The sequence below is a fragment of the Choloepus didactylus genome, chromosome 3 (genome assembly GCF_015220235.1).
Source record: "Choloepus didactylus isolate mChoDid1 chromosome 3, mChoDid1.pri, whole genome shotgun sequence".
NCBI classification, from domain to species: Eukaryota; Metazoa; Chordata; class Mammalia; order Pilosa; family Megalonychidae; genus Choloepus; species Choloepus didactylus.
In genome coordinates this window covers 167,485,214-168,037,883 of record NC_051309.1, presented here as the reverse complement: position 1 = coordinate 168,037,883, position 552,670 = coordinate 167,485,214, and the positions used below count along the sequence as shown (strand labels likewise).

Genomic DNA, 552,670 nt, shown 5'->3' with positions numbered 1-552,670 from the left:
GAGAAACGCTATCAAAGATCATCCAGGCAACCTTATCTCTAACCTATAGAAGATGATAGGCAGATGACAGACAGATCGATAGATAGATAGATAGATAGATAGATAGATAGATAGATAGATAGATATAGACATAGATTTAAGCTTATGCAAATACAATCACAATCACACATACATACTTATATATAAATACAAATAAATGTTATTTATTAAAATCCATGAACTCCACTAGGAACCCATTCCAGCAGTGAATAACTTTGATTCTCATAATGACACTTTGCATCTGTGCAGCACTTTATATTAAGACTGTCTTCGTGTTTGTATTTAGAGTCTGGTTAAGAGCACAGACATTTGGCCCCATGTGCTTGAATCCCAGTACTGGCACAGTGACCATACCTATGTCACATAACCTCTTTATCCCTCTCTTTCCTCATTTCTAAGATACAGTTAACCATATTTACATCTTAGACTTTATGTGAAAATTAAATGAGGGCATATACAAAACAAGAACAACAAAACTATAGCATGGCATCTGGCATACAGAAGGTGCTCAAAAGCGGTAGATCTTTTATTCCTATTTCATTTGCCACCTGGGCAGGAAAACGTCTTCACTGATGGATTAACTCTACATAATCAAATTCAAATTCAGCAAATGATTTTTGAATAAAGGTAAACACAGCAGACAAGGAGCTCACAGAGCTAATTATCAATACCCATGAAGACTGTTAGTAGTAGATATTGTATTTTCAAATTACAAAGAGTTGGATGGTAAGCAATTTGGGAAATGATCATTTCAATAAACAAGTTCATTAACCTGTAAATTAAATTAAATGATCATTTTGGCTTAAATATTACCTATACTTGTTTCTTAGGAAATGAACATGGAATAGAGAAAATTTTAATTAAGAAATATTCCTCTTTCCTGGAATTCATTAATCATTTATCATTTATCAGGAAAAATGGGCCCAAACATGGACGAGAACAACTAGTTAAAATTTAATCCACCTAAGTAATTCTAGCCCGAATGCACGGTTGGCTGTTTTCTCCTGGAAGGCATCTTTTCTGATAGGGTTTTGATTTAGGGCTTGAGACTGTGCTGAAAAGCAAACATTTCTCTGGAATCCTGGTAACACATCTCAGATTTCAGTGCAAGACAGCAAAATCCAGGAATACATGTATTCCACTCTAAAGCAGGATACATAGAATTTCCAGTTTCCTCAAGTTAAGCATTTACACCCTTGTGCATATTATATTCATAAAATTATATATATAATTCAGCAGAAAGTTATGAGTTGTCACCTTAAATTCAACAAATCAGTATTTCCCATTTCGTCAGCAAAAAAGCACCATTGTGACCACATGCTCTACCCCTGAACATGCTTTGCTTGAACACTTTACTTATAGGAAGTACACTTCTTTACAAGATATGTGGTCTAGTTAGTTACATTATCATTTCGTGATTCCAGATAAAGGAATTTCCACCTAAATTAAACAACCAGGTACTTACTTCTCTAGGGAACATTACAGAATCAGGTTGTGGTTAGTTGTAACAGATCATTTATTAAAAAGAACTTTCTACAGCTGGAACAACAAAAGTTCATTCCTCATGAAACAAATCTACCTATAATGGTTCCTCTTAAAATTCTATGAAATTTAATACCTATTTATACAAATTTCAATGATCACTTTAAATTATTTGGTAATTTATAAACCTTATAAACATCTACTTAATACTTTCTGTGTATCCTGCAATGTGCTCAGCACATTACCTCACTGAATCCTGACAACAGCCCCATGACATAGGTATTATAAGCATCATTTCTATTTTGCCAATGAGCATACAGAAATGCAGTTTAAATAACTTTTCCTGGGTAACACAGCTTGTAAGTTGTAGAGATGGGATTTGAACTCAGGCAGAATGACTCCACACCTCTTAATAGCTACTGAGGTGTATGCTCCCCAGTTAGGCTACATGCTTCTTAAGGGCAAAGGCAATGCCCTATTTACCTTTTATATTCAAATCAAAAGATATTAAAGAAGCAATTACTAGCACAACAAGTCAATTATTGTGAAAGATCAATAATTACATGTTTTAATTAAATATTTTTTGAGTAGCTAATACATATATATGAACAAAGTTCTAAAGTACAAAGAGTACACAGAGAAAATTAAGCCTCTTTCCCGACACTGTGCTTTGGCATTGCCCTATATACCTCTCCGTCGAAGCAAACAGTTAGATTCTGCTGTGTAATTTTAAATTGTATCTGTGCATATGCTAGAATGTGTGTATATACATTCAATTGTCTTTTTTTAAAAAACTCAAATGGTACAACACTTTTTTTTCATTTAATAATGTATCTTGGAAATTGTTCCTATCAATAGATGAGCTGCCTCATTCTTTTAAAAATCCGTTCTAATGTATGGATACCCAATCATTTACTTAACCAACTCCTATTAATGGACATTTAGGTTGTTTCCAAAGTTTCATTATTACAAGTATTGTGCATATGTTGTTTTGCATATGTATATGTGTAAGATATGTTCCCAGAAGTGGAATTGCAGAGTAAAAGTAAAAGTACCAAAAAACTGTTGGTAGATATTTCAAAATTACTCTCCCATAAATGTGTAAACTTATTTCCCTACTCACATTATATGAGAATGCTGGTTTCCCCTTACATTTGCCAATACAGTGTATCAAACCTTTTATTATTCTTAATCTCATAGATGAAGTATGGTATATTCAAATCTCTTATTATGAGTAAAGTTTGGAATATTTTCATTTGTTTGTGTTACATTCATATTTGTTTCCATGAACTGTAGCTCATGTCCATGTTTTCTACTGAGTTTTTTAAAATCTTTATTCCTATTGATTTTTGGGTGCTCTTTACATATTAAAGAAAGTAGCCCTTGTCTGTGATAAGTATTGCAATATTTTTCTAGCTTGTATTTTGTCTTTGATTTAGCTTATGAATATTTGGCTAGGAATAATTTTCTTTTATGTAGTCAAATTCATCAACCTTTTCTGTTTTTTTTTTTTTTGGGGGGGGGGTTACATTTAGGTAGGCCTCCCATATCCAGAATGACAAGCAATTTCTCTTTATTTTTTTCTAGTACATTTTGTGATTTTTTTATATAAAAAAATTGTATTTGGATTAATTGGAATTCATTTTGGCATAAGGAGTATGGTAGAGATAAAACTTAACTTTTTCCCTAGGTAGCCATAATTGTCCCAACAGTGCTTGCTGAATATTTTTTACTATCTTTACTAATACACAATGCCAACTTTATTATATACTAAGCACTAAAATGTATTTATCTATCAATTTATCTTTGTATGTATCTGTATCTATCTATCTTTCTCTCAGGTAACAGTCACACTGTTTTGAAAATTATGGATTTATAATATGTTTGAATATTTGGGAGAAATTTTTACCCTAATTCTTCTTCTTAACTTTTAGAAGTTTCCAAACTAATTATTTTTATTTTCTTTTTCATTTGAATATTAGAAACAGTTCATCAAATTCTTAAAGAAAAAAAAGATAGAGAAGGAAAAGGAGAAAGAAGAAAAAATTCCTGTTTATAGTTTTATTGGAATATCAATACAGCTCTAAATTATCATGGGAATAATTGAAATTTTATTGAGTCTTCTTAGTTAGGGATATGGTGGTGTTTTGTTTTATGTTTTTGTTTGTTTGTTTTTTGTTTTTTCTAATCCTTAATTTATGTCCCTCAAGTACTATTTGGATTTTTTAAAAATATGGATTCTGCCTATTTCTTGTTAAATTTATGCCTAGGCATCTTATCTAATTGTGTTTGTGTGGTTGAAATGCTAACCTTTTATATTCCAACTGGTTGTTGTTTTTAGAGAGGATGGCAATGATTTCTGGTACACATCTGCTTCATTAATAGCTACTTTCTGATTGATAATTAATTGACTTTTACATTACTACCCTTGCTGAAGTAATTTATTTTTGCAATTTGGAAACTTTGAGAGGTATTAGATGTGTAAACTTTAAAGGATTACTTACAGCCCAATTCAACTGAATTTCACCAAATAATTATCGAGTATTAATTATTGATATGCTGGGTGCTGTAGCCATAAAAATAAACGTACAATCTAACAAGGTGGATACAGCATGTATACACGTCATATAAAGTTGCTATAAATGCCATGACAGAAGCAAAGATGATCTCTAGGAATTTTTGTTTTCATTCTGGGGAGAGTGGGAATCATGAAACAGAATTTTAAGGTTGTGTAGGATTTTGACAGTCAGAGATACTGGGGAAGGCAGGAGTATGTATGAAGGCAATATAGGCAGAGGAATCTACGTAAAAAAAAGAGTAACATAAAAACTGAATGGTCGGACTATATGGGTGCACATTAAGGAGATGTTACGTGATTCAATTTGGTTAGACTAAAACGTGTAGGAAATAGAATCAAGGAAGAAAAGCAGCAAGAGGAGAAATAGCATCTGTTATGTTTACATTCACCATGATGGGAGATAGAGAGTCATTAAAGGTTTTTGAGAAGGTGAAGATCATAATCAGAGCTACTGATTAGAGAGAGCTTAATCTGTCAGCAGTGTGACAAATGAAGTGCAGGAAGGGATGGTAGTGGTAGAAGAGAGACCAGTTTGCAGGCAGTCTAGACAGGCAGTCTAGACAAGAAATAATGAAGGCTTCCTCTAGGATGTTTGCAGTGGAAGAAGAAAGGAGGAGGAAAATGGAAATGTGAAAATAGCTTTGATAAGCTTTGCAATAGAGTAGATGAATAGATAAGGGCGATGATAAATAATGTGACAATTATCCATTATATATATGGTGATGTGCTTGGCAATAAGTGATAAGTCAGAGAGGGGAACAATTAAGGAGAGAAAAGGCAACAAATCTGGTTTTGATTTATTTGGTTTGTTATAATAATTATTGAATATTTTAAAGACATGAATATTTATCTTCCTTTTCAAGTCCAAACATAAATATCCCTCTGTAAAACTTAGAATTAAATGTTAAAATGTTAGCAGCATTTCTTTCAGATGAGATGTATTTTCCCACTAATATATTTCACCAAAATTTGCAGTAAGCCTGGTTTTGGAGGAGGAAATGAAGGATAAATAACAGGGAATATTAATAACAATAGTAAAGCAAAACTGAAAATTATCAATAGGAGATGATAAATGTTTTCCTAATACACAGGGATGGTCTAGGGGCAAAACAAAGATGATTCCCCCAGTGTCTCATTTTGTCCCTTTCCCTTCAGCCATGTTTCTAGTAAGATATATGCGAGGTGTATTTTCCTAGCCACTGCCTCCTGTACCCAGACTTTCCTCTAAGGTGACAAGATGGAACTTCAGGAAAAAGTTTTTCCTCTTTTCCCCTCTGTGACACATGGGGTGGCATGCCAACTGGTTCTTCCAGACAAACGAAAGAGCTGAGCTCAAAAGCTCACCGAAAACTGGGATCCCATAAAAACGGTCAACACAGAGGAGCAGGAATAAATTTCCAGTGTCATTACTGGGAATACTGACACACTGGGTCATGGGCAAAGGCCAAGTCTCCTCTTGCCACAGCGGACAGGTTAAAAATCATTATGTTATTTCATCCTTAGGCTAAGAAAGGACTTTCTGTAATTTGGGTTACGGCACGCTGCTCCACTTTAAGATTCGGCTGGGTTTGGTCTGGTCGAGGTCAGATCCTCTGTTTGCTCTCCCGGCCCTGTACTGGAAGGGATTGCATCATGCAGTCTCCGGGCCCCTTCCCCTCCTCGTTAGCAATAGCTAGAGCTTCACGAACCTTTGGAGATGATTTTGGCTTCAGAGGAGAGAGGTTTTACCAAGGGGCCAAAAAGGAGGAGCTTAAACCGGTGTGCAAAATCTGGGAACCTGAATAAGCACATTTTGGGGGCCTGGATGAAGGGGGAAAAAAAAAAAAGTCGGGAAAGACCTCCCCGCTCTGCTGATAAGGAGGTCCCGTGACCTGCGCCAGCCACTAGCAGTCGCATCCATCCGCGGAGCTGACATAAAGGGGACTCCGGGAGGCCGAGGGCCACAGCGCTGACATACAGGGCTCGGAGTACCGGGCATCCCAGGCACCATGAGTTTGTCCTTGCACCCCCGGAGTGTAATTCTCTACCTCTGCACTCTTTTATTGCTCTCTTCAACATGCCTGGCAGTAAGTGTGCTGTTCACAAAACCTATTTGATTTAAATGGAAAGCTGAATGATAAGAAAATACATGATGAGCACTGAAATTTCTGTATTTTTTTCCTCTAGTATGTTGCTACCAGAGATAACTGCTGCATCTTAGATGAAAGATTTGTAAGTAGCTTTTGTTTCTGGCTTTGTGTTTGAACTGGAAACGGGGCACATAGAAATCTCTTGCAAATGTTATTTGGCACTTTAAACATTTTTTAAAAAATAGTCTCGGTTTTACCTATTTTTATTAATAAATTTTAGGTGTAGCGTTAATCAAGAGTTTTAAACATTTTATTGCTCTATTTCCAGGGTAGTTATTGCCCAACAACCTGCGGCGTTGCAGATTTTCTGTCTACTTACCAAGCCAAAGTGGACAAGGATCTACAGGCTTTGGAAGACATCTTAAGTCAAGCCGAAAACAAAACTTCAGAAGCCAGAGAACTGATCAAAGCAATCCAGGTCATCGATGATCCTGATGCACCATCAAAACCAAGTGAGAAACTAAAGGCTACTGACCGAGAGAATAATTTGTGAAGTTCTGTTATTATTTTTGCTGTTCTACTTGCTTAAATATTTTTATGTTCCTGACCCCATGTTATAGATAAGGTAGATGGTGCTACTCAGAGTTCCAAGAAAATGATAGAAGAACTTTTGAAATATGAAGCCACAATTTTAACACACGACTCAAGTATTCAGTAAGCATTTAGTCTTTATTCAACATTCCAAGTTTCGGTGAAAAGTAATAATTTTTTTATGTTTTTTATTTTTCCGTTTAAAACATCCAGTTAGCATTATGCCTATCTTGAACACAGTGCAGTTAATGTTTTCATGTAATATGAATTTATTGTATTGTACTTGCTTTTTAATAATCCTGTGGGAGAGAAGTAGCCTAGATGTCTGCAAAAGCTATTATGACCATCCTTATCAAAGTGTTCTCTTCCATCCTCCCCACTTGTCTTACAAAGTAAATTCAAATTGATGGGAATTTGAATGTTGAAAATAAAATTCTCTATAAAAGTGTTAACAAATCAGTATAAGTTATTAGAAAGCAGAGTCATAGGAAGGGTCTTGGCTACTAAAGTAAAAATCATACTGAAGGTGGAGCAAAATAAAAAAAAAACATGTCTTAAGAGACTAAATTTAACAAACATTGTGAAACTACATGTTAATCATGATGCAATGAACCCATAATTATGTCATCTCCTATTTTCACTAAGTAAGATGTCTCTATTAACAGCTTCCCAGGGCCTCATAAACTTTCTCAAATAGGGTCTCATATACAATTTTGGTTTCTTCCTCAATTTTTCCCCAATTTGATCTCAAAGTAGCATGACAAAATGAGAGCAATGGTGGCCCAGAAGGAGTTTCTCCTGTTTTTGATATCAGAGGGCTGTTGTTATTACTTTTGTGATTATTTCTATGATTACAACTTGTATTGGCTTTGGCCATCATTGAAGCTGAAGGACACTACTGTGCAAAAACTTTCTAAGGCATACTAGAGAACTAATGGTCAAATAGCTTGTCTACCTTTATTTATCTCAAAGAAAGATACAACAATTTGTGTATTATAGATAGTTTTCTATCATTTCTGAATACATACAAAGTAGGATTTTTAATTCCTTTTCTGAAGCTATGTGAATAGAAACATTAAATGTTTTATTTTATATAAGACACTGCCCCATATACTTTTGCCATCTAAGTTACAGATCGAAGCCCATAAATTGATTCTCAGTAGACCCACAAATGAAAAGGAATTATGTTTCAGCACATCTGAACTATTGAACAGAGACTTTCTTGCTGCTTATTCATTGAGATAATATTCCCTATTAGCCAAGCTCATCACTTATGTAGATCGTTATCTGAGCCCCTTTTGCATAAGGTATAAAAATCAGAATGACCACTGTGCAATGGCATTTGTTTATTGACAAGAATTTTGCTGTTTGTATTCGTAGTTTAGACTGTGTCCCCATTCTAGGTGAAAAAATTCAGGTCAAAATTGTATTTGTTTCAATTGAACTTTTTTTGTTTGTTTTCCAAAAAATTTAGAATTTTTATTTTCTTCAATCTAGTGGCATAATTTTATAATTTTCCCAAGAATTGGGTAATTAAAATAATTTATCAGGAAGTAATGGTTGGGAAAATAAGGGAGTATTTTTTTAAAGAAAACTCAGAATTACTCCTCTGAAGCAAACAGTCTGTTGTCTTATTATTTTGCTTGTAGATTTTTGCTGGATATATATAATTCAAATAACCAAAAGATCAATAACTTGAAACAAAAGGCAGTCCAGCTGGAAGCAAAGTGTCAGGAACCTTGCAAAGATACAGTACAAATATATGAAACAACTGGGAAAGGTAAGTTAAAGATTTGTATTGGGGTTATGTTCACCAAAGCCAACATTCAAAATAAAGAATATTGTATGTATTGGAATGTATAGGAATTTGGAAGGTGTCTGGACTGTAAATCTAAAGATTCCCATTTTCTGGACTTTTCCTGAGTGGCTAAAAATTGTTTAAAAGGAATGATGAGGTGGAAAGCAAGAAAATACTTCCTTAATTAATGAATAGTTTGAAACGTGTTTAGAAGCTCATTTTCAAGGGTGAGATATTTTAACCTGGTTTTCAAACCACAGTAAAAGTTTCTTCTTCTCCTTCTTCAGATTGTCAAGAAATTGCAAACAAGGGAGCCAAAGAGAGTGGGCTTTACTTTATCAAACCTCTCAAGGCTAAGCAGAAGTTCTTAGTCTACTGTGAAATTGATTCATCTGGAAATGGATGGACTGTGATTCAGAAGGTATTTTTTCCTCACTTTTTGTATTTAATAAATGCCCACATTGTTCCTGCCACATGCCAGATGCTTTCCTAAACACTTTAAGTCATCAAACCTTCACAACATCCCTACATCCCTCACAACATCCCTACTTACAGATCAGGAAGCTAAGACACAGGAAGTTAAGGAACTTGCTCAAGGTCACATAACCAAGAAGTAACAAAGTCAGGATTGGAACCCAGGCAGAGTCTGTACTCTACACTAAGCTAGCATTTCTGATGTAGATTCCTGATAGCACATAATCACAGCATCACAGTGATGCAGAAATAGAAGGGACCTCTTTTGTCAGGTTGATCAAGGCCTAAGGCTGCCCATCACAAGAAGACAAAGGCCCCTAGAGAATACAATTGTGCTGTTCCAAGACAAGGGCCCTTTGTTGCCTCTGACAGCTGCCAACACCCACTGTGGATCCTGGCTCCCTTACCTTCTATCACCATTACAACTACTACTGCAGGGGGTTCTCAGAAGGAGTAAGTGATGGAAGCTTTGGCCGATGGACACATGTTGAAAAATTGGTTGATCCTCCACAAGCAGCACAAGAATCACAATATTGTATTGGAGTCTGAAGTCCTGTAGGTCTCTTTAAAACTACCATTAATTTAGAATTGACCATGTGCTAGGCACTCTTCTAAGTATTTCTCTTACATTCTTTCATGTTATCATTAAACAGCTCTAACAAGTAAGCATTGTAACACCTAATTCAAAGATGAGGAAACTGAGGCAGCTTGCCCAAGGTCACTTATGAGAAGATAGAGTGTTATTCCCAATATATCAAATAATATGTGTATAACATTTTCTTTATGTCTGCTGATAACATTCCATCTCCTTTTGTCCATATAACTGTGTACTTAGAGACTTGATGGCAGTTTGGATTTCAAAAAAAATTGGATTCAATATAAAGAAGGGTTTGGACATCTGTCTCCTACTGGCACCACAGAGTTTTGGCTGGGAAATGAGAAGATCCATTTGATAAGCACGCAGTCTGCATTCCCATATGCATTAAGAGTACAATTGGAGGACTGGACTGGCAGAACCAGGTACTTTTTAGAAAGGACTTTAACTTTTTATGGTAGAGACTGTCTGGAATGTACACTTTCCAGCCATCAATAGGCCAGTGGCAAGACAGCCTATCAAATGGAAAAAGCTCATCTGATCATTTCTCCCAGGAATCAACTTGGTTCTTGGCGAGTCCCAAAGAGTTAGCTCCTATCCATGGTGTATCTGGGTATTTTTGTACAAATTTGCTATCTCTGAGCTCACCCTGCAACCATTCAGAATAATACTTAATATTTACTGAGATTTTAATATGAAGCTGAAATTGAACATGAAATTATAATCTAATCTAACCCAAAGAACTATTTGATGGAGGAGGTACTATTATTGATACCACTTTTAATTTGCTCAAGGTCCATTGCTGGTAAATAGCAGAGGTGGGATTTGAATTCAGGTAGTTTGACTCTAGAACTTACCCTCTTCTCCACTCTACTGAGTGAAAAGCTAATCCAGCTTCTTTAGATTTCCTAGTGGTTTAAGGTCCAGTCGTTCATACCAATCCATGGGCTACCTTAAAATTAAATTAGCTAACTCCTTTGGCGAGATAGCACTCTATTTACTCTCAGAGCTATATGGGGTCTTTGAGCTTTGCATACCTAATTAAAGTGCAGAAAAATATCCAAACCTTTTGGATGTCTACAGAATAAAGAAATACTTTCTGTCTCCTGGCAGGTTATTTTTTTTTCTTTTAGCCAGTAACAGTACCATAGTCAATCGACTTTCTTCTATGAGAATGTCTCCCATTTCCTAAGACCTGGAGATCAAGGGAAAAAGCTACATATTTTATGGAACACTCTGTTCATAGACCAAAGTTCACTCTTCCTTCGCTACAGACTTCTGGCCTTCTTTCACATTTTTTTTTCTGTGGGAGAATCTCACTTTGAGTCTACAGTTCATGTTTTGTGGGCCACACAGGGGCCACTTCTTTTCTTTGATACTCTCAAAAGTTCTTCTTTTCACTTCTGCACTACCTTATGGAAGAAAATTCCCTTTAGAACTTCACTTTTCAGGTAGTATGAATGGCTAATAGTGCTGTAGCTCCTTCTAGTTTGGTTGGCGCATTAATTAATGATCACTAATTGTCAGGTAATTGTCATGGTCTTTGTTAACTGTGTGCACAATGCTAAATATTTAAATAAAAGTGGAAAATGCAAAATCAATCAGATTCATCCAACCATGTTGATTTGATATTAGAATCTTATACGCAAAAGATATTCTAATGTGTGAAGCTTTTAGTTTTCACTAGGATACCCTGGAATCTTTTTAGACCCATCCTGGGTGTTTGTAAGCACATACATTGCTTCTTGCCAAATTTGCAGAAAGTACCACTCACTGAGCATATTTCAGTCTTAAGAAGCCCAGTTAAATCTGCCAATCAACTCCTGTGGAAGAGGGAACTTCTGAGATCCTTGATGAAGCTCAGGATATTGATGTTTCCATTCCCTTCTTCCCAGCACTGCAGACTACTCCACATTCAGGGTGGCACCTGAGGCTGACAAATACCGCATGACATATGCATACTTCATTGGTGGAGAAGCTGGCGACGCCTTTGATGGCTTTGATTTTGGTGATGATCCTAGTGACAAGTTTTATACATCCCACAATGGCATGCAGTTCAGTACCTGGGACAATGACAATGATAAGTTTGATGGCAACTGTGCTGAACAGGATGGGTCTGGTTGGTGGATGAACAAGTGCCATGCTGGCCACCTCAATGGATTTTATTACCAAGGTATGGCTTTCTCAGATTTCTAAATCTATGTATGATTTATATTTTTACAAAAGGTGATAGATAGATAGAAGGAGGTGAGAAATAATTAGTGAAAATAGTGTAGCTTTTATCACATGGTGTTTTATTTGAAGGCAACAGAGGATCATGGCAAACTTACACCTAAAATAGGCCCCCTTACAAGAAATCCACCTCATGCAGAATCTCTAGTGGTTTGTCATTGTGCCTATAACTACCACCATCAGAGTTGTCACTGTGAGTTCTGGTATCTCCTGTAGACATATCATACCTATGATCTGGATGGACGAACTACCACATTTTACTTGTTAGCACATTATCCTGGCTCAGCTTCCCAATATCAATGTGTCATGTATAAACAGTGAGCAGTGAGCAGATGGCTGGAAGAATAGAAGAAAGAGTAGGGAAAAACTGGTTAGGAGAGTAGTATGTGAAAGCTTGAGAGGAGAAGAGAGGCTGGGGAGTGTAGGCTAGACTTAACACTTATTTTATGATGGAAGGGTAGGCTATAGTTTATTATAGAGCTGAAGTGGTTCTGAAGGTTGGTTTTACTTACTATCCAACAGTTATAGGTGGAAATGTCACTGATGTTAAAAGATCCATCAAGAATCGGATAGTATGGCTACTCATCTCATCTACTGATGATCAACCTTACCTCCTCAGGGCACTAACCTAAAGAATTGCTAACTTGGAATCCTGCCAAAGACTATTTACATTTTCCCTTTGGTTTTCACAGTTTTTTTTTAGAAATCTAACTTGTCTTTTACATCTACAAAGCCCACAATTAGAGGAAGCTTTGGGAAAGTGCTTAATCTCTATGATCAGGGTAGCTATTTTGGTGAACTCTGGTACTCTCCAATATTGGACATGGATGACTTCTTACAAAATGGCATGAGATCTGGTGCTCAGTGACTAGGAGGAGGCAAATCAATCTCTCCTTTACTTTAAATGGAGATTTAAAATAAAATTCCAGAACCATTTTCTAAAGTCCCTCATACTTGATTCAAATCTCCATAAAATTGTTTTCAACTGATGTGAGATCACCTGAGCAAGAATCTTGTGGTTCCTGTCACTATGGCATGCCTGAGGAAAGGTGGCCCACAACAGCTGAATCAGGGTGGCTAAATTTAGGGAGAGAAGCACAATACAGATGTAAGAGTTTGTTTAAGAGTGAATTCATTTCTATTGTAAATTGTGATTGTGGGAATCCTAGAATAGTTTTAGTTGGACATCACCATAGACAGTTCGTTATAGACTTGCTGAGGTAAGGAAATTCAAGAGCAATAATATGTACATCTGCGTCTTGTTTTAGGTGGCACTTACTCAAAAGCATCTACTCCTAACGGTTATGATAATGGCATTATTTGGGCCACTTGGAAATCCCGGTGGTATTCCCTGAAGACAACTGTCATGAAGATCATCCCATTAAACAGACTCTCCATTGGAGGACAGCAGCAACACGTGGGGGGAGCCAAACAGGTTGGACAAGAGCACCATGTTGATATAGAATATGACGAAATCACTTTACGCTAGGATTATTTGCAGAGAATAACTACCATGTTAATTTCTGTTGACCCACATAATATCAGAAAATTTCAGAAAGTTTTTTCCTATTTTCCCTTACTATATTTATTAATTTTAAGTCTTTTAAGAATGTTTACCCTTCAATGAAAATTAAAACTCATTTTGGACTGTATTCCAAATTATTGAACTCAGTTGTTATAATTGTTTCTTTGAGGAAAAAACATTCTGCCATAGTTTCTAAATATATAATAACAAAACTACTGTCATGTTTTGTAATGGTCAGTCTTGGTAATTATTTTTTGGTTTGTGTTAGTTCCTGAGCATTTTAGTACATACTAATAAAATAAGAGTACATTTTAGCGTTTCAAATGCCTAATATTTTCCTTGTGTTTACTGCCCCATTTTTAATTCTTCTTTTTAAATGGAGAGATTTATATATTTTTATATATTTTTTGTTTTGGTCATAGGCTGGAGATGTTTAAAAGACCATTTCAAAAGTGATTTGCTTCTTTAAAGGACTTATCTAAATAGAGAACTACAATATTTTTCCTATGGGACAACGGACTTGCAAAGCCACACATCGCATTAAGAGTAGAAAGAACCCATGTTGAAAACTCCACTAATAGTTTTATGCTGGTGATAATTTTTCTATATGCCATTTCAATAAACATTTTGTTTCCTAAGGGTAGATACATTGTGTATGTTATTGACCATTTTTTTTTTAATCATCATTTTATTGAGATATATTCACATACCACGCAGTCATATAAAACAAATTGTACTTTCGATTGTTTACAGTACCATTACATAGTTGTACATTCATCACCTAAATCAATCCCTGACACCTTCATTAGCACACACACAAAAATAACAAGAATAATAATTAGAGTGAAAAAGAGCAATTGAAGTAAAAAAGAACACTGGGTACCTTTGTCTGTTTGTTTGCTTCCCCTACTTTTCTACACATCCATCCATAAACTAGACAAAGTGGAGTTTGGTCCTTATGGCATTCCCAATCCCACTGTCACCCCTCATAAGCTACATTTTTATACCACTGTCTTCGAGATTCATGGGTTCTGGGTTGTAGTTTAATAGTTTCAGGTATCCACCACCAGCTACCCCAATTCTTTAGAACCTAAAAAAGGTTGTCTAAAGTGTGCGTAAGAGTGCCCACCAGAGTGATCTCTCGGCTCATTTTGGAATCTCTCTGCCACTGAAGCTTATTTCATTTCCTTTCACATCCCCCTTTTGGTCAAGAAGATGTTCTCCGTCCCACGATGCCGGGTCCACATTCCTCCCCGGGAGTCACACTCCACGTTGCCAGGGAGATTCACTTCCCTGGGTGTCTGATCCCACGCAGGGGGGAGGGCAGTGATTTCACCTTTCAAGTTGGCCCAGCCAGAGAGAGAGGGCCACATCTGAGCAACAAAGAGGCACTCAGGAGGAGACTCTTAGGCACAAATACAGGGAGGCCTAGCCTCTCCCCTGCAGCAACCGTCCTCCCAAGGGTAAAACTTATGGTAGAGGGCTCAACCCATCAAACCACCAGTCCCCTATGTCTGTGGTCATGTTAGCAACCATGAAGATGGGGTAGGCAAATACCCCTGCATTCTCCACAGGCTCCTCAAGGGGGCACTACATCTTTTTTTTTTCCTTGTTTTTCTTTCTTTCTTTCTTTCTTTTTTTTTTTTAATTTTCCCTTCTTTTTTAAATCAACTGTATGAAAAAAAAAGTTAAAAAGAAAACAAACATACAATAAAAGAACATTTCAAAGAGACCCTAACAAGGGAGTAAGAAAAAGACAACTAACCTAAGATAACTGCTTAACTTCCAACATGTTCCTACTTTACCCCAAGAAAGTTACATAATATAGTAACATTTCAGTGAACTTGTTCCTACTACATCCATCAGAAATTAACAGACCATAGTCATTTCTGGGCATCCCCAGAACGTTAAATAGCTTATCTGTTCTTCTTGGATTATTGTTCCCCCTTCCTTAATTGCTCTCTACTGCTAGTTCCCCTACATTCTACATTATAAACCATTTGTTTTACATTTTTCAAAGTTCACATTAGTGGTAGCATATAATATTTCTCTTTTTGTGCCTGGCTTATTTCGCTCAGCATTATGTCTTCAAGGTTCATCCATGTTGTCATATGTTTCACCAGATCGTTCCTTCTTACTACCGCGTAGTATTCCATCGTGTGTATATACCACATTTTATTTATCCACTCATCTGTTGAAGGACATTTGGGTTGTTTCCATCTCTTGGCAATTGTGAATAATGCTGCTATGAACATTGGCGTGCAGATATCTGTTTGTGTCACTGCTTTCCGATCTTCCGGGTATATACCGAGAAGTGCAATCGCTGGATCGAATGGTAGCTCTATATCTAGTTTTCTAAGGAACTGCCAGACTGACTTCCAGAGTGGCTGAACCATTATACAGTCCCACCAACAATGAATAAGAGTTCCAATTTCTCCACATCCCCTCCAGCATTTGTAGTTTCCTGTTTGTTTAATGGCAGCCATTCTAACCGGTGTTAGATGGTATCTCATTGTGGTCTTAATTTGCATCTCTCTAATAGCTAGTGAAGCTGAACATTTTTTCATGTGTTTCTTGGCCATTTGTATTTCCTCTTCAGAGAACTGTCTTTTCATATCTTTTGCCCATTTTATAATTGGGCTGTCTGTACTATTGTCATTGAGTTGTAGGATTTCTTTGTATATGCACGATATCAGTCTTTTGTCAGATACATGGTTTCCAAAAATTTTTTCCCATTGAGTTGGCTGCCTCTTTACCTTTTTGAGAAATTCCTTTGAGGTGCAGAAACTTCTAAGCTTGAGGAGTTCCCATTTATCTATTTTCTCTTTTGTTGCTTGTGCTTTGGGTATAAAGTCTAGGAAGTGGCCTCCTAATACAAGGTCTTGAAGATGTTTTCCTACATTATCTTCTAGGAGTTTTATGGTACTTTCTTTTATATTGAGATCTTTGGTCCATTTTGAGTTAATTTTTGTGTAGGGGGTGAGGTAGGGGTCCTCTTTCATTCTTTTGGATATGGATATCCAACTCTCCCAGCCCCATTTGTTGAAAAGACCATTATGGCTCAGTTCGGTGACTTTGGGGGCCTTATCAAAGATCAGTCGGCCATAGATCTGAGGGTCTATCTCTGAATTCTCAATTCGATTCCATTGATCTATATGTCTATCTTTGTGCCAGTACCATGCTGTTTTGGCAACTGTGGCTTTATAATAAGCTTCAAAGTCAGGGAGTGTAAGTCCTCCCACTTCGTTTTTCTTTTTTAGAGTGTCTTTAGCAATTCGAGGCATCTTCCCTTTCCAAATAAATTTGATAACTAGCTTTTCCAAGTCTGCAAAGTAGGTTGTTGGAATTTTGATTGGGATTGCATTGAATCTGTAGATGAGTTTGGGTAGAATTGACATCTTAATGACATTTAGCCTTCCTATCCATGAACATGGAATATTTTTCCATCTTTTAAGGTCCCCTTCTATTTCTTTTAGTAGAGTTATGTAGTTTTCTTTGTATAGGTCTTTTACATCTTTGGTTAAGTTTATTCCTAGGTACTTGATTTTTTTAGTTGCTATTGAAAATGGTATCTTTTTCTTGAGTGTCTCTTCAGCTTGTTCGTTTCTAGCATATAGAAACATTACTGACTTATGTGCATTAATCTTGTATCCTGCTACTTTGCTAAATTTCTTTATTAGCTCTAGTAGGTGTATCGTTGATTTCTCAGGGTTTTCTAGATATAAGATCATATCATCTGCAAACAATGACAGTTTTACTTCTTCTTTTCCAATTTGGATGCCTTTTATTTCTTTGTCTTGCCGGATTGCCCTGGCTAGCACTTCCAGAACAATGTTGAATAACAGTGGTGACAGCGGGCATCCTTGTCTTGTTCCTGATCTTAGAGGGAAGGCTTTCAGTCTCTCACCATTGAGTACTATGCTGGCTGTGGGTTTTTCATATATGCTCTTTATCATGTTGAGGAAGTTTCCTTCAATTCCTACCTTTTGAAGTGTTTTTATCAAAAAGGGATGTTGGATTTTGTCAAATGCTTTTTCAGCATCTATTGAGATGATCAATTGATTTTTCCCTTTCGAGTTTTTAATGTGTTGTAATACATTAATTGTTTTTCTTATGTTGAACCATCCTTGCATGCCTGGAATGAACCCCACTTGGTCATGGTGTATGATTTTTTTAATGTGTCTTTGGATTCGATTTGCAAGTATTTTGTTGAGGATTTTTGCATCTATATTCATTAGGGAGATTGGCCGGTAGTTTTCCTTTTTTGTAGCATCTTTGCCTGGTTTTGGTATTAGATTGATGTTAGCTTCATAAAATGAGTTAGGTAGTGTTCCATTTTTTTCAATGTTTTGAAAGAGTTTGAGTAAGATTGGTGTCAGTTCTTTCTGGAAAGTTTGGTAGAATTCCCCTGTGAAGCCATCTGGCCCTGGGCATTTATTTGTGGGAAGATTTTTGATGACTGATTGGATCTCTTTGCTTGTGATGGGTTGGTTGAGGTCTTCTATTTCTTCTCTGGTCAGTCTAGGTTGTTCATATGTTTCCAGGAAATTGTCCATTTCTTCTACATTATCCAGTTTGTTGCCATACAGTTGTTCATAATATCCTCTTATAATTTTTTTAATTTCTTCAGGATCTGCAGTTATGTCACCTTTTTCATTCATTATTTTGTTTATATGGGTCTTCTCTCTTTTTGATTTTGTCAGTCTAGCTAGGGGCTTGTCAATCTTGTTGATCTTCTCAAAGAACCAACTTTTGGTGATATTTATCCTTTCTATTGTTTTTTTGTTCTCTATGTCATTTATTTCTGCTTTAATCCTTGTTATTTCTTTTCTTGTACTTGGTTTAGGATTGGTTTGCTGTTCATTTTCTAGCTTCTTCAGTTGATCCATTAGTTCTTTGATTTTGGCTCTTTCTTCCTTTTTAATATATGCGTTTAGTGCTATAAATTTCCCCCTTAGCACTGCTTTTGCTGCATCCCATAGGTTTTGGTATGTTGTGTTCTCATTTTCATTCGTCTCTATATATTTAGCAATTTCTCTTGCTATTTCTTCTTTAACCCACTGATTGTTTAGGAGTGTGTTGTTTAACCTCCAGGTATTTGTGAATTTTCTAAGTCTCTGATGGTTATTGACTTCTAATTGTATTCCATTGTGGTCAGAGAATGTGCTTTGAATAATTTCAATCTTTTTAAATTTATTGAGGCTTGTTTTATGTCCCAGCATATGATCTATTCTGGGGAAAGTTCCGTGAGCACTAGAAAAGTATGTGTATCCTGTTGATTTGGGATGTAATGTCCTGTAGATGTCTGTTAAATCTAATTCATTTATCAGATTGTTTAGGTTTTCAATTTCCTTATTGGTCTTCTGTCTGGTTGATCTATCTATAGGAGAGAGTGATGTGTTGAAGTCTCCCACAATTATTGTGGAAACATCAATTGCTTCCTTTAGTTTTGCCAATGTTTCTCTCATGTATTTTGTGGCACCTTGATTGGGTGCATAGACATTTACGATTGTTATTTCTTCTTGCTGAATTGCCCCTTTTATTAGTATGTAGTGGCCTTCTTTGTCTCTCAAAACATCCCTGCATTTGAAGTCTATTTTAGCTGAGATTAATATTGCTACACCTGCTTTCTTTTGGCTGTAGCTTGCATGAAATATTTTTTTCCATCCTTTCACTTTCAGTTTCTTTGTGTCCCTGTGTCTAAGATGAGTCTCTTGTATGCAACATATTGATGGTTCATTTTTTTTGATCCATTCTGCGAATCTATATCTTTTAATTGGGGAGTTTAATCCATTTACATTCAACGTTAAAACCGTGAAGGCATTTCTTGAATCGGCCATCTTATCCTTTGGATTATGTTTGCCATATTTTTCCCTCTCTCTATTAATATCCTTTATTGTACCCATACCGAATCTCTTTAGTACTGAACCTTTCTCCAGGTCTCTCTGTCCTGTCTTTGTTTCTCTGTCTGTAGGGCTCCCTTTAGTATCTCCAGTAGGGCAGGTCTCTTGTTAGCAAATTCTCTCAGCATTTCTTTGTCTGTGAAAAATTTAAGCTCTCCCTCAAATTTGAAGGAGAGCTTTGCTGGATAAAGTATTCTTGGCTGGAAATTCCTCTCACTCAGAATTTTAAATATATTGTGCCACTGCCTTCTTGCCTCCATGGTGGCTGCTGAGTAGTCACTACTTAGTCTTATGCTGTTTCCTTTGTATGTGGTGAATTGCTTTTCTCTTGCTGCTTTCAGAACTTGCTCCTTCTCTTCTATGTTTGACAGTGTGATCAGTATATGTCTCGGAGTGGGTTTTTTTGGATTTACTCTATTTGGAGTTCGCTGAGCATTTATGATTTGTGTATTTATGTTGTTTAGAAGATTTGGGAAGTTTTCCCCAACAATTTCCTTGAATACTCTTCCTAGACCTTTACCCTTTTCTTCCCCTTCTGGGACACCAATGAGTCTTATATTCGGACGTTTCATATTATCTATCATATCCCTGAGGTCCATTTCGAGTTTTTCAATTTTTTTCCCCATTCTTTCTTTTATGCTTTCATTTTCCATTCTGTCATCTTCCAGGTCACTGATTCGTTGTTCAACTTCCTCTAGTCTTGTACTATGAGTGTCCAGAATCTTTTTAATTTGGTCAACAGTTTCTTTAATTTCCATAAGATCATCCATTTTTTTATTTAGTCTTCCAATGTCTTCTTTATGCTCTTCTAGGGTCTTCTTGATTTCCTTCATATCCCGTACTAGGGTCTCATTGTTCATCTTTAGTTCTTTGAGTAGCTGCTCTAGGTGGTGTGTCTCTTCTGGTCTTTTGATTTGGGTGCTTGGGCTTGGGTTATCCATATCGTCTGGTTTTTTCATATGCTTTATAATTTTCTGTTGTTTTTGGCTTCGTGGCATTTGCTGAACTTGATAGGGTTCTTTTAGGGTTTGTAGACCAGTTGAAGTCCTTATCTCTAATTTATCAGATCTACAGCTTCGTGGAGTACACTTTCTCTAACTAACCAGCAGGTGGCGTCCACGAGCCACCTGTTCTCCACAAGCCAGATCTCCCCTGCTTAGCCTTTTTGGTGAGTGGGGGAGTGAGTCTTGTGGGGCCCAATTGGTGTACCAAGCTTGCGTGTGTAGTTGGTGTTGCCTGCCCTGTATGTGGGGCGTGTTTCTGGGCAGTCGGGGAGGGGGGGTGGCCCTAACAATGAAATCTCCCTGATGATCCTAGAGTTTTAAAGCTGCTGCAATAGTCTAATCCTTCAGTTCAGTCCTGCCACAGTTTGTCTCTGCCACTGACCCACAAGTCTTTGGTATTGGCGTATGGCTCCTGAGACTTGCAAGTGGGCCCCTCTTCCAGGCTGTGCACCCCGGGTCCTCTGTTGAGGGATGACTGTGCTATGTCACAGGTGAGTGCCGTCCCCCCAGGGCAGTTCTGGGCTGCTGGGCTGTGTTGGGAGGCTCCCAGTCTGCTCAAATGATGGCTGAATGGGGCTCTGTTAATTCACACTGCTCCCCCTTCCCAGCTCTGGGACATTCAGCTGAGGTTGCAGGGAAGGCTGATGTCCACGCCCAGTTTTGTGGTGTGTGCCTGTTATTTGAAGCACTTCCGTCACACTGGGTTGTCTGGGGCAGCTCTGGGCTATGGGGCTGGCGATGGGCAGGAGTGTTTCCTGTCCACCAGGATGGTGGCTGTGAGCGGACACCCCCCTTTTCTTGGGAAGTTGTGTTGTTTAGTGAATTTTCTCAGCCACTGGATTATTGCCTTTTGTCTCAGAGCTGTCTTAGTTCTGCTCTTGACTTGACGTGCCCAAATTTCAATTCTTTGAAGCTTTCTGTATTGAGCTTCTTAGAGTAATTGTTTTAGAAAAAGCAAAAAGGATTTAAAAAAAAAAAAAAAAAAAACGGCCCTCCTCAGAGATCTAATGGGTTATTGAAATGCTAATAGACAAAGCAACCAGGGCCATTAAGGAAAGGTTCACAGGGCAGAGAGATCAGCCTTGCTTCGGGATTTGCATATGCGCCTCAAGGCCTGATCTCCGCCCTTCCCCTTTCTGTGTTCACCAGAACTCGAAAAATCCTCTGCTTTTATTTTGGAGTTTTTCGTGTTGTTTTTTTTCTATGTCTGTCTCCTCTCTGCTGGGCTGGCTGCTCTCAGAGTCTCTGGTGTCTGGTCTCAGTCTATCTATGGTTGGAGTTTGAATCAGTAGAATGAGTTTCCGATAAGAGCAGCCACTGCAATTCTCCCTTCTCCTTCCCGGAGCTGACAGCCCCTCCTCCCCCGGGACTGAGCCTGGCAGGGAGGGGCGCGGGTCCCCTGGCCGCAAAAACTTACAGATTTCGCTGATCTCAGCAGTTCCACGTTTTCATGAGTGTTGTATGAAGTATGCCCAAAGACAGATTGCTCTGTGGTGTCCAGTCCACGCAGTTCCTGGCTTTTTACCTACTTTCCTGGAGGAGTAACTAAAACATACAGCTCACCAGTCTGCCATCTTGCCCCCCCTCTGTTATTGACCATTAAGAAGTCTCTTTCCTTCAATTTAGTAATTACAGTTTGGGCAACGATCAGTAGTTGCTAAGACCGCACTTTAAAACTTTATGCTAAACAGTGTACCTGACTCTTGGGAAGTCACTAAGGAAATAGAAATCATGGCTTTTGTCCTCCAGGGGATATAAGACAAATCTAGGTAAGCACGGTAACCCAAAGTGACAAAATTTTATATAAGAATGTATGCACAAGCCACAATCACATAACGAAGTTGTATGGTACCCACTGTTAGAGACAGGAAATTCTTTGAAGATTATCCCAGCAGGACCTTGTCACTCCAAACACCTGCTGTTGCAGGTGGGCGCTGTAAATCCTTTAGGGAACAGCCAGCTCAGTTGCTTACTGGTGAACCATTAGGGGAGCAGAAAGGAGCCATTTCTTCATTCTGAATCTAAGGATATTGAATTTTTAGCAGCCTGAGTTTAGATATCGCCAACTTTCTCTAAGGAACAGCTAAGCCTACATTACTTGGCATAAGGATGATTAAGTAAAGTAACTGGCCTACTTACATGGGAGGGTCTAGTTGTTCTGAAATCCTGAGCTCCAGCTTTAGATTCTCTTCTTTCCACAACTTCAGAGAATTTGGAATAGAAAGGAAGAGAATTCTTGTGGAAAGGAAGAGAATTCTCTCACTTCTTTGTTCTCATGATCCCTGACATTAAAATATCCCATTGAGAAAATACAAACAGTAAATTAAATTCTAGTTACAAAACCAAATACTTATGAGGCTTTGGGAAATAAGAACATTGGTTCATTGTTCACAGCATTCATTTGCTTATGTGTGTATGAAACATACTTTCAACTAACATGTACTGAATGCATTTGTTGTACTAGCCACTGTGCTCGATATTGGAGATATAATGCAGAGGATCACCCTCTCTCTCCCAAACCTGTTCTCTCCTTTCCACTTCTCAAGTTCCAAGAAACCACTAACTCCAACTTGATTCTTCCCTAGTCCTTCCTCCCTATATCCAGTTGATCATTAAGCCTGTCACACCCTCCTCATAAATATTTATTTTGTTAATTTCCTTCTCTATACCCACTGCTACCATTCTAATTGAGATAGACAACATCTGTTCCCAGGATAATAGCAGTAGCCTCCTTCCTGTTTCCCTTGCCTCCAGTCTTACCTGCTTCCACTTCATCATACTCTAAACTACATCTAAATTCACAAGGCAGAAATACAGCATCTGTGAATCTATAAAATCCCTTGGGAGGGCTTCTGGGGAAGATGGCAGACTAGGGAGCTCCAGGATGCAGTCCTCCCACCAAAACTATTAAATAGGCAGCAACTGTCTGAAACAACTATTTTGAAACTCCAGAGGCCAAAATAGCATGGTACAGCTTCCAGGGAAGAGTGTGATGAAGAGGCTGATAAATTACAGTAAAGAACTGTAAATTGCTCTTTCCGCATGGCAGCTACTGGTGCTCATCCCCCACTCACTGCAGATTGCTGTGGGGTCCAGTCCCTGGTTATGGGCTGGTGACAGAAAGGGATATAAAAATCCTCTTCCCCAAGAACTGAGGTGTGCACTGCCAATCATTGATCATGGCTTTTGATTAGTAAATTCAGATCATTGGGTCCTGACTCTGAGGAGAAGGCAGCTATTGTTGCAACCCAGACAAAGATGGTGGTAGCCGTTATTATAACCATTCCGAGACAGGAGCAGAGGTGGTGGACTTTAAAGATGCAGGGCTTCCTCAGGGCTTCAGGGGAAAGTTAGCTGGAGGGGTATATTAGCTGGGCAGGAAAGTAATGAATGAACCATATGAGTGTCTAATTGAAGAGAGAAATTTTTGAAAAGAAACCAAACAGAACTACTGGCATTGAAGACCACAATAACTGAAACTAAAATTGTCTGGAGGTTTTTCAGTAGCAGATTGGAGCTGGCAGAAGAAACAATCAGTGAACTTGAAGACAAGACACTTGAAATGAGTCAGGCTGAGGAGCAGAAAGAAAAAATGTTAAAAGTGAAAATAGCCTAAGACAGCTATGGGACACCATCAAGTGCACCAATATACACATTATGGGAATACAGGCAGGAGAAGAAAGAGAGGAAGGTGCAGAGGAATATCAAAGAAATAATAATAGAGAATTTCCAAAACTTAGCAAAAGATGTGAATATGCACATCCAAGCTCAGAGAACACCAAACAGGATAAACATGAAGAAAAATGTACTCTGTCATATATTGATCATTCTAAAGAATGCAAAGCATGAGGAGAGAGTTCTGAAAGCCGAAAGAGAAAAGCAGCATGTTCCATAGAAGGGAATCCAAATGAGATTGAATCCCAATATCTCATCATAAATCATGGAAGCTAGAAGGCTGTGGGTTGAAATACTTAACATGCTGTAGGAAAACAAGTGTCAGTCAAGAACTTTATATCTGGTGATACTGTCTTTCAAAAATGAGGGAGAGCTACTCAGAAGGCCCCACAACCTCTGGTGCTTTTGCACACACTTCCAGGGACTGGCAGCACATCACCATCACCTCCTGAGAAGAAGATCTGACTGAAGTGGACAGGATGTAGAAGCAGGGATGCCAATTAAAATGCTATAGCAGGGGAGATGAAAGAAGATGGCAGCATAGAGAGAAGTGGAAGCTAGTTTGTCCCCTTGGAACAACTAATAAACAACCAGGAACAACTAGTAAATAATCTGGAATAACTGCAGGGGGACAAACATGACCGTCCGCTCATCATACACCAACCTGAATTCAGAGAAATGCGCGAGCTCGCAGCATAAAATCTGTAAGTAAAAACTGTGGACCCAAGCCTGGAGACCCCTCTCCCCATGGCCTGAACTGCAAAGCTACGTGGTGTTAGAGAGCAGCTTTCTCCCAGTGAGTGAATGTAGCTCAGGTGAACTCCAACTGGGGTTTTAATTAACAAACATTGACTGCTGAATACAGTTATGAATCCCCAACAAGCAGACAAGGCTTTTGGTGATGACTGACCTTGGACAGCTGGAGGGTGGCCATGGACTGGCCCTGAAGGGGGCTTTCTGTCCCTTTTTCAGCTCAGTGGAGAAAAACTCAGCCATTTTCAGTTCCCAGTGCTCTGACCCAGACAAGGGTGGAGATAGCACAGGCAGAGTCTACTCAAATGCTAATGACCTTACCCTAGGGAGTGTATCTTCCCTAAGAGGAAAAGGGTGGGGCCCAGCTCTACCACCCACCTTCCATTCAGAACCAGACCCCAGAGCCTGGGGGAAAACAGCCACGAGCCACACCTCCTTACCCCAGTCTGGAGCTACAGGCTGACAGGCACCACCTGCTGGGCAGAAAAGCACAGTGACCTGAGGAATCTCAGGGTGTACCCATCCTCTAAGACACCCTAAGGAAAACAGGATACTATGCCCTCCTTCAAAGACCTGAGCCCATTCTGGTCTGGAAATACCTGATTGGGGTAACCAAGAGGCCAGATGCATAGACAACAGAAAACTACAACTGACACTAAGAAACACGAAGTTATGGCCCAATCAAAGGAACAAACTTACACTTCAACTGAGTTACAGGAATAGAAACAACTAATACTTAATTAATTCAAAAAGTTTAGGGAAGATATGGCAAAAGAGATGAAGCGTATAATGAAAACACTGGGCATACATAAGGTAGAAATCAAAAGTTTGAAAAAACAACTGGCAGAATTTATGTAAATGAAAGGCACAACAAAAGAGATGAAAGACACAATGGAAACATACAACAGCAGCTCTCAAGAGAAAGAAGAAAACACTGAGAAACTGGAGAACAAGGCATCTGAAAGCCTACACACAAAAGAACAGATAGAGAAAAGAATGGAAAAATATGAACAAAATCTCTGGGAACTTAAGGTCAAAATGAAATTCAGGAATGTACGTGTCATTGGTGTACCAGAAGAAGAAGAGAAGGGAAAAGGGGCAGAAGCAATATTAGAGTAAGTAATCAATGAAAATTTCCCATCTCTTATGAAAGACATAAAATTACAGATCCAAGAAGCACAGCATACCCCAAACAGAACAGATCTGAATAGGCCTACACCAAAACACTTAATAATCAGATTATCAAACATCAAAGATAAAGAGAGAATCATGAAAGCAGCAAAAGAAATGTGATCCATCACATAAAAAGGAAGCTTCATAAGACTATGTGTGTATTTCTCAGTAGAAACCATGGAGGCAAGAAGGAAGTGGTGTGATATATTTAACATACTGAGAGAGAAAAACCACCAACCAAGAATCCTATATCCAGCAAAACTAACCTTCAAATATGAGGGGGAACTTAAAATATTTTGTGACAAACAGACAATGACAGAATTTGTGAATGAGATATCTACTCTACAGGAAACACTAAAGGAAGCACTGCAGACAGAAGGAAAAGACAGGAGTGAGAGGTTTGGAAAACAATATTGGGAGATAGTAGCACAGCAATGTAAGTACACCACTGAACAAAGATGACTGAGAGCATGGTTGAAAGAGGAAGGTTAGGACCATGCGGGACACCACAAGGGAAGAGTAAAGATAGAGACTGGGACTGTATAACTTAGTGAAACCAAGGGTGCTCAACAATTGTAATGAAAGGTACAAATATGTTTTTACATGAGATAGAACAAATGAATGTCAACATTGCAAGGTGTTTAAAATAGGGTGGGAGGGGGAAAATACAGTCAATGCAAACTAGAGACTATAATTAAAAGAAACATTGTATTATGCTTCCTTTAATATAACAAAGGCAATATACCAAAGCTAAATGCATATGATGTGTGTGGGGGGACATAGGGGAAGAATATGGGACTCCTGGCATTGGTGATGTTGTCTGACTATTCTACTTTAGTTTAATGCTATCTTTCCTTTTGTTGCTTTCTAGCTGTCATATTTTCTCTCTCTCTCTCTATCTCTCTCTCTCTCTCTTTTTCCTTTTACTTTTTTCCCTCTACCTTCTTTGACTCTTCCTCCTTCTTTGTGGAAGAAATGGAGATGTCCTTATATAGACAGTGGCAATGGTGCTGAATACATAAATACGTGACTATACAGGGAACCAACAATTGTTTATTTAGGACAGAATGTATGGTGTGTGAACAAAACCACTTTAAAAACATGGGTTGATGATGAAACCTTGAGGACACTACATTGAGTGAAATAAGACAGACACATAGGACAAATATTGCAGGATCTCACTGATATGAACTAATTATAATATGTAAACTCATAGACATGAAATATAAGTTACCAGGATATAGAACAAGGTTAAAGAATGGGGAGCAGTTGCTTATTATGAGCAGAATGTTCAACTAGGGTGAACTTAAACATTTGGAAATGGACAGGGGTAATGGTAGCATATTGTGAGAATAACTAAGAGTGCTGAATGGTGTGTGAAGGTGGTAGAAAGGGTAAGCTCAGAGTCACCAGAAGGAAAGTTGGAGGTTAAAAGATGGGAATGTATAAAATGGTGAATTTTGTGGTGGACAATGTCCATGATTAACTATACAAATATTAGAAATCTCTCTTGTGAACTAGAACAAATGTATGACACTATAACTAGAAGTTAATAATAGAGGGGCATATAGGAAAAAATATATACCTATTGCAAACTATACGCTACAGTTAGTAGTATTTTTAACATTGTTTCATCAACAGTAACAAATGTACTATACCAAAACTTTGAATCAGTAATGGAGGGGGGGAGGTGGTTAGGGGTATAGGAGGATTTGAATTTCCTTTTTTGGTCTTTATTTCTTTTCCAGAAAAATGAAAATGTTCTAAAAATTGAAAAAAAATTAATTGCAGTGATGGATGCACAGCTATGTGACGGTGCTGTGGGCAATTGATTGTACACTTTGGATCTTTGGATAATTGTATGGTATGTGAACAATCTCAGTAAATAACAAAACAAAACAAAACAAAACAAAAATGCTATAGCAGTAGCCCAGGTAAAAGGAGATGATGGCTTGGGACAGAATGATAGCAGAGAGGTGATAAGAAGTGGACAGATTTTGATTATAGAACCAAGAGTACCCTAATTTGTTTAGTTTACCATTGATTGAAATATTATTTTTATAATATATATGTGTTATATGCTTTCATGGTAAAATGTTTGAAAAGTAGAGATAAGTGAAAAATCAAAGTAAAAATCTCTCAGAACCTCTCTTAACATTTGATGTACAGTCATTCATTCCTGCTATATAACATACACGTATATTCAAATGGTTTCATACCAAACATATTTTTTACCCACTATCTTTACTTATATCTTGTGATCATTTCTCATTTCTTTAATTATTCTTTACATAATTTTAGTGACTGCATAGCATGGTTTGGATATAGCATAATTTAGCCATTGTGTAGAAAGAAAAATTTAATCATCATCCCCTATCATTGGTCATCTAAGCATTTCCCAGTTTTTCTTATTAAAAATACCACTAAAATGGACATCTTCATTGCTATATCTTTGCAAATATAACTAAAACATCATTTAGGAATCTTTGCTTATTGATTTTAGGTATCACTGCTGAATTTGAACTAGAACACAGAAACTAGAAGGCAGAACTATTACTATAAAGTGACAATTTAGTTTTTTTTTCCCAACTATGATCACAGAAAGAAGATATCATCTATGTATCGATACAATGTAAAGGGTGCCAAAAATATTTGAATTCATGTTTTTAGAATTTGTTTCCTATTTCTTATAGACTTAGTTATTACCAGAAATAGATGACCAATTGCAAGAAACACTATTTTAACATTCTACATCAACTGTGGCTATGTTGAGTTTCTAGCACTGGAGCTTTCACATCCATCTGCTAATAGGGCATTTTGCTCACTCATGAATTTTATGCCAGTTTCAAAGCATTCATATGTTTATCAAGATGGGCAATGTCTATTAGTTGAGGTAGGAGTCATCTATTATTAACCTCTTTGAATTACATCTTTAGGAAGACCTTTATCTATTACTGACTCAAGATAACTTTCAGTTAGGCATATATAGAAAGCAAAATTTAAAAAGTCTAACATCAACAAATGATAAATAGAATAGTAGACTTCCTTAGGCTGAAAAAATAGAAATCAGGAAAAGTGCTGTAAAATATCTTAGAAAGAAATTTTGATTAAACTATTTGAGAGGAAACTAACATTTATTTGATACCTGTTATGTGCCAGGTGCTTTTGCATAATTTATGTACATAATTCTCATAATAATCCTGTGAGATAGCTATCATTATCCCCACTTTGCAGATAAAGAAACTAAGAGAAGTTAAATGATTTACCTAGGGTCACCTACAGGAATTAACCAAGATAAATTTTAAGCCCAGTTCTATCTGACTCCAAAGCCCAAGCTCTTTTAGCTTTATTGCACTATGGTAAATGGTTGGGGTCCAAAGGTTAGGGCAAATTTAAAAATCTGTGATGTAGATTGAAAGTGTTTATGGAACTTAAAAATGTTTTAATTGACCAACCAAATGATTGGTTTACTCTTAAAACTCAACTAAACCTTCCAAGATAAAGATGCAGAAGTAAGTTAGGTCTCATTACCAGGAAGACAATACCAAACAGTAATTAATAGTTTTTACCGTAAAAGAATACTTTCTTGGACAAAACAGTTAAGTGAAAAAAAAATCTGTTGAGCTATTTGCATCTTGTCTGTAGATTAGTGGTTTTCAAGTTTTTAAATAAAGAGATTTTTGCCTCCAAACAAAACTACATTTAAAAAATGAAGCAAATACTGACAGATTTTAAAGGAGAAATTGACGGTTCTCTATTAATAGTAGGAAACTTTAACAAACCATTCTTACTAACGGATAGAACATTTAGTCTGAGGATGAATAAGGAAGTACAGGACTTGAATGATACACTAAACCAACTAGGATTTACAGATATATATAGAACACTGCACCCAACAAAAACAGAATACAACTTCTTCTTGAATGCACATTGATCATTCTCCAGGATAGGTCATATGTTAAGCCATAACCCAAGTCTCAAAAAATTCAAAAATATTGAAATCATACAGTGTATAATCTCAAACCACAAGAGAATGAAGTAAAAAATCAATAACAGAAGGAGAAAAGGAAAATTCACAAATATGTGGAATTAGACAACATATTCTTAATCAACCAATGGGATAAAGAGGAAATCAGAAGTGAAATTAGGAAATAACTTGAGGAGGATGAACAGGAAAATACAACATACTACATCTTATGGGATTCTGTGAGGGTAGTGCTGAGAGGGAAATTTATAGATTTAAATGCTTACATTACAAAAGAGGAAAGACTTCAAATCAGAGACCTAATTAAAAACTGGAAGAACTAGAAAAAGAAAAGCAAACTAAACCCAAAACAAACAGAAGGAAGGAAATGATGAGTGTGGAGATGAATGAAATTAAAAAAAAAAAAACCAAAACAATAGGGAGAATCAACAAAACCAAAAGTTGTTTCTTTGAAAATATCAGTAATGTCAACAAAACTTTAGCTAGACTGACAAAGAAAAAAATGAGAGGATACAAATAACAAAAACTAGAAATGTAAAGGGAGACATTACTACTGACCCCACTGATACAAAAATGATTATAAGGGATATAGTGAACAACTGTATGCCCATAAATTATATAACCTAGCTGAAATGAACAAATCCTTAGAAACACACCAAATACCTACATTGACTGAAGAAGAAATAGAAGATCTCAACAAACTAATTCCTAGTAAAGAGATTGAACCAATAATCCAAAACTTCACAACAAAGAAAAGCCCAGAACCTATTGGCTTTATCATGGAATTCTAACACTTCAGTTCTGCTCAAAGTCTTCCAAAAAATTGAAGAACAAGGAACACTCCCTAACTCACTATACAAGGTAAACATCACCCTCATACCAAAGCCAGATAAAGACACCACAAGAAAAGAAAACTACACACGAATATTTCTTATGAATATAGATACAATAATCCTCAACAAAATACTAGCAAAAGCAATTTAAAAGAATTATAAACTATAATCAACTGGGATTTATCCCAGGTATGCAAGATTGGGTCGACATAAGAAAATCAGCTAATGTAATACACCACATTAACAGAATGAAGGAAAAAAAAAACGATCATCTCAATTGATTCAGAAAAGGCATTTGACAAATACAGCACCCTTTCTTGATAAAGATACCTCAAACACTAGGAATGGAAGGAAACTTCCTCAAAATGATTAAAGGCATATATGAAAAGCCCACAGCTAACATTCCACTTAATGGTGAAAGACTGAATGCTTTCCCTCTAAGATCAGGAACAAGACAAGTCCACCCACTGTCACCTATGTTATTCAATATTGTACTGGAAGTTCTTGCCAGAGCAACTAGGCAAGAAAAGAAACAAAAAATACCCACATTGAAAAGGAAATGGTAAAACTTTCCCTATTTGTTGATTGTGCTGGTTTGAAGCTGTTACATACTCCAGAAAAGGCCATGTTCTTTTAATCCATTCCAGTGGGTGCAGACCTGTTGTGGTACCTTTTGGTTAGGTTATTTCAATTGAGATGTGACTCACTCCTTTTAAGGTGAATCTTAATCTTTTTACTGGAGTCCTTTATGAAAAGATAAAGAACAGAAAAAGAAAGAGAGCTTAGATAAAAAATGCCCCCAGAGGAGCTGAGAGAGGAAGGCACTGGAGCCAGAGCTGAAAGCAAAAGCCCAGGAGAGAAGGACCAGCAGATGGTGACCATGTGTCTTCCCATGTGACAGACATGTTTCCATATACCACCTGCCTTTCTTCAGAAAAAGTGCCATCCTGTTGATGCCTTAATTGGGACATTTTTATGGCCTCAGAACTATAAATTCATAAGCTAATAAATCCCTATTGTAAAACCAACCATTTCTGATATATTGCATTCCAGCAGCTTTAGCAAACTGAAACACTGATGATATGATCTTGTGTACAAAATATCTTGAAAAATCCATGACAAATCTACAAGAGCTAATCAATGAATTCAGCAGAGTGGTGGGGTACAGGATTAACACCCCCAGATCAGTAGTGCTTCTATACACAAGCAATGAACAATTGGAAGAAGAAATCAAGAAAAGAATTCCATTCACATTAACAGCTAAAAGAATAAAATATCTTGGAATAGATCTAACCAAGGATAGAAAGGATTGTACACAGAAAACTACAAAACATTGCTACAAGAAATCAAAGAAGACCTAAATAAATGGAAGGATATTCCATGTTTATGGATTGGAAGACTAAATATCACTAAGATGTTAATACTACCTAAAACAAATTATAGATTCAATGCAATCCCAATCAAAATTCCACAAATTTCTTTTAGAAATGGAAAAGCCAATCATCAAATTTATATGAAAGGGTAAGGGGCCCTGAATAGCGAAAGCCATCTTGAAAAAGAATGAAGTTGGAGGACTCACATTTCCTTAATTTAAAACTTATTACAAAGCCATGGTAATCAAGACAGCTTGGTACTGGCACAAGGACAGACATAGAGACCAGTGGAAAAGAATTGAGAGCTCAGAAATCAACCCTCATATTTATGGCCTACTGATTTTTGACAAGGTGGGAAGACCACTCAATTGGGAAAGAATAGTCTCTTCGACAAATGGTGCTGGGAAGACTGGGTCTCCAGTTGAAAAAAAAAAAAGGAAAGGAGGAACCCTACCTCACTTCATACACAAAAATCAATTCAAAATGGATCAATGACCTACAAATAAGAGCTAGAACTATCGAAATCCTAGAAGAAGACATAGGGAAGCATCTTCAGAATCTTGTGTTTTATAGTTTATAGACTTTCCACCCAAAGCACAAGCAAAAAAAGAAAAAATAGATGAATGGGACCTCCTGAATATTAAAAACTTTTATTCCTCAAAGGACTTTATCATGAAAATAAAAAGAAAACCTACATAATGGGAGAAAATATTTGGAAACCACATATCCATTAAAGGATTAATACCCAGTATATAAAAGACATCCTTCAACAAAAAAGATAAGCAACCCAATTAAAAAATGGGCAGAAGACTTGAACAGACATCTCTCCAAAGAAGATATACAAATGTCCAGAAAGCACATGAAAAGATGCTCAACATCATCAGCCATCAGGGAAATGAAAACCAAAACTACTGTGAGATACTATTTCACACCCATTAGAATGGCTGATATTCAAAACAAAACAAAACAAAACAAAAAACAGAAAATAACAAGTGTTTGAGAAGATGTGGAGAAATAGGAACACTCATTCATTGCTGGTGGCAATGTGAAATGGTGCAGCCTCTGTGGAAGACAGTTCAGTGGTTCCTCAGAATGCTAAGTATAGAACTACCAGATGACCCGGCAATCCCCTAGAGTCAGAAATCTAGAATATATGTTACCAGGAGATGGGGAAGGAAAAAGGAATGGGAAGTTAAGGTTTAAAATGTATAGGGTTCCTATTTGGAAATGTTTTGGTAATGGATGGTTATCATTGTAGCACTACATTGTGAATGCAATTAACAGCACTGAAATATATATCTGAATATGATTAAAAGGGGGAATGTTAGATTTGTATATGGTAATAGAATAAAATTTTTTTTAATTTTAAAAAATAATTTTATAATAATAATTATGTAAATATAGATGCACATACATTTTTAACAAAATATAATCTTGATATATATGTATTATTTGTACACATTTGTCTTTCACTTTACAAATCTATAATATAGCATTTAATAAAAGTGGTAAAACACAAAGTAAATTTAAAGTCTAAAATTTTCTAATTTTTCCCACAATCACATGTTAAATACATGTTAAATTCTGAAATATCAGCTACAACATTCTTTCAAACACTTTCTGAAGTCCCCTGATTTTGTGGGTGTTCTAAGTGTGTATTTGATCTGCATATCGGGTAACCCAGTAGTGATTTATAAGGAAAGGCTTCTAACTTTTTCTTTGTATACCTCAGTGTTGTTTGACTTGTTATGATGATACATATTACTTTTGTAATTGATTTAAAAGCCCACAACGGTACAAAATTAATTTGAAAACCTAGAAAAAGAGATTAACTATAAAATTCTATTTTTTTTAGATACCAATATTCAGTAGCAAACTTGGAAGGGCTGTAGTTTAAAAAAAAAGGGCACAGAAATCCTTCCAGACTCAATTGGATCATATCTCCACAAATAAAATGGAACTCGAAATGATTATCTTGATAAATCAGCTAAAACATCTGTTTGAAAGGATGAAAAGAGTTTTGGGCTTAATATAGACAAGTTGTTTTTCTTCACAACTCAAACCACAGTCACTTTTTACTTCCCCTTCACCTTTAATGTCCTGGACATACAAAAACATAGCCCTCTGTAAAGTGTAAAGTGGATGGCTGGATGCGTAAAGTCAAACACTGAAAAATCTACAGAGGTAAGCTTCTCATTAATAAAAAATATCCCAGTTGTGCTGTCAAACACCATAATTTCAGGTCACAGAACTTCAGGGTAGAGCTCTTAAATCAATAGTAGGAGTTTTCATTTATTGAACCAATTTCAAGATTTAAAAATATACCTCTAAATTACTATAGCTTTTTTCAGTTCTTTTTATGTTTAGTAGTCATACTATAAATGTTATGTTCCAGATTTGAAGATGGGTTGAAGTAAGTGGGAAATGAAGAACTATAAGTATAGACAACATATTTTAGAGTTTACCAAGATCTGAAATTCTTTGATCCCGCCTCTAACCAGTATATATTAGCTGTTGTATTTATAGTAGATACCTTTGGTTTATTAAGATGATAAGGATGAAAAACAAAGCACACATTTAACACTGGAGAAAATATGTGTACCTGGACATTTTTTAAATATCAGTTGATATAGTTCAAAAGAGTGGGAAAAAAATTAGAGCTTGTAAAATGAATTAAAGAAGTTGGAAAATAATAAGTTGTTAATAAAGCAACCAAGAGTGTTGAAGTGGAAGTGAAAGACATTTTATTTGCCTTTGTTGTGTGTTTGCGTGTGTGTGTGTGTATGTGTGTGTGTCCCTCAAGGGCAGAGGGTTGAGTTAACCATATTCTTTGTACAACATTTTCATTGTTCTGTGCTGGATCACTCTCTTGATTGATTGACTGATTCTCTTCTATTCAAAATTTTCTTTCTGCCCTTCCTCTCTGAATAAGAAATCATTTTAAAGGATTTCATATTTGTGCCTTTATTTGAGTACATTCTTTTAAATCATGGATTGCTGTTTTGTGTGTATGGATTTTTAAATTGTATAAATGGCATTGTGCTATAAACTAGCAATACTCAGAACGCTTCTCCCCAAATTTTTGTTACTAGTTGGCATAAAGATAAGCACAGAAATTGAGAATTTGCGTTTAGAAACTTTTCCTAGGTTACGTTTGTTCGGATCACATTTGTTAACCTGCAATTTTTTGTCTTTTAAATTTAGTAATAAAAATTGGGGCTTGTATTTTGAATATCCTTGCTTCCTTAAATTTCATTTTTTCTACTAATTATTTTTTTCATTTTACCAAAAAAAAAAAAAAATAGGTCTGTGACAGATTGGAAATTTAACAAAACTGGCCCTTCACCACAAGTAGTTGGAGTAGCACCACCAAGTTCTTCATTGTACTTACTACTTTTTCCTCAGCACTGTGCTTTTAAGATCTATCTGAAATCTGAGTATTTTTTAAATTTCCCTTGATTTACTTTCCAACCCAGGAATTATTGAGTTAATGCTGTTTGTTCCAAAGCATGCAAATATTAAAACTGCCTATTTTAACTGATTTCTGAATTTATTTCATTATGATCAGGGAACACAGTCTTGATGATATCAGTTCCTTTAGAGGCAATTATTTTGGGGCAGAGGAATTATCAGAAAATTAACTGAGCACATAAAACTACATTCAGAAAAATAAACAACCAGAAACATAAACAAACAGTGACTGGCCTTGTAAACGAGCTTTGGCCCAAATGGCACTGTTGCCCTAGGCCCATCCTGAGCACTGGTAGCAGGGTAAACCGCTGGCTTGGGGAACGGTTCCAGATCAGTGTTGAAATTTCCTAGGAAGGCTGACTGATTTCAGTTTCAAGCTCTTGTTCACCTCAATTTCATTGGGCAATATTTGAAGGCACAGTTTGATATAACTTGAGGATCATGACATATAATCTGGTCTACCACTCAGTCAAAATTGGGTTTCCCAATTCCAAAAGCCAGCCTTCCCACCTTCCACGTCCTGATTTAGGGTTTCTTCTACTGGCAACTTCAAAACAGGAACATGGCCAGACTCAGATGGAGAAACCTCCCTAAATAAACCTAAATGTTGACTCTCCCTAAATAAACAAGTAGGGCAGATTCCACTTTGTGATGAAAGTGACCTTTTTCACAACTGACAGTTAAAATGTGACTCAAAAAAAAAAAAAAAAAAAAAAAAATGTGTGCTAACATTTAAGAGACCTTGGACTGGAAATGTTTTCCTTCATAATTTGCTCCCCTTGCATCACAAGTCTGTGGTAAGGTCAAAAGAGATAACATGAAACTGTTCCAGAGACCACGAAACAAAAAGAAAATTGAGTTGTTTTTTTGCTGTTAAGATTACTATTATCATATGGAGTTTGAATCTGATGTTAAGTTTGAAGATATGGTTTCAATAATTTAATTTTTTTTTTGCTTTTGATTTTTAACAAGCTATTTTTGGAATAATTTTTGATTTACATAAAAATTGCAAAGATAACCCAGAGAGTTCCCATATAACCCTCACCCAGTTTCCCTTAATGTTAATATCTTACATTACCTTGGCACATTTGTCACAATTTCGAAACCAACACTGGTACATTACAATTACCTAACCACTACACTTTATTCAGATTTCACCAGCTTTTAGACTCATGTCCACTTTCTGTTCTTGGATCCCATCCAGATACTACATTACATTTAGTTGCCATAGCTCCTTAGTCTCCTCTGGTCTGTAAAAGTTTCTCAGTTTTTTCTTGTTTTCCATGACTGTGAGAGTTTACAGAGGTACACTCTGATATACTGTTCAAGTATTTGTAGAATGCCCCTCAATTTGTGTTTATCTGTATTTTTCTCAACATTTTTTTATTGAATCTTATTCAAGCAAAAATTTCACCCTGAGACCTTTTGAAAATTGCACTGGTTTTACTATGGAATGACCAATTAAAAATAAGCCCCAATTAAAAGAATTAAATAGATCTTAGTAGTTAAATTACTCCACATTTTTTGCAAAATTCCTTGCTTGTGAACACTCCAAGTACATTATGGATACTATATCCCCAGTCTCAATTCATCTGTGTTAAGTCAGCACCAACTGATAGATCTTGCTTACTAATCTTTAATAGTGGACCACAGTAAAACCAGCAGAGAAGTGTGCAGAATTGAGTAGATTTAAGCTGTATGATGTTAGAATGAATCCATGTTTTTGATATTAATACATCTATCAATTAAAATTAGCATTTACGTTTGAGTATACATTCAGTGCAGAAAATTTAGTAAACTTAAATAAAAACACATTATAGGTAAAGTAAACTTATCTGAAAAAATTATTTAATTGATAATGTAGCTAAAAACAAAAAGAATTAAAACAGTGGGAAAAATTCAAGGAACCCTTTCCATATCTCCCCCCCACACACACACACACACAACTACTTATGGGAACTTGGGTAAAAATGCTTAAGTAAAAGACCATAAAATTATGCTAAGGCAAAAAAAAGAAGATTATTAAATTATTGGAATATTTATAGAACTTAAATCCATAAATGCTAACATAAATTCAATTAAATTGGCATCAATATGGCTATCAGTGAAATAAGGTAGATTTCCTTCCTGAATAAAGAGATTAAAGAGAAATGCAGTGTGATAGAATCAAACAAGATAAAGGAAACTTTTTTTATCCTCCTCACTCTCTTAACTGCATTTCAGAATCATTTCTGTGTATTTAAAGAAATTCCCATCTTCTCTCAATAGTTATAACTTCCAGGGAACTATCTGGAGTAATGGTATCAATGAATTCTGAAAGTAAGAGTCCCATTTATCACTCTTACAGATAAGCACACCAACTCATTTATCTTTCCCACTATATAGCTTTGTAAAAACAAACCTTTGCAACACCCTCAGAATGCAGGAGACAAGTAGAGAAAATGAGATTCAGAAACGAAGGAGCTCTGTCAGTGTTTCCCAGTGGATTCTTTATAGACCAGCCACTGCTATAAAACCTGAGGCCAGGGCCCTACAAGATTAAAAGTACCAGATTTACCTAAATTTTTATAATTCAGATTTCAAGATTTAGAAATAATTTTAGTACTTTCTAATTACATATTTGACATTATTTTAATAAAGTATTCCCCATCAAAGTACCACTATCTTCTTATTATTATCATAATAATAAATTTACAGGTTCATATAGATTTCTGTGATAGATGATACAACGAATATTTTTCAGAGGCTTCTTACATTTCGAGATCTGAATTGAATCTGACATTTTAAGGAATAGTCTACTCAAAACGTGACAACAAAAAGCAATGCAGAAATGATATATCATTCTTTACTTTGTGTTCTAACAGAATTTTGAATGTACCTCACAGAACTTTCTTTATTATTTTGTATTAGGTTGAAACATGAAATTGCTGATGTTTAAGCATTTTGATTTACAAAGCCAGCAATTCCACATGGTTCAACTTAATTCTTAACTGCTACATATTTGACTTGCTCACCAACTGTAAGCCTCTTCAAGTTAGAGGACTATACATTATTTGCCTTTGTATCTCAAGCACATGATATATAGGACTTGATAAGTAGTATACCTACAATAAATGATTGTTAAATTTAAATGAATGAATAAATGAGTGAACTGATCTCTGAATTCAATACATTTTTAGTAAATCAGTAAAGAATAGGATATTCTTCTCGTTCCCTGGGATGTGACCCAGGGCAGGACCAATGCCTCATTCAAAAGGATGCTGGGTGTTTTCTTCTATTATTATCATTATTTTTAAGTTGAGTGTATATAGATTCAATATCTAGATCAAATATCTTCTTTATGTGTAGGTTTTGATGTGTAGGTGTAGTTTAAAACTGAGACATAATTACAGCTATAGAACTTCTATTCTTTCTACATTCATTATATGCCATACAAACAAAAACTATTCCAGTTCTGTCAAACATTAGGCTGTAACACATTTGTGAATTTCTGCATTTAAGTATTTATGATAACTTACGGAATATCTTATTAATTTCAAAAGGATAAATAAATGAAACAAAACTCTCATTAGAGCCAAGGAAAATAGGACAGATCTTCTCTGGGAAAAATATAATACAGAGCAGGCTGTTGTTTAGGAAATTAGAAATTTCTCATTTTTTTTCTATTTTTACACTTGTAAATATACCCTTACTGTCATACTATAAGAGAAAAGATACTTCTTGTTATTACTACTTTGTTGTCTATTCATCTGTGTGGTTCTCTGTATGAAAAAAACCTTTCTCTGCCATTGTTTCAATACTGCATGTCCATGGGGTGTGGAGCCAGGCTTGATGTCCAGCCCTGCACACTAAGCCAAAAGAATATCACACAAAAGTGCCTGGTTGGGGAATTCTGGCACCAGAGAGAGATACCCTGGGGACTTTCTATTTTGGAACACTGGGTATTGAGGCATTCTAGGAACAATAACAGGTAGTTTCTGGTGTTCCTAGTGTGTATGTTGAACACTTTTATACAAATAAATATAATTATGCATTCATATGTAATTATATATGTGTACATAATTTTATATATAATCATTACACATAATTATATACATAAATTATATATATATATAATTTTATATTATCCTCATGTCAGCCCTGCAAGATAAATATTGATATCCTCCTTTTACAGATAAGTAAATAATAGGCTTGGAGAATTAGAGTAGTTTGTCCATGAACTAGAATCCAGATCTCACGCTCTGCCAAGCCCATTACTTTCGCACCATACAACCAGTGCGACAGCCTTCCATTCCTTCAGCAGATACTTATTTGTATTTGCTATATGACTGACATCGTCCTACACAGTGTGCATTGGCCTCAGGAAGTTTAGTGTGGGGGAGACATAAAATAAATAACTTCCCAAATATATATTGTGCAGTAGAGATAATGTACTATGGAAAAAAAAAAGAAAAAGAAAAACATGAAGATGTCTGCTATGTAGGTAGGGCTTTGGAGAAGGCTTTTCCAAGGAGGTGCCATTGGGGCAGAACCCTGGCTGAAGAAAGGGAGTAAGACGTGCAGATACTTGAGGGGATCATGGAAGAGCAAGTGTCAGGCCCTCAGGTGGTATCCTTGGAAATGCCCTGACATGGCACCATAGTAGTGGCATTCTGTCAAATTGCTTCCTGCTAATTACCTTTAATCAGATTTGGTTCAACCAAATAACCTAACCCACCAGGTTACCATACGGGAACTTTTCTGCTATATCCACGTTCACCTCCAAATAAGGACACTTCCTATGGGCCTAGGAACATGTCCCAGAAGGTCCAAGTCTTGCTCCCTACCCATGCCTAGCATTTTGCCAGTTCAGTCATTGTAGATGAGTGTAACCCAGCTTTCCAGGTGCCCTCTGGATCCTCTGAGCTCTGCAGCTGCCTCTAGAAATCCCAGAAAGTGCATCAAGAGTGAGCTTGACTGGGACAAGAAAACTTTCATAGACAAAGCAGTGAAGGAGGGCACTGCCTTGTGCTGTGGCTTTATCCATTTTTAGCAAACTATACATGTCTACAGTGGCTGAGGAGGCAGCAGGTGAGCTTCACAACAGTGGAACTCACTCGTGCTTTCTTAATCAGTGAGAACTCACACCTGCACAGCCAAGCAAGGGATTTCATTTATATATTTATTCAACAAATATTACTGTACTAGGTGCAGTGCTAAGTTTGAGGGAGAATGTAAAGATCAATAAAATATAGTTTCAGTGCTCACTAAGTTTATGATCTAGTGGGAGAGAAGGACAACTTCTACATGATAAATGCAACAAGTGGTCCATAGTCTGTGGAACTGTGGAGGAATAATATTACTTCTAATTGGCAACATTAAATGAGGCACCTGTAAAGTGTCTAGCAAAATGCCTGACACTTAGTAAACACTAACGATTGGCTATTACCATTATCAGAATAGGCTTCACATGGGAATCAGAATTTGAGTCAGGGTAGAATTACCAAATAAAATATAGGCCACCCCATTAAATTTGAATTTCAGATAAACAATAACAATTTTTAGCATAAGAATATCCCAAAGATTACATGGGACATACTTAAACTTCAAAAAAAATACTTATTATTTATCTAAAAATTCAAATTTAATTGGGCTTCCTGTATTTGTATTTGCTAAATCTGGTAACACAAAGCCAAGGAGAACTTTGATACCGAGATGAAGAGCAGGGAAAGCAAATTAGTGTGTCCAAAGGCACAGAAACAGGAAAGAAATGGTAACTTTCACTGCACTGTATGTATGCTGTCCAGTAATAATTATTAACACTTACTGAGTACTCACTATGCATTGATCACTGTTCTAAGGGCTTTATATGGTTTAACTCATTTATTCTCCACACGAACTTGTGTGGTAGATTATCCTTATCCTCATTGTACAAATGAGGAATCTGAGCTGGGAAATGGTGTAGCCAGGATTATGAATCCAGGCTGTTTGGTTCTAGAGGCTGCTGTCTTTACCATTTCAGATAGAGGAAATAAGCTGTTAAAGGTAAGCTTGCAGAAGGCCTTCAGAGTAAGCCCAATGCCACAGCCATTTTTTAAAAGTCACATAACCCGACCATAATTCCAATGTAAAGTGAAATGTTTTCTAAATGTCTACTTCACAGTGGGTTATAGCTAGCCTATCTCAGTCACTCTCTGCATTCCTTCATGTACAGAAGTATGGATTCATCTTCCTAGGTTCCACTGCATTTTCAAAAGTTTTCATGTTTCTGGAATGTGGGATCTTCCCCTAACTGCTGGCTGGAGAAACAACAGTTTATCGGAAGCAAACAAGTTTGGGGGAATTGAGCAAGAATTTCTGGGACACCGAGCTTGCAGAAGGAGCAAGGGGTGGTAGAGTGTGTATTGACCCTCTCAATGGGGCAAAGGTAATGATTAACCATACCGCCTGCAGATTTAAACAGGATGGGGACCAGCGTGAAGGCTGAACTCCTTCCTTTCAGCGGTTGTGCTCCCCTTGAACCAGCCCCACCCTCAGAAAAGATGTTTTCCGTGAAGATCTTCTGCCTGGTCCTGAGTGTGGTGGGCACAGTCTGGGTATGGTCTCTTTATTTTCTCTTCTTTATTTCTCTCTGGTGTTTATTCCACAAAGAGTTTATAGGTCCAAGTTCACCCGTCCATGCCCTACAACCCTGTTATTCTTTTAAGTTCTAGCGTTTGAGGGAAACTCCTAGTGGGGCTTGGCACCTCAAGAGAACAGTGTAATATAACCAACCCAAGAGGGAGAACTTAATGGACCCAAGTGTATAAATTCACAAGGGAAGCTTCAACATCTGTAACTCAAGCTTGCAAGTAACACTGCTTTTTTTTTGTTTGTTTAATAAGCAAGAAATCTTTGCCTTCTTTGTTGCTATGAAGCCTCAGGGCATTATAATGCTAGTTAACAGAACAAAATATTTTTATGGCAAACTTTTTCTCTAATTCTCAATTTCTTATTAAATGTCCACAATAAGCAGAACTGTTGCTTTTCATATAGGTCTTTTAAAAGGTTGGTTTGATGTTTCTTTCAAGAGAAAAAAAAGCAAGTGAGTTTTCTTTGAAAACATATTGCATAAAATCAGAAGAGGTCAATTGACAAGGCAATACAGTATTTTGGAAGCAATTATATTCTTTTAAGAAACTCATAAATATAGCAATAATTTCTAAAATCTGACTCCGGAGACCTATGTAAGAGAAGAGAAACTTCATTCAACAAGGCTTCTAAAACACTTTGATCTTATAAAAATGTGACATTTGTTCAAGAAACTCAGTTACCTCCTAGTTATCCAGAATATTAATTATTACACTTGATTTCTTGCCCTTCACTGCTCATAAACCCTAATACCAGGGAGTAAACAGATAAAACCAAAGAGGATTTTCTAGCTTAATTTTCTCCTTTATAGAAAAATAATAAGTAAAAAAATTTGGAGCAATAAAATTAAAATCATTTGCTGAAGTGGTATTTTGGGTGATACATAGGTGTATCACCTTTCTCCCGTATCAGCTATAAATATTCAGTTTTTGCCTATTATTGTTGTACCATTTCATTCTGAAGTATGTTTGAAGTTATTGTTTCATTTATTAGAAAAAAGGAATGCACTTGCTCCTTTAAGTTAATTGGTTTTGATTCCTCTAATTATTATTATTATTTGGATATTCTTTAAACATGAGAATGAGACTGCAAATGTTAACCAGTTACATGAATAAACTCTTCTACATTAAAATAGTCATGGCAAAATCCTTATAAGTTGGTGGCATAGAATACAAATAGCTAAAATCTAAAACCTACATTCATGCATTAAAATATAAAGTCTTATTGGAAGAATTTTTTATATCTTATTTAACCTCATGGATCATAATAGAAATTTATAAAACCTGTATTTCTGATTGTAAGGTGTTCAAAACAGTTGTCAGACAGGGACTACTATTTTTGGTTTTTGTCTACTTTTTTTTTTCATTTCAAATAAAATAAATTATTGCTTGTGTGTAAAAGCACTTCTAAAGTGGCCACATCTGTGTCCTTGGTATGTGCTTGCCCACATTGTGGACCCATCTCCAAGGCTTACAGTAGAAAATTGAAGGAGAGACAGACATTAATTTAAGGTTGTGTGGGGTTTTTCCCCTACTGAAGCAGGAATTACAGGAGAAAGAATGCTGAATGTTTTAATTATTTTTTTATCGTCAGACATTAATGAAAACAGAAAGGTAAAATTGAATTTGCTTTGTTGATCCAAACAAGTTTCCTTTTATAATGGATCCTTTAAGATGGCTGCCATTTATTAAATGCTCATTTAGTCAAGCACAACTAAGACATCTGTATGCCTAATCTCCTTCAATTTTAATAACAACCCTGTGAAATGGAAATCAGAATTTTCATTTGAAAGATGAGACAGCCAAACCTGTGCAGGCCCCAAAGTTGATGTCCTTAACTCCTATGAAAGTCCTGCCTCTTCCTTGGGACTTTCAGGCATACCAGTGTCTCCTTCTAATCTGGAGACTTGTTCTCTTTTGTATGTTAAAGACTGCAGAAACCACTGAAGGTGAGTTTTTAGCTGAAGGAGGAGGTGTGCGTGGTCCAAGAGTTGTGGAAAGACAGCAATCTACCTGCAAAGAGACAGACTGGCCCTTCTGCTCTGATGAAGACTGGGTGAGCAGTGGGGATGGGAGTGGGAGATTCCTTCCCCTGTGATGCCAGAAGTGCTCACAGAGGCTGGGCCAATGGGTCAAGGAAATAAAGGAAATAAACTAATGGCTCCTCATATGCCAACTTAAAGAAGACAAATGGCAAGGAGCCTAGTCCCAAGAGCTCTGTTTTAATTACCAAGATAACATGTACCTGCTGAACTCTGGATCATTAGTGGGATTAGTAGATTGAATTTAAGGGATGTGTTCAGGCAAGTCCTAGGAACACAATTTATACGTATTTTTGCCTCAAGGTTTTGTGGCACCTGATTTATGGTTAAGTGGCCCACATTCCAGAATTTCTCTACAATCTCCAAACAGTCCTCATAACTACTTTAAGCCAATAGATGATCTGAAGAGATGGGGTTGGGGAGCAATGGGGGCTGCATGGAAATCTACAAACATGTTCTATATCCAAGAGAGAAACCCTTAACGTAGTTTCTCCACTTCACTTTCAGAACAACAAATGTCCTTCTGGCTGCAGGATGAAAGGGTTGATTGACGAAGTCAATCACGATTTTACGTCCAGAATTGAAAAGCTCAGAAATTCACTATTTGATTATCAGAAGAACAATAAGGATTCTAATTCAGTGACCAGAAATATAATGGAACTTTTGAGAGGGGACTTTGCCAAGGCTGATAGTAAGTATTACATATTTAGTGTTTTAACTTTATAGCAAAAAAACAATAAAACTCCCAAATAAATATCATGTCTCCTCATAGCTATGACAATTTTATCCCAGAGAACTTAGTGTAGAAACAAATGCCTCAATCATATCCTTGAATTTTAAGGAGGAACTTGTTTCTGATATTTTTATAATGTAAGAAAGCTTAATTTAGAATTAAGGTCACAGTGCATCAGAATTTTGGATTAAAGACTAGAATTTGTGTCTTATTTTCAAGAGAATATACTGAAAATAAAATGTGCCAGACCTTTTGAGTAGATTTTTTTCACTTCCATTTTACAGAGAAAACTGAGAGGTCAGGGACTTGCCCAAAGATAGCAAGCTATCATGGATAGAGCTGGGATTTGAACCCACAGGCACTACAGAACTGATTACATAGATATCTCCATATTTGAAAGATAGAACCATGTATGGCTTTCTTATGGGACACTAGTTTGAAAAAATATGCTGCCCTTTTCCACGATGATGCCCGTCAGGGCTAGAAAACACCTGATTCCCACTGTGATGGACAGGAAGTTTAGTGAGACCCCAGTTCCTGAACACTTGTTTTGATTATCTTTAGAGAAAGTAAGATTCTCTCCTTCTGTAATAACATGAATGGCAAACTGGGGTAAGGCCTTTAAAATGAAGCCTTAAATAATTTTTAAATGGCAATGGCCTTGCACTAAAATCCATGGAAACTGTACCCTTAAGGGACACGCGAATAACTTAAAGTCTCTGGTATAGCACTAGATGGCAAGTGAGTGATCCTGTTGACCTTACAAAGCTTAGGAAAAATTTCAGGTCTTTAGACAGGAACAAAAACCCCTTTGTAAGAAAATTCAATAATATGTTCAATCTCTTGATAAAAGACATGACAAAATAAATGGAATGTGATGAAACTGATTACTTTATCCTATCATAGCACCTTTAAAATGGCAAAGTAATTCCTTCCGTTGTATTTATTTGGATGACTAATTGCTAATAGGGCATCTTAATTGGCATCCATAGAGAACTGCAGGACATGATATAGTACAAAAATCAAATGCCTAATAGGTGTGAGTTACACAAATAAAAAGTCCAGAACAACCTACAAGCAAAATAAAATGAGGGATATTTATAAGCACATTTTCTTTTTTTTGCTGGCTATTACAAGAAAACAACTCAGCAGCTACTTCATTAGCCAAATTTTCTATTTCAGACAGTGATAATACATATAAGCAAGTATCAGATGATCTGAGAAGCAGAATTGAGATACTGAAGCGCAAAGTCTTAGAACAAGTTCAACGTATCCAACTTCTGCAGAAAAATGTCAGGGATCAGCTGGTGGAGATGAAACGACTGGAGGTAAGTATGTGGCGCCGATGCCAGATTTCCTTCATTTTGAATAGCAAGGAAAAAGAAGGCAACTATTACTTATTGTCTACTATTATATGCAGAGCAAAGTGCTTCTGTCCATTATTCACCTACAAAATATTGTTTTTCTCACTCTAATGATGAAGAAACAAGCTTGGAGATATTAAGTAAATTTTCCAAGAACATATAGAAAGTAAATTTCAAAAGCAAATGTTTCATCTCTGTCTGATTCCAAAGCCCTCGCTCTTCCTATGACACCTCCAGGCCTGTGAGTCTTCAGCCTCAGTCTCACTGGGGATCACCTAATTAGTGTTTCCTTTCAATGGGAATAGCACCTTACTCTTGATCCATTCTAAGCCTAAGATGAATCCAAATGGCTCCCATTGCTTATCCTGGCTATCCTTACAAGAAGCAGGGGCACAAATACCCAGCATCTCTTTCACTAGATATGCTACATAAATGGAAAATAAAGAGAATCAGTTGGTAGTTCTCCATGACAAAGAAGTGAGAACTATTTTTTTTTGTAAATTAACCACCAAGTACTCAATAGATATAGTTTATTTATTTAATCTATCTTTTCTATTTATCTCTCTCACCCTCTCTCTAGGTGGACATTGATATTAAGATCCGAGCTTGCAAAGGGTCATGCAGTAGGGCCTTAGCACATGAAGTAAATCTAAAGGACTATGAAGATCAGCAGAAACAACTTGAACAGGTCATTTCCATAGACTTATTTCCCTCTAGAGATAGGCAATCTTTACCAATGATAAAAATGAGCCAAGTTCCAGACTTGATTCCTGGAAGTTTCAAGAGCCAGCTTCAGAAGGCCCCTCCAGAGTGGAAGGCACTAATGGAAACAAAGCAGATAAGAATGGTGTTAGAAAGGCCTGGTGGTGACGGGAATCCCCGAGGAGACTCAGCATCTCACGGAAAAGGAGCAGAGCCTGGAAGCTCCAGGAAACCTGAACCTGGCAGTGCTGGCACTTGGAGTCCTGGGAGCTCTGGATCTCCTAGTCCTGGTGCTTGGAATCCTGGGAGCTCTGGATCTCCTAGTCCTGGCACTTGGAGTCCTGGGAGCTCTGGATCTGATAGTGCTGGTGCTTGGAAACCTGGGAGCTCTGGATCTGGTAGTTCTGGCAGTTGGAGCACTGGGAGCTCTAGTCATAGTAGCTCTAGTTCTTGGAGCTCTACGAGCTCTGGGCATGGGAGTTCCAGGCCAGATAGCTCAGGGTATGGGAGCACCAGGCCTACCAAACCAGACTGGCATGAATTTGAAGAGGTGTCAGGAAGTATAAGACCAGGTGCAGAGAAAGAATTCCACACAGGTAAACAGGTCACTACTACAGGAACTAAAGAGCTCCTGATTGGTGGTGAGAAGGTCACATCTGGTGGCACAACCACCACTCGTCATTCATGCACCAAAACTGTTACCCGCACTACTGTGGGGGCTGATGGTCGCAAGGAAGTGGTCAAAGAAGTGGTGAACTCCGAAGACGGTTCTGACTGTGGCGACGCAGTCGAATTGGACTTGTTCCATACTGGCAGAGGTAGCCTGAGTGACTTTCGTCTTAGGCACCCCGAAGAGGCTGCTTTCTTTGAAACTGACTTAACTGGAAAAACATCCTCACGCGTATCAGTGTCTGCATTCAAAGGGGACTCAGAATCTGACATTTTCAAACGCTTTGGGGAAACCCATTCTCTTCCTCTTGGTTCGCATGAGCTCCCTTCCAGCAAACAATTTGGAACAAGTGTCAAAGAGGGAGTTTCCACATTTGAAACCAAGAGCTATACAGTTAAAGAAGGAGCTGAAAGTGAAGCCCTCAGAGAAGGATATAGCACCAAGAGAGGCCATACTAGAACTCGCAGTTCCAGAGGTATCCACACTTCTCCTTTCAGGAAGCCTTCCCTGACTCCCTAGACTAGGTTAATTTTTCCTGCAAAATGCTCCCCATAGCACCTTGCACTTCTTTCCTAACACTCTATCGCACTTTATTGAAATTGCACCTTTTTTTCTGTTTTTCTCGCTAGACTGTAAGTTCCATGAGGGCAGGAACTTTGTCTATCATGTTCATCTCTGTACTCCCAAATGCCTAACAGTGCATAGAGTAATCACTCAATAAATAATTGTTGAACGAATGAAGCCTTCTGAAACTCAATTTTGAGTTTAACTAAATTCTTTCAGCATTCAAAATGTGCATTGTTGAATTTGCCACCCATTTTATTAATCAGATTTTTAGTGTGTGTCTCAGTGGGCATTTAGGTCAGGTGCAAAAAGTTATACTAGTATTGATTGTTGCTTAGATAGCTACTGGTTACTTGCTGTTAATCAGTATGCACAAGTAAAATTCCAATTCCATTGAAGAAAATTCCCTTTGCAACTTGTAGGTGCAAATTGCCCCTCTTTTGCACAGATTCTATCCCATAATAAGTGCATTCTTTCCAGAAGGGAGGAAGGAAGGAAGGAAGGAAGGAGGGAAGGAAGGAAGGGAGGGAGGAAGGGAAAGTAAACCAGTGTCTGCCTTCACTTAATACGGGCCATGCCTGTCTTTGTAAATTAAATGAGAGTAACTTCTTCCAACCAGCTTAATTTTTTTTTTAGACTGTGATGATGTCCTTCAAACACATCCTTCAGGTGCCCAAAGTGGCATTTTCAATATCAAGCTACCGGGTTCCAGTAAGATTTTTTCTGTTTACTGCGATCAAGAGACCGGTTTGGGAGGATGGCTTTTGATCCAGCAAAGAATGGATGGATCACAGAACTTTAACCGGACCTGGCAAGACTACAGGAGAGGTTTCGGCAGCCTGAATGACGAGGGGAAAGGAGAATTCTGGCTAGGCAATGAATACCTCCACTTACTAACCCTGAGGGGCGCTGTCCTTCGGGTGGAATTGGAAGACTGGGCTGGGAACAGGGTTTACGCAGAGTATCACTTCCGGGTAGACTCTGAGGCTGAAGGCTATGCCCTGCACGTCTCCTCCTATGAGGGTACGGCGGGCGATGCTCTGGTTGAGGGCTCTGAAGAGGAAGGGCGGGAGTACACTTCTCACGCGGGCATGCGATTCAGCACCTTTGACAGGGATGCAGACCAGTCGGACGAGAACTGTGCGGAAGTCTACGGAGGCGGCTGGTGGTACAACAGCTGCCAAGCGGCCAATCTCAACGGCGTCTACTACCCCGGGGGCTCCTACGACCCGAGGGACAACAGTCCTTACGAGATTGAGAACGGAGTGGTCTGGGTCCCCTTCAGAGGAGCAGATTATTCCCTCAGGGTTGTTCGCATGAAAGTCAGGCCCCTGGCGACCCAATAGGCTGCAGAGAGCTGGAGAGGGAGGGCTGTGTTTTGTTTATTTGTTTAGTGAAGTAGGAGGAAAAACTAAGAAGGTAAAGCAGCCAAGATTCTTAGCAAACCACTGAAAATTTCCCTGGTGCTATTTCATTATTCTTTGTACTGTAGCTAAATGTAACTGAGACATATTAGTGCTTTACAGAATAAAGCTACGTGAGTTTTTTTACCTTTAAAATATCTCTGTGGATTTTACAGTTTTTATAAGGTTGTACTAAGGGACATACGCTTCCTCTTCTTTCCACACCCCAAAGTCGTGGGTCTATTGTAAAGTAAAAGTGTTGTTTTGACCACTTGATTTGAATGGCTTTAACCAATATTTTAAGCTAAAACTCACTGAATTGAACAATGGCTGGCCTTTGTGGAGGAATTTATAAAGTCCCTTCGTTTATTCTTTTTCCCTTAGCAAGCAAAGCCAAGGGGACAGGAGAAGCATTCCTTCTTAATAGAAATGAAAATCTTTTGGAGACAGGAATGCACACTATTTTTTCCCAAGGTCTACTCAACTTCTTTCAAAAATACACAGAAAATGCACTTAAAAATCTTCTAAATATTTACAAATATTCCAAAGACAGTTCGAATTTGTACATTTAAAATAGAATCCTCCTAGCATTTGTCTGACTACATTTTTCTACCAACCAGAAAGGAATTGTATGATACATTAGTTATAAAGTAAAACATCTGTTTGAAAACATAATGCTCAATATGATCCATACCATAGTCATACATTTAAGATATTTACATTGGCCAGATAATTTGGTTCCTGCTCCCAGTTTTTAATTCTTACTCTCCCTGCTTGCCATTTACCCTAGAAAATATATTAAAAGTTAAATCCTTCAAGGAATCCAGTAAATTGCCCTCACTTGCATAGCTTCTATACCAATTTGAGTTGATCCTTTCTCCATGGAAGAAGGAAGGAATGAAGGAAGGAAGAAAGGAAGGAAGGAAGGAGGGAGGGAGGGAGGCAGGCTAGACTAGGAGCCAGAGCGTAGGAAGCAGAAGAGAGATGAGCATAAGAGCTTGTGAATGAATCACATAAGAAGCCCCAGTATTCTTGCATTTCCTTATGTGGAATTTAAAATCCTTGATACAAACAGAGTATACACCACCAAATCTTTGGATAATTAAATAAGAACTTCTTATGAATTAAAAGAGGCTTCATTTCTTTCAGACATCAGAGCTCCATATTATCACTATCCCCACCCCACTTACACTCACACACAACACCTCCACAGCCTCTGAGCTGTGAATAGGAAATATTTCATTTTCCAGAAAATCACACTGTGTAGGGATGGAACAAGACCCCGAATGAAAGTGACTGAATGGAAGGGACCATTCATTTCTAATTTATTTTTAAGACTTTGAATTTATTAGCAAAAGATTAGGTAAACCTCTTCAAATTTTTCAATAATAGCTAATATGAGCAGAGTCAAGACAATTGGAGGTATAGTTTTTTTTTCCATTTTTTTCCATTTTACCTTAACTTTAACCTTTTTGCTTTACTTCCCTTCTTCCTGAAATTAACACATATTGATTCAGCTTCACTCTGAAGCCCATTCAAATTTGGTTTTCATGATTACACTTTAATAAATGCTCTCCTTAAAGTCAACAATGGTTTTATAATTCTAAATGTAATGGCCTGCATTCAAGTCTCTTGCTACTTGGCCTCTCTTAAACACCTGTTACTATTATCTCTCTCCTAACTCTTGAATCTTTTTCTCTTGATTTCTGGTATACAACCACTACCTCCTGTCTCCTCTTTCTCGATCTTTTTAACTAGCAATTCTTTTTCAGAACACTCCTTAAACGTAGAGGTTTCTCATTGTAATAATATTAATACTCATTTTATCAGTTAGCATCATATTTGGCTCATGTGCCTTTAAAAAGGAAAAAAAAAATTAATCCCTTGCTCAAAGAAAAGTCCAGAGGCATGTGTCCCCAAGCCTGGAGGAAGCCATCATCCTAGTGATTACCTTCCATCCCCAAGTTCACTTCATGATCCAAACATCATGTCCTGTGACAGACTGGAAGAAGGAAGAAAAACAAAAGGGAAACGTTCCTCTTTTAAGGAACTTTTCTGGATGTTCCATACAAAAAATTCCAATTATATTTCATTAGACAGAACTTAGTCACATAGACATACCTAGGTACAAAAGAGGCTGAGACATACTGACTTTTATCTGGGGTACAAGCCTATCGTAATTAAAATTGGAGTTCTGTTAATATGAAGGAGAAGGAAAATAGATGTCGAGGTTGGGAATTACCAGTTTTGGCCAAACCACCTTTTCTCACTGTACAGTGAGTACACTTTCTCTTTGGTTAATCTGACCATCACCATAACTTCAACAACCATTAGTAGGTTGATGTTAGCTGTTTTAGTTTTCTGGGCTGCTCAAGGAAATACCATGAAATGGGTTGGCTTAAACAATGGGAATTTATTAGCCGGCAGTTTTGAGGCTCGGAAAATATTCAAAGCAAGGCATCATCAAGGCAATGCTTTCTCTCCAAGACTGTGACATTATGGGGCTGGCTGCTGGCAACCCTTAGTTCTTGGCTTGTTGCATGGCAGCATCTCCTGGTCTTTTCCTTCTCTTCTAGGTCCCATTTCAGCTTCTTGCTTCCTGCAACTCTTTTTCTCTCTCTGTCTGAATTTCCTTCTTTTATAAAGGACTTCAGTAATAGGATTGAGACCCATCTTGATTGAGGTGGGACACACCTTAACTGAAGTAACCTCATCAAAAGGTCTTCTTAACAATGGGTTTGCACCCACAGGAATGAACTAAATTTAAGAACATGTTTTTCTGGGGTAGAAATATACATTTGTGTATTTGGAGAAATGTCTGTTCAGGTGCTTGGCACATTTTTAAGTTGGGTTGTCTTTTTGTTGTTCCATTTGTCAAAGTTCTTTATGTATTCTTGATATAAAGCCCTTATCCAATATATGGCCTGAAACTATTTTCTCCCATTCTGTAGGTTTTCTTTTCACTTTCTTAATTTTCTTTAATGCACAAAATTTTTTATTTTAATGAAATCAAATTTATCTATTGCTTTTTTTGTTGCTCATGCTTTTGGTGTCATATCAAAGATCCAATGACAAATCCCAGTTCATGAAGATTTTCCCATATTTATATTGTCACCACTCCCACTTTCTTTATCTATGGATTTGCCTAGATAGCTTTTCATGTCCCTTTATCCCTTTGCTTAGAAGGCTTTTCTAAAATAATAGAAAGATGAATTTTTAAACTGAATTTCATATTGTGTTTATTTTTAATTTTATTGTGTTCCCCTTAATTCTGTGCATGTCCCTTTATTTTCAAATTGTTTCACTTCATTTAGACTTTCTTATAAATAAGAGTAGATAATTTTTTAAATCCAATTTTATTTTACATTCATATTTAAAATTTTGTTGTTGTTCCCTCTTTCCTTAACTTCTGTTCACTACTCATGTTGCTCTTCTCCAGCCTCCCACACCCCCCACCAAAACCTGACATTCTAGTTTTATTTCCCATTTCACAGTTACTCCTAATTGAATGAATGAAACATATACGAACCTGAAAGTTTTGCTGTGAAAACACCTGGTTTTTAAATATCTGTGCTAGCATGGAAAATGATGAATTAGCAATTTTGATCCTGAATCAAGAATATAAAATGCATTCAGCTGTACTTCAATTGAGCATCTAGGTAACTTAGTTTTTATCTTTTAGCCTGAGTCTCTCCCTGATGTTTTCCTTTGATATGCCCCAGTACCTGAGGGAAAACTCTTAATGCATAAATTTTTTCATTTTATCTCAAATAGTTAATACAAAGTCTGGCACATAGTAAGGATACCTGTCAAATTTTTGTGAATTTAGGAAACTAAGTGTTAAAAGGAACTTAAAGTCATCTATTTCAACCTCCTATTAAAGCATACATCCATTCTGTAACTGTTGATATAATTAAGTTAATTAAGATGCTGCATCCATTTTTATTAAAAGAAATTATTTACATTTTGATTCATTTATTTTGTTTACATAGTCACTTTCAGTTTCTGGAAACCCTTTGCAATAAAATATTACAATTTTCTAAAAAATATGAAAGGATACTTTTAATCTGTAATTACCAGAGTTCTTTTACTGCAGGTGAGAAAATTTATAAATTTATATTTTCAGATTAGAAAATAGTAGCTTTGGGTGGTTAACTGATGTGATGACAAGGGGATGAAACTCACCACATTGTTCTCACAGGTTCTAGCCACTTAAGCTACATTAATGGTCCTGGGGATAATAATACTGCATTCCACAGATGTTCCAGTTAGCTAATGCTGTCCTTATGCAAAACACCAGAAATGGATTGGCTTTTATAAAAGAGAGGTTTATTTGGTTACATAGTTACAGTCTGTCTTAAGGCCATAAAGTGTTCAAGGTAATGCATCAACAATTGGGTACCTTCACTGGAGGACGGCCAACGGTGTCTGAAAAACCTCTGTTAGCTGGGAAGGCATGTGGCTGGCATCTGCTCTGGAGTTCTGGTTTCAAAAGGGCTTTCTCCCAGGATGTTCCTCTCTAGGCTGCAGCTCCTCAAAAATGTCACTCTTAGTTGCTCTTGGAGTATCTCTCCTCTCTTAGCTTCTCTGGAGCAAAAGTCTGCTTTCAAAGTCTATCTCCAAAATGTCTCTGTAAGTTGCAGCTCCTCTCGCAGCTCCTGTACGTTCTTCAAAGTGTCCCTCTTGGCTGTAGCAAGCTGGCTCCTTCTGTCTATATAGTGCTCCAGTAAACTAATCAAGGCCCATGCTGAATGGGCAGGGCCACACCTCCATGGAAATTATCTAATCAGAGTTATCACTTACAGTGGGTGGGTCACATCTCCATAGAAACACTCCATCAAAGAATTACAGTCTACTCAACACTAATACGTCTGCCCACACAATATTGCATGAAAGAAAATGGTGTTTTGGGGGACATAATACACTCAAACTGGCACAATAGATAAACACATGACTACTGGATATAATATTTGCTTTTAATAATTTTTCCAGTTATGTTATTGCTCTAATTACACTTTGTCACAGGTTCCTCTTATAACCAAACTATATATTTGCAAGTTAGTTAGCTGATGCTAGGGGTCAGCTGGTAAATCAGGAGAAGACCCATACAGCTGAGTTTTCTAATCTCAGACCATGTCTAGAAAAGCCTGAAAGGAAATGGCACCATGTTAATATAAGTACATGCAGGGTATAAAGAAAAATCATAAATCAGATTGCTCTTAGACTTGAACAGAGTAACACAACTTTATTTGCTGATACAGCCTTCAGCAAAATGAACACATTTAGACTTTGGTAGCCATTAAAATAGCAGAAGTTGTATGAAAATAATGAAATATACACAGCAATATTTAGGGGATATCTTATATTTTATTTATTTATATATTTATTTGTTTATTTATTCACTCCATTTATTCCATCTTTTAAGTTGAATTCAAAATAGTTCACGTATCTCATTAAAGGAGAAAAATCCTCAGTAATCTGAAGGCTGGGGTGGCAGTGCCTTAGACATCATAGAAGGAAGTCATAGAGTAATGAATTTCCCCTGAGAAGGAGATTCAAGATAATTCCTTTTTTATTTTTCAGTTTTATTTTTCCTTTGAGAAAATTCTTCAAAGCCAGAACAATAATTGTCAAAAATAGCACACAGCAGAGAGAATGTGCTAGTTCTATTCTTCAATTGAGTTTTATCCTAGGGGTTATGACAAATCTGTAGTGTGGGGCTAATTCTAAAGAACAGTCAGTATTGGAGAGTTGGGTTCCTTTTGCTAAGAAAGTCAGTTTCCTAGTATAAATTTCCTACCAAAGGACTTCTGAGAATTGTGATTATCAAATTAATTCTTAAACAAGAGCTGAGCACTACCTGTCCTATTTCAACATAGCAAAATAGCAACAGTTCAAAAACCAAAGGCCAGAACATTTATTTGTCCTGCTTCTCTCTCAGCCTCCGTTTAAGAGAACCTGCTAGATATGAAATGACAAATGCTCAGCTTAATAGCAGTGGTCTCCCTATTCATTGGTTTTAATCGCTGAAGGTGAATACTTGTTGATTATAACAGAGCTCTCTGGAAAATGTTTTCTACATCTACCTTTGACTCCATCCCCAAGAGGTCTATGACCTCAAGCATGCCTACATAAGCTGTTGCAAAACTGCATTGACAGTATCAGTATCTCTTTTCAGAGAGAAAGCTAACTAGTAGCAAACAACTGGTGAATCTAGGTGAGAGACCTAGAGGTATTCATTGAACTATTCCTGGAACTTCCTGTAGGTCTGGCAGTTTCCAAAATAAAAGTTGAGGGAGAAGTAAGTATAATTCAGTCAAAAAAACAAAACATATGTGGCCTGCGTCATCTTGTTGGGAGAAGGAGAGAAAGTATTTAGGAATTGAAATTAGTACCAGTTCAGATTACTTTCATAAGTGTATAGCTCTCCCAGTGTAATCACCCAGGAAATAAAAGTTGTGAATAAGTAAAGCATAATACTATATTTCTGATTGTTTTCTTTCAAACATAAAGAATGGTTACCAATTCATACAAAAGACGGTATTGTTACATAGAAAATTTGGGGGGAAGGACATGAATAGGCAATTAATATCAAATGATCATTAGATATTTTTAATTTTTTGCTTGTACTAGTGATTGAGATATGAAATTAAAGCAATTGTCAATATCAATGTTCATTGTTAGTAAGGGAGAATAAATAAAACTTTTCATATAATTTTGTGGGTCAGAGGTAAATTGATACAATTTTGTATAAGGTTATTTGATAATATGGATGTAAGAAAAACCTTAGAACACCAAAAAAGTGCATATTTCCTCCAGAAATCATGTTTCCAGGAATTTATCCTAGCAATGAATGAAAAGATATATGCAAAAATGTTTATGCAGAAGGATGCCAATGCTAGTATAATCATTAATAGGAAAAGGTTGGAAAATTCTAAATGTCGAATGACAGGGAGTTGCTTAAACTAATTAGAGTACATTCATATCATAGAATATTCAAATGGCCATTTAGAGCATATTATATAAAATGGTATTATAAAATATTAAATAATATGGAAAAATTGCCATGATACAACGTGAAAAATACAAGTATTAAAACATTACGTACAGGAAGAAAAGATGAACATAAACCTAGATATTAACTGCTTCCCTGTTAGTGCTGTAATCATAGAAAGTATTTCTACTTTCTTTTATATTTCCCAAAATGTCTACAAAGAATACGTACACTACTCATATTGCTTGAAACCATATCTGATATTGTTATAATGAATAGAAATTATTCCCTTTGTCATGCTTATCAATAAGTATGTACCAACACGTTGCTACTTGATACAGAATTGAGCAACAGAGGAAGTTATATCAGTTAGTTGTTTCCCTTGGTTCTTAAATGCAGAGAAACTGGGAGTTTATGTCCCAAGTGCATATATAGTTTATAGTTTGTTGCATATACTTAATTTTAACTTAAGTTGTATAATAAAGTATATTATAGTTCTTACTCCATAGCGTGGGTTTAATAACTTTCAATTAACCTTCCAATTATCTTCATCAAGTCATGAGTTAAATAATCTTTTTAGATCTAGGTGTATATCTACCACAACTAGGGAAATTTACCTTATTATTACATTCAAAATTGTGATGCCTGAATGGGCAACATCAGATAATGACACCTTAAAATGGCTTAATCTTTCTAGATAGACTTACATATTACATATTAGCTAAGAGTGGTCTGTGTGTTTCTGCTATTTGTACATTAACTAAGAATTGACCATCAGATTTTCTAGTTTGGTGGTTTTTAATCTGTAGCTTTACTTCAAGCTGTGGGGATTCATTAGATCCTGTGTGTGTGTGTGTGTGTGTAGGAGGACTGAGGGAAAGTCTGAGGGATATTGTCCATGGATTAGGCTCCTGCCACACCCTCCACAGTGCCCCCCCCCCCCCCCCCCCCCGCATTCTGGATTCAATGGGCTTTTGTTATTCTAGCCTTGCCTCAAAAGTTCTACTTTCAGGTATTTTGCATATTGAATGTTTGTGTGTCTGTACTGGAAATGGGATATATAGATTTTGTTAACATTGGGTTTAATCATTCAACATCTATTGAAAATTGGCCTTTCTGACAGACTTTGGAATAAAACATGAATAAGGAGTGGCTTTCCCTAGAGCTTGCCACCAATTAATGAGGGAGAAAGGTGTGTAAAACATGTGGATTTCAAGCCTGAATTGTTTAAAAGGGAATAACATTGCCTGAGTAGCTCAGAAAGGCTTTACTGGATGTTTGCAGTTAATGTGCAGCTTGAAAACAGATGACAATCTGTCAGTGTTGGGGGAAGGCATTGTTGGCAACAGGACATCCTGTGCCAAGGCAGAGTCCCCAAAGGGTCTGATGTGTCCTGGAATAGTGAAAAATTCACTGTGACAAGAATGTAGGCATTCAATGCAGGAGGCAGGAGACGCCTCTGGAACCAAGTAATGAACCATCTGTATGTCCAACTAAGAAATTTGGATTTTAACATACAGACAGTGAGGAGTTAACATTAAGTAGGAAAGTAACTTGGTAGGAGTTTTCTCTTTTTCAGATAATACATATGATGACAGAGTGATCCATAGATGGGGTAGGAATGGGAGTGGGACAGAACTCAGGGCAGGGAAACCTGGTAAAATTTGAAGTTGGATCTGATGAGGAATTAAGAGCAGCAGCATTTCCCAGATAGAAAGTAAAAGAATTAGGGACTATTTACATGCAAAGGATAAAAGGATACGCTTTAGGATGAAAAGTTTCTGTGAAAATCAGATGCAATGATGAATCCTGTATGTCACTCTACGGAAGGAGAACCTGGGGTCATAGGATTGCCCAGGGCAGTTGAAGTGAAGTAGTGGGAGAATACAAAGTAAAAGAAACAGAAATGGTATACCTATGTCATGAGAAGAGGTAGGAAGAACGAAAAATCTGCTTATCCTACTTCAGTTCCAGTGTGACTATGTAGAAAACAAAAATGTAACTGAGGCCAATAGGACTAATTTCTAAGGGCTGCTTCCTGCTTCATTATTTCCCTCAAAAAAACAAATGGTGAAGACTTGGTCCTGATTGTCTTCTTGGAACCTCTGATCCTGATGTCTAGTTAAGTGACAGAGTAGTGGCTTTTCCATGATGCAGAGTAAGATTTCCAATCTTCATGTTTAACACCAGTTTATTAGATACTTGAGGTTGTGAATGTGTCCCTTTCCTTACAAATTCAAAGCTTAACTCATGGGCTGTGCGGATTACAAAATAGGAAAACATTAATTTATTGCAACAGAGGCTGGTTTAATTATCACATACTTTAAAAAGATTTTTGTGTGACAAATCTTACATAAATAGAGTTTTAAAAGCGGACTTTTAAAATAAATTTTTTGTTTGCTTCATATGTTTTCTACAACAAGAATAGGAAAATTCCTCTCCCTAATTTGAAACTTTTCACCATCAACTGGGATTGAAATCATGAACACTGACTCTGCCCATGATTGTTCTTTTAGTTACTTCTTGGTGAGCAATATAAATGAAGAACACTAAAGAAAATTGTGCGCTATTTTTAAGATCATTTATCCTAATACCTTTTCAAAAAGTCACACTCACAACCTTTTGAAAGATTTTGTGGGATATAATGGATGAAAGAAAATTCCAATAACATAATGTACAAAAATGTTGTTACATGTAGAATAAAAATCTGTTTTGGAGACTATTGTTGTGGGAAGAAGGGCCTCATCTTCAAAGACATCTTCCTCATTGAATACCATGATCCCTTCCAGTTCATCCATACTATCCCATCATCTGTGCCGTGTTTTGCCATGTCCCAACTGTATTGTCCACCCCAGTAGTATCTGCCATTTGGATTCGCTGCATGGCATCTATTATACCACCATCCACCACCGTCCTCTTTAGAACACTGTTTTCTTGGATCTGTAGTTTGCCTGAAAGGAAATGTGTTTGGGGTTAATGGAAACAGAACTACAGTGTTGTCAAGTTGACTCTTTGCAGAGTACCCAGAGAAGACTGCTACACTCAGTCATGTATGCAGTATTTTTTCCCCAGGTTTCTAATAAGTAAAGGCTTTTTCTGCCTTAGACCAAGAATAGGAGAGAAAGGGCCTATATAGCAAATTCATCTACGATGACATTTGTTACTTTGTACTGCAGTGATAGCTTTTGGATACCTTAGCATTGGAGAATCTTGGAAACCACAATGAAGGTTTTCATATACATATTAGAGTATGGAAATACATATCTTTTTTAAAAATATGACTCAGAAAATAATTGTGCTCTATTCCAGTTCAGTCTCTTAGTTGTGGTATGACTTTGGGTTAATTATTCTCTCTAAACTTCATTTGAAAACAGAATAATAATGCTGCCCTTATAGTTGAAATGCTTAAGAGTGATATAGAACTTGCTGCAGTGACTGACACAGTAAGTGCCCAAGAAATGGTAATAATGAATGGCATTAGCTATTACAAATGATTCTGAGTACCAGCATTCACAGAAGCTTTTAAAGGAAGTGAAGAATGCAAACACATACCAGCCGTCGTTGTCTCTGTCGTAGGTGCTGAAGTACATGCCGTTGTGAATGGTCATGGTTCTGTTTTCTCCCACCAATTGGGAAGCTCCCTCCATGAGGGCATTGCCGGCTGTTCCTGTGTATTTGTTCACTGAGATTTGGTATTTGTTGGCCTCATTCTGTATAGTGAATCCTCCATAGCGAGCCTTCACCTTGTCTCCTTTCCAGTCCTCCATTTCGATCAAAAGTTCCGTGGGTCCCATCATGGTAAGCTGGCTAATTTTATCATTTCCAAGCCAATACTCACCTAAAGTAAAAATAAAATAAAAAAATAAAATAAGACCTTTGGAAACTAAAAACTAACTCTTTTCCCTTATTTTTAGCTTCCACATTCCTTTGTAATTAAACTTCTCTCAACTTCCTAAAACTCTTAAACACTGATTTTTTTAAAAGTAATGCTGATTTAAAAAAAACAAAACAGTGTATTTTTTTTTCATGGAAAAATATGAAATGGAATGATTTTACTTTGTATTCTCAATTTTACCTGGTAGGCCACAGTATTTTTTCCCATCTTCATTGGTTGCGGTATTTCCAAATCCTTGTTTATATGAATCCCATTTCCTGCCAAAGTCAACACTACCATCTTGACGGTTCTGAATTACTGTCCATCCTTTGGTTGAAGTAAACACAAACAGCACATATTAGCAATAACAAATAATGTCACTTTGGGGAGAAGTTCAAATCCCTTCTCCATTCAGTTTATCTTAGGCCCATATGTATTTGGTACTCCAAAATAGGTATAATGAGGAAATAAATATGAGAGAAAACCTCTTAAAATCTCTGGAAACTGCAAGTGCTTTATCTACCCAAGTTGTGAATTTTAGATATTTTACAATTTTTAAAATATCAGATCATATTCCAAATCAAATGTCTCATTGTTAGCTATGTTACAACTAGGTTTTACTTCCTGGTACTTTTAAGTTATCATAATAAAGAATAATAGATCAACAAGTATAAACAACTTACCTCCATTTTCTGTGGTCATATCACAGTATACTCTATATGGTTTGGTGGAACTGTCGGGCTGAATAAGATACATTTCGGATGTTTCACCTCCATTCCTGAGAATTTCCTCACATTCTGCAACCATAAGATATCATATTATATTCAGGCTCCTACAACATAACCACACCAATTTTACAATAAGCTAACTTATTACTTAGGTTATGGAGGAATGTCTTATTTTTGACATTTGAAAATAATGTTATACAAATTGGATCTTCCCTTTGCTGAAAATCATACTCTGTTTTGAAGCATTCTTTCTGCCAAGGGAATGAAAAAAAACTGTTCTTCCTCTTTTAAGACCTGGGATGCCCATAAACACGGGATGGAAGAATTTTTACATGCCCCCATGACCCTGCTCTCTGTTCAAGTAAGTGGTACACACACCCATCAGCCACTTCTGGAGCGATCACCATTTTACTTCATCCTGCCCATCAAAAATGTCAGATGGATTGAGTCAAGTCAATCCAAGGATATCTTCATGATATACATATGTGCTATAATTTCATTGTGATCTGTTGGGGAAAATCCCCTGGACTTTTTTTAGTTCTCTTATTTTTAGAGAGCATGAATTCTTCTGGGAACCCCATGAAATGTGTTCATTAATCAGTTACCTCTACCAGACACCACGGGAATATTGCAGCTGATGGTGCATGGTGTACGGCAGTACTCCGTCTGAGCTGAGACATCAGATTCTAATTTTTGTATTTTGCTTCTCAGGTTTTCCAGGATTGAACGAAGCACACGGAGGTTAGTTGGGACATTAGTATTCACAGTCTCATCTATATACAATCGGTAATTTTCCAGCTGTGAGGAGTACTCATTTATTACATTTTCATTATCTGGAAAAATGAAATTATGTAGGAATGGTCAGCATTTTTGATTCATAGAAAAATGTATCAACTACACAATTTGATTTTAATTTTCTCCAAATAAACTAATAGACATTGAGAGACCATCTGACTGTCATGATATGCAGTTGTATTTAGGGAAAATATTTGGTCCATTCATATACAAATCACCCTGTAGCTTAGCTATTATCCCAGTAATTTACTTAGGTATAAGCCAAAATTATTCCCAATAATAAATACAAAAGGTTGTTTATTTCTTTGTAGAGTAAAAGAAGAGAAAGCAGTATCTGGGCCTTCCATCTCAGAAGTCCAACATCTTACGGAGTAGTTACACTTGATTTGCTTACTTATCCCACATAAGTACAGCAGAGTCTTGATATTTATATGAGAGATGTCACAATTCCTTTGAAAAATCTCCAAATTTGGGTATGCTACTAACTGAAATGCCTATACTAGGCTCTCTCACCAGCTGATTTCTAACCGACAAGCCAATGGAACTCAATATTCAGACCTCGAGATTCAAAGGTTAGATATCATTATCCTCAATACAACTGAATATATCATGGTTTACCCCCTCATATTCAAAACCCAAATGTTAAATCTATAAATGCTAACGTTTTACTCTGTGAATGGTGTCTTCTGAGTCAGAAAACAAGTTGGTTGGAGACTAAAAATAAAGAAGAAATCACAGCGACTGTTTTCATGGACAGTCATCCTTGCTGATACCAAACTGGCAATCGGAGCTGAATGGCACATGGTGGGCAAGTAAAGGTGGCTCACTGTGGACCTCAGGGTAATCAGGCTTATATTGAAAATGGAATGGATGCTATTGGGGATATCTAGAAATGTTTCTCTCATAATCATGCATTCCCATAGTAGTCCAACAGTTTCAATTTTATAACTGAGCACCAAATGGAAAACACAAGGATATCTACCTTTTACTTGCTTCTGCCTCTTTTTCCACATGTCTTTTAGCAGAGTCATGTATTGAAAGGTGGTAGAAGAGGTCTGGGAAATAGATTCCACATTGTTATTCAACTCATTAATACTGTTTTTGATTGGTCTTTCCTGTTTTACCAAAGTATCTTGCAACTGACATCCTGTAGGACATAGCACTCCCTATAAAAGAAGAAAATACCAGGCATTAGATGAAGGATTTGGGTTACCAATATCTATTAAAATAGCACATAGTGAAAAATCAATGACATCATTAGTCAATACAGAAACGTGTCTTTCAGTTTTCTTTATATAAATCCAGAAATTTTATATTCATCATAATGTTCTTATGAAGATTAAAGACAATCCTTACTATAGAAGAAATGTAATTAAGCTACAAAAATGTTAACACCTGAACAAAGAAAGTGAGCAAAATACAAAAGGAAGACAACACTCACATGTCCTAATTTATAATCTTAGGCCCAGATTAAAAAAAAAAAAAAATAGGAAGGAAGTCTAAATCAAAGGTGCAATAATTTTATGTTTATACCTTTTATTTCCAAATAAAATTACAACGATGTGTAATGAAGGCCAATGCGGCATTAAGAAACCATGACTACAGGGCACCCCAACACTGCAACAAGTATCAGTGTACCTACCAGATCTGGGTCAGCATGAAGGCAGCCCCCAGCATCAGGGGCTTTTCTTTCCACTTTCTTTTGGCCAGCGACTGGTTTGGCTGGACGAGCCAGATAGCCACCGCCACTCTTGGGCGGTGGGGCTGGCCTCAGGCTGGGAGCCTGTTCTCTCTTCTTGTCAAGGGGTCGATGACCACGGGCATCCAGTGGGATCTTCAGGGAACCAAACAGAAATAAAATGCAGAGTGTTATAGGACATTTGAGATGGAACTATTCCAATACCCGCATTTTATAAATGAGGAAGGATGTTACAAGCCTGATGATTTGCAAATCAGTGGATTGCTTGGCTTTCTTCAGTACCTGTGGAAAGACCAACTGTATAAGAAACTACTGTTCTTTCAGAACAGCCCTGAACTACATCAGAAGACTGTGAAAGCAATGACATCAGCTATCTGAAACTTACAAATTGGAATAGAAAATTGAATAGTAATGACATCAGCTATCTGAAACTTATAAGTTGGAATAGAAAATTGTAAGAAATCTCTATTGTCAGGAGGAATGATATTCTCAAGCCACTTTGGATTACTAGACTTCCATAAGTCTTATTAAATTACTATTATGCTCCCATTTTCAGTTTCAATTTTTGTGAATTGATGATTAGGCTAATTCTTATATAATCATGTTTAAAAGGCAATATAGATTTATTAAAAGTTGAATTGATTTAGAATGTGTTTGTAATGAGACAATCTTTGGCACTAATAAGTTTGAAGAGCAATCAGGTACTCCAGAGTCAGTTTCTTGGGTTCAAATCTTGATCCCCTGCACTTAATAGCTGAAGGACCTTGCACAAGTTACTTTACCTGTACCACAGTTTTCTCATCTGTAAATTATGGAAATAATAGTATCTGCCTTATAAAATTATTAATTTATAGCATATGAGTCCCTCAGACAGTACCTGGCACATAGTGACTGTTCATTATTATTATTACTAAAATCACACATAGCAGATATCTTAATTTAAATGGCTTCCCCACTGCTAATTTCAATTTTGTCCTTATTGTTTACTGACAAAGTTATTTGTTAAACCATTTTCAGGAAATTTACTTCATAATTTCTTTATCAAACACCATGATTTTCTCATTTAAAAATAATTATTGTGGTATGTGCATTGTGATTAAAATTGTTGGCTAACTTTAAAAATACTATGTGAAGAAATAAACAGAGTGGGAAATATGAAACACAATGTAAAAGTTGTGACTCAGATTAACCACATTACTGTATGTACTTTGTCAGTAGTTATACACTTTTGGGCTTATTTACAATTTAACAAATGACTAGATTTAAAGAGCAGCAATGGAGCTCTCTTGCCTTACAATATTTTATGACTCTAGAATTCATGACTGATTCTATTTGCAATTTCATTGTCTTTCATTCATTAAGTTCTATCAGTATTTGACATTTAGTGGGGGTGCTAGGATTTAAGCCCAGTCAGGTTGGTTCCAGATCCCCCAGTTTAACGACTTAGCTATATATCCTTAATGTGTAAAGGTTTGGGGGAAATATACATATGTCTAAGATATGATCTCAGCCAGAGTTCATTCATTCTAACAGGAAATTTATGAGATGTGATTCACCTGTTTATTATAGATCAAATTACAATCAAAGAATAATATTTTCTTTTTATTTCTGAGTGCTACTATAGAGGTAGCACTGATGGTCTGAATTTATTAGAGAAAAGGATATAAAGATTTTTAAAGGAAATTACGAGGGCAATTAGGTCTATGAAGACCACTTATTGTAATATCCAAAACCAAATAATCCATTGTGTAACATAAACTATTAAACTGTCTCTTTGAGGATTAGCTGTGGAGCAGGAATGTGCCAGTGTTTAACAAAACACTTCATGAAAACCTACTCTCACACATTCTTTAAATTTTTCTCAACTAATGCAATTAACCAGATAATTATCTTTTTATATGCACAGTCTGATAATTAGAACACTTTGTTCCCTTCAATTTTGGCAAACGATCCAAAAAGAATCCCTTCACACCAGTATTATTATATACTCTTATTCCTACATGTCATATACAAGAAATTTGATCATAATTATTTGATAAAATTTAAATTCCATAAATATTCATTTTCCTAAAGATATTTCTGTATTTTTATAACTTCAAACCAGTAGCAATAAGTCAGCAAAGATAGTACTAGAAGGAATATTACTTTATAAACAATTAAATTAGACTGAGTTATGTGCTTTGTAACCATTTATAACAACAATTAAACACTAGCTCTGATTTAAATTTTCTCATCTGAAGAAAATGATGTTTCATTTTCTTTCAGTACATTTGTCTACTCTTATTTTAGACTTCGGTCATAATTCTTTTACAAAATAACCAGTAATTTCAGGAGCTATTTATTACCCTCCTTCACCAAAGAGCAGCCTATATTCCATAGCTCTTTTCTCTTAAAGTACTGCTCCTTTATTATTTTATGGACTGTAAAATTTTCAGATTTTGTCCTCATGACTGTAACAATGAATTGTTAGAAGTAAATGGAAACCACACTATTCAGGATAACAAGTGAGAAACACATTTCTTACCTTGGCTAACTCACCTTCCTCCTTGGAAAATAAAGATGATAAACCAGAAAACAAGAAATTATTATTTCACTTTTAAATATGAAATACTATGAAACATTATTTACCTAAAATGGGACCCTTAGATTAACAATTCAATTTTAAACTAAAATCAATGCTAGCTGCATTAAAATAAACATTCACACATGATTATGAATCTACTGTTAAATTTTATATTGATATTACTAAAGATAATATAAGAATATTTTAAAACAATCACCTCATAATCGTAGTCTGAGGCAGCTTGGGATTTAAATACGTAAGCACACAATAGTAGCAGCAATAGATGTTTCATGGTTTTAAATTTTTGGAAGTTCCGAGAAACCATCCTTTGCTAGCAGTCTTAACTGAGAAATCTTCAATCCTATATATACCTGGATTCTCTGCTAGGTATGACTTTAGAAATGGTTACCTTCCCTTAGTTAATATTTAATCTTATGGTTCATTTGTTGGCTAAACCATTTTATCACTTAAGCAACATCTTCCCAGCAAGACTTATTTATTTGTCATACAACTATTCTTCTCTATTGGCTGAATTTAGCAACACCAAAGTTCTTTGATTCATTTAATTGGACAAAAATGATGGGAAATAAGAACATTCCTAAAAGAGATGTACATCACATTTCTTGTAAATTAATGTTGACATGGCACAGACTCACAAAGAATGTGTGAGAAACAAATTTTCTTCAGTCCAAAAGCAAATTTTGGACCTACTCACCAGGCACCCATTAAAATTGCGAACTCACTAAAGGTGCATACTAAATGCTTATGTTTTGGGGCCCTCATGTAATTCAGTTTTAAAAGGGGCTATTAAAATAACAAGTAATGTTATATCACCATGTGTTTGTCCTCTCTTTCAAAAATTAATCCAAATTTAAAAAACCACAATGCTATTTTTAGCATTATCTCATGCTGTAATAGGGTAGCTACCATCTTGTGCTATGCTATGAAAACAGACAGAAAAAAGATGTCCAGACTTCCATTTTGGTCTGACCAACTTTCATATTTTGCCCTTTATTTACATAAGTTAAAATGTTCAACATTATTAAAGTGATTAGTAGATTACAGTTTCCTAAGTCGAAATTATTATTATGGTGATTGCACGTATAAAGTTGGAAGATGGGTCTCCATTTGAGCATCTTTCGCTGTTACCCCAAGTTTTTGCAAACTTTATTTTTTTAACTTTTTATTTTGAAGTAATTTCAAGCTTACAAGACAATTGCAAAAATAATACAAATTGCATACAGGGAACTGGAACATACTCTCACCCCCAGATCTACCAATTTTAACATTTTGCCATATTTGCTGTATAAATCCATTTATCCATCCATCATTCCATCTATCTACCTATCTATCTAGTCTTCTGAACACTTGAGAGTAGGTTGTTTACATCATACTTCTTTAAACACATACTTCCACATATACTTCCTAAAAGAGATTTCACTTATGTAATTGCTTTAAGATTGGTTACTAAGCTTGAAAAATCTAACATTGATATAAATCTTACTGTAAACTATTTTTTTTAAGTTAACATTAGGTAAGCCTTCATATGTCTATTTTAGTTTGCCCATATACTAAAAGTAGCCGTTTCCTTTCATCATTTCTTATAAGTCACCAAACCATTTCTCTCATCTTTTTATTTATCTGTTATAATCAGGATTAACAACTCCTACAAAAGTCAATAGGAAAACCAAAGTCAACAGCTTAAATCCCTATACATTTGTTGCTTCAGAGCATTTTCTGCATTTGTATGGAAAATTAAATGGTCTAGTTAAATTTATGATAGAAGTATTTTATTAGAAATAGACCCAATAATATTTTTTCTCCTCGTGGTAGCATAGGATGCTTTCCCAAATTCTTTTAACTCAGATTTAGGAAACAAAGTATTCAGTTTAAATTTGGAAAAATACTTGGTTGGATTTCTACAAATTTGTTTCCCATTCATTCGTAGTGAGTAAATACTGTACTTTAAAATCACTTCAAATTTTTCTTTTATTCATAGAAGACTATATAATCTGAATGAAAAACAATTTTTTTCTCTTGAGGTAACATTATCAGATTGCAAGCACTGACATTTCATCAAAGTAGGAGCAGAAACATCATTTAACTTTGAGAGGTTTGTTAATTTTTGAATTTTTTTCCAGTAATTTATAGAATCTTGTTTGACATTAAAATGAAAGTTCCTCTACATTCTACTTTGTTCTATATCGACTGGCATTCTTGCCATTGTCAGAGGAAGGTAGAAGGAAACTAGAATGTATACTCCAAGAACATTCATTTCTTTGTAGAACATTCATTCTACAAATGGTTATTGAGAGCCTATTACATGGCAGGTAATGTCTAGGGGCTGGGGATACACTGGTGAACAAGATCAGCATACTAGGGACAGAATAAATATTTGTAGAATAAATGGGTGAGCTAGTCTTTCACTAAAACATGCTTCAGATGCCAAGCTCTGATAATCATTTATCACATTTAATTCTTGAAACCACTAGATTCTACAGATGATGAAACTGAGGCTCAGCTAGGTTAAGTAAACAACTGAAGGCCACAGAGGTCATTAGAGTTGTTAGCAGGACTTGGACCCAGGTCTGTGCGACCTTACCGTCCATACAATCTGCCTATTACACCATGTTGCTCAACAAAATACAACATTATGAAGAATTTATCCATACCTTGTTTCTTTATTGTCCGCTGTTTTGTTTTGTTTTGTTTTGCTCAGCTCATTACCTTGGGACTATAGTGTCTCAAGGTGAGGGGCATGGCCAATACTGTGATAATAACTATGATTTGATTTAATTTTAGTTCTTATTAGATTTTTTCTATAGAATTAGTCATTCCTGAATTGAAGCACAGCTATACTAATGCACTAAAGTGCCTAATATTACAAAGACAATGTAAATTATTATCATCATAGAGAAGAAATATATTTTCAGAGATTCTGTTTACTAAAATTTAAAAAAAATTTAAAATGTTGATGCCACTGGTGGAGGGGAAAGGGAGTGCTATTTGTTCTGTTCTGTTTTTTGGTCAATAGTGCAGTGTTCTTTGTATTAACTGATACCATCATATAAGTCAGGGGCAGTAAACCAGTGACCCAGAGAACAGAGATAATCTGTCCTGCACAGCAGCTCTCTGGTGCAAAGGGCAAAGACTTTCCGGCACTGATTTTCAGTGCACTTGTTGCTACTTGTACAATTCATGTTGGGCAAAACCCATAACAGCACAAAGCAATTTATGTTTATCAAATACGTATAGAGCATGAACTTTGTGCAGGTAGTATGCTAAGGGCTGCAGATATGTTGGTGAACAAGATAGAAAAGGGCCCTGTACTCATGAAGCTTTATGTCTACAGGGGGCAGCAGACAAGGAAAACTACTTACAGAACATGTGCCAAGCCTAAAACAGAAGGCAGGGACTTTGGGAACAATACCTGTTTTGGTTTCCTGGATGCTAAAACAAATTCCATTCAATGGGTTGGTTTAACAACAGGAATTTATTGGCTCATGGTCAGTATCTTCCAGCTGGCTGGCAATCTTTGGGGTTCCTTGGTTTTTCTGACACATCAATGCACCTGCGGCATCTTCTCTTTTCTTTTCTAGGCTCCGTTTTCAGCTTCTGGCTCCTTTTGTTTGCAGCTTCTGGCTGCTGTCCATGGCTTCTCTCTGTGGCTTTCTCTATAAGGTCTCCAGAAATAGGATTACGACCTATCCTGATTTGGTTGGGCCACACCTTATCTGAAGTAACCTCATTGAAAGGGACTATTTACAGTGGGGTCACAGTCACAGGAATGGATTAAGATTAAGAATATGTTTGTCTGGGGTACATAACTCCAAGGACTTGATCTCCTCCAGGAGGGCAAGGAATGTTCCCTTAAGGAAGTGACGTTTAAGATTTATTTCACTCTCTAATTGGCTTTTGGACTTGAATCTTCTGGTTTGTTTATATCACATGACTGACACATAGTAGGTATTTAATGAATATCTGTTGAATAAGTTTATGAATGTATGAATGAGTGAATGATTGATAGAATGAATTAAACAAAATACGGAAATCTCTTTGCCAGAATAGGCATAGCTTTTGAGGTACTGTGGGTGATTGCTTAACTTCTGATTTTCCATCTTCTTCAAAAAATCCATATTATAAAAATCTATTGACTACAATAACAATGATGTAGGCTATACTGGCATCTGCCCAAAAATAGAATATCATTTTTTAGTGCTGTGAACTTATCTTTTTGTCTTAAAGCCTTGTTGTGTCTTTTTTCTTAAAAATGCTTATTGCATCTTTTTGTTTTTAAATCAACCAAAGTAAAACAAAAGTGATAATTCTTAAGTGAAGAGCTCTTAGAATGAGAAAGTTATTACTTAGAGCATATCATATTAAAGAATTAAAATGCATTTCCAGGAAATATTTACAAAATGTTTTTCTAGATATTAGTTATATTCAAACATTTAAAATGGCATAATTCCTTTCCATGTCTAAGAAAAACAATAAATGGAAGGAGTTTGTTGTAGTGAGTTACAGTTAACTTGCTTATCACAGAGCTGAGGAATAACCTCTGCATCCATGTTTAGGAGACTCCCAACAATGGGATGGGAATGGGTCACCTTCAACTTTTTTTCATTGATACCTAAATTTTATTTTTAAATATAGGGTATTTGAGTTATATTTTTCTCACTATACCTTCCTTTTTGTGAAAGGATTATTTACATACTTTATACAACTATGGAAAGAATCTGCCCCTTTTCCTAGTATATGTGCATGTGTGCTTACCTAGAAAGAGCTAACATTTCTTGAGCACTTGTTATTTGGCAGGCATTGTTCTAAGTACTTTACTTTTGTTAAGTCATTAATAGTACCTACCTGTGGCACAGAGAGGTTAAGTAACATGCCCAAGAACACACAGCTGGTAAATGGCGGAACCTGGATTTGACTTCAGAAACCCTGACCCAAGACACTGCTCTCACTTGGTGTTCTGCATTGTCAACCAACAGATGTGAACAAGTTGCAATCACAAATAAGCAGAACATGGAGAAATTGATGAGCTGACCCCAAAAAAGAAACAAAAAACAAAAACACACTGGAACACAACAATGAGCTGTATGGCCAACCACATGCTAACGATACTTCTGTTATTAGGCAACTCTTCTGGTGGAATAAGAAATCTCAAGATCCTGGTTAGTCATAGATTAGAGTTCCTGACTCCTTCACTTAGGACTTTTAAGTGTCTTTGAGCTGCTTTGAGCCTCAGTTCTTACCCCTGTAAAAATGGAAATAATTTCCACTTCTTAGAATTAATGTGAGGGTTAAAAAAAATATTGCCAAAAAGAAACACCTAGTCCACTGCTCTGGAACTTGGTAACTTCTACTTTACTATCACAACGATACCAGAGAAAGGTACTCTCAAGTCAGATATCCAAAATATTGGTGCCTGTTAACAAAAGGTAGTATGGCATTTCTGCATTTTTAACCCTGTGAGGGGTTAAATACCACCAAGAGGTATTCATTACACCCTTTGTGTTTTTGAGCGTCAATGTGACAAAGGCAGAAAAGCATCTTTCTTTTTTGTAGTTCTTGTGAACTGTAGCTAATTGAAGAAAAAAATGACCTACTTATCCCTTACTGCTGTGCTCTGTGTCAGTTCCCAAAATAAAAACAAGTGTCTTTGAGCTGCCTTGAGCCTCAGTTCTTACCTATGTTACACATGTGATTGGTAGAGTCAAACTCTCTGGGTTAAAATCCCACTTGTTGTCACTTACAAGGAAAACAACCTTGGAGGTTGTTCCTTAAATTCTCTGTGCCTCCGTTTCCTTATCTATAAAATGGGATGAAAGTGCTAGTTAAACAAAAATAATCTATGTAAGCACTTAGAAAAGTCCCAAGCCTATACTAGGAACTCAATAACCATGAGTTAATGTTACAGTGTCACAAAGCTATAGTTAGTCATTTATTCTGAATCCCCAGGAATATTCTGCATTATTCCTTAGTATTACCTTGTACCTCCTTGCAACCAGGTGATATTAGAGCCAGTGACCCAAAACAAACAATAAAAGTATCTAAATGTAGTATTCTTAACTTAGAATTATGGGCAATGTTCAGAAATAGGTCTCAAATATAACCCTTTTACTTCACTAGAATGGAATAAGCCTAGGATGAATTGCCAATGTGAGTTACTGGAGCTTAGGGGCATCCTGGCCTAGAGACCACAGATAGATGAGGAGATCTCTCCAGGTCCACTGAGGGCCCACTCTCTCCCTGCGGGGTTGTTCCTGAGTCCTTCTCCCTCCATTGGGTATGCTCATGCCACAGCAACAGTCCTGAAAATGAACAGGCAGAAATGGCAGATTTATGAGAAATGATTATGCAAGGTACATTTCTGAGCCTTTGAAAGGGTACTTCATAATTATTTTTTCAGATGTCAGAAAATATATTAAAAAAACTATCACCCAAATGCCACCTTCCCACCTCTAACTGCCAACACAGTCTACTATGTGTATACAGATGTTAGGATTATGGTGTTATATTCTAACCTGGAAATCCTGTTGAAACCACATTTCCTCATTCTGGTGAGTAGAAGGCAAGGTCTGCATTGGAAGAGAATAGCTATTCTTGGCATTGGTCCTTGCTGAAAGAGATGGAACTCCAAACTGGAAACCCAAACTTGAAAGAAGGGTCTTAGATCTTAGTCAGGCGTGCTTAAGAGCAATGCTAGATGGTAGGGGAAATATTGCTTTTGTCTGGTGGAATCAGACTTGACGTTAAACAGAAAGAAGCCCTAAGGGGGCTCCTCACTGAGGATGAGTATGTTTCATCTTGTGAGTCATAAAATGTATATGTGAGTCATAAAATGTATATTATCTTTATTCTCTGTGTATATTTTCCTTGTGTTATCCTGAACAAAAGCTTGAGAACAACTGTTCTATGGGAGCTTAATATTGAAGAGTTGTGAGGTCAGCCTGGACTAGAGCATTGGTGGGCAAGCCTGAGACATGTAGAAGTGTGATGATGACAGCTTCACTGAGTTAGCTATCCTGACTGGGAAAGTACGATGCCCAGAGGAAGAGTAGGGGCTAACTCATCTCTTATGCAGAGTCTCCCTCTACTGACTGAGAAGATGTCTGTTTGTTTTTATTATGGGAACTGACATAGAGCATGGCAGTAAGAGATAAATAAGTAGGTCATTTTTTTCTTCAACCAGTTGCAGTTCACAAGAGCTACAAAAAAGAAAGATGCTCTTCTGCCTTTGTCACATTGAAGCTCAAAAACACAAAGGGTGTAATGAAGACCTCTTGGAGGGCTGCTCCCTTCTCCTGGAATGACCCCCTAAAACACAGGACTGGAGGTCCAGTGGCCATCCCCATATCGTGAAACCCTGAGCCTTTAGCCACAATGACTGAGCTATGGCTAGCTAGCCCTGACCCAAGCTAGCGCCACCAGATTCTCTCCCAACAATCTGTTATTTGAAAAGGAAGGAAGCAGAAATTCGGAACCATTGACTTGAAGTCATATTAATGACAGTATTGCGAAGAGAAAGACAATCAACTTGATTCTTTGATTCTTCCATCAAATCTGTGAGACACCTGATATCCTTCTAATTGTACCCAATCCCCCTCTTCATCTCTCATTAAGCTAGGTTGAGATGGTTTCAGAGGTTTGCCAAACCAATATAAAGTGAAAATTAAGGTCAAATTTCTAGGAACCAGACTGGCAATCTTTTATTTTTTAGCATAAATTTCACATTAGAAAGAGAAGCTGTAGTTTCAAATAATGCAAAAAATCTATACTAAAGATTTTCATGTATTAACTAGATGGCACCAGTAGAAAAAAACTCTTGGAAAAATGTAAACTTTTACTTTATTTTGAAGCATTTTTGTAACATTCATTTAAAAAATCTTTCATAATTTAATAACTCTTCCTAGAATTAAATTAATAATATTTTCTATAAAATATACCCAAGATCAGTCAAAGGTTTAATAAGTTTTTTTGTGAACAGAGCCATAACTTGATATGAAAGCATTATGTTCCCCAAAGATGAAAATATTTTTATTACCATAGCTTTAGTATATACTTTAACATCCGGTAAAGATAGAGATTCCCCTCCCCTAACCTTTTTCAAAACTTTGCCGGTAGAAAAGTAGGTAGATTTTCCCATAAGAACCTTTCATTGGATCATCTTTTAAAAAATTTTTTTTTATATTTTTTAAATTGAGATTGTTCACACACCATACAATTATCCAAAAATCCAAAGTATACAATCAATTGCCCATGGTACCATCATACATCTGTGCATCCATCACCGCAATTAATTTTTTTTCAATTTTTATGACATTTTCATTACTCCAGAAAAGAAATAACGACAAAAAAAAAAAAAAAAAAAAAAAAGGAAACTCAAATCCTCCCATACCACTAACCACCACCTCTTCCATTATTGAGTCATAGTTTTGGTATGGTATATTTGTTACTGTTGATGAAAGAATGTTAAAATACTACTAACTGTAGTATATAGTTTGCAATAGGTATATATATTTTTCCTATATGCCTCTCTATTATTAACTTCTAGTTATAGTGTCATACATTTGTTCTGGTTCATGAGAGAGATTTCTAATATTTGTATAGTTAATCACGGACATTGTCCACCACAAGATTCACTGTTTTATACATTCCCATATGTTAACCTCCAACTTTCTTTCTGGTGACATATGTGACTCTGAGCTTACCCTTTCCACCACATTCACACACCATTCAGCACTGTTAGTTATTCTCACAACATGCTACCGTCACCCCTGTCCATTGCCAAATGTTTAAGTTCACCCTAGTTGAACATTTTTCTCATAATAAGTAACCGCTCCCCATTATTTAGCCTCATTCTATATCCTGGTAACTTATATTTCATGTCTATGAGTTTACATATTATAATTAGTTCATATCAGTGAGACCATACAATATTTGTCCTTATGTGTCTGACTTATTTCATTCAATATAGTGCCCTCAAGTTTTCTTCATCAATCCTTTTCTTTTAAGACGGTTTTGTTCACACACCATACATTCTGTCCTAAGTAAACAATCGGTTCCCTGTATAGTCACGTATTTATGTATTCAGCACCATCACCACTATCTCTATAAGGACATCTCCACTTCTTCCACAAAGAAGGAGGAAGAGTCAAAGAAGGCAGAGAGACAAAAGAAAAAGAAAAGAGAAAGGGAGAGAGAGAGAAAAGAAAACATGACAGCTAGAAAGCAACAAAAGGAAAGATAGCATTAACCTAAAGTAGAATAAAGAGTCAGACATCACCAGCTTTAGTATATTGCTATGTTGTATTAAAGGAAGCATAATACAATGCTTCCCTTAATTATGGTCTTTAGTTTGCATTGATTGTATTTTCCCCCCAATCCCACCCTATTTTTAACACTTTGCAATGTTGACATTCATTTGTTCTGCTTCATGTAAAAACATATTTGTACGTTTTATTACAATCATTGAGCACCCTAGGTTTCCCTGAGTTACACAGTCCCAGTTTTTATCCTTCATCATTTGTTCTGGTGTCCCACATGGTCCCAACCTTCCTCTTTCAACCATACTCACAGTCATCGTTGTTCAGTGTACTTACCTTGCTGTGCTACTATCTCCCAAAATTGTTTTCCAAAACTCTCACTCCATCTTTTCCTTCCTGTCTGCAGTGCTTCCTTTAGTGTTTCCTGTAGAGCAGGTATCTTGTTCACAAACTCTCTGTTTGTCACAGAATATTTTAAGCTCTCCCTCATATTTGAAGGACAGTTTTGCTGGATATAGGATTCTTGGTTGGTGGTTTTTCTCTCTCAGTATCTTAAATATATCACCCCACTTCCTTCTTGCCTCCATGGTTTCTATTGAGAAATCCGCACACAGTCTTATCAAGCTTCCTTTGTATGTGATGTATCGCTTTTCTCTTGTTGCTTTAAGAATTCTTTTTTATCTTTGACATTTGATAATCTGATTATTAAGTGTCTTGGCATATGCCTATTCAAATCTATTCTGTTTGAGGTACACTGCGCTTTTTGGATCCGTAATTTTATGTCTTTCATAAGAGATGGGAAATTTTCATTGATTATTTCCTCTACTATTGCTTCTGACCCTTTTCCCATCTCTTCTCCTTCTGGGACACCAATGACACGTACATTGCTGCATTTCGTTTTGTCCTTAGTTCCCAGAGACGTTGCTTGTATTTTTCCATTCTTTTCTCTATCTGTTGTTTTGTGTGTAGGCTTTCAGGTGCCTTGTTCTCCAGTTTCTGAGTGTTTGCTTCTGCCTCTTGAGATCTGCTGTTGTATGTTTCCATTGTGTCTTTCATCTCTTATGTTGTGCCTTTCATTTCCATAGATTCTGCCAGTTGGTTTTCGAACTTTCAATTTCTACCTTATGTACACCCATTGTTTTCATTATATGGTTCATCTCTTTTGTCATACCTTCCCTAAAATTTTTGAATTGACTTAATGTTAGTTGTTTAAGTTCCTGTATCTCAGTTGAAGTGTAAGTTTGTTCCTTTCACTGGGTCATAACTTCATTTTTCTTAGTGTTGGTTGTAGTTTTCTGTTGTCTAGGCATGGTTTCCTTGGTTACTCCAATTAGGTTTTCCCAGACCAAAACGGGCTCCATTCCCAGAAGGAAGAACTATTCAGTATCTGGTTTCCCTGAGGGTGTGTCTTAGAAAATTGGTACACCTTGTGAGGCTTCAGGTCACTGTGCTTTTCTGCCCAACAGGTGGTGCCTGTCAGCCTGTAGCTCCAGACTGGTGTAAGGAGGTGTGGCCCATGACTGTTTTCCCCCAGGGTCTGGGGTCTTGTTCTGAATGGAAAGCAGATAGTAGAGCTGGGCCCCACCTCTTTACTCTTAGGGAAGATAAACCCCCTAGGGAGGGGTCATTAGCATTTGAATACTCTCTCTCTCTTCCTGTGCTATCTCAACACTTGTCTGGGTCAGAGCTCTGGGAACTGAAAATGGCTGAGGCTTTCTCCACTGAGCCAAAACAGGGACTGAGAGCCCCCTTCAGAGCCAGTCTGCGGCCTCCCTCCGGCTCTCCAAGGTTCGTCTTCACCCAAAGCCTCTGTCCGCTTTTTGGGGATTTGTAGCTTGTATCGAGCAGTCCACGCTTGTTAATTAAAACCCCAGTTGGAGCTCAGCTGAGCTGTATTCACTTGCTTGGAGAGAGCTGCTCTCTAGCACCATGAGGCTTTGCAGCTTGGGCCATGGGGTGAGGGGGCTCCCAGCTTGGATATGCAGTTTTAACTTACAGATTTCATGCTGTGATCTCGGGCATTCCTCCCAATTCAGGTTGGTGTATGATGAGTGGATGGTGATGTTTGTCCTCCTGCAGTTATTCTGGATTATTTACTAGTTGCTCCTATTTGTTTATTAGTTGTTCCAGGGGGACTAACTAGCTTCCGCTCCTCTCTATGCTGCCATCTTAGATGATCTCCAGTTTTATCAAGTCTTTTTTATATCTCTTAAATTTTTTTCACCTATGTCTTACAGATTTTTCCATTTATTGCTATAATAAATATGATCTTTGCTCCTATGATATTTTCTAACTGCATATAGGAAAGCTATTGATTTTTTAATATTATTTTCATAATCAGATACCTTGGTGATTCTCTTATTGTTTCCAGTTGTTTCCTCATTTTTTTCAGGTATGCAGTCATACCACTTGCGAATAAAGACAGTTTTGCCTCCTTGTTTTCTATTTTACAGTACTTATTTCTTTTCTTGCCCAACTGTGGAAAATAATAGCAAAATTACCACAAACTAGGTGGCTTAAAAATAGAAATTTATACTCTCACAATTCTGGAAGCAATTCTCTGTATTACACATAGAAAAAGACTAAGGTCAAATTAATGATTGCTGAAATAGTAACACCTTTTCAGGGATGGGCATGTAACACACATATACATGCACACACTCACATTATCCTTCCTACAAATTTAATAGCTTCAGAAGAGGTGGGGCAAGATGGTGGATTGGTGAGCTGTATGTTTTAGTTACTCCTCCAGGAAAGTAGGTAGAAAGCCAGGAACTGTGTGGACTGGACACCGGAGAGCAATTTGACTTTGGGCATACTTCATACAACACTCATGAACACGTCGAACTGCTGAGATCAGCGAAATCTGTAAGTTTTTGCAGCCAGGGGACCCGTGCCCCTCCCTGCCAGGCTCAGTCCCATGGGAGGAGGGGCCGTCAGCGCTGGGAAGGAGAAGGGAGAACTGCAGTGGCAGCTCTTATCGGAAACTCATTCTACTGATCCAAACTCCAACCATAGATAGACTGAGACCAGACACCAGAGAAACTGAGAGTAGCCAGCCAAGCAGAGAGGAGACAGGCATAGCAAAAAACAGCAAGAAAAACTCCAAAATAAAAGCGGAGGATTTTTGGAGTTCTGGTGAACATAGAACGGGGAAGGGCAGAGCTCAGGGCCTGAGGCTCATATGCAAATCCTGAAAAAAAACTGATCTCTCTGCTCCGTGGATCTTTTCTTAATGGCCCTAATTGCTTTGTCTCTTAGCATTTCAATAACCCATTAGATCTTTGAGGAGGGCTTTTTTTTTTTTTTTAATCTTTTTTTTTTTTCTGTTTATAAAACAATTACTCTAAGAAGCCCAATACAGAAAGCCTCAAAGACTTGCAATTTGGGCAGGTCCAGACAAGAGCAGAACTAAGAGAGCTCTGAGACAAAAGGCAATAATCCAGTGGCTGAGAAAATTCACTAAACACCACAACTTCCCAAGAAAAGGGGGGTGTCTGCTCACAGCCATCATCCTGGTGGACAGGAAACACTCCTGCCCATCACCAGCCCCATAGCCCAGAGCTGCCCCAGACAACTCAGTGTGACAGAAGTGCTTCAAATAACACACACACACCACAAAACTGGGCGTGGACATTAGCCTTCCCTGCACCCTCAGCTGGTTGTCCCAGAGTTGGGAAGATGGAGCAGTGTGAATTAACAAAGCCCCATTCAGCCATCATTTCAGCAGACTGGGAGCCACCCTACACAGCCCAGCAGCCCAGAACCGCCCTGGGGGGATGGCACTCACCTGTGACATAGCACAGTCATCCCTCAACAGAGGACCAGGGGGTGCATGGCCTAGAAGAGGGACCCACTTGCAAGTCTCAGGAGCCATACACCAATACCAAGGACTTGTGGGTCAGTGGCAGAGACAAACTGTGGCAGGACTGAACTGAAGGATTAGACTATTGCAGCAGCTTTAAAACTCCCAGGAACACCAGGGAGATTTGATTGTTAGAGCCACTCCCCCTCCCTGACCTCCCAGACACACACCCCGTATACAGGGCGGGCAACACCAACTACACACGCAAGCTTGGTAAACCAATTGGACCCCACAAGACTCACTCCCCCACTCACCACAAAGGCAAAGCAGGGGAGAACTGGCTTGGGGAGAACAGGTGGCTCGTGCACGCCACCTGCTGGTTAGTTAGAGAAAGTGTACTCCACGAAGCTGTAGATCTGATAAATTAGAGATAAGGACTTCAATTGGTCTACAAATCCTAAAAGAACCCTATCAAGTTCAGCAAATGCCAAGAGGCCAAAAACAACAGAAAATTATAAAGCATGTGAAAAAACTAGACGATATGGATAACCCAAGCCCAAGCATCCAAATCAAAAGATCAGAAGAGACACAGTCCCTAGAGCAACTAATCAAAGAACTAAACATGAACAATGAGACCATAGTGCCGGATACAAAGGATATCAAGAAGACCCTAGAAGAGCATAAAGAAGACATTGCAAGACTAAATAAAAAAAATAGATGATCTTATGGAAATTAAAGAAACTGTTGACCAAATTAAAAAGATTCTGGATACTCATAGTACAAGACTAGAGGAAGATGAACAATGAATCAGTGACCTGGAAGATGACAGAATGGAAAATGAAAGCACAAAAGAAAGAATGGGGAAAAAAATCGAAGAAATCGAAATGGACCTCAGAGATATGATAGATAATATAAAACGTCCAAATATAAGACTCATTGGTGTTCCAGAATGGGAAGAAAAGGGTAAAGGTCTAGGAAGAGTATTCAAAGAAATTGTTGGGGAAAACTTCCCAAATCATCTGAACACCATAAATACACAAATCATAAATGCCCAGTGAACTCCAAATAGAATAAATCCAAATAAACCCACCCCAAGACATATTCTGATCACACTGTCTAACACGGAAGAGAAGGAGCAAGTTCTGAAAGCAGCAAGAGAAAAGCAATTCACCACATACAAAGGAAACAGCATAAGACTAAGTAGTGACTACTCAGCAGCCACCATGGAGGCGAGAAGGCAGTGGCATGATATATTTAAAATTCTGAGTGAGAAAAATTTCCATCCAAGAATACTTTATCCAGCAAAGCTTTCCTTCAAATTTGAGGGAGACCTTAAATTTTTCACAGAGAAACAAATGCTGAGAGAATTTGCTAACAAAATACCTGCCCTACTGGAGATACTAAAGGGAGCCCTACAGACAGAGAAACAAAGAAAGGACAGAGAGACTTGGAGAAAGGTTCAGTACTAAAGAGATTCAGTATGGGTACATTAAAGGATATTAATAGAGAGAGGGAGAAAATATATATGACAAACATAAACCAAAGAATAAGATGGCTGATTCAAGAAATGCCTTCACGGTTATAACATTGAATGTAAATGGATTAAAATCCCAAATTAAAAGATATAGATTCACAGAATAGATTTAAAAAAAAATGAACCATCAATATGTTGCATACAAGAGACTCATCTTAAACACAGGGACACAAAGAAATTGAAAGTGAAAGGATGGAAAAAATATTTCATGCAAGCTACAGCCAAAAGAAAGTAGGTCTAGCAATATTAATCTCAGATAAAATAGACTTTAAATGCAAGGATGTTTTGAGAGACAAAGAAGGACACTACATACTAATAAAAGGGGCAATGCAACAAGAAGAAATAACAATCATAAATGTTTATGCACCCGATCAAGGTGCCACAAAATACATGAGAGAAACACTGGCAAACTAAAGGAAGCAATTGATGTTTCCACAATAATTGTGGGAGACTTCAACACATCACTCTCTCCTATAGATAGATCAACCAGACAGAAGACCAATAAGGAAACTGAAAACCTAAACAATCTGATAAATGAATTAGATTTAACAGACATATATAGAACATTGCATCCCAAATCACCAGGATACACATACTTCTCCAGTGCTCACGGAACTTTCTGCAGAATAGATCATATGCTGGGACATAAAACAAGCCTCAATAAATTTAAAAAGATTGAAATTATTCACAGCACATTCTCTAACCACAATGGAATACAATTAAAAGTCAATAACCATCAGAGACTTCAAAAATTCACAAATACCTGGAGGTTAAACAACACACTCCTAAACAATCAGTAGGTTAAAGAAGAAATAGCAAGAGAAATTGCTAAATATATAGAGACGAATGAAAATGAGAACACAACATACCAAAACCTATGGGATGCAGCAAAAGCAGTACTGAGGGGGATATTTATAGCACTAAACGCACATATTAAAAAGGAAGAAAGAGCCAAAATCAAAGAACTAATGGATCAACTGAAAAAGCTAGAAAATGAACAGCAAACCAATCCTAAACCAAGTAGAAGAAAAGAAATAACAAGGATTAAAGCAGAAATAAATGACATAGAGAACAAAAAAAACAATAGAGAGGATAAATATCACCAAAAGTTGGTTCTTTGAGAAGATCAACAAGATTGACAAGCCCCTAGCTAGACTGACAAAATCAAAAAGAGAGAAGACCCATATGAACAAAATAATGAATGAAAAAGGTGACATAACTGCAGACCCGAGGAAATTAAAAAAATTATAAGAGGATACTATGAACAACTGTATGGCAAAAATCTGGATAATGTAGAGGAAATGGACAATTTCCTGGAAACATGTGAACAACCTAGATGGACCAGAGAAGAAATAGAAGACCTCAACCAACCAATCACAAGCAAAGAGATCCAATCAGTCATCAAAAATCTTCCCACAAATAAATGCCCAGGGCCAGATGGCTTCACAGGGGAATTCTACCAAACTTTCCAGAAAGAACTGATGCCAATCTTACTCAAACTGTTTCAAAACATTGAAGAAAATGGAACACTACCTAACTCATTTTCTGAAGCTAACATCAATCTAATACCAAAACCAAGCAAAGATGCTACAAGAAAGGAAAACTACCAGCCAATCTCCCTAATAAATATAGGTGCAAAAATCCGCAACAAAATGCTTGCAAATCGAATCCAAAGACACATTAAAAAATTCATACAACATGACCAAGTGGCGTTCATTTCAGGCATGCAAGGATGGTTCAACATAAGAAAATCAACCAATGTATTACAACACATTAACAATTTGAAAAGGAAAAAGCAAATGATCATCTGAATAGATGCTGAAAAAGCATTTGACAAAATCCAACATCCCTTTTTGATAAAAACACTTCAAAAGGTAGGAATTGAAAGAAACTTCCTCAACATGATAAAGAGCATATATGAAAAACCCACAGCCAGCATAGTACTCAATGGTGAGAGACTGAAAACCTTCCCTCTAAGATCAGGAACAAGACAAGGATGCCCGCTGTCACCACTGTTATTCAACATTGTGCTGGAAGTGCTAGCCAGGCCAATCTGGCAAGACAAAGAAATAAAAGGCATCCAAATTGGAAAAGAAGAAGTAAAACTGTCATTGTTTGCAGATGATATGATCTTATATCTGGAAAACCCTGAGAGATCGATGATACAGGTACTAGAGCTAATAAACAAATTTAGCAAAGTAGCAGGATACAAGATTAATGCACATAAGTCAGTAATGTTTCTATATGCTAGAAATGAACAAACTGAAGAGACACTCAAGAATAAGATACCATTTTCAATAGCAGCTAAAAAAATGAAGTACCTAGGAATAAACTTAACCAAAGATGTAAAAGACCTATACAAAGAAAACTACATAACTCTACTAAAAGAAATAGAAGGGGACCTTAAAAAATGGAAAAATATTCCATGTTCATGGATAGGAAGGCTAAATGTCATTAAGATGTCAATTCTACCCAAACTCATCTACAGATTCAATGCAATCCCAATCAAAATTCTAACAACCTACTTTGCAGACTTTGAAAAGTTAGTTATTAAATTCATTTGGAAAGGGAAGATGCCTCGAATTGCTAAAGACACCCTAAAAAAGAAAAACGAAGTGGGAGGACTTACACTCCCTGACTTTGAAGCTTATTATAAAGCCACAGTTGTCAAAACAGCATGGTACTGGGACAAAGATAGACATAGAGATCAATGGAATTGAATTAAGAATTTGGAGATAGACCCCCAAATCTATGGCTGACTGATCTTTGATAAGGCCCCCAAAGTCACTGAACTGGGTCATAATGGTCTTTTCAAGAAATGGGGCTGGGAGAGTTGGATATCCATATCCAAAAGAATGAAAGAGGACCCCTACCTCACACCCTACACAAAAATTAACTCAAAATGGACCAAAGATCTCAATATAAAAGAAAGTACCATAAAACTCCTAGAAGATAATGTAGGAAAACATCTTCAAGACCTTGTATTAGGTGGCCACTTCCTGGACTTTACACCCAAAGCACAAGCAACAAAAGAAAAAATAGATAAATGGGAACTCCTCAAGTTTAAAAGTTTCTGCACCTCAAAGGAATTTCTCAAAAAGGTAAAGAGGCAGCCAACTCAATGGGAAAAAATTTTTGGAAACTATGTATCTGACAAAAGACTGATATCTTGCTTATATAAAGAAATCCTACAACTCAATGACAATAGTACAGACAGCCCAATTATAAAATGGGCAAAAGATATGAAAAGACAGTTCTCTGAAGAGGAAATACAAATGGCCAAGAAACACATGAAAAAATGTTCAGCTTCACTAGCTATTAGGGAGATGCAAATTAAGACCACAATGAGATACCATCTCACACCGATTAGAATGGCTGCCTAAACAAACAGGAAACTACAAATGTTGGAGGGGATGTGGAGAAATTAGAACTCTTATTCATTGTTGGTGGGACTGTATAATGGTTCGACCACTCTGGAAGTCAGTCTGGCAGTTCCTTAGAAAACTACATATAGAGTTACCGTTCAATCCAGCGATTGCACTTCTTGGTATATACCCAGAAGATCGGAAGGTAGTGACACGAACAGATATCTGCACGCCAATGTTCATAGCAGCATTATTCACAATTGCCAAGAGATGGAAACAACCCAAATGTCCTTCAACAGATGAGTGGATAAATAAAATGTGGTATATACACACGATGGAATACTACATGGCAGTAAGAAGGAACGATCTCGTGAAACATATGACAACATGGATGAACCTTGAAGACATAATGCTGAGCGAAATAAGCCAGGCACAAAAAAAGAAATATTATATGTTACCACTAATATGAACTTTGAAAAATGTAAAACAAATGGTTTATAATGTAGAATGTAGGGGAACTAGCAATAGAGAGCAATTAAGGAAGGGGGAACAATAATCCAAGAAGAACAGATAAGCTATCATGGGTAAATTTAATGTTCTGGGAATACCCAGGAATGATTATGGTCTGTTAATTTCTGATGGGTATAGTAGGAACAAGTTCACAGAAATGTTGCTGTATTAGGTAAGTTTCTTGGGGTAGAGTAGGAACATGTTGGAAGTAAAGTATTTATCTTAGGTTAGTTGTCTTTTTCTTACTCCCTTGTTATGGTCTCTTTGAAATGTTCTTTTATTGTATTTTTTTTAATTATTTTTTTTAAATTTTTTTATTTTTCATAGAGTTGATTAAAAAAAAAAAGTTAAAAAAAAAAAAACAAGGAAAAAAATATGTAGAGCCCCCTTGAGGAGCCAGTGGAGGATGCAGGGGTATTGGCCTACCCTATCTCGATGGTTGCTAACATGACCACAGACACAGGGGTCTGGTGGTTTGATGGGTTGAGCCCTCTACCACAGGATTTACCCTTGGGAAGATTGTTGCTGCAAAGGAGAGGCTAGGCCTCCCTATAATTGTGCCTAAGAGCCTCCTCCCGAATGCCCCTTTGTTGCTCAGATGTGGCCCTCTCTACCTAAGCCAAGTTGAAAGGTGAAATCATTGCCCTCCCCTCTATGTGGGATCAGACACCCAGGGGAGTGAATCTCCCTGGCAACATGGAATATGACTACCGGGGAGGAATATAGACCCGGTTTCGTGGGATGGAGAACATCTTCTTAACCAAAAAGAGGATGTGAAAGGAAATGAAATAAGCTTCAGTGGCAGAGAGATTCCAAAAGGAGCCGAGAAGTCACTCTGGTGGGCACTCTTACGCATAATTTAGACAACCCTTTTTAGGTTCTAAAGAATTGGGGTAGCTGGTAGTAGATACCTGAAACTATCAAACTACAACCCAGAACCTTGAAGACAATTGTATAAAAATGTAGCTTATGAGGGGTGACAATGGGATTGGGAAAGCCATAAGGACCACACTCCCCTTTGTCTAGTTTATGGATGGATGAGTAGAAAAATAGGGGAAGGAATCAAACAAACAAACAAACAGACAAAGGTACTCAGTGTTCTTTTTTACTTTAACTGCTCTTTTTCACTTTAATTATTATTCTTGTTATTTTTGTGTGTGTGCTAATGAAGGTGTCAGAGATTGATTTAGGTGATGAATGTACAACCATGTAATGGTATTGTGAATAATCGAATGTACGATTTGTTTTGTACGACTACATGGTATGTGAATATATCTCAATAAAATGCATATTTAAAAACAAAAACAAAAACAAAAAGAGTTCCTGAGACCTCCAACTTCCTACAGTTAGGAAGCAGGTTGAGAAAGCTACTCAGTGCAAACACATGCCAGGATAACTCAGAGAAAAAGAACCAAAAGCTGAAGAGAACCATTCCCAGATATGGATGTGGTCCTAATCAAGGAACTGATGACATGTACCCGGCTGTATTTCAGAATTACTATGGACCAGTGACTGCTATGTGCCTCCCGCCTTTTTGAATGGGAGCGTCTGTATCCTTGCCTTATCATTGAATGCTGGATGTGTGGAGGGCAGATAACTGTCTCTTGATCTCACAGGTCTTCAAATCTAGTGAAACTATACTTCAGGAGTTGTGTCTAAGAAGCCTCATCCACACCTGGACCCAATTTAATTTCTGAAATCCTGAACATCAAGCCTAAACTTGATGCTATAATGGGATGAAACTTTGGGGATGAGTGACTTTGGGGATTAGATTGGGGGGGGGGGGGTGTATTTTGCATGTGAGAGAAATACAAATCACTGGGGGCCAGGGGATGGTAATTTGTCTCCAAAGATGGTCCTCCAATGAGCCATGCCTCCTAATATCAATGCCCTGTCTAGTCTCTTTCCATGTTGAATCTGGGCTGCCTGTGAAATCAATAGAATGCAGCAGAATTGATGCTGTGAGACTTTTAAGGCTGGGTCATTTAAAAAAAAAAAAACAACTTTAAAAACCTTGCAGCTTCCATATTTAGGTCTCTTAGATAACTCACTCCTGGGATACTCCTTCTTGGAACCCAGTCAGCATGCTGTGAAAAGCTGAAGTTACATGGAAAGGCCACTTACAGGCACTTGGTTTGAGAGCCCAGCTGAGCTCCCACCCAACAGCCAGCAGTAAGGGGGCCATCTTGAAAGCAGATCCTCCAGCCCCACCAAGATGCCCCAGCTGATGCTACGTAGAGCAGACACCAACTTTCCCCATGGAGCCTTGCCCAAATTGCAGAACTGTAAGCAAATAATTGATAATTGTTTTAAGGCTCTAAGTCTATTAGGAATAGATAATCAGGACATGTATGTAACAGTACTTTGTTCTTTTTTAACATTGTATAGTATTCCAGTATATAAATACATCACAATTTATGTATTTATTCTTTTGTTTTGGACATTCAGATTGTTTCCAGTTTGGGGCTGTTGAGAATAATGCTATGAACATTCTCATATGTGTCTTTTGGTGTAAATATGCACAGATTTCTCTTTTGAACATACCTAGGAATGGAATTACTGGTCATGTGGCAGGCATAAGTTTAAATTTAGAAGATACTGCCTGTCCTAGTTTGCTAATGCTGCAGAATGCAAAACACCAGAGATGGATAGGCTTTTATAAAACGGGGGTTTATTTCACTACACAGTTACAGTCTTAAGGCCACAAAGCGTCCAAGGTAACACCTCAGCAATCGGGTACCTTCACCGGAGATGGCCAATGGCGTCCGGAAAACCTCTGCTAGCTAGGAAGGCAGCTGGCGTCTGCTCCAAAGCTCCGGCCTCAAAACGCCTTTCTCCCAGGACGTTCCTCTCTAGCAAGCTTGCTCCTCTTCAAAACATCACTCCCAGCTGCTCTCAGTTCCCTCTCCCCCGAGTCAGCTCATTTATATAGCTCCATCGATCAAGGCCCACCCTGAATGGGCAGGGCCATGCCTCCATGGGAACATCTCATCAGAATCACTACCCACAGCTGGGTGGGGCACATTCCAAGCAAATCCAACCATCACCAAAACGTCTGCCCCACAAAACTACAAAGACAATGGCATTTGGGGGACACAATACATTCAAACCGGCACACTGCCGGACAGTTTTCAAAGTGGTTGAAACATTTTGTACTTCCACTAGCAAGGTATAAAAGAGTTCCATTTGCTCCATATCTTTGTCAACACTTGGCATTGTCAGTCTTTTTAATTTTAGCCATTCTGGTAGGTATATAGCGGTCTCTTCTTGTAGTTTTAATTTGCATTTCCCTGGTGAGCAATGATGTTAAGCCACAGTATATTCCTTACCTAAAAAGACTTCACAACATTATGTATAGCATATTTATCACCAAAGCTTTTTAAAATGTTCATATTTGGCATATAAAAACATCAGAAGGAAACAAACCAAAAAAAAAAAATTAATAGCTTCAAATTCACAACTGAATTAAGGTCTCAATGCCTCCCATTCCCAAATTTGGCTGTCTAAAACTTAATGGCTTGCTTATTCATTCATTCAACATATGTTGACAATCGACTAGATGCTGGGTATGTGATAGTGAACATCATTCCATAAACTCTAAGTTGACTGGGATAAAGATAATTAAGCAGATATTACCATCAAACCTAAAGTATGTGAATTCAGTGAAGGAAACTATAAATGTCACATTGTTATTTATTTTGTAAACAATGACAATATTTCTACAAAATAGAAACTCAAAGATAAACTATGAGAGTCACATGTCCAGTATTGACACTTGTGTTTGTGACATGGGATGGGACTCATTAAAGTAGAGGAAGGTGGAATTGTGATAAGCAGCACTTCACTACTTCTTTTCTCAATCCCCCTTCTCCCCACCCCCATCTCTCTCTCTCTCACACACACACATACACACCACCTTGCTAAGATATTTATAACTGACAGTGCAATCAAATTATTCCCCAGGCCTCCCCAGGCATTAATTGAAACAATAGCTCTCTCATTGTCTCATACTCTCCCAGAAGCTTTCCTCTAAACTGAGCACCAAAATGCACCTGCTAACACTATCTCAGCATTAGGCCCATTCTTGGCATTCTGAGAACAATTAAAGACGAAATTGCTGGAGGAAATGTCCATGTATTAATTCTCACAGGTTCTATCCTCAGGGTTCAAACAGGAAATGATAGCCCCCCCATTCCTCTCTTTTGAAGTAGCAAATACTTTAAAATCTGCAGTTCAAAGGAAGAAGGATATACTGACCAAGACAACTCTAAAGAATACATGTATAGAAAGCGAGTAGTATCTAGCAAACATTATATATTTAGCTCTCTAAGCTGAGAAAAACAGGAAGCAGAAATAGTAATATTCATCATTTTATGTGTGTAAGAGTAGGAAACCACCCTTTCCCCTTCACCCCCAAATCTGATAAAAAGCTGAAGAAACGGCACTCATATTTATATGGAAGGGAACTTCTCCCACTGCCCAAGAACAAAGAATCCAAACATTTGAAGGAGAATGAAGAGATCTTTAGTACTGTTAAGTAAAGAAACCAATTAGCTAGGCTTTCCTTAAAATTCATTCTATCAGTCACACACAAACAGACTTAATATTTGTATTTACATTATTAAATTATTCACTAATTTCTGTTCTAAGGAAACCTCTCTGAGCCCTTATAAAGAGCAGCAGTGACACCTACTGCTCAAATAAGGCAGCTCTGGATTTCAGCTGGGATAGGGTTTAACGTTTTCCAAATCCTGAAATCCTTCATGAATTCTAAGAAACCTATAGATCCCTTCAACAGAGAAAAATTCAGGTTCTTATATAAATACAGAATTTGCATACAATTGCAGGTAATTCATGAATTCCCGGAGCTAGATAATAGGATCACTTGAACAGTATCTTTCTAAAATAAACTTTCAAGTGGATGAAATAATTCTGTAGATTCAAGAAAGCTTTTTAAAATGAGCATAATCTAGTGCTAATTGCCTCAATCACTAAAATGTTTTTATAAACTTGGGATTACAGATTAAGCATTTACAGGATGATTAAATATCTACAACTTAATAGGCCCAACCAGACTTTGCCATAAAGATTAGAATCTTGCTTATGTTTTTATAGTTGTATAACCATTTAAAATCATGTTCTTTTGTATAGTTATTACAATCTATAATATCTATAAGATTTAACTTCCCAAGTATATTTTTTATAATTATAGAATATCCTTGCAAGACCCATCATCCGTTGCTATTTTTACAAAAAATGTTTTAGGCTTAAACTTACACTCAAGTAAAGTTTTTCAAGTAAAAATCTAAACTTAACACTTTTAGTGAATTAAAAATTAATGAATTTTGAAACTGTTACTGACTCATATTGTTAGACTCTTACTCGTTTCTTTTTTTCTTCTCAAAGTATATGCAGTATGCTCTGATGATAGGATCAACAGAACTGATAATGGTTAAAAAAGAAGCAGAATCACTGAAATGTCTGTCTAAATTTGCAAATGCTCCACTCCATCAATTTTTCTTCTTAGACAGAAAAATAATTGAGCAGGATTGATCATAAAGCACAGATTTTACCTGGGTAGAAAACAAAATAACAATACTGTGGCACCAGGATTTGTATAAATAAAAAGTTATAGTATCCAGTTCTTCCAACAGCTTTGGGAAGCTGTCCCTGGTCTTGTCGAAGTTGCATTAATCAACAGACTAGTAGAAAACAGCCAAAGGTTTTATAGCTTTGAGAGATTTAAAAAATTTATTTATGGAGCAGAAAATAAATTTGGGGTTTTACCATAGCTGTTAAAACAAAATTCCTTTGCATATCACCCTTGTAATAATTTATCAAACAGCAACAATTATTCAGCAGCATTCCCACAATAAAATTTAATGGACTAAAAGTAATTGTTTCAGGCACTAGGGCTACACGGTGAGTTATGGCACCAGCCAGGTAGTGGAACTAGGCGACACAAAGCGCAGAGGCGACCGCCCAAAGAGGGCGAGACCGTGGAAGAGCCATAGCACCCCCTGGGAGGGCTCGCTCTCCAGACCCTCCCTAGAAGCGATTTCTCAAGTTCTCTGAATAAAAAGCAATTAGTTGCCGGGCAATACAGCGCAAACAACCACAGCTCCAAAGCAAAACATTTTAACGCTGCGAGTAAATTAAAAAACATCCTCAATTCAAGATTTCTCATTCAAGGGGGAGAGAGAGCTTCCAACCAGACGCCTCGAGAAGCCAGGGGTCCTCAGTCCCAACACCCCGCCCCTAGAGGCGGTCCCGAAGAGAAAGGCCCGCCCCTTGTGCCCCAGAAGGCCAGCGGCGACCATTTGCGTGCGCGAGGATTACGTCATATCCGGCGCCAGGGCGCCAGACTACGGAAGGAACTGCTGAGTTGTGGCGGCGGTTTCTGCGGTGGTGTTTAGTGTTCCTTTGCTGCCTGAGGGTTGGGATACGCGGCTGCATCATGGTCGAGGTAAAGAGACACTAAAAAGGACAGGGGTAATTTGACTCTGGACTGTTTTTTTGTTTTGTTTTGTTTTTTTTGATGGCGGGCTTGGGGTTTCAAGGATGCTGGGAGTCGTGAGGCAAGGGAAAGCTGTTTGGCCGAGGCCGGGTGGTCTCTTTTTAAGGTTCTCGCGGAGTAAGAGAGGCCGTAGGAGAGCACGAGTTTGAAGTTCCGAGCGGGCGGGAAGCCTGAGATAATCTCTCCAAGTCCCCTTGGCCCTTGTGAGCTGGGCACTGTCCTCGGAGGCGGGGCTTCTGTTGATGTTCGACCACTGGGGCATGTCGCCTTAGGTGTAGTGTCAGTGATTCTCTTCCCCCAAAACTGACAATCTTCGCTTCTGAGTTCAATTCGTTTCGTATCCCGGCTCTTCCTCCATGAAAACCTGCTGTTGTTGAGTTTTTGCATCTTTTCTTACCTTGAGCAATCGTGCTTTTAGCAGGTCTTATTCATCTTATCTCAGAAATATTTGTTGACTCCATTCAACCTTCTCCATAGCCACTGCAGTCACAGACTGACATCGTCTTTTGCTTGGACTAGTGCATTAGTTCTCAGCTTTTCTCCCTGCTTCCATTTTTATTGCCCTGTAAATTGATCTGTTTAAACCATAAATTGGAAACCTTAAGTGACCTTATGTTTCAAGTAGAACAAAAGTCTTGACTTCTGCAATGGTCTAGAAGACCTTACCCGATATGGACCTTGTCTTCCCTTGCAGCCTCATCTTGCACCACAACCCACCCTCCTTCCCAACATACACAACTGTGCTGCAGTTCCTGGCATTGTTTCAGTTACTGAATATTTTTGTACGTGAAGTTTCTCTCTGCCAAGACTGCTCTTACCTGAACTTTGTGCAAGGCTAACTCCCTCTCTGCTTGAATATCACCTCGGAGAGATCTTCTCTAACTATCCTACATCAAGTATTTTTTATTTCCTCCCTTCTATGATTAAGCCTCTTGCTTGTTTCCTCCAGGGTACTTATCAAAATGGGGAGTTACTTTGCTTATTTTTATTTATTTCTTGTTTAACATGGGGACCATGACTGTTTTTTCATCATTCGGTGGTTACATTCTAGCACAATACCTGCCATACACATATGCACTCAGTAAATATTTATTGAATAAATGGTTAATCTCAAGCATTACTTAGTTGGTATACCATGGGGCCCTGGCCAAAGAGGAGCTTCCTTCTCTCCTCTGGAGTTGACTCCTGTACCTTGCTAAAGATAGCTGTGGTGAGTGGTAAACAGCTTTTTACATATTTAAACGTAAAGTGTGTAACTAATATGACTTTAATTTAGGTTATGATATGTGTAATTTGTGGCTGGAATGTGTAAGTGCCATTTGTCTTTCTAGGAGGTGCAGAAACATTCTGTGCACACACTTGTGTTTAGGTCATTGAAGAGGACCCATGACATGTTTGTAGCAGATAATGGAAAACCTGTGCCTTTGGATGAAGAAAGGTAGGTGTAGTTCTTTTTCAGTGTTAGAATATTTAAACTTCAAATATTGAGGGAAGAGGGCTGGGAAAGAGGAACTATTTAATCCTTTGAAAGTTAGTTAGTAATTTGCATACTCATAGAATATCCAATAATGAGGGCATAAATTAAGCTGATTTAATTTTTTTTTTGACCTTTATAGTAAAAACCCCATTAATTAATTGGATCTCACAAATATCCAGTAATTATGAGAGTCCCTTTTAGGTATTTTCTTTATAATCAATTACTTTGTGTTTTCAGCCTCCTGCTATTCTCAGAGCTTTGCTGAGCTAAAATTACACCTTTCTTAGTAGTATGATGAAGATTTTTTGAGTGATGTCGTCTGTAGCTCCAGTATGGGATTGCATATGTGCAGTGTTCCTTCTTTGTCCTTTACTTTCTTTTATAAAATCTTCTACTTAATCCCTCAAACAAGCATGTATATTTAATCTATGCTTAAAAATAATGTAAGTGCATTTCTTTTAAAATACTTTTTCATATAAATTCAGTAAAGGTTGCTACAGAAGCTTTTTACTATAATTTAATCAGAATTTGAAGGAAAATATGTTGACTTCAATTTTTTTAAAAGGACATGTTTGTTTCTGTATCTTTAAATCATTTGGACTCTTGATAACTCATCCTGAAAGGTTTTCTATTTTGTATTTAGTTGGTAATAAGCTTAAATATTACTTAGACTTAATGGATGTTATGTGGTGAATTCTGAGCAAAAGTAAATGAGTTTTTTACGTACTTGTTCCCAAGCTAGCTATAAACATTTGCGTTGGTGAATTTTAAAATGCACTCTTATGTTTATACTTTTTAAATAGTCACAAACAAAAAATGGCAATCAAGCTTCGTAATGAATATGGTCCTGTGTTGCATATGCCTACTTTGAAAGAAAATTTTAAAGAGAAGGGCCCTCCAAGTGCAGCAGATTCATATGGTCATAAACAATATCCTGCCAATCAGGGTGAGTATGGCATTATCAGAAATGTCAGGACTTACATGTGAATTTTTAAAATAGGAAATAAAATAAAATGCCTTATTAGTGCCTCTCCTAAAAGGACTAATTGAAACCATACAGTACAGCTATACCAGTAGTATAATGGAAATCTTGATTTCCTCACGGAAGTAGTGAATGAAAGTATTGGTTGATTGCTTCTTTCTTATAGGAAGTATAGATGGTAGAATAACAGGAGAAATTCTTAGGATGTAGCAAAGGTCACAGTGGAGACAAGGAAAAATTCAGAGACTATTCCTAAACTCTGGGTGACTATATTTCTTGGCTATAGTTTAGTAAGATGATATATAATATAGCTGAAAATTGACATGAATATAGCCAAGATTCCACAGGGAAGACATTTGCTTGGTTGAAAAGCCAGAATGGATGGTCACTTGACAGCCTGATACTCCGTGCACTGTTAGTTTATAGCCAATGCCCATTCTTACTTGACCTCATATCAGGAAGAGAACAAGAAAATAGCTCTTCAGAGATTAAAACAAAGATTAGTTTCTTATTTATGAGTTGAGTTTAGTTGGGATAATTTGAGAAATCCACTTGATTGCTTAATATTATTATTTGATTCATATCAGAAATTCACCACTGATGATACCTCTTTTGTTAATTTGTTTTTTTTTTAGGTCAAGAAGTTGAATATTTGGTGACAGGTACACATCCATATCCACCAGGGCCTGGTAAGTAAGCTGTTGCATATTGAAAATGCCTTATTGACACATATATTTCTATGAATGAGCCAATAATCCAATTTTTCCTGCCTGTAAGATACAGGATAAACTCAAAAGCTATGCCAGGTATCCAGGCATAGCTTTTTAGATGATAATTAACTAATATATCACACGGGTTCATTCAGCGGCCACTCTTAAGCAACTATATTTTTTTAGGTACTATTCTAGGGATTCAAAGATATTAAGACTGGTTGGGGCCTAGGCAAGCTTATAAACTGGTGGTTGAGATAAATATGTTCATATCGGTAAGCTTAATAAAGTGATAGAGATGTTGGTGTAGAAGCAGGTATTATAGAAAAGTGTCCTGAGTATGTGTGTGTTGGAGGGTCAGGGAGTTGCACACAAATGCAGTGACCAGTATAACAGGGTAGAGGACAAAAAAGTTCAGATAGCTAGGTTCTAGTAATTTTAAAGGTCAGGATCCACCATATAGAAAGTACAGGTGAATTCGGTACTTTTGTTTTAGTGATTTACTTTCACTCTTGGAACCATTCTGTTCTGTTTGGGGAACTGCTTATTTTTACATCTGAAGGTAATGTCCTAAGATGATAGAAATTTAACTCTACTCTCTTGGGCGACTTTAATACCATGCTGCTTGTGATCAGATGAAAATTGAGTTATATGTTAACAGTCATTATCTATTAAGTTTGTCATTAATTAATGCATGTTTATTGTAAAAAAAACTTAGAAACAGAAGATAAACAAAACATAATCAAAATTTTTGTAGTATACCACCTGGAGATCATCTTCATTACCTTTTTGGCTAACACATTCTTCCTGAATTTTATTTAAATGTATGTTAGTGAAAAAGCTACTACAATGAATTGATTTATTTTATTTTATTTTAATAGGGGTTGCTTTGACAGCCGATACTAAAATCCAAAGAATGCCGAGTGAATCAGCTGCACAATCCTTAGCTGTGGCATTACCTTCTTCTCAGGCCAGGTATGAAATAGTTTTATGCTTCTAATTACAAAGATTTTGAATGCATATTTTGCTGTTCACATTGTCTCTCTTTTTAAAATATGTTTCTTTGTTATGAATTATACGACATTTTTCTTTATCAAGGCTTACACAAATTTAAAATAAAGAGTTGGTTCTGCAGAATATGTGAATGCAGGCATTAGTTACTTAGAATGTGGTGTTTCTTTTGCCTCAGGGTTGATGCAAATCGTACTGCACCTGGTGGAAATGAATATCGACACCCTGGGGCTTCTGATCGTTCTCAGCCTGCAGTGATGACTTCAGTAAGTTTCTCTGTGTCAAATACTGCTACATGTCTCTGACTTTCGGGACGTCACCCCACTTCTCTTTATCCCAAAAATCTTTAAAATATTAAAGAAGCAGACACTTTCTTTGGGATTGTTAAAATACATGGAGCCTGGGGTAGTCATTCATATTTCACAGCCCTAAAACTTGAGTTGTTATGACTTGATATGCTTTTTGGAATTTAAAATTCCATTAATTTAGGGTATTTTAATTCTTGTCCATTTCTTTAATGAAAATAATGTGATACTGCTGTTATTTCTTAGCCGCTATTAAAAATAGAAGTAGTATTATCCAGGAACTTAGGTTAGTAAGTGTTAGATATATGAGTCTTTTTTACTAAACTTTGAGTTGATTTTTATAGAGTTGATTGCTATTAGTACTGTAATATTCATAGGCTGTATAACTAGTGTCTTATAAATGAGCATTTAGAATTACATGTTTATTTGTAAATAAATGGCAGCTGCTCTTATTATTAGTGACAGTCATTATAGAAAGAATACACTGAAAGAAAATATGCAATCCATTTTATTATACTGTCACTTTAAATACGTGTGGACTTGACTCCCCCAGTTTATTGTGCAACTGACTTGTCTTTATAATAAAGTACATGAATTTGTAGCTATCATATCTCATTTCTTACTTTTACCTCCGTTCCTAGGCCTTTTGCCTCCTTAAGAGAATGTAATATAAGCTTCTTAAGGGCAGGCCGTTTGTTTTATTTTCACTGTATCCTCAGTGCTATTACTAGTTGCCTGGCAGAGTATAGATTTAACTATTTGTTTTGATGGGTAGATGGTAACACTGTTGTGCTAGAAGATAAATAGAAGATGCTATCAGTCACCTTTGCTATATTAAATCAAAAATGTTAAAAAATGATGACAAAGGCAGTGGCATTTTTATACTTACAATGACTTAAATAAGTAATAGGAGCTTACATGGAGCATTTACTACTTGCTACACACTGTTCTTTACATGGATTAGCTCTTAATCTTCATAATAACCCTATGAGATAGGCACTATTATTTCAGTTTTGCAGATGAAGAAACTGGGGCACAGAGAGGTTATATAATTTTTATGCAAGGTCAATCAGCTAGTAATTGGGAGAGCTGGGATTTGAAGCAGTACACAATTATCTGTGCTGTTAACCACTCTGCTATTCTGTTTCTGAGGTTTTAAAATTGCTTTTTAAAATTAAAATTAGCATACAGAGAATGCAGTTCTTTTTAGAAGTCTCAGACTCATTTTCCAATTACAAAAAAAAATTATGAAGTGAAAATGTCCTTTCCACTTCACCTATTTAAGGGAAAATAAAGTTTTCATGAATCTCCTGTTTCAGTTTCCAATTTTTAAATTAATAACTTGACATCTTAAATGACATTATCTTAAATGGTAATGTAATCTGTTCCCTGTCTAGGTTATTATGGAGACTGGTAATACCAAGAACTCTGCACTGATGGCCAAAAAAGCCCCCACAATGCCAAAACCCCAGTGGCACCCACCTTGGAAACTCTACCGGGTAAGTTGTTCCTAGTTGTTCCACTGTGCAAAGAACGATGGATTCCCATTTGACAACACTGAGGTGGAGAAGAAGTGAATATGAGAAATGGGAGAGCGATCTGAGGTGGGATGGGAAGGGGTTTAGGCACTATCTTAAAAGAGATCTTGGGAAGGAAACGGCTTAACTAAAAGCTATACTTGTATTTTATGTAAAATACAGTATAAAATATTGATAGAAGGTTAGTAAATGTGGTGAATCGAAGTAAATTTAGGAAAGCATTTGAGACGTTTAATGTGAAGGCTGAGGGGAATAAAAACATAAAAAAATTTCTTGGGACTTAACAATTATCTCTTCAATTGTTGTCAGTCAAATGATTCAAAATGCGCCAAATCTAAAATAAAAATATATACATAGCAGGAAAAGTATAGTTACATGTGATTTTATGTGTGTATACATATATATATTTATATAACTACTTTTTGAAATACATGGCAAAATAGTCTGTTTTAAAAATTTTTTTGGGTATACAGTTCTAATGAATTTTAACAACTGTATGTAGATTTGAGTAACTGCTACCACAATCATTTAGTAGTTTCATCACCTCATAAAACACCCTTATGCTATTTCCTCCCCACCCTTGCGAACCACTGATATATTTCTCATCACTATTGTGTTCTTTCTGACTCTGTCATGTGAATGGAATCATACAGTATTTAAACTTTCAAGACTGGCTTTGTTCACTCAGCTTAATGCCTTTGAAATTCATCAAAGTTGTTACATGTATTGTTAATATATTCTGTTTTATTGCTGAGTAGTAGGCCATTGTGTAGCTATACCATAGTTTGTATATCTGTTCGTCCATTTGAAAATGATTTAATATTTATTCTAAAATCTAACTGCCAGATAATCTTATAAATGTATAATTTGAAGACTTGGGGAGGGTAGTTCAAACTCTGGTGGTGTTAAAGTGAACAAATTTTAACTTGTGTGTTGGTGAGTCTGCACCTTCTCCTTTTTCTTCCTACAGGTTATTAGTGGGCATCTTGGCTGGGTTCGTTGCATTGCTGTGGAACCTGGCAATCAGTGGTTTGTTACTGGATCTGCTGACAGAACTATAAAGGTAATAAAGAAGGAAAACAAAAAATCAACATAATTTTGTGTTTGCCATGTAAGTTTAATCTGTTGTGAGTTATTTCTTGTGAGAATTGCTGTTGCAGTTCTTCTGATTTCTTAGATCTGAAACTAGAGTAAATTTTATTGTCTTAGGCCAGTTAAGATTTCCAAATAAATATCTGTTTGAAAGTGATATTTAAACAACGTTTCCAAATTGTAAATGTTGACTACCTCCCACTAATTCCTTGATAACTTAAGCTTTCTTTTTTTCCTCTGGCTATAGAATTATAGCTTATTTATGGAAAATATAGAAATATTGAGAACTATAGAAGATCCTAGACTCAACTGCAGTCCTACCACTGTTACATATTTGGATGACTTTCTTTTTAGTATTTATTTCTGTGCATATGTGTGAATACATTTCCTTCTAAGCTTTATTTGGCCTGTGTGCAAATGTGTAATTTTTAAAAATCATGTTTGATATGTAATTTTGTAGCTTGCTCAAAGGCATGTACGTGTGAAAAATTTGCTTAAAAGGTTGCATATCATTTTGCTTTTCTATAATCTACTTTCCTGTTGTTGGACATTAAAGTTGTTTTCTGATTTCACTATGACAAGAATGCTATAATTAATCTTTGTGAATGAAGTTTTTTCTTTTAAGATAGATTTCCCAGAAATGGAATTAATGGGACCGTTATTTTTAAGGCTGATACCCAAAGTACAAATTATATTCTAAAATGGATGAATTGTTGCTTGTAGTGTATGAGAGGATCCAAAAGCATATTGGTCATGTATCCCCTTTAAAATATCTACTCATATGATAAGGAAAAGTGGGTATCTAATCTTTTTAAAAAAACTATATAAAATTTCTAGTGAGGTTGAACTTTTTTCAGTTCTTTATTTGCCACTTTCAGGGTTTTAACTTGTTGCCATTTTTGGCTAATTTAGTACTTTCTGTCTTCGTTCTTTTATTATCGGTGTTATCCTTTATATATTAAGAATATTAACCTTTTGTCATTTCTTGCAAATATTTTCCCAGTTTGAGTATGTCTTTTAATTCTTCCCTCCTCCTTTTATTTGAGTTGGGAAGACTTAATTTTAACATCAAGTGTCTAAAATTTTGCTTTGGGGTAACCAACAGAAATAAAAATTGAATTGTCTTTGCAGATCTGGGACCTTGCTAGTGGCAAATTAAAACTGTCGTTGACTGGGCATATTAGTACAGTGCGTGGTGTGATAGTGAGCGCAAGGAGCCCATACTTGTTCTCTTGTGGAGAAGACAAACAAGTAAAATGCTGGGATCTTGAATATAATAAGGTAAGCTTGGAGTTAAGGATTTAAAACGTTCTGAGCCATTGTTTATCTTTCTAATTATAGGAAATTTACCTTTCCTGCTTTCTCTTTAGGTTATAAGGCACTATCATGGACATCTAAGTGCAGTGTATGGTTTGGATTTGCACCCGACAATTGATGTGCTGGTAACCTGTAGTAGAGATTCAACTGCACGGGTAAATGGGATAGAGCTGTGTGTTTGTCTGTAAATATTACGTCTTGTAGTTTGCAGAGTTGATATTGGAGTCATAACTGTTTGATACCAAATTAAAGAAAGTTGTCTTGACCCTTCGATACCATAGTCCCTCAGTTTCTTGATCTGTACATTTTAGTCCTCAGTCTTATGGCCTCACCATGTTTGTTGTTGGGAGTCTCCTATCTCTGAAATGTGACACTCATGTTTCATTCTTTCCCCGCAACTACTGTCTGTTAGCTCTTTCATTCAGTACTCCCAACATACTAGTTCTTAGGCTTTCATTCCTCCGATCCTTCAGCTTTTTTTTTTTCCCATCAGTTGTCTCCTGTCTTCATATTCTCCATCTAGCTGAAAAATCATTATCTTTCATTTATGCACTTTCTTCATTATATTCAGAGTCTTGTCTAATGCATTGCCAGCCTTAAACTGATCCAGTTATGTGCCTGAAATATTAATATATATACTCTGATGGTATGTCTGTTGTGTTTTTACAGATTTGGGATGTGAGAACTAAAGCTAGTGTCCACACATTATCTGGACATACAAATGCAGTTGCTACAGTGAGGTGTCAAGCTGCAGAACCACAAATTATTACTGGTATGACTTTCCAAGGTTACAGTATATTCATATCAGAATGTATTATGATTATACATAAACTTTAATATTCATTATGACTCTTTGTATTGTGTTTAAAGTGTTTCTGTGACATTATTAAATATTTGGATCATGAGCATTGGAAATTTTTCCTGGTCAAACATCATTCAATTGTTTTTATCTTTTACTTTTTATGTATCATTGAGTACGTCACACAGAGTATCTTGTAAGTTCTGACTAGAATACGGTGCTTTTAGAGAAAATTAAGCATTGCTTTATAGTATAGTATAAAGCTTAGTCAAGGAAATTGCAGTTAAAAGACAAAATACCCTGATATGAAAAACCTTTAGAGCTGGTATTGAGTCTTATTTTTCTTAAAAGAAGACTAATAACAATGGATCTTTACTTTAAGACTAGGAAATAATTCCTTCCCTTGATGTACTTTATTAACTAAAAGTTCACTGGGTTTTTTTCCTTCCCCTTCACTAGGGAATAAAGTGACTTACTTGTTTTATTTGATATTTACATTTGTTCTGCCTGCGTGATTGGCATTGCATTAAACCTTGTATTATATTGTTTTAAGAATTAAATTTAAAATGAACCTAGAATTTTGGAACCATAAAGAAACTAGCCCAGACGTAACATGATGTGTGTTTAGTATGTATGTGTCTATGGAAAGCTGCTTCATATTTTATTGTATTTAACTTGTGCATTCTTTTTCCTGGTATGTGTTTTGGGGTATGCGTGTATGTGTATGTGTATTCGTTACAGGAAGCCATGACACTACAATACGATTATGGGATTTGGTGGCTGGAAAAACAAGAGTCACATTAACAAATCACAAAAAATCAGTCAGGGCTGTGGTTTTACATCCAAGACAGTAAGTATATTTTCCTAATTAGCTTCTCTTCTTTCTCCAGTTCTTGGTATAGTACTGAAATAACAGCATAAGATGAGGAAAATTCTCTACAGAATGAAAAATAATGTCAAATGAGATAACATAAATCATGGATAAAACTGCATGTCAAAATGGATACTAATAGCAGCTGGTTTTGATGTTTTTATACATAAATGTTACTGGACACTGTGATATACATAGAATAGTTTAATTCTTGAGGAGGAAGTTAATATAGAAAAAGAAACAAACAGTGGGAACCATGAAAATTATTGGGTATCCAAAAGAGGGTGGAGCATAATATCACAATTACTGTTTTGTTGTATTAGATCACCCCTGACACTTTTTTGGTCATATTCATGTCCACTCTGTTCCTTCCTATTCCTTACCTTTATTCTTTCTCTACTTCCTTCCTCTCTCTGTCTTTTTCACTCCCTTTCCCCCTCACTCCTTTTTTTCTCTCTCCATTGCATCACTCCTTGCAGATTATGTGAAGTTATGCATTTGTTCATTGCATTTACTGCTAAAGCTTAGTGCAGAACATTGGGGAAATGAGAGAAGAATAAAACATTAATCTAGAATTAAAAATACGTTTAAAATAATTTGAAAATCTGATTTAACTTAGAACAAATGTTTTGATATTTTTATTTTTTGGTATGACAAATATTTTACTGAAACTACATAGATCAATGAGTACACATGCAAGACTACAACTATAAAACCTTCTAAAATCCACCATTTTATTTAACTTGGTTTTATTGTATCATTAATTCTTTTTAATTTTTCAGTTACACATTTGCATCTGGTTCTCCGGATAACATAAAACAGTGGAAATTCCCTGATGGAAGTTTTATTCAAAATCTTTCTGGTCATAATGCTATTATTAATACATTGACAGTGAATTCTGATGGAGTGCTAGTATCTGGAGGTAAAATAAGATTTTTAAGATAAATGTGTTTAGTATGTCATTTTTTCTTCTAGTGAATGAGTAAACATTTATAAAATGTCTAAGCCAGCACATCTAAGTATTATAGCAGAACTTACCTGATTACTGGTGTTTGGATGTTATATGTACATTCATGCATATTCATAATTCAAATAGTATATTTCATAATTTTAGCCATCTTTGAGTTTCCAGGTAATAGAAGTACGTTACAGATTTAGGCTGGGAATTGCCTAATGTTTGGTTTGGTATTCTGAAGTTGGATGTCAAATTTGTGATGCTTTCTGAGACCTATGATAAATTCTAAATTAAGCACGAATGAAAATACACAAACCGATATTAAGAGAAGCTTGGGTACCTGTGTCTTACATATCTTTATAACTGTAGTTATTGCCATGGTGTTTGGCGAATGGTTGGTGCTTACTAAATGTTTGTCAAACTGAACTGTTGAAGAGATACTAAGTTTAACCAGATTTTTCTCTTTAAGCTGACAATGGCACTATGCATCTTTGGGACTGGAGGACTGGCTATAATTTCCAGAGAGTTCATGCAGCTGTGCAACCTGGGTCTTTAGACAGTGAATCAGGAATATTTGCTTGTGCTTTTGATCAGTCGGAAAGCCGGCTACTAACAGCCGAAGCTGATAAAACCATTAAAGTGTACAGAGAGGATGATACAGCGGTAAGTTTTCTGTTTCACATGTAATTTTTTTTTTTTTTGCAATTTTATTGAGATATATTTACACACCATACAGGCCAGCCAGAGTATATACAATCAGTGGCTGACAGTATCATCACATAGTGGTGCATACATCCCGTGAGCAATTCACATATACTTTTAAATAAAATCAACCATACCAGTTTTGGAATTTCCATATAAAGGACAAAAAATCTTTATAGTGTTAAGGTATTTGTCATCTTGTATAGAATGTTCATGGATTTCTGTATTGCTCTCATTGATGCCTACAAATCATTAGATTGTTTTAATTTTATTCTGACTTTCCTTGTTAAAGTAATTGGGAAAATCTTGGCACTAAGAAACAGCAAATAAACAGGTTATGTAAATTAATTCTAGAATCATAAGCTTCGGTGTTACTAGAATATCTAAATAGCAGTTTCATTTTAGATGAAATGCCACAAACTGAAGTGTGTTGAAACTATTCACCATTTATGAGAGATATGGAGAATGCCAAAAAGTTTGTCAACTACTCTTAAAATTGTTATAGAAAAGCTAAATGTATAATGCCAAGTGGTATGATTTAGAGTATATACTTTGTTTTTGTTAGAAAGGAAGTCTATTAAATATGAAGCTAATAATCATTTAACATGTTACTTTTCTATTTTTAGACAGAAGAAACTCATCCAGTCAGTTGGAAACCAGAAATTATTAAGAGGAAGAGATTTTAATGTGGCATTGTCTTCATGGTGGTTCTTTTTTGCTTTTTGTTTTGTTTTGTTTTTTATGCTTGGCTTTGATAGGGGTATCCAGTCACTTTGTACTCTGGCTAGGAATGTAAAGCAGAAATTCACTTGCTTGAATCATTGCTGTTTCATTATATTTTGTAATAAACTGTCCACCATACTCCTCCACCCTCATCCCTCCTGTGTTTTTATTTCTGAAATAAAAAATTTGCAGTCCTAAGAAGATGGCAGATATCTAGCATATGCAGGTTCATTGATAATACCTATTCTAAAGATAGAATGTTTTGTGGTTTTATTGGAGACTCCTTTTTTTTGTTAACTTACAAAGCTGATTATTATAATAGGAATGTTTCAAGAGGAGCAGGTTTTTTTTTTTTTTAATCCTTTAAAAGCTAATATCTGTGATAATTTGGAATTAAAGGATTTAAGGTCTTAATTTAACTTATACATGTGTATTCTACAAACAGTTATTGAGTGCATGTTCTTCAGAATTTTGCATTGGATGCTGTTCAAGAAATAGACAAATGTGTCTGTCCTCCAGGACTTCCAGTTTTGTAGCTTATTACATAAGTACTATAACAGAGGTGCAAGTGAAAGGGGGGAGTATAGGAAAAGACCATTAATTTTTCACAAGGAGGACTATGGAAGAATTCACAGAGTAGGTGACATTTGAGCTGAGCTTTGAGGTGAGAGCACGGAGAAGGAAAGGACTGTTGCAAGAGAAGGTGTAAAGTGAGTGAAACCAGAGATGGGAAAGTGTGTGGTGAGCTCTTGGAACAAGCAGTTTTCTGCTGTAGTTGGTAATGGGGAATAAGGCTGACTTGTAATGGGGAAAGCTCACATTTTGAGTTTGGGTTTTATTCTACAAGCAGTAGGATACTAATAGGTGGAGATTTTATGGAAAAGTGTTACTTAAGTTTCTAATATCAATGCTGCTTTCTGCTAATCCAAGTTTTACAGATCCTCCCCTTGGGATCCTGATTCCCCATCAGTCAAAAGATTGACTTCTATAGTTTAAAGAACACAGCTATAAACCATTGATTTTTTAAAATTTTCCAAGTTAAAATATTGCACTATAATTTTGAGAGCATTTCCAAATTATACGTACCCTGCTTTGCATGCTATATGTGAGAGTATAAATGTTACCTGTAGTTTTATGGGATTTATTGAAAATGCTTGAACCCTTTGGCCCAGTAACTCCATTTCTAGGAAACTGCCTAATAGGAATTATCTGACAGTTGTACACAAGGAAGTTCATCACCCTTTTTTCTTCAATAATTACAACTAACCTAGATACCCCTTCAGTAAGGGATTGATTTAATAGATTATGGTACCGTCACACAAAAATTTATTTTAAGTATCCATTGAGAGAAATGTCACTGGACTATGATGGCAAGATATCTAACTTTACTGTTACTTAAAAAAAAGTTACGCAAGCATTCTTGTAAAATAACTTGTTAGTGCTCTACAAAAACTGGAAAAATAACACCACCTTGTTATCAACGGCTTTGTGAGAGATTGTGTCAGAAATTTAATGATCCGCTTTATATATTTCTATAATGTTTTAATTTTCTATAAGCATGTATTTTGTAAACCTAAATAAAGAAAACACTACACTTGCATCCCAGAGAAATTCTAATATGCCTAACAGAAGAAAAGTAGAGCTTGAATAGTGTCCCATCCACAAAGTCAAGAAGAAATGACAAGCAGTGCAAAGATAACTCCTTTTATCCTACCTAGCAAAGCTTTAACTACTGTGTTTAGAGTAGACATTAAATACCAAATTTTGAAGAATTAAAAAAAAAAAAAATTTCCCTGCTTCATTACTGTCTTGGATTGTGGTGTTCTTGAATTCCCTGTTGAAAAACGTTTATCTACCAGATGTACTAATGAACCCCATGAAATTTGGGGCGACATTTTGTGCATGTGCCCTTTATTTTACCTACTTGTCAAAACCCGATCCACCCAGAGTGAAACCCAAATCTGTTAACTCCTATAAGATATCCTGTACCCTATCAATGCTCAAGCTCTAAAATGTTACCAGAGAAAAACAGCTGTGCTTAATGACTCATTTTTTTTGATTTATGACCACAAACAAGTGAGCCCTCTGCAGTGAGCAAACGCATTTCCATAGTTAATTCTTTCAGCCTCCCATTACAAAGGATGCATTTTCCTATCTAAAAACAACTCCACATGTACACTTGTGGTATTAAAATCTTGACTACTCAAGGATGTTGCTCCCACAATTAGCTGTTGTCTCTACCCAGCAACATTAATTTCATTCCTCTATACCAAATAATTTGCATCAAATATAATATTGCCTGTCTAAAAAGAAATCACTAGATCCACTTCTTTATTCCCTTTTAGAGCCAAAGTCTTCAAAAGTTCATAAACTCAATTCTGACTCCACTTCCCATTCTCTGAATATAAAAATAATGAAAATAAATACATTAAACATACTGTTCCTAGAGAAAAATTTAAAATACAGTATGAAGGAACTAATGGCTAGATAAAAAGGAATGAAATGAGAGGGCAAATAGAGTTTAGTACATAAATCCAAAAGCTGATTTTTGGTATGAAAATTAAAGTGGATAAAACATATTAATTAAGAAAAAAAATAGAAAAATCCCAAATGCTCCAAAAGAAATAATGCTGTGGGGATAGGGGGAGGAGTAAAGAATCATTAATTAAAAGAGAGAAACTGTCCATTTCCATGTCATACTTAAATACCTGAATGAAATAATGTTAAAAATGTAATACTCCATGACTGATTCAAGAAGATTTGGAAAACTTAAACAGGTTAATTACTATAGAGGAAATAAGTTTGTTAAGGAGTTACCCCTACCACCACCATCTGTATGCATCCCCAAGCCCAGAGAGCTTCAGAGTGGAATTCTAATATAATTCCAATATGCTTTAAATTGTTCTAGGGCCTAGATAAAGAAGGAAAGCTTTCATATGCTTTAAAAGGTGAGTATAACAAAGATACTCAAATCTGTTAGAGCACAAAGAAACAAAATTATGGTTTTATCCTGCTTATGAATATTGATGCAAAAATAATCAGCAAGATACAATAAATGAATACTTCCTCAACTTGATAAAACAATTACACTAACTACAATCTATACTTACTATACTTAATAATTAGGAAAACTAGAGACATAAGGAACTGACTCATAAAACCATGGGGACTGCAAGACCAAACTCCATAGGGCAGGCCACAAACTGGAAACTCCAGAAAGGTGATGTTGAAGTCTTGAGTTTGAAATTCCCCTGGAAAGTTGGTAGCCTGGGAATTCTTGCAAGAGTCGATGTTGAAGTCTTAAGGTAGAATTTTTTCTGACCTCTGGAACTCTCAGTTCTTCAAAGATCTCTGGATGAGGCCCACTGCATTATGGAGGGGAATCTCATTTACTTAAAGTCAACTGATTGACTAATTGCTAGTTAACTGATTGCTGTCTATGAAATACCTCCACAGTAACAACAAGGCCAGTGTTTGATCAACCAATTAGACACCATAAACTAGCCGAGTTGACACGTGAAATTAAACATCATGCTATTTTGTTCCATCTATCTGTCTAAATTTACTTTGATGTACATTATTATCTGTTATTTGGATTCCCCTAAATTAGGAAAGTCTTTATGGATGCAGAGATTTAGGAGGTTTTAGAAGAGCAAACCACTGATTTGAGAGTACCTACTTATTTGTTGAACACGTTTTTGATGAGTTCGTACAAATTTCATGACATTTGATAGGTGGTGTAGAAGATCCTTTAAATTGTAATGTATATATATGTATTTATATATGTATTTATACATATATATATGAGTGTATACACACAAAAGTACTGAAATTAATTTCTGTTAACTTGGACAAATTTAATGACACCATTTATCACGAGAAGGTTTTGAGTGACAGATCCCTATCAGTAATGTGGACTTTACTCGGGAAGCACTTGCAGCTCAACCACCCCCCACCGCAGAGCTGGCCTCTTACCTCACTGAGAGCTGAGCAGCTGTTGCAGCCCAAGAGGGCCATGTCAGTCCAGAGGCCAAAGAAGACAACAAGCATTTTCTGACACATGAACTTTTATTCAGGGCTTACTTACAGGGTGAGAAGTCGTGGAGAGATCATTATGGCTCTCTCAGGCCAGGCAGGCATTGTGTTCGCAGGGAAGATGACCAAGCGATGCAAAAAAGGGCAGAAAGCCTTTTATAAGGATTTAAGACAAAGGCCTTCCTAAGAGTGGGGGGAGCATAGATGCAGGAATAGGTCATTCTGACCTGGGGGGTGGTGCAGGAAGGACTAGAATAACACTTGAACAATTACATTTTGCTCTTTTTGTGAGACTAAGACCCTCTCACTTCCTGCCTGCTTGCATAAAGTTACATTTCAAGGTCAATTTACCTTTTTTCTCTTTACTGGCTCAGAAAGACAATAGGTGAAACATTTAGCTGCCTAGGTCATGCAGACTGCTGTGCACCAAAGATCTGCAGGCCTGTTTTGCTCAGGCCATGGGTTGCCACAGCAGTAGTGGCAATTCTCTGTAGTCTGTTGGACCCACACCAAATGCGTACCTGGAGTCAAAGACAAGAACAATATTAAGTCAGTAAAACCTTGAGGTCCGTATATAAAGGAAGCAAGAAACGTGGAGACTTTGGTTCATGGCTATCTGGCTGTAAAGAAAGAATAAGATGTTGACCTAGTGGGATTATTTTCAGTCACATAAGACTGGTTAAATGTTAGAAAATATTTTATCATAAATAATTCAGGTAAACAAGATCATCATACTAACACATGCAGAACAATCATTTGACAAAATTCAAGACAAATTTCAGGTCAAAATTCTGAGAGAAGGAATTAAGAAAACATCAGTAGCTTCCTGTTTAATAGGAAGGAACACCAAATCACTTTTTACAGTGAAATATACAGGCATAGGAATATTTTCAGGAATAATAAAAGGAAGTCTGCACTCATTCTTTTTATTCAACATGGTTCTGGGAGTTAGAACTAATAGAATAAGGAAAGAATAAGAAAAGTCAGATTATAATGATTTGTAGACAAGTCACATAAAAGCAAGCAACAGAAAAAATGTTAAAACTAATGAGAGTTTTCCAAAAGACGGCTCTATATAAGGTAAAGACAGTTCGTGAAAACTTACAGTTTTCCTCGATAACAACAATGAACAGTTTTAAACTGTCTAAAAACTAATCACCTTCACCATATGAACAAAACCGTTAAAATACTTAAAAATAACTTGCACAGGAAATGTGGAAGTTCTATATAAAAGAACAAAAAATACAAAACTCTATTGAAGGTATTCAAAAAATCTTAATAATGGAAAGACATACTGTGTACCTGAAAGAAAAGACTCAGTTTTTAAATGTGCCATTTCTGTAACAATTAATATATGAATTTAATGCAATTCCGAGCAGACTTTAGTGAGTTTTGTGTAAAGAAATTTGCAATTGATAATAAAACTTTTGTGATAGAGTAAAGGTATCAAAATGTTTAAGAAATTATTTGGTGAGCAGAACCACGAGAGGTGGAGCTGTTATTTTAAATTCTGTCAGGTATCAAAAGCATATACCCATGGGAGGGTTTATTAATGCAGGAATAAAAAATTAGATCAAGGGAACACTATAAACAGCCCAGACACAAATACAGTTACATATGGAAATTTAGTATGTGCTCTGATGTGAAAAAAAAATCCCAGAATTTTATTAAAACAAAAAATGTGCCCTTGTCAAGGTTTAAATTTTATTTGCATAACTACTAAAACATAAGAATACACAATTACACACAGGAGGTGTAAGAAACTCTAAACATTGGCACCTCTCTGAAATGGGATAGCATCTTGAGTAGAAGATAGACTTTCTTTTTAATGTTCAATATTTGGTATAAAAAGCATCTGTCTATGAATAGAGGATTAATTATTACATATTTTCAATATGAATAAAAAACATGCTTCTGTTGAAAGAGTATAGTAGACATATATGTTGATTTACAAAGACAGCCACAGAATATTAGGAAAAAATTTGCAAAACAATATATAGTATGAATGTGAGAAACAAGCACTATTCCTAAAAAGGAACAAATGCTCACCTGATTGTGGAGAAGAAAAGAATTTATTCACGATTTTGCAAGAATGAACACACAACCAAAATGTGGGGTTGGCACGCAGAACAATAAACCCAGCAGTATTTATTCCCTACACCTAACTGCAAGTCCCTCCCCTGTTTCTCCATTGGCTGGATACTTCAGAGGTTACATTCTATTGGACAAGCCTAACTAGCCCACACAAATTTGAAACATGCAGCCTGCCCAAATTAGAAACATTTGAAAAAAAAAGTCTCCTGTGCAAACCTGGAACATTTGAAACAAGTCTCCACCCCTCTCTCCTTTGTTCTTGAGCTGCAGAGCCAGTCTGAGCTAGTTTGGTAACAACTTATGAAGCTGTTTAAGGAACCTCTACCCCCCCACCCAGTCTCCACCTTGCAAGGACAGTGGGTGGATAAACAGGAGGACCGGCCACCGATTATAGCTTGGCTTCTTGACCCTCTGCCATTCCCGAGCTGCCCCCACCCTGTGTGAAAGCTAAACTTAATCTAATTTTCACATGACTTCAATAAAAATATATATAATATTTATAGAAATAAAATATGTATTAATGTAAGTCTAGAAGAATATCAGTTAAATCCTTAACAGGGTTTAGGTAAATCTTTTACCTTCTACTTTACTGAGAATTGGTAATTGCTCCTTCCATTCAAATTAGAAATTATCAACCAGCTAATCACATCCATTAGTTTTTCCCTCAACAAGACGCACTCACAGAGAAAAGCTGCAATCTTTATTTCCCAGCTCACAAACCCAAACAATGTATAATTCATTCAAGAATTAGTTTAGCAGTAATTTATGGCATATGAAAACTGTGTCACAGGGAATGATATACTACCATTTAAAAAATAGAGTGGATGTGAATGTGCAGCTATGCAAAAATGGCTATAATAGATATCAAAACAACAACAACAAATTACAGGGACATATTAAATATACAAACTTCATTAAATATCTTTGATTGAACATATATATCTACTGTGCTTCTTCCCAAAATCTCATTTAAATGACTGATTTTTTAGGAGGAGAAAACAGGAACAATATCTTGGAAATGAGAAGGCATGTGGACAAGTGGTGAATAACCTAACGTATTGGAGAAAGCTGAATCCTAAGCTGTTAAAAAGCAACCTAACTTATATAGCAGAATCCCCAAAGACTCAGAAATGGGCAGTACCAAACTCAAAGTTAGATTTTGCTGCGACCTTGTTATCGTTTAGGTAGTTGCCAGATAAAATACAGAACACCCAGTTAAATTTAAATTTCTGATAAGAAATGGATGACTTTTAAGTATAAATGTATTCCAAATACTGCATGGTGCACACTCATACCAAGAAAAGTATTCATTGTTCATCCTCAGTTCAAGTTTAATTGGGTGTTCTGTAGTTTTATTTGCTAAATCTGGCAACCCTACTTGGAGTGGACACGTGCACCAGGAGCAGCTCTCTAAGAAGGAAGGGGAGGGACAGAGGTGTAGAGAGAAAGAACATTGGCTTTTCCCACATCCCTCCCTGCTGTTGTGATTTCCTAAAGTTGCCTCCTATTAGCAGAATCTAATTGGAAGTCAAATGGCAAAGAAGGCAAGGAAATACCATCTGCTGACTCCAGGCTGGTCACAGCATTACATACAGTAAGTAAATAACAAAGGATCTTTAATTTGAATGATGTAGAATTTTAGCTTGAAATGTTTATCAGCATAAGATGAACCTTAATTAACTTCTTTCTATATATGCTTTTGGCTTCCTATTTTGCCACTCAAACACTTTGAGTGCTTCTTGTGTGGAGGGCAAACATGGAGCAAAAAATATCAGTAATAACCATAACTTGAGGTGTCATAAGACAAGTACCACACTAGAGGTCTCCCTGGAATGCTGCAAGAGTGCGTGAGAGCTGTCGGTTCTGACCCCGGCCCTGAAGGAGCGTCACCGAGTCGGCTTTCGAAACGAGACTTGCGTAAAAAATGAGGAGGAAAGGGAAAGATATTCCCAGTTGATGGACAATAATAAAACTAGAGGGGAGAAAGTGTGTGGTCTCTTCTGAGAATAGCCACCATTTTGTGCAGCTGAGTAGCAAAAGTGATGGGCAGGAGTGGGTGGGAGAGGGGATGAGTCCGGTCACGTGCGAATAGCTCCTTGTTGGAGGAGGGGCTTGAATACTGAGTGAAAAGATTTAGCTTTTGTTCTTCCAGATAATGGGTGGGCAGGAAACATTTAAGGTACTGGAACTAAAGAAAAAATTAGGTCCGGACCAACCGTATTTGAGGACAAAGCAATACATGAGATTTCCCAGGGAATGATAATTGGGCAATATATCTCAACTTTGTAGAACCCATGTCCCCTATTGATAAACAAACAGAAGCTTGCAGATATCCTAACTTGGGGGATATCTGTAACAACAGCTGTAAATCACTGCTGTTCTGCTTATCCTAGCCAAAAAAAAAAAAAAAAAAAAATTATCAACCTTTTTTTCTGGTTATTTTTGTAAAAAAAGATCTTTCTCTCCTAAATGCAAAATATATCATGATTCCAAAGGTGTTTTGTTTGTCAAATTATGTTAATGCCACCTTCATAAACTATTGAAGTGAATGTAAATTGCTTGAGTTATTCTATGAATAATTTGGCAATACTTTATACATTATATTTCACTGCAATTTGGTGTGCTAATTTCAGGCCATTTTTTATTCATTTATGTGTGTATGTGTGTGTATGCATGTATTTAGGCTTTATTTGTGTGTGTGTATATATATATATATTAGGTTGATTTCCATAAATGGCATCACACCATACATATTGATATTTGCTTTGTTTTCTTAATCAGTATACTTAGAGACCTTTGCATTTGTGCTTGTGTGTGTGTGTACATTACTTCATTGTTTTTAATGGTATTCTATTCTATTACATGGATGTGCCATTATTTATTTAAATATCCCCCTACTTGAAGAGCTATATTATTTCCATTTTTTTTCTGTTACTACAAATAATGCTGGAATGAATATCCTTGATTCTTTGTGGTGAAGTATATACAAAATAAAAATTGCCTTTTTAACTGTTATAATGTGTGCAATTCATTGGCACCCCTTACATTTACAATGTTGTGCAACCAACACCAACTGTCAAGTTCCAGCATTTTTTTCATCACCCCAAACAGAAATCTGTACCTATTATACAGTCACTCTCCATTTCCCCCTTCCCCCAACCCTTGGCAACTACAAATCTGCTTTCTGTCTCTATGGATTTGACTCTTCTGGGTGTTTTATATAAATGGAATCAAACAGAATGTGGCCTTTTTGTAACTGGCTTCTTTCAGCATAAAATTTTCAATCTATGTTATAACATGTATCGATAATTCATTCCTTTTTATTGCTGAATACTATTCCTTTGAGTTATTTATGCATTCATCAGTTGATGGACATTTGGGTGACTAAACTTTTGTATATTCAAAAAACCATAATAAACATTTGCTTGAGGGTAGTTAGCATGCTTGGAGGAAAGAAGAACCATCCTAAGTTATTTTAAGGCTCTTAATTTGTTACACAAATTGAATTTCCAGTTGTTAGACATTTGAGTCTTACCAATATTTCTGTGCTACAAATGCACAAATCAGTAATGTTTGAGTTACAAATATGAGAATTATGAAGCAAATGGTAAAATAAACATATGATTAATAGAAAATAGGCAAATGTTTAAAGTTGCATAAAAGGGATAGACTGGTGTATCAAAATAGCTGGTCAAGAAATAAGGATAACTAGTAAATGTTCATATTTAAACTCTGTTTTAACATTTTCTTGCAGCTACATCTTTATAAACAACATAAAGATGATTTTTGCCCTTTTAAAATAAATTATCTGAATGTCTTGGTCTTATAATAGTGATAATGATAGTAAAAGCAAGCACTCATAAAACCCTTGCTATATCCCTGGCATTATTGCAAGTGTTTTTATATATATTGACTCATAATATTTAAAACCAGAGTCAAGCTACATAATTTGCAGGGCCCAGTGGAAAATGAAAATGCAGAGCCTTGTGTTCAAAAAGCAGGAAAAAAATGCCGTTAATAATGGGTACTAAATATAAACATTTTCCTTTTTTTCTGGGGTTTCTCTCTTGTCATACCGTTTTTTGTTTTAATTTGTTATTTAATGTCATCCTAAATAAAAAACAATGCAATTTTAAATTACTAGCATGGATTCTTACCATTCATCTTTATATTGTGCAATGCCAGTTTTAAATGTAAATTTAAGTTTAGCTAGTATGCAAAGTCACCAAAATTACAATTTTGTAATTCCATGCATAAGTATTTTTGTTCTTCCAGAACAGTGGAAACATTGCATAAAACTAACTCAGTTGTTTTACTTCATTTGTTGATATACACATACCTACCAAAACACTCTAAGTTTAACTTACTGATATGTGAGGAAGGACTGAAAGGAAAAGGAACTATAGGTTTCCCTCCCTTTCTCTTTCCTTTTATGTCATCATTTTCAGCATAAGTGGTTGCTGATACAGGGAAGTAACATGAGAAAGAAAGGATATGACAGGGGTCTTTGGTTGTGTTTCCTAGAACGCTGTTACCTTCTTTCTGCATTTGGAGCAAGTTCTGGTTCCACCAGTGGTTTTCTCTGTCGTTGCTAAGCTCCACCCAAACGGGCCTCACCCAGGCATCTTGAGGTTCCACAAAAGTGGGTGAATAGAAAAGGCTTCCAGTCTTTCTTTTGGTCATCTACTTTGGGAATTATTGCCAGATGCCAATGCTCAACATCATGGAGTTAATTTAAATTTTCCAAAACTATGGGGAAAATGATAGGATCATCTTAACATTTGCAAATGTTTGTTTAGCAGAACATACATTTTAAGAAATCCATAAAATGGTGCAAAATGAGAAGTGCTTTCTCCTGAAGGTCGGGATTTAAAGGTGGAGAAAGAAAATTAGTGGTGAAAATGAAAGGATGAGAAAGGTGGAGGGCAAAAGACAAATTCCAGCCTTTCCAATGGTTTGGTTTTATAAAAGGAATGTCATGGTTGTCTTGGAAAGCACCAAATGCATATCCTTATCTTATACAGTCTTCCACTAAGTATACAGTTGCTTTGTTGAATAGATAGCATTCTCTTTTTACCCATCTCGGAATTTTCATATTGAAACAGACTTTTGAATACATTCATCAGCAAACATTCTCTGAGAGTCTACTCTGTTACAGTCACTGCTAATTGCAGTGGGGTTGCAACAGGGCTAAGAATTTTTAAGTTTCTATTTCTCACTCAAACTATTGGATCTTTAATAATTTCTCAAGTGGAAACATGCCTGCAGTCTAATCACAACCCAAGTCTTCTCCATCCCTTGAAATTTTGGTTTTTCATTTATTTCTTCAGGTCCACTTGTAGAAATGTCAAATGCAGAGCAAAGTTTTCATTGATGTTGTTAGACATCTGCTGCTTGCAGTTTGTTGCCAGGTGTGAACTAATTTCTTTCTTTTTAGGAGCTACAGAAATATTCCACACACACGCTTATGTTCACATCCTTGAAAAAGATCTTGAACCATTTCACGTAGTTTGATGAAGTAGGGTATGTATGGTTCTTTTCTAAATACTATAATATTTATAATAAAAGTTTGTTTTGAAAACCAAGCATATCGATACTTGATTATCTAATGATTTTAACATATCAAATAGAAATTATTGATCTTTAAGGGACATACATTATACTTTAATTTTATAAAAAGTGAAGTTTACTGAATTCTTCTGCCTTTTGGTGAGGGGAATAGGTGTACTTTCTCCCTGATTCAAAATTCTTACCCGCCCCTCCCAAACCACATGACACTCCCTATTTATCCCCGTCTCTGCTTTATTTTTCTCACTCGTCACTTTCTAATATACTTTATTCATTTTTATTGTCTGTTTCTCCCATTGGAATTTAAGCTGTAAAACAACTGGACGGTATTATTCATTGATTTATTCCCAGCACCTAGAACAGTGTCTGGTGCATAGTAGGTTTGTTTTGTTAGACAACTGAAGGCAGAAATTCCCAGTTATTGGGAGAATCACCTTCCAGTGATTTGATTAGATTGTTTGGCTTTTGTAATAAAAGTAAATTCTTATATTAATTATTAAACAATGGGATATTGGAATTAACTTTAATGAAAATAATTTACACTTCTATGAATTTAAAATGTACTTAATTAGTATTTGGCAAAGTCACAGATTTAGAAGATACTTTGATGAGGTAAACTGAATTTATAAAGTGTCAATTATAACTTCACAGCATTTCAATTGCTTCTTTTTTTAATAAGTGGACAATTTTCTTCTTTGGATGAAATACACCTTCTACTGTCCCATTTTTAGTATAGTTTATGGTTTAAAGATCCAGCAATGCTCTGAAATTGCTTGAGTTTTTTCTTTCTTTCTTTATTTTTTACCTCTGATGTCCTCTTTTACAGTCTTTATATTTCTAAGAAATTAAGCTCCAAAGCTTTGAAAGAATATTAGTAAATATGGTATGTATTACATCCTTGTTTAATTTCTATTTTGAATTCAGGAATTCAAATAAGTCAGGATAGTCTGAAGATCAATGTTAAAAACAATTCACTTGTTTGGATACCAAACTATATTTCCTGTAATTTGCCACTGAATTGTGAGGCCCTCTGTGGATAAACATCTTTTCCCTTATGGCTTCATCATACACTGAATTTATGGAAGGAACGGGCTGACATGCCTTTCAAGCGGCCTTTATTTAGAGCTATCATTTGTGGTGATAAAAAGTAGCGAATGGGCATTTCTGAAACTGGAATAGAAATGACCCATCTCTGAGAAAATCAATATTTGGTTAGTACACCTGACATTATTTTTTTGTATAATGCTGTTCCGGTTTGCTAATGCAGCCAGAATGCAAAACACCAGAAATGGATTGACTTTTATAAAAGGGGGTTTATTTGGTTGCACAGTTACAGTCTTAAGGCCATAAAGTGTCCAAGGTAGCACATCAACAATCGGGTACCTTCACTGGAGGATGGCCAATGGTCTCTGGAAAACCTCTGTTAGCTGGAAAGGCACGTGGCTGGTATCTGCTCTGGAGTTTTGGTTTCAAAATCACTTTCTCCCAGGACGTTCCTCTCTAGGCTGCAGCAGCAAGCTCCTTCTGTCTTAACTTCTTATATAAGATGCCAGTGATTTAAATAAGAGCCAAGCTGAATGGACAGGGTCCATATCTCCATGAAAATTATCCAATCAAATGTTTCACTCACAGTTGGTGAGTCACATCTCCATGGAAACACTCAATCAAAGGATTTCAACCTAATCAACACTAATGTCTGGCCCCACAAGATTGCATCAAAGAACATGGCACAAATGCCTATGGATTTTTTTTCCTTCCAAACATTTTGGTTTTTCTGTCGTTAACACCATCCTGATGATTTTAATGTCATATCATCTTTTCGTTTGATCAGACGGCTGCACCTCAGGAGAAGGAGAGGGTACTGGTTCAGAGCACAGCCTGCAGAGCTATGTGCCCTAGTCTGAAGCTTGACTCTGACACTTATTAATGTAAGACATGTCCATCAGCAAGTTACTTAACTTTTCAGATTCTCAGTTTCCTCACCAATTAAAGAAGAAGGATAATAGTAATACCAGTTCCATAGAGATGTTGTTAAAGAAAAAAGTGGTCATAACAGTGTCTGGCAAGTAGTAAGCACTGTTAAGTGTTAGCTATTATTTCCCTGGATACATTCATTTCTACTGTTTTTAGTTGCTGCTTTCATAATTGTCTTAAAAATGTTGCAGATTTCTTTGCTCTCCCCCCTGGGTAGAGCAGCTCAATCAGTTCTACACAAGTAGGGGATTGATCTTTCCCAAGGGTTTAGCAAAGCAACTTTTTGTTTTAGTTACAAATCAAGATGCCCCTTGACAACACCATCCTGTTTCTGGTTGACTGCACGTTGACACCCGCGGAGCAGTTGACCACAGCCTTCAAAGGGGACTCTGTATGCTTTGCAGGCTTCTATTACTTAAAGGTTAATTTCTTGTGTCAACCTAAGTAGGTTATGGTGCCAGTTGTTTGATCAAGCAAGAACTGGCCTGATTGTTACTCTGAAGGTATTTCATAGAAGGGTTTGCATCTAGTCAGCTGATTGCCCTCAGCAATGAGTGGAGTCTCCTCCTCCAACCAGTTGGAGGCCTTAAGAGCCAGAAATGAGGATTTCAGAAGTCAGAAAGAAGAATTTCTGCATCTATTTCAGCCAGCCAGCTTCTCGTGGGAATTCAACTTCATCTTCATTGCAGTTTCCATCTTGCAGCCTGTGCTACTGGATTTAGACTTGCCAATCCCCATGGTCATGTTCTCCAATTCCTACAATAAATGTCTTAATATTTACCCTGTCTCTTAATATATAACTTGTTGGTTCTGTCTCTCTGGAGAACACTGACTAATGTACCTTATGAATGTGTTTCCATATCTTACCACAAGTTTTTCTTCTTACTCAGAATGCACATTCAAGAAGCTACTCTGAGTTGGATCATTTATTATGGTTAGGTCAGTTACCTTAAAATCGAAGTTTGGGTCCAATACTTTTGGCTCTCTGGTTTTAAAACTTTCAAATCTTTGCCGAGCCCCTTCTCCTACCCCAACTTCTTCAACTACAATGAGGAACATTCTTTGCTCTTAAAATCCTATAATATGAGCCATGTTGCAAAATGATTTAAAGGCATTTCTATAAAATTTATCAGAAAATTAGACCTTTATTTACTTCTGCCAACTTCAGACATTTATTCAGAAAACAAAATATTTGTTGAGTACTCTCAATTTTTCTCCTTATCTTAGAGAAATTATGGTTTTCTATGTAATGTATAGAGTGGAATCAGGGTGGGGAATATTTTATCTTTATTCCATTAGATTCCTAATAATTCTTAATTCTTAATGTTGAATGTACTTGTCAAGCTAAATTGTTGGCAATTCTTAAAAAAATATAGACTTCTGGGATATCTGTATATGAATATATATATGAAAAATATATATCTATGTAATTTATATGATGCACTTGAAATATTTGACTTTGTTGTTTAATTGTTAAATTTTAAAAGCTTAATGAAAACTAACTTACTTGATTAGTTATTCATAAAGTTATTATGAAACAAGGGTGAATTTTATTCGCTATTCAGCCCTCCATCAGGTATCTGTGCCTTCAATTCTACACTATTTCTCTTTCAAAGAGCCATCGTTTTGTTTGGCGAGAAGCAGCATATGGTAGACACAGTGAGTTAACACCCAACAGCCACTGTCCTCGTCTTTAGTAATAGAACCCTGATTTTTTTTTGGGGGGGGGGAGGGGGGTTGATAATGTACCCACCTAAAATGCTACATATTCCAAGCTTCTTTGAAGCTCTGTTTGGACATGTGGGGGGAAAAAAAATCTTAGTGAGATCTAATCAGAAATGTTATGTGGGACTTCCAGGCAGGTTACTTAAAAGTTGCTGATTCATCTGGGAAATGTGCCTTATTCACCCTTTCTCCTGTCAGGAAAGTCAGTGTGGTATCTGAAGCCCCAGCTTCCATACTGGAACAAAATCTGACTTGAAGATGGAAGCCAGGCTAGAATATGCAACAGAAATACAGAAGGCCCTGAGCCCTTAGGAACGCAACACTGCTGAACCTGCCCCAAACTGCCTCCCTCTTGATAGAGAAATAAGTTTCTGTCTTCTTCAAGCACTGTTATTGTAGCTATTCTATTATAAACTGTCTTAATGAATCTTAGCCGAGAGAGGGGCCTTGTTTTTGGGTGTTCTCAGAGGTGGGAGCTCAGTAGCCTCTCAGGATAGGGGATGAGGGAAGGGACTGTGGGAAGTTTCCTTTTGTTAAGTGATCCATGGTCAGAGTGTAGGCAACAGTGTGAGGAAGGCCTTTGTAGGAAAATAAGTATTGTAGTTTCTTTGCTAGGGCAAGGTGATGGACTCAAGGGTTGTTCATAGGTGTTGGCTCGGCTTCTGGATGCCTCCAGGTGGTAGAGCTGGGTCTTGCCTGCTTCCAACCTGCTGAACAGGTTATAAATCCTTTCCTCTCTGCTCCCCTCTGCTCTCCTCAGTGCTTCTCTTTTGAATCTTAAAACCCTAGCTTAGAAGTCCAAAATACTATTATAAATAGTTTCTTTCTCTTTGAATTCTTGCTCTGACAATATTAATTTTCCTCCAGGCAATATGATTGCCTCTGACTGATGCATGGAAGGCCAGGAAGTGGAAGAGAGGAAAACTCAGAATTCATAGTTACAGTATTATCTCACTACAAGTTTCAGACACTAGGATGATTTTAACACTACGGTAAAAGATGGAAATGTATGTGTGTTATTGTTATATATTATGTAAGCAAACTACAATCACTGTAGCTTCTTTATTGCCTGCTACATAACATACATTATTAATCTCATGTATAGGAATTATAGTGTGGGCAAAACAAGTTAAACTCAATTTTCAAATGTACTATAGATTTAATTTTAAATTTTATTATTTTTTTAATATCACTGATTTTGCTAGTTCATTTGATCAATCCTTCATTTATTAAATTATGAAACTGTCGATGGAAATTTCTTAGTCCATTCTAGCTAGTCAGAATTTATTTTATCAAGTAGTTTAGAAGCCCACATCAATGGAAAAATTCTTAAAGGACTTGACCATAATTATAACTTTGTACTGGACTCTAAATTTAACTTGCCAGTCTATGAACAATCAGAATGCAGAAAACTTTTCACATTCAGACTATTTTTAAATTGTTCATTTCTGTGAATTAAATCCGTTTTTGATAATAAAACTGCATTATGATAAGTATGCTACACTATAAAGGATAGTGGCTGCTGCGATATGACCCTATAATGTAGCTTGAATCAAGATTGAAAAGTGATGAATACATTCTGAAAAAAGCCATTTAAGCTCGAGTTTGAGAGGGTATTATGAAATTTCTTCCAGTTTAACTTCTTGGCTTTGCAGATAGCTGATTTTTGGATTTGAAGATAGCTAAAATATCTCAAGCCTGTACGTATTAACACTAGCATATAGAAAGGAAGGGCATTTACAAGATTCTTGGTAAATAAAGAAAAATATAAATGCCATCAGCCACCACTCCAACTCCTGCCCCCCCGGCCCCAGCCATAGGGAGAAGGTACTTGGAGACCAAAGTGTGCTTTTCAGGATAAATACATGACCTGTGATTCCTCCTGGATCATGCATGGGCTTTATAGATCCCTCCTCTTCCAGTCCTGTGGAGAGCTGGAGGAGGGGAACTGGGTGTCTGGAAATTCTCCTGCTAAGGTGGGTGTAACACATTCTGCACAGGTCCCCTTCTGTGGTCAGAGTCTGTACCCCGAAGGGCACTCATTCCACCAGCTCCTGCCCACCTGCGCAGAATCCTTATTTCCCTTGGCCCCTCCATCAAAGACCCAGGCAGTTGTATGGAGGTTCAAATTCTCTTGGCTAAATTATATAATCCTAAATAAACCAGAACATTCTTCTGCTTGGTTTGTGCTGACCCATAGAAATGTGATATTTGATACATTCTTAAATAGGACATGCATACTACTTTATCAAGGGTAGAAAAACATCGGTGAAAATGCCCAAATCACAGGCTGAGACTGGCTTTACTCTTTTAAAAAAGTCAATATATATTATATATATAATTAAGAACAGAAATTCTTTGTAATCATGAACAGAAATTTAAGAAATCTTTTCACAGAGCAGAGTGAAAAACAAATTATTTTTCCAAAATTCTAATGAGACTTCTTTTCCTTAAAGATTTATCTCCATGTCCTTGCCTCTAACTTTTTCTTTATTGCCAATGTCCTTGTTCTTCCCCTTCTGGTTCTGGTTCTCATCCTTTTCTTCCTCAAGCTGTTCTTTTTCAAGTAACAGATTTCAAGGGTGTCGGTTGATTGTATTTTTATAGGATAGTTACATTTAATATGCATGATGTATGCTTGAAAACTAAGCAAGTCGGGAAAGACTTGGGAATGAAGGTTTGCTGCTTCTTGTTCTTGGACTGAAATCCATATTTGGCTGGTGGCACCCAGCACCACTGGCAGTCTATGGAAACTTTACATCACGCTAGATTTGGTTCAGGACACATGGTGCTACTGTCAATGGGGATGTGCTCACGATTTTGTTCCTTTTGGGATATTTAGTACAGTGTTTATTTTTTATTTTATTATGTTTTTTATTTTATCAGTTGATGACTTTGGCCCATAAAATAATTTCATTTTTGGTGATGTAAGATCTTTTTTGACTTTAGAATGGTTAGCTGCATTTTAGAAGAGAGGAAAGGAGGAAAGCCAGGCTTAATGAATTTCCAGAGACATGAACATCAGTGAACATTCTCTGAGTGTCCTCAGGTGCAGAATCCGTGTCCCTAGTTCCCTTGCTAGAGCTGGTTCATCTTTTCCCCCAAGTCTGCCTTCCTCATAACAGAACTGGATGTGAACGTTCCTGTAAAAGGGCTTACAATTTTTTTTACTGGTTATTGACAGAAATTTGACAAGTAAATGTTTGACGCATCTGTGCTCCTTTCAATTCCAGAGAAAAAGGACTTTCCCACAGAATCTAGCAAATAATAGGCCTCCTATAAAGGGATACTCCATTCCCTACTTCTTTTAGTAATAGGCCTTTAAGTATCTCCAAGGAAGTTTACATTGTCCATTTGGCCTTTGATTTTTATTTCTTCTTTCAGGACTGAGAATCCAGACCTCCTTAACAAGCTTACTTTATAAATAAACCATATGAGAGTCTAATTATTTTTTAAGATTGTGATAATTTTGTCATTAAATGCCATTCATTCACCTATTTTTTTTCACCTAGGTGAAATCTAATAGAACACACATCATGATTTTCAGAATCCTTGTGAAAGAATGAAAATCCTGTCCAACCTTTTAAAGAAAAGAGCTTACTTTAACAGATTTTGAAGGGTATCCTAGCAACCACTCCATAGTGAAATTTATCAATTTCTCAGAGAGAATTTGCTCTAAATCCATGAAAGAGACTCTGCAATTTTAGATTCTTAGAGCCATTGCTTTCCTATGTTATTCCAAGAATTGGATCTTCTTAGATATCTACCCTCTTGAGATGTCATTTAAAGACCATGAGAAATATATTTAATGTTATGATCAGGCTAACTTCTCCAGTGGCACTGGATTCTACCTGACAAAATATATATGGGCATATTTTAAAACTGTATAAGCAGCCAAAAATTTAATGTGAAAAAAGAATATATATTTGTACTTCTCATTTTTTATTTCTGTGCATGAAAAAAATGTGGGAAAACCTTCTTGAACCCAAGGAAATAGAGATAAAAGTTGAAACTTGGAAAGTACATTCACACTTGCTAATCTTGGTTTTCCTGGGTGCTATGAATGGCAAGAGATTTATTTAGTTGTGCTTTCAGATATTAGTTGTTTCCAAAATGATGAATTTTTAAAAAACATTCTGAATGCAAATCAAAATAGACATTTCTCCCAGGTGTGTCGACAACTCAAGCATGAAATAGCGTGAACCAAGCACACATTCTGCAAGTAGTATTCAGAATTGAGCAGCCTATTAAAATGAAATAGCATTAACAGTGCAGCTCTGGATAACCAGGGAATAATGCCTGCTTAGAAAATTCATATCTGTGGGCAAAACTTATTCTCAGTCTTTTTTGCTATTTTGAAAAGCAAAATGAAATTGTTACTCGCATTGGTCTATGGGGATTTAGAAGTCATGCACTATTTACAATACAGTCTTTAGTGTTTGCCGAGGTATATATATATATATATATGCATGTGTGTATATGGACATAAACATATATAAGCAGAGAATTATTTTAAATGCAGAGAATTATTTTAGTCAGCACTATGATAATTTACTTCAGTTATGGGGAGAGTATTCCCATGATCCAGCAGTCTTCTGAATAATGCTTTCTAATATGTTCTGATGAACAAAGAATAGTTTAAGCAATTATAATGATAGCCTTCTTCTGGCAAAATGCCCATCAACAGTATTGGAATTCATATACCTGAACACTTTTATTTTAAAATATAGCTCTTCAATAAAGATTTATTGATTTCACCATATTAAGGGTTCTTTGTGAGATTTTTACTTCGGTATAATCTGAATTATTAAAAAATTTATTCTTTGAGTTATTTCTTTGATATTTTTAACACTATTTTTGCTTTTTCCATTTTTTGTTTATTATTATTTTTCATCCATTTTAACTTAATGATTATTATTTCTTAATTTTTGATCCTTAGTTTATTGAATCCTGCTTTATTTATTTTACTTTATCTTTGGTTTCCTGGAGGGGGTGGGTTATTAGGTTTAGAATTATAAGTATAGATTCTCCATTTTAACCATGTTTAGGTGTACACTGCTAATGGGGGCCATGGGAAAGGTTGGCCACAAGGTGACAGCTGCCACACAGATAGGAAAATGGATACAACCATTTCTTTCACCAGTGTGCTCCCCTTTTGACTTTTTTCATCCCCAGCTCCTTCAGTGTTGTCCAAATAATCTTGGCTGGGGTGACTCAAGAGTCCAACAGGTTAAGAAGTCTTAAGGCAGCAAATGATCTTACTCATTCAAACAGCACACTTGAATTCTTATCAAGTTAAGCAGACCCCAATTCACAACTGACAAAACAGCAATTATTTATTGAGTTGTGACTGTATGCTGATTTTGTGCCATATATTTTCTGTAAGTTGGCTATTTGGAACTTGGGAAAGCATTTTCCCAAGAAGCTTGCCATCCTCTTGTCTAGATTCCCAGGTCAGTCAGCAAAAGACTAGGGAAACTGGAACAGCCTAACTAACATTTAACTAATTCTGCCTTTTATTGAAAATATCAGGTGACATCATCAACACAGAGATGTAAACAGCTACTAAAAACTTCTCTCCAGAGATTCAATGGAAAAAAAGAACAATTCTAAATTGTTTGAAATTCTGGAGGAGGATATGCACTGGAGAAGGACCCTGCAAATCCTGAATTGAAGAAGAAGAAATATCAGGTAGGAATCCTCCCTCCCAGACCAGCTGGTCCATTCCCCTCCCCCTCACTTGGTCTCAGTGTGGGAAAGGCACAGACTCAGCAGATGGGACCCCTCTCACCAGAGACATAGTCTATAAAATCTCTCACAGTAGTGAGACATACCCCCACTGTTTGAAGAACCAGGGGACAGGGGAGAACATCTCAAGGCTCAGGTCGGTGAGGGCAAAGAGACTGAGAAAACATGGACAGAGACTGTGTTTCTAGCTCTGGGTCTGAAAGCCCTTCCCCCACCCTTGAGGGAAGCAGCAGCCAGCAACTGTTTCCTTGCCTTGGGGATGGCTGGAATACTGGCTCAACCAAGGGAGTACTTTGCCACAGGTAGAGCCCCACATGGAGCCAGATTTTGGCCAGCAAAGTGAGAGCATAAGAATCCCACAGTTTCAGCTCACCTGTGTAGACACAGCCTGTATTTGGAGGCAAAGCAGCCTCTGAGTATGATTAATGCCATCTGCTGGACAGTCTGGAAGGTGCAAAGTAATTGAAACACTTTTGAAGAGAAGCTCCAGACTCATTATTAGGTCCACAAGAGCTAGTCTACATGCCCTGTACAGAAACCTGGCTCTGTTTGGCTGAGAAATATGGAAGACCCAACTGTTAAAGCAGGGCTCTAAAACAAACCCAGATCTTGCTCATTGGTGGAAAACAGAGCACCACTGTAAGCCAGCAAATTTACATGACTGTGACATACAGTGAACTTGCTGGGTTGCCCAGTGCTTACTTCCCATACCTGTGGCAGGCCACAGTGGGTGCCTGATTTTGCAGGGAAGACTGGGGAGCAGAGCCAATCTGACAACTGGCCAGTGAGAGAAACAAAGAAACAAACAAGAAATCCCTAGAAAAAGAGAGAAAGCAAACTCCAGAATAAACTAATCAAGAAAATCAGAAGCCTAGACAGCAAAAAATCTTGAGCCACACCAGGAAACATGAAGATATGGCCCAGTCAAAGGAACAAACTAATACCTCAACTGATATTCAGGAGTTGAAACAACTAATTAAAGATATTCAAACAAATACGTTTAATCAAAGCAATGAGTTGAAAGAAAATGTGACAAAAGAGATGAAGACTATAAAGAAGACACTGGGTGGCCATAAGGAAGAATTCATAAACTTGAAAAAAAAAAAACAAAAAAAACAAATGGCAGAAGTTATGGGAATAAAAGTCACAATAGAAGAGATGAAAAAACACAATGGAGACATACAACAGCTGACTTGGAAAGGCAGAAGAAAGGGCTAGTGAAATAGAAGACAGGACATCTGAAATCCTACACACAAAAGAACAGATAGGGAAAAGAATGGAAAACTATTAACAGGTACTCAGGGAACTGAATGACAGCATGAAGTGCATGAATATATATGACATGTGTGCCCCAGAGGGAGAAGAGATGGGAAAAGGAACAGAAAGAATAGTAGAGGAAATAATCAATGAAAATTTCCCAACTCTTATGAAAGACATAAAATTACAGGTCCAAGAGGCACAGCATATCCCAAAGGGAATTGATTCAAATAGACCTATGCCAAGACACTTATTAATCAGATTTTCAAATGTCAAAGATAAAGAGAGAATACTGAAAGCAGCAAAAGAAAAGCAATCCATCACATACAAGGGAAGTGCAATAAGACTAAATGCGGATCTCTCAGCAGAAATCTCTCCATGGAGGCAAGGCGGCAGTGGTATGATATACTCAAGGTACTGAAAGAGAAAAACTGCCAACCAAGAATTCTATATCCAGCAAAACTGCCCTTCAAAAATGAAGGAAAGTATAAAATATTTTAAGATAAACAGACACTCAGAGAGATCATGAACAGGAGAGCTCCTCTACAAGAAATACTAAAGGGAGTGCTACAGACAGGAAAAGATAAGAGAGAGGGGTTTGGAGGAGAGTTTAGAAATGGCAATACCAGGAGATAGAAAGAGGGTAGAGATTGGGCATTTGATGATGAAGGAGTATAGAATGTTCAAGATGATTGATTGTACTATGGATAGCACAATACTGTGTGGTGGTAGCACAATATTGTAAGTACACTGAACAAAGATGACTGTGAGTACAGTTGAAAGAGGGAGGTAAGGGGCAAGTATGACAGCAGAAGGAAAGACAGAAGATAAATACTGGGGCGGTACTTGTGTAGTGAAACCTAGAGTGGTCAATGATTGTGATTACGCTTACAAATAGGAGAATGTTTTTACAAACATTACAAATAGAACAAATGAATGTTGGCTTTTCAAGGTGCTGAAAATGAGATGGCATTGGGGAAAAATACAATCAATGCAAACTAGAGTCTGTAATTAATAGTAACATTGTAATGTGCTTCCATTAATTGTAACAAAGGCAATATACCAAAGCTAAATGCCTCTAAGAGTGGGCTATAAGGGAGGGGTATGGGATTTCTGGCATTGGTGGTGTTATCTGACCTTTTAATTGCACCTAAGAGTCCCCCCCCCCCCACCAGAGAACCTCTTGTTGCTCAGATGTGGCCTCTCTCTCTCAGCCAACTCTGCAGATAAACACTGCTTTCCCCCGTGATGTGGGACATGACTCCCGGGGTATAAATCTCCCTGGCAATGTGGGACATGACTCATGAGGATGAGTCTGGACCTAGCATCATGGGATTTAGAAAGACTTCCTGACCAAAAGGAGGAAGAGAAATGAAACAAAATCAGTTTCAGTGGCTGAGAGATTTCAAATAGAGTTGACAGGTCATTCTGGAAGTTATTCTTATGCACTATATAGATATCCATTTTTAATTTTAGTGTATTGCAATAGCTGTAAGGAAACAACTGAAACTGTTGAACTGCAGCCTGGTAGCCTTGATTCTTAAAGAGGATTGTATAACTATGTAGCTTATATGATGTGACTGTGTGATTGTGAAAACCTTGTGGTTCACACTCCCTTTATCCAGTGTATGGACAGATGAGTAGGAAAATGGGGACAAAAAGTAAATGAATAATAGGGAGGGATGGGGTAGTTGAGATGTTTTGGGTGTTCTTTTTTCTTTAATTTTTATCCTTTTTCTTATTTATATATTTATTTGCCATCATGAAAATGTCCAAAAATTAATTGTAGTGATGAATGCATAACTATATAATGGTAATGTGAACAATTGATTTTACACTTTGGGTCATTGCATGGTATGTGAATATATCAATAAAATTTAATTAAAAAATACCCTGGTCCACTAAATTATTTTCTGTATACCTATATGTCAATCTCAAGGCATTCGGCTTTTATACATGTTAATTTTAAGTCATTCCTCCTGGGGATAAATGAGATGACTAAATGTAAACCTAGACAGGGATAGCAAAATAGGGACAGATATTAACCTCAGCTTTATTTAATTTTTTTAAAATTCATTTTTATTGAGATATATTTACATACCATGCAGTCATACAAAGCGTACATTCAGTTGTTCACAGTACCATAATATAGTTGTGCATTCATCACCAAAATTAATTTTGAACGTTAGCCTCAGCTTTAGACCCCTCCTCCTGGTGCAAACATGAGGGGGCTGGGAAGAACTCAGCGTGGGGACCTGAGGAAAGTGGAGGCAGAGACTGGCACAAACAGCAGCTGAGTTTAAACATCAGAAATGTGTTGATCACTCAGATAGGGGAACAGACATAGAAAAAAAGCCTCTAAGTATGCATTTGATCTTTAACAAAACTGTATAAATTTATGAGCATGCCACTAAAATGGCCTAAATCAGAGATCCTCAAAAGACTCCAGAAGGCAAGGGATGTCAAATGGAAATGAATAGAATAGAACTTATAACTAATAGTTTTACTTTCAATCTTGGTTGCCTCAAACCAGAGTTTCCTTAAAATTTTAAATTCCTTAATCTCCAATTCTACTGCCACAGAGGTTGTTGGCATCTGACCGCTGAACTGGAGAAGTAAAAAATAACAGTAATGTTGCAATACCCTTAATTAAAGGAGAAGAGCATTAAAAATCCTTAAAAAAAAACTGTGTTCATTCAAATGCTGGCGCTTATGGAAAGGCAAGTCTAATTAGAGGAAGAGGAAGAGATTCCAAATGAGATTTGTGGCTACTTTCAAGTCCTTTAAGAGATGGTGACATTGATTTTTTCTGAACCAGTGTCTTTTCAAAGTTTCTGTTGTCTGCTTTTCTCTGCACCTCCACCCCACCCCAGAGTTTTTAGTTTGGCTCATGGAAAAAAAATGAAATAAGAAATAGAACAGAAGAAACACAGATTCCTGAGGTAAACTGGCAGAAAGTGGGGAAAGGAAGGAAAATAAGAGGTTCAAAAAGGACACTGAGGAGATTTCTCAAAGCAGAGCTAAAAGAGGGAGGAGAGAGGCAGAGAGAGATAGAGAGCAAGGGAACAAGAGAACAAGGGAGAAGTGGGGGGAGAAAAAGAGAGAGGAAAAAAAATGGGGTGGAGGATTCCATGAGGTTCCTATTAGCAATCCTTAATGGGATGGTTCAGAGGAATTTTCTTTAAATTCAGTTTTATTGAGATATATTCACATATCATGCAGTCATCCATGGTGTACAATCACCTGTTCACAGTACCATCATAGAGTTGTGCATTCATCACCCCAATCTGTTTTTGAACATTTTCCTTACACCAGAAAGAATCAGAATAAGAAGAAAAAATAAAAGTAAAAAAGAACACCCAAATCATCCCTCCCATCCACCCTATTTTTCATTTAGCTTGTGTCCCTATTTTCCTACTCATCCATCCATACACTGGATGAAGGGAGTATGATCCACAAAGTTTTCACAATCACACTGTCACCCATTGTGATCTACACTGTCATACAATCGTCTTCAAGACTCAAGGTTACTGGGTGGGAGTTTGGTAGTTTCAGGTATTTACTTCTAGCTATTCCAATACATTAAAACCTAAAAAGTGTTATCTATATAGTGCATAAGAATGTCCACCAGAGTGACCTCTCAACTCCATTTGGAATCTCTCAGTCACTGAAGCTTTATTTCATTTCCTTTCATGCCCTACTTTTGGTCAAGTAGATGTTCTCCATCCCACGATGCTGGGTCTAGATTTCTCCCTGGGAGTCATATCCCATGTTGCCAGGGAGATTTACACCCCTGGGAGTCAGGTCCTACGTAAGGGGGAGGGCAGTGAGATCACCTGCCAAGGTGACTTAGCTAGAGAGAGAGGGCCACATCAGAGGAACTTTTGATTTTTAAGCCATGGACAATGGGGCACTGTGGACTGAGAAGTGCTCAGTTTAACTCAGGAAAATGTGAAATCAGAATGGCTTAATGCCCTGGCTCTTACTGCTAGCTGCACATTAGATTCACCTAGGGAGCTTTAAAAACTGCTCACCAAACAGAGACGGGGATTGATTAGGTTGGGGAAGATCTAGACAATAGTACTTTTAAAAGCTCTTCTGGTGCTTCTAATGTGCAGCCAGGGTTGAGAATCTCTGGATTACGGTGGGTGATGAGACAGTGAGGGCAGTTTCCAAGTGGCTATTTGAGTTTTGGGGAGGCTGTTTGAAGCTAGATGCCACCTTTAAGAGTGTGCCTGCACCCACATACTTGTTCAGCTCATGCTCCCTGATAAAGAGGACCAGGATGTTCTCCAGTGTTGACAATTTAAGGAGTGTGGGCTCCTTAGATAACCTAGATAACCTAGAAAAATATGGCATCTAATACAGCTATCGAATAGGTTCTTACAACCACATCATTTTTTTCCCTGATTTTATTGCTATATATTCACATACCATGCAGTCATACAAAGTGTACAATCAGTTGTTCACAGTACCATTAAATAGTTGTGTGTTCATCACCAAAATTAATTTTCGAACATTTTCATTGCCACACACACCAAAATAGTAAGAATAAAAATTGAAGTGAAAAAGAAAAATTAAAGTAAAAAAGAACACTGGGTGCCCTTTTTTTTTTTTTTTTTTTTTTTCCCCTTTTTTTCTACTCATCCATCCATACACTGGACAAAGGGGAGTGTGGTCCATATGGCTTTCCCAATCACATCATCACTCCTCATAAGCTACATTTTTATACAATCTTCAAGATTCATGGGTTCTGGGTTGTAGTTTGATAGTTTCAGGTAATTACTGCTAGCTATTCCAATTCATTAGAACCTAAAAAGGGTTATCTATATTGTGCATAAGAGCGCCCACCAGAGTGACCTCTTGGCTCCTTTTGGAATCTCTCAGCCACTGAAAGTTATTTCATTTCATATCCCATCCCCCTTTTGCTCAAGACGACGTTCTCCATTCCATGATGCCAGGTCTAGATTCCTCCCTGGGAGTCATATCCCACATTGTCAGGGAGATTTACACCCCTGGGTGTCAGATCCCACGTAGGGGGGAGGGCAGTGATTTTACCTGTCAAGTTGGCTTAGCTAGAGAGGGCCACATCTGGGCAACAAAGAGGCATTCAGGAGGAGACTCTTAGGCAAAATCATATGCAAGCCTAGCCTCTCCTTTGCAGTAACAGTGTTCCCAAGGGCAAGTCCTGTGATAGAGGGCTCAGCCCATCAAACCGCCAGTCTCCAATGTCTGTGAGCACATCAGCAACCATCGAGGTAGGGAAGTCAAACACCCCTGCATTCTTCCCCAGTTCCTCAGGGGGCTCTGTATATTTTTTTTTCATTTTTTAAAATTTTAATTAACTATTAACTATATAAAAAATTTTTAAAAACATACAATAAAAAAAATTTCAAACATACCAAAATAGGGGACTACAAAAAAGACAAGTAACCTAAAATAACTACTTTATTTCCAACATGTTCCTACTTTACCACAAGAAAATACCTAAAATAGCAACATTTCTGTGAACTTGTTCCTACCATAGCCACCAGAAATTAACAAACCGTAGTCATTTCTGGGCATTCCCAGAACATTAAATTTACCCATGATAGCTTATCTGTTCTTATTAGGTTATCGTTCCCCCTTCACTGATTGCTCCCTATCACTAGTTCCCCTACATTCTACATTATAAACCATTTATTTTACATTTTTCAATGTTCGCATTAGTGGTAGCATATAATATTTCTCTTTTTGCGCCTGGCTTATTTCACTCAGCATTATGTCTTCAAGGTTCATCCATGTTGTCATATGTTTCATGACATCGTTCCTTCTTACAGCTGTGTAGTATTCCGTTGTGTGTATATACCACATTTTATTTATCCACTCATCTGTTGAAGGACATTTGGGTTGTTTCCATCTCTTGGCAATTGTGAAAATGCTGCTATGGACATTGGCTTGCAGATATCTGCTCATGTCACTGCTTTCAAATCTTCTTGGTATATACCAAGAGGTAGAATTGCTGGATCAAAGGGTAACTCTGGATCTAGTTTTCGAATGAACTGCCAGACTGTCTTCCAGAGTGGCTGAACCATTATACAGTCCCACCAACAATGAATAAGTGTTCCAATTTCTCCACATCCTCTGCAGCATTTGTAGTTTCCTCTTTGTTTAATGGCAGCCATTCTAATTGGTGTGAGATGGTATCTCATTGTGGTCTTAATTTGCATCTCTCTAATAGCTATTGAAGCTGAACATTTTTTCATGTGTTTTTTGGCCATTTGTATTTCCTCTTCAAAGAACTGTCTTTTCATATCTTTTGCCCATTTTATAATTGGGCTGTCTGTGCTATTGTCATTGAGTTGTAGGATTTCTTTATATATGCAAGATATCAGTCTTTTGTCAGATACATGGTGTTCTAGTTTGCTAATGCTGCCGGAATGCAAAACACCAGAAATGGATTGGCTTTTATAAAGGGGGTTTATTTGGTTACAAGGTTATAGTCTTCAGGCCATAAAGTGTAACAAGATAACACATCAGCAATTGGGTACCTTCACTGGAGGATGGCCAATAGTGTCCAGAAAACCTCTGTTAGCTGGGAAGGCATGTGGCTGGCATCTGCTCCAAGTTCTGGTTTCAAAATGGCTTTCTCCCAGGATGTTCCTCTCTAGGCCACAGCTCCTCTTCAAAATGTCACTCTTGGTTGCTCTTGGGGCATCTTCTCTTAGCTTTTCCAGAGCAAGAGTTTGCTTTCAACGGCTGTCTTCAAACTGTCTCTCATCTGTTGCTACTCTCTCAACTTCCATGCGTTCTTCAAAGTTTCCCTCTTGGCTATGGCAAGCTCGCTCCTTCTGTCTGAGCTTATATAGTGCTCCAGTAAACTAATCAAGGCCCATGCTGAAGGTGCGGGGCCACACCTCCATGGAAATTATCCAGTGAGTCATCACCCATCATTGGGTGGGTCGCATCTCCATGGAAACACTCAAAGAATTACAATCTACTCAACACTAATACATCTGCCCACACACAATTACATCAAAGATAATGTCGTTTGGGGGGACATAATACATTCAAACCAGCACACATGGTTTCCAAACATTTTTTCCCATTGAGTTGGCTGCTTCTTCACCCTTTTGACAAATTCCTTTGAGGTACAGAAACTTTTAAGTTTGAGGAGTTCCCATTTATCTATTTTTTCTTTTGTTGCTTGTGCTTTGGGTGTGAAGTCTAGGAAATGACCACCTAATACAAGGTCTTAAAGATGTTTCCCTACATTATCTTCTAGGAGTTTTATGGTACTATCTTTTATATTGAGGTCTTTGGTCCACTTTGAGTTAATTTTTGTGTAGGGTGTGAGGTAGGGGTCCTCTGTCATTCCTTTGGATATGGATATCCAACTCTCCTAGCCCTATTTGTTGAAAAGACTGTTATGTCCCAGTTTAGTGGTGTTGGGGGCCTTATCAGAGATCAGTTGGCTATAGGTCTGGTGTCTATCCCTGAATTCTCAATTCAATTCCATTGATCAATATGTCTATCTTTGTGCCAGTACCATGCTGTTTTGACTACTGTGGCTTTATAATAAGCTTCAAAGTCAGGGAGTGTAAGTCCTCCCACTTTGTTTTTCTTTTTTAGAGTGTCTTTAGCAATTCGAGGTATCTTCCTTTTCCAAATAAATTTGATAACTAGCTTTTCCAAATCTGCAAAGTAAGATGTTGAAATTTTGATTGGGATTGCATTGAATCTGTAGATGGGTTTGGTTAGAATTGACATCTTAATGACATTTAGCCTTCCTATCCATGAACATGATATATTTTTCCATCTTTTTAGATCCCTTTCTATTTCTTTTAGTAGAGTTATGTAGTTTTCTTTGTATAGGTCTTTTACATCTTTGGCTAAGTTTATTCCCAGGTACTTGATTTTTTAGTTGCTGTTGAACATGGTATCTTTTTCTTGAGTGTCTCTTCACTTCATTCATTTCTGGCATATAGAAACATTACTGACTTATGTGCATTAATCTTGTATCCTGCTACTTTGCTAAATTTGTTTATTAGCTCTAGTAGCTATATTGTCGATTTCTCAGGGTTTTCCAGATATAAGTTCATATCACCTGCAAATAATGACAGTTTTACTTTTTACTTTCCAATTTGGATGCCTTTTATTTCTTTGTCTTGCTAGATTGCCCTGGTGAGCACTTTTAGTACAATGTTGAAGAACAGTGCTGACAGCAGGCCTCCTTGTCTCACTCCTGATCTTAGAGGGAAGGCTTTCAGTCTCTCACCATTGTGTACTATGCTAGCTGTGGGTTTTCCATATATACTCTTTATCATATTGAGGAAGTTTCTTTCAATTCCTTCCTTTTGAAGTGTTTTTATCAAAAATGGATGTTGGATTTTGTCAAATGCTTTTTCAGCATCTATTGAGATGATCATTTGATTTTTCTCTTTTGATTTGTTAATGTGTTGTAATACATTGGTTGATTTTCTTATGTTGAACCATCCTTGCATGCCTGGAATGAGCCCCACTTGGTCACAGTGTATGATTTTTTTAATGTCTTTGGATTTGATTTGCAAATATTTTGTTGAGAATTTTTGCATCTGTATTCATTAGGGAAATTGGCCTGTAGTTTTCCATTTTTTGTGGCATCTTGCCTGGTTTTGGTATTAGATTGATGTTAGCTTCATAAAATGAGTTAGGTAGTGTTCCATTTTTTTTCAATGTTTTGAAAGAGTTTGAGTAAGATTGGTGTCAGTTCTTTCTGGAAAGTTTGGTAGAATTCCCCTGTGAAGCCATCTGGCCCTGGGCATTTATTTGTGGGAAGATTTTTGATGACTGATTGGATCTCTTTGCTTGTGATTGGTTGGTTGAGGTCTTCTATTTCTTCTCTGGTCAGTCTAGGTTGTTCATATGTTTCCAGGAAATTGCCCATATCCTTATTATCCAGTTTGTTGGCATACAGTTGTTCATAGTATCCTCTTACAATTTTTTAAATTTCTTCGGGATCTGCAGTAGTGCACCTTTCTCATTCATTATTTTGTTTATATGGGTTTTCTCTCTTTTTGATTTTGTCAGGGTAGCTAGGGGCTTGTCAATTTTGTTGATCTTCTCAAAGAACCAACTTTTGGTGTTATTTATTCTCTCTATTGTTTTTTTGTTCTCTATGTCATTTATTTCTGCTTTAATCCCTGTTGTTTCTTTTCTTCTGGTTTAGGATTAGTTTGCCTTTCATCTTCTAGCTTCTTCAGTTGATGACTAGTTCTTTGATTTTAGCTCTTTCTTCCTTTTTGATATATGCGTTTAGTGCTATAAATTTCCCCCTCAGTGCCATTTTTGCTGCATTTCATAGGTTTTGATATGTTATGTTTCATTTTCATTTGTCTCTATATATTTAGCAATTTCTCTTGCTATTTCTTCTTTAACCCACTGATTGTTTAGGAATGTGTTGTTTAACATCCAGGCATTTGTGAATTTTCTAAGTCTCTGATGGTTATTGACTTCTAATTGTATTCCATTGTGGCCAGAGAATGTGCTTTGAATAATTTCAATTTTTTTTTTTAATTTATTGAGGCTTGTTTTATGTCCCAGCTTATAATCTATTCTGGAGAAAGTTCCATGAGCACTAGAGAAGAATGTGTATCCTGGTGATTTGGGATGTAATGTTCTAGATATGTCTGTTAAATCCAGTTCATTTATCAGATTGTTTAGGTTTTCAGTTTCCTTATTGGTCTTCTGTCTGGTTGATCTGTCTATAGGAGAGAGTGATGTGTTGAAGTCTCCTACAATTATTGTGGAAACATCAATTATTTCCTTTAGTTTTGCCAGTGTTTGTCTCATGTATTTTGTGCCACCTTGATTGGGTGCATAAACATTTATGATTGTTATTTCTTCTTGTTAAATTGCCCCTTTTATTAGTATGTAGTGTCCTTCTTTGTCTCTCATAACATCCTTGCATTTAAAGTCTATTTTATCTGAGATTAATATTGCTACTCCTGCTTTCTTTTGGCTGTAGCTTGCATGAAATACTTTTTTCCATCCTTTCACTTTCAATTTCTTTGTGTCCCTGTGTCTAAGATGAGTCTCTTGTATGCAACATATTGATGGTTCATGTTTTTTGATCCATTCTGCCAATCTATATCTTTTAATTGGGGAGTTTAATCCATTTATATTCAACATTATTACTCTGAAGGCATTTCTTAAATCAGCCATCCTATCCTTTGGTTTATGTTTGTCATATATATTTTTCCCCCTCTCTCTTATTGCCCTTTAATGAACCAATACTGAATCTCCTTAGTACTGAGCCTTTCTCCAACTCTCTCTCCCCTTTCTTTGTTTCTCTGTTGGTAGGGCTCTCTTTAGTACCTTAAGTAGGGCAGGTCTCTGGTTAGCAAAATCTCTCAGCATTTGTGTGTCTGTGAAAAATTTAAGCTCTCCCTCAAATTTGAAGGAGAGCTTTGTTGGATAAAGAATTCTTGGTTGGCAATTTTCCTCTCTCAGAATTTTAAATATGTCATGCCACTGCCTTCTCGCCTCCATGGTGGCTGCTGAGTAGTCACTACTTAGTCTTATGTTGTTTCCTTTGTATGTGGTAAGTTGCTTTTCTCTTGCTGCTTTCAGCACTTGCTCCTTCTCTTCAGTATTTGACAGTCTGATCTAAATATGTCTTGGAGTGGGTTTATCTGGATTTATTCTATTTGGAGTTCACTGGCCATTTATGATTTCTGCATTTATGTTGTGTAGAAGGTTTGAGAAGTTTTCCCCAACAATTTCTTTGAATGCTCTTTCTAGACCTGTACCCTTCTCTTCCCCTTCTGGAGTACCAATGAGTCTTACATTCAGACTTTTATATTGTCTATCATATCCCTGAGGTCCATTTCAATTTTTTTTTAATTTTTTCCCCATTCTTTCTTTTGTTCTTTCATTTTCATTATGTCATCCTTGAGGTCACTGATTTGCTGTTCAGCTTCCTCTAGTCTTGTACTATGAGTATCCAGAATCTTTTCAATTTGGTTGACACTTTCTTTTATTTCCATAAGATCATCTGCTTTTTTTATTTACTCTTGCAATTTCTTCTTATGCCCTTCTAGGGTCTTCTTCATGTCCTTTATATCCTGTGCCATGCTCTTGTTGTTTGTCTTTAGTTCTTTGATTAATTGCTCCAAGTACTGTGTCTCCTCTGATCTTTTGATTTGGGTGTTTGGATTTGGGTTTTCCATATCATCTGATTTTCTCATATGCTTTAAAAGTTTCTGTTGTTTTTTGGCCTCTTGGCATTTGCTTTATTTTGTAGGGTTCTTTTAGGATATGTATGCTAATTCAAAGACTTATCTCTAATTTATCAGATCTACAGCTTGGTGGCATACATTTCTCTAACTAACCAGCAGATGGCATCTGTGAGCCACCTATTCCCCTCAAGCCAGTTCTCCCCAACTTTGTCTTTGTGGTGTGTGGGGCTCTGATTCTTGTGTGGGTCCAATTGGTGCACCAATTTTGCGTGTGTAGTTTGTGCTGTCTGCTCTGAAGTGGGGTGTGTGTCTGAGCAGTTAGGGAGGGAGGCTGGCTTTAATAATCAAACCTCCCAGGTGTTCCTGAAGATATAAAGCTGTTGAAGAGTCTAAACCTTCAGTTCAGTGTTGCCACAGTTTGTCTCTGCCACTGACCCACAAGTCCTTGGTATTGGCATATGGTTCCTGGGATTTCTGAGTAGGTCCCTCTTCCAAGTCATGCCCTTCTAGGGCCTCTGCTGAGGGAAGTTTGTGCTGTGACACAAGTGGCCACTGACCCTCAAGGGAAGTTCTGGGCCACTGGGCTGTGTAGGGGCGTTCCCAGTCTGCTGAAATAATGGCTGTATGGGGCATGTTAATTTCCCCCTTTTCACACAGCTCCACCTTCCTAGCTCTGGGACAATTAGCTGTGGGTGCACGAAAGGCTATTGTCCACACCCAATATTGTGGTGTGTGCCCGCATTTCTGGAAACACTTCCCGTGACACAGGGTTGTTTGGCACGGCCGTGGGCTGTGGCGCCAGTGCCTGGCAGGAGCATTCCCAGCCCCCTGGGAAGATGGCTGTAAGAGGCATGGGTTTTTTGCCCCATTTGGCTAACCTCTGCTTTCTTAGCTCCGAGACAATTAGCAGTGGGTGCATGAAAGGCTATTGTCCAGGCCAGATATTGAGTTATACCCACAGCCCATTCCTGCCATGCTTCACTGTGTGGTTCTCGCTGCCATATCTGCAGCCACTTTTGGGTTTTTTAAAAAAGAACTAGTCCCTCCAAAATGCCAACCCATGGTTTCCCCACACCACAGGCTGCTGGATATTCAGCAGGCTCACTCATTCATTTCAGAACGTAGACTCCTGGTTTCACCAAGTGCATGGTCCCTATGAATTTAGCAGACCTTTTCCAGCAGGTGCATTGCTGGAACTGGTGTTCTGGGTCACTTTCTGGCTTTTATCTAATATTTTTCACAGAGGTGTTTTTTTGCCCTGTGTCTCCTAACTACCATCTTCCAGAAACCTTCAACTACGTCATTTTTACATTATTAAATGCTTCTTTGTGAAATGAATGTTCTATTCTCTCTTCAGTGGACTCTCTTGTACCTCAGATTTACAAAGAGGGAAACCCCTTAACTTCAGAATGCTAATTAACATTGTCAAATGCCTCAAAAAATACAGAATTATTTATTTGGCCTTTAAAAAATTTACTACGACTAGATTGCTGAACAGTTGCCACTAAATTGGAAAGAAAAGATATTTATTGGCTAAGTTACTGTCGTCACTATTTTTTTTATAGCTACTCATTATTGAGCTCCTACTATGTGCCAGACATTGTATTAGGTGATTTAGGTAGGAAATCTCATTTAATTCACATGACTTTCTTTGTTGACAGTGATTCCGAAAGTTAGCTTGAATGTTTATAGGAGTTTTGTTCACATTTTCAGAAAAGTCACTGTGGTATAATGGAATCTGTGTCTGGAAGTTAGAAACTCAGGAGAACTTACTCATTTCTCTGAGTTGGGGTTTCTTCATTATTAAATGATGCATTCAGACTGAATGATTCTATAAAGTTATGAAAATCATGGTAAGAAAAATAGTTAGATCTAACTATGGGCATTGGTGCAATACTAATATATTTTAGTTGGGTGGTGTTTTACAATTTCCATTTCCATTATAAATGTTATTATTTTTGATTCTCACTCACAGCTCCCTTGTGAGTTAAGCAAGATGGATATCACCATCCCTGAAAGCAAGCCTTGGAATGTTATTCTTTCTTAAGAAATACTACAGAAAGAGCAGTCACTTTTCATTTTCTTTCTGTGAAGCAGTGGGAAAAGTAAACGAAAGGTTCTGTGACTGCTAAAACAAAGCTTGACTTTTTCACTGTGCGTTGCAAATATTTTACAGATTTTCATTTTACTAAAGAAGAAATCATGTGAATTGTTTCTTTCTAAAGTATTCTATTTGAAAAGGCAATTCAGTTTCCTAGCAACCAACATTTCTCCAAATGAGAAAAATGTCTGGAGAGAGGGAGAAACCACAATTACACAATGAATAGAGTAGAATTCTCATGAGCCTGGACAAGAATCATGAAAGCTATCTTAGCCCATTTCCATTCTCTCAGGATGGGCTTCTGGGACTCACACAGCCTCCAACCAGAGCCATCAGCAAGGTCAAATGCAGGGGCCTCCCGTATGCCTATGCCTGGTGCTGAGCTTCTTCCCTTCACACTTCTTCGAACTTTGCTCTTTTTAAGGGAACAGTATCTTTTAATGGCAAGGCCTGGAAATCCCCTGGAGCTGTGCTGTTCATAATGTTAGCCACTGGCCACCTCTGGCTATTCAAATTTTAATTTTATTAAAGTAAAATTATACTAATAGGAATGCAAAATGGTGTAGCTAGTGTGGAAGGAAGGAATTTGGTGGTTCCTCAGAAGGTTAAGCGTAGAATTACCGTATGGCCCAGCAATCCCACTTCTAGATATATACCCCAGAGAATTGAATGCAGGGACTTGGACAGATGTTTGTACACCAATGTTCATAGTTGCATTATTCACAATAGCCAAAGATAAATTGATAAACAAACTATAGTATATATATAAAATCAAATATTTCTGCTATAAGAAGGATTACAGTTCTGAGAAATGCTGGAACATGGATGAACCTTGAAAACATGATGCTAAGTGAAATGAGAAAGACATAAGAGAAAAAATACTCTATGCTTTCATTTACATGAAATTTCTAGAAATAGCAAATTCTTAGAGACAGAAAGTAGATTAGAGATAAGCAAGAGATGGCGGAGAGAGAGATAGGGGAGTTGTTTAGTGGGTATAGAGTCTTTGCAAATTAATTTTAAAATAATAAATTAAATAAAAAAATTCAGTTCCTCCATCACACTGGTCACATTCCAGGTGCTCAATAGCCACATGTAGGTAAGGGCTACCATACTGGACAGTGCAAATTTAGAACATTTCAATCATTGCAGAAATTTTAATGCTGCTCCACAACGCAGCTCTGGAGAGGGCCAGCAGGACAGGTTTGGATGAAGAAATTTCAGAAAGAAAGGTGGGGTGTTGCTGGCTATAGGAGAAGCTGTGATTTGACCTCCCTGAGTTTTACTTCCATCTTTAGATTTTTCTCATCATGCTCTTTCCACATTAGATCTTTTAGGGTTTTTTTCCCCCTGTATTCCTCTCCGATTGGGAAAGTAATTTTGATCATTGGTAAGTCACATTATAATGTAACTAAGAGTTACAGAGGGGAAGAATGTGAGAGGACAAGTACTTTTGCACAACTGGACAACTGATGTTTTCTGCAGATCTAATTCTAAAAGTCTATCACAGCAGTAAGAACAGTAGGGTACAAATAATGTTTTACCGCAAGATAACTCAGTATGAGATAGTACATGCCTGAACAGTGACCGTTTTTGCTCCTCACTATTTGGTTAGCCTGTGAGGTAATGCCGGCATTCATGCTCGAGAGTGAACATGGATTTAAACAACCAGATTAGGAATTTCTCCCGGATTTCCTCATCTTTTTTTCCTTCTCCTTCTAATGAACCTCCTTAATCAGCTGTTTCAATGCCCCTTTCAACATGAAGCAACTAAGTCCCTCGGGGAAAAGAAGAAGTAGAAAGGGCATCAGCAATCTTGTATTCGGAATCTATCGGGATTGATACGCTGTAAGGGCTGGAGTATTTAGTGTCAAAACTATTCACTGAAATGACCACACAGGCCATGGCACACACCACCCAACTCGGATCCTTAACTGCCGTGTGGCTACGGCAGTCCCAGCAGAGCCAACGTGTCCCTGTCCAAAATGGGACAAGACCATTTGGTTTACTGCATGGAGGGGTTCCCGCCAAGGGTGCACTACAAATAACTCAGCAGAGTCCAGGGGTTACTAGGCAAGGAAGCTTCTCACATGGAAGTCTTTTATTTGACTTCCTGGCATTTCATAGTTAAGTCCACATTTATAAAAACTTTTCCTATGCCACCTAAAAGCAGTTGTACTCTATTTCCTCTTTCATACAATTGAACACTTTCTTGATAAAAATATACTTTTCATTTTATAAATCTCTAGAAGTCTTACTGTTTGGTAATTTGAGAAAGTATATGTTACCTTGAGGTGAAATTGTGAAGCAAAACCAAGAAATCTCTGGAACTTTGACCTAGTATGGATTCTTGAGAAATGACCAAATGCAAGGGTTTCATGATCTCTTCTAGGAGACCCATAAGATGCTGGGCATGGCATGATTGAACAGTGACACCAACACACCAACAGTTTACTGACAATGCACAGCAAATGAAACAACACCTAGCTTTCTGTCCATGGGAATGCACTCTTACATTGGAATCCAAACAAAAATTGACCCATACCCCTAGCAGAGGTTTAAAACGCTCCTCTTTGCACACAGCTACAATATGCAGACAGGAGAGCATGGCAGAGAAAACCCAGATGCATATAACTCGTTGTGAGACTAAAAGTTGCAGGTTCATGAGCTTGTTTCTTTAATGACTATAGCTGACAGCCAGCAGAGTGAAGGGAAACAAAGCCATCTTCCTAGAAATCAATTAATAAATCATAATAAAAGGGGAAATTTCTTAAACAGTTGCAAGACTCTGTTTGGTTATTTTCTTTATTTTTCTGCAAGCAAACTTGGTTTTCAAACCTCATTTCTGTCTGCTAGTGGAGAAAAGAGAGTCTTGTCAATTCAATAAAACTCAACCACATCTGATTTGAAATATAGCCTGGTCAGGATTTGCATTTATTCAAGTAGAATTTCTTTGGGGTCCTGTCCCTTTACACACACACTTAGTTGTAGGCACACCTCATTCGTGTATCTGAGCTCTAGGACATAACTATTTTTTCTATATTGTGGAGCACACTGTCATAGGGTCCTCTGTGAAAGTGTCTCTCCTCCAAGATCTCCAGATAGGAATTAGGAAACCCAAACATGCTTGAGGTTTCAATACTAGCTAACTTTCCAGGATTAAGATCCTGCTGTTTCTGCTGCTGAGGTTTGGGAGGAAGACTGCTCTCTTCCGTCTTTTCCAGCCTTCACCAGTCGCTGAGGCAGGGATGCACCCTCTCCCCTGAGAGGAGGGAAACAGCATTTACACCATTGTGTAGGCTTCTTCTCATCATGATTTACAGCAGGAACTCAATGCCCCAAGAGCAACAGACTCTGGGTCTTTGAAAATGCAAATCCTTGTCTCTCTTAATCAAAGCCAGGCTTTTGCCAATGAACACCTTGCTTTCTAATTTATTTTGCTGATACATTTACAGAATTTAATTTAGCACTTTGGTTGCTGCTTTTGTTCTAGGTCTTTTCTAGCCTCGTCCTGGAAACAATGAATGCCCTTGTTTCATTGGCTGGAGAGCTGAGGGGCAGCTAGGAACTACTAAGAATCAAGGAGAATGAAGAAAGTAAATCAGTTACTAGGTCAAATACAGTGCTATAATAATGGTGATGACAATACAGTGATAACTATCGTAAAGAGAGCTTATATCATTTGCCAAATACTGCACTGTTCTAAGACCTTTCCTTGCTCGTCTCATTTAATCCTCAGGATGATTTAGTGAGGTATGCCCTGTGCCCACCCTACTTTACGGATGAGGAAGCTGAGTCTTAGAGAGGCTCAGCCATGGCACCAGGATTGCCCAGCTAGGAATGGAGGAGAGGAGAACCTGGACTTCTGCCATCTGTCCCCAGAGCCCTTGTTCACAACCACCAACCTGCGTTCCTCCCTGGGTATCCTGGATATATTCCAAACTACGGAAGTAAAAAAGTTATCAAGAGGGACTCGGGCAAGATGGTGGCATAGAGAGGAGTGGAAGCTAAGTAGTCCCCCTGGAACAACTACAAAAAACCAGAAACAACTAGTAAATAATCCAGAATAACTGCGGGGGGACAAACGAGACCATCCACTCATCATACACCAACCTGAATTGGGAGGAATGCCCGAGAATACAGCATAAAATCTGTAAGTAAAACCTGCGGAACCAAGTCGTGAGACCCCCTCCCCCATAGCCCGAGCTGCAAAGCCTTGTGGTGCCACAGAGAAGCTCTCTCCCAGCAAGCAAATATAGCTCAGCTGAGCTCCAACTGGGGTTTTAAGTAGCGAGTGTGAACTGCTCACTACAGGTACGCATCCCCAAAAACAGACAGAGGCTTTGGGTGATGACTGACCTGGGAGAGCCGGAGGGTCACCTTGGACTGGGTCTGAAGGGGACTATCTGTTTCTTTTTTGGCTCAGTGGAGAAAGCCCCAGTCATTTTCAGTTTCCAGGGCTGTGACTTGGGGAAGGGTGGAGACAGCACAAGCAGAGAGCGAGACCACTGAAATGCTAATGACCTCCACCTGAGGGGTCTGTCTTCTCTAGGAGGAAAGGGGTGGGGCCCTTTCCATTCAAAACCAGACCCCAGAGCCTGGGGGAACATGGCCATACCTCCTCACACCAGTCAAGAATTATAGGCTGACAGGTGCCACCTGCTGGGCAGAAAAGCACAGTGACCCAAGGCACCAAAGGGTGGAGCAATTTTCTAAGACACACCCACAGGGAAACCAGATACTGAATATTTCTTCCCTCTGGGACCTGAGCCTGTTCTGGTCTGGGAAAACCTGATTTGGATAACCAAGGAAACCATGCCTAGACAACAGAAAATTAAAACCTACACTAAGAAAAACAAAGTTATGGCCCAGTCAAAGGAATAAACGTACACTTCAACTGAGAGACAGGAATTTAAACAACTAATGCTAAATCAGTTCAAAAAGTTTAGAGAAGATATTGCAAAAGCGATAGAGGCTGTAAAGGAAGCACTCGACGTGTATACGGCAGAAATCAAAAGTTCAAAAAAACAACTAGAAGATCTATGGAAATGAAAGGCACAACACAAGAGATGAAAGACACAATGGAAACATACAACAGCAGATCTCAAGAGGCAGAAGAAAACACCCAGGAACTGGAGAACAAAACACCTGAAAGCCTACACGCAAAGGAGCAGATGGAGAAAAGAATGAAAAAATATGAGCAACGTCTCTGGGAACTCAAGGATGAAACAAAATACAATAATGTACGTATCATTGGTGTCCCAGAAGGAGAAGAGAAGGGAAAGGGGGCAGAAGCAATAATAGAGGAAATAGTTAATGAAAATTTCCCATCTCTTATGAAAGACATAAAATTACAGATCCAAGAAGCGCAGCGTACTCCAAACAGAAGAGATATGAATAGGCCTATGCCAAGACACTTAATAATCAGATTATCAAATGTCAAAGACAAAGAGAGAATCCTGAAAGCAGCAAGAGAAAAGCGATCCATTACATACAAAGGAAGCTTCATAAGACTATGTGCGGATCTCTCAGCAGAAACCATGGAGGCAAGAAGGAAGTGGTGTGATATATTTAAGATACTGAAAGAGAAAAACTGCTAACCAAGAATCCTGTATCCAGCAAAGCTGTCCTTCAAATATGAGGGAGATCTCAAAATATTTGCTGACATACAGACAATGAGAGACTTTGTGAACAAGACACCTGCCCTACAGGAAATACTAAAGGGAGCACTACAGGGTGATAGAAGACAGGAGTGTGTGGTTTGGAACACAATTTTGGGTGATGGTAGCACAACAATGTAAGTACACTGAACAAAGGTAACTATGAATACGGTTGAGAGAGGAAGGTGGGGAGCATGTGAGACACCACAAGAAAGGAGGAAAGATAAAGACTGGGACTGTGTAACTTGGTGAAATCTAGAGTATTCAACAATTGTGATAAAATGTACAAATATGTTCTTTTACGAGGGAGAACAAGCAAATGTCAACCTTGCAAGGTGTTAAAAATGGGGAGGCATTGGGGGAGGGATGCAATCAGCATAAACTAGAGACTGTAACTAATAGAATCATTGTATTATGCTTCCTTTAATGTAACAAAGGTGATATACCAAGGTGAATGCAGATAAGAGGGGGGGATAGGGGAGGCATGTTAGACACTTGACATTGGTGGTATTGTCTGATTCTTTATTCTACTTTGATTTAAGGTTATTTTTCCTTTTGCTGCTTCCTAGCTGTCATTTTTTTTTTTTTTCCTCTTTCTTTTGCCTCTCTACCTTCTTTGACTCTCCCTCTGCCTTGTGGAAGAAATGTAGATGCTCTTCTATAGATAGTGGTGAAGGTGGTGAACACATAAATGTATGACCATGCAGAAAACCATCGATTATTTACTTGGGATGGAATGTATGGTGAGTGAACAAAACCATATTAAAAAAAAAAATGGGTTGATGACAAAACCTTGAGGGCAATGTACTGAGTGAAATAAGCCAAACACATTAGGACAATTATTACAGGGTCTCACTGACAGGAACTAATTATAATATGTAAACTCATAGACATGAAATATAAGGTACCAAGATATAGGACGAGGCTTAAGAATGGGGAGTGGTTGCTTAATATGAGGAGAATGTTGAATTAGGATGAACTCAAATGTTTGGAAATGAACAGGGGTGTTGGTAGCAAGATGTGAGAATAACTAACAGTGCTGAATGGTGTGTGAATGAGGTGGAAAGGGGAAGCTCAGAGTCATATATGTCACCAGAAGGAAAGTTGGAGGTCAAAAGATGGGAATGTATAAAACTGAATCCTATGGTGGGCAATGTCCATGATCAACTGTACAAATACTAGAAATCACTTCCATGAACCAGAACAAATGTATGACAATACAATTAGAAGTTAATAATAGAGGGGCATATAGGGAAGAACTGTACACCTATTACAAACTTTATACTACAGTTAGTAGTATTTCAACATTTTTTCGTAAACACTAACAAATGTACTATATCAATACTATGAGTCAACAATTGAGGGGGGTTGGTTAGGGATAGTGGAGGATTAGAGTTTCCTTTTCTTTTTTTCTTTTTTCATCTTTCACTTTATTTCTTGTCTGGAGTAATGAAAAGTTTCTAAAAATTGAACAAAAATTAAGTGTGATGGATGCACAGCTGTATGAGGGTATCCAGGGGCAAGTGATTGTACACTTTGGATCTTTGGATAATTGTATGGTATCTGAACAATCTCAATAAAAATGAAAAAAAAAAAGTTATCAAGGCACTTTTACCATATGATGTTAACTATGTAGTCTTTCACACTTTGAAAGAAAATATGAAATGATAAAATTGTATCAGAGCATTCAAAGAGAAAAAGCTACTCATTTTAATTTTATGAAGTTACATTAGCCTAACATGAAAAAAAAACTGATACTGATAAAAGCCTAACAAATGAAACTATTAACCCCACATTGCAAATGGACAATCTAGAGGCACATTTGACTTGCAGATGAGTTTGCCTGAGTCTGCAATATTTTTCAAGATGTCTGTGTTATTAGGAAGGGCATGGACTACTAGTTTTATCCACTCCCAACTATCTTATATTTGACTGATTCATAAATTTATATCACTTGCTGGTCCCTGAAGACATTTGATTTGCCACTAATCTCATTTACGATGATAGATATAAAATCATAAATATAATGAAATAGATCCTTATACTTTCCAGGTATAACTTTTGAAGTGCATGACCTGTGGTTCTTTTAAATTTTGTTAAGTACAGATTTTGAATCCTTCCCTTTGAGAAGCTGTCACACAGGACCACTAGTGAGTTAGCCTGTCAGCTGAGCTCCAAGTTGTGATCTCTAATTATGAAAGTAGACTCTTCTACATATTAGGGATGAAATATACCTTAGGGATATTCATAAATGTGGGGATTCATAAATGTCTTCTGATATACAAACAAATATAAAATAATCACCTACAACTGCCAAGTAAAACTTAATCTAGGATATATAAAGGGACAAGGCTTCTAGGCATCAACACACTGACAGCAAAAAGAAAAAAAAAAGAAAAAAAAGATGGCAAGAGACAAGAACATATGTTAAAATAAGAAAAGAAAGGAAACCTAGAAAATTCAGTCTCGGGATTTTTTTTTTTTTAAAGCAAGAAATAGCTCCATTAACCCCAGCAGACGCTGAAGGCATTGAGGAATTGAAGAATCTAATATTCCTAATTGCATCACAGATTCATCATAGAAGCTTGTTAGGTTCAGCATACTTTATTTACAAAGGCAGACATGACTAATACATTAAAATATAGATTCCAAAAATATATTCAAAATAGTCAAGTGTATCTTCGTATGAAATTGGGTCAGTTATAATTATCTGAAAAATTTATCCCACCCCTTGACAATACTTGGTTGGATAAATAATTAGTCTGCATGTCACAGTTTTGTAAAAGATTATGTTTAAAAAGACAGAATGTCTTTCTACTGATATGATCTTTGCAAATTTTCTGCCACAGGGAGATTTGTGAGAACAATTGTACAAAAAGAATCTGATGTATGGGAATAAAGTGCTTTTCCTGCAGCTTTAGGAAAAGAATCGTGCCCAACACACCTACTAAATATCCCTTGGCTTGCACTTGGTGCACCTCTGGAATGTTTATGAGTGACCTATAGTATTTCCCAGGCACTGGAGTTTTTTGGAGATGTACCAGAATATTCTGGGCAATCTAAGCAATGATGTTGAACTATGGTTATGTGGTGTGTTGAGGGCAGGAAAGGAGCCCTACCAGGTGCTGCCATCCTCGATTTTATTTGTTTGCAAGGAATTTATAATTTTTAATTTTAATTTCATTTTTCCAAACACTTCCCTTTCCCCCTTCCCTTAATATTATACTCTATTAAGGTTAGACAGTTAGAATTACCAAGCCCACTTTTAAAGACTCCAGGCAATAGTAACTATACCTTTGTATAAGGAGACTGATTCAGGAAATACTTTCCCACAAGTAGGTAGGAAGTGAAAACACTTAGGTCTGAAGGATGCTGACAACATCTCCATCAGGAGAAGAGCTGCTTCTACCAGTCTGGTCTGTCATTACCTTCTGAACAAAGATATGGGAGGTGGCTGGTTTTCAGCACAAAACAAAATCATGTAAATTAGAGAAGTCACAGAAGGGTAAGTGGGTTACTCATTTGCATCTCAATTGAGTTGTTCCCAGCCCCTGAAGCCTGTAGGTCCTATTTAAATGGAAAACCTGTTTGGAAGTTTTCCCAATATCTACGTTATGTGAGTTTCAATATTTATGGTATCTAAGGTTAGTACTACAAGGACTACCTTGCATATTAAAAAACAATGTGGTTGGTCAACATGGTTCACCACTCAGGGGTGTTGAGTACCCGCCACTTTATCCTCGGGTTGTATAAAAGTTGTACTGGGAATTTTATCTGGACGGTGAATGGCTGAATGTGGAAAATGAGCATTTCAGATGTACATCTTGTGATCAGAAAGGAAAACTCATCCAGGCACGTAGGATCCAACAGATCTCTCTCACATGTGCCCTTGGCTGCCGGGTCCCATCATCTGGATAAAGCGTCACTGACCTCCTGGATCTAAGTCATCTTCACCTCTTTGGCTTTGTAGTCTCCTACTTGTTTGTTTTATCTGATAGTTCGTTTTGGATTTAAACTGTACCAGGCAACAAATATTTGTGTTTAGTCCTGGACTCAGCACTCATGAAAATCTCAATATTAGTCTACACACCAGTTGGGAGTATTCATTAAGAAAAGACCACTTCCGTATTGCATTGTGATGTAACACAAGTCAAAAGTGGCAGAGAGAACTTGGGTAAGGGGAGCAGATACTTGTGGGATATAGGCAGAGTGACAGAGAAGAAAGCATTCGGGTGAAGGCATTTCTTCTGGCGTTTGCCACTAGGCTGGTCATGGTCATCACTGAGGGAAAAGTAGGTCCCTTTGTCCTGAAACCTTCATTAAATGTTTGTTTGTTTGTTCTTAATGGTAAAGATTCTTGAAGGAGAGTAAGAAGCAATATTGGGCTTCAGAGACAATGCTAAACGTTTTGGAGCCCTTAAACTGGTGGAAATACAAATAGGATTAGTGTCATGATTTCCTTCTGCAAATACTTTTCTTTTTTGTTTATTTCTGTGTGTCTTAGTTTGCCATATCACACATATGTCACAGCATATAGAACACATTGGTTGACTTAAACAACAGGAATTTATTGGTTCACAGTTTTGGAGGCTAGAAGCAAACATCTGGGTGTTAGCAAGGCCATGCTTTCTCCAAAGGTTATAGTGTTCTGGTGATGGCAAACCTCCGTTACATGGTGATATCCCTCTCTCTCTCTCTCTCTCTCTCTCTCTGGCTCCTCCTACTTATGGTTTCTTCCATGTCCCATTTCCCTTGCTTATAAGGACTACAGCCATATGGAATTAAGGCTTACCCTCATTCAGTTTGGCCACAACTTAACTAATAATAACATCTTCAAAGGTCCTACTTACAAATGTATTCACACCCGCAAGTCCTGGGGTTAGGACATGAACATGACTTTTGTGGGAGAGATGATTCAATTCCCAACACTGTGAGTGTGAACTACAGTGCAAGCATGCCCAATACTACACTGTCTTTGAATTGTGTTCTGTGCCATAGAACCTGGTTCATCATCTCAACAACTCAAAAATTGAAATCATTTTTAGGATCAGTTATTTTTAAGTCCACATTTCTGGCTGGTCATGCCTCATCTTTTCCATTTTCAAAGTTTATCGTAATGATGGATGGGAGTGTTAAAAAGAAATGTAAAGAAAGCAACTAAGCAGAGTAGCCGTCTCAGGGCTTGGCTGTCTGGTCAGTCAGCCAAGCGTTTCCATGATGAATCCAATTAGACTTACTTTCCAATATTAACTTATTTATAGGCATGAACTGGTAATTAGTTATTGACTGTGAGAAAAATTATATAAAGCATTTATTCCATGATGTCACATGCTATAAATGAGCTTTGGAATGGCCAGCAACTTTTCGAAGCAGCTTAGTCTATACCTATGTACAAAAAGTCCCCAGTGGCTACTATTTTGCTTATGAGGAATCCAGTTCTGAGTCATCTGGAAATACTTATTCTGAGAACAGACTGGTTCATCCATGTAATAAGCTAGTATATGTGGTAAAACAATATCTGAGAAATAAAGTCAAGAGAGGGAAAGAAAAGAGTAAAACAAAGCTCTTTTTCTAAAGCCAGTATCAAAAAGAGTTTGTAAATTTATAAATTTTACATTTCCTTTATGCCTCGTGGTGGACTGAATTGTGTACCCCAGTTGGGACATGTTCTTGGTCTTGTTCCGCATTCTGGTGGGTGTGAACCCATTATAAATAGATCTCTTCAAGATGTTACTTCAGTTAAGGGGTGGCCCCACTGAATCAGTTTGGGCTGATTACTGGAGTCCTTCATAGGCAGCGTGAAAGTGAGACAGAGAAAGAAGCCAGGAGAGGCCACCATGTGCATTGCCATGTGACAGAAAAGCCAAGGGCCACGGATCGTCAGCAGTCAGCTCCAGAACACCACAGTCTTTGGGAAGAAAGCATCACCTTGCTGATGCCTCAGTTTTGGACTTCTCCTAGCCTCAAAACTGTTAACCAATAAATTCCCATTGTTTAAGCAAACCCACTGTATGCTATTTGTTTAAGCAACTGGGAAAATAAAACATGCCTAATCCCTCTTTGCAATGGCATTTAGTAATGGCTCTAAATTTATTTTTGGTTTGCCATTGGACAAGTATCTTCAGCTGTCTGTACCTCCATTATTTTCTTAAACCATTTAAAAAATAGCAAGTTCCAAGGTTTTGCTGGTCTTGGGTAATTAAGATTATAGAATATGTCAATGTTCCAAGGTGGACTTGAATTTCAAAATAAAAAAATGACTGCTTTCAGAAACAATAGAAAAACATTTTCCTCCACCTTAAATATCATCACCATCATACTGGCTATTCATTTATTCTTTCAATACATAGTCCTTGAGGTCATCTTACATGCCCTGTTTTGGGTTTACATTAGCAAATATAATGCCGCCCTCAAAGAGCTTACAGTCATGGTCTGTAACTCATATTAGCTCCTCAAAAGAAAAGCCTTTTTAAAAGTTCTCTGGACTAATAAAAGGCATGCACTTGCCAATGGCTTAAATGAATGTGTCCTTCAATATCTTTGAATAATCTGATTAAGGAAAATCAATAAAACTCTAAAAGTGAGTCACTAAAAATAGAGTTTGGTAATTTAGAGTTTCTAGTGGTAATTAAGTGGCTGTTAGTTTTAAGGCCTGGAAGAGCAAATGGCAAGAGCACCTCTCCAGTTCTTTGCTCCTCTCTCTATGCATACATGTATACAAACATTAAAGGGAGGCTCACTTTGCTTTCTACCTTCTGTGATCACAAGGTGGTAGTGTTTCTGAGATTTCTTTGCTGCTGCTGTAATTTGATTAAAATAGAATTAGGCAGAATTGCTCTAGGAAAGTCAGAATAAATAATGTGGAAGACCTTAGAATATGAAATAAAACCAACCGACAAATAAAGATAAACTGGTTGTTCAGGGGTTTGCTTTCCTGGACAAGTGGGCTTATGCCCAAGTCTTGAGTGTATTTTTTTCTTAGTAACAGTTTTATTGAGATATAATTCATATATCATACAAATGTACAATTCAATGGTTATTAGTGTATTCAGAGTTGTACAACCATCACCACAATTAATTTTAGAACATTTCATCACCCCAAAAAAGAAATCCTTCCCCATTAGCAATCACTCTTAATTTCCCCCTCCCCCAGTCCCAGGAAACCATTAATATACTTTCTGTCTCTATGGATTTGCTATTCTGGACCTTTCCTAGAAATAGAGCCATATAATATGTTGTCTATGTGAGCATTTTAAAAAGGTTATTCTAATCATATTGATAAAATTTTGTATCTTTTTTTTTACTAAATATGTGTTGTGAACACTTACCATATTATTACATAGTCTTTTTAACTATCATTTATAATAAAGATGATTACTACACCATGCTATGATTATTCTATTATTAGATATTTAAGATGTTTCCAAATTTTTGTTATTGTAAAGTATTCCTGACATGAACATAAAGCTTTTAAAAAGTCTATATTTAGGATTATTGTATTAGGATAGATTCCTAAAAGTAGAATTACTACGTCAAAGCATCATTTACCATTTTCATTTATATATATATATAAAGTACACAACTTGAAAGATCCCAAACCCACTCCTCAGACATACTTTTTCCAATGTTTTCTTCTGAACATTTTCATAATGAAAGAAGCAGAAAACAGAAAAATGGAATGAACGGTGCTAATCCATATACCCATCACCTAGATTCTACAACTAACATTTTATTATGTTTCTTTTATTATATTTGAATGTATTTTTAAAAGTTAACAATTTAATAGTCTTTTCAGGAACTCTAGAAAGATTAGAGCTAGTAGAGGTCTTGGGAGGAAAGGAGAGTGATGAGGCTGGCAAGGGAGCTGCTGGTCCCGAAGGGCATTGCATACCGGGCTAAGGAGATTTGGTTCTATCCCTCAGACAACAGGGAGCCACTGAAGGGTCTTAAAACAGGGGGATAAAACGATCAGATGGTGTTTTAGAAAGATGACTATGGCAGTATTTTGTATGTTGACACAGGAAAGGAGGCATGTTTAGATACTGGGGACAGGCCAGCTTGTCAAGTTCCAGTGGCTGCTAGCTATAATTAACTATTTTAAAGAAATGGTTGCGAGACGGAGAGGAGAGAAGAGATTTAAAGTATAGTCAATAGAACTCAGTGATTGCTTTGGGTTTCAGGGTGAAGAGAAAGTGGGAAAAGAGATTCTGAATGGGTGACTCACATTATTATGACTAAATGAATCAAACCAGAGTGAGGAAACAAGTTTAGGGGAGGAAGTGATCTGTTGGACTTGAGGTGCCTGATGCCTGTAAACTATCATTTGGAGATGTCTAATCAGCATTTAAGAATGAGGAGTTAGAGTTTGAGGGACAAAAGGGAGTGTGTGATTTTAAAGTCATAGTTTAGGCATCATCAGGGTCTAGATAGAAAGCTCTTCATGTTCCAGCTGCTCATAGGAGTGAGCAAGTAAGTACAAGGGGTTTCCATAGTGGAGGAGTGTGTTTACCCCCAAATAGTAGTCATCATGGTGAGAACAGTATTGTTCTGTATGGCAACTATTTTCTGAATCTTACTAAAATCATGAATACATGCATCTTACAAGAATTGCTATCATGGAAATTGTGAATAAACTCAACTTGATTACAATTTCCTATTTGTATTGATCTGGAACATATACACCAAGGAAGAGATATGTTTCCCATGCAAAGACAGTGTGAAGGTAAGTTATCTAGTCCCACCACCCCCCTCCATCCAACCAGGCAGAAACATTTATGCCCACCCTGTCTATGTTAAAAGCCATTCCTGGATGAGAAAATGAGAAGGGAAGAAGTCAACCCTGCCTGTGCACCCAAATTACCTATGGCTCTTAAAAAGAAATACACATGTTTAGGGTCCTGCCATGGAGGCTTTGATCCAGTGGGTCTGGAGAAGGAAAACTAGGAGAGGATGGTTTTGTGGAAGCCATGGGAGATGCCGTAAAAGGAGGAGAGACTGGTCAACACTGTCCAGTGCAGCAGAGAGTTCAAATAAGATATGCTAGACAATGTCCTTAACTATGGGAACTCATCGAAGTCTTTATGGGGACACTGCCACTGGGATGTGGGGATCATCTGCTGAAGTGAACTGAGAGGTGGTGGTGGCTCTTTAGATGGTTGACTATAGGGTTTGTTGAACAGCTCTGGGGACCCAACGGAGGTTGGACACTATAGATTTGAAATGGTGTCAGTCTGCATTAATCCATAAGTTCATTCAACACCGTCTTAGGCCCTGGGATAGAGAGGTGAATAAAATACATGAGGGTCTTACATTTTAGAGGGAAGGCAGACAGTAAATAGGTGACTAAATAACGATGTTAATTTCAGAAAGTGGTAAGTGCTTATAGAAGGAAACAAACAGCAGGGACATGATACAGAACAAGAGGAGGGCTGCCTACAGCAGCAGTTAGCATTTCAAGGAAAGCCACATAAAAGCACAAAGGAAAAAAGCCCTGATTAAACCAAAAGCATATGGGGAGCAAGGAGGCTGTGGAAGGAGACTGTGCCTCAGAAGGACCAGGAGCCAAGGATGTTAAGGTTGTGGGTAACATATGGTTGAAGTGATCAACTCTGTTACCCAGACTGGATCTCAATGAAATTCAGGGCCCATGCTGAGTTCCACAGCACTTTTTTCACACGTTACTGTAACACTGTTTACCTTGTAATGTAATTATTTTTTATTTCTCTGCTTCCAGGCTACAATGCGAGTTCTTCTGGAAGTGATCTTCCTTGGATTCCTAACACATACTTAAGAGCTCTGGATCTTTCCTTTCTGGAAACCCAGGTGGAAAAATTTGGCTCTCACACCCTGTTTTTGTAATTGGATGTACCCGGAATGACCGGCTTGTGTAGTGAGTAGATGCCCCCCAAAGTCAGGCAACTTGGTTGTCTGTACAAGAGAAGGATAAAGTTAGATGAAATCCTCAAAAATAACAAAACAGAGTTCAAAGGTATAAACTGTTCATCTTTATGTTGTTTTAAAGATTGCCAGAAGAAACCAACAGGAGATCAGGAATGGATTTAGTATACTTAGAAGCTCTCAGTAAGAAGAAAGGGAAAACAATTTTAGCCAAATTTGAAGAAAAAGAGGTTAAGATAATTTAGCATTCAATAATTTATTCATCTAACAATGTAGAAGAGAAGTATGTATTTTTTCTATCCTGAGACATTATTCTTCTTGCATTATTCTGCAAGCTCAGCCCACAAGAGGAAGCTTATGTGACTTTGTATACTTTACCTTGGTGATGGCATTTTAGTGTGATAGCCAGGTTTCCTATAATTAATAAAGTGATTTCCAGACTTTTGTATTCAGTTACTCTTTAAAAATATCTTCTTACTTCCAAAACAGCTCATCATAAATTTAAGTAATAAAATACATACCTCTAAAGAACAAATTGTAAAATTTAATAAAATTTGGCTATGTTTTGTATGCATCTTTAATTGCTATACCTTTAACTGCTCTATCAATCAAATAGACCTCATGAGTCCAAGTCACTACTCTGGAAGGTTCTGGAACTTCAGTCCAAGTTGGGGATAAAAGCCCCCCTCTGACAACATGTTGTTCATGCTCCAGCTGCTCATAATTTCTCTCAGCTTCATAAATCAACATCCTATTTTCCTTCAGGGCAACTAAATTTAAATAAAGATATTAGAATTTCCCTTGAAAATCCTCATTTGGAATTCTCAATGTATTTCTCCTCAGAAGCCACATTTTAAATGGAATATTAGCCTAAGCTCTAGGTCTGGACACATTGGACATATGAGATTTTTCTGGGTCCAAGACAGGTATTTGCCTGTTATAGTGCAGGCTTCTAGTAAATATTTAACACAGGCAAAAGATTTTTTGGTCTTCCCAGATACCATCTTGTATCCAACATCGGGTTTCCTTCTTTTTGGACTTACTGTTTTCCATTTAAACGATCATGTCCGTTCCCACAAAACAAAACTTTCAACAGAATTTTGAGAATTTGTTGAGATTAAAAGAAGCAGTTACAAAGTAGTTTTGCTATGTAGTCAAAAGGCTTCCAAAATAGAATGACTTGCTTAAACACATACCAGCTAAATATTGTGAAGCTTTGAATTGTGATCCTACCACAATTTAAATGAAACAGTGTGTGGGCTCTGCTTTTAATTTCCTCCCTCCCTCTCTTCCTTCCATCCCTCCTTTCATTCTTTTGTTCTTTCTTATTTTTTTTTAATCAAATTAGCCAGAGACACTCATTTACATTATAGTTTATAGACTTGCTATATTTTAGTGGCAAGAGCCAAGTCATTTTGATCCATGACAATTTAAAATAATTGCTCTTCTCAAAATAGAAGGTAAATTAGCTGGGCTGGTGGATCAGCCTATTTAGACAATATGTCTCTATGTGTCAGCTCCCTGCTCTCCGCCCCACCTGCTTGAGTCCCCATCAGGGACACAGACCGATGAGATCACTGCAGCAAGCTATAGATCTTGGGCAAGTTAACTGGTCTGATTTTGCCTGGTAATGAGGAGACTGTCTTTGGAAAATGGGAAAATTGGAACCTGTCACCTCTCAGCAAACTGAGTGATTGCTATTGTTTTGCATCTTTGGAGGGTTAGCACAGTTTATTAGTTATTCCTCGGCAGTGAGAGTTTAGTGTCACTCTTATTTTATAGGCAACAATCTGAGAAGTGTGCTGTGCAGCATAATTGTTGAAAAGTGATAGTGAGCTGTTCTCTGGGAGTCCTAGAACACCAGCTAGTGCTATCTCCTCTAAGCAATTTTAGCAAAGAGAAGGAGAGGTGATTTTCAAGGTGACACTGGATAGGATCATAAATCAAATACTCTCTGGGATTGACTCAGAATACTTTATCCCTTAGGAATGAGCCTTATTCTAGTTTGCTAATGCTGCAGAATGCAAAACACCAGAGATGGATAGGCTTTTATAAAACGGGGGTTTATTTCGCTACGCAGTTACAGTCTTAAGGCCACAAAGCATCCAAAGGAACACCTCAGCAATCGGGTACCTTCACCGGAGGATGGCCAATGGCGTCCGGAAAACCTCTGCTAGCTAGGAAGGCAGCTGGTGTCTGCTCCAAAGCTCTGGCCTCAAAATGGCTTTCTCCCAGGACGTTCCTCTCCAGCAAGCTTGCTCCTCCTCAAAACATCACTCACAGCTGCACTCAGTTCCCTCTCTTTGAGTCAGCTCATTTATATAGCTCCACTGATCAAGGCCCACCCTGAACGGGTGGGGCCATGCCTCCGTGGGAACATCTCATCAGAATCATCACCCACAGCTGGGTGGGCACATGCCAAGCAAATCTAACCAGCACCAAAATGTCTGCTCCACAAGACCACAAACATAATGGCATTTGGGGGACACAATACATTCAAACCGGCACAAGCCTGATTCCCCAATTCCTCAAATCAAAATTCACAATCAACAATGCCTATGTAGCAAAAAAGGTATGTTCAAACTTTCAATAATCCCTAATTTTGATCAGAAAGACATATTTGGGGTTTAGAACTAATCACTAAATAAGAAGAAAAAATCAGGATTATCTTAGGAAAAAAGCACTTATTTATTAAGCAAATCTTCTGGAGGAAAGGTTCCAAGTCACCAATCATTGTTGCTTCATTCAATTAACAAGTACATTTTGGATAAGATAATGTTTCCCTTAAGGAAAAAATATAAAATTATAAAGTTAGAAAAGGCCTTAAGAATATTGAGTTCCAAATTACCATTTCATTTAAAGTAACATTGTAATAATGAATAAATTCTTGGTATTAAAATGCGAAGAAAATTAAAGGTAATAGTATTGCAGGTCATAACCAATTAGTGAGTCTTGGCCAGCATTTAGAAAACAACAATGAAAACGAACAATATATATGTAGAAAATAACAGAGTATATCTCTCACATCGTAAGATCTTGGGCAAGTTAACTGGTCTGATTTTACCTGGTAATGAGCAGACTGTCTTTGGAAAATGGGAAAATTGGAACCTGTCACCTCTCAGCAAACGAATTTCTTATGGAGGGTCAAAATAGTTTGAAAACCACTGCTTTGGTGTTTCAGTATGAGGAGATGAAAAGAGACAGATTCTTTGTGTGTGCATTAGCAGGTTCCCTACACTTGAACCAGTGACCCCCACTGAGTAGATTTCATGGCCCATTATATAACACTTAGATTTGTTTCCACGGCCAGGATTTATTTCTCTTCACAATATAACCAGAACCCCGTTTCCCGGCTTTTGGGCCAAGTACTTTGCTTTAAAAATAACCTTTGTGAACTTAATTCCCTTTCCCGCAGACTCCTTTCTCTCCTCAGATAAATTGTGGCTGCCTTTCAGTGGTACCCCAAATGCACATCCAGCTAATGTTTCAACAATCATCTCTGTATTTTATTTTGCACAGTATTCTTTTAACCTTTAAGCAGGAGTGTTCTTTTGTTGCCATTATTTTTCTAAAACCTTTTACAAAAAGATAAACTCCAGATGATGAATTTAAATCAAAGAAAAAATCTATCTTGATGTTGTAAGAAACGATCTTTGAAATCAATCTGCCCAAATTCCCAGATGGAACTGTTCCATGGAGATACTGTTAACTGTAAGCAAAACCAGCACTGTGACCATTTCCTCCTTCACTGCAGTGAGAACTTAGATGTTCACCATGAGAATATAGAAAAGAGGACAAACCGCCCTTGGCACGACAGAGGGATATACTAGTTTCCTGTTGCTGCTGTAATGAAGTACCACAAATTTAGTGACTTAAAACAACACAACGCAAATTTACTATCTTATAGTTTTGTTGGGGAAAAGTCTGATGTGGGCTAAAATCAAGGCGTCAGCAGTTCTGTCTTCCTTCTGGAGGCTCTGGGGAGAATCCGTTTTCTTGGCCTTTCCAGCTTCTAGAGGCTGCCTGCAATCCTTGGTTCCTGGCCCCTGTACTCCAACCCCTGCTTCCAGCATTCTACCTTCTTGTCTGACTCTGGCTCTTCTGCATTTTTCTTTCACTTGAAAGGACCCAGTGATTACAATAGGCCCATCCAGATAAGGTCTGGGTCTCAAGATCCTTAACTTAATCACATCTTCGAAGTCCCTTTTGCCATGGAAGGTAACATATTCACAGGTTTCAAGGATTAGGATGGGGACTTTTGGAGGGGGGTCATTATTGTACCTCCCACAGGGGACTACAGAATGGACGTCTAGAAATCAGGGGACAGTGAATCCTTCTGATTACCTTGAGTTGTGAATATGGCTTTGTAGCTGGTGACATCCTTGGAGAAGACGGGCCAGGTTACTGGAATCATTCACTGTGGGCACCTGTGAAGTCTGAAGAAGGGCAGCTATGGCCACTCCACAGCCAGGGGCAGCTCTGCTTTTTCCTCATGGACTGCACAATGCACTTGCTCAAAAATGAACAATCACTTCTCTTGATTGCTGGCACTTGCTTCACAGCATTTAAAGTTCATCTGTGCCCCCCGAAGGTCTTTATCATTTGACTCTTTAAAGCATCTCTCTTACCTGCATTTTTTTATGGCTGTTATTTTTAGGCATCCCCATTATGCCTGGACTGGAGACCAGGGCTTAAAAAAAGGAAGAACAGTGAATAAAACCCACAGGTGAAGCAGGACAGGCTAGGGATAAAAAAGCATGAGAAGAAAGGTTGAAAGTCTTCAAAGGAGACCATGAGGATAAAGCACACAGCAAAAATGTGAAAGTTGTATTTATAAATAGAGTAAAGGGTGAGGGATAAAAGTCATGAAGGCAGAGGGAAAAAAAAATATCTGCAGACACAGGAAGCAGGATTTGAAGAGTAGCTCCTGCTAATGCAGTAATGTTACTTACTGCAGATGTCCTGGGGTTCAGTTTGATGGCTTAAACACTCAGTGCGGCTGTGGTCAGAATAGATATCACTGACCATGGGATCTAGGCCTGCTTTCCTGTTAGATTATGGTTTATTAATTAAATGTATCTTGCCAGACTGAGAGCTCCTGGAATTTTACTACTCAGTTCTCCTCTTTTGGCACTGGATACAAATAATTATGGGAAATAAATAATCGATGGCTAACAGAGGAAAGGTGAGGAACACCTAAATTCATGAAGCAGTTCCTACCATCAGGTCTCTGTGGATAGGAATCCTGTCTTCTGGGGAAGTCATGGGGTGGAAGAGACTTGTCTCATGGCCTCAGAATTCCAGAGCCCTAAAATTTGAAGTCTGTGACTTCTCAGAGGACAGGTTTTCTCCTCAGGATTAGCTTGGACTTCGGCCCCAAAACATCTTTAAAGGTATAAAGCGATGGTTAACTCCTTATCAATTATAATTGCTTGAAGAAATTCTGCATCCCTTAAAATAGGTAAATATTAAATACAGTGATTTTTAAGTTTATGTAAATATTATATGAGATACCTGCCTAATTTTAAGGTTAGTTTCAGGGCAGTCAGTGATATTTTTATTATGGATTTCTGAAAAATTATTGGGAAAATGTGGAAAACATGCACCATTAACAACAAAAGAAACTTACGTCAAAAAAGATGGAAAACTATGGAAAATGTAAATTGTGACAATAGAAGTTTTTTTCCTCCATGCATGAGGTTTGGAAAGGTCTGGGATATTCTCATTGTGGTTATGCTACTGTGTTGTTGATAATACCTAATAAAGAAAAACAAGGTTGACAATTCAGCTTTGTATTTCTCTTTACACTTAGACACAGCTGGACCTAAAGACTCAGGGAGGAAACACCCAGATTCTGTGTGATCCTGACAGACTTAAGCAAGGAGCAGCACTGCCAGATCCACATATGCTCCATGAAAAAAATAACTGAGATAGTGACATAGCCAAAAATCTGTGGCACAAGTTTTCCTACCAATGTCTGTGTATACAAGGGTTTTCTCGTTGATAGTATCTGGACCCAGTACATCCCCATCTGTGTGCACTAATCATGAACTGTGCTCCAATTCAGCAGGATCTATTTATTTCCAAAATAACTGTGTCTTGATCAAATAGGATTCATGTGTGCGTGTCGCACCAAGTAGACACACTGGACCGGATGTGGCTCTTTTCCCTGACTGCCTTGATTCAATAGGATCCAGGCATTTTCCAACTGAACAGCTGTGGCTTGGGGAGAATCCAGGTGTTTTTCTCACTGAATATTTGTGGGATTGGCAGGATTCGGGTTATTTCCTTTGCTTTCTCTTGCCTTGAATTATTATAACATATATCATATATATGTGAACTTTACTTGGTCCCAGGTAACAGGTCAGCTTCCTTTACTTCATACCAAAAGCAATTACAACCAGGAAAAAATGGGCAGGATTTACTGCTATTTATCTTATTCTTCCCTGGTTATACCCTTCATGTTCCTTTATATAAATACACGAACATTCTAAAAATCCCTTTGAGTGGAAGCAAGTAAATTATCTTTCCACACCGAATAATTATCTACTCAGAATGTGTTGCTTTATTGGGATGGGGTGTCACACCTGTTCTGACATCTGACATCCGTTTGTTAAGAACCTGTTGTACTTGGCTTTGATTTCTGATTGAAGAAGTAAATTAGCCTCCCTACGTTTGGCAATGCATAGGCCCTGTTAGAAAACGGTGTGTGGTTTTGGTTTCCGCATCTTATAGAATGTATAGGGAAATCGGAAAGAGTTCAGAAAAAAGAAACAAAAAGATTAAAGGATTGGGAAAATAAAGAGCTGGGGTTATTTCATCTAAATAAAGGCTTTCAGGCAAGGCAAAGTGGAGGGAGGGGAAGAGGAACCAAATCTTAGGGACTATGGATATGAGCAGGTTTGCCTGACCTTTGTCCACCTGGGGGAGGGAGTAGGGATAAGTTGGTCTACTGTACCAATAACTGGGGAGGGGACTAGACAGGTTGGAGAGAGAAGGGGTCTCAAAGGAAATTGGGCAGGAATTCCACTAGCTACAGGTCCTGTCTCAGACTGACTTACTCATACTACAATCTTCAAACACAGGGAGAATTTCAATACATGTAACTTACATTCCAGCTTCTTGATAAAGATGATTTAATAGGGTATATCTAAACTACTTAGTGATAAGCTATGTGATAGTTCCATTCAACCATATGATGAAATATCGGTATGAAGAAATTATTGACTGATTTTTTTCCATCTTCCTAAAGAATCAGAGGAAATAAAAATATGTTGGTATCAGAAATGGAGACTAGTATTCTGGAAAACTGAACCACATTCTAAGGGGAGAAAATATTATGAGGAATGTGGAATCAGTTCTTAATATTAAAATAATGTTAAGAGCTATCACCTCTCTTGGATGGCTTAGATCCTAAGGTAGGGTACCTATTAAGATCTCCATCATGTACAGTATTCTGATTTTAAGATTTTAAGAGCACAATACGTGTAGAAATGAAGAGTAGATGATATTAAACCTAAATCTTCTCTACTTCCTGTATAGCTGCAAACAATTTTTGCAAAAACTTTTTCAGAAAGAAGGCAAACGAGCCAGAGATGGACGTGCTGTCATGGTGTACTTCCTACCCCTCAGAGGGCCCTGTCTCTTGGGGAGGAGATGGGGAGAAACCCCACATACTCCCGAAGACCCTCCTCACTTGCACCCAAGCACCACTTCTAAATGGTTGATTTCTCTTTGTAGCATTCTCAAGTAGTTACCCCTCCAGGGCTCTTCTTCTGTGCCTCCCTGCCCTTCAAAGAAACATGCTGTCAAAAGTTCCTCTATCCATAGTTACCTCATGTCATTCTAAAACTCTTATTCCCTCACTGTATGGATTTCAATGAGAAATCAGAAGGAAGACGATCTGCTTAAAGAAAATCACAGAGACAATAGATGGCTGGTGAAGCGGTCAGAAGTGAATGGGCACTGGAGCCAGGCTGAGTGGGTTCCCATTCTAACTCTACCACTGACTACCCAAGTTTTTTTGGTCAAGTGACTTGTAATGTCCCTGTACTTCAGTTTCCTCATCTGTAAGATGGGAATAATAATTATAATTCCTTCCTTAATGGGTTAATGTGGGGATTAAATAGGATGCTTTGTACATATAGTAACTATTTACATTATTTACATTAACCATATTACAAAGGTTAGGACTATCTACAGTCTGGAGAAGACATCTTTGAAGATAGACTTCCTGAGCTACTTAAGCATACCTTGTGAAGATCTGCCCTGAACCTTCCTGTTTATGACAGTTTCTGTTCATGATGGTGGAGAGTTTTACAGCTTCTCCTTCCACACACCCTTGGGGATTAAGTTTGATATTATGGAGAATCTCAAAATACTTCTACTCCTAAAACATTTTATCACATCAACAATAGGGGGCAAGGGAAGAAATATTTATTGAATGCCTTCTGTGTGCTACTCCACATACATTATCTCATTTAAGGTTCATAACATCCCTGTAAGTTAAATATATTATCATCCCCAACTTGCAGAGGTGGATTTAAATAACTTTTCAAAAGTCATAAAGCAGAACTAGGGTTGCATGGCTTCAAAGCCAGGACTCTTGGCAGTTACCATGATGCTTCCTTGAGAAGGGTCAGACTTGAAAGTTCATTTCTGGCAGGCTGTTGGTTCCTGTTCTATCTAAAAAAATTTTTTTTTCATATTTGATAAATGCCTTTATTTCTTTTATTCCACCAAGCTGAATTCTCAATTCTAGAATGTTGCTTAGGGCATTCAACAAAGGGTACTCTGAAGTTAGCAGGAGAACTTGCATTGCACTTGCTTGAATGACAAAGTCTAAAAACTAATCGGAAAATAGATGTTTGAAGTTCCTGATTTCCATTTTTTTCTAGACTAAACCACTATTTATAAAGAATGTGTCAGTGAAAGATGCAGAAAAATCAGCTGTTTTCCCTTTATTTTTAGACTCAAGTAAATATTCAATAACTATACATTTTGCAAAATAATTTGATAGAACAAGAAGCCCTATACAATGATTACAATGAATAGGATTGCAAATATATAATTCACCACCACAGGTAATCTCATGGCCAATTAATTTTGAGTTTTGGCTTCACATCCCTCCTTTAACAGACATTTCCATCAGTTCAAACAATCATCATCCACCCATTCAACACATATTTGGTGACTAGAGACTGTTATGTACTAGGTACTGTTCTAAATGCTGGGATAAAGCAGTGCTTAAACTGCATAAAAATGTTGAGATTACAACAAACGAATAAAATAATTTCTGGTACTGATAGGATCTATGAAGGAAATATAATATGGGGACACAGGGCTTGTAGTGGAGAAGCTACCGGAGGTAGGACAGTCAGGGTAGGTCTCTTTAAGCAGATTTTTTTTTTTTTCTTTTAAATTCAGTTTTATTGAGATATACTCACATACCATACAATCATCCACAGTCTACAATCAATTGTTCACAGCACCATTATATAGTTGTGCATTTATCACCACTATCAATATTTGAACATTTTCATTACTCAAAAAAAAAAAAAAAACAAAAAACAAATAAGAATTTAAAAAAGTGAAAAAGAACACCCAAAACATCCCACCCCCCATCTCCTTTATTATTCATTTAATTTTTGTTCCCATTTTTCTACTCATCTATTCATACACTGGATAAAGGGAGTGTGAGCCACAAGGTTTTCACAATTTCACAATCATGCAGTCACACCACATAAGCTATATAGTTAACACAGTCGTCTTTAAGAATCAAGGCTACTGGGTTGTAGTTCAACAGCTTCAGGTATTTCCTTCTAGCTATTCTAATACATTAAAAACTAAAAGGGGATATCTGTATAATGCATAAGAATAACCTCCAGAATGACCTCTTGACTCCGTTTGAAATCTCTCAGCCACTGAAACTTTATTTTGTTTCATTTCTCTTGCCCCTTTCAGTCCAAGAAAGCTTTCTCAATCCCCTGATGCTGGGTCCAAGCTCATCCCCAGGAGTCAGGTCCCACGTAGTGGGGAAGGCAGTAGGTGTATGTGAGAGAGGTCACAGCAAATGGTGTTTTGAGTTGAGAACTGAGTGAGAAAGAGAGAACTTTGCAAAGCAGAAGAAAGAACTCCCAGGCATAGAAATATTCTAAACAATGCAAAAGCATGAGTTTCACAGATATCAAGACAGATGGAAGACATGGTGACAGGCTCCAGAGTGGTTGTTTGAGACAGGAGAGAAAGGTGGGTAGGGCCACGCTTGGTAGGTCCTGAGCTATTTGAAGGAGTCCTATCATAATCCAAGTATAGTGGGAATATATTGGCAGGTTTTAGCAGGGGGACACATGCTTAGTTGAAAATTAACTTATAAAGGAGAAAGCATCCTAGTTAGAGGTTAGGTAAAAGAAAACTGCTAGTAATGAGTTTCCTTGATGGTAAGGGGACTTCATCAGTGAACAAAAAATGGACCTTTTCTAATAATGTCTCAATTTCCATGCAATGTAATTGATATAAAATAAAATTTTAATTATTTTGTCAGAGGTATAGATGAAGCCATCGCTGTGGATTAGCAGTTATATATAACTCTATTTGTATATTTAAAAGACACCTTCTTTCTACTGCAATGAATCACTGTGCAGGGCTTTTGGTTCTCCCTGAAGGAAAGGAAAGTATCTAGGAAATTAATTCTCCCTTCTGGCCTAAATGCAAATTTGCAGAAAACATTTGTTAAATATGACCAGTCATTCTTAAGAGGGAAGAGAGTCCTTATTCGGGTGTTCTTTATTACAGGCCATTTATCAATTTTTACTGATTATTATGGATAATTGAGGGAAACCTGCGACCATGACGATTTACTGGCATTTTCTTCCAGCTGAGATATAAGCTAGTTTTGAAAGTGGTATCAGTAGGCCTACAAACTTCCTTGCTTAGGGGCTGTGATCAAGCACTGGGAGGTGGTCGGGCCTCTGCCACACGTCTTTCTGCCCATAAATCAGCGTCATAAAACGTCCTGGAAGTGTTGTGATGGCGCTGAATGCATAAAAAGGGTTCGCAAGCTGAATCTATTGTCGTCATTCCTGGTGGCAGAGGGGAGTGAAAAGAAGCTCACACGTAGCCGAGTAGTAGCGCCGCATAATAAAGCCAGGTTTGCACCATGTGTGTCACAGATTTCTCGGGTTTTCTCAAAGGTTTTTCCAAGTTCTGCCTTACCCCGCTGTCCCCACCCCCACCCCCCGCGCCCTGCAGTCATCCTGGCCCCAGCTGTGCATAGGCCTTTGATTCCATCTGTCCTTCCGCTGGGGACGAGTTTTTCCCTCCAAATGGAGAACACAAGTTTGGCTTCCCAAAGTGATTATAACCCCCAACCTCTGCGTTCAGCCGGAGCCAAACGTCAGGCCACTTGGAGAGACCGTCTAGGGGACAGAGCGGCGGAAAGGGTGGCAACGATGCTCCCCTCGCCACCTTCCACCCATCGCCACTTTGCACGAAAAGCTTGGGCACAGGCCGGGCTGCGTGCCCCCCACCAGCCCCGCCATCCAAATCTCCACGTTCTTTCTCTGGCAGCTGCCCTTTTCCTCCGTCCCTGGCCCAGCAGCGAACGCGCCGTTCTGCAGAGCAGAGGCTCGCAGGTTAGAATCTGCCCTCGTGTGCACCGCGTCACACGGCGGGGAGGGGAGGCAGCGCGGAGTGGGTCGAACCTGGCGCTGCGCTGTCCTCGGCGCCCCGAGACACCACGGGGTCCCCACCCCACCCCAACCCCCCGCCCCCGAGCAGCCGACACGGCCGCAGCCCAAGCCGCCCCTCCCTTCCTCTTTCTCTCCGGCCCCGCGCCCTCACTCCCGGCCTTACTCCACCCCTTCCCCGGCCCGACCCCCATCCTTTCCGTGTGTGTGCGCGCTTTAAATAATTTCCTCCTTTTTGGCAAAAGAAATAATGCACCTGACTTTATCAGGGGAAACAACCAGCCCAGCAGAACAAGGAACAGATGTGAAAGGAATAAACGGAGAGAGAAAAAAAAAGAGATGAGACTCGTTTAAAGAAATCCAGGGGCTGAAGAGGTGGCTGCAGCGGCAGAGGCAGCTAGATCTTCACTCTCAGCGTGAGCTGTGGGAAGAGGACGTTTTCACCAGTTGCAGATGTAATCTCGAGAACTCCTGGGTCTGTTGGTTTGTTTGACAAACAAAGTCTTTTCTTCTTTGGCTGAGACACTGAAGAGGCTTCTCGATTTTTCTGCAATTCCGCCACAAGCTGGCAGTTACCCGGTAACCTTCCGAAGGAGCTGGCGACGGAATGAGCCCTTCTGGGCGGAGGATGGGCGAAGGGCGACAGCACCAGGGGGCTCCCGCTGGGAAGCGCCTCCTGCTCCCCGAGAGGAGAGGGTTACCCCGCGGGCTGCCGCCGCGCTCCCTGCTTCGGCTCTTCATTCATGCGTGGCTGTGGCTGGCCTCGGTTTCGTCTGCCCAGGTGTCCAACCTCAGCCTTTCCGTGGACGAAGGGCTCCCCCCGGACACTCTAGTCGGCGACATCCGCGCCGGGCTTGCGGCCGCGCAGCAGCAGGAGGGGGGCGGCTTCTTTCTGTCCGAGGACTCCGACGACTCCCCGTTGCTGGACGACTTCCACGTGCACCCGGACACCGGCATCATACGCACCGCGCGGATCCTGGACCGCGAACGGCGGGACCACTACAGTTTCGTGGCGGCCACGCTGCTGGGCGCCGTCGTGCAGGTGGAGATCCGTGTCAACGACGTGAACGACCACTCTCCCCGTTTTCCCCGCGACTTCCTGCAGCTCGACGTCTCAGAGCTCAGCCCGCCAGGTACCGCCTTCCGCCTGCCAGGTGCCCAGGACCCCGACGCCGGGCTGTTCAGCATACAGGGCTACACGCTGTTGCCAACGTCCGACCTCCCAGAGGACATCGCTGGACCTTTTTTCCAGCTGCGTTACGGAACCCTGGGGCCACTGCCACCGCCTCTGCCCGATTCTTCATCACCCCTGGAGCCCCTGTACCTGGTGCTGTTGCGGCGCTTGGACCGAGAGACGGCAGCGGCGCACGAGCTGCAGATAGAGGCGTGGGACGGCGGCATCCCACGGCGCACCGGCCGCTTGCGAGTGGAGCTCCGCGTACTGGATGAGAATGACAACCCGCCGATCTTTGAACAGGCCGAATACCGCGCTGTCGTGCGCGAGGACGTCCTGCCGGGCGCTGAGGTCTGCCGCGTGCGCGCCACTGACCGAGACCTGGGGCGCAATGGCCATGTGCGCTACAGCCTGCGCGCCCGGCAGGCTCCGGGGACGGAGAGCGACAGCGGGCCCCTGGGAGACGCGGCCTACTTCTCGGTAGAGGAGCTGAGCGGCGTGGTGCGGGTGCAGAGGCCGCTGGATCGCGAGGCTCAGGCCTGGCACCAACTGGTGGTAGAGGCCCGCGATGGTGGTGCCGAGCCCGAGGTCGCCACCGTGCGGGTGTCCATCGCCGTGCTGGACGTGAATGACAACCCACCCGCCATTCACCTGCTCTTCCTTACCGAGGGCGGCGGCTCCCGTGTCTCCGAGGGCGCCCGGCCAGGCGACTACGTGGCTCGCATTTCGGTGTCTGACGCGGACGGCAACCCTAAGGAGGAAGAGGAGGCCACGGGGGAGCTTGGCGTGGGTCTCGGAGGCGGGGACATCTCCCTTTCCTTAGAGGGCGGAGAGGGAGCTTTTGCGTTGCGGTCCGGCGGCCCTCCAGGGATATTTTTCCTTTGTGTAGAGGGACCCCTGGACAGGGAGAGCCGTGACCTGTATGAATTACGACTGGTGGCCACGGACGCGGGGTCACCGCCGCTGAGCACCGAGGAGATACTACTGCTCTGGGTCACCGACCTTAACGACCAGCCACCAGTCTTCAGCCAGGAGCACTACCGAGCCTCAGTGTCCGAGGCCGCAGCCCCTGGCACCGCGGTCGTGTGGGTCAGTGCCTCCGATGCAGACGAAGCTGGCACCGACCACGCGAGGCTGCGCTATGCGCTGGTCCAACCCCCGGCTCGCTGCAGCCCAGAGGCTCCGTCGCCCACGGTGGAGTGTGGACCGTCCTTCACCATCGATCCTGAAAGTGGCATGATCAGCACCATCCGGACTCTAGACCGAGAGGTCCAGGAGGCAGTGGAGCTGAGTGTGGTGGCCCAGGACCTCGGGGAACCCCCGCTCTCTGCCACCTGCCAGGTGAGCATCACCGTGGATGACGTGAATGACAACGAGCCCATCTTCTGGAGGCAGGTATACAATGCCACTCTTGAGGAACATGCCCCAATTGGACACTGTTTTCTGCAGGTGAGTGCTTGGGGCCTGTGGATCAACTGGAAGGCCATGGGAAGAGTTGTGTGTGTGTGTGTGTGTGTGGGGGGGGTGTATCCAGGGAAGGAAAACTGTAATGTGTATGGCTGTGTCCTGGCTCCGAGAGCAGGGCACAAGGATTCTAGTTCCTCCTCTACAGCAAGATGAATGTATGTTCTCTGACCAAGGTAATCTTTGCCAGGATATTGGACTGCATGATTTGTAAGGTTCTCCATTTTGCTTATGGAGGCCTGGTTTCCTTCCTCCGGATGGATATTTGCACCCAGATCAGTTTGGGAGGAATGACTTATTCTAAGCCAAACAGTATGCCATGGCAATATGTCTTTTTTTGCATCATTAAGTGGCATTCTAAGGAAATAAATGGCATAAATGAGTTTTTCAGATGAATTTTTATTCCTTTAAACACTGAAACCGTTTTGGGTAACCGTTTCCAGAGATTCCTTCCACCTTTTCCTACCTTCTTCAGAAACTTACAAAGGTTGGTTGAGGACATCAAGTCATTGTAGCATCAGTTGTGAGCTGAGCTTCTGCCAGTGTTGCCTTCAGGACTCGGAGGAGTAGTGGGGCGGAATGGTCTCCTATGAAATGGGACACTACTCTGCTTTTTTATTCCGGTGTGTTGCCTTTTAGAGTTGTTCTGATCTTTACTTTCAGAATGTTCAGAATGTTTTGTTTTGTTCTTCTCATGTGCCTCCTTCTAGCACCACTCCTAACTGCTTGCAATTTCCTATTTCTTATCTGATGTGAGATAACAAACCAGATTTCCAAGATTGTTAGAACTGGAGTAAATAGTAATTAGAACCTGAGGGGCTAACTTATGAGTGAAGCTCTAAAGCTTAATTTTGTTGGCAGACTGGGTTGTTTTAAATCTCTTCTTACTTCCTGGCTTGCATTTAGAGGGTTGAGGCTTTAACCTTACAAATTAGGTCTAAAATAATAATCTTTAGATAAGTGAGGAGCTACTATGTTGTAAAAATGTGTTTCTTGATTATTTCTATGTTTTTAATCTTTTGGGTCTGAGGATAATAATTATAATCTCCATCCTTTTCTTGAATGTGATTGGGAACTCATTGCTAAGTTGTTAAAAGGAGGCATGTGAATTATAAATGCCAATTGCTACACCAGACAAATCCATAAAAATCAGTGACTAACAATCAAAGTTTATGTATCTCTCAAAAAAAGTCTGATACAGCTTGGCTTGTCCTTCTCCATCCAGGATAGGGCCAGGCCTGGGAGTGACCTACCATCTTCCACCAACCTCCCATTGCCCATGCTTCCGGTGCACTTGGCATTGTACTACAATGGAGGCTGGGATGTGGAGGAGGCAAGCATGTCCAGTGTGCACCAACAGTTTCTGCCATGGGTTTCTGAACATGCAGTCAATTACAGATGAGAGGTTGGACTAGATGACTTCCAAGGTTTCTTCCTTGTCTAAGACCCTAAGGATCTTGGATGAAAATAGTTCAACTTGGTGCTATTTGAAGGAAAGTAAGCAAGGTGGATTAATTATGACTCCTTTTATGGGAACCTGTCTTTACAGTTGGTTCTGCCATGAGGTGTGAGTTTATCCCATTGTTATGACTCGGTATTTGGTGGATCCGTTATGGTGACCTGAACTTGGTTCAAGTGTAGGACTATACCTCCAACAACTGGAAAAATCTTTCCAGGTTGCCAAGTATTGCTGCAGATGGTATTAAATTGTGCTTATTAGAATTTCTGGAAATGCCTGCAATTTAACTCCCTCAAGATTGCAGAAACCCTCTCTCTCATCAAGATTGCAGAAACCCTCTTTCTCACTGTGCCCTCTGTTGGCTTCTCCACTGCAATAGTGTGAAATTCCTTCTGATTCTATATGCCCTGTGGGAGATGTGTCTCCTAACTTCCAGGCAAGCTTCACAAGAGCATCTTCTGTCTCCTTTCTATCTCTCTAGTCTCCCTTCCCCCCACCTCTCTCTCTCTCTCTCTCTCTCTCTCTCTCTCTCATTCTCTCTCCATTTAATACCACTTTGTAAAAACTAATCTCTCCTTCTAGCCTTTGGATCTCATGGCCTCTCCTTTCTTCTAGGACTTTGTTTCTTTTATTTTGTCAGTTCTTTGTAACTGTACCTTCCTTCTGTTGCTTTGTACCTGTTTTTCCCCTTTAGACTTCATATCTGCTCAAGTCTCCTTTGTAAAAAACAAACAGAAACAAAGTAAAACACCACAGGAAAAAAAAACTCATTCCTAGATTCTCCTTAAAGAGAATACTATGTCCCCCAGAAAAAGCCATGTTCTTTGATGCAGTCTTGTGGGGGCAGACGTATTAGTGTTGATTAAGTTGGAACCTTTGGATTAATTGTTTCCATGGAGATGTGACCCACCCAACTGTAGGTGATAACTCTGATTAGATAATTTCCATGGAGGTGTGGCCCTGCACATTCAGCATGGGCCTTGATTAGTTTACTAGAGCACTATATAAGAGCTCAGACAGAAGGAGCTTGCTGCTGCAGACATCCTGGTAGAAAGCCCTTTTGAAACCAGAACTCTGGAGCAAATGCCAGCCGTGTGCCTTCCCAACTAACAGAGGTTTTCTGGACACCATTGGCCATTCTCCAGTGAAGGTACCTGATTGCTGATGCCTTACCTTGGATACTATATGGCCTTAAGACTATAACTGTGTAACCAAATAAACCCCCTATTTATGAAAGCCAATCCATTTCTGGTGTTTTGCAAAATGGCAGCATTAGCAAACTGAAATACCATCTAATTAAACAAATTGTTGAATCTTCAAGGTGTCTACAGGTTGCTCCATATCATTAATCCTTGGGGCTCTTCTGCCATTATTGCTGCTCCTGCTGCCACCATACTGCCCTACCCCCACCTACCCTGTGCTGGCTGGACTCTTTTATATTCCATGTCTAGATTGGAACATTCCAAAGACTTTAAAGGTGGAGCAGAGCAAAGGAATTGATAGAGTACAGGAACCATTTGGCAGCCTGAGATTGGCAGCTGATAGCCCTGGATTTTATGGGCACTTGCCTGGATTTCTTAATTCTTTCTCCCTGGCTTGCCCCCGTTTGGAGAGCCCCATCTTAACAACCCACCTCTCAGGCACTCTTTGCAGTATCTCTTGACTCTTTCATGGGCAAGACAGAGAAAGATTTCCACTCTACAGATAACCAGGGTTTCCCCCCCCAGTTCTAGTGTCTGACCTGAGATTCCCTTTCCTCTCAGATCACTGTCAAAAAGACTAACTTCAAACTCTAGGCAAGATCTCCACCCTCTACTGCATACTACATCCAGTGGTGTGAGCTGTGCTTGACGGCTTTATCTTACAACCAGATTTTAAAACAAAATAACGGCAGGATTCCTACTCAGATTACAAACATGCAATAACGAGAAGATTGTTCTTTCATATTGCCTTAATATATTATATAATATAGTTGATATTATATAATATAGTAATTCATTTATTTAGCCAAACAACAACATTTAGTGAATAAACAACATTCAGTGAACAAATACTTACTGAGTACCTATTACATGCCAGGGATATTCTAGGAGCTGGGGATGCAGCAGGTGAACAAAACAGTCAAGGTCCCTGTGCTAGCTATGGTGGCTGCCACCTCCTTCCCTTCACTGTCAGGATGTGTATGGATGACATATGCCCCTGCCTCTACTTGCTGATAGATTCACCTGTAATCAGCCCCCCCCCACCGCTTTGCTAGATTCTGTCTCTCAAAAGTTATCAATAATCCTTTGATTGTCAAATCCAATTTCTTTTCCCAGCCTTAATCTCCCTCATACTCTCAGCAGCATATTGGACTGCTTCCCACCCCCTTTTTCTTGAACCCATCTTCTTCCCTGCTTTTGTGTCACTACAATTGCTTTCTGTCTCTCTCTTGCCCATTACTCCTTTCTTCTTGTGCCACCCCACACTCAGAGTGGTATAGAGGCATTTCCAAAGCTCTGTCTTCCTTTCTCTTCTCTCCTTTCTCTCCTTTCTTCTTCTGTATTCCCAGAACTTCAATTTCACCCCATGCTTCCAGGGTCAACCTCCCTTGTATGCTCCAGGTTAACATTTTGCTAACTGGTATGGATTTCTGCCAGGATGTGTTTTTGACATCTCAAATATAACTGTTCCCAAATTGAACTCAATTCCCTGCCACTATTCTTTTTTTTTGTTGCTGTTTAACTTTCGTTAACCAGCTAATTTTTGTAACTTTCTTTTTTGTTTTATGTCTGCTTTCTATAGATGTGTGTGGATGCATTTGTTATGTGTCTCCCAGTGTGCGTTTGCTGTTTGCTGGGGCGGTTGCATTTTGCATTGCTAAGAATTAGAAGGGTAAAGGAGAAGGTCATTTCCCTTATCAATCATTTGGGTAAAAGGCAGGTTTTGAGATTTCAAACTGGGGAGAGAGCATCTGACTTGTGCTTTTTTGTTCGACCTCTTGGTCTGAACTTGGAGGAGTCTGTATGTCTAGCGGTGCCCCGGCAGTGAACACTGAAGGGGGGATCTGCCATCTGGGAAGAGGCTAAGACATGGGAAGGCCTGACTCCTACTGGGCCTCATGGACTGGCCAGGACTTGTATCTTGTTTCTGATTCAGGATGTCTTCCGATATTATTTCCTTTTCATTAATCCCCTTACCTTCAGTAAAATTTTTCTAAATGTGTTAGCTTTGTGTCAGCTGTACTATGGGGGTGAAAACGAAAAACCTAGAATGCTCCCTAGGGGGTGGTCTGATTTAAGAGGTTATTTTCGGGGCTTTGGGCCAAGGGTCCGGGGTGAGCGACATTTTCCCTGAGGTCTGTGTGGTGATGGTGGCAGGAAGCAGCAGGAGATCCTGAGGTAAGGTGGTTCTTAGCAACAGCCTGGGCTCTTTTCCCCAAGAAGCTCTCCTGGTGGAAGCTTTGGAAGTAAGAGATTTTATTACGGAAAGAGGTGTTTCCTCAAATCTTAGTGTCATCTTTGATTCTCCATAAAGGTTGCCACAACCTTTAGTATTTCTTACATACATCCCTTATTTTACACCCACCATCGTCCCCCTGGTTCTGTCCATCATCACTCCTCACTTACTATTGCATACCCTTCAAACTGGAGAGATTGTAGGTGTATCTCAAATTGTGCCATTCCTTCCCCTGAGTGTTTTCTGAGTTCTGTCTAGCTCTTAGTATTCATTGTGATGCTACAGTTACAGGTTTACTTGTATTAATAACACACAGGATTCTAAGTACCTGAGGACAGGGGCTGCAATTTACCTATATTCAAATTCCCTGTAGTTCCTAGTATCCTCAATTACATGTATTAAAAGGTCAATAACTTTGTTGAATTGTATTAAAGAACTACACAGTTAAAAATAATATGGTAGTAATGGTTACAGCTAGACAACGTTTTTACTTTTTAATTTTTGTATTTTGTTCCGTGTGTGTTAATTATATTGTAGCATTTATTTACTCAATATGTTTTATCATTGATCCTTTGGAACTGACTTGCATTGCTTATCTCTTCTGTCTCCCCTACAGACACAGATTTGATGTCTTTTCTTTTTGATGTCTTTTATTAACTCCAGAAACCCACAGCCATACCTTGTAGCCTGGGGTCATCTAGGACCGCTCTGCCTCTTTCACCTGTATCCCACTCTCTTATCACAGTCTTCTAGTTTTATAACTTCCTCAGTTTTTTTTTTTATTTGATTTACATTTACTCTTTGAGTCCAGGTTTTCCTTTTTAGGCTCCTTTCTCTTTATTTTCTCCCCTTGTCTGTCAGCCCTCTCCTTGCTTCAGTCCCTTCCCTGCTCAGCTGAGATTCCTCTATGCACCACGTTAACCACCGCACTGCCATACCTGACTTGTATCACAGACAGTGAATCAATCTGTCCATCTGCCTTCCTTCTTCACTCCTCGCCTGCTCCAGTAATTCCAATTATGAACTGGTTTTACTCTAACTGTTTGGTATCCACTGGGCTCTCAACACTGCCAGGCAATTTTGTTGCATGCCCCTGCTCAATGCCTTATTGAACTCACCTCGGTATCTCTCCCACAACTTCACCCTCTTTAAGCATCATGTTTTGTTCTCTTTGCTTTTTTCAGATAATCATGGCTCCTATTCAGCAGGGGCCAGAAGGTGACAACTTGTTTGTGTTTTTGCCTGCCGCCATTAGACACTCCTATATCTGCAATATCCAGTCCTTAAGGAATAAATGATTCTTCTGTCCAAATCAAACTCTTCCACCCGTGCCCCATTTCATCTCTTCCATCTTCTCTGACATTGCTTATCAATCGTCCCCTTTCTCTTCTTTCTTTACTTGTTCTTTCTATTTAGCCTATAACACACCCCTTCCATCTTTTGCAGTATTTACAAATTAAGTCTGTGGGCATTGTGTCCCTGTTTGCTCACCTTTTTTCCTCAGTACCCTGTAATGATTGGTGTCTGCTACCTTTAAGCCTGTGTCTACCCAGACCTGGTTACATGCTACAGGCTCCTTCCCTCTTGAATATGGATTCTGGAAATCTGTGCTTCTGTCTTACTGAGTGTCTGGTATCCTTTGATGATGGATTTAGTGTCCTGTTTAGCTCTTGAGCAAAAGTGGTCTTCTTGAACATCTATTAGTGTCAAGAAGTTATAAAGAAAATGTAGTTGCTAAAGTATAAGAAATGACATATAGGATTTATTATTGCCCATTTCTTAATATTGCATCCTGTAGGTAATGCAGAACATTGATTGCTATCTTTCATATGAGAAGAAATACTTCAGTCAAGGTTATTCTATTGAAGATTCAAAAATTCATTTGTCTTCAGTACTGTTTAAATAATTTTGCTGCTTTTACCTTTTACTTTTTACAGGTTTTTGGGCATACAAACCCAGCTATGTGTATGCAGTAAGGGCACTGTAGCTTTCTTTATTAACATTCTATTTTGAATTTCCTTTTAAAAAACCTCGGCTCTTAACTTCATTACATGTTTTACCCCTTTCCCATAAAAATGCAAATCTGCGATAGCCCACTTGTGAAGTATGTGGCAGAGAGGAATGGAAGAGTGTTGCTAGTTCTCATTACGTCCATGTGTCTTCGATTTGGTCCGAGGAAGAGTGAGCTAGTAGATAAAAGCTTCCATTATGGAGCCACACAGACCTGGTTTGAATTTCAGCTCTGCCACTTAGTAGCTTGACCCAGAACAAATTCCCGAATCTTTCTAAGCTTCGATTTTATCATCCGTAAAACGGGGATGATAATAGGATCTACTTAGATGGTTTGCTGTGGGGATTAAATGAGATGATGCATATCCAGTGCATAGAACCCTGCCTGACACATGGCAGACTCCCTGAAAACATTATTATGTGTGTCTTCCCTTAAGTTTTGATTAAACTGAAGGGGTAAGAGAGTGAAAGCGAGAAATGTTGGGTTAGGCCCTTGTTTTAAAAATCTCACTGACTGGCCAGGTTATGTCACCAGAAACGTGATCCTGAAACTCAGTTGACAGTCCAGGAAAATGCACTGTCTTAATTACTATCTAGGACTTTGGTACCAAGTTCGGTCTTGTTCTTACTCTGGACAGCTAGATTGGGGTTGTGTGAGTCTTCAGGATGCCTTGGCCCTCTTTGCTTAATGTGCAGACCAGAGCAACCCCAGAAGCCTGTTTTCTAACATTCTTCTGTGGTTCTTCATCTCTGGTCATACCTGCCCTCATGACATCCATTACCCTAGGCCCTTCTCTATACCCAAGGTCAAGGATATTTCCTGAGAAAGAAGAACCACTAGGATTTGTCTTGGAGTCTGGTCTGAAGAGAAGTACGTGATTCAAGTGAAGGAGACACACTTGGACTTCCTAGGCTTATGGCTGATTTTTGATTTCTTCCTGTTTGTAATTGATTGTTCTGAGAGCTTCTCCCTCCTATTCAGGGATAGAAGTGTGGTGAAGGGAAGAAGGATGCTTTGAGTTTCCCTTTAATTAAAAAGGAACAGTATCATTAGTAGTGACCTTTAATGACCTTGTGGAGCTAGCAGCTAATTATAGAACAAAGTCATTGAATGGTCTTGACTATTTCATTTACTTTAGGAAATTTATAACAGAAAAAGGGACATCAATTAAAATTTATTTGGATATCTCCTTTAAGAAAGCTGACTAACACAAAGCATTCCTCAAAAGTACTTTGCGTATGGAAATAAGAAACATGTAAGATGTTATTATAATTAGAATATCAAGATAAAATTTATAAAGTCAGTTTTATTTTTATATGCTATGTGTATACTTGATATACAGAAATTCTTTATATTATCAAATAAATGTTTTCATTATACTCACTTTATAGAAACTCAAGCATGCGTTTTTGTATTTTAAGTGATCATGGTAATTTTTATTTTTTAATGCATTTTTTAATTGTGAACTTTAACATATATACATAACAGTGATATCTGTCAAAGTACTATTTAACGAGTAGTTACAGAACAAATTTCAAAGAATGTCATGGGTCACAGTTCCACAACTTCAGCTATTTCCATTATTGTAAAATATAACATACATACAGAAAGGTGTTAACTTTTCATGTACAGCTCAACAGGCAGTTATATAGGTAATTTAAAAAATTGTTATGGGTTACAGTTCCACAGTTTCAGTTCTTTCCTTGTTATGCAATGTAGGGTATATACAGAAAGGTGAAGACTTTCAAAGCACAATTCAATGAGTAGCTATAAAGCAAATTTCAAAGAATGTTATAGGGTGCAGTTCCACCAGGTCATTTACCTCCTTCCCGCTACACCAACACCCCAACATTTAAAAATATATATATATATATTTATATAAAGTTTCAGTATTCATAGACCTTTGTTAAATCTTATCTTGTTTGTTGCCACCCCTTCCTCTCACTTAATCTCTTTCTGCATCTTCAGGGGTGTCTAGGCAGTGAGCACCCTAACTTGTTCCTGTTGAAAGGGGGTGTTGACAGTATGGAGAAGGGGGCTGCATCTGATTGTTGTTCTTCAAGAGGCTGTTGCCTCTGGGTTTTAGAACTTGTCTGACATAGGAACATTATGTGGATTTAAGTTTCTGAAAGAAAAATTTAGTGAGTGAATCTTTTATAGAATCTCAGGTAGGGACCTAGGTATTTGGGGACTACTTTTGGTAAGGGCATGGCATACTGTGGCCATTTGGGATGTCTAGCTGGAGCTTGCATAAGAGAAATCTCCGGGATAGCCTCTCGGCTCTATTTGGTGACCATGGTAATTTTTAATTGTCGTATCATTCCTTAATGACATTGTTGGTTTATTTCATGATAAATCCTCAGACAAGAAAATACAGTCCACATGTTGCTTTTTGGGGAATGTGTTGTGGCAAAAAGCAAGGAAAGCCTGTAGTACAGCTTTGCTTTCCCAAGGATATTAAATAGGGAGAACCCCCCCCCCCAAATATCAATTTAATTAATTACTGAAGACAATATGACAGTTCAGTTCAGTACAAAGGACTGTCTTCCACCTTCATTTTAAAAGCTCTTTTGTTCAGATTTTCTGAAAGTTCTTTTGTGCTTCATTTAAATGAACTGTGTAAAATTAGTCATTGTTATGAATAGATTTTCAAGTGATTAAATATTTTTTAAGCCTTACTGTAAATGGACTTAAATGCTATTTGATTTGGAACAGTTGTCTAGTCGGTTGTCTAGTCTCATGTTGTCTACTCCTCTTGGTTTCTGCATTTGGAAACACAGAGGAGGTTATTGTTTACATAGAGATTGGGCTATGTCTGTTATATGAGATCCAAGTTATGAGGTAGGGAGCAATCTCAGTTTATGCACTGTTTACTCTCCTTTGAAGATAGATTATTTTAAGTATGAAACTGTTAGAAGTAATACAAAGGCTGTTTTGCTCCATAATGCATAAACAAAAACACAGTATTTCAGTGCTGGCAGATGCTTTATTTCCTGGACTCATCTTACAAGAATTTTTATGTGGCATTTTTCTTGTGTAGAATCTAATTGTCATGCTTACGTTGGTTCCACTTCCATTTCCTCTGGCCATGTCCAGCATAAAGAAGGAAGTGACAGGTGGGTAATTTATAAATTAGTGCTTGATAGTACTCTAAGAAATTTGCTTGCTGGCATTAAAAATATAGGTCATATGTATATTACAGCATTCTCCAAATAACAAATGAAATGGGTAAATTTACCTTGAGTCTTGAATGTTAGTACATTTTTAAAAGAAAGATACTATTTTTTTTTTTTTTTGAACATGGTAATATTCAGTTTTACCATATATTCAGAGGAGTTTAATTATTTACTTATCTAAATTCACAATACCTTTAGGCTATTTTACTATTACTTCTCTAAATGCATTTTAGCTTATCAGGTACAGTTACCACTTTTTTTTTTTTTAATTTGTGACTATAACTATTTTTTTATTTCTTTCCTCCTTTTTTAAATGAGAAAGTTAAGCTTATCCCACAAAGAGATCTTTTCCAAAGACTGCTATTTTATTTTCAAGCATTTTTTTCTGCCTCATTCTTTCTTCTCTCTGTTTCTAAGATTCCAAACTCACATATGTTAAAGCTCTTGATCTGAGACCTTGAGGTGCTGTTCCATTTTCTTTTCGGTATTTTTTCTCTCTGTTCTTTGGATAGGATGGTTTCTGTTGTTCTGTTTTCAAGTTCATTTTCTCTTTCCTCAGACATCTCCATCCTGCTGTTAAGCCCATTCAACGAATTTTGTATTTTAGATATTTTATTTTTCATTTATAGAATTTCTACTTTGTTCGGTTTTACAATTTCTATTTCTCTGTTGATAGATCCTATTCTTCAGTTCCTTACAAGAGTGTTTTCCTTTATCTCACACAGTTATAATACCCTAAAATCTTTGTGATTTCTAGCAACTGGGTTGGCCTCTGTAATTGTCTTTTTATCTTAAAAATGGATTACATATTCCTAATTATTAATGTGTTGAATAATTTTTGCACCATGAACATTGTGACTTATGTATGGAGACTCTGGGTTCTTTTATAGTTTTGCAAATAATGTTAATATTTTTGTTTTAGCAGGCAGTTAACTTGGCTGAACTCAAATTGTAGACTTTGGATATCAGTGCAAATTTCAGTTCAATTCTTTTTTTTTTTTAGTGGGCTGTTTGCAGTTGGCCCCATACACGTGTAGTTCAGGGGTCAGTTAGAGATTTGGACAGAGTTCGTACACTGATTTTGGGGCTTGTCCAAAGAGCTTTCACTTTTCTAACATTCTAATGACTGTGGTTGCCCTGAAGTTCTTCAGGTATTAATGTTGGAGTTTTAGCCACCTTGCATGGAGAGCTGTCCTAATAGCCTAAAAGAAGAAAGAAAGGACCCAAAACTCCATAAAAAGGGGAAACTCACTCTATGATGGTCACTTCTTCCAATTTTTGACTCCTTTCCAAAACCTGTCTGCCCATTCAGTCCCCAGAGTCTTTAGGTTTTGTTTTTTTTTCCTATTTTATCCAGAGATTATAGTTGTTCCATATAAGATGGTAGGTTTTGGTAGGAACATATTCAGCCATACTAGAAGCAGAATTCTTATTTTTTCTTTGTTTTTCGATTTCTATTAATTTCAATGAGATTAAGTCGATTATGACTTACTAGCAGGAGCCATTTGAAAATAAAGCATTTAGAATTTTATTCTACGTATAATATATTAGATAATGATTAGATGATGGCAGATAATGTATAAAAGTTTACTGTTTCAGTTTTTCATGGATTAACTAGTGTAAATGTTAACAGTTTAAATAATTTCATGTGTTTATAAATCTAGAATCTTGATTAAGAAATGATAATCATTCATGATAAAAATATAAGTAGCAATCAGCTTCACAAATTAGTTGATAATATTTCTCACCTATAAATGGCAGACCGTTTTGGGGTTTGGCTGAAATATTTAGGAAAAGTCATTCCTGTTGACCCGATTGAGGAAAATCAGTCCTCAGCAAGCCCTGGTTGCATGCAAAGAAACACTTAGGATTGTTAAAAATTCATTAGGACTGTAAGTTTTAATGTATCAAAATTCTTTTGTCCAAGTAGAAACTCACTTTGCTGTGTTCTTCTTTTGCCAGACAAGGCTCTGGAACCCAAATATCTCACAATTATCTTTCACAATATACATGTTCTTTTTAGTCTCCTATCACTTGTCAGCTAGAACCTGGCATTCCCTTTGATAATTGCTTTCTTCCAAAATCATCTGTAACACAGATCTGATTATATTACTTAAGCTTAAACCTTTAATGGCTCCGCATTGCTTGTAAGATCAAGTCCCAAATCCTTGCTTAATCGTTTCTGCCTGTCAGTCCCACCTTGTAACAAGGAACTGCCCCTGTCCCCTTCATCTTCCCTGAAGGTACCATCTCCTTTCCCATCTCCGGGCCTTTACTCTGGTTCTCCTCTTTGTTTGGCATGTGCTGGCCTTGTTCTGTCCGCCATGGTCCTCCTTCCCCCTGCTAAACTCTTACTTGTTCCTTAAAAAAGTCACATCCTTAGGAAGCCTTCCTTGACCACCTAAATTCCCCACTTCATCACTATGTTAACCCCCTCTCAGAAACTCCTATAGCTTGTGAGCATTGCATAATAAATCTCTTCTGTAGCACTCCTCACAGGTAACCTGCCATTATAAGCTTCATGAGTTAACCACAGAGGCCTTATCTGTCTTGCTCGCTGCAAAGTGCTCACTAAAATGCCTAGCACACAATAAAAGTAAAATTTGTTAAAGGATAAAATTAAATGACCTCCATGGCATCCCCATAAATGGATGTTGACTGCTTCAGGAATTGGGCATGTCCCAGTGTAACAGTAAGAAGGCCTGTCTTTATGTCTTTAATCTTTTATGATCTTACAGCTCTCTGAAAAGCAGTGCAGCCATTGAAACATCTACCATAAACATTATAATATGGTAAGACAGTTAATATCTCCTCTATGCAGTAATTTAGTACCAGACAGATCTTATCTTTGCATGTAAAAACCATGCTTTCTGTCAATGTCACTTTTTACTGTCAGAATATGAAGCTATGAATTTTGTACATTAGCTGAAATAATATGAGATTGATTTTGTTTCCTAAATGTCTCAAGTTGACTGTCTTTAATTTGTCTTTATAAGGCTCACACATCTTTCATTGTATCCAAAGAAATTGGGTAACTGATTTGAGACCATAGCAGTATTTTAACTTTTTAGTCTATTCTGTTTATTCTCTAACTTGAAAAATAAAGAAACCAATATAACTTAAAAAAAAAAAATTAGCAAGAGACAGGAAATGGAAAAAGCACAGATAGACATGAGTCTGGCTCTGTGTCTTATAAGCTGTCTGCTTTGAACTTCATTTTATTCTCCAAGAAAATGGGATAATAAAATGTCTTTGAAAGGTAATTTTGAGAATCAAAGACCATGTATTTAAAGCACATAGCACATAGTAAGCACTTAGAAAAAGGCACTGATTTCTTACAAGTGAAGGCATGGAAACTGAACTAGACCTAATACTTAGGACTGGTTCTCAGTGAACTGGATGAGATTTCTGCAGCATTGTGAGTCTTCTGTCTGCTGGATTAATTTACCTTATCTACATTGACTGTTCTAGTTTGCTAATGCTGCGGAATGCAAAACACCAGAGATGGATTGGCTTTTATAAAAAGGGGGTTTATTTGGCTATACAGTTCCAGTCTTAAGGCCATAAAGTGTCCAAGGTAACACATCAGTAATCAGGTACCTTCACTGGAGGATGGCCAGTGGCATCCGGAAAACCCCTGTTAGCTGGGAAGGCACGTGGCTGGCGTCTGCTCCAAAGTTCTGGTTTCCAAATGGCTTTCTCCCAGGACGTTCCTCTCTAGCAAGCTTGCTCCTCTTCAAAACGTCACTCACAGTTGCACTCCATTCAGTCTCTTTGAGTCAGCATGTTTTATATGGCTCCACTGATCAAGGCCCACCCTGAATGGGTGGGGCCACACCTCCATGGGATATCTCATCAGAGTCATCACCCACAGCTGGGTGGGGCACATTCCAAGCAAATCTAATCAGCACCAAAACATCTGCCCCACAAGACTACATCAAAGATAATGGCATTTGGGGGACACAATACATTCAAACCGGCACATTGACTTTCTAGGATTTACTCATTTTATCCCAACAAATAATGTGATTGGACATGAGCAATAAATGACGCATCCTGATGAAGAAAAAACTAATTTAAGAGATGTGGCTACACTGAAGAAGTGTGGCTTCATAGCCTTGAATGAGGCAGCTCCTTGGCGGAGGGCAGTTTCTGGAGAGAGACTCAGCTGCCATCCTTCCAAGAGCAGAAGGAATGAGTGCCTAGGGGTGGAAGGGGTTTCTGGATGGTGCACTCCAGCATCCTCTGCAGCCCACCTCTTGTGTGTCTTGGGCTCATTTGCTGCCCATAATAACTTTATCCCATCTGGGAAATGTTCCTCCAGGATTCTGGTTGGTCTCTCTTCCTGGAAAAACTTACATGGGGAAGAGCCGTGGATGCACTACAGCCCTGCTGCTGCTGCAGTTAGTTTGGGGACTGCAGCTGACATTCCTCATCTGCTGCCTCTACTACTCAGGCCACGTCCTCTCACCCTCGGCCAGCACCTCCCTTGGTCACCGGACTGACTCAGCTCTTTATCTCCGAGGCTTCTGAACCCCTTGTTACCCTAACCCCTCTCAGGCTGTGTCTGTTGCCTTTGTCCGTTTAACATGAAAATTGAGCAAGATGGTACCAAAAAATATTTCAGTGTGTTGCCTGGGGTCAGACAATTTCTTCCGGTCCGCATTGTGTTACATTAGCTCTACTTCCTCCTGATGATAAGGGCGAATCGCTGCTGTCAGGATGGCAGCTTCCTTCCTTGTTTTTGGTTACTTGGCACAAGGAGACTGAAGTCACCAGCAGCCACCTAATCTTAAAGTTCAATGGATTATTGCTGTGTCCTGTGGGGACTAAGTTTCCCCCTCTGGGAACCAGGACTTCTGGAGACACAGAGCCCAGAGTTGTGGAGCTGGGAAGCACAAATTCCCCAAGTGGGCCACTGGGAGTGAAGGTAAATAAGGTCATTCCTACTTCTACCTCTTCGTCCTTGGTTGCATGCATTCTGCCTGTTGGAAGCACAGCACCTTATGACATTAATTGATTAAGGGTATACACTATGTCCTGGAGGTTGGTGTCTCATCTCCACCAAGTATCATTTCCAAGTTGATTCCTCAGCTTCACCTTTAAAAGGCTATCACATTGCTTTGTCAGGCAGTACATTCTGGTGCTGTGGGATATGATGAAACCAGTGGGTCCTATATGCTCACTACCTCACCTCCTTTGCTGTAAAATGAGTTCCTTGGTCCATGTGATATTATGCAGGATCTTATGTTAGTGGATTAAATACTCTGTAAGTCCGTGGGTAGTGGTGTTGGCTGAGGCCTTGAGTGAAGGAAAGGCAAACACATACCTGTAATATGTATCAAGTTAAGATGAATTGCTGCACCTCCTACGGTGTAAGAGGTCCAATATAACCAGTCTAACACCAAGTGGCTAGTTTGTCTTCTCAAGAATGGTGCCATATTAGGGGCTCAGCCTTGGTCTCTGAGATTGGCAGGTTAGATATTTGGCAGTAGCAGAAGTTAGATCAGCCTTGGTGAGTGGGAGCTCATGCTATTGAGCTTATCAATAGCTCAATTCCTGCTACTCTGTTCATGTGTGCTAGCCAGTAACCAAGGCTCACTGATGGCACGTGGCTGAGTTATTTTCTCTACTTGGATGTTTAGGGCCTCTTCATGATAGATACACTCTGCTGTGTATTAACATGGGATCCAAAGATCTTGTTACTTTGTGTTCATGACTTTAGATCTATCCACATAATTTTTCTTCAGACCTCCTAGCCCCTAACCTTTTATTCTTTCTCCTTCTGGGCCCCCACCCAGCCAGCCAAGCCATTTGACTCTGCCCATGAGTCCATATATATTCTTATTTCAGGCTAATTCTCTTTCCATACAAAGTGGATGACTGGGTGCACTGCCCAAAACTCTGTCATTGGGAGGATTCCTTTTCATTCTGCTCATGCCTTATTCTGGATACAACACTTCTGTCTTAAAATGGATTGCTTCTGGGCCTGCCTGACTTGGTAAGGCTGTGAGCACTCAACTTATGATCAGTGCTATTCTATCTTCACGTTCGCTTGGCGCACCATGGCCATGCACTCATTTTAGGGTCTGATAGTATGCCAGGAGCTCTTTTTGTGAATGGTGTATAATTCTCTGCTGCAGATGGCATGGACTTGCTGTAGAATCATGGAAGTCTATGTTATGGTTTTCCTATTGGGGTTTGCCATAGACTCCAAACAGTATTTTTTCATATTAGAGATACCTCTAATACCATAGGGTCTGCCAGGTTGTATGGCTGAAACAGCAGGGCTACCCAAGACTGTTGCAGAGCATTTTCCTGCCTTAGGTCTGATTCAAAGCTAGCAGCTTCCATGTCACTTGGTAAATGGGTTGGAGCAATGTTCCTAAATGTGGAATGTCTCCAGAAGCCAAAGTGGCTTACCAGGCAGGGGTTTCTTCTTAGTGAAAGGAGGTATGAGATACATGAATTTGCCCTTCATTTGGAAGGTATGTCCCAGGCTAGTGGACCACTAGGAACTTCACTGGTGTAGTAATCCTTGAATCTTTTTAGGGTTTGTATTTCACCCTCTAGAGTGCATCTGTCTTAGCCAAGTCTCCAACATGCTTGTCACTTTTTGCTCATCCAGTCTGATTTACAAGATGTTGTCAATGTTAGCAATGTGATGTTCTGTGGAGTGTCCAGATGGTCCAGGTCCTTAAGACTATATTATGAGAGAGAATAAGGGAGTCAACAAAGCTGTGTAACAAGATGTATGTATGTACTATTGCCCATTCCACATTAATCTAAACTGATTCTGGTCCTTCTCCATGTTGGAAATATAAAAGAATACATTTGTCAAATAGCAGCTGCATACAATGAACATGCAGCCATATTTTTCTGTTCTAGTAATATGCTATAACTGGCTCCATTCATTGATAAATGTGGGGTACTGCGTAGGTGAGTTTGAGGTAGTTCACTTTCAGAATCAGTCTGATTTGGGGAATTAAATGGGGGTAAAATGGGAACTATCATACCTTCATCCTTTAGGTCTTAAGGATGGTCCTAAACTCATTCACCCAAGTTACAATATTGCTTTCAGTATATTACCTTTCGTAGGTAGAAAGGGTCTAGTTTCAGAGGGTTCTAATTGGTTGTCTTCAGTAATATAAATCTTACCCCACAGGTCAAGGACTCAATGTAGGGTTCTGCCAACAAAGTAAGTCATTATGATTATACATTTGGGGCAGATGGAATGAACCCTGGGTGGGTCCATGGACCCAGTGGATGCACTACGAGCTGATCCTGGATCAGGATCTGATGTATCCCCCTCCCCACATGCCCTGACTCTAATAGGAGGGCTGTGATAACTTTGGATCTCTGGCATCAAAGTCAATTAAGACCCTGTGTCCCCAGATCCTCAGAACCTGAGAAAGTTTGGGTATCCTTTCCTTTTATATGGTTACCATATTAAATGGACTTAGGTTGCTCTGGCAAAGGTATGGGGGAATCATTACTTTATACAATTGGGTTGTTCCTCCTGGCAACTCAGCTTTTCCTTCAGTCAGGGGATTTCAGGTTTGAAAACTGTCTGTGGTCTGGAAAGGGAGCAAAGGATCATTCATCCTTGATTTCTTCTGTTTGTATAATTTAGTAATGCCCCTATTGACTTGCCATGTCCCATTAATAATCTCTATCGCTCTGCTGGTTAGACCCAGTCCCTCCAGCTGCCACTCCTACCTTGCTGTTCCTTGTAATAATTGTAACTTACTTTTGATGGTCAAGTGCTGCCACCAGGCCTCTATTATTTGGGGATCCAATTATTTTCATTACTATTAGGACCTTTATTCTATAACAGATCCTCCTATTACCTGTCCTGGTCTATAGAAGACAGCCACCACTGGTGCCCCTCTAACCAGCACATTTCTCTTTGGAGGGCTCTCCAGGTCTTCCTATGGATTATTGTCATCTGGGGGTTTTCTGGACCTACATAGTGCACCTTCAGGATCCAGTCCCAAAGATACTGTCTTGGCTCTTTGCTGATACATGTTGGCTGTGTTCTTCAAGTATTTCAGGGTAGAGACTCTTCTCTTAGCAGTCCCACCACATCCTCTTCCTGTTTGTTTTGTAACTTAAACCTACTTATAAGTCTGGGGGCCAGGAGGGGAGTTGGGGATAGATCCTGAGGGGGACACATGGCGTCTTACAAGGCAGAAGCCTCTGCAATGTCTTCAAGCAAAGCAGAGAGCTAGCCTTTAGCCTTTAGCGAGAAGAGTGGGCCACTTATGTAGGCCCAGAGGGTTTAGGCAGATCTGGGGTGACATAAGGTTTTCAAGAGCATCAATCCATGTATCCCCATGCCAAGTCTCTGGGTCCCACTCCTTTCCATCCTGGGACCTGACCTTCACATAATAGACTTGCCGGGATTGAGAATCCCACCTTCTCTAGTGCTCTGCTATCTTTATAATTAAGTCTTAGGCCTGATCTTCAGCTTTTTCTGCTCCCCAGCTGCAGAAGGTGAGAGTCTCTTTATATGTTGCCAAGAAAGCCTTCTGATGTTCACATTATCCTTTAATTGGTGATTAATTACTCTTATTATTTCACTGTCTTTTTCTAGTGCATTGATTTCACTCACAACAGCCATCCTATTCCATTGTCCTTATAATTGCTTCTTCTTTGGAATCTCTCAAATGACTGAAATACTGTACCAGTAGTGTGTTCTATTTTACTGATATCCCATCCCAATTCAACATGGATGAAAGTTTCAACAATTGCATTGTCACTGCATGCCAATCTATGAACATTCCACAACCACCAGTGATGGGGGCCTCCTTGCCAGCTGGCTGCAGATGATCCGGTTCCAACATCCCATTTTTGATCCCAATTCCTCTGACTGATCCTGGTACCAACTGTTGAGGGTTGGGTTCCCTGGAAACAGACTCTGAGATGAAATTTACTGTGGAGTGCTTTTTGAGACATCTATAAAAGGGTGAGGGAAGCAGAACTGGGAAGGTTGAACTGTCAAAATGTTGCATCAGAGGCCTCAGCTGATCTTTCTGGGAACCCTGGAAGTGGGATGACCTCTCTAAGAGTTTTCCCAAAATGAAGCAAGAGGACTGGGAATTTGTACCCTGATACTGACCAGTCATTGGGTGTGGGCTGGTTCTGGGGAAGGAGATGTGGCCTGGAGTGAAGCAGCTCTCTTTGGCCGTGAGCTCTTCCTGGCACGGGACTTCGCGGTGTTGCTGACAGCTGGAAGGAGTGTCTCGGTTATGAAGGAGACCATCTGGGTATGGCCACAGCATCCAAGACGCAGAGTCAGAATTCATCCCAGGCAGTCTGGCTCCAAAGTTCATGCTCTTTACTGCTGTGTTCTCCTGCTTCTCTAAACTGCATAGCACCAACATTTCTCTCAGGTTCCATTTGGCTGCCTGGTGAAAATGTTTAAATTTCAGCTTGCTGCCTGCTTCAGTCTGGTCTGTCAAACCTTACAAAGATTTTATAAACATCTTATTCTATCCCAGGAAGTTAACTCATTATGAGGTTATTTTTTTGCAAATGGAACAGCAGTCGGTGCTTGAGAACCAAATGACATTGATATAGCTAATAAAGGACTGAGTTCCCTTGAAAGCCAGAGCTAGGAACCTGGGGTTGTGGGAAGGAGTTGAAGGGGTTCAGGAAAGGAGGAGTAAAGATAAAAGAGCTAGATATAGGAGACATAGAAACAGGAATTGGTGCATTTGGTGAGGTGAGGGACAAACGTTCACATCATTAGTGTCTTGTGCTGGGATAGCGGCAGTGGTTAGAGCAGTCAGTAGAACCAACTGTAACGAAGGAGTGCTTGGAAGTAATTGTAGACTTAGAGTTTCTGGAGCAGCGACTGAGCAGATGATGGAATTCACCTGGTACGCTTTCCTCATTTTGAAGGCTTTGGGGGTGAAATAGCTTATCCAAGATCACACAGCTAATTAGAATTTGAGCTGGGACTAGAACACACATTTTGTAGTCATATGCCATACTGCTTCCCATTACTTCACATGGATTAATTGTACTTAATTATTAAAATGAGTTAGTTGGTATTTAAAATATACATTTCTGTTGAAATTTCAAGTTTAGTTTCTAACTGAAATGACATAATTGTAATGAAGTAACCTTTCCTAGTAGAGAGATTTCATTCTGTGATGTGTGTGTGTGTGTGTATGGGTATGGGTGTGGGTATGGGTATGGGTGAGGTAGTGGGGTTGGATCACAAAAGCTATGTATTTAACATCAGTTTTGAGTGCAAGGTAGTTCAGCGAAGTCTTCATGCTTCTGTCAATGTTAGCTGCTCATTAAAAAATATAAAATGCATTAAATTTTAGACATTTTAGTGAAATAGTACAATCTTTCCCTTGTAGTAAGTCTTAACTAAAAGTTCTTGTAACTGTTAGGCATGCCAATATTTTAGGAGGGAAATGGGGACTTTCTAAAGAAAAGATAGTATCACTTTAAAATGACTTGAAAAAATATACCTACAATGTTAAAATAAACGTGTATGCTCACCAAATATGCTAGTTTAACTTTCACGAATTATTTGCTTGGTTACAATTATGGTGAACTGACATGCTGGCAATGGCCTCAGTTATCTTTAAGAACGTGACAGAGTTCATTTCTAGGATATTTTTATTATTGTGAGATTTAGAAAAAGTAATTGGAGCCAAGATTGCTTTCATACAGTCCTGCAATCACAAATGTTAGACTTGGAAGAGATCTCAGTTCAGGGACTTACAGTCATTGTCAAGGGGATCAAGTATAGAAGAGAAAAGGGTCTTTTGTTAACTGCGGATTATTTACATATGTGTGACACTGTTGACAGCCAGCCAGAGAACTGCTTTGTGGTTTTATGTCCTGAAGTTTTGCTGTCATGCTAATTAATAACTCCTTGCAATCCAAACCACCTTATTTGCCCAAAGCTGTACTTTAAATGGCAAGTTGTTTTTGCTACAGAATAACAGGGCATAGGACATACAATACTTGTAGTGGAATCCTTAATTGTATCACTGTTAAAAGAAGAACATGATTACATTTGTCGGTCTGAAAGCTTCAGCAGGGTTCAAATTATCTGCTTGTATATATAACACCTTCAAAATCTGGACTTTGAACATTTCTATTCCCTGCTCCTGCTTATATTTTTTTCACACCTTTTGTGAAGATTTGGCAGAGATTTGCATTAATAAGAATTACTCTTCCAGGGAGAAGTTCAATCTTACACTCTAAAGCATTCTCTAAAGTTTAGAGAGTGGAAAAGACACAGAACAAATGCTGTGTGCGTGGTAATAATGCAGCTTCAGGTCTGATGATGGAGAGATGTTTTCTCCCTGAGACATTTGTCCTCTTGGAATTGTGTATGCATTCTCAGGAGAGCCCATGGATCTTATATTTGACCCTGGATTTATTAACTGATAAGTAAAATCATCTCTGATTGAAGACAGCCAATCAAATACTGAGATAAACCATTTCTAATTCAGTTAGAACCATAGCTCTTTGAATAGCTGACCTTGAAAATAAATAAACGAAAGCATAGTTTGATCAGAAGTGGGAAGTCTTTCGCAACAGTTACCCTCATGCTGAGATGTGAAAGGAACATTATCAGGAGCACATTTTTTTTTTACTCTAATTTGTTTCAGCCCTATGCTGGAATGAATAACACACATGTGCCTTAACAGATGCAAATAATAGGGAGTAATCTTTGTTATGAGTAGTTTAACACATTGTGTAGATTGTGGAATCATTTTGATACAAAACTGGCTTGTCAGAGACACTGTGGAGTTAAAACACTTTTCATGTGTAATTTTAAGTAAGTCAGTGTGTTCTGAAGCCACATGGAAATGGTTAGAACATCCAGCCAGCACATAAATAAATAAATGGTGTTATATTCCAGGCCAATAAATAGAAACCATTTGTAAGTTCTTTCTCTTCAACCACTGTGGAGTGGTTGGAAGAATGTTCTGATGTCAGGTTGCTTTGATAGCTCAGCTGCAGAAACCCAGTGACCCAGTAGGTTCTTGTCCAGATTACTTCTCTTGGTTTCTAGGCATGGTTACCAAATCCAAAGTCTGTATGCAGCTCTGTCTATACTAGAGTGACATTAGTTAACTTCGACTAGGTATTACAATAGAAAAGTATGTTGGTAAAATTTCCTTTCAGAATCCTTAGTCCTGCTTTGTGTGTGTGTGTGTGTGTGTGTGTGTGTGTGTGTGTGTGTGTGTTGGGGGGGGGAGTTTTCAAAACCATAAATTTAAAATAAATCTAACTTAAATCCAGGTGGCAGTGAAACTTTCCTACATGTTGTCAATGTCTTTTCTTGAGACACATGGCCTGAGGGTAAATAAACAGTACTGTCATTAAAATTTGGGGCCCTAAATAAACACTGATTGAAAATTGTGTGAGAGTCATTGGAGTCCAAAAGTCGTATGTGAGCTAGTATCTGGGTTAGCTGACAGATCTCACTTTCTATTAGCCAGAGCAGTTTGGCTACTGTTGAATCTTAAAAGCACCCTCCCTCCTGCCTGCCTCCCTTCCGCCCTCCCTCCCTCCATCCCTCCTTCCTTCTCTCAATCACTTATTTATTGCTAGTCACTCCCTCATTCAACTTGTATGTAATGACCATTCTTTATGTCCTAGGCCTTATTCTAGGCACTGGAGTCACAGGATACAGTAGTGAACAGTTCTCCACTGTTGCTTTTAATGGGAGAAGACAGGAAGTAAACACAATAAAATAGAAAATAGCAGACTGTAATAAGTATAAAAATATAAAAACTATGACAGGCTAAAGAGTGGCTGGGGCAAGGTGGTGTTCTTTAGCGAGAGTGGGAGGGGAAGGCTTCTCTAAGGGGGTGACGTTTCGGCTGAGACCTGAGTGATGAGCAGGAGGCAGAGCACTGAAGGCAGCAGGGAACACCAGGAGCCAAGGCTCCTGTGGCTGCAGGTTCACGGTGGAGGGCGAGAATGGGTGGAGAGAGGGGCTGGAGTCATGCCAGTGGGGTCTTGCAGACAATGGTGAGAGGTTTGGTTTGACTCTGATTAATTGGAAGGGCTTGGAGAGTTTTAAGCGGGGACGTGATTTAGAACCTCATGAGTATATGTTTTAAAGATGTTGCCGAGATCCTCATTCATGAGATCACAGAGTATCCAATTAATGAGGATCCACTACAGAAATTCCTCTTGGGCCTCAATATTGGGAAACAGTTTTAAAAAATTTTTAAATGTTTTCACAGCAAAATTTCCCCATTTGATTTGTCTTCTAGGAGGTTCAGAGTTAATTTGCAGCTTTCCTCATGATTGTAGAGGAGAATGCCTTTTTTTCTTTTCTTAAAATTTTATTTGCAAAGGTAATACATTTTTGATATCCAAAAGTAAAGATCAGTATAGAAATGTATACGTTAAGGAGGTTTGTTCCCCTTGCTTTCCCTGCCCAGCTTATTCACTGATGACCTCATTTGTTTATTTGTTGCTTGTGTGTCTTTCCAGTGTTTCTTTATGCTGATGCAAGCAAATATAAATATATATTCTTATTTCCCTCTCCCAGAAAAGTTAGTGTGTGTGTACTGTTTCACATCCTGCTTTTTAAAAAATCCTTGGTTTTTTTTAAATTCAGTTTTATTGAGATGTATTCACAAAGCATATGATCATCCAAAGTGTACAGTTGTTCGCAGTACCATCATATATTTATGCATTTATCACCCCAATCTATTTTTTGAACATTTTCCTTATACGAGAAAAAGTAAAAACAAAAATAAAAAATAAGAGCAAAAAAGAAGACCCAAATCACCCCCCCCTACTGTATTTTTCATTTAGTTTTTGTCCCCATTTTTCAACTCATCCATTCATACACTGGATAAAGGGAGTGTGATCCACAAGGTTTACACACTCACTTTGTCACCCCTTGTAAGCTGCATTGCTATACAATCGTCTTAAGAGTCAATGCTACTGGGTTGCAGTTTGATAGTTTCAGGTATTTACTTCTAGCTATTTCAATACCTTAAAACCTAAAAAAGGTTATCTATATAGGGCATAAGAATGCCCACCAGAGTGACCTCTCAACTCCATTTGGAATCTCTCAGCTACTGAAATTTTTATTTTTTTCATTTCATATCACCCTTTTGGTCAAGAAGATGTTCTCAATCTCATGTTGTCAGGTCCAGATTCATCCTCAGGAGTTATATCCTGCATTGCCAGGGAGATTTACAGGTCCCACATAGGGGGGAGGGCAGTGATTTCACCTGATGAGTTGGCTTAGCTAGAGAGAGAGGGCCACATCTGAGCAACAAAGAGGCACTCAAGTGGAGACTCTTAGGAACAATTATAAGCAGTTTTAGCCTCTCCTTTGCAGTAACGAGTTCCATAAGGGGAAGCACCAAGACAGAGGGTTTGGTATACCAAACCACCAGTCCTAATGTTTGTGGGAACGTCAGCAACAATCCAGGTGAGAAAGTCCAACATTTCCACATTTCCCCCTGCGCCAGCTCCTCAGGGGGGCATATATTTTTATTTTCTGCCCAAAACATCCTGCTTTTTAAACCTAATAGTTGGCCTGGAAATTTTTCATTTCAGCACATAGGGAGCCTTCTCATTTTTTTTTTTTTTTTTTTTTTTTGTTTTTTACAATGGGAAGGTTTTCCACCAAGTAGGAGTGATATATACTTACTTAATAAGACTTCATTATGGGTCATTTCCCACCTTTGGTATTGTAAACAGTGTTGCAATGAATAACCTTATTTATATGCCACATATTCTCTTTATAATTCAGAAAGGATTTATTTGAAGCTTATCATACATGGAAGTTTTAAGTTATTTTGAAAATCAAAAATATATTTTGTGTTACATATAGGAGGGATGGGAACCATATTCTCTTGCTTTGAAAATTTATTTACTAGAGATGTTGTGGGTTTACAGAACAATGATGCATTAAATACAGGATCCCTATACACTACCCCACCACTAACACATTGCACTGGTGTGGAACATTTGTTACAATTGATGTTAGCACTTTTTTATAACTGCATTTTTTCTAACAGTAGTAGCCAGCATTTATTGAGAGATTCTATATTGTAGGCACTGTGTGAAGCAATTTACATGAATTAACTCATTTAAAACACCCAATATATAGGCTTGTGAAATATGTCCTATCATTAAAATTTTTTTTTTAATTAGAGAAGTTGTAGGTTTACAGAAAAATTGTGTAAAAAATACAGTGTTCCCATATACCCCCCTATTGTTGACACTTTGCATTAGTGTGGTACCTTTGTTACAACTGATGAAAGAATATTAGAATAGTGCTATTAACTATCATCTATAGTTTACATTATGTGTATTTTTCCCATAAAACACCCTATTATTAATACATTGTGTTAGTGGTATATTTTTTATAAATGATGAAAGAACATTCTTATTCTTGTACTATTAACTATAGTCCATCATCTACAGTAGGGTTCATGGTGTATAGTCCCATGTTTTATCTTTTAATTTTTATTCTAGTGTCATATATGACCTAAAATTTCCCCTTTTAACCACATTAACATATATAATTCAGTGCTGCTAATTGCTCTCACAATAATGTGCTACCATCACCACCATCTACTTCCAAACCATTACAATCAACCTAATTAGAAATTCTGCACAAATTAAGCATCATCTCTCCATTCTCTACCCCCAGTCTATCCCCTGATAATCTATATTCTAGATTCTAACTCTGTGAATTTGCTTATTGTAATTGGTTCATATCCATGAGATCATACAATATTTGTCCTTTTGTGTCTAGCTTATTTCACTCAGCATAATGTCTTCAAGGTTCATCCATGTTGTTGCATGCATCAGGACTTCATTCCTTTTTATGGCTGAATAATATTTCATCATGTGTATACCATATTTTATTTATCCATTCATTGATTGATGGACATTTGGGTTGCTTCCATTTTGTGGCAGTTGTTAATAATGCTGCTATGAACGGTGTGCAAGCATCTGAGTCCCTGCTTTCAATTCTTCTGGGTATATACCTTGTAGCGGGATTGCTGGGACATATGGTAATTCTATACTTAGCTTCCTGAAGAACTGCCCAGCTGTCTTCCACAGTGGCTGCACCATTTTACATTCTGTGGTGGTTTGAAGCTGTTTTGTACCCCCAAAAGGCCATGTTCTTATAATCCATTCCTCTGGATGTAGACCTATTGTGGGTGCGACCTTTTGGTTAGGTTATTTCAATTGAGATATGGCCCACCCAATTCAAGGTGGGTCTTAATCCTTTTTACTAGGGTCATTATGAGAAGATAAAGGATAGAAAAGGCCAAGAAACCATAGAGAGGAAAGCCCCAGAAAAGCTGAGAGGAAGCCACCAATGATGCTGGAAGCAATAAAACCCAGGAGAGAAGGACCAGCAGATGTCGCCATGTACCTTCCCATGTGACAGAGGTGTTCCGGATGCTGATGGCCTATCTTCAGAATCCAGGTGTCATCCTGCTGAAGCCTTAATTGGGACATTTTCATGGCCTTAGAACTGTAATTTGTAAGTTAATAAATCCACATTGTAAAAGCCAACCCATCCCTGTAAAATGTATTCCAGCAGCTTTAGCAAACCAAAACACATTCCTACCAGCAATGAATGTTCCTGTTTCTCCACATCCTCTCCATAGTTTTCTGTTTTTAAAATAATAGATATTCCAGTGGGTATGAAATGATATCTCATTGTGGTTTTGATTTGTATTTCCCTAATAGCTAGTTATGTTGAACATCTTTTCATGTGCTTTTTAGCCATTTGTATATCCTCTTTGAATAAATGTCTATTCAAGTCTTTGCTCATTTTTTAATTGGGTTGTTTTTCTTTTTGTTGTTCATTGTAGGATTTCTTGATATTATGGATATTAAACCATTATTGGATTATGTGGTTTCCAAATATTTTCTCCCATTGTGTAGGTTGTCTTCTCACTTTTGTGACAAAGTACTTTGAAGCACAGATGTTTTCAATTTTGAGGAGGTACCATTTATCAGTTTCTTCTTTCATTGCTTGTGCTATGGGTATAAAGTCTAAGAAACCACTGCCTAACACTAGATCCTGAAGATGCTTCCCTACATTTTCTTCTAGGAGTTTAGTAGTCTTGGTTCTTATACTTGGGTCTTTGATCCATTTTGAGTTAATTTTTGTATACAATGTGTGGTAAGGGTCCTCTTTCATTCTTTTGCATATGAATATCTAGTTTTCCTAGCACAAATTGTTGGAGAAACTGTTGTTTACCAATTGAGTGAAATTGGCAGCCTTGTCAAAATCAATTGGACAGGGATGTGAAGGTCTATTTCTGGACTCTCAATTTGTTTCTATTGGTCAATATATCTATACTTGTGCCAATACCGTGTTCTTTGGGCCGCTGTAGGTTTGTAATATGCTTTAAAGTCAGGAAGTGTGAGTTCTCTAACTTGTTCTTTTCCAAGATGTTTTTGACTATTTGGGGCCCCTTAACTCCCAAATAAATTTGATAATCAGCTTTTGCATTTTTAGAAAATAGGCTGTTGGAATTTTGATTGGGATTGCATTGAATCTGTAAATCAATTTGGGTAGAATTGATTCTTAATGATATTCAGTCTTCCAATCCATGAACACAGAATGTCCTTCCATTTATTTAGTCTTCTTTGATTTCTGTTAATAACATTTTGTAGTTTTCTAAATATAGATCCTTTACATCCTTGGTTAGATTTATACCCAGATGTTTTTTATTTTTTTAGTTGCTGTTGTAAATGGAATTTACAGATTGCTCATTACTAGTGTATAGAAACATTACTGATTTTTTGTGTGCTGATTTTGATCCCACCACTTTGCTGAATTCATTTATTAGCTCTAGTAGCTTTGTTGTAGATTTTTTAGGACTTTTTCTATGGGAGATCATGTCATCTGCAAATAGCAAAAGTTTTACTTCTTTATGATTTGGATGCCTTTTATTTCTTTTTCTTGTGTGACTGCTTTGGCTAGAACTTCTAGTACAATGCTGAATAACAGTGGTGACAGTGGGAATCCATATCTTCTTCCAGATCTTAGAGGGAAGCTTTTGTTCTTTCACCACTGATTATGATATTAGCTGTGAGTTTTTCATATATGCCCTTTATCATGTTGAGGAAGTTTCTTTTTAGTCCTGTTTTTCTAAGTGTTTATATCAAGAAAGGATACTGGATTTTGTCAAATGCCTTTTCTGCATCAATTGAGATGATCATGTGGTTTTTTCCCCTTTGTTTTGTTAAGGTAGTGAATTACATTAATTGATTTTCTTATGATGAACCATGCTTGCATACCTGGGATAAATGATCATGGTGTATTATTATTTTAAGATGCTGTTGGATTTGATTTGCAAGTATTTAGTTGAGGATTTTTACATCTATTTTCATAAGAGAAATTGGCCTATGATTTTCTTTTGTTGTATCTTTGTCTGGGTGATGTTGGCCTCATAGAATGAGTTAGGTAATGTTTCCTCCTTTTCAATTTTTGGGAAGAGTTTGGGCAGAAATGTTATTAATTCTTCTTGGAATGATTGGTAGAATTCACCTGTGAAGCCATCTGGTCCTGGGGTTTTCTTTGTTAGGAGGATGATGACCGATTTCATCTCTTTACTTATAATTGGTGTACTGAGGTCTTCTATTTCTTTTAGAGTCAGTGTAGGCTGTTCTTTTGTTTCTAGAAATTTGTCCGTTTTGTCTAGATTATCTAATTTGTTGGCACAGTTGTTCACAGTATCCTCTTATGATCCTTTTTATTTCTGTGAAGTCAGTAGTAATGCTCCTCCTCTGATTTCTGATTTTATATATTTGCATCATCTCTCTTTTTTTTTCTTTGTCAGTCTAGCTAACGATTTGTCAACTTTATGGATCTTTGTAAGGAACCAACTTTTGGTTTTGTTGATTCCTCTATTTTTTTTTATTCTAGGTTTCATTTATTTCTGCTCAATTTTTTCTTTCTTTCCTTCTGCTTGCTTTGGGGTTAGTTTGCTGTTCCTTTTTTAGTTATGCCAGGTGGGCAGTTAGGTCTTTGATTTTAATGTAGGTGTTTAGGGCTATAAATTTCCCTCTTAGGACTGCCTTTGCTGCATCCCATATGTTTTGATACATTGTATTCTCAGTTTCATTTGTCTCAAGATATTTACTGATTTCTAGATATTTCTTCTTTGACCTCCTGATTGTTTAAGAGTGTTTTATTCAACCTCCACATATCTGTGAATTTTCCAGTTTTCCACCTGTTATTGATTTCCAGCTTCATTCCATTATGATCAGAGAAGGAGCTTTGTGTAGTTTCCGTGTTTTAAATTTTATTAAGACCTAATTTGTGACCCAATTGTGGTCTTTCCTGGAGAATGATCCATGAGCACTTGAGAAGAATGTATATCTTGCTGTTTTGAGGTACAATGTTCTATGTATGCCTGGTAGGTCTTGTTCATTTATTGTATTATTCAAATTCTCTGTTTCCTCATAGATTCTCTGCCTGGATGTTCTAGCTATTGATGAGTGATTTATTGAAGTCACCAATTATTATTATAGAGATATATGTTTCTCCCTTCAGTTTTGCCAGTGTTTGTCTCATGTATTTTGGTGCATCCCTATTAGTTGCATAAATATTTATTATTGTTATATCTTCTTGGTAGATTGTCCCTTTTATTAATATATAATGTCCTTCTTTGTCTCTTATAACCATTTTGACTTAAAGTCTAATTTGTCTGATATTAGTATAGCTACCTCAACTCTTTTCTTGTTATTATTTGCATGGACTATCTTTTCCATCCTTTCACTTTCAGCCTATTTGTGTCTTTGGGTCTCTTATAAACAAAATATAGTTGGATCATGCTTTTTTTTTTTTATCAATTCTGCCAGTCTGTGTCTTTTGATTGGCAGTACTTACTTCAGCCATTTTTTCCTTTGTTTTTATATATTGTACACCCTTTTTTTTGCTGCTCTTTATTGCAGCATTCTTTTCTGTACAATTGATCTTTTGTGATGTATCTGACTGACCCCTTTCTCATTTTCTTATCTATACATTTAAAAAATACTTTCTTTGTAGTTACCCTGGGGTTTATATTACACAACCTATATCTATAACCTACTAATTTGAAAACATACCAACTTAGCTTCAATAGCATATGCAGTCTCTGCTCCCATTTACCTTTGTTTCTCCACTTTATGTTGATTTTGTCCCACCTTAGCACTTTATAATTTGCTTGTCCATTATCAGGAAATATACCTTTCTCTTGATCAATTGTATTCTGACTCTTAAAAAAGTAGAGCTGTATATTGAAGATGCAGTACTGTTGGGTTTTACATTTACCCTTTTATTAACCCTTACTGATGATCTTCATTTTTTTCACACTGCTCCAAGCCACTCTCTCCTGTCTTTTCCTTTCAACACAAAGAATTCATTTCTGTTTTTCTAGGAGTATTTTAAATTCTCCCTCATTTTTCAAGGATGGTTTTTCCAGATAAAGAATTTTTGGCCTGCAGTTTCTCTCTGTCAGTATCTTAAATATATCATACCACTGCCTTCTCACCTCCCTGGTTTCTGATGAAAAAATCAGCACTGAGTCTTATTGAGTTTCTCTTATATATGATGAATCTCTGTTCTCTTGCTGCTTTCAGAATTCTCTCTTTATCTTTGGCGTTTGAAATTCTGATTAGTATGTATCTTGGAGTAGGTCTATTAGAATTTACTCTGTTTGGAGTACATTGTGCTTCTTGGACATTCCTATTTATGACTTTCATAACAGTTGGGATATTTTGGCCATTGTTTCTTCAAATATTCTTTCTGCCATTTTCCCTTCTCCTGTGACACCCACAATGTGTAATTTGTTGACTTTGTACTGTCACTTGAATGTCTGAGATACTGCCCAATTTTTTCTGTTCTTTCTCTGTTTTTTTGTCTCTATGATTTCAATTGTCCTGTCTTCTAGTTTGCTGATTCTTTCTTCTGCCTGTTCAAATCTGCTGTTATATGCCTCTAGTGTATTTTTAATCTCTAGTATTAGGCCTTTTATCCCCCTAATTTCTGTTAGTTTTGTATACTTTCAAATTCTTATTTATGCTCACACACTGTCTTCTTAATATCTTTAGCTCTTTATCCATATTTTCTTTCATCTCCTTGAATTGATTTCGGAGGTTTGTTTGAAATTCTTTGATTAGTTGTTCCAAATTCTGTGTCTCCTATGAAGTTTTAATTTGTTCCCTTGACTAAGCCATATCTTCCTTTTCTTATTATGGATTGTAATTTTTGCTGATATCTAGTTGTCTGATTATCTTAATGAGTTATCTCTGAAGGTCAGTTTCTCCCTCTTGTCTAGGGTTTTTGATGGTTGGCTTTGTGTTAAGGCTCTTCTTTGACTCTTGGTCCAAATTATTCTAGACCTTTAGAATAACCCGTGTATAACTGTTCAGATTTTCTCAGCTCTTCCTCATCTCATTCTTGCCCTGAACATGTGGTGCAATTTTTAAGATTGTACTTTTTGTGCAGTTGTTTTGCCTCCAGGAGAAAGCTTCTTTTTCCTCTGTTCACTCTCAGAGAATCTTGATCTGTTCTGTCTGGTTTTGTGCAAAATTTTGTCCCTAGCTCATGATTTGTTTACATTCTCTCCTTCACTTAGTGCCCTGTTTTCCTTACACTTTTAAGTTCTGGGACCTTTGTCTTACAGCAGTTCAGTTTAACACCCCCTTCCCACCCCCCTTTTCCTTCTATGATGCTTTTCTGCCTCCAGTTTCTTCCCTGTTAAGGTATCCCATCCTGGGGAGCCAGATGGGGTCAATCCAGAAAAGTGGGAAACTCCACAAAAGTATGTTTGCATTTAGGTGGTCCAGCCAACAGGAACTGGATTGAGTGAGCTCACCAGCTACCCTCAGTTCTGCTACAGTCTCTCTCCCCACCCTGGGGAAACTTTTGTGAACAGCACTCCTCATTGGTTTGTGTTCTACCCTGGTTCTCTGCAGACTTGAGTCCCTGTGCTGGGATATGCAAGGGGTTCTGACTCACTTCTGTGAGTGGCTCTATAGCCTGTGTCTGCAGTGGGAGGGACCCAGGTTGCTGCCTCTGAGCAACTTCCAAGCTGCGTGTGACTGAGTGAGGGGGCAGGGAACAGACTGCTGGGTCTGGGGTACAAATTTCCTACCTGATATTTTTCTTTTTCTTTGATTCAGCGTTTATGGAGTTCTTCTCCAGTCTCTACCGTCTTCCAGAGGTCTAGAGAAGTGGAATTTTACCTTTTAGTCACTGTCCGTTTTTTTTTTTTTTTTTTTTTTTTTTTCAGGGGGAAAAAGCATGTCATCATGTTGATGCTGTCACTCTCACTTATATTTGAGATGTGTAACTGTAAGATTAATGATCAGAATTAGGACTGCTGATGCAAGTGTAATTTTTAAAATATATTATTTTGGTAGATGTTTGTATTTGGTTAGTACTGCCAGTTTTTTCCTCCATAGAAGTTACATCCTTTTACACCTCTGGTAGCCATATGTGGTCATTTATGGTACTCTTGTGGATAGCTTTACTGTTTCTTTATTATATATCCATGTTTATCCTTAGTTCCAGCACTCTAATTTGTTTATATTTATTCTTTTTATATTGTATGTATTTTTGTAGACTACTTATAGGTCACTTCAAGTGATTGAAGGAGGCATTGGATAAATAGAAAGATAAATTTTACATGCTTTAATTTGCACATAACACCCTGTGTTTATTCTTTACATTTCTATGCCTTTCAGCCATTAGACCCTGAGGTCCATATTGTATTGGTCTTAGGAGACCAGTGCCTGGAGCTTAGCAGAAAATAAATGTTTGGTAGATTAATGAGTAGGTTAAAAGCATAGCACCATTACTACTAAACCTAGTAGAGTACAGCTAAGTACTACCTGGTATGCAGAAAAGGAATCAGTGAATGGTATGAGTTAATGAATAAAGAATTTTTCTTTTAATAGACTGTATTGTATGATAGCAATACAGAAATATTATTGATATAGACTAATCTTATTGTATTTACCTGGATGTTATTATAACATAAATTAAAATGATAGTCCATCAGTCCATGATTTTAGAGAAAGTGAAATCTTATATTATGTCACAGAAAAGAATTTTAGTGAAAACTTTCATAAGGAAAAGGGCCTAAAGAATATTGGAAGCCTGGCATAGAGTATTCACCAGGCAAAAGAATGCATTAGAAGGTTCTGCATTAGAGAGCTTTGGATGACAGAAGTGCTCTAAGAAAGTCCTGGAAAAGTTTTAAAATAAAATAGTTAAGCTTTTTACATGTTGTAATGTACTGTTTTACTTACTAATCCAATAATATTTTTATACATTTTAGTCTTGATTGTTTTATGACTGTATCTAGATGAGCTAAATAAACATTCAAAAACATTTAAAATGTGGTATTACTGCTCATGCAACATGTATGTGCAACAAAAATCCCTAGTTATTGTATAAGAATGTCCAGCTGGAGTAATGCTCACTTAATAATCCTTGCTATATGAAACAACTTATCAGAGAAAACCCTGGATACCAAATAGGATATTAGGCAGACCAAGATTTTCTTTCAGGATAATGATGATTATGCATTAAAACAAACTCTGCCAGGTCAGACTAATTTGAATGTATACCTACCAGATGTTACACATCATAATGGCTGAATGCATGCACCTTCAAAAATTTTTTGTGCTTATTCAGTAATCTTGGCATGAACATATGACAGAATGATTTCATCAGAGTGCAGGGATTATGATATTGTAAATCATTCTTCAAACACATACAAAGCATATAACTTACTTAACACAAGTCTGATTTATAAAAATCCATTTATTTCACAGAAGAATTATTTGCTTTATAAAAGTTTTCTTCAAAACTTGCCTTTCAGTAGCATTTTAATCTTGCATTTGAATTATAATTCAACCTACAGATATCTGTTTTAATTCAAGTTTTCCAGAAACATGTAATATTTTAAATATCATGCTTGGAAAAAATTATACTTCTTGGCTGATTATCAAATCATGAATATTATTTAAATTTTTGACATTTTTGTAAAATCCTTACAGATGTTTATAGAATTGGCTGATGCTACTTTGAATATTTTTATTATTTTAGCATTTTAAGAGAAGAGCTCCCAGGTTCAAATGACTACAATGGCTACAGAGTGTATATATTTAGAATTAAAACCATTTAAAATATAGTTTTAATAAAAGTAAACCATTGAGTTTTGCCTTATTCTGTTAATAAGAAATAGAACATGATATTATTTCTTGCCTGGCAATACTTCTGCATTTGTACAAGTCTTGTGTTAAATATCTAACATAATGGTGAATAGTATGAACTCTATGCAGAATATTGACTATCTCAACAATCATCATATATATATATAATATATAAAAGTTATGAATTGCTTTTTATTCTATGTGAAAATACTCCATAAACGTATGAATGGATTTTGGATTTATGAACAAATTTCAGTTTTCACTTGTTTGAAAAAAAAAACTTGCACCATGTTAGTTAGAATGATCTCTGGATGTAATTGGAATATTCTCTTTCTGTGGACTCTCCTCAATTTTTTTTTTTGCGTAATCAAAGTATTTGCTTTCATTTTAATTCCATGATAACAGTGAGAAATTAGAAATCTACTTACATACCACCTTAACCTTCAAAAGCAATTCTATACCTCCTACTCATTTTGTGCAAATAACAAACATATGGATTTATTCTTGAAAACTGGTATGCAAATCAAATTATACTTTAAATGTATAAGAAAAGCCCAGTTAAATAAATCTCATGGGAAATACTTTATTAATCCAACCAGTCACTTTTAGAAAGTCAATCCAGTCAATTTTGTAAATGCAAAGGTTTACATATTGGTTATTAAGAATAGACAAAACATAATGCATTGTTTTTGAATCATTACACATACACATGAAGCTTTGTACTTTAAGTGTTCAGATGAAGAGGGATGATGGAAAAATTATTTAAAATATATTACCTATTCTTTAAAAACAGTCATCATGGTGGAAAACAAACTATAGAGAAATAAAAACCATTTGTGGTTTTAACAACATGATATTTTATGAGATAATCTGCTTCTAATTACTTTTTAGGGAAATTTAGGCTTACTCATTGGTATTATACATTAAAAAGTTCATAAGGATAAAAGTACCCTGAAGTACTAAAGCAATAAGAAATAAAGTGCAAATTATGATATATGTTAAACTGCAATACTGACACAAGGTGAGGAATAGTTCACTTTTTAGAGCTACAATTCTAATCTAGCTAATATGCTTTGCTTTGCTATGATGCACGTAACATTAGAAGTGGTCATTTTCCCATAGGCTCTACATATCTGGCTGGATATGCCAAGGATGCAAGGTATTTACCCATATTATTTATCAGGGTTGAGTTTGCAGCAAGCAGTGTTGAGAGATAAGATAATGTCTCCATCCAGGATGAATAGCAGACATTCTTACTGCTTGCTGTAAAACGATGAGTTTTTCAAGCTCAGTATTCCTCTCCTGTAAGCAACCTACTGCATGAGCGGGCATCATCTGACTTTCCACCTTGCACTTGCAAACTGGGCTTGAGGAACTGACATGAATATGCTGACACTGTGGCTACTTCTTTTGCTGTTAATAGTAAAATCTTTCGTCTCTGATCCAGGAATCTCATGTCCTCTCTCAGCCTCTGTGCTAGGTGATTGTAAACATCACCTGGTTTGTTTCTCTTCTCTTAGTGATCATGATTTTGCACTGCCTGTTTTCTGATGTCTGAAAAAGGTTATTTCATATATTCTGCCCAGTTTTTTAGTTGTAAGTCCAGTTCCAGTTTATACCATCATGCCTAGAAGTAGAAATGTAGAATTTTATTTTATTTTATTTTGGTTTAGAGTTATCTGTGAAATTTCTTTTTCTTTTTTTTCCCCTTGAAAAAAATAAATATATAACTTTTAAAGCCTCTGCCTGACAACTCCAGTATCTGCAGCTTTGTGATCTCTCATTGTCAGTTGTTTCCACTGTATTTTCCTTCTTGTCTTTTCTCTTTGTATTTTTGTCTTTTTGATAATATGTTGAAAATTATATTTGCTGAACTGTTTGTAAAAATAATTTGAGGCCTAGGATGATGGGGCTGCCAGGTTCTAAGATGATCCCCAATGACCCCCACCCTCATGTAGCCTCCTCCTGTGGAGTGTGGGCTGGAGGTGGTGACTCACTTCTGACCAGTAGAAAATAGCAGGAGTAATGGTATGTCACTTTCAAAATTAGGTTATAAAAGACCATGGCTTCCATTTTGTGCTACCTCTCTTGCATTTGAATCCTTCACTGTGGGAGAAGCCACGGCATGGGCAGCTCTGTGGAGAGGCCTGCCCCGGGAGGAACTGATGCCTCCTGCCAACAGCCACATGAGTGAACTCGGAAGTGACTTCTCCAGATGCAATCAAGCCTTAGATGGCTGCACTTCCAGCTGACATCTTGACTGAAGCCTGTTGAGAGATCCTGAGCCAGAACCACCAAGCTAAGTTGCTCCTGGCTTCCTGACCCTCGGGAACTGTGATTTAATGAATGTTTATTGTTTTAAGCAACTAAATTTTGGGTGATTTATTATGCAACAATTGATAACTAACACAGATCATGATAGCTTTTAAAAATTAGGATTTATATTTGTTACTTGGCTGCAGGTACTAGTCCACTAGAAAACCTGGGGAGACTAGTAGCCCAGGATCACTTTTTTCCAGTCTCAGCAATCGAGAGGATGCAGAGCTGAGTTGCGTCTCCTTTGAGAGCCCACCTGCGTTTTTCCCCCTTACTTTAATAAGGGATAACCCTTAGAGATCCAAGCCCAAAATAAGAGAGTTCAACAGGGTTCTCCCCAACCTTTTCTAGGCCTTGAATACCAATCTCTGTGGTCTGAGCAAACTTTGCTCAGTGTTCTAGTCTCCCAGTCCTTTGCTCTGGAATTGGTATAAGTTCCCAGGGGAAGAAGTTGCACCACATTTACCTGGACTTCCCTCCCTGCCATCTTGTGAGCTCTTTGATGCCTTAAAGTACCTATTTCTATAAACATTTTGTCCAGTTTTTCTAGTGGTCTTGTGAAAGGATTGGACTGAATTATTTAGTCTACTATTCTTGGAAGTAGAAGTCAAACTCCACCTTGATTTCTCTATCGGAGAAGTAAAAAAGGTTATTCTTGTACCTACTTAAGTCATAAAGCATCTTCAGCTCTGTGTATGGTAGCATCCTGAATGCCGTAGGAATGCAGTATGTACCCTCCATCTGACACTCTGGAGAATGCCATTTTGGTGGCCAGTCTGATTTAGCCTGCTTGTGAATTTTACTTGGTGACACTGCTGTTTTCCAGTCTACATGGATAGGCATAGAAGTGTTATCTGATGTTGACTCTTTTTCTGAGGTTTACTCTGGTAGTCAAGGGTTGTATTTTGATATCACTTGAATAATAGGGAGTTAACTAGCACATTTTCTAGTATCCTATTCTATTTCTTTAAATATTTGTTATTTTCTGCAGAGAACATCTTGACAATTTTTATTTTTACATGTGCTTTCTAGTAAAGAAGTAAATAAGCTTGTTCAAATCACATGGAAGACGTACGAAATCTCTATGCTTATGTACATACAGCCCTGATATTTTGCTTTTTGAAAAATACTGTATGAATTTTAGCTAACAACAAAAATACAGAGAATAGTGCACAGGATATTTAATTCTCTAAAGCAGAATTTGTTAGGTTTACTAAAACTTTAGGAACTTATTCCTATTAATATTTTAATAGTTCGGCATTGTCTTTCTAAAGATTCTGATTCTCCTTCAAGAGATGAAGGAATAGAGTCTTCCTTCCAGAGTTTTTTTTTAAGGCTGTTTTATTGAGATATATTCACATACATTACAATCCACCCAAAGTGTACAATCAGTGGCTTTTAGTATATTCATAGAGTTGTGCATTCGTCACCACAGTCAATTTCAGAACATTTTCATTTCTCCAAAAAGAAAAACCCCATACCCTTTAGCATTCACCTCTCAATCCCTCTATGCTTCTCTAGCCCTGCATAACCACTAATCTATTTCTTCCAAAGCACTTTTTTTCCATCTCTATAAATTTATTTATATTTACATTTTATATAAATGAAGTCAAACAATATGAGATACTTTTTGTCTGTTTTTTTTTTAGCTTAGCATAATGTTTTCTTTTTGCAATTGATGGAGAAATATTCATATATTAATATTCACCGCAGTCCATAGTTTTCCTTAAGTCTATTTTGCCCACATACCATCTTATTATTGACACCTTGTAATAGTATTTATTGTACATTTGTTCTAATTCATGGAAGAACATTCTTATGTTTGTACTATTAACCACTCATTGTTCACAAGAGCATTCATTATGTTATCTTCTGGCTTACCTTCTAGTGACATACATGACTCTAAATTTTCCCTTTCAACCACAATCACACCCACATATCATCGCTGTTAATTACACTCACTATAATGTGCAACCATCACCTCTCTTCATTTCCAAACATTTACGATCAACCTTATTACAAATTCTGCACAAATTAAGCATCAGCTCCCCATTCTTGGCCCTTATTCTAGGTTTTTGGTGACCTATATTATAGATATTAACTCCATGAGATTGCTCATTTTATTTAATTCATATTAGTGAGGTCATACAATATTTGTCCTTTTGTGTCTGACATTTCACTCAACATAATGCCCTCAAGGCTCATTCATATTGTCACATGTGTCAAGACTTCATTTTTTCTTACAGCTGAATAATACTGTTTCATATGTATATACCACATTTATCCATTCATTGGTTGATGGACACTTGAGTTGTTTCCATCTTTTGGCAATTGTGAATAATGCTATGATGAACATGGGGATGCAGAAGTTTGCTCGTGTCCCTGTCTTCAGTTCTTCTGAGTATATATATATACCTAGTATCAGGATTGCTGGATCATATGACAGTTCTCTATAGCTTCCTGAGGAACTGCCAAACTGTCTTCCACAGCGGCTGTACCATTTCCACTCACAGTGAATAAATGTTCCTGTTTCTCCACATCCTCTCTGACACTTGTATTTTCTGTTTTTTAAATAGTGGCCATTTTATTAGGTATGAAATAATATGTGATTGTAGTTTTGATTTGCATTTCCCTAATAACTAGTGATGTTAACATCTTTTCATGTCTTTTGTGTATTCAAGTCTTTCGCCCATTTTTAAAATGGCTTGTCTTTTTATCATTATATTGTAGGATCTCTATATATCCTGGATGTTAAACCCTTATTGGATATGTGGTTTCCAAATATTTTCTCCCATCAGTAGGCTGCCTTTTCTGCCTCTTGACACATTCCTTTGAAGCACGGAAGTATTCAGTTTTGAGGAGGTCTCATTTATCTAGTTTTTCTTTTGTTGCTTGTGCTTTTGGTGTAAGGCCTACCAAAAGATCTTGATGATGCTTCCCTACCTTTCCTTCTAGGAGTTTTATGGTTCTGGCTTTTATATTTAGGTCTTTGATCCCTTTTGAGTTAATTTTTGTTTAATGTAGGAGATAGGGGTCCTCTTTCATTCTTTCAGATATGGATATCCAGTTCTCCAAGCAGAAATTGTTGAAGAGAGTGCTCTATCCCAGTGGGGTGAACTGGGGAGGCTTGTCGAAAATCAGTTGACCAAGGATGTGAGGGTCTCTTTCAGAACTTCCAGTTTGATTTTATTGGTCAATATGTCCATCCCTTATGCCACTACCATGCTGTTTTGACCACTGCAGTTTTGTAACATGCTTTAAAGCCAGGAAGTGAGAGTCCTCCAATTTCATTATTCTTTTTCAAGATGTTTGGCTATTTGGGGCCCCTCCCCCTTCCAAATAAATTTGATAATTGGCTTTTCCAGTTCTTTAAAGTAGGCTGTTGGAATTTTGATTGAAATTGCATTGAATATGTAAATGAATTTAGATAGTGTTGACATTAAACAACATTTAGTCTTCCAATCCATGATCATGGAATGTCCTTCTGTTTATTTAGTCCTATTTTGATTTCTTTAAGCAATATTTTATAGTTTTCTGAATACCTTTACATCCTTGTTAAGTTTATTTCTAGATAGTTGATTTTTTTAGTTGCTATTGTAAATGGATTTTTTTTCCTGATTTCCTCCTCAGATTGCTCATTACTAGTGTATAGAAACACTAGTGATTTTTGCATGCTAATCTTACATCTCACCACTTTGCTGAATTGGTTTACTAGCTCTGGTAGCTTTGTTGTAGATGTTTTGGGACTTTCTAGGTATAGGATCATATCATCTGTGCAAAGTGAAATTTCCTTTCCTGTTGGATGCCTTTTATTTCTTTCTCTTGCCCAATTGCTCTAACTAGAACTTCTAGCACAATGTTGAATAACAGTGGTGACAGTGGGCATCCATGTCTAAAATCCATGTTCCAGATCTTAGAGGGAATGCTTTCACTCTTTCACCATTGAGTGTGATGTTAGCTGTGGATTTTTCATATATGCCCTTTGTCATGTTGAGGCAGTTTCTTTCTATGCCATTATTTTGCAGTGCTTTTATCAATAAAGAATGCTAGAATTTGTCAGATGCCTTTTCTACATTGATATGATCATGTGTTTTTTCTCGTTCAATTTATAAATGTGGTGTATTGCAGTAATTGATTTTCTTGTGTTGAACCAACTTTGCGTATCTAGATAAAACCCACTTGATCATGGTGTATAATTCTTTTAACGTGTTGTTGGATTCTATTTGCAAGTATTTAATTTAGAGTTTTTGCATCTATATTCATAAGAGACATTGGTCTGTAATTTTCTTTTCTTTGTCTGGCTTTAGTATTTGGGTGATATTGGCTTCATAGGATGACTTAGGTTGTGTTCGCTCTCCTTCAATTTTTTGGAATGTTTGGAATGTTTGGAATGTTTGGTAGAATTCACCTGTGAAGCCATCTGGTCCTGAGCTTTTCTTCTGTGGGATTTTTAAAAAATGCAATTTTATTGAGATATATTCACATAGTGTGCAATCATCCAAAGTATACAATCAATTGTTCACAGTATCATCATATAGTTGTGCATTCATCACCACAATCAACTTTTCAACATTTTCATTACTCCAAGAAAAAATAAAAATAAAAATAAAAATGAAAAAGAACACCCAAAACATAGAAAGAACCCCCAAAACACATTCCATTTACTTTTTTTTGTTGTTTTTGATATGCTACTCATCCTATTTATTATTTTTTCCAATTCAATTTTATTGAGATATTGTCACAAAAACCTGCAGTCATCCACAGTGTACAATCAGTTATTCACACAACTATCATATAGTTGTACATTCATCACCAAAATCAATTTTTGAACATTTTCATACTCAAAAAAATAAATAAGAATAAAAACACAAGTAAAGACGAACACCCAAAACATCCCATCCTCCCACCCACCCCATTATTCATTTAATTTTTGTTCCCATTTTTCTACTCATGTGTCCATACACTGGATAAAGGGAGTGTGAGCCATAAGGTTTTCATGATCACATGGTTACACAGTGTAAGCTACATAGTCATACAATCATCTTCAAGAATCAAGGCTACTGGGTTGCAGTTCAATAGTTTGAGGTATTTCCTTCTAGCCATTCCAATACGCTAAAAACCAAAAAGGGACATCTTTATAATGTGTAGGAATACCCTCCAGAATGACCTCTTGACTCCATTTAAAATCTCTCAGCCACTGAAACTTCATTTTGCTTCATTTTTCTTCCCCCTTTGGTCAAGAAGACTTTCTCAGTCCTACAATGCTGGGTCCAGACTCATCCCTGGGTGTCATGTCCCATGTTGCCCGGGAGATTTACACTCCTGGGAGTCATATCCCACATAGGGAAGTGGGCAGTGAGTTTACCTGCAGAATTGGCTTAGAGAGAGAGGCCACATCTGAGCAACAAAAGAGGTTCTCTGGGGTGATTCTTATTATAAGTAGGCTTAGCCTCTCCTTTGCAGTAACAAACTTCAAAAGGGCAGACCCCAAGATCAAGTGTTTAGCCTTCTAAATTGGTAGTACCCAGTGCTTGTGAGAATATCAGTAATTCCCCAGGTGAGGAAGTTTAATATTTCTGCATTTTTCCTCAGTCCCTCAGGGGGGCTTTGCAAATACATTTTTTTCTCTGCCCAAATTACTTTGGGATGCATTGGTGTTTCACACTAACCTGTCCAAACCTACCAGATCTCACTCCTTATTCCAAGTTCCATGTAATTATGGTGTTTGAATAAACTGACCGTAAAAAGTTAAATTATTTAGTGTGCTACAGATAATACAGATTTTGCACCAAATAAACCTCTCTTCCTTTGGTCTCACAAAGAAGTTGACTATTGTCCTTTACCCTTTGGCCTGATTTGCCCTAGTCCTAACCAGATCTGCTTCATTCATATCTCCAATTGAAGTCTGAACTCTTTTTTAGCTTTTTTAACAGTTGCTATATGGGGTAATACTGACATTCATAGCTGCTGAACTCTAGCTCTGAGTCTCAGGAGTCACACATACTTGAAGTTCCAGGGACCTGCCAGGTTATGCACAAACTCAACATCTCAGAGTTTAGAGTTAACCATTACAACTCAGGAATAGGTGTGACTGCTATAAGACTTACAGTCTGGGGACTTTTACAAGAAGCATTCCCCTGATAGCCTGTGCTCTAAGATTCAATTCTCAGAGTTTACACAATATAGTTAGTCCAGCTTAGTGATGAGTAATGTTTCTCTTTTCGTTTCTGGCTTATTTCACTCAAAATGCTGTCCTCAAGACCCATTAACCTAGTTGCACGTCTCACAACTTCTTGTTTCTTGCAGCCTCTCAATATTCTGTTGTATGCACATACAATTCACCATTCTGCTCATCAGTTGATGTACCCTTACACCACCTCCACCCATTGCAAATTGTGAATATTGCCACTATAAGCATCAGTGTGAAAATGTTCATTTGTATCCCTGCTCTCAGTTCTTCCAAGTAAATATGCAATAATGAGGTTGAAGGACCTTATGGCACCCACTTACTTAGCTTCTTGTGGAACCACCACACTGTCCTCCAGATAGGCTACACCATTGTATTTCCCCATCAACAATGAATAGGTACATCCCTCTCTCCATATTTTCTCCAGCACTTGTATTCCTCTGTTTATTTTTTTCCTCTGCAATTTTATAGAGATATAGTCACATTCCATACAATCATCCAAGGTGTACAATCAGTTGTTCATGGTGTTATCATATAATTGTACATTCATTCCAACAGTCAGAACTTGAACACATTCATTACTCCAAAAAAATAAGAATAGTAAAAAAGATAAAAGTAAAATAAAATAAAATAAAATAAAATAAAATAAAATTATATAGTAAGGTCAGACAACAACATCATCACCAAGAATCCCATACCCCTCCCCATATCCCCTTCTTATAGATATTAGCATTGATGTATTGCCTTTGTTACAATTAATGGGAGGATGTTACAATTTTACTATTAACTATAGACTCTAGTTTGCATTGATTATATATTTTCCCCAATACCACCCCTTTTCCAACAGCTTACAAAGTTGACAATCATTTGTTCTCCCACACGTAAAAACATTTTTATATTTGTACATTAAATCACCATCATTGACCACTCTAGGTTTCAGTAAGTTATACAGACCCAGTCTTTATCTTCTGGTGTCATACATTCCCATAGCTTTCCTCTTTTAAATTTACTCACAGTCATCTTTGTTCAGTGTACTTACAATATTGTGCTACCATCACAGAGTATTGTGCTATCCATTTCTGGATCTGTACAATCAATCCTGTTGAACATTCTATACTCCTTCAGCATCAAATGCCCAATCTCTACCCTCTTTCTATCTCCTGATAACCTGTGTTCTCAGCTTTAACTCTTGAAGTTTTCTCATTAATGTTAGTTCATATTAGTGAAACAATACAGTATTTGTCTTTTTGTTTTTTTAATTTCACTCAGCATAACATCCTCAAGGTTCAACCACATTGTTATATGCTCCGTAACTTTGTTCTGTCTTACAGCTGCATAATATTCCATCGTATGTATATACCACAGTTTGTTTATCCACTTGCCTATTGATGGATATTTGGGCTGTTTCCATCTCTTGGCAATCATGAATAATGCCACTATAAACATTAGCTTACAAATGTCCATTTGTGTCTTAGCTTTCAGTTCCTCTGAGTATATACCTAGTAATGGAATTGCGGGATCAGATGGCAATTTTATACTTAGCTTCCTGAGGAACTGCCACACTGCCTTCCAGAGTGGCTGCACCATTCTACATTCCCACCAATAATGAATAAGTGTGCCTCTTTTTCCACATCCTCTCCAGCACTTGTAATTTTCTGTTTTTGATAATGGTCATTCTAGTAGGCTTGAGATGGTTTCTCCTTGTGGTTTTGATTTGCTTTCCCTAATAGCCAGTGAAGTTGAGCATCTTTTCATATGTTCTTGAGCCATTTGTATTTCCTCTTTAAAAAATGTCTGTCCTTTTCTTTTGCCCATTTTTTAGTTGGGTGGTTTGTCTTTTTGTTCTTGAGTTGTAGGATTGCTTTACATATTCTGGATAGTAAACCCTTATCTGATACATGGTTTCCAAATATTGTCTCCCGTTTCATAGGCTGCTTTTTTACTTTTCTCACAGAGTCCTTTGATGAACAAAAGTGTTTAATTTTGAGGAGATCCCTTTCGTCTATTTCTTCTTTCATTGCCTGCACTTTGGGTGTAAGCTCTAGGAAACCACCTCCTATCACAAGATCTTTAAGATATATCCCTACATACTCTTCTAAAAGTTTTATGGTCTCAGAGCTAAAGTTTAGGTCTTTGATCTATTTTGAATTAATTTTTGGATAAAGTGTGAGATAGGAGTCCTCTATTATTCTTTTGGATATGGATATCCAGTTTTCCAAGCACCATTTATTGAAGAGGCTGCTCTGTCCCAGATGCTTTGGCTTGACTGCCTTATCAAAGATCAGTTGTTCATAGATGAGAGAGTCTACTTCTGAACACTCAATTCAATTCCATTCATTGGTATAGTTATCTTTATGACAGTACCATGCTGTTTTGACTACTGTAGCTTTGTAGTATGCTTGAAAGTCAGGTAGTGTGGGACCTCCCACTTCATTCCTCTTTCTCAAGATATTTTTGGCTATTCAGGGCACCCTGCCCTTCCAAATAAATTTGGTTATTGGTTTTTCTGTTTCTGCAAAGTTAGCTGTTGGGATTTTACTTGGAATTGTATTGAATCTATAAATCAGTTTAGGTAGAATTGAATCTTAACTATATTTAATCTTCCAATCCATGAACACAATATGTTCTGCCATTATTTTTGGTTATGTTTGATATCTTTTAGCAGTTGCTTATAGTTTTCTGTAGATAGATCCTTTGTGGCCTTGGTTAAGGTTATTCCTAAATACTTGATTCTTTCGGTTGCTATTGTAAATGGAAGATTTCTCTTGATTTCCTCCTCGTGTTGCTTATTACTGGTGAATAGGAACACTGATTTTTGCATGTTGATCTTATAGCCTGCCACTTTGCTATATTCATTTATTAGCTGTAGTAGTTTTGCCATAGATGTTTCCAGATTTTCTACGTATAGGATCATGTCATCTGCAAACAGTGAAAGTTTTACTTCTTCCTCTCTGATTTGTATGCCTTTTATTTTTTTTTTCTTGACTAATTGCTCTAGCTAGAACTTCCAGCACAATATTGAATAAGAATGGTGACAGTGGACATCCTTGGCTTGTTCCCGAAAGATTTCAGTCTTTCCCCATTGAGTATCATGGTAGCTGTGGGCTTTTCATATGTTGCCTTTATCATATTGAGGAAGGTCCCCTCTGTTCCTATCCTTTTGAGTGTTTTCACCAAGAAAGTATATTGAATTTTATCAAATGCCTTTTCTGCATCAATTGAGATGATAGTGAGCTTTTTCCCCTTTGATTTATTGATGTGGTGTATTACATTAATTGATTTTCTTGTGTTGAACCAGGCTTGTACACTTGGAATAACTCCCACTTGGTCATGGTGTATAATTCTTTTAATGTGCTGGTGGATTCGATTGCGAGTATTTTGTTGAGGATTTTTACATCTATGTTCATTAAAGAGATTGGTCTATAGTTTTCTTTTTTGTAGTATCTTTGTTTGACTTTGGTATTAGGGTGATGTTGGCTTCACAGAATGAGTTAGGTAGCTTTCCCTCCTCTTCAGTTTTTTTTGAAGAGTTTGAGCAGGTTTGGTACTAATTCTTTCTTGAATGCTTGGTAGAATTCACATGTGAAGCCTTCTGGTCCTGTGTTTTTCATTTTGGGGAGCTGTTTGATGGCTGACTTGATTTCTTTAATACTTGTGATTGGTTTGTTTAGGTTGTCTATTTCTTCTTGAGTCAATTTTGGTTGTTCATGCTTTTCTAGGAAGTTGTCCATTTAGTCTAAGTTGTCTAGTTTATTAGTATATAGTTAGTCTCATTATGTCCTTTATTTCTGCAGGGTCAGTAGTTATGTCCCCTTTCCCATTTCTGATTTTATTTATTTGCATCCTCTTTCTCTCTCTGTTAGCCTAGCTGAGGGTCCATCAATTTTATTGATTTTCTCAAAGAACCAACTTATGGTTTTGTTGATTCTCTCTCTTGTTTTCATGTTCCCAATTTCATGTATTTCTGCTCTAATCTTTGTTATTTCTTTCCTTCTGTTTGTTTTGGGGTTAGTTTTCTGTTCTTTCTGTAGTTCCTCCAGGTTAACAGTTAATTCCTCTATTTTTTTCTATTTTTGTTCTTTCTTCTTTTTTAATATAGGCATTTAGAGCAATAAATTTCCCTCTCAGCATCACCTTTGCTTCATCCCATAAGTTTTGATATGTTGTGTTTTCATTTTCATTTGCCTCAAGATATTTACTAATTTCTCTTGTAATTTCTTCCTTTATCCACTGGTTGTTTAAGAATGTGTTGTTTAGTCTCCATATATTTGTCACAGTTCCAGCATTCTGCCAGTTATTGATTTCCAACTTCATTTCATTGTGATCTGAGATAGTATTTTGTATAATATCTGTATTTTTAAACTGTTGAGACTTGCTTTGTGACCCAGCATGTGGTCTATCCTAGAGAATGATCCATGAGCATTGGGAAAACTGTGTATCTTGCTGCTGTAGGGGTGTAGTATTATACAGAATAAAAAGGATCAGGTCCCATCCTGTTCTTGGGAAAGTGGATTTCCGCGGCCCTCTCAGTCTGTAGTTGCCCACCAAACAGGGACTGGAAAACTGGAAGCTTTTCCCATGGGAATATGGGCACCTGAGGCTGGGGCTGAGGGAGTTGCTCACAATCTCTCACTGTACTTTCTTCTTTCTTGTCTCTTCATTCTGCACTTTCCTGGGTGCTGCACAGCACTCCCCCTGATCTCCAGAACACTAGAACCATTGTTCTGGACAGTTTCTGCCTGTCACCTAGGTGTTTTTGTGAGAGAGGAGTAAGCCCTATAACTCCCTAATAAGGTATCTTCCCCTTCCAGAGTTTTGCATTTTCATGACAATAATGTGTTCTTTCCTCGGTCATGTAATTTATGTCCCAGAGAAATGCTATAATAGGGGAATTAATAGATTGGGATCTTAAAACCTTATATTGGAGAAATCTACACAATTTTTGAAGAATTAGATCTATGTATGTTGATTTAGAAAAAACTCCAAGATACATATGTCGATTTAGAAAAAAAAATCTGATTAATATGTATATTCTCACTAGAAAAAAAGCAGTTATATAGTATGCTGTCTTTTGTGTAAAATAATCTCAAAACTCCTATGTGGGTATGTATGTGTGTGTTTACTTGTAAATGCATAGAAAATTTCAGTAAGGATATGGAAGAAACTGAGGAAGGGGACTGCGGATTTGGTATAGAAAGAAGTCTTACTTTTCATTGTACATATTTGAATTATTTGGGTTTTTATCCTGATCATGTATTATTTTTTCCAATTAAACAACTAGTTACTCTAAACATTGAGTAGATACACCTTATAATATATTATTGCACATATCTTATGTTAGTTGTAAATAATGATCCACAATTATTTCTCTTTATCATCCTGTTTCAGGGTCTCTCTTTCTCATGGTCTCTACTAGATATTGGATTGACACATTTCTTTGTCTTTAGTTATGAATAGTGTACAACTCTCTTAGATTCTTTTTTTCCTCCATTCAAATGTTTAATGCTGTTTGGATTTTATATCTGTGTCCTTAAATCTTCTTACATCCCTGTTTTAGCTGAAAGCAGTATACCAGAAACGGGGTGGCTTTTGCAAAGGGGATTTATTATCTTACAAGCTTACAGTTTTGAGACTGAGAAAAATGTTGAAATCAAGGTATCATCAGGCAGCGCTTTCTCCTGAGAAGGGTACCAGCAATCCTGCACTTCTCTGTCATGTCCACGCACACGGCAGCATCTGCTGGTCTCTCCCTTCTCTTCCAGGTTTCGTTGCTTCAACTTCTTGCATGGCTTTCTCTCTGTTTCTCTGGCTTCTCTCTCAGTTTCTGTATTTCATTCTCTTATAAAGGACTCCACTAAGAGGATTATTATCCACCCTGAATGAGGTGGGCCACATCTTAAGTGAAGATCCTACTCACCAAAAGATCCTACTCACAATGGGTCCACACCCACAGGAATGTATTAACTTTAAGAACATACTTTTCTGAGGTTCCTACAGCCTCAAATCACCACAGTTGCATTTCAGCCTCCAGACAGTTGTCAATTTGTATTTACAAAATCCAGAGTCAGAAATTTTGGAAAGAATTTATATTCTACCACTTAATTATTGTGTGACCTTGTGCAAACATTTGAACCAGCCATTCCCCACTCTTCTATCCCTCCATCCCCCCGTGCCCATACAGTCTATATTAACAGCCATTTTCCATACACTCAGTTTTCTTACTGTAGAACATGAATAACAAAAATCTTTCTTAACTGCCTCTTAAGATTGTGATGAGGAGCAAGAGATAATATGTTTATAAGCTGTAAAACAATTTGGAAACATGAATTGTGATTATTTGTAGTTCTTTGTTTCATTGTGAAGTGTTAGATAGTGACCACTGAGCTGAGATGCCCGATTTTCACTATTTCAAAGTAGGGGAAGATGTTAAAAGAATCAGATAGTATACATGAAAAAGTTTGATATATCATTTGAAACTCAAGAAGGAGAACAGAAGATACTCTATGTTAAGAGGATAAAAATTCTTGGTGATGAAATCTGTTGGTTGTACTTAAGAGAAGGGAAGCATCTTGTGTGTGTGTGTGTGTGTGTGTGTGTGTGTGTGTGTGTGTGTGTGTTATGGGGGTGCAGAAGGAAGGGGAGGGCAGTGTGCTTCTGCCAGGTGGCTTCTGTCTCTTTGTTTCTTCTGAATTATAAAAGCATGGCCTACCTCTTGTGCGTTCGACTAGTTTAGCATCAAGTGCAGAGCATTGAATATCAGGTCCTGACTTCAGGGATAACTTTCCTGGGAAGCTGTGGAAATTGAATAAGTATGGGAAAGTCTTCCTAGGGAAAACTTTCCCTCCTCATCCATTCCTTGGATGATACACTAAACATTTCCAGATTCTTGCTCTCTGTTTCTCTAAATGATAAATACAGTCACCAAGGACCTTTCTGATACAACCAGGTGGTAAAAATCTTAAGAGAACAGGGAAAAGAAAAGGCAGCATCTTCAGCTCTTCTTACTACACATGATTTAAATCTCTAGAATATTTATGATATACTTCATTTTAATTTATAAACTATTTTATATTTTTCCATTTAATTATGTTTATATAATCTAATCTGAGTTATGATGTACCATTACACCATTTTACCATCATTTCATTTTTGTATGTTCTCTCTCTCCCTCAGTATCTGTCCCTGAAAGTATACCTAGTAGTATAGAGAAATAAATGTTATCTTTTAAAAAGTGAGTAAATATAAATTTCTTGTTGAAATACTCTAAATATTAATATTTCCTGAGAGATAAAGTAGAATTATTTGTTTTCATGGTCCAGAACTATATTGGTTCTTATAATTATATCCATCTAGGCCCTGGACAGCTATATTAGATTTATAACAAAGTAATAGTAAAAGAGAACAGAAAACGACAATAGAGGAAGAGGACAAATCGGTTTTTAACAAAAAGTCTAGATTCTTAGATGAGGGACCTAAAATTCTATTTGAATCTTGGTGACATTATTTCTTAGTATGAGTGTGGGGCTGGGATTGGGAGGCCCCTCCCTCGAGTCCCCATTAGGGCCTATTAGGACTGAGGGGAGGGAGTTTCTTGAGGACTCAATGTTTGTCAAAATCTTGTGCTTCATCCATTTATTCCTCTGCTCACTGAATTGCTTCTCTTTCTTTTGCCCTTTTAACTAATTTTAGCTTTTCTTGGTCTGGAATCTCATTTAAGTTACACTGGCCTATAGTAATTCAATTACACCTTTTAGTTGAAAGCTAAAAATGGGTTTGTACATACTCTGGGGCTATTTCAGACTGATAGTATATTCTTGTTATTATAATCAAATGATGTATACATCATTGTTTTCCTTTCTAGTTTCTGGCATGAAGTTGTAGCTGGCAATAAAATAATAGCTAACATTTATTGTCTTTTTACCATGTGCTAGGCAGTTTCATGTACTTTATAAGGATTATCTGATTAAATCTTGACGACACCATGAGGTTGGTCCTGTTAGAAAACCATTTTGCAAAAATGGAAACTGAGGCTTACAGCTGTAAAACAGTGTGCCTGAGGTCACACAGATAGGAAATGGTAAAGTTAAAATGTGCCTGAGTTCACACAGATAGGAAATGGTAAAGTTAGGATACCTGTGTTGTGGATGTTATGGAGGTTTGTAACTCTCCCAAGTGATAAATCTCCTCAGGAAGAAGGAGTTGAGCCTCACATGCATGAAGCATTTTTCAAACCGGCATCAAAGAAATCATTCCATAAGACGTTTGTCTATGAAGGGGCTTGGGGTCATCAAAGTGACACTTAGTATTTACATAGCAATAATTTTTTTCAAAAATTTTTTCCTGCAAGCATTTCTAATTAAACTGTTGGAGACTTTTGTAAATTCAATCAGTGTAATTAATGCCAGCTTAAGATGGGGCAGCTGTAGCTCACATTTATAGATGAGGCTTTAATTTACTTGTAATGGTAGAACTTTACCAGTGGTCCATGAACAGCATTGGTATTGCATAGCTATTCATGGCAATGTAGATTAATTTGGCAAAGACAAGGTCAGCTGCCAGTTCAACAGGTGTATAATTGGTGGCTCTGTGTATTTAATGTTGGGAAGACCCTCTCTAAGTACCAAGTTAGTACCTGTTGTGTTAATTGGATCCAATTAGATTGTGAAGATTCTCCTTTTCCACCTGGATTGGTTTCCATGACCTGGAAACAAAGAATGTGTGTGCTCTTGTGTGTGTGTGTGTGTGTGTGTGTGTGTGTGTGTGTGTGTTCTGGCCAAGACCACAGGGAAGATGTAGTGATTGCTAGAGACACCACTCAAGACAGACACCCATCTTTGGACTTCCAGTCTCCTACCACATTGCCATTATGTAAATCTAATCAGAAGCCAGTTGGCAAAGGAGCCTGGGAATGTTGATTGCAGAGTCATCCTTGTGAGATGGAGAGCAGGGAAAGGGTAGGGAATGGATCTGAGAGCAGACGGGTAAATGATGGGAATAGCATTTGGGAGGACAGTGATGGCACTTTGACTTCTCCCTTTTGTGACAAGAGAAGAGAATGAATCCTGAATTTTTGAAAAGTTTATGGCCCTCTAAAGTCTTATTTGCTTCTTTTTTGTGAAATATGAAATTCTTAGGACATTCCATGGTGAGATCTTTGAAGGCAGGAGCCTTGCCACTTGGGCCTCTGCCTCCATTCTAACAGTCCCCTTCAGGATTTTTAAAGGAGGCTTTCTCAAATAGAATTTACTCTCAGGATTATTCTATTTTGTGCTAAGAAAATGCTTCGGAGGAAGCATAAACCCTCCAACAAATCTAACTGTGAATATTGTATTATTGATGGGAACTGCTACTTCCTGTTCTGGCTTATCTTCATGAATGAAGAATAGGAATTCTTTACAATTCCAGCCTCCATTAGGTAGCTGCAGAGGTTTTTTCTTCTTAGAAATATTCTCAGATAATATTTTTCGGCAAATTTGGAAGGTGTTTATCATGATAATATTTTCTATTGTTGAGTCTTCATTTGACTTTTTTTTGGAAAAGACTCAGTAACTCAGACTATTGGAATTTTTTTGTTGTTGTTCTGTACTGTGGAGTGTATGTGTGCACACCTGAGAAACTGCAACTTTTGAGAAGAGTAGTTGAACTGATAATTGTTCCGGTTTGCTAATGCTGCTGCTATGCAATTCCAGAAATGGATTGGCTTTTATAAAGAGGGGTTATTTGGTTAAAAATTTGCAGTAGGAGGGCCATGCAAGTGTCTAAATTAAGGCATCTTAAGGGGATACCTTCACTGAAGAATGCCGATGGCATCCAGAAACTCTGTTAGCTGGGAAGGCATGTGGCTGGCATCTGCTAATCCTTTGCTCCAGGGTTCTAGTTTCAAAATGGCTTTCTCCAAAATGTCTCTGGGCTAGCATCTCCAAGCATCTCTAAGCATCAGCAAGCATCTCTCCAAAAGTCTCTCTCAGCTGCTCTTGGGGCATTTTGTCCTCTCTTAGCTTCTCTGGAGCAAACTTGGGCTAGCATCTCAAAGCATTAGCAAGCATCTGGACCTATGTCAGCTCTTTTTTAAAGGACTCCAGTAAACTAATCAAGACCTACCCTGAATGGGTGTGGGTCAAAGCTCCATAGAAACGTTCAATTCAGATTCAAAAATCTGCCCCCACAAGATTGCATTGAAGAATATGGCTTTTTTGGGGGGGACATAATGTATATAAACTGGCACAATAACTCATTCAATGAACTGTATTCAATGAACACTGTAATTTATCAACTCTTGAAAATGGAAGATTAGCTTTGTTTTACTTTCCTTTGAGTTTTCATTGTATATACGTGTACACACATCTCTATATACTATATGTAGATATTTTGATTGTAACATGGAGGATTATTTAACAACTATCTAAATATAGATTTCTAGATTTAATATGGTGTGTGCTACAATTTGGCATTTTATCTCAAATTGGAGCTCAGCAACTTCTAGAACTGCATAAGCCCATCTTCACATTTGCACTTCAAACCAAACAAAGCAAATTTTATAATGAGAACATTGTAAAGCACTTATATGATAAATAATAAAATAGTAGTTCTTCTCTGTGAAATTAAGAGCTAGAGAGAAGTACCATAATAGCTATTTTTCAGGTTGTTCTTAGGAAGCATAGAACTTGTATATACTAGGTTATTGAATCAAGTAACTTTATTTTATAATGAAAATTCCATTCCTTTAGAACCATGGGCCTGATTTTCTATTTAAACAGTTAGTGGATTATATTCAGAATTTTGGCACATTACCATTTTGTTTGGGCAGAAGAAACTTGTTCTACATTAAAATAGATGCATTTAATTTTTAAGTAATTAGTGCTATCTTAATTCTCTACAATTACCTATCCCCTTTTGTGTTCTATATTTTCACTTCTTTTAATTATTTTTAATTAGTGAAGAAGAGAATGAAACTGTATTTTTTTTGTAAATTAATTAACATGAACAAACTTTTATTTTGTATCTGATTAAGGATTGATGCAGGGCAAATATACTCACCAAAGAGGCCCCCCCTCCCTCCCCAAATACCATACTTTTACCCAAGTAATAAGGGCAGTCTGAAGTAATTCAATAATAACAGAATTATGCTTGCGTTATTATTATTATTTTTGCATCCAGTACCAATAAACTGATTTTCTGGAGCAGTATTTCTCAGTGTGTGGTCCCTGGATCAGCAGCTTCTGTGTGTCACCTGAGAACTTGTTAGAAATGTAAATTCTTCAACCCCACTTCAGACCCACTGAAGCAGAACCGGATGTGGGATTAGCAGAAATCAGAGATGGGAGAAGCAGAAATCTGAGTTTTAACAAGCCTTCTGGATAATTTTGAGAACCCTAGAATAGTTACTGTGATTTGGCATCATTTTCCAATTTAGATGACTCTGTTATAAGTGTGGTGGTAACAGATGGCATAGATACTCTAGAAAATAAAGTTAGTAATAATACCTAATGTTGGGTTTTTGATTTGTAGAAGTCATTTCACATGATCAAAAACTTGAATGACAGTTTTTTGGGATAAGTTAGTGGTTGTTCTAAAGGCAATGATATATATACACCATCCTTAAGTATTGCTACTATAGCACTGAGGCATAGAAACGGGAGGTAGAGGAAAGAGGCACAGCAGAGGACTTCTTGATTTGGTTAAAATGATGCTTGCTTTCATTTGGGTTGTGTTAGAAGGATAAAAGCAGATAATAGCTTTGAAAATGATTTACACATCCCGAGACACTATATAAAACTATTTTAGGATTGGAAAAAAATGGATGGGAAAAAGATGTTCCATGCAAGCTACAGCCAAAGGAAAGCAGGGATAGCAATAACAATTTCAGATAAAATAGACTTTAAATGCAAGGATGTAATAAGAGACAAAGAGGGACCCTATATACTAATAAAAGGGACAGTTCACCAAGAAGAAATAGCTATCATAAACATTTATGCACCCAATCAAGGTGCTCCAAAGTACATGAGACAAACATTGCAAAACTGAAGGAAGCAAAAGATGTTTCCACAATAATTGTGGGAGACTCTAATACACTACTCTCTCCTATAGATAGATTTTCCAGACAGAAGACCTAAGGAAATCAATAACCTAAACAAAGTGATAAATGAATTAGACTCAACAGACATATGTAGAACATTATGTCCCAAATTACCAGGATATACATTCTTCTCTAGTGCTCATGGAACTTTCTCCAGGATAGATCATATGCTGGGACATAAAACAAGCCTCAATAAATTCACAGAGATTGAAATTATTCAAAACACATTCTCTGACCACAATGGAATGCAACTAGAAGTTAATAACTATCAAAGATCCAGAACACTCACAAATATCTGTAGGTTAAACAACACACTCCTAAACAATCAGTGGGTCAAAGTAGAAATTGCAAGAGAAATTGCTAAATGTCTAGAGGTGAATGAAAATGAGAACATGACATATCAAAACTTATGGGATACAGCCAAGGCAGTACTGAGGGGGACATTTATAGCTCTAAATGCAGAAGTTAAAAAGGAAGAAAGAGCTAAAATCAAAGAACTAACAGAATAACTGAACAAGCTAGAGAATGATCAGCAAACTAATCCTAAAGCAAGTAGAAAAAAATAAATAACCAGGATTAAAGCAGAAATAAATGACATGGAAAACAAAAGAAAACAATAGACAGAATAAATAAAACCAAAAGTTGGTTCTGAGAAGATTAACAAGATCAACAAACCCTTAGCTAAACCGACAAAGTCAAAAAAAGACCCAATGTGAGGGGGAATATTACCATGGATTCTCAAGAAATGAAAACAAACAAACAAACATAAGAGGATACCATGAACAACTCTGTGCCAACAAACTAGATAATTTAGAGGAAATGGATATTACCTGGAAACAAACAAATAACCTAGACTGAATAGAGAGAAGAAATAGAAGACCTCAACAAACCAATCACAAGTAAAGAAATCCAATTAGTTTTTAAAAAGTTTCCTACAAATAAAACATCAGGGCCAGATGGCTTCACAGGGAAATTCTACCAAACTTTCCAAAAAAACAAACGAACAAACAAACAAAAAGCTGACACCATTCCTACTTAAACTCTTTCAAAAAATTGAAGAAAATGGAACACTACTTAACTCATTTTATGAAGCTCAAATCACTCTAATAACAAAATCAGATAGAGACATACTATAAGAAAGGAAAACTATAGGCCAATCTCCCTAATGCATATAGATGCAAAAATTCTTAACAAAATACTTGTAAATTGAATTCAAAGACACATTAAAAAGTTATACACCTTGACCAAGTGGGGTTCATCCCAGGCATGCAAGGGTGGTTCAACTTAAGGAAATCAATCAATGTAATATGACACATTAACAAATCAGAAAGGAAAAATCAAATGTTCATCTCAATAGATACTGAAAAAGCATTTGACAAAATCCAACATCCCTTTTTGATAAAAACACTTCAAAAGCTAAGAATTGAAGAAAACTTCCTCAATATGATGAAGGGCATATATGAAAAACCCACAGCCAGTATGGTACTCAATGTTGTGAGACTGAAAGACTTCCCTCTAAGATCAGGAGTAAGATAAGGATGCCCGCTGTCTCCACTGTTATTCAACATAGTGCTAGCAGTTCTAGCCAGAGGAATTTGGCAAGACAAAGAAATAAAAGGCATCCAAATTGGAAAGGAAGAAGCAAAACTCTCATTCTTTGCAGATGATATGATCTTATACTTGGAAAACCCTGAGAAATCGATGACACACCTACTTGAGCTTATTAACAAATTAACAAATTCAGAAAGTGGTGGCATATAAGATTAATGCACACTAAGTCAGTAATGTTCCTGTACAGTAGAAATGACATAACTGAAGAGACACTCAAGAAAAAGATTCCATTCTCAATAGCAACTAAAAAAATTAAGTACCTAGGAATAAACTTAACCAAGGATGTAAAAGACCTCTACACAAAAAATTACATAGCTCTACTAAAAGAAATAAAAGGATACCTAAAGACATGGAGAGATATTCCATGTTCATGGATAGGAAGGCTAAACATTATTAATATGTCAATCCTATGAAAACTGATCTACAGATTCAATGCAATTCCCATCAAAATTCCAAAACTCCAATTTCAACCTGGAAAAGCTAGTCATCAAATTTATCTGGAAGGGAAAGATGCCTCAAATTGCTAAAAACATTCTAAAAAAAGAAAAACGAAGTGGGAAGTCTTACATTGCCTGACTTTGAAGCCTACTATAAAGCCACAGTAGTCAAAACAGCATGGTATTGGCACAAAGATAGACATATTGATCAATGGAATTGAATTTAGAATTCAGAAATAGAACCCAAGATCTATGGTCGACTGATTTTTTATAAGGCCCCCAAATCCACTGAACTGGGACATAACAGCCTCTTCAACACATAGGGCTGGGAGAACTGGATATCTATATCCAAAAGAATGAAAGAGGACCCCTGCCTCACACCCTATACAAAAATTAACTCAACATTGATCAAAGATTTCAATATAAGAGACAGTACCATAAAACTCCTAGAAGATAATGTAGGGAAACATCTTCAAGACCTAGTATTAGGAGATTGCTTCTTAGATCTTACACCTAAAGCACAAGCAACAAAAGAAAAAATAGACAAACAGTAACTCCTCTGAATTAAAAGCTTCTGTACCTTAAAGGAATTTGTCAAAAAGGTAAAGAGGCAGCCAACTGAATGGGAAAAAATATTTGGAAACCATGTATCTGGTAAGAGACTAATGTCTTGTTTATATACAGAAATCTTACAACTCAATGACAATAGTATTAACTGCCCAATTATAAAATGGGCAAAAGATATGAAAAGACATTTCTCTGAAGAGGAAATACAAACAGCTAAAAAACACATGAAAAAATGTTCATCTTCACTAGCTATTAGGGAGATGCAAATGATACCACAATGAGGTATCATCTCACATCAATAAGAATGGCTGCCATTAGAGAAACAGGAAACTACAAATGCTGGAGAGGATATGGAGAAATTGGGACTCTTATTCATTGCTGGTGGGACTGTATAATGGTTCAGCCACTCTGGAAGACAGTTTGGCATTTCCTCAGAAAACTAGATATTGAGTTCCCCTATTGTGCTGGTTTATATATATTATGTCCCCCAGAAAAAGCCATATTCTTTAATGCGATCTTGTGGGGGCAGATGTATTAGTGTTGATTAGGTTGGAAACTTCGGATTGTTTCCATGGAGATGTGACCCACCCAACTGTGAGAGGCACCTTTGATTAGGGTGTGGCCCCTTGATTGAATGTTTCCATGGAAACATAGCCCCACCCATTCATAGTCAGTCTTGAGTAGTTCACTGGAGTCCTGTGAAAAGAGCTCATAAACAGAGAGACCCCAGAGAGCAACTGAGAGTGACACTTTGAAGAGGAGCTGCAGCTAAGAGAGGACAAAACTCCCCAAGAGCAACATTTTGGAGAATGCATTTTGAAATGCAACCTGGGAGCAAGTAGATGCCAGCCACATGCCTTCCAAGCTAACAGAGGTTTTCCAGATGCCAATGGCCATCCTCCAGTGAAAGTACCCAATTGTTGATGCCTTACCTTGGACACTTTATGGCCTTAAGACTGTAACTGTGTAACCAAATAAACCCCCTTTATAAAAGCCAATCCAGGAGAACCTAAGATGGTGGCTAGGTGAGACAGGGCAAAAAAACACCTCCGTGAAAAATACTAGATAAAAACCAGAAGGTGACCCAGAATACCTGTTTCAGTGATGCACCAGCTGGACAAGGTCTGCTAAAACCACGGGAGCTGTACACTTGGTGAAACTGGGAGTCTGCATTCTGTAACGAGTGAGTAAGCTGGCTGAAAGACCTGCAGTTGCACTGCGGTGTGGGGAAGCTGGGGGTTGGCGTTTGGAGATGGACTGATTCTTTTTAATAAAAAAAAAAAAAAAAGGGAAAAACCCAGGAGTGGCTGCAGTTGCGACGGTGGTAGCCGCACAGAGAATCACGGCAGGAGCAGGCTGAGCCGGCCTCTCAATGTCTGGCACAGAGGATAGCCTGCTGCAGATTCCCCCAGGGCCAGGGGAGTGGAGGGGAGAGCCGGAAGGAGAAAGAAACCCCGCTGCTTGCAGCTGGCTCCCTGGCGGGCTGGAGACACTCCTGCCCAGGGTTGTGCCCACAGCCCAGAGCCATGCCAGTTGTCCCAGAGCTGGGAAGGAGGAACTGTGCAAGAAGTGGGGGGTTGAGATGCCCTGTTCGGCCATCTTTGCATCAGGCTGAGAGCACCCATGCACAGCCCGGCAGCCCTGGGCTTCCCTCGAGGGATGGCGCGCACTAGCGACGCAGCACAGCCTTCCCTCAGCAGAGGTCCTGGAAGATCACAGCTGAGAAGGGAGGCCCGCTCAGAAAACCCAGGGACGCTACATCAATGCCGGTGGTTTGTGGGTCAGTGACAGAGAGGGTCTGGGAAGAACTGAAATGAAGGCTTAGACTCTTGCAACAGCCTTGAACCTCCAGGAACACCTGGGAGGTTTGAATATTAAAGCTGCCCTGCCTCCCCAGCCACCTGGACACACACCCCACATTCAGGGCAGACAGCTCCAGCAACACACCCAAACTAAGTTCACCAACTGAACCCCACAAGAATCATTTCCCCACATACCACAAGGACAAAGTTGAGGAGAACTGACTTGAGGGGTATAGATGACTTGCAGACGCCATCTACTGGTTAGTTAGAGAAAGTGTACACCACCAACTTGTATTTCTGAAAAATTAGATTGGTATTTTTTTTTTTTTTTACACCTTGAAAGGACCCTGTCAAGCAAAGCAAATGCCAAGAGGCCAAAAGCAACAGAAAATCTTAATGCATATGATAAAAGCAGATAATATGGAGAACCGAATCCCAGAGACTCAAATCAGAATATCAGAAAAGACATAGTACTTGGCACGATTGATCAAAGAACTACAATCGAGGAATGAAAACATGGCAAAGGATATATAAAGGACTTGAAGAAGACCATGGCACAGGATATAAGGGACATAAAGAAGACCCTAGAAGAGCATAAAGAAGACATTGCAAGAGTAAATAAAAAAATAGAAGATCTTATGGAAATAAAAGAAACTGTTGGCCAAATTAAAAAGACTCTGGATACTCGTAATACAAGATTAGAGGAAGTTGAACAATGACTCAGTGTCCTAGAAGTCCACAGAACAGAAAATGAAAGAACAAAAGAAAGAATGGAGAAAAAAATAAAAAAAAATCAAAATTGATCTCAGGGATACAATAGATAAAATAAAATATCCAAACTTAAGACTCATTGGTGTCCCAGAAGGGGAAGAGAAGGGTAAAGGTCTAGAAAGAGTATTCAAAGAAATTGTTGGGGAAAAATTCCCGAACCTTCTACACAATATAAATACACAAATCATAAATGCCCAGCGAACTCCAAATAGAATAAATCCAAATAAACCCACTCCAAGACATATTCTGATCAGACTGTCAAATACTGAGGAGAAGGAACAAGTTCTGAAAGCAGCAAGAGAAAAGCAACTCACCACATACAAAGGAAACAACATAAGACTAAGTTGTGACTACTCAGCGGCCACCATGGAGGCGAGAATGCAGTGGCATGATATATGTAAAATACTGAGAAAGAAAAATTTCCAACCAAGAATGCTTTATCCAGCAAAATTCTCCTTCAAATTTGAGGGAGTGCTTAAATTTTTCACAGACAAACAAATGCTGAGAGATTTTGCCAATAAAATACCTGCCCTACTTCAGGTACTAAAGAGAGACCTACTGACAGAGAAACAAAGAAAGGAGAAAGAGATACAGAGAATTTTAACAGACATTTATAGAACCTTACATCCCAAATTACCAGGACACTCATTTTTCTCTAGTGATCACGGATCTTTCTCCAGAATAGACCATATGCTGGGACATAAAACAAGCTTCAATAAATTAAAAAAAAAATTGAATATATTCAAAGCACATTTTCTGACCACAATGGAATACTAATAGAAGTCAATAATTTCTGAATTGTAACTCCACTATTTACTTCCTACATGATATAAAATACACAAACTCTAATGACAAATCAGTGGTTTTGAACTCAATGTAAAATATGTAATTTTTGACAAGAACTATACAAAGATGAGGGAATGGAGGAGTTTAGGAACATAGTTTATGTGTCCTATTGAAGTTAAGTTGGTATCAAAGAAAAACAAGATTGTTATGGATTTAAGAGGTTAATTTTAAGCCCCACAGTAAACACAAAGAAATTATCAGAGAATATGACCATAGAGATGGAAAGTAGAGTATGGGTTAAGAGAAATGGGGGAAGGGGCAATGGGGAGTTAAGAAATGAATGTAGGGTTGCTGTCTGAGGTGAAGGGAAATTTCTAGTAATGGATGGTGGGAAAGAGATAGCATTATAACGTTCTAAATGTGATTAATCCCACTAATAGAATGCTAGGGAGGGGGTAGAATGGGAAGATTTAGGCTGTATATATGTTTCCATAACTGAGGGGGGGAAAAAAAAAGACAGTCTAAATAGATGACAATTGAGTGCCAAGGATGACCCTGGATGGGATCTGAGGACGGAGGACAGGAGGCTCAAAGGGACACAGTTGAGACATAAGAAAAAAAAAAAAGAAGGAAATATAGAATGTAAGCTTTGTATCAATGTTGAATCTCTTGTACTTCTTAGCTGTGTTTAATGGGATTGCATAAAAGAATGTTCTTGTTCATGGGAATTGTGTATGTGAATTACAGTGTTTGTTCAAGGATGTGTGTGTGCGGGTTGCTCTCATATGTTCAGAAGACAAAGCAATAGATGATGGATGATAGGGAGGGAGAGAGGGAGGGAGGGAAAGAAATAGCGGTGTGACAGCACGTTAAAGTTGGTGGATGGGGGTATCAGGGGAGGGGGGTCGGGATATGCTGGAGTTCTGTGTGTGGGGTTTGTATTGTTTTTGCAACTGTTCCTAGAACTTTGAATTTATTTCAAGATAAAATTAAAAAAAAAAAGAATGCAGGAAAAAAAAGATAATGGCTAAACTAAAAAGACTGACAATACCAATTTTTGTTGAGGAGATGGAACAATTGGAACATTCATATCCTTTGAATAGGACTGTAGATTGGCACAATATATTAGAAAATAACTTGGCACTATCTATCATAGTAATTCTCAAATGTTTTGCTCTAAGTACCCCTTTACACACTCATGGTATTTTGAAGCTGTTATGCTCCCCAGAAAATCATGTTCTTAAAGTTAATCCATTCCTGTTGGTGTAGACTTACTGCGGGTGAGGTCTTTGATTAGGTTATTTCAATTGAGATGTGACCCACCTCATTCAAGTTGGATCTTAATCCTCTTTCTGAAGTCCTTTATAAGAGGATAAAACACATACAGAAGCTAAGAGAGGAAATTAAGAGAGGTTGTGCCTTCCCGTGTGACAGAGGTATCCTGGATGCCAGCAGCCTGTCTTCGGAGTCCACGTATCATCCTGTTGATGCCTTGAGTTGGACATTGTCATGGCCTAAGAACTGTAAACTGTAAGTTAATAAATCCTCATTGTAAAAGCCAACCCATTTCTGGTATATTGCATTCCGCAGATGCTTAAGAATTATTAAAGACTCAAAAGGACATTTTTATGTAGGTTATATAAATCAATATCTACCATATTAGAAATTAAAACTGAGAAATATTTAAAACAAAACAAGCAAAACAAACAAACAAACAAAAGCCAATCCATTTCTGGTGTTTTGCAAAATGGCACCATAAGCCGACTGGAACACCTGTGATCCAGAAACTTCATTTCTCAGTATTCACCCAGAGGATCTGAAAGCAGTGACATAAACAGATATTTGTACACCGATGTTCACAGCGGCATTGTTCACAATTGCCAAGAGATGGAAACAATCTAAATGTCCTTCGTCAGATTAGTGGATAAACAAAATGTGGTATATACACACGATGAAATACCACCCAGCAGTAGGAAGGAACAATGTCATGAAACATATGACAACATGGATGCATCTTGAAGACATAATGCTGAGAGAAATAAGCCAGACACAAAAGGAGAGATATTTCATGTTACCACTAATGTGAACTCTGTGAAAAATGTAAAATAGGTGTCTTATATTGTAGAATATAGAGGTCCTAGAGATAGACAGCAGCTAGTCTTTAATCTGATAAGAACAGACAAGATATTTTGGTGAACTTAATATGGGAATGCTCAGGTGTGACTATGATTTGTTAATTTTCTTTTGGTATGGTGGGAGCACATTGGAAGGAATGAAGTTATTTTAGGATATTCTTCCAATTGCTTTGCATTGTATTGTTTGGAAATGTTTTTTAATTTGATAAAGTTAATTTAAAAAAATCTAACATGCATTTGTTTGGTCAACAAGCATTTACTTGCTCCGGGTGCACACCCTCATGGCATGCATGTTCTGATTGCTTATATTTATATGCAAGTATGCCATAAATGGGTGCTTGCAGGTTACGTGAGGTTAGTCAGTGGAGAATATTTACAATTCATAATAGCAATGCAAATTTACCTGTTTGTAGCTTAGTTCTGTAGTAGTTTCAAACACATTGGATCAGAAAGTAAGAATACAGGCCTCTGCGAGCCCAAATTTCATGTCAGCAAGTCCTTTACCTCTAGCTGTGTTTCAAAGTTCATTTAACAGAATGTCTCATTGAGCCTATAATTTTTTAGTTCTCTGCCATTTCTAAATCCATCAGGTCCTTCATTATTGCATGTGTTTTCTCATACTCCTTTCTTTTGTGCCAGTAATACTTACTTCCCTTTCTTGCTTAACAAAATTGTATTTATTCTTCAAAATGCAGCTTGGTTTTCACTTCTGGGAACTCTTTCCCAGGGTGGCAGGCTGAGTTAGATCCTCCAACTCCTGTGTTCCCAGGGCAACTCATTCTGCCTCTGTCAGGGTCCCGGGTGCCCTTATTGAATTCATCCCTCTCTGTGCTCATCTTCTCCGATGGGCTGTGGATTCCTGGAGGACAGGGACCACGACTCATGGAACTTGTGTCATCAGCACTTTCCACACTGTTCATGATAAATAGTTGGGGCTCAATAAATGTTTGCTTAATTAATGACTGTAAAGTGGTAGTCTGGCTTCCATTTCCATGGCCCTTTGGAAACAAAAAATAAAAAGACAGTTTCCTGGTGGAGATATAAGATAGCAGAAAAGAGAGACTCCTGACAACTACAGCAAAGGATGAAAAAAATCTATGAAATCAGACAAAAGAACACAGAAGTGCAGCAATCTGGAGGAAAAGGAGAAATTATAACACAGAGAATTAATTTTCAAATTTAAAGGAAAAATTACAATATACTCACGTATTTCAGATTTACAGCAGTAGTTTCTTAAAGATATAAACTACCAATTCTCCAGGAAACTTGGCTCTTTGTAGTTTCCAGGTAGAGCTTTAGTGTAGCATATCCTAAATACAAAAGACTCAAATTACAGAAATTATTTCACACTTTTATTTTCAATCACATCACTGTGTCTGACCCACAACAGATTTCAAATGTAATTTTAATTAATAGCAGTTACTTTATGGTGTTTCTAGTATTATCATTTCATTACTTTTCAGTTTGGTAGCATTTGAACTTCCAGGAGAAAATATTACGTACATATTGTAGTTCAGCTAGAGAAAATACACTTTCTTAGATTGTAGAGAGACATTTATGAATTTTTTTTCCATTTATGTTACTCTTGGCTTTTGTAATACTATAGTATATATTTTTGTAATACTATAGTAATATACTATATGTGGTAATCTTTTATTTTCTTGAGCAACCATTAATGGCTCTTTGAAATATTGCAATAAGATAAAAGAAAAACTGCACGGTATAATGCAAAGAAGCTGTGTGTTAGAGCTCAGCTGTGTGTTAGTTCCCAGTCTGCCATGTAGTAGGTGAGGCTCTCATCTAAGTCACTAAAATCCCAGACAACCATTTTCTTATCTGTACAATGTAACCAATAAAAATCTACAGGACAGGATTGTTTTGGCAATCAAATGAAATAATGTGTGTGAAATGCATTTAATAAACAAGGATCACTCACCGAAATGGTGGGAACATAAGTCACAAAATATCTTATATTTTAAAAGACAGTATCGAAGCCATTGCCAAAAGTATTTCATTTTTCCATTCCCATTTCTTCCTTCCTGTGATATTTCCCATGACAATTCCTGAAGTCTGATGATGCTTTGTTTATATAAAATGGCCCAAATCCAGTTGCTTTCCTAAGCTGGTCTGGGTCTTTCTCAAGTAGGTTTGTTACTGAGCTTAAATGGTTGTTAAGTTAATTATAAATTCTAACTAGGAAATCAGATATTAATAAAAGAGCATCAAAAACAGAAATTAGCCATAACCTGGTAATTTTAACAGTAGTTGGGATTTATAAGACTTGTAGAAGAGTGTTTACTTCATTGCATTTCTAAAATACTAACGGAAAAATTGGATATATCTCTCTTATTTGAAGTTTTTGTCTTCACACTTTTCTTTTGCAGTGACCTCACATTAACATCTTGAAGACAAAGCCTGCAGTAACATATGAACATATGTTGACAAGGAAGAAGTAGAAAGCTGTGGCTCAGCATAAAGGCTGAAGTTAGCTGTATTTCACTTACCGAATCAATGAGGCTTCGCCTTTCTTCCCTTCAGATCCAGGCCACAGGGTTGGCTTGGCAGGTCATTGTTACCTGCAGCTCAGATTATTTTCTTCTTGAAAAACAACTTTATTATGAGCTGGTATTACTAATTAGCACTTTGGAGGACACATTTATCAAAAGGAGAAATAGTCAGGAAAGAATGGAACACCAGGATTTAGGGACTAGTCGAGGGAGAAAGCCTAAAGCCTGAAAGTGCTGTTAAGAGAAGTGAGGCCTGGGGGCAGCATCACCGTGAATGACAGGGAGAGGCCGAGGATATCCCAGCATCAGGGAGGTGTGGAGAGGCTTGAGCACCCCGGAAGGGCTCTGAGAGGCCAAAAATGAGTAGGAGGATGCCACTGTGCCTATTTTGCAGCTTTTCCTGATTGTAGTGTCCAGAGTAGTAGAGAAACAAAACAAACCAATGCGTATCTGATGAAAATTAATATGATTCAAATTGCAAATGTAGTAATTACCCAATTCATATGTGAAATATTGTTCTTAAGTCTTGATTTGTGGTTACCAGATAGAAAATAGCCTGGAGTGTATGTGTGTGTGTGTGTGTGTGTATGTGTGTCTATCAATGCTATGAACTATTGGAGTGTATAAAATTATTGAACTATATGTAAACAATTATTGTTTCAACTTAATATTTCATTCTCATCAATTAATATATTAAATGATTTAACTATTAGTTTTAGTGTGTGAAAGCTAAGAGCTTTGCAATTGCATAGGATTCATGAAATTTAATGTGTTATGTATCAACAATAACAGTATTTCCTTCTTATAAAACCATATAAAATCAATACAAAACAGCTTGCTGATTACTGTGCCAGTTTGGGTGCTGAGAAGCAGGCTCCATGATGGAGTTAGGCATGCAAGAGATTTATTGAGAGACATGCCTATAAGGGAGATGGGAGAGGGAGTGGGAGTAGGTGGGAAGACTCTTAGACTGCGATGCTGGTGTGATAACTGTGAAAGGGAAGAAGGAAAGAAGGTGGGAAGAGGCTCAAACTGAATACAACTCTGCAAAAGTCTTGGCCAGACCAATGTGGAACCCCTGGACAAAGCCTGCTCATTAGAAGAGTCCCACACTGTGCAGGAATGGTTCAGCTTTTATACCTTACCATACTTAGTCATTGGCTGGGAGCAGCATGGGGAAAGTGTGGCCTTCCCGTGGATGCTGTGGCAGATCCTGAAGGTGCAGCAGCTGGAGGCTGCCAGCTCTCTGTGCTCTTTGCAGTAGGTTCTCTGGAAAAGACAGCTGAGCAGCAGTCTTTCACAGCTACCACAATTATGGGATATTATAAACAATTTTACTAATCATCAAGCTTTAAAATTGACATTCTAAATATCCACTCATGTAAAAAAGTGTTACTGATAATCGGTAATTGTTATAAGCACACTGGAATTGTGCAAAATCATAGAATAACCGATGTAAATAAGTTTTTTAAATGAAATTATATTTTCTCTGTAAAGCTAGAGGGTAATCTTATTTTACTTGAAGATACACAACCACAACTATATTTTAATATTTATTTTCATCTGTATTTAGGATCTAAGAAGCAGTTCCAGTTTTCTTTAAAGAAAAAGAACAGTAGTTGCTTTCTCTAATTCACTTTAGAAAAACTGGAAATAGAAAAAGCTTTAAAAAAAGGAAATAAAAAACACTCTTAATCCCACCACCTAAAATTAATACAGTTAACTTTTTCTGGTGTTTCCTTTGTGACTTTTTAAAAAATGTGTGCATGTGACAGGGATTGTTAGTAATTCTGCAGATATCCACTGAATTGATGGGATGAACTGAAAAGAAAACTCTAGCCACACCCCAGATGCATCTCAGCTGTGAACTGGTGGTAGTGGCCTGACAAGTCTACTGGTTCATGGGTTGAGAGTGAGATTATGTTAAGGGAAGAAAGACCCAGCCAATATGGACTTGCCAATTAGCCTCAGCTACCCTGGAAGGGTGGGACTCCCCTGGTGATTGTCATTTGTAGGTATCTATCAGTCACAGAGCCACTGAGCTCATGTTTGGGTCCTATAAAGACCTGCTTTAATAAAGCTGTGGTTCAAGGAGTGTGGCTTTGGGGTCAAGATAAATGTACCTAAAGAGTTAGAAAGGAGAGACCACTCTAATGTCTCTATTGATCAGCTCGAAGCTTGCACTGGTGCTGATGTGATGGTCTTGTTGGAGCAGCTTCAGGGCCCAGTGAAACATGATGGTACTTGGAGGGTGCTCAGCTAGCTTAGGGGGTGATCAGGGATACCCAGAAACAATGCAGGGGTTAGAGCTCCTGCATGAGGAGTTGGGACAGGGTCAATGAAATTGGACTGTTGCTGTTACTGTCTAACTGCATGTGTCCCACAAAATCTGAGAGACCTACACATGAATAAATGTACTTTAATTGTGTGTGTGTGTGTGTGCATACACATGTGCAAGAGATATTGTGCCTTTAATGGAGATCATATACACTTTACAATTTTGTGGCTATTTTTTAATAAAGCATAAGTTTATTTTGCTACCAGTGCACTAGTATACTAACACTCATGCTAGTAGGAGTCATTTCCATTTAAACATTTTTTTTCTATTTCCATTATTTTTGTTATTTAAACTTTTAATTTTGAAATAATTTCAAACTTCAGGAACAGTTGCAAAAATAATACAAACACCGTACAGAGAACTCCACCATACTCCCATCCCCCCAGTTACCCAGATACACCAATTTCCACATTTGACATATCATTCTATGTATCCATCTATCTATCTATCCATCTATCTGTTTATATGTTTACCTATTTATCAATATATTTCCTGGACATTTAATGGTAGTTTATATACATCATGCTCCTTGAACACAATACTTTCATGTACATTTCCTAAGAAAAAGGATATTCACTTATATAACCACCTTAAGCGCAGTTATGAAGTTTAAGGAATTTAACATTAATAAAAAGCTTACAGCCTATATTCTTATTTTTCATATGTCCCAATAATGTCCCTTTGAGCTTTTTCTCCTCCATGACTAGATTCAGGCCAGCATCATGTATTGCATTTAATTGTCACTATACTTTTTGTTGCTTTTTCTTTCTTTCTTTTTAAAATTGTGGAAACATGTATACAATAAACGTTCCCATCCCAGCCACTCCCAAGTATACCATTCAATGGATTAATCACATTCACAATGTTGTGGTACCCCCATCCATTTCTAGAAGTTTCCCTCATCCCAAACAGAAAATCTACGCCCATTATGCATTAACTCCTCATGCCTCCTGCCCCTGGTAATCTCTACTTTAGTTTCTATCAGTTTGCATATTCTCTGGTATTTTCTTTGTAGTTAGCATGGGGCTCAGGTTTAACAATTTCAGTTGGTTTGATACCAACTTAACTTCAATATATACACAAACTGTGTTCCCAAACCCCTCTGTTCCCCTACCTTTATGTAGTTCCTGTCAAAAATTACATGTTTTAAAATTATTAGTCAAAACAATTGATTTATCATTACCTTTTATGCATTTGACTTTTAGATCCTGCATGAAGTAAAAAGTAGAGTTACAAACCAAAATACAACAGTGGTGTCATTAACATCTACCCATGTTGTTACTTGTACCAGAGATCTTTTTTCCTTCATGTGGCTTTGATCTGTTGCCTAGTATCCTTCCTTTTCAACATGCTGATCTCCATTTAACATTTCTTGTTGGGCCAGTCTATTGGTGACAGACTCCCTGAGCTTTTGTTTATCATGTAATGTTTTAATCTCAATCCCATTTTTAAAAGACTGTTTTGCTAGGTGTAGAATTCTTGGTTGGCAATTATTTTCTTTCAGCACTTTAGATATGTCATCCCTCTGCCTTCTTGCCTCCATGGTTTCTGATGAGAAATCAGCACTTCATTGTATTGAGGCGCCCTTTTATGTGACATGTTGCGTCTCTCTTTTGGCCTTAAGAATTCTCTCTTTATCTTTGGCATTCAGCAGTTTGATTATAATATGTCATGGTGTGGGTCTATTTGGATTTATCCTGTTTGGATTTTATTGCATATTTTGCCTTTGGTTAAATGTGGGAAGTTTGCAGACATTATTTCTTTTAATATTCTCTCTGCCGCTTTCTTTCCTTCTTCTCCTACTGGGACTCCCAGAATGAGTATAACGGGATGCTTGATGGTGTCCAACAGGTTTCTCAGGCTCTGTTTACTTTTAGTCTTCTTTTTTGCTTTCTGTTCCTCAGACCTAATGATTTCAGCTATCTTATCTTCAGGTTCACTGATTCATTTTTCTGCCAGCTCCAATTTGCTGTTGAACCCCTCTAGACAGTTTTTTTTTTTTAAATTTCTGTTACTGTGGTGTTTGGCTCTGTTTGTTTCCTTTTCATAATTTCTGTGTCTTTATTGATATTCTCTTTGTGTTCACTTGTTATTCTCCTGATATCCTTTTTGTTTTTTGTCCATGTTTTTCCTTAGCTCTTTGAGCATAATTAAGACCATTTTTCAAAAGTCTTTATCTGATCTGTCCCAGAGGTCTGTTCTTCCTTGTTGATGGTTTCTTAGACTTTAATCTTCTCCTTTGCATAGACCATCACTTCCTCTGTTTTTGTTTGTTTTGTAATCATTTGTTGAAACCTGGACATTTTAATAGTTTAATGTGTTAGTGTTGAAATTTAGACACTGGGGTATTTGTTCCTTAAGTTTATATACAGCTAGTGTTGGGGCAGAGCTTTCCTTGAATGTCAGGAGCTAACCAGGAAAAAAGAAAAAAAAAAAAAAAAAAGGAAGAAAGAAAGAAAGAAAAGACCAACGTCTTTCCAAGTCTTTGCAGATTGACCTGAGCAAGTGCTCTTCTTCAGAGCTTAGCCATACCATGAGTTTAGCAAATAGCTTAAGGCAAAAGCATAGTGTCCTCCCTTGTCCTTTCTGGGCATATGTCTTAGCCTGGACATATGCTCATGGCCCTAGGAATTCCCTGCTAACATGGATCCAAATGTTCCCTCTTCCCTAACAAACAATGTTGTTTCCTCATGGTCCTGGACACTGTACTGTATGTTTCATAGCCATCAAATCTTTGCCCCAGGCAATTGTGATTTGACTGTTTTCATACAGTGTTCTGTAGGAGAATTCTGTTGTCTTCCTTCTACATGCAGGGCAAATTCTGGGATGGTGAGCCTGTGAGAAGTGTCCAGGTTCAGTCCTTCAGGATGCCACTTGTGATGATTAAGTTCGCATGTAAACTTGGCTAGGCTATGGTGTCCAGTTGTTTGGTAAAGCAAGCATTAGCCTGATTGTTACTGTGAGGACATTTTGTGGGCTTAAATCATCAGTACATTGATTGCACTTCTGGATGATTACATCCGCAATAAACTGAGGAGACTGCCTTCAACAATGAGAGAAGTCTCATCCAATCAGATGAATGCTTTAAAAGGAGAAGTGCTGATTTCAGCAATCAGAAGAGAGAGTTTTCCTCTCTACTTCATCCAGCCAGCATGTCCTGGGGAATTCATTGAAAACTGTCATTGAAGTTCCCAGCTTGTGGCCTGGCCTAAGGAATTTAGACTTGCTCATCCCCACAGTTCTGTGAAACAACTTCTTATAAAAATCTCATAATATTTACATGTATTTCCTATCAGTTCTATTTCCCTAGAGAACCCTAATGCAATACCAGACAGATTGGCCCAGGCATACATGCTTCCCATATTTGCATAGGGGATACTCTGCTCTCCACAGACCTGGGACCAGGGACCCACCCTGGGAGCATGTGCACGAAGCTGGTGAGGAGATTGGGAAAGGGCCAGTCAGGGCATCATGAGTGCCTACGGTCTTTTAAATTGCTTTTTCTTGATTAACTGTTTTCTGGAGCTTTGAAAAAGATATTTCTGCCAGTTCTTGCTGGTTGTTCAAAGCTTCTATGGGGGACAGAACCATGGAGCTTCTCACTCTGCCATCTTGATCAGGCCTATTCTGTTTATTTTGTAGTTAATGTTATGTAGAACATCAATCTGTATTTCCCAAACTATTAAATATTTCCCAGAAAACATGATTTTAAAATAGATGCAGAATGCTTCATCATATATGTGTACTAGCATGTATTTAATTCTGTTGCTGAGGCATGCTTACATTTTTATTTTTCAATTTTAAGACATGATGGGAGAACTTAAGATGGTGGCTAGGTGAGACAGGGCAAAAAACAACTCTGTGAAAAATATTAGATAAAAGCCAGAAAGTGACCCAGAACACCAGTTCCAGTGATGCCCCAGCCGGACAAGGTCTGCTAAATCCACAGGGACTGTGCATTTGATGAAACCAGGAGTCTGTGCTCTGAAACGAGTGAGTGAGCCAGCTGAAAGTCCGGCGGCCGCGTTGTGGTATGGAGAAACCATGGGTTGACATTTGGAGATGGACTAGTTCTTTAAAAAAAAAAAAAAAAAACCGCGAGCGGCTGTGGATATGGTGGTGAGAACTGCACAGTGAAGCATGGCAGGAACAGGCTGTGCCAACACCTCAATATCTGGTGTGGAAGATAGCCCTTCCCACACCTGCTGCTAATTGTCTCAGAGCCAAGAGGGCAGAGGGGAGCCAAAAGGAGAAAGAAACCACACCCCTTGCAACCATCTTCCCAGTGGGCTGGGGACGCTCCTGCCCAGGGCTGGAGATACAGCCCAGAGCCATGCCAAGGGTCTCAGTGTGACAGGGAGTGTTTCCTGCAGCACCGCGCACATGCGACAATATCAGCTGTGGACAGTGGCCTTTAGTGCACCCACAGCTAATTGTCCCGGAGCTGGGAAGGCAGAGCTGTGTGAAAAGGGGGACATTAACATGCCCATTCAGCCATCTTTACAGCAGGCTGGGAATGCTCCTGCATGGCCCTGTGGCCCAGGGCTTCCCTGGAGGGCCAGTGCGCACTTGTGACATGGCACAGCCTTCCCTCAGCAGAGGTCCTGGAAGAACACTGCTGAGAAGTGGGACCTGGTAGGAAATCCCAGGAACCCTACGCCAATACCAAGGACTTGTGGGTCAGCGGCAGAGATAATCTGTGGTGAGACTAAAATGAAGGCTTAGACTCTAGCAACAGCCGTAAATCTCCAGGAACACCTGGGAGGTTTGATTATTAAAGCTGCCCTGCCTCCCTAACTGCTCAGACACATGCCCCTCATTCAGGGTGGACAGCACCAACAACACACCCAAACTTACTGCACCATTTGAACCCCACAAGAATCAGATCCCCACACACCACAAAGACAAAGTTGGGGAGAACTGACTTGATGGGAATAGGTGACTCGTGGATGCCATCTGCTGGTTAGTTAGAGAAAGTGTATGCCACCAAGCTGTAGATCTGACAAATTAGAGATTGGTGTTTTTCATATTCTGAAAGAACCCTATCAAGTAGAGCAAATGCCAAGAGGCCAAAAACAACAGAAAATTTTAAAGCATATGATAAAACCAGATGATATGGGGAACCCAAACCCAAACACCCAAATAAAAAAAATCAGAGAAGACACAGTACTTGGAGCAATTAATCAAAGAACTAAAGACAAACAACGAGAGCATGGCACAAGATATAAAGGACATGAAGAAGAGCATGGCACAGGATATAAAGGACATGAAGAAGACCTTAGAAGAGCATAAAGAAGAACTTGCAAGAGTAAATAAAAAAATAGATGATCTTATGGAAATAAAAGAAACTGTTGGCCAAATTAAAAAGATTCTGGATATCCATAGTACAAGACTAGAGGAAGGTGAACAATGACTCAGCGTCCTCGAGAACCACAGAATGGAAAATGAAAGAACGAAAGAAAGAATGGGGAAAAAATTGAAAAAATCGAAATGGATCTCAGGGATATGATAGATAAAATGTCCACAGTTAAGACTCATTGGTGTCCCAGAAGGGGAAGAAAAGGGTAAAGGTCTAGAAAGAGTATTCAAAGAAATTGTTGGGGAAAACTTCCCAAACCTTCTACACAATATAAATACATGAAGCATAAATGCCCAGTGAACTCCAAATAGAATAAATCCAAATAAATGCACTCCAAGATATATTCTGATCAGACTGTCAAATACTGAAGAGAAGGAGCAAGTTCTGAAAGCAGCAAGAGAAAAGCAATTCACCACATACAAAAGAAACAACATAAGACTAAGTAGTGACTACTCAGCAGCCACCATGGAGGCGAGAAGGCAGTGGCATGACATATTTAAAATTCTGAGAGAGAAAAATTTCCAACCAAGAACTCTTTATCCAGCAAAACTCTCCTTGAAATTTGAGGGAGAGCTTCAATTTTTCACAGACAAACAAATGCTGAGAGATTTTGCTAATAAAAGAACTGCCCTACTTCAGAAAGGGAGCCCTACTGACAGAGAAACAAAGAAAGGAGAGAGAGATATAGAGAAATTTAACAGATATATATAGAACATTACATCCTAAATCACCAGGGCACACATTCTTCTCCAGTGATCATGGATCTTTCTCCAGAATAGACCATATGTTGGGACATAAAACAAGCCTCAATAAATTTAAAAAAAAAAGTGAATTTATTCAAAGCACTTTCTCTGACCACAATGGAATACAAATAGAAGTCAGTAACCATCAGAAACTTAGAAAATTCACAAATACCTGGAGGTTAAAAATGAGGGGGAGATGAAAACATTCCCAAATAATCAAAAGCTGAGGGACTTCATCACCAGTAGATCAGTACTATAAGAAATGCTAAAGGGAATTGAGCAGGCTGAAAGGAAGGGACACTAAACAATTGACTGAAACCTCATGAAGAAATAAAGATGTCTGGTAAAGATCACACGGTAAATATAAATACCAATACTACTGTATTTTTGATTTGTAACTCCACTGTTTACTTCCTACAGGATCTAAAATACATAAACTGTAATGATACATCAGGGGTTTTGGACTCAATGTAAAATATGTAATTTTTGACAAGAACTACACAAAGGTGGGGGAATGGAGGAGTATAGGAACATAGTTTATGTATCCTATTGAAGTTAAGTTGGTATCAAAGGAAAACAAGATTGTTATAGATTTAAGAGGTCAAATTTAAGCCCCATGGTAAACACAAAGAAAGTATCAGAGAATATGACCATAGAGATGAATAGTTGAGTATGGGTTACGAGAAGTGGGGGAAGGGGCAATGGGGAGTTAATAATGAGTGTAGGGTTTCTGTTTGGGGTGAAGGGAAATTTCTAGTACTGGATGGTGGAAAGGTGATGGCATTTCAACATTCTAAATGTGATTAATCCCAGTAATAGAATGCTAGGGAGGGGTTGGAATGAGAAGATTTAGGCTGTATATATGTTTCCACAATTGGAAAAAAAAATTGATTGGGGGTGATGATTGCACAATTATATGATGGTACTGTGAACAATTGATTGTACACTTGGATGATTGTATGTTATGTGACTATATCTCAATAAAATTGAATTAAAAAAAGGTACGATGAACATACTTGTGCTTACATCTTTCATCATAACTTTGATGATTTCCTTAAGATAAATCCCCACATTAAGATTGTGGGTCAAAGGAGATCCTCATTTAAGATCTGTGACATGTATTACCTAATTGCTTTCATGAAATTTGTTGGTATTTACTCTCCTATTAACAGTGCATGAGATTATCTACCTCACTAAGTCCACTTCAGCACTGTAGCTACTTAAAAGATAATATTCAATTTGATATGTAAAACTGTTAGAATGTTTAGACTTTTTACTAGTTTAGTTGCACATTTATTTCCTATGTTGATCTACTTGTAGTCTCTCAGATTCTGTTCTTCCCTTCTTCCTGTTTTTTTTCCCCCCATAGGATATAAGTATTTCTCATACTGATTTTAAAAAGTCCTTTCTATGTTAAGGGTATCAACCTTTTATATTCTTTTATTCCCTTCAATTTATCCTTTGCCTTTCCATTTTATTGAAGGTATTTTTTAATGTATAGAAGTTTAAAACTTTTTTGTAGTTGGATATTTCTTTTCCATTGTGATTTTTGGATCCTCTATCCCTGGAAGAAAAAAATCAGTCAAGTACTTGGAATAAAATCAAGTTGGAGTCTCAAATTAAGCCACATGCCAAAATTGATTCCAGCTGGAGCACAGAATTAAATGTAAAAGGAGCATAAAAATTCTGTTTGCCATAAACAGGGATTTGTTGGTCCCTGACACTGTCTGGTTGTTGCTGTTAAAGTAATCCTTACCGATCTTAGTGGGAGGACAACTTCAGTGTGCAGGCCCTTCTTTGACTAGGTTTGAATGCCTGGTCTGATGGGTCTGCCAGCTTGGAAAGCAGCCCCAGCTCCTGCTTCTCAGTCCTGGGCTAGCAGGGAATTCAGATGGGAATTGTTTCTAGATACTTCAAAGCTGTCTATAACCCTTTCTTGCTAGAAATGGAGAATATGCATTTGTGATTCCAAAAATATATCCCTCTCAAAATATATCCCCTTCACAATAAAAAAAAATAGATTTCACATCATTTCACATCTAGGATGCGATGTGGCGCTCCATGTCTGCCCCCAGCAGTTTTGCATTACTAGACATCATAGTCCCCTAAGGAGCCTATTAAATGTAAAAGACAGTTGTGTTAGGGGTTCAAACTTGGTACAGACTTCTCAAGTTTTGCTCCCCACCTTTGCCTACATCCAGGGAGCAGCCTTAGATTCGTCTGCATCCAAGGAGCAGTCTCCTATCTCCTTGCTTTTATAGCACCAGGCCTGGATTTAAGCTTACAGCTCACTGAGAGCTCAGAAATGCATTATGTTTGTTGCATTCAGTCCAGTTTCTGTTTAAGCTGTTGCCTGAGGATTTTTAGACTATCTAGTCTACCATATTGCTTGAAGTGAAAGTGTTTACCCATGTTCTTGCAGATGTTTGTAAAGCTATTATCCTGAGAATGATGCTTTTATGATCAGTAAATAAAAGGAACAGCTGCCTGGGTCCATCATACTCAGATTTGTAATTAGTAACAAGTATTGCCTCTTTTTCTCATGATTTTTCCTGGCATACCTATTCAGAACCTGGTTAGTTTTTCAAAAAAAGATTCAGGGTGATTTGGATGAATTTAGATTTTCTCTTTTGAGATATGTGAAATGAAACTCAACTTTTAATTTTTAAGCTTCTTCTGTAGAGCTTGTTTAATTTCTTGAAAGCTAATATTTGTTGGCAACTTTGCTCTCTATTAAAAGTGTAATCAACAAATATTTGTATTCTTTCTGTTATGTGCTGAGTTATAGTATCAAGCTATAGGAAAAGCTTTATGTGTCAACATGAGCACAAAACACTTGGCATCATAGATTTTGTATATCATGCATGACACAAGTACTAGATTACTGTTTAGGTAAAATACCAAGAACTTTTCACGTAGTACTTATAACAGTGCCAGTACAGAGAAAATGATGAATGTGTTATTATTATTATTATTATTATTCATAGTAATTGAAGAAGAAAGCTTGGTGGCAGCATGTCTCATTTAAAGAAGCACAGTTCAAGCAGGAATTCCAGTCTACTGAAAACTCTCTATTGCATTTAAGAAAATCCAAGTACATAGTCTAGAGTTAATCTCATTAAAATCCCTGGTCCCCTCCCTGGACCCTGGCACCCAGAAGTCTAGGGAGACTGGAACTTCTCACCCCAGAAGAACTTTTTCTTTTTTTCTACATCAGTTTCCCTCCCCACTCTCTTTGTCTCTGGATTCCCAACAACACCTGCATGTTCCCCTGTGTGCCATCCCCATAGGTCAGGCTCTCTCTCTGCTGTCTTTAGTCCATGAGGAGTACAGTTTTTCTCTGAGCGTTTTCCTCTTGAAGATTCATTTGCATGGATTTTGCCCTTTCTGTACTTAAAGAAGGGGAGGAGGTAAAGCTAAGCTAGTCAGGTTCTGTTGTTTGGAGAGGAAGGATGGGAGAAGGGAAGCTTTGACTCTTCCATGTTAATGATTTTTGTGTAATTACAAATGCTCTGAAGAGAGAACAGAAATATGACAGTGAGGATCACGAAATCAAAGGCAAACAAGTGATGCTTTAAGGAGAATTTTCAGTGTTGCCATTGTTAATTTAAAATCTGAAAATTCATCTTTTTAACACTACAAATAGTTTTATTTATACAAAATTTTTACCTTCCTATTTGTGGATTAGAGGTTTGGGATGAAATAAAGATTAAATTAATAAAGAAACAATTTTATTTATGCATATTTTCTACCTTTTTATCACCTGTGGAATGGAGATATGGAAAATTCAGTAATATTCATGAATTATGACTACACATAGTCACATCAATGACATATTTTCAGTTTTTGAAATGTTTACATGACAAATTTCACCATGTACGTAATTGTAAAATCTCATGTCCTGCCTCAACCAAAGTGGCCAGCAGCAGGGATAAGATTGAGAGGCAGAGGCACCAATTTTTAAAACTTACTTTTTGTTTTTGATCCTGCTTCATCAAAATTATTACATCAGTGGGAATGTCTCATCCATGGGTGCAATGATGACTAGATATAAACATAATTCCTCTCTCATGGAGTTTACAGTCCAGTGAGGAGGTGCCTGTTATCCATATAATCACATAGATGGAAATTAAATAGAAGTTTCAATGACTGTTATAAAGTGGTATGTGGCAGTTTGTGAGCCTATCTTGGGGAGTAGAGAGGACAGGCAAGTATCCCTGAGAACATATTGTTTATTGAACTGATATCTGAAGGGTGATAGAGATTCATTAGGCAAGAGAATTAGAAAGACTGGCTCAGCCAGAGAGATCAGGGATAGCAGATGTGACAGCTAGAAAGAGTCCTATATGTGGCTGGAGCAGAGAAAGCAGGGGCTAGGATAAGGACTTTTGTCTTTTTTTTGTGTTTTTTTTAAGCTGTATTTTATGATCAGAGGCTGTCAGCTGTATTGAGATGTGCCTTGAAAAGATCTTTTGCTCATTTATAATTTTCTTATTCATCTATCTCATTTATGTAAAAATTATGTAAGAGAATAGTATACCTTCCATGTCACTGACCGTTGTGTAAAAGTTTTAACTTTTCAGTAAAGGTAGCACTGAGTCAGAACTACAGTTAGATTGTTGTTTAACACCCTTGGAAACACCTCACAATATAATTTTTACTTAAACTAGTTCTTATTAAGAAGAGCAAAAACTTGTTTGAAATTCAGCATAGATCATCTGAATCTGTTTGAAAATGATTTTTGAGAACAGCAAAAACCTTGAATATATCCACTTTTAATAACTGATAATTGAAATTTTACTGAGGTAATTGTAGGTGTATATGAGGTTTAAGGAATAATACAGAGAAACCCTGTGTCCCATTTACCCACTTTCACTCCTTTGATAACATTCTGCAAAACTATCATACAGTATCATAATTGGAATCCTGACACTGAGGCAACCCACTGATCTTATTCAGATTTCCCCAGTTTTACTTGTATTCATTTATGTGGGGTGCACATACTTAGTTCTATACAGTTTTATCACATGTGTAGGTTTGTGTGTCCACCAACATAGCAGAAAATCTTTTGATGACAGGAAAAGTAAGCCCACTAATTTGGAATAGTTGATAATAAAATATATGTGAAGTGATTGAAAAGGAATTATAGCATTTTATTTGCCTCCTTTTCACTAGTCAGAACTTGCTTTAATTTGGTCATGTCTTTGAGAGCCCACTTTGTGGAACCCATTATGAAACCATAGTTGGCGGAGTGTTAAACATGGGTGCTGGAACCAGACTGCCGGGTTCAGGTTCCAGCTCTGTCCTTTACTCTCTGTGTGACATCAGGCAGGTTACTTAACCTCCTTATGGCTCAGTTTTTTCATCTGTAAAATGGAACGATAACAGGACCTACCTCTTCAAGTATTTCTGAGGATTAAATGAGTGCTCTGTATAAGTGATAGTATCCTTGTTATTTATTTAGAGTTAATTCCTTCAAGACGGTAATCCATGTCCAGAAATAGAGTCTTCACTTTGTGTAAAGCAAGACTCTTTCTTGACAGCAGGTCTGTAATAACTTTAGTGTATGTTTAACTTTTGGTATGACTCCAAATATATTTCTAGGTATTTAACTCCCAGGGATGGGTTGATTCTGATAAAAAATATTTCAATTTCAAAGCCATGAAAAATGCTTCAAAGTTAACCTCTGCAAATTTTAATGCAAGCTATTATGGATTAGATTTTTAAATCTTTTTTATCTTCTGAGGAATCATATTGATATATTATGAGCCTGTACCACATGTCTGACACAGGAGAGGTAGACTGATTTTTGGAAAAGGAGAAGGTAAAGTGCCTTTCTGACAGGAAAATGGAGATGAAATTATAAAAACCTCTCCAAGGAGTAGTCTCATTTTCTATAAATGCTGTAATGAAACTCTTTTTCTGATTGCCCTCTGAGAGATTTTGAGGTGACTTGTCAGTAACAGATGAATGCATTCTTATATTTAAGATTCTTTAGTCAATTGTTATCCTACTCTAGAGACAAGGCAGGCTCAGAGAGAAGGGCAGGTGGCCTACACTTTAATTGTAAGAGGAGGTGCACTTAGACAACCAGCTATTTGAGGTTGTCCTATATGAGGTTCTCCCTTGGCCTGGGAGAAATATGAAAGATGAAATACATATATATATGTATATATATCCTGTTTTACTTTGGTTACTTCCAAAAGTGACATGGGAAATTGCCTCCTTTCCCAAATGCCCTGGAGAAATAAGAGTTTGCATTCACATGGGGTTGGTTTTCTCAGAGCATGAAGATGAGAGAGATTCATCGACACATTCATTTAGCACATATTTATCTATTGAGGGATTACTAGGCTGGAAATAACAGTGGACCAAAGTTCCTGCCTTCAGGGAGCCATTCTAGTAGAGGAGAAAGATAATAAAGAAGTAATAAAAAGTTAATGAAATGTAGTGACAAGTGGTTTAAAAAGAATTAAAGCAGGATGAGAAGATAAAGTGACAGAGGTTGCTTTTACAAATACGATGGTTAGGAAGAGCCTCTCTGAAGAGGTATATGATATTCGGTCAGAGCCCTGAGTGAAGAGAGGAGCAAGCCACCACACCCATCTCTGTGGAACCAGTAGGCAGAAGAGATGGCAAGTGCCAGCACACTGAGGTAGGTGGCTGCTTGTTGTGCTTGTCGAACTACAAGGAAGCCAGTGTGGCTGGAGCTGAACAAGCAATGAATGAGTGTGGAAGAGATGAGTTTAGAGAGGTAGGTAAGGCCAGAAGATGTCCAGCCTTGTAGGCCATGGCTAGGACCTTGCATTTCATTGAGTATGAAGGGGAGTCACTGGAGGCTTTCGCCCAGCAAAGTGCCATGATCTGATTTGCCTTTTAAAAGGATCACCTGACAACTACATGGAGGAATTATATGGTGGTGGCGGTGGTGGTGATGGGGCAAGATTCCAAGCAGGGAGAGCAGTTAAGAGGCTGTTGCATTACTGTGGGTGAGAAGTGGTGGTGGCTCAGGCCAAGGTGGTAGTAGTGGAGGTGGAAGTAGGGAGAAGAATTAAGATTCAGATAAGTTCTCATCATAAGGATGAAAAGATTTGCTGATGGATTGGATGTGTGGAGTGCTAGAAAGTCTCTCTTTAAGGATTTTGACTGAAGTAAATGGGTGAAAGGGGTGCTGTACAGTAGATTATGGAAGCCTGGGAAGAGCACGTTTGGGGAAAGAAGCCAGGAGTTGATTTTTTGACATATTCAGTTTAAGATACATACAAAATATCCAAGTGGGAAGACAACTAACCACCTGGATATTCAATTCTCAAATTCAGGAAAGAGATTGGAGCTCGAGATGTGAAATTGAAAGTCATCAAATAATAGGTGGTGTTTAAACCATTAGTCTGGACCACACCACCAAAGCATTGAGTATAAATAGAGAAGAGAAGAGATTCAAAGACTGATACCTAGGACAGCCTATTAGGAGATAGGAGGAATCAGCAAAGGAGACTGAGAAGGAGCAGCCAGAAAGGGAGGAGGAAAACCAGGGGAGTGTTGTATCCTGGAAGCAAAGAGAATGAATTGTTTCAAGAAGGAGGGGGTGATCAATTCTGTCAAATGATCCTGAGAGCTAATTAAGGTTAGGAATTGAGCACCAATTAAGAATTAACCACAAGGAGTGAGCAGCACACTGGTGGCCTTGACAAGCAGTTTCAGTGGAGTAGAAAATAAGGAGAAGAGACCCCCAACCAAATACAAGCTGTGCAAGGAGTTTTGCTGTATAGCAGAACAGGGGACTGGTGTGCTAGCTGGAGAGGAGTGGGGTCTCATTGGGGATTTTTTGAGAACTAGCACCATAATTTGAATGCTGAAGGAATGATCCTTATGGGGAAAGGGACGGTTGATGATGCCTGAGACTTAGGGGATAATTCAGGAGCAGAGTTCTGGAGTAGGTGAGAAGGATGGGATCCAGAGTTCTAGTGGAGCTGACAACCTATCCATTATCACAGGAAAGGTCCTGAATGTGTTGCTGTGCACGGAGAGGGGCGATAGTTTAGTGATGGGAGAGTAAGAATGAAGGTTATCAGCAGAGTGCAGCTGGTGGAGGGATGGGGCCATTTGAAGAGAGAGGGTTTGTGTATTGGATCTCCGAGAATAGGAAAGTACTCTCAGCAGATAACTGTTGGGCTGCCGGGCTGTCATTTAAGGTGGTGTTAATAAATTTAAAGGGAGATGAGCCAGTGTAATCATGCTTTTATTTAAACATGTTTGTCTATAAAACATCTGTAACAGGTGAAGAGTTGGGTTTAACAAATTTTGGGGCAAGAGGATTAATTAAGGGATTCCACAAAGAAGTAACTTTAATAGTGGACCATGGAATCTAAGTCATGTAAGGAGGGAAGTGAGGGCACAAGGAGGGTGTTGGTCATTGGAGGTGTATGGAGTGGAGATAATGGAGTGAGTGGGCTGGAGAGAGAGGAGCTGGTGGTCAGAGAAAGGGACAATTGAAGCTGATATTTTTGTAGGTGATTCAGTTGTTGGTAGTCACAATGTCAGGGTATGAGCAGAAGTATGAATGACTGACGAGGGCTGGCAGCCAGGATCTTTGGAAATGGAGAAGGCATGGACCTTGGAAGGCAGAGTTTTGGATGGGTCATCTGTGCAGAAAAGAATGTGAAGACCCAGGAGATTTTCCTGATAACAGACCTGTGTTCTCCAGGGTACAATGGAAGGGTTTGAAAGATCCAGGACAGTATGTTTGAGTCATTATGGGAGTATTCAGAGCCATGAGCCATAGTCTGTGGTGATGGAAAGGTTTTGGTAATGGATAGTAGTGATGGTAGCACAACACTGTGAATATAATTAACACCACTGAATTATATATTTGAATGTGATTAAAAAGGAAAATTTTAGGTTGTATTATATGTTACTAGAATAAAAACCAACAACAGCATAGGACTGTACAGGAATGAAACTAACATCAATTGTGGACTATAGTTAATAGTACAATTATAATAATATTCTTCGTCAATTGTAATGAAAGTACCATGTCACTGCAAAGTATTAATAATGGGGGGTGGGGTATATGGGAACTCTGTATTTTCTGCATGATTTTCTGTAAACCTACAACTTCTCTAATAAAAAAAATATTAAAGGAAAAGAGTCTAGGGATTGAGGTCAATAGGATGGAGGAGTAACGATGAGATCTGTTCCTGAAGGGTACATGGGGGAGACAGACGATCATTTGTAATTGTAGGCTCCTCCTTGGCACTGGTCGTTTAGGCTGTGAGAGGGGAGAGGCACCATGGGGTGAGAAGGGGAAATAGTGGTCAGACTGGGAGCATGTGGAGGTTTGTGTGCCCACCCCACAAATTCTATCACTGGCGATAACAACGCTGAGAGACTTGACAAAAGAAGAAGATATAAAAAGGGTTGGAGTGTGGAATGAGTATGGTGTATTTCATGGGGATGTAAGAGAGATTTTATTTATCTGGATTAGTGGTTAATAAAATTTACTCCTTCACTTGCCCAGTGGTTATTGATTAACCAGACATGAAGGATTCCAAGCAAGACAACACTCAGTCCTGTCCAATAATATAATGTAACTCATCGATGGCCATCCAGACCGAGCTAGGTGGCCCTAATTCATGCCCTCTCCTCTCCCGGACCCTTATGACCCCAACAGCTTATGGGCAACGCATGGGCATTTAGGTTAATTAATAAATGTCTTTTAAATAAAACAAAAAATTGCTTTATAAATAAACACTGAGATTTCAAATAGAAAACAACATGATAATCTAACAAAGGATGACATAATTCAATTCTTTTCAATACTTGATTTAAAAACTCAAGTTGTGCTATAATACATGTTGTATTATAGTTTTTCTTACTTTAAAGAGAGGATGTCTTGCTACAAAAGAATCTTTAAAACTGAAAATAGGAAAGAACTTTGCTGAAAAACTTTTACTCATGTTATACTATTTGCCAATAAATATCTCAGGAAATACAGGGAACCTCTACCATTTTTCAGTTTACTTTTATTTTATGACATATAGGTTTTTTACCTTGTGTGGTTTTAAAATGGACTTAACATATATTTAAGTAGGAAAAAAAAAAAAGACATCCACTATATTTAGTCATTTCATGAAATATAATCTCTTTGTTTCCAAAATTGCTGATCCAGAGGCTTATCTTTTTGGCTCTCAAGTGCATCAACAGGTTGAAACAGTTGATGCAGAAAACTTTTGAACATACCATATTATCATATTGAAGAAATTTTGGCTAAAGCTTTAAAACATGAGCAGACCAATTTTCATTTAGCTTTTAAGTCAATGAGGTTTTCTATTCTCTTCTAGTACATGATTCCAACAAAGACTTAGCATCTATCCTTTCTTTTAAAAATGGCCTAATATCAAAGGACTGTCAGTGTTATGATGCCTCTTTATTTTTGCCCTTGCCAACAAAAGTTTGAGTCATTTTCTTAAAATGTTGGCAAAGTTCAAAGGTATTTCATAGTTACTCTCAACTTACTGGTGAGATATATGTGTGTGCCTTTTGCACAGTATAACTCCAGGCATGACATGCTTTTTCTAATGACATATGGAATAATAAACACATGAAAGATATTATTTGGTGAAATAAAGTCTGAATTATGTGGCAAGAATGGGGTTTGAATGTGACTTCTTAAAAAAAGGCTCTCTTTATATCTTCTTTAATACTGTATTCTTTGGACTTAAAACTTCTTAGCCTGTAAGGATAAGGAGGGTAAGTCCTATCTGTTTCTTTGCATTTAATAAAATGATTTATGACTTTTGTCTCATTAAAATAGAGTACAAATATGCTCTATCATTTATACAATTTCATCTGGTCCATGAATCTTTATTGGGGGTAATATTGCTCCCTAAGGGGGCAAAAATTGCTTTTGTGGGGAAGGATGGGCAAAAAATTCTTAGATGGTTTTGGCCCCCCAAAGGGTCATGGTTTATAAATAAATATAGAATAAATCTGTGGTATTAAAACTTCATGAGATAGGGTGTTTAGGGGAAAAAAGTGCCTAAAAAAGCTTCCTTATGGGAATGATGATTAAAAAAAGTTTTAGAAACATTGATCTAGCCTTTTAAGATGGAAACTCAGTTCCAAAGTAAAATATGAGCCATCAGCATGATAAGAAAATAGACAGATTTTGGAAATAAATTCCAGTGGCATGTTATCCGAACACAGTTTCGTTTGTTTGCAGGTAATCCTTGCTATGTTGAGTTTTCAGTGCATCAGCCTCCATAACTCACACTGGCCTCTGATACCCGTAGGGGCCAAGGCAGAGCACTGGCTGCCCCAGCTGAACTTCACCACTGCTGGCCCTTTCCTCTGGGTGCTGATTGACTTTGTAGGAAATGAGATAAGGAAATGAAGCCTTCTGTAAATGCAAGTGTAGACAGCTGTGGGATCACAAAGGAAGAAATAGTTAACTTTGCCGGAAGGCAGTTAGGAAAGGATTGAGTAAGGGGATGACTTTAGACCAAGAACTTTGTGAACTTGGATGGGAAAACAATTACAACTTTATTTTCAATTAACTCTTTCTGAGATTTACTGGCAAACCACAGTAATATTAGCAGTGTCTGGACTTTGTTACCAATCGAAATCACAAATATTTTCATAGCACATTTTACTTGTTGAAGATACCTTGAAATGTTGTTTATGGTCAAAACTGCTTTGAAATTACAGCACTTATTAGACCCACTTCTAGATCTTGTTAATTAACATGCTAATAGAGAAGCACATATTTTTCAAATCTCAGATTTACCATATAAAATTCAAAACAGCTGTTTGACAAGGGACACCGCAAAATCAAAAGGAAAATGACAGCATGGGATGCAACATTTGCAATATTTATATAATTCATATATAGAGATTCACATTTATAATAAAAATAGAGCTTCTACAGCAGATTCGTGGGACTAAGGGGAAAATTCATGGCTTATGAAAGATCACCTGAAAGACAGGTTATAGAAGAAGATATTCATAAGGGCAATGTAAATATAAAATTATATCCAGGTCCTCAGGGAAATGTGAATTTAAAAAACACAATTATTTAATCACTTTTTGGCAATTTGGCAAAAATTAAGAGTGAAAATATACATATAAAGGATGCAGGAAAATAGGCATTCTCGTTATGTTGGTGTAATGTGGTAAAGCCTTTTCCCGGGGCGATTGGATAGTGGCTTTCAATTTTTTTTAGGCTCATAACTGTTGACCCAGAGATTCCACTTTGAGAAATCTCTCTTATAGCGGCACGTATCCTGGCATATATGCACATAGATGCATGTACAAGTAGGTTTGGTAAAGTAGTGTTTTAATTGTGAAAAACCAGAAGTGGCTTAAATGTCTATCAGTAGGGAAATTATTAAATATGTTGTGAAGATCTTGTGATAGAATAATATAAAGCTGTAGGCATAGTTATATCTATTGGTACAGAAACTCTTCTAGGACATACTGTTATATGAGAAACAAGTCAGGGAGAAAACATGTAGTGCAATTCTGTTTATATAAAACCTGAAAACCCAAACTCAATAACATCCAAAGAGCATGGAAAATTACTGTGATGGATACAAGCCGGAGTCTTCATAGATGTTACCTTGGGTGGGAAGAGTAAGGATTGGCAGGATGAGTGAAGAGAGAGCTTGTTTAAACTCTTCTTCTGCAATCTTTGGACTTGTTGTTTGTGTATTGCTGTATGGTTAAGTAAAAGGAAAAAAAATTCTAAAACAAGATTGCATTTACAGTAACAACAAAATAATAGATACTTAGAATAAACCAGGAAATGAGCAGGAATTTTTTGAAAGAGAACTATTATATTTTGTTGGTATATAAAAGAGGCCTGAATAAATGGGGAGATGCACCATATCCTTGAAATGGATGACTCAATATAAGTTTATAGATTTTGTTGTGAATCTAGTCAAAACCCATGGGAAATTAAATTTGATAAAATGATCCTAAAGTTCTGCAAGAATAAAAAGCACAGGAAGGAATAGCCAAGAAAATCTTGAAAAAGAATTATGAGGGTGTGCCTCTATAATCAGATACTCAAGCATATTCTAAAATTAAAATAATGCAAATAGTGACCTGTTGGGCTAGGTTAAGACAAGGAGATACATTTAACAGAATGGAAAGGCAAAAATTAGTGTCCACTGCATTTGTGTGCTGGAAACTAACATTTAGCCTTCGTAGCTCTTTAGTATCACTCAAAACGGGCCAAACCCAGCTTTGGTTCCTTTGCCCTTCCACCACACCTTGTACCAGTTAGGTGTTTGGTACCCTATTGGTCAGGTGTGGCAGGCAGAGAATGACTGATTTGTTTACCTGACAAGATGATGTTAGGGGCCAAATGTCTTACTACCACAGTTCCCTTGGAGAGGGTGATATGGGTACCTGGACAGGGGGTTGGTGGACAGAGGAACTAAGGAGGGTCATTTTTGTAATATAATTCAAACTTCTGCTGTATTACTTCCAAGAAGAGAGGATTTTTGCAATAGTGTGCTATTAAGTAGGAGACTGAGGAGTACTTTTTTGAGTTTTTCTCATATATAGTGATTTAAAAAAATCACATTTTAGAGAACAGCTGAAAGAGGTGCTATAGGTCAGTCAAAGAGAAACAAGATAAGCCAGGGTCAAAGAATGCATTGCTGAAAATCGAAATTTATTCAAAGGCATAGCATTAAGCTCAGGGACCATAACCCAAGTTAGTTATATTGGTTCTGAAATTTTATTCCTCAAAAGAAACCTATAAAATATAGAAGAAAAAGTAATGATATTTGTATTGCTTAATTAAAAAAAATAAAGTTAATATAGAAATGTCTTTGTTTTTATTGAATTACCTGACTTTGTACCACTGTTCTAGGGAATTTCCCAAGGATCCACTTGGGTAGAGATTTGCCTTATAGAAAGTCTGGATTAGCCTTGTTTTGTTTTAGGATTAGATTGATCTCTGTCCCCCTTCTCTGCAATCAATTTTATCTTTCCAGGCCTTTTTTTTTCATCATGAAAGAGGTAAATGGTAAGTTATAAATGACTATATTTTGAATTTCTCTAAGGCCATGGTTTTCACTTTACGGAGCATTGGCGTGGCCTGTAGATCCTGTTAAAAAGCAGATTCTGATTCTGTAGGTCTGGAGTGGCGGTCTGAGATACTGCCTTTCTAATGGTTTCCCAGTGAAGTCTAAGAGGCTGGTCTAGGAACCACACTTGTGTAGCAAGGCCCTAAACTGAAAAGGAGCCAAGGAAGCCTAATTTGGCCTTGAGATCTATACCAGAACTGTCCAACGGTAACGTAGTGTGAACCACAAATGAGCGCCATATATGTAATTTAAAATTTTCTAGTTGCCACATATAAAAAAATAAAATGAAACAGGTGAAATTAATTTCAATAATATATTTTATTTAAGCCAATATAGCCAACATCTCATTTCAACCTGTAATCAATTTAAAAATTATTGATATATTTTATATTCTTCTTTTTTTAAGTCCTCAAAATCTGTGTATTTCACACTTATAGCACGTCTCAATTTGGACTAGCCTCATTTCAAGTGCCCGATAGCTGCATGTGGCTGCTGGCTGCCATACTGGATGGTGGAGGTCTGGAAGGATATAAGAAACCTTTCTGGCTTATACAAATTTCAGCCCAGATGGAGACTTGGGCATGTTGGTTCCTACTTTATGCTCAGAAACCAAGTGTATGTTTAAGATGTATGTTTATGTGTAATCTTACATATTCCAAAATAAATTCCTGCTGGATTAATGATTTTAAATGAAACTGTCAATAATGTAAATGAAATATAGGTGATAAATTTTCTGAACTTAGGAGTGACAGAAGCCCTTTCTTAACATAGAAACAAAGGGAAGAGAAGTCATAAGGGAAAAGGAGCTAGATTTGATGATATGAAAAACTAAAAATCTAATTTATCAGAAACACTGCATCCCAAATTAGAAATTAAGCAACAAAATTGGAAAAAAATATTTACACTATATATTATACACTGCTATAATAAATGTCCTTAACATATGAACAGCTATTTCACATTTATAAGAAAAATGGGCAGTGTACCTGAAAAGATAATTTGTTAAAAGATGTACAAAGGACTAAGAAATGTTAAAAAAAATTTCAACCTTATTATTAATCAGAAAAACTGAAATTAAAACTGGCAGTGAGATTCATTTTCTCCACATTAATGGGACATTACTTTGGGGACAAAAAAGAAGAAACATGGTGGTAAAGGACTGATTATTTCTGTCTTCTGGGAGCGCTCTGGGCAGAAAGTCTCTATGAAGCGCCCTTTGACCCAGTGTTTCCACTTTGGGAATTTAGCCGAAGGAAATAAAGTGGTTCACAAAGTTTCTGAATAAGGTTGACTATCACAATTTTATTTATAAAATTAAAAACTGGAAATTAGCAAAATGTCCAATAATAGGGTATTAATCAAATGAATCATGGTGCTTTATGATATAGATATATATCTATTGATATGAAAAGGTATTAACTGTCAGACTAAGTGTAAAAGCTAGCTTATAAAACCATATGAATCATGTATCATTTATTGCTTTTGTATAAATTTGTAGAAAAAGTAAAAGCTATTCATTAAAATACTAATACTTTATGAGCATTGATGGAGTTTTTTTATTTTTTAACCATTTTTCCCTCTTTGCTTTTCTGTATTTCCTAATCTTTCTAAAACGAACATGTATTATGTAATGAAATAAGTCTTAGAAGATATTTAAGGCCACGGGAAGATAATCACCATTTTTCACAAGTGAATAATATCAGGTTATAAAATGGGATATTATGATTCTAATTTTGCATTTTTAAAACTATATATCAAAAAGACTCGAAAAAGTGATACATAGTGAGTATGTTGATGTTGGGTGTTTTTGTATTTTTCTATTATTTCTACATGTTCTGTAATGAGAAGTACTTACAAGCAGACAAAAACAATGTTGTTCTGTCATTTTTAGGAGAAGCACCCTTCAGAAGTTTACTCATGAGCCTGACAAAATATTTCATTTATTCAGTAAGCATTTCACTTTCTACGAATCATTGCTTTGTGCTTTTAAAAACTGATATTTTAGTTGACTTTCTCTATATGTAGCCTTTACATAGTCATGAAATTTAGGTTGACGGTATTCGGCCAACAGAAGTTTGGAATTAATACAACTTACACTTGTGGATTTAAATTGATTCAGTTACTCAGCAGGTACTTAGGGCGTGCCTGGTCTCGGCCAGACACTGTTGTGGGTGAGGGGCAGCGAGCAAGGTAGACAAGGGCCTGTCCTAGGGATCTTCTGTGTCTTCTACTGGGGAAGATAGAATAAACGCAGCTGTGTAACATGACAGGTTGCGGTTAGAGCAGAGTAAGGGCATAGAGTGTGGTGGGAGCTGGACTGCTGAAGTTAGGGCAGCAAGAAAGTCCACTCTGCAGAGGTTACATTTGAACAGAGATCTGAATGAAGTGAGAAAAGAGAGACATAAATAGTGATGCCAACAGAGGAGAATGGATGGAGTAGTAGGTTGTCAAAATTTCCGTATCCATTGCCATCTCTGTGGGTTGACCAAGAAAAGTCAAAATTACAGAGGCTGAAAATTTCTGGTTTGCAAAGACAAAGAGAAAGGATTTATAAGGCATCCTGGAAGCAAAAAAGTTCAAGGAAATGCATGGATCTCAAAGGTTTATGATGTATTTTCACATATGTTCTTTCTTTTGACTCCTAATAAGTCAATAAATGGTAGGTAATATTATTATTACCAATTTACAGATGTTGGTAAATTGACTTATTGTGGTACAAAGTTCCTCAAGTTGTAGAAATGGGAGATTTCTGAGCAGCCTTGGCGCATTTTATAGTGCAACTCGCCGACCCATGGCCCAAGACATATTGTCTTAGAGCAAGATTGTAGATTGTATTTCAGAAACAAATTTTTTTTTATATTGCAATCTTGCTATTCTCTCACTTCCCTTTATCAGATGACCCTTTTTAATTATTTCCCTTCTCTAGACTTTAAAATCAGTTAGGGCTGGGATTTTATTTTATCACCACCTGTACTCCTTGTCCTAGCATACTGCCTTGCACATTATAAATATTTGTTGAATGAGTGAATCAGTGAATTTTAAGTGGACTTTCCTTTTACCCTGTTTGTTAAGTTTCATAGGGCTTCCATAACAAAGAACCACAAACCTGGTGGTTTCAAACAACAGAAATTTATTATCTCACAGTTCTAAAGGTTGGAAGTCTGACAGCAAGGTGTCAGCAGGGCTGTGCTCCCTCCGAAAGCTCTAGAGGAGTTGCCCTGAGTCAAACTGTACTCAGCTGGGAGTCCTTAGCACTGTGATGACTTGATTCTTTGAATATAAAGATAAAATGTAATCCATGTCATAACTTCCAGTAGAGAATGTGAAAAGATCGGACTAACTATTATCATGATTGCACTTCAGGCAAAATAGATAAAATCATCTTGGTTTTTAATGATTTGCCCAGGAGCTCTTCTAAACGTTTTTCCTAATTATACATTACAAAGATGGTTACATTAATTTTTGACAAGGTGGCACAGCTTGCTTGCATCTTGATTCATTTCCTTTTTACAAACACACAATAACTGTAGATGAGGTAGTAAAATATGAAGTAAAAAAGAGATATTCAGGCTCCAAAAGAACACCGTCCCCTCCGTAGAACAGAAATGGAACAGAAATGAAAAATCATGATTGAGACTGAAGCCCCAGGCTTTCTGGGCATTGGTCCCAGTCTGTTCTGGAAGCAAGGAGTGGCAGCTAGGAATAGCTAAAGGGGCCTTCAGGGCCCAGGGAGCCTGGGGACTCAGACAGAGCTGAGGAACCAAAAACCGAGCCTGGCCTCCTGTGGGCTTTGAGGCTAGGAATATGATATCTCAGTTCCTCTTGGGGCAGGAGACTTGAACTGCTGTTCTAAGTTCTGGAAAGGATTCAGCGGACAGTGCACAGAAAAATCCAAGAAGACAGATCAACTAATTATTAGATCATTTCTTTGCAGTATACAAGATTAACATAAAAACTCAGAAGTGTTCCTTTACTTTAGTACTAAGCAATGAGAAAATATAAGAGAAGGTACATGGGAATCTGTCTAACAAAAATGTACATGACATTTTCTGGGAAAAATACAAGCTGGTACTGAAGAATATAACTGGTATGTTGAACAAACACAGCTTACCATATAATCGAAATGCAGCTTTATTTTGTGTCCATCCTTTTAAAATGTATTCAAAAGGGGTGATGCTCCCTGGATCTGGATTGCAGCTTGAGAACTCTTGCCTTTTCTGGTTACTCTCAGGTAAAGGTCTTAAGTTCCCTATTGGGTCACGCACATGCAGTCCTATTTCAGTAAAAGGAATCCCATTCCCCCATGATAACCCAAACTCAGAGTTCAGTGTTAAGTCTCTCCTTGCACCCTAGCTGAGGACTGGTCACCCTTTTCTCTTTTAATATTGTGAAGATGCCAGTGCTCCTCTAAATTGATCTGTGGATTCAAATGTGCAATCCCAGTAAAAATCCCAGCAGGTTTTTTTGTTGGAATTTGACAAGCTAATACTAAAGTGTATATAAAAATGCAAAATGCCCAAAATAACCAAGGCAAGGGCACACTGGAGCAGGAGGAAGTGAGGGGATTTGTGCTACTAGGTAAGACCATAGCAATTAAGACAGCTTGTTGCTGGTAGAGGAACAGTCAAATCAATCAATGGAACGTAAGAGAACCCAGTAACAGACAAAAGCATGTAGATACTTGATCTGTAGCAGAAGTGGCACTGCAAAGCGACAGGGTAAGATGGTATTTTTCAATAAATGGTACTGGGACAAATGGAAATTTATAAGGAAAAAATGAAATTGAATCCCTTAAAGCAGTTATATTAAAAGATACTGGGAATGTGTGAATTTTTGAAGAATAGTTGATAGATGCTACAACATACAACCCATGCTTAAAATTAAAAATATACATAATTTGATACTTTCAAACTTTTACTGTGAGAACAGGTTCAAGAATTCTGTAGCGATCTCTGCCCCACGGAAGAAACTTTTTGGAATACAGTAACTCCTTGTCCTGGGGAATTAGTTCCCAAAGTCCCTCAGGGAGGATCCTACGAAGTCATATTTTAATTGTTTCACCCTGGAGCTTCATATATCTGAGCAGAATCACCAGGGAACAGTGAAACAGACTCACTCTCCTGGGGAATGCTTTTGGGTTCCTGACTCTGCCCAGGCTTGAAACAAATGTCCTTTGCTGGTTTCTCTTTTAATCTTAGCTCCTCATGAGTTCTTAGTTGAGCCCTGAAACCTTTTTATGGCCTTAGAGGATGGACTAATAATTCAGTGGCTTAGATGCGGCTACTTATAAAAGAACAGTTCATAAATTGACAATGGGTTTAGACTCACATTTGTGTCACGTACTTGCATCCTTTGCCATCCCTTCCTGCCTATGGAGTATTTAATATGTATGCCTCTTGCTTCTTTAATTAGATTCTGAAGTGCTAAAGACAGAGATCGTGGCTTATTTAGGGGGCATCTTCAGTATTATTGTCATGAGCACTATCATAATCACAGCTGACTGTGTGCCAACCCCTGTGGTAGACATTACCTTATCTAATTTCTTCCCACACCGTCACCACCATGAGATGGGTTGCTGTTATGATCTCTGTGTTTCAGATGCAGAAATTGAAGCACAGGGTGTGGAGTGATTACTCAAGATCACACAGCTAATGAGGAGCAGAGTTAGGGGACAAACCCAGGGAAGTCCCATTCCAGAGTTCTGGCTACTCACCACTGTATATTGCTTCTTGTTATATGCCTTTTTATTGGTTACAGAAGAGAAGTTTTGAAGTTTTGAAGTTCTGTGGCAATAGAAAGGGACTCCGGCTAGCATAAGTAGAAAAAAATAATTTATTAGAAGGATATTAGGTAGCTCTCAAAATTGGCCCAAAGTCTGGAAAACTAAGCTAGGAGTATGGGCAGAAACCAGGGAACTTGGTCATGTTGCAGGCATCATCTGATAAATATTGTTCTGGTTTGCTAATGCTGCCATTATGCAAAATACCAGAAATGGATTGGCTTTTAAAAAGGGGGTTTATTTGGTTACAAATTTAAAGTCTGAAGGCATGAAAATATCCAAATTAAGGCATCAACATGAGTATACCTTCACCAAAGGAAGGCCAATGGCGTCCACAAAACTTGTTAGCTGGGAAGGCACATGGCTGGCATATGATGATCCTGGGTTGTGTTCCAGCTCCTCTCTCAGCTCCTGTGTGTTCATCAAAATGTTGCTCTTGGGGTGTTTTGTCCTCTCTTAGCTTCTCTGGAAAAAACACTGGGCTAGCAGCTCCAAACGGTTAGCAAAATTCTGCTTTCAGTGGCCATCTCCAAAATGTCACTCTCAGCTGCTCTGAGGTCCTTCTGTTTGTGAGCTCTTATATAGGAGTCCAGTGATTAAATCAAGACCCACCCTGAATGGGCAGGGGTCTACATTTCCATGGAAATAATTCAATCATACATTTCACCCACAGTTGATTGGGTTACATCTCCATGGAAACACTCAATCAAAGGATTCCACCTTAATCAACACTAATACGTCTGCCCGGACAAGATTGCATTAAAGAACATGGTGTTTTGGGTGACATAATACATCCAAACTGGCACAAATATGCTGCTGCCTGTGCCATGGCTACCCCCACATCCAGCCTTTGGGCACATCGCTGCTAAGGCCGAGTTCTCAACTCTCCCTTGGTCTTTGCTTCACTTGCTCAAAACTTTAAATTCTCTTGTAGAAGCATCAGTTTGGCCAAGCCTAAGGTATCTATCCATGCTCTGCCTGCCAAGGGTGAGAAGAGGGAGTACCTGGCCTCCTTTGGCTTTTGTGGAGAAAGGGAGGACTTAGATTTTTACCAAAACCCACACAGTGAAGACTTCTACTGCCACCCCTTACCCCTATTAAAGGAAAGGGATGAGATGTTGAGCAGCCCCAACTGACGGTCATTATGGCTCTTCTATTTGCTATAGTGTATATGCATAAAGCAGACTAGGGCTATAAGCAGGAGTCCCTTATATTTGTGTAGGAAATCAATGATCTATTTCATATACCACTGCTGGATTGTGCTATACGTTTTGAAGATCTTTCTGAATGTATAGTACCATAGCCGGATATCCTGCTAGAAGCTCAAACTTGGTATGTTCTAAATTAAGTTCATCTTTTTTCTTCTCAAACTTACCCCCTATTTTGTGTTATCTAATTCTATCCGTAAATTCCTTTTACCCAATTCTCTCTTTTCCATTTCCTTTGACTCCAACATCGACATATTTATGAGACCTTTATTCATGTGTATGAAGCAGTTATGTATTTTTAAATCTCTACATCTGGTTCTCACTTTTTACTTTCATTTTTATTATCTTTTGTGTGTTTGCTTTGTACCTGACTGGATTTTGTATCTCTAGTCTGACCCTCTTTCTATCTGCCTTTCCTACTAGGAGCAAATTAAGTTAATCTGAAGCACTGCTCCAGTCATATACTCTCTTGTTCGAAATGAATCAGTGGCTTTAGTCTCCTGTGGTAAAATTCAAAGCACTGCCTGAGATAGCCCCAGATTACACTGTCAACCTAATTTTCCTTTTACTACCTTTATATACACTTCTCTCTAGCCAAACTGCAGATGGATATACCATACATTGAATGCTTACAATGTGTAGGACAATTGATTGGCTTTGAATATTTTTTATCACAACATTCCTATGTGAAAAGGTTTTGTTCTTTCCATTTTACAGGTAAGAAAAAAGATAGTTAATACTGTGGGCCTCCTACTAGATATTGATAGCAATTTGTAGAACTGAACTTCAAACACAGTCTTTCTAGCTCAGAGCTCTTGCTCTTTCCAGGACACTGTAATTCCTCTTTGCATTTGTTTTATCAGTTCTGTCCATCTCCCTGGAATTCCATTTCCCTTTGTTTCATGAGACTAAATTTTGCTCGTCCTTCTCAAGACAACTCAGGTGTCACTTCTCAGTGAAAAGTTCTTGAATCATTATGGTGTAATCTCTTCCTCCTCTGCTTTCCCATGGCACTTATAGATCAACACTTTCTATTATGAGTCTGCATATACAAGTCTTATGAGGAGCTGTTCCATGACTTGCTGATTATTCCCTCACATTATCCAGTGTCATCCCTGTGGAATGCAATAGTTCCTAATCTAAAGAGAGAAAAATGTGAAATCTAAGTGACATTAGAGGATTTGTATTGTTCTCTTTGTCACCAAGTAAGGGAAACCTTTCATTGGTAGCCATTTACTACTCCTTTCACTGTCCACTATTAAGAGATAATTAAAGTGGAAGTGAGTATATAGGTGCAAATTTAGATGAGATGAGATAAAATAGAATCTTCTCCCTTGTTTGTCATATGAGGACTTGGGAGCCAATATGACAGTCAAGTGGGGGCTCGGATCATGGATAGGAATGGGGAGACACAACTGAGTCTCCAGGAAGTGTCTGGCATGCAATTTCAGTGTAGACAAGCTACACGTGGACCACAAGGTGTCTGAAACTAAAGGAACAGGCCTGATAGCAGTGATAGAGTATTTGAACAGTATGGAGTGTCAGGCTGAGCCCTTCCTCACTTATTTCGCCCAGGACTAGAATGGCTCCCAGAATGTGGGTGGGCTCAACAGAGAAGCAATTAGACAACCTTGGCTGGGGTGAGGAGTCTCTGGTGTGCAGACAGAGAAGTTGATGACAGTATTACTTTTAAAAGCCCCTGTTTAAAAATTGGTTATGGTTCATTTAAACACTGTGGCTTTGTGAGTTACCTCACAGCTATGTGTTTTGCCTTAGTTAAGTGGAGCTTGATGAACCAGAAATCCACTTTCTATTATATGATGTAGAGATCTGCTGAGATGGAAATTAAGTTGCTGCTAAGTGTTAAAATGCTAAATTCTCCAAATTAACTAACTACCATGTCAGTGTTGAGCTCCGATTTTAATGATTCAAGGGATCTGGTAATTGGCGTTTAGTTTCTAAATAAAGCAGTGATTTTGTATTCCTACTAGATGTTGTTTAGCAACATCTGGAAACACAAGTGATCTCAGTAGATTAAACTACTCTCTCTGGAAGAAATTTAGTTTTTACTTAGAAATTTTAAACACAGAGAAGATTCCTCCAAATGCCACTCAATGGACCTGGGATAACTGAGCCTGTTATTTCCAAGCATTTGCATACCTCAGGCTTATCGCAAAACTACTTTTTCTCTGATGCTAAAGCTTGTGAAAAGTGTTTGTCCTTTACTTCACCTGTGACTTTGGGATGCCCGATGGTAAATCTCTTTAGTGCATGGATAGACCGCACCCGCTCTGTTGCACAACCCCAGTGAGTAATTGCTGTCCCTTGTTATTTGGCCAGGAGATCCCGCAGCCCAGAGATCCTGTTTATCTGCAGCTGTCAAGGTGTGCTTATCAGGAATCTGCTTTCTGTCGCGCACTCTTCCATACTGGTTGGAAAAGATGTTAATTAAAAAAGAAATAGAGCCGCCAAAAGTGAATTATTGAGTTCCGTGGTTATCTTTGGACTCTGTACCTATTGTGGATGTCATTATCGGGGGAGGGGGGTCAGGTTCTCACCCGCAGTCCTTCAGCTACCCTTACCTCGTGGGAGAACGAGTGTGTGGCTTTCTCAGATAACATGATCGTGGGTCTTAAATATGATGGACTTGAACGAAGATTACCTTGCTATTTTCTATAAAACATACGGTTCAAGGTGAAGGCTTAGTTAGGCTCATAGGTCTGACTAATATACTGAGACCTTGTAAGGTTTTGGATAAGGTGCAGCTTTTAACCCCGTTGGTGACAGTGTTCACATACTTCTTCACAGTGTGCATTCGTGCTTTCTATCCTGAAATCCAAGAGATTCCAGTTTGATTTAGTAATTCAATTTAATGCCTGCATGATTCGTTCATTTTAGCAAAAGGAAATTCATTTTAGTCGTTTTTTGATCTGTAGCTTGCTTTCATCTTCATTTTTCTATTCTTGTATGTTTTTCTTTCCCATCCACTGTAAATTTTCATTCTTTTCCACATCCTGTATTTTCTCATTTTCTTTTGCCCCATGATAATCATAACATAAAACCCAGTGAAGCTTTTAATTTTCTTTTGTAGGTGGTATGCACATTTGCTTGGTAGGATAGCAAGTGCTTTTCTGGGTTTGTTTTTACAATTGTTTACATTCAGCTCAGCAACTTACTTCTGCTGCTTTCTTCTACTTCTTTCTTCTTCCTAATTCTTCAGTTCTCAGACTCCTTGATTTTACTTGCTGTTTCAGCCCTATTTGCTGTTGTTTAGTAGGCACAAGGCAGACTATGGATACGAAAGTGGAACCTTTTTAAACTTGGAGACCTTTTACAGGTTTATTAAATAATAATCCCTCAAGTATTTGTGAAGCTTCTATGTGCATCTTAAGTACAATGATTTATCAAAAATGATTTGATTGCATTTTAAAAATGCCATCAAACTTGAAGAAGATAAAGTATGATGTTTAAACAGCCTGCTGCTGAAAGGGTGGTCCCTGGGTCAGCCACTCTAGCCTCACCCAAGAGCTTGTTAGAAATGCAGAATCTCAGGCCCCATCTGAGATTTTCTGAATCAGAACCTGCATTTTACCAGTATCCCCAAGTGATTTGGATGCATATTAAAGTTTAAGAAAAGTGTTCAAAGTTGTGAGGTAAAAATTTAAGGATGCATTAGTAGATTTTAATTATTTGGTAATCATGGCTAAAATGTATAAATATCAATTGCAGAATGATCTTTAATATTTCAGTGATGAAAAGAAGCTTGCTTGGATTCTTAGCCTTCAAAATTGGAGTGATGGATTATAAGGGGCTTGAGCCAAGCTCATTTTTATGGCTTAGTAGTTCAACAGATTATTTTTGAACACTTCTCTGTGATATAGAAAGGAATGAGAGTGGACTCTGGTTTCATAGAGCCTACATTTTAACAGGAGAGACAACTGATTACTCAATTCTTAAAAATGATTTTGGGTGGGGTTATGCAGGAGGAATATTGGGTGCTATGAGTGTGTATAGTGGGGGCATCAGGCCAGGACAGGAAAGTCTTCTTTGACTAAGTGTGCCTTCAGCCAAGCTTTGAAAAATGAGTGGGAATTGCCTGGGCCCTCAGGCAGGAAGGCACATGGAACATTTATAGACCTGGGAAGGAAGAAGCCTCGTATGATGGGGCCGAGAGGCTGAGGATAGGAGAGCGCCAGGGGGCAAGGCTGGCGAGGCAGCAGGGCCAAAGTCATGAGGGGCTTAAAGGATGCATAAAGGACTTGAGTCTCTGTGCTAAGAACAATGGAAAATTATTGAAGAGCTTTAATCGTGAACAAGTTTTTTTTTCTTTTTTTTTTCTTTTTTTAAGATCTCTCTTGCTTTTTCGTGGAGAATGTATTGAATGAGAAACAAGAATAGAGGCTGGGAGGCCTTTGGAGATTAGCTTTGTAGTCCGGGGACAAAATGAAGGAGGTTTGCATGAAAGTGGTAGTAGCAATGGAGAGGGAGAATAGTGGATGTTTCAGGACATGCCAACAGAACTTGCTGTCGGAGTGGGTGACTGGTTAAAGAAAACATTCACAAAAACTAGGTTTCTGACTTGTACAACTTGAGTTCAGTTTGGGACTTACTGAGTCAAAAAGACTTGTGGTCATTCAAGTGCAGATACAAAAGGTTGTACTTAGAGGGTTAGAGGTCAAAAGAGTGTTTTGTGAAGGAAGCAAAATTGAGAAGTTTTCAGCACATGGATAGTAATTGAGGTCATGAGCAGAAGAGAAGAGATCGCAGACTAAATCTCTGAGGAATCCCAGCATCTAAAGGTTGCATAGAAGAGGATTAGTCAGCTTAGAAGACTGAGAAGGGAAACCTAGAGAATGTGGTTCAGTGAAATCAGGAGGGGAGACTGTATCATGAAGGAAAGAGTAGCAGTCTTAGTTGAATGAAGCCGAGAGGTTAAATAAAATGGTTTAGCAACATGGAGGTTATTTTTGACCTTAATAAGAATTATTTCACTGGAGTTATGGGGTTGAAAGCCAGATGGGAGAAGATTGCAGAGGGAGTGAGAAGTGAGGAACTAGAAATAGGGAGTGTGGAAACTTTTTTGAACTGTTTAAATATGACGGGGTGGAGAGAGAAAGAGCTGTAGCTGGAAGGGAAAGTTGGGTAATGGAAGGGTTTTTATTTTTAAAGGAAAGAGAGACTTCGGCATGTTTAAACAGAGATGAGAAAGGTCTAGTAGAGAGGGGGGCATTTGAAGAGAGAGAGAGAGAGAGAAAGAACTGATGTTTTAATAAATTATTTTGAGGTTAAATGAAATGTTTAATATTTTATAAATATTTATTGAACTTTCACTTTTTGCCAGACATGATGCTGCAACTAGGGTTATGGCAGTGAAAACCAGTTTCTGTCCTCAGGTTGCTTTACTGAAATTTTCCAAAAGTTTACTTGAATGAATGTTTCCTAGATGACTAAAGTTCCTTAAGGTCGGGTTCTGAATCTTCTTCACCTTCTTCCCAGTAGCTAGATAATAATGCCTGTCTTATCGATGATCTCAGTGAGTTTGCGGAGTTGTGTTACTCCATTGTCAGTGGGTGCGATTTGGGGGTCATTTACACTGCTATCAAAGAGGGTCTTTCTAAATGCAAACTGGATATCATTCTCCAGCTTAAAAGACTTCAGTATAAATTTTGATCCTTCATCATCTCCTCCCACCATCCCCTACACTCCACATTCATCCATACCAAAATACTTGTCCATTCAACTGTCTTCTTCAACTTTCTTGGTTTGCTTTTTAGTTCAAATACTTAGTTCCATGTCATGCCCCCCTTCCTTTTTTAGAAACCTTTCCTCAACATCTCCAGACTGAATAGATGCCTCCTTTCTGCTGTGTTCCTACAGTGTCCTGTACATACTTTCTAATGGCAGTGAATGCTCTTTAATATAATTTTTGTTTCTCAATTTTCCACCCAGTGTAGAATTTACTTGTGTTCTTTATAAGTTTGAATGAATGATTCATCATTCAAATAAGTGAAAAACCTATATTTGATCATTTTAATCTAGAAGTTTACTCTGTTTGCTATATAAAAAAACAAAATAATTTTTGAACAGATTTAATAAATTCTAAATTAACCAGTAATTCAACTACAAGTAAATCAAAGGAAGATTATACAGTACATTGCTTGGTTTGTAATTTTACCATTTTGCAAAATATAGTACTGATGGCAGCATTGCCTAATAAATTCAGTCACTGATTCAGGATATCTGTGTCAGTCTGCATTTGTAGCTGCTGCATGTATTCTGATTCTTTGTGTGCACAAGTGTGTAGACATGCATATACATTTATTTAGCCTTTATTTTGAATTGTCATATATGAAGCATTCATGTGCAGCATTCATGCTGATTCTCTGTGTGTATACCTTTATTCAGCCCTTATTTCAAATTGTAAAATATGTACAAAAGCATTTTAAATGGTATCTTATTTCTCATAATACCAAACTTTTTCATAATAAATGCGTGAACGTATCTACCTCATTATATTTCTTAGTATAGTCATGCCTGAATGAAATACATGCTATTTTATTAGGTCATTTTCCTTTTAGTTCTCCATTATATATGTGTCAGGACATGGTACTGCTTTTACAAAGAAATTTCATATAAGGATAGAAAAGTAAATATTAGAAAATGTTTAACATAAAAAGGGGACATAGATCTGAAAGAATGAGAACCATTGGTGTTTAATATCAACTTGTTTTTATTAGAGAAATTTTAGATTTAGAGGAAAATCATGCAGAAAGCAGAGAGTTTCAATACCCTGCCTCCGAAAACTTTTCCTATTATTAATACTTTGCATTAGTGTTGTACCTTTGCTACAATTGATGGAATATTATTACCCCACTATACAATTTAATTATAGTCATAGTTTACATGAGGGCTCACTGTTTGTGTTGTGCAGTTCTATGGTTTTTAAAATTTTTATTCTGGTAATATATATGTAACCCAAAATTTCTCATTTTAATCACTTTCAAATATACAATTCAATGGTATTAATTACATTCATAATGCTGTGCTACTATCACCATCATCCATTACCAAACAGAAACTCTGTACCAGTTAAGCATCAACTCTTTTGGAAGAGGGCCAGGAATCCACAAAGGGAGCGCAGGCTGGCTCCGCACCTTGCTGGGAAGGGGTTGGAGGTGGGGCCGTCATGGGTGCCATGAGCTTCTTACAACTCTTTTTATGTTGTGTCTGCTTGATTTGGCACTTACTCAGTTACTGCAAACCTTTAACCATTTTCTGGAGTTTTGAGGAAGATGGCTGTGCCAGTTTTTGCTAGCTATTCAAAGATTCTATGGGGGAATGTAACCCTGGAGTATCTAATGCCGCCTTCTTGGTCAACATGAAGCCTAGTGTCAACTTCTTAGAGCAAACACATAGGATATTATTTTGTTACATTGATTTTTTTTTAGTAAGCATTTTAAATACATTTTAAAATCTCTTTCATATATTATTTCCTGTTTTAGCTGGTGCTGTATGATAATTGTCCTTTTGTAAATGGCAGAATAGGAAAAGGGAGGCTCAGAATGGACCACAGGCATTCACTGATTTGGGAATAGACCTGGCAGTGTGTCTCTGGTCATTCGAAAAGCAGTGTATTGTCTTGTCCCAGGCATTGATCTGGGACTCAGACACCACCTGGGTTTAATAATTATGACACCAGGTCCATCTGCCTAATTTGGGGCTCCTTCTAGGAGTTTTCTGAGCCTCACTTTCTACATGTGGAAAATGAAAGGGATAGACTCAATTGTTTTGGCAGTTTTCACGTTTGTTCTCATAACTGTGTCTCTATAAGAACACAGTGAAATAGAGAGACATGAAAATCTATCCTGTTAACTGGGAATAATGTTATTACCAGAAAATTTGACCATGTAATATAAATGTAACAAAAAATTATAATAAAAACATAGACATAATATAATATAAATATAACCAAGACATTTCTCCATGATAAAGACAAACTTCCAAAATAAGAATGGTCAGGTGCTTTTTTCTACAGTAGTAGTAAAATTAATAATTATTCACTTTTTCTGCCATCCACTGATGTTTGCTGCCAGATTAGAAATGCCAAACAGTTTAGGAAAAGTATAGGAAAAGAAAATCTTAAAATTGAGGAAATTCTATTAACTTATTTGTTTTCTAAACATTGGTAAAATACCATATAATTTTATTTTGGTAGTGTAATATAGAAAGAGAATTGAAAGTCTAATAGATTACTAAAGTAATTTCTACTCTTAAAATTTTTTTCTGGTTTACCTAAGACAAAACTGATTCTCACAAGGTCAGGCCATTTGTTTTTCCTTTCATGCCATGGTAGGGTTGTCAGATTTAGCATATATACAGGATACCCAGTTAAATTTGAATTTCACATAAACAACAAATAGTGTTTTGTAGTATAAGCATGTTCCACCAAGTGATTTCTAAAACAGTCAGTGTTAATCAGTTCATTAACGTTTGTGGGTTTTCTTGTGTGAGGTCCAAAAATGTCACAGGGACCCTCCCTGCCTCGAATCCTATAGCGGCCACAGTTGCTATGTGGGCGTTAATTCAAACTGCTGAGTAAAAACACAGTCCTTTGGCTTGAATGTAAATAGTTCTTAAATTTGGTTAAGGAAGTCTGTTAAGGGCTATTAAACTGAACATTATACTGTCAAAAATGAGCTCACATACACCTGGGAGACCACAACGTAAACGGAAAGAATGACTGAGTCCTCACGTCCCTCTGACAGCCACACACTGGGGACCGTCCTGAGTGGTGAAAGGTGGTCTCACGAGGTTTTGGCTGTTAGGATTCCCGTTTGTATGGCATTAAGAGAGGGCAATCGTAACCCAACTATGTTACTTTAAATGTGGTTCATAACAGTGTTGCCCTGCTTCCGTAACCCATGCAGCTGGGTGGCTGAAATGGGAAGAGTAGAAGTGACTGGGGCAGATGGAATCGGGGTTTGAAGTGGAAGGAGAGATTTCATGTTGGTGTTAGCCTCGGAGTGTAAAAACATCTGGGAAATAAAATGAGTGAAGCTGACTGGAAATGTGAACCTTTGCCAAGATGATGCAAGAAAGGTGCAGTGAGGAACTGTAGCAGACACTGATTTCCCCCTTCCACGTCTCCAGCTTTAGAATTAAACAAAACAAACAAACAAAAAGAACATATAGAAATCATATTGTTACACACGGGAAAATTGTCCCTATTTATAAACATTTATTAAGTTAGATTTCCCCTAATTCCCCTTCTGTGGTAATTTAAGTTGATTGCTTAGGAAACTGGGCAGAGCTACAGTGTGACCTGAGAGGAGGGCGCAAGCAGACCAATAAATGAGCAACCTCAAGTTTTGAGATGTCAGAAATGTCCTCTCTAGAGCAATGAACAATGAGGAATTCTGAGGATCAGATGGCAGGAAAGGGGACACAATAGTGTAAGACTCAGCGAGTGTGAAGATTTAAACACAGAAAGAACAGCCATTCCTATGGGGAATAGCAACAGGCCTGAAGGAAAATAAAAGATGTTGATAAACACAGCCTCTGCCCGAGGCAGCTGCTAATGACCAGGGGGGGACTGTGAGGTCAGCGTGTCCTTTGGGTTTCCAGCAGCCTCTTATCCAGGCAGGAAATATAAAACCAGGACAGAGTGCAGCTGCACTCGTTTTCCTAGTGGTCACCATTCCGCCGTGTTCCTGGTGTGGACCCTCCTCCCAGGCTTTCCTGGCATCCAGAGCTGCTGCTTTAGCTCTGGAAAACTTCTCTTCCTGTGCCCTCTTAGATGCCCCCAACCCCATGGGTTGATTCTGACCATTTTACTTAGAACTCTCTTCCTACTCATTCACTTCTTGCCCATCTCATTTCTATAACATCAGCCTTCACACTCTTGATTGAATACATCTATCAATAAAATTTGAGTATATGCATCTCCAATATACAATTATTTCCCCATAAATTATATGCAAGAATCATGTGTATATGTGCATGGGTGCAAATATGGATGTAAAACTTGCATTTGATATCCTGTTCAAAAATAGAAATAGGAAAAGTGGAAAAAGGAAGAAGTTAAAAAATTAAAATAAATTTGTGTTTTCATCTCACATCTCAAGTATATCTCCTTGTGCAAATCTTGGAGTGTGCCCGGCACCTTTTGGTAACCCCTGCTGGACAGGAGCAGATCCCAGGGCTGCACTTGGCCTGATTCCCATCCCATAGTCACCGCCCTCCCCAGCTTCCCTCACCCCCTGAAGGCTCCACATTCCTGACATGCAGGACCTATAGAGATCACAGCTCTAGCTCCCTGATAGCCAGGGTTAGACCACCTTGAGACTCTAGCTAAAAGCACTGGCTTTTTGGTTTTCCCCCAGTATAAGGAGTCGGTGATAAATACCTGAATAATGTCACACTGCCTCTGGTTGCATCTCTGGAGAAGGAGGAATTCTGTCAAATGCTGGCCCCTTCTAGAGTGGATCTGGGTATAAGTGCATCCCTAGGTGGATAATGTTGGGGCACCCTCAGAGATAGTAGAATCCCTGGGGATTTGGAGAGACTGGGTCTCTGGGAAACTGAAGGATATTGAAAAATGGGAAGGAAGTTAGGAAATTCTGTTGCAAATGAGTTGTGGGCTCTGTTTTAGTTTCCTAGGCTGATTGAGCAAATACCATGAAATGGGTCAAGTTAAACAATGGGAATTTATTGGCTCATGGGTTGAGGCTGGGAAACAGTCCAAATCAAGGTGTCATCAAGGTGATACTTTCTCCCCAAAGACTGGCATTCTCGGGCTGGCTGCTGGCCAGAAACCTTGGTCTTTAGCTTGTCACATGGCAAAGTACTAGGTGTCTTCTCCTGGTCTCTGTGCTCTCTTCTGTGTTCTGTTGATTTTCAACTACTGGTTGTTCCCTCTGGCTGTCTCTGTCTATGTTTGAATTCCATTCCACTTAGTAAGGACTTCAGTAAAAGGATTAAGACCCATTCTGATTGAGGTGGGCCACAGCTTACTGAAATACCTCATTGAAAGATACTACTTAAAATGAATTCACACCCATAGGAATGGATGAAGTTTAAGAACATGCTTCAAACCACTCTACCCTCTGAACCCCAAAAAGGCATGTTTTTTATATATGCAAAATACATTTATTCCATCACAATATCCCAAAAGCCTTAAGTCATTTCAGAAACAATGCTTAGTATAGAGTCTCATCAAAATCTGTTATGGGTGTGGTCCCTCCTGGGGCACAATTCCCCTCTCTGTGGACCTATGAAACCTAGAGAGCAAGTTATCTGCTTCCAGCATACAGTGGAGGGATAGGCATAGGATAAACATTTCCATTCCTGAAGGTAGAAATTGGAAGGAAGACAGGGGTCATGGGTCCCAAACAATTCCAAAACCCAGCAGGGATTTCAAGGTCTGAGAGTTGTCTGTAAATTGACAGCTTGTCCTTTGGGCCTGATGGAGTGGTTAGACAGTCTCCCTCCAAGCACTTGTGCAATGAGCCTGCTCCCCCCAAACACTGGGATGAAGGCTCCAGCCTCTCCAAGCATCAGAATGACAGCCAGTTCCTCTGCAAACCCAGGGGCACAGGTCCCATCCTCTCCAAAACATTGGGATAGTGGCCAGGCTCTCTGAAAACCCTTGGGCACTGGCCCCACCATTTCCAAGTATTGGAGTGGCATCACTTTTCCTGAAAAATGGGATGGATGGCCTGTCTTCTTAAAACACTGGGACAGACTCATCCTTTCCACACACATGGGTGGGCATGCTCTCTTGGCTTGAGGAGATCTCTTTGGTCTTGACCTCAGCTCCCATGGTTCTGACCTTGAAGTCATTCTTCTTCAGTTTGTCCCTTCTCTGTCCCTTTCAGTCCAGGCTGACAGTGGTTCAGTTTATACCAATTTTGCAAAATCTTGTTGACTTTGCATGTAGTTCACGGGAGTCCAGTCCATCAATTCCTGATTGCTTTGTGCCCAGGAGTTCATTTTTCAACTTATCTCTTTCCTCTCTCATTTCACTATAAGCTTCAAGGAGAAACCAAGATGTACTTTCCACATTTAGCTTGGAAATCTCCTCAGCCAAATATCCAAGTTCTTCACTTTCAGCTTCTGCCTTCCATCAGACATCAGTGCTCAATTTGCAAAGTTCTCTGCCACTTTAAACAAGGATCACCTTTCCTCCAGTTTCCAGTACCACATTAATCATTTCCATCTAAGGCCTCATTGGCAGTACTTTTAGCATCCATATTTTTACCAACAGTCTCTTCAGTGCAATCTAGGCTTTTCTATCAAGCGCCTCATAGTTCTTCAGCCTCTACCCATTACCCAATTCCAAAGCCATTTCCATGTTTTTTGATATTTGCAATAACTGCACCCACTCTCTAGTACAAAAATCTGTTTGAGTTTCCTAGACTGCTCAAACAAATACCGTGAAATGGATCAGGTTAAACATGGTTTGAAGCTTAGAAAAAGTCCAAATCAAGGTGTCATCAGGGCAAGGCTTTCTCCTCCAAGACTGTGGGTTCTGGGGCTGTCTGTTGGTGATCCTATCCTTGGTCCTTAACTTGTTATATGGGAAGGCATGTGGTGGCTTTTCCTGGTCTCTACCTTCTCATCCGTTGATGTTTAGCTTCTGGCTGCTCCCTCTGTGGCTTTTTCTCTCTCTCTCTGTCTAATTTCATTCTACTTATAAAAGCCTCCGATAATAGGATTAAGACCCATTCTGATTGAGGTGGGCCACACCTTAACTGAAGTAACCCCATCAAAAGGTCCTACTTTTAGGAACATGTTTTTCTGGAGTACATACAACTTCAAACCGTCACAGACTCCAAATATATATATACATATGTTTTTGCCTTGTTGATGTAAATGTAACTAAGTCATCCTGTTGGGTCAAGAATAGATTATGAAATGTTTCATAAATATTTGAGAGAGATTAGAAATGAATCCTACTGAATTAATGAAAATACCATTCCAATTATATCAAATTCCTGAAGATACTGTTTATCTTTATGCTTAGTTTCCTCATCTGTTGATCGCAGATAATATCAGCTTCATCAGTCCCTCCATGGTCCTGACTAGGAAAATTCATCAATTGTGTATTTAGACAAGGAAAACAGCCACATGCTAGGCAGTTGCACAGCTGCTAAAGCTCCTTGGAAGCCAACATGTTATTGGGGAAAGTCTTTTGCCACACCTACATGAGCTCATCCGGGAACTATAGGCCCAACTTCACCCTGTGAGCAGCTGTCAGGAAAGGGAAGCATGTCCATAGTTGAATTGCTACATTCCCCAATTACAGTGACTGCCAAGGCAATTTCAAATAATTCTAAACTCTTACCATTTCTCAGTCAACTCTTGGTTTTCCCTGTCATCCATAGTATTTCAGAGGTGAGCAGCGTCTCACTTCCTTTCTTTCCTTTTCTTCTGTCTTAAATATGTAAATTAATTTGAAAATGGTCAAGCTAATTGTAAGAATGAGGAAGAAAATACTTGAATGTTTCTGTGCCAGTTTGGATGTGTTATGTCCCCCAAAACGCCATGTTCTTTGATGTAATCTTGTGGGGGCAGATGTATTAGTGTTGAATAGGTTGGAATCCTTTGATTGAATGTTTCCATGGAGATGTGACTCAATCAACTGTGGGCAAGAACTTTGGATAATTTTCATGGAGGTGTTACCCCACCCATTCAGGGTGGGTCTTAATTGAATCGCTGGAGTCCTATAAAAGTGTTCACAGACAGAAGGAAGTGCTGCAGCCAAGAGAGAAACTTTGAAGAACACAACCTGGGATCAGCAGATGCCAGCCACATGCCTTCCCAGCTAACAGAGGTTTTCCAGATGCCATTGGCCTTCCTTTGATGAAGGTATACTTGTGTTGATACCTTCATTTGGACATTTTCATGGCCTTCGGAATGTAACTTTGTAACCAAATAACCCCCTTTTAAAAAAGCCAATCCATTTCGGGTATTTTGCATAATGGCTGCAAAACTTTAAAATTACTTACTGTTCTTACAGTTATGCATTTTTAAACCACTAAAAATATGTCCTTATCTTTTGGTAATTATTATGTGAGAAAAGGCTTATCCTCCATCTTGATAGATATTAATTTCTTAGTTCTTTGAAAGTAGAATTTTAGACAGGAGATGAGGAGATTGGGTTGGGTGACAGGCCAGTGGCAATTGGTGATGAATTTTTGTTTTTAGTAGGGAAAGACTGTACGATGATTTCAGAGATGTTTCTTGAAGTACAACCAATTTTTTTGGCAAGTATCATATATCCCTTGGCAAAGACGAGGTTGTTTGGGGACTGTCTTTTTTGCCTTCATTCTATATTATACTCTCTGGGATTTTCCCGATTTGTTTTCCCTAATGCTAAGAGCTCAACTTCAGGAGGCTGCGTACAGTGTTAAGCATTTTGTGTTTTGATGAGGTTTAAAGACATGCTAGTTTCAGCCTCTAAGTTAGCACTTTGTTCTAAAGTTTGAAAAATGGATTAATAAAAAACTTAGTGTTTGGGAATTTTCTTTTAAATATATTGAGCTAATACTCTGAATTTGAATGTATATAGATATAGGAATATCTTAAATATATTATTTTATTTATTCAACAAATATTACAAATACTCATTGACTACCTCTGCTCTCTCAGTCACTGATCTGGAAGCTGGAGATAATAGTGATGAACAAAACAAAATGCCTGCCATCTAGAGCTTATCATTATTTGCAGGAGAAAGGAGTTCAGAACTCAGTAAATAAACAAATAAATTAATAAGTGCAAAGAGGAAAATAAAGCAGTTGTATTTGTCAGGGTTCTAGCAAGAAACACAGGGCATATACAAATTATGATAATTTGAGAAAAGTTTAACAATAGGTAGAATAGTAGGTTCTACTTATAAAGGTATGCATAGGGTTAGGGAAACCTCATAAATTAATGTGGTACCTTGGGGCTAGTAACAGAGGCAAACCCTGAAGTAGGGCCAGGTGGAAAGGGCCATCTTATAGGGGCTCTGACCGTCAGTGGAGCTTCAGCCAGCCCTTGGGTGTCTGTAGGGAGGAAACTGGGGGAGAAAGTCCCCAAACTCACCAGTTTCCCATTGACCTAAACCACCAGATGTTGGATGACAAGGGAGCCTGATAATGTAATCTGTACAGATCAGCCTCCTGGGGGCAGAAAGCAGATTGGGGAAGGGTGGAGACTGTGGATCTGGAAGGACAGGGAAGATATTCAGCACCAGTGGGAAAATGGGACATTATACGGCACACACAATGCTAGATGACTTAAGATGGGTTACTATATCTGCCTTGAAGGTGCTTACAGTTTATTCTAGGTGATCAAAAATAAATTTATGAAAAGATAACTAGCAATATAGAACTGGATATACACGTCAAAAGTGGTATACACAGTAGCTTTTGTATTTGAAAATGAGAAGTGTTTGTTTCTACATCGGAAAACATTTCATGGAGCAAGTGTAATTGAAATTGGGCTTGAGGAATGGATGGAGTTTTAATAGTTGGCAAGGAGGAAGGAAGACATTTGAAGAAAATGTCATCAGCCAAAATGCACAAATGGGACATGTTTTAGAAACAGTTTGGCTATGGTGGTTGGAGGCTTCTGCAATCCTTTTTGAATCATGAACTTTTGATTAAAAATAAACCTGTTGTGGTGGATTGAATTGTGTACCACAGTTTGGACATGTTCTCGGTCTTGTTCTCCGTTCTGCTGGGTGTGGACCCATTATAGATAGGATCTCTTGAAGATGTGACTTCTTTTAGGGTGTGGCCCCACTGAATAAGGTTGAGCTTTAATTCAGATTACTGGAGTCCTTTATAAACAGAATGAAATTCAGACATAGAGAAAGCCACAAGAAGCAGGCTGAAATCAATGGAACCCAGACAAGAAAGGAGAAGACATCTGCATGTGCATTATTTCCATGTGACAGAAAAATCCAAGGACCCAAGGATTGCTGGCAGCCAGTTCCAGAATACCACAGTCTTTGGGGAGAAAGTTGCTTTGCTGACACCTTGCTTTTGGACTTCTTCTAGCCTCTAAACCATGAGCCAATTCCCATTGTTTAAGCCAACCCGTTGTATGATATTTCTGTTCTCTTCTAAACTCCCACCCAGTGCAGGAGATACATTTGTTGGTATCCTTAGCTTCCTTCCTTCCTCCCTCTCTCCTTTTTTCTCTCTGTGTCTCTACCCCCTCCCTCCTTACTATTATGCCTTTCATCAAACATTTATTTTGCATCTATAGTTTGCCTGGTCATAAGCACATAAGACACAGTAATAAACCAGACCATGCTCCTTCTTATGCCATTTAGTTTCAAGTTCATCATTCACAAGGGTCTCCCAGTATTTAAAAAAGATTATGTAATAATAGCTAACATCTGTTGAACATTTTTTACATGCCGAATATTGTCCTCATTCAAGACAACTTGGCTTGTTTTACAAATAAGGCAAAGGGATTGCTGAAACAGTTTCCCACATTTTGGCCCTACAAAGGTGGGTTTGATTGTTTTAAAATAAGCACTCATTTGCCAAAATATTAAATTGATTGGAGAACTTCTTGCATATCAAGTGTGCATAAGACTTCAATCTTACATAAATTATGAAAGAGGAAGATTATTTCAGTGAAAGACCCATAGAGATTGAGCTTGGATCCAAAGTGATTTCCTCCCACTCAGTACATTTCCTTCTCCTCTTCCTTTCTGGGGTTCCAGACCTCAGTTCAGCAGTAAGCCAGGTAGATTCAGAATTCACACAATGACAGCAGAGAATTGAGAGAGGTGGCCAGATGGGGAGGGGACTCCAAAGCTCAGCTTGCTGGGGATGCTAAATTGATGTGGACAGGTCACTGGTTCCTTTCCAGAGGAGGTGAAATTAAGACTTTGCTCTGTGCTCAGAGAGACATTGCGTTAAAAGCAGTTTGGTTGCTGTTCTTTCTCTTTATTTCTGATGTTGACAAGTCAGGATTCATTTGGAAAAAGAGAACTTCACAATCCACAATTAGCTATTTAAAAAAATGTCTCCAGGAACTGAATTTCCCTTGTAAGTCTTAATTTGGTTCTTTTAAAATTTAGACTGCTTTCCAGAAATAAGCTATGTACAAAAGTAGTGACTGCCTGTATATTAGGAAAACCCCATGTATTTTATTTTCATTGCTCAACATATATGAATTATATGTTAGTCTCCTATGAAATTTTTTTCCCTGAGAACTGTTAACCTTCTTGGGTATAGTTTCAGCTCTAGTCTTATAAAGTTTATTCATTAAACATGGCTCAGTCACCATCATAATATTTAAATTGGAGAAACCACTGGGTGGCAAATGAGTTGATGTTATCAGTGTGATTTTAAAATGACCCAGATGAGTGTATTTCACACATGAGAGTAGTGTTTTAAATTTGTACTTTTACTGTTAAAATCCTGGAAACTAGGTATTTGAGAAGTGAATCTGAAGGTCATATTCATTTTAACTTTCTCATTGTTTAACTTGCTTTTTAAGTTTAATTCCATATTAAACATATGTGGAGAATAAAAATATTGTTCACAGAATCCCAGAGGGAATGCTTATAAGATATACAGTCTAAGTGGACGAGATGAACTCTATTTGGGGGTGTGGTAAGAGGAGCAGCAGGGAGGGTCTACTGTCAGAACCTCTAGGTTTGGAAGGAAAAGGGGAGGGACAGAATCAGGAAGTAGGAGAAAATGCAGAATGTAGTAATTGGAATGGTTGGAGACAAGTTTTTCCCAGTTTCACCAACAGAAGATGAATCCTCTGGGACTGTTTCTATGAAACTTTCAATTAATCAGGCTTTGGTAGCACTGATACAACCTGCAGAAGAGGGGTGGCTGGTGGTCTCAAGTTTGTGTGAAGATCTCTCTGAAATAGCTGGGCATTGGGCATTGCCAGAGTCTGTTCTCTCACCCCAGGACAGAAACGGACTAGGACCTCTGTTCCTGTGGTAGACTGTTTGCTTTAAAATGGTTGTGTGGAAAGGCAGATCATTCCTGGGAGTTTTTTAAAATTCATAACTGCTTTCCAACAAGAAGTAGAAAAAGTTTTTACATATATATTCAGTTTTGGAATGTCTACTTGGACCAGTTCTGTACTGAGGTCATTTATAGTTCAGAGTTACCACAGAACCTCTGCTTGCACCACAAGCGTGAAAAGCCTGAGTTTGGGTTTTTGGTGAAGCAAATCTGGGCTGACGTAAAAATGGAGGAAAACATAGGAGCATTCCTTTAGCAAACCAACTAATATAGGTCAGATATGAGACACTTGGGGAACTAGAAGTTCATGTGGCTATGACTTGACCTTCTAAAGTTAGAAGTGCCCCAGGATGGGGAAGCAGGTACAGAGGCCTCAGATACAAGCCAAAGACTCCTCAGATCCAGAATTTGGGCATTAAACTGTGTGATTTCTCATTGCAGACCCCAGTATATGTGGGACAGACCTGGGACTGCCCAGGGACTGACCAAGACCTTGGAGAGTGGGCACCTTCATGTTCCTTGTAGTATTTGGCATCCAACTGCATTCATGAGGAAATTATTGGGTGTGGACCTGGCATCTTTCTTCTCTAGTGAGAGATGCAGACCCCAGCGGAGAGGAATATTGAAACCTGAAGCTAACTAGCTCCTTCCCAGGACAGTCACCTATATCCTAGCTCCAAGATTTTTTAGAAGAAAATTTGGCATATGAACTCTGGAACAGTTGGGACGTTGCTCATTGTTCTAGTTTGCTAATGCTGCTGGAATGCAAAATACCAGAAATGGATTGGCTTTTATAAAGGGGGTTTATTTGGTTACACAGTTACAGTCTTAAGGCCATCAAGTGTCCAAGGTAACACATCAACGATCAGGTACCTTCACTGGAGGATGGCCAATGGTGTTCGGAAAACCTCTGTTAGCTGGGAAGGCACGTGACTGGCATCTGCTCTGGAGTTCTGGTTTCAAAATGGCTTTCTCCTAGGATGTTCCTCTCTAGGCCACAGCTCCTCTTCAAAATGACAGTCTCGGTTGCTCTTGGGGCATTTGTCCTCTCTTAGCTTCTCCAGAGCAAGAGTCTGCTTTCAATGGCTATCTTCAAACTGTCTCTCATCTGTAGCTACTCTCTCACCTTCTGTGCCTTCTTCAAAGTGTCCCTCTTGGCTGTTAGCTCCTCTTCAAAATGTCACTCTCAGTTGCTCTTCAAAATGTCACTCACAGCTGCACTGAGTTCCTTCTGTTTGTCAGCTCATTTATATGGCTCCAGTGATTTAATTTAGACCCACCCTGAATGGGTGGGGCCACACCTCCATGGCAATTATCCAATCAGAGTCATCACCCACAGTTGGGTGGGGCACATCACCACAGAAACACTCAAAGAATTACAATCTAATCAACACCGATATGTCTGCCCACACAAGATTACATCAAAGATAATGGCATTTTGGGAGACATAATACATTCAAACCAGCATACTCATGTTGTCCAAAACCATAGCAAAAGAAGAGAGGAAGGTGGGAGTGATGTCCAAATCAGAAGCAATTCACTTGCCACAAGTGAATATTGTGCCACAAGTAAATAGAACCTATTACCCCTCTGAAAGAAAACTATGATAGAGTTTTCAAGATTCCAAAAAGATTTTTTTGGCGGGGAAGATGTAATGAGGTCAAGGAATTTAATTTAGCCAGTAACATTCCCTTTGTGGGCTGTGTTATGGGTTGAATTGTGGCTCCCAGAAAGACATGTTCAAGTCCTAACCCCCAGTCATATGAGTGTGACCTTATTTGGAAATAGGCTTTTTGAAGATGTGATTAGTTAAAATGATGTTCAACTGGATTAGAAGGGGAACTAATTCACTATGATGGATGTCTTCATAAGAAGGGGAAGGGGGACACAGGCAGAGAGACACGGGAGAACACCATGTGAAGGTGGAGACAAGAAAGAAGGCCTTGGAAGATGGAGGCAGAGTTGCATCCACAAGCCAAGGAATGCCAAGGATTGCAGGAGAACTCCAGGAGTTAGAAGAGGCAAGGAAGACTCTCCCCTACAGGTTTCAGAGGCAGCACAGCCCTGCTGAGACCTTGATTTTGGACATACAGCCTCCAGAACTGTGAGAAAATAGATTTCTGTTGTTTTAAGCCATGCAGTTGGTGGTATTTTGTTACAGCAGCCCTAGGAAGCTAAGACGGTTTGGTTCTTACAAGAAAAGTGGTCAGAGCTATCATTTGCACTTCTGGCCATGACAGAGTAATGGAAACTTGACTTGTTCTCCCACCATAAACAACTATAAAACCAGCCAGAATATATGAGATGCCTGTTTTTCAGTATTGGGCAATAGGCAGAGCAGGACTAGGATTCTTAAGAGAATAGAAACACATGAGATGAGCCCGGTATACATCCTGGCTCTTTGATTCTAGGTACTTTTCTAATTGTGACCAAGTGAGGTGGAGCCCAAGAGGAATGGTATTCTTGCTGAACTGAGAGGCAGTCCTTGGAGTTTGGTACTGTTAAAGTTGGCAGGGTAGAGCACTAGAGAAGAGAAAGTTGCTCATTGGGGAGCCCTGCAATCTATGTGGGGTTCACCATAGGTCCCTGGCACAGGCCAGAGCTGTGTGTGTGCAGGCCAAGACTCTTTGAGGTGCAGCAGAGAGTGGTTGCTGTGACGATGAGAGATGAAACAGAGAAACCAGAGTTCTTCCACTGCTAGGAAATATCTGGGATGGACAGACCTGTTGAACAACATGGCTATTCTTTGGAGATCACAGAAAGGCTATACCTTAGGAATAAGGACCATACCCTCAACTAAAGGCCATGCTCAAGTGACAAAACTTCAGCCCTATAAAGGAAGACAATATAATTTGGGCTCTTTACAATTTGTCACACACAGTATCCAGAAAAAATTACCAGGCATGTAAAGATGGGGCAACAAAATATGACCCGTAAGTCAAACCATAAGGAATAGACCCCAGGATGACCCAGATGTTAGATTAAGCACACAAGGACTTAAAAATGGCTACTATAAATATGTTCAAGGATTTAAAGAAAAGAATGGTCCTAATTAGGTAATATATGGGAATCACAGCAGAAAAACAGAAACTATAAAAATGATCAAAATGTAAATTTGAGAAATGAAAAGGACAATATCTGGAATAAAAAATACAATCTGAAAAATTAGGAGACTATTTTTTTTAAATTAACAGAGCTTCAATGACTTCTGGGACAATATCTAGCAATCTATTGTACATGTAATTGGAGTCCCTGAGATAAAAGATGGAGTGAATAGGGCAGAAAAAAATATATTTGAAGAAATAAGTGCTAATAATTCCCCAAACTTGGAGAAAACCATCAGTGTATGTCTTGTATGTATCTAAGAACATCAACAAAGTCCAAGCAGACTAAATAAAAAGAGAAATACACTTTGACATATCATCATCAAACTACCAAAAAACAAAGTTTGGAGAAAATCCTGAAAGTGGCCAGAGGCAGGGAAGCACATTACACAGTGGGGAATAACAGGTTAAAAGATACACTATGCAGTTATTAAGCACAAGAAGGCTGATGTGACTTTCAGATAAAGTAGATTTCAAACAAAGACAACACAAGTAAAGGGGGCCATTTCATAATGACTATAAGGTCAATTCATGAAGTCTTTATCATCCTAAATATGCATGTATGTAATAACAGAGCTTCAAAATTTCTGAGGCAAAATCTGACAGAACTAAATGGAGAAATAGTAAAATATACAAGCTAGAGATTTAATAACCTTCTTCAGTAATTGAGGAATCAAGTAGCAAAAAAAAAAAATCAGAAGTATATAGAATATTTAATAACCCCATCATCCACTTGACATAGTTGGTATTTATAGAACCCTGTAACCAACAACTGCAGAATACTCACTTTCAGATACACATGGAATGTTCAACATGATAAATAATAAGCTGTACCATATAAAAAAGTCTCAAAAGTTTAAAAGATTGAAACCATAGAGACTGTTCTCTGACCCAGTGTAATTAAATTAGGAATCAATAATAAGGTTTCTAAAACAACAACAACAACACAAAACAGAAAAACAGGAAAACCAACATAATATTTGAAAATTAAGCAATTCCTTTGTGGTAGCTTGGAATTAAGTATTTTAGAAAAACACACTCTTAATCTTAATTCATTCCCATGGGTGTGAACCCATTGTAAATAGGACCTTTAGTTGAGGTTAATTTGGTTAAAGTCTGGCCCAACTGAATCAGGATGGGTCCTAATCCTATTATTGGAGACCTTATAGAGAAGACCACAGAAAGAGAAGCCATGGGGAGCAGCCAGAAGCTGGAAATGAGTGGAACTCAGAAGAGAAAGGAGAAGATGCTGCCATGTGTATCACCAGGTGATGGAAAAGCTAAGGAACCCCAAAGATTCCTGGCCAGCCAGAAGATGCTAATTCTTGGAGGAAGCAAGCCTTCTGGCCTCTGAAACTGTGAGCCAATACATTTCTTTTGTTAAGTAAATCCATTGTATGGTATTTGTTTTAGCATCTGGGGAACTAATACATACCTTCTAAATAATGCATGTGTCAAAGAAAAAATTATAAAGGAAATTAGAAAATATTTTGAGTGGAATAACAATATTAAAATTTTAGGGATGCAGTTAAAGAAGTTAGTAGAGGGAAATGCATCATATTACATACTTACATTAGGAAAGAGGAAAGGTATAAAAATCAATAACCTAAGTATTTTTCTCCTTAAGAAAATAAAGCAAAATTGTAGATGGAGGGGAAAAACATAGAGAGGAAAGCAAGATTCCATAAAGTAGGACACAAATATTAGAGAAAATTACCATAGAAAATATTTCTTTGAAAAGACTGATAAAACTGATAATCCCCTAGCAAAATAATCAAGGAAAAAGAGAGAAAAATAAATTATCAGTTGCAGGAATGAAAGTGAGGATATTATTACAGACCCTACATTAATTTAAAAGATCTTATGCAAAACTTCATCAATAAATTTAGCAAATTATATGAAATGGAAAATACCAAACTTTCCAAAACTGATGCAGTAAAAATGAAAAAAATTCAGCAGTCCAATATTTACTAAGGAAATTGAATTTGCAATAACCATCTCCCCACCTGACTCCACTCCCACTTCCCACTAATAAAACAAACTCCAGGTTGAGATAGTTTTGCTGGTAAATTCTTTCAAATATTTAAGTTGTAATTTCTAATTTAAGACATAATTAAGATATAATTAATGTCATAATTAGGCCATACCTTAATCTCATGCAAACTTTTTCAAAAAATAATCTAGAAAATGCTTCCCAGCTCACCTTATAAGACCAGAATAATCCTGATATCAAAGCCTGACCAAGATATTACAAGTAAAAAAAATTACAACCAGTACCTCTCATGTACATGAGTACAAAAATCTTCAACAAAATAGACTAAAATCAAATCCACTGATATATGTAAAGGGTAATAAAACCATATGGGGCTTATGCCAGGAACACAAGGTTGTTCAACATTTGAAAACCAGTGTATGTTAGCCACATTAACAGGAAAAAAAAGGAAAACTTGATGATAATCTCAATAAGATACAGGAAAAGAATTTGACAACATTCAACACTTATTCAGGATTAAAGAAAAAATAAACATTTCTCAGAAAACTAGGAATAGGAACTAATAAAGGACATTCACAAAAAAATATATAGCTAACATCATACTTGATGAAAGACTGAATGCTTTCCTTTTTTTTTTTTTTTTTAATTCAGTTTTATTGAAATATATTCACAAACCATACAGTCATCCATGGTATACAATCAACTGTTCACAGTATGATCATATAGTTATGCGTTCATCACCACAATCTATTTCTGAACATTTTCCTTACATCAGAAAGAATCAGAATAAGAATAAAAAATAAAAGTGAAAAGAGAATACCCAAACCATCACCCCTCCCACCCTATTTGTCATTTAGTTTTTACTCCCATTTTTCTACTGATTTTTTTCAATTTTTTAACTTTGTTTATCAAAAAATTAAAAACAAACAGGCAAACAACAACCAAAAAAAACCCCACAACATTTCAAACAAAGCAATGGATTAAGGAAAACAAATAACCTAAAATAATTACTTTGCTTCCAATATGTTCCTACCATACCCCCAAAAAATTAATAAACCATGTCCAAACAGAGGAGTAAGAAAAACAAATAATCTAAAATAACTACATTGCTTCCAACATGTTCCTACCATACCCCAAGAAAATTAACAACCCCTAAGAAAACAAAGGAATAAGAGAAAAAAAAACCTAAAATAACTCTATTGCTTCCATCATGATCTTACTATATCCAAGAAAGTTTACAAACCATAATCATTCCTGAGCATTCCCATAACATTGAGATTACCCTCCATAGTTTATCTGTTCTTATTAGATTATCATTCCCCCTCCACTAATTGGTATCTCTAGGTCCCCTACATTCTACAGTATAAAACATTGTACATTTTTCACAGAATTCACATTAGTGGTAACATACAATATGTCTCTTTTTCTGCCTGGCTTATTTTGCTCAGCATTACGTCTTTTTTTTTTTTTTTTTTTTTTTTTTAAATCTTCATTTTATTGAGATATATTCATATACCATGCAGTCATACAAAACAAATCATACTTTCGATTGTTCACAGTACCATTACATAGTTGTACATTCATCACCCAAATCAATCCCTGACACCTTCATTAGCACACACACAAGAATAACAAGAATAATAATTAGAGTGAAAAAGAGCAATTGAAGTAAAAAAGAACACTGGGTACCTTTGTCTGTTTGTTTCCTTCCCCTATTTTTCTACTCATCCATCCATAAACTAGACAAAGTGGAGTGTGGTCCTTATGGCTTTCCCAATCCCCTTGTCACCCCTCATAAGCTACATTTTTATACAACTGTCTTCGAGATTCATGGGTTCTGGGTTGTAGTTTGATAGTTTCAGGTATCCACCACCAGCTACCTCAATTCTTTAGAACCTAAAAAGGGTTGTCTAAAGTGTGCGTAAGAGTGCCCACCAGAGTGACCTCTCGGCTCCTTTTGGAATCTCTCTGCCACTGAAGCTTATTTCATTTCCTTTCACATCCCCCTTTTGGTCAAGAAGATGTTCTCCGTCCCACGATGCCAGGTCTACATTCCTCCCCTGGAGTCATATTCCACATTGCCAGGGAGATTCACTCCCCTGGGTGTCTGATCCCACGTAGGGGGGAGGGCAGTGATTTCACCTTTCAAGTTGGCTTAGCTAGAGAGACAGGGCCACATCTGAGCAACAAAGAGGCATTCGGGAGGAGGCTCTTAGGCACAACCATAGGGAGGCCTAGCCTTTCCTTTGCAGCAACCGTCTTCCCAAGGGTAAAACCTGTGGTAGAGGGCTCAACCCATCAAACCACCAGTCCCCTATGTCTGTGGTCATGTTAGCAACCATGGAGGTGGGGTAGACGAATACCCTTGCATTCTCCACAGGCTCCTCAAGGGGGCACTGCATCTTTTTTTTTCCTTGTTTTTTTTTTTTTTTTTTAACTTTACCTTCTTTTTTAAATCAACTGTATGAAAAAAAAAGTTAAAAAGAAAACAAACATACAATAAAAGAACATTTTAAAGAGACCATAACAAGGGAGTAAGAAAAAGACAACTAACCTAAGATAACTGCTTAACTTCCAACATGTTCCTACTTTACCCCAAGAAAGTTACCTAATATAGCAACATTTCTGTGAACTTGCTCCTACTATATCCATCAGAAATTAACAGACCATAGTCATTCCTGGGCATCCCCAGAACGTTAAATAGCTTATCTGTTCTTCTTGGATTATTGTTCCCCCTTCCTTAATTGCTCTCTATTGCTAGTTCCCCTACATTCTACATTATAAGCCATTTGTTTTATATTTTTCAAAGTTCACATTAGTGGTAGCATATAATATTTCTCTTTTTGTGCCTGGCTTATTTCGCTTAGCATTATGTCTTCAAGGTTCATCCACGTTGTGATATGTTTGACGAGATCGTTCCTTCTTACTGCCGCGTAGTATTCCATCGTGTGTATATACCACATTTTATTTATCCACTCATCTGTTGAAGGACATTTGGGTTGTTTCCATCTCTTGGCAATTGTGAATAATGCTGCTATGAACATTGGCGTGCAGATATCTGTTCGTGTCACTGCTTTCCGATCTTCCGGGTATGTACCGAGAAGTGCAATCGCTGGGTCGAATGGTAACTCTATATCTAGTTTTCTAAGGAACTGCCAGACTGACTTCCAGAGTGGCTGAACCATTATACAGTTCCACCAACAATGAATAAGAGTTCCAATTTCTCCACATCCCCTCCAGCATTTGTAGTTTCCTGTTTGTTTAATGGCAGCCATTCTAACCGGTGTGAGATGGTATCTCATTGTGGTCTTAATTTGCATCTCTCTAATCGCTAGTGAAGCTGAACATTTTTTCATGTGTTTCTTGGCCATTTGTATTTCCTCTTCAGAGAACTGTCTTTTCATATCTTTTGCCCATTTTATAATTGGGCCGACTGTACTATTGTCATTGAGTTGTAGGATTTCTTTATATATGCAAGATATCACTCTTTTGTCAGATACATGGTTTCCAAAAATTTTTTCCCATTGAGTTGGCTGCCTCTTTACCTTTTTGAGAAATTCCTTTGAGGTGCAGAAACTTCTAAGCTTGAGGAGTTCCCATTTATCTATTTTTTCTTTTGTTGCTTGTGCTTTGGGTGTAAAGTCTAGGAAGTGGCCACCTAATACAAGGTCTTGAAGATGTTTTCCTACATTATCTTCTAGGAGTTTTATGGTACTTTCTTTTATATTGAGATCTTTGGTCCATTTTGAGTTAATTTTTGTGTAGGGGGTGAGGTAGGGGTCCTCTTTCATTCTTTTGGATATGGATATCCAACTCTCCCAGCCCCATTTGTTGAAAAGACCATTATGACTCAGTTCAGTGACTTTGGGGGCCTTATCAAAGATCAGTTGGCCATAGATCTGAGGGTCTATCTCCGAATTCTCAATTCGATTCCATTGATCTATATGTCTATCTTTGTGCCAGTACCATGCTGTTTTGGTAACTGTGGCTTTATAATAAGCTTCAAAGTCAGGGAGTGTAAGTCCTCCCACTTTGTTTTTCTTTTTTAGAGTGTCTTTAGCAATTCGAGGCATCTTCCCTTTCCAAATAAATTTGATAACTACCTTTTCCAAGTCTGCAAAGTAGGTTGTTGGAATTTTGATTGGGATTGCATTGAATCTGTAGATGAGTTTGGGTAGAATTGACATCTTAATGATATTTAGTCTTCCTATCCATGAACATGGAATATTTTTCCATCTTTTAAGGTCCCCTTCTATTTCTTTTAGTAGAGTTATGTAGTTTTCTTTGTATAGGTCTTTTACATCTTTGGTTAAGTTTATTCCTAGGTACTTGATTTTTTTAGTTGCTATTGAAAATCGTATCTTTTTCTTGAGTGTCTCTTCAGTTTGTTCATTTCTAGCATATAGAAACATTACTGACTTATGTGCATTACCCTTGTATCCCGCTACTTTGCTAAATTTGTTTAAAGCTCTAGTAGCTGTATCGTCGATTTCTCAGGGTTTTCTATATATAAGATCATATCATCTGCAAACAATGACAGTTTTACTTCTTCTTTTCCAATTTGGATGCCTTTTATTTCTTTGTCTTGCCGGACTGCCCTGGCTAGCACTTCCAGCACAATGTTGAATAACAGTGGTGATAGCGGGCATCCTTGTCTTGTTCCTGATCTTAGAGGGAAGGCTTTCAGTCTCTCTCCATTGAGTACTATGCTGGCTGTGGGTTTTTCATATATGCTCTTTATCATGTTGAGGAAGTTTCCTTCAATTCCTACCTTTTGAAGTGTTTTTATCAAAAAGGGATGTTGGATTTTGTCAAATGCTTTTTCAGCATCTATTGAGATGATCAATTGATTTTTCCCTTTTGACTTGTTAATGTGTTGTAATACATTGATTGATTTTCTTATGTTGAACCATCCTTGCATGCCTGGAATGAACCCCGCTTGGTCATGGTGTATGATTTTTTTAATGTGTCTTTAGATTCAATTTGCAAGTATTTTGTTGAGGATTTTTGCATCTATATTCATTAGGGAGATTGGCCGGTAGTTTTCCTTTTTTGTAGCATCTTTGCCTGGTTTTGGTATTAGATTGATGTTAGCTTCATAAAATGAGTTAGGTAGTGTTCCATTTTCTTCAATGTTTTGAAAGAGTTTGAGTAAGATTGGTGTGAGTTCTTTCTGGAAAGTTTGGTAGAATTCCCCTGTGAAGCCATCTGGCCCTGGGCATTTATTTGTGGGAAGATTTTTGATGACTGATTGGATCTCTTTGCTTGTGATGGGTTGGTTGAGGTCTTCTATTTCTTCTCTGGTCAGTCTAGGTTGTTCATATGTTTCCAGGAAATTGTCCATTTCCTCTACATTATCCAGTTTGTTGCCATACAGTTGTTCATAGTATCCTCTTATAATTTTTTTAATTTCTTCAGGATCTGCAGTTATGTCACCTTTTTCATTCATTATTTTGTTTATATGTGTCTTCTCTCTTTTTGATTTTGTCAGTCTAGCTAGGGGCTTGTCAATATTGTTGATCTTCTCAAAGAACCAACTTTTGGTGATATTTATCCTCTCTGTTGTTTTTTTGTTCTCTATGTCATTTATTTCTGCTTTAATCCTTGTTATTTCTTTTCTTGTACTTGGTTTAGGATTGGTTTGCTGTTCATTTTCTAGCTTCTTCAGTTGATCCATTAGTTCTTTGATTTTGGCTCTTTCTTCCTTTTTAATATATGCGTTTAGTGCTATAAATTTCCCCCTTAACACTGCTTTTGCTGCATCCCATAGGTTTTGGTATGTTGTGTTCTCATTTTCATTCGTCTCTATATATTTAGCAATTTCTCTTGCTATTTCTTCTTTAACCCACTGATTGTTTAGGAGTGTGTTGTTTAACCTCCAGGTATTTGTGAATTTTCTAAGTCTCTGATGGTTATTGACTTCTAATTGTATTCCATTGTGGTCAGAGAATGTGCTTTGAATAATTTCAATCTTTTTAAATTTATTGAGGCTTGTTTTATGTCCCAGCATATGATCTATTCTGGAGAAAGTTCCATGAGCACTAGAAAAGTATGTGTATCCTGGTGATTTGGGATGTAATGTCCTGTATATGTCTGTTAAATCTATTTCATTTATCAGATTGTTCAGGTTTTCAATTTCCTTATTGGTCTTCTGTCTGGTTGATCTATCTATAGGAGAGAGTGATGTGTTGAAGTCTCCCACAATTATTGTGGAAACATCAATTGCTTCCTTTAGTTTTGCCAGTGTTTCTCTCATGTATTTTGTGGCACCTTGGTTGGGTGCATAGACATTTACGATAGTTATTTCTTCTTGCTGAATTGCCCCTTTTATTAGTACGTAGTGGCCTTCTTTGTCTCTCAAAACATCCCTGCATTTGAAGTCTATTTTATCTGAGATTAATATTGCTACACCTGCTTTCTTTTGGCTCTAGCTTGCATGAAATATTTTTTTCCATCCTTTCACTTTCAGTTTCTTTGTGTCCCTGTGTCTAAGATGAGTCTCTTGTATGCAACATATTGATGGTTCATTTTTTTTGATCCATTCTGTGAATCTATATCTTTTAATTGGGGAGTTTAATCCATTTACATTCAACGTTATAACCGTGAAGGCATTTCTTGAATCAGCCATCTTATCCTTTGGTTTATGTTTGTCATATTTTTCCCCTCTCTCTATTAATATCCTTTATTGTACCCATACCGAATCTCTTTAGTACTGAACCTTTCTCCAAGTCTCTCTGTCCTTTCTTTGTTTCTCTGTCTGTAGGGCTCCCTTGAGTATCTCCAGTAGGGCAGGTCTCTTGTTAGCAAATTCTCTCAGCATTTGTTTGTCTGTGAAAAATTTAAGCTCTCCCTCAAATTTGAAGGAGAGCTTTGCTGGATAAAGTATTCTTGGCTGGAAATTTTTCTCACTCAGAATTTTAAATATATCGTGCCGCTGCCTTCTTGCCTCCATGGTGGCTGCTGAGTAGTCACTACTTAGTCTTATGCTGTTTCCTTTGTATGTGGTGAATTGCTTTTCTCTTGCTGCTTTCAGAACTTGCTCCTTCTCTTCTGTGTTTGATAGTGTGATCAGTATATGTCTCGGAGTGGGTTTATTTGGATTTATTCTATTTGGAGTTCGCTGAGCATTTATGATTTGTGTATTTATGTTGTTTAGAAGATTTGGGAAGTTTTCCCCAACTGTTTCTTTGAATACTCTTTCTAGACATTTACCCTTTTCTTCCCCTTCTGGGACACCAATGAGTCTTATATTTGGACGTTCCATATTATCTCTCATATCCCTGAGGTCCATTTCGATTTTTTCAATTTTTTTCCCCATTCTTTCTTTTATGCTTTCATTTTCCATTCTGTCATCTTCGAGGTCACTGATTCGTTGTTCAACTTCCTCTAGTCTTGTACTATGAGTGTCCAGAATCTTTTTAATTTGGTCAACAGTTTCTTTAATTTCCATAAGATCATCGATTTTTTTTATTTAGTCTTGCAATGTCTTCTTTATGCTCTTCTAGGGTCTTCTTGATTTCCTTTATCTCCCGTACTATGGTCTCATTGTTCATCTTTAGTTCTTTGAGTAGCTGCTCTAGGTGCTGTGTCTCTTCTGGTCTTTTGATTTGGGTGCTTGGGCTTGGGTTATCCATATCGTCTGGTTTTTTCATATGCTTTATAATTTTCTGTTGTTTTTGGCCTCGTGGCATTTGCTGAACTTGATAGGGTTCTTTTAGGATTTGTAGACCAATTGAAGTCCTTATCTCTAATTTATCAGATCTACAGCTTCGTGGAGTACACTTTCTCTAACTAACCAGCAGGTGGCATCCACGAGCCACCTGTTCTCCACAAGCCAGTTCTCCCCTGCTTAGCCTTTTTGGTGAGTGGGGGAGTGAGTCTTGTGGGGTCCAATTGGTGTACCAAGCTTGTGTGTGTAGTTGGTGTTGCCTGCCCTGTATATGGGGCGTGTTTCTGGGCAGTCAGGGAGGGGGAGGTGGCTCTAACAATCAAATCTCCCTGGTGATCCTGGAGTTTTAAAGCTGCTGCAATAGTCTAATCCTTCAGTTCAGTCCTGCCACAGTTTGTCTCTGCCACTGACCCACAAGTCCTTGGTATTGGCGTATGGCTCCTGAGACTTGCAAGTGGGCCCCTCTTCCAGGCCGTGCACCCCGGGTCCTCTGTTGAGGGATGGCTGTGCTATGTCACAGGTGAGTGCCGTCCCCCCAGGGCAGTTCTGGGCTGCTGGGCTGTGTAGGGAGGCTCCCAGTCTGCTGAAATGATGGCTGAATGGGGCTTTGTTAATTCACACTGCTCTACCTTCCCAGCTCTGGGACATTCAGCTGAGGTTGCAGGGAAGGCTAATGTCCACGCCCAGTTTTGTGGTGTGTGCCTGTTATTTGAAGCACTTCCGTCACACTGGGTTGTCTGGGGCAGTTCTGGGCTATGGGGCTGGCGATGGGCAGGAGTGTTTCCTGTCCACCAGGATGATGGCTGTGAGCGGACACCCCCCTTTTCTTGGGAAGTTGTGATGTTTAGTGAATTTTCTCAGCCACTGGATTATTGCGTTTTGTCTCAGAGCTCTCCTAGTTCTGCTCTTGACTTGACCTGCCCAAATAGCAAGTCTTTGAAGCTTTCTGTATTGGGCTTCTTAGAGCAATTGTTTTAGAAAAAGAAATAAGGATTAAAAAAAAAAAAAAAAAGGGCCCTCCTCAGAGATCTAATGGGTTATTGAAATGCTAAGAGACAAAGCAACCAGGGCCATTAAGGAAAGGTCCACAGGGCAGAGAGATCAGCTTTTCTTCGGGATTTGCATATGCGCCTCAGGGCCCTTCCCCTTTCTGTGTTCACCAGAACTCCAAAATTCCTCCGCTTTTATTTTGGAGTTTTTCGTGTTGTTTTTTTTCTATGCCTGTCTCCTCTCTGCTGGGCTGGCTGCTCTCAGATTCTCTGGTGTCTGGTCTCAGTCTATCTATGGTTGGAGTTTGAATCAGTAGAATGAGTTTCCGATAAGGTCAGCCACTGCAGTTCTCCCTTCTCCTTCCTGGAGCTGACAGCCCCTCCTCCCCTGGGACTGAGCCTGGCAGGGAGGGGCGCGGGTCCCCTGGCCGCAAAAACTTACAGATTTCGCTGATCTCAGCAGTTCCACGTTTTCATGAGTGTTGTATGAAGTATGCCCAAAGTCAGATTGCTCTGTGGTGTGCAGTCCACGCAGTTCCTGGCTTTCTACCTACTTTCCTGGAGGAGTAACTAAAACATACCTAATGCTTTCCTTTTAAGACTGGGAAAAAATCAAGAATATTAATTCTTACCTCTCTATTCAATATTGTACTGTAAAGGTCCTAGCCAGGATAATAAGGCAAGAAAAAGGAATAAAAGGCAAAAAGATTTGAAGGAGTGATGGAAAACTTTTTATTCATAGGTGATATGATTGTTCATGTAGAAAACCCTAAGTAATCTACAATAGTTCACTAATGGGAATTTAGCAAGCTCCCAGGATACAAGGTAAATATACAAGAAGCAATTATTTTTATATATACTAGCACAAACAATAGAAAAGGAAATTTTAAAAATTCAATTAAAAATAGTATTAGAGTTAGAATACTTAGTAATACATTTAACATAAGATGTGTAAGACCTATACACTGAAAACTAAAAAAAGTTTGTTTAGAGAAAAAAAAGTTCTAAATAACAAGAGAGATACAGATATTCATGGATTGTTATACTTAATATTTTTAAAATGCAATTTTATTGAGATATATTACATACCATACAACGCATCTGAACTACAAAATCAATGGCTTACAATATCACCACACAGTTGTGCATACATCCCCCTTATCAATTTTAGAAGATTTGATTATTCAGAAAAGAAATAAAAATAAAAAAGAAAACCCAAATCCTCCCATACTCATTATCCCCCCTATAGTTAATATTTATCATTTTCTTTCTTTAAAATTTTATGAGAGCAGTTGTAGGTTTACAGAAAAATCATATAGTAAGTACAGAGTCCCCATATATCCTCCGTTACACACCCAGTTTATCCTATTATATATATTTTGCATTACTGTGGTACTTTTGTTACAATTGATGAAACAATGTTATTATAAATATGCTATTATAAACTAGTGTTTCCCCTTCAGGAAAGGATTTCCTTTCCTCTATTCCTGCTCTCTTTGTTTTTCCTCCCCAGTGGCTACAAGTTGCTCAACTCCTCTTCCATGCTTTGAGCTGCCTTTTCACTGTAGGTTATAGCAGCTCAGTTTCCCATTCTCAATGTGGCTTTTCTGCCTTTTGCAACTTCTGTGTTAAGGCGTTTCAACCCATGGAGCCACAGTGAACGAGTTTGTAAAAACACCTGATTTTTCCATTTAGGTGCACCAGCAATTAGGGACCGGGCAGGGAGCGTACACAGCCTGCCAACAGTTCCGCTAGGGGTCAGTCTAATTTCCTGGGGACCGCTTTGCATGTACGCACACACCGACTGTTTGGGCCCTGCCATGGGAATATGAAGCCTTGGGTGTTCATGCCTGAATGCACATGGGATTTTTTGTTGTTGCTGGGGTAGCTCTCTATCAGAGACCATGACAGGAGCTGCCCGGGCCGGAACCTGCTGCTGCTGTGTGTCTCTTAAGCTACCTGGGACTGAGCATTGGGAAGGGGTCCCAGACGGGCAAGTCTGCGCTGCTTTCCTACCTTTTTAATTTTTTTTTAAAATTTGATTCTGTGTTTCTGTCATCTATATCCAGTTTCTGTCATTCCCCAGAGTTCCGAGTGAGTTGAATCTGCCCTTTTGTTTAGCTGTATCTAAGGGAACACATTCCTGGGAATGTCTTATGCTGTGCCATCTTGATGATGTCACTCTACCTAATGCTTTTAAAACATTAATTCTTCCCAAATTGATCGATAGCATCATCATAGTCCCAAATAATATTCCAACAGGCTTATTTTGTAAAAGTTGCAGGTTGATTTTAAAACGTTTATGGTAATACAAAGGACCTAGAATAGCCAGACTTTTCTGAAAAAAAAAAAAAAAAAAAGAAAGAAAGAAAAATTAGGGGCCTTGCACTGCCTAAATTACTGTGCAAAGCCATGGTAATCCAGAGAGTGTAGTATTGGCATAAAAACAGACGAGTAAATTAGTGGAACAGAATTAGAGTCCAGAAAGAGAGCCCAGAAAGTAATTTTTGACAAAGGTACCAAGGAAATTCAATGGTGAAAAATAATAAATTATGTTAGAATGATTAGATATATACATGGAGAAAAACTTACCACTTCTCAGACCATATACAAAAATTAATTTGAAATTGTTCATAGATGTAAATGTAAAAGTTAAAACTTTAAAATTTACACAAGGAAATACTGGAGAAAGACAACCTTGAGGTAGGAAAAGATTTCTTGAGAGGACACAAAAAGCTTGAACCCTAAAAGAAACAGAGAAGGAGGAAGTGAATGTGAGAGCATTAGAGAAAGGGAGGGATTTTGTAGCTGCCATAATATTAAACTTCAGGGGAAAGGAAGAGATATCTAAGAGTAATTTTTAGGGAGCTTTGTTTATTGGAAGCAGTGTATGAACTGCATCATCCCTTCAAGAAAACTTGAAGAGCTCTGTTATTCCTCTAGGCTTTCAGAATATGTTCATGTTTCTTTTCAAAGAGTCACCATACAGAGGCTAGACACGTGGGGACTCATATTCATCAGTGTTTTAAGTAGTATGTCGAAGCATTTTCAACTCTCACATTTAACCACCAGACACAACACCATGGTGGCATTGGGGTGCGAGGGTAGGTACTGAGGTGGGTAAATTTCTAGTTCCCTGGGTGAGAAAGGCCTTTGAAGGAATTCTGCAGTGACCTTAATATTCTCAAACAATAAAGGGCCAGTCCTGAAAGCCTAGTCACTTTTAAGGGAAACTCGACCCTTGTTTTATAGGTGAAAAATCCTGAGGATTTCTTCATGGGTTGCTTGTACAGCATGGAAACACCTCTTGTATTTGATTTCTCCTTTAACCTGTTCACAGCAGCTTGGAATTCCCTCTGAATTCCTTTGTTCTCAGGGGACCCCTTGGGTTCCCTGTCTATTCTGAGCTACGAAAATCTCAGCAGAACATTCTGGGCACAGCTGGAATTTACTTTGTTTACTGCTTAGCCACCAAAAACCTGCACTGGTTACAGATTCAGCTTCAGTGTTTGGATGATTCCCTTTGTCACCAACTCCCTCTGCTGGCCTTGAATTTGCATCGTTACTCAATCCTTCTTCCCATCAAACATGATTTTAACTCACTGAAATATAAAGTTAGCAACCCAAAACAAAAACGAAATGATGTTTAGTTATGAGTAAGCACTCAGTACAACTTAGTTATTATTAAAGCCAGTTCTCATTTTCCTTCCTACCTTCCTTTCTTTACCCGTTTCCATTTTCAGCCTTGTGTTATCACAATGTGGTAAAGTAGTTCTCAACCACCGTGCCTCAGTATTATCGCTGTTAGGGTCAGCAATGAGGCATGTTTCAAGCAATGTACTATTTTTTTTTAATGCAGAGTACTTAAAAGATGTATTTCTGTAAAACATTTCTAACTACTAACAGATTTGTGTTTACTAGTCTTTCACATTTCTTGGCAAATTTTAATGTTAAAATCTTGCATGCTATCTGATTTGGGGGAAGGATTAAGAGCAAAGGTGGAAAGGAGGGTAGGTAAAAGTTGAATTATTCTTAACAGTTCTGGAAATGCGACCACATTTTAAAATCAATCTAGAATGGAAAATGGAAGTTGCTTTCAGGCATGACAGTTTAGTATTTGCAGCTCAGTTTCTGTGTCCACTTCTCTCAGAAGCCAGCTATCCTGAAATATTTTATGAAACTCCAAATCTCCTCTTAAGATGGTTTTCCCATGTTTTGAAAACATGGGAAAAAATCTACAAACATGGAGGGCTTATGCTGATAAAGGGGAAGATAAGTCTGTTTCCTGTTCCTTCTTTCACTTAGTGAGAAGGAGGTGTGCGGTCGCGTCTACTGCGTTGGGGGGCGGCCGGTTGCTGAACCCTCGGCTCTCGGTGTTGCTCGGAGGGTACCGGCGGCGGGGGCTCTTTCCCGGAGGCGAAGGCGAGGCGGGGGACTTGGCCAGGTCCCCGGCGGTGGCGTGCAAGGTGTGGAGGGTGGCGAGAGGAAACAGGCGGGACGCTTTTCTTTGAAGGTGATGAAGCCGAGAGCGTTTATTAGGGGAGAGTACACGTTTATATAGGGCGGTTTAGAGGGCGGGCTAGCTGTAGGGGTTAAAGGCTTGGATTGGTTCTGAGAGGGCGCGGAGGTCGTTTGAAAAGGGCGGGAGTTGCTCTTGCAACGGGGAGGGCGGGAGTTGCTCTGGTAACGGGGAGTGGGCGGGCAAGGTAAAGGGGGCGGTTTTCTCCGGCAAGCCTCCCCTGACAGTTGTACTTTGGGGTGAGGAAATGGGGCCTGCATCCGGCTCCACTTTCTCAGGCCCGGGGGGCTGTGGAGGGCGCTACCGCCCGTGCCCACCACCCTCCCCAGGGGCGGATCCGGTCCCCTGGCCCAGGCCCGCCAAGTTGAAGCACGTAATCAGTATCCCGCAGAGGTGGAGTGGGGAATGGAATTGGGCCTAAGAATTTAGTCTCATAAAAGGAAAACTGTCATTTTAAAGCCTTTGCCAATGTTTTTCTCTGAGGTGTATAGACCTTTAATTATGACCTCTATTTAGTAAAAAAATTTAATGAGTTTTTGGTATGCAAATTTAGACTCAGAACTTAGTTTTGGGTAGAAATGGAGAATTACATTTCTTTATATAGTAAATTAATATTACTTTAGTAATTGGGGCTGGCAGTCAGAAGGGGAATTGGTCCTACTTGAGAGTTTACTGGGATGAAAGTGACTAAGAGTGACATTATCATGTAGATGGCCTTCTAGGGATGGGAATATGATAACATTTATTTTCCAAAAATATTCAAGAACTTTGGAAATTATTCTATATCATGGCCACATTCCTCATTGCTGACCATGACAGTGATGTACTGAGGCATGGTGGCTGAGAACTATTGAACTACAGTGTGATTAACAGAAAGGCTGGAGTTGGAGATGGGTAAACACAAGAAGGTGGGAAGGAAAATGAGAACTGCCAATAATAATAATTAAGCTCTATTAAGTGCTTACTACATGACAAGCATCAAACACTTTCTGAACATTATTTCATTGACTCTTCACAACAATTTTGTGAAGTAGCTGTTATTCTTATTTAATACAGTTAGTAAATGGTGAACCCAGGATTCAAACCTATGTCTACTACACTTAACTCTCCCAGGACACGGAGGAAAATCACCATATCTAGTTTTAAAGGGTTGTCTTGGTTTTGTCAAAAAGCAAGGAACATTTGGTTAGAAGCATAAACAGAATAAATGAATTGTTTTAAATTTATATAATGCACTATCTTATTTAAATAGAGCCTACATCCTAAATTGGACCAATTTCAGGAATACAGATGGGCTTTCTACTTGAATGTAGCACAGATAGCCTAGACCTAGACTCACCTCATTTCAAATTTTGTACTTACTTTATGACAGAAGTTGAGAATAGAAATAGAAAAATTAGCCGATCATTGAGACCCAGCCTAAACGGTATGTTTGGGTAAAGTAGGCTTTGACAAATATCTAAGAGACTCTTTGCCAAATGAATGTTTGCTCAGTAACCATTTATATCCCCTCCCCATTCTGACATGTATGGACTTTCCAATCCTGTTAGAATAAAGTACACGTTTTACTTTACCTTATGTTTTATTTCAAAGTTCAATCTCCTTTTCTACTCCTAGCTTACCCATATGCCACCCACCCACCCCCAACAGATATGGGTGATACAGTCATGGCTCTTATTTTTTGCTCAGGCTATCAGTTTCACCGAGTGTGCCTTCCTCTTCTCATAGACTATCAAATTCCTCCTGGTTCTTTGAGATGCTGTTTAAAGAAGTAATCACAGAAAGGTTTAAAACAAACAGAAACATCAGAATGATACAGGTAAGTGACTGTGGGGATTTAGAAGAAGGAGAGGTTACTTCAGCTGAGGGCATCAGGGAAAGCTTCTTGGAAGAGGTGGCAATTGCATTGAACCCTAAATACAAACGTAAGGGCCTTTGTATTCACATAAATGAATTATAGGTATAGTTTGATCAGGTCGAAGTGGAGTGGGGAAGGGAATTCCCTGCAGAGAGAACACCATAAGGCTAAATCCAGAGGGGGGGGGAGCGTGAGAAACAGTGCGTTGTGAATTTGACTGGAATGCTAGCTTTAAAAGGGAAAGAAGAGGAAATATGATTTAGAAGTAGGTTAGGGACACCAGGGAAACTTTGGATACAAAGGGTTGTGGTTTGGGGGAGGGGTGGCAATAAACTCCTTTTTCCCCTCCTGAGTTTGGAGTCAATTAAGAGGTCTCAAGAGTCAACAATTTGCGATTAGAATGCTACCATTATTAATGAAAGCTGATTGTAGTATGTACTTGTAGATCTGTGGCCATGTGGGCTTCCTAATATCTCACCCCTGAGTTAGACAGAATTACCAGTGATAGCATCACTGGGCAATTGCAGGCCTCTCTTGCATGGAATTATTCAATTCCTTCCTTCCTTCTTCATTCCTTTCTCTCATTCCTTCCTCTCTTCCTTCCTTTGTTCCATATTTACTGAGCACCTATTAGGTGTCAGATATGTTTCTATACTCTGAGGATAAAGCATTAAACAAGACAGATATAGAATTTATGTTTGAGAGAGAGTACAAATATTCTTAGCACACACTAAATCCAGAAAGAAAATCTCAGAAAGGCCCTAGCTGGTTATCCTCAAATTCCTCTCCCAAACTCAGGATGCTATATAACCACAAAAATGACAAATGTTTATCTCACTCAATTTTCTAACCTATACACTGGTAATAAGAATTCTTTCCTTGAATAACTCCTCAATTTTTAAGTTAAGTGAAAGCACATTGAAAATGTTAGCAAACTATTCACACATGAAGAAAAGTAGGTTAACAAACCTTAGTGTTTTCTGCTCACATGTTCTTTCTTCTCCTTATTTAGCAACCCTTATTACCATAATTCCTCATTGACTTCTGATTCATCCTCTCCCTTTCCTTCTTAACTTAACTGCTTTTCTCCGTTAAGGATATATGAATACTTTCTGAGAGAACCCACACCTGAATTACTTTATATAATAGTCTTATAGCTAATAAGCACTGTGGATAAAACTTGCTTGTGCTTTGAAAGTGCTTTGAGTCATAATTTAGATTTGATAAACTTCTGAGTTTACAAATAGAACTTGGGAAATGAGAAGAAAAATGTTTCTTTGGAGCAAGAGGCTTTACTGAGTGCCTGTGCTGGGTTAGACACCATGCTCGGCAGTGGCAAATGGCAACGACCAAGATCGAGATGATCTCTCTCCTTGCACAGCTTGTGGTCCAGTGGGGAAATCTGACCACAGTTACAGTGGGGCCATCCAGGGAAGGCCTGGAAAGGGAGGACTTGGAAGGCCTATTTGAGCAAGTGCTATTTAAGGATTTTGACCTGGGTCCTTTAGATGGCATTCCAAGGGCAGGGAGTCTTCAGCTGAAATGGCATAGAGAAGTGTGTGTATGTGCACCACAGGACGCAGATGTGAGTGTGCATGCCATGTTGGCAAGAACAGTTATCAGGGTCTCAAAAGGGAATGTGACCAAGGAAGTGATAAGAAGTGTTGTATTTAAATAAGTGGATTATCAATGCACTGAGAAATGAGTATGTGGTATTCATACTTAATGATGTCATTTATATTAACATTAATAATATAAACAGCTAATTTTTTTTTATCGCTTTCTATGCTAGTTGCTAGGTACTGTGCTGGGTGCTTTACATAGATCTCATTTGAAACTCAAAATATCACCAGAAGGTAGTGTGACAGAGTCCAGTAGTCACCCGTCCAACAGCCTTACCCCCTTGTCCTTGCTACAAAAAATTCCTGTTTTCTTCATCCTTCTCCAAATGGATATATCTTTGTTGTTCTCCCCTTAGTCCTTCCTCTGGGAATGAATCATAATTAGTCCAAACCAATCATAGTGGTATAGTGGCATAATTTGCCTTGCCAAATAATTGGTTAGGTCTGGGCAAGCCATGCAATTCTGAGACTTGAGGGAGAGACCAGTGGGGACTTCTAGGGAGAGGTCTCTGTGTCTTGAATAGAGATGCAAGAAAACATGTTCGGTTTTCTATCTCTGGATACTGTCATTGGCAAGTAATGCCTGGCACCTAACAGCCAACGTGGCCCGACATGAGGACCCAGCCCAAGAGGGCAAGCCAGCGTGCCAAGCATGGGGGGGGGGGCAGAGTGAGATGTAAAGGAACCTTGATGGCAATATTGAGCTTGATGAATTAACCAGACCAGAACTGACTATTCCCAGACTTTTTGACAAGGGGAATAATAAGTGTCAATTGTTCAAGATACTTTGGTTGGGTTTTCTGTTGGTTGCTACAGAAAGCATATTTAAAGAGGGGTTATTCCCTTTTCACAAAATAGAGGCACAGAGAAGTTAAGGCCCAAGGTCTCATAGCTACTACAAGGGAAAACGAGGTTTCAAAGCCAGCCTGAACCCTGAGGGGCCTTGTGTCCAGTCACCATCTGTAGTACCTCTGTACTGAACCTGATATTTCAGGTCTATAGACGTGGAATAATGTCGACTATGTACATTTCATCCATTTCAGGAAGGAACTCTCTTCTTACTGTATTTACTGGGAATTTGCTATACTGTATTACTCTGTTCTGCAGTAAGATATTGCTGTCCCTGAGGCTTTCCTGGACTCTGGCCCCTTCGGGTTATGGAGCAGCAGGAGAGAAATACACCTGGGTCCCGTCCCACCTTTCTGTTCTTTATCACTTATTTATCTGGGATTATATAGATTTGGCAAAATCAGTAGAAGTTGGGAGGCAGGATCATATATCCACAGGATTAGACCAATGCTACCCAGATTCTTTTTACAAACCTGCCATTCAACTATTGACTTGGTTGAGAAGAGAGACTCAATGGATGGATATAATTTTGGTTTTGTCCAACTTGTTTTTAACTGCATGATAAATATTGCTTCGATTGATTACTAGACTCTTGGGGATGGATGTATCTGAGACTAAGGGATTATCTCAAATGTGTATCATAAATATAATTTGTATTTAATGTCATACCAATCTGGGAATACAAACAAGGTCACCTTAAGAGTTACTATTCTCCCTTGTGGATATACCATTAGGATATGATGTAATTAATTCTGGGAGGCCCTGGGCTATCCCCAACAACAGGTGCTGCTGGGAGTGGTGAGGTGGATCTTCTTGGATTTGTGATCATCAAGAAGAATATGTCCAAGTCAGGGATGAAATGGTGGAAGAGTAGATTGATGGCGCATTTCTGGAAAATTGGAGAGTTTAGAGTAGCATCTGACATAAACAGAAACTCCGTCAGACACTTTGGCAGGAAAATACTGTGTTTTTAGCTTAAAAGTATTTTTAGACATGACCATTATATAGGCAGCACTCATGGCATTGGCTTTGGGATGTGGAACGCACCATGAGATAAAACATCTGATTGAATTATTAATGAAGAAATGCTATTTTATTTTTAAAATGTCATTTACTAACTTCATACTGTCTTTTGTCTCACCTGCATGTGTATTAAAATGAGAGACTCATTTTAAAATTTCCAAGCCTGTTGGCTGGGAACATTGTGAGATGAGTTAAACAGCTTCATAAGTGGGACTTCAGTCAACATGTAGAGGTTCTGACTTGCAAGGAATAAACTTTTCACTTACTTCATTTTGGCAGCAGGTTTAGAGTGAGCTCTTGGCCTCTCCTGGCATCCAACACATCTCATAGGTTTGCATTCCCTGGTCAGTTAATAATCACATAGCTCTTATGTTCATAACATCCATTTCTATTGTACTATAGTTATTTAGTTTATATAATATATACTTCACTTAATTGAAAACTAATATGAAGTCATTAACAAAACTACATGAAACGCAATAATATGAAAATAAAATGAAAGAAATAAGGGCAATAGGAAAATGAAGCAGAAGAGTTAGATGAAGCCAGGAAGAATTTAGTACATGGAAGTGGATTCCACAAGATCATACATGTGTATTAAAGCCAGTACAGATTTAATGTAGTGAAAAGATTCACATAATCCCTGAGTTGAGTCATTCTTGCTGCTCAGGAGGAGTCATTGGCTTTCCATTTTTCTTTCCTTTTACCAAAGCCTAGGGAATTTTTTTTCCTGTAGATCTTTGTAATGAAAACACTGAAATATGGTAGGAAATCCCCTCAACTGTAAAAGGAATTGTATTGGGGATAGGGAGGCAAAGATTGCAGTTCATGCCTCCATATTGTTCAATCTTTGTGCAGTGCCTTCTCTTTTCCTCAAGGAAAGCAAAGATTTGTGAAACTTTGTCTAAGTTTCAAAAACCTTAACATGTGCCAGCTGTGATTATGAACCTTTTACAGGTGTGAAGTTGTAGCAGCTAACTATACTTCATTGGCTTCCTCAGTAAGTCTGTGTTGGAACTCACGGCCCTTAAGTTTATATTGTTAATTTACTCACTTTCCCTTCCTATTATTTTTCTTTTTCATTAGGATATTTCAAATACAGGAGTCTCCCTTGAGTTTGGAGTGCACCTGTTCGTGTTTATATATGAGCATGCCCCCTTCCCCTCGGAAGACTTATGCACATAAATTTAGTATAAATTGTACACTATAAATTAAAATAAATTTTTAGTTGCAGGTGCAACTAAAAGAAAAAAGTCAAATGTTTTTGAATTTATGATACTTATTCCCAAATGGGAATGAGATGCTTAAACACGAATCTTTTGAAAAGGATTGAACAACTAGTCCCCTTCTCTAGATTTCCCAGGCATTTCAAAGTGCCTTTTGTTGGTGGAGGGGAAGAGAGCAGCCTTAGACAGTCAGAAGCATTTTTTTCTGTATATAAAGTAAATTAGGCTCAGAATAAAATATTGTTTACAAAAACACACATGTTAAAAAATGAGCATTCCCTTTGATTGTATCCTATAAGAGAACACCTGTTAGTAGTTTGGGGTATATTCTTCAGGTATTTATTTTCTCTGTAAATGGTAGCATTCATTCAACTCTGCACAGTGGTCTTCCATTTTGATTGGGAGATTGGTCAAAAGGAAATGAGCTTTTACATTCAAATGGTACCATATAGTTCATTGCCTTCGTCTCCTGTTGTTCACATTGAAGGGGTATGGGTGAAGGCGGGGAAAAGAATATCTGATTTTATTCCCCTGCTGGGTAACACAAAGATAGAGCCCTGAAAGATATAACATCACTTCTTTTGCTTTAGACTTTTGCAATGTAATCCAACCCATATGGCGTCAAGAGGCTGTTGAGAAGTCATGTCTGGTGCTTCCAGCTTAGCTGTCCTTATGCACTTTGCTTCCTCCTGCAAAGCTGGTGCCAGTAATGCTGTGATCCATCTGTCTTCTGGAGTGGAGAAGGGATGATTCTAGTACTGAGGTGGAGGTGAAGAAGGCCCTCATATGACCTGGGCAGTCTGTGGAATACCCAAGGAGTGTTTCACTAAGAGTCCTTATCTCTCGAGGATCATTTTAGAAGCCCTTCCATTTCCTTAGCCTTATGAGGTGCCAGACTCAGACATGGTAGGACCATTCCATCACATAGGTTACTTTTAAAATTCATAAGTGGGAACTTACGGTATAATAATACAGATTTTTACAACTGTTACCTTTAATAATACATCCTCACTATTTATCTGTGCATACCATTCCACTGTATAGCTCTATCATTAATCAGTTTCCTTTTGGTGAACTTTTTGTATTGTTTCCAGTTTTTTCACTAGAAAATAAGAATGGCTTATAATCAATGCTGGGTATTATCAATATTTTAAATCCCTATCTGAAAGGCAAAAATAGTATAATACAAAAAATGTGCTTGGATCAGAGTTTATTTAATTAATATGGAAATCAAGTATTTTTGTATATGTTTAATGGCCTGTTCCTTCTTGATATCACAGCATCAGTCTACAACGTCCCCATTCTAGGCTAAAAATCATAGCTAGTCTATATCTGTTTTGCTGGGAAGTTTTTTTCAAGGTTAGGAGAAAGAGTGTGAGGGTACTCCTGGGTGTTTGACTTGAGCCACAGAGTAGATAGACATGCCATTGATTGGAAAAATTAAGAGAGGTGTGTTGAGGGAGTGGGTGGGGAAAAATCTATTGTGGCCACATTAAATGTGATATGCCCATGAAACATGCCTGGTAGACAAGTCATGGAGGTATTTTTGTACGTGATTCTGCAGCACAAGGAAACGGTTCATGCTGCAGATATGAAGTTGGGGTTGTCCTGATATAGTAGGTATTTGATACCATGGAACTGGATGAGATCACCAAAGCAGAGACTGCAGATAGCACTAGGAAATAAGAAAAATAGGGTATCAGGTTTTTCAACTCCTGTCCTTCTGCCAAATCTCATGTAAGTTTCATCCTGGCCAAGGAATTTATGTCTGAGCTTCAGGAAGATAAAACTTTGGAGGAAATACGTAGCCAAGATCCTCTCATGAATTTGTTTGTGATTTAAGGATTAACAGTGTTAGACATTGTGACTATCTGTGACAAACATACAGTATTTATAATCCGTTTTCATCTTTGGATGCACAACATGTTTCTGATTATATAATCCATTGAGTCTCAGATACCTGTAAGAATACCATAAAAACATTCAGTTAAGGATCAATTTGTTTTTCCAACGTGATTGTTTGCCTTCATTTTATTAGTAATCAAGGGTAATGTAAAGTATTTGAAAATGATGGCTATTTTGACAAATTAGAGAAGTTTTACTGAGATATTGGTTTGTGAAAATATTACAGAGGACCTTGGTACATGACAGATGATTAGATGAACCAGAACTAACTCAGAGAATTAAACTCTTTTTGCTAACACTGTTAATGCTGATAATAAACAGTTAAAAAGAGACCTTGAAACTCATGCAGTTAGAATTTGTAAAACTGTCTTTCAAGTGTATCTGGAAGCAAGGGATGATGTAGATACATTTTAGGTTACTTTATATATATTTATATTTATGTTTCTGTGTTAATGATAACTTTATGATATTAAAGTGAGTTGATTTTGAGTGTTAGTATTGAGTCAAACAGTGACTGATAATTACTACCAGTATTTTTATTTGTTCTTTTGCTTCAAGATTTAAGAGTATTAATCAGCCTAGGTCAGATCAATTAAATAAGTTAAAAAACCAGAGGCAAATATGATTTTTTTAGAGTACCAATCAATGGGTCAGTTGCCAGAAACCTAATTTTTACACCTTAAATATCAATTAATTATTCTTTTAAAAATGTCTTGTATCTTAACCCCTAAACAAATATTTGACCTCATTAAAGCAGTATCATTGGTAGGAAACAGCTCAGGAAGGGAACTTCCATGTGGCTGTGTAGATGAGGGATTCTATTCTCTAACAGCCTTTGATTTCTTTTAGCGTAAGTACGTTGGAGTTTTTTGTTTTTTGTTTAAGTGCATGTGTGTTTGTGTGTGTGTTTAAATTTAAAATTAAAAGAATCTTCACAAAAAGGGTCATTGAGTCATGTAATAGAAAATATTTTGTTTTAGTTTTCCAATAACAAACATTAAAATGAACCTTTTGTAAAATATAAAGACATGTAGTATTAAAATTTTAACTTGGTGAAGACATTTTGGCTGGAGCCTGAAATAAAATGATTTAGGTTTTTTGTTTGTTTGTTTTGATAGCTTAGCTTTCCTGTATGAGTAGAACATAGAAGCAGTGATGAATGGGGAGTAAACTTACCTATAAGACCAGCTTAAGTGCGGGATCTCAGAACCCCTGAAATGCATTGGACCAAAGTCACTTCAAAGTTGTATTCTTGGGCCTGAAGTGCTGATTCTATTTTTCTAATTAGAGAATGTTTCCTATTCTTTAGCTCAGCAGTTGGCAAACAGTGGCACATGGGCCACATCAAGCCTTCCATCTGTGTTTTGTACCACCCATGAGCTGAGAATGGTTTTTACATTTTTAAATGGTTGGGGGGAAAAAAAGAGAGAAAATATTTTATGACATATGAAAGTTATGTGAAATTCAAATTTTTGTGTCCATAAATAAGTGTTTTGTTGGAACACAGTCATCTTTGCATATTGTCTATGGCCCTTGCATGCTAAAACAACAGAGTTGAGTAGCTGTAACAGAGACTGTGTGGTCCTCAAGGCTAAAATATTTACTGTCTAGCCTTTTACAGAAGTTTGCTGACCCCTGCTTTAGAAATCGTTAAATCTGTAGGCCCTGTAATGCCTGTACATCTGCATCATAATGGGTCTTAAGGAATGAGGTACTACCAAGATGTACTCAGGAATAGCTGAAGAAACAGATGGAAAATGTCAAAACAATTTTTCTTTTTTTTTAGGTTTAATATTTTTGATGCTCAGCTTCTTTCTGTTTCACAAAGCTTAATTTTTGACAAGTTGAGCAATAAAACTGAAATAAATAAAAGTATAAAAATAGCTTGTAATCACAGTCTCTACATTAAATCCTTTTAACATTTTGGCTTATTTGATTTTAGTGTTTATTATATACATTATACAGTTTTTGCAGAAATGGGATATTTTATATATGATTTTGTAATTTTATTTTTTAGCAAACACATTATTTTGAACTTGTTGGTGTCTTTAAATGTACAATCATCATGGCTACTTTGAATTCCATCTTATGGATGAGCCATAATTTATGTAACAATTCTTCTATTGTTGGTCATTTAAGGTCTGTAATAAATAATGCTGCATTGTATTTCTTTCAGACAAATATCCCTCTACATATTTTTCTGGAAATATACTCAGTCAAAGGAGATGAATACTTTTGGGTTTGGGAGAATGTTTACCATGCATATATGGTAAAAACAAAGTTACTTTCCAAATCAGCTGTAAAAATGAGTATATATTATTGCATCCTTGCCACTATTTAGTATATTATTTTAATGGTTTTCAATTTGCTAGGCAAAAATATGTATATTTTTATTTACTAGTAAAGTTGTATATCTTACTAGTAAAGTATATCTTACTAGTATATCTTGTATATCTTACTAGTAAAGTTGAATATCTTAAATATATTTGTTTCTTCTTGTTTGAATTACTTGTTCATGTTTTTTTTGGCAATTTTTTACCTTTGGGAAATAAATATTATTTTTGTTTAAAATCCTCTTTCTATATTAAGAATATTAACTCTTTTTTTGTCTTTGTTCCAGATATACCTAATTTGCCTGTACATTTTTTGTTTATGATATTTTTGACAGAGTATTAAATCCTTATGTAGTTATTGTATTAACTTTTTCCTTTGTGATTTTTGTCCATTTGTTTTAGCTTTGGAATTCCTTTTTGCTTTGAAATTTCTTTCCAATTCAAGAATCAGCTAAATATCCCCCTATGTATTCTTTGTGTTTTTAATGATTTCTTTATTTATGTTTAACATATCTGTGTAGCACTTATTTTGATGTGGGGTCAGTATCAAACTATATTATTTCCCCACATACTTTGCCAATATTTATAGCAATTTATGCTGGATAAACCCACATTCTTCAGTAGTTCATGATGTTTCCTACGTAACATACAAAAAATTTTGCTTTACCAGGCTCTATTTCAGGTCTTTTTTGTGTGTTCTTCTGATCTGGCTGCCAATTCTTTTGTCAGATCCACACTATTTTAATTGTTTACTTTTTAATACCCCAGAGGACAAGTTACCATTCCCCCCACTACTCTCCTTTCACAAAATTACTTAAGCTGCCTTTTTGCAAGGGGTTGGGAGGTGGGAGACAATAATTAGTAGGATTAGTGCTTTCTTAATCCCATTCTTTAATGAAGGCAATAAAAACATGTTATCAAAATAGTATTTTTTTTTTTTTTTGCTGTAACTTGAGAGGATATATTCAGCCTATTCAACTGTGTCAACTTATCTGAAAACATTTCAAAAGATGAAACTAAAACCTAGTTCTCTTTCTTATCTCATAACAATTCTACAAGCCTTAAGACACTTGTTTTTCCTGGCGTATCTTAATTATACCATTTTGGTGGCTTTGAAAAGCATTATGGGTTTTATTCTGTGATGATATAACTTGGTTATTAGATTGTATTTTAGAAATAAAAAACTTATTCTTAAACAAGTGTTCAATGAGTGTTATGAAGCAGTTTGTTTTTATGTGTTTTCTCTAAAGGTAAAAAGAAGAGACTAGCCATGAAAGTAATTTCTAACATATGCTTGTATCTTATGTACAGCACCAAATCCATCCATCCATCTATCCATCCATCCATACATACATACATCCATTCATTTATTCATTCACGCAACAAGTATTTCTTGCACCTCCACTGTGGCCCAGGGACTAGTGTAGTAGGTGTAGGAAAGGCAGCAGCAAGATAAGTGTGATGCTTGCCCAGGGGCTGAAAGTCCAGTGGGGGAAGACAAATAAAAAATATATGTAATGCAGTGTGAAATAGAGGTAAGTGCTCTGAAGAAAAGCAGAGCCCGATAAAGGGATAGAATATTAGAGAGTTGAGTGTGACATTCCTGGTCAGGTGATCAGGAAAGGCCTCTGTGATTAGGTGATAGTTGCAAGGAGAACCAAAAGAAATGAGGGAGCAAGTTATGCTGAAGTCTGGGGGGAATCCCTTTCAGACAGAGTCAGCAGCAAGTGCAAAGGCCCTAAGGTGGGAACAAACTGGTGTATTGTGGGGCATCGAGAAGACCAGCTCATCTAGGGGGAGTGAGTCCGAGAATAGTAGAAGGTGAGATCAAAGGAGCATTAAAAAATTGAGTTGGGTTTTATTCTGAGTATGATAGGAAGCTGTTGGAAGATTTTGAACAGGCAGGTAACAGGATGTAGTGTCATTTTAGCGGTATCTCTTTGGCTGCTGTAACAAAAATGAATGGTGGTGCCATTTATTGAGATGAAGACTGGGAAAGAATCAGATTTGGCATGGAGTTGTGGTAGGAACCAAGAGTTCTGTCTGGGCACATTCCATTTGAGATGCCTTTTATTCATCTGAGAGCTGATGCCTGACTGGCAGTAGGATACGTAAGTCTGAGGAAAGGACAGAGAAACAATATGAGGAGTCATCGGCACATAGGCAGGTTTAGTGCCCACGGGCCCGGGACAGATCCCTCAGGGAGCCTATTAGTTTCCTGTAGCTGCTGTAACAAAACGCCACAGACTTGGTGGCTTAAAGCAGCAGAAATTTATTCTCCCACAGCTCTGAAAGCTAGAAGCCTGGAATCCAGCAATGCTGTGCACCTCCTGGGCACTGTAAGGAAGAATCCATTCTTTGCCTCTTCCAGCTTCTGGGTGCTCTTGGCATTCCCTGGCCTGTGCCTGATCACTCCAGTCTCTTCCTGTGTTCACACTGTCTCCTCTTCTGTCAGCTCTCCCTCTTCCTTCCTCTTATATGGATACTTGTCACTGGATTTAGGGCCCATCAGGCAATCTAGGCTGAGTTCCTCCTCTCAAAGTCCTGCACTTATTCACGTCTTTTGCCATATAAAGTAACATTTATTCTTTTACCATATAAGGTAATATTCACAGGCTCCAGGGATTAGGACATGGGCACATCTTCTTGGGGGGACCTCATTCAGCCCAGCACAGGGAATGAGTGTGGGTTGAAAAGAGAAGTGGTTCCAAGATTGAGCTCTGGGGTGTTACAAGGTTTAGAGGCCAGGAAGAGAACAGAACCAGGGAAGGAAACCGAGGAGAGATCCTTGAGATTTAGGAGGGCAAGGAGAGTCAGAGCGTGGTGTCAAGGAAGGAAAGTGTTTCCAGAAGAGAAGGGTGATTAGCTGTGTGAAAAGCTGATAAGTAGTCAGTAAAACGAGGATGTAGCATTGATTATTACACTTGGTAAGATGTAGGTCATTAGTGAATTGCAAAAATTGTGTTCAGAGAGTGCCATGTTATTTTTGTCCCCAGTGCTGAATCTAACTTCCATTGGAATATTATAATCCTGTTTTAGGCACAGGGTCAGTGGTTAATCAAGTGCTTCAAAGGTAAAAAGTTATTTTGTGATTTCTTTTTCTTCTTTTCTATTTGAAGTTCTATGTGTGCTTGTGTGTGTGTGTTTGTGAATATGTTGAGTGTTGTGCCCATAGCTTTGTTGACACAAACTCAACAAAGTTTATTGGTTGCTTGCTCATTTCTTTGGCTGGGCTCTGAGGCATTTCTACGAACTTCATTGAATTAAACCATGTGATTGCCTAGGAGTAAGTGAAGAACAGTGTTGCCAACACTTTGTCACCGTATGACTTTCAGGTTGGGTTTAGCTGACGTGAGTGGATGGGCAGATAACCCCCTGACAAGGCTGCCCAGTTGTTGAAATGGAGAACTTCCCAGATAGAGGGACACCATTCTGGTGAGGGGAATGGAAGTAGATCCATTCCACTTGTAGAACATCCAAAAAAAAAACATACAAACATGTTTTCAAGGGCCAGTGTTCTCAATTTGTCTCATCTCTCCATGACATATTCACATGGAGAAATCCTTACTCAGATGTTGATATGTGAGAAGTGATAAAAATTATTTATATTTCAGAAAGCTGATAATGGAATCAGGGATATATTAATATAATATTAATATTTGCATTTTTAATGTCCCCATTAAATTTGTGAAAGACCAGACTCAGGGAGAACAAGTCTGAGAGTTGGAATAAGTTTAAAGTAAAAACTGTCAGATTCATCTCAGTGTAAAATAGGTAAATTAAGGCTCAAGATAAGGAACACAGGGCTAACACTAAGAGTGCCCTAATGTGGCTTTTTGAGTAAATTCTGGGGTAAAGTCCTCCTGATACCTCCTCTAGCTCCCAAATTAGCACTTACATAAGATTGTAATCATCGATGATTCTGACTAGGTACTTTTCACTTTTATTTAACACCTTATTCCTTGATCAAGATTTCCTCTTGAAGCTCTGGCAAAGCCATTTCCATTTTCTATTTGTGGTAGATTGAATCATGTCCCCACAAGGATATGTTCAAGTCCTAACCTCTGTTCCAATGGGAGTGAACTCATTTGTAAAGAGGACCTTTGAAAATGCTATTTAGATGAAGCCAAATTGAATTAGGATTGGCCTTAATCCAATATGGCCAAAGTCCTTAGAAGCGGAGGAAATTTGAACACAGTCCTTTTAGGAGGATCCAGAGGAGAAGACAGAAAGGGATCATCAAGTGATGGAAGATTGCCTGAAAGCTGTCATCAGAGTGCTACAGCCTTTGGAGAAAGCATAGCTCTGCTGGAACCTTGATTTTGGACTTCCAACCTCCAAAACTATGAGATGATAAATTCCTGTTGTTTAAGCCAACCAGTATGTGGTATTTGTTATAGCAGCCCTGGCAAACTAAGACACTATTATTCAAATTCCCTAAATTTTATATGTCAGTCAATGGTGTTGAAAACATAAACTTCATAAAAATGCCAAATTTATTCTAGGTATTCAAAACCCAATATTATTAGGTGAAATAAGTTGTTCTGGGATACTAGATCAGTATTTTTAGGGAGTTGCATCAAAACAGAAAGGAATACACTCTCATTTTATGATTCTTAAACTCAGACACTGAACTGCAAACATAAATTGAGATCAGTACTCCTCTTATTCCACTTTGACTCCTTATATTTTGTGTTGTCAAAAGACTGCATGGGAAAAAGGTCCTAAAGTGGAAATAAGCAAAATTGTTTTATATAAGCCAAGTTGCTTGTTAGTATGTTCTATAAAAGCCTAAGGAAAATTTTACAGTTTAAAGTTCTGTATTTGTCTTCCAGTGAAGTCAAAGTTATTGAGAATAGCATATGGTTTTAGAAGATATACTTGTGTTTTGGGGAAATTTGATGCTACTAAATTATCACCAGCTGCAAGAATGGAATAGACCTAATGTATCTAGAGTTTAGTTGTTTGCAGTGAGGAAATTGTTGGATTTCCTGGTTCAGCTCACCTGATGAGAATAATTACTCACAAATATGTTAACTGGTTGCACAGGATTAATAATTTTTTCATAGAAAATGAGATAGGTGAGAGTGAAGATAAATTTGAGGGACTATGTCATCTGTTGAAAAAAAAACACAATTACAGAGGAAAATAGTATTACCAATTGGTAAGAGTTTTATTAGGCACAAGGTTTCTGACATGGGCAGTACTGACATTTTGAACCAGATAATTCTTTGTTGTGGGGGACTCTCCTGTGCATTTAAGATGTTTAGCAGCATTCTTGACTTCTTCCCACTAGACATTAGTAGCACCCCCGCCCCAGTTGTGACAACGAAAAATGTCTTCAGTTATTGCCAAATGTCCCATAGGGGGCACAGTTGCCCCTGCTTGATAACCACTGTGGCTAGACTACAGGAATAGCCTCAAAAATCACATTCCAGGTATACACTCAAGATAGAATGGGCTGTGGAAACAATCCAAGTATCCATCAACAAATGAATGGATAAACAAAATGTGGTACATATACAATGGAATATTATTCAGCCATAAGAAACAAGGATGTTATGAGACATGATGTAACATGGAGGAACCTTGAAAACATTTTGCTCTGTGAAATAAGCAAGGCACATAAGGACAAATGTTGTATGAAATCACCTGTGAGAGATGACTAGCAAAGCAAATTTGTAGAGCTAGAAAGTAGATTAGAGGTTATGTCAGATGGGAGGAGGGAAGAAGAGAGAGGGGATGTTTGTAGAAAAAAGTAGAAAAAATAAAAGATTGAATGGGATAAAGAGGTAGACTAATTGAGAACTCTGGTTGTTGAACATGTAATAGGATTTCATTTGGGCATTGTAATTAAGGAGTAGTTTCATTCGTATATATTGGATTGATGAAAAATAGATCCATTTTCTCCATGCTAGAGTTGAAAGAATATGATAAAGTAGATGATTAGTTGTCATCTTTTCTACCTCCCTACAAAATACCTTACAGAAATATTCAGTACTTCCAGTGTTATTCTCCAAAACTAATTCTGTAGTAGGATTGCACTGGGGAGACTTCTTGGATATAACATTCCATTTCTTTAAATTTCACTACATAGTAGTGATGACTTGCAGACCTACATAATTTATACACTTGCCTTCCAATGAAGACTAAATGACGCTTTTGGCAGAGACTGTTTATATTCGCCCCAAATGCCCTTGTGATCCTCTGCATTTCCCAGGCTTCCTTGCAGTTATGCAGGGGCTGTGTGACTAGTTCTATACATTGAAATGTAGCTGAACTTAACTTCCAGGCTGAGGAAGTTAAAAGTCTGAATGCCTCCTCCATCTCTCTCTTCCCTGCTGTGGTTACTTTGAGGACTTAGCCAATGTGGGACTTTATGAACCAAAAAATAGCTGTCCCTTTCTTTCATTTTCTCTGTTCTCTGTTGATTGGATGTTGGAACTTCAGAATAGATTCTTGTAATTCTTTTTATTTCCTATTGTCACTACCTTATCTATTTTTTTTCTACTTTCTGGAATCCAGTTGGAATTTGGCCTTGTGGAATAGAAGGTCAGCTAAGACTCGAGAGGCATCACGTGCCAGGTGCCTTTCTTCAAAGTAATAATATTACAGTGAGAAAGCCGCATGCATGGAAGGTAAACAGTTACTTGGAATGGTGTTACATAGGATCTAGCAAGCTCTGCATTGAAGGAGGGTTGGGAGTTTTTCAGGGTGTCTGCTCAGTAAGATGAAGGGACCAAGGGTCAGTCTTGGGAAGCAATTTAGTGTGGTCATTAGAGCATCACCTCTGATGCCTGACTGCCTGCATTTGAATCCTGGTTTTGACACTTAACTATGTGATCTTGGGAAAGTTAGTTAAGCTTTATGAGTCTTACTCTTCTGATTTGCTAAATGGTGTATAGTGCCTGTGAGGATTGTTAAGTATGTACTATATATGTTCAACTCTTAGAATGGTACCTGTTATATAGTAAATAGTTTTCCCCTTTATTTTTTGTTGCTCTTCCCTTAAAGTACTTGAATTTTTGTAAGCACTGTATAGATATTTGCTATTGCTGTTAATTGGGTGGTAAGTCAAAAGGACTATTCTGAGCCTATAAGCTCAATAATTTTTTGAGTATCATATAGCCTGTGGTATTCCCACAGTTAGGATAAATAAGTTAATTGCTTTTGTAATTCCAGTTGCTGCCTCTTTTCTACCAGGCACAGGGCTGTTGGTAGCATAAATGGCACTTATGATCAAAAAAGGTGGCTTTCCCCTGGTAGTTACATCCCCGTGCCAGAAAGCATGCCTTGGCAAGCAGAGCATGGGCTGGATTTCAGACCCCACTTGCTCAGGAGCAAGGTGCATTTGTGCAGCATTCAGTCTGCACAGCTCTGCAGATGCCCTGGTTGGGGCATCAGTTCCTGGAAGGTAACCTAGTCTGCGAGACTCTGGATCTCATACTCCTTTAAATTCTGTCAGTTGGATTGGATTACTCGTAATTTTGACACTTTCTGCCTTGATTCTTCTTCCCTTCCTTGCTGCTCTCAAAAATAGTGTAGGTTGAGCTCATCATTTAAAAGGCTTAGGTATGAGAGGGAATCAACAAATATGTTCGCATGTTGTCGTCATCTGGATGTTTCTAAACCCTTGAGATTGGGTGAGATCACCTAGATAAAGTGAGATATAAGAAGACAAGAAGATCCGGGTCTGAGTCTTGAGATCTTGAACTTTCAGAGATTACATGAAAGTAGAGGAATGGGCAAACGAGACTGAAAAGGAGAACACAAAAAGAGGAAAATGGAGGGTGGGTTGTTACAGAAGGTAAGAGAAGAGAGAAATACTGTATAAATCCCAAGCCTATGCTTTGTGAAGAGCTATGGGGGTTACTTGGTGGCACATATCATGATAATAATTCATGACCAACTGGACAGCAATGCTAGCATTTTTCTTTCCTCACGGATCAACCTCCTGTTTCATAGGTAAAAGCCTCTGATGCGGATGCAGGACTCTATGGCTTTGTTGAATATGCTCTTTATGATGGGTTCCAAAGCTACGAAGCACCTCGAGCGTTCCAGATCGACCCACATGATGGACGCATCTGTGTTTCTCAAGACATCGACAGGGAAAGGGATCTGGCCACCTACGATCTCTTGGTGAAAGCTAAGGATGGAGTAAGTCTTTGTATACAAAATTTCAAGCATACTCAAAAGTGGACCACACCAAACAGTATCAACAATTATCAACAGTTGCCCAACTCTGCTTCATATACCACCTCCTCTTCCTTTCACTGGAGTATTCTGAAGCAAATACCAGCCATTATGTCATCTCAGCCATAAATAATTCAATAATATCTGTAATAGATAAGGCCTTTTTGATATAACCCCAATACATTAATGATAGTTTTAAATGTCTTCTAGTACTCATTCCAAGTTAAAATTTCCTGAATTATCTAAAAGTGTCTTTTAATAGGTGGTTTGTTGAATCAAGATCCAAGTAAGTCCACATATTGATTTCAATGATATATCCCTTAAGTCTCAATCTATAACAATCAGCCCTCCCCTGACCTTTTCTGCAATTTTTTTGAACAAGTCAGGCTATTTGTCCTGTAAATTTTCCCACATTCTGAAAGTGGCTGATTACCTCCTTGGGATGTCTTTAAAGTGACCTTTTATCTCCTGTATTCCCTATAAACTGGCATTTAAAGCCAGAGATTGATGAATTTCAGGTTCATTTATGTGGTGATGTGTGCTTCTTATTACATCACATCAACAGACACGTACCTTATTTCATTAGGGGTTGTGAGATGGTAATTTTCAAATTCTATTACTCCCTTTGCATTTATTATCTGAAATTCTATTAAGAAGAACATTCTCACATCGGCTATTTGATTACCCTGAAGTATAATTCATACAGGAAAGGCAGGATAGTATTTGGTTATTTCTATTTTACCAGTTTTTAAAATAATGAGTTAGTGGCTTAACTGTCTGCAGAGACCAGTGCCGTTTTCACTAGTTTGATTGTAAATTCCTTGTTTTCCTTTTTAATGTATTTAATGTGTTTCCATGTGTTGCTGACCTTATTCTTTTCGAAGTTCCGGTCAACCCATCTTTGACCAGTGAGGGCTCCTTCAATCAGGCTCCTCTGTCTTTTTGTTTGTTTGTTTGTTTGCTTTGGTAAACTTTTTATTGGTATGCAAAATGCATACAGAAATGTGCACCAGTTACAATTATACAGCTCAATAGGTTTTTGTAAAATGAACACACTCATGGAATCAGAACCAGATGAAGAAATATTACCACCAGCCCAGAAGACCCTCTCTTTGCCTTTCTCTGTAACTATTCCGCCTGCCCTTTAAGAACAACAGCTATTTTACTTCTAACACTAAACATTAGCTTTGCCAGTTTTTAAACTTTCAGTGAATCAAATCATGCTGTATTATTTCTATCTAGTTTCTTTTGCCAAACATTATTTGTGAGAATCATTCATGTTGTCGCATGTAGCAATAATTCATTCATTCTCACTGCTTTATAATACTCCTTATGTGAAAATAGAGTGCTTTCTTATCCATTCCGTAATTGACGGTATCGATTTTTGACTTATTACAGATAGTGCTGTTATTAACATTCTCATACAGGTAATTTGGTGAACAAATGTAAGCATTTCCATTGAGTGGAGATTTAGGATTGCCAGATCATGAAAAATCCGAACAACTTTCCAGGGTGGTTGTACCAGCTAATTGTCTCATCAGTAGTGTATAAGAGTTTTGTTTCCTCCATATTCTCACCAACATTGGGCATTTAATGTCTTTTTAATTTTAATTATAACAATTTTGGCAGGTGTGTTGTAGTATATCACATCAGGGTTTTACTTTGCAGTTCCTTGATGATTAAGGAAATTGAGCATTTTTTTGTGCATTTATTGCCTATTTGTTTAACTTGTTTTGTGAAGTGCCTATTCAACTTTTTGCCCATTTTCTATGTTTAGAAAATGTTTCTTATTGTATGAGTAAGAACACAGTCAGCATACAGGTCTTTGTTGGTTATATTTATAGTGTGTATTTTCTCCCATTCTGTAGCTTTACTTTTTCACTTCCTTAATGGTGTCTTTTGAGGAAAGTAAGTTCTGAATTCTAATAGAGTTGAGTTTGTCAACTTATTTCCCATTATAGTTAGTGCTTATTGTGCCCTTTTAAGAAGTCTTTGCTTACCTTAAGGGGCAGGAAGGTGTTCTCTTATGCTTTCTTCCAAAAATTGTATTGTTTTGCTTTCACACTTATTTTTTAATTGAGTGGAAAGAATGTTTATTATTATATTTCTAATATAAAAATATAATAATTGACACAGCACCATTTATTGAAATGATTGTTCTTTCCTCACTGCACTGGAGTGTCATCTTTGTCATAAATCGTATGGGACCCTCTATGTATGAATCTGTTTCTAGTCACTAGTTTTGATCCATTTGACTGCCTTTGTGCAGCACCACACTCTTAATTATTTTGGCTTTATAATAGGTCATGACATCATCTATTCTTCTTGCTTTGTTCTACTTTTTCAAGTTTGACTTGGCTGTTCCTGACCATTTACATTCCCAAGTGTTTTTTAGAATCAGCTTGTTCAATTGTCATTATATTACAGCAAAGGTAGCAGACTATACACACACACTGTTGTACGCTCTGATGTTTTCACTTAATACATTTTGGAGACTTTCCATGTTTTCTTTTCAGCTGCCTACTACTCCTTTGTGTGGTGAGGCACTGCTAACCCCACTCAAATCTAATCTTTTTTGAAATTAGTGGAAGAATCTACCTACTTAAGACTTAGGTTGTTGGGGAAAAAAAATGAGTGTAAATGTATTTATGACAAGCAAGCCCATAGAAAATAACATGAAAATAGTCAGTTATAGTAAAAAAACAAATGGAAAAAAAACGTAATTTTCTCAGCATCTGTTTGGTTAGATTTTTGTTAACACGTGACTATGTGGTTTTGGGAATCTGTGCTTCAGTGTAAGAAAATATGCAGGAAATAAGAGCAGGAAGGATTAGAGAAGTTTAGATTAATTCAAGGGTGTGTGATTATTTAAAGCTCAACATGTGCACACAAAAAATGTAATTGAAAGTGTTAAAAATGGAGTCTCAGTAGTTATTGAGACAATCTTAAAAGGCCATCCTAGAATTGAGTAACCAGTTTAAATTCAATATTTCTGTAGTCAAATATCTGTTTATAAGTAGTTGGTTTTGGATGGTCTTGTGAAACTGTATGTAGAAGTTATCTTAACACAAGTAGATATCCTTTGATGTCAGAAACTTTTTACCCTGAAAGAGAAGCAGTGCATTGATTTAGGCATTGGCAGTGGAACAGAAAATTGACCCAGGTATTTCATTTCCTTCTTTCTGTTTCCATATTGAACCTACTCCACAGACTTACTCTGTGAAGACTGCTCTCTTTTCCTTTCAGCTCTTCAGTCTTTATTCCATCATCCAAGTGCATCTCTCTATAAACCTTTCCCAGACCAAACAAAGGATGCATTTTTTAGGACAGATTCTAGAAGAGATTTTTCCCTCCCCATCATAGTTTATTCTGCTGCCTGCATTGTCTTAATGAATTTCTTCCATGATGAACTTGAGTTTCTGAAGGGCAAAGTCTGCTTCTGTCATAATTATCCTGTGAAATGTCTACTGGCAGAGTACATCCCGCAGAGAAATACGTAAATCCATACTCAAAAAGGCTGGTAAAAATGAAGATAATAATGTTGGTAATGACTCTGTAGACTGTCCCCTAAAATCAATCTAGACTAGATTCAGAATAAATTAATTCAGGCAAGATATTTTAAATTTAAGATGCTGGATTCAAGACTATAATGAATTTATTGCAGGCAATAAACTGCACCTTGACTGAAGTCCCTTAACTTTATGTAATTACTTTAACAAAATATTGCTTTTCCCTCTACTCCTTTCTTTTTCTACTATATGTTCTGAAAGTCCTTTGGGAAAAAAATATAAATTTCTGAGAATCCCTTTTGCCTGTGATTACTATGAGTTGTATCTGTCAATAGAGGAATTTTTGTAATAAAAATAAACACCATGTTCTGGGCTACTTTGCTGAAGCTCTATTTATCCTTGTGCTGACTATCAATATTTTTAACTCAATCACTTCTCCCATTCTATTGATAGTACTTCTGAAATATTTTATTGTTGCTGCTACTGTGGCTGCTGTTTATCTCATATACAGAAGCTGAGAATACACTATAAAATTACATAATGGAAACAAATAATTGGAATAATTGACAACCAAGTATTTTTTTCACAATAAAGCTTTATAATTCAGTTATCCAATGTGTATATCTAATTCCTTGTTTCTTTTTCCCATTCATTTTCACTTTAATGCATATTTTTTCAGTGTGTATATTTATTTATTAACATTCTTTTTTTTTTTTTACATCCTGAATTCATAGCTGAAACATTTGTCCAAGATAAAGCTATTTCAACTCTCTTTCACCACTCCAGGATTAAGAGATGATTATGTCAGACTGGCAATATAGAAAGTAAATTGATTTAACCTCTGTCTATTGAAGTTGTGCTACATGGTTTGTGTGCAGTGAAGACGGATTCCTAGTAGACTTTCTGAGTAAAAGGGCCCACTCATTTTAAATGTAATAGATTATGCCTTCTCACTTTCAAAAAAGTCTTCGAGTGCTTAATCCTATTTTTTATTGCACTGGTTGCCACCATCCCCACCCTGGTTTTAGGACTGAGTGGTTGTCCAGTTACCCTGTGTTTTCTAACTCAGTAGTCTGGACCATATTTCAAACTGATTTTCCTCCATTCTTTAATGGACTACCAGGATTAATCTCTAAATGTCTTAAATACCAATTTACCTCATATCCCCCTCCTCAAATTTTAAGAGTCCCATCCATCCAATTTTACCCATATTCTCACCTCCATCCTCTTGTGTGCATCTTCTAATTTGAACCAGTCTTGTAACTCCTTACCCTCCCCAAATCTTCTACCTGTCCCCTTGGAACTCAGTGGTCCATCATTTAGCAAACTTCTTTATAAACTCAACCTGGTCTCTTACTGTTCCTGTGTCTATTTGCATCTTAGGATACCAACTCCTCACTGGCCCTTTCACTCAGAAGCCCATATTCCACACGTCACAAGCCTGGAGAGGGTGAGGCAGATCTTGCTTGTTTTCCATGTCAGCATCCAAATAATTTCTCCTCCATTCTCCATCAAAATCCACATTGCTTTTGAATTTTGTATTGGTGGACTATACCACGGACACCCTTCCTGTTATTTTCCAAACCGCTTTGTCACTTAAAATGTTAATACTTTGCTCATAGTCTTCCTCTCTACCACTATTCCTTCACCATTCTTGGAGAGTTCAATATTATTTGTTGAACCATCCAAGTCTCTGAATCTCTCGATTGCTTGATTTTGTCAGTTCCAAGGATCATCACCAGTAATTGACTTGATGTCTTGATTTTAAGCATTCTATTTTCTGATAACTATTCTTATCTTTATGACTCACTTGCTGCAGTGCCTCTACTCTACTCCAGTCCATGATTCTTCTCCCATATTAAGATCACTAATTTATTGACCCATTGTTCTGGTTAGCTGGAGCTGCCATTATGCAAAATACCAGAAATGGATTGACTTTTAAAAGGGGATTTATCAGGTTACAGATTTACAGTTCTAAGGCCATAAAAATGTCCAAACTAAGGTATCAACAAAGGGACATCCTCACTGAAGAAAGGCCAATGGAGTCTGGAACATCTCTGTCAGCTGGGAAGGCACATGGCTGGCTCTTCTGGTCCTTTGCTCTTGGGTTGTGTTTCAAAATGGCTTTTTCCAAAATGTCTCTGGGCTTCTGTCTTCGCTCCTTTCTCTCAGCTCCTGTGTGTCCTTTCTTCTTTCTCCCAGGGCTATTTTCTTTAAATATCTGGGGGTTCTCTCTCAGCTTCTCCAGGGCAAACTCTGGGCTTCATGTCTTAGCTTAGCATCTCCAAACATCCTTCTGTCTGCATCTCCAAGCATCTCCAAGTGTCAGCATTAGTGTTGGCCTGAGCTCTATTAAGTACTCCAGTGAACTTAATAAAGACCCATCCTGAATGAGCAGGGCCACACCTCCAAGCAAATGATTTAATTAACATGTTTTACCCACAGTTGGGTGAGTCACATCTCCATGGAAACACTCAATCAAAAGTTTCCACCCTAATAAAAAGACTAGTAAGTCTGCCCCCACAGGATTGCATTAAAGAACATGGCTTTTCTGGGAGACATAATAGATCCAAACTGGCCCACCCATCATTACAGTCATTCCGTTGCAATCTCTCTTTAGTTTCCCCTCCTGATAGAACTCTCCTGGTAAAACCCCAGCCAGGTTTAAACATATTACCTGCCTTTTCTGCACCACCTAAGCAGCTAAATGTGCCTAGAGAAAAATAACACATCTGCTTCAGAGACGAAATCCATTATCTTCCTACCACCAAATCTACTAATCTGCTTAAATATCAACTCACATTCTTTGCCTTCTCTCATATTATCATATTAGAGATGACCCTGTTTGCATCAAAAGCAAATCCCTCTACTGCTCAGGGTCCCCATCCACTCCAGCCTTCCCAAGAATGTCAATTCTGTAATGATTGTCTCTTTGTCCTGCATGATTAATTTCTCACTTTCTATTGAATGACTTCTGTAAGCATACAAGACATAGTAATAGTTTCTGTCTTAAACACACACACACACACACACACACACACACATACCAAATACTTTTGATTTCATATAGTTTTTAGCCATCATGCTCCTCTTCTATGTTCACAGTAAATCTACTTAAAATTGTGTCTCTATTTCCTCACTTTTCAGTTGTTCCTTGACTCGTTATTCCTTCCCTACTTCTCCAACAGAACTGCTTTTAACAAAGTAATCACTGTTGTGCCATATCCAGGGATTATTTCTTTATTTTCATTTTATTAAAACTCAGTGAATTTGAAATTTTTTGAACAGTGCTTCTCTTGGCTTTGGTGAAACAGACCTGACTGATTTTGCTTTTGTTGTTTTTTTTTTTTTTTCCTTAAAAAACTGGACCCATATTTCCCATCATCTTTGCTCATTGAAAAATGGAATGTAGAGTGAAGTACATTGACAAAGGAAACCATAGCCACAAGATCCGAGCTATGAAGGGTAGATATAAACATTCTACTATTCAATAGTGGTCCCAGAGGAAAAATAACAACAGAAATATTCCATATCTGCTGATTGCTCTAGGACACTTTCCCACCTCTGATAGCATAAGCTTTCAAGTGTGGAGTTTTGCCAAACTCCTCCCACCTCTCACAGCATGTCTTGAGGGTATTGGGAGTAAGGTAGTTTGTGTAGAAAGCTCCTACTCAGAAATTAAACAATGGGTGCATGAACGAGGGCTTCTTAGTAGAAAGAGAAAGGCTAAGACAAAATTAAGACATGTTCATACAGGGAATTTATGGAGTGCATATTAGTTATTTATTGCTACCTCACAAATTATTCCAAAATTTAGCAGCTTAAAATAACAAACAATTATTATCTCATACCACTTCTAAGGGTCAGGAATCTGGAAGCAACTTGAGTGGGTGATACTTGCTCAGAGTCCCACCTGAGGTTACATTATCAGAACAGTTTCAGTGAGCTGGACAAATTTTGTTACATAGCTTTGGGCAGTGAATTTAGATCAGCTTTTCCCACATTGTGTCCTGTGGAATATTTGTTTCCCAAGGTGCTCCTCCCAAAGAGGTTTCCGTGGTCAACTAGGAATGGGAAACACCTTAAAACTCAACTCCCTCTACAAATTTGCATACAAAAAGCTCTGTGAGAAGACCATTTTGACTTGGTTAAGTCAGTCTTTCCCAAACTTTTTGACTAAGGAGCCCCCAGGTGTCTCTTTCTAAAACCTGGATTTGATGATGTCACTCTGCTAATAACAGCAATAGCATCTAATGGGGGAGGGGAGATGCGTTGAGGAAGAAAATATTAAAACTTTGAATTTTATTACTTTTAATTTCATTTTTGCTAGGCTTTTAAAATCAATAATACATGGACACAGTAAAATGTATATAATTTGTTTATAAATAATTATCTATCTACATTGAGAGTGTACACACCACATTTTTTATTGATGGAGTCAACCGGTGTGCAGAATAAAGCCTGTCCTCCTTAGCATTTAAATCAAGTTTCATTTATCTAACTATTCAGCCTTGTCTCTACATCTTGCCTTCCTTTCCTCTCTACACACCCATTCCCCTGCTGCCAAGCCAGTCTGTGTAAATCAGTCTGCATTTCCCTCTCATTCCTCACCACCTGGAGCCCTACACATTATTTAGCTTTGCTGAAGAGGTGGAGCCAACCTGCATTTTAAGCATACAGGCTAGATGAAGTTTCCATTGTTTTCTTTTTACTGAGATTGTAGCTAGACCCCATTTCTCCTATTTTAATTTGTAACTGATATGGCTCCGGCACTTTATTCAATTTAGAATATGGGAAATTGCACTGTATTTCCTATTTCATTTTAGTTCCCAGAGCCCGGGGTGCATGGGACCTCAGAGGAGAGCCATTTCCCAGTTCATCATTAGCCTCTTCCAAGCAATGCTCCGTCTAGCCCTCCCTCACCCCTTGACATGTGCTTCCTCCATATCTGCACATCAGCAGTCCTCCCTTTGTCTCTTGCCAAACCTTCTTCTTCACTGTCTTTCGTTTTCCTCTTTGCGTAGTGCCTCCCTGCCAAGTTAAAAAAAAAGATGGACGGGGGTGGGATACGTGAGTGAGCAAACCCATGCTGTTGTGACTTACCAAGGATTTTTGTCAAAGATGAAAGTTTCAAAATATACCAGATAGAAGTGGAAAATGGTGCTTTAAAGTAGGAACATATGTTTTAACTCTAAAAGAGTAAAAATTGCAAAGATTATTTTCTTCTCTTTCCTTTCCCCCTTTGTATTGTTAGACAGAGGCAGCCCCATTTAAGTAGGATGGGATCGACTTCTCAGTACCTTATGCCCTATGTTGCTTTTCCAAAATTTGGAAAACTTAGAATTCTAAAACAAATCTCGCCCCTAGGAATTAGGCTAAGTCCCTTCACTGGTGCACTCTTTGTCTGGACTTGATTGTCCTAACAGCTTCCTAACTGGTCTGCCTCAGTCCCTCCTTGCTGCCCCTCAGTTCTGAACAAGCATCCAGAGCAACACTGTCAAATCTGTCAAGCCTAGGTCAAATCAAACCACTCTACAGCTCAAAACCTTCCAATAGGCTTCCCACGGCAGAGGAAGAGCCTGTTCCCTTCAGGGGCAGGGCACATTCCTGCCTCGGGGGCTTCATACTTGCTCTTTCCTCTGCCCCTTACGCTTTTCCTTCAGATACCCAAAGTCTAGCTCTCTCCTGTAGATGAGGTTAAATTCAAATGATACCTTCGTAGTGAAGCCTTCCACCTTTCCTAGAATTGCATTCCCCATCAGTACTCCCTTCTCCTTAGCGTTTAGTAACACTCAGTTTAAAATTATCCTGGGGATAAAAGTGATTTTTCTTTTTTTGACATTAGGACAAGTTTCCTTGAATATCTTTGGCCTCAACTCTGAAGTTACTGCCTCTTCGGCTCTTTTGAGTGGATAATCTCATTAACGTTTAAGAATCATGACTGAAGGAAGTATATAGATACTGTGCCATATTTTGTTATTTTGTTATTTCAAAAGTCTTTTCCAGGATCTTTGTTAATTGTTCTGTATCCCAGTGTTCAGCAGAGATTCGTTTGTAATCACTGCCTGTTTATCCAACAGGGCGGGCTAAGCGCCCAGGCTTTTGTTCGTGTGCAACTGGTGGACGTGAATGATAATCAACCTGTTTTTAACCCGTCAACTTACGTGACAAGCATCAGTGGTCAGACCCAGCCAGGCACCGAGGTCCTCAGTGTTCGTGCCACTGACAGGGATTCGGGAGCATATGGAACAGTGGCTTATGAGCTCATTCCCGGAGACCTGTCGTCCCTTTTTACCATTGACTCTACCACAGGTATGTTATCTTGAAATAGTTTTCCTCTGAAATCAACCATTTCTGCCTAATAGCAAGAACTTTGGAAAAAGTGACGTTTTCAGTAGCTGGGGTGCTGTGGTACTCACTTCACCTTCCCAGAAGGCAGCAAGGTGTACAGGAAAATGCCAGGGCTTTGTGGCTGGGTTGACCTGGGTGGGTCTGAGTCCCAGTTTTGCCTCTCAGTCTTGTGATCTTTATTGGTCTTGGTTTTATTACCTTAAAAGTAGGAATAATAACTACATTGCAAAGTTTTTGTGAGGATTGAATGCAGGAAACCACTGGTCAATAATATTTATTTTGCAAACGTTCATTTCTCTCCATTTGTATGACCATGCTGTCTAAGGATGACTTAGAATTATTTCAGTGGATTAATATATAATATTAGTGCAAAGAGCATTGTGCAGGCATCCAAAGTAGATCCCTTGTGTTGTACCAGGTCTGACATTTAGATTCCCTAGATCTTAGTTTCCTTGTTTTGAAAAGGATACCTAAAACTCCTTTCAGTTCTCCAATATGGTAATAGTTGTTATCTGCCAAAAAAGCCCAAGGGGACAAACTGAGAGTCTTTTAGAAATAATCAATATTTAAGATAACTTCACCTTCCTGTTGGTTTGTTGCTAATAAAATAATGCTTGAAATAGTTGATTACAAGAAAATATAAAATCTCAAGTTGATAACACATTACAGTACTTTTGAGATACTTAGAGATATTTAGTCCCAAAATTAGTCTACCAAAAAGGAAAAAATAAATAATAAATAATTTTTGCTTCACATATTTTCTTAAAGCACCTGATCTGAGTAGTGGACAAATGTGTTTATGGTGATGGTGATGATATGCTTAACCATCTGCCAAACACTACACTAGATTTTTTATGTACATTGCTTAATTAGATTTTCATAGCACCATTTGCAGTGACTATAGCCATTAGGGACAAACAAAAGTTTACACGAAAAATGTAATCCATCAAGTTAGTTGTCTTCTCACACAGTCCCCTTAGATAGAGAGTTGCTGCTTTTTGCCTGGAACGTTTACTTCATCTGGCTTGTGTGACTGGCTGGCAGATTGGTTGTTTACACTGGCAGTCTTCATAAGGCAAAACTTTCCTTGCTGAAAACAATTCACTGACGTGGCTAGCCTCCTTAACATTTCAAAGATCAGAAGAAAATACTTGTTTAGGAAATTAGTCTCTGCTTTTCTTGGCTTTTTCAAAACTCATCTTAACTGATGAAAACTGAAGACCTTAACTCCCTGTCAAATCGTCAGCCTCTAGGGCACCAATATTACCAAAAATATATAGGTCAGCCAGTAAACAGGGCACGGGATCTAGAAGCATTTAGCAGATTGTTTTTAAAAGACATCAACACACTTGTCATCTAGTTTCCCCTGTTGGATCTTGAAGGATGAATGTACTGTATTCCTATTTTAGAAGAGCTCTCTGTTTCTGCACTGGCTGTGGTCAGCCACATGCTTCCATTCCTGGCACTAGGGATAAAGAGAATGCCATCGTTAATCACGGAGAACATTTTATGTGGGTCATTATCCAGGGAAGAATCCCTGGGGCTTTTTTTTCTTTTTTTTAAAAACAAAGACCAAATTCGTCATGGAAGTAGCCTCAGGTTATTATTGTTGGCAATTTTGATGCCGGTGCGTGAGGTTGATGACATTTCTCAGTCTAACGGTACTGGGAATTTGCACTTAATCACGACTCATGAGAAATTCATGAAGCCTGCAAATGCTTTACTTTAACCTTTAGAAAAGAATTAAACAGTATCATGGATAGCTATGGGGAAAAGGTGTCCGGTGAACAGGCAGTCTCCGGTTTGAACTGTGGGCTTCCAGAAGTTCACCTGTTGGTTGACTGAAACTCAGAAAACATTTCCTATGTAAGTAATATCACACATAATAATTATACTTCCAGACCATCCCATAAAAGCTAATTTAGCTGATTATATTCTCAAATAATGGAATAAGAAGCAGAATAGGAATTGGTTTTCCGTTTCTGGATCTGTTTTCTTTTTGGTTTTCCTTTTCTGGATGTGGGATTTTTGTTTTCCACCTGTCTCTATAGAGACTATAAGTGTAAATATGGTCTTAAAAAATTGTCTCTTATCAATAAATATTTGTGGAAAAATTGAATAAAAGACATCTAGAAATCATTGGAAAATGATTTACGGCTTTACTATAACCTCTTAAGAAGTTGCAAGGAGGTTTCATTGATAACACAGAGCAAATCTTCATTTAGAATCCTCTTCCCTTCTCAGACCACGGTAGGTGAGCCTAAGAGCCTATCCCCACTTTTCCTCAAACTTCTCCCAAACTCTCTTTCCAGCTTTAGCTGTGCTGGCACTTTTGTTTTTCTCACCTCCTCTTGCCTCTAGATTATTTTCTCTTCCCAAGTAACTCCCTGTCCTTTGCAATGTGAATTTTTAAAGCTAGTGTCATTACCTTTCAATTATCCATCTCCCTTTTTAACCTAAACTCTTACATGAGTAAATTAAGAAGAACTATAGTTATATCGTATGAGGAGAATATTGAGAATTGATGAGCAACTTTATACATTGTCACCTCTTTCTGAATTGCTCTAAAATTCTCTTAGAGACGTTCATTCATTTCCTCACTGACTTATTCTTCCATTCATTTTAATGCTTCCAATATTAGACATAATATTTAAGAAGCTCATATGCTTTGTACTATAGGCCTTTGTCCTAAAGACAAGAGATTTCCCATTGATCTATTTGTGCAACAACCAAGACTTATGCTTTAAAAATAGAGCTTTCTGACTTATTGTGTTCATCTGGTAAGAAAAATGTTTTAGAGAAAACTGGAAGGGGGTGTGGCGATGTCATGGTTGTTTTCTCTTGTGGGTTTATCTTCCTGTTCTGTTTCTGGTTTCCTAAGTTTGTTGTTGGTTCAAAGAACATTTTTGTAAAATGTGTTTAAGCACTAGAAGAGAGAGATTGGATTCAGCCTTCCTTTCTCTTATTCTCAGTTAGTTGAGTTCCTTTGATGTGGGCACAAAGCAGACCATACTGTTTTGAGTTTTAAAAGGAGGAAACACAAGAGGCATATTTTATTAATCGCTCTTTTTGTCATGTATTTTTAGCCCTATTTCATGAATTATATATAGTTTTTGCCCTCCATTGTTTGAAGTATTCTTTTTAGTAGCATGAAAAGAACAGTTCTTTAGCTTTGGGGTTACTCCTATTTATTTATTAAATTTACACTGAAAGAAACTTTACTTCAAATTCAGATTATTTTAGGGTGACTGCTGGGTTTCAAGCATTTGTGTTGGTTGCTTATTGTCATCCAACCATCTCTTTCACTAGGGCTACCTTTGGTTAAATTTGTGTGATTTTCCTGTTTTATAGAAGTTGTTACAAAGAAAAGGTAATAAAAGTTCTAAGAAGAGTATTGCTTATCTATTCTGGGCTGAAATTGGAAGCAAGTTCACCCATTTGACAAATATTTATTCAGTGCTTACTGCGTAGGAGGCACTGTTCTATGTGTTTGGGATACATCAGTGAATAAAACAGACAAAAGTTCTTGCTCTAGAGCTTACAACAATAAACTTAGATTGCTTAGCCTATTGTCTGTTCTTTTTTGGTTTTTTAATTGTGGCATGATCCAAGTTGCTTCAAAAGAAAAAAATATTTAAAAAGGTAACCTGAGTGAGTTAAATTGTTAGACAAGTGCAACTGTACCTCTGTTTACTTGTAATGTTTTTGCTTGTAGGGGTGTGTGGATTTAACATGGACTATAACTAATGAGCATAGACTCTGTTTTCTTTTATTTCAAGGGCAAATTCTTTTCTAATATTAGTTTTATGCTCAGATTTTATCCTGTGCAATGATACTCATAATTCTTCATGATTCTTTCCTACATTTAGAACGTTCTGATCTGTAGTGAATAAATTAATACCACACCTCATTTCATTAGGGATATGAGGCTGCTTATGCCAAATAATTGATGACTTTCTTTTATTTGCAAAGCAGAAAACTAAAATTAATCATGAGCATGTAATCAGTGTATGGCACTTCCATAGAAAACAAAGCATGTTGGAGGATTTTCTTGTGAGTGTTTCCAGTACAAGATCAGTGACTGAGAGAAGGAAGGAACCTTACAAATCAGCCCCTTTGCTTGGTGAAGGCAGAAATGAAGGGTGAAAGGGGTTCAGTGTTGGTAAATGGCAAAATTGGACTTGAAATCCACCACAGTTTCCTACACCTGTGGTCTGTCTTTGTGCAGCTCTATCTTAGATAATAAGACTTGAAAAAGCCTTTTCCATATGTTGCCTTATACAGCCTTATGAGATAAGCAGGGCAAATATTTTATGTCCATCTGAAAATCGAGAGACTGTAGACTCCAAGAGCCTTGGGGTCACAGCAGTGAACCTGAGATTGAGTTTACTTCTTGGACTTCCACTTCAAGGCACTTTCCAGTCTTATGACTTTTTAAAATAAAAAGCTAAAGGCAAAGCTAAGTATTTTTTCCATTGACTCAAATAAATAAAATAGCAAAATGATCTTTCATTGTGACTTCCTGTAAAAGCCAGTTTGAAAAACAAATTACTTATTGATTTATTTATTTCTTTCATTTGAATAAATAGAATTTGGTGGAATATTCTAAAAAATTAATATAGCTTTAAGAATTGTTTTAATTGTCAACATGAGATAGAAATTTGAATCCATTCTAGTTCTTTCAGCCACTGGAAATTAGTTTCCCAGAGTGTTGTGCAAAATAAATAGCATTTTATCCATTTGGTGAGTAAGTTTCTACATTCTCACAAATTGGATATGTGAGAAATTTCATAAATATCTTATAACCGGTAAGAAATTGATATTGATATCCCATAGTTTTGGAGCTGTCTCTGTTTTTGAGAAAATCACATTCTGGACTCTATGTTTGAGGCAGATCATGATTTAGTGCTTGTTTTGTTGGTTTTTTTAATCTTCTTAACTGAACTTAGCTTATAGTTTTGGTAATGACCTACAGATTAATTTCTAACTATGAATTACTACCTTGGTTAAGAGTATCTCTTCTTTTCTTGAAGCCTTGTTTCTGAAAGTCAGTATTGCTTAATTACTAGAAGAACTTGATACTGTATTATTTTAGGTTTTAATTGAGAGGGTCTTTGCTTTAAGTTTGTTTACTACTCTACCACTTAAATTTTTTTCATCCTAGAAGTTTTCTCATTCTAAATAAAAAGTGAGAAGATGAATATCATTGGCAAACATTATCATGCATTATAAATAGTATACATAAATCCAAGTACTCAGTAATTAAAATGTAAATAGATCAGTGTCTACTTTTTAAAGTTAAAGTTGGTTCCCTGTTCTAGTAGTTAATGATAATTTGCAAATGTGATGAAAAATGGGGGCCAAATAATTTAATCACTGTACTTTTAAATATTAAAATGTAGTGTCATAAATTTTAAGATGATAAATGTACAGACCAAGAAAGCTATTAGTTTTATTTATTCTTTTATTATTCATTATATATAAAACTATGCATGGTTATATATACTGCATATATATGATATAAATATGTATATATATATATATAATAGAGCTACATGTTTTTTTCTAGTCCTTTAACTCTTAATAAGCAACTCAATTTATTTAAGAATATTAGATTCAAGTAAATTAGTCTTCTAGCTCATCTATATATTCAAATGTTACAAAAGTGAATGTTTTGAAAAATGCAGCACATAGGACAACCTTTATCATAATACTCCCCTCTTCTTAGTGGAGAGCATTCATTGAAAGAACTCCACTAGCTTCTTCCTGGTATCTAGTAGAAATTTATTCTCATGGCACAAAATTGTCTTTGAAGGTGAACTGAGTAGTCATTGACGCAAAAGAGGACTAGCAAAAGTCATGTATGTGGGCATTAAATTGACTTTGTTCAAACAAAAAAAAAAAGAAGACCTGATTATTTCACTTGCACGTCTGAACTCTTTCAGTGACTCCCCTTGGCTCTTTGGCTGAAGACCAAAATCCATGTTTTTATCTGTCAGGCACCTCCTTCCCTGTGTCTGCAGCTCCAATAATGTCCCTTTAATCTCTGTGCTTGTTCCTTATGTCAACTTCATCTTTTAATTTTATTCTGGTTTTTTTTTTTGGTTTCTTGAGCCTGCCATGCTTTGGGCATTGCACATATTTTTCTCTCTGTCTAGAATGCTTTATTGCTTCCCCTCCTCTCCGCTAACCAAACTCACATCTCCGCCTAGTTAATGGCTTATCATCTTTCAGATATCAGATCATAAGTTACCTTTTCATGGAGATCTCATGGAGTTTTTTGTCAACAACTCCCACCACAAACAGGTTAAGTCAGGTGCCTGGCTTTATATTCTAGCATAGCTTCTCTTCATAGGTCTTTTCACTGATTATAATTGTAATTCTTTTGCTCATCTGATTAATGTCTGTCCTTCACAGACACTGTCTGTTTTGTTCCCATTAACTTTCCAATATTAGCACTGTTCCTGGCATGTCGGAAATGCGTAATAGATGGTTGTGGAAGAAATAAGGAAAGATTAAAATGGAGTTCTTCACCATAATTTCATGGAACGTTGAATAGGGAGTGAAATCTGGTTGGATTGTACATGTTAGTGTGATGCCTTGATATATTATCCCAGAATAAACTGGGCAGAGAATAAAAAAAACATTTGCGAAGCCCCCTTGAGGGACTGAGGAAAAATGTGGAAATACTCCCCTACCTGGGGAATACTTGATATTCTCACAAGCACTGGGGACTGCCAATTTGATAGGCCAAGCCCTTGATCTTGGGGCTGGCCCCTATGAAACTAATTCCCACAAAGGAGAAGCTAAACCTACTTATAATTATGCCTAAGAGTCCCCTCCAGTGAACCTCTTTCATTGCTCAGATGTGGCCTCTCTCTCTAAGCTAAATCTGCAGGTAAACCCACTACCCTTTGTGTTATGTGGGATGTGACTCCAAGGGGTGTAAATCTTCCTGGCAATGTGAGACATGACTCCCAGGGATGAGCCTGGCTTTGGCTTCATGGGATTGAGAATGCCTTCTTGACCAAAAGTGGGAAAAGAAATGAAACAAAATCAAGTTTTAGAGGCAAAGAGATTTCAAATAGTCAAGTTTTCATTCTGGAGGTTATTCTTATGCATTATATAGATATTCCTTTTTAATTTCTAGTGTATTCAAATAGCTAGAAGGAAATACCTGAATCTGCTGAAATGTAATCCAGTAGACTTGATTCCTGATGATGATTGTATAGCTATATAGTTTTTTTCGTATGACCATGTGATTGTGAAAATCTTGTGACTGGCACTCTCTTTATCCAGTGTATTGGCAGATAATTAATAAAATAATGACAAAAATATATAAATAATAGGGGTGTAAAGGATATGGGATATTTTGGATGTTCTTTTTCTTTTTCTTTTTCTTTCTATTTTTTTTGGAGTAATGAAAATGTTCAAAAATTATGTTGATGAATGCACAACTATATGATGGTACTGTGAACCATTGATTATACACTTTGGATGATTATCTGGTGTGTGAACATATCTCAATAAAATTGCATTAAAAAATGGAGTTCTTGCCCTAAGAACAGTTATAGTCTGAGTAGAAAATGATAATATATAAAGAACAAGGAAGAAGGGTTAATGATTACATTTCCAAAGTCAAAATATTGAGAGGATGGTCATACACAGTAATGCATCGTTATTTCACCAGGACAAAACCAACATCTGGCTCCTAAGAGGCTTCAGAAGACTGGATCCCATATATAAATTATTTGGTCATTCAACTGATATATCAAATTGAATGTCAATTATCAGGTTATGGTGATAGAACCATAGTTCTCACAGGGGTTGAATACTTGAGGCTTCACATCCTGTCTACTTTCTCCCTCTAGGCACATTATTGAGAAAGCCAAATCAGGTTTGGAAAAGTTCATCAATGAGCATTGATTTTTTTAAAAAAGAGAATGAGATACTTTTAATGTTTAGTGGCTGAGGTTAAAATAACCTAATGGATCTTTCCTGTAATAAAAATGTTCTTGTCACTGGAACAAGAATACCAAAGCCTGCTGACTTACAGACCTGGGCATCACTGTCCTTTTCACTGAGATATTTGAAGTATGTTTGCTAAGGTTCTCTCTTCCCTACCATGGCCAGCACTGGGATGTGCATGCCTAAAGTTTCCCTCTCTGTTTTCTACTTTTCCTGGGACTTATCAGCTACCCTTTGTATTAACACATTTTTAAAAGTTACTTTCAGATATTTACTGGGTTTTACAATTAAGTTTGTAGGTCACAGTCACTCTGTCTCATTAAGGTGACTTTGTATTTGTCTTCCACGAAAAAAAAAACTTTGAAAACAAATTCCATGTATTGGAGCAGTAATGACTACAGATACTATAGGGTTTCATAAGAGAGCTCTGTAAAATCTATAGTAGTCAGGGAAGGGACCTTGGATCAGGTGGAGCTAGAGCTGAACCTCAGAGGACAGCTTGGATTTGGAAAGGCAAGCAGAGAGAGAACACATAGTGATTTCAGGTGAAGTGCACAACATAAATGAAGATGTGGAGATGGAAATTAATTAATAAGTACTTGTAACAAGATATTAAAATGTAAATTGGGGTTGAGGCACTAAGATATATAGTAAATACCACATTTCACAGGGATACTAGACTTTATGCAGGATTTACAAAGGAGGTACCTGAAAACCAGTTTTACTATTCTTAAGAACTTTACCCACCTTGCCAAAGGCTTAAAAGGTTGATAAGTTTGAGAGAAAGCACTAATCTTTTGGAGAGAGCTGTTACTGACTTGTGGGTTCCTCTCCCGGGTGGGGTCCCTGTACCTTATCTTAAGGGAAAGAGGATTTAACAGGACTGCTCAGACAACTCAGTACATGTTCCTAGCAGTCTGGGGCTGACAATAGATTCATGTCTGACTCCCACGTAAAAAATCTAAAGGGGAGAATGACTGACTGTATAACAAGAGAAGGAGACAAACTTCCCTCCAAGAGTTTGTAGGGGCAAAAAGTATTTGATTGTTTCTCCTGGATGTGGGTCATTTGTGAGGGAGAGCTGGCATGTACAGTATTTGTTTTAGGTTCTGTCCAGGAAGTGCAAGAGGGAGACGCTCTGAGGTTGTCTAGTGTTGAGGGGACTAAGAAGAAAGCACTAAGTGAAAGTCTGAAAGGAGATGTATTCACCTTTAAGGCAACCTCAAATTAGAGATGACTGGTTTGGAAGATGTCTCCTTAGAAGCCATGAAAGCACCTTTAAGGGAGAATGAGTCTTAAACAGCTGCCAAGGCAAGAGAGCGCTGACGCTAGATTATCACGATAGTTCATGTCATGTAAGAATTTCCTGTCTCCCTTTGCTCCTCTCCTTCCCCCTTGCTTCAATCCTAGATGTTTCAGGAAGCTGGATTAGCAAGAAGGGGAAGAGAGGGGGAGGACAGGATAAAGAGAAGAACCAGATGAGGAAAGAGAGAAGAAGCCAACTGCTTCTGACCCATGGCCTGTGCCCAACCTCAACTTTAAATTAAGTTCAGAGTTATAACTATTATGTGAACCTGTACATTTTAATTACTAAATTAAGATTGTGTGTTATGACTTAATGTAGCAGAAAGAATTCCAGTTGGTTGTTAGTGATTGTAGGAGTATAGGAGCTTCTAGAATTTTCACTTAGGGTCAAGGGAAAAACAGCTATTCCCAAGAAATAAATTTAAAAAGAAGACAAAAATAAAGTCTCTATATGATTACATCCTGTTCTGGTTTGCTAATGCTGCCATTATGCAAAATACCAGAAATGGATTGGGCTTTAGAAAGGGAGTTTCTTAGGTTACAAATGTACAGTTCTAAGGCCATAAAAGTGTGCAAATTAAGGCATCAAAAGGAAGGAACCTTCACTGAAGAAAGGCTAATGGCATCTGAAAAACCTCTGTCAGCTGGGAAGGCACTTGGCTGGCATCTGCTCCGGGGTTCTGGTTTCAAAAAGGCTTTTTCCAAAATGTCTCTAGGCTTGTCTCTCTTAACTTCTCTGGAGCAAACTCTTGGCTAGCAGCTCAAAGCATCGGCAGCAGTCTGGGCCTGTGATGGCTCCTTTTAAAGGACTCCAGTAAACTAATCAAGACCCATGCTGAATATGCGGGGCTGCACCTCCATGGAAATAATCTGCTGAAAAGTATTGCGTACAGTCGAATTAATCACATCTCCATGGAAACAACCTCATCTAGATATCCCACAAGATTGGATTAAAAGATCATGTCTTTGTGGAAGGCATAATATATCCAAACCGATACACATCCCATAAATTGTGCTTCACAGTCAGCAGACCTTCGTGTCTGAGGTGGAGAGTGTGGGCTGCATTGAGATGGGACCCATGGGAAGCTACATTGAGTGGGGTGGATTAGGAAGGAATTTAAAGCAAGACAGAGAAGTTTAAATTTGATATTATATGAAATAAGGAAATAAGGAATGGCATGAACATTTTGAGCATCACTGTGACATGATGAAATTGATATTTGAGGAAAATTGCCCTAGCAGCCATGCCAGGTGGATTATAGGACTATAAGTTTGAATGATGAAACTAGTTATTATAATAATCCACAAAGTAATAAAGTAATTTGTTACACTAATGAGAAAGCAAAACAGAAAGGAAGGAATTAATATGAAGACATTTTGGAGGAAAATAATATAGGAGTATTGACTAATTGGATTTATAAATGAAGGAGAAGATGAGTCATAGATACTTTCTTAATTTTAACTAAGATAATTGATAGCTTGGTTGATCTCAAATTGAGAGAAGCCACACGGGAAATATCACCTAGAAAAAGATACAGAACTGTAACTCAGGTGAGAAGTGGATGGAGATTAGAAAGGGGGAGATGCGAGGGTTAAGTAACTACTGAAGTCCTGAAAATATATAGATATTTTGAAGGAAAGAGACCAGAGCAGTGCATTTTAAACTTATGTCTCATGTCTTAGTTTCCTAGGACTGCTGTAACAAAGTACCACCAATGAGGTGGCTTAAAGCAACAAAATGTATTGCTTCACTGTTTTGGAAGTCCAAAATCCAAGTGTTGGCAGGGCCACCTTCCCCTGAAGGCTGCAGAGAAGAATCTATTCCATGCCTTTCCTATCTTCTGGTGGTGACCTGCTGGCAATCCGTGGTGTTCTCTGCCTCAGTTGTCTCCTCGTGTCCTCCCTGTGTCTGCCACTCTGTGTCCAATTCTTCTTTTGTGATAAGGACACAAGTCTTACTGGATTACAGCCCACCCTAATCCAGTTTGGCCTCATTTTAACCAATGACATCTCCTTATTTCCAAAAACAGTCATGTTCATAGGACTGGGGGTTAGGTCTTGGATATGTCTTTTGGGGTGATGCAGTACAACCCATAACAAAATATATAAGAATTATTGATGGAGCTTGTTCAAAATGCAATTCCTGGGCTCTCCCCCACATCTAGGAATCAGAATATTTGGGTAAGAGCCTGGAAATCTTTATTTTTACATGAACCAAGGTGATTATGATGCAGATAGTCTGCGACACACTTTGAGGCATTCCAGAGAATAGAACAAAGAACCTAATGCTTTGCTAGAGGAATACGTAGAAGTCTGAGGAGGAGGACAAACCATTGGAGAAATCCAAGGAATTGTTAAAGAAAAGGCAAAAGTACAACTCTAATGGAATCAAAGACAAGAGCCAAAGAGCAAGGGGACATCATGTATCAGATAGAGTGTAGGCATCTAGGAGAATGAGGATGGAGATAACATTAAGTTGGCCATCCATTTACTTTCATGCTATCTGGATCCTTTTGTTTCAGGTGTGTTTCTTATAAACACCATATGGTTGGATTTATTTTGAAATGCATTTTGATAATTTTTGTCTTTTAACTAGAGCATTTTGTCCATTCATATTTTCTGAAGTCTTTCCCAGTCTAAATCTGCTGTTGATGTTTGATTTCACTCATGTGCTTTGTGATTTCTCTCCCTGTGGGCTTGGATCTTTATCTGAGAAAATTCTTTGAACCTTGGGGATCAAGGTAGATTCCTATGGAAAGTGTGGTGCTTCTTTTGTCCATGTGCCCTAGGGTAAAACTAGTCTATACCATTTTAAACTAAGTTCTTGGCTTGAAAATTTTCACATCATCATGTATTGAATTCAGGCTGCAAACTGGCATGAGGACTGATTTATGTTTAGGAATTCTTAGAGAAAATTTCTACTTCCTCTACTTAGCAACAAGTTTCAAGTCAGGCAATTTTCTTTGCAGTCCATTGGGGGAGAAAGGGTTTATTTCTGATTCACTCTTACACTGATACCTTTTGGACCTAATTTTATTAGTGGTACTCTTTGAAACTCTCCATCCCCAACCTGTCCCTACACCCAAAGGGTTCTAGGGTTACTTTCTGCTTCCTGAGCTCCATAGTGCCATTAAAAGTTTGAAGTCATGAGGGTATAACAAATCCTCTGAAAGCCAACATTGAATTAGTACTCTGCGTGCTTTCTGGGTTCCTGATGGCACTTAGTTTTTTTTCTTAGTATTTCTGTATTATAGATTTATTTGCACATTTAATAGGATTTATTTTTTTATTTATGCAGCAGTTTGTTTGAGAAGGAAGGCTAGTACCAGCAACAGGAAACAGAAGTTCCCTTTAGTAATTCTTTCAGTGCTGGTCTGTGAGAGGTAAATTTTCAGTCTTTGTCTGTAAATGTCTATTTTATGCTTACCCTTTAAAACAGTTTTTTCCGGGTATAAAATTCTGGGTTGACAGTTATTTTCTTCCAGAACTTTCACAATGTTACTACATTGCCTTCTGACCTCTGCTGTTTTTGTTGAGAAGTCTGCTGTCAGTTAAACATTTTTCCTTTTTAAGTTCTCAATCTTTCCTCAATGTTGCTTATAAGATTTTATCTTTGTTTAAAAAATTTCACTAACATATCTAATTGTTGGTTTATTTTTATTTTGCTCAAGACTTCTTATTTTACTGTATCTGGGAATGCATTTCTTTCCTCAATTCTGGAAATAGCTAAAATCTCTTCAAATACTGCATTTTGCCTATCTTTCTTGTCTTTTCCTCTAGAGATTATACTACAATTACATTGGAACATCTCATTCTATTTTCCCTATCTTTTAAACTCTGTTTCCTGTATTCCTACTGCATATTTTTGTGGGTTGCCTGCTGTGTAATTTTTTCAGCTCTGCTTTGTAATTCATGACTTCTTGGTATTCAGTCTTCTGCTATACTGTCCATTGCATTTTAAATTTCAATGACGGTATTTTTCATTTCTGTAAGTTCTACCAAGTGTGTATGATTCCCTTTTTAAATCTGCTTGTCAAGTTTTTGCTTCATAATATTTTTTCTTTATGCTTTTTATTCCTTCTTTTATTTATTGTGTGTTTTAGACTGTTCAACCACACAAGGTAGAACATTTCCTAGGCTGTTTCACAATAATTTGTATTGCGAGTTTCACCCCTCAGTGGCGACTTTTTGTTCATGGGGAGAGTTTGGGACTTTTGTTAAGTATTATTCCTGTAGAATAGTCTTGAGATTGCTTCGTCTGGAGGCCCAGAGGTATCACTGACCTTAAGATAAACATTCTTTTTTATTTTTTGAGGGGTTTTGAAGGTTATTGTTCTATGTAAACAGTACAAATTTGGCCTTTCAGTCCACATATGGTATAGGGTACATACTTTGAGTCCTTAATGGAGAGGTTTTATGTTTGCTTGTTTATTTTATTTTCTTTGACTGCTTATTTTTTTGCTTTCCTGGCTGTCTTGACCAAAGATTTTATAATACTTTTTTTTTTTTTATATATTGTCTTTTTGAGCAAGTATTACAGTTTTTCTAGTACCTGTTTCACAGAAAGCATATCCCTTTGAAGACTTGGCTTGTGGGAACCTCAGTTTGATGTTAGATTCCACACTGTTGGGCCTGTTTCCAGTCAGATACTTCTGCCAACCCTTCCCCCACGTTTTCCTCAGCCAAGTCCTTATAAGCATCAGCTTGCATGCTTATTTCTCTGTCCTTCATTTCCCTTTTGCTTCTGGCATTTAGAGATTACTCTCCCTTTGTGGCTAAATCAGCTATTCACTTAAAATACTTTATGTTGTAAACAACATTTCAAGGTCTCTTTTTTCCTGCAAAAAAAAGCTTCCATATTAATTCAGTCTGCCATGTTATTAGAACTGAAAGCATCTGTCGAGTTTTCTTTATATAGAGACAATATGGACAATTTGGTAAGGAGAAAGTTTTTTTTTTTCCTGCCAGAAAAAAGTTTCTTTTAGTCTCTTACCTTTACAGAATTGATTTGGATGTGAATCAGAACCTTGATGCCTGTTGTTTGTGGTACACTTTAATTTGCCGAGTAGAGAAAACAAATGAGGCAAGGCCCTGGCAGAGTGAGGAAGGCTCTAAAGGGCCAGTGTCACCTGGGTGTTGTGAAAGAAGCCTGAAAGGAAGCTTCTCCAGAAACTGGAAACATTAGCAAAGACAACAGGTAAGGAAGTCTTCTCCTGGAGACCTGGTTCTATTGAGAGGGCCATTGAATTCCAGATTCTACATCTACAGCAGTTGGTGGGAGTGGCTGCTCATCTCTTCCCAGAAGCTTGAGATTGGCAAAGGGTGATGATAAAGAGAGGCTGTTGCTATTTATCACCCAAGCTTTATTGGTTTGAAGAAAGCATCTATATTCATTCTGGTAGGAAGGTGACTGGGAACCCCATAGGTAAGACTAGAAATCCTTTAAAGTCCACATGGAAAACAAAAAATTAAAGTAACAGACAATAACTGTTTTAATTTTGAATACTCTCCTTCACAATTATAATTTTGCGGAGTTAATTTGTTCTATGCTCAAATTGGAAATACCTAGTCTTAATTACAATTAAATTATCTAATGCACAGAATTTATAGAACAAGCACTGTGCTTTCATTTAGAAGCTAAATGTTTTAGATAGCTAAAAATATTGTTTAAATATAAAGGCATTTGGAAGGAGAAACTACTTCTGAATGTGATATATTTCAACCTTTTAAGCCTAAATCATCTACAGTTTTCTGTTTTCAGTGTTAATTTGTATCAGTTCGGGTTTTTTGTAATTCGTTTTATTGCACTTGTGTTATTTTTCTGTAATGTATAAATTGTACTATTAAAACAATGGGCATTTGAATGTGCTTTCCAGACAATAGCTCCTCCCAATTTCATCTACCGCCACCCCACTCCCACCACCACCCCATCCCTCCTATGGAGAATCTGTAGCATTTCCAGACAAGATGACTATCTTTTGGGACAAACTTTATTGGAGTCATTTAAAAGCTTTTCCTTTCATTTCTCTTTCCTGTGTTGCCCATCTTTCACCAACTTCCCCTTGTTTACTGTAGTCATGCTGAATTTAATACACCGATTTCCATGGCTTTCAGCTTTAAAATGAAAAAACAAACCCATCACAAATGCTAGTGTCTCACCCTCACCTTTTCTCCATTAAAAGGGCTATTTCCTTTCTATAGCATTCCTATCAACCAAAACCTGAGCTAGAACTGAGATCTGCTTTGTGGACCCTCACGAAGGCATGGCCAATAGGCACTGCTTTTCCTGAGCCTCTGCTTATTTTGCCCTCTCCTCCCTAACTTGTCTATCACTTTTTAAAACCCTCATAAGTTTGCATCATTTAGATAGATTTCCATTATACCAAATGGTGATTATGTATGTTTTAAATTCTACATTTCCCCTGAGGTCTGAATTCTCAGAAAATTTTCTAAAACTTGCATTTTTGTAAAGCTCACAAACTTCCACAAGAAACTAACATGTTACTCTTGGCAAAAATAAAAGTTAAAAAGTAATATTAAAAGAATTTCCTGACATTTTCTACCTAAAGTTTGCAATGATTAATGTACTTTCTAATAGACAAAATACATGTGATTGTATATTCTGTGAAGTGAATGAGAGTAAAAAAAAAAAAAAGCGTGAAGCCTGGAAATCAAAAGTGTAAAAATGCCATAAGTTTTTCTAATCAAAACAAGATCTGGATTTTGCTTACATATAGCTGTTTAACAGTTTACTGTGACTTTTTGAAATTGGACATGTAAAGTGACTTTAGAATAAAATAAATATCTCTGATTTAAAAGAGATCAACCAGCATGTGTACATAGCATTACTTTTATAGAAGCAGTGTGACTTTAAGCCAAGATATTACTTCTGTTTTGTGTTTTTTGGGACCACTGTATGCATATGATTCACATCAGGCTCAGAAAGTAGACAATTGGTAAAATGTGGTTGCACAATCTCATTCTCAAGCTTACCCCCCACCCCCACCCCAAAACAGGGATCTTCATCAATCATTTTGAATTATGTAGGCTATTTCTTTCTGGAGAAATGTGTTCAAATGGCTTTTAAATCATTTCTGATGCTAGATGTTGAGCATACAAACTAAGTTGTTGAATGTGAAGAAATAATTGATATTAGATAATCAAAATCAAATCAGTTGAAGGTAAAATGTTGTTAGGATGAGAATAATTATTTCAAAGGGTTACTGAACACTTGCCATATGCCCAAATGCTGCATTTATTTCTTTACACATATCATCTCTTATGAGGCCCACAAGAATTCCATCAGGTAGATCACATTAGTTTCCTTATGTTTCAGATGAGGAAACAGATGGTCAGAGAAGTTCAGCGACTTCCCTCATGTCACACTGCTAGATGGAGCAGCCGGGATCCTGCTCACCTTAACACAATGGAAAACCTCAAATGGACAAATTCCAGATTCTGAGATAGAGGGAATTAAAAGAAGTGGAAAGCTTTGTTATTTATTATCATCTCACGTATTTTTATTTCTGGAATTTGCTATGCATTTTCCGATTTTTACTTTTCTTAAACTTCCTAAATAAAATTAGGCTTCCAATTTGTTATTTAAATAGCCTTCATTGGCTATCTTTTTTACAAGTTTATTCTCTTGTTAGTAATCATAGCAACACATTGAAATATATGTTGTATTACTCAGCATCTAGTTACAACTATCACACATACAAAAACCCAAATACATGAGGTTCTCCATAAAAACTGCAATTTCCTCGGGCCATTAAATCCCAAATATGCATAAAAATAATAATAATAGAAATAGGGATTTATTCAGCACATTTGCCTCTAGTTTGGTTTTGTTTTTGTTTTGTTTTTTTTACATAGTTCATGTTCAATGCCACTATCCTCCTATGATGTAAGGAGAAGGCATATATGGCCTTGATGACGTAGGATTATAGACACACATTTTACAAATAGGAGTGAATATTTATTGAGTGCTTTCTATGTGTAAGATACTTTTATAAGTACTTTACATACATCAACTCACTTAATCTTTATACTAGTCCTTTGATATAGGAACAGTTACTATTCCCATTTCATAAATGAAGAAATGAATCCAAAAAAGATAAGCAAGCAGTCTACCCAAGTCACACAGCTAGCAGGTGGTAGTCAAGATATGAACTAGCATACACTTTCACAGCATGCACTTCACCATATGTTGACTGTCTTTCTAAAATTTTGCTCTCTGAAAATAATGCATGCTTCTGTTCTCTATTATTGCCAACAGTATGACTTTTACATAAGACTCCCTCAAGATAAAAAGCTACTCTCAGGTCCAGGTCTTAAAGGTTTTGTTTTTGTTTTTAAGAAAATTCTTTCCCATTCAATAGAATATTTAAAATCAGTAGTTAGGTCTATTGGTGGTGGGTGGGTGTAATTAGTAATGTTTAGAATTGATACTCTTGAATGATCAGAGTATTGCAGATGACAAAATGAGAGAGAACTATGGCTGAAGCTTCTAGTCTTATTGTCCATCTGCACTGCAAATGAATCTGGGGCTCCATGAAAGTATCTATCAGCTTGCACAGTTGGTCACCCAGATCAGTATCCATGTCTATGAAAATAGGAAGCATTATTCAAGATATTCCCCCTTGGAAATCCCAGAAAAACTTATTAATGAGTTCACCATTTAACAATGGGACAAAAGGAAAATATGCATTCACCCAGGACTGGTCTAGATAAAACTATGGACTAGAAATCTTTACCATTTAATTAGAACAAGCTGGACATGTTGGAGTAAGGGGTGGCATTACGTCTTCCTCCAAAATGCTTCTTGGTGCCTTTAGTAAGCAGGCTGCTAAACAGATGGGCTGCTGGTCAGCTGTGCCAGGGGAATTCTTATGCGCTATTGTCAGTAGAATATTGATGTTCCTCCAGTTCCCCGACTTTCCCCTTTGCCAAAAGATTTTTTAAAAACTCATTACTGATTCTGCTCTTGGTACATGGAGTTACCCACTAGAAGGGAACTAACATTTTATTAAGGACTCAGTATATGTTAGGTGCTATGCTAATTGATTTGTTAATACATACTATTTAATTTTATCCTCACAGCAGTTCTGTACAGTAAATGGAATTAGTCCTAGTCTATAGATGATAAACTGAGGCTCAGAGGGTTTAAGAAATTGCTCAGGGTCAATAATAATTCGTAGAGCCAGACTTCGAACCCTATTGTATCTGACTCCAAGGAGCTGATTCCATGCTCTTTTATTATTCCATGAAAAAGAATACATTTCTTGCCTTGCTTTTAAAAAATAAGTACCCATATGGAAAATATCTAAGACGCCAGGTTTATGTAGGAAGTCTGGTTCTGCTAAGAGTTAATCAAAATCATTCACAAATAAGCCTAGCACTGAGAACATACGATTAGCATATATAATCAGAAATCTAACATAGATGAAGACAAAGATAAAAAAGAAAATCCCAAACTTCACTTATTTATTTGGGTAGTACTGAATGCAGGAGGGAGACCAATATTTTAAACCTGAAATGATGATTACATTCCCCAAATATATCACATTGATTAAATTGGTCATCTAACTGTCACAGAAATATCTTTAACGTGCCATCCTAGAAAGGTTCACCATAGTTGGATCAGGTGTTTTCATCTGTTTGAAAATAAGGTCATTTTTTATTTCCACTTTTGCAACACAAACATTGCTGTTACAATTTGTCTTGGGCGGAGAGGGATAGGGAAGGGTTTTAAATGCAAATGATTAAGCTTAAATATGGGGAAGACTTTTTGACGGGTATCTAAGATTATGAATTGTTTTCTGTGGATCTTTAAACATAATATGGCCTCCCATTGGTCAGGGACAGGTCTGTGTGGTCTTAGAGGCAGCTCAATAAATAAATGGCTTCTGGGTCCTGTGAATTCTGCCCTAAACCTGAGGGGGTTACATAGGTACCACCCAGTGATGTCCTTTATTAACCTGGTGTGCCGGTTTGAATGTATTGTGTCCCCCAAATGCCATTATCTTTGTAGTCTGTGGGGCAGACGTTTTGGTACTGGTTAGATTTGCTTGGAATGTGCCCCACCCAGCTGTGGGAGATGATTCTGATGAGATGTTCCCATGGAGGCGTGACCCCACCCATTCAGGGTGGGCCTTGATCAGTGGAGCTATATAAATGAGCTGACTCAAAGAGAGGGAAAGTGCAGCTGTTAGTGATGTTTTGAAGAGGAGCAAGCTTGCTAGAGAGGAGCGTCCTGGGAGAAAGCCGTTTTGAGGCCGGAGCTTTGGAGCAGACACCAGCTGCCTTCCCAGCTAACAGAGGTTTTCCGGACGCCATTGGCCATCCTCTGGTGAAGGTACCCGATTGCTGAGGTGTTACCTTGGACGCTTTGTAGCCTTAAGACTGTAACTGTGTAGTGAAATAAACCCCCGTTTTATAAAAGCCTATCCATCTCTGGTGTTTTGCATTCTGCAGCATTAGCAAACTAGGACACCTGGTGATCACGTAGAATTCAAGTATAAATGTATTAAAACATCGATTACCTGAAGCTATGTGGTTACCAATGATATAATATTGATTTTTACATGTTTATGTCTTACATTTTGTAGGATGAAGTTTTGTGGAGCTTCTCCCTCCCCTTCTATTACTGATTCCTAAGTGTAATGGATCAGGACCTAAATGAATTCTTTCATTAACATCAGAGACTTCAGAACTGCCACCTACATAACATCTTTTGGGGGATTTAAATTCTGTTCTATTATGTATCCTTGCATTACTACTACAAAGTTTTAATAATTTTAATGTTAGTATAATAATTTTAATACTTGGCCTGGAATTCTACCACATTCTTCTTTTTTTTTTGTAATTCTCTTGACTAATCTCAAGCAATGATTTTTTTTTCTGGATTGTTTTGTTTGTTCATCTAATTTATTTAATCAATCACTCAACAAATAATTATTGAGAGGCTTTTCTGAGCCTGGGACTCTGCCAGGTCCTGACTGGTCAATGGTGAGTAAGACAGACTCAGCCCTTACCCTCATGGGCCTTAAGTTGTAGGAAGGGACAAACAGAAAACAAGAAAGCAGGCAGAATCCCTGCAGGTTGTGGATATGTTTCATGGAGGCAACAACTAAGGCTTAAGATAAAGAAAAACAGTAAGAACCTACTCTGTCTAGGGTGGCATAACTGAGAGCTGCAGGTTTTGCCTGCCCAGCATCCACTCAACTTCCTTGCTGGGAGAATCACCCACATTCCACCTTCTGTCCATGTGGCTTGGGTGGGGGTCACCCCACCCCAATCTCCCTGGACATGTGAACAAGGCCATGTCGCTCAAAGCATCACAGTCCTTCAGGCCACAACGATTACTTCATGTAACCTGTAACCCAGTCCAGGTCCAGTTGGTAAAATAGAAACAAGTTATAGTAACAGAAATCATTTCATCAGAATTTAATACAGAAGACTGAAAAGGCACAAGAGGAACTCAGGCAACACAAAGACATTATGAAGGAAGCAGCTGTCACCCCATAGGCTGGGAGAACTAGGCTAAAGTGTTGGCATCATCAAACTTAGAATCTCGGTGTGTAGGCCCACAGAGCTGACTGGACATCTCGGGACAGCGCACGGCCAGGTTGGTGCTGGGACCCCAGGGCACCGTTACAACTGGCTTTCTGGTAGATTCTGCCAATGGGAGGAGCAGGCAGGAAATTGGAGGTCAGGGGGTGGAGTCAAAGGGCTTTTTTCAGACTTTCTGCTTTAGTCAGCAATACTCCTGAATCTTAGCAACAGCTACATTGCTGCACTTAATAGTCCCATTATCAGCTGTACGAGCCACACAGAGTCCCTGTGGCCGTGAAGCACCACTGTGCCCACACCCGAGCAGCTGCTGGGCCCTGCCCCCTTGGAATGAACACCAGTTATGAGTTACCCCCAAAGTTACCTGAGTGTCAGCTGCAAAGGGCTGCTTTGGAGCTTTGCATACCATCCATGAAGCCCTGTCTCAGAGTTCCAAGCTGGACTGCGGCTTATCTTCCTCCTCCTTTTGATAAAGGTGGCCACACCACCTCTTCGTTTTTGTTCCTGCAGACCTAGAGAAGGTCACTGCTTCCTGCAGTTACTACCAGTAATCCCTGTTTTACTCATTTAGCTTTCTCATTCTCGTGTCATATTTTCCTTTAGTTAAATATCCTCTAAAAGTCCTGATATGACTTCTGTTTTCCTGATTGTACCCTGACTGAAACAAGTATATTTAATATATTTAAAGAAACAAGAGAGAAGATTGAATATAGAAGTATGTGTATATATATATACTAGAAAATGACTTACTTGCCCTGCTCAGGTCTTTCCAAGTTGTAGCTTGTTTTATAACAGTGCAACAAAGCCCTCCAAGTTCAAAGGCAATTGCATTTACAAATTTTGTTGTTTTCCTTTGTAGGTTATCCTTAGTTGAGTATGATGCTTTCATTACAAACAAACAAAAACCCTAAACTTGCATGTTTCTGGAAGTAGTTGATGTAAGAATTAAGTACTTTCAGATGGGAACTAATTCTATCTGAGATTACTGGAAGATTATCATCATCCTAATTCATAGATGATGAAGGCGAAGTCACGACAGATTTAAGTGATTCATCTGTGGGTATACACAGAAATCAGTGGAGTTTGGGACATTATGAAAAAATTACTTGGAGCTTAACAATTGATGAACAGGTTTCCTGTTTATACCATATTGACTCTCCCATCATTTAATGTATATAAATGTATACATGATATCTGAATGTGATTATCTCTTAGAGTGATGGCCAATAAGATAATGGCCAGTGAAAAATCTAGCAAAAAACTGAGACAGGAGGGATTTGCCTTGTCTAGTCAGGCACTTATGTGGTGGTCTTTGTTCTAAAATTCTTGAAAAACTTTTTTTTTTTCTTACAAGGCACTTTACTTGAGAAAGTACAATTCCTGACCCACCTTCACTTAAGTTCACTTATTTGAGTGCTACTATAGGCAAGGTCTCAAGCTCAGCCCTCTCCAATACCAGTTAACATTTGTGCAGTTCTTCACTGTTTTCATATAGCTTTAACCTATGTAGTCTCTTGCTCACCTGTAGCTCACAGTGCTTACTCAGTGACTTTGTTGGCAGTACACTTAGTTATTGATCAATTTCTATAAGTCTCTTTAAGGGTAAAGAGTCTTGTCAAAGTTGTCTTTGTGTAATCCTCCATATTTGGCAGAGTGTGTCCCTTTCTCTTGCCTTTTCCTATCCTTCACATTTATCAAGAACCTGGACTATGAAAAATAGTATGAGCATTTATCAATGAAATTTTGTTGAAATAGCAGGAAACCTAATTTGCTACATTAGGAATAACATCTGAGTGGTATCAAAGGTAAAATGATCATCTAAGTTATGTGTGGCTTCTTGCTCCCCAAATTGTCAAATCACTGGAGTCCCAAAACTTATTGTTAAACTATCTCAATTTAAAATGCAGCCTGAGGATTTAGAGGGAGAAATCCGTAAATCCAAATGATTTTCATCAGAGATGATGCTTTTAAATAGTTGAGTGACTATAGTGCAGCCATTTGTTTTATTAGGTTTCCCAATTTACCATATGTTACTGTGACCTGTAACACATTTTGCTGTATTTGAATATTTGAAACATTAGTTTGTTTGTATATAGAAATCATGCATTCACATAGCTTTATTACAATTTCTACGGTATATGTTTATTTCAACTTCACTGTGATGGTTTGAAGCTGTATGTACCCCAGAAAGGATCATGCTCTTTTAATGCATTCCTGTGGGTGTAGACCTATCATGGGTGGGACCTTTGGTTAGGTTCTTTCAATTGAGATGTGACCCACCCCATTCAAGGTGAGTCTTAATCCTCTTACGGATTCCTTTACAAGACGATAAAAGACAGAAAAAAGCCCCATAGAAGCTAAGAGAGACAGAAGCTAAGACAAAGAAACATACAGAGAAGCTGAGAGAGAAAAGTCAGAAGTTGAAGGCAACAAAACCCAGGAGAGAAGGACCAGCAAATGCTGCCATGTGCCTTCCCAAGTGATAGAGGAGTCCCACATGCCAGCAGCCTTTTTTCAGGAAGAAGGTATCGTCCTGTTGCTGCCTTGATTTGCACATTTTTCATGGCCTCAGAACTGTAAACTTGTAAACTAATAAATCCCCTTTGTAAAAGCCAACTCATTTCTGGTTTATTGCATTTCATCACCTTTAGCAAACTAAAACACTCAGGGATTCATTTAATTGAATACAGATCTCCTAAATATCTTCACTTACTGATTCTGAAATTTCCATTGTTATCCATCCCTGAATCTATTTACATAATAAGAATCCTATTTTTAGAGAAGTGTCTTGTGCAGATATTTTTAAAGGCAGGCATACATTTTGATGTCTGATCTAAGTCTTCACTATAGTCTGGAGGCTTCCTGCAAAGTTCTAAAGAGAGGTATATAATTTTTTTGATAATAAATGTATCTTCTGTTTCTGAGTATTTTTAAAAATTTAATATACATTTTTTCTAATTACAAAGGTAACGTGCTCATTGTTAAATACTGGAAAACTACAGGAATGTAAGAAGTTGAAAGCGAGCCTTTCATTATATCATCCCTCAGACATGACCTCTCTTTACTGTTGTTTATATCCTTTCGTATTTTCCAGTGTGCATATTTATCTGTGTGTGAGTATACATGTAATAAACATATTCGTGTTTATGATTATGCTTTTATGATTATGCTTTGCACATTCTTCTGTAATCTGATATTCTCAGCAGTATTTCATGAACTTTTCTTTCACAGTCAATAGAAATACACCATCAATTTTTAGTGTTTATGCAGTACTAACATTTTTTAACACATTGGATTGATACTATAGATTCACTTTTGCAACTTGCTTTTCATGAAAAATATAGCATGTAAAATATTTCTAGATTTTTATATATTTTCTTCATTCTTTTTGGATGCTACATAGTAATTATACTGTATTAATAGGCTGCAATTGATCGAACAATTCATTCTGTCCTTGACGGATATTAAGCTCATTTGCAGTGTTGCAAAGAACATCCTGCCCATGTATTTTTGTGCACTTATGCAAGTACAGGATACATTCTTGGTTACTGAATTATGAACATTTACAGTTTGATAAATATTGCCAGAGTGGCTTTTGGACTGTGTACATAAATACTGCATCCTTTTTAACCCTGGGTATTATTACTTCTTCCTTTTCAATCTTGATGCCTTTTACTTCTTTTTCTTGCCTAACTGCTCTTGTTAGAACTTCTGTCACAATTTTGAATAGTAGTGGTGACTGTGGGCATCCTTGTTTTGTACCGGATCTTAGAGGAACAGCTTTCAGTCTTTCACTGTATTAGTTAGAGTTCTCTAAGGAAACAGAACCAACAGGAGATATCTGTAAATATGAGATTTTATAAAAGTATCTCACACAATTGTGGGGATGCACGAGTCCAAATTCCGTAGGGCAGGATGCAAGAGTCCAAATTCCATAGGGCAGGCAGCAAGCTGGCAACTCAAATGAGTATCTTTGGTGAACTCCACAGGAGAGGCTGGCTGACTGAAGAACAAAAAAGTTGTTTCTCTTCTTCCTTAAAAGTCTTCAACTGATTGAGTTTAATCCAGCTTGTTGAATAATCTCATGGTGGAAGACATACCACACCATTCATTGATGTAATCAGTCTCAGGTGTAGTCAGTTGACTGATGATTTAATACACCAGTCTCCCAGCTTATTAACCAGCCACAAATGTCCTTGCAGTAATGGGTAGGCCAGTGCTTGCTTGACCAGACACCTGGACACCATCACCTGGCCAAGTTGACACATGAACCCTACCATCACAGTCCACACCTTGTCAGCTTGGCAGTTATACACTTAAACATACTTTATCTCTAAGTAGAGAACAATAAAAGACATGTATTTTACCTAAGAATACTCAGCTGTCCTGTGTACAACCAGAAACACACTAAATCTCTCCAGAATAGGATGCAAGTCCTTGAGTGACATGGATTTCCTTTAATTTAAATACTGCAAGATGAAAAATACACCTTATGTCATATGATAAGGGGATAAGATAGAGAAAAAACAAAGATATTTGCTCTACAGGCAAATACAAACATACTTATAACAAAACAAGGAGGAAATATTCATGCCATCATAAGTCCTCATTTCTGTAACTGGTCACGTGGTCTTGGTTCATATTTATCACTACCTTCTTCCACTACCCATTCCATGTTCCCTTTACCCTCAGCAGGCACTTCAGCTGGCCATGGTTCTTTGCCTGGTGGGGTGACCCAAACCTTCATTCCTGAAGTTTCTTGGCCATTGGTAGCCCTGCCTGGATTGGGTTGTTGCAGTTTTCCATTGACTTTAATCACAGGGCATGGTAGTACTAAAAGATGCCCTAGGGGAGCTTCTGTATTCCAGTAAAACTCTTCTTTACTACCATTGTGTGACTTTTCCCTGGATAGTCAGAATCAGTCACCCCAGCCAGTACAGTAATCCCCTTCCTTGCCTGTTGATTCAGAGGCATGAGAAGCCCAAAGTGGCCAGATGACAGTCTTAATTTTGGTTCAATGGAATTATTGTTGTATTTCCTGGTGGAAGCACTCCTCCTTTTGGAACTAAGTCTTGTAGACCAGCAGAGCTTAAGCTTGCAGGGACAGGAGGCAAAGATTTACCTAGTGGATCACTTCAAGTGATAGTGAGTGGTGCCACTCCTGTTTCCACCCCTTGATTCCTGGACCCATGAATCCTGGCTAAGGGAGAAAGAGCACCATAGAGTGGGTGCTGATTCAGAGCATACACAGCCTCCTGGAGAACACTGCCCCAGCCCTGCAAGGTATTGCCACCTAGTTGGCACCATAATGGAGTCTTCAACAGGCCATTCCACTATTCTATCAACCCAGCTGCCTCTGGATGATGAGAACATGGTAAGGCTAGAGAATTCCATGAGCATGTGCCCATTCCCTCACTTCATTTGCTGTGAAGTGGCTTCTTTGGTCAGAAGCAATGCTGTGTGGAATACCATGATGGTGGATAAGACATTTGATAAGTCCACAGATGGTAGTTTTGGCAGAAGCACTGCATGCAGGGAAGGCAAGCCCATATCCGGAGTATGTGTCTTTTCCAGTGAGAACAGATTACTGCCCCTTCCATGATTTAAGTGGTCCGTTGTAATCAACCTGCCACCAGGTAGCAAGCTGATCACCTTGGGGAATGGTGCCATATGTGACTGAGTGTGGGTCTCTGGTGCTGGGAGACTAGACACTCAGCTGTGGCTGTAGCCAGGTCAGCCTTGGTGAGTGGAAGTCCATGTTGCTGAGCCCATGCATAACCTCCATCCCTACCACCATGACCACTTTGTTCATGAGCCCGTTGGGCAATGATAGGAGTGGCTGGGCAAGAGGCTGATTGGTATCCACCAAACGGGTCAACTTATCCACTTGATTATTAAAATCTTCCTCTGCTGAAGTCACCCTCTGGTGAGCATTCACATGGGGCACAAATATCTTCATGTTTTTTGGCCACTCAGAAAGGTCTATCCACATACCTCTTCCCCAGACTTCCTTGTCACCAATTTTCCAATCATGTTCCTTCCAAGTCCCTGACCATCCAGCCAAACCATTAGCAATAGCCCATGAGTCAGTATACAAACACACCTCTGGCCAGTTCTCCTACCAAGCACAATGAACAATCAGGTGCACTGCTCAAAGTTCCACCCACTGGGAGGGTTCCTCCTCACCACTGTCCTTCAGGGACATCCCAGAAAGGGGCTGCTGGCTGCAGCTGTCCGCTTTCTAGTGGTGACTGCGTAACATGCAGAACCATCTGTAAACCAGGCCCAAGTTTTCTCTTCCTCAGCCAGCTAATTGTAAGGAACTTCCCAAGATGTCATAGCTGTGGGCTGGGAGAGAGAAGGTAAGGTCAAAAAAGTGGGGGCCATGGGTTGGGCCACTTCCTCATGTAACTTACTTGTATCTTCAGGACCCTCTCAAGCTCTGTCTTGTATATACCTTTTCCATTTTATGATGGAGTGCTGCTGTGCACACCCAAATTTATGGCTTGGCAGGTCAGACGACACCCAGCTCATGATAGGTAATTCTGGTCTTATGGTAACTTGGTGGCCCATGGTTAAGCGTTCTGTCTCTACTAAGGCCCAGTAGCAGGCCAACAGCTGTTTCTCAAATGGAGAGTAGTTATCTGCAGAGGATGGTAAAACTTTACTCCAAAATCCTAAGGGCCTGCGTTGTGATTCTCCTATAGGAGCCTGCCAAAGGCTCCAAACAGCATCTCTATTTGCCCCTGACACTTCCAGCACCACCTGAATCATATGGTCCAAGCGGCAGAGCAGCTTGCACAGCAGCCTGGACCTGTCTCAAAGCCTCATCTTGTTCCAGTCCCTACTCAAAACTAGAAGCTTTTCTGGTCACATGGTAAATGGGCTGGAGTAGCACACCCAAATTTTCTGTATGTTTTTTAGGTCTAGTTCATTTATCTTATTATTCAAGTTCTCTGCTTATGTATTCATCTGCTGTCTAGATGTTCTATCTATTGATGAGAGTGATTTTTTGTAGTCTCCATCTGTTATTGTAGAGGTGCTTATTTCTCCCTTTAGTTTTACCAGTATTTGCCTCAGGTATTTTGAGGCACCATGGTTAGTTACAAAAATATTTATGATTGTTCTTTCCTCTTGGTGGATTGCTCTTTTTATTAATATATAGTGTCCTTCTTTGTCTCTTCTAACAGTTTTGCATTTAAGGCCTATTTTGCCTGCTATTAGTACAGCCACTCCAGCTCTTTTTTCAACCTATTTATGACCTTGGGTCTAACTAGTAAACAACTTATGGTTGGATCATGTTTTTTTTTTTTTAATCCATTCTGCCAATCTGTATCTTTTGATTGGGGAGTTTAATCCATTAACATTCAATGTTATTACTGTAAAGGCAGTAGTTACTTCAACCATTTTATCCTTTGGCTTTTATATGTCACATCTTATTTTTATCTATTTTTTTAACCCTTTTAGTGCCCTACTGATCCTTTTCATTTCTACACTCTCCTCCAAGTCTCTCTCTCTTGTCTTTTCTTTTTAGCCTGCAGAACTCCCTTCAAGTATTTCTCCCTTCAAGTATTTCTCCCTTCAAGTATTTCAAGTAGTTCTTTTGTTGATGAACTCTTTCAGTTTCTGTTTATCTGTGCATATTTTAAATTCTCCCTCATTTTTGAAGGCAGTTTTGCCAGACAAAGAATTCTTGGCTGTCATATATTTTCTTTCAGTACCTTAAATATCTCATACCACTATATGATGATATGAACAATTGTACACTGTGGATGATTGCATGGTATGTGAATATATCTCTATAAAATTTCAGGGAAAAAGATAATTTCAGGGATACAAGTGCTGGAGAAAACATGGAGTGAGAGATGTACCTATTTACTGTTGGTGGGGAAGTTGAATGGTGTAGCCTATCTGGAGGTCAGTGTGGTGGTTCCACAAGAAGCTACGTATGTGGGCGCTATAAGGTCCTGCAACTGCATTATGGGATATATACTTGGAAGATCAGTGACACGAATGGACATTTGCACACTGGTGTTTATGGCAGCAGTATTCACAATTTGCAATGGATGGAGGTGGCCTAAGGGTACAGCGACCGATGAACAGTATGGTGAACTGTGGTGTATGCATACAATAGAATATTGAGCAGCTGCAAGAAGGAATGAGGCTGTAAGACATACAACTAGGTGAATGGATCTTGAAGACAGCATTTTGAGTGAAGTATTCCAGAAATGAAAAGACAAACGTTATAATGCGTCACTAATATACGGACTGACTGTAGTGTGTAAACTCTGAGGGTTGAATCTTGGAGCACAGCTTATTGGGGGAACATTTATTGTAGTGGTCCTAGATTGTGGGATCTTGCAGCAGTCACATCTATTCCTGAGTTGTAACGGCTGTTTCCAAAGTCTGGGGTGCTGAGCTCTTTGTGTATGACCTGGTTGGTCCGTGGAACTTTGGGTATCTGTGTGACGTCTGAGACTCAGAGCTAGAGTTCAGCAGCTGTGAATGTCAATATTACCTCATACAGCAAATGTTCAAAAAGCTGAAAAAGAGTTCAGACTTCAATTAGAGATATGAATGAAGTGGTTCTTGTTAGGACTAAGGCAAATCAGACCAAAGGGTAAAGGATGATATTGACTGTGTTTCTAAACTTCAACTTCTATGTGAGACCAAGGGAAGAGATGTTTATTTAGTTCAGGAGCTATATTTTCTGCAGCACACTAAATAATTTAATTTAACTTGTACTGTCAGTTTACTCAAACACCATAATTACATGGAACTTTGAATAGGAAGTGAGATCTGGTAGGTCTGTACAGGTTAGTGTGAAACCCTAATACATCACAAAGTAATTTGGGAAGAGAATAAAAATATATTTGCAAGGCCCTCCTGAGGAACTGGGGAAGAATGCAGAAATGTTGGACTTCCCCACCTGGGTTATTACAGATATTCTCATAAACATTGAAGACTAACAATTTAATAGGTCAAGCCCTCGATCTTGGGGTTACTGCAAAGGAGTGGCTAAGCTTACTTTCAATTGTGCCTAAAAGTCTCCCCCAGAGAACCTCTTTGTTGCTCAGATGTGGCCCTCTCTCTCTAAGCCCACTTGGCAGGTGAACTCACTGCCCTCCCCCCTACATGGGACATGACTCCCAGTGGTGGAAAGCTCTGGAAACATGGAACATGACTCCTGGGGATGAGCCTGGACCCAGCATTGTGGGATTCAGAAAATTTTCTTGATCAAAAGGGGACTGCGAAATGAAACAAAATAAAGTTTCAGTGGCTTAGGGATTTCAAATGGAGTCAAGAGGACACTCTGGAGGACATTCTTATGCCTTATATAGATAACCCTTTTTAGTTTTTAGTGTATTGGAATAGCTAGAAGGAAATACCTGAAATTGTCAAACTGCAAGCCAGTAGCCTTGACTCTTGAAGATGATTGCATAACTGTGTAGCTTACATGTGTAATTGTGAAAACCTTGTGGTTCACACTCCCTTTATCCAGTATATGGACAGATGAGTAAAAAAATGGAGACAAAATCTAAATGAAAAATGGAGTGGGATGTGGGGGGATGGAATGCTTTGGGTGTTCCTTTTTACTTTTATTTTTATTCTTATTTTCATTCTTTTTTGGAGTAAGGAAAATGTTTAAAAATTGATTGGAGTGATGAATGCACAATGATATGATGGCAATGTGATTGTGCAACATGGGTGATTGAATGGTATGTGAATATATCTCAGTAAAACTGAATTAAAAATATATATCATACCATTGCTTTCTCCCCTCCATTGTTTCTTATGAGAAATTGGCCCTTAGTCTTATTGAGCATCACTTGCATGTGATGAATCGCTTTTCAGTTGCTGCTTTCAGAATTCTTTCTTTATCTTTGGCATTTGACATTCTGATTAGTATGTGTCTTAGAGTATATCTACTAGGATTTATTCTGTTTGGAGTATTGTGTGCTTGTTGGACATGTACATTTAAGTCTTTCATAAGAAGTGGGAAATTTTCAGCCATTATTACCTCAAATATTCTTTCTGACCCATTTCCATTCTCTTCTTCTGGTACACCCATGATGCATTTGTGCAGTTTTTGCTGCCATTAATTTCCCTGAAACCATGCTAAATTTTTTCCCATTCTTTTCTCTGTCGGTTCTTCTATCTGTATGATTTCAGATGCCCTGTCTTCTAGTTTGCCAATCCTTTATTTTACCTGTTCAAATCTGCTGTTATATGCTTCTAGTGTATTTTTAATATCTGCTATTGTATTGTTTATTCCCATAAGATCTGTTGTTTTTCTTTGCATGCTTTCAAATTCTTATTTGTTCTCACCTAGCATCTTCTTAATATCTTGTATCTCTTAGCTGTATTTTTTTTTCATCTCCTTGAATTCATTTAGGAGATATGTTTGAACATCTTTGATTAGTTGTTCCAAATTCCATGTCTCCTTCAGCTTTTTAATTTGTTCCTTTGGCTGGGCCATATCTTCTTGTTTCTTAGTATGGCTTGTAATTTTTCTGATATCTGGGCATCTGATCATCTTGATGAGTTTACTCTTGATGGTCAGCTTCTCTCCTTTGCTTGGGGTTTTATTGTTGTTAGGCTTTGAGTTAAAACTCTTTGTTGATACTTGGTTCAACTCATTCTAGATCTTTAGAATTGCCTATTTTTAACTTCAAGGGCCAGGGACCCATGTAGGGAGCAGAGACGGGAAAGGGCCCATTGGGGGTCGATGTGTGTCTGGAACTCTTGGCACGGAGATCAGAGCCCAAGCCCCTGCTGCCTGCCCTCTCCCCCACTGGGAGGTCCGAGTAGGAAGGGAGCCCACCTCCCCACCCCGGGCTCGCATGGTTTCAGCTAAGAGAGGGCCAGTCCCTTGCCCCTGGCACAGCCCCAGACTGGTGAAGGTGGGGGGACCTGGGCTGGGCACTGGAACCAGGGGTGCTTTGGGTGAGCTGGGAAAGTTCCAGGCAGGGGTGCCCCCGCTTCAGAAGCTGAACCTTCTTTGGCTCCACTGGTCTACCCAGCAGATGGCACTCTTTGGCAAACTATTCCCCACAGCCCTAAGGAGGCAGTGTGTTTTTACAACCTCTACAGAGTCCACGTCTGGCAGGGGCAGTGTTGAAACAATGTCCATGGGGAACCCTGTGTAGGGCAGGTTAAGACTGTGATTCAGAGCTGGGATCCAGCATTCCAAACTCAAAGATGAGAAGCCGCACTCTGCACTGTTTCATGCCCCGCTCTATTCTTGGGGAGGAGGGCCTCCATGTCCCTCTCTGTCTGCAGCAGCCAGCCACAGACCACACAGGCTGCTTGTCTCACAGGTGGAGAATGGGCACCGGCCACTTCCGTGGCATGATACACTCAGTTTTTTCGCTGCAGCTTCTCAGCCTCCCTGTTGCGCTCTTTCCTGGATGCTGTACAGTGCTCCTTTGGCCTCCAGAGCCCCAGAACCATTGTTTCTGGCAGTTTCTGCCTGTCTGCCAGCTGCTTTTGGAGGAGGAGTGTGTCTTGGAGTTCCTTGCTCTACCGTCTTCTCCCAAAGTTCCCTTACGTTAGATTTTTAGGATTCTAATAAGGAATTTATACTCTGCTTTGTAATAGATTGTAGCTGGAACCATGTGTTCACTTTGGGTACCAAACTTAGAGGATAAACTAGAATCATGTTCAGGGGACAGAAACAGTGAAGGTGAAGCTACCTGACTTCATGTTAGATAAAGAACTATTAAAGAAAATGGACATGTTGTGCCTGGAAAGACCAGACAAGGCATTTGCCTTTTAGTTATGGAAGATCTATTGAGAAATAGAAACATTTTATTAAATTTCTAACAGAAGTAAAAATGAAGAATTGAATACACAAGATTTTGACTTTAAAAAAAGAAAGAAAATGAGTGATCATTACCTTTTTTATGTGTAGAAAACTGATGATACTGACATTTTTGCCAGCTTTTCAAAAGGCAAAAACTGCCATATTCCTCTATTTAATAGTTATGGCCAGGTGTACTGTGATAGATTCCATAAAGTTCAACCATATTTGTTTGTATGTAAATTCATTTCATAACTTTGCATATATTTTCTTATTAAATAAAACTAGCATGAGCATTTCCCAGAATGGTTACACTGGATTTATTTTCATGTTTTCAAACTAGCACAGTAAAGGGTAGTATTAACAATTAAATATTTTTCTAAGCGTTACTGAGTCTTTCCCCAGTGTGTCCATAAACTGCCCCTGCTCCCATACATACTGTGTACAGAGTTCTAACTTGCACTCCTGTCCCATGCTTTTAACATTTATCGAAGTTTTGTTATCCACAGCTATGGCTATTATACCCTCTCATCTACAAAGATAGAGTGGATTCCGTTGCGACAGAGCTGCCCTACACCCTCTAGTGCAAGGAAGAAGTCAGATAGCTTAAGATACAATTTTAGGGTCCTGGCGCTTGGGCAGATTGTGATCACCCTACCACCCCACGTTAGCCTACCATGAAGTGGGCTAAGGGGTACGCTCTGTTCTTCCATCCTCCTGGGCAGGGGGTATTGTAGTGAGGCCTAATGAAGGCAACACAATTTTATGTTTTCTTGGTGGATGGATCTACTTCCAAGATGTCTAATCTTGAAGCTCTAGGAAAATACTGCTTATTTAACAGATTTTGGACCATCATTTTGCAAACGTGCTCAAGTTCCTTGGTCAGAAATTAGACTTAACATAGCAGGTTGTATCATGGCTCATCAGTATATCTTGCATGTTACCTGTTTATTAATTCTCTCTCCCCTACCTAGGAATTATTTACTTAACGTCAACCCTTAGCCATTTGGGATCCATTACACTTTTGTTGATGGTCTGTGCTCGAGATGGTGGCGGGCTCACGTCTGTCATTAATGCTGACGTCACTGTACACGTTCTTCAGACCGCTCTGGCACCTGCTGGGTTTGAAAGGTCTAAGTATACTTTCTCAGTGTATGAGAACTTGCCAGAAGACAGCCCTATCGGAACCGTGAAAGCACGAGGGCCCTTGAGTAAGTACTTACCGCCTATGCTCTATTGAAGTCCATTGCTGGAACATTGTGCTTTTCCTGGGCTGTACAACCTCGAATAATACTTTCATTCAATCTATTTTACCTAATGTAAGAAGGATGAAGGAAATAGTGAAACCTGTGGCCTGCTCTTATCCTTTCAACATTTTTTCTATCTTCAAATATCTTTTTTATTACAAAAGTAATAAGTACTTTTAAAAGAAAGTTTAAAACAATGCAGAGTAATCATAATGTAGAAAATGTAAGCCTCCTATAACCCACCTCCTAAAACACATGCACTTTTAAAAAAATTTTTATAAAAATATATCCTACTATACTTGTTTTCTTTTCTTTTCACTTACTATATACTGGACTTTCCAAGTAACTGTACATTATTCTAGCTCGTTTAAAAAATACTTATATGATATTTCAACTTAGATAAAGACAATGTTTTATTCAAACATTTCTCCTTTGCTGTCAGTTTGTGTGATTTACAATTTTCTGCTAGTCCAAATAGTACTCAAGTGAATATCCTTGTACAACTATCGAGCAAGTATCTTTGTTTGACTGTCTTTCATACTCGTAAAGGTACCTCTGCAAGGTAAACTCCTAAAAGTAAGTTACTTCTCCAAAGAGCTTGTCCACCTCCCAGTCCTTTCCTTTTCCTTCCTCTCTCTTTCCTCAACATTCATGGTGGGTATTTGACATTCAGAGGTAGATGTAATAGGGAAACATCAACATCAACTTAATTTGGTTTCTTTGAGTATATAAAAAAAAGTATCCAATTATGTTCCAGATCTCTTTCCCTTTTACCTGCCACAGTGAAACCTGTGGCTTGTGCTTTGTCCATTTATACATCCTAAACCTCATCTGTACTTCTCAACAAGCTTTGAAGAGCCGAGGAAGAAGTATGACATTGTATTCCCTGCATACACACACACACACTTTCAGCTTTCAGCATTGCAGGTATGCTTTTTTTTTTTTTTTTTTTTTTTTTGGTATGCAGTGATTGCTTCCCTTTCTTTCAGATTCCTCTGAGCCAATCTTTTACAAAATCTCCTCTGGCAACCTGGATGGAAAGTTCTCTCTTCACCCCTGGCTGGGCACCCTTCGTACCCAGAAGCCCCTGGATCATGAGACGCAGCCCGTGGTGGTGCTCACAGTCCAGGCACAGCTTGGCAACTCCCCAGCCTTCAGCAGCACAGAAGTTAACATAACTGTAATAGATGTCAATGATAACCACCCTGTCTTTCCCACAGCCTCTGACGAGATTAAAATATTCCAGAGCACACCGCCTGGCACAGCCCTCTACCTTGCACGTGCAGAAGACAAAGACAGTGGGCTGAATGGGTTTATCCGATACTCCATCGCCAGCCAGGATCCAGGCGTCTTCACCATTGACCCCCGCCTTGGCGTGGTGTTCCTCAGTGAGGGCCTGGGAGGGTATGAGCCACAGAGATGCACACTAACTCTCATGGCCAAGGACCTAGGCGTTCCTCCTCGGGCGTCCCTGTTAGTGCTGACAGTAGTTACCGAAAAGCGAGAATCAAGCGCATCCTTGGTTTTTGAGAATTTGGTCTATCAAGTAGAAATTAGCGAGTCTCTCTCCCTGACCACCCAAATACTGCAGGTTCATGCCTACTCATTGGACACACAGCCCCACACTCCGAAGCTTGTGTACTCGCTGGAACCCAACGTGCATTCTGCCGTGTTTGGCATCCGCCCTGACACAGGTTGGATTTATTTACGGCGACAGCTCGACTATGAATCTACACAGACATATAATTTTAGAGCATTTGCCTGGGTCCCAGAGGACAGATTGTTGCAAACTGTGAGCACTTCAGTAATTGTTCATGTCTTGGATGAGAATGACAATTCCCCTACATTCCTGAATGACTCATTCTTTTTGAAAGTCGAGGAGAGCCCTGCTCCCCAAGGGGCAATAGGCAAAATTACAGCAATTGACAGAGACTCTGGAAAGAATGGACAGCTATCATATTTCCTTCTGTCTGATGGAAAATTCTTCAAGATGAATCCTACTACAGGTAGCATTTTGTAGCTTCTACCTATTCATGTAACATCGGGCCTGACAAAACTCTAATTTTCTAGGCACAGCATTAATGCAAACATAAAATTAAAGTTCTTTGCAAATGTGTGTATTTGACTACAGCATTGTGTTGTTTTAAAATGAAGTAAAAATTTAATAGAACGTTACCTATATGATCATTCTCTCTTTTCTCACACGTAAGTATCACCAATATATTGTTCTTACTCTGAATTAGAGGCACAGTCAAAAATGGGTTCAGTAAATCCTTGTGTTAAGCTTAATATTTCCCATCACTCATTCATTTTCATTTGTAGATGTTTTCACAAAGTCAAAAAATGTTCTATGGAATGTAAATTTCATCATCGTAAATTGGGAAATCAGTTCATTAGTAAAGATTTCAAAATCACTCTATGGCTAGATGTCCCCATTCTCATTTTGGTAAGGGAAGGGAGGAACAGGCGAATATTTGCAATGAATGTTTTTGAAATCTTAATTTAAAAATTAAATATAAAAATGTTACTGTATTTTACATTTGTATTGTATAAATTTACAAGGGATTTATTTAGTCCCTACAACCACGTACAAACACAGTATAGTTCTCCCACAGCTATATAGGCAGGGAAATCAAGACTCATGTCTTGGAGCTAGTGGGAGGTAAGAGGCCACCTTTTGTACAGTTCCAAGAGGCACCATTTATATCAGATCTGTGTAAATGGTATCCCTTGCCCTTTAGTGGTGACAGCATTTGAATGCATTTTTAATTATCTTCAAGCCTTTGTTCTAAAGGCACCTTTGTGAGAATTAGGAAAAAGTGCCGTTTCCTCCACACTGACCTAGCTTTTCACCAGGGCATGTGGCTTGCCCAGAGTAGTGCCAGCTGGAGTTTAGCTCCCATTCACTCCCTGAACTGGGATCCCCTTCGTGGGGGAACACGGTGCACAGCTATATTTGATGGCCCTGTTTACACTTTGCACGGTGGCTAGACCATTTTCGAGGTCTTCTATTTCATTTGGTAACGTATATTTTTTTAAATATACAAGCTACTGTGGGTTCCCCTTTGGTCTTCTCTCTCCTACAAGCAGTCCTGCCCCCAGATTCAGAAGACCAGGTGTTCATTCCAAATTTGGTTGTATGGCCTTGAGCGAGGAGCTTAACCTTAGAGCTTCAGTTTCTTTATTCTGAATAGAGGAGATAATTCCTGACATGCTGTGTGTCATGTCCTGAGGATAAAGGGCCACTTGCAGACTGTGTGCTTGTAAACTGTTCCCATTCGCCAGGGCTGGGTACAGTGCAGCAAGGCAGGGTTGAGGGGCATCCTTCAGCACAGGCAGGTATGACCGTCCTCACATCCTGGGCTCTTCGCAGAATTTCTAGTTCACAGGACTCTTGCTCCCACTGAGCCCTGACGTGGCATCACCCACACCCTAGTCCCAGGCTGAGCCCCACAGTCTTTTTTACCAGTGACTGTCAGGCATCTGCCACTCGTCAAACAGGATTGATTCATCAAATAAAAACCTGTTTACCATTCATGAGTCAGAATTTTCAGAAGAGAATTATAGTTTGGAACTTAAGAAAACACAGTTGTGTGTGATTTTTGTTAATTTTAAAAAAATAAAAATAAAAAAACCAGTTGTAGTAAACACTGAATGTTTTATTTGTTCCTCATTTCTGGTTTTTGTTTTGTTTTAACCGGTCATTTTATTTGGATTAAGTGGGGGAAAAATCCTTAGAAATGGGAATGTTAGGTGGTAGTTTCATATTTGCTTTATCACAAATAGGTCTTTTCATAAAGGGTGAGGAAACCAATCCCTGGCGAAGCTCCGAGCAGGAGCTGGGCTCCCTGAGAGCACTTGGCCTCACACAGTCCTGGCCACAACCTTTGTGCCTGAGTCTCCATGAAACATGAGGGAAGTTACAAAAGGCAGCACAGATCTCATTAAGAATATGTAAAATCAGTCTTGTGAGGCATTAAGAGTTATTTGGGAAGTCACTGTCCGTCAGTACAAATAGTGATGCTAGTGATATGAGAAAAATTACTATATAAATTAAAGGCAAACCATTGCCCGAGGAATGTAATTAGGCTTTCAGAAAAATGTTTTGCCATTATTTTAAAGCAATTTAATAACTACCATGAGTGTAATAATTTACAGTTTACAAAGTACTGTTAAATTTATTATTACATTTTTTTCTGCCAGCCTAGGAGATCGGCTCAGAAAGGTCTTTACGTACCTGAGGAGGTGAAATTGTGATGCCAAGGATCGTGTGCTTTCCACTAGTCTTTAGAGCAGCCATAAGGGGATATGCAGGAACTCAGTCTTCCAAATTATTCCTAAATTCCCACCGAGTGCTTTATGGTTTTTTTTTTAAATGAATTAAATTTTGAGTTCAAATAGTTGACAGTAGATAATTTGAAATAAAGAATGACATATTTTCAGCAACAAATTCAGAAAAATTCTTTTAATGTTAGGGCCAGACTACTAAGTACATGGTCTTGGAAGTCGTGCCCTTGCTCAGAGCTTTATATTCGAGTATCTTTGCGCGGATTTTTTGGTGTGGTGCATCCTGCTGCTCTTCCAGTACAGTACCTGTCTCCTGTGTCCTCCTCTGCCCCTCAGGTGAACTTGTAAGCTGGGTGGCATTGGATCGCGAGCATCGAGGGCACCATCAGATGACCGTCCTGGTGACGGACCACGGCTCCCCACCGCGCAGTGCCTCCACGGTGGTTTACATCTCAGTCACTGACAGCAACGATAACAGGCCCTATTTCCCTCAGTGCCCCCCTGGAAAGGAATTACACATCAAGGTGTGTGGAATGAAGCAGGGAGGTGGCCTTGGAATGAATTTGTTATATGCAAGTCTGCAACATGTGTTTTGAGCACCATCTTGTGGCAACACGTGTGAATTTATCCAATCTGTCTCTGGAGATACATCCATCTCTAAAAGACCTAGAAGACATTTTGTGCATATCAAAAAGGCAATTTTTTTTTAAGAAAATTATTAGGCATTCTATTTTGGATTGCACATTCAATTATCTTATAATAACGTAGTTCTACCCTTTGTATACAAACATAACAGTACGCCATTGTCAGTAATGCTTAGAATTGTTTTTCCGGTACTTTGCTGCATGTCTTTGTGCAGGCCTCTTTGTGAGCAATTCATATGTATCTTTAACATGGTAGTTAAAGATAAGGGAGCAATCTGTAGCTCTGAAGTAGATAGACATATACCCAAAGACTGTGACCATGTACAAATTATTCTTATATGATCTCATCCTTTTTTATTTCCATATTTTGTATGTTTTATAATGTACATAATAAATTCACATATTAGTTCACGTTCATAATTTATAAATAAATGTATCTCACAGGGACTCATAATTTTTTAAAAGAATGAGCTATATGAATAAGAAGTTTGGAAGCTACTGCCCCAAAACAATTGAATTAGACATTCAAAATGTGCTTGAATATGCATATGGAACAACTCAGAAAATTATTTAGGAAGTTATTAACTTTAACCTGATCTTCCAAACCCAAAAGAAATATCTTACCAAAGCAAAACATCAGTTTGTTATCATTGTGGTTTCTATTTATATCATGAAAATATCCCATGGCTTAACTGGACAGATGGATTTTAAACATGGATTTGAACTTTACACTTTCATTTCAGTGTTCTGGAAAGTTCCTGTTAGTTAATGACATATTTTCTTGTGTGAGGTATGTTTCCCACAATAAAAGCTCATGTTTACTTTTAACATCTCTTGTACCATAACAACAACCTTTTTAAAAATATGCAGAGAAGGGGAAGAATGAGAAGATACTAGAATACTTAAAATGCATCAAAAATCTAAGATCGCTTAACTTGAAATCCTTTTTTTTGGAGAATTAATTGAATACTTTAAATAATTTGTTCAATTTGAGTAAAAGATTTGAATTTGTAAGTTGGCTTCTTTCCATGGACTTACATCCATATAACTTTTATATGGTAGACATTTGAATAATATGCGTATTTTAACATACCTAAGAATGCTTAGTAGTTGTGTGTTCTTTCGTTTTAAGATTCATCGATATTTCTTTGAAATTTTCAATAACTAATTTTTAAGCCATTCATTTTAACAACAGGTTCTGGAAGGTCAACCAGTAAATATGTTGGTTACAACTGTGTTTGCAAAGGATCTTGATGAGGGAAACAATGGAGAAGTTATATATTCAGCATCTTCAGGTAAAAATCACTATTCATAAAGAACTAAGAGCTTTTCTCTTCCATTTATCAACTATCTATATCCTTTTGGAAATATAGGTTCTACTTTTATCATTCAAAACGCTCTAGTTTACTTTGAAAATAATACATAATTACAAACAAAATACATTTTTTATTGCTTAGAATCACTTCTGTTTTAAAGAAAGAATTTAAAACTTTAGTGAGAAATCATAGTTTTCTCTGTCCTAAATATAGATCATCCACCTTAAATGAATAATGTTTTATTTAAAGGAAAAGAGTAGTTAATGGATAGGAATTGGTATGAAGCACAAAGAAACATGTTTATGAATGCAAAGCATCTATGAATCTCCTACAAATTTAAGTTTTAAATATTTAAGTCCAAATATACATGTTGGAAAGTTAAATATTTTTAAGATCAGAGTAAATCTTACCCAGAAAATGTTTCATATGTTTGTACATGTAAGTGTATATAGGCACTTAACTGAGAGGGTTTACTCTTGTTTTTCTTTTAGAATGCATAGGTCTTAGATTTGTTCCAGTGATTAACTGTGTTTTTGAACTCTTCAGATGGCACTGTGTTTTATACCATTTTAAAAAGTATTTAGGGCTTTGTCATGTTTGACACAAACATAGGAAAACAAGAGACAACACTGCCCCTACCTGCAGTTAATTTGATTGTCGACATGGAAAACCCAAGAGATGTTACAGGAAAACATTGGAACTAATAAGAAAGCAAGTTTCCTGGGAACAAAGCCAACATAAAAAATCACTAACATTTTAAAAACTCAGCAGTTTTCAAAAGACTCATTCAGAGTAATAAAGAAAAACTGTAGAATGCAGGGACAGATTTACTGTGTAGCTAATGAAGCTTAAACTTTGGGTGCCTTTGCTTGCACTGGTTCTTCTCAGGGGGCATTGGGCAGTTTGTATTTGTAATATTGTCCTATTTTCCTCAAATTATGTAAGATCAGGATTTGTGCAGATTAAGGGCATAGAGTCAATTCCAATAAAAGATGTACAAGACCTTTATGTAGAAACTTACAAAATGTTAATGAAGGACTTAAAAGAAGAATTAAATGAAAAGATGCAGCATATGCATGCTTGGGAGGGCTCAATATCCTAAAGATGACAATTCTTAACAAAATATTTGTATTAATTTTGAATAATTCCAATCAAAACCTCAAGGAGTTTTGGGTGGAATTTGACAAGCTGATCCTAAAAGTCATGTGGAAGAGCAAAATACAAGGAATAACTCAGGCAGTGTCAGTTAACAAAACAAAACCAAGTGGGAGATTTGCTCTACCAGATCTTAATTCATAAAACTTTTGTAGTTAAGACATTATTGCATTAACTCATTGGTTGACAAATAGGTCCATGGTGGAAAAAAAATGTGGAAAGCCTAGAAACAGAACTTACACATATGGAAACTTGATATGTGGCAGGGGTGGGAAATAAATGGGGTAAAAATGGGCTAGCAATATATGATGATGATGTGATTGGTTACACATATGGCAGAATAAAATTATATCACTACCTCTTAACATATTGTTGAGGTTGTTTAAATATAGAAATCCTTGTATATAGAAATCCTTTATAGAAGAAAATATGAGAGACCATATGACATTGAGACTAAAGAACGATATTTAAACAAGAAAAAACACAAAAAGTCATAAAGGATTAGATGGGTAAATAGACTACATTAAAATTTGAAGTCTCACAAAAAACCATAAACAATGTTGTAAAGCCTATTCATAGGCTGGGAGAAGATGCTTGCAACCCATGTAACCAATAAAAGGCTAGTCTTAAGACTTTATTAAGGGCTTCTATAAATCAGTAAGAAAAAGACAAATAAATTAAAAACTGGGGCAAAGGATATTAGTAGATAATCTACTCAAAAGAAGAGAGAATAGTCAAAAACATCTTAAAACACGTTCAGCATCATTGTTATAACCACTTTGAAGACCAGTGAGGCAATATCGGATAAAATTTAAGGCGTGCTTACGTTATGTCCTTGAAGTTCCCCTTCTGTTATATACCCTAGAGTAACTCCCATAGATGGACAGAATGAGCCATGTAAGAGGCTATTCAATGAAGCACTGTTTCCATTGAATTGCATAATATTGAGCCCATAATGTAGTATATTCATTTGGAATACTCTTGAATAATAGAAGTGAATGCACTGGAGTGTCGTGCATTTCAGTATGGATAGGTTCTCAATACAAGGTTAAGTGAGAAAAGGCAAGTTGCAGAAGATATGCAGAATTATGCTATAACAGTAGTTTTGAGTCTATTACAGGCCTGCCTTTCATTGAGAAGGTTACAGATGATTCTTTTCATTAACTCCTTAATCAGGGAGCAAAGTTCTCTGTTCCTGTGCCTACACAAGGTATCCTATTTCTTTATCCAGAAATGTTTCAGAAGTTCAATGCAAACTTCCAGATACTTGTCCAGAGTTAGCGAGCCTGCAGCAGATCCCCATATGAGAATAGCTGTTCTGTGTTCGTGCTTTCCCCTGCTTCAAAGATTCTTTCTCCTTCTTTCTGTCTTCCCATTATTTACTTCTTAACCTTAACTGCCCATTCCCTTAGCTTATTCTTATCTGATCCTAAAGAGAAGAAAACTGGCCTTGTACATATGCATTCAAGAACCATCCTCTGACTGCTAGATCAGTTAGGTCAGGAGGATTATTATATTTTTTTTTCTGTTTTATTTTGGATTTGAGAAGGGAACATATTTCTTTGTATACCTTTGGGATAAAATGGGGATGGGAAGGAACACACACAAATGCACATATGCAAATAGACTAATACATAGATCTATATCCTTGCTATAATACCATTATTTTAAAATAAGCAAAACCTTGTTATATATTATTTATGGAAATATGAACTAGAAAGATACACTCTCACCTTAGGAAAGTGACTGTCTAAAGAGAAGGAAGAGGGGAATAAGAGACAAAAGTCCTACTGCTGTTTTATAATGAATAATGCTTTATTAATTTCTTTAAAAATTTAAATAGAATATTGAGAATTGATCAGTCTGGAAGGTGACACATGGATATTTATTATATGTTTTTGAATGTTTGAAATATATGTTACTTTCTTTAACAAATCCAGCTTCTAAAATGTTATTCAGGGTTTAGTGATATGAAAAAATGTGGTGATATATTGTGTTATTCATATATTTGTTTTTACTTCAACTATTTGCAAAATTTTTGAGGCAACAACAAAGCATAATACCAAGACAAGTACCAGTATAATAGGAGCAAATGTATGTATCATATTCATGAAAGTTTTCCACAGAATTCCTATGAGAATAAAGTAAATCAAAGCATAGGAATCACAACAAATAAATATGACGCAATTTTCTGCTCTAGATTCTGAGTTCCTGAAAAGCAGGGGTTCTGTTTTATTGGTCTTTATATCTTCTCTAACTGGGAAGGCTCTGTCCAATGGTAATGACTCAGCAACTGTTGAATAAAAGAATGAGAGCTCAAGCTTTATCAAAGATTTTATGGGTTGTTTGAAGTACTCAGATTTTATTGAAGAATACAAATCTATTGTTTCAGTAAGTGCCAATTGAACTACAAGTATCAATATGGACTTTGACATATTTTAGTGTCTGAATGGGTGTGTACAGCATATTCACTGAAAAGACCTAGAAACAGTAACCAACCCAGAAGCAATGAACACCTCTCATGCCTAGAATACGGTCTCCTAAAACGATTTTCCACCAAAAGAAGCCGGTAATCCTCGGAGAAATGGCTGATTCCTGGTCTTGGACAGGATGCCTACAAGATGAGCTTGTACAGTTTTGTCATACCACACACAATGAGGATATGAAAGACTCCTAGGATCATGTCAAAAAGACCAGAAACCAACTTTAAGAGGACCCCAATGTGCAAAGACAGGACATTTTGAGCGTCAGTCGTGATTATAATAGCAATATTGAAGCACATTTAGTATGTTTAAATCTGTTCATTAATGGTTCTTAAAACAGAACAAAACAAACCTTACTGAACATAGTTGGAGTATTGGAACATCTTACTGAACCAATATTATGATAATTTTGGAAACCAATATTATTTCAAAAACTGGTAAATAAAGGTTTAATATCAAGCATTTATCCTGCCTTTCCTATAGTGAACAGTTCCACTGTGTTATCAAAAATCAGTGAAAAGCTTCTCTTTATTGAAATATTCCAGCTAATAAATGAAGAAGGAAGGATAAACTATTATCCTTTGCAACACTTAATGAATCATTAGTGGATCTAGGCATTGTTCATCAGTGGAAGCTAACATCACAAAAAGGGAGTCAGATATGTGCCTCTGAAGGGAAATACAGACAGCACTTACGAAGTAGTCTTGCCAAAAATTGAACCTGATTCTGTTTAGTCCTCTAGATTGACCTGCCCATTTACAGCTAATACAGAGGACAGAAGAACATGTCAATCTACATGATGAAGATCCAACAGCAGCCAAATCTAGGCCATGGGAAACTCTTCAGGATTCATGATCCAGTTTCTTCAACAAATGAATTGCAAGGACAAAATACAAAGACAGATGGCAGGAATCCACAGATTGAAGAGAAATGCAATTTATAGACATTATTTTGATCCTAACAAACTCAATAGCAAACTGAAAAAATATGTATGCATCTGTGAGATGATTGGATATTTGAAAACTGGCTGGATCTTTTATAACATTAAGGAATTATCAATATTTAAATATAATATAATATTGTGGCTATGTTAAAAATATTTCTTTCTTTCTGAGATGCATGTTGAAATATTTATAGAAAAAATATGATATTTGGATTTGCTTCAAAACAAAATGTGGAAAGGAATTAGGTAGGTAGGGTGTGGATGAAATAAGATTTACCATGATTTGATAATTATTAAAGCTAGGTGCTTGGAACATAGAGATTCATTATATCATTCTGTCTGATTTTTTATATATTTGAAAATTTCCATAATAATTTTTTTGCAGAAATTTGCTAGGTTCCCTATACAGATATATTTTAGTATTATTTTTATGTAATATTCACATGCAGTTTAAGTCAGATAAATATTCCACATGATCTCAGATGCATTTAGATCAATTGATTCTCTGTTTCCTGCATTGTCAATTAACATTAATTTTCCAATTTTTTTTTGTATTTATGTAGAAGATAGTTATGATCACTTTAAGATTGATGCCAATAGTGGTGAAATAAGAACAACCACGATGCTTTCCTACAATTATAGACCTTCCTACAGGATGACTGTAATTGCCAGTGACCAGGGGGTGCCTCCTCTCCAAGGACAGGCAGTTATTAATATTCAGGTATTGTCCTATTGTCACCATAGAATGTTCTGAAGGTTTTATTTGGTTCTTATACAAGTGTACAGAGTGACGATTCCTTAAAAATAAGAATACTATTTTAAGAGACGTGTTCTTTTTATTATCACCAAAGAGATGATTTAGAGCCAAATGATATTTAAAATTAGCTTTGTACAATTCTTGACAAGATACTTAACTTCATTGTAAAATGGGCATTTATGCTGCTTAGTTGTTAATGAACAAAATCATCTTTAATTAATTTCAAGGACCTGGTAAATTTCTAGAAGAAACTTATAAGTAAACAAATGGCCACACAATAAATTCCAAAGTTTTTTGTAATTTTTTAAAATTTAGAAAAGTCACTTGAATTCCATATTTAAGATTTGATTTTACTTTAACCATAGTGAACAGACAAATTGTGGGAAGTCTTGACAGTAGAAAATATTATGCAAAGCTGTTAGAAGTAAACTGTCTGTGAATACCTAGATCTCTTTATTCATGCACATTTTACTTAGTAGTATTAATATAAGCTAGACTATATTTCCCCAAGAATTCTGTTTCCAAATTATAGTTTTCAATTAAGAATATGTGAGTTAGGAGAAATGTCTATAAGGTCATATCTCAAGTCTCTTGTTTCAGACAGAGACACATGATACTTAAAATGCATACAAGTGCTGTCATTATATTGTCTCTAGGATTACGAGTAATTTGGAGAACTAGCTATCCTGTGTTCCCATTGAAGAATCACAAGACTACAGATAAGGTTAACTATAGCATGACCTCACCAAATTATCCTTTCACGTATTACAAAGATCTGGGAAGTGAAAAATTCTATAGTTTCTTATCTCCTAGATATTATGCAGTTTTCAATCTTTGGAGACATACTGGAATTGTTTATTATAAAAAGATGTTTTCACTTTTCTCACCAGTTATATGTGTATGACACAAATGGAATGAATTATCTTCCAAAATAATAGCATCACATGTATTGACTCAATTTAAAAAAAAAAAATACCCCAAATTACAGCCAAATTAACAGCCCTTTTTCCTTCTGATTTCAGGTCATACCACTATCCAAGGAGAGACCTATAATTTCTCAGAATATTAGACATTTAGTTATACCAGAAAACTTGAAGCCTACAAAACTAATGAGCTTGAAAAAGTCATCTGATCACCATCAACACCACCATAGAGGAAAGTTACATTTCAGTATTGTTGCAGATGACAGGGATGGTCACTTTGACATCGACAGCTCAACAGGCGACTTGTTCCTTTCTAAGGAACTTGATTATGAAACGACATCTCATTATCTTTTCAGAGTGGTTACTAAAGACCATAGCAGAAATCCTCCCCTGAATAGTACAATCTTCCTTAGTATCGATGTGGAGGATCAGAATGACCATTCACCGTCTTTCCAGGATGAGTTCATTGTGATCAGCGTGGAAGAGAATGTTCCTGTGGGTACTCTGGTGTATGTCTTCAATGCCAAAGATGGCGATGGCAGTTTTCTGAACCGTAGAATTCAATACGTCCTTGAATCCCACTACCCAGGAATAAATCCGTTCCTCATCCACCCTTCCTTTGGCACATTAGTCACTGCATTCCCCCTTGACAGAGAGAGAGTTCCCAGCGTCATCCTGACAGTAACTGCATCCGATCAGGCTGTGAATGTGACAGACCGGCGAATGAGATCCCTGGTGGCGAAGGTGGTGATTTTAGATGTGAATGACCACAGCCCCACTTTTATGTCTTTTCCCATCGCCTATGTCAAAGAGGATGCCGAGGTGGGCTCCCTAGTGCATCACATAACTGCTCAAGATCCAGATGAAGGAAGGAACGGAAGAGTAACCTACAGCATCCTCTCAGGAAATGAAAACTTAGCCTTTATGCTGGATGAGTCGTCAGGTACAGTACAGCGCATATGGCTTCTTTATATTAAAGCCTCTGGTCACTTGCTTATATTTATCCCTTTCATTTTTCTCTTTGTTAAAATTGTATTTATCCAGATGCATATTCTTTGGAAAAACTTTGAATTGATCCACTTATCCATGTGATGGGCACAGAGATTTTATTCAGAGAACCCACTTTAATTGACCTATTTGTTAATATTGACTGGGTTTTCTAGCTAGCTCACATTTTGCGGGCTGAATATATAGTAGCAAAGTTCTTTGCCCCCATCATGGATCTTCTCAGGGTAGGATATGGTACCCAAAGTGAATCCAGGCAGGTAGATGACAAATCAAGAGCATTATTCAAAGCCTTTAGTATGGAAACTTATCTTTAAGATCATACAAACATAGATTCGTATATATCTGGAAATAGTATATTTTTAAATGGTTGGTGTGATTTGGACATTGAGACCCTTGCTTCTCACATCAATCATGACAGATTGCTATTTTCTGCAGAAGGATTTATTCACTCTCAAGTAATCTGTAGGAGTGTCATTCACTGTCACTTTGTCCTACATCACCATGTTTCCAGATAACATCTACTAACACTTTTGATGTAGTTGGATTTTCTGTACGAAGTATTATGAATTTGGAAAAGGACCTCCTTGCACCTCTTTTTAAAGGAATACTGAAAAATAAGTAGATTACTATCTCATCCTATAAAAATAAGTTGTTTCTGCACCAGCCGTAGAAAAACTCTCAGATGTAAACCATCTGACCCAACTGTTAGAGCACTATTTGGAATGGAGCTGAGCGTGTAGGATTTGGAAGTAATGCTCATAGTCTGACTATATTCTGTTGGAAATTCTCATCAAAATATTTATTAAATCCTGTACATATGGTTCCACTCTGAGGCTTGTGTGGACACAATCTAAATGCCCAAACTGACAGAGATACAGTCCAGACATAGGCTGCTGATTACTGTTAGAACTGGTCTCTCTGAGGACCTGTTTTACAAGATGGCTAAGGAAGGTCTATTTTAGTTTGTTAAACAGAACAGATAAAATTAGAATTATGTCCTTGTACTGTAGTTATGACTCTTGAACAATTGCAGTAACTGTTTCAGTTGAGATACTTTTCAAAGATATGAAAGGATAATTGTTGAATGCATTCATATGAGATGGATTCATTTTTCTCTCACAAGGCTCATATCTTATTAAAAAGATGTAGTGAGTTTTCCAATGGCTTTTGGCTATAAAGTATAAAGTGATGAGTAATTATTGAAAAACTATTTTGTAAAATCTGAATCAGTAAACCTCTTCTTTAATTATTTAAATATAAGTTCTTATAGGATGAACATGTTTTAGAGAGGCAAGCAGCAATCCTTAAAGAAAAATATGCATATAACAGTTATATGTGGGCAAGTTTTTTTCAAATTTTTCTCATATTGGTTTTTACTAAATGGCAGTAGGCTGGAGACATGTTTTGTCCATGAAGTTTATTGTTGTCTGAGTCATAATGTCTTCACTCTTTATTGTTAATTAAAAAGACAGTTAACTGAGAGTAAGTATAAACAGACCATAACTCTCTGACAAAAATCAAATATCTTTAAAGAGTGTAGTCATACTCACATTTTTGTAACTTGATCACTTTTAAATGTGAAGTGTCATTTGACAGGAATATGTTTATTGTTAATAAATATCCTAAATATCTTTTAAATGAAGGTTAGATGGGTGGATAGATAATTTTGATGCTATTCTCTTGGTAGATAATGGTATATGGTAAATTATTTATTATTTCTCCTTCACCCTTATAGTTTAAATCAGGGTGACTTTTCTAACTAATAAATATTATCTTTTAAAATTCTAGATGATATATAAATATAATTTGGCTTAATAAGTTTCATTCTTTAACAGTTTTTCTTTAGAATTCTTCTGAATTTTTATCAAGTTAGTTAAGCGAGACGTAGGTAGAGTAAGCATGACTTCTCTAGAATATTTATTACATGTTATTTTTCTTCTCTTTCAAAACAGGTTTTCTTACTACAACTTGTCCTTTGGATTATGAAGTCAAACCACAGCACATTCTGACCCTTCTTGCATGGGATGATGGCACACCAGCACTGTCTTCATCCCAGACTTTGACAATCACTGTTCTTGACGTAAACGATGAGGCACCAGTGTTTAAGCAACACCTGTATAAAGCTTCAGTTAAAGAAAACCAAAATCCAAGAGAGTTTGTCACAAAGGTTGAAGCTATGGATAGAGATTCAGGTAATTAAGGCTAAAAAAAAAAAAAACACACTCAAATTTATAATCAACGTAATTTAAACTAAATGAAAAGTCATTGGTTATCTCCAACTTCTAATACCTCTTTAATTTGCATACATGTAAAAACACATGCACGTGTACAGATGATGCGTACTTTTAAATATAGCATTTATTATACTGATATTTATTATTATTTATAGCAGAGTGTTATATACCTAGTTAATATACAATTTATTGATTTGCTCATGTTAATAAGCAGAGGTATAGACAAGGTATCACTTTTTTTTCCAGAGTCTAATAGTTATACTCTGAATTCAGGAAGATAATTGGTTCTTTATTTCCTTTTCATGTAGGATAGTGAAGGAGCCTAGGATGCTCATGTCAGACTGCCTGGGTTTGAATCCTAGCACTATCACTCACTAGCTGTGAAACCTTGAACAAGTTACTTATCTTCTCTGTGCCTCTGTTTGCTCATCTGCAAAATGGGGATAACAGTGCTTACCTTATAGTTCTGTTGTGAGATTGAAGTGAGTTATTACATTTAAAAGGCTTAGACCACTGTCTGACACGATTAAGTCCTTAAATGTTAACTTCCACTTTTACTATTATTATTAGTGTGTCTGGACACAAATGGCTATGAAGTGAACAGTTACTGTGGCTATGAATTTATAAAATTCTTTGACTTGCTTTTCAATATGCCTATGGCTCTTTTCACATTTAATATTCATTAATTTTTAATAATATGTTTTAATTTGAAACAAAATAATTATTAAAATTATAGCACAATATCGGCCATTATCAGCATGTGCTGAATTTTTGCATCTAAATTAATATGAACAGTTTTACTAAACCACTCTTTTTAAAATTCACATTTGAACATAGCAAGTGGCATTACATGTCAGAATTATGATATTTGTTTTATTCTTGCAAGAATTATAATGATGTTCCATGGAAACTATAGTGTTAACAATAGCATTTTTCTCTGGAATTATTAATTAAAGGAGGAAAAGATGCATTTACTTGAGTTTTTATAGTAAATTATATACCATTTGGATGCTTTTGCCCTGTTAGAAATCATCATCTTTTAATGAAATGCTTTTTTACATGAATTTGCATGCGGTGCTCTGAAGGTGTTCTTTTCAAGGGCTAACCTAATTTTCTCTCTTTTGACCAGAGTGGGGCAGTATGACCAAAGAGGATTTCTTACTGTTTTCAAAGACACAAGTGTAGCATGCTAAAAATTGTTTGTCTCAACCTGTGCTTAAAGACTTTATTTAGCACATTTCTGGCAATATCGTTTTTAGGGTGATAGAAACATTGGAGAATATACGTATGCTTTATGTTTCACCCCAATACCAGTTCAGTACAATTCTCTGAGAGTGTTCTCTGTTGCCAACCGAGCAACACAGGGCTCTGGGGAACCCAAAAAACACTTCCTAAAGTATACAAGCATACTGTGTAACTATTGCCAATATGTGTTTAGCAATCATTGAGGTCTATAAAATCTTCCTTCCTCTTGGCCTTACTTTATATTATTTTTTTTTTTTTGTGGTAGACTCTAACAAAAGTATTTCCTTTGCTTTGATGTCTGAGGAGAGAGAAAAGAATATCTCTCAATTTTTCGCATATATCAACTAAAGATGATTATCATAAATACGCTTTCCGAGTTTTACTGTCAGGTTGTTTAGTGCTGGCGTTATTTTCTTTCAGAACGAATAGTCTGTAATTGTTACTTATAAAATTGAATTAAAAGTATGTCAGCTGAGAATTTAGATACCCAAATTATTGTTTATCTGGCTTTGAATTTATGGATGTTTGAAAAATACACTAATCTCTTCATGAGTCTGATGTATCCTCATGTTTTGGAGACAATTCTGATTTACCGGAAACCTCAGCGTTTGTAATGAGGCCAGATCTCTTAAGCAGGTGATTATGTGAATGCATGTTAATTTGTGTGTATGAATATGCTTTTGAACATATTTTCCTCAATCTTTTGTTTCCCCTGCTTGTTGGGTTAAAGCAACTAAATAGGATTATGCATGAGAATTAAATGACGTAGTCTAGATTTTAACATAACTGGCATCACGTTGGAATTTATGAATGGTTTACTTTATAGAATATATATTTTTAAAAATACTGTGGCATTACTTAATACTTGAAAGCTTAACGTATGTTTTCTAGCTTTATACAATGTAGTTTTGTGTTTTTTTTTTTTAATGTAAGCCTATAGTGTTGGTTGGCATTCAAAACCCATGGGGATGTGGACACTGAATGTTTATGGTGTATGACTCACCACAGTTCTAACAGAAATTTCTTTTCATGTTAAAAAAGAAAAACAACTACCAGGTCTTAACTAAGGTATTAAAACTGCTACAGGATTTAGTGCCACCAAAAAGAATTCCATTATTAGTGAGAAAGGATCTGGCCCACAGTCCCTTTTAGGCCCCTGAGAAAAGGATGTCATTCCAGGGAAGGTGATTCTCTTCTGGCTGATAAATTTGCTGTGGTTTTAGTGATTAAAAAATATTTATCAGCACATTGCCATACAAAAACGTTGAATTACATAGTGATATCTTGCTCCTCACTCCATAAACTTGTTTTCTCAAACTGGGTTTTTCTTGAAAAACCTCTACATTTGGTGTCTTGGAAAGTGTCTCGTACTTGATGTACAACTATAACCAACAGCCTGCACTTGCAAGCAAGGGAGAAGCTCTGCCATAACAGTATTTCCTCGAATCTAAGACACCATTAATTATAAGATGCATCTGACTTAAGAAATGTTAAAATGTGAGGAGGAAAAAATGTGTCTTAGAATGAATGAATAAATTATGGTAAGTAGGTGCTCCTTAGTCTTTGGGCTGTAACTGTTAGGCAGGGAGGGGGCTATCAGCTTTATCCTCATAGTATACTGTGGGGTATCCTCAGAGGGTACAACTAAGAAGACCAAAGAATAAGGAGTAAGGATACTTAAAATGTCTGAACGTATTGCTTTTCTGGATAATAATTTCTCACTATAGTATACTATTTATTGGCTCTTCTGTGTGTGTGTGTGTGTGTATGTGTGTGTGTGTGTGTTAAAATCAGCTACTTTATGGCGTAGTATACCTCTGTATTATCTCTTTCTTATGTAAGGTATACATCAACTGTTCCTCCATGCTTTATTAGTGGTTACTCATTGACACACTCCCCCCTTCTTTCACAAGCAGCATCTGACCCACAGCTTTAAATTCAGCTCCAATTCAGGAACACATAAAGAGAGCCTTAGAATTCAGGTTCAAGCCAGTCTTACAGACTTGTGCCCTGGTTCTAGCAACTTTGATTCTACCGAAGCCCTAATGGAGTAATTTGAAGGTGGGCCAGACCACTGAGGACTCCAAAGCTTGAATGTCCCTCTCTGGGCCTCAGTATGTTGCTAACTGAAGCTACCATCTACTCAGCCTGTATTATTTTTACTAATCTCTTCATATGTTCTGCTTGCCTTTTGTAGATTATCTGGTTGGCACTCTCCATTTAAATTCTCTTTACATAAATTCATATTATAAATGCATTTACAGAAAGGTCAAAAGATAAATGAACAAAAAAGAATAATGGCTACTTATAACCTCATTCACCCAGACGTAAATTCGGATTGCACTTAATGCCACATTGTGTTATAATTATGTAATTGTTTCCTTGTCTGTCTCCTCTCTAGGCTGTGAACTTCTCATGGATGCAGGACATATTTTATTCACTCTTTTATCGCAGGTCCACAGGATAGTGCAAAAAATGACTTAGGGGTCCAGTAAATATTTTTGACTGTATGTTTTGAGAAACTGGAAAATCTATCACCTTAATTTGTCTTCACTCCTCAGAATTCATTCACTTATTTACTCCTTCATTCAACTAATCAGGCACGATTTCATTTTTACTTTAGAAATGTCTCAGTGTGTGGGCACTGTACAAGTGAGGAACTATATGAAAAATAATCTTCTTAAAATGTAAATCTGAAAACAGCACTACCCTATTAAGAATTCTTTATAAACTCTTCGTAGTTTGTGGGTTAAAGATCTATATCTTTTTGCTTAACAACCAGGCATTTTACAAAGTGACTTCAGCTTTCCTCTGTAACCTCTGCTTCTATCACTCTCCCACCCTTGACTCTGGGTCAGGGATTTGAAAACTTTTTTCTGTGAAGAGCAGATAGTAACTGTTTTAGCCTTTGTGGGCCTTATGGTCTCTCTTGCTCATTCTGACATTGTAACAAGAAAGCAATCATAGGTAATACATAAAGAAAAGGGCATGGCTGTGTTTCAAAAAGTTTATTTCCAAAAACAGGTGGTAGGCCAGATTTACCCAGTGGCCATAGTTTGTGGATCCCTGGTCTAACACGTGTGTCTATTTAAGATGTCTAAGTTGCTTGCTACTTTCTGCTCATCAGATCCAACTCTCATGATGTCATGAAAGTGGATCTATGTGATGTTCTATTGGATACTAGATGGTCAACATCTCTGATTGTGGCAGACAGGGGAAGAGTTTACATAAAGAAGTACTGCTGTTCCTGCTGGGTGAAAGCAAATCACTTCTGATAGACCTTACAAACTGGTGCAGAGTGTTGGTTCTCAAAAGGTGTTCTCTGGGATCAATAGCACCATCATCCATCGCAACTATTATAGAGCTTTTCAAGGATGCTGGTGTCTTCTAACCAGTGTCCTTCCCAGTCTTTGTGAACGGATGCTCCTCTGAACTCTTGGAAAATGTAGTGGGGGGAGGACAGTGGGCATGTTGTACATGGTAAATCCATTCTAACATTGCCATTTTCTTCCATTTTTTTTTTTTTTTTGGATTCTTTACTATTATGCAAGAAAAGATCTGGCATCTCAACCTTAATGACCATAGGCTGCCAAGGTGTTCAACCAAAGAAACTGTCACGAAACATGACTCTATGCACCAACATGTTAAATTCAAAATCTCTGGTGGGCACACCTTGTCAATAAGTCCAGCCTTAACTTATGTTATATTTTATCTTCATGGGTTGCACATCCTTAGAATTGACTTCCACACATATTCTCCAGGTTTCTCTTGCCATTCTTCTGAAGCTATAAGCTACCTCTGACTCAGATTTGCATGTGGCTGCCTGCAATATGCTGAAATCTGATCCAGTTAAGGGTATTCAGGTGAATAGGCAACTCCTTACAAGTACCTGCTGTATCTGCCACTCAATTTGGGTCTGATTTTCAGGGACATGAATTTTAGGGCTTCCATAGAAGCTTTCTGGTTTTCTGTTACCTGAGCTATGTGTTTTAAAGCCTTAGCTTGTAATTTTCTTTCCACAAGTTCCCAGTACATTCAGAAACAACGATTCCATACCATATTCTGTATTACTATCATATGGTCAAAATCAGCACCATTTGGGCTTCTAAAGATCTTATTCCTTTAATAGTCACTTTATCATAGTCAAACACATATTAATTTAGTTGATCATTCTATCACTGCAAGTAATGAATTACTAGTATTCTACATTCAGTGGGCAAGGAGCTCAGAACTGCATTCAAGGCCAAAGACAAAACCAAATCAATCCCAGAATCCCTGTTACCTAGGTCCACTCTTGACGCCAAGTACTGTATCAATCAGGATGAAGTCAGGGAAACTAGATATTACAACACAGGTGATGGAAGGCTGCACAAGTGAAAAGGGAATATATTGAGGGAACCCCAAAATCAACTGTCAGAAGCAGCTATCACCCCTGCTACTGAAAACCAGGAAGAGGTTGGCATTATCAGAACCCAGAAAGAAATGAGGAAAGAGGCCTCATAGAGCCTGGTTCTGGGAGTGCCCAGAGGCTGAAAGTCACAACCAGTTGCTGCTGCCAGGAGAAATGCCCTTGCTGATAGGGACAGTAAGCAAACAGGAAGAAGGATGTCCCATCTCCTCTCCTGACTTTCAGTATCACTCTAGTGTCCTTTCTTGGCAAGCCCCAGCAAGAACCAGCTGGGAATACACAACTGTGGTTTGCAGATACCCAGCTCCAGCATCACAAGGCAGAGTACGGAAGAATGGATTTATATCTGAGGCACGATCATTTAATAACTAACTAGTACACCATGTAATGAAGTTGGGGAAGAACAGGAGGAGGGAACAACTGAACAAACCATAGAGGAGAAGGGAAGCCAGTGGGCCAAGGATATAGGGAGGGAGAGAATATAATGGAAATAGTTGGAGAAGTAGGCAGACTCCAGATCACATGGGATATCAGATGCCATGGTAAGGTGTTTGGATTTTATTTTGAATGCATTCAAACACTCCTCTCTCTTTACTTAGTGACTCCTATTTATATTTATGGTCTCAGCTTATACAAAAATCTTTCATTACTCCCTAAGTATGTTCCTCAGAGCAGCTAATACTTACCCAGTCATATCTTATCATGTGGAACTGTAATTACTTACCTACCTGCATCTAGTGCTTTATCTGCATCCATTGAAGGGTAGAGAATTTGTTTTCTTGTTAGCAGTTATATTCTTAACACCCGGCATGGTACCTTGGCACCTAATATCGCTTTCTATATATATGTTCATTGAATCAGTCAATTAATGGACAAACTATCTGCCTGTGATAAATGTTACCTGATCCATTTCATTAGTGCTTTCATATATTCCTTCAGTCTATAATTCTTTGGTTTAATTGTCTCCTCCACTAGAGGGAGAGCTTTGAGAACCAAGATAATTATCCATTATTCAACGGTATACTTTCAGTTTCTGACACTCATTAAATGTATGCCGCATAAATGCACACATAGAGGAATGAATGATTAAACAACCAAACAAATAAGTAGAGTTCAATGCAGATACCTGGGTGTCATCTGCAAGTGGGTGGAAGCTAAAGTCATTGAATTGGGAGAGAGATAGAATGGATATACAGAGTGAGATGACAATGACGTGATAATAGCATCTAGTTGTTAATGTACAAGACAGCCACATTCCACGCCAGAAAGTAGGACAACAATGTGACATGGAGGAAACCAAAAAAAGAGATTTTTTGCTTTTCCTTTTTTTTAACTCCTTCCTCCCTCCCTCCTTTCCTTCCTTCCCTGTTTCCTTTCAATAACAGTCAGCAATATCGGATGCTACTACAGCAAAGACAAGTCAAGTAAGAACTAAAAATGGCCAGTAGATTTCATAAAAAGGTCATTGGTCACTGTAGAAAGAGTAGCTGGGAATGAAAGAAAGTTGAAGTTAGCTGCAGAAAATGGATACTATTTTTAATGAAGCTTGGCTGTAAGGAGAAGACAAAAGACTTGATTTTTATAGCTACAGAAGAAAATAATTCAAGAAAAAATTTAATGAGGGAGACAAGAACTGACAGGAAATGTCCAAGAGAGTATTTGAAGACTGACTTCTGCCACTGAGGCAGAACAGACACAGAAGGATGAGGGAGTTCTCACCCAACGCCATCCTTTTCTCTGAGAAATAGAAAGTGAAGTAATCTGTGAGAGTGAGTCAGGAGGTTGTTGGGTAAGAGACATGAGTGGGAAGAGGTGACCAAGGAGACTTGGAAAGATGGCCCGTTGGCCGTGACATTCCAGAGGTACCAGTCTAGGCTGCCATGAAATCTTTTCCAGCCCCAGTCAACTGCTGGATATGCACATAGAGCAGAGAGATGGTTAGGATGATCCTAGCCTGAGGCACTCCAGTCCACTTTTGGAAAAATGCCACAGGACTGGAGGGGATTTTCAAGGTTGCTAAAGTGATAGCTCATGAGGCTGGGCTGGATAGGGAAAGAAATGAATTGAGGACGGGTATCCCGGAGTGGGAGAAAATTCAGAGGACATGGGACTGCGGGTCTTGAGGTCTAAGAATATGCACACTCACACAGGTGCACACACACACTTCCTCCACTAGCCATGCTTCATGAGGATGTGACTAAATATCTTCAGGCCCAGATTTTCAATTTGCTTAGTAAACTGATGGCTTTAGACTAAATAATCTCTCTTGTTTTTTTCTAGTTTTTCAGTTTGGAAACTGTGTGGGTTTTTTTTTTTTTTTTTTTTAGGATTGATTATAAGGATGTGAGGATGAAATGGCAAGACATTAAATGAATTCTAAATGAGCCATAGTAATGTAGTTTAAATTTATCTCCTATTGGTGTGAATATTATGATGTTTAGGGATGGGGAAGTGTATAATTAAAGGTCTTATTTATTTTTAATAAACTAGAGGAATAGAAGTTGAGTGGATTATTATCTTAGGGATAAAATCTCTACAGAAAGGTAGAAATAATCAGACTCTAAAGTCAGAGAAATTTTGGGTAAAATAGTAAAGGACATTAGAGGATAACAAGAACAGCTGGATGAAGGAAAACTATAAATATTTGAATTTATGTTTAAACATTTGAAGACATTTTCTAGGTTTGATTAGAGTTGAGATTGAAAATGTATAATATATCTATAATTTGACATAAAATACATAATATAGTACAGCATAATACAATGTTATGTATGACATTACAATCATATAATAAATGAGTGAATTTATTTCAAAAAGAAAAAGTTCTAAAACTAAAAGGTGCTGCTCTTCATGTAAGCTTCATGAAGGCAGAGGCCAGTATTTGTTTTACTCACTACTGTACCTTTGGCACATAACACGATGCACGGCATCTGATGTTGGCCACCAGATATTTGAGGAACAAGGAAAATAGAAGGAAGATGGTACATTTTTATAATGTAGGCAGAAATAGGCAGAAGTAATAAACTTTAACAACCTGGAATTTTTAGAAATACTGTCTTAGCTATAGAAAAGATTATGTGTTCATTATATGATCAAAAGTATCATTAATTTAATAATAAGCCTAATGCCTGCTGATAGAATGAAAATTTTTAGTGAACACTGACTGTACCATATTAGATGTATCAATCCTCTTGTATTACATCTTTTCCCCAAAATGATTAAAGTGCACTGTAGGTTATCTCAAATATCCTTTCTCTTCCCAGTGAAGTAGTAAGAGGAAATGTGTAGTTATTCTTATATATGACTAGAATTATATTCCACTCCTTGTAGCACTCAGTTGTAGATTCTATCCACCAAACCATGGAGGGATGAAAATTTCCTTATATGTATGACTGGCAAGATATGAATTCATAACTGAAGATTTTTTTGTGAGGGCCAAAAGAATGATACTTCATCTTTTATTAAAGTGTATCATACCCTACTTGTATATAGCTAGACTTATCAGTTAAGAAAAGAACATAGGAAACTGATTGAAAGGAACTTGTGCAAAATGCAAATAAAATATAATGGTATGGGCTAAACTCATTAAAATTAGTGGTATGAATGATCTTCATAAGGGATGATGGAAATGACATGATACTTTCCAGGGGAGAAATGAAACCACAAATTTATAGGAAGAATTATTTTCAAAATGGGTGATAAAGCGGGACCACATTTCTCACTCCAGATAGGTGACTGAATACTAAGGTAGAAAAAACAAAGCGATATAAAAATACACACACAAGCAACTCCATGTGCCAGCCACCTGTGATTGAGAATAAACAGAGTACTATGATTGAGCACAAGCTTTTAAATAGATGGTCAGTCTACAGAAACTGTCATTTGCCTGCCAGGTTACAATTATGTCATTAAATCACAATTGGGTTGTTAGAAAGAGTAATTAGGAATAAGTAGTAGAATTGCACACTCATAAGAATTTTTTTTATGGGAGGGAAAAATATCTTAACATTCACTGTGGGAAAGTCTCATAAGAATTTTGAAAATCATGCATTTCAGCCCAGTAAAGCTTTATTTAGCAAGACATCCAAAATAGGTCTTAGATTTTGTTTTTGCCTTAATTTAAAGGTGATTTAGGCATCTTTCTTTTAAATCATTTATGACCTAACAGGTCCATAGAAAAGGCAATAGGAAAACAGATGAATGTACTCCAAAGGAATAATTGCTAAGTTTTTCTTTATATTTTTCTTAAGGAATCAATTCCAAACTTCAGTTTGAAATCATGCCAGGTGCTTCCTTCGAGTTGTTTGAGATAAATCCTGACACTGGAGAGGTAGTGACAGTTGCCACCCTTGACAGAGAAGTTCAGGAAGTCTTCACCCTTAGAGGTAAGGAATCCCTTTACTATGCTAAAAAATAGACAGCAGAGGTTCAGTGGTGAATTTTACATCTTGAGAGTGTCTTGAATTAAAATATTGTTGACCTAGCACTGCCTGATTACTTTAAGTCTGATTATGTCAGTTATGAATGAATGGCCACAGTCCATTCCGTCTTTGTGTTCCCTGTCAGTACTTGTACGAGATGGGGGAATCCCTTCATTGTCAAGCACCACGACAGTTCTCTGCACTGTGGAAGATGAAAATGATCACGCACCGGAGTTTATCAGCCCTCGTCATGACATTGAAGTTCCAGAAAACCAAGAGCTGGAGGTTGTCTACACTGTTTTGGCCTCTGATGTGGATGCTGGCAATAATGGAGCTGTCCAATATCACATAATTGGCAAGTATTTTCCTTTTCAAATCCTCCCATCCAACTAGGATGAAGAGTTGATGCACACTATGTGGTGATTATGCTGTAATTGGTATGTGTTGCAGAATCTTTAAAACACAAACTGGTAGGTCCTGATTGGTGCCATCTCTGACTCCTTTCCACAGCCACCCCGAACCACCTCCCCCCCATTCTTTAAAAATCTGCCCTCAACAACTGTGATTTCTATCTATACTGCAGTAGTGGATGTACGAATGGAACAGAGAACATTTTTTTTTGTTCATATGAGCATTTATTTTAATTATTTTAAGCAATCAAGACTTTTTTCAGGCCTTATTAAAAGGTCCTAGAAGACATGGATTGTCAGAGCTGGCAACCAGTGTAACATTTCAGACTTTTAATCATACCCCCACAGATCAAGGTCTATAGAAACTTCTGCCCCTTCAAATAATTTTGTGATATTGCTCTCTTTGGAACAGAAGCTTAAGGATTTCTGACAGAGTAACTGTGGCATTGGTACAGTCAGCTTGAGAGAACCATATCTTATTCACCAAAAACCAAAGTGATTAGCAATCTGATTTTTAATATATGTTAGAGCACACATAGAATGATCCTAGAGTTGAGGAGAGAGTATTGGACTTTAGACACTGCTTCTGATGAAGAGAAGCTGCTTTTAGGTCTTCTGAAAATAGTTTTGAAACTAACTTCTGGAAGCATTCAGTCTCTATGTGCTTAAAACTGAAAAATTGTGTAAACAAGCCATATGTTCTATGTATAACCCATTTTACTCCAAAATGAAAACAGCTTTATTGCATTTAATGATCATAAAAAATGATATATACTTGTTGTAGAATATATATACAATTTATGAAAAACAAAAGTAATAATCACCAAAAAATCTTACGTCTTGCAAAGATAAGTGATTTAATATTTGGAAAACACTTCCATGAATCTTGGTGAATGCAGACATAAATTTTACATAGATTGGATAATTTATATATGCTATATTATTACCTCTTTTTAAAAAACTAATATACTGCATACACCTTTCATGTTAGTAAATACAAACATATATTCACATCTCTAATGATGTCTATTTCTCATTATATAATATTTATTTCACCCTTCCCCTTTTATAGTCATTTAGATATTGAACAATGTTACAATTATGAAAATGCTGTAGTGAACAACACCTACACAATCATTTTCTTATGGTGAGTGTAAGTAGAATTATATTGTCAAAGGGCATATATATTTTAAATTTTATGTGTATTATCATACTACCATCCAGAAGAATGATAGCCCCTCAAACGTAAATAAGCCCAATTCTTACCTCTTTCTCACCTGTTGCAGCCGAAGAGATACTTTACATCCTCTGGAAGCTCCACCTATTTTCTAGAACTTCTTAAACCAGGGCAGGGTTTCATTTTGTTTTGTTTTAATTTTCAATCTCTTGTGCACTGATACATTTGTAAAATAGAATAAATAGGAATTACTAGGAGGAAAAAAGGCATATATAATTCAAGTTGTTATTATTATTAGATTCTGGGGTTGTAAAATTATTCTATCAAATTGCTCTAAAATGTTGTAAATTCTTACTCTTAATTTCTGTATTTATCTCCTGGAATCAGTTACAAACAATTCCCAGACTGGCACCATTCTGCGGCCCACACTTTGAACAGCCCTGCCCTAGATCTCTTTTGCTGCATGCAAGGGCCTTCCGTTTGATCATTCACTTATATTTTCCCTACTATCAACAGTGTCCATTGTACTGCCTTTTCCCCATCAGTATTTAAGTATATGCCAGTCTTTTCACTGTCTCCTTTTCTTAACAATCAAAATAGTTGTCTACGATCTGTTTTCTGTGTCTTTAACTCTCTTTCATTTCCTAGCCTACTGCAATCTGTGTACCATTGTATTCACTACACTGAAACGGCCCTTGTAAAAGACACTAAGGATCACACTTTTGCTTAACTCAATGGATCCTTTTCTGTTCTTAATTATAATGCTCTGTGCCTTTGTGCGCCACTCCCTCCTGGAAACTTTGTCCCACTTGGCCTTCAGAAAGCCACTTTCTCCCAGTTCTTCGGCTGACTCTCTAGGCAACCCTATCCAGTGTGTTTGCTCTGCATCCCATCCTCTGAGTACTTGGAGTTCCCCTGGTTTTTTGCATTTATCCATTTTCTTTTCTCATAGGGTCTCTCTGTCTATTTCATCCAGTCACTGTCCTCAGCTACCGTTGGTACCCTGTTGTCTCCCTGTCTCTATCTGCTTTCCAGATCTAAGTCCTGTTGATAGATTAAAAAGTAAAAGTTATGACTGTCTTACAAATATAAAGTGAACAAGTGCCAAAGATTTTATTTATATCATTAATTAAGGAATGCACAAATAAGATGCTAAAATCAGTTAAAGGAGAATTCTAAGAAACACACATATATATGAAGGGATAAAGAATGCAAACAGGTCTGTCTAGGACAGTAATCAATAGCGTTCCACCAAACACAATTAACTTGCAAGACAAGAAAGATTTGCATTATCATTAGTTTTCAGCAACTTTCAGAATTGTAAAACAGCTGAAAGATATTTAAGGTGGAAGTCAACCCAGATGGGAAAGTTAGACATGACATCCACTAATAGTTTTTAAATCAAGGACACTTATTAATCTTTTTCCTCATTTCAAATTGTTTCACAATTTTCCAGAAAGTCTTAGGACCCAATCTTTTAATCTAATATCAGTGTGTCGAAAACTGAACCTCATTTCATTCCCTTCTCACCCTCTCCATCATTGCTCAATTTCTTCTAGAATCTCTGCAAGAGGTCTTCAACTATTTTTGCTTGGCCTCTCCTTACAAAAATCTTGAAAAACAGTGTACCTTCCACATATTTTTAATTTGTCAACTAACATCTTTAACATAAGTTTAGTTACAGAGATGTGTTTTCTAGCATACTGTAAATATTGACATATTAAAATAAAACTGATCTGTTACCTTTTTGAAGTATCCAGTACAAAGTACTTTTTAATGTTTTTGTCAGAGAAGTTATAGTTTATAGAAAAATCATGCAGAAAGAACAAACTTCCCATATACCACCCTCACACACACAGTTTCCCTATTATTAATATTTTTGCATTAGTTTGGAACCTTTGTTAAGATTGATGAAACAATATATTATAATTATGCTATTCACTATATAGCCCATAGTTTAGTTAGGGTTTATTGTTTCTGTTATACAGTCCTTTTTTTTAAGTTTCATTCCAATAACATATGTGCAACCTAAAAGTTTCCACTTGTAACTACATCCAAATGTGTAACTGAGTGGTGTGAAGCATAGTCACAATGTTGTACTACCATCACCACCATCCATGACTAAAACAGGTCATCACCCCAAACAGAAAGTCTCTACTAATTAAGCATTAACTCCCCATTCCTACCCCTATCCAGGACCCTGGTAAATTCTATTCTTGTGTCTGACTCTGTGAATTTGCTTGTGCTAATTATTCCATATCATGAGAACATACAATATTTGTCCTTTTGAGTCTGGCTTATCTCACTCAACATCTTGTCTTCAAGGTTCATCCATGTCACATGTATCATAACTTCATTCCTTTTTATAGCTGAATATTAGTCTATTGGATGTATATACCACTTATTTCTTATCCATTCTTTTATGATGGACACTTGGATTTGTTTCCATCTTTTGGCAGTTGTGAATAATGCCTTCTTAACATTGGTGTGCAAATATCTGTTCAAGTCCCTGCTTTCAGTTCTTTTGGGTATCTGCCTAGAAGTAGAATTGTCAGGTCATATTGTAATTCTATACATAACTTTCCAAAGAAGTGCCAAACTGTTTTCTATGGTGGCTGCACCGTTTTACATTCTCACCAACAATGAAAGAGTGTTCCTAGTCTCCACATCCTCTCAACACTTACTTTCCAGTTTTTGAATAGTAGCTATTCTAGTTGGTGTTAGATGCTATCTCATTGTGGTTTTGATTTGCCTCTCCCTAGTGGCTAATGATGTTGAGCATCTTTGCATTTGCTTTTTGGACATTTGTATCTCTTCTTTGGAGAAATGTTTATTCAAGTATTTTGCTTATTTTTTAAGTGGGCTGTTTATCTTTTTGTTGTTGAGATGCAGGATTTCTTTAAATTTCCTGGATATTAAACTCTTATTGGCTAGGTGGTTTCCAAATATTTCTCCATTTTGTTGGTTGTCTTTTTACTTTAATTATGAAGTCCTTCCTTTGATGCATAAAAGTTTTTAGTTTTGACCAAGTCCCATTTATCTGTTTTTTCTATTATTGCTCTTGTTTTTGGTGTAAAGTCTAATAAACAATTGCCTAACAGAAGGTCCTGAAGATACTTCCCTATGTTTGGAAACATGCATGCCGCCTGTGTTTTCTTCTAGCAGTTATATAATTTTAGTTCTTCTATTTAGGTCTTTGATCCATTTTGAGCCAATTTTTTTTATATGGCATGAGGTAAGGATCCACCTTCATTCTTTGCATATGGATTCCCAGTTTACCCAGCACCATTTGTTGAAGAAACTATTCTTTCCCCACTGAGTGGACTTCACACCCTGTCAAAAATCAGTTGATCATAGATGTGAGGATTGATTTCTGAGCTCTCAGTCAGATTCTGTTGGTCGATATGTCAGTCCTTGTGCTAGTACCATGCTGTTTTGATTACTGTAGCTTTGTAATAAATTTTAAAATAATGAAGTGTGAAACCTCCAGCTTCATTCTTCCTTTTCAAGACGGCTTTGTCTTTTTGGATCCCCTACCCTTCATATAAAGTTAATGATTGGCATTTCCATTTCTGTGAAGAAGGGTGTTATAATTTTAATTGAGATTGCATTGAATCTGTATATCTCTTTGGCTTGATTTGACATCTCAATGATATTTAATCTTCCCATTGATGAACACAGAATGTCCTTCCATTTATTTAGGTATTCTTTGATTTCCTTAGCAATACTTTGTAGTTTTCCATATATAAGATCTTTACAACTTTGGTTAAATTTATTGCTAGATATTTTGTTCTTTTATTGCTATTGTGAATGGAATGCTTTCCTCTTCAGATTATTCATTATTAGTATATGGAAAAATTACTGATTTTTTTCATGTTGATCTTGTATCCTGTCATTTTGCCAAATTCATTTATTAGCTCTAGAAGCTTTGTTGTGGATTTTCTTCTTTTTTAATGTAAGCATTTGGAGCTATAAATTTCCATCTTAGCACTGCCTTTGCCATATCCCGTAAGTTTTGGTATGTTGTGTTTTTGTTTTCATTTGCCTCAAGATATTTCCTATTTTCCCTTGTGATTTCTTCTTTAACCCAATGCTTGTTTGAGTGCATTAATTTCCACATATTTGTGAATTTTCTAGTTCTCCTTCTGTTACTGATTTTTAGCTTCATTTCATTGTGGTCGAGAAGATACATGGTATGATTTCAGTATTTTTAATTTATTGAGACTTGTTTTGTGACCTAACATGTGTTCTATCCTGGAAAATGACCCATCTGCACTAGAGAAGAGGGTGTTTTCTGCTGCTGTTGGGTGAAGTGTTCTCATTTGTCTGTTAGGTCTACTTGGTTTACAGTATCGCTAAAGTCTTCTATTTCCTTATTGATCTTCTATCTACATGTTCTACCCATTATTGATAGTGGTTGAAGGAAGCCTCCCACTATTAATAAAGAACTGTCAATTCCTCCCTTCAAATCTGTCAGTATTTGCTTTGTTTATTTTCAGGCTCTGCTATTAGGTTCATATATATGTATAATTGCTATGTCTTTTTTTTTAATTGACCCCTTTATCAGTATATGTTGACCTTCTTTGTCCCTGAATCAAATTACTTTTAGAAATATATATGAACAGTATTTTTTACTGTTATGAATTTTACACTATTTTGTACTTCTTGAATTCATATTTCTCTTACAGAATTTTATGATAATGTTATCAACTTTTTTGCTTATTGATTTTTATTATACTTTTATGCAATTACAATATGTATTTAATTGAAATTTTCAAATGAAAAAAATTTCAGTGAACGTAAGAGTCTAAGTTAAAAATTATTTTGGATTGAGTTACTATTACGATTATTATGAGATTAAAACAGCAAAACATTGTATCCCAAATTTTAACAAATAATTATTAAACATAAAAAGTAAAATTGTTTTGGAAATGTATGTCATAATGAGACTGATGGGTTCTTGTTTTCCAAATAATTTCATAAATCTGGGGATACATATTACTTTTTGCTAGAATAAGAAAGGGCACAGCACCAAGCCCATGCCTGTTCTTCTTTGTTACAGATGTAAGCCCTCAGAATCTTTGTTCATATTTTTAAAAATGTGAGAAGTGGTATTATTACAGCAGTAATACTTAGTTCTCAAGTATATTCTGAGATATATGCAAAATAATGTTATAATAGTCTTTATTTTTATTTGTCTACTAGTTGGATACTAGAATAGGTTCTACAATTCAGTTAATAGCAAAGACCCTTAAAACTCCCCATTTGCAGGTACTCCTTGCAGAGCTACATATAAGCCCTCACGTGCTCACCCCTCACGGGTATAGAAGGAGGAAGCTTATTGCAGTATCTGTAATGAGTAATACTGGGGAAAATTACAACAATTTTAATTTATGATTGAGATCTAAAAATGGAAATTTTATGTTGCTTCTTATCCATGACTCTTATTGTTCTGTTTTTTAAAAAAGACATATTTTAATCCTCTCCAAAGGAAAGATAACTGAATTTTAAAAGTTGTAACTACATACACACAAAAATATCAGACTATTGCAAATCAGTTAAGCAAGCATTCTCAATTATTGATTGAATCAATAGATACATATTGAATTATATTGTGCTTTTTAACCCCCAATAGAATAGAAGTTTCATGAAAGCTGGGGCTCTCATATTCACTGTTACATCTCCAGTGCTTGCAAAAGTGTTAGTATGTAATTGTCAAGAAATAAATATTTGTTGATGAATAAATGAACAAATGAACAGGCATAGTTCTAGTAAGGGACTGCTACTTTTTCAACTCAAATGATATTTGAATGTGTTTTCTTCAATAGATGGAAATACTGATGAGTACTTTGTTATTAATGAAACGTCAGGAGAACTCTCAACCACTCGTGCTTTGGACCGGGAGCAAGTCACTAATTTCACCCTTGTCATCCTGTGCTCTGATCTGGGAGACCCTCCTAGGAGCTCTACAATGCAGTTGCACATTAGGGTTTTGGATGACAACGACCACAGCCCTTCCTTTCCCATGCTTCATTACCAGTCCTCAGTGAGAGAAGATGTTGAAGTGGGGACAGTGGTTCTCGTGCTCTCCGCCGTGGATGAAGATGAAGGCCTGAATGGGCAAACTGAGTATTTTCTGACCGACGAGCCTTCTGGAGCATTCACCATTGATCCTATAGCAGGCACTTTGAGAACCGCCCACACCCTCGACCGAGAGGCAAGGTCTCAGCATACGTTTAAGGCTGTGGCCAAAGACTGTAGTGTCCAGGACTCAAGAAGCACCACAGTAATTATAAAAGTGCATGTCACTGATGTCAATGACAATGAACCAATTTGGGAGCAGAACCCCCTTGATATTTTTCTTTCCCCCCATTCACCTGCAAACCAGACTGTCGCCACTCTGAGAGCTGATGACCCAGATCTGGGGCCCAATGGAGCTGTTACTTTTAGTTTTGCAGAAACCCAGTCAGTGTTTTCTATTGATAAATATACAGGAGAAATTCAACTTCAGCAAAACCCATCTTCAGAATATTTTCCTATCTGGCTGCAGTTAAAAGTTATGGACCAAGGGGTCCCAATGAGGACAACCAGTGGTCTCCTGGTCATTCATATGGAAGGGGAAGATGTGAAGATTTCCTTCAGCCACCATCTGTATGAAGAGGCTGTGACTGAAAACTGTGATGCAGGTGAGTGTCCTTTCAAGTGTTTTGTATATTGTACATATTTTGACAAAATGCCTAAAACTAAGGATTATTCAACAAGAGTGCAACTGTGATTTAGTTATATGATTTTTAGTGTAACCAGTTTGGGTATGTCATATTCTTCCAAAATATTTTTTTTAGAAAAATATACTTAAATGCAATAGAATAAAATCTCCCTTTAAAGATAGCAAAAATATAGTAAAAATATTGAAAGGTAGGTGTTTCAGGGCTCTTGAAGTTTCAGTTAATTTGTAATCTCAAAAAACCTTTTATTTAAAATTATATGAATCCTTAACAACTGTACATTTCTAAAGTGCTTTCTTAGAAGTATAATGAAAGATGAAGTGTAAGATCGTGGTTAAGTGACTGAGCTCTGCGTTGGTTTAAATCCTGACTCTGCCACTACGTGCCCTTGGGCAGCTGACCCTTTCTGAGTCTCAGTCTCCCAATCTGTAAAAATAAGGAAAATAATCATGCCTACTGCATTAGGTTATTGTGATGATCAAATGAGCTACTTCCTATAAAGCACTTAAAACAGTGCCTAATACATACAAAGCATGTAAAAAACATGAACCATCACTACCATCATCATCATTATTGTTATTGCTATATTTTGATACAGTCAACAAAGGCTTTCAAAACAATGTAGTAGTTTCTATTCTTAAAAGAATTCTATGCGGATAACACAGCTCAGAACAGGCTTCTGTGGAACTGTATTCTCTTCTCACAGTGCTAAATTCTACTGTTTTCTTCTCACAGTGCTGAATTCTTTTTCAGTTATTTCCTGACTCAAATTTATGCCATAATGGGAAACATAAAATAAAACCAAACAGATTAATTTAATTTTACCTTTTTACCAAAGCTTTTATCTTTGCACACAGTTGTGAACTGAAAGAAATTCAGTCTAGGTAGTTATATCTAAAGAGGGAATAGAGAAATGAACTTTTGGATCCTTCCATCCAGCGAGGGGTTAAAGCAAATGGGCTCCAGAGCTTAGAAGAGGAGTTCGGTGGATAAAGTTTCCCTGCTCATGTCATTTTTGTCTTCATTTTGTCCTTTTAGAGTGGTTCAATTTCACTTTTCCATGCCTATATAAACCTGTCATTAAAAGACACCCTGCATTTTTCTGAAATTGATTTGTGTCATGGATTGAATCGTGCCCTCCACAAACACGTTAGAGTCCTAAGCCCCAGTTCTGTGGGTGCGAACTTATCTGTAAATAGGATCTTTGAAGATGCTATTAGCTGAGATGAGACCACACAGAATCAGGGTCGGCCTTAATCCAATATGACTGGAGCCCTTTTAAGCAGAGGAAATTTGGGGAGGAGGAGGCAGAGGGGGAGAGAGAGAGCTGTGTGATGGAGGAAGCAGCTGGGCTACGACTGAGCCACCACTAGAACGCCACAGATGGCGTGGCCCTGCTGCCACCTTGATTTTGACTTATGCCTTCCAAAACTGTGAGATAATACATTCCTGTTGTTTAAGCCATGGTATTTGTTATAGCAGCCCTGGATAACTAAGGCAGTTTGTTTCATAGTTAACCTCTTCTTTTATTATACATTTTATATATATAACATTCTCTAGGCAAAATAGTATTTAATATTATATTACGCATAGCTTCAGTTGCCGATTATTAACCTGATTTGAACCTCTTTTGAATTATGGTTATACCATGGGTTGCTTACTCAAAAGGTGTCTTATTGATCATAAACATAATTAAAAGAAATTGCAACTATTTTCATTAAATGAAATAATAGTGACTTCCAGAATTAGTCTGAAATTTTCAGCCTGTATTCTTATTATATGAGACTTCCATGTAAGTGTTAAATGTTAATCAATATGAAATATTCTTTTACAGCTATATTTCTAATCCTCTTTATTAAAAGGCATACATCCCAACTCCATAGCAAAGCCTGGTAGAAAGTAAACATTTTCTAAACCATAATAGTAAAAATGCAATATATTAATGTCTTGAAATTGATCTTATAAAATCATAGAATCTTTAAGTCCAGTCTTCATCTCCGATGCAAATGTGAACATTTCTCCTGAAACATCCCTGGTGTGCAGTCTTTCAGTCTCTATTTGAATACCTCGGTAATTGAGAGTTTAGGACAGTGGTTCTTTGAACCTGAATGTAAAACTAGTGACCCATGGTGGTTCTGCTTCATTATTTCTGGGGTCCAGGAACTGTTGTTGTTTTTAGTAAGCTCTAAAATGTGATTTGATTGCATGTCAGAGTTAGAAAACTCTTAGTTTGGAAAGTCTTTCATATGTTGAACCCAGATCTTCTGTCTCTTTTATGTCTATCCGAAAATCTTGGTTCTGTCCTCTGGAGCACCCCACTATTCTACACAACCACTATTCAGATATTTTATTCATCCCTTCAACAATCTTTTACTGAGTATTTGTTAGATGCTAGGTATTTTTCTACTAAGATATATTAAATAACTAAAAAGCAAAGATCCTTGCCCTAGTGAAACTTATATTCTTACAGGGATTGAGAGACGATATCAATGAATGTAATAATTTAAGTATTTCTATATGAAATACTTTAAATTTTGGATTAGTAATAATATTTGTGGTGAATTCAGAAATCATTCAATAAGAATACCAATAAAAACTTCTGTGGAAGGAGAAAGTAAGCACCTGTTTTCATTTTTGCAATGTGTCTTCATTTGTATATCACAAGTTCTTTCTGTTGATGTGAGGCTGCCATTATAAGAGAAAATCTCCTTGATGTCAGCCTGTTTCCCATCACTCAGGCAGCATCTTAGTAAATTTGTGCTTTCACACCCCAATTCCATCCACTCCCAACCATCACAGTTGGGATTAATCAATATGATCAACAGCAACCTCATCTGATATAAACTATTAAGACAAAAGACTGGGCCCTCAGCCCTTACCCCACCCACATTCCCTCCTGGAGGTGGGAAGCAGGGGGCCCTAAGGGCCCAGTCCCCTGGGTGGTGCCGTCCCCGCCTGTGCTCTCTCCACTCCTGGGGCTGCCATGGTTCCCCCCATTTCAGGGGCTGTTTCCCCTGCCAGTATCCACCCTCAACAATTCCAGTATACTCTAGTTAAGAATGTTCTGAGCCAGAAACAAGAGACAATTTTATGAAGAAAATGGCTTTCTTGTCCTTAAAAATCTAGTGTCCAGTGCTGATATCTAACACTTTAGGGATGAGTTTGGAAAATTCTGCAGAAAGGAGGTGAAGCCAATGGAATAAATGGTCATAAGAAATGTGCCCACTGCAAAGTCAGAATCTATTTCAAATGAAAAAGTGGTCATGAAGGTCCAAGATTTCCAGGAAGACAAAGAACTCTTCAGACACTGCACCCTCTGGGGAATTCTGAAATATGTGGAGTGTGCCACTGAACTCAGTATTCTGGCCATGCTGGTAAACAGACCTCGGGATTCAGGCAAGAAGACATCCCACCATCCCTTGGACCAGGATCTGCACTAACTCCCCTTCAGGACTAGCAATCAGTCGTGGGTGCATGGACGGCCTTGGAGCACACTGACCCCAACAGCAGCTGTCTGCTTGCACCCTTGGGCACACACGAGGGCCCCTGAAGGCCGGTGGACCATCTGCACTAGGAGGGGAGCACCATGGAAAATCAAGGATTCCAGAAGGCGATTTCCTGCCCTTGTATCAGTGCCAATTACCACTCTATGGATGTGCAGGGCACCAGTCACGAAAATATGGAGAAGGAAGCTGTGGAAATGGCAAGATTGTTTGGAATTAAAGATAGCATAGACCTGAAGGATTTCTGGAGGTTTCCAGCACAGCTTGTGAAAGGAAAAAGAATAGCCCTTTGAAAGGGCCCTTGGCTGGAGTTCTTTTTTTTAAATGCAAGGAAAACAGCAACAACAGCATGTCCCAGAGAATGTTTTCCTAATGAGGTGATGTGACCTTTTCTAGTGCTTGTTAACAAAATAAAAAAGCAAGTATCAGGGAGTTAATTGCATGTGATTTATTTTGCAGTGAAATGATGTTATTTTGACAGATGTAAAAACAGTGAGAGTGAAATATAATTGTTTTAAATACAAACTTATGGTTATGGTTAATAAAAGTGATTGGTGTATTAGAAAAAAAAATCTTAGGACAAAAGACAGTGAAGACCAAATTACTTTCTTACCTCTAAAGGAGCTTTAAGATTCATTCAGAAAAGTGAACAAGTAAACGGATGGGAAGCCATCAGTGTTGTGTTTTCCTTGACCTCTGATCAGAGTTGTCCTTCTTAGTCCCCCTTATATTTGGAATTACTTAATTCAATTAAACTTGATGTTGATCTTTTTAATAAATCCTAACACTCTAAAATTTATTTATTAAATATTACACATGGGAAGGTGAGAAATACTTCTGGAAATATTCCAAGCATATGGTATCCATAAATATCCAGGTAGGTGTACATTACAAGATGTCTGAACAATGGGGTGGGGCTTCTCTTTGAAGAATAAATGTGCCATTTGTGAAGGGTAGAAAGTCTAAGCTGAGAGGTAAACTAGAAACTGTGGCAAACAGCAGGAAAGAGAAAGGGAGAAGAAAAGATGACAAGGTAAGCCTCTGTCCAATCTGATTAGATACAACTAACCTATACCTGGGATGGCAGTATAAACTTTTCATTTGAAAATAAAAGCTAAATTACCGGTATATTGGTGGAGGGAGTAATGCGGTCAGCTATGAAGTGCTATTGAATAATTTATATCAAGGGCATTCTAACACTGGTCAATGGGTTTACCCTTTTACAAACTTCTGGAGTTCAAAAGCCAAATTAAAACAAAACAAAACAAACAAACAAACAAAAAAAAACCCACCCCCTAGCATCTCTGATATAATCTGGCAGTCTGTATTGAATTCATGTTCCAGGCAAAACTTTGGCTTGAAATGTCCATATTTTATGCACCTTGTCCCTGTTTTCTGTTTGCCATTGAATCCAGTGAATTCTGGCTCCTACCCTTGGTAAGACAGCACACTTGTGATAGCATAGCTGAGTGGGGCAGTGCGTGTCATGGCTCTAACACACAATTGGCAAGTTCTGCTTTTAACATCTGCAAGCCTCTTTCTCCTTCTCTAGAGATGATAATGAGTTCCTCAAAGAGATACTGTCAGGATTAAATGAGGTCATGCTAGTATAGTAGCTGTTTTTCTTGTTGTTGTTCTCCTCTTCCTATCCAAAATCCATAAAACACTATAAAGTGAGCTGGGTATAAATTCACATGAGAGCAGCCAGTTGTTGCATAACAGTTATAGAACAACAATGAAATAGTTGCAGTTTTTAAAACACTACCATCTGTTCAATTTTGTCTCCAAAGCAAATAAGAATTATAATTTCCAAGGTGATGGAGTTCTCCATAAATTTGAAATTTGTGTCTCTATGTCCTCCACAATTTTGGAACAGGTCCAACATATAAATTTTCCAGATAATGAAAAGAAATAGGCAAATATTATCCATCATTCCTATTGCAGTATTTTGGGCCAGTCTCATACTTGTAATAAAATTTATTGGAATGAATACATCTAACTAACCATTTTCAATCACATGGAATTTCATCACCTTACCTCTGCGTCCAAGTCAGCTCTGGAGGACTTAGAATGAGAAAGGCTTTGGGCAGAGTCAGGTTTTCTCAAAAGAAGATAAAACACCTCACAAAGCAGCCCTTATCTTAGTGAATTTACCCGGTCCTGCATCTGGGTTTCAGATATATAGGCTTACGGCATCATTTTATTAACAAACCAAGAGTAGTTCCTTCTTTCAGGCCTGGGGCTTATTAACCAATATGATTAAATTAAACCAGATGTCAGTTTTTGATTTATAAGGGAGAAATGTGATTGCCATGTGGGGTGACAATAGTCTTGTCAGGATGACCATTTCTCTCTTTGTAGGAAAAGGGACACAAGAAGCCAAATTGTAATCAGAAAATTGCTTGCTAATCCTGAACACTTAGAGCAGGATGATTGAAGTGTTTGTCTCCGGCCTATGTCATCCTCTCCTCAAACCATGCATTCACAGCACTGCTAAAGTAGGATTTGGTGATGCTCTTATTCACTGGGCTTCCATCGCTGCCCAACTTCCTTTTGATTTACACATTCCTTCTTTGGGTGTTTGAACCCCTCAGTCAAGATTTCTGGCCTGGGAGCTGTCTTATTTTTTTCTATGGTGACTTTGCACAACTCTTTATAGAGATGGAACAGGGTTAATATTTTTGAACTATAGTAGTAGTCTTTTCTCTGTTGCCTGCCTGTGGATAAGACCTTCCACCTGTTCTACAAGGGCCATCCATTTGTTTTGGAAAACAATAGGTTCTTTACAGGAGGAATCAAAAGAGAATGTTCTGCTTCAGACAAACAAAACAGGCAATCCTTACTAGCAACAAAGATAGTTCATAAAGTCTCTGCCACATGAAAAGAAAACCCACCCCTTCTAGTTCCTGGGTGGAGTATAGGGAGGGGAAGGGAAAAAAGTCATAGGAAGCAAGTGGTCAACCCAGTGCATCTTAGCACCTCCTTCCTTGGCGCTATAATCCTGCACGGGGCCAGTCTTAGCTAGATTGAGGGAAAAGCTAAAAGCAGAGGGCATTTGGAGCTCTGGGAGGACACCACCTCTTAGGATGGCCCTTTGCCAACCCAAGACAAGTAAAATGGTCAATGTGTTTAGGCCAAAAGAAGACATGAGTGAGTATTCCATCTCATTTGGATCTTGTGAGGCATGGACGCCATCTGGTAGGCCCTGCTTTCCCACCTGTGGACACAGATTAACAGACCACAGGCCAGGAGGCCTGCCATGGGAACCCCTGTTGCAGAGGATGAGAAGACCCACCCTGATAGCTGAGGGCTAAGCAGCCTGAACACAGTGTTGGATGATACTCTAAAGGGTCTGCAGTATCAAAAAGAGCAGAGATAGGGCCAGGTCAGCAGTGGAGTTTGGAGTTGGACCAAGTTGACGTGATAGCCCAGACTCTTTGCCCAGAGACAACCTTTAAGGGCTGGGGGACAGCACATGAAGATCCCACCACACCCCTGAGAGTCCCACACACACCCCCACCAGCGCCACCTTAGAGAGGAGCGGCAAAAAGAGGAGGGATTCTAAAAGACTGAGTATGTACTCCAAAGACACTAATTCATCCAAAAATGTGTTTTAAAAGAAAGAGACTGAGATGACAAAAGCATGCTTGAGATGATTGTTTTTTCCTATTATCCAGCAGGTTGGAGTTCGTAAGGAATATTAGATCAACTGTAAAAAATAAAAAAACAAAAACAAACTATTTTTTCTTTGCATATCCAAGTTGTACTGTGTAATACTGCAGCTTTGCTGCATACATTTTAACTCTTGAAGGACAGTCTTGAGGATGTCTCTCACTATTGTATCCTCTCCCCACAAACTTTGTACTACATGTTGACTGACGTACTTAATACTCAATTTTTAAAGGGTCTCGATCATCTATTTCTTCTATTCTCTTACAAGGTTGTTTTGATGATCAAATGAGCACTTTGTAACCTGTAAAGCATTTTACCATCAGTATTACCAATACTTATAAGTCTAAGACACGAGGATGAAAGTGCAGCCAGAAATAGCTGGGAGAAGCTTCACACTGTGGGTAGCAGAGCTAAGAAAAGAACTCACTCATAGTAGGTGTTTATTGAAATTGTTTCACCATTTCACTATTATATTTTGAAGACAACAAAAAACACATAGCCAAATGAGAATAAAGCCAGGCAAAAACACATGCAGATAGGTAGAGAAGATAATTGCAGCCAGGGGAAATGGCATGTTCAAAGTCTTGGGGACTGAAGAGAGCATGTGGTGAGTTTACGTGTGGCCCAGCAGATCACCTGGAGTAGCTGGAGAGTGGGGTTCATGGAGGCTCTCACATGCTTTCCATGATAAGGTGCAATGGAGAGACTTTGAAGGCATTTAAATTCTCAAAAGAGTGACAGACAACCTTGCTATTGTAAAAAGCTCACTGCTAAGGCTGGGTGAAGCATGGCCTGGGGTGAGGGGTGAGTCAGGAGGGTCTTGTGATCCACACAGTAAGTGACCAGGGCCTGAATAAGGCCATAGCAGTGAGGGAAGACAAGAGGGAACGTGAGCCAATGTTTAAAGAGCAGCCTCAACAGGACTGGGGGTTGTTTAGACTAGGGGTTTGCAAACTTGACTGCAAGTAGAGACACCTAGGGCACTTTAAAAGTACTAATTCCTACCCTTTAACAATTAAATGAGAACCTGTGAGGGTGGGACCAGGCATTGTGAATTGGAAGCACCCATGTGTTTCCAATGTGCTGCCAAGACTGAGGGACAGAGGACTGAGAAGAAAATCCAGTAGAACATCAGTATTTCACAGAAGTTAGGAGATGTGATGCATCTACAAAAGAGAGCAAGATGGAGTGGCCAGAGCCATAGAGACAACACCTGGCTGAATGGTGTTAGAAACAAAATGCCAAATTCAAGGAGCAGGATGTGGTCAACCACATCTGATTTGGGGCAGAGGTTGGAGAAGATATGGACTCAACAGTGACAATTAGATAAGTCTGAGGGTGACCTCAATTGAGTGAGGTGGTGGGCTGCCTCTGGGTGTACCTCACCTCAGCTGTGTGGGTAAGAGTGTTACCTGAGATGGTTTGGGGATGTCGTCTTAGAATCGGGAGGTAAGAACATGAAGATGTGTTAGCAAGATAAGGGCATACGTCAAAAATAAAGACTAAGACAATAAGGGAATAAGGGATTAGTATAATAAGGGGCAGGGAGAATCCAAAGAAGAAGTTCTGAGGAGTAAGTTTGTTCGGTTGGTGTTGTGTGGTTTGGGTCACCAGGAACTGACACGCCTTGGTTCTTAGCATGAACTCAGGAGTCAGCCGTGGCTGCTGAAAGGACTTGTGTGAGGCTGAACAGAGTTTAGCAGCTTAGGAGGGGACTGAGAACTTTGGAGAGAACTAATTTGCTGGCATTTTATGTTAAAAGCCAGAGGATATCGAGATGAAGAGTGAAGTGGAGACAGTGAATTCAGACTGTTGTTCACAAGTCTTGTCTGAAGGGAAAGAATATGACCGTAGCTCAAAGAACCCTTAGGATCAGAGGGGTGCTTTGTTATGTGATTCTTTAAAAAAAAACTTTTTATTTGGAAATGATTTCAAATTTACAGGAACTTTTAAAACAATACAAAACCAATGTATTGTTTTAAATACACCTTACTCTTATCTTCCCAAATTTACTAACTTTTAACATTTTGCCATGTTATATCATTCTTTTTATCTATCTATAATTTATTTATCTTTCTATTTTCTAAATATGAGACTAGGTTGCATACATGATGCTCCTTGAACCCGTAATACTTTCATGTGTATTTCTAAGAACAAGGATAGTTGCCTCATAAAGTACAGTTATCAAGTTCAAGAAATTTAAGTGATATAAAGCATGTGGTCTATGGTGTATTTGTTTCCTTTGTCCCAATGATTTCCTTTTGGGCACTTTCTCTTCCATTATTAGATCCAGTCCAGGATCATGTATTGCATTTAATTGTTATTGTCTCTTTTTTCCCATTTTTTAGACATTTTATTTGGAAATAATTTCAAACTTAATGAAAGGTTGCAAAATAAAAAATACTACAAAGAATGCCTCTTAATCCCTGTACCTAGATTTACCTGTTACCATTTTACCACATTTGCTTTATCATTTGCATACACATTTTTTATGAATGAGTTGAGAGGTCATTGTCTCTTTAATCTTTCTTTTTTTAATTGTGGAAGCATATACAGAACACAAAAATTCCCATTACAACCACTCCCAAACATACAATTCAGTGGGATTAATCACATCCACAATATTGTGTTACTATCACCACCATTCATTACCAAAACTTTTCATCACCCCATGGGGAAACACTGGACCAAGTATGCATTAACTCTGTATCTCCACCCCAGTAATCTGTACTCTACTTTCTGTATCTATGAATTTAATTTGCATATTATAGTTATTTCATGTAAGAAGAATCATGTAATTTCTTTTTGTATGACCTGCTTCATGCAACAGGATGGCTTCATGGTTCGTCTGTGTTGGTGTACAAATATCTGTTCCAGTCCCTGTTTCCACTTATTTTGGGTGTATACCTAGAAGTGAGATTACTCAGTCATATGGTAGTTCTATGTTTTGAGGAACTCAGTTTTCCACTTCAGCTGCATCATTTTGCACTTCCCACACAATGTACTAGGGTTCCTATTTCTCTGCATCTTTGTCAACACTTGATATTTTCCATTCTTTTAATAATTGCCATCCTAGTGGGTATGAGGTAGTTTCTCATTGCAGTTTTGATTTTCATTTCCCTAATGGATAATGATGTTGAACATCTTTTAATGTGCTTATTGGCCATTTGTGTATCTTCTTTGGAGAAATGTCTAAGTCCTTTGACAATTTTTTAATTGTGTTGTTTGTCTTTTTTTGTTGAGTTGTAGGATTTCTTTATATATTCTAGATACAAAATGCTTATTGGATATATTATTTCTGATTATTTTCTCCCATTCTATTGGTTGCTTTTTCACCTTCTTGAAAATGTGCTTTGCCCAAAAGTTTTTAATTTTGATGAAGTCCCATTTACCTTTTCTTCTTTTGCTGCCCATGCTTTTGGTAGAAAGCCTAAGAATACATTTCCTAATACAAGGTCCTGAAGATATAGCTCTGTGTTTCCTTCTAAGAGTTTTTTACTTGTAGCTCTTATGTTCAATTTATTAATCCATTTTGAGTTAATTTTTATATATAATGTAAGGTAGGGTCCCCCTTCATTCTTTTGCTTATGGATGTCTAGTTTTCCCAGCACCACTTGTTGTGGAGACTATTCTTTACCCATTGAGTAGACTTCGCAGCCTTGTCAAAAATCAATTGGCCATAATATGTGCGGGTTTATTTCTGAACTCTCAATTTGATTCCATTGATCTATATGTATGTCCTTGTGCTAATACCTTGTTTTGGCTACTGTAGCTTTGTAATAAGTTTTAAATCAGAAGTGTGAGTCCTCCAACTTTTTTTGTTTTGTATTTTCAAGATGGTTTTGTCTATTCTGAACCCCTTACCTTTCCATATGTATTTTATGATTAGCTTTTCCATTTCTGCAAAGAAGGCTATTGTAGTTTTGATTGGGATTGCATTGAATCTGTAAATCACATTGGGTAATATTGACACCTTAATAGTATTACGTCTTCCAACCCATAAGCATGGAATATATTTTCATTTATTTAGGTCTTCTTTAATTTCTTTCAATAATGATTTGTAGTTTTCTGTGAGCAAGTCCTATACATCCTTGGTTAAATTCATTCCTAGTTATTTGGCTCCTTTTTGCTGTTGTAAATGCAATTGTTTTCTTGATCTCTTTTTTAATTGTTCATTGTTGGTGAATAAAAGCACCTCTAGTATTTGAATGTTGATCTTACACCCTGCCAATTTTTGGAATTCAGTTATTATATCTAGTGGTTTTCTTATAGATTCTTCAGGCTTTTCTATATATAAGACCATGTAAACGGTAAATTTTACTTCTTCCTTTCCAATTTGGATGCCTTTTATTCTTCTTGCCTAATTTTTCTGGCTACCATTTCCAGTACAATATTGAACAACAGTAGTGAAAGTGGACATCCTTGTCTTGCTCCTAGTCATAGGAGGAAAACTTTTAATCTTTTACCATTAAAGATGATGTGAGCTGTGAGTTTCTCATATATGCCCTTTCTATGTTTAGGAAGTTCCTTCTATTCCTATTTTTCTGAGAATTTTTATCATAAAAGATTACTGCTAGATTTTATCAAATGTCTTTTCTGAATCAACTGAGATGATCATGTTTTGTTTTTCCTTCATTCGATTAATGTGGTATATTACATTGATTTTATTATGTTGAACCTTGCATTCCTGGGATAAATACACTTGATCATGGTATGTAATCCTTTTAATGTGCTGTTGGATTTGGTTTGCTGGTATTGTGTTGAGGATCTTTGCATCTGTATTAATAAGGGATACAGGTATATGATTTTCTTTTCCTGTGATATCTTTAATTGGCTTTAGTGTTAGGATAATGAGTTAAGAAGTATTCCCTCTTCTTCAATTTTTTGGAAGAGTTGAGAAGGAGTGTTGTTTATTCTTTTGTTTATTTTGTGTTTGTTTGCAAACTGCAAGATATCTTTGATTTACAGTGCTTTAAAGTTTACAAGAAATTTTCATTAATATTTAAATCAAAATCAGAATAAATATGCATTATTAATATTAGTGTTTCTTTTATTTTGTTTTTAATTAGCACTTATTGTTTGTGGATGTTGAACTGTGGTTTCATATTATTTTGTGGATAATATGCTGTGTTCCTGAAGAGTTGCTGTAACAATAATGTAGAAAAATTGAAGTAGCCTTTTGTAGTACTAAAAACATCTTAAGAGTCATTTCTTTAATCTAAGTGAAATACAATGTTAAGATTTTTTGGAGACATTTGCTTTGTTTCTTGAGAAAATTGGAAATGAGCTGAGGCATATCATGGCCAAAGTTGAGCATCACTCGTGTAGAAAAAGTATCCAATCTTTCCTTCTGAACTTGTGCAGACTCTGGACTCTGGCTGAGTATGTGGTTCCGGGAGCTGGAAAGGAGAATAAAAATATAGGGAATCTGAAGTCTTGGTTATAAACCTGGGATAGGGAGCCCAATAGAAAATGGCTAGGAAGAGAGGGGAAGGTCAGAAGCATCAAGCCCACAATCACCATTGAAGCAAAACTGAAAATTCCCAAGCTCATGTTTTAAATGTAGTCTTTTGTAAATCATAAAATTAGAAAGATAGTAGGAACGTCCAGGGTTCATTTTTAGCATCTGCCTTTCTATACGTTGTTATGAATGCAATTTTAAGTGTTTAAATACAGCCATTTATAAATAATCAATTACTTCTTTTCTAAAAAAGAAAAAAGTCCACTAAATTCTATATCCCAAAGATTTTTAGTTTCCTAGCTGCTAAAACAAATACCATACAATGGGTTGACTTGACAACAGAAATTGCTTGGTTCACGATTTCAAAGGCTAGAAGGCTTTGCTTCCTCCTGGGGTTGGTATCTTCTGGCTAGCCTGCAATCTTTGGTGTTCTTGGCTTTTCCATCACATGACAATGTACATGGTGGCCTCTCCTGGCTTCTCCTTTCTCTTCCAGGTTCTGTTCACGTCTGTCTTCTGGCTGCTCCCTGTGGCATCTGTCCGCATCCTATTTCCTTTGCTTATAGTAACTTCAGCCATATTGGATTAAGGCCCACCCTCACTCAATTTGGGCACATCTGAGCTAATAACATCTTCCTAGATCCTATTTACAAATGGATCCACACCCACAGGACCAGGGGTTCAGACCTGAGCATGTCTTCTGTGGGGACATGATGCAATCCCTAACACCCATTAAAAATATGCTTTAGACATAATCAATTTTTTGTTACTTCACGTTGTATATGTTAATCCTATGTTGACTTTCTTCCTCATATCCCTTTGGGAAAGCTTATAAAAGTAAATAAGCACTTTTTTTGGCTTAGTCCATCATTTGTTTAGATGTTCACAAAAGCAAATGTGTCCAGCATTCACCTTTTCCAATTTAAAGCATGGTTTTCATTTGTTCTCAAATTTTGGAAAGCTATTCCTTTTGAGCATACATTTGTCATGCTATATCTCATCCCAGGGGTGGTTTTTTAGAAAGCTTCAGTAACATTTGTTCAGCCATTTCTGATGATGGAAATGTAAGAGAAAAAGTCAACTTTTCTTCTTAAAGGATTGAAATATATTTATGATTTCAGTGTCTGGACTGTTAGAAGATAATAGATCATTATTAGATCCCACAAATGTTTAAAGAATCAGTTTCTCTCAGGTCAGTCATCAGTAAGAAAACTCCTGCATTGCTTAGGAAAACAGAAATAAATTAAGGAAGTAGTCACTCATGGACAATTCTGAATTTCATGTTTTCATAAGCATTTTACCTAAATATTTCCATGATTATTGATTTTAAAGTCATATTGTGTTAGTAGTTATATAATTCTGCTTTTAAACTTATATTCACTGCTGTTGTCATTTTGGTTTTTAATTGTAGTTTTGTAAAGAAGGAAAAAACAAGAACATTAAATATATTTACACATTTTTGATGAAATATTAGACTTAAAGTGAATCTCGCAAAAGCCTGAAAATGTAAAAGGTAAATTCCTACGTATGTTTCATTTACCTCACAGGAATAGAAGTTACACTGTTGATTTTTCATATCATGCCATCTCTACCTTGATGTGAAATGAACAGTAATTTTAAATTTTATCTACATGCCCAGCAAGAGACTTTTACTAAAAAATGTGCACAGTAAGCAAATCTAGAAGGATTCAAGTTGTTTTCTCTTTTCTATAGTTATTCTATAGAAAAGAATATAGAAATTCTATAGTTATTTTCTCTTTTTTTCAGGACAGTCTCAAATTTAGTTCGTCAGAGGAAGAACATATATAAACACTTACAGCTCTTTGCTGACTTTGGCAAATAGTTTGAAATATTTTCATTGAATGAAATTCTTTGTGTAATACAATATAATTTAATTTGATATTATGAAAATTTTATTTGTAATAAAAAGAAATTGTTCATTTTATGAGGGAGGCCATATGTGATTCTTATTTGCTCTTCTGTACTCATCTTTGTTCTTTTACTTGCAAGCAATCTCCGTGTTTTCTTTTGTAACTGGGCGTGTAATAAGCATCCTAACCCATGAAGAACAGGCTGTCAGCAAGACTGTACATCTTGCCTGCATAGTTGTTTCTCTTCTTACTGCCATGATTAAGAATATGTGACAGGCCACTTGAAATAAAATTTCCTGTGTTTAAAATATAAGTTGTTTCAGGAAGCACAAAACTGTGATTGAACACTGAAGATAAAACATTTGCACTATTGTGAAGGCATATTCCTACCAAAAATGTAAAATATTTTTATATTAACAAAATACCTCCTGAAAAGTAATAAAATAAGCATCAGATTACAATGCAGTTTGGAAGAGATCAACGTGTATAGTAACTTGACTCCACCGGGATTGATTAAAATCCTTTACTTTGTCACTAAATGACTTCACAACTGGCTTGACATGAGCAAACATTTGTAATCCTGATAAATGTTTTTTAAACTTTGTCACAGTTTATATTAAGCATAATGTTTCCAAAGAGTAATATTATTATATTCCCTTTCAGTTTTCCTGTTCTTTCTCCATAACAAGTTCTGTTTTATACCTTTTCTCTCTGAGTTATCACCGAATTTTCAATTTTGCAGGCAATATCACATATTTGTTTCCTATACTATTTATAGTGATAATTGCATTTTTCTTTGAGTTTTAAGTGCTGAAAGGGCCCCTTTCTTTCTTTTCAGTGAAAACCTTTTAACTATCCAGGAAAAATAATATAGCAGTTTGGCTCAATTTGAATGATCATTTTCACTTTGACTTCTGGCAGGATAGCTTTCAAGCTGTGCTACCTGAGGCCTGAGCATTAGGGTTCAGTGAAGAGATCTTGAAACAGTGCTGAATTATTTTTTTAACTACTGCAAATCCCATTATCAGATGTGGTATCATAGCACTGAGGGAGTTTTTAAAAATTGCTGTTGGTTTAGAAGGATTCTGTAGCCAAGAGACCCACATTTTTCTAATCTCTCAGGCTAGACACTTTCAGTGACCACCTCACTACTTCTTCCCTCTCCTTTCTTACCTTTCTTTTTCCCATACTTATTAGGCACCTGCTATGTGCAAAGCACTTTGCTATGTGCTTTACAGAATACAAATGTATATTTGCGTATTTATATATTTGTATATTTATATATTTGTACAAATATAAACATCCTCTGTTCTCGGGGAAATGAAATCAGTCTTCAAATGCATTCAGGACCTGTTCATGAATGACAAATGAGTACCATAATCTAAGTGCTAAAAGGGATGGTTATCAGAGACAGTAAAAGGGCAGAGTCAGAACGTTGTCAGTCTAATAGCTGTGGTTGTGGTTGTTTATTATTTTTCCTAAATTAAACTATTTTCAAACATGTAAGTATTGGGAGAGTTCACATTAAAATAAATATGAATTTTGAGGCTTCTCTTGGACAGGCCAGGATTTCTAGCTCCCTGAAGCCTGCCTTCCCTGCCGGCAGCAATGAGCTGAAGCCTGAGGTGCCTCAGGTGCTCTCTGACCTCCTTCACCCACCTGGCCCCTTCAGTTCTCCTTGCTTCTTGCTTTTACTCAAAGGCGACTGAGTCAATGAGCCCTTTCACTCATTCTGGCCCCATATCAGCTCCTGCTTCCTTCTAAAATGCTTTCTTCCACTTTTCCTCTCGTATTTCACTGCACTGTCTTGTACCAGGTCCCCTTTGCTGCATGCCCAGCAACCAGGGGCCTCCTGGAAAGTCCACCCCTCCCCGCTGCTCCCCAGTCAGGACAAGCTTGCATACCTCAGCCAGGAGGCAGCATCCCACGGGGCAGGGTGACAGGCAGAGGAGAGGCCTTGCCAGATTCAGAATCTGAAGTCGGTAGCAGTCATTACAAGCCAAAGACCAGAGGGCCAGTAAAGACTTACGAGGAGGTTTCTCAGAAGGGGTGGGTAAGCAGAGACCAGGAAGCCAAGGAAAAAGGTGAATTTAAAAGAAGGGTGGAAATGGGCAATATGCACATGAAAAGATGTTCAATATCATCATACATCAGGGAAGTTAAAATTAAAACCATAGTGAGTGTTCTGGTTTCCTAATGCTGCTGGTATGCAGAATACCAGAAATGAATTGGCTTTTATAAGGGAGTTTATTTGATTGCAAATTCACAGTCTGAAGGCCATGAAAATGTCCAAGTTAAGGCATCAACATGAGTATACCATCACAAAGGAAGGCCAATGGTATTTGGAAAACCTCTGTTGGCTGGGAAGGCACGTAGCTGGCATCTGCTGATCCCAGGTTGTGTTCCAGTTCCTTTCTCAACTCCTGTGCATTCTTCAAAATGTTGCTTTTGGGGCATTTTGTCCTCTCTTGGCTTTTCTGGAGCAAACTCTGGGCTAGCATCTCCAATGTGTCAGCAAAAGTCTGCTTTCAACTGCCATCTTCAAAATGTCTCTCTCAGCTGCTCTGAGGTCCTTCTGTTTGTGAGCTCTTTTATAGGACTCCAGTGATTAAATCAAGACCCACCCTAAAAGGGTGGGGCCCATATCTCCATGGAAATAATTCAATCAAACATTTCATCCACGGTTGATTGAGTCACATCTCCATGGAAACACTCAATCAAAGGATTCCAACCCAATCAACACTAATACATCTGCCCCCACAAGATTGCATTAAAGAATATGGCATTTTGGGGGACATAATACATCCAAACCTGCACAATGAGATACTATTACAAATCCACTATAATGGCTGAAATTAAAAAGACTAACAATATCAAGTGTTAGAGAGACTAAGGAACAACCAGCATTCTCACATGTTGCCAACAGGAATGTAAAATAGAACCACCGTTTTGGAAAATGGTTTCATAGTTTCTTATAAAGCTAAACACACACTTACTAGGTGTTTACCCATGAGAACAGAAAACATGTGCCCATACAATGACATTGCCTATATGGCCCACAAAGCCTAAAATATTTATCATCTGGCCCTTTGTGGAAAAAGTTGTGGATCCTTGATAAAATATCTTGCCTGCCTCTTCATCCTTCCCCTCTCCCCACTTCCTTTCTGTTTAACTTTATTCTCTACTTCTGCCTTCTAGGGTCCCAGTTCTACTCACAGCAGTTGTCTTATTGCCACTAAACAGTCCATGTTAATTCTTTCATGCTGGTAATTATTCTGTTCCCCATAATCTGAAATAACTTTCTTCTTTCCTGTCTTTCCGATTCCTACTCACAACTCAATTTCTGCTTCTTTTTTGACATCATCTCTTGAGGACTCCTGCCCTATCTTAACAATTCTTGAAAGAATTAGTGTCATGCACTTAAGCCCTTGATCACTTTCTAGTCAGGTTGCTTTTTCCTACAACTGGATTGGAAACTGGTTCAGGGAAGGTTTCTTAAATTTATATTCTTGTTACCTCCTTGCTTTCATCCCGCCCAATGTTCAGGACAGCATGCAAAAATATATCTTTCATCTGTCTCCTTCTTGCCATCTCCCCTGCCTCCATCCTCAGACAATGTCTCTTGTTTGGACAATTGCAGTATTATCTTAACTGCTCTCTCTGCTCCTTTCCTACCCTTCTCTCTGTTCACCACATAGCAGTCAGAATGGTATTTTTTAAACTAAACTAGATTATTTTACTCTATTCCTTAAACTTGAAAATGCTCCTGTGCCTTTCCATTGCACTTAGAACAAGCTCTGACCCCCTGCCTACCACACACACCACCTTTACCTTCTACCTCTTTCCCTCCCTCACGGTACGTCACCAAGCCAAGTCCTTCCCGAGCTCAGAGCCTTTGCAGCTGCTGTTCCTTGTCCTGATCCTCTTCTTGCAGCTTTTCCCATGGCTTCACATACTTCAAGGCTCCGCTGGAATGTCAAGCCTACGCAAAGGAGTGTCCCCCCCACCCCCAAAAAACCTTCTTTCTTTCTTTCCAGGATACTCAGCAAAATCCAAAATCTACATTGTTTATATATATTTTTAATGGTTTATTATCTTTCTCCTATTATCTTTCTCCTTCCACCAGTTAATAACCACCATGAGGTCAGGGACCTTCTCTATCTTGTTTGCCAGTATATCTCTAGCACGAAGCAGGGGTTGTAGTTTATTGAAGACACTCAATAAGTTGTCGTTGAATGAGTGAGCAAGTGAGAATATAGTAGGCAAATGATAAGTTACCAGTATTTACTCTTATTTTTCCCTGAAAATTTCTTCTCCTAAAGGATTAATTTTTTCTCTAATTTTTCCAGGTACATCTGTTGTGACTGTAAAAGCTTTTCTTCTTGACTCAATTGGGGACAGCATTAAATATTCGATTTTTAGTGGAAATGATGATGGAGTTTTTTCCCTCTGCTCCAAATCAGGTAATCCTTGTCTACCCAATAGTAGCTTTATTACCTGCTCCACTTAATGTTGCTAGTAATAAACACTTCTGCAAAGGAAACTCAAAATTTGAATGGTTGAAATTGTAAATGGTAAATAATTTAAAAGGTAAACAAGAAAGAGTATTTTATGGTAGCTGATGAGAAATTATTGGAAATCAAAAACTGTTTAGGTATACTCACTAAGAATTCCATTTTTCACATTTCAAAATTAGAAAATGCCCATTATACTCTTTGAAATTTTGAAGATAAATTGATTTCTACTTAAAATTTACCCATTTATTTGGGAAAATTGGAGATGCATGAGAGTAGTCATAGATACTGACTTTCACTTGAAAATAAGCACACATCTAGCCTTAGAGAATTTTCATCAGAGATTCTTCTAATTCGCCACTTAATGTCAACAATGCAACTAAAAAGGACAGCTGGAAAGGTTTCTATGTGATGGTAAAGAAATTACTTCCAAATACAGCATGTATTAAATTTCGCTTTAATAAGACCATTACTGTGTTTTAAATGAATACCAATTGATTATTTGAAACATACTCTTTTACTAACAACTATGGAGTAGATATATATCTACTGCTTCATTGTCAAACCTCAAGAAGAATGTTTTTAATATTTCTCTATTACCATACAACTTCCTTATTTAATATGTACTCCATGCACATGGACAGAATTCAGCAGCAGAGGGGAGGTGTAATTTCTTAAGTGAGAGCCGTCTCTTCTAGGGCAGCGGTAGGACTTTTTGGTCCACACAGCCTTTGGTTAGCAATATTTCTGAAGAAACCTGCGAACACTTTTTATCTCTTCACCCTGCCATTGGGTTAAAGGGTGGTACGGGAAGCCTGTTGGCAAAAGTGCCATTTGCGAAAGTCCCCAAGCCTTAAGTTTTTAGTAGTCCAGTTGTTTCTGGACTTGTGGAAACAAAACTGATATTAGAATATTATGAAGAAAGAATAGCAGAGTTTGCATTTTCCCTGGCTACCTAAATCCTTCTAACATGGCCCAGGCTTGGCCTTAATTTTTTCTAGAGTTCCTCATTAAAGTACAAATAAATTTTGCACAGGGGCAGTCTAAATTGGTCATCCACAGAAACCTCTTTATTTTTAATTATTTATTCATTTTATAATTTAAGCATTTTATTGTGAATTATATACAAAAAGGTATATTTAAACACCCAAAACTGTTCAATTGACAATAGTAAAATAAAAACCCATGTGCTTACCACCCATCTTCAGAAGTAAAACATTATCAGAACCTCAGAAATCTTCTGTGTGCTACTTCTCTCTCATGTCTCTGTTTCACTCGAGAGGCAGTCAGTAACCTGAATTTTGTATTGAACTCCCTGCCTTTCTTTTTGTCATAATAGAATCATGCTTTAAACATCATAATAGAATCATGGTAGTTATGCTCTTCTATGGCTTGATTGTTTCGCTCTGCATTTTAGTGAACGTGAGATTTATCCTGCATAAACCATGTATGTACATGTTAAAGAGTAATAGCAAGGAATGATGTGTACCTGCCACCAAGGTTATAAAATAAACCATGACCACGACCGTCTCACACCTTCGAATCACTTCATTTCTCACCTCTGCCCAGACTTAACACTGCCTCCGACATTGGGGATAAAAATTCCCTTGTACTTGTATTAAATGCATTTGTATGCATTAATTTTGCCTAATTTTAAATTTTTTAAATTTTTATAAAAATTTTTAATTTTTATTGGATTCATACTCTATATGTTCTATGGGGATTAGTATTTCTTTTCTTTTTCTTTTTCAAATTTAGGTTTATTCGTGTTAATTCGTGTAGCTGGAGTTCTTTCCTTTTCATGTCTTTATAGTGCTTTATTCTATTGTATGACTATATATCACAACTTGTTTATCCACTCTTCTGTTGTCACACATTTAGAGTTTCCTGTTTGGTGTTAAGTGATGTGATGAATTATTTCGTTCAGTCTAGTTATCCAATGGGGATAGCATTCCCTTTGATCTACCGTACCACTACTATCTTAGATCATGTGCCTGTGACTTTTTACTAGCTTTTCTACTCCTTTTCATTTATCTCTGACTAGCCACACCCCAACAGCACACTCTCTTAATTGCTTTGACTTTATAAAAAGTCTTAATATCAGGAAAAGCAAGCCTTGCTCCCCCAATTTTCCCTAACTCCATGTTCTTTTCCTTCATGGGTATATTAGATGTTATTGGCATTTTGCTTTAATATATATCATTGAATCTACTTTTTAAGTTTTATAGACACACACACATTTTAGGAAATTTTATTGGAATTGCACTAGTTCTGTATATCAATTTGGGGGAAACTTGTACTTTTGCAGTGTTGCCTTCTATCACACCAACTTTTTTCTTTAATATCCCTCAATAAAGTTTTAATTTTTTTCTATAATGGACACCTCTTTTAGATTTTGTTTTAAGTACTTAATAATTTTCTTGCATAAATAATAAAAAAATTTAAATGCTATTTGCTGACAGTGCTGGTACATACACTTGAAATTGGCTTTAGTATTTTGATTTTGTATCTAGCAAACTTGCAAACTGTTACTGGTTCTGATAAGCTACCTGTACATTTTAGATAGACAATTATCATCTGAAAATGACCATTTTTCCTTGTGTTTGTTGGAAATTATATAGATTATTTCTCTTCTTTTAGTGGTCAGACTATTTTAACATATATAATTTAAATTAAAGTCTAACATGAATCAATATCCTGCTCCTGAATAATCCTCAAATGACCCTTTCTCAATTTACATGCTTCTTTGTTGACCAGAATTTTAGTTCCCTCTTTGCTAACATCCTTGCTAAGTCATTCTTTCCTACATCTCAGACATTTCTCTAGTATCATCTCTTTCCTTCTGTTGTAGAAAAGTCTCTCATATTTTGTTCATCTGAAATTATCACTATTTAATACTTGTTTTTAAAAGCTATTTTAGCTGAGTTTAGAATTCTCAGTTCACAGTAATTTTCTCTCAGCATGTTAAAGATATCCTCCAGTTTTCTGGCTTCCAACTACTGCTGTTAAGAAGTCAGCAGTGAATCTAAAGCCATTCCTTCATGTATTAATCAGGATTCTGTAGGGAAACAGAACCAACAAGAAATAGTTGTAAATATTATAAGATTTTTATAGAAGTGTTTCACACAACCATGGGGATGCACGAGTCCAGATTCCATAGGGCAGGCTGCAAGGTCTTTGATGAGTTCCCCAGGAGAAGCTGGCTGGCTGAAGTAGAGATGAAAGTTCTCTCTTCTGACTGCTGAAGTCATCACTTCTTTTAAAGCCTTCAACTGATTGCATGAATTGTCATTCATTGCTGAAGACACTCTCCTTAGTTGATTGTTGATGTAAATCAGCCATAGATTCAATCAACTTACTGATGATTCCAGTCCACAAAATGTCCTCACAGTAACAGTCAGGCCAGTGCTTGCTTGACAACACAACTGGATGCCATCACCTGGCCAAGTTGACACAGGAACCTAACCATCTACTTTGTATCTCTTTTTGAAACTCCAACTAGACAAATATTAGACCATATCACTCTCTCCTACGTTTCTTTTTTCATACTTTTCTTCTCTTTATTTCTTTGTTCTTCAGTCTACAGAACTATATTTGTTATTTCCAGAAGTTCCCTTTGATTCTTTTTCAACTTTTCATGTTTTTTTTTTAAAAAATTACCTCTTATTCCTTGCTCATGTTTCCAAGTTTCTTTTTTCATTTATTTAAACATGTGTAATAATTAAATATTCTTTGTCCAATGATTCCAGCATCTTAACTCTCTGTAGGTTTATTATTCTCTCTGTGGTTTTTGTTTCCTCTCATTCATGACGCCTTGTTTCTCTGTGATTTTTATGATTATTGACTATAAGCTACTTATTTTCCTTGAAACTTTTTCTTTGGGGATTTTTTGAAGCCTATGTTGAATTTTTGTTTTTCAGAGAGGATTTGCTTTTCCTTCTGTCATTCACCTGGAAACATCATTAACTGGAGTCTAGTTTAAATTTCACTCTTAAGGATTTTTCATAAATATAACTGATAGTATAAATTTAGACTTAAGCTAATGAATTCTCAGAAGAGACTTTTTTTCTCAGTTCCAACCAATACCAAGGTCAAGAAAAGCAACTTTCTGTGTTTATTTATTTATTTTTAATACTGTTCACTCATTGGAGTGGATGTAACCTTTGAGTGTCCAGCTTTCTGCAAGTTTTTCCTATTATATCCTTCACCCTTGAATGAATTCAGGCCTCTTCCCTTGTTTGTCATACCCAGTGTGGCTATTAGAGATGAATCTCAAGGTCTCCTTTGTTGTAGTAGAAATGTTTCGAACAAAATCTGGCTTTGATGCTTGCCTACCTCTCTGGATCACTGTTTTCATTTCTTATTTTAGTCCTCTGCAGATTCCTTATTAATGTGCCAACTCAACAATGCATTCTAACACGTACACACATGTGAATATGTATATATCATAAATATGCATATGTAATTTATCAAGCAGTTAGTTGCTTTTTATCATGAGTTTTGCCCAGGTATGAAGTTTAGAGCACTTTTATCAAGAAACCTTTTTCAAAATTTTAATTACGGTATTAATGTCATCTTTGCTATCTTTGACACTTGTGTCTAAAGGAACCTAGTATAGGTTTTATGAATATGTGCATTATAAACCATAAAATTGTTAGAAAAGAAAACTAATATGTATGATGATTCAACAATACTATTCTGTAAGTTGTGGTCACTTTTCTTAGGGTAAACATGTGATAAAACCATTTTAATTAGTTATTATTGTTATAAGTTCTGATTAGATGGCTCTCTGATGAGAACTGTTTTCTGTTCATTTGTACCAGCATTTGTCATCTCTTCCACATTCCACAAACCAAAGGTTAATGTTTGTATTCAAACTACATGCCACTTTGCTTAGAAACATCTACGACTCACTGTCTAAGCCAGCAGGATATTTGGAGTCTGACTGAGTTGAATATGTAAATAACAGATGGTGGAAGTATTCATTCCATTATTTGGTAGATTGATATTTAAAAATGATTCAACGTCCAATGTTTCAAAGACATAATTTTAGCATAAAAGAGTTTAAAAGCTATTGGATAACACAAATATTCATCACCTACTATTGTGGGTGTGTACATATCCATTTGCACAGTATGTAATTGATTGAAGCACCATTGAGCATGTAGAATTTGAAGAAACTTAATCCCATTTTTTTCTTAATCTCATTTTAAAGTGTATTTTATAACTTGGATAAAAACTGAATATGCATTTATATGGGAAGGAAAATATTCCAGTGGTTTCATTCTCAAGTTATTAACATACATGGTACATTAAAATAGAGGCATAAACATGAAGTTGGTATATGTGAGGCTTCTTACTCTAAGGAAAATGTGGATTTTTGCCCATAGTATTAGAGCCAATAGTACTTTCATCTGACTGATTAAAGTACATCCTTGGTGTCTCTAAGAAAAATGCAGATATACCATCTAAGGCAAAATGTGGCTCTAGTTGGGGTGCCAACCTTAAATTTTCTCACAGATGGGTTATTGTCTTTTCCATTTGCAGAACTTTAACAGCATATGCCAGTTATTACACCAAAAATAAAAACCAAGCAACGAAAGCATTAGAACATAGATCCATTCCAAGTGCAAAATTTCAATTATCAAAGCCCAAACACAAGACTTTTATTTAAAAATCCACTTTGATCTGCACATAATTGGCACATTTCTACTAAGTGACACTGACAATTTAATGTTGCATTTCTATTGTATTTTTCCTTTACAAACAAACTTTCCTTCCTAATAGAACATGATAGCAAGCCGGGTGCTCTGTTTGTGGGGAAGAGCTCCGGGTGAGAGTTTGGATCCCCCTCAGACTCGGGCTCCCCTGCATTTGGGGGTGCAGGACTCACCCATGGTTTTAAGAGATTTCTTAAAGACCAGCTCCTTTCATCACCATCCCGACAAAATGCATCTTAATGATTCTCCAGCTGCCAAATTTAGAGATCCTCTAAATTTTCTGTCAGAAGTATTTTTAACAATGATGGACTGTGGTTTGTAAAAGTCATTTGTTTCTAGTTCTGAGGTGGTAACTAAATCTGATGTCAATAAATGAAAGCGAGTTTATGATTATTTAGTTGTGGTGGCATAATGAGTTCTTAATGTAGAATATACATACTTAATTTTTCTTAATAACAGTGTGTGAACAGTAACCCTCCCAAACAAACTCAATCCCAGAGGTAGAATTTTAGAAATGGGATATGATTCCCATGGTATCCACATAAGTACCTCATGGCCTGAGCTTGTCTTGGACTAGGTTGGTTATTTGAGGAAACTGGTTCTGATAGAGTAAGAACTGTGGCTTCTAGGCCACATTTCTGAAAATAGTACAGGTTCTTTTACCAGGAGATCAAACTTCTACTTGTCCATGACTATTAAATGTTCTCATCTTTCTAAATTCGGAGACTTTAAAGATGTTAAATCTGTATTTAATGATGGAAGGGATGCATGGGTGGAATGCTGGAACGTGCATCATTTTACTGCAAGGAAACATTCTAAATGTGCAGTATTTCATTTACTCCTCATAGCAACCCTTCATGGGTAGAAACTACAGAAGAAGATTGTGTCAAGGGAGTATGTTTTTTAATTTGGGGAAAAAACTTGAGCATGGCATGTTCAAAAAGTCGGCTTCCCTAACTTTCCCAAACCTGATTATGCTCTTTATATGAGGGTATAACAAATGTTATTGGGTGCTGTCTGTCCCCAAGCCAGACACTGGTGTAAGAGAAGACATCAGTCTACACTGGGAGAGCTTATAAGCGGGTAACTTGCATGAAGCAGGCAAGCACAGTGACGCTGCTGCTGCTGCAAAGTGCAGATGTTTCTGAGTCCATTGGGGACTAACATGGTGGTGACATGGGGATAGGGGACCCTGGAAAGTTCCCTGAAGAAAAATAAGGGACATTCCAGGCAGATGGAAAGGAAGATGGAAGGCTCAGAGATAAACCTTCGAGAAACAGAACATTGACAAGTGTGGCCAGAGCAGAGAGCAAAGTTGAGAATGACACGAATGAGGTTCAGGGAGGCAGAGACCTGAGCTTGCAGGTCCTCAGGGTGGTTAAAGCTGCGCAACTTCATCGTAATGGCAGTGGAAGGCCATTGGAGGGCTTTGTGCACCAAAACGGCAGCATCTGTTTCTTATTATTTAATTCAGAATTGAAACTGGATTGCTAGGGAGTTGAGTGGGTAATGCAATGGATAAGGTGGGAAATGCTGGTGGCTTGGAGAAGGGTAGCAGAAGTGGAGCTGGACAAAGGCAGATTCCAGAAATGTTTGCAAGGTAGACTTCCCAAACATGGTGATAGACTAAATAAGGACAATTTGAGAGAGAGCTCCCAAATTTCAGATATTTCATAGAGTCTGTCCCTTCTCACTTTTAAACCCTTCAAATATCTGAAAGTTCCCATTTATTTCCAATGACCACCCCCCACTTGGCAGAGGGTGGGGTGGGAGCAGCCAGTGGTTGGCTTTGAGAAAACAGGAAGGAGAGGTAAGCATGCATATAAGTCAAATGTCATTTAAGACTTTTTGTATAACTGCAACATACTTTTCTTTCTTTCCCTCCTTGGGGATGAAAATAGGAGAACTCACTGTGAAAGAACCCACGTTTCTCGATTTCGAAGTCAGAAATGAAATACAACTCATCATTTTAGCTGAAAGTGGCAGGCATAGAGCCTACTGCAAAATAAGGGTCCTGATACAGGATGTGAATGATAATGTACCACGTTTTGAGCAAAGTATTTACCAATCATCAGTGTCTGAAGGCCAATTCTACGGTGCTCACGTCATACAGGTAAGAGGAATATGGCTTTTTTTGTGAATTGGTATCTGTCAACTTACATCGGAATATTTAAGACCCTTGTCCAGCACATAAATTAAATTTTAAATGTGCCTTCAGCGTGTGCAATGTTGATGGCTTGGATGAAGCCTGGAGTTTCTGAGTTTATGCTGCTTCTTTAGTCTCTCAGTGCTCAATTACTGCCCACCTGCTTTCTCTAGGGGGCCCTAGTAGGGGCTCTGTAGGGGCACAAAGGTGGCTAACCTCATAAATGTGTGTACAAGTTATTGGGGAATTCAGAAACGTAAGTATATAATTTAAGTGCCAAGTAATTTATGCTATAATAGAAATGTGTATTTAGTGTTATGGGAGAAAAAAGGAAGGAGACATGCATTCTTCCTGGAGGAAATTGTAGGGCTTGTGTTAGTTCCTAAAGGGTGAGTGAGCATTTGTCAGGTAGAGCTGCAGACAGGAGAGCATGGAGTGAGGCACAGGGACAAGAAAGAGTTCTCAGAGTTCCAGATCTGCCCAGGTTTCATGTGAAAGGCACAGATCAGCAGCTTTTCGGAAGAGCCCTATCTCAGTAAAAAGCCCAAGTCATGAACAAGAGAATTTGCTCACGAGACAATCTTGTTCAGGCTCTAAAACCCACCTATCCTTAGTTTCTCCACCTGCTTCAAGACTAGTGCCCATTTTTACCTTTCCCTTCACTGTCAAAAGTGACTTTTTGTATTCATGGAGCTGGAGATTGGGAGACTTACAATCTCTTGGGAATCTGTAAAGGAAATCAAATACATAAGCACCTTCCCAACAAAGTTAGCCATATAGTGGACATTCTCCATGGCCTCTGTGACACCCTACTGTGCTCGGGCTTTCTCTCTGGGCTAAGCATGCTCAGGTAGTTAAATAACATGTCAAAATATTTTTGAAAAGACCTCAAACAGTTCTTTACTGTGCATGCCTTCCCACTTCACCTGATTATTTGGGAACACACCTTTTTACTTGAGTCCAGGCCCTGAGGCACATGATTTCCTGATGCAGACAATCCCAGGGTAGTCTCAGCTGTCTGGAAGTTTCAGCTCTGTGCCCCAGATACAGAGGGTATTATTGCAGATTTATTTTGCATTAAAGTAGAATAATTGCCAGTTCCAGGAGTGCTGTGTCTTTACTCTGGTTTCCGTGATGACTGTAATATTTAAGAAGATTGTGAGGACATTGACTTTTCCAATCTTAATTGTTCCTGACCAGTGGCACCTGTTCAGTAGGGGTGACAGGTGCCTCTGGCGCCACTGCAGGCCTACTTTGTCACAAGAGGACCCCCATGGGCGTTGCACTTCTTCCCCTGACATGCCATCTGGGCTAGAGCTAGACTGCTCAGTGTGGAATAAGTGAAAGTGATGACGCCTATAAAGCCCAGGCACAACTATCGGGAGACAGCCTGACCCCCAGCACTTCAGGTTTTGTCACCCTTCAAGGAGGCTAAGTCAGTGGCAGTTACAATGAACTTTGTTCTTCCACATTGTTAGGTCATTTAACCCCAGGAAGCTAGTACTGCCACTCTCCTGTGTCCTGTCCAGAAAGATGGAAATGCAGAGGGAACTGGAGTCCAAACCACTTGAGGTGGCTGCTTCTTGGTTTTCCTATCATCACATTGCCCATACCCTCTCCTTTTGGTTACATCCCCACAGACTTTCTGTGAGGAACTAACCTGCCCCTGTCAGATGCAGTCTTGTCAACCACGACATTCACCTGCCTCCCACCTCCACCCCACCAAGGTGTTGTTAACTGCCTCAGTCACAGTTAGACTTTCTCTCCCTGGAATTTGAAACTTCAGTTGAGGGTCCCAGGACAAAGGCAAATTAGAGCTGATTCATCTTGATGACAACAACTCAGAGAAGCTGTACCTTAGATTTCCAGAGCTGCCCAGGTTCTTGCAGTTAACCCAAGATACATTCTTTTCTGGTTTAGATAGCCATAGTGGGTAGGTGTTGCTGACACCCTAAAACCTTAGCTGTTGCTCTATGCCAGGAGACCTATTATATGTAACATGCTTAAGTATACAACCCCAGTGGGCAGGATGGGCTTTATTCAGACCCAGATGCGGACTGGTTTCTCCTCCCTGTGATCCCAGAGGGAACTGTGTCTTGTACCCTTCCTATACCAAATGGCTGGCTCGTGTGCCCTGCAGATGAGGTCCCTAGCTCCACCTGGGCCACTCATGGTCCCCTGAGAACTCTGACAGCAGTGTGAAGGATAAATTGTGAGGGTAGAGAATTAGAAGCATTGGGACATTGCTGTGCAGCCCGAGAGAGATGACAGAGGCATAAGCTAAGGGCTGAGATTGAAAAGACATAGAGGATGAGAAAAAACAAAAAGAAGCAAACCTTTTAAAGAATCTGTCTACTTGTTCTTAAACAAGGTCTTGAATCCACTGATTAGTTTTTATGATTAAGATATCATGCAGACTAAATCATATACCGCCATGAAAAATGATGCAAACTTTTATCTGCAACACTACTTTGATAATTCATTAAATAGATGATCAGGATCTAAATTTTGTTAACAGTGAATCTAGGCCTTATCTTCATTTAAGGATCATGTTAGAATTAGACTTTAATACAATATAAAAAGTCCATGCATGGCCTTTTTTACAGGCAATATTTTAAGCAGAAAAAGAGCAAATGAAAAGATTATCATTCACCATGTGAAGTTTCCTGTCTCATTTCTTTCCTTTTCTGGTACTAGCCTAAATCCATGTATTTTACTGGAAACCTTCCATTCAAGCAAATTAAGTTTTTTTTTCAAGTAGTTTTCCTATTGTCTAAAATTATAGCTCAAAAATATGTTTCCACTCCTGCTGAAAGTTACTTGGAAATCATTTGAACGAGTGTGCAGAAAATTTCCTTACCATCCATCCACTTTATTATAAGTTAAACGTAAGCTTCAGCAGTTTATTGGTATTCCTTTAATTGTTCTTTTTAAAAATGTGTTTCACACAATCTGTGATTCTTTTCATAATGCATTTCTCTGAAAAGCAGGTTTAACCCGTATTGCAGAATAAATGGTTATCTAACTTCACAGGTTCTTGCTGCAGACCGGACAGTGGGTTGAGTGGCCACGTCGAGTATTCCATTCTTTCTGGCAACCAAGGAGAAGCATTTCAGATTGATGCAATGATGGTGGTGATAACAACGAGTGCAATTCTGGATTACGAGCTCATCAGCTCCTACAGGTCTGTCCAAGATACAGATCAGTTTGACCAACTAATCTGCTTTGGTTTCTGACAACACTGTTGCTTTAGGCCTGACTTCCTATAAAATGTCCTTTTTCCCTTTTTATCAACTATGATCATTTCTTTTGATATAGTTGCTATGTGGAAAGAAGTGATTAAAATAGAACTTTAAGGGCCCTTCTAGTTCTAAGATTTATTAGTTTGTGACACTAAGTACTAAATGTGAGACATTAAAAAAGATAATGTGAAATGTAATAATGTGAATTAATGTGAATTAATGTGAAAGATATTTGTGAAATACCTGGTAAACTATAGAGTGCCTGCAAATGTTTGTTATAATTTTTTTAATAGTGAAGACTACATTACATTTCTCATTTAATTCTTTATTCCTTTTTGTGTCCGAAAGTACAACCCTGTCACCAGGGCCTTGTTAGAGTACTGCTTTTTAATAGAAATAAGCTTATTGAAAGCACACATTCAGTTTTAAAATTTTTTGTCTCAAGTCCAAGATGTGCCAGCCTTACACAGAATTCTATAAAGGAGAAAACAATGCCACAGGTCTTCTCGGTATTTTAAAAATCAGTGTTACAAAAGTATAGACGTACATACTTTATAGCATCACAATCTGTGAAAGCAAAAGACTCTAGGGAACCTAAAATGTCCATGGATGGAACATGCCTAAAGAACGATGGTGTAACGTTTCAATGGAATACCATGAAACTGATTTTTAAAATGAGTAAGGTAGATCTGTATATGCTGGTGAGAATATAGATCTCTGGGATACGTGACTAAGTGAAGGAAATAATGAGGCATGCCCCAGTGCTTATATCGTATTCCAGCTTGAGTGAAAGTAGGTGGCAGCACACCCATATCCATAGAGTAGTTCAGAAGAAAACAGGAGAAACTGTCAACCTTGTTTATCTTTGTAGAGCTGATCAGGGAGCCTGTGCTCAAACAGAGGCTTGGTTTTCTTGTTGTACATTTTAGAGTGCCTTATTTGTATTGTGTTTTTGTATATTTCTCCAGAAGTCCTTTCACATAAGTATTTCATTTAATTCTCATAACCACCTTACAGGGAAGTTAAAACAGGCATTTTCAAGCAGCAGACATGCAGTGGCTTGCTCAGGGTCATAGAACTATTTATTGATCAATTTGTACTTGCACCCTAGAGTTCTGATTTCCACTCTACAAGCTACTTAGCTGACCTCCTCTTTAGGAAAAACAAAAGGTATATACAAAAGGCTTTAAGTTTGATATTCTCCTTTGCTGAACTACTTTCATGTTTTAGAAAGCAAGTGCAGTATACTAATGTGGGTAAGCAGTAAGAGCTAATTAAAATGAATGTTACTGGGTGAATAGAGTAGATTAACTTCCGAAAACCCGTCCAATTCTTCAAGTTTGATTATTTCTTTCTGTTTAGTATATTTCAAAATATATGTCAAAAGTGTTTCTTTTAAGATTGTAACCTGTATTTCATTCATATTTTAGTATAATTAATTTTTATGATACTTGTATAAATATGTTAAAACCTATTTCTCCTACATTATTTCTTAGTAATTTATGCATAAGACTTTTTTTTAATTTTCTCTGTAAACTGCAGGTAAATCTCAGCTCAGTTCCTATCTGAGTGATTACAAATTCAGAGCTTATCGAAGGTCTGCTCTGTGCCAAGAACTAAGCATTTCCTGATTATAATGACTTCCCGTTACAATCTTCTTATTCGTTGGAGCCTAATTAGCAATTAAATATAACTTCTTCCAGTCGTTTCCTATTTGTGTCATAGTTTCTATGGTCCCAACATGTTGGGCTCAACATTTAAAAGTGCCCCTCTCCAGTTCTTCATGAATTTAACTCAAGGCTGAGAGAAGTTGAATCTCACACACACTGCCACGGAGATACACACAGACAACCACACACAGACACACAGGCTGTCCCCAGCAGGGCGAAGGCAAAGGAAGCGTTTTAAACCTCCCTGCCTCTCTAGGCCCCACCCCACCCACTGGGTGGCTTCTCTTCCTCCTCAGTGCTTTACCTGACATTTAAGGCCATGGAAAATATAGAGTAATTTTCCCTAGGATGCTATCCTTTTAGTGCATGCTTTCAAAAGTGTCATTTAGATTTTATCACTTTTCACTTTTTTTAACCTTGCAGAATTCATTTATTCAGTGATATATGAAATTAATGCATCACTATATAAAGAACTGTGAAAACAAAAGTTTCAAGAATGGTTTAGGGTGTTTTTCTATCCTCTTTCAACATTTGCTATGAAGTTTGTGCACTGTAGTGTTATATTAGCCTCTTTTATGATTTGGAGAGGATATGGTGGGCAACACCTCCTTGTCTGTAGATTGAGTCGCTGCTGCTGCTGTCAGTTGGGCTTGTGCCAAGTCCAGGTCAAACTCTGCCCCCTAGACCAGAGGTTTGCCTTTATATCTGAAACCACTGCCTTGTTTATTTTGATAGCTTTCAAGCTGCGTCAGGAATTGACAACTTGTTTTCTTACTTGCTTTTCCTTCTTTCTCTTCCACTCCTGTATGTATGTTATATTTGTCCTGGAGATAGTGGATTAGCAGGGAGCAGCTTCTGTGCATCTCATGGTTGGTAGACTAGGAAAAATACACCCTAAACTAGAGTGAACCTGCTCTAGATGTGGTCAGTTTTGTTTATAGTCTCCACTTTAAATAAAAATCAAGGCAGCAGTTCTGAAACATGGAGCCAGCTGGACTGGCTACAACTGATATTTTCACAAAGACTGCCCAGGAGCCATTGTAGATGACTTAGGGGTCCCTTCAAAATTATGTGTAGAATCTCTGCAGATCTGCCTTCGTGTGGTCTTCAAGACATTGAGAGACCTTTGACTTGTTTTATTTCAAAATTGAATAATATTTTCTCTCCATGTCAAAGAATCCCACTTTTTCAAACCTGACATAGGCATTATATAGAGCACCTGAAGTTTTGATTCTGTGAAAACATGGGTGGTTATGGCTGTAGTAGAAGAGCTTACAGAAGTTTAACTTTGTTATCTTGGCTGACATGTTAGTATGACACTGGGGAAGGGCAGGAAGCAGGGGGAGAGAACATTATCAGTGGATTATTTTTAGCAAAGTATTTTCATGTGTACCTGACTGATGTTCATATTAATAGAACACTTTATCCTGGAATTTTTCCTTAGCTCCAGAAGTGTGAAATTCAAATGGTTATTCTACTGATGTCCCAGCCCAGATAGTGTAGATGGCAGCCTGTGTATGACATGAATGGCAGATGAACAGCCATCACTTGATATTAAGTGGAATTCAAACCAAGAAATAACTCATGCTTGTTTTAATGTTTTTAAATTTAGGATTACAAAGATAAGGGACACTTATCAGGCCAGCTAACAATGGAAAAGAAAGAAGAAGGGTGTTGCCTCCCAAGTGTCAGTTCTATAAAAGATTATCTCAACAACAGGCTGACTAATACCATTTCTGAAATAAAATTCATCTTCTGATTGTCAACTCATTTTATTACTCAGCTGCCCTCTGGGACCTCATAGTGTTGAGGGAATGAAACATAAGTGAGTGATTAGACATTAGGGCATGATGTATACTTAGTAATAGAGCATGTTGAAGGAGTATCATATAGTGGAGCTCAAGCTTTCAAGTCAATCAAGCCTTGGGCTCAAATCTTGTTCTGTTATATAATACATGTATCAACTCAGGCAAATCTTTAGAAAATAACACTCCACATTTGTTAAAGGAAATCAAATAAGGCAGCACCCCTGCCCTCAAGGAAATTACGGAAGAGGCAGATAAGCAAATCATTAAGAATATAGGGTGATGATTGCATGGCAGAAGAATGTTCACGGAACTATGGGAATATAGAAAGAGGGTCCCAAATCAGATGATAGGTGAGTTAAAACTCACCAGAGCTGTGACCTTTGAAATACCCAGAGAGTCTAAAGACAGAGATTCCAGGAAGAAGCCAGATCCTAGAGGACCATGTTTAGGTGCTCAGCACTTGGATTGTCTCTTGTGGATATGGAGAGCCAATGAAAGGTTAAGGGAATCAGTTTTTCAGATTAGGATTTTAGATACAGTGTTTTAGCTGCAATGTGGAGGATGGGTTGGAGTAGATGAGACTTGCAGTAGTAAAGTAACACAGGTGAGAAAGATACAACAAATATAGAGCATTCCAGGTAAAAGTGATGAAGACCTGAAACTAGGGTAACCAACTTGTCTCACTTTGCCCGTGGCTTTCTTGTATTTAGCACTGTATGTCACATGTTTCAATTTGCCTGAACTTTCCTGGTTTTTATAAAACTGTATGTCCCAAGTTTCCAGAAACCACTTAGTCCCAGGCAAACTGCGATGTTTGATCACCGTATCTGAGGCTCTGAAAGTAGGAGCCAAATGCATGGGAACACTAAGTAACATTCAAGAAGTAAAATTGATGACTCATAATTAGTTAGATGTGGGGAGTGTGGTGAGAGAAAGGCAGATGTTAAAGACAGAAATGAGATTTCTAGCTTGGTTGATGGAGTTGCTGGTTGTCGCATCATCCAAGAAAGATTGAGTCACTGCCTATAGACTCAGATCACTGGCTTTTAGCTCTACAGTCCAAGCCAATCAGGCATCTCTTTTATGTGTATTCATCATGTCAATGTCCTCTCTAATTCTACAATTTTAATTGATTTGGAATTTGGATCTTAAAAATAGCACTAGAAAGCAATCTTTTAGTGGCTCTATCTGGTTTTGGTATGGTATAATGGAAAGACATAGCAATACACAGGCCATCTGTGGCAGATCATGAGCAGAGGGCACTCTCCTTATCCAAAGTACAGGTATTGATATCTGCATTTTTTTAGGTGGTTGTTAAAACTTAGTAGGCAAGGACTTCATTTTACAGTCTGTCTCCCAGTACTGGTCCATTTACTTGGACATAAATGAATTGTGACACTTGGAAGCTTGCTGGATTTGATTTTCTAAACATGTCAAAAAGGAATAATTTTAGGCTATCATTCTTACAAAACATTTCTTAAAAGATGCTATGTAGAAAAGCCAAGGGAGAAATAAAAGTAGCTAGTCAGCTCATTTAAAAAATTTCAATTGGATATTTGATATTTATGTTGTTTTTCTTATTCCTGGATGATAAATAACATTCCTTGATTCTTTTCCAAACCAGCTTGATTGTACAAGCCACTGATAAAGGGATGCCCAGGCTTTCTGGTACAAGTGTGATCAAGATACAGGTGACTGATATAAACGACAATGCCCCAGCCTTTCTCCCCTCCGAAGCTGCAGAAGTTGCAGAAAGTAAGTGTAGTGATTTGGAATAGTGGTTTTGATTAGCTTGGATATCATCTACCCTTTTGTCAGGCAGGCACTATATTAAATATGAGTATTAATCCTCAATAATCATGGAGGATGGTTTTTATCTTCATTGAAAAGAATACAAAATGGATGGTCCGAAGTTAAATATCAAACGACAAAGAAGTTAAATGTTAAAGCTGTAATTTGCATTCCAATCAGGAGGAAAACAATTTCCCAAACTTTCCCTACCATGCTACTTGGCTCCTTTTTGTGTACAGACATTTCTTAAAAATTGAAACACCTCTAAAGACATTTTAGATTTACTTTATGATATACATAGTTTTCTTGACTATGATTAACAATTCTGAAACTCCTTCGAGAGGCAGCAATGCCCTTAGACTCAACTTTGTCAGTTTTTGCAGTATACTGACAGTAAGTGAAGTGAATTGAATGGGATTGCATGAGGTGTTTCTTTTCCCCTAGTGTAACTTAAACTTCATCATTTGCAGAAAAATTTTACCTCATCAAGAGTGGAGGTTTAAAATATAAAGTGTAAAGTGATGTATTGATTAATCTGAATGGTTTGGATCTGTAGGTTATACAATGACCCCATAGTCTGTGATTTTAAAGTTGCTGTGATCAATGGCTGCCCTGGTAAACCCAACCCAACTCCGCAGGTGAAGTTTCTAATGGTGGTGTCCCTTAGTTGCCTCTCTCTCTCCTTTCACTTTTAATACCAAACTCCTTCCTAAAATGTTCCCAACATTTTATGTTTACTTCTTAACAAATTATAACCATCACTGCTCACAGAGGGATATAGTCCAGAAATCTCTATACACAGTCGTATCTACAAATATTATCTTCTACCAATGAAAAATTCTCCGGTTTTGCCTTGTACCCACGTGATATATTTTCATTTGTTTTTACTGAAGGTCCTATTCTTAAGCACATGAATTAGTGTTAAAGTGCAGCAATGTGTTCAATATTAATACATCACAGGAACAAACTGTATAAATCACAATACACTCAATAGGGAAAGGTGGGGTTGGTGCACATCAGGAATGTTCAAGGTTGAAATCTTTTAAAATTTTGAGTCTCATATACAGTGGAACCATTCTGAGTATCTTGGCATATGCTTTCCACCTGAGCCATATCTCTAACCTTAAAAACAAAGTCCCTTTCATGGACAATGTAGGCTGGAGAATGCATTTGTACATGACCTATCAAGTATGTCACCTATTTTATGATATTTTTTGTGAACAGTATTAGAGATTTGCTTTCATCACTAGAACTATGCATGTTTTGTCTAATTTGATAATGTTAAAAAGTCATATTTTAAAGGAAGGAAGGTTTGTATGTTGCCATTCTATAATAATAATTTTATAAAAATAAGTATAAGGAAATAAGTAACTATTTCTAATTTCAATATCCAAATATTTCCATTTAAATCGTGCCTACTTTTCAAACTTTTAATTTTGTAGTAATGTTTTGAATGATAACCTTCTCATCCACCACCCCCATGAATATTTGGCTTTGATACAGAAACTGTATAGTACAAAAAAGTGGTTTAGAATGTTTTTTGGTCCTGGAATTGATTGTGTTTGTAAGCATGTGATGAAAAAATGAATATACCCTACCTCTTCAATTCCCTACTCAGTGGTAAATTTTCACTTTTGTTGAGATCATAAATTCTTCAGAGTTTTGGTTCAATTGATAACAAGATTTGTATGCGAAACCATGCCAAGAAACAACAAATCATGTTGGACTTAAAATAGAAATGCTTGGATTGAACTATTAAAGAAATGTATTTCAGAGGATGAATTTTAATGGAGACTGACATTGGTCATGACTATTTCAGATTCTTTGCCTGGTGTAATTGTGACTCGGGTATCAGCTTATGATGTAGATTTGAATCCAGCTTTCGTCTTCAGTTTCACTAAAGAGAGTAACCTTGGGACCAAGTTTGCTATTGATCAGAGCACTGGAGTTGTGATGCTAATGAAAACACTGGATTTTGAAGAAGTTGCTGAATATGAGTTGCTCATCCAAATTTCTGATTCAGTGCACCACACAGAGGGAGCACTCATAGTCCATGTGTTGGACATCAATGATAATCCACCAGTGTTTTCTCAAGATTTCTATCAGGTAAAGAATTTAAAGGGATGCTGAATCCACAGACAAAACGAGCAAGAACAGGGAACAATATAAGACCAGTTTGAGCAGACAGTGTCCACTGTTTTTAATGCTTAAGTTAATGCTGTGGGTTTTACATTTAATATCATGGAGACCATGAGATAATTTAAGCACACATGGAATTGAACACATCATTCAATTTAGTTTATTAAGTATTTGTAACATTGTGGGTTTATTTTTAGATTTTAGGAATCTGAGTCCAATTGTTCATAACATTAGAACTTATCTAATATTTGAAAAGTCACAGGTAAGACAAGAAAGGTAGTTTAGGTTTAGGTTATCTGCAATTAATTTGGGATATTTTAAAAAAATGTTTTCCTAGGCATATTTTGAAAAATATACTGATTAACATTTTGAAGAAGCAAAATATGAACAAAACTATAAAGTGGAACTTTGAGTTTTTAGAACATGGTTTATATATTTAAAAGAGTGAGAACAGTGAAGCAGTCCGCTAAGCACTTGGAAATGGGCCCCACGTCTCTTGAATGTAGCAAATGCAAAGTTTAAGTGTCAACACAGGAGGGAAACTAACCTAAGTAATGATCTGCTGTGAAGGCTTGCTTGAATTACTTTTGACAGTGGTGAATGCAGTCACTATCCTTTACCGCACAGAAATTGTTTAGAAGGAAAAATTTTTATAATAAAAATCAGAACTGAATTAAATGAAAAAAAAAATTGTTTTTCTGAATCCTGAGACTACTAACAGAATCTTTTTAATATGCCAAATCTGCAAAATAATATGCCTAAGAAAGTTGGATTCTGTATATAATTTCCACAATCAAATGAATAAAATGATCTCATGTTCTGGTTCTGTTTTTGAAGATAACAGGTGAAATGTTCTTTCTCTTTTGCCCTCAGGTCACAGTTCCTGAATCCGTACCTGTAGGGTACTCAGTGCTGACTGTCTCAGCCACAGACTTAGAGAGCAATGGGAACATTTCTTACAGAATCCTTTCCTCTCCTAAGGAATTCTCAATTGATCCTATGAATGGTGAGCAATATTATAGTGGCTTTAGTGTTCATGGGTTTGAGTTATAGAGTGGAAACCTGAAATAATCCTTCCCAAGTTCTTTTAAGATAGCCCCCCATGCCTTTGCCCTGTAATTATAGATATACATCAAATGCTGCAGTACCAAATCCTACTTTTTTTTATCTTCTCCAACACCTCAACTGTGGTTGGAAAGCAAAAGGAATTGATTAAATGCTGGTAAATGCTCAGAAATCCAGAGACCCCCAATATAACAAACACCTTGTCCATCCATTCATTCTAACCAAGCAGAGTTCAAGTAATTATCACAGGCCTTAACTAGAAACAAAATGAAGGATTAATTTCATACTAAGAACTTAAGGTTACTAGAGTTTGAAAGTTTTTTTTTTTTTTTCCCAAACCAAGTACAAAAAATTCAGTAATAGCATCATAGATGCAATAAGGGCAATAAAAATCAAAAAAGGGAAATTACCTGAGCATCTCTACTAAGTAAAATCCATTGTGATCTTCTGGTTTATTTGTTGCCTTCCAAGGCTCTTTGTATTTTTATCAGTGAGCAGTAAATATATTTGTGGTTATGAAATGCATTCAGGCAAGTGATTCCAGACTAGAAGAGTTAAGCAGTGTATTAAAAATGTTTTACAGTGAACAGACATTAAAAGCTAAATTTGGTAAAGATGAATATTTGCACAACACTGTCTCTAACAGAGCACTTTCTAGAGAAGAGTATTGTGCCATGTGTTCTCCATCTCTACCCACCATTGCACACCCCATGAGGTGGTCCCTGTGAGCCCTCCATCCTAGCAACACTTTTGCTTGACATGAGTTATCGCCGGCTTTGAAATGAGAGATAATGATTAGAATGCCTTTAAGGTATTGAATATTATCAGATCAATTTAGTTCATGGTCAGTCTCTAACTGAAATATGCCTTTTTTAAAATATCAGTATTCTGTATTCATTTTGCAGAAATCATATTCAGAACACATTTATCTTGGAAAGTGTCATTGCATACATATTTTTACTTGAAACCATAAAATGTATTAAATATATTTCATCAATTAGACAAGAGTTTCAAAAAAGACATCTCTATAATTAAGCAAGAGTGGTGACTATTATCATGTTTCCTACTTTCATTTGACTAGCATGAATGTCAACCAGTATTTCAAGAACAAATATCTTTATGCCAGGATGTCTATACAAGTGTTTATGAGTAGTAGAATGGGATATAAATTTTTCAAATAAGAATACATTTTCTTAAAACTTAGTAATGGAACAACTTACTATACCAAATTAAAATTAAGAGAAATTTGTGTCATAGGCAACCTCAAGCAGAACACATTTCATAAAGTGAATACCATGAATATTATTTCTGGAGCTTAAGGATTATAAAATACAGATATAAACGTTTTAAATTTCTACTTGGAATTACTCTTGATTATATTTGGAATAACAAATCTATCAAAGAACTAAACACATTAAAAGGTATTCATTCAGTAAATATTTGTTGGCTAAATGGATAATGAAACTTTAATTTCACAGCATTGAAGTCGTGGTATGTCTTATTTTTCAGGCACAATATTTACTGTCAATCCTGTATTACTTCTGGATAAAATACCAACAATTCGATTTCTTGTTGAGGCCAGTGATGGTGGAATTCCTAATCTGAGAGCTCTTACATTGGTGGAGATAGAAATAAAAGATATGAACAATTATGCCCCTGAGTTTACAGTGGAAAACTACAATTTTACCTTGAGCGAAGATGCTCTAATTGGAGGCACTCTTGTCACGTTGTCCGTTATTGACCATGACTGGACCCCTGAAAACACACATGTTGAATATTCCATCATCAGTGGTAACTTACACAACAATTTCCATGTGCAAACTAGTTTCATTCATTCAGAATTTTCTTATAAGCAAGTTGGTTATCTTGTGTTGCTTCACAGTTTGGACCGGGAAGCAACTGCCAGCCATAAGCTCGTCATTCTAGCCTCTGACCACGGCTGCCCTCCACTGAGTTCCACAGCCATCATTTCAATACAAGTACTTGATGTCAACGACAATCCACCAAAATTCCACAATCTGGAATATCACACCCATGTCAAGGAAAGCACACCTTTAGGGAGTCACATCACTGTGGTCTCAGCAGATGACTGTGACGTGGGTGCAAATGCAGAAATCATCTACCACATCATCTCTGGAAATGAGAGGGGACATTTTCACTTAGAAGAAAAAACTGGAGTTCTTTATTTGATTAAACCTCTGGATTATGAAGAAATGATAAAATTCACTCTAACTGTCCGAGCTTCAGATGAAGAAAAGAAACATTTTTCTTTTGCAATTGTGTTTGTCAGTGTCCTGGATGACAATGATCATGCACCTCAGTTTATGTTCCCAAGCTTGAACTGTGTTGTTCCTGAAAATCAGCCTGTTTTCTCTACCATATGTTCTGTAAATGCCTTAGATTTTGACGCAGGTCCTTATGGAGAATTGACATATTCTATTCTATCATCCAGCTTTAACACTCACGGAACACTTTGTGATCATGATGTCTTTCTCATTGACCCCATAACAGGGGATATTCATGCTAAGCAAATCCTTGACTATGAAAATAAAAATAAATACTGCATCACAGTTCAAGCAAAAGACAAAGGTGACTTAACAGCCTCCTTAATGGTTTGGGTGGATATTGAAGGGATAGATGAATTTGAACCCATTTTCACTCAAGATCAATATTTTTTCAACCTCCTAGATAAAAATAAAGTAAGTCAGGTGATTGGCAAAGTGGAAGCATCAGACGCAGATGCTGGTATCGATGGAGTTGTTCTTTACTCCCTCAGAACTTCATCTCCTTACTTTTCAGTAAATCAGACCAATGGAAATATCTATTTGACTGGAGCCCTTCCCCTAATAAAAAGTCAAGAGAGCAATGAAGACATCATTGAAATGAAAATAATTGCTCACGGTCCCAAACTGGACTCCAAGTTTACGTCTTGCACTGTTTTTGTGAATGTGTCTTTTTCCACTGAAGGTAAATATGCAGCAGTATCTGCCAACAGCTTTTCACTCAGCCTTATTGTTTCCTTTTTAGTGTTTCTGTTACTGGTCTTCATTCTTATTATATTGGTTTTAAGACACAAACAAAAAGACAATATAAAGAAGTACGAGGAAAAGAAAACATCATCATCCTTAGATATCAATTCGAGATTGACCGGGGATGCCTATGAGCTCAAGGCCTTCCAGAAAACAAACAATTGCAGTCAGGAAATGGTGCCCATGGACTCCATGCCCGAATGGTTGAGTTTAATAAGTATCATGGAGAAGGACATAGTACATCTGTACAGGCACTCAAATTCCAGTGGCCAGTGTTCTGTGGAAGGAGAAACTGCAGAAGATAAAGAAATCCAGAGGATCAACGAGCACCCATACAGAAAGGACTCGGGGTCAGTGCTAAGCGAGCGAGAGTCCAGGGTGCTGGACTCCGGGGTCCCTCGGGACTCGGACCAGCTCTCCTGCCTATCTGGGGAAACCGATGTGGTGGTCCCTGCAGAAACAGCAGACACCAGCCATACACTGGAGGGAAGAGATGGAGGAGAAGGCTGTGGTACAACTTATGCTCAAAATAGTGTGTCACTCCAGACATTTCAGAAGAAAGAGGTAAAAGAGGACATCTTGACTGATGTCAGAAAAGATTATATATTTATTTCAGGTAACCAGGAAGCAGGATGTATAGCGCTTTCAACCCAGGTAACCTCTGATCATAATGCGACAGGCAGCTGTCACTGGGATTATCTCCTCAGTTGGGAACCCAAGTTTCATTCTCTTGCCTCGGTATTTAATGATATTGCAAAACTGAAGGATGAACATTTACATATGTCTGGCATCCCAGAGAAGAAATCTTTTGTTTTTCCACCACCATTGATAACAGCAGTGGCTCAGCCTGGAATTAAAGCAGTTCCGCCAAGAATGCCGGCCGTAACCCCAGGGCAGGTTCTTCAGAAACACCCCCGCTCCCCCTTTCTCTACCATCTCAGTTCTCTGCCAGAAGCCATGACCCCCAGTTTTTCTCCCACCCTTTCCCTGTTGACCATACAGACTCCTGCCATGTCTCCACTATTGTCAGATGCAGAATTATTAGGGACACACATACGTGGCACATGCCGTGAGCTAAAAGCAGAAGATGAAGTTCAAATATAAAACGATTGCAATGCCAAGTACCTGCACACCATTGGTGAGGAATGACTGGACAAGACATTCTTAAGCAGGCGCCTCCTTCTGGGTTCATTCTTGTCTAAGAGCGAGTGGTATGATTCAGTCAGGGTTTTTAGAACCCCTCATTGAAGTTTCTCACATTCTTCCAGCTTCAATGAGAAGTTACTCCTTCTTTTAACCTTTGTGTTTTGCTCTCAGGACTCAAGTTTGTATATATCAAGTGGTGTATACTGTCATACCTGCTTTTCCAACTGATTAGATTTACAAAGGGGACAGTGAGCTCTACTGACTGCCAAAATGTTTACGTGAAAATAAATGAAAATAAATTATAGTGGGGTCTTTTCACATTACTGCCAATTAGATTCCTATATCTAAAAAAAAAAAAAAAATCAGTAAAGCTGAATAAGGAGCAGGTTTAGGATAGAAAGTAACAGGGGGGAAACTGGAGGAAGAAATTTAATTTTTAATGGTAAAGTGAAGTTCTGTAGATCCAATATATTGTAATATATTTCTTCACTTTCCCTGTATATCACACGTGTGGAATTTCATCATTATATTAATTTTAACGTGGTGTCTTTTGGAAATCTAATCAGAAATTACGAATGAAATGTGGCATAACTCTATGCCAATAGGGAGGAAAAAATAAGAAAATTATTCCTCAATAAATGAACCAGAAATGCATATTGGTAGAGGACCATGATTGAAAATAGCAATACCTAAGTGGTTGGCTGCCAATTAAGATATGTTTTCTTGGCCTTCTTAACAAAAAGAGTAATGATTTTTTTCAATACCACGTGTACAGACATTAAGCTTTGAAGATTAATTTATGGAAATGCCTCCATTTTATTTTCTTCTAGACGGAGTTACTTTTGGTAAGAAATAATTTATGCACTCAATGTTGGTTAAAGGGTTTGTGTAAATAAGATTGTTATTAGCTAATTATAGATTAATTTAGCCATATATTTTCAAATGAAAATTTTTTATATGAATTTTTCTACTTCAAAAGCTAAGAATGGATCTCGGAAGTCTCTTCCATTTGCTTATATTCATGTTTAGCTTTAACTGTTATTACATGGAGCAGTTTGACAACATGGTTTAAATGATTATGTTGTATACAGCTACTGTTTGAGAAACATGGCCGTGTTGTATAGTGTGCAAATATAATGATACATTCTTCTCTCTGATGAACCTGAAAATCTATCAAAAAAATTTTAATTAACTTTTATTTACAAATACTGTATACCCAACAAGTTAACCCCCCCACACCCACCCTCCTTCCTCTATGCCCTGGTAACTTCTACTCTACTTTCTGTCTCTGTGAATTTGCTATTTCTAGATATGTCTTATAAGTAATATTACACAATTATTTTTCCTTGCTCATTCCACTCAGCATAATGTTTTCAAGGTTTATCCTGTGTTGCAGCAGATCTCAAAACTTCATTCCTTCTTACGGCTGAACAATATTCCCTTGTATGTGTATACCACATTGTGTCTATCCATTCATTTGTTGATGGACACCTTTTGGCTATTGTGAATAATCTGGTATAAACATTGGTGAACAAGTATCTTTTTGAGACCTTGTTTTCTCCTTCATTGGGTATACGTGTAGGAGTGGAATTGCCAGGTCATGTGGTCATTCATCATGTGACTTTTTGAGGAACCGCCATATTGTTCTCCATGGTGGCTGCACCATTTTACATTCCCACCATCACAGAGTCTTCTTCCTTTCAGGAAAGCAGACCGCATCCCATTGAGATGGTCCAGAAGTCCTCCTCACATGGGAGGCACCATGACTAGATTTTGGCATAACAGTTTTGAATTCCGATGTGAAATCTAGAGCACATCCCACATGGTTTTCCTTAATGGTTAGGGTGGGCTTTGGCTACAGAAATATTTTCTTTATGTTTTTTTTTTTTTTTTCCCCAGAAGCCCTGTCTGTAAAATTATATGAGATAACTAATTTCTCTTTACTGATAAACATTGTTGGGTGCATTTTGTATTTGATATCTGGTTTTGTAGATAAATAATTCTAAGGCTTGTATACCAATATTATCAATTATGTATCTTTCCTGAATCTTAAATTGAGAACAAATATATAAAATCACATTAGAAAATCCTAGGAAATATGAAGATTTTCAGAGAAGCCTGGTATCCTGGTGTGGAGCATTTAAGTATCATGAAACTGATTCATGTCTCCCCTTTTCTTCAAGACATCTGGGAAGAAGATTTCATGACTTTTTAAAAACTGTATTTCAGTCATTTCAAAATGACTGAAATGAATTTATTAAGCCCCAAATTCATCTCTTTGACTCCCGTCAAAAAATTTCCTTTGAACATATCAAAGAAATTCTAAAATAATTTTTTTTTCCAATTATATATGGAAGTTCTGTTCTGGAGCAGACTTGTTTCTAGGAACCAAGAACATTTTGTTGCTTTTACCTTAAACAGGTTCTTCATTTACTTATGTCTAAAAACAGTTATCCATCAAACTTTTCCCTAAGTTATTTGCCTGTGATTTATTATTCATTCTGGATGCAATTTTTGTATTTTTTTCTAGATGCTTCATAAGAATAGAAAACATGAGGTATTTGGAGCTATTCCTTACCAATGTCTAGTGGATTTTTAATTGATGGCTTTATTAATACTGTATCTGACACCAAACAACTGCTACAATTGGAGTTGAGGGTAAAAATGTGAACATGCTGGTTAAGTATTTGCAATAAATCACATTAACTAGAGTGCTTTTTTCCTAAGTAAACAATATAATTTGTACAGTTTTCCTTAAAGTTTAATATTAACTTGCCTCATATGTTCTGTGTTACTTTGCTGAACTACACACTGGCTTTAGCACTCTGGAGGGGATACAGAACTTGTTACTAGAAAATCATATTAAGCCCCAAATTCATAAGCTATAAAATAAAAGACAGTTGTCTCTTGTGGAATTTTGGCTGCCTGAAATTCTGGACTTTCTTATTGGCAGCCTTAAAAATACTGGTGTAAATCAGTACCAAATGGATAGCAACATTCCACGTCTTAGTAGTAATCATTGAATTGGCTTCCAAAACAGATTCCTGGGCAAAGAAAGGGGAAAATGCTGTATCCTTAGGGATTTAATCATTTAGCTGTTCTTTAAAAATATAAAAATGCACTACAAACTACTGGCTGCCTACATGCATGCATATTTAGGCCTTAATAGATGCCCAGCTGAGAGGGGGTTGTGCTTCTCAGCACCTTTGCTGTCCATTCAATCCCCTCTCTGCTGTGTTTTCCAGAAATTATAGTGATGGAAATTAATCCTTAATTTTAAAGTTATGCATGCCCTACAAACATAGGTTTCATTACTTTTCTTATTTGTTTTGTTTTGTCTTTTACATGTACATTAAATTGAAGTTAAAAAGGCAAGACATAATGAAGAGGAGCTAAAATGATGATCCACCCAAAGCAATGAAATATATGGAATGAATATGGCTCTAGGCATTTTATTCTTACATGATATTAAGGATAAAGCCTTTGGGTTCACTTTCACAGCATGTTTTAGTTGAGCTCAAAAGCGTAAAGCCATCTGTTTGGTTATAGCTGAGAAGAGTTAGAATGGAGGATCATTCTCTCAAGAGGGATACCAAAATCAGTGTAATTGTTGAAAATTTTGCTTATGACCAAAGCCAGGCATATTCCAGTGTGAGTCATGGAAGGGAGCTTTTGCCAACTATAGAAGATGGAAGGAGGGAGGGAAGAAGGAGAAAGAAAAAGGTGAATTGGATACAAAAAGGAATAGTTTAAGGCACAGGTAAAAAAAATGAAAGAAGGAGCAAGAGTTGTAAAAGTAATTTTTAAGGTGTAAAGATTTTGCTGAGTCATTTGCCCTTCACAGGTCTTTGGAGAAATCTCTACTCCTCTCCTTAATTTTTGTTCCTCTCAAGTGTCCCACTCCATATTCTAACAACTTAAATTCAAGGCGCGAGCCTAAGCCAAGGTAACAATACATTTGACCATGGCAACTTGAACTTGCTGCTGTTATTTTTTTTCTTAATTACAGAAAGAAAAATTATGATTACCTTACCTTATTTCCCATTCTACCTAACTTTTGACAGTGAAAATGCCACCGTGTTAAATAGATAACTTTACCCAGATACCAAGGAAAGGAAGTTCAGAAGGCAGTTGGGGAAGGATATGGAATTTTAGTACTTATGCTATTTTCTTTCTATGGTAGCTGGCCTTGCCTTTTATTTTTTGTAAATGAGTGCTCACCTGTTAGTTGAGACTTTACATTAAAATATTATATTTCATATAATTTTTAAACCACAGTGTAACTCACGGGACTTAGTCCATACTTTATTCTCACATAGTCCATACTTTATTCTCACACATTGTCAAATTTATTTGAATTCCAGTGACATCAATTATTTTGACTCCATACAAATCGAGGACCTCTATTACAGGCAGAATTGTAGCCATCTTAGAAAGATCCAGCCCCAAATGGCAGGAGTGCCAAACGATACCTTTCTCATATAAACTCAGCACTTGGCTATTTTGATGACAATTAACACTTCCTACTGTTTTGGTCCACATAACGTTACTCATGTCACCCAATACATTTGCTAAATCAAAACTGCAAAGTGAGTAATAGACAGGGGGAAGGCATGCCAAATAAATAGCAGATGCACAAGTGCATCTCTTGAATGAGAAAGTATTATTTTGGTTAGAAAACTAAGTAAGTGGATTTAGTTGTTAGATAGTAAGCCCTCAGGGCAGAGGCCTGGTCTCCACTTGTATTATGAAGCACAGATGGTTTTAGAATGAATGAGTACATGTGTGAATGGGCACAGAGGGTGCTCTAATGTGAAGGTGTGAGACGTAGGCCTTGAACCTATTACGAGAGAATTCCAGTATAGTTCTGTGATCACAGGGCTGAGACAAGTAACTGCAAATATCCTATCAAAATATTATGAAATATGTAGGATAAAGTCCAAGAACTAGAATTCCCTTCTGTAATCTGGTTTGTTTTCTCTCTCTCCCTTCCTCACAATAAACACACAGAGTAAATTTTAGCTGTAATAGAAACAACCTATAGATGACATTCAAAAACAGATTACTTGAGACAGTGACATTACATGACCAAGCACATTGGTTTGAGTTAATTTCAAATCCTGTAATAAACCATGATTTCCCCAGGGCTAGCAGAATGGACATTCTATCAGTAGAAAAAGAGAATTCATTTCAATAGATATGCCTAGACTATCTACATCAACATTTATTAAAATATAACTTAACAACAATATGAGGAATTTATGAAAGATATTCTATGTGTATGTGTGTGTGTGTGTGTGTGTGTATATATATATACATACTTAGTATGTGTTAAAGGTGACATTTTAAACAAGTACAAATTGTTTAGTAAACGCATGATGGGGAATTGAGGAGGTGGTAAATATGAACTTATTTTTATTTTTCCTTACACCATAAATGAAACTGAATTCTATATGCATTAATGAGTAAAAGTTAAAATGAAACCACGTGAATTGGAAGAAACATAGTATAAAGGTGGGAAATATTTAAATACAAGAGCAAAGGTAGAATGAGTGATAGATTTGAACACATGATTAAAATATACTAGAAAAATTACTAGAAGTGATAATTGGGAAATATTTCATAGATTTAATCATTCAATGATTATTTATTACCTATTGGAAGCAAAGCACAGTTCTGGGCTCTAGAGAAACAGAAGTAAACAGAACAGATAAAACAAAGCCAGCACACTGAGCTTAGATTTTATTGCGGGAGACAAAAAATATATGTTTTCAAATAGTGGTAAGTTTTACTATATGAAGAAAACCAAAGGAGGATATAAAGAAAAATAAAGAGATTTACAAAGTTAGGAGGATACAGTAATGCTCTTTGGGGTGAATATTCAAGAGAGCCATCTCTGATAAGCTGCCATTTGAACTAAACAAAGCAAGCAAATGTGCTATGCAGAGAGAGGAAGGCAAGGAAGATCCAAAGCTTAGCAAGTGTAGAGGCCCTAAGGTAGGAGCCACTGGAAGTTTTTGAGAAACTATAAAGTCAGTGTGACTTAGAACTAGGTGTGAGAGGAAGAGTAAGAAGAAATGAGATCATAGAGATTGCTAGTGTTCAGATTATGTAGGGCCTTGTTAGTTCTAATAACAGGCTTCAGAGCATGATGAGAAGTCATTGATGGGTTTTCAACAGAGGTATGACATCAAATTTATATTTTTAGTTGGTGACTGGTTACTTTGTAGAGAAATAGACCAAGGCAGGGGTTGGGAAGAGATTAATGCAGTAATAGGGGACTAGTTAATTAGTTATCACAGTAATATCAGGTTGTGGTGACTGTGGTTGGTCCACGGTGATACAGGTGGAAGTGATCAGAGCCAGCCTGGGGATTGAAGATAGAGTTGATAGTTCTTGATAATGGATTAGATGTGGAGTATTGAAAAGGTAAGACCTGATTCTGGGGTTTAGGAGAGAGTTCAGGGCTGTGGAGAGAAATTTGGGATACATTAGGGTATGTTTAATATTTAATGCTATGGGATTGGGTGACATAATTCAGGATTAAATATAGAGAGAGAAAAAAGGAGATCCCGAGACTGATCAATTGGGACACTCCAACATTTAGAAGTCAGAAAGAGAAGGAGGATCCAGCAAATGATTCTAAGAAGAAACAACTAGTGAGGTAAGATAGAAAAACAGATGGTCTGTTTGGGTTCCCAAAAGCCAAGTAAAGAAAGTGGTTTAGGTCCTAGACAGAGCAATATGATAGCTTCAGTGCAGGATTTTTTTTTAATTTTCCAAAATCCCCTTAAAAATAGTCAGAGCATCTAGAATAGTAAAAGTAAGAACAGACATTGTCAACAAAATTACATGAGAAGTCATTTCCACAAATGATTGGGAAAGCAAAATCAGCACCTACTGGAAGCAGCAGAGGGGCAGTGAGGCGGAAATTATGATATACTTTGAACCAGAGGCAACAAAGCAGATGGAAACTGTAACATTTCAAAATTAACTAAAAGAAATTAAGAGAACAATAAAGCTATAGAGGTTGCATAAATCAATCAGAAAAGTTCATAAATTAAAAGACCAGTCAAGAGGAGGGTAAATATTAAAATAAAGAAGACACAGCTCAAGAAATAATTAAAAATAAAAGAAAAAATCCAGAACACTAAGCTAGAATGAACAAAACGCTAACAGACACCCATGAAAGTATATTAAGAGAAATAGACGATGGAAAGGAGAAAATGAAAACAACAAATGGAAATGAAAAAGTGATAAAAAAGTTAAGACTAAATGGTGGATATAAAGGTGATAGGATAGTACATACTTAATAGATGCTCTGAAAAATCAGATAAATAACAACTACAAAAATGGGGGAAGAAAGGAAGAGAATATGGAAATAAAATGCTTAGTAATTGCCTTATAGGTATTAACTGGGAGTAAAGGTATTACTTTTAATTTGAAACAAGAGGAAAGGAATTCGTCAAAGTAATAGTGGAAATGAATGGATTAGAAAACAAAATAATCAGAAGCTTATGAATAAATAGATCAGGTTCTTTAAAAATCAACTGAATTAGCTGATTTTTTAAAGTAAGAAAATACAAATACACAATACAATAAGTAGCAAAGGAAGACTAATCATAGCCATCCAAAGCAAGGAAGTTAAATTAAAATAGTCTTCTGCACAACTGTGAGAATTAATTTGAAATACTAAAAGAAATAGATAATTTTCTTGGAAAATATAATTTCCCAAAATTGAACCAGTAAACAGAGAACCTACAAAGACCAAATATAATAGAAGAAATAGAAAAAGATGTAAAAACAACAACAACAAAAAACTCTTCCCCCAATAGTTCTTTGCTGAAATTTGACCAAATCTTTAAAGATTAAATAATGCAGATGCTATTTAATCTATTTCAAAGTGTGGGAAAAAGGGAAAATACTCAAATTCTTTTCATGAATTCAATATAATACTGATACCCAAATCTGAAAAATATTGCACAAAATAGTAAACTCTAACCTATTCCTATTTATGAACAGATATCTGGAACTCTTAAATATTAGCAAAAGTAATTCAATAGCACATTACCCATAGAACATAAAAAATTGGGGTGTTTATTTCAGAAATATGAAGATGTTTCAATATCAGGAAATCCAATATAACTCGTCATATTAATAGAGCTATGAAGAAAACAATATTAACATTTTCTTAAATGGCAAAAAGCAGTTAACACCCATTCATGTTCAAAGCACTCAGTAGTCATTAATGGATACTTCCTTAAAATGATAAAATGATGTCTAAACCCAAAAACCAGTATCATCCCCAATGGAACTATACTAGACAACTGGGAAATACTATGTAAGGGTCCTTTCCCACAAAAGTCAGGAACAGAACGATATGCCCAGTATCTCCACCATAAAATAATATTGGAGAAAGTAGCTCATCCAATTAAAGAGAAGAGCAATTAGTGCAAGAATTTGAAAGGAAAAGGTATTGGTATTGGTGAAACACTGACACATGCTTCAATATGGATGAACTTTGAAAACATTATGCTAAGTGAAAGAAGCCAGTTACAAAAGACCACATATGGTTTAATTTTATTAATATGAATGTCCAGAATAGGCAAAACCATAGAGGCAGAAATTAGATAATGGTTATCCAGGGCAGTGGTGGGAGATTGGAGAAAATGGGATGCAACTTCTAAAAGGCATAGGGTTTCTTTTTGATGTGATGAAAATGTTCTAAAATTGATTGTGATGCTGGTTGGACAGCTCTATGAATATACTAAAATCCATTGAATTGTACAATTTAAATGGGTGAATTTTAATTATTTCCCAATAAAGTGGTTAAAAAACAGTCTTGTATTTTATTCATGATTCTTCTGTAAACCCACTTCTCTAATAAAAAATACAATAACTGCAACTAAGAATGCAATAAATGTGTTTAAGAGGAGATTACACACAGATGAAGAAAGGATTAGCAAACCGGAAGATAAATCAAAAGAGAATATACAAACCACAACACAGAGAAATGATTGGAAAATACTGAAAAGTAAGAGATATTTAGAACCTGGTTTGAAGGTCTGACATATGAGTAATTGGAATCCCAAAAAGGGAAGCGAGAAAATGGGACAGAAGCAATATTTCAAGAGATAGTGGCTTAGATTTTCCAAAACTGACACTGAATAACAATTCAGAGTGCCACAAACCCCATACAAGAGAAATAGAAAAGAAAACCATTACTATGCACATCATAATAAAACTGCTGAAAAACAAAAAGGAAAATCTTAAAAGCATTCAGAGAGCAACGACACATTAGCTTCAAGAACTAGGTGCATATGGAAAGATGGCACGCCAATTCAGTGAAGAAAAGAATTTTTTAATAAGTTGATTTGAGACTTGTACGAGAAAAATATTAAACCAATTATTCATACCATACACCAAAATAAATCACACAAGCAAAAACAAGTACATACCAGATAAAGACCCAGTTTCCTACCTTTGTAACTTAGAAATAAGAAAACCGTTTCTAACAAGGCTCAAATCCAGAAGCAATTGGGGAAATGAATGATAGATTCAACTAAAAATCATTTGTGTGGCAACAAAGAGAAAAAGATCTCTGACCAAATCACAGCGGCCCCAAGCCCCACCCTATGGTGCGAGAGGTGGGGCAATGCACCTGGTAAGCCACCAGATGGAGAAAGGCCGCTTTCTGAAATGAAAATATCCTGGGCAGATTAAAAAGACCAGTGATCTATCACTATATCATTATTTAATTTATCTCAGTGAAGTAGATGCTGTTTTTCACATTGCATGTTGACTTTCAAAATCAATTCATGGCTAAACCATGAATTCATCAGTTTTAAGTGCTGTTTCACAGAGAAGAGCTTGTATATTTGACCGAGGGTTAAAGCCATCTAATGTTAGTAATTGAATCTTTATTTGGTCTTTAACCTTGGCTTTTATTTTTTATTTCCTTTTCTTTCATTTTTAATCTGTCATTCAGTTTTTTTTTCTGCTAATTTAATGGGAATAATTTGCCTATTGCTACAATATTAAAGTAGTCCTCAATTCAACTCAAAAGAAAATGGAGTTTGATTACTTAATATAAAATTTTACTTTACCTAATTTAATTTATTTATAAGTACAGTTTCCCATTGCTTATCTAAAAATCCCTGAAATATCTCTATACTGCATGCTAATTTCTGAAAGCATATGTGCTTAATTTTATGAAATGAATAAATCGAAGTGATGAAAATAAAAGACTGCAGATTATTGTCAGATTATATGTCAAATAAAAAGGAAACATTAACTGTCATGAACTTAAATATGTAATGGCTAAATTATATTGTGTTCATTATGTGTCAGATACTGTGCTAAATATTTTATGTTTGGTATACTTTGTTTAATCTTCAAAATAACCCTTTAGGGTAAATACAATTAATGCTCCATTTCACCAATAAGGAAATCATGGCTTAAGGAGATAGTAATTGGTGGAGCTTGGAATCTGACTCAGTTGTGTGGATAAAAGCTCTCCTCTCAACCACCTCACTATAATGACTTACACTTGAGGGCTCCTGAGAATGCCTATTTTCTGAATGATAAATCCACATTTACTCTATTTTAAAAATTCTTTAATAGGTACAGATCATGTTCATCAAATTACAAATAAGCCATATAACAAGCGTACAGCTGTTTTTCCTTGTGTCAGAATCTGTAGCCAAAGATAATTCATAATTTAGGAATTAATCTGCAGACAAAAGAAGTGCATCTTTTCTTACACACAAGGAAAATTATTTTAAGAATAGAAATTAATTACACTTCTAGCCAAAATGACTCGGAAAGTTTACATTTTGCTTCAGTCTCCAATGAAGACCTGAAGCATCAATAGATAAAATGTTTAAAGCAAAAATAAAAATAACAATGACATAGCCAGGTCAAAAACAAGATGAACATGGCACTGTCTAGTAAAGTTGAAGAAATTCTAACCAATCCACTTGGTTAATTCCATTTCTAAGATGTTCTAGAGAGTATCTCCCAAAATTTTGAACAAGAATTGAACAGAACCTCAATGCAGTGTGCATGGCTGAAGCCTGGGCCTGCTCTGTTCCAGAAAGCACGCATTGCTAGACATGGACATTCTACACTTATAGGGGAAAGTGCTTTGTAAGATGGAAATGCTTAATACCAGGCACTATCTCCCAAAAAGAAAGGATGGAAAAAGATAGGCTGCTGACCACCTGGGGTGAGTTAAGCTTCTAGCAAACTCGGTACATTTTGAAACTGAAAGATAAATACTCTATCTCATGAATACAAACTAAGACATATGCCCCCAACCAGTAGTTATTCTACAATATTCCAATATTGCTGAGGGACGTGAGCCTTTGAAAAACATTATAAGACCTTTCTGGAATAGGAATTCCCATTAATATCAGGAATAATAGAATGATGCCTTTTATTTCTATTTAAGACTGTATAAGTAGTTGTATATAATGCAAAGGGACCCCCCCCCAAAATTGGAATTTGTATATGCCATTGATAATCAACTGGAAATGTAATAGGAGAAAGCTCACTCACAATAACAATGAAGACTATTAGCTACCTAAGAATAAATATAACATTTTTAAAGACAATAATAGGAACATTTATTTTTGCAGGAAATAGGAAAAAAAAAAAAAACCTAATTAAATGAAGATATATGGTAGAAAGGAAGAAAAAAACGTAAAGAGAGTAATTGTCTATGTCTTCATCCATAAATCCAATGCAATTCAAATCAGAAAGCCAACGTGCCTTTTGTAAAATTGGACAATGCTATTTTAAAATTCAAACTGGAAAGCAAAGGCCCTGAAATAATAATGACAATACTGAATGAAAAGAAAAAATGAGAGGGGGAAATTATTTTTCCTATCATATATGAAGAGATTAGAAAGGCCAAGAAATAAATATATATGTGGAACCTTGATATGGAGATGACTTTGTAAATCAGGAAAGGATGGATTATTTAATAAATGGTGCTGAATTAATTGATTATCTGTACTGAAAATAAAACAAAATTGGATCTCTTCCTCACATATACAAAATTTAATTGAAAATTAAAACTTAAACTTTGAGAAGAAACTATAGGAGAATGTCTTAATCACTTTAGGGAAAACTTTGGTAAACAATAGACAAAATAAAAACATGAAATAAAAGATAGTACATTTAATTACTTTAAAATTAAGAACTTCTGTTGAAACAAAGATATATGAGAAAGTTATAAAAGAATCCACCTGGTAGAAGGCATTTATAATGCATACCATCGTAAAATACAATATCCATTATGTATAAGAAATTAATAAGAAAGTCATAGCTTAATAGAGAGGTGGCCAAAGGAAAGTCACAGAAAAAGTAATTTGTTTGATCATTAAACATGTTTGCTCAATGTAATATACCATTAAACACCCATAAAATTGGCCAAAAAAATTGTAAAACTCTAACAATAGTAAGTATTAGCAAGGTTGTAGGGCATCAGGTAATTTCATACAATGACAGTGGGGATTTCATACAGTTTTCATATACTGCTATCCAATTGTTATAACCAGTATAGCAATTTAGTAATATTTAGCAAAAGTTGAAGATACTCCATCCTACAACCTGTTTATTTCCATTTCTATTGAAAATCTCCTATATGCATACAAGCAGACAGGTATAATAATGCTCATTGAAGTATTGTTTCTAAAAGGAAAAATTGGAAACAATCTAACTGTCCTTCCAAAGAGAATTAATGAATATTTGTGGTATATTCAGAATTGTTATAGACTAGTTAAATTGAATGAACTAGAGCTAGTTGTATCAACACAGTTGATACAAATCAACAAGATGAGTCTTAAAAATATTATATTGCAGTGATATATATCACGTGATACCATTTGCATAAAGTTTAGAACATGCAAAGCAATGCTATAAAAGTTCTTTATCAATAAATACATATATAGTACATATGTAGTGTTAGTATGAATACATGCCTGGGAATAATAAATAATAAATTCACAATCGTGGCTACCAATGAAAGAGAGGAGCATGGGGTCTTCAACAGTGTTTGCAATATTTTATTACTTTAAAAAGTATGAAGAAAAAAAGTCTGAAGAAAATCTGGCAAAATATTAAGCTTTCATAGATCTGGGCTGTTGATAAGATTTTTAAGAAGGTTTAAAATGTACAGTGTTGCTATTTGGAATGATGGAAATGTTTTATTAATGGATGGTGGTATAGTAGCACTACATTGTGAACATAATTAACAGCACTGAAGTATATATCTGAATACGATTAAACGAGGAAATGTCAGATTGTATATATGGTAACAAAATCCACTGAAATACACTATACAGTGAACCCCAAGTTAAATCACAGATTTAATTAATAGTACAATTATAAAAATGTGCTATCATCAATTGTAACAAATGTTTCACACCAATGCAAGTTGGAGGTGGTGCAGTGGTGTATTTAAAAAATATATATGTATACAAATGTATACGTATATATACACACACACACATATATGTGTATAACTGAGTACACATATCACAACCACACAAGAAGATTTCACCTTAAAAAACTTGGCTTCATCTAAGTTCACAATTTCTAACTTAGGAAAAACAATTTGTTTTTTAAATGAGAGTTTTCCCTGTGGAAACTATGGCAGTGCATCTTTAAGCTTTTAAATACTGTGGGAATGTTTTTAGGCAGTATGCTTTAAGCAGTATCTTCTGCCAATGGTTTTTTCTTTCACATCATGAAGAATGCCAATAGAGTGAGCACAATCATGCAACTGTGCACATTATGAGAGGTGAACCACAGAACCTGAGAGCTGTCATTTTTCAAAAAATTTTGTATTCAAAACTAAGGAGTAGAAGACCTTTGTTTCTGTGACGAATGTGATGTGGCATTCACTTGCCAGTGATACATCAAAAGTACCCAGGAAATGATGGTGTCACAATCCAACTTCATGGTTATGTGTCATTTTGATTATGGCCTTAATTGCATTTATTGGAAGCTGAATCCTTGATTTCTCAAACATAGCTATATTTTTACTTACCTATGAAAAATGAATAAGAGGAAGTATGTCTCCAAAGCAATCTAAATTTTGGAGATGGATTTGTTTGGTACTGATGGCAGTAGTGTTTAGCCTGTTATTTAGCTCCAGGAAAAGGCTGACCCTTTGTATCATTTAGGGATTTAACAGTAACTGAGAATTTGTCCTTTCAGCTAATTTGTTAATCTGATACTTCTCCCTCAACTACATTGCCTCAAGGAGTAAACCGACCAGTTTAAGTGTCTAGCGCCTTGATTTACCTTTGCATGTAAAGATGTTGCATCTTAGCACCATCTTCTTTTATAAACAATATAAGGAATTTGAAAATATGAAAATGCATGTGACAGTGCTTTGTATGCTAAAAAATTGTTTTATGAGTGTAATAAAGCCCTCCTGGAAGCAGGGGAAGGGCAAACACAGGTTTAGAGTCATATAAGTCATATAATTCCATATCCCTTTCCACTGAGGGAAAACGGACTCAATAGTTGCTGCCTCTTGAGCCTGAGCCTTCCTTCCAAGGAGAGGCAGGTGTAAAGAAAGAGTATGGTATTCACTATGGCCAAGCAAGACCCAAATTTCTCATGAAGATGAGCCATCTCAAGCCTACAATCAGTGTCTGGGAAGCAGTGAGTTCCCTGTGTACCTGTGTTGATTCCAAAAGTGTAAACATGCCCTGGCAAGGATGGTGGGGTGGGCAGGGGACGCATCCTCCCGTAGCATCGTTCCTATAGTTCAGCATGACCATCCACGTGGAGGGCGAGCTTGGATCCAGCTGCAGAGAAGTGCCTCATCACACCACTGCGCGGCTAGAGTAAATGACTTCCATGTCTATCAGTGAAATGTCTCTATGGACATATCGCATGAAATTATACATTTATTATTCCCAGTACCAATGTTATTGGTGGACCCATGAGCCAACAGTGATTTATAATACTCTTGGCACTTCTTCTTCAATTAGAGGTGCTGATATTCATTTTTATGACCTCAAACAGTAAGACCACGAAAATTCATTTTACATAGTCTCTAATGGCCCCAAATGATGTCAGTCCAGGGTGGATTGAGGTCATGCCTTAGAGATGAAATATGTCCTGGCTCTCCATTTCTTTCACTTTCCAAAATTGTTTCTGTAAATCTAGAATGCATCAAAAGATGTACTGATAGCTCAAGCCAAAAATATGAATACGCTCTGTGTGTTCACTTTCGCAAGCAGTCTGTTCATTCACTTTCTTCCCAGCCTTTACCTCGCCATCACCTCTGCTTCAGTCCAACACCCTGCCTCCTTAGGAGATCTTTTCTAAGAACTAAGGGGCTTGTTTTGAGATAGAAAGAAAAACAAAATAAACAGCAGAGCATTCTGCACCCCCAGGAAGAAGGAGAGGATGTCTAGGGGAAAGTTAATACTGGTTGATCTTTACGTTGCCTGGCGTGGAGTAGGGGCGACATCTAAGAGGCAAAGACTGTTCACCTCTGTACCCCATAGTGTCTGTCGTTCTGCATTTGACAAGCTAATTTAATAGTGTAATTTCACCTACTTAATTAACTCCACAAGAGTGCTAAGTCTCTAACATGATGTGTTTTTTCCTTCATTGAAACATTAATTAATGCAACAGGATTCAGAGAAGGTTGGCCCTACATGAATGCAAGTGACTAACAGAACACAGGAAAAGTTACCTTCAAATCAAGGTAAGTCCCTTAGAGAAGGCAGGTTATTGCCACTGCAGTCAGTCCCAACTTCTTCCAGCACAACACTTTTGGATAATAATAGAAGGGAAAAATGTCACTTGTGCCCAGTCTGTTGTCTAGTTTGCTGCTGGGGTCACTGAAATATTAACTTCCATTTCTTTGAGATTTCTGTAGCCAAAGCAAAGCCAAGAGATATATTTTGTCTATCCCTCCTGCTTTCCTAGGGCAGCACTCAGGTTGCTTCCAGTCTCTAGGGGACCCTCCTGAGGCCTCCCTTCCAGGCAGCCCTTGTATGATTTCTCAGGCGCTGATTAAAATTCTCCACTTGTATGAGATGCATCTGAAAGAGAGGCTTTTAGGGCTCACATGGACCTGGAGTGAAACTCTGGACATGACTCAAAAATCTCTGACCCTCCTTTGTTGCTGTTTGCTTTTCCATCAGTCACAAGATAACATATGAAGGATCTAACAGACTTTCAATGGCTGTATTAGTTTTCTGCTCTTTCTTTTCCTGTTTCCCACCTTTGCAAGATGACTAGCTAATGTGCTAAATTAACTGTGAGGGTTAGTGAATTGGGATGTTTAGCCTAGATCAGTAGTTCTCAGTTCTGGCTGTATGTTAGAATCACCTGGGGAACTTTTTTAAAAGTCCATGCTCAGGCCATATTCAAGACCAATTAAAACAGAATCTCTGAGATGGGAGTTCAGGTATTTTGGCATATTCTATACAGCTCCTCAAGTGACTCTCATGTGCAGGCGGGGTGGAGAACCATGATGTAGAGGATTGGGTGAGGGAATGTATGTGAAACAACCTCAGAGAAGTTTAGTAACCCACTCAAGTTCCAGGCAGTCAGAGAGAGAGAGAGAGAGTTTCCTGCACTGATTTCCCTTTCCTCCTTCCTGGCTGTATCACTCTCGCCTTGCAGGCTGGGAACCCCCATCTGCTCTGATCCATTTACTGTATCTGGGCTCTTGTCTGTCTTCCACTTAACTACAACTTATGCTGTACCTGTGCTCCAAGAACTGTACTTAGGTCTTGTCCTCAGAAACTCTCCTGAGTTCTACCTGGTTATTAGGTCTGTCCCTGTCAAGCACACATTTGTATATTTTTGAGAGGTTCCTCTCTTCCCAGCAGTTTGGACAACAATGCTCTTGTCTTGCCTCTCCAGCCCTTCAGCTAATGAAATTCTACCTCTGATGCCCTGAGCCAAAGCTGTCCAAGCCCCTGATATCTACACGTCTCTGTTAAATGAACATGAATAGCAATCGGTCTAGTTTCACACATTTTAAGTGGCAATCGTTAGATGCCTGGCACTGTGCTGGGCACTTGGGGTACAAAAACAAGTAATTACTCCTGCCTGGAGGGGTTCACTGCCTATGGCAGACTCCCTGTCTGTGGCCACAGACTCAGCAGAGGGCACTAAAAGTCTCAAATGCCATAGGGCCAGCTCTTTGGAATGTACCCCACTGTTAAATGAGGGTATTGTCATATTCAGTTTTTTAAATCTGTCACCCTTTGAAGAAAATACTCCTAACAGTGGACTTATGTTACATGATAAAAACATTGTAGGTCATTTGATATATTGTCCCCAGATGGGAGATGTAAAATAGGATGTTCGCCCACAAATCCTCTTCTAAAGCTTAGCAAACAAGTGGGTTGGAAGGAATACAATTAGAGTTTGCCAATTCTTTGGATGTAGTTATTTAGTTCATCTGCTTGCAAAGCATTTCTGTACCTCACTTGGTTTTACATTATCCAGTAAGGGGCTGACAAATGAGTTATAAAACGACCACTTTAAACTTGAAGAAACCAAGGATAGATGGGGTCAGAGAGTCTCCCAGGAAGGGCAGGTTTGTCAATGGCTGTGCTGAGCCTCGTAGAACCCTGGAGGAGGATTGCATGGAGGGGTCTCTCTAGTTCTGCCTCTGGACCCTCCTCATTATTTCCTCTTCCACCCCATGGGCTTAGGGTGGTTGGAGTAGGCCTTTGTTTCCTGGCCCATCCTAGTCCAGGTTGTAAGGCCCTTGTTCATTTTTCCTTCACAGTCCTCCCACTTTTGTGCCGAGCTCCAGGGGCAGCCCCGGTCATAAGGGCCTCCCATTTCCCTGAGAGGGGTGATCAGACCCCAGGGAGAAGACAGGCTGCAGGGAAGGCCACCATACTGCTCCTGTGACTTCGTTGCCAGGGTGCTGAGAAGGAGCAGTCCATGGAATCCGGAGCTCATATGCCTCCATGTGCAGATAAGCCTAAATAAAGCTCAGCTACAGCAAGCCCAGACCACATCCCACCCTCAGGTGAGGACCCTGCAAGGCCTGGTGTAGGCGGGTCTGGACGAAACGGTCATGCCTCTGTAGGGCGTGCTACGCACTCCAGCCCACTCTGCCTCCACCCTCAGCCCCTGCCTCTTGCCCCTCTGTCCCTAGTGGCCACAGGAGAGGAAAGGGGCGGCGTGGGGTGGGGAGGCAAAACACACAGGGACAGGTGTGGCCCTGTCCACAGGGCACGGCTTCCAGGAAGGAAAATGACTCGGATTGTTCGTGGAAGAAACAAAGGAAAAGAAGGACCAACTGATCTAATTATGGTCCTAAAAAGCCATAGGGCCCCACAAATGGTTTCTTTACTGATTCCTCAAGTTCAGGGACCCAGGAATAAAGGATAAATATGTCACAATCCAACTGGGTCCAATTTGACAAAAATGAGCATCCTTGCTCACAATGCTTGTACAGTTTGAAATGGAGCTGAATACACTCTGCTATTAATAGAAACGATTTTCTTCATTGTACTTTGCCTTTTGTTAAGGTGGGTGTGGAAAGTAGAAATGGGGTATAGCATTCAGGGCCCTGAACAGGGAAAGGGGACCAGGAGACCATTAGAAGTCCAGACTGGTGTCCTTCAGCTCCTGGAACCATTGCTAAAAGAAGTCACCCTGCATTTTTTGCCTGCTCCCCAGGGCCGAAATGAGGACAGAATCCCATGTGGAAACCAGCTGGGGGGTCTCTGCCACCCTGGATAGGAAAATAAACCACAAATCAACAGCAGGAGATTTGCATTCAAGGAAGGAGATTCTTAGAATATTTCCTAGTCCCATTATGGAACCGAGTGTGTCAAAACCAGATGATTTCATTTGGGTTGATCTCGAGAGAAAGGGGAGGAAAAAAACTTGTGATTTGGCACATTCTAAAGGATTTACCAAACCTCCTCAACAACCATATGCATGTCCATCACTAGTTTTAAAATGTCTGTAAACCTCTTAAAATGTATAACAAGGACATCAATATTGACCATAACTTTATCCTGTTAACCCACCAGATAATGTAAGTGTGACTTCGAAACATTTCTAACTAAGGAGTTGTTCAAGCAATGGACAAATCTCCTGAGGAGCAAATGAGATCCTAGAGTACAGAATCTGGTTAGCTGTGTGTGAGCCTGGATTTAGTTTATCTTCTCTACATTCCAAATATCTATCATTCCTGGGTACATACATCCTTTTATAACCATGCTCACCTGCCCATCAACCTTTCCAAGTAATGGCAGCCAAGGAGATTTTAAAAGCACCACAGGAGGGGAGGCCACATAAACTTAACTTTCAAGGCAGATGGCCATGGTGAGAATTAGCTTTAGGTTGGCAGAAAGTGTAAGACAGAGTCACAGAGACCAGTTCAAGCAAAGCCTCCAGGCCACATCAGCATCACAGGGAGAAGAGACTGGTTCCTCTGCAGTTCTCTCCAGGAGTGGGCCATCACAAGGGACAAGGGTCTTCTTGGGCCAAAGTAGGTACTTCAACTGAAAGGCTGCGAGGTATTAAAGCTAAAGGGAAGTTGAAAGGAACCTACCGCTTGGTGATGATACTGCTAAGGCTGAGGTATCCAGAAACAGTGATGGCATGGCAGGATTATGTTTGTTAACTGATTGCTATCTAGGGGGTTGTGATTAGGCCTCACATTTGTTTCCTGCGGTAGCTTGCTAAGAGTGGAGAGAAAAGGAATAGCAAAGGATCCTACAGCAGTAAGTGGATTTCAAGAAACTTCTCTGCTCTAAGCCATTCTCTAAAAAACAAAATGAAACAAAAATTCTTTTCAAATATGTAGAAATTAGACCACCTCAGGCAAAGCATAGCTAATGATTTATACCACAAAGCAGGAGAACTAGAGATCTCTGTTCAGTTTGACTTTGGGAGCTGCACAAGAGCTTATCCTGGAGTAATAGTACTTAAAATGGAGATGAATACATTTTGTTACTAATATAAATCACTTTCTTCCTCTTTATATACCTTTTGTTATGATGGTAATGGAAGATAGAAATAGGCCATAGGACTCAGGGCCATAATCGGGGAGGATAAGTTTGTATTCTGAGCTTCTAAGAAGATGTTTTGAAAAGAGCTCACCTGCTCTTTATTAAATTGCAAAATAAAGCTAAATCTGTGGCTATTTCCTCTGCATGGAAGAAACTGCTTTGGTAACCCTGATGTGTGAAGTTGTTATGTATCCTAGAAAAGATCATGTTCTTAAAACTAATCCATGCTGGAGTATAGACTTATTGTGGGTAGGACCTTTTGATTCGGTTATTTTACCTGAGGCATGCCCCAAGTGGGTCTTAATCCTCTTACTGGAGTCCTTTATGAGAGATGAAATTAAGAGAATTACACAGAGAGAGAGAAAAGCCTGAGAGGCAAGAGAAAGAGAAGCACACAGAAGCTCAGAAAGAAAGCCATTGATGGAGCAGCCAGACGCTGAAAGCACTGAGGCCCAGAAGAGAAGGAAAATACCAGCAGACACACTGGCCATGTGCCTTGCCATGTGCCAGAGGAGTCCTGGATCACAGCCTTTCTTCAGGAAGAAGGTATTCTGCTGATACCTTGATTTGGACATTCTCACAGGTTCAGAACTGTAAACTTGTAAGCTAATAAATCTCCATTGTTAAATGACAGTCCATTTCTAGTATATTGCATTTCAGCAACTATAGAAAACTAGAACAGTGACCTTTAAACCTGATTTTCTGTTATGCCCATTGGCTCAAAGATGCCTGCTATCTAGCAGTTGGGGTTGTGTGAGGGGCCAGCAAGCTTGGGACTGGCAGCAGGACTACTGGTAGACTGGATCCAGGAATGGCCAATGAGCCAACATAGACAGAGCCAACGGGAGTGATGGATCAGGAAAGCAAGGCAATGGGCATCATGAAGTGGAAAATAGCTGGAGCAGGAAAGTCATAACAGAGTTGTTTTCCAAAACCAAAGAAATGTCAAGAGTGTCAGTCCAACTTACTGAGAAGGCAGTTCTCAAGGCCTGGAGAAACTACAAAGGAGGTTGACAGATCAAGGAAATTTAGACAAAGGAATAAATTTCTAAGCATATGTTCCAGATAATAGTAATAAAGACTACTTCCATATATTGAGCAACAACTATGTGCCAGGCAGAGTCCTAAGCAAGCTGCATATGTTATCATTAAATCCTCAAAGCAGTATTTCAGGGAAGCTATCAATACTCCCATTTTGCAGATAAGAAAACAGGCTCAGATTAAAGTGAAGGCACGATTTGAGTGTAGTTTCCCCATAGTTTTCTTCATTTAAAAGAAAAGCAAGTTTTTCCTGTCTTTCTCAGTGATTTTCAAAGTGTGGCAGAGGGCAGATCACTTCCCACATTTTGATCTGGAAAATCCTTTGTTGTGGGTGGGATCTTTTGACTATTCCACAAGTTAAATTACAGGATAATTAAGCATTCATGGTCCCAATATACTAGATGCCTGTATGCCACCATCACTGTGACAACCCAAAACACCCTCACTCATATCCAATTTATCACACCTCCCCAAATGAGGACCACTGTATGCCCTCTCTGAAATCAACCTTAAAGGTATATCCCATTTCCCTTAATAGCCATTTTTTTCCTCTGTTGTTCAAAATAACTGACAAATAATGCTAGAAATATGATACTTTTACATTTTACTTGTGTACTATTTTTTTTAACTTGCCTTAATTTTTCCTCCCCTGAGTTTCAAAGATTTCACCCAGTCTTGATTTCTAGATTTGACAAGTAAGTCATTTACAATTTTATGGAATTTTCTCCATATACCCTTGATAATATCACTTTGGGAGTGGGGTAGATTCTTTAAATTTGCTATATAGTCAATTATGTTATCAGTGATATCTTTTCCAATTTATATAAATTTTATTTCTTTTTCTTGCCTTATTGCACTGGCTAGGACATCCAATACAAAGTTGTTTAGAATTGATGAGAACAAACATTGTGTTTTAAAAAAATGTTCTTAGGGCAAAAACATTCAGTCTTTCACTGTTAAGTATGATGTGGGCTGCAAGTTTTTCATAGGTGTCCACTTATTAGGTTGAGAATGTTGTCTTCTACACATAGCTTGCTGAGAATTTTTTAAGTCATAAATAGGTGATACATTTTAGCAAATGCTTTTTCTACACTGACATGATCATATGATTTTCTATTTTAGTGTGTTTATATGGTGAATTATATTGATTAATTTATTAATGTTAAATCAAAATTGCATTTCTAGGACACACCCCCACTTGATTATGATATACCGTCATTTTTTTGTATAGATAGACTTGGTATTCTAAGTTTTCATAAGAATTTTTGAATCTGTATTTATGAGTGATATTAGCTATATATATATACACACACACACATATACATATATATGTCTGGTTTTAATGTCACAGTAATGATTGTCTCATAACATGAGTTAGGAAATGTTTCCTTTCACTTTTATTTCTCAAATAGGTTACATAGACCAGGCATCATTTCTACCCTAAATGTTTGATATAATTCACCACTTTAGCAATGTGGGCCTGAAGTTTTCTTTATGGACAGTTTTTAAGCTATGAATTCAATTCCTTCATTATGCATGACTAGTCAGAATATCTATTTCTTCTTAAGAGAACTTTAGTAGTATGTGTCTTTCAAGAAACTTGTTCATTTCATCTAAGTTGTCATATTTATTTGGTATGAAGTTGTTAATATTTCTTTATTTTCCTGTTAATACCTGTAGTATCTGTAGCGTGTTTTCTCTCTTATTGTTGATACTGATAATTTTCCTTTCTCTGTCTCTCTCTTTTTAACAGTATGGATGGAGCAAGATTTTGCAGCCTCATCACTACTGACATTTTGGCACAAATAATTTCTTGTTGCAGGATCTGTCCTGTGTATTTTAGGATTTTTAGTGAGATCCCTGACCTTTAATCACTAGATACCAGTAGCAACTCCTTCCATCCACTTCAGAGTTGTAACAATAAAAATGTCCCCAGATATTGCCAAATGTCCCCTGGGGTAGGGGGTAACCATCCAAGTTGAGAACCACTGTGGTAGAGGTTTGTAAATTTTTGTTTTATTTATTAAAAAAATTATCTTCTTTCTATTTCATTGGTTTCTGCTCTTATCTTTATAATTTCCTTTGTTTTGTTTACATTGGGTTTAATTTGTTCTTTAACTTCTTAAGGTGGAAGCATAGACCATTAACTTAAGATCTTTCTTCTTTACTAATGTAAGCATTCAATGGTATGTATTTCTTTCTCGCAGCTGTTTTGGCTGCATCCCATAAATTCAGATGCTGTGTTTTCATTTTCATTCAGTTCAAATTATTTATATTTTCCCTTTGGTTTCTTCTTTGACCCATGGGTTATTTAGAAGTGTGTTTGGGAATTTTTTCAGGTATCCTTCTTTTACTGGTTTCTAGCTTAATCTATTTTGTTCACCATACTTTGTTTGATTTCAATTATTTTAAAGTTATTGAGGTGTTTTTTATCCAATGGTGTCGTCTATGTTGGTGAGTATTACAAGCGCACTTGAAAAGAATGTATATTTTGCTGGTATTAGATGGAGATTTCTATAAATATCAGTGAGGCCACGTTAAGTCTTCCATATCACTACCAATTTTCTGTTTATTTGTTCTATCAATTATAGAGAAAGAAGTGTTGAAATCTCTATGTATAAATTTGGATTTGACAATTTATCCTTCTAGTTCTATCAGTTTTTACTCTGTGTAGTTTAATATCTGTTATTATATGAATAGATATTTAGAAATTGCTGTCTCAATGAACTGACCTCTTTAATCATTATAATCTTCAGTCTGTTCCCTGTTCTTAAGTCTACTTTGTTAGATATTAATACAGCCACTCTAGTTTTCTTTAGTGTTCTCATTTTATCTTTTTTTCCAATCTTTTTAAACTATCTTTGCTTTTATGTATTAGAGAGCTCCTTGAAGACAGCATAAAGCTAGGTCTTGCTTTTTTATCCAGAATGACAAACCGTGTTCTTTAATGGGAGTGTTTGGAACAGTTACATTTATTATAATTATTAATTTGATTGGTTCTAAATCTGCCATGTTGCTATCCTTGTCTGCTAATGGCATCCTCTCTCTCATTTCTGGTTGACTTTCCTCCTAGTTAAGGGCCATCTTTTCTTGCTATCCTTCATGCTTGGTAATTTTTGATTGGCTGGTGGACATTGTGAATTTTACATTGTTGGAAGCTGGATTTTGTTATATTTCTTTAAATAGTGTTGAACTTTGTTCTGTCATGCAGCTAAGTTACCTGAGATTGGTTTGATCCTTTGAGGCTTCCTACTAAATTGTCACAGAGTGGGTACAAAAGCAGCCTGGAGGCTTAATTTATTCCCACTTTTTTGGCATTTTCCTTCTCAGGACTCTAAGCAATGTCTCATGTAGTATGAGGCCTTTCTGCCTGTCTGCTGGCAACACAAACTAATCCTAGCCCCATTAGAGTACAGGAATTGCTTAGCCTACTGCTTTCAAGTGGTTCTTCCCCACACTTTGAATTGTGTCTTGTCACTCATGTGAATATTAGTATTAAGCCAAAGACAGGAAGATTCCTCTGAGATCTCTAGAGTTCTCTCTCCTCCCTTTTCCCTTTTTCTCTTTCTCCAACAACTTTCTCTATGACATATTCCCAAAAGATTCTAGCTTGGCCTCCCTGGAATCTTAGTCTCCATCTCCTGAGCTCAGCAAGACTGCAAAGATCTTTTAGGGTCCCCCTCCCTGCTGTGGGGTTTGGCCTTCAAAATTCTCTTCATGCAGCAAGCTGAAGGCAATCATAGGGATGATCTTATTGTGTTTCCCTCCTCTCGGAGATCACAGTCCTTCACTGCCTGTTTGTTTGAAAACTGTTATTTCATATATTTTGTCCAGTTTTCTAGTTATTTAAAGCAGGAGGGTGAATCCAGTCCCTGTTACTCTTTTATGGCTGAAAATAGAAATCTGTCACTTTCATTCTTACAGATTATTTTCAATGAACGCACAATTCTGTGATGATTTTTTTATTTCTGTATTTTAAAAAGGTGTTTTGAATGTCTTCTGGTCTCCATTGTTTCTAATGAGAAATCAGTGCACATTTGTATCATTATTCCCCTGTACATAATGTGAAGTTTTTCTCAGTATGCTTTAATGATTTTCTTTTATGTTTGGTTTTAGGAAGTTTGATTGTTACATTTCTATGTGAGGTTTTCCTGTTATTTATCTTGCTTGTGGTTTGCTGTGCTTCTTGAATTGTAAATGTACCATCTTTCCCTAAATTGGCAAAATTTTGGCCATTATTACTCAAATATTTTTACTGTCCCAATCCTTTTTTTACTTATGGGACACTAATTTCATGAATGTTAGATCTTTGCTGTTGTCCTATAGGTCATTGTTTCTTTGTATATTTTTCATTTATCTTCTTTCTCTCTGTTCCTCAGATTTGCTAGTTTCTATGAAACTATTGTCAAGTTCACTAGCACTTTATTTTATTATATCTAATCTGCTATTAAGCTTATCTAGTGGATGTTTTATTTTAGATATTGAATTTTTTAGTTCTGTGATCTCCATTTTGCTCTTTTTAAAATTTTCTGACATGTCCTATTTGTTCACTTATTTGAGCATAATGTTTCTTTGCAACATTGAGCATAGTTACAATGGCTACTTTAAAATCTTTGTCTACTAATTCCAAGTACCGGGTCATTTGGTGTTTGTCTCTGTTGACTGCCTTTTATTTGATCAATGGTCACATGTTCTAGTTCTTCATGTGTCTAGTACTTTTGTGTTATATTCTGGACATTGCATAATATGTTGTAGAGATTTTGGATTCACTTATGTCCTTCTTTAGGGTATTGATTTTTGTTTTATCAACCTGTTTTCTTGCCTGCATTCTAACTATAAACCCTGTCTTTCATGTTGTGAGGAGTGGCAGAAATCTCAGGTCATTCATTTTAGCCTTGGATGTGCTGCTTGGGGTCTGTCCCATGCATGTGTATGGGGATCAGCCAGAGATTTGAGCAGAATTTATATGCAGAATGCAGAAACCTTCCTCCATGGCTCCCTCCTTTCTTAGATTTCCTCTACCTTTTCTAGGTATAATATATTACCTCGAAATTTGTCCTCCTCCTCAAAATTTGTCCTCTAATTCTTGAAGCCAGCAAGGCTGTGGATTTTCTAGGCAAGTTTTAATCATTCCATTTGGCATGAACTGGGTCTGCTTTCAGGTAAAAAGTTGAGAGAAAAAAAATGGAGAGCTTACCCAATGCCATTTCTTTCTTCTAAGAGTATACTCCTATCCAGTTTCTATTCTGCCTGCATTTGTTTACTCTCCAGTACCTTCAGGTGGGTGCTATATTTTCTCCAGAGTTTATAGTTAATATTTCCAGGATAGTTGGTCCAATAGGAGCTACTTTTCCATTACCAGATGCTGGAATCCCATTGTTCTGAATTGGTTATTTTAATTCACAAATTCAGTGATTTATAGTTGTCCATCATCTACCATTTTTCTGTTCATTTTCATAGATAAATCAGATCTTTCAGAAATCTATTCTCATCTGAACTACCCAAAATTACTTAGTATCATCCCCAAATATGGATATTTTTCTGTGTTGTCTTTATTCCAAAGCATTCATTGGAGTGCTCACAGAATTCTATTTACAGATTTCTATTCAGAGGGGAATCTATTTATCTACATTCTTTGTTTTCTATCTCTAAGTCACTTCCAAGATAAAATAGCTTCCCCATTACAGCATGAACAGACATTGAAAATAGCTTTGGTGTGAGCTTTGTCAAAGGCTTTTTGAAATTCTAGGTAGGCTATGGCAACAAATTTTTTATCTTCAAGCCTTCTTACTTCTTTATGGATAACAGTATTTTGTTGGTAATATATTATACCTGAAAAATGTTCCTTTGGAAAATCCATGTTGCCCCACAGATTATTTTATTTTAAGAGTTTTATAGTCCTATCCTCCATTAATTAAAATTTAGTATCAGCTTTTCTAGAATGAAAATCTGACAATGATTTAAGGTCCTTATTCTCTTTGGATTTTTAAAAAACTGAGATTACATTTGTAATCTTCCAGCCTTCCAGCATGGTGGTTGTGGCAAGACAAGCTTTACATTTTGGACATATATTTCTAGTGTCATACTTCAGTTCCTTTAAGAGTGCTGTCTGATTTTGGTGATTTAACCAAATTTATTTTACTAAAAGTAACAGCTGATACTAATTGAACATGCCCTAGATGCCAGACAATGTTTTAAGGGTATGATCTCATTTTGTCTTCCAATAACATTATAAATCGTCTTTATTCCTTATCACAGATATAAATCTGGGAATACCTTGGGTATTGACTCCCATTGAATCTAATGTGTCTAAGTTTTCTTTTAACTTGGAGTAAAATTTGAAACTGCACATCTTCTCTCTCAGTAAACCTTCAAAGCACAAGTTTCCTTGGCCCTATTGTTTAGACTAGTTCTATAAGAATAAAACCAATTTTCTCAAGTAGGGGTTGGCAGGGTGTGGGAGGCTTTAAAAAAATGGGGAAAATGGCAAAGACAGAAGATCTTCACTCATAAAAGTAGAAATGCTGAAGTTGCCAGTGGAAATGGACTAGCATATTGTGGGATAATAAATAATATTCTATTGCTCTTAGAACCCCATTCTTTTAATAACATTCAAATAAAACAAGCGTGTTTTATAATCCTTTTCTGTGTGTGTTTGTGGCTCTATTTACTTATTCCATATACTCTGTCTCTTTCTTTTCCTATTTTAGGTTTTAGTTTTTCTTATATCTGTCATTCAGTTTGAAGCTACTTCTTAGGTACCTTTTATCTCCTGAGATATCTTTTCATTTTTTAACCTTGATTTTTGTTGGAAGAGTATTTTTCACAATCTTCGTCTTTTAAAAAAATATATTTTATTTTTCAATTCTCCTTTATCATTTGCTTAGTCGGTTGTTATTGTTTCCATTCTTTCTTGTTTTAACTAAACGCTTCCTCCCATGCTGCTTTTTCTCTGCTTTCCTTCAGAACTTTCTTTTATTTTTTCACCATTTATTTTTTTTCTTTCTACAGTTGACTGATTTATTTAACTGCCTCAGTATTTATGTTTTCCCCCATAGTGGAGTCCTTCCCCTTTCCTCTTTCCTTAAACTTTTATTCCAGCCCTCAATTTGGTAATGCACTGAGGTGGAACAAAAGGATTCCATAACCTTCCATTGCTTTTGTCACTCCATGCTTTTCAGAACAAGTGCATGAAATCACCTGCTCTGCTTTTAGGCTACAGTTCTGCCTTCAGTGTGGATAAAAATGTGACATAAGTAGACAGAAGTGGCTGGAATTAATCACATATATAAAGTATGGAACAGAAGCACAGCTGAATGTAAGGATTGGAGCGCAACAGAGCTCTTATTATTGAAGCAAGGTATTGATGTGTTATGAAGGGACAGGGAATGTTCCCCTTAATCAGTAATGGGAGAGATGAGCTGCAGTTTTTGTTTTTGTTTTCCTGGAGCTGTAAAACACCAAAAAATAACATCAAAATTGAAAAATGTTTTTCCAGAGTCTTGCAGTCTTCCTTTTAGAAGACTTTACATGCTACCTTCATCTTTTTGAGTCTTACTTTCAAAGTGCTTTTAACATCATCACAGTTAATCCTGTTAATAACTGAGAGAAAAGGAGTGCAGTGGAATTATTCCCTGTTTACAGTTAAGCTCACTAAGGCATGGAATTTCAATTGCCCGACATAATATAATAGTTATGAACATATGTAGGCTTAAGTCCGTGTTTGTTGAGTTCTGCTCTTTCTCATCTTTTATTTCCCTGCCACCCTTCTACCCTACCTCTACACCTCCTGATCCTGCATTCCCATTTTTCTCTCCTTTGATAAGTCTTGGAATCTTTCACATCACTGGGAGGTCCAGGATGACATGAACTAACAGGGAGAAGAAAGTAGTCACTGTTTTCCTGTGTTCAATGATGTTGACCAAACTCTATACATTTAAACTTCATCTAATGTGTTTTTCAAATTTAAAGTTATTCTGGTTCAAATTTAATTGTTCATAAAAATGTGATAGAAAGAAAAGAAGAATAAATCAAAGGTGAAAATGATATTGGAGGCCAATTACGTACACAGCTTAGAAGAGAGGAAGGCTGGAGCCCCACATGGGGAAGACGCTGAGGAAGAGATGGCCAAATATTTAATTAAGATTTTAGTTTTGCTGTCCTAATTGCTTTTACATCCTGGGCTCTCTTGTAGCCTCAGTGGCAGCTGTGACCCTCCCCAGGACCTGGAATACCCAGGAGTCCCAATCGTGCTTCTGTGTGGAGAGAACAATTGAACATTCCAAAAGGGCTTCTTTTCCCACCACAGGCACCTGAAAATTCCTCCAAAGAGCTCTAAGGGTATTCTGTCTTTTGTCAGCTGTTCTGTTGACTTTTTACAAAGCTTCCAGTGCCTGAGACCGTGTGTTTTTATGAAAATGTTTACAATCCATTTTTCCTCCCATTATCAAATAGCTTGTGCTCAAGGTGACCCATTTCACTGCACACAATTAGCCTCAACTGGGCTTGTCCCTGAAGCAGGCAAGGTCCTGTTGCAGAGCATGACTTTGCTTCTCTTCCTATTGGCCTTTTATCCATCTATTAGATTTCCTTACTAATAACTTCATTCATACACATTTACCCTATCAGCTTTAGATGGGAGCCAAGATGAGGGAGTGTGGAGAAATAGGTAGGAACAGGGAAACAACTGAGCAGGTACACTCTCTGACCACCTAAATCCTGGTAAGATTTGATAGGCCCATTGCACTAATCGATAGGAGAAAGCCAGCCGGATGGCTGAGTGTCTGTGGTCTGTGGTCACATTTTTTGGTCCACTCTAAGTTGATGAAAGCTGCTCTTAGAAATATTTAGTTCTAAAGCTAACTTGAATAATAAATCTGGTGTGAAAATAGATGTTATCTGGATTCCCTGCCATCAGTCACTTTTCAGCTTTCTTCCTGGAATACAAAAATACAAGACAAATTCAGTCCATCTAAGGAGAAGTACTATATGTTTTTAACGGCCAATAAAAATTTATCTCTGGAAACCTGTTTTCTACCACCCTGAGCCCAGAAAATGGCTAAGTGAATTGTCTTTTCCATAGCCAGAAAATCTCTCTTAGTACTTTTCCAAAGAGTCATACAACCAAGAAAAATGTATCATGAGTGCTATTGAAAGTAAGCCGGTTTTTGAGACAACAAAAACATTTTATTCATTTAAATTAAAGCAGAATGGCAGTGGCCTGCTTTTAATTCACACTGTCCATGAAATTGAAGAAATGCATTCATCTTGATTTTTCATGCTTATTGTCCCTATTTTAAAATGATCAAACATCAATTGCCTATTATTAGCTCAAGTTGTTTAACTTTGAGTCTGTTTTTGACCCCAAATTAAACAAGTGCTTTGAAAGACCATCATTTAACACATGGTCAGTAGACTGTTTTACTAAATCCACTTTCCTCACAGTCTTTAGATATTATCTCAAAAGATACTATTCTCTTTGATAGTGAAAATTGTGCTTAGGGATTTGGTCATGGGACAAGGGTATTTGTTAGTATCAAAGAGTTAAAATTCTTTCAATTCTCAAAATAGTTAGAAGCCACCATATGCAGACTCTTAAAGTACAGGGTATATGTACATTACATGATTTTCATAATTAGGTTGACAGTTGAAGAAGACGATGACTGATTAACACATACTACAGGTTATTTTGTGCACTGATACTGGTAATTTCCAAAATCATTCTTAGATCCTCTAAATGTGGGACGATGTGGAAGGACATTAAATAATTGCAATTGTTGAGTTTGGGAGAAGGAACTGGGTTTCTGGTTTCTTTCTGGGGAGTTGCCTGCAGAAAACTTATGTCCTGGGGATGAATGTTTAATTCAGAAGAATGTAATCAAGCCCATTTTTTGGCTACACCTTAACTAAGTTTAACAAATAGCTTTATCCTTACTTAATCAGACTTGTATCTCCAAGAATCTTGCCCTACCTTTCAGTTAGTTTAGAACTCACCCTGGGATTAGGGGTGTTATTTATTTTCCTCCTAAATTTACAATATTCTAAATAATTAAGGTTTTGGAGATAAAATCTTAGTGGTATTCTTTTTACACCAGCTACTTCAATTTAAACTCATATCTAGTATTAGAATGTCAGTCTTTGCAACTGCCCCCCCAAATAAAGAGTGTTCTAAATGCCTGAAAGTGGAAGACTATATAAGAAAGCCTGTGCCTCAGAAATGAGGATGTAGGAACTTACTTGTGTAACTAAAATCAGGGCTATAGAGATAGGTTTTCTAAGTGTTTTAAATGTCAGCAGGTATAAGCAATGTTTACCCACATATTTTTCCTTTTATATGAAAGGGCATCATCAAACCAGAAGATTCAATTTATAGAACATTTCTTAAAGAAACCTCGTTTTTTCTTCTACAAAGTATATGTAAAGTAGTACTGAATATTTATAAGTAAAATAAAAGGGGAGAAATAATGGTTCTCAATAGGCTTATGCTAAAAACCCCAAAGTTCTTTATAGTACAGTGAATTGCTAGACCTAGAAGTGAAAGGCATGCTGAAAGAAACTTTAATAACTTTCAGGATTAGTTTGAAAAAAAATTAAGTGCTTTGAATAGCAAATATTTTATTTTCAAGTAAGAGCTGAAAACTTAATTTTCTATTGAATGGGAATCATAGGAGTTGTGTTTGAATTATGTAAACTTCTGGATTAGTGGAATACAAATTAAAGAGGAATTATAGTAAACTAGAAACAGATTGTACAAGCTTAGTTCTAGAGGTACTTCAAAAATTCAGCCACAAAGCAGGATTTTGGAAAATATTGTGATTATTGAGTGGCTATGTGGCTAGCTCTGTTTTCTGAGTTTGGACAGGGCTGACTGTCTGAGTTGCGAGGGCTTCATTTCTCATAGGATGCCAGATTGAAATGGCTTAGTAATCTCTCCCCAGAATTACTTAGAGAGGAAAATGAATGGGAACTTCAGAGTAAAAATGAGCAGCCAAGCTTTGGTCATGGGAGAAGGAGAAGATTTATAACTGAACACATATGACAGTCATTTACTTTTTTATTAATGCCTTTAAACATATGTCCATCTAGCATTACAGATGCTAGAACTTATTCAGGCTGGAATAAGTTCAGAGAAAAAATCCAAGGATTTCCCTTATGCACCTAAATAACCTGGACAATTTTTTCTCCATTGTTCTTTATTTATTGCTTGGCTTCTTTTATCTTCCCATTGAGGGCTAAATCCAATGACTCATGCAAGCTCATATTATAGATTTAGGAGGAAAATAAATAACACCCCTAATCGCAGAGTGAGTTCTGAACTAACTGAAAGGTAGGACAAGATTCATGGATATACAAGGTCTGATTTAGCAATGATAAAGCTATTTGTTAAACTTAGTTAAGGTGTAGCCAAAAATGGGCTTGATTACATTCTTCTGAATTAAACACTCATCCCCAGGACATAAGTTTTCTGCAGGCAGCTCCCCAGGAGAAAGCAGAAACCCAGTTCCTTCTCCCAAACTCAACAATTGAAAAAAGTGGTAAAAAGAACCCAGGAGTGTTATTCTACTGTGATGGTTCCCAAACTGTTTCAGGGCCTGAGCATCTACAAACCCTTTCCAGGGATCTATAAGGTCAAAACTATTTTTATAATGATTCTATTATTTGCTTATCACCAGCACTTGGCATTGTCAGGGTTTTTCTCTCTTTTTGTTTGTTTGTTTGAATCCATTCTAGTACATGTATAGTGGTATCTCACTGTGGTTTTATTTTGCGTTTTCCTATGTTTATTTGTCATCCATACACATTCTTTGGTGAAGAGTCTGTGCAAAAACTTTTGCCTAAATTTTTTCGGATTGTTTGTTTTATTACTGAGTTTGAGAGTTCCTTATATTCTGAATACAAGTCCTTTACCAGATATGTGATTTGAAAATATTTTCTCCAAGTCTGTGGTTTGTCCTTTCATTTTCTTACCAGTGTCTTTCACAGAGCAAAAGGTTTTACTTTCGGTGAAGTCAAATTCATCATTTTTTCCTCTTTGGATTATGCAGTGGTGTGCATTTAAGGGTCTTTGCCAAACCCAAGGTCACATGGATTTTTCTCCTATGTTTTCTTCTACTGTTCTACCATTTTGAATCTTACATTTATGTCTATGTTCTATTTTGAGTTTTTTATATCAGACATTGTTGGGGATTGAATCATGTCCCCCACAAAAGACATGTTCAAGTTTTAATCCACATTCCTATGGGTGTGAACTCATTTTGCAAATAGGACTTTTGAAAGCACTATTTTTAGTTAAGATGTGGCCAGATTGAAATGATGACACCCTTAATCCAAGATGGCAGAAACTCTTATAAGCATTGGAAATTGAGCACAGAAGTAGAAGCCAGAGTCAGAGAAACCAAGTCCTGCCAATACCCCAATGTCGGACTTCCAGCCTCCAAAACCATGAGACAATAAACTTCTGTTGCTTAAGCCAGACAGTTTGTGATATTTATCATAACAGCCCTGCAAACTAAGAGAATTTTCAATTAGAAGTCAGCTTGTCTCTTTTTCAGTGTAAACATGGAGCTTTGATACATCACTTGTACCCTATTCAAAAAATTAACTAAAAAAATAGATCATAGACTTAAATATAAAACCTAACAAATAAAATTTACTGTATGTAAATTATAACTTAATTTTAAAAATGAAGGTAGGAAAAAGTTCTATTTGGAAATAATAGGATTTAGAACTCACATAAACAAAAATACTTTTTCAGCCTCAAGAAATTTTAAGAATAAATGTTTGAGAACCACAGCTCTATAGGAAGTTCCTTCACATGGATAAATGAATAGTAGGAAATAACCATTTCCTTCTCAAAGGCTTTCCTTTATTATTTATTCTCCCAGGCTTATGAATAATTCTAATGCTCTGTCTAACAATGTTGATTACCATTTTTGATTGGCTGCCATGAGTCACACAGCATTGCATATATCATCACATTCAATCCTTATATTGACCATGTGTATTATCCTCATTTTGCACATAAGGAAAATGTGGGTCAGAGATATTAACTAATGTGCCCCAAACCACGTAAGTGATAGAATTGGAATTCAATCCAAATATGCCTGATTTCAAAGCCCATGCTAGTTCCACTACATCATGGGCTGGATAAAGTGATTGCATAATGTCCTGGGCTCAGGCAGATGGTGGATGTTTTTCCACATTCTGTAACTAATACAGAGGTTTTGGCTTTGCCTCAGATGGAAAAGGCATGGGTGGAGGTGTCAGTGTGGTATAGAGATCTTGAGCTTCCTGGAGTCACCTGTGAAGGTTCCATTGCACTCTCTGGAGAATGAATGAAGTGGGGGAGAATGAAGTTTACGGCATGGGATATGTCCCTTGTGCTGAGGTCTGAAAGTGTACAATAAACAAAGATTCAGTGAGTATCTTACATGCACAAAAGAAAGATGGCAGTGGTGTTATATCTTATAAAGGTAAATAAGCGTAAAACATAAACCTTGTCCTCTCTGAGATCTTTTATGGGGGTCTGCCAAGCTAAAACTATTTTCATAATGCTTAGTCATTATTTGACACTTCATTCTCTTTCTCTTACGTATGTTTAATGAAGTTTCCCAGAGGCTACATGATATGTGACATGGCAACAGATTCAATCCACAGAGTGGTATTCAATATGAGAATCTGTCTTCTCTTAAGCCAAACAGTAAGGAAATTTGCAAAAAATACAAAATAATGCCACTCTTCTTGCTACATTTTTTTTTTTGTTCTGGAAAGTATAGTTTTTATAAACATTTTAACATGTAAACATAACATGTCAGTATAATTGTTTATTACTGTTATTTTTAAGTAAATTGATAAATATTTTAACAATTGGTCAATTTAAATTTCTAATATGGCAATTATTGATAGATAGAACTCACATAAACATAAGCTCTTTGGGTTCCTCAATAATAGTTAAGAGTGTAGTAGAAGGGTCCTCAGTTCAAAAAGTTTGAGAATAATGGCCTAAAAGAACCATTTTAAAAATGGCTGAGACCTACAGAGTGGAACTGACTTACCCAAAGTAACTATTACCTGGCCAAGCTCATACTCGAAGCCAGGATTTGCCACTTGGGATGTTTCCATCACACCACCCTGATGCTCTCTGTTTTGCCTTGAGTCTAAGTGAAGCCTTTATTTCCCTTTCCTGTCTGCCAAGCTGCAGCCACTGTACCCTAAGGTATACCACTTTTTATTTTTATGCAAACATATCTGACTTCACACATTGTAAATGGAGATCACAGCTTGTCACAAACCACACTGACCTGCCTCCCCTACACACAAATGAGTCCTTCATCCTCCCCTGGTTTGGAACTACATTTAACATAATTCATTCTCCTACCAGAAGCCAATGATTGGAAACAGATCTTGAATCTCTACAGGATTTCAATGATGGCCCTCATGGAGCTTTATCCCTGAAACTGTATTTATAAATTTTGTTTCTCTTCTTTAATTCATTTGAATGAGAATGTATTTGCATGAATTTAGAAATTCTGAACATGAACTCTGGAAAGCTTGGCCTGTATCAAGGTTATTTAGAGAGCAGAAAGAATGTGTCTTAACATGGGGGATGGCAGGAAGGATGCCAGATCCCTGTCTGTTTGCTCACCAGCAAAAAAACATTGCATTTTAAAATGAAAAGTTGTCATTGCTATTTATACTAATGGACAGGTTCTGCTTCTTTTGTCTTCATCGGGTACTAAGGAGAATAAGTGGAAAGGACCTGAAACCACTCTGAAGACATTTTATTTTTTTCAGCTAACAAGATCATTTTCTCCCAAGATAAATACGGGTTCATTTAAAGATTGAGGCTAATTATGCAACACCTGCAAACACCTTCATAGCAAAATCAGCTCTCCAATTCACACAGTCAGTGTTGAATTGGGAAACATATCCACTTGTCAGGTAACTGACAATTTCTTCTTCCATTAAGAACTCCGGACAGGAGAGATCTGGCTTGCTTTGGTTCCTTTTGCTAAATGCAAATAGAAGTTCAGCCACATTATTTGTCAGCACTGATGTCAGCCTACATAGAGGGTGAGCTTCTCTAGTGTGATTCTCTCTGAATTTCGCTGACCCCATGTGCCTCCCAGCCTGAACTCACTGCACATTTGAGCAACCTGGCCACCTCTGGCCTCGGAGCTCTATCAGACAGTTAGCTGGGGGGGGGGGGGGGGGGGTTATCTCTGCTGTGAGCAGCCATAGCTATTTACCAATAGGTTCTATATGGGGGCGAGGTGAGGGCAATCAATCCCCACACAGGCCACGCATTCTCACAAATACATACCCAAATATTCTTGGTAACTCTTTATAATTTTTTTCTTCCGATTTTTTCTTTTGTTTTACTTTTCTATTTGATAAAATTTATGTTGACAATTGACAGAAGGGAAATGCCTGTGTGATGGGTTTGTGGGAAATAATACCAAGAAGAGTAAAAGCCCTTCCATTGACTTGTGGAGAACTCAATTCTGATCTCTTTGTTCATCCCTTCTAGAATCCTCAAGATGTCTCAGTGACAGATTTCAGTAACTAAGTACCAGTCTGGGAAGAAGATTTCACATCTGCTATGAATTAATTCTGTTTTTCCCAATGCTTAGATTTTTCCTGGAGAGTAAGTCCATAGCCCAGTGTAACAATGTGCTCATCATTTCCTTGAGGACATTAAAGATTCAGTGCACCTTAGTTGTCCTCCAAACAACCATGGAGGTCAGCCTAGGAAAAATGTCCCGGGGTCCACTTCTGTCAGATGCTGAGCTAGTATGCAAGAAAGGAAGAGAAAGAGGAGACTGAAGGGTCAATTTGCTTCTCCATATGTCTTATTTACAGCCAGACTTTCCAAAGACATTTCAACTCAAAAGAAAATGTTTCAGCTCAAAAGGAAGCACTTATTACCATGAACATGGAACTAATGAAATAAAAAAAGAAGATAATTGTTCAGAAATTGTTTTAACCATTCCCATGCTTGAAAACATCTGAGCAAAAAGCACCTTGGTGGAAAGATTGAGCAGCAATCAAATTGTGGCCATTGAAAGCTTCTAGGTAAACAAGTTTGTACCTTGTGCCAGTTTGTACCTTGTGCCAGTTTGTATGAATTATGTCCCCCAGAAAAAGCCATATTCTTTAATGCAATCTTGTTGGAGCAGATTGATTAGAGTGTGACCTCTTGATTGAATGTTTCCATGGAGATGTGACTCCACCCATTCAGGGTGGGTCTTGATTGGTTTACTGGAGTCCTATAGGACAGCAGCTGAGAGAGACTTCTAGAGAGATGCTGCTGATGCTTTGAGATGCTAACCCTGAGTTTGCTCCGGAAAAGCTAAGAGAGACAAGCCCAAAGACATTTCAGAGAAAGCCATTTTGAAACCAGAACCTAGGAGCAAAGGATCAGCAGACGCCAGCCAAGTGCCTTCCCAGCTAACAGAGGTTTTCCAGAAGACATTGGTCTTTCTTCAGCAAAGGTATCCTCTTCTTGTGCCTATTAATTTGGACACTTTTATGCCTTAGAACTGTAATGGGTACCCAAATAAATCCCCTTTATAAAAGCCAATCCATTTCTGGTATTTTGCATAATGGCAAACATTAGCAAACCGGAACACACCACCCTGTATTCCAACGGAAGTAAAAACCAAGCTAGAGGAACCATGTACAGAACTGAATTACCCGATGTAGGGCTCTCTCTACACAGTAGGGCACATGTAGAAACAACTGGTACCTCATTTTCAAATCCACTTTTTAGCAATTGTAACAAAATTTCTGCATTATCCTGAAACCTAAAGTAATTCAGAACCATGTTCAGAAACAGAGAATGCACAGATCAGATAGACCAAGGTAACTTATGTCTTTATTTAAAATATTTAATAATTAAATGCCTCTGAGAATAACAAAGCTTCCCAGGCGGTCTGTGAGGAACATACTGCAGGCAGCCCCGAGGCAGCCAACACAACTGCTTGAGGATTTTGCCAAATAGCTAAGTGCTGCTGATGGAAAATGTGACCCTCAGTGCACTGGCATGTGGATGCTGCAACTGCCATCCAAGGAGGGGAATCAGGAGAGAGGAGGGCAGATGCTGGCCACGGGCAGCCTCGCCTTGCCACGGACCTGATGGGGTTAATGGCTAAGACCTAATAATGACATGTTAACACCCACCCACTCCCTCACCCCCCAAAAAAGAGCTCACTTAACTCGAATAAAGTTACTCTGATTTCTCTTTATCTCATTCTGGGTGAAAAAAAAAGGTTAAAAAACAAAAAGTTTGATAATTCTAACAAAAGGAAAAGTAGCCCTATTTTTCTCCCCCTTCAAAAAATAGATTTTGTCTTTGTGGCATTTTCCTTCAAAATAATTCTATGCTTTATTCACAAAGAATTATACATGACTTGAGATTCCAATGTACTGTTTGGGGTGGGAAAAGCTGGCAACTGAAGTTTAAGGCCCCATGTTTTTGCAATTAACTCTCTTTTGCATCCCCTTCTCATGTTCCCCAGTGAAGGAGCAGAGAGGACTCAGTGGTCCTAATGGTGAAAATGCTCTGATTTTAAAATGAAGGAAAGAGCATCAGTGATAGATAAAATACATCAATGACAAAAAATACTGCTTTTTACTGTTGATTTTAATGCTACTTAAGTCTATAAAAATATTTTATTCAGACTATAGATAGTTTTGCTCCAGTTAGCTTTTGAGCTAAATCATGTTATGATATGTCCTCAGAAGGGAATTTTTAAATAATGGTGAAAATGATGTGAATCCTCAACATTATCTCCTGGGAAAAACCGGATAGTGGAAGTGGGTTTTCCTCTCCTTTTGCATTTTAATTGAAGGGAAAGCAGGCAGAGTATTAAAAATGCAAAGTGCATCCTCAATCTTCTATGCTAAGCTTGAATAGAATTGGTTAAGTATTAAGGAATTTATCAACAAATGACACTAGCATAGAGCACATATGTTGTTTCCTAATTAAAATCTTTAAAAAAATTAATAAACACCAAATGTAGAAGTCTACATAGACTTGTGCTCTCGCACGCACACACACATGCATACATATACACACATGAGCACACGCACTAATGTGTGGAGGTACAGAATTAGTCCCCCAGGATTTCTGTGACTCATTACCACCTCGTGAATGTGAGGGGCCTACAAAAGATACTGGTTATGGCAATCATGTGTCACATTTAAATCACATTTAAAATACAAGCCTGGCCCTTGGGCTGTTAAAGCATGGATGGATCGGGAACACAATAACTTTGTTTTCAAAGGGACATTGACTTTTTCCGCAGTGCTATTGGGAGCAGAAATGAACTTATCAGGAGCTGCTAGCTAGTCTCTGTGGCTTGGTCTTCTCCAAGATAAGGCCTTGTGGGAAAGGCTGAATGGTGGCAAGTATTTCCAGAAATAGCTAAAGGTGAGTCAACAAGACAAATGGAAACATAGACAAGAAGAAAATCCAGAAGCCAGCCCTTGAGATGAAGGGTTAGGAATCAAGTTGGAGAGGTTGACACAAATTATAAACAGAAGGTGTATTAGCTAGGGTTCTCTAGGGAAACAGACTCAATAAGAGATATGTTTAAATATAAGATTTTATAAAAGCGTCTCATGCAACTGCGGGGATGCACGAGTCCAAATTTCTTAGGGCAGACAGCAAACTGGCAACTCCAATGAAGATGTTTGATTAACTCCTCAGGCAGTGAACTTGCAAATCCAATGAAGATGTCTGATGAACTCCTCAGTTCTTCACTGGCTAGCCGAAGAAGATGTGAAGGTCCTCTGTCTGTCTCACTTACAAGTCTTCAACTGATTGGATTAAATACAGCTGACTGCATTCTCTCATTGTGGAAGGCACGCACTTCGTTGATGTAATCAGTCACAGCTGCAGCCAACTCACTGATGATTTAATAAACCAGCCTTCTAGTTTATTAACCAGCCACAAATGTCCTTGCAGTAAAGTTTAGGCCAGTGTTCACTTCACCAGACACCTGTATACCATCACCTGGCCGAGTTGACATATAGACCTAACCATCACAGGAGGCATGCTGAGGATCAGGAACCAAGGAGATTGGATAGAGATAAAAACTGTAGTGTGATGTAGATAAAACATAGAGTATGATACAAAGGACTTTAGGATATAGGCTATAAATGAGGCAAGGAGGAGCGGGGAGGAAACAGCACTAGAGGAGCAGTGACCCTGGACAAGCATGGAAGGCTTCAGAATGCCTCACGCTGACAGGTTTAAGTGGCAAAGGAATTGTAAGACTCTGTTTGCAATGCAGGTCTAGCCTGGGGATGGCTCTTGGCCCAAGGAGGGTCTCCAGGGGCAAGGCCTGATCCCTTTAACAAGCTGGGACAATTTGTGAATTTTTGTTTATTTTGTTTGGTGATGGTGCTTTATTTAGCTCCTGTAATTAAATAACCCTAGAGAAGAGTGGTGTAAAACAGTTTGGAGCTGAATGGACCCCAGAAAAACATGCTCTTAAAGTTAATCCATTCCCTTGGGTGTAAACCCATTGTAAGTAGGAACTTTTGATGTGGCTACTTCAGTTAAGGTATAACCCACCTCATACAGGAGGGGTCTTAATACTATAACTGGAGACTTTAATATACAGAATGAATACAGAGAGAAAAAGAAAGCCATGGAAACAAGAAGCTGAAAGCAATAAAACCCAGAGAGAAGGGACAGATCAGCAGATGGCACCCTGTTCCTTGCCGTGTGGCAGAGGAATCAAGGATCACTGGCAGCCAGTCTGCAGAGAGAAAAGCATCTCTTTATGATGCCTTGATTTGGAATTTGCTTGGCCTCAAAATTGCAAGCTAATAAATTCCATGGTTCAAGCCCCAACTAAAATACTATCTTAAACTTTCTATTTTTTCTTTATGCCAGACTCAATATATCAAACCATTTTAAAAAACAAACATGCAAACAAACCCAAATGGACTCTAAAAATTATTTAAAAGTAACATAGATCTTCCCCAAAGGTTTTTCAGAGAGAAGAGAGGCAGATTATATTGTACATCTTTGGAAAGCAAAATTTCCTAATAACCCTCCTTGAACATTTCTTTTCCTCCAGGATTCCACTCCTTGAGGCACCTCTACCTCCTCCTTGCCTCCTCCCTCCTCCCTGCTTCTCCTCTCTCCATGCTTTTTTGCCCTGTCCACCTTTGTTCCTCTAGCCATGGATTTCAACTTCTTCTCTTGGCTTCACCTTCTCCTCCCGCAGCACAATTTGGCCTTCTCAGCTTTCCCACCATCTCCACCAATAACCTTCTCCACCCATCACCTCTTTAGTAGAACAAAGTTTCAGGCACCTAACATAACAAAATGTCTTTTCTCTTTAGAAGGCCAGAGAAAGGAAGGATTTTAGACGTTAACATTTATGTTCCCCTGCAGCATAAGGAATTCAAATCATTGCTTTGAATTATTTTCTCAGCATGATACAAGCTTGAGTCAAGCCCCTCAGTTTAGATGCTAAGGTGAAGTGGAGTGGGGACTGGCGCAGTTGGGGACTCCCAGGCAGGACTCCAGCTCAGCCACTAAACTGATTGCTGAGCATCTTGGCAAGAGCAGAAACTTCCTGAGCTGTTGGCCTGCAGAACAGGAACTCCAAGGACAGCCAGCACTTGTGTAGCACATCACAGATTGCAAAGCATTTTTCACATTTACTATCTCATTAAAATTTCATAGTCTGTGTGATATTGGGACCCCATTTACAGATGATGGTAATCAGAGAAATTAGGTAATTTGCCCAAGGTCACACACACAGCAAGTGGCCAAGGCTGTACCAAAACACTGACTCAGAAGCATGAATTTTCAGTGCATGGGATTTGATGATGTAAATCCCCTCGAAGAACCTTTTATATATCCATCAAAAAAAAGATGCAATTTAACTTACTTGATGTCATTAAGACCCAATGGCTTCAGAACAACAAGATATTTCTGTTGTATTTTAACTTTTTGTGAAAATCCATTCCCACCTGTATTAGTCAGGGTTCCCTAGGGAAACAGAATCAACAGGAGATATCTGTAAATTTGAGATTTTATAAAACTCTTATGCAACTGTGGGGATGCATGAGTCCAAATTCCATAGGGTAGGCAGTGAACTGGCAACTCTGATGAAAGTCTTTGATGAACTCCCCAGGAGAGGCTGGCTGGCTGAAGAAGGAGCAAAACTCTCTTCTCCCATAAAAGTCTTCAACTGATTGGATTAAAGCTAGCAGATTGAATTCTCTCATTGTGGAAGACACTCCCTTGTTGATGTAATCAGCCACAATTGACTGATGATTTAATGAACCAGCCTTCTGGTATTAAGCAGCCACAAATGTCCTAGCAGCAACAGTTAGGCCAGTGCTTCCATGACCAGAAACCTGGGCACCATCACCTGGCCAAGTTGACATATGAACCTAAGCATCATAGTCTACCTAGTAAGTATATTAGCATGGGACTAAACTTTCCTCAAATTCAATTCCTTATTTTTTTTGGTGTAACCTGATGTTTCAAAGATGGCACTGTTTTTGGAGAGATAGTTTGCTGGTTCAGTAGTTTCCAAATTGTGTATGCAAAGAATCACTTGAGGAGCTTGTTAGAATGCAAATTACCAGGCCCCTTTCCCAGGCATTCAGGTGGTCTGGAGTTGGGGCCCAAGTGACTCTAATACGGGTGGTCAAGATTTCAGATTTAGGAAATGCTGCTCTCATTCATGGCTCCTTGGTATCCATAGCAATTGCGTTTTCTTAAAATAGTCTGAACAGGCTATTTCATGAAATGCTTGGAGATTGAGTAAAGAAGCAAAATCCACTCCCACAGCCTCTCAGATATTGGTCCCTGCATTGTACTGGAATCATGTGTTTCAAACATTGTTTCTAAGGGTCCATCTTTCTTTAGGGAAAACATTAAGCCTTTATGTTATTGTAGAATTGTTTACCCAGAGAGAAAAGTTACTTGGGGGTATAGGGAATTTCCCAGGCAGGTCTAGGGGGAAGAGAGGGACACCATGGAGAAGGAAAGGAGGCACAGAAAGGGAAGAAAAGACTGCCACAGGCAAGCTTTAGAGCAGCATCTTTAGTCTGGGAAGCACCATTCACCCAGGAAAATTTGAAAAACATGAATGCCCAGGTCCCACCCCAGAAATTCCGATATACTTGTTCTTGGGTGCAGCCTAAGCATTAGGATTTTCAAAAATCTTTCCAGATGATTCTAACATGCAACCAAGGTGAGAACCACTGCTTTACAGTTTGGCACATGCTAGCTCTGCTTAGCAGAAATGATGTTCTCTTTGTATGCAAGTGAAAAATGGAGCTATAAAATGGAGCATCTCATGAGCCAAAATGGGACTGGAAAATTTTATTTTCCCTGTTGCTACACTCCTGGGACATATAGGAGGTGTTGACTGGACCAACATGTAAGATTTTTTAAAAGAACAGTTACTTTATCTTGCGTTTTGGTCCCTGATGGCACAGATGCAAGTTCAACAAATCTAAATAATAGTGGCATTACTGCACGCTCACTGGTGTTTAACGTGGATGTAAAAGTTTATGGTTTATTGAAATGTGAATTACCCAGGGTCTCTGCTTGGGATATGGACTCTTTAACAGCCATACAGTGAAGAAGGAAGTTTTCTTTTCCCTTTGTGTTGTGGGATTTGGGTTTGTGAGTTTTCATGGTTTCCACATATGTAATTCTCAGCCATACTGTTCCATTTTATTAATTCATTGGATTAGAGTTGTGTGTTCTGGCATGGACTTTCCGCAACAGTTCCCATACTGTTGAGGTATTACTGTTTGGACACCAGCTCATAAAATGTGTTACAATAATCTCAAATAAGGGAAAGAAATGAAAAAAATAAAACCAGCCACAAAGGCTTTTTGAAATGAGGGTAAGATTGGAATGGCTTTGGTAAGTGTGATATTCTATAAAGTCAAGTTCAAGACTCAGCCTTTCTTTCATTTTTAATGATACTTGCACATCAAACAGTAATATTATATGAACAAAATACTGGAGGTTGGGGAGTCCATAGCAAAACCAGTCTTACAGAAGGAATCAGGGACCTGCCTGGGGTCTTACTGCTTATCTGGTACATCCTGTAGCCAGCTACAGACAGTCACAAAAAATCTCCAGGCTGCAGCATCTTCACCAAATTCATGCTATTATATAAATATGTCTAAGAGAGCAGTCAGCACCCATCATGACAAAACGCCTGATTTCAACATGCTTGCCAGTCATTTGATGACCAAAAATAGTGTCATCACTATTCTTCACAAGAACAAGCTAACACATGCCAACCTCAAAAATAAAATGAAATATCCCAAACACCTCCTCCTACCAAACCAGACCCCAGGGCCAACTGCAGAGAAGGTGCCAATTTCAAGTCAGAGAAATATCTCCCAGACTCATATAGCCTGCAAACTTTCATTGTTGCTTTTTGAGTGAGAAGCTATAATCTAGCAATGGTTTAGAGTTCAGCTTTGAAGTCATACAGAGCTGGGGTTGAGCCCTAGCTCTGTTATTTACTAGCCACGTGACTAAAGAAGCTTCTTATCCTTTCTGAGAATCAATTCACTAATCTGTAAAATGGGGGCAATCATACCTACCTACTTCATAGGATTGTGGGAAGACAAGGTGAAGCAATGAAGCTGAAGTCCTTAGTCAAGTTCAGAGTAGCTCCCCCAGAACTGGTGGCCACCATGGTTGTACTGGTATGTAATTAACTTTGATCTGGCATCTAGTGGATTTTGGATGTAGGGGAAGAAGAAAAATTCAAGATGACTTTCAAATCAAATTTTTTGCTTAAAAGCCACATCTTTAATTTCTTTGTCATCATTGTGAAGATGCTCTTTGAGGTACTCTTTTAGCTAAAATTTTAATTGAACTTTTCAGACACTGAGTCCATTTCTACATTTACCATTCACCTAATCTCTTTTCTCAGATAGTCCTCACAGGAGAAGCACTGAGTAAACACACACACACACACACACACACACACACACACACACACACATACACCAAGAGCACCAAGTAAAAAGTTAGTAAAGTGAGAGCCTGTGTAACTTCACATGGCCCCAAGACGATGTTAGAAGCTATTCCAGTTTGCTAATGATGCTGTTATGCAAAATACCAGAAATGTATTGGCTTTTATAAAAGGGGTTTATCTGGTTACAAATTCACAATTTGAAGGCCATAAAAATCTCCACATTAAGGCATTAACATGAGTATACCTTCACCAAAGGAAGGCCAATGGCGTCCAGAAAACCTCTGTTAGCCGGGAATGCACATGGCTGGCATCTGCTGATTCTGGGTTGTGTTCCAGCTCTTCTCTCAGTTCCTGTGTGTTCTTCAAAAAGTTGCTGTTAGGGTGTTTTGGTTTTCTCTTAGCGTCTCCAGAGTGAAGTGTCAGCAAAAGTCTATTTTCAATGGCTATCTCCAAACTGTCTCTCTTGGCTGTAGCAGCAAGCTCTTACATAGGACTCCAGTGATTAAATCCAAGACCCACACTAAATGGGTGGGGCCACACTTCCATGGAAACATCCAATCAAGAGGTCACACCCTAATCAAAGGTGTCACTCATAGTTGGGTGGGTCACATCTCCATGGAAACATTGCAATCAAAGTTTCCATCCTAATCAACACTAATACGTCTGCCCCCACAAGAATTGAATCAAAGAACCATGGCATTTTGGAGACATAATACATCCAAACCAGCAAAGAAGCTGATGCTAGGATTGGAGGCGATAGTGCAGCTATGTCTTTTCTACTCTAGACAACCTGGCATTTAACACGTTGTCAAGAAATACTTATGGAAATACATTAGCCCTGTTCTATTCTGTCTGGATGAATATTTGAATGAACTGATAGTGACAAAAGCCTACCCTGTATTTCACAACTCCTGGAGAAGTCATTAATCTTTATCCCAGAAAATGTTGGCACCATAGTGTCTACAATAGTCAGTACCTCCTGAGTAGTTTGTGCAGAAACACTGTCACCAATGTTTTTTGGCTGCCCAGCATTTGGGCCACCTTCCCATGCTTAGGAAGTCTCCCACTGTATGAGTCTTAATTGGAAGTGGGACTGCCACTTCTTGGAACTCCTGAGTTCCCTTGCTCTCCCAGACCCCTGGCAGCTTGGCAGGGACCTCTCCTCAGTCCACAGAAGCTCCCCAAGGGGACCGTGGTCTGTAGTAAGTGCGACACAAAGAGCCGAGTCGGCTGATACCACCTCCCAGAGGTAGGGGCAGTGTCCTTGCAGGGGCTTTAGGGTCAAGAGACCCAGGGTGCAGCCCCAGGCACCCTGCATTAGCACTGTGACAGTGCTGTGTTCCTTGGGTATTCTGCCTGAATTCTCACCTGTTCAGCCTCCTTAGGTCTCTGCCCATTCTCTAAGTCCTGGTTCTCCAGACTTTTGGATGAGTGTGTAATGTATAAGTAATTGTCCCAATAAATTGTTTTTCTGCCTCAGTTAACAGAGTTGATTTGTACTGTTTTCAGCCAAGAACCCCGAATGACACAGTAAGGGTGGATGGAGTTTGTGAAAGATGATAAGGGCATAAGTTCTTTTTTAATTTAGGCAGTCTTTGAAAATCAATCAGTTATTACCCACCTTATTTAATAAACCTAAATCAGAGTTTTCTTGTTCTTTGTATATCTCACAACCTATCCAATTCCTAGCATGGGCTAGGTGCTCAATATTTTTGTTGAATGAGTAATGAAAATGCAATAATTGAAATTAAAAACTCAGTAGATGAGTCTGGCAGCAGATTGGACATGCAAAACCAAAAGAGAGCTGAGTAAAAATTTCCAGGCTGTAGCAGCTGCAATGAATATAAGTTATGGATTATGTCACCAAGAAAACTTACAATTCTAGCTAGGAAGAGGAGACTGACATCCAAGAAAAAAAAATTTGTGAACATAAAAGATGCAATTGTTTATAAATAAGGAGTAAATGGGGAAAAGTGATGGAACAATGTACGCATGGTATATGTTTGACATTCTTCCTTTGGTTTTTGTCAAATTATCCCTCATTTGCCAAGCATAAAGATGTGGGCAGGAAATGATCCAGAACAGAATATCCATGTTCTCATTGTATTAGTTTTGAATGATGTCAGCTGAAATATCTCTGGGATCTGTATTTTGACAGAGCCATAATACCAGGTTTGTCTGAGGCAAAATTGAGGTTTGGTTCGGAAATAGTTATTGTGTTCTCTAAAGAAACAGTTATTGGGTTCTCCAGTTAGAGAAGACAAGGAACTAGAAGCCCTGCTTGATGACAACCCTGATCCCAGTGGATCTCTGTGGGAGCCACTGAGTCACACAGAGGAATCCTTTGTGCTTAGTCAACATTGATGTATCAGCCAGGCACACTCAAATTAGTACAATTTAAGGAAATTCGCATCATTTAATGTAGAGACTGTTTACAAATGTTATTGGGAAATCACAAGGCATAGTACAATACCCTGGAGTTGATACTTATTCTAGGTCCAAGGGGACGAGGAGAGGGAATGGTAACTAGAAATTGGAAGGAGAAAGTCATGTACAGATGGCCACCGAAGAGAAACTGGGACCTTGGGTCAGGGAGTTCAGCCTGCCCAAGAAAACCCTGTTGACGGGGAGAATAAACAGCCTGACAGCAAAAAAAACCTAACCAGAAGCCAGAGGGCAAGAAAGGCTGCTAGCAAAAGCAGGGTGGGAAATTACCTGGAAGGGCAAACAAAAAATTTTAGCACACTATAAAACAGTGGTTTTATACCCTTTACCTAAAATGGGAATCACAAAGATTTTCCTAGGGATGTGCAGCAAGGAAAGCTTTAAACAATCAAGTTTAAGACACTGAGTAACATTTGTGTTCTTTCCCAGTACTGATCTGCCTGAAAATGAGACTTTGGTCAAGGCTACTTCTTTTCCATCTCCTCTTTCACAATTGTCCCTGAAGAAAAGAAGGAAAAAAAAAAAAGGCATCTATTACCCATCTGAAAGAAGAAGACTCTTATCCACATGAAAGTATTAGTATGAAGTATAGAAACTTTGAAGTGACAAAGGTACAATGTGAAACATTAGTGACAATGAACACTCTTTAATCAAATTTAGTCATGTATTTAAATTATGATCAGTTTGTGTACTAGTAAATTTATAATGGTTAATCAATCCAAAAGAAAAATTTTTAACATTTAGAGCAGTGATTCCCAACAGTGACTGCATATTATAACCACCTGGAGAGATTTAAAGACTTCTGCCAAAGCTGCACCCCAGACCAGTTAAATCAGAATTTCTAGGGGTAGGACCAATAAATAGCAACTTTTAAAGCTCTCTAGGTAATTTGAATATGCTGCCAAAGTTGAGACCATTGATTAGAGACAAACAATTAGAGACCATTGCTTACAGTAAATTAAATTTTTTAAAATGTGCGCCCACTTTATTTTAAGAAAATGTGATATGGTGATAAGTAGACATTTTTAAGTCTAAAATTTTATTAGATTAGGATGGAATTTTATGATATCATAGAATGAAAATATGTAAATAACCAGTTCAAGAAATAAAAGCTATGATCTGAAATTTCCAACAGTTTTTTAATGGTGATGGTATGTAACAAATCATTATGCTGGGCTAGGGTGGAATAGCTTTAACAGATCATGCTTCTGCTGAGACAACTAGAAAAATTGACAAAATACAAAGAAAAATTTTGTTGGAGGTCATCAAGATCATTAAGGCAACCAAGTCTTGGCAGCCCAAAATCCCAGAGGAGGAGAGGTGAGTTCCGATTCTGTGAAACACACTTCCTCTTGAGGCATTTGCTGATTTTCAGTCCTGTACAAAAGTTTGAAAAACCCATGTAGCACATCACGGTGAAGAAGTGCAAAAGTCAGCAGAGTTTTAGGCAATCTTATGAGCTGGAAAGACAAAAATTATACTTATAAGTGTCGATGCAAAAAGGCTTTTAGGGACAAGAACTTGGCGAAAGGAAATACAAAGAAATAAGCCCAATACTTAATACCTTTTTCCTCAGAGGAATTTTCCAAATATTAACCTGCTGTGGCCAATGGGCTATTTAAGCAGAAGGCTTTTGAAAAGCAGAAAGATGTTCTGACAGTCTTAGAGGGCTGAGGACACAAACATATTTGGAATGCAGAAAGCACACAGAAAAGAACTCCTAAAAAGCTATACACTACGACTAGAGAAAAATAAGAGTTGACTAAGCTTTAAAAATACTTCACTTGAGCCTCAAGTCAGCGCAGTCCCGACTGGATTAAAATGATCTGTACCAACCCAACTGCTTATCAAAAATAAGAAGGATTTCCATCAGCAGGAGGGAACATACTCCAGAGCCACTGTATTTCCTCATTAAAAAGTCATCCATTCATTCAAAACTTATCCAAGCTTGCCAAGAAACAAGACCAAAAAGAAAAATAAAGAAACTACAGGTGACCCAGTTATTTAAGTATTAGAACCAGACTTTAAAATATAAGTGATCACACATTCAAGAAAATAGATGTTAAGATGAAGAATTTCATTAGGAAAGTAAAATATATCAAAAAGACAGCTTCAAATGAACATTGTAGAAATGAAAAACCACAATAATTTAAGTAAAGAACTCAATAGATAAGTTTGGCAGCAGAATGGACGTGCAAAAAAAAAAAAAAAATAGTGAACTGAAAGATAGAAGAGATACCACATAGAGAGAATAAGAATAAAAAATATATCCAGCATAATGCAAAGTTCTGTAGAAGTAAACAGGGCCTCAGGAAGAGAGGAGAAACAGAAACAATTTTTGAGGTGATAATGACCAAGAAATTCCCAAACAACTTTAAAATAAACAAATCAAAAGTTGAAAGAACTAAAAAGAGAAATAGAAGTGGAAGATTTTAACATCTATCTCTCGTAACTGACAGAACAAGCAACAGAAACAAATCAATAATAATACAAAAATCTGAGCATAATTTAAAAACTTGGCCTAACTGACATACATAAAACAATGTACTCAAAAATGACATATGGAACACACATGGAACATTTACCCAAATTGTCTATACTTGACTATAAATATAAAAAGTAACCTTCAACTTTTCATGGTTTTACCCCCCAGGAACAACCCCAGGTTTTTAAAGTGAAGAGCCAAGAAAAACTCCTTCATGTTTCTGTCAGGGAGAGGGGGAAAGTAAATTTACTGAAATGTGTCCAGAGCATCTCAATAACAAAGACATGATCTCCAAGGGAAACTCTTGGTAAGAGCTTTATCTACTTGGGGGAAGGGCAATTAGCCAATTGCATCCCCTCTAGCCTTCTGGTCCCACCTAAGAAGAGGAGAGGAGGGGGAAAAAAGGAGAATAACAACTTTGGAAGGTTACAGCCCATGGATTCAGCTTTACTAAAAGACTAAAATTTAATCATAAGACTATAGTACACTTTCCTCCTTCCCCCACACCTGACCACCATATTAATAGGTCCCCAGTATAATAACAATGTATTGCAACTGGAAGAGCTACAAGACACTGACTCTATTTAAAAATCAGTGATTGTGAAAACCCAAAGATAGCAGGGAAAGAAAAAAAGATTTAAAAAAAAAAACAATGATGCTAGAGGAAACTGAAGCCTTTGGAACCTACAGCAAAATTCATAGCCAAATTCATAGCCAGATTAACAAAATCATCACAATAAAGGCCTATTTACATCAGTTCCTATTGCCCAATTCATCACGTCTGGCCATTAGCAGAAAAAACTTAAAAGGCAAGAAAAAACAGTCTGAGGAAAAAAAAAAAAAACAAGCATGGGAACCAGACTAAAATATGACACAGGTTTCAGAGCTATCAGATATGGAATTTAAAATAGCTATGATTAATATGTTAAAGATTCTAGTGGAAAAAAATAGACAACATGCAAGAACAGTGGATAATGGAAACGAGAGAGATGGAAACTCTGAGTCAAACGAAATGCTTGAAATCAAAAATACTGTAACAGAATGAAGAATGGGCTCATCAGTAGGCTGGATACAGCTGAGGAAAGAATCAGTGAGCCTGAAGATATTTCAATAGAAACCTCACACTGAAATGCAAAATGAAAAAAAGAAAGAAAATCATGGAACAAAATAGCCAAAATGGAGGAAGAATTATAAAAAGTCTAACATACCTGTAATTGGAATACCAGAGGAGAAGAAAGAGAGAAAGGAACATAAAAAATATTTTGAGCAATAATGGTTGAGAATTTTTCAAAATTAGTAATTCTAAACCACAAGTTCAGGAAGTTCAGAGAATATCAAGGAGGATAAATGCCAAAAAAACTACTCCTGGGTATATCATATTCAAATTGCAGAAAATCAAAGACAAAGAGAAAATCTCAAAATCAGACAGGGGAGAAAAAACATGTATCACCTATTGAGGAACAAGGATAAGAATTATATTGGACTTCCAGCCAGGAACCATGCAAACTAGAAGAGAGTGGAGTAACCCTCTCTCTCTAGCTAAGCCAACTTGACAGGTGAAATCACTGCCCTCCCCCCTACGTGGGATCAGACACCCAGGGGAGTAAATCTCCCTGGCAACGTGGAATATGACTCCCAGGGAGGAATCTAGACCCAGCATAGTGGGATGGAAAACATCTTCCTGACCAAAAGAGGGATGTGAAAGGAAATGAAATAAGCTTCAGTAGCAGAGAGATTCCAAAAGGAGCCGAGAGGTCACTCTGGTGGGCACTCTTACGCACAATATAGACAACCCTTTTTAGGTTCTAATGAATGGGAATAGCTAGCAGTAAATACCTGAAACTATCAAACTACAACCCAGAACCTATGAATTTTGAAGACAATCGTATAAAAATGCAGCTTATGAGGGGTGACAATGTGATTGGGAAAGCCATATGGACCACACTCCCCTTTGTCTAGTTATGGATGGATGAGTAGAAAAATGGAGGAAGAAAAAAGGCACCCAGCATTCTTTTTTACTTTTTTTTTTCACTTTAATTTTATTCTTATTATTTTTGTGTGTGTGGTAATGAAAATGTCAAAAATTAATTTTGGTAATGAATGCACAACTACATAATGGTACTGTGAACAATTGATCGTATGCTTTTTTTGTATGACTGCATGGTATGTGAATATATCTCAATAAAAATGAATTTAAAAAAAAAAAGGAAGAAGAAGAGAGTGGAGCAAAATATTTAAAGTGCTGAAAGGTAAAAAGAAAGACCAATCCAGAATTCTATATTCAGTGAAATTCTCCTTCCAAATTTATGGAGAAATAAATACTTCCTCCGACAAACAAAAAACAAGACACTTTATCACTCATAGACCTGCTTTCCAAGAAATGTAAAAGCAGTTTTTCAAAGAGAAGGAAAATGATATAGATCAGAAACTTATATCTATGCAAAGAAAAGACGAGAGTTGGAGAAGGAATAAATGAAGATAAAATATTTTATTTCATTTATTTTACTATTCTTAATTTATCTAACAGATAACTGCTCAAAGTAATAATAGTAACTTTGGATTTACTATTGTGTAATTATAATGTATTGGGTGGTTATAATGTATGGATAAGTAAATCGAATGATAGAAATATAATAAGGGGAGAAATGACTGATTCAAAGACTGGGCCAGGAAATATACAAGATGAGCCTGGAGCATATTTTAGTTCCATAAACTACTAGAAAAATTTTTTTAAAACCACACAATTACAGAGATTCCAGAAATATGTCAAAGTGACACAGGATCCAACTGAAGAGCTCCCAATGGCCAAAGCTGGAACAATTTGAGCAACAAAGTAATATTGGATTATAACCCAAAATATATCCATGAGTCTATTGTAATATAATAAATGATTGAATAATTAATAAATGGTGGAGGAGAAAAATTTACCATACAGAGGAATTCTCTCAAATTATAGCGGCTCCACCCTAAAGGTGGGGGAGCATAATTTCCCATTCTTTAAATGTGTACAGGACAGAGTGACTTCCTTCCAAGGAGTGGATATGGAAAAGGGGGGAATAGTAGCTTTACAGTGAAGAAACCTGACAGGCAACACTACTTCAGCAGATGACCAAGGTCAACATTGAGTCCTCAATTATGTAGATAGCAGGTACCCTTCATATGGTGTGATGAAAATGGCATTTTACCTCTGTGATTTTCCTCCTCAAAACCCATGAATTTAATCTAATCATGAGAATATATCAGGCAAATTCCAATAGAGAGGCATCTGACAATGTACCTAAGCAGTGCTCCCCAAAACTGTAAAGGTAATCAAAAACAAGGAAAAGTCTGAGAAATTGTCATGGGAAAAAGTAGCCTAAGGAGATATAACAACTAAATTTTATGTGTATCCTGGCTGAGATCCTAAAACACAAACAGGACATTAGGTGAGAACAAAACAAAACAAAACCCAAAAATATAAACTAAGGAATCTGAATAAACTGTGGATTTTAGTTGATAATGATGTATCAATATTGGTTCCTTAATTGTAACAAATGTACAATAGTGATTTAAGATGTTAATGAGGGAAACTCTGTAGGTGGTACAGGAAGAACTTTCTGTATTATCCGCTCAATTTTTCTGTAAATCTAAAATTATTCTAAAGTATAAAGCCTATTAAAAATATATTGAGAACATTATGAATAACTTTATGCCAATATATGTGAAATTTAAATAAGTCTACAAATACCTAGAAAAACACAATAACACTAATAAAAGAAGAAAAAAAAAATACATTTTTTAAGAATCTTCTGACAAAGATATTTTTGGGTCCACCGGATTTCATAGTTATATTTTCCAGCTTAAGGAGGAAATGAAGCTAACCTCATATAGGCTCTTGCAGAGGAAAACACAATTGCTTATTTAATCAGGGCATTAAAACTGTGTTTTCAAAATATGACAAAGCCATTACAAAACAGATAAATTACTAGCCAACCTCTCATGGACAAAAATTTTTAAATCTAGAAAAACATACTCAAATTAAATCCAGATAGAATGCATACATACATTTGTCATGACATTGTAATTCAGCACATTAACAGAAAAGGAGATAAAAATTATATCATCTCAATAAATTCAGAAAAATAATTAAATAAAATTTAATACTAAGAATGGAATTTTCTCTCTCTGATAAAGAGTATCTACAAAAAATGTATAGCAGACTTCATTTTTAATTATTACATACTGAAATCTTTCTCTATGAGATCAGAATAAAACAAAGATTCCCACTATCACCTTTTCTATTCAATATTCTATTAAAGGTCTTACTCATTTCAATAAGGCAAAGGAAATAGAGATTTAATAAATGGAAAGGGAGAAACAATACTATCATTAGCAGATACATGATTACAAGTATAGAAAATCCCTGCAAATTTAAAAATTATTAATAAGTAAAGGATTTAATAACATTGCCAAATACAAGATTAATATACAAAAAGGAAATATATTTCTACATTTCAACATTAAATAAAAATTAAATTTTTAATAGACACCATTTATTAGGAATAAATCTAAAGGAATATGTTTATATATATTCCTCTAATATGTTACACATATTCCTCTACACTGAATGCTGCAAAACATTATGAGAAAAATTAAAGACCTAAGTAAATGGTGGACATATAATGCTCATGGGTCGGAGGACTCAATATTGTAAAAGTACCCCCAAGTTGATACATAGATTCAATGTAATATCAATCAAAATCCCAGCAGTTTTGTGCATGAGAGTGTGTGTGTGTGTGTGTGATAACAAGCAGATTCTAAATTTTATGTAGAAATGCAGAGAGTAAAGAATAACCAAAATAATGTGGAAGGAGAAGAAGAATGATGGAGAACTTATGCACTGGACCACATTATAACAAGACAGCAGAGTATTTAAGCAAGAATAGACAAATAAAGCAATGCAACAGAATGGAGTTGAGAATCACAGCTATAAATAAAGGTCACCCAATTTATGCAGTGTTGGGTTGACAGAAAGATGTTTTACTAAATATTGCATGGTCAATTGGATAGGGGAGAAAAAATTAATCTTACCTCTACCTCACTCCAGACACAAAAATCAACTCATATTGTTTTTTTTACCTAATCAATTAGGTAATATGATTGTAATTATTTACCTAAATGTGAATACTAAAGCAATAAGGTTTCTAGGAGAAAACTTGCAAGAATATTTTCATGATCTTGTACGGGAAAAAATTTCATATACAGGATACAAAGGAAATCATAAAGGAAAACAATCATAAAGGAAAATAATCAAAAAATGGATTTGTCAAAATTTAAAACTTTTATATAAAATAACACCATTAATAGAATAAAAAGGAAAGTCAAAGAATAGAAGACGGTATTTGTTATATATAACTATATACAGAATCTACAAAGAGCACCTACAAGTCAATAAGAGAAAGACAAATACAATAGAAAAAAACGGGAAGATAATTGAAAAGGCTTTTCACAAAAAAATGGATATCTAATATCCAACAGACATTTGAAAAAGTGCTTAAACTGCATACCCACCAGAATAACTAAACGAAAAAGACTAACAAATGACGGAGGGTAACTCAAACCCACATGCATTGCTAGTAACAATATAATTTGGTACAAACACCCCACATAAATGCTTACATACTTCACCAAAGGGCACACACAAGAATGTTTATAGCAGCACTGCTTATATAGTCCCAAACTGGAAAGAATAAAAATGCCCATCAATATAATAAATAAATTGTAGTACTTTCCTCCTATGGAATGAGAATGAATGAAATATCACTCCACCCAACAACGAATCCCACAAACATAATGCTGAGCAAAAGAAGCCATACTTAAAAGAATTCCTACTATATAATTCCACTTCTATAGAATTCAAAAATAAGAAAACTATCTATGATACCAAAGTCACAATAATGGTTTCCTCTGGGGCAAGGGAATGGCTGGCAAGGAGCAAGAGAGAGGCCTTTGATCTGTTTGTTTCCTTGTTACATGGGTGTGTTAAGTCTGTGAAAACCAGTGAGATGTAGACTTAAAATCTGTGTACTTTTTCAATGAATGTTACATTTCAACAAAAGTTTGTTTTCAAATAATCACTATGGTATTTTGATGGTGCGAGTACCTTTAAAAGAATGAAGTAATGGTTCTATTTTTAAATGTCATGATTTGCAATACACTGGGAAGTTATATCCTTTGAAACTATTTACAGTGTAGAAAATTTTTAGATAACTTAAAATTTTGTAAGAGAATATACCATTTTTTTTCTATAATCTTTTATGTGCTATCTGAGAACGAAGTTTAAAGACCACTACCTTACTGTGTGAAACTGAGTAGAGGAAGCAGGGCTTTCTCAGAAGCTGAGGATAAGGGATTGTGGAACTATACATATTTAATCATTTCCCAAAATAGGCCTCAAGTCAGCCAACTATTAGAATTTATCTACAAAGTTGGTGATATAAGTAGATGAATGTCTCTGGCTAATGAAAAGTTTTTAGCTAATTTTACAGTTCTGTATCATACCAGCTGGGCTTTGGGTCATCAAACATCTACCCCATAGGACAGAGGATAATATGTGAGCAAAAGCCTTCCCTAGGATCAGAAATGTTTTTTTTTTTTTTTTCTCCCCTCCGTTCCTCAACATGTTAGCAATGGAAAAGGAGGCAATGGTAATGACGAGTGAGGAAATCAGTCTTTGTATCAATCATTTTCATGCTTTCCAGGACATTGCTCCTTGTTAGGCAGGCGAGGCAATGTCTTCAGTCCCTTCTTTGAACATATTTGGAGATAGAGTCAAGGACTTATTCTGTGATTGTTCTGTTACTAGTATTTCCTGAGTCTACTTCTTGGACCATGTCACTCTGCTTCTCCTTCCCTTAAAAATACACAAAATCTTCAAGGAACTCCAGATAAAATGTAAGTTACTGGCCTGTTTTATATCTGCCTCTGGGTGGAAATCCTCCATCCCCTCAACCTCAAAATCTGTTCATCTTCCCCACTTTGTCCTCACCCTTTCACCTGGATTATGATCTCATTTCTCTCCCCTGCCTCATCATTGTTCCCTCCTTGCTCTATGTATACTCAGTGTCCCCACTTACAATTGATTCTTCCCTTCTGTTTTAACCAGAGACCACTCTTTCTGAAAGAAGAGCCTGACTTTAGAAAACACCACTTCTATCCCAGTCATTCACTAGGTAAAATCGCTATCCCCAAAATTCTATGGCAGCTCTCCGGTAAAAGCCGCCCATGACCTCAGAATGGGCTAATCCACGAGCCTGTTTGGTCCTCATCTCCTTTTTACTCGCTTGTATCATTTCCCTCTGCAGACCAGCCTCTCCTCCTCAAGACCAGATTCTCTTCGATACTGTGGAACTTCGAGCCCCTACTTGTCACCTTTGACCACACCTTCTGTGTCTTTATCTCTTCCTCTGGTCCTCCAAGTCGTGAAAGAGGGAGCTCCTTCCGGCACTGGGCTGAGAATGTCTCTCTTTGCATCCTGCTCTCTTTCTGCCAGTCATCTAGTTTGTTCCAATGGTGTTGGCCTTTACATGTATGAACTTCAAATAAATACATGTCTCCAATTGGGACCTGAGGCCTGAACAGAGGACCTTTGGGTAATATCTGTTGACTTCTAAATCATTTATTTAGTTATTCATTCTACAAGATGATGTTTATATGGTGTTTTTTGTACTTATATGTTTGGCATTAGGTTGGAATGTTTTCTATTTTAAGGAACCAAGGGCAGGGGCCATCATATTTAACTAACTCTACAATTTAGTAATGATGATGGTGGTGGTTGTAAAGCTTCATCTCCCTTACCTCTTTGACTATCACGATGGCATATGATGTGGCCATTTCTCCTGGTTATCCTAGTTTTTCTCCAATGGTTTGGACCCTTGATATAGTGGCAACACACGTGAAACCAATCAGAAAGAAACAGCACTCCTCTAGCAGTGTGAATCAGCAGCCACAAGTTTGCATTTCAGAAATAGTTTTGGCAGATGGGAAATTAGCCTGAGCTAGTTGGAACTGTTATCTCTGAGTGGAAAGAAGGCATCATATGAGGATGAGGAGGTGGGGGTGCAGAATGAAATCAGTGGAGAGGTGGCAATTAGGCTAACTCGACAGCCAGCATGGGAAAGGTTAGAAACAAATATTCTGCTGAAACTAAACGTGATTTAGAGACAGAAAATTCCTGGGAAACCACATAAGCCAGACCTTTTATTTCACAGATAAGGGGCCAGAGAGGTTGTTATTTAGTCAGAATTACATGAGTGATTCCACAGCAGAACTGCAACAGGACTCCACAACTTCAACTCCAAGTCCAGTGTGTTTTACTTCATCACGATGTCTCAGAATGCTTCTATGACACAGTCTGCTCCATATTAGCATGATGGTTTTCCCTGTCGGGTCTTTTTGACTCTTAGAATTTTTTCAAAGCACTATCAACCAAAGATTTAGCAACACGTTCACAGATAATGAAAAAAGGCAACAACTGTTCAGAAGCTAGGTTGCACACATGGTATGTAGACTTTCTCTTCAACCATATTCTCCACACCATCCTAGATGAGGTAATACATGTTCTGGACTCAGCTGTCTTCCCAGCTTGACACTTTCCTGACCCCAACTCCTATACATCAGTCCACTCCCAGGGCCATAGTCCAGACACTGCCATAATCAGTATCTGTAAAGTTTCACTTATTTCTACTTCCATTTCTTTCTCTTCTCACACTGTTTCTCTCTGTCAGTTCTGTGAAACTCCCAGTCCTACTATGCCTTCCTAATCTCCTAAACGTCTCCTGGGTTCAATTTTCTCACCCAGCTAGGACCCTCCTTAGTCAATAATTTCAACTGTGTCCTTGCTTGTACCTTTTAAGTTGTAAACCCCATGATTTCTGAGTGTTGGGTACAACAATACATAAACTTTATTTAACCCCATCACGTCCATTTCTCTGCTCCTGACCTGCTGAACTCAGTTGAGAAAGTACCAAATCTATGACAATTGACCACTAATGCACATTTATCATTTACACCTTGCCCAGGACCCCACCACAGCCCATTAGTCTTTTTACTCTGGCCTTTTTTTCTTGGTTCCCATAAATCAGCAGTATCAGAATTCCCACATTTCCCATTCTGTCTGCCTTCCATCACTCTCAGAGATGATCCCATCTCCCAGGACACCAAAAATGGACCTATCAAGTAGAAGCCCTGTCACCTTCCACCTTCCCATCTCCAAACAAACACAGATTCACCTTTCCCTACCTTCTGTAATCCTCCTTTTAGATAGCAATGCTTATGCCTTCTCCCAAAAAGAATCATATCTTTGGCAGAAGCTAAGCCTCCCTCTTCACAGTTGCTAATTGAATGTCTCAGTCTAATATTCTATGAGTTTTGCACTGACACACACACACTCACAGACACACACATGAATTAAGAAGTCTGTATAAGCAAGTAAAATTAATGCCTTGATTTAGCAACACGTTCACAGATAATGAAAAAAGGCAACAACTGTTCAGAAGCTAGGTTGCACTCAACCTAAACAGATGTCACATGGTATTACACATTAGAAAGTCTGATTATTTCTACACAGTGTCTAAGTGGGCAATTCATCCTAGTTCCACCAGTAATGAAATGCTGAGTCTCAGCAGTTAACAGCACGTAGTTAACATACTGACATTATATTAATTGGGAGTTTTCCAAAATCCTAACCTTTTTTATTTCCAGAATTTCCAAACAGCAAGTCAGCTTTGAGGCTACTTTATAATTCACTTATGATACCCATGACCTGGGATATGTTTCCCAGAATTTATTTTAATTGAGCAGCAATTGCACAATATTATTTCCCCAGTGAACACCATTTCCATTGGAAGAAATTACTCAGTCATCTGCACATAAGAAAAATGGGCACTTCGATGGCCCAGGATTCTGGCAGAAAACACAGTCTGTATTTCACATAAAAAGGTTGAGAGAAAATACAGAGGCATGGCATCCCCAAAATAAACCTCAGTATTTGGCCCTTTTTATCAAATAAACATACATGTTCATTGGACTGCTTCTTAACTTAAGATACATTTAGGTTGCAATTAAACATAAAACCCACAGTTGAGGGAAAGGAGATCCAATGCACTTTATACTTTGGACCAATCGTGGCATTTTCAGTTTAGATATTTTCAAATCCCAGTCTGGTGACCACTGCCGTTCATAAATTTGGGAGAGACACACACTCAAAGTTTCTAAGCCTTCTTCAGGCAGTTGATCCTGACCATCAATCTGCAGAAGGGGGTGGAATGGAGAGAATAAGAACACTTGATTATTATGTTTTACATCCCTTATTCATAACCTACGTATCACATTTGGCACATGACATGGTTCCACAGCTGGACATCTTTCCTGAATATTTTTGGAGCTAATGGACAAAGGCTCCTGAGCCATGCTAGGCTGGCCCCCGTGAATGGTACCTTTTGGCAAAGCTCTTTTTCCCTGTCTCAGGAATAGTTTTGCTTAGCCCACTATTTCTCTTTATTGTGTCTACATAAAGATGCATGTCACCCGATCGCTTATGAAGTAATGCACACATGCTCTTAATATGGGGAGCAATGGCAAGGGGCTTGGGGGAACCTAAACACCCAGTTTCTTGCCCCCTCTCCCTCCCCCACACCCAAAAAGGAAAGACTAGGAACAAAGTTTTCTTCAGTGGGAGTTAATAGGAAACTCTTTACGGTTGCAGGTAGGGTTTAGGAATTTTTTGACATATGTGTTTAATCTTTTAAAAACTGCCATAAAAGGAAAATCTTTGGAGATAGCTTAACCAAGCTTGGGAGGACTTCATTATGAATATTTAGGACATAGGGCATTTTGAAGACTCTGAGAAAGAGCAGGAATTCACGCTTTTGTACTTACTGTCAGTGTTTCCACGGATGCTGCTGTGGCCTGAGCACCTCTGCATACCAGATCCCAGAAAAATAAGTGTAGCAAATTAAATGTGGCTCCAATGGTTTTGGACCTGAACCAGTACGTTATCTTTTTAATGCATTGAGGGAAAAGGTCTCCTTTTTATTATGTTGTTTCCTCCATGATAAGGGCAGCAACAGCACTGAACAAAAATGCACCAAAGAAATGTCAGGCTTTTGGCAGCCGGGCTAACGTCCCTGTGTGTTTGGTACAGAGTTAGCACTTGGCACAGTCAAACTCACCGACTCCTGGGTTACAAAAGCAGCCTCCTTCCCCTTTTCTCATGCTGCCTCTCTTCACTTACTCTGACATTTTCTTGGCTTTAGCGGAAATTTTGAACATAAATCCCACTTGTCAAATGATATTGTAAAACAAGCATCCAAGTATCAGCACATGGCTGGATAGTCTGGGGACTAGAGAATAGAATGAGGAACACCTCTACAGCCCTTTCATCTGCCTCCAGCCATCTGCAAGTGATTTGAAACCAGTTTCCAACCAAGCTAGGTTATTTGGCCTGGTAACATATGCACAGCTAAAAGAAAGAGCCAGAGTCATCAAAACCTGTTAACTCTTCAATGAGTAGATAAAACTCTATAGTTTTAAAACCTTCCTCAGACCAAGCCATTAGCATTCAGGTGTAGGGTCTGAAATCTCATTTTAGTTATGAACTCTACCAAACCAGCTCTGGGCTGTTAAGACATCACATATGCCAATCCACCCCCAGCCTCTTGGCCCCACCTCTCTGGGCTTGCACATAGCTGTGGCCCTAATAAGACATCTGTGATCCTTCTTGAGTCTGCATCTGTGATATTGCCCTAACACTTAAGGGAAAAACAGACTCAAAATCAAGATGTGGAAAGTATCTTGTGAAGGAATAGGTAGTTCCTTTGGCCCAATCCAGAAAATATTTGTTATTATTATTTATTCTTAGTCAACATGTAGGAATTTCGTGAAGGGTTTTGTAGGCAGCCCATTCAACTGTGGCACATTGAATGGAAACAAACTTTGCAAACATTTCTTCCTCTCAGAACCCTCCCCTTAGCAGCTTCACCCCCAGCTTGGTAATGTTTGTGACTCCAGTTATTAGGGCTATCACAAGGGCTTGTCCAGTTTAGTTGCTAGGTACCTTTCCACCTCATCCCTGCCCTCAAGAAGATCATCTCCCTCGGTGGTTCCATGTTGGGATTTCAGGGAGGTGGGGCTGGGAAGTTTTGACATCTCCCCCCAGTAATATTGATGATTTATTTATTCCTCATCCTCAGATATACTTTCTTCCATGGTTGCTGGCTAGTCAAACTTGTGCTATTTACCAGTTCCACTATTCAACATCCCTTCTTCCATAAAGCCTCAGTCTACCACCCTACTTGAAAGAGACCCTGCTTCTTAGTGCTCAAGGACTAGAGCATTCCTTCAGCAAGCCCTCATCATTGTTCATCTTGACTGCAGCAGCCTGCTGGCTGATATCCATCCTGGGGCATTACACCATTTCCTATGTGACAACCAAAGAGATCTTTGGAAAATGCAAAACTAATTAAGCTACTGAGGACCCATCATTGGCCCTTCGTGGTTCAGCCTTTCCCTTTGTCTTGTTCTCCTTTGGCATCGTCCTCTGCTGCAGTCGCATGGTTGTCCTCCAGCCTGTCCCTCACCATTTCTCTGAGTGTTCCCTGTTATTCCCCCCATGGCCTTTGCACATGCTGTTCCCCAAATGCTTATTACCTAAAAGGTAGACAGTGCATATTCTTAGAGCCACCACACCCCTGGCCACAGCAACAACAACAAAATGAGCAAAAAAACCTTTTGATGGTATTTGGTAATTATAAAAGAAAGCATTGCAATAGTTATTATAGGAAAAGGTCACAACTTTGTTGGTCGCCCATACATTATTTAAAGTTCAGGGAAGTTTCATTTTTAGTTTTAAGCTCATGCTGTGGGGAGGGTGGCTGGGAAGGAATGCACCCTGGTTCTTTTCACTGCTTATGGCAGCAGTTCTCATCACAATCAGCTGGAGGGCTTGTGATAACCCAGATTTCAGGGATCCACCCCCCACCCCAGGCTCTTATTCAGTGTGTCAGGGATGGGCCTGAGAATCTGCACAACTAACAAGCCCCCGGTGACGCTGTTGCTGCTGGCGTTAATCAGCCAGGTTTTGCAGCTCTGAATACACAGTAGAATCACCTCCAGAGCTCTTAAAAATGCAGTTGCCTGGGCCCCCCACAGGCCAATTAAATACGACTCTATTTAAAGGGCTCAAGCACTTTTTAAAGACTTCCCAGGTGATTCTATTATGCACTCAATATTGAAAATCACTCATTTAGGAACTATAGTAAAAATCCAGCCAGATTTGTAACCTAACTTCTTACCTGTTCTTTAGATATCAACTTAGGTGTCATTTCTGTTCCTATAAGCCCTAATAAATCTGTGTCTCTTTCCTTCAGAGACTGTCTCAGATTGTAACAACAAATTCACTTTAGGATTACTTAGTCACTATCTCTTTCTTTGCAACGGTCTAAGTTCCATGCACTTGGGCTCACCACTGAATCCCCAGAGCCTAATGTAGTGCATGGCATGTCATAGCTGTGCAGTAAATATTTTTCAAGTGAAAGACCCGTAAACGACCTAGTTGCCATTTACCTCTTCTTCGTATATTGTGAGATCGATTCTATGAAGCTTTGTAGAGTCTCATGACTTGGCAGCATCTGGGTATTTAGGGTATGACTCCATTTAGTGCCACAGTGCTGCGAACATGAGAGTGCTTAAGGCTCAGGTCCCTGAAATGCTGCCCAATTCACAGAAAGAAGAGAAAAATTCTGCCCACTGACTTGAGGAAGCACAGGAAAGCTTTCCCTTTTCTGTAAGTTTATACATAAATCATCACCCATAGGAAATAGCAAGCCCAGTTCTTCCCCAAGGAGCCTAAATTTACATGATTTGCAGTCTTTCAATACCAAACTGAAAGATTTGTGGTTGGAGTAGGGCTTGGATGGGAAATCTCTGCTGAAAATGCACTCATAATTTTAGAAAACAAAATCACATACCTCATGAGAATGCAAACTACTATATTGATGGGCTATAAATGCAAAAAATAAAATAAAATAAGCAATACCAAAAGCTAGAAGGACAATCAAAGAGAGGCTTAAGATAAGCATGTTTAAAATGATTACAAAGATTAATGAAGAAATAAAAACCTTAACAAAAGAACAAGATGTAAACAACGGCATTTTTGGAAAAGTTGTTCACAGGAGCAAGTAATATCCAGATGAAACAGAAAGAACCTCAAAGCACCAGATGTACATCAGCATCTGACAGCTCCAGATCCACATCCTCGAGAGGAAAGAGGACCAAGCGTAAAAGGTGGCAGTTCTAAAAGGAGGCCTTATGTTCAAGGAAACAGGAGACAGAGACCCTAGCGTGGCCGGGTCCGGCAGCCGAGGAGTAACTGTGATCACCTTGGCAGAACAAGGCTGACATGGAGATGAGCCAGGCGGGGCCATACCTTGGTGCCAAAAAAGCGCAGAAAACAGTAGGCTGGCCAGGCGCCTGTCTCCTCACTCCAGAGGAAAAGAAGGTCCACCCCCAGTGGGGAAAGGAAGGAAAGCAGGGTAGGAAGAACTGGGAGTTGACTAACTGAATACTCAGAGCTTGACTTTAAATCAGAAGCAAGGACTACCTTGAATCGGTAAGTGTATTACCTGTCATCAAAAAAAATGGGGGCTTGAGGACTAGGTTAACCTCAGTTTCTAAAGAAATAGAAAAGTTACTGCATTGTTTTGCTTTGGTAACTATGAAATCCTTACCCGAGGACTTTTTCTGTTTGTAATGAATGAAGTCTTTCTAAACGTGAATAATTTCACTCGTGAATTTGTGTACTTGCAAGGAAAACACCTGTACTAATTCTAAACATTCTGTTTGGTATTATAAAGGGCAGATCCCTGCTGGGGAAGGGGGATTCAAATCTCTACAAACCTGTTTACTCATTCTTTGCTCACATTGCCTATCTGCTGAATGTGGAGGACAGAAAAACCCAATTCCCTGTTATAGAAACAGACCGTTCAGCCTCTCAGTCATGTGTTCTTACTGCAGATTAACATTTGGGTGTTCTGATCATATAGTTAGTCTTGTGATCTAGTGAAGGCCAGTCTGCTTTCAAGATATGGAGTTCTGCTCCCTCTCAATGCTGAGCAATAGTGTTTCAGAGCCTGCAGGGCTGGAGGCCAGTCTCTGGGCCATCCAACCCACTCCACCTATCCCTTTGGGGACCTGCCTTGACCTTTTGCAGTTTATACATCTATGTGCAAATAACTCCCTTAATGGGAACTACTGGGTCATCACCTGGTGCTAATGTGGTTCTTGGTTTTCTGAAAAACTCTGATGATATTTTAATTTTTTCTAGATTACATGGGATATGCCATTGACAAACCTTAGAGTTCCCAGTCACCAGAGATCCTGGAGAGTCAATGAGGAAAAGGGAGACTCAGATTCAATTGATTTACACCAAAAATGTTTTGCCAGTGTATGCGTGAGTTGAATTTAGTGGTTTTGAATGGCAGCAAATGGGACTAACCCAGGGGACACATTACCCATGTTCAAGTCCCTGGGAGTCAACCTTACATATAAATTGTAGCACTGTCACCCCCTCTCTGTTTGCTGTCATGAGGATTAATATTCTTGACCAGGCAGAAAATAAATTATCCGCCCTCACATTAGCCCTGCTCTGTAACCTATCTCTGTGTTTGACCCGTAAGAGAAGCTAACTAGGGAGATAAGCTGAACTCAGCGGCACCTAATCTCTATTGGTAATATTTTGCTAAATAACTTTTTAAAATGTTATTGAAGTTTCAAGGAAGAGATTCCAGTCTCTATTTTGACACGGAACTTGGGACATCAAAAAAACCTGGCCACCATTTAAAGAGTCACATACACACCACACACACACACACACACACACACACACACACACAAGCACATAAATACTTTAGAATAAACCTAACAAGAAATGTATAAAGCATTCATGAAGAAAAGTTTAAAAGACATAAAAATAGATTTGAACAAATAAAAGATATGCCTTGTTCTTGGATGGGAGGGCTCAAAATCATAAAAATGTCACTTCTCCTCCAGTATATGTATAAATACATTGTGATAAATATACGACAGCTCTTTTTTCCCCCTGAAGCTTGACTTATTAATTCAACTTCTTATGGAAAGTAAGCATACAAGAATTGTTAGGAAAATTCTGGAGGGGATTGGTCACCACTTCAGGAAAGGCACAAAGCTCTATCTTCTGCTTGGGCACTTCCATCAAAAACCCTTTAATCCTCTTGCCCCAGGGCACAGGTAAAGATCCATTGTTTGTGGGAAATGAGAGAAGGAGGAAACATCCTAGAGCCCCGGTAGATATTCAAGAAACATTTTTGACCCCAAGATCCTTTTAGCATCTCTTCTCTCTGTGGGGGAGAAATGGGAAATTCTCCCCCAACAAGACCTACCACAGAGACAGTTTTTATCTGACTGTCACAGGAAGGAAGGACAGAAAACGCCACCACTGAGGCTAAGCACACAGGGCCTGCCTATGACCGACGCTGGACCAGGGCAATATGAACTCCCCTGTCCTCCAGCACCAGTCTATCAGTGGGGTGTGGCCAATGCCATAAAGAGAGGTCTCCTCTGTGGGGCAGGTGGATAGAGATGGCTGAAAACAGGGCGGAACACAAACATCGAGAAAAAGCCTCCACCACCCATGTCCGTACCCTAAGCATGAGACGTCATTAGAGGCAACTAGCTCAAACTAGCTCAAAACTCAAACCTAGCTCAACTCCTGTCTGAAGTGACTCAATTTCCTGACTGGATTAAATGGTATACCTATCTCCAGAAATAAGTACAATATATCTCAGAATATTGTTTTATACAATATGTCTGGCATTCAAGAAAAAATTATGAGATGCACAGAAAAAAGGCAAAGGAAAAAATACCATTGACAGGAGACAATCAATATAACCAGTCTCAGAGATGATCTGGATGCTGGAACCACCAGGCAGGAACTTCAAAATAACTATGACTAATATGTAAAAGAATCTAGTCGCAAATACATGCCACATGCACAAACAGATTGGGAATTTCAGCAGAGATGCACGCTAAAAGAAGTCCTCAAAGGGAAATACTATAAAACACATACGCACACACAACATGGTATCAGAGATGAAAATGCCTTTGATGGGCTTATCAGTAGATTTGGCACAACAGAGAAAAGAATCAGTGAACTTGGATGGTTCAACAGAAATTATCCAAAATGAAACACAAAGACATTACCAGAAAAGAAGACTATCCTTCATGAATACACATGCAAAAATCTTCACCAATATTTTAGTAAGTCCCAATTAGCAATATAAAAAACATTTCAGACATCATAATCAGGTGGGGCTTTATCTCAAAAATTCAAGGTAGGTTTGAAATTTGAAAATCAACCAATGTAATTCACCATATCAACAGACTAAAGAAGAAAAACATTATAATCATCTCAATAAGGCAGAAAAAGCAAATTGAAAATCCATCCATGATTTAAAACCTAAGCAAATTAGAAATAAAAGAGAATTTCTTCAACCTGATATTTCGTGGTAAAAGACTGAATATTATCCCCCCTGAGATCAGAAATAAGACAAGAATATTCTCTCTTGTGACTCCTACTCAATAGCATACTGGAAGGCCCAGTCAGTGTCATAAGGCAAGAAAAATGAATACAAGGTATATAGGTTAAAAAGGAAGAAATAAAACTGACTCTTTTCATGGATGGCATTATTGTCTACATAGAAAAACCTGAACAATTTATTAGAACTAATAAGTGAGTTTACAGAGATCAATATTAAAACTTTATTGCATCTCTCTATATATAACTCATACAGAGAACTGGAAATTGAAATTAGGAAAACAGTATTGTTTTCCATAGCACCAACAATATGAAATTTTCAAGTATAAATCTCACAAAATATGTATAACATTTGTACTGAAAACTAGAGTGATGAGAGAAATTAAAGAAGCCTAAATAAATAATGTTGTCAATCCCCCCCCCCAAATTTATATGTAGATTGAAATCATACCAACTAAAATCCCCAGTAGGCTATTTTTGTAGAAATCGAGAAGCTAAGAGTCAAATTTATGTGGTAAAGAAATGATTAAGCAGAAAAGCTGAGGGCAGCTAAAACAGCTGTGAAAAAAAAATAATTAAGACTAACACTATCTGATTTCAAGACTCACTAAACATCTACAGTAATTAAGACAGTATGGTATTGACAAAAGTATGTAGCTGGAAAGAGATAGATAGATAGATAGATAGATAGATAGATAGATAGATAGATAGATAGATAGATACAGATATAGATCTCAGATGCCACAAATAGATTCCCACATATATGGTCGGTTGCTTTTTGACATAGATACCAAGTCAATCAACAGAGAAAGGGTATTCTTTTCAACATACATTAATAGAGCAATTTGATATCCACATGCAAATATTTGAATCTTGAGCCATACCCTGTACCATATACAAATATTTACTTGTATCATATACCTAAGTTTTAATTCTACAAGTATAAAAGTACTAAAAGAAAATCTAGGAGCAAATCTTCTTATATAGGACCCAAAAAGGACAAAAAGGAAAATTTTTAAAACTTGATTAATTCAACTTCATTAAAATTAGAAAATTAAAAAAAAAAAATAATGCATAAACAATATACTTGGAGAAAATACTTGTGAAACACTTATCTGATATAGGACATGGATCCAGTATATAAAAAGAACTCTCAAAACTCAATAGCAGGAAACCAAACTATGCAATTTTTTAAAACTGGGCAACAAAATTTGAATGGATTCTTCACCAAAGATGATACAAGGATGGCAAATAAAAACATGAGAGATGCTCAATAACATTTAGTCTTTAGAAAAATGCAAGTTAAAACCAAATGAGATACCACTACACACCTATCATAATGGCAAACAAAGCAAAAAAAAAAAAAATCTTGACAATAAAAAATGCTTTTGAGAATGTGGAGCAACTGGAACTCTGATACACTCTGATACATTGCTGGTAGGAATGCAAATTAATGAAGATGCTTTGAAAAATAGTTTGGCAGTTTCTTTTAAAGCTGAATATACACTCAGAATAAAAACCAGCAATTCCATTCCTAGCAATTCCATTACCCAAGAGAAATGAAAATCCATGTCCATAAAAATGTTTATAGTGGTGTGCTAGTTTGAATGTATTATGTCCCCCAAAACGCCATTATCTTTGATGTAATCTTGTGTGGGCAGAAGTATCAGTGTTAATTAGATTGTAATTCTTCGAGTGTTTCCACGGAGATGCAACCCACCCAACTGTGGGTGATGACTCTGGATAATTTCCATGGAGATGTGGCCCCACCCATTCAGCACGGGCCTTGATTAGTTTACTAGAGCACTATATAAGCTCAGACAGAAGGCGCAAGCTTGCTACAGCCAAGAAGGATGCTTTGAAGAATGCACAGAAGCTAAGAGAGGACAAATGCCCTGGGAGCAATTGAGAGTGACATTTTGAAAAGGAGCTGTGGCCTAGAGTGGAATGTCCTGGGAGAAAGCCATTTTGAAACCAGAACTTGGAGCAGACACCAGCCACGTGCCTTCCCAGCTAACAGAGATTTTCCAGAAGCCATTGGCCATCCTCCAGTGAAGGTACCCGATTGTTGATGTGTTACTTTGGACACTTAATGGCCTTAAGACTGTAGCTGTGTAACCAGATAAACCCCCTTTATAAAAGCCAGTCCATTTCTGGTGTTTTGCATCCCAGCAGCATTAGCAAACCAGAACAAGTGGCATTATTCAAAACTATGCCAAATGTCCAAATGTTAAATACTTATTTAAAGTGTTGTAGGTATTATCAGTACATCAATAAAAAGGAATGAACTGATCAAGGATACAACATGGATTGAGTTATAGTACACTAATATACTATAGCAAGTGAAAGAACCAAGACTCAAAGTCTATATAATACATGATTTCACTTATGCAACATTCTGAAAAAGGTATGCCATAAAGACTGAAGACAGATTAGTGGTTGCCAGGGTTTGGGTATGGAGGAAAGGGATTGACTACAAAGGGGAATATGGGAACTTTTTGGTGTGATAGAAATATTGTACAGCTCAACTGTAGTGTGATTACATGACTGTCTTTTTCAAAACTCATAGAATTGTACAAAGGGTAAATTTTATTGTATGCAAATTATACTTCAGTAAAATACTTAAAAATGTAAACATATTCAGACAGAGAATAATTACTTGAAGTAACTTTTGAACACAATTCCTCTGATTATAAATCCTCAGTGGGATATATTATAGGAACAAAATTAACTGAAAAGAAAATTCAAATTTTACTTAATATGTTTAGGATTTGCAGTAAAATTGGCACTATAATTATGAAACAATTTTATGAACAGTGTTGGATAAAGCAAATAAACAAATACATATTAATATTTTTAGGAACCAAGATTTTAACTGAAAGAGAAAAGAGATAATATAAAATTAAAGGAGGTAAGGAAGAAAATCTTGTAATATTAATTTTAACTTGAATTAATAATATGAACTCATAATTTACATACCTTCTAACATTGTCTACCTTAAACAGCTAGAAATAATGACACCCTGGTAGGAACGAGCACAGCCTTTGATTTCTAAAGATCATTCCACGATAAGGGTATCACGGCTTGTTACAATAATAGCGAATTCCAGGTCCGAGGCAGGGAAAACACAAGGAACATCTTGTTGTGTAAGAAAATAACAAAGTGCTCAATATTAATCAGGCAATGTCAAAAAACAACATAGGAACTTTCTTGAAGTGACTCCCACTAACCAAGTTTGGAGCATTTGAGTGTCAAAAAGAAAAATGATAGTAATGTCTTAAAATGCATTGAATTATGGAGCCCATAATGATATTAGAGAAAGATATAGGTAAATAAGGGAAATACCTTCTTTATAGAAGAATACCAACAAATAAATGAAGAAGAAATAATAGAAGTAGAAAAATTGCCAATTTACAACCCCCAAGTATAATTGAATCAGGCAAGGATCACTAAGGGATCATGGAAATAAAAGGTGAAAGATTATTGATGAGGGATGGGTTAGTTAGACAATCAAAGTGAGGCAGGTTAGTGCAGTAAAATGTCTTACAGACTCTGAGGTGCCTTTGGACTTGGTGCAGGGAGTGGGGGGTGGGGAGGCGGCGTCTAGTGAGAACAGTCAGGCTCCTGAAATCAGAGGAGGCTGAACAAAGATGGACCAATCACAACAACCGGTTCACAATCCTTGATTTAAGAGTGTATTCACCCTATTGCAACAGTTTACTTACAAACCTGGGGTTGCATGTTTAGTAACCAATCACAAGAATGAATAGACAACCAATTGCAATAGCCTACTTACACTACTTAATTTGAATGATTACTCACCAATCACAATGTGCCAAGTATAGCAACGTCTCAAATCCTACCTCCCTTTGTTTGATTTGATAAAAAGCCCTTGTGCCAAACCACAGGTAGCAGCACGTCTCTCTCATGAGCAGGACCCATGTTCACGCCTTGAGTGTGTGCTTTCACTTTCCTCAATAATCTTTTCTCACTTGCTTAAACCTACTTGTCTCATCCTTGAATTCCTTCTTGTGACGAGACGGCGAGCCTGGAACAGAGCTCTGGTAACATTCTCAGCAATAGGGAGATCCTCTAACAAAAGTATTACCCTCCAGTTATTTACTTATCCTGTAACCACTGACTATAGTTTTACTAGTAATTGTATTGTTATTTTAGCTTATTCCTTTACTTGTTATTTCCTTCACTTGTGGTTGTTATTTTGCATTAGCTGAATGATTTATAACCATTTTCCCATGCCCCTCCTTTACAGCTATGTAGCTCAAGGACTTCTCAGGCCCTTGCTTGTTCCATACTGACAGTAGCTGAAAATCACAACCATTCAGTACAAGCTAACTTGAATCCTTAACTTGAATTTATATGCCACCAATCAGTATAAACTAACTTGAATCCTTAATTTGAATCTATACACAACCAATCACATCATTATCCCCACCTCCCTTTGTTTAATCCCATATAATCCATAAGCACTTCCAACTCGGAGAGACAGATCCGAGACCCACAAGCCTCCTGCTCTCCTTACATTGCTCTTTGTAATAAACTCTTTCTCTCTTTGAAACTCTTTCTCTCTATTTGAAACCCCTGCATCACAGGTTGGCTGGTATGCACAGTGGGCAGTGAGCCTGGCCTGGCAGCAGTTTGAGAATTCCGCTGGGAGAGAGGAGTCTGTGAGTCCAAATTCCCGAAGCCCTGGAGCCCCGCTGGACGGGTGAGCCTGGTAATGGAGTCTTTGTGGCCACCTAGACCTGTTAGTCTAGAGGCTCAGCGGCTGAGTTTATCCTGCCCTGCTGGTGTTCCAGGCTCACCAGTGCTTCGACAGTTCCAAGGGAGAAACAGTTCCAGGTCCAGACATCTGACCATATGAATAGGTCATCAAGGCAAAAGTAGATCAGGAAGAAAGAAAAAGGGTTCAAGTTCTGGGACCAAGTTTTGAGGCCGTGGGTCCCGCTTCCATGTGATCACCCTTGCTTTGCCCACTGTACTTTCCTGAACATGAGGCTCAAGTCCCGACCTGAATTCTGGGTACTACTCTGTATGGGGTTCAAGTCTTCTACCTGAGTGTGAATGTGTTGAGTATACCTCTGTAATATATTATAGAATAATCAGTCTAGCCATTTGATTCACAGATTCTGCATAATACTTTGGTTGAGTTTTGTCCCATATTGTATATATCATGTTGTTTGCCTGTTCCTAACTTGCTTACTAGAATCCTTTGGGGTGAAAATTTCCAACAGCATTCCTGAGTGCAGCCTGCTGAGTTGCAGGTTGCATTCTACAAAACTCGGAGAGGTTTGATTATGAACCAATGAAGAAATGTAAAATGGTTTTCTTCTGTAACACAGCCTGGTCCCAATATAAACTGGAATCTGGGGAGCAATGGCCAGAAAATATCTCCTAATTATAATACTTATACTGTGAAAAGGAAGAAAAGTAGAATTAAATTCCATATATTCAATCTTTTATGCCTTAGTATCAGAATAAAAATTTACAAAAGAACTACAAAATTATACAGGCTATAGTTTAATCTAGTAAATTCTATGTTTCTGTATTTCTATGTTTGACTCATGGCTAAAGATTTTAATTGAAGCTATAGGCTTTCTATTTGTGTCAGTCTGTTCCTTTGATGTATATTTTCCTACCTCCAGAGGGTAATACCAAATTAACAAACAAACAAAAAATCCTTAGGAAAGTTCTATTCAAATTACTTAAAGATAAACATTTATAAATTTATATATAAAAATTAATACTCCTGGAATCCCAGAGATTGGGAAAGCCTGCTTATGTTGCTATTTGAAGTATTCCCCCTCTGTGCCCTAGTTTAGCCTAACTTCCCTTCTATAATGATAAGATTTCCCTAATCCTAATGAAGACTTCCAATGGGTTTTGCAAAGAATTCAATCTTGTCATTTAGACTTATAAGCCTGGACACTCACACCTTTACCAATTAATTTACAGGACTGCTGGTGAAGGTCATACTGGTGAAGAAATCTGGATAGACAAAACTGTTTGAAAGGAAAAAAACTGGAAAAAAAAAAAAAAAAAAAAAAAAACACTCCCAAGCTACAACAGTAGCTAAATAAGCCCCAATAAACCTTCTAGGCACCAGGGTTCAAGAAACCAGTACTTGTGATTACTGTAAACAACCCAGACATCAGAAAAGAAACTCCCCAAAACTTCCTGGAAACAGCAGCACCCCCCACTCCCACCCCAATGTTCTTTGCCCTCTAAGAAAGCAAAGTACCTTTCACAGTAGCTATTAGGGCTGCCTAAGGAAACAGCAAAGACTTTTGCAATTGTCCAGATCACATCTTTTAGGCAAGTGAAATAGATATGATAATTGGAACAATTAAAACATTTAAAAGCACAGGAGCTCTAAAAAATACGAAAGCCACCTTATCCAGTGTGCTTTGAAGGTTATTCATAATTTTAGGATATCATAGAAACAGAGGTTTTTTTAACCAGTGGAGGAAAAATTAAAAAAAAAAAAAATTCTTGCACTAGGAAACTACTGAATACACTGTTACCAAAGGTTTTAGCTATAATTAAAATTCCTTTTCATTCTTAGGCAAATATGGAACAAAGCATTGGCAGATACAGCTGCAAAAATTGTTGCAATAAATTTTCATCCTATTCCTGTTTCTATAATAACTTTTGAGCCAAACAACTCTACTGAAAAGAAAAGAATAGGAAAACACTGGCTGTTTTTGTAAGTCTGCAATTAAATCACGGCTTGGCCTTAATAGTAAGCCCTCCCTACATACCTCCATAAAACTGTCTCAGAAATGTGCCCTTTTAAATGTTTCATAATATATCTCATTGAAATACTGATAAGAGAGTAAACTGAAGAAAGCAATATTTATGAAAACCATCCCCCATGAGCTATCACTGTTCAGTGCAATACAAGCATACAATTGTGTTCTACTTGAGTATGTTCTCCCCAAATTTATACAGATTTACTGATCAAATGAGCTAGTGTTGCATCTACTAAGTATTTAAAATGAAGAAAAAATTACGTTTGCATTTAACCAAATTGAGTCATTATTCTGTCAAGTTTAATTTTGACAATAATTGTATGCTGTAGGATGTTTGCTTGAAGACAGTTTCCAAAATCATTTTGGCAACTTAAGTACATGAAGTATATAGAATGTGTTTTTATTAAGGAAAAAAAAGAAAGCTTGTCCCCAAATAAAATAATTGGTTATTACATAATGAGAAAGAGGAAAGTGTAGGACAAAACCTGAATAGATATAGAAAGTTTGCAGAAAAAGAATTTTATTTCTTGTGGTCAAAGTTAAGTAAAATTTGATGGGTCTAGCTATAAAGTTTTTAAGAGGCTTAGAGTATACTGATGCAAAGCTAGAATTTAGTTTTCTCTCTGTTAGTGACAAAGGTTTCTTAGATTATTGGTCTATTTTAGTAAAAGGTTGTAAATGTTTTTTCTTTTTCCTGAATAAACAACATAAAATGCAGAAAGTCTGTGTTCTACCAGAATAACTTCTTGTACTTTATGTTGACCTTATCGTGTCCTTAGCTGTCTAAGAATAAACAAAAACTCTACGTCATATCAAAATAATATCCCCATTGATGTTTTTGTTAAACTTATCTTTTATTGTCTTAAAAAACAATCTTCTCACTTTTAAAAGAACTAAGTCTTTTCTTAACTTTAGTTAAATAAAGGACCAACTATTGTTTCACAGTGACCCATTTTCCTGTTTAACATAATGTCCAACTCAAGGTAAAACCCTAAAATTTTCCTTTTTATTTCAAACTGTCTTTAGGGTTTTTCAGGGAGCCCCTGGAGAATCACAGAAGATTTGTTCTTTCACCTTGTAAAAAAGAGGTGCTAGAAATAGTTAAGTTCATTTAATATGTTATAAATTGTACAGAAAATGTTGCCAAATTAAAAGGCATTTTCCAACCTTCTGATAGTTAAATTTGTATTGATGAAATACTGTTCATATAAATATTTAAAGATTATATAAACTCCTGGAAATTTATTGGTAATCTCACTGTCCATGATAAATCCTGATACTAATCTGCATGATATTAGACAAGAGTATAGTTTTGTTAGTCATGGTTTTAGTTGTTCTTAGAAAACTTTTATGTTACAGAAACAACCAAATTTCCTTGTCAGTTATACTGTTTTACTCTGATGCTTCTCAGAAAGGGCATGTGGTTAGTGACAGGTCAAACCTTCATCTTCAGCAAAAAAAGGACATTAAGCAAAGAAAAGCAAGGAAAGTATATAAATTATGTTCTACCTGTTAATTATCATAACCCTAGTAAAAATCTGAAGGAGAAACAGGAAAAACTTCTGCCATAGTCTGTAGTTGGTAACCTCAATATAAGTTAATTGTCAAATGTTTTTTTCTGGAAATGGCTTCATTTAGAAAATGCTCATAAAGGAATTAGAACCTAGATTGTAAGCTCTTGCAGCATTCACATTTGTTCCTGAGCTTTAATTGCTATTTCTAAATTTTAAAGTGCTTTTCTCTTTATGTGTAACCTAGTAGTTCCCTGGAACTTTAAGCATCTGTGTGACACCTGAGACTCAGAGTTAGAGTTCTCCAGCTCTGGAAATCCTGAAGAAGCTGTAATAATTCTAGAAGATGACTCCATGCAGCAACTATAGAAGAAGCTGAAAGGAATCAGACTTTAATTAAGAATGTGAATGGGGTATATGAATGGGGCTAATCTAGCTAGTAAAATGAATTAGAATACAGGGTAGGGAGTAGTATTATCTGCATTTTAGGACTTTAATTTCTATGAGAGACCAAAGGCGAAGAGATTTATTTCATCCAAAATTCAAATTCTCTGTGGCACACTATCTGATTTAACCTGCCTAATAAGTTTATTTAGACACCTTAACTCAGCTTTATTTGGCCTAAAATATAGAATAGGGAATGAGATCTTAGAATTCTATACAGATTAATGTATTACCCTGATTCTTTTCAAAGTGGTTTAGGCATAAAATAAAAATGTATTTATAAAGTCCCTTTCTTCTCTAAAGAGAAGAAAAGCATAGAACTGTATAAATCCCACATGGGGGGATTACCACTATTCTCTCTAGCAATCTGGACTCCAAATTTACTAAAACTGTAATAAAAGAACTTTGCAAAGTCTAAATCTTAGATCCACTCCTTTTAGAAAACATGAATTATCCACATTTAATCTTATAACTGGAAGACCTCTGAAAATAAACTCTAGAATATATGAGCCTTACCTCATAAAAAGAAATATGCTAATAAGCCAAGCCCCTGATCTTAAAACTTGCACTTACAAACATTGTTTCTATAATGACAAAACTAAGCCTAATTATAACTAATCCCTAAGGGTCACCCCCTGGAAACCTCCTTGTTGCTCATTGTGACCTCGCTCTAAGCCAAAATCTGCAAATAAACTGACTACGTTCCCCCCTATGTGGAACATGACTTCCAGGGACGAACCTCCCTGGCATCAAAGAATGAATGAATATGCTTTCAGAGAGTAATCTTGATCAAAAGGGGGAAATGTTAAGAGAAATAAAATAGATTTTCTATGGCTAAGAGATTTCAAATGGAGTCAAGCAGTCATCTAGAGGTTATTCTCATGCAGCTCTCAGACAGATATCACAAACTGTCACAGTATGCAAAACCTCAAGCAAAAATGCTCCTAAGGCCCTGGAGACTTTCAGACATCATAAACTATCTACATGAAATCAGTACCCCAGGTTCTATCTGGGATTCTATGAAAAGCTATCTCCCCAATATGACATTGTAAATCCCCTAATCATAATCCTTCTACTTCTTTTATTTGAACTTATAATTTTCAATTTACTTATTAAGTTAATTTTTAGAGACTTACAGCCTTCTGAAGTAAGTTGAGCACTGAAACTCAAGGGAATCAGTCACTCTAAGAACAACTAAGAACTGATGGATAGCTTCAACTGCAAGCAGAACAATTCCATTCTTCTGCCCTCCAATATCTACATCCCTCCTCAGCCTGAAGCAGCCACAGTGGTCACTGTCCCAAATCCCTCAAGACTGAGGAATGAACAAAAATAAGGGGGGACCGTAACCACTGACTACAGTGGTTTTATTTGTAATTGTATTGTTCTTTAGTTTATTCCTTAACTTATTCTTTCACTTGTAGTTTGCATTAGCTGAATGATTTATAACCATGCTCCTCTGCCCCTCCTTTACAGTTAGTTAGCTCAAAGACTTCTCAGGCCCATGTTTGTTTCCTACTGACAGTAGCTGAAAAACACAACCAATCCATACAAGCTAACTTATATCTTTAATTTGAATTTATATGCCACCTATCAGGATAAACTAACTTGAATCCTTAATTTGAATATATACACAACCAATCACATCACTACCCCCACCTCCCTGTGTTTAATCCCATAAAAACCCTAAGCACTTCTAACTTTGAGGGATCTGAAGTCTGTAAGCCTCTCGTTCTCCTTACATTGCACTTTGTAATAAAACTTTTTCCTCTCTTTGAAACTCCAGTGTCATAGATTGGCTGTTATGTGCTTGGGCAGTGAGCCCAGCCCAGCAACTATCCCAAAGGGGAAAATGTACCTCACAATGAAGAGATCACTGTGGTCACCACTTTAACTAAGAGATCAAACTTATCATCACTGGTGGTGAGACAATCTAATATCGTGTACCTCCTGGTGTAAAGCATTGAGGAATGTACACCACTACTGCTACAGTGTTCTTTCCAAAACAAGGCAAATCCAAAATGGAGAATATTTCATAGGAAAAGTGGCCCTCATTCTTCAGAAAAGTCATTGTCATGAGAACAACAAAACAAAAATGTGGGGGACCTGTTCTAGATTAAAAGAGTGTAAATAAAATGATGCTAGAACCAAATGCAATGTATACAACCTTGATTGCCTCCTACACCAGGAAAAAATAACTATAAAAGACATTTGGGAAGTTTTAATATGGACTTCATACTAGATGATATATGGACTTATTAATTTTGAGTGTTAAGATAATGCAGCTGTGGTTATGTCCTTTGTTGGGGATTGCATCATGTTCCCCCACAAAAGGCATGTTCAGGTCCCAACCCCAATCTTGTGGATATGAAACCATTTGTAAACAGCTTCTTTAAGGCGATTACTTAACTTAGGGTGTGGCCCAACTGGATCAGGATGGGTCCTAATCCTATTACTGAAGGCCTTATAGGGAAGACCACATAGAGAGAAGACATGGGGAGCAGCCAGAAACTGGAAGTCAGTGAAAGGAGAAGACACTGCTATATGCATTGTGACGTGACAGAAAAGACAAGGACCAAGGGTCACTGGCAGCCATGCCTAGAATGCCATTGTCCTCAGGGAGAAAGCATTATCTTGCTGATGCTTCAATTTTGGTCTTCTAGCCTCAAAACCTGTGAGCCAATAAATTCCTATTGTTCAAGCCAATCCATTGTAGGGTGTTTGTTTTAGCAGCTCGGAAACTAATGCATCCTTTTTCTTAGGAGATGCACGATAAAGTAGCTAAGGATGAAGTGTCACAGTGTCTGCAATGTACTTGCAAACAGTTCCACAAAAATACATAAATAAATAAAAGAGATGGAAGAAAATATGGCAAATTGCAGATAACATATTTAGGTGTAGGGTGCATGGATTTTTTTATATTATACTAGTCTTTATCTTTTCTGTAAATTTAAAAAAATATTTCCAAATAAAAAGTTTAGAGGGTGTTCTAGTTTGCTAATGCTGCTGGAATGCAAAACACCAGAAATGGACTGGCTTTTATAAAGGGGGTTTATTTGGTTACACAGCTACAGTCTTAAGGCCATAAAATGTCCAAGGTAACACATCAACAATCAGGTACCTTCACTGGAGGATGGCCAATGGCATCTGGAAAACCTGTTAGCTGGGAAGACACGTGGCTGGTGTCTGCTCCAAGTTCTGGTTCCAAAATGGCTTTCTCCCAGGACGTTCCTCTCTAGGCCACAGCTCCTCTTCAAAATGTCACTCTCAGTTGCTCTTAGGGCGTTTGTCCTCTCTTAGCTTCTCCAGAACAAGAGTGTGCTTTCAACGGCTATCTTCAACTATCTCTCATCTGCAACTCCTCTCTCAGCTCATGTGCATTCTTCAAAGTGTCCCTCTTGGCTGTGGCAAGCTTGCTCCTTCTGTCTGAGCTTATATAGTGCTCAGTAAACTAATCAAGGCCCATGCTGAGTGGGCGGGGCCACACCTCCATGGAAATTATCCAATGACAGATCTCACCCACAGTTGAGTGATCACATCTCCAGGGAAATATCCAAAGGATTCCAATCTAATCAACACTAATATGTCTGCCCAGACAAGATTACATCAAAGATAATGGCGTTTTAGGGGACATAATACATTTGAACTGGCATAGAGGGGAAAAACAAAACTGCCACGATCAATGAACCAAAGGCCTGAGAAATTCACTGGCTCCACATTGAATACAATGCATTATACATTCTGGTTGGTAGGAAAAAGTAAACATCTGAGTTGCTGACCACCAAGCTCCGGGGCTGCTGGAAAAAACCTGGGCTCTGATGTGTGCCTAGGGTTTCAGTGCCCAAGGCTAGAGGGCAGAGTTATCATGTTTCCCAACTAAGAGTCCAGAAGAACCATGCAAAGCAGAAAAACAGAAGTCTGTGCTTTTCAGCAGTTAGAGCAAAAGCATAAAGTCAATAGTTCTCAGTTTTAATTCTAGCTAAATTACTGATATAAATGAGTGGTTCCCCTCAAATCCTTTGGGAATAGGATGGGAAGCACAGGCTTCCTTGGAAACCTGTAGTAGGATTTCAGTGGAAAGTCACTCATTCCATTAATTAGTTTAACAACTGATCATTTATCTTCACTCATTTTTACCTAATCATTAGCATAACATCCAATCAAATAGAAGTGTAAGAGGTAACAAAACTTTGGCATCCAATTCCTTTGCCTTTTTATTTTGATAAGCATTTGTGAAACTGTGGAGTTATTTTCTCCTTTGCTAGATGCTATATGGAGGCACTAGATGTTCTTCAAAGAACATTGTGTGAGGAGAGGGCTGTGTCTGGACAAAGAGATGAAAACATCAAGTTTTCCAATTAAGCAAATGAAGGAAGTTCTTCAAGCCATGAGAAAACTAAGAGCCCATACCAATCAAAGGATTCAAGCTGCTCCACTCCACTTATAAGAGTATGCTTTTAATACTCAGTTTTAATGAAATTCAAGCCAGGCTTTTGGTTGCTCAATCTTTTTAACCAGGTGCCAAAAATCTGGCCAAATGTATGGAAGCAGATTCCTCTTCTATGAACTGCCACCAGAACTTTGATGTTTATGCCGAGTAGAAGGAATCTAGGTTGATTACTCTCTCTTCCAAAAGACCATCCCTTTCTTGGTAAAGAGCATTCTTCCCAATTTATCCAGCTTGGAAGGACACCATGAACTTGGCCTTCCAAACCTACTTATTAAATATCCCTTCTCTTTTTTTGATCAGTCTTAAGAATCACATAACAAAGTAACTAACTTTTGCATGTTTTTGCTGGGAAAAAAAAAAACTAGAAGATAACCAAAATGTACATGTATTTGCATTTTCAGCATATTATTATTATTCCTTTGAAAAGTGACACAATTAACACTAAACCCTTGAATACTAGATTTCATCATTTGAAAACTGAGTTTGCCTTGTGCCTCCCAACATATTTGATGTCTCCCTGACAAACTTTTGCACAATGTACTGCTTGTTGTTCTTAAGGCTTAATTGTATAATTTAAAAATATAACTAACCGGATATTCCTATGAAAATTCATGTAAATACCTTAATGCATAACATGTTTTTAACAAGGTACTACATACAGCACCTCATTCCTGCTAGTGCTCAGTGCAAACATCTTGTCTTAATTCAACAGCATGCAATCTCTTCAGAACTTGAGCACTTGATTAATTTCTGAATCCCAGCTGACACAGCCCTAAAGAGTGAAATAATTAATTGCTCTGATGTCATTCCAGATAAGACAAGCACAGGTTTTTAACTGCTCATTTGGCATGTGGGGTTGGAATTTAAGACATCCTATATATAAAATTCTTACATGGCAATTGGGAAGTTAGTCATGGACCCAAGCACTAGAAAAACATGTTTGTTTTTGATACCTCTGCAAGGTAAATTTCATTATTCCCTCATTACGGGTTAAGTAGGGTAGTTACACAGCACCCACTTTCATCAGCTGTAAATAGAATACTGGACACGTTGTTTATTTTATGCATAGGTACAGCCAACCAAACATGCTAAACCACTTAAAGCAGTTTATTGACACTGGCGAGGAACAACAATTTAGAAAGCAAATGACGCAAATTGTATATTGTGGAGTTCTCAAGGTTTCTTGCTCCCTCCCTACCCCAATCCATTTTTCTTCAGAAAAGCTTTCTATATAGAAAACATGTCAAAAATTTGGAAAGCAACAAGCAATCAGGTATTTCTTTTCCTCCTAAAGCTAAAATTTGGTTATATGCCAATCTCAAACAGTAGGCTTTTCAAATTTAACCAGTTTCACTCATGTGAAACGGGAAGGGCTATCCAACAATGAATACATGCAGAAATTTGTGAGGTCTATCAAGCCTGAATAGTGAGCAGAAATCAAGCTAAAGCTTTGCAAAAGGGAACTTTAATCACCAAATGTCGAGGAAGGAAAAACACTGCTAATATCATTCACATGATTGGTTTTGGTTTTGAGCAAATCCTACAGTTAATTTTATGTTATACAGGAAGAGATAAAATTAACCCCAGTCCACAAGTACCCATATAGAGAGATTCCATATAATACACAATATACAAATTTTAGAGTATATATGCATGGTATTAGGTGATATGCTTATTATTTGAATCAATTTTCATTTCTGCTTCTTCAGGTATCATAAGCCATCATTTCGGCATGGAGGTAATGTCACATAGTGGATGAGAACATGACTAAGCTGATTTAAATCCTATTGTTTATAGGTTCTGTTACATCAGACACGTAACAACCTCCCTCTGCCTCAGTTTCCTCATCTGTAAAATGGAGATCATAACACCTTCTTTTACGTTTGGATGAATCCACAAAATCACTATGACAGACCCTGGCACAGGAGATGCAATTTATTTTTAACCCTAGAAGCATTCTTATTTTTAACCCTAGAAGCAATCTTTCTAGAATAATATTCAATCTGGTTCACAGCATAAATGCATTATTCTAATTCACCAGCAGAAAATTCCCTGAGAAACTTTTATTTATTTTTGAAGACCATCTGACACCTGTCTAGGCAATAAAACAAAGTGTACCTACCAAGGCCTTGATTTTCTCATGAGTTAGAAAGTGTTTGCATGCCAAGCGTGTGACATTTGGTATCTCATTATTCCTCACAATAATCATATGTAACAGAAACCATTATTATTCCCATTCTACAGATGAAGAAACAGAGGCTAAGAACTTCCCTAAGGTTACAGAAGCAGTAAGTGGTGGAGGCAGCATTCAAATCTCTGAAATCTACTTTAGATAATAATCACTAGTTTAGCTTCTGCCAGGCCCCATATTAAGCTATTTAAATTATGTAGTAGAGAGGAAAAAACAATATTTAGAAAGTGGAGAGAAGAGAAGGAAACATGTGCTTAGAGCTCCAGTTTTGGAGAGAGAAGAGGGTGAGTTAAGTGAAGGCTGGAGTTTGCATTTTAGCACCTGCAGGACAACGGAAACATCTCTTGATTCAAAAGCAGCGAGTACCCTGGCTGAGCTTCAGCAGCAATCACTGCTGTACACATGGCATGCACTGGAGCCACATTCCAAGTCTGCTATTGATTTCATCTTCTGATACAGGAGCGTGAAAACAAAATCCAGATTCCCGTAGCTAATATACTTTGCTCCAAGTTAGTGATAGTTATGTTGTTAGAAGAAGAGGATGATGGGATTAAATGTCTATTATTTCCACATCAACAAACTGAGTCACTATAGGGCTTTTTGACCAAATATCAGCAATTGGTCCGGTCATCATCATTGGGCAGAATTTGGACTTGATAGCAAGAAGGCAGTCCTGGTGCCCTTATTTATCTTCTCAAGGATCCTATATGGAAGGTAATATGAGCAACCCTACTTTGTAGATGAGAAAATCAAGGCCGGAGGACCTTAAACAACTTGCCTAACATCCAACAAAGGGTGTGGGTAATATTTGAAGCCAGACGGTTTGACTCCATAACCTGGTCTCCTACCTGCCACAGACACATACATTGGAAGGAAAACACATGCCCCTGGCTCTTTTAACTCAGTTAAAAGCATTATCATTACACCACACACACATGCACACATGTTCTCACACTTCACTTGCACTTCGAGTTTGCAGATAGTTTCAGATATAAAAACAAAAATACACAGGATCCAAAGAAGAGAAGTTGTGTTAGGTTACCTGGCCCAAGTGTCAACAGTGCCGAGGCTGAGAAACCCCAGGTTATGGAGGCATGAGACATGCAGGAAGGTTCTGTTACATGGAGCTACCATATTGATTTGGCAGGTTTTAATTTTAGGACCTGGGTGTTTGCTATCTGCTCTTTCCCGGAGAGAATATAGGACAGTGCTTTGTTGAACTTCTGGGAAATCCAGCAGGTTTAATGGAACAATGCTTGTTTCTGTAACACTCTTAGTTTCCATGGCTTGGAGTACAGTTTTCATTGAATAATGATGGTCATTTTCCAAAGGGGCTCCTGGCAAAGGTGACTTTGTCCTCCATCTCTCAATGTTCTTTGGAAGAAGAGTAACATATTGCGAATTTTATCTCTGCTAGAGCATTCTGAATTACAGAACAGTCTTCAAGTGAGAACAGATTTTCAGATTTAGAAGATAATTTTTGCCTATGAATCAGCAAGATGGAAAAAGAGAACAAACATCTTGGAAATAGCTGGAGCCCCAAATTGAGGAATCCGAGTCTTTTAACATGGTCCTTATGGAGGATCCATCTTTCAATGAATCAAACACTTACCTTTGAAGATCAAAGTTTTTATACCAACCAAAATAAATAAAATTTATTATTTTTTTTCCAGAATGTTAGGAATATAATTCTGCATACCTGCTGGTTTTAAAAAAATCCAGTCTTAAAAATGAAAAATAAAATTTAATACCATTTTATTACTTACAGTTGTCATTGGCAAAGCTTCTAGCTGCCTTCTGAATTTTCAAGCACCACCAAAGTTGTTTTTCTTTCAAGAAGGATTTTTCCCTTAGGCTTTTATGAAGATCTCTAAATGGAATTGCATGCAGTCCTGGGAAGGGTAGGTTTTATTCTTTTTCTTTCCAGTTTGATTTTTAAAATGCTAACTTAGTAATCTTCCAGAAAGAAAAAGCTGTGTATAGTCTGGTATTGGCATTATGCTACAGAATTTACACTGTACATGTTTGCATGGCCTTGTGCCTGGAAGCCTTACCTCAATCTTTCATCCCTAAGAACTCCACTGGGGATTTTATTTTTGGATACAAAGTGCTGGAAAATCTTTCAAATATTAAAACTTTTATTTTGGAAAGCTGTTGATGGTGATAAAGATAGGATATGTGAGAGACGGTGAAAAAAAAGTTCCTGAGAGTAACTTTTTTTGGAAGGCCTAAACTATTTCTAGAAATCTCAGCAAGTCTTCCTTTCATTTTTTCATCCATTCAACAAATACAAATTGAGCACCTTTTGTTGTGTGCCAGACACTGTTTTAGGCAATGAAGACACAGAAGATTCAGTCCCTGTCCTTGTGAAACTGACTTTTTAGGACAATTTAGACCTTGTGTTAAGGCTTCCTAAGAGAACTAGAAGGTGTTAGGAAAGTTTAGCTAGGCCAGGGAAGATTCCTTTGAGAAAAGGATGTTTGAGCTCAGTACCAGCTACAGATCCAAGCAAGGCCCCCAGGCCCTGCACTTCAAAGGAGTCTGCACCTCCAATTCTAGACCAGTCTCAGGCTCAGACCCCAGAATCCCTGCCCATAGGACCTGAATCCCATTTCTAGAGCTTCTATGGGCTTCAATCCCTCAGTCTGTTCTCTCAAGGGGAACTTTGGGCAGGTGTGCACACCTGTAAACTGAGGGGTAGCCAAGGGGTGGGGATGCGTCTTTGCAGGTGTGCATGGACTTCGATGTACACACTGAGGTGTTCACAAGCCTGCTCAAGTCCTTGAATGATTCAAAAAGGAATCAGGTTTGGGGAAAGACAGGAGTCACTCTTTCCAAAGAGTCTAAGAAGTCTAAATTCCAACCTAGCCCACAAGTTTGTTATGAAGATATATTTGGCCGGGTAGGATAGAAGATATTTCGTTTAACTTTTTATAAGATTGATGAATAACTTTTAAAAATTTAGACAGAGTATGTGAGCTTCCATTTGTTCTCTCATCCCATGCCCTGAAAATGTTATGGGTGGGCCATTTGGGTTGGACTCTGAAAGATGAGTTGGTATTGACTGGGCAAGGAGAAGAAGAACGTACCAGGCTGAGGGGCTCATATATAGGAAGGATCTGAGGTGGAAAGGAACAGAGAGGAGGCCACTGTGTCTGAGACACAGGGAATCTCATTGTATCTTGACCAAAGAGCTGTCCAGGGCAACAGAGGAAAGGCCTCTGCGGAATGTCCTTGAAAAGGAGACCCTTTTTAACCGAGAGTGGAACAGACAAGGTGCCATGGAGTATTTGATAAACAGTAGCTGACGAGCACTGTCTTCGAGTGGGGCCCCTCCACCAAGACACAACTAGGGTCATTTTGCCCATTCTGTCTAATTAGAAACTGATTTGATTTTCAGGCACATGTTTGGTAGAGACTGTTTCTGTCTGGTAAAAACAACACACTTCATATCTGTGACTCTGGGTTTGTAAAATTTTGCACTTTGTTATTGACGGGCTGTCAAGAGGCAGAGCGGTGGCACTGCAGAAGCGGTGTCTTGCCAGGCCTGTGGACTCAAGTGGTTATTTCCTTCTCTGAGCCCCACAATCCTCATCTGTAAAATGGGGACAATAATATCTACCTGGAGAGATCATAGTGAGGATTAGAGACAATACATGTAAAATACTCAGAACATATTATATGCCCATAAATGAAACCTCTTAGTAGCATATTGAGTAGGTACAAAAAAATCATGACATGATTTATGTTAATACACAATATATATAAAAAAAGAGACAGATTTTTAAAACTAATTTCCTTTCAAATACTAAATTATCAGTGTCCCATTATCTTCATAATTCCCTGAAATATAGACAATCATTCCCTATCCCCCTCAAATCTCAGGATTAGACTTAGTATCACCTAACTGCTATTCCAGATCAATATTTTAACTCAATATTCAAATATTCATTCTTTTAAAAATTCATTTAACTCAACCATAATTTCCTCTGAAGCAATATAGGGATAATAATAGAATAATAGAGATGAAATAAATTGATATCTATAAGGTACTTAGGACAGCATTAGGAAACCACTAGGCATATAAAAGGATGATTTGGTCTCTAGGAGCATCTAACTAGCAACAAAAACAGACAAACAGACTAGTAATTATGTGATAACTAGAAACAGGATCCTAAAACCACAGAGAAAGAATTGATTCATTCTACTTAGAGAGGAGGGGAGAGTTTCACAGAAGAGGAGATATGATCTGAGCCCATAAGGATCACTAAGATTCCAAGGAGCCTAGAGGGGAAGGGACAGCCATCCAACCAGAGAACCACTTGATCAGAGGGATGAAGGCATGGGTACTGTACAGTGTGATACAGTATGGTGGGGCTGGTGGTGGGAGCTGAGCCTGGTTGGAGCCAGGTGAAGAAGGGACTTGTATGCCATGCTAAGGAGGTGGGCCTTTGTTAGGTAGGACAATGTTTCTCAAAGTGTGGCCCTTGGACATTGGAATCACCTGGGGGTGCTTGTTAGAAATAGAGATCCCCAGGTCCACCCAGACATAATTAATTGGGATACAGGGCCTGGGAATCTGCATTTCAACCAACTTTCCAGGTGATTCTTGTGTAGCACCACGTCTGAGATACCAGTAGGCAATAAAGAGTCACAGCACATTTTTCAAACTTCTGTTTAATGAGCTTTGTCTTAGTGATTGGATGTATCCATACTGTCAAGAAAACAAGGAGCATCTCTTTCAGAAGAAAAATGTATTTGGAAATATGAGTTTCCCCTCTAAGATAACAAATTAGTGTAAAATGTTTATTGTCTAGATATTGTTAGGCTGGGTGAAACAATCTGAAAGCAAATATATTTTTTGCCCCTACTATATTCACTGCTCCCTAAGATCCTGGCATCCAGGGGAAAAAAGATATGAACTCTCCTAGGAATAATGAAACTCGGTAGTTTTTCTCTGTTCTACAATATATTAAAGACCACTAACCTAAATTAGCCTCAAGGTTGTTGTTTTTTTTTTCCAATTTATTTTATTTTATTTTGTTACTTGTTTTGGAATTGGTGGTGAACAGTTTAATAGCCCCAAAACAGAAAAGTGAATACATGATAATGATAATAATAATAATAATAATGGCAGCAAAACAAACCCCAATTGGACTGCTGAAAGGTAAAGCAAACAAGAGTGTACAGTTCTTCCTTTTTTAAAAAAGTTACTTATAGGGAATGGGGAGTTAATGCTTAAATTGTACAGAATTTCTATTGGGGTTGATGGAAAAGTTTTGGTAATGGATGGGGGTAACGGTAGCACAATGTTGTGAATGTAGATAACAACAATGAATTATATATATTTGAATGTGGTTAAAGGGGGATATTTTCAGTTATATATATGCTGTTAGAATAAAAATGAAAAATAAAATAACCACACATAAAGAAAACAGGATTGTAACACACAAACAATAAACTCTACTATAAATGATGAATTATAGTTAATAGTACAATTATAAAAGTGTTCTTTCGTGAATCACAACAAATGTAACACACCAATGCAAGGTGTTAGTAATAGGGTCTAAACACTATTTAGACGATAATATAACTCACAAAACACAGGCTAGTATGAAAATCGGTGATATTTCAAACTTGTATGAGTTTAATGAAAATGCAACACTTTCAAACCTCTTTCCTTAAGATGCTTTGCCTTAAAATGTTATAATATATATATTATATATATAACACACACACACACATATATGTATATATTGCTCAGTGCATCATTCTGTAGTTCAGTGTACTGTAGGTTCAATAGTGCACCCCACCCCCCGATCATGTCCACCCGGAACCTCAGGGTAACCTTATTTGGAATCAGGATCTTGGCTGATATAAATAGGATAAGGATCCCACAATGAGATCATCCTGAATTAGGGTGGTCCCTAAATCCAGTGACAGCTTTCCTTATAAGAAACAGAAAAGGGGAAGACATACAGAGGTGCCGGGGAGAAGGCTAGGTGAAGATCCATGCGAAGGAGGAGGCACAGATAGGAGTGTTGGAGCTACAACCCCAAGGATGCCAAGGGTTGCCAGCAGGCACCAGGAGCTAGGAGACAAGTAAGGAACAGATTTTCCCTCAGAGCCTCCAGAGGGAACCAAACCCGCTGACACCTTGACTTTGGACTTCCAGTCTCCAGAACTGTGAGGAAAATAAATTTCTGTTGTATTAAGCCTGCAAGTTTGTGGTAATTTTTCACAGCAACCCTAAGAAACTAATACAACTTCTTATGTTTATGATGAGCAATTTTTATTATTTTTTCCCAGTGAGCCTGAGTTATTTTTTTAATAGACTCCAAATTTTGGAGCAGTTTTAAGCTTACAGAAAAATTACATGGAAAGTACAGACAGTTCCCATTTACATTCCCTGCCCACCAGTTCCCCCTATTAACAAATTGTGTTCCTGTGGTACATTTGTTACAGCTGAGGAACCCTATTGACAGACTATTATTAACTAAAGTCCATAGTTTAAATTAGGGTTCAGTTTTTTTTTAATGGGGTTCACTGTATTTTACACTAATATCCCATCAATGTAACAACTCTAGAGGAGTTACTGCAACAACCTTAGCTAAAGTTCCAGAGTTGATTCTGATTGGCCTTGTTCAGATCACATACCCACTGCTGAACCAATCATTGTGACCAAGGTTTACCCTTTGTGTCATACAATTCTATGGGTTTTGACAAATGCATAATGTCATATATCCACCATTACAGTATCATAGCCTTACTGCCTTAAAAATGCCCTGTGCTTCATTTATTCATTCCTCCCAACCAACTTCCTCCTGAAGTCTTAAAAACTAACAATCTTTTTTTTTTTTTTTTTTTACCATCTCTATAGTTTTGCCTTTTCCAGAATGTCATTTACCTGGAATTGTACTGTATATAGCCTTTTCAGACTGGCTTCTTTCATGTCATAATAATGAGTTACCTTTTTAGCTTAATAAAGAGGATAAAGAGATTTTCCTAAAAGCTTAGCACATCACAAAGTTCTATTTTGTTGATTATCATCCTTTACACAATGGACCATAATATTTCCAAAGATTGTTTGAACTAAGGAAGTTCTTCTAATATGGGGGGAAAGTATATGAAATAGAATATATATATGTGTGTGTGTGTGTGTGTGTGTGTGATTGCTAAATTACTAATATCATATCCCTAAGTATAGATTAAATATTACAAGAATGTACAATAGCTGTTAACTCTGTGATTCCTGGAATGGTGATGTTACCAAGGTATTTTTGGTTTCTGCTTCGTGATTTTCTGTAACCTAGAAAATGTCTAAAATGAACTTATCTTATCGTGTGTATGGGGCGGGGTGGGAGCCCAGGGAACAGGAATGAGAGATAGCAGTGGGGTAGTGAATACCTTGGGCTGGGACAGAAATGACACTTCCCCCATCCCACAGCAGAACCACCTTCTCCTTCCTCCCTACTCCCATATCTGTTGAGCTCTTTCTCCTCCACCAAACAGTGAGTTCTTTGAGGCCAGGTACTGTATCTAATTCATACCTGTATGCTTGGCACCCAGCACAGAGTCTGGCCCAGAGGACATGTCCAATCGCAGCTTTAAGATGTGACTGATCTTCAGCTCTTCCGAAGCCCTCTCTGACATCCCATCAGGCAGAGCCAGGATTTCCAGGGCTCTGGATTCTGCTGTTAGAAGATGCCGCCTTCTCTATGAGAGCCAATCTCCAGTCCAGGCAGAACGAATGGAAAGGATGAGTTTGTGGTTCCTCTCCAGAAAGCTGTAGACAAAACTAGTTAGCTGGGTGTTATGATCTAGGAGGGGCTCCCTGCTTTAAAACACTCATACTGGCTCTTGGCATTTTACTATCATAACTTTATTCCTTTGGGATCTGAATTCTTGTAACAGTCCCCATTAAAGTGCAAATGCCTCCAGGAGGTGTTAAACACTTGTCAGCAAACACCTTGCTTATTAGCTAACACCTGAGTTGACAGCCATCTGAGAGCAAGTGCCTGTTGGGAAATGGTACCCAGAGAGGTGGAGGAAGGGAATGGGGGCAGCTGGAGGAGCGCTGAAGGGCCTTAGGGCCGCCAGGCTCAGCAGGTCGCAAGATTTCCAGTGCTGGCACCGGCCGTAGGAGTGGGGTGGGACTCTGAGCATCCACGGACACAGTGACCAGGTGGCTGGGAGGGCCCTAGGGGCCTGTACTCCTTGGCTGTGGTGGTTCAAGTGCAGGCTCAGAGTGGGGCACATGGCAGGTAGGAGCGTTCCCTGCCCTCAGCTCTCCCGGGTGCATTTGCTTTCTCCTCAGTCCCACCGGACATAGAACTTGGGATAGGAAACTTACTGAGATAGATTTTTGATTTTGACTTTTTTGTCAAAAGATTGGTCATGAGTATTTGAGATTTGAACATAAGTGTTCAGTGTTTGGGCCCTGACCATGCACCTCAGAGTTCAAATGAATAATATAGCAGCTATTTACTCCTTTGTCTTCCATTAACAAGGCCACACATAAATCAAAAGCTTTATTTCCTACATATATTAAAAACTGCTCTCTGAAAACCTTCCTGTTGGCCTGTATCTTTTTGGAAATTCTACGGCTAGAGAAATATGCTGAGTTTCCCTCCTTTTGTATTTATTATTAGTCACCACAGGAAGGCTAAATGGCACTCTGGATTGAGTAAGATTGTCTGAATGGTTTTCAAATATTTGGGGTTCAAAAAAACCCAAAATATGTTTTGCCAAAACATTTGCTTTCCTTTTCATTTTTTTAAACCCATGTTTGTTTCAAGAAGCATGTATTCCATGTGTTTTTAATGCATTTACACTCAGTTCATTAAAACGCTGCTCTGTAAGGGTGACTTGCCATCTGAGAGGCCCAGCAGGCCCTTTCTGCTTTGAACTGGTAGGGGTGTTGTGCATACCCTGAACAGAGCACCATCTGGGATGGCTCAAGCTCAGCTCTCCCCAGAACCTACTTAGTCTAGGATGTGTGGGGCCTGGCAGGGAGACCTCCTACCCTAGGCCTTGGCACTTGGGTGCCCTGTCAGCCTCTGCTGTGAATGTGGGTGGGAGAGGTCTGGGTACCCAGTCAGCAGTCAGGAAAGTGCTTGACATGTTAGTGCTTCAGGTCAGAATTTACCTGATAGCAATTCCATCTCTGCCCTTGTGAATCTTGCTAATGCTGAGGATTTAAGGGCCAGACTGCAGCCCACCTGACCTTATTAAATATAAATACTGTGAAAAGAGTGTGATCAGTTGCTGGGAAGGTCTCCCCTAGTCTCCATTTCAGGGTGGAGAAGGGATGGGGAGAAGTGACTCATATCGCTAGAAAAGCCAACACAGACCTGGCAAACTGAAATCACTGAGTAAGTTGTACAGGACAGCCGTGACCCACACTCTCCCATATTGTGAAAGGAGCATGGTGAATGCAAACATGTTTTTGAAAGGAGCAGCAGGGTGCAGAGGCCATTGCAGGAGGAGGGGTGTTTGCCTGCCTGAGGTTCACCTCTGGTGAAACAGCTCCGGGTGGACTGTATGCCCTGACGCGTGCCTCTTGTCCCCATTTTTTGCCATGGGCTTACCCAGTGTCAAGCACCAGGCTAAATTCCCTACATATGTTCTCTCATATAATCCTCACCACAATTCTCTCAAGTAGATATTATTTCCACTTTGCAGATGAGCCGAATGAGATGCAGAGAGAAAAGCAATTTGCCTCAGGTCATGCAGAGAGGCAGGGTGCAACTATCACCACATCTAAGTTTAGAACATTTTCCTCATCACCAAAAGAAAGCCCATACCCACCAACATTAGTAGCCAATTCCCATTTCCCCCCAAACCAATTTATCTATTTTTTCTTTCATTGCTTGTGATTTTAATGTATCTAAAGAAGCCATTGCCTAATCCAAGTTCACAAAGATTTACTCCTATGTTATCTTCTAAGAGGTATATAGTTTTTGCTTCTACATATTAATCTATGATCCATTTTGAGTTTATTTCTGTGGGTGGTGTAAAGAATGATTCGGGTTCATTCTTTTACATGTGCATATCCATTTTTTCCCAGCACCATTGAACTGTCCTGTCACCTGTGTCAGAAGTCAATTGACCATAAATGCAAGGGTTTATTTCTTGGCTTTCAATTCCACTCCATTGATTTAAATGTTTCTCCTCATGCCCGTATCTCACTGTCTTGATTACTGTAGCTTTGTAGGAAGTTTTAAAAATTGGAAAGTGTGAGTCTTCCAACTTTGTGTTCCTTTTTCATTACTATTTTGGCTGTTTTGTATTCCTTGTATTTCCATATGAATTTCATTGTCAGCTTTTCCATTTCTGCAAAACACGCTATTGGGATTTTCATAGGGATCAGGTTGATTCCGTAGGTTAATATGAGAAGTATTGACAACTTGGCAATATTGTTTTTAATCCATGAATGTGGGATGTCTTTCCATGTATTTAGATCTTTAAATTCTTTCAACAATGTGCTGTAGTTTTCAATGCAAAAGTCTTGCATTTCTCTTGTTAAATTTATTCCTAAGTATGTTATTCTTTTTTATGCTATTATAAATGGAATTGTTTTCTTAATTTCATTTTTCAATAGTTCATTGCTAGGGTATGAATATACAATTTATTTTTATATGTATGTTGATAACTTGCTCAACTTATTAGTTCTAGTAGGTTTTAGTGGATTTCCTAGGATCTTCCATATACAAAATCATGCTATCTGAAAATAGACATTGTTTTGCTTCTTCCTTTCTAATTCTTTCTATTTCTTCTTCTTCTTTATTTTTTCCCTATTTGCTGTAGCTGGACCCTCCAGTAAAATGTAGAATAGAAGTGTCAAGCGCAGACATTCTTGTCTTGTTCCTGATCTTAGGAGAAAAACAGTCCTTCACCAATAAGTATGCTAGTTGATTTGGGTTTTTCATAGATAGCTGTGCCAGTTTGAATGTATTATGTCCCCCAGAAAAAGCCGTATTGTTTGATGCAGTCTTGTGGGGCAGCAGTTTTGGTGCTGATTAGATTTGCTTGGAAATGCGCCCCACCCAACTGTAGGTGATAACTCTGATGAGATATTTCCATGGAGGCATGGCCCCACCCATTCAGGGTGGGACTTGATCAGTGGAGCCATATAAATGAGCTGATGGGCAGAGGCAATTCAGTGCAGCTGTGAGTGACATTTTGAAGAGGCGCTACAGCCAAGAGCATCACTTTGGAGAAAGCACAGGAGCTGCAGATGAGAGACAGTTTGAAGACGGCCATTGAAAGCAGACTCTTGCTCTGGAGAAGCTAAGAGAAGAAAATACCCCAAGTGCAACTAAGAGTGACATTTTTGAGGAACTGCTGCCTAGAGAGGAATGTCCTGGGAGAAAGCCATTTTGAAACCAGAACTTTGGAGCAGACGCCAGCCACGTGCCTTCCCAGCTAACAGAGGTTTTTCTGACACCATTGGCCATCCCCCGGTGAAGGTACCCGCTTGCTGATGTGTTACCCTGGGCACTTTATAGCCTTAAGACTGTAACTTTGTAACCAAATAAATCCCCTTTATAAAAGCCAATCCATCTCTGGTATTTTGCACTCTGGCAGCATTAGCAAACTAGAACAATAGCCTTTATCAAGTTGAGGCAGTTCTCTACTATGCCTACTTTGATGAGTAGTTTTGTCATGTAAGGGTTTTGGATTGTGTCAAAAACTTTTCCTGTATCTTTTTGAAATGATGATGTTGATTTTTTCCCTTTATTTCATTAATATAGTATACTACATTGATTGATTTTCAGATGTTGAACTTGCATTTCTGTGATAAATCACACTGGGGTATGGTATATAACCTTTTTATATGTAGCTGGATTTGATTTACTATTATTTTGTTGAGGAATTTTGCATATTATTCATAAGAGATATTGGTCTATACTTACTTTTCTCTTGTTATCTTTGTGTGGTTTTGCATCAGGCTAACACTGGCTTAATAGAGTGGGTTAGAAAATGTTACCACTATTCTATTTGGGGGAAGACTTTATGAATAATTGTATGAATTTTTCTTCAAATATTTGGTAGAGTTCACTAGTGAAGTCATATGGTCTTGGGCTTTTCTTTGTGGGAACTTTTTAAACTATGAATTCAATCTCTTTACTATTATAGGTATGTTCATATTTTCTATTTCTTCTTAAGTTGGTTTCAGTAGTTTGTGTTTTTCTTCTAAGTTTTTTAATTTGTTGATGCTTACTATTTATTTAATTTATTATTGTTGTTCTAATATCTCTTGTTATTCCAAATCCTTCCAGCATCGATTTTGACTACAAACTGGAATAAATGTTTACCATATCCCATACAAATAAATGCATACCCACATGCATATGTGCACATACCATTACAACTTTATTGTTTAATCAATTCTGTTTATGCCCTTCAGAAGGCTGAGGTAACTAGATAAATAGCACATATCTTAGATTTGGAGCACAGTGTCCAAATTATTATACCTTTTGTCTCATAGGAATATTGGTAGAACTGACACTCTTTTCAACCAAGCTAGGATATCTCCTTCTCTTTTCTTTAAAAAAATATTCTTTCCTATTGTAATAGCTCTTACTCCACAAGTCAAAGAACCAAGTTATGATTTTGTCAGATCCTCAGTATGCCAGTTTCAATTATATATTTAGGAAACAGAGGAATAACAGTTGGTAGAGACTATGGACTCGAGACACTCTCTATTGAACCTAGTCCAAGTCTCCATTTATTACTTGATACAAGCTAGGGAGGCTATTAAGATTTGTTATGTTCATTCTTTACTACCTTTTATGGAATGTGGAAATTCACATTTGCAATGCAGATTGGGAAAAAATCACAAATTCAAATTTTTTATTTCTAAATAGATATGTATTTATATTTATTTTAATTTAAATTATTTCAGAGACACACTCAGAAACAATCAGAAAGGAAGGTAATTTGGTTCCTGGAATTGCAGCTCTCCACTTAGATGGGTGGAGAACTCTCCTACTTGAAGCCAGACCTCTTATTGCTTTTATTAAACATGCATTAAAGACTAAGCTCACACAACATTGATATAGATGACATAAATTCAAGCAATTCATATTCATTTTTATTAAATTAGTCTAAAGAAGAAGCTATGTTCCTTCTAGACTTGTGTAACTCAGTTGTCTGAGCGATTCCTTCCAGGGTCGTAAAAACTGAAGGCAAAGAAGGACATTCTTGTCTTTAATTTTCATTGAAAGAATATAGCGCATACTTAACTTTTACCAGAATGGAGAAAGCAAAGACGCTTCCTTGTTTTAAACAGAAGCATCGAATACTGACTACATTCTCCCTCTTAGATGATCATAAATGTGATTACAGAGCAATTCTGTTCCTGCAGTCGCTCAGGGAGTCAGATACCCTCAGGTACCTCCTGTTCTTCAGTTACATACTGAGATATCGTGAGTCTCCTGACCTGAAGCTAAACACCGGTCCAGCTAGTCGAATTTATTTTCTTATTCAATTGCAAAGAATTTCTCCTGGCTAAAGGGAAACACAGTGTGAATTTGTGTTTTGCCTAGAAGTCTTTCTACTTTGCTTTATTAAGTTTGCCCACTTTCAGCACAGCATTAACTAACCAAGTGATCAGAAATTGAAGCACGAGCGTCTGATTGTCTGGCCATCCAATTCCACCCTAACTCCTTTTCAAATAAACAACCAAGCAAACTTTTTTTTTTTTTTTTGAGATTCTCAAGCTGATTTTCCTCCAAGAGATTTATTTTATCCAGGAAAGGAAGAAACTTTCAAACATGGCCCAGGAAACAAAAATAAAGTTTCTATGTAAAGCTCTGGAAGGAGAGTGGAAATGCCAGAGTTTCTTCCCCACGAGAGCAAATAAAACAACTGTCTGGCAGAGTGAGGCGTTTGCTCTCGACTTTACTACCCACCAGCTCACACTCTCCCCCACTGTGCAGTAAGAAGCTGCCCTCAGAACGGAGAGCAACACCTTGAGCTGAGGTCCTGCCCTTTTGCCCCATGAGGCAATCCCAGAGGAAGTCACAAGGTTACACGCAGCTTCCGTTCTCTCCTCTTGCCTGTAGGAAAGCATCCCACAATGCCCTGGGACATTGAATCAATGGCAATGAATGCTTGGTCTTGATCATACACCCTCATTATATGTGCTCTGTGGTCCAGCAGCACCTGGAGACTTATCAGAAATGCAGAATCTCAACCCTACTGACTAAATTTATTATAAATTTATTAACTATATTACAAATAATATAAATTAATTATAAATCATTTATGTAAATGATTTAGACTGACTAAATCAGAATGGGATTTGACTTAGTTTCAAGGAGAGTTTGTCTGCTACTCCAAAGCTTGGAGAGAGTGGGTCTTTGCCCAGGTGTTTGAGAGTTTGGCCGCCATCTCAGTGCTTGGAAGGGGTGGGGCCTACACCTCTGTTTTCAAGCAGAGTGAAACCATCATTCCAGTGCTCAGAAAGAGGGGGGCCTAGGTCCTAGCAGTCAGAGAGCACGGCTTCTGTGAAGGAATTTAGAAAAGGTGGGGCTGCTGCTCTATCAGGCTCAGAAGACAAAGTGTGGGTCTATAGATCACTCTCAGACCCTGAAATCTAATGGACTTTGCCCTGCTGGGTTTCTGACTTGCTTGGAACCTGTAACCCTTGTTTTTCTTCCAATGTCCTCCTTCTGGAATGGGATGTCTATTCTATGCCTGCTCCACCATTGTTTTCTGGGTTTCACAGGACCACAGATATCAGTGGTCCTGAAATCAGCCACAACTGATTTCGAGAAGATTGAATTTAGATTTATTCTAAAATGGTGTAAGGCCTTTGAGATGTTGTGATGGAATGAATGTATTTTGCATGTGGGATGAGCTGTCTTTTTGGGGCCCAGATAACCTGCACCCTCCAAGCACAGGGGTGGATGCAGCCTTTCCACACATATGGGTGGGTCCTCTTCCTTGGCCCAAGGAGAACTTCTTGGCCCAGATCTCTGCTTCCGTGGTTCTGCCCTTGAAGTCATTCTTCCTCTAATTAGCCTCTTCTCTGTCCCTTTCACTCCAGGCCAGCTGTGGCTCTGCTCCTACAAATTTTACAGAAACTTTGTCAGCTCTACATGCAGTTCAAGTGGATGCCAACCATCAGACAAAAAGTTTTTCTTCAGTTCCTTCCTGGATAACTGCATTTCCAATCCTGACTTCCTCTGAAATTGCTGACTGGTCCCATGTTCAGCCCCAACACCTAAGCAAATGTTTGTTCAGGGCAAAGTCACATGGTGCCCAGAAGCTCAGGGAGGGCCGTGATAGAGCTGCTTCCAGCCCATCTCAGAACATGCTATCTGGATAGGCTGAAATTTTTCCAAATCAATTGCTTGTTCTGTTGTGCTGAAGAATTCAGATCTCAGGTTAGCACTTTCCTCTCACATTTTACTATAAGCTGCAAAGAAAAACCAAGATACACCTTGCACCCTCAGCTAAATATCCAAGGTCATCATTTACAAGTTCTGCCTTCCATCTGACAACAGAACACAATTTTACCAAGTTCTTTGCCATTTTACAAGGATCACCTTGCATCCAGTTTCCACTAGCACATTCATCATTTCCTTCTAAGGCCTCCTCAGAGGTATCTTTAACATCAATCTACTGACAGTCTCTTCAAAGCAATGTAGGCTTTTTCTAGCAAGTACCGCACAATTCTTCCAGCCTTTACCTGCCTCCCAATTCCAAAGTGTTTTCCACATTTGGGGGTATTTGTAATGGCAGAACCCCTCTTCTGGTACCAAAAACGGTCTTAGCTTCCCAGCTGCTATGACAAATATCACTCAATGGTTCAGTTTAAACAAAGGAAATTTATTGAATCAGGGTTTCTGAGGCTAAAAGCATTGTTTTCTCCCAAAGTCGGTACCTTCTGACTGTCAGGCAATCATTGAGCTCCTTGGCTTTCCTATCACATGGTGATGTTCTCTCCTCTCTCTTCTGGATTCCACTGACTTCCAGCTTCTGGCTCCTCCCCATGGCTTTTTTCCCTATATGGCCTCCAGTAGAAGGATTAAGATCCATCCTGATTCACTTTGCGACACCTTAACTAAAAATAACATTTTTAAAAGATCTTCTTTACAATTAATTCACACCCACAGGAATGCATTAAGATTATGTTTTTGTTTTTGTTTTCTGGAGTACATAACTCAATCTGCCACAATACTGTTTACCAGATCACCTGAGGATTCCCATGCCCTCTAAAACCTGTGAAAGACTATGCTAGAGCAGTGGTTCCCAAACTTCAGTGTACACCAGACTCCTCTGGAGAGGCTTATCAACATACAGATTGTTGGGTATCTTCCCTACAGGTTCTAATTCAGTAGGTCTGCAGTGGAGCTGGAGAATTTGCATTTTTAAGAAATTTCCAGGTGATGCTGATTCTGCTGGCCCGGCGACTGCACTTTGAGAAACAAACTCTACAAGCATCCCACCAGTGATAGGAATTTTAAGGATTCTCCAAAATCAGAATAATGATTTAATCTGCAAAACAATATAAGTAATAGTAATGTGATAGGGGCTACCTCCTTTATTTTATGCTTTGCTACATTTTCTCATTACTGGTAGAAGTCTGCTGGCCTAGTGTCCTTCTGACACCCCCTAACTCATATCACCCCATCCCACTGCCAACCTGTTCGTCCATCTCACCCCTCACCCCCATGCTGGAACATACCAGGAGGCTGCATAGCTCTGTTTCAACTGGCATTGCTGGGAGAGACCTCTCACCTGCCCTATCTCAGGCTTCTTCGCTGGGAGTGAGCCCCAAGATTGTCTGTTTCTGCTGTAGTGTCCCAGGCCCTGCCCCCTGCTACTCCCCTCCTTGTGCAGCCATTTTACAACTCTCCTGAGGAGGTGGCTGGCTTGGGCTCTGCCTTCGTGCACCTCCAAACCCCAAGCACATCTCTCCCTGTTTTCTTCCTTATCGAACTCAGTTGTATTGTTTTCAAAAGATTTCTATCTCTGTCCCTAGATAAGTTTTAATGAAATTTTGATGATTTATAGGTTTGCTACAGAGTGCCAAGGACCACTGAGCTGGGCATTACTGGGAATGCTGACCCACACAGCTCAAGACTCTGGGCTAAAGCAGAGAACAACACAGACAAATCTCTGACCTCACAAAACTTACATTCTAGCAGGCAGAGAAACATTAAGTGAAGAAAATAAAACAAGGTAGGAAGAGACATTGTATTTTAACCAGCACAGTAAGGGAAAGCTTGTCTGAGGGGTGTTTTGGTTTGCTAAAGCCACCAGAATGCAATACACCAGAAATGGGTTGGCTTTTAACAATGGGGATTTATTAACTTACAATTTACAGTTCTGAGGCCATGAAATTGTCCAACTCAAGACATCAACAGGATGATACCTGGACTCTGAAGACAGGCTGCCTCGGACACTTCTGTCACATGGGAAGGCACATGGCAACGTCTGCTTGTCCTTATCTCCTGGGTTTCCTTGCTTCCAGCTTCTGGATCAGCAGCTTCCTCTCTCATCTTCTGCATGTTTCTCTCTTTTAGCATCTGTCTCTCTTAGCTTCTCTGTGTGCTTCTCTGAATTTTATCTCTTACCTTCTGTATGTGTTTTATCCATACATATATCTGTATACAACACATATCTATATGTGTTTTACCCAAGGACTCCAGTAAGAGGATCCAGACCCACCTTGAATGGGGTGGCTCACATCTCAACTGAAATAACCTAATCAAAATCCCACCTATAATAGGTCTGCACCCACAGGAATGGATTAAAAGAATATGGCCTTTTCTGGTATACATAACAGCTTCAAACTACCACAGAGGGGTAACCTCTGACTGAAGAGAGGAAGCCAGCCTTATGAACATCTGAAGGAAGAACATTCCAAACAAGGGATTGCACATGCAAAGACTCTGTGATGGCATTGAACACTCAGACGGCAATGTAAAGAAGCAACAAGGCCTGGGTGGCTGGAGTGGAGAGGGTGGTAGGAAATGAAGTGGAGCAATAGGCAGAGGCTAGGCTTGGTGAGGGGTTTGGATTTCATGTTGAGTGTGGTAGGAAGACAGAGGGCTTTGGATTGGGGCTTAACATGACCTGATTTCACTGTTTACAAGATCACCCTGCCTTTGGTGTTAAGAACTGAGATTAGGACATGTCCCAGTTTGAATGTACTATATCCCCCAAAATGCCATTATCTTTGATGCAGTCTTGTGTGGGCAGGAAACATTGATTGGGTTGGAGTTGATTGGGTTGGAGACTTTTGATTGGATGTTTCCGTGGAGATGTGATCACTCAACTCTGGGCAAGATCTTTCATTGGATAATTTCCATGAAGGTATGGCCCTGCCCATTCAGCATAGGCCTTGATTAGTTTACTAGAGCACTATATAAGCTCAGACAGAAGAAGCGAGCTGGCTACAGCCACAAGGGACACTTTGAAGAATGCACAGGGGCTGAGAGAGGAGCTGCAGATGAGAGACAGTTTAAAGATGGCCGTGAAAGCAGACTTTTGCTCCAGAGAAGCTAAGAGAGGAAAAACACCCCAAGAGCAACTAAGAGTGACATTTTTGAGGAACTGCTGCCTAGAGAGGAACGTCCTGGGAGAAAGCCATTTTGAAACCAGAACTCTGGAGAAGATGCCAGCCACATGCCTTCCCAGCTAACAGTTTCTCTGAACACCATTGGCCATCCACCAGTGAAGGTACTTGACTGTTGATGACTTACCTTGGATGCTTTATGGCCTTAAGACTATAACTTTGTAACCAAACAAACCCCCTTTATAAAAGCTGATCCATTTCTGGTGTTTTGCATTTCAGCAGCATTAGCAAACCGGAACAGGACATTAAGAGTGGAAGCAGGGAAGCAGTCAGGCAGCTGTTGCAATGGTCTAAGCAACATATGGTGGTCGCTTGGCCAAGAGTAACAGCCATGAATGGGGTGATGTGGGTGAAATGGGGACATAGTTTTAAGGAGAGCCAACAGGACTTGCTGATGAATTGGATGTGAGAAAGAGCTAGGTCAGGGATGACCTGAGTGAATGGCAGGGACAGTTTCCAAGATGGAGAACACTGGGGCAGGAGTATTCTCCCCCTGGGGCAGGGGAAGAAATGAAGAGTCAAGGAGTCAGTTCCTTCAGCTGAATGTGTTCAAGCAAATTAATTCTCAGCAACCCTATTGACAACTCCGCCATCCATGCCAGATTACTCCTACTTCTTGCTGAGGTTTAAACTGGGACTCCCTACCATAAGCAGAAGGACAAGTAAAAGCAATGGAGCGGGACAGACTGGGGGAGGGGTCACTGGTTGAAGAACATCGCAAAGGCCTGAGGTGGTCAGCACTACCTCCAAAGGCCCTTAATGGACCACCTGAGACCTGTCAGCCAGCAAGAGGGCCTTGCTCAGGGGTTCATTTACTGAGTCACTGCTCAATGAGACAGGTAGCTATAAAGTCCCAAAATCAGAGTAAAATGTCAATATGCCCCATTAAAGTTGAGCTCAGGGAACACTCTGTTGTGCCCATTCAGACCAGATGGCCCCAGGCCCCCAAGCCAGAGTCCAGAGACATGTGGGAGGTTGACCTTCACAGAGACACTTCACAAGGGACACATGACAGAGGGTACTCCCTGTAGACTTTTAAATACTTTAGAAAGAGTCATGCAAAACAGAAGACAGAAACAAATGTGAGTCTTTACCTGAGGGAACTTTCTGGAAATGCAGCACAGGCATATTTGCCAGAGTGATTTAATTTACAGCCCTTTGACTACTTGCACAGAGGGACGGATTTCTTCCTGGTAGGCTCTTTTCTTTCTCATGTTGTCTTGATATGTATCTTCTGCATAGGAGGACTCTTTTTATTCTTGTCTGTCTCTGAGGTCTTTTATTTTTTATCTTACTCTACCTATTTGACTCTTTCTTGAAGAAGAAAAAGAGTATCTCTACCAAACCTTTCCTTTGTCCCAATTGCCCCTTCCTCTTGCTTGTCCACCCAAGAGATCCTTCTGCTCCCTTCTCAAGCCCAGCCCCCGTGAAGTAGTCTCATGTAATCTTTTAGTAGCTGTCCTCATCACTAGTCCTTTCCCCACCAACAGAACTGGTCCTAACAAAATGTAAGGTTGGCTGCAAGTCTGAGTGTGCCCTACACTTCCTTTAAAATTCATTGCCCCAAATTGCAAAGGACTCTTGCTCTGAGAGTGGATCTGTTCTTTGACTAGTGCCCTGCTTTCTGAAACTTTGCAGATACCTCCTTCCCATCAAAACTTATCTGTTAGTGTGAGGTAGCTAATCTTATAATCTGGTTAAAGCAATATGTTGATTTATGTCAGTGTGTTAACACATGGAAGCAGACATTCATCTGAAAGGCCACGACGATATTATCTGGACCCTGCAGTAGTGACTTCGTCCTGAGAATTGCAGATGGCCTGGCAGACTAATAGGGGAGGTATTTTAGGGAGGAGTGGAATTTGTGGGGTTTTCTATATCATCCCAGGTAAGTAGTTGCCTACTCTTTTGGCCCTATCGGTACAACTTTTATCATGACTTAGAGCATTTACAAAGCTTCTGTGTGAAATGCAGCATTCTCCTACTTAAACAAGACGGTGCAGTTATCAAGGTACAGATTTTGCCTACTAGGAACCTTAAAAGGGGGGGAGGAAAGCTACACATATAGGCTACACTATATCTGATAAACAAAGGAACTTGGTCTAAATTGCTCCAATGGGCAGAGGTAGGCATATTTGAAGATACATACAAAAAATATATAACAGCTAAATGTGAGGAAGAATTTTCTAATTTCAACTGCCCTCAAATGAAGCAGTCTTCCTCACTAGTGATTGCATGAGCTTCTCATCTCATTAAGCAAGGAACAGGTGAGCTAGTGCAGCACCTCCAGGACCAACAGCAGAAAGGACTCAGGGGTGAGGAGAGCAACTTGTTTGGAAACAGCACAATGGTGTGTGGGAAGAGACCCAAGAGAAGCCCTTGGGGCCATAGAAGCAGCAGAGCCCAAACTATCTTACCAACATGGTTAGGCAGCCCCAGATTAACCTGGGCAATAAGATGGGAGGCAGGACTGCTCACCGGATTGGTATTCACATAGAGGCAGGTGAGAACTGGAGCATCCTGATTCTAATACTAATTTTGAGGTGACGACATGCATAGGCTGGTGAAATTGTACTTCATTTGGATTATAGTAAATTTCCTTGCAGCAAACACAGGCAGTGAAGATCCAACTTGCTGGTCATTCTACCACACTTAGGCTTGGAATTTATTTCTTTCAAAATTGACCAGCTTCCCTGGTTTACATCCCCTGCCATGTCAGTGGCTGAGCTTAAACATCCATCACTAGACACATGAGACAGCTGCAGCTCACACAAGGAAGTGGAATCAGATGTGGGTTGTTGGACTCCAGAGATTGAGCTTGGAGGAAATTACCAGGAAAGGGATTTGAGTTTAGGATAAAAAGCAGCGGTGGCAGATTGAGTTGTATAGCCTAGAAAAATAAAATGTTCTTAATCTTAATCCATTCCTGTGGGTGGGAATCCATTATAAATAGGACCTTTTGAAGATGTTATTTTTAGTTAACTTGTGACCAACTGAATAAGGATGGGTCTTAAGCCTATTACAGGAGGCCTTATAGAAAAAGGCCATGGAAAGAGCTAGAAGCTGGAAGTCAGTGAAACCCAGTAAAGAAAGAAGAAAGCCAAGGAACCCAAGGTTTACTGGCCAGCCGGGAGGTAGTGACCCCAGAAGGAAGCAAGACTTCTAGCTTCAGAAACTGTGAGCCAATAAATTCCTGTAAAGCCAAACCATTGTGTGGTATTTTGTCACAGCAGCCAGGAAACCAAGACAGCAGTTTCGGGTAGTTAGATCTGTCTGACAGTGGAACAGGCTCACTGAAGTATGCTAGCAGATTCTGGTACCAAGAGAGGAGCAAAGGAAACGGCTTTCTAGCATCTCCTGCCTGTCAGACTTTACTGTTTTCAATACCAGGGATAGTAGGGACTACAATATACTGCCCAGATCATTTTCTTTCAGGAAGAACTATAGTTTATTTTAAATGAGAATTATTAGGCCATCAATATTTTGAATTATGGTGCTATCTCCAGTTGGAAATGTCCATAGCCTCTCTTCAGCAATTTATCTGAATATCTAATGCTCATTGTCCTATAATTTTTTCTGTCCTCAAAGAAAAGAAGTCTGAGTAATACCTACTATCATTAATCTCTGAATGTTACTGTATTTTAAACTCCTCTTTATTCACCCGGCTTTATTGATAGTGGTCAACTTGCTGGTGATGAACATTTCTACTCAGCACTCATCAAGGTTTACTCAGACAGAGGTTGTAATAGGAGCAGGCACCATTTTTTTGAGAGGTGACTTCTCAAGGCAAAGGAGCTCTAGATTGAGAGTAGATAGGCCGAGGAGTGTGTTATTTTAAAAGCGGGAAGCTCAAGGTCTCTCTAGCAGGAAAGGACTATTGAATCTCCACATTGGCAAGAGGGCTTTTAAGTCCCTGGGTCAGGTCCTGACATTGACACATGTTGTCCATGAGGGAGGGGGCAGGTTGGGGGGCAGGCTGCTGGCTGAGGGGCATGTGTGCTCCATGTGGAGCCTTCCCAGATCCGAGCAGGAGGATGCAGGATTCCCACCCCACAGAGACACCAGCCCATGGTTCTGGAATTGCCCCATGCTATCTCTTACGGTCAGTATTATAGATCTACAGGATGTTTATCAGTCCTAGAGGATGGGAGCTCAGAAATGATGCATTCTCTCCTAGCCCTGCTGCCCCTTCTGCAGGGCAGTAAACACAATAACCAAGGGGCAAGGAATAGGCCTGGGGAAGCCTCTGTGGTCTGCTCCCTCAGGCATCCAACCTCATAGGGGGACCCCATTTCCCCCAAGGAAGCATCTAACTCTTGCAAATCCTATGGAAAGCAGCCTTGTCATGTCCATGTTTCATGCCAATTCTTTTCATGCCACAGATTAAATGCCTCAAATATGTTCAGCTAAAAAGGGTTCATAGTGTGGTTTGTGGAGCCCTATTTGAACCTGAATCAGTGATGGAGGTGGGCTAACAACTGCAGACTGCAAAGCCACTTCTGAGAGCAATTTCTACTTGCAAAGTAAGATATTTCCTCCATGTAAAAGCACTACCTCCCTCCACTTGCACTCGAAAAGCAGTTTTGTGTAAAGCTTTCCCATTTGCCTAGATGAGAAAAACATCTTTAATACAGTCGTACAAATGTGATTTCCTCACTGGTGAATATCACATTTTTGTGGGTTCACAAAAAATAAAACTCCTTTTCCTTTTGGCTGAGAATTACTTATGAAAAGGAAAAGCGGTTTTGGTTTTTGGTGATTTCTTTCCCAAGCAGGACATGATTTTTTTCGGTGGTGAGAAACCGCCTCTGTGATACACACAGTTTTCACCTGCAGCTAAACTGGTTTCACACTAAATTTCCCATTTGGACAAGGAAAGCCATAGCTTACCTGGTGAAATGTAAAATTTTATCCTGGACCAAATTCACTAGCGCCTGTAAAGCTGTCAGTCATGGAGGAGCTTTGCTCCAGAGCCAGGAACCACAAGGGAATTAACTCTTTTGCAATGAAATAGGCTGAAACATCATTCAAATCTTTTGCAATCAAACTAGGGGCAAATGGTGTCCTCCTGGGGCCCGACCCTGTCCCTGGCAGCCAGGTAGGTTCCCAGAGAGTCATCCCTCAGCCAAGCCACCAGAATGCCTCTGCAGACACTTGTCTACCCCAAGAGAGCCCTGGACCTCCTCCACCCAAACACCTGAAGAAGCCACAGGTGAGATTACCGGCAGTGAGTACATTCTTATTCAGCGCAAATGATCCTTTATCAGGCATAGATTTACCAGGCATTTTGCTTCTCCCATACTGAAGTTTTGTTTTCTGGGATTAGCCAATTCTTTCTTCATGGGCACTTTCACTCACTGCGGGAGGGAGAGGGATGACTGAAGAGGAAGAGCGACCCTGACATCAGTGAGAGGCTCTGGAGCAGGACCCTCCTGGGCCACCGGTGAGAAAGATTTCACTTTGCGCTGACATCGAGCGGAAGTCCGTGGGCGTGGTCCAGCGTGCAGTGTTCACTAGTCGCGCTGCCTCGGGGGGCTGGAAATTTCTCAGGTGTCCGTTTTCTCATCTATAAAATGGGGATAATACAGTGCAGTTGCTTCTGAGGAAGATGGAAGGGAGTTAGTTTACAGACACTGTACATACAGCGAAAAACAAAACAAAACAAAGCATGTACAATCAAGATTGCCCTGGAAAATCTTCAGCATGGATCAGATCTGTTTCTTTGATTAAGCACCAAGGGAAGAAGGCGGCCTGCGTTCAGAAGCCACTTTAGAAGAAGCTGGGCATCAGCAGTCCCCCACCCCCCAATGCAGGCTTTCCCTCTCTCTCTGTCTCTCTGTCTCTGTCTCTGTCTCTGTCTCTGTCTCTCTCTCTCTCTCTCCCTCCCTCTCCCTCCCTCTCTCCCTCTCTCCCTCTGCCTCTCTCTTTCTCTTTCTCTCCAGCACCACAGCCCTCACCTTATGAAATCCCAAGGGAACAGCGGGTTCACAACTCACGCGGGGACAGGGACTCCTGAGGGAACACCACCACCACCTCCTGTCTCCAGTCCTCCCTACCCATTCACCCACTGTGGCAGAGATTATTTAAGGAACTCAAGTTAAATGTACGTGTATATGAGATTTCATGGTATTGCTTATGAATATGGGAATAAGAATGATGATGAAAGTGATTTAGATTCACTTTTGTTTTAGCAGCCATAAAACATTTTTATATTATCTATCATCAGTTTTATTTTCACAACTGTTAGGAGCTGAAACGTGTCCCCCAATAAGACATATTCAAGTCATAAACCCCAGTCCTGTGAATATGCTCTTATTTGGAAATAGGGTCTTTGAAGATGTTATTTGTTAAAATGAGGCCAAACTGGATTAAAGCGGTATTTTGGATGCTGGTGAAAGTCTTTTGGTGATGAGGCGAAACACAGATAGCCAGCCAGGCGAGAAGGCGTGAAAGGACAGCTTTCTTGCATCAGTGGCCCTGGAGGGGGAGAGGTGAGACTGAAGGTGGCAGGGAACCCAGGGCTTACCTAACCCAGGCTCTGCGAGGGTCTGGGGAGAAGGGGGGAAGGACCACACGTGGGTCCCACACTCTTGTCTTTATTGTGTCCCAGATGGAAGGGGAACGGCTTTTCCACAGATCCTGGATAGGAAGTTTCAAACTATTTGGTGCAAAAAGCAGAAGTGGCCAGGGCCTCTTGGAGAAGCTGAAGGCATTATTATGTGTTGCAAAAGGTCAAGGGGCTGTTCAGAGAAGAAGTAGCTAGGGCCATTTGGAGATGCTAAGGGTGGCTCTTAACATCCAGACAGTGTGGAGATACAGGCCCTCCTAGTTGTGGTTATGCCCAGGGCAGGGCTAAGTGGGATGGTCACTAAAGGGAAACTTAAGACTAAGGCAGGCAGGATGATGAGGCACCAATAGCATTTATTATGCCATTACAGGTGAGCCCTAATTCAATATGATTGATGTCCTTATAAACAGGGGAGAATTGGACATAGAGAAATATTGAGGAGAAAGGCCACGAGGTGACCGAAGCAGAGAATGAAGCCCAAGGACTGCAGGTAAACCACTAGAAGCTAGGAAGAGGCAAGGACAAAATCTCCCCTACAGATTTCAGACCTCCAACCTCCAGAGCTATTAGACAGAAATTTCTGTTGTTTTGCACCATCCAGTTTGTGGTACTTCATTATGGCAGGCCTAGGAAACCAAGACAACAGCCCTATGAGGTAATGATTATAATTTTCATTTCATAGGGGAGAGCAGTGAGGTTCAGAGAGGCAGGGCCAGGCAAGGGACAGAGTTATATGTGATGCCGAGGCCTGTGCTTTTTCCTTACCCAGGGTTCCCCCTCCATCCCCCAGAAACATGCCTGGCCTCAGGCTGGACAGAGAAAATGGCAAGATTTCAAATCCACTGATGTTGCACAGCCACTCCATGCGAAGTGTTGAGCAAGACACCACTGCCTACATTCTATTTAATAGTTTTGTTCTTCAGAGATTGAAAAACAACTGGATTTATCATTCATAGCCATTGTAACCACTGTCATAGTCTCTGGTGCATATACAAAATACAAACACAACAAAGCTTCCTGCCTTTCAGATTTATTAGTTAACACATCACATCAGTATAAGATGTATTTCCATTTCCAGACTTGTAGGGAATTGATAATATTTACAATGATTTGACACTTGAGAGCCCCAATCTATTATTTCACTTTCTAGCTTGAGAACTGTGAGCATTTTTAAATGCTTTTAATTTCAGTGTTATTTGTAATTGCAAACCTTGGAAACAAACTAAATTGAACCATGGGAGATTTACAAAATGAATTTATGATGCATACATGCAATGGAATCCAGGTGCCAACATTTAAAAAATATCATATTGTATGTTTTTGTTTTCCAGCTGCTAAGACAAACACCATACAATGGGTTGGCTTGACAATAGGAATTTATTGCCTCATGGTTGCAGAGGCTAAGGCTTGCTTCCTCTTAGAGTCGGTACCTTCTGGCTATCCAGCAATCTTTGAGGTTCCTTGGCTTTTCTATAACATGGTAATGCATACGGCAGCACCTTCTCCTCTCTCTTCCAGGTTGCACTGACTTCCAGCTTCTTGCTTCTCCTGTGACTTGTATTTCTGTATTCAATTTCCTATGCCTATAAGGACTTCAGTCATAATGGGTTAAGTCCCACCCTCATTCAGTTTGGGCACAGCTTAACTAATGACATCTACAAACGTCCTTTTTAAGAATGTGTTCATGCACACAGGACCATGCCTGACCGTGCTTTTTTTAGGGGGCATTATTCAGTCCCCAATAGAAGACTATTTACTGACACGCGAAAATGTTCACGATGACAAAATAAACTATGCTACCATGTTTATAAGTGTTTTAAAAGTATGTGTGGTATGTGTGCATGCCAGAAAAAGAAATAGATGGCAATATAACTAGAGGTTATAGTGATAGTCATAGAAAGTGAGATGACAGGTACTTAAACTCCCCCCCCCCTTTTTCTGTGTTCCTCACCTTTTCCACATTAAGGATGTCTTTAGTTTTGAAATTGGGGGTGGAGGAAAGTGTTATTAAATGACAAAACTAATAAGTTTAAATTGGACATATCCTTGGGCATGTTTGTAAAGATCTCGCTTCAGATGTCAGTCTGGTTCCAGGCTCACCATTGTCAAAATTCTCTATTTTAGATTAGAATATTCTTCCTAAATATTAAGGTAAGTTAAAGCTTCCAAACAATGAATATTCCTAGTTTTGTTTTACAACTTCATTCATTGGTAAGGTGAACTGTGCATGAGAAAAAGGAAGCTTGAAGAATTAAAAAAAAAAATTCCATGAGGAATGCAAAATTATGTGGTACTTCTGTTTGAGTGTGTGTGGGGGTGGGGGGGCTGGTTTGCAAGGCAGTGATTTGAATTATCCACAGAACTACACATCTCAGTTTCTAGTCACTGTGAATGTATCAACTGCCCTTTAATGATGAGCTAAATTTGGAACTCTGTGATTTTTCTAATTATCTGAATTGAATTGCAAAAGTACTTCCTAAATATCTGTATTTATATAGTTTGAATTTTCATAGCTCTTTAAAAAGTCACTTGTTATATCTGTTTTTGAAACTGAAATTTCAGCAATCAACTTTAGAAAAATAAGATTGATTTTTACGTTCTATGGAAATTGGAACATAAAAAGCCTTCCACAATTTCCAAAAGGCTTTCTATTTTTGAAATCACCATTACCCTTACCTCCAGGAAAGGAAATTTGTATATGGCCTTCTGGATGGTTTTTTGTTGTTTGTTTGTTTGTTTATGGGGGTGAGTTCAAGAATTTTCACACTAAATTTTGTTTCAATCTGTTGAGTTAGCTTTGCTGGTATAAAGAAATGTTTCTGTTCTGGCTATTCTGTCTCTATCAAGACATCACAATGTCCATCATTTCAGTGATAAAAAATATACTCTGCCCTTTAAAATAAATGTTTTGAAGATGAGTGTTTTAAATATTTACCAAGTCTCTTTTCGCCATCAAAAGCTGTCAACCTCCAAGGAATAATACGTTCACTCTAGCTGAATATTGTGAAGTTTGTTTTCAAAGCTGATGGAAATATTTTGTGATTCCTCCATTTTTGCTATTCCAAGCCCCACCCACAGAGCTCGAAGCTGAGCACAGGCTCCCATTCTGTAATGAACTGTGATGGATAGAGCCCAGGGATGGGTGCTGACAGCCACTGGCAGACCCCAAATAGCAGGAGTCCACACTCTCGCCACCACAAACTTGCATCTTTTGAGGTAAAACACATACGTCTTTCCCATTTTCCAGGTTGATTCCACATGGGATTTGGGAGGACTCTGTTTATCGGTAAATGTGATGCAAACTTCATCTGTGAAAGCAACTACACAGTTGCATCCTGGTTTTAAATCCTTGTGCTGAAACAAAGGCCATCCCTTCTCCCAGCAGTGAGCTTATCTAGTTTTCAGTTCTTGTTTTTCTTTCCTAAAAATGTAAAACAAGGACTGATGAAGTGGGAAAAGACAGGGAGTAGAACTGTCAGTTACCTACTTCATAGTGTGAGTTAAGGAAGCTCTAAATTTTCCCAAACCAGAATATCTTCTGAAATGGGGGAGCTTATAAGGGCTAAGTGCTATCAGAATCCATGTATCTATCAGCTCCTTACCGTAAGTGAGGGAAGTTACATTCTAGGAGGATGATCTCTTTTTCTTTTCTTTTTTTTAATTAAGATTGTTCACATACTGTGCAATTTTCCAAAGATCCAAAGTGTACAATCAGTTGCCCATGGTACCATCACACATCTGTGCAGCCATTAGCACAATTAATTTTTTTTCAATTTTTAGAACATTTCCATTACTCCAGAAAAGAAATAGAGACAAAAGAAGGAAACTCAAATCCTCCCATACCCCTAATCACCCCCCTTCCATTATTGATTCATAGTTTTTGTATAGTACATTTGTTACTGTTGATGAAAGAATGTAAAATACTACTAAGTATAGTATATAGTTTGCAATAGGTATATATTTTTTCCTATATGCCCATCTATTATTAACTTCTAGTTATAGTGTCATACACTTGTTCTAGTTCATGAGAGAGATTTCAGTTAATCATGGACATCATCCACCACAAGATTCACTGTTTTATACATTCCCATCTTTTAACCTCCAACTTTCCTTCTGGTGACATACATGACTCTGAGCTTCCCCTTTCCACCACCTTCACACACCATTCAGCACTGTTAGTTATTTTCACAACATGCTACCATCACCTCCAACCATTTCCAAATGTTTAAGT

At 37.9% G+C, this 552,670-nt stretch overlaps 5 protein-coding genes and 1 pseudogene across 6 annotated transcripts; 5 read left to right on the top strand and 1 right to left on the bottom strand.

Moving 5' to 3' along the window:
• Nucleotides 1-6,017: 6,017 nt before the first annotated feature.
• FGG (fibrinogen gamma chain) lies at nucleotides 6,018-14,026 on the top strand. The gene is made up of 10 exons (XM_037830868.1): nucleotides 6,018-6,165; nucleotides 6,266-6,310; nucleotides 6,497-6,680; nucleotides 6,789-6,882; nucleotides 8,409-8,539; nucleotides 8,845-8,978; nucleotides 9,867-10,051; nucleotides 11,522-11,799; nucleotides 13,127-13,293; nucleotides 13,806-14,026. The coding sequence occupies exons 1-10, from the start codon at nucleotides 6,088-6,090 to the stop codon at nucleotides 13,818-13,820; spliced, it is 1,311 nt and encodes a 436-aa protein (XP_037686796.1). The 5' UTR covers nucleotides 6,018-6,087; the 3' UTR covers nucleotides 13,821-14,026.
• A 27,947-nt stretch (nucleotides 14,027-41,973) lies between these two features.
• Nucleotides 41,974-49,797, top strand: FGA (fibrinogen alpha chain). Its single transcript, XM_037830867.1, has 6 exons — nucleotides 41,974-42,128; nucleotides 44,092-44,217; nucleotides 44,711-44,894; nucleotides 46,119-46,264; nucleotides 46,881-48,147; nucleotides 48,873-49,797. Exons 1-6 carry the CDS (start codon nucleotides 41,997-41,999, stop codon nucleotides 49,580-49,582), a joined length of 2,565 nt encoding a protein of 854 aa, XP_037686795.1. The 5' UTR covers nucleotides 41,974-41,996; the 3' UTR covers nucleotides 49,583-49,797.
• A 9,009-nt stretch (nucleotides 49,798-58,806) lies between these two features.
• Nucleotides 58,807-66,665, bottom strand: FGB (fibrinogen beta chain). Its single transcript, XM_037830866.1, has 8 exons — nucleotides 66,510-66,665; nucleotides 63,673-63,864; nucleotides 63,013-63,196; nucleotides 61,841-62,068; nucleotides 61,191-61,304; nucleotides 60,709-60,834; nucleotides 60,186-60,471; nucleotides 58,807-59,584 (listed from the first exon to the last, which is right to left on the bottom strand). The coding sequence occupies exons 1-8, from the start codon at nucleotides 66,615-66,617 to the stop codon at nucleotides 59,353-59,355; spliced, it is 1,470 nt and encodes a 489-aa protein (XP_037686794.1). The 5' UTR covers nucleotides 66,618-66,665; the 3' UTR covers nucleotides 58,807-59,352.
• A 24,471-nt stretch (nucleotides 66,666-91,136) lies between these two features.
• PLRG1 (pleiotropic regulator 1) lies at nucleotides 91,137-103,923 on the top strand. 2 transcript variants are annotated; one of them, XM_037830863.1, is made up of 15 exons: nucleotides 91,137-91,244; nucleotides 92,627-92,733; nucleotides 93,576-93,718; nucleotides 94,390-94,443; nucleotides 95,346-95,439; nucleotides 95,654-95,741; nucleotides 97,178-97,279; nucleotides 98,289-98,381; nucleotides 99,542-99,691; nucleotides 99,781-99,882; nucleotides 100,397-100,499; nucleotides 101,268-101,376; nucleotides 102,180-102,319; nucleotides 102,822-103,015; nucleotides 103,681-103,923. In XM_037830863.1, exons 1-15 carry the CDS (start codon nucleotides 91,236-91,238, stop codon nucleotides 103,738-103,740), a joined length of 1,548 nt encoding a protein of 515 aa, XP_037686791.1. In that variant the 5' UTR covers nucleotides 91,137-91,235; the 3' UTR covers nucleotides 103,741-103,923. The 2 variants fall into 2 exon arrangements, with proteins under 2 accessions (XP_037686791.1, XP_037686793.1); XM_037830865.1 differs by having other exon boundaries at nucleotides 91,170-91,244; nucleotides 92,665-92,733.
• A 63,224-nt stretch (nucleotides 103,924-167,147) lies between these two features.
• Nucleotides 167,148-442,161, top strand: DCHS2 (dachsous cadherin-related 2). The gene is given in 20 exon segments (XM_037830862.1): nucleotides 167,148-169,344; nucleotides 319,411-319,602; nucleotides 329,228-329,459; nucleotides 363,123-363,359; nucleotides 364,385-365,401; nucleotides 368,019-368,206; nucleotides 369,522-369,621; nucleotides 374,787-374,944; nucleotides 376,003-376,846; nucleotides 378,864-379,103; nucleotides 389,049-389,183; nucleotides 389,365-389,574; nucleotides 396,635-397,492; nucleotides 416,388-416,501; nucleotides 424,174-424,399; nucleotides 427,465-427,602; nucleotides 432,763-432,893; nucleotides 434,749-435,035; nucleotides 435,942-436,074; nucleotides 437,643-442,161. Coding segments are annotated over 20 exon segments (10,080 nt in total). The 5' UTR covers nucleotides 167,148-167,328; the 3' UTR covers nucleotides 440,267-442,161.
• Nucleotides 400,515-401,327, top strand: LOC119529093 (annotated as a pseudogene).
• Nucleotides 442,162-552,670: the final 110,509 nt, after the last annotated feature.

Excerpts from the sequence above, each read along its gene's own strand:
- FGG (XM_037830868.1), top strand. The coding sequence starts at position 6,088 with ATGAGTTTGTCCTTGCACCCCCGGAGTGTAATTCTCTACCTCTGCACT. Across the intron at positions 6,883-8,408 it reads ACACACGACTCAAGTATTCA|ATTTTTGCTGGATATATATA; the intron begins GTAAGCATTTAG and ends TTTTGCTTGTAG. Across the intron at positions 8,540-8,844 it reads ATATGAAACAACTGGGAAAG|ATTGTCAAGAAATTGCAAAC; the intron begins GTAAGTTAAAGA and ends CTCCTTCTTCAG.
- FGA (XM_037830867.1), top strand. The coding sequence starts at position 41,997 with ATGGGGACCAGCGTGAAGGCTGAACTCCTTCCTTTCAGCGGTTGTGCT. Across the intron at positions 42,129-44,091 it reads GTGTGGTGGGCACAGTCTGG|ACTGCAGAAACCACTGAAGG; the intron begins GTATGGTCTCTT and ends TGTATGTTAAAG. Across the intron at positions 46,265-46,880 it reads TGGAGATGAAACGACTGGAG|GTGGACATTGATATTAAGAT; the intron begins GTAAGTATGTGG and ends CCCTCTCTCTAG.
- FGB (XM_037830866.1), bottom strand. The coding sequence starts at position 66,617 with ATGGTTTCTCGGAACTTCCAAAAATTTAAAACCATGAAACATCTATTG. Across the intron at positions 63,865-66,509 it reads CCTCAGACTACGATTATGAG|ATCCCACTGGATGCCCGTGG; the intron begins GTGATTGTTTTA and ends GGTTCCCTGAAG. Across the intron at positions 59,585-60,185 it reads GACAGAGACAACGACGGCTG|GCAAACTACAGATCCAAGAA; the intron begins GTATGTGTTTGC and ends ATTTCCTTTCAG.
- PLRG1 (XM_037830863.1), top strand. Across the intron at positions 95,440-95,653 it reads TTACCTTCTTCTCAGGCCAG|GGTTGATGCAAATCGTACTG; the intron begins GTATGAAATAGT and ends CTTTTGCCTCAG. Across the intron at positions 103,016-103,680 it reads ACAGAGAGGATGATACAGCG|ACAGAAGAAACTCATCCAGT; the intron begins GTAAGTTTTCTG and ends TTCTATTTTTAG.